General features: G+C 46.3%; 1 protein-coding gene and 3 long non-coding RNA genes across 6 annotated transcripts; 2 read left to right on the forward strand and 2 right to left on the reverse strand.

The window, feature by feature from the left end:
- Positions 1-52,206: 52,206 nt before the first annotated feature.
- Positions 52,207-467,939, reverse strand: LOC146798685 (uncharacterized). 3 transcript variants are annotated; one of them, XM_085625984.1, is made up of 16 exons: positions 467,871-467,939; positions 402,697-402,898; positions 359,447-359,643; positions 359,038-359,147; positions 316,249-316,346; positions 267,578-267,854; positions 267,055-267,257; positions 265,910-266,035; positions 236,929-237,057; positions 233,967-234,089; positions 227,229-227,355; positions 209,284-211,715; positions 112,540-114,592; positions 74,130-74,519; positions 72,730-72,891; positions 52,207-54,209 (listed from the first exon to the last, which is right to left on the reverse strand). In XM_085625984.1, exons 2-15 carry the CDS (start codon positions 402,856-402,858, stop codon positions 72,755-72,757), a joined length of 6,564 nt encoding a protein of 2,187 aa, XP_085482110.1. In that variant the 5' UTR covers positions 402,859-402,898; positions 467,871-467,939; the 3' UTR covers positions 52,207-54,209; positions 72,730-72,754. The 3 variants fall into 3 exon arrangements, with proteins under 3 accessions (XP_085482110.1, XP_085482109.1, XP_085482108.1); XM_085625983.1 differs by lacking the exon at positions 467,871-467,939 and adding an exon at positions 467,255-467,388; XM_085625982.1 differs by lacking the exon at positions 467,871-467,939 and adding an exon at positions 434,625-434,969.
- Positions 120,325-121,537, reverse strand: LOC146798686 (uncharacterized). The gene is made up of 4 exons (XR_014968747.1): positions 121,496-121,537; positions 120,667-120,726; positions 120,482-120,570; positions 120,325-120,391 (listed from the first exon to the last, which is right to left on the reverse strand). It is a non-coding gene; the product is annotated as an uncharacterized LOC146798686 (long non-coding RNA).
- On the forward strand, positions 125,832-126,235 carry LOC146798687 (uncharacterized). The gene is made up of 3 exons (XR_014968749.1): positions 125,832-125,893; positions 125,990-126,078; positions 126,169-126,235. It is a non-coding gene; the product is annotated as an uncharacterized LOC146798687 (long non-coding RNA).
- Positions 130,821-132,033, forward strand: LOC146798688 (uncharacterized). Its single transcript, XR_014968748.1, has 4 exons — positions 130,821-130,862; positions 131,632-131,691; positions 131,788-131,876; positions 131,967-132,033. It is a non-coding gene; the product is annotated as an uncharacterized LOC146798688 (long non-coding RNA).
- Positions 467,940-516,824: the final 48,885 nt, after the last annotated feature.

Genomic DNA, 516,824 nt, shown 5'->3' on the forward strand with positions numbered 1-516,824 from the left:
GAGGTGGAGCACAATCCAGGGACTCGAACTCTGATCCGACAGCACCTGTGGGCAGACACGCCCTAGGGTCTCTCCATCCCGGCTAGTGAAAGAGGGAGGCGGGGCCTTGAGGGGCAATCCCGGCTCCTTATGGTAGCCGGGCCCTCAGCAGTGCCTTAGCGCGTGAGTGCTGGCCCTGCAGCCAGGCACAGGCCCACTCATACACTCCCACGGCCAGCATCGTGTCCCAGGCCTGCCTCTGCTTTGGAAAGAGCCGAGCAAGAGGAAAGTGAATTAACTCTTGCATTGCTGCAGGCCCCCAAGGATACAGCTGAGGAGGGGCGGACACAGGAGACTGACTATAGATAGGCACTGAGGGGCTTTCGTTTCTGTAAGGCCGAGGCCACGATAAGGCAAAGCTGCCTGTCTAGCGGTCGGTGTGGGAGAACCCTTCACCTCCCCACCGATGTGTGGTGTTTTGGGGGTTCACTGCGGCATCTCAACCCCCTATGGAAGGCAGCCAAGAACTGCCCTTTTAATGACAACACCAGCTGGCCAGAACTGCCACTGCTGCTCACGTAAGACAACCTACTAGAGCCAAATGTTAGTGACACGTCTGGAAGCACCCTTTCCAGACAGCCCACTTCACGAAGAGGCCACACACACCCACACAAACGTTCTAAATCTGGTATTTGTAAAGCGTGAACTACTCACCCTTAAAGGTCTCAAGGCGCTGGGGGCCGTCGGGGAGATTAAGAGAACTATTGCCCAGAGTTACATGGTGCTGAGCTGCGCTGTCGGGGTGCGAACCGTGAGCGCTGCGCTCCGAGTCAGCCGCCGCTGCACCACACCTCTCCCGTGGACACAAGAGAAGCCTGAACTTCAGCCTCTTCGAATCATTGTCTGTTCTCCGTCGAGCACCCCTTAGTGTAAATGGCATGTCCAGACCTGGACTCCTTGCTTGCTGGACCTAGCTACCCGTGATGCCCCCCACCCCCCAGGATCCCCAGCGAGGCTGGCACATTGTATTGTATTGTAAATGCATTTACATAGCGCTTACTACCCTATACGAGACGACAAAGTACTTTTTTGGTGAGTAACACGCTAATCTGGAAAAAAGTTTGCATTTATATAGCGCTTGTCACATGCCGACCTTCCACCTCACATGGTGCCACAGTGTGTCGCACTATATCGGCTCCCTTCACACGGTCACCCGGCGAGGAGGCGATATCACACGGTGTTTGAACAGTTAGCTGGAACCCCCTGCAGAGAGCAGGATTCCAGCTCATTGCTTGGATGCTCTGAGCAGCCATTGTCAATTATGAGGTGTGAATCCTCTCCAGGACACTGGGGCCAGCCTCCAAGGCATTGCTTTTTGGTGATGGAGGGTGTGTGTAGGGGTGGGGGGGACAGGTCAGGGGTGGAGGGAGGGGGGCATAGTGAACTAAAAAGTTCCTCGGCCTATAATAGACACTAAACCATGCCTCTTTGGCGCCCCTCTTCCCTCATCACATGTGATACATGCTCATAAATTTGCAGGTCTGCACACGTGTGAGGTTGTACACTATCTTGTGCAGATAGGCGATGGCCTCACAATTGGGGCCAGCAGCAGCGGCCAGCAGCCGCGGCCCATGCAGGTAAGCAAGTGGAGCCAGGTGGGGAGGGATTTCGACAGACGACGACGACGGAAAGTTAATTATTTATTTAAATTTCCCTCGGGGTCGTCTGTGGAATCCCCCCCAACCCAGCCCCACCGCTCCACTTCTCTTACCTGCACGGGCCGCGGCTGGCGGGCGGTGCAGGTAAGTGCCGTGGGGCGGGGCACTGCGGGGCGCTGCGGGGGGGATGTCGAAAGACGACGGAATAGAAGTTATTTATTTATTTAATTTGCCCTATTCCGTCGTCTGCTGACATGCCCCGCCCTGCCCCAATGCCCCGCCGTGCTTACCTGCACCATCCGCTGCTGGGGGCCAGGCTGTAAACTTGGTGCAGTTTGATTGATTTGCATAAGGTTGGTCCTTTCTGTAATGGTACATATACACAAAATAAAAAAGGGCCTGATTTATATCGTGGTGGTAAGGATACTCCGTCACAATGGCAACAGAGTATCCTTACAACCAAGGTAATGGTCTGCCCACCAGTTTTATATGCAAGTGGACCATTGGTGTAACCATGGCAGAGACTAATCCATCACTGCCTTGTTTACAGCCATTCGATGGCGTAATGGAGTAAGGGCCATCGGAGGCGGACCTCTACGCCTGCCCATCTAATTTAGAAGGGCGGACACACAGGTCAGTTTTGATTGCCAGGAAAACCCTAGCAGTAAGGGGCAGTGGAAACTGCTCAATGCTCCCCTTGCCATGGGAGAGAACTCTCATGGTGTGGGGAGCATTTTTTTTATTTTCAACAAGAAAATCCCATTTTGAAAATAAAAAAATTACATTTGACAAACGTCTCCATCATGTTGAGAAAGCTGTGCTTCAAACTTAAAAAAAACATTGACAGAAACCTCAATGACAGCGGTTCCTGTCAATTTGGTAGTCACTTCTAAAGTTGGCGTGCAGGCGGAGTAGTTTCGGCCTGACGGACATTAATTCCTTAGCGATACCAAAGGGGATGATGGACGGAGCGTTTGAGCAAATCAAACACTCACCCCCAGTCAACTGATCTGGGTTTAATCCATCATCATTCTTTAGCTCACTCCACCACCCCAGTTCAGACATGCAAATCAGTCTGACCCTGTGCCTCGTGGGAACAGTCCAGCCCGAACTGCCAAGCCATGTCTTCCCTGGACCGGAAAAATGGGACATTAATTCCTTAGCCAGGTCAGAGGAGTTTACTCCGTCTGCCAAATATTAAATCGGATCCAAAATCATGGAAAACGCTGCGTAGACTTATTTCTTGTGATGTTGATGTGTTATGTGAAGAATTTAAATCACAGTTTTGCTGTCCAGAGATGCTAAAGTAACATGCCATTAGGAGAGAGAGTCAGCTTCGGCTCTTGGAAAGACACCTGGAGTTGACGGGAGTAGTCATCTCCTTTCTGCTGCCACACCTTGACCCCTAATTTATGAGATCCCTGGGTCATTTTTTTTCCATTTCCAGCACTGAATGAATGAATGAAGAAACATTTCTAAAGCGCATGGTTACCCGAGGGCATCCCAGCGCTAACAGTCGCCCCAACTTACACTACGAGCAGATCAAGGAAAAAGAAACGTTTTCAGTTGTTTTTGGAAGGTCAAATAGTTTGGCTCAAGCCGAATGTGATGAGGGAGGTAGTTCCAAAGCTTGGCCGTATTATATGAAAACAAACGGCCTCCACTTCGTGAGCGTCTAATTTTCGGGACTGCTATCAGGCGTTTATTGTCAGATCTCAAAGCCCTATTGGGACGGTAGGATTGAATCATACAGCGAATCATTGGTGAGCCTTTTCCGGAAAGTGCTTTATGAGCTATGCACATTGCCTTAAACTGGATTCTCTCCTGAAATGGAAGCCAGTGCCGGGTGGCGAGAGCAGATTTAGCCGAAAGGCGTTTGAGAATGTTCAATAACAGGCGGGCTGCACAATTTTGCACAGTTTGTAGTCTTTTAGTCGTGACCTGAGGGGCTCCTAAGTAGACGGCATTGGCATAGTCCAGCCGTGACAAAATTAATGCTTGAACTAGCAGCCGTTTGGCAATGAAAGGTAGCAGGGGAAGGATTCTTCTAATCATCCTTAAAAGGCCATAACAGCTGGCTGAGACTTTCCAAGCTTGTTCCTTAAAAACCAAGTTGCAGTCGAGCCAGACACCCAAGCTCTTAATCTGTTTTTTCGGAGCAGGGGGGGGGGGGAGGGGGGGGCCCAAGCAGCTGGGCCAAAATAGTTCTATGTTCGAGGGGGCGGAGTTACCCAGGAGCACAAGTGCAGTCTTTGCCCCATTCAGTTTTAAATATGAGCTGTCCATCCATCTGGATACCTTTTCAAGGCACAAGGCTAGGCCAGGACCAGAGTTGTCCTGTTGATTAAGAGAGACAACCAACTGGGTATCGTCGGCATAAGTGACAATCTGTACCCCGGATGAGTGTACAATTTCTGTCAAGGAGCTCATATAAATATTGAACAAGGTGGGGCTTAGGGGAGATCCCTGAGGAACCCCACATGTTAGGGGCATATGCTTCGAGATAATTTCGTCTTGAAAGACTGGGAAGGATCTATTTTCTAGGAAGGACTGCAGCCATTTCAACGCTATTCCAGTCACTCCTACGTCCCCCCAGTCTATGGATCATCAGTTGATGGTTCACCGTATCGAAGGCCGCGCCGAGATCTAACAGAATAAGGGCAGCACAGCCTGTCTGTGGGGCATCACTTGAGTGTTACAAAAGTAAAGCATACAAGTTCTGCTCTAACAATGCTCCCAACGAGGCATCACTGGGAGTGCTGAGGAGGGAACAGAGCTCCTAGAATGGAGAGTGAAATATTGCTCTTACAGGGACACTTAGCGGGCATCGTTATAATGTTCCTGAGGCAAAATAGCTCATAGAGATGGAGGGTGAAGTATTGCTTCTTAAAGTGACATGTGACGGCTGAGGTTAGTTAGAAATCTTAGACATTTCCAAAACATGTTTTCCCTAACAAGCATCCCTAACTGGAGTGTGCATGTCCAGGTGTGGGCCCCCTGTTTGCTTGCCATAATGGAGACACAGGCTCCATCGCCCTTTCAAGGCTAAATGCGTCTGAACTGCATCCGGGGTTACTTGGTGTCCAGTGCAGAAAGGATGGGCCTTGCAGATCTGTGTGGACCTTGCTAGACTGATTGCCATAGAGTTGCCCCCCTCCTGTAATGGCACAAGGAACATAATAATACAATAGTCAGTTACGTTTAATCGTTTTTTTTTGTTTAGCAGCAAAGCTAAAGAAGCATCACTGACAGGTGTCTGCACTCTACTCACCATCTCTAGTGCCCAGGACTCCTGGCACAGCATCCATGAACAACAGATGGGATGACTGAGAAGGCCAGTCTAGTGGGAGGCGGTTGGTGTCTACTCCCCATCTGTAGTGCCCAGGACTCTTGGCACAGTATCTGTGAGAGAAGGCCAGTCTAGTGGCAGGCGGTTGGTGTCTACTCACCATTTCTAGTGCCCAGGATAGATAAGAGTTTTTCTTCTTACAGTGGCACCTCCTGAGCACAGCTGTCTTTCAAAGAATACCCAAGTACATATCTTAATGTGGCGCCTTCTGGGGTCCCTACTGAAGTTGCAGGACCTAGGAAGGGAGGGCCAAGGCCTGCACTTCATGTCAATATCATTGCACGCCCACTTTCACTAGGATGTGTATGTGAGCGTGACTGCAGAGTAGTACAAGATGGCCGCACAATTGTTCAGCACCGTTCATGGGAAGCCTCAAGTTTCAACTTCCCGTATGGAGCTAAGGTATCGCCACCAAGAAGGAAAGATGGTGTAAATGGTTGTACTTTTGACTGAGTCCAGAATGACTGATAGGGACTGCTGCATTATCATTGGTACGCTTTGCAGGAGCTTGAACGTGTAAGAGTGGAATTTTTCAAAACATCATTAGTTCGCCTCTGACACAGCCTAGGAGCAGAACAGGAGCAGGTGCTTGTGAACAATGTCTGTAGGGGAGTCCTATAGTGCCTGTGCCCTTTCAAGCATGCCATTGTCATGTTAGTCTTCACCCCTTGGGAAGGTCCTAACTGAAAGGAGCCCCGTCACATGACCCTTTGCGGATAGGAACGGCGGAATGGCCTGGCACTAGACCTGGCTGGGTCATCAATGGGTAGGTTTCCTGAAGCTCTATCTTCCATTGGCCCATCCTAGGAAGGTACAAATAAATATGTTCCACGTGCAGGAAGTACATGGCGACCTGCTGTGAATCACTGCTGAGGTCTACCAATACAGGTGGATGAGTGCAGGGCAACTGTGGAACTCTAGGCCCCTGTCAATGGGGGTATGACCTACTCACGAGATAGGATTACCCACCTCGCTATGCATATTATAGATATTTTGAAAAATAGCATCATACTTCAGAAAAAGCATTGGCAGAGCCAATAGATCGGGGTTTAATATACTGAGGCATGCAGCATACGCACATTAAATAGAGAAAATGTAAGAAACGAAAGGTGTGCCTGTATTGAAGGCTCCTGTGACTTTAAAACAGTTATGTTTAGGTCTCGCCTGAGCCAGCGCACATGCGGTGCCCTGCGAGGCTTTAGTAAGGGCTTTAAAACTTTGAACACGCGCTCGTGCGTGTCTTTTTTTTATCTCCCTCTATTGGCCTTTGCATGCGTCTTTCTAAGAAAGACAGCATGCAATTGGCCCAAGGCGGGTGCATGTCCCACCTTCTCTGTGCCATGGCCTAGGGTCCTCGGGAGCGAGCAGCAGCACCATCTGTTTCCAATTATCGCGACCGGGGTCCCGTTGATTGGAAACAGATGGTGGTCGCGCTGGCCCTGGTGCAATTTTGCTTGTTTATTTTAGGGACGGCGTGGTGGGAAAGATAAAGAATGTCGCTCAAATGATTCGTCATACAGTGGGGGTGCCGGACTGCAGCTGCAGTGCTTTTCTTTATGCCCGTCATGGCCAGTCAGATTTCTTTTACAAACCTTTTCTATCGTGGGGAGGGACGTGGCTGCTTTGTGTGCATTGCTCCTCCTGCTGCAGCGAGGTGGAATGTGTAAAGCAGCAGCAGCTCCGCCACCGTTGAACACGCTGCTCTGTTAGGATTGCAAAGAATGCATGCTCACGGTAACCGCTGCAAAGTATACTTAGGATGCAATGTAACTGCTTTGACTTGGGAAAAGGTAAAGCAAATACTGAAAGGAATTCATCGTGACTGACGGCAAAGGCTTTTCTTGAATTGAGCGTTTATATACCCTGCACTGAGGTGTCCTGTGATGTTATCTAGTGAAGGGACGTGTTAGGTTGTAAGCAGAATCATTTTTAAGCTAATTGGAACTCTGGCATTGGTGCAACGTGGTCCGAATTACAGGAGTAAAGCAGCCCAGCGCCTCTGTGATGATGGCAGGGTCTGGGTATGAGGGACAGGTCCCTGACCCGACGGACACTTTGTGAAATTAACCCCCACTTCTCCTCAAGGCCGGAAGGTCAGTTCACCCCTGTTTGCAGGAATGCTTCTCATGATCCAGGTTTGTCAGTGGCTGCGGCAGGACCGGTACTAGCGCCTTGAGTGGTAGGAGCCCCCGTGCCACCTATCCGCACCGGAGGGGGTGGGTAGGGACTCCCTAGTGACACTGCCCCAGAAGCGGCACACAGGAGCATTGTCTGGGAGGTGCCGGCTGTGTCCCGGCAGTTGCTCACGTGTCGATGTGTGCCCGGGACCACCTGCCTGGTGAGGGAGAGGTCTGCGAGTGCCACAACCAGAGAGGTCTGTCAGGGAAGCACGGCGACTGGAGCGCCTAATGCCGGAAGCAGGGATAAGACATGAGGCGCTAGAAACTCTGTCTTTTTTACATTCCGAAAGGTAACCTGTTGCTTCAAGTATGACACTGTCTCTATTGGTCTGACATAGATAACAAGACCATCTCTCCCTGGGGCGGGATGGATTAACAGTATAGACCGTACAGGTAGGCAAGTTCACACAAAAGACACAGACTAACTCACTCCCCCCCCCCTCCTGCTTCTACTCCCCTTTAAATACCAAGTAACAAAGGTGATCCCAGTTAGGGGTAGATGCCACCAGGGCTTTAAGTGGGATTAAAAAACTGGGGGGGTCTCTCATGTAATTAAGGGCGTGGCTTAAAAGCACCTAAAAATCAGTGCTTAGCATAGTGTGCCGCCAGACTTGTATTTTGCTGTTTCTATCATTGCATCCAGATATATGATACAAGTAACATCATACCTATAACAAGTATGGACTATTGGCTTTGTCAATGGTTGTGAGTTTCATACGATAAATAGGCGGCAACTATGGCTTGTATATTAATATTGAACAAGCTTCCACATAAAGCCCTGGTGACACCAATGTTGCTGCTTCTGAGTTTCAAACAGAGAAGGGAAATCCAGAGAGAAAATTATTCTCTTTAAAGGATTTCCCTTCCCCTTCAACGCTCACCTGGCATGACGTCATGGCATAAATTCTCCACTAGTGAGAAGTGAGCAGTGTGAGCACACGCACATCGATGTGCCTGCTGTCTCAAAACGGGTCTCTATCGGGCTCTGTTTTGTGCCCTGGCACTTTTTTCCGAACTGCAGTGACAGCAGACTGCTGTCACTGCAATCTGGGGAAAAACAGACCGCCTATGCCAGGGCACAAAACAGAGCCCGATAGAGACCCGTTTCGAGGCCTCCTTTAAAAAGCTGCCGGTGCTCAGACCCGGTGAGACCCGGTCCACTTAAAGCCCTGGCTGCCACCCTTGTCTTGTGCTATGGTAGCTTTGGCAGGGCACTCGCTTCCCTTGTTCTCAGCAGCCACGAAGCCAGCAGCAGCCAGAGAAAGCTATCAGGCTGCAGAGACCTGTCAACTGTCTGTAGAGCGCACTCCCCCCTCCCCAGGCTCCGCATTAGCAAACACGAGGCTGCTGAGGGACTGCATGAAGGGTGTGAGGTCAACCACTTGATGTCACTGGAGGGTCAAAGAGTGCCTGATGTCACTATCGGTATGCTCCTCGTTTTGAGATATTGACAATCGTGCTCCCCACAATCTGGAAAGAGACAATAAGGCAAGACCGGTGAGGTGGGACAGCAAATGACAAATCTGCTTTCTTTTTAGGACACTACTAGGATGGGCAAAGAGGAAGTAAAGTATGCCTCTGAGTATCTGAAAATAGAGAACAGACAGGAGACTCAATTGATATGACGTAATACAGGAAACAATCATGCCCCCCCCTGTCATGTCCATGCAGCCTCTAGCCTATAAGTAGGGCCACTGGAATTATGCTATTGCGCGGCCCCGGCGATTTGCGGATAATTATAGATTTGCTGCACATTATCTGCTGCATAATCTACAGATTTAACAAAAAAGAGTTTCTAGCTCAAATGGTTCCAAAGATATGAACAACGCAGCGGCATGCGTTGCCATGCGTCAGAAGGCTTTTTGAAAAGGTTGACTGGTCACCTTTCTGTTGCTTATTGCTATATTTGGGTATTAAACTAGTACTAATGAGGGGCGCCCAATGCCCAGAGAGTGTCAACAAGTGCAAAATAAGTAATACCAAGGCTTTAAGTGGGGCGGTTCTCACCTGTGCTGAGCACGTAAAGTGCCAAGACCTGGAACTCCCTCCCGACCGACCTGCGCCTGACCCAAGACCACCTCCCCTTCAGGAAGAAGCTGAAGACCTGGCTGTTCGAGCAGTAGCGGCACCCCCCCCCCCCCCCAGCGCCTTGAGACCCCACGGGTATGTAGCGCGCTCTATAAATGTCTTTGATTGATTGATTGATTTTAAAGGGGGCCTCGAAACGGGTCACTGTCGGGCTCTGTTTTGTGCCCTGGCACAAGCGGTCCGTTTTTTCCCGGACAGCATGCACATCGATGTGCGAGTGCTCACACTCCTCATTTCTCATGCCAGGTGAGCATTGTAGGGGAAGGGAAATCCTTTAAAGAGAGTCATTTTTCCCTCTGGATTTCCCTTCTCTGTTAGAAACTCAGGAGCAGCAACATTGACGTGCTGTCATCAGGGCTTTACGTGGAAGCTTTTTCAATATTATGTACAAGCCATAGTTGCTGCTTATTTATCTTATGCAACTGACAAAGCCAATAGTCTTGACTTGTAGGTGTAATGTTCCTTGTTGTATCCTATATCTGGATGCACTGACAGAAACAGCAAAATACAAGTCCGGCGGCACGCTATGCTAAGCACAGATTTTTAGCTTACGTGTTTTTATGCCACACCCTTAATTACCTTGGCCACGCCCCTTTGAGAGACCCCCCAGGTTTTTTATCCCACTTAAAGCCCTGAGTAATACTATTAAAAAAAGTGCCGCATAATTTGCCTTTTCTTGCCGCAAAAGTTACTCAATCCTACCGAATAATTTGGCCCTCTCCTGCCGCATAATTCCAGTAGCCCAACCTATAAGATGTCCGTCCTTCCTTCCCTTCTCTGTCTCAGTTCCCTCCTGGTGCAGAATATGTTTGACGCTCCCTCTCGGCTAAGCGGTCTGTCTGTCTCTACATTAGCCGCCCCTCCCCCCCTCACCACCCCGCTTTACACCGTGAATGCTTCCCTCTCTCCTATGTGACGCCTCGGTTCATTTCAGATATTGGCGTCATTGGTTGGAATCGCATCGGTACCGAGAGGTTCTGTTCGATTTCAAGGTTAGTGATGCAGCGCTTTTGCGAGCTTCAATGGTAAATGCATGGCACAGTATGATATTTGCATTATGGAGAGTTTGCGTAATTCTCGTTCCCTTGGTTTGTGTCTTTACAGATCGGGTTGATCAGTTTTCTCAGCATATTAGAAAGGCTACAAGTAAGAACAGATTCAGAGTATAGTGTGGGATAGTGATGTGAAACAACCTGCCCAAGATCATATGAAAGGTTGAGTCGAGCCAAGAATCCAAATAGGGTCTTTTAGGTCATTGAATATGCACAGGCATCCTCAACAGCACTTGTCCATATTGCTAGTCTTTCCCCGAGTCAGTGACTGTTCCACAGTAGTCTTTTTCTTTCAGGCTTATGCACGCTTCCAAAGATAACCTCTCTGGATTTGACAATTGCCAGAAATAAATATCTCTCAAAGATACTGGCACAGGCTTTATCCTTGCATCCCCCATCTCTTTGCAGAGAGTTAACCGGTGCTTGAGTGGCTCACACAGTCTTTGACACAGCCCTGCCCAGGGACAGCTTTTTTAGGAGTTTGGCATTTTTATGGCTGGTATTAGAATGTTTTGGTGTCATTGGTAAATGTATCTTTTACCATGCCATGCCATGTTGTCATGCTGTCCTAAGCATCACCTAAACATCACATCAGTCTGCCCTCGGAATCTGGCATCTGTTGATTCTCCACTAGTGTCCGTCCGCTGATCGTGTTCTAATTAAATTACTGTTTTCCAACCTCCACTCCCCTATTTGTCCCGCTCCCCCATAACAATTTTTTTTATAACAAATAAGCATGAGAACAAGCAGGTAGAAGTTGCCAGCAGTGCAATTACAACAAAACTAGAAGACATTTTTTATGTTAAAATCTTTTTTTAATCCAGTTGTATATAATGTCGTCTTAGTTTGTATAAAGGTAATAAAAATGCTTAACACTTTTTATTATAACTTTTCAACATGAAGCACAGCAGCCACAATGCTCTACAACATGGCCAAAAGTGCTGGCTAAACACATAAGGTCCCAAAGGCGAGACCTATTGGCTATGCCAATGCTTGTTTTGTTTTATGTCAATTAAAAGCCGACGGCAAGGGAACCTTCATTACAGTCCTTCTTTAGTTTCTATGACATAGACAATCAGTATGATAATGAAGACTCTCATACCACAGAAGCTTCATTTGTCACAGAAACAGACCCAAAAAAAATATTGACGCTGAGCGGGCCTTCAACATACACCGCCTTATGTCTATAATGAACTAAAAAAAGAAAAAAGATTTTAAAAAAAATACCTAGCCCTGGTGGCAGAGGAAAGGCCGGTAGGGGAAGGAGAGGGTCTGGCAGGCAGCGGTATAAGGAGCACACAGGCCAGAGGGAGAAGCAGGCGGGAGGAACGAGAGATGTGGGGAGCAAGTGGAAAGAGGAATACACAAGAGAAAGAACGAAATGCGAGAATGATAAACGAGAGGTAGTGGCGGGCAATAGAAACAAAGAGCAAAAAACAAAGGAAATAGGAAGGGGTGGGAGAGAGCCAGCAGAAGCACACAGAGAGGCCTGTGGAAAAGTAATACCACATGCAGTTGAGAGCAGGCACTGTACGGGAGGTGGAATGAAACACTCTACTAGCCAATCACATGAATTGAGATAGAAATACTTCTCTGGCTGAGGCAAGATTTGGCTGAAAAAATCTGACAATGTCTGAAAGAGGCCGGTTAAAAAAAGCCAACAGCTGAAGAGTGTGGACCCACAGCCCGCTCTAAGCCTATTGTGTGAAAAAAAACTGTTTAACAGCCAAGAGTTAACCCAGACCTAGAAAGGACTGCTTTATTGTTCTTCTGTCTGGTGACTGAGTCAGAAGTGTAAGGCTGTGACTCAGGATGTCACACTCCATTCTGGACAGGGGAGCCGGTCAGCATGGCCATCGCTTACCCTGCTTCTTTGATAGTAGAAAAAGAGCTCCATAGCCGGTCTAGACATTCTGGAGTGGGCCTGATCTCTCCTTGGGGGTGTGACTGATTTTTAACAAGACATGAACCAGAGAGAATTCACAGAGAAAAAACATCAGTAGCTGACTAGCCAATCAACAGAGCATTTCCATTCACAGTAGTCCCACAATAGTGGCATACAATGTCACTGATGTTTACATTTCTTGACTCTAGTTGATGTCTCAGTGGTAGTCTGAGAGTGAACTGTCTAAAGTATTTGCTTCCCATTTATCTACAATTGGATAATGAACTTCTGTGATCTGCTACCTCCAGCCAGGAGCCAGGGCCAGTTTGGTCAGGATTAATGCTTTGGGTCATAAATGTCCTTATTCCTTGTTTGTTCAAGTAGCACGTGGAAGTCAAGTTTTATATGTGCACCATGAATTATTGAACATTGTCAAAGAGAGGAAGGGCATGATGACTAGAGAACCATCTAGTCCCAGCATTCTGATTTATTAGGATGTATCGGGATTCTCCCCTTAAATCCAGTCTCCTTGAGTCACAAGATAATTTTTGGACACTCCTCTTTCCATCAGGAAAGTATTATTTATTTATTTTATTTATTTATTTATTTTTGGCGATTTTTAGAGCGCGCAAATGAAGAGGGTGATGTTGTTAGAAAGGAATTTCCTTCCACATGTCTGGACCACTAGGGGAAAAAACACAAAGGATTGCATGTCCTACATCTCCCTGTTTTATGGTACCAATGATCTTTGCAAACATTTGGAGGACTCTGACATGCAGCTGGCCATTATGCACAATCACAATTTAGGATTCCATTGATCCAGTTGAGACAAGCTATATCTTGCCGTGGATAAAGGGATCTTCGATGAAAGACTTTTCCGGGAGATAGAAAATGTCTCAACATTGAAAGATTAATTCATGCGTCTCAGTTCATTAGAGCTTCAAAGTACATATGTGCATGACAATAGGGCCAGAGGATGTACTACTAAGCCCAGGTGAGGCAATTTCAGGCAAAACTGTAACCATTGTTTCTTCTCTGTATATTCAGCAAATGTCTTTATATTGGAAAAGTCACATTATTGGTAAGAGTACTGTCTGCTGAGTCATTTGTTGATAGTATTTTGCGCTGCGCTTGCTTTGACTATTTTTACGGTTTAACTTGTTTTGCACTGTTAGATTGTCCTGCAGGTCTCCTGAATTGCTTGGTTAGCCTTGACTCCTCAGTGAGTAGGGTTTTGACTTCCTCTGTTCTAGGTCAGTCTCAGATTGCTCCACCCTCCACATCCCAGGAGAACTACAGATTTTTATCTTTTGTAGTCCAAGGGGATTTGCCTCCCATCTCCACCAGCCTAAACTATCCCCCTACTTAACCTTTCCTCCCTGGGCTTCCATCCAGATGTCTAGGAAAAGGACAAGAAGGTTAAGGGCATCTTGCTCAGTGTTTTTCATTTCTGGGCCTATTAGGGCAAGGTAGGACCCACAGCCATAACCGCTGGCTCTCACTCTCTTACATCTGGCCATCACCCTCCTCGAAACTCACCCCCCCCCACAATTCTCCATACCTCAACTCCTCCCCCAAACAACTATTAACCCTTACCTGCATCACCCTTATAACAACTCCTTTTCAAGTCGCCGCCAGGTGATTTTAATGCAGGCTGACCCTTGTTCATTTCTATGAACCCTATTCACCTAATTCTGTGGTGCGGTTAAACATTGCTTATTGTGGAGTTAGTTTTCTTCACACCATAAGGCATATTCCTAATGCCTTAAAAATGCCCCTTCATTGTTTGCTCATTCAATCCTTGTGGACCCCATTCAGCATATCCGCTTCTGTAAACTATGCCTCTCAGTGAGTTGCACCGATTTAGCTCCTGGGTGGAAGCCATATAGCATAAGCCTTATGTCAGTTGTGCCTCTCTGTGGGGTGCTCCTCTTTCGCTCCTGGATTGACCCCTTTTAACATCCCATCTCTGTGGGCTATTTCTCTATTGGTCATGGGTGGATCCAATAGACTACTTTCCCTCCCTTAAGCAGTGCCTCCCTATGGTCTGCTCCTTTATCCCATGCCTTAATGCATTATTCCATATTCAAGCGGGTCCTAAAAGCTGAGCTCCCACTGCCCAGGTATTCACAAGCTCCTTCGGATATTCATCAATCTAACACTACAGGGATTCGTGGAAGGGGGGATTTGGTCATCCAGATTCAGCCCCTTCGGACATTCATGAATCGAACAATACAAGGATCCTTGGAAGGTGGGATTCGGCAATCAACAACAGGTTGAAAATACAAGCACACTTTTCGCTTGACCCACACCCAACAATTCAAGTGGGCTTGGTTGCTGAGCTTCTGCTACCCAGGGTTAACGCCATGCCTCCAAAAAAGTATTCAAAATGGGTACCAAGCTCACATAAACCAGTACTGTGTGTTCCTTGAAGCAGCGCTCCTTCTACAGAGAATAAGTGGATTAATAAACTGTAACATACAAAATATTGTCAGCATCTAGACAAGAATATGTTAAAATATATCAATTTTCTTACTTAATATGCCACTTCAATAAGAAATGTTTCCTTCTACATTGACTGTCACTAGAGCCCCATTCATATACTGCCAACCCCATCTTCTCTCCCTTCCCACACATGACTACCAACTTTCCTTCACCAATTTCTCTCCACTCCATGTATACATTCACTTTTTCCATCTCAGCCCCCCCGTACTCATCGCTCCTTCCCCAACATCCATCCCTTTGACACTTCTCACTATAATGCTCCCACCATCCCACTTTCTTACTCCTTCCACCCCACCCTCAAAGTTACTACACACTTAATATTACACAGACCGTCACTCGTTCTTCTTTCTCTTCAACCTCCTAACCTACCCCCTACTAACCATCTGCCCCTAACTCAACTCATCTGCTATTCTACAGCCTCTTAAATGCAAAATCAATTAACAAAAACAATCTGAAAACTATGAAATGGTATCAAACTCCAACCCAGATCTGTTCTTCATTACTGAAACCTGGCTAAGTGATAATGTGCCATGAACCATACATGAAGACGTACTCCCAGGTTACAAAATCTTAATTGGAAATTGCCCCAGGAAGATTACCAAAAGAGGACTAGCCTAGTTATTTTCAGATTGAACCGAGAAAATAATTGAAATTACATTGAAGCTAGACCAGTTAGTTTTAGACTGAAAAGGTGAAAGGTGAATGTGGTTATAACAAAGCCAAAGTATCAGCTGGAAACCCCAGTATATGGATGCATACACTGAAGCAACCCTGGCATTCAATGTCATGAGACTTTACCTGGGATTACCTGTTATGCATAGGTAATACTATGGGCCCTGAATGGACCTCAATCTCATTGCTAACTTGCAATATGTGGAAAATATTGTACTCCTCAGTAAGACCCCTATTGGCTTACAAAGATTAATATCTACATTATCAGTAAACATGAGGAAGAGCAGGATGGATAAATATATATTTTTTTCTAAATGGGCGTCAACTTATTAAAAAACTCTCCTTTAGGTCCGATTGCTCCCCCTTCTTTTCCCCACAGTTTACCCCAATTGTTGAAAGTTCGCGTTGGCGGACATAACTCCGCCGTCAGTTTGCTGGGAACACATTTAGACAAGAATAGGCATGTTAACTTCGGGAAGTCTACACATCAGCGAAAAATTCAAAAACGCCCATCGGTGACAAATACTACCCGAACATGAGACAGTGTCGCTGACAAGCTCAAAACAACGAGAAGACTATTCCCTAACAGTCTTTCACCATGGACTAAATAGTGATAATATTGTGAAATAGTAAAATATATGTTGATGATCGCAAGTACTTCATGCCCATTTGTAAGTGTGTTTTAATACTTTGAAATGATGTACGAAGTCATGAAGCAATAAGAAATGTAAAAACCCAATAAACAAATTCAAACAAAAAAAAACGTAATAAAAAACTCTCCTTGGTTCTCAGAGGAGTAATTGATAACAACGTACACTTCTTAGGAGTCATTTTCGACAACCGAAACAATTTCACATTTTCAGTCGCATAGACCAAAAGCAAAATCCCTACAATTCGCATTCTCAAATATCTGCATACCAATCTATGTGGTGCCTCACTTGTTCACAGTCTTAAAATAATCGATTCAAAGCTAATGCTGACATCTTCAGGTCTGAAATAAAGCATGGATGGGGCTGAAATCACTTGGAAACCATTCAAGTCAACATTTATAGGCGCCTATTTAGACTGCACCCGAATACTTCACAGGAACAGATTTGCCTAGAATTTGGTCTCATGAGACAACATTACCTTGGCAAGGAGCATTCATTAAAATTTGCACAAAAATTTGAGAAGCTGTCAAAAACTCAATAGGTTCTCGAATATAGGCAAAAATGACTAGAATTAAAAAGCATTACCCGTGGCATGATTACCTCCACTCTGCACTGTCATCCAAAGCCCTCTGGAAATCAGCATCTACACGGGCATCCTTTAAAAAAAGCTGTAAATAGATCTGTGAGAATTTTCTTGTGTTTACAAGACAAAGATCAGCTCGCCAGAAAGGAAAGTGCTTGAATGAAAATAAAGCCCTATTCACACCCAACTTTTAAGCAATATTTGGGTACCTCCTATTTGCCTCACATCAAGAAAAAGTTTCTGATTTACAGACTGGGGAGTACCCTGAGAAAATACATAACCCCACACTAGAAACTGTGTTGGCCGCCTGCAAACGGTCAACTCTGCGGATACAAACAAAAACTATACTGCCTATTCAATGTATATGCCCTATTCTGATAGCTGCACGTAGAAACTTCCTGCGGATACACTCTCATGCCTTACAAACAGGAACTTACAGACAGGGTCTCATTCAGTGTTTGAGTGGATCACATAACTTATAACTTTGTGAAGTCTAGGGCCATGATCATACGTTTTATGACACCGCACTGAATGTATCCAGCCTGCTGGGTCACAGATTGCACTTTGAACTAGCACGTTTTCTTTTAAAGTGGATTAATGAATGTTATTCAGCATCATTTTTCCTTTTGTTAAAAAAGTCCATTGCTTTTAATCATGATATTAATCTATTTTGATAATGTATAATTATATTGACTTTTTTAGATTTTTGCAACAATTTTTATTAATCATGAAAATAAAGATCTCTGCAGAAGAATCCCTGCGGAGACACCGATTGCCACAGTTAAGTCCCCATTCTCAAAGTCGAACGTGTCATAGTGCAGCTGCGCTTCACCTGGAAATTTGCACATCCATGGATTTCTAGGTACGGTATTACTGCATTAAGGTAAGCGTGATAGGGTCAAAAAATGAGGGGGGGGGGTGAGAGAGATTTCGACAGGCAACGAGGGAAAATGAAATAAATAATACATTTTCCCTAGTTGTTGTCTGTCTAACTCCCCCCCCCCCCCCCTTCCCCACTGCTCTTACCTGCACGGGTCGCGGCTGGTCCTGCCTTAGGATTAGTAAGGAAGCAGTAGTTTTTGTACATGTAAATGATGGTAAAATCAACTACAACCCTAAATGAGGGGTGTTGAGATCTAGGAACAGAGGCGGTGTTAGCACTGCCTAGTTCACTCACAAAAGTCTCTCCTGCACAGATGAAGTTATTTACCTTCAATAATCCTCTTTCTGGTGGGTACTCGATCTGATCGCAGACTCATCATCTAAGTATATTCCCCAAAAACCAGACTGGGACCGGCAACTGTTGTGGCAGTGCTCCAGCATGCTGATAGGTGGAGTTGTGTAGCTCTGAGCTGAATCCATACTGAGTCTGAAGTGACGGAGAACACCCACATTATAACGCCACCCCTGTGAGCTGACATCCATTTCTTATCTCTTTTCCCTTCTGCACCAGCAAATGCAGACCGTGTACAATTGTTGGTAACAGTGTGTTGATTACTAACTTGGGACCTTTTTAGATGTTAAAAAAAAGAGGCCACTCCCCGGAATAAGGAGTTGAAAGGACAGTGATGAATCTGTGGATAGACAGCGAATTCACTAGAAACAGTTTTATTGAGGGTAAGTAACTTGTTCTTCTAAAGGATCCATTTAACAGCAGATTCCTCACCTTAGAGTAGATACCAAAGCAGCGCCTCCCAAATGTGGAGCTGTCTGTAGAGTGGACTCAGACCAAAAAGTCTTGCACAACCAAGTGGGCAAAACATTCTTCCAGCTGGATCTTGTTGTTATGGCAATTCTCCAGGAACGTATGCAGTGATGCCCACATCGCTGCTTAGCAGATATCAAGAGCAGGTACCCCTTGCACCAACGCAATGGTGGTGGCCTGAGCCTGCGGGAAGGGGCTCTCAGACCTTCCCGGAGTTGCTTCTTGGACAATGGTTAACAGATCTTGATGCAGAGGACTATCCACATTGGCAAGGTCTTTTTCTGTACAGCCTTCCCTTTCTTTGCCATAGAAAACCCCACAAAAAGCAGATCCTCCACTCGATGATCCTTGGTATGAGCAATGTAAAAACGTAAAGCTCTTTTGTGGATGGAACCTACTGTGCTTTTTTGCGGTGTTAGGGGAGCAAAGAACGCTGTCAGAGTGATGGATTGCCCAACGTTGAAGGGAATTACAATTTTCGGTAAGAAAGTCACCTGAATTTGCAGCATCAATTTGTCAGGAAAGGAGGTGATGTAGTGCAAATGTCTGCAGTTCACTTGTGATGAGAAGGCATATTCACAATGAGGAAGACAGTTTTTAGAGTCGGGGGAAGCACCAAGCAATTATACATAGGCTTTAAGGGCAAACACAAGAGGAATGTCAAGACCAAGTTAAGGTCTCATTGGGGCATCACAAACAATTCGGGAGGAAACATGTATTAAACAATAACACAACCTCTTCACAACAGGTTATTTAAACAGGAGCAGTCAAACACATAAACTGTATGGCCTTGCTAGGCTAAAAACAATACAAACAAAAATACATTTGACAACTTCTTTTGTAATCTAATTGGTCAGTGTCCCTGGCACCACACCAGGTTCCAAACTTGTGGCAGCATAGATGGGTTTCGTGGAGGGGCTTTTGGTAGTGAGGAGGGTATCCATTACTTGAGATGGCAAACCAAATGCAGTCAATCACCACCCCTCAATCTCCATGAATATAAGTGTGAGTTGAAGAGGTTCGGGTGGAAAACTCTGCAGTGTTGTTGAGACAGGATGTACTCCTGTAGTGGTACAAAAAATTGGTTTCCCCAGCTAATATCAGCATGTATTACATAAACACCAGATATCAACACTTCTTGTCTCTCGTATTTGTTAGGTTTATTCTCATATGTTCTTGTTTGGTTCTTTGTATTAGCCTCTTTCTAGCCAACACGTGTTTTGTCGCCCATGGCAAGTGTCCGCAACGACACATAAATAAATAAGTTCACGACAACTTTCAAGTGTACGTCTGTAGAGCGCCACAGAACCTTCTGCAAACCTCACCCACGCTAGTGTAACTCCTTTAGTGGTAGCCTGATCGGAGTGCAGATCCTCTTGTTCAGGAGAGCTGGGTACTACACTCTCCAAGCACCATCCAGAGCAATGAGGATTACTTGGGCCTAGTCTTACATGATATTCTTCAGAACTTAGGACAGGAGAGATTTTGGCAGCAAGGTATTCAGGAGTCCCATGTTCCACTCAAGCTAAAATGCATCTCCTAACGCGTGATCTTGTGGAAACTCCAATGCACAAAACTGTTGACAGTGTGCGTTCACGACGGTGGGGAAAAGAGCTAGCTAGGGCTTTTCCCACTGGTTGAATACACCGTGAACCATCTTGGGATGTAGACGCCACTCCTGCTCTGCCACAGGATATCTGCTCAATTTGTCCACTTTGGTATTCGGGGACCCTCCAGGTGGTTGGCGACCAAGAAGATGCTCTTGCCACCTCCAGAGGCACAGAGCCCAAGACGCTACTTCACCTTTCTTGTTGAAGTGCCGAATAGAAGTAGTGTTGTCACGGATAACCTGCAACACATTTTCTATTATGTCCTCTAATATTCTTCCACTTGTATCTTTCTTATATCTCACGTCTCTCTTTTTTCTCTTTCTTCCCCACACATTTAGGGAGCTAATCCTGTGCTGGGAAATTTCCTTAATTAGTTAAGATGCCAGACATTAGTAAGTGACCCAACAACAAATCAGACAGAAAAAAACACAAACCTACCGTAGCCTCTTTCTAGCATAGCCACTTTTTACCCCAAAACATTCTTTAGTGACTCCCCATCCCTTCACTCTTCCTCCAGGATTGCCCCCTCCACTCCTGTATACGAGAACTGACCTGGTCAAGCCACGTTCCCCTGCAAACGTGGCTGAACCTGGGTGCCTCTCGGGTCCTGCTACTGCTTGGGATGCACTGCAGCTGTAATTGTTACCTCCCTCTGGACTACAATGTCGCTTGGTCTTCCTCTGGTGCAGTGGTACTTTCCAGAGTCTGTCACCAGCATACATGCCAACATTTTAGGACAGGGAGGTGGGAGATTTCAAATAAAAAAATCGGGAGAAAGAAAATTCCCCATTGACTTCTATTGTAGAAAATGCAATTTCAGGCTGGAGACAGCTGAAATAAAGCCATTTTTGGCTTGAAAAATCGGTAGTCTCCCACCTGAATCGGGTCTATTGGCATGTAAGGTCACCAGTTCGTAGGTGACTACTCTCAGTTCAATGTTCCTCCCGGTGTCTCCCAGTTTGTCTCCTCCAGACTCCTCCTTTCCTTTGTTTAGTCCTTCTTCTATATCTCCTCCTCTGCCTCACTTACGTCTTTCCACATCCTGTTCTTTCTCCTGTAGGAAAGATGTGAGTCCTTTGTCTGTTTACTTCTTTTCTCTCTGTTTTCCTATTTGTCCTTTCTCTCTCTAATAACTTGCTCCTATTTGTTTTATCAGCCGGAGTTATAAAGAACCAGACCTGGCTTAGCGATGGCTAGTAAGTACGGGTCCTCTTCCTTTTCCTGTTCCCCCCTCTCTCCTCACACACCCCCTCCATTAGTTTTTTCCGATAGGGAAAAATAGGGAACCTGGACAAAAAAAACAGCATTAACATGATCATTCCCCTTTCTCTGTCTAACCTCATAGGAGTAAGTTTTGTACACAGAGGAACCAATGAAGAACTCTGTGGTTAAATCCCTTGTTCCTGAGCATCCAAGTGAGTGGGACATGGTCAGAACAAGCATTAAAAATGCAATAGGTCTCGCCTTTTATTAAATTTAAGCCATTTGCTTTGCTATACAATACCATTAGCAAAGCAAATGGCTTTAACTTAATCAAAGGTGAGACCTATTGCATTTTCAATGCTTGATTTCTTTAGCGGCAAAGATAAATTAAAAATATCCTTGAACACCTCCCTCTTACATGTATTACAAGTTACAACAATATATCAGGCGACTAACACAGTGAGCAGGGCCATTACTGGTAATCAATTTAGGAGGTTTCCGCTTATCGACCTCACAAGGATGAATGTCTGAGCTAGCCATGCCTAATCATAACTCGTGATCTACGACTCACATAGAAATATGAAGCAGTGAATTCTCACCCCACTGAGCCATGTTACTGCCTATTTTGGAACATTTGCAGGTACAATAATTATAGATTATAACATTAAATATGTGTTTTTGGCTAAATAGCTGACCCTGTAACCCGAAAATTAGAATTCCAATGTTGACTTTTCTGTCGCGAACCAAAATGATGCCTCAGTTTCCTTATTTGTCAATATTGAAGGTGCTTAGAAACGGTTTGAATAATGTTAGGTGCTATATATACACTAAAAAAGGCATAATTACTTTTATCTGCCAATACCTAGGAATAGCTGAGTTTACGGTAGGCGCTATAAAAGTCTCTTCACTCATGTAAATCTTTTTGCATTTTAAAGTGACATGCCACTCTCACTCTCTCACACACACACAAACACACACACTACTTACTGTTTTCAGTGATGAAGTTTACAGTTATGAAGATGAAGATTAGGCAGAAACATCTGTAAATCCACTAATTCCTGCATCGCACAATGCGGGCTGGGGGGTGGCTTCGTTTAGCAGTGTAATTCATAATCACATTACGAAACAATCTTAAGGACAAACCGAGTAAACACAGTAAAAAAACTGTCCACTAGAATTTGCACTAAAAGGAAGCATTCTCTATGACCGTCAGCCGTACAGCACAGAGCCCCCATGCCTTGCAGCTATTCATCAAGAGATTTCAGTCTAGGAGCAAGGAGCAGGCAGGGTCGCTCCTATAATCTTCAACAGTTATTTGAAAAATCTCAGAGTCGTGCCATAAGCTACTTAAGCAGTGGCACTTTCCATATGAGATTGTGACAGCCTAAGAGTGGCATCTCTCAATGATGCTCAACCATCACAGACGTGTTCTGCCCTGTTTGGAGCTCTTTGCTTTGATGTAGTTAACATGCTTGCAGGATAGTAAAGAGACTCAATGAACATCATTAATACAGCAAGGAAAAAACACAATGGACAACAACTGTAAGTATACTACGTAGATTAGACTGTCTTTTGAAAATCTGAAGCAGTTTCTGGAGGAATTTCACCGCCACGCGCTTTGCTCTGAAGGGAGACGACGGGCTTCTGCCATGAATCAACGACATGATTTACTATATTTATTAAAAGTGTGTGTCGCGTGTAACGCGATTTCAACATTCAGTATCAATTTTTTGCATTTAGACTAATTAGTATGCACATGTGATCGCTTGCCCTAATTATATGTTGACACCAGTTAGATCGAATCAAAGGTCGCCTGCCTACAGAGATCTTCGTAGTGAATATGCACACAGAAAACAGTGCGAGTGATCAAGTTGTTTCCCATCCGGACCGGTTTCTTGCTAAAAACAAGACAAGCCCGGCGCGGGGGAGCGCATTCCAGGCGGGGGAGCGGACCCTTTGAAGTAGGATGCCAAACGGATTGCATGGCGGCACGATACACGTGATTGTGCGCGTGCTCGCCATGCAATCCGCTTTTGGGAGCACTTTTGGGAGCCCCTTTACTAGAGTCTCGCTGAGCGATCGCTTACGCGATAGCCAGCGAGACCTAATAAGGAAAAAGTGGCGGCCTTCCAAATAATATCAGAGCTTGTCAATGGCCCATTTGATTGTGAGGCACTCTTTCTCTTTTGCTGAGTAATGGAACTCACAGGGGAACAGTTTTGTACTTATGAACAAGATAAGGTTTTCTTCCTGGTGGCCATTCAACTGTGAGATAACAGCACCCAATCCAATGGTAGAAGCATCAGTCTGCAGAGTAAAGGGTTTCCTAAAATCAGGAGACCGGAGAGCAGAATGTGATGAAATGACACGTTTGAACTCAGAAAAATCCTGCAAGGCTGGCTCTGGATTTTACATATATCAAAGATAACTCTTCGATAATAACCTAAAAGACCCAATAAACTTCTCATTTTGCTTTTATTTTTGGAAAAAGGGACTTCGGTTTTAGCTTTAACCTTTTCCTCTTGGGGTTCAATTACACCATTTACCAAGAGATATATTAAAAATGTAGCCTTACTATAAGCCAACTTTGATTTCTTTGCATTGATATGAGGTCCAGCTTCTTGGGGGGCATTTAAGATGGCTGTCAAGTGACTAAATAGTCATGCCAATGAGAACTGAAGATAATAAGATAGTCCAGATAAGCTGCAGCATACTGTTGGTGATCTTCCAGAATTTGAGCCACGAGTCTCTGGATGGTAGTTGGGCCCCATGTAACCCAAAAGGTAATACTGTGAATTGGTAAAGATCATGAGAAGTGACAGAGGCATTTCTTTCTTTAACTTCTACTTTTATGTGGATCAGCCGATATCTTTTTAATAGGTCTATAGTCGAAATATATTTGGACTCCCTCAATTGCTAAATCATTTTGTCTATTCGTGGGAGTGGGTAATTGTCAAATTTGGAGACTCTGTTGATAGCTCTGAAATTGATACAGAAACAAATATTACCATCTTGTTTAGGAACTAGAATGTCACGTGGTTAGGATAGGCCCAGTTAGAAACACCATCATTTTACATGCTCATGTTTCTTAAGTTGCCTTCTTTCTTAAACAGAGACTTTTGACATACATTTGCTTGCAAGTCTGTGCAGGATTATATTCTCTGAAACTGAATTGTTTGCATTTCCACTTTGTAGGCACACTATCACGACACCTTGAACATTCAGTACAATGGATAAAGTTCACTTAAGCAAATGTTGTTTGTATATTATTGTCCAGAAGGCGACAAAGCTATCACAATAGGATAAATAATAGCGACCTAACTGGGGCTTCTGCATTGCAGTATGGGTGTTGTTATTATATAGACAGCATTGCTTCCTTGTTTAAGGGACAGGAGCATTTCCCAGACACTGCAAGGTTGCTGCATGATGGAAATCCATTCCAGCTGATTCTTGTTTACCCTGCGACGAGGGATGTCCAGCTTATGACAAAGATGGACACCCTGATGACACTTACCTACAGGTAATGGGGAGTTATACTACTTTGCAGGGATTTGGCAGATCACCCATCCTAGGGAAACTAGGTTAGGAAGTGCTAGGTAAGAGTATACTATAATACAGTAATTATATGTCCACATATATTCACTGCTATAGCGCAGTGGAGGAATCGTTCATCTTTTTCATTGTTCTCGTAATGCTAATTTTAATGCTATTCTCTTTTATTCTACTGATTATCTGAGTATTTTATACAAAAATCACAATGTTTCAATAAAAATTGAAATGCCCTGCTGAGTATTTCTTGTGTATTTCTTTGGGTATGCATGAGTAACCAAACATAAGGGTTCTAGATCTGTTACCACGATTTCCTTGGGGGTTCAGGGTTGTCATGTCCTGAGGTTCCACAAACATTTGTTACCCTGAAAGGTTAGGAATGCAGATGGTGCACTGTGAGCTTGCAGGGATACAGGCCAACATATCCTGAGGGTGTTCATGGAATCAGTTGGGCACAATCCTGACATTTATGTTGTCCGACAAATGCACAGTTTTACCAGAGAGGTACAAGCCATATGACATGGCGCCGCCAATATTCTAGGATGGTCTCTTAATTAATGGAAGTCCTGAATAGTTTTCTTTTGTGTACCAAAAGACCCCTACTCACCTACTAACAGGAGACGTCCTTGGTCTTAGGGAACATATCATCCTCAGCTGAGTACACAAACCCTACGTATTGGCTGCAGGTTGTCCAAGCTTGAACCGTTCAAAGGAACTCCCCGTAGTGGTACCCATATTCTTATGGCTGACCCAGCAGCACTAAACATACCTGAAAAATGTAGCCAAGCAGTTACTCAGAAGCTTCTCCAACTTGATGTTACACTTTTACAGGTGGGAAGGTTATCTTCGTGGTTGAGACTCACAAAGCATTTAGGACAGAGGTATTCTATTCATGGGTTACATTCCCAGGAGCAAATAACAATTTAAGGCTGTTTCACACTTACACTGCAAGTGAAATTCCAAATACCTATACAGCTTACGAAACTCTAGAAATACCACTAACTTACAAAGAACATCAACATTGGTTTGCAGGAGCCATACCACACATTACAGAAGAAGTTAAACTAGATCCCCTTAGTGATGAGGGAGCAACAGGGTTAGTCTTAGCTGGCTACAAACCACATCCAAACATAGCTAATTTGACAGCACCACAGTTACGTAGATTATATAACAGTCTAGTCAGAATATATCGAAGTCTGACACTGTACGTCATGTGAACAATAACAGCAAATCCTGCGAGGGCTGCTCAAGCTGTAGAACTTAAACAGCCCCAGAATTAGTACTTGGCAGGTCCTGCCCTAGATTTGGGGATGAAACTGATGGGCAACTTTGCGCAGTATCCACCATTATGTTAAGTAACATTAAAGGGGAAGCAGCAGTGTTGGTGGATCGCCAACGACTCACTAACTTGACTCCGAGAGAGAAGGAGCATGAGTTCTTAAAATTATTGAGGAAACCTATGCATCCATCGGTAGAGGTAATTTAAGAAACAGACTTAGTAAACCACCATTTAAGAGTAATTCTGAGGAGGATAACTCAAAGCAAGCACCTGAATCTTCTAAGAAGTGGGATAATAAGAAACATAATGAAAAGACTAAGTCACGGGGTGCATCTCCTCAACAGGAGGCCACAGAAAAGCGCTATAATCTTCCTAACCGTGATAATATTAAAATGTCTGCCAAGTATCAGGATACTGATACACGTTCATCTCGTTCCTCTCAGAATTCATCTGAAAAAAGCTCAGAGAGAGGTGGACGGTCAGAGCATAGATAAACAAGTTACTTACCTTTGGTAAAGCATTATCTGCTAGAGCCTCTATCTAGCTGCAGATTCCTTACCTTTCCCAGGTGTCAGGCTGGATTTTGAAACTTTTGATCGAGCAATACCCCTTGCGTGTGCCGTCGGGTGGCTCCATTCGGTTCCACTTAACATCTGCGTTGTTTGCGCCGGTTATGATGTCGCGGTCACCAAGGTGCTCGGACATCAGTACTTTTCTGTTTTCCCAGGCCAGAAGCGCAGAGCCATAAAATGATTGATGTAAACATGTGCAAAACTAGGGGCCTGAAAAGGGGAGAAACCCTAGCCCTAACAAAATCAGTCCGCAAAGCAGGGAGGCATGGGTGGGCCTGTAAGGAATCTGCAGCTAGACAAGAGTCTCTACCAGATAATGCGTTACCGAAGGTAAGTAACTTGTTCATCTGATAGAGACTTCTAGCTGCAGTTGCCTTACCTTCGAATTAGATACCCAAGCCATACCCTCCTGGCGGTGGGTTGCGGACCAATACCTCACACTAGGAAGTCCGGCAGGACCGAACAAGCAAAAATGCCCGTCCCTGCGGACCTGACTGTCCAAGCAGTAGTGCTTGGCAAACATGTGCAAAGATGCCTACATTATTGCCTGACAAATGTCCAGGAACACCACGAACCAAGGCCATACTCACAGCCTTTTCCCTGGTGGAATGGGCCCTTAGTCCCTCAGGGGGCTGCTTCTTAGCCAGGGCATAGCATATCTTAATGCAGAAAATGACCCAGCGAGAAATGGTCCGTTTCTGGACTGCAGCCCCTTCTTAGCTCCCACGTACCCCACAAAGAGTTGGTTGTCCACCCGGAACTCTTTTGTGCGGACAAGGTAGAACGACAACGCTATTTTGGAGTCCAGACAATAGAGACGCTCCTCTTCCTTAGAGGGATGCGGGGGAGCAAAGAAGGTGGTCAGCGTCATAGATTGACCCAGATGGAATGGGGTTACCACCTTCTGCAAGAATGAAGCATGAGGGCGAAGCACCACTTTATCTGAAAAAGACATCATGTAGTGAGGCATACAAGATAGTGCCTGCAACTCACTCACCCACCGGGCAGATGTTATCGCCACTAGAAAGGCTGTCTTGATGGTAAGCAGCCGCAGGGGGCAGCTGTGTAAAGGCTCGAAGGGAGCACACATAAGAAAAGTGAGGACCAAATTAAGGTCCCACTGAGGCATAACAAAGGGTGTGGGCGGAAATAAGTGAGGCAGCCCCTTCAAAAATCCAATTACAATTGGAGACCTGAAGAGAGAGGGTTGATCTGGCAGCTGCAAAAAAAGCGGATAGAGCAGAAAGATAACCCTTGAGAGTACCCTACGCAGAGCCCTGCTGGGCAAGGGTTAGACTGAATAGGAAATAGTGGAAAGATAAGCAGAACGAGGGTCAATAGACCTTTCTGTACAGTATAATACAAACATCTGCCAACAGCAGGCGTATATCGTCTTAGTGGAGGGCAGCCTTGCCGCCAAAATAACGTTGCATACTTCGGGAGGAAGATCAAAAGACATCAACTGCCACCGCTCAATCTCCATGCATGGAGGTGAAGAGTTAACAGAATCGGGTGGAGGACTCTCCCCTGCTGCTGCGGCAGAAGACCCTCCCAAAGGGGCAGCCTGATCGGAGGATCAATACTCATTTTCAGAAGCTCTGGATACCAGACGCTCCTCGCCCAGTCTGGAACCACAAGAATGACTTGGGCCCGGTCATTCATGATCTTCTTCAGAACCCTGGGCAGGAGTGGTATGGGCGGAAAGGGGTACAGCAGGCCTGAGCTCCAATTGCGACTAAATGCTTCGCCGAGCCATAGCCGCCTTGGAAACTCCAGCGTGCAGTATTGCTGACACTGCGCGATCTCTCCGGAGGCAAACAGATCTAACCAAGGTTCTCCCCACTGCTGAAAGAGACCTTGCGCCACCTCTGACTGGAGACGCCATTCGTGATCCGCTAGGCATCGACTGCTGAGTTTGTCCGCCCTGGCGTTCAGAGAACCTGCCAGGTGTTGAACCACCAGGGTTATGCCCTGCTACTCCAGCCATGTCCAGAGACGCCTGGTCTCCTGACAAAGGGTCCATTACCCCACCCCTCCCTGCTTGTTGCAGTACCACATGGCAGTGGTGTTGTCTGTGAACACCTGCACTAACTTCCCTTTGACAGAGGAAGAAATGCCTTCAATGCCAATAGAATCGCTTGATGAGGTGCCCCGACTCCGCTGGAGACAAGTGTCCCCTGATTTCCACCTCTCCCAGATGGCCACCCCATCCAAGACCTGACACATCTGTATTGGGGAAGGGAGATGGGTCTGCCATTGACCCAATCACGGTTCCTCACCACCACTGTAGATCTCTCGCAGTTCCTTCCTTCCGAGATCTGGACCACATCCGTGAGATTTCCTCAATGATGTGCCCACTAGAAATTCAGGTTCTACTGTGGAGCCCGCTTAGGCAACCTGGCATGCTTTGGCAACAGGATGCAGGTGGCCATGAGGTCCAACAGCCTCAGACTCAGTCTCACCGAAATCCAGGATAGAGGCTGAAACAACGGAATCAAAACTGCATATCCTGGTCTCGCTGCTCGGGAGGATAGGCCTCAAACTGCACTGTGTCCAGCACAGCTCCGATGAAAGGGAGCGTCTGAGAAAGAGTGGAGGTGTGACTTCGGCACATTTATAGAGAGCCCCAGCGATTGCAGGAAATTCACTGTAGACTGAAGGTGAGAGACGACAGCCTGGGGCGAGGACGTCTTCAACTGGCAGTCATCAAGGTAGGGGAAGACTGACACCCCTAACCTGCACAGATGAGCTGCGACCACCGCCATTACCTTGGTGAACATCCGAGGGGCACTGGAAAGGCCGAAGGGGAGCACGGTGAACTAAAAGTGCTTGTGGCCTACCTTGAGTCGCATGTGAAGCTTGTGACCCAGAAGGATGGGGATGTGAAAATACTCATCCTACAGGCCCAACGCTACCATCCAGCCTTCTTGGTCAAGGGAAGACAAGACCTGAGCTAAAGTAAGCATCTTGAACTTCTCCTTCTTGAGGAAGAGATTGACAGTCCGAAGTTCTAAAATAGGCCGCAACCCTTTGTTCTTTTTCGGAATCACAAAGTAGCATAACAGCCACTGCATACTTCTATTTCTCTATAGCTCCCTTGGCCAGGAGAGCTGTAATTTCCTCTTGGAGCAATTTTAAATGGTCCTCCGACAGCCATTCTTGATTTGGCAGAATGGGAAGAGGAAAAGAAAGGAAAGGCAGAGAATAGCCCTCCTGAATGATCAGCAAGACCCACTTGTCTGATGTTATGTACCTCCAGTGGGGGAGATGATGATGGATTCTTCCACCAACTGGAGTGGTGTGGTCTTGCAGAGCAGACTAGGAGTGCTTGGAGGCTGTGGCTGCCGAGGGCAGGGTGGCCGACGACTTCTGGCTTCCATTTCGTGGTCGGAATGAACCACGTCCATGTGCCCGCACAACTTGGGAAGTCTGCGCAGGATGGTGGCTGGGATAAGGCTGGCGCAGCTGGAGACCCCTTCTGTTGCTATGAAAGGGGCAAAAGATAGACTGGCCATGATGTTTAGAAGAGAGGCCCATGGATCTGGCCGTAGTTCGAGAGTCCTTGACCCAAACTAGGGCCAAGTCTGCCTTTTCCCCAAAAAGACGGGATCCATCAAACGCCATGTCCATCAAGTTTGCCTGGACATCGCCGGAAAAGTCAGTTGTTCTGAGCTAGGCATGGCACCGCAAAGCCACTGTCGATGAAATCGCTCTGCCCCCCAAATCAGTTGTGTCAAGGCCACACCTTATGGTGAATTTTGCTTCATCTCTCCCGTCCTTAACTGCCTGAGAGAGAACAGTGCGGGCCTCCTCCGGGACTTGTGGCAGCACTTGCGCAACTGTCTCCCAAAGGGAGTTGGAGAAACAGCCCAATAAGCATGCGGTAATAACCGACCGCAATGCCAGGCTGGAGAAAGAAAACATCTTCTTCCCAAGTGAATCCAGCCACTTGGATTCCCTATCCGGAGGGGCGGCAGTGAAAGCGCCCTGGGATGTAGAAGCCTGCCCTACCGAGCTTTCAGGGGTGGGGTGTTGGCTGAGGAACTTTGGGTCGCCCGGAGCTGGGCGATGGTGGCAATCAATTGTCCTATTCTTTGGAACCCCTGTGCTAGGCTTGGATCACGTGCCTAGAAAGACATCAGTAAGTGCCTCATTGAAGGGCAAAAGGGGTTTAGAGGTGGAAGCCCCAGGCTGAACTACTTCGGTCAGATTAGTCCTGACCTGCACAGAGGGCAACTTTAGTCTGAAGACCTTGGCTGCTCTCTTGACCACCATGGCATAAGATGCCCCTCCTCCGTAGCCACAGTTGGCGGAGAGAGCATGCCAGTATCTTGGGAAGTGTCCAATCCACTGGCCTCCCCACGTTCCCCATACCAGTCCACCTGCTCTGCAGAAACATCCTGATGTTCCAAAGGGTCCATAGACCCCTCCCAATCCTCTCCCGAGCCTAAAACATCATCAAAATGTTCAGGCGACAACATAGAGCCCCTGGGTTCAATCGAAGTCGGAATCGGCGCCGAGCGATGCCGTTCCAACTCAATGTTGTCGGGGAAAAGGATGGGGCTGGCACCACTGGAGGGCGCCAGCGGCACCGACTTCAGCTCCGATGCCAGAACAGGTCGCAATGGCACGACTGGCATTGTCCCAGATCAGGGATCAAATCCCTGAGGCCCCGCCGTGGCCGGAGCTGACAGCGTCGAATCCAATGGGGACTCTTCCAACCCTGTGGGCCCAAGGGCTCACCAGCGGGGTAGGCCTCCTCAAATACACAGCGCACAGCCCCGTAAAAATCTTTAATTTCAGCGGGGGTCGCTCCGGCTCCCAGAAAGGAAGGCAGGGGCTCGTAGTCGACCCTGGCTCCTTCTCCCCAGAACCATGCCTAGAGCATAAGTGCTCCTTACCTCGTTCTTCGACGGACGGCAGTCAAGGTGAAGATGAAGTTCAATTGAACTTCTTCTTCTTATGCCTCTTCTTCGAGTGAGCCGATGACCTGAGTGGGATGATGAGGACTTGTGGCTCCGGGAGCGGTCCAGTGAACTCCTCTTCTTCAATCGGGATCAGGACATTCAAGGAGTATCGCTGGATGGTGTTGACTGCTGGGCCGCAAAGAGCTTCATAGCACGACAGTCAGAGCATGACTTTGAGCCATCGTCGTGCTCGAGACACCAGAGACAGACGAGGTGGGGGTTGGTTAATGACATCATGCAGTGACAGGCACCACGCTGTTTAAACCCTGTCTTCCTCGAAGACAGCCTCACACACGATGGCAAAACATTCCGAAGTTGACAAAAAGTGAGAGGGGTAGCTCTTCCCAGACTGGTGCTTAACTGACACGGAAAGAAAAGAACTGACATCCGCACACCTTGGTGGCACCTACATAGGTGACCACGGCATAATAACCGACACTAACATTGCCGCCGATGTCATGCGGAGCCGAATGGAGCCACCCAACAGCGCATGCAAGGGGTGTTGCTTGAACAAATGTTTCCGGATAAAGCCCGACACCTGGGAAATTCAAAGGTAAGGAATCTGCAGCTAGAAGTCTTTATCAGATCAGAGGAATACGTGGAACCGTTGGACTCACAACGCTCTTCTGACTACATAATAAAAAAGGGATATAAATCTAAACAGTCATAGCCTCAATTAAAAAAGAAGAAGGTAGCGGGACTGAAAGTCAAGCCTGACACGGATATTGTAGACACTGCTTCTGAGCGGGTAATGTGCTCTGACCATGCTGGACAGCGTAGCAGAAGTCATGATAGTTCACTGGAACCTGATGGATTGTCTGATGGCAGTAGCATTGAGTGACTATATCCAGGTGGAAACAACAGATATGAGGGGGAGCATCCCACATCGTTTATACGAGATGCAACTCCAATTAGAGGGGGACTTAGCGAGATGCATTAATGTTCTCTTTTGGGAGAACTTGTTATTCGGCTGTGATATTCATTTGTCTGAAAAGGACTGGCACCTCAATTTGTGATGGATTGCCCAGAGGGAGAAACAGTAATTTTACCTGCCTTCTCTAACCTTGTTCCTGACTCGGTAAAACATCCATACGCCAAGGAGTGGGCTTTAGTGCCAGCTCCTGCATTATACCACAACCATGTGGGGTGGGATGACGGTTCCCCTTATCATGTAAAACCAATGAGGTCAACCATAGAATCTCAAAGACAATGCCCCATTAAAAATGAGACTGAAAAACAAGTTAGAGAGATCCTTACACAAATTGAATATCAAGGTGTATTAAGTTGCACCTACTGTATGAATAACCCATTGTTTCCGGTAATAAAACCAGACCATTCATATCATCTAGTATTAGATTACAGACACCTGAACACAGCTACACGTACATATGCTGTACAAAACGCACATAGTTTGGCAACACTGAACAGCATAGTGCGAAAGAATAACAAAACACTAGATATCTCAAATTGATTTTCTGCCAAAATATAGCACCTGAGAGCAGGTATTTGACATCATTCTGCGCTTTTGTTTCTCAAAAACAGTTTGGTTGTTTGCCTCAAGGGTATAAGAACAGCCAGGGGTGGTTTTCAGACCGGATTACAGAAATTTTGCAAGAATTTGACGACCAGGCATTGTCCTATGACATATATTTGACAGATGATGACCTTTCTACACACTTGACCGGAGTAGATCGCATAGTTCTGGGATTTTTTCACATGGTATACAATCGTAATTTTAAGAAATCTAAAGTAGCCCACCTCAATGCCCTATTCCTGGGATACAAGCTGTAACGTGAAGACAAAAGCCTTGCAACAAACTTCTTGGAGAAATGTGAACTCTTACAACCACCAAACAGATTGAAGAAACTTCAGTCCATATTGGGATTCCTAAATTTTGGCAGAACCTACACTCCATTCTCCGACTTGAATCGCCCAGCCTTTTCAAGCACACACTGGACAACTGAACACACACAGATTTTATGTTCAGTACAAGCTGACATGTTAGCTTCAAAACACTTACACATGTGTAAACACAATAAACCTGGTGAACCATATCATTGTGGGTGCATCAGGATATACCTATATTACATTGAACAAGGGATACACTGTACCAATTGCATATAAATCACATTTATACACCAATGCTGAGATGCGTTTTGCACCAACAAAAAATATTCTGATGGCGGTACAGACTGCTGTGGTGAAAGAGAAAGTATTGGCTATGGGGAAACGAATAACAGTCATGACTCCGGTGCCGGCCTTAGAGGCTGTCACGAAAGCCAACGTTCACAACACTAAAGCATTTCATCCAATATCGATATAGTAGGCCAACTCTCTCACCAAAACAGATGTAGACAACAGATTTGACTCTACACTCCAAACACAAGCTTACCTGCAATACGAAAATGAATTCCCTCTGCCTAATGAAGTTGTGCCTCTTGATCACTATGACTACATCATCCATACTGATGGTTCCGAACAGAAGCCGTAGGGACAAAACACCAATACACAGTAGCGTGCTCCGCTGTTAAGGGTAGAATGCAGGATGGTAAATTCCACCCTGAAAAGACATACGCATTCACTAGGTGATTGCACAGCGCAGCTGACGGAACTAAGAGCTCTAATTCTGGCGCTTGAAAATACGGATGCTGGATTCCCCACACTCATAGTTTGTGATCAGTGTTATTGTGTCCAGTCTTACAATGAGTATCTACACAACTGGACCCAGAAAGGACTTAGAGATTCCATAGGGTACACCATAAAGCACAAAGCACTTTGGATACAGGTGGCTAAGCTGAAAGAATGCTTGCCACGGACTCAGGTGATTCACATCTTGATTCACCAATGTGTAGGCATACACATTGCAGGAAATTCAGTGGCTGATGAAGATGCAAAAACAACAGTGCAAACTGCAGCTGTCGCTGTGATTACCCATTCCAGTACGAGGATAGAGACATTATGACGGCTGTCAACACTGCATGTGATGACACCCACTAGCCGAAAGTCTTTCCAGCAAAGTACTCCTACCAGTTAAGTGCACAAAAAATACAATTTACTCACATTCCCAGAGTAGGGGCTAGAGTAATACCAAATTCAGATTGGAGGCTAGGTTTAATACTAGCAGCACATGAAGGCCTAGCATCTGCACATGCAGAGGTGGCAGCTACAATTTCACTATTGCAGCAATGCTATTTGTGGCCAGGTCTATATGTACAAGTTACTTACCTTCGGTAATGATGTATCTGGTAGAGACGATTCTAGCCGCAGATTCCTTAACGTAGAATTATCCCCAGGCGTGAGACTGGATCCGGAAAAATGTTTGCCACAGCATCTCTGCGTGCTGTGTCGGTACCACGCGACCCCGCCCTGATGTCGTACGCGGACGTGACATCAGCGAGGTCACATAAGTCCCACCCTGGCGCGCTGACGTCAGTTTTCTTCGGACAACTTTTCCGTGCCACAACGCAGAGCCATCACAAACAAAACTGTGAGAGTATGGGAACAGTGTGCGAGAAAATCAGTGAAACAGAAAGGGAAGAAGCGAATGGTGAGGAACAGCACCATTAGGGACAGTGCCAAGCACTGCGTTACTGAAAGTCATGGAAAAGAAAGAGCAGAGCACTGCTCTGAGAAGCAACCCTGCAAAGCGAAGGCGATATCCTCCCTGGAGGTAGAAAAGACATGTGAAAAATGTCGTGGCAGACAACAGAAAGTCTGCAACCACAATCTATAACAGTGAAGGGCAACAATTCCGGAACAGATGAGTAACGACAAATCACCCCAAGACAACACTATCAAGGAGTGTTGTATCCCCTGTAAAAAGCTAAGGGCTGAGGCACAGCTAAGAGACCCCAACCCAGAGGATTGCAGAGGAGTCAGAAACCCCAAGCAATAAAAAAAGGGAGAAGAGTATGAGTAGGCCCCACACTGGAAGAACCAGGGTGCAAGGATGCAAAAGTACACATGAACCTACCCTCCAATTAACAGAAAAGAAGCAGAACGAAGCATTCCGCCAGGGAGGAAGAAAAAGAAGGCACCCGCAGAAGACAAAGCCACCCGGGGGGAGGTGAGTGCAGAAGACCAAGCTGATGGGTCCCCGCAGAACGGGGAGGAAGGGCGGGCCGTGAAGGAATCTGCGGCTAGAATCGTCTCTACCAGATACATCATTACCCAAGGTAAGTAACTTGTACATCTGATGGAGACTACTAGCCGCAGATTCCTTAACGTAGAATAGATACCCTAGCCATACCCAAAGGGGAGGAGGGCTGCGAGAGAACCTCACCAGCTTGGAAGAACACAGGGCCCCAACAGGGGATGTGTCATGGGGACAGGAAGGACGGCTCAGCGCCCTCCAAGCAGAAGTAAGCAAGAACAAGGAGAAGGGAAGGCCAGGATACCACAAGCCTACCCGAGGAGCAAAGGGCGTCTGCCAGAAAACCCAGAGGGACAGACAGCACCAAGCGAGTACCAAAGGAAGAAAAGAACCACCAGCAAATCCAAGGAGAAGAGGTGGAACGGAAGCAGAGCCCGCTTCAGGAGAACACACACAGTGAAAGGGACAGCTGAACGGGCGTCAGCCCCGAGCCAGGGAACAAGGCAGGAACGGCCCCACAGCCGTCAAGCGTAGACGTGAGAAGGAAGACACAAAATGCGCAAAGCTCCAACAAGCAAGGGACAGGAGCATACGGTTACAATCTGAGGCCCTCTGAGGTGGACCATAACTACCAGGCGTGCGCAGCAGACAGCTGATAAACACTATAAAGCAGCGTGACCAGAACAAGCCGAGCGCAAGACGAAGACAGAGGCAAGGGAAACCCCAGAACAAGCCCTAGAGAAGGACCGTCCCAGTAGCCCCACCCGGCCCACGAAGAGAAGTAGGACCGGCCAGAAGAGAAGAGCCCCCCCAAGCAGCAGCCGGGGCGGGGGAAGCGGCCCCCCGGGAACTGAGACATATGTAGTACAGACCGAAAGCCGGCAACCAGAACACAGGAGAACACCAGGAGTAACTTAGCCCCCCCCTAGAACCCAAGGCAGAGGCCCAGGCCGAAACGTCGGATAACAAGGTGGAAACACCAAGACACAACGCGGTAGACGGCATGACAAAAGGCGGTCTGGCGATCCACAGGCTGAAGACGGAAGGCAAAACGCATGGAAGCAGAAATCCTGCAGGAACAAGGGGCAATATGAATGACAGGTAAGCCCTGTAAAAGAAGGAAACTGAGCGAGACAGAACCTGGAGCAGAGGAAGCTGCGATAAGATGGAAGAAAAATAAAGACCGCACCAAGCAGTATACAGTGACGCCAGGAAAACGCGAGGAACCCGAGAAGGTATCCACACCCGCCCAGCTTAGGACAGGGCCATAAAATAGCCAACGCGTAGCCCACCTAGGGTATGACATGTCCACAAACAAAACAGGGGAACACCTCTTAGGGAAACCCGCAGCAGAGGTCAAGAACATAAAAGACCTGTGGAGAACACCACAGGCGGCTTACCATTAAGCCAAAAAATACACAGATGGTCCAACCTGAGGACCCATGCAGCTTCACCAACAGCCAAAACTCACTCACCACAAAAGCTGAAAGGCTGAACCAGCTGACAAAAGAACAGAGGGGCCAACTTAAGGGCCCTGGAGGCATTCCAAGCCACACACAGCACACAGACGGGCCAACCTAAACACAAGGTCCCAAAGAGAAAGGTGGGATAAACGCCTCCCAGAAGACACCTGAGGACCGACATGCCGAAGCTTACGGAGGAGGAGGACGGAGCCCCGCAAGGAGTCGTTGAATAGCAGAGTCCGCGTGGGTGTTAAAAAACAGAATCCCATCAAAAGGCAGGTCAACAAGACGCTCCCGAATATTCTCCAGAAAGACGCTATCCCTCAACCAAGCATGGCGGTGGAGGGCCACAGAACTCGCCATAGCACGGGCGAGAGAATCAGAGACATCCAATGCCGAACAGAGAATAAATGCAGCTAACTCCCGACCATCCCGCACATGGTGCCGCAGATCAGCGCGGGCACCATTGTGGGAGGTACGAGACAGAAGGAACTTTGTGGAGTCCCACAGGTCAGAAGTAGCCCAGAGCAGCACTAGTGGAAGCGAAAATGTTACGCCCCCAGGAATCCAACCACCGGGCCTCCCATGACGGAGGAAGCAACACCGAAGGCAAGGAAGGAAAAGCAGTCTGCAGATGGGTGGGAAAAAAGGCAGACTGGATCGTGCGGGGCAGGGCGGTGTCGGTGAAGAAGCGGCTGAGGCACCGGATCCCCCATAGCAGGGCGCCCCCAGGCCCCCTGAAGAGAGTTGTGGAGCAAAGCTTCAAATGGGAGAAGTGGCTCCCCTTCACCAGAGCCCTGGTGGAGAACCTCCAACAAGTGGTCCGTTAGGAGTAGTGCGACCGGGTAGCCCAATTGCAAAATGCCGGTGGCCGTGTAGATGGCCTGGACTGAGGCTACACTTGCCTCCGTAGGGCGTCGTGGGGGGGAAAGCAACTCCTCTGTGGGCGAAGGCTGCAAACTGAGCCGCCCGTCCCCGTGCCCTGCTGGAGGAAGAAAAGGCCAGCCCCTGTAGGAAGGAAGACCCATGGACGAGAGGGGCCTGAGGGGTCTCTGGAGAAGGCTGAGAAGCCTGCGGGGCAGTCAACTGCAAGGTGCGGAAAAGCGGGTCTGGGGGCTGTGGACGCAGAGACGGCGTAGAACCCGCCCTGGAAGCCGCTGGGGAAAATGCAATGATGTGGCGTCCAGTCTCCAGCGAAGAGGAGACAAGGAGATGACAATCCTCCGGAGAGGAAGGGACATCAGGAGAAGAGTCGACGATCCGACATCCAGACGTCACCGTAGAGTCCGCCACGGGCACCGGTGTGTCCTCGATCGGCGCCGAAGTGTCCACCAGGGGTGCCGAGTCGACCTCCACACCACATGCCTGATCAGAGAAGGGGGCAGGGCCGGAGCCGAAGCGGCCAAGGAACAGTGCCGAAAAGGCGCCGGCTCGACCTCCTACGAGGCAGCCGCCTGTGCAGAGGACCGAGAGGGGCTCGGGGAGGCGCTCCGGGTCCCGGCCTCCACCCGCGGCGCCGCCAGGGCCGGGGAGGAGAGCCGTCGATGCCGGACAGGCGTCGGCTCGGCCTCCGGTAAGACAGCCGCCTGCCCAGAGGACCGAGGGGGACTCAGGGTCGAGCTGTGAGTCCCGGCGACCTCCTGCGACACCACAGGGAACCCTGCGGGGTTTTGCGGTGAGGCAGGGACGCCATGGGTTGAAGAGGGGAACCCCTTAGGACCGCACCTCGATGACACCACACCTCCAAAACCTGAAGCCAAACCGGCAAGTCCGCAGAAGGCCCCGCGCATGGCGAGGGATCCTCGGACGTCTCAGGAAGAGGAGGGGGGCCTAAAGAAGCCTTCAGAGCCATAGCGTAGGACTTCATTTGGGCCCTTGTTGCCCCAATGCCAGGAAACAGCGGATCGGATGGCGACAGCCAAGGGTGCACGTCCCGGGAGGAGCCCGCGGCCTCTGCAGAAGGAGGACAGGGCCTCGGTGGCAAGCTGCAGGACTTACCGGCAGGCAAGCGACATCCGTTGGGCCTCGGAGAAGGACGATGCCGCAGCCAGAATCAGCCGCTTCGGGACCCTTCCGAGGTAGGAGACGGACGCTGTGATGAGACCGATCTGGACAAGCAGACCGAAAGCAATTTCATCCAGCGCTCCCGCCGGGACTTCGGCTTGAGACGCAGTCCGTATGAATCATGGTGCTCGCCCAAACACCACATACAAATAGGGTGAGGGTCCGTCGCCGACATCTGACGCGCACAAGAAGCACACGTCTTGAAACCAGAAGGCATCGCACACTGTGCCCAACGCAAAGGCGTTAAAAGAGGCCTGAAAACAGGTTATGGGAACACGCTCCAGATCCGACGTTGCACGCGGAAAAGAAGGAAAACTGACGTCAGCGTGCCGGGGTGGGACTTTTGTGACCTCGCTGACGTCACGTCCGCGGACGACATCAGGGCGGGATCACGTGGTACCGCCCCCGGCGCGCAGAGATGCTGTAGCAAAAAAAATTCCGGCTCCAGTCTCACGCCTGGGGATAATTCTGCGTTAAGGAATCTGCGGCCAGTAGTCTTTATCAGATAAACAGACTAGGGACTTTGTCCTTAAATGCGAAGTCTGCCAGCAGATGGAGCGAATCACTGTAGTACGTCCACCACAGACACCCTCTATTGATCTGAAACAAGCCACTTGCTTGTGCTTGTCTGGACCACTGGTGGCCCCTTACAATCAGGTAGGGCATACAAATACAATTTGATTGCAGTGGACTCTTACTCTCGATTCCTATGGGTTTGGCCACAGAGATCAGCTGACGCCAGAACTGTTATAAAAGATCTTGAAGTCTTCACCGGGACATACGCAGTTGGCCCATTCCAGTTGGACCAGAGTCCAGCGTTCACCTCTAAGGTTTACAAAGACACCATGGGAAAAATGGGAGTGACTGTGCGGTACTCCTCCCCCTATCATCCCGAGGGAAACGCAGTAAAGGAGAAGAAGAACTGGGACTTAACACAGTCTTTAGGAGCTAGGGTACTAGGTTCAGGTCACAGTTGGGTCCATCATCTATATGGAGTTCAGAGAGCACTCAACAATCTTCCTAGTAAATACCTGGGTGGTCGGACTCCCAAAGAGATCCTGATCTGGGTTACAGTGTGGGTATCAGACCTCTATAGTCCCAGTACCGTGGCGGCTGACATACCATTTGACATCAATGCACGTTTGGATGTTTTACAGGAACTGAACAATTTTGAAGAAACTCAGAGCAACGTCCAAGTAAAACATACCACCACGGGTGAAGTGAAGGAAGCGCCAGCAACTCCTGGCTGGATCCCCAAGATTGGCAAACTAGTCCGGGAGAAGATTGAGGACAAGAAATAATTTGGGCCATCTTACAAAGTGCCTGTACCTGTCCTGGCATTGCGGAATAAAGGGACCATCTCCTGAATGTCGAGAATTCTTTGAGGTGGAGGAAATGCTCGACACACAGTAGTGTCCAGTACCGTCCCTATGAACAGGTTGCGTTGAGAGGGCACCAGGTGAGATTTGGCCACATTTATCGAAAAACCCAAGTCGAATAACAGCTGAGGTGTTACCTGCAGATGATGCTGCACCATCTCTGGGGACTCTGCCTTAAGAAGCCGGTCGTCCAGGTGGGGGAAAACTGGAATCCCCGACCTCCTGAGATGGGCTGCCACCACTGCCATCACCTTCGTGAAGACTCTAGGTGCGGTAGTAAGACCAAATGGGAGGACCGCAAACTGGTAATGTTGCGACCCAACCGTAAAACGGAGATACTTCCTGTTCGACTTCAGGATTGGGATGTGGAAGTATGCGTCCTGCAAGTCGATCGACACCATCCAGTCTACTTGCTGCAACGCTTGAAGAACCTGCGCAAGGGTCAGCATCTAAAATTTCTCCTGTTTCAGGTAAAAGTTCAAGACTCTGAGGTCCAGTATCGGACACAATCTGCTGTCCGTCTTGGGAATCAGGAAATACCGGGAGTAGCATCCCTGACCCCTTTCCTGCTCTGGAACCACCTCTATCGCACCCTTTTGAAGCAAAGCTAGTACCTCCTTCTGCAGAAGTAGATGGTCCTCTGAGCAGTAACCCTGGCAAGGAGGGTAAGGGGGAGGAAACTCCCGAAAGGGAAGGGCGTACCCAGTCTCCATGAGGTTTAGAACTCAAAGGTAGGTTGTAACAGATTTCCAACCTCGCAGAAAATGGGACACCCGACCCCCCACAGGTCTTACATGATCTAGGATGGGGGATCTAGGACTGCTTCCCTGAAGCTTCATTGGGAGCAGAGGAGGCAGAAGATGAAGATGGGTTGCGGCCAGAACCTCTCCGACCTCTTTGTCTCCCTCTATAGGACCTACAGAGGGGATTCTGTTGCTGCTGCTGCTGAGGCTGCCGGAAGGAGCGAAATGAAGACCTCCCAAAGCCTCTGAATTTCTTAAGCCCAAATCCTTTAGCAGGAGCCTGCAGACCTAAAGATTTCGCCATCACCCTGCTCTCTTTAAATCTCTGCAAGGCGGAATCAGCCTTTTCACCAAAAAGTCTCTGTCCGTCAAAGGGCAAATCCACCAATGTAGCCTGAACGTCCGTAGAGAAGCCAGACAAACGAAGCCACGCTTGCCTCCTAGCGGCTATAGATGACCCCATTATCCTTGCCACCGAATCAGCCGTATCAAGCCCCGACTGAATCAACTGCCTTGCAGCAGCCTGAGTGTCCGTGACCACTTTCATAAAGGACGCCTTATCACCTTCTGGCAACTTAGGGGCTAAAGATTTCATTGAGTCCATAAGAGCATGAACATAGCGCCCTAGTAAGCAGATGGCATTAGTGGACTTAAGCGCCATGCTCCCTGAAGAAAAGGTATTTTTAGCCGCCTGATACGCCTTCTTAGACTCCCTATCCGCAGGAGTCTGAGGAAAAGCTCCTGAAGCATGCTTCAAGCATGACGCCTGTACCACCAGACTTTCTGGAGAAGGGTGGGAAGAAAGAAAACCTGGATCCCCAGGAGCCACCCTATGTCTTCTTGCCACCTGCCTGGAGACTGCCGGCGAAGAGAGTGTCTTACGTCAGACGTCCATAACTGGCTCCAAAATAGCCTCATTAAAAGGCAGCAAAGGCTCACTGGTCGAGGTAGGCGGATGTAACACCTCCGTCAGAAGGTTAGGTTTATACTCAGCAGAGGGCAACTGCAAGTCCAGCAACTCTGCGGCCTTCTTTATTACAAGATGGTAAGGAGCCAGTTCCTGCGGTGGAGAGGATCTAGTGGAAGAATGCTCCCACTCCGGAGTTGTATCGAGACCGCTAGCCTCTTGAATCCCCTCAAAGTCATTAGAAGAAGTATCCACCTCACCTTCTTCCACCTCCTCCCTATAACGCTCCTCTTCCAAGACTCTCAGGGCCTCTCTCCTTGAGCGGATCCGAGGAACCGGCGCCGGTGGCGCCATATGCGGAGTCGGTGGAACCGAACGTGGAGCCGAAGGTGTCGGAGTCGGCGCTGCCGGAGTCGGAGTCGACGGCGCCGGACGCGGAGCCGAGGGAGTCGGCAACGTCGTCGAGGAAGGCTCCGAAGAAGGTCGATCCAATCGAAGCCGAGATGGATCCCCAGACGGTGCCGGAAACTGCCACGAAGGCGCCATCGGCAGAAAGGGCAGAAACGGGGCCTGAGCATAATGCTGCGGCACTCCCAGAGTGTATGCCATAGGACCCACAGGACCAGTAGGTGCACCGGATGGGAAGGCAGCCCGTTGTAAAATCCCATACATAGCATTTAAAAAACTGCGCCGAATCCGCACCAGGAGTCGGGAACTGCGGATGAGGGATTAAGCCCGGATCCGGCTGAGGAGTACCTGGTACCGGAGCCGCAGTGTCCTCAACAGGCCCCGCAGGTTCATCCGGCTCTGGAGAAGGCTCTTTTTCTTGTTCGGCCTCAGAAGCTGAAGACTCCACTGGAACCGGTGACTGCACCGGTGACTGCGCCGGTGACTGCGCCGGGGACTGCGCCGGTGACTGCGCCGGGGACTGCGCCGGGGACCGCGCCGGGGACCGCACCGGGGACCGTGCTGGGGACCGCGCCGGAGTCCGCTTCGGCGAAGGAGATCTCTCTGGAGACTTAGATGGAGAAGGAGACACATCCTTACTTCGACGTCGAGGTGGAGTCGATCTCGACGCCTTGCTCTTCGAAGACCGGCGCCGAGAGGAATGCTTCCTTTTCTTATGATGTTTCTTCGACTTCGAAGAATGCGAAGTCGACGACTCCGGTCTGGAACTCTCCTTCTTCCTAACTCTCTTCTCCTTCTTAGCCTTGGCCATGAAGAGCTTCGCCTCCCTTTCCTTCAAGGCCTTGGGATTCATCCTTCTGCAGCTGGAACAATCCTCCAGGTCGTGGTCAGAAGAAAGGCACCACAAACAATCTTCATGGGGGTCTGTCATCGACATGTGGCCCCCACATTCCCTACAAGGTTTGAAACCCGACTTCCTAGTCGAAGACATGGCAATTTTTTTCAACAGTAACACACTACACGACTACAAAGTAGCAGGAGAGTGCTGGAAAACCGTTGCGTGTCGACGGCGCGGAAAAAAGGGAACAGACGTCATCACGCCGACGTGGCTCTTTTATGGCTCCGGTGACGTCATGCGGAGTCGCGAGCGGAGCCGATGCATTATGACGTCGTCCACGTCGGCGTAGAGAGCTGGGGGAAAAAGTTCCGTGGAATACTGGAGCAGGGGATATTCACAAGTTGAGGAATCCACTGGCAGATGTATCCATCAGAAAGCTGATATATTCTGCATCTTCTCTTTCCCAATTGTCCACACAAAGGTTTGACTTTTGGGGAACTAAAAGACTGGCCAGTTGAGGGGAACGAGACATTATTTAGAGCATGCCAGATACCACATCAATTGATTATCCTGAACAAAACTGTGCAGCAAACATGATGTCTTGGCCAGGCTACAATAAAAGAGTTAAATACACCAAACATTCACACATTTGTATGTTTTGCGAACTGGCAACGGTACACACAATTCTTCAGGGACCAATCGGGGGATGGTTAGTGTGGCCATTAGATACTAACGGATTTCATGTACATTTCCTGGGTGACACCAAAGGGTTTAAAATCGCAAGGCCTGACATACGTAAAGTGCAGACACAACACTCAGAGGAGGTAACAACTTACAGTGTTGGGAAGTTATGCCTAGGTTGACCAAAAACCTCAACATTGTCTCAGGTGTAACATCACTAGTTACTTCTCTCTGATGACATGGGATTACAGGATATTTTAATAGGTCGACGAAAACCATGTTAAAAGCGCTTCTTGTATGCAATATGCAACGAAGTGTGGACGGTTTCACAGCAGGAAGCTGCTGAGAGACTGCGAAATTGACAAGGCAAATTTAGAAAAGGCTCTAGCAGTAGTTGATAATGGTATGACTACATTGTCCACTAGTATATACTCTCTGGGTAACATAGTGGTGCCTGCAATACACATCATACAGAATGACATGTCCTCTTTACAACATGGGCAGTCACAGCTTAGATCGATCATGTGACTAAGCTGGACTATTCGGACCCTCCGTGCCGGTTGCCTACCATTGCAACACTTTAATGCCACTAACCCATTTTACCTTATAACTAAACAAAACAGAAAACCATTATGGCAAGAAAGGACTCAACGTACACTATGCTACACATAGAGAAGTTTGAGAAACTACCATTTAGTGTTGCAAAAATACCTTCCAGGATTGGATAACCCACAAGTGTATTTCTCTGCCAATTTTGACATTTCACTTGCAATACTATTTACGATACCATCAAGTAGGCAGATACGAAGCGCTCGGAGAAGGATATGTGCACAAGTCATGGATTTTCCCAATTAGATACCACTGTAGGAATGGCGAGTTGAAATTTTTCATTGCGTGACTGACTGCGAGAGTACTTTGGGTAATTTCTTGATAAGTAGGGAAATTTCACTTCATGTTGCATGCTATGCGTTCATGGCAAATTTGTCCTGCTATCTGAAGGGCTCTCAGCTGCTGAGATTCGGCCGGCCTTCAGATTGCTCTTCAATGGGAGCTAATTGATGTTGAACTATTATAGCTGCTGTGGCATGAAACCAGGCACTGCTTGTCTGATAACGGTTTCTGTAGTTGTGCCCTGTTGCAAACATGGACTGCCCGCACAGTAAGGGAGGCAACGCTCAGGCCTTCTTTGAAGCTTTTGAATGTGCATTTTGATGCTTTGAGCAGACTGAAAGCCTTGTTGTTCCAGAAGGATATAGCATTAACATCTGCAAAGGAGAAGTGTGATCTCCAAGTTGCAAGGTCTTCTTCGGAGATAAAGTTGCTACTCTACACTAATTTCTCACTGCATTTGAGGGAGATTGTGAACCGCATTTTTAACATGTCTAGTACCACGGTTATTCCATTATTCATACACTGTGTGCTTGGAAGAGTTTTTGAAGGCCTTCTGCTGGTCCTGTTCCTGATTGTCGGGACAGTGTAAAACATTTGCACAGAATTTTGCATATTTTTCATGTCACAATACAGTAAACCCAGGGTCTTATTATTATAGGCTAACACCATCACCAGCAAAGAAAAATATGCTCACTGATTCCGAACATAATGGAAGTATGTGTTCATGAGCTGGTCAAGGATTCTCAGTACTCATAACGGTTTCAATGCCAGGAGTTGCAAGAATTGCCATAAAGACATTCTTGACGTTTATGATAACACAATATGCGTAGATATATTTCGGCTGCAATTAGTATAGTTGGCAGCATTAATAGCTAACTGCAGAGACCTCTAAACTGACCTATATTGCTTTTAATGCGACCATATTCGGTTCAGAAATGCTACAAACCCAACATCTATATACAACAGACCAAACAGTTGCAGAGAAAATGTATTATTTATTATATTCAATCTCTGACATATATCCTTTGAGTACAAAAAGTTTTTTTGTTAATTTGTTCTATATTTTTATGAAGAGTTAATATAAAAATACATACATATATACATATATCATTGTCTATACATGCCTATACTTAGGAATTGTATCTAGTACAGTATACATCCTTTAAATAGACGTACACATAACCCCACAAAAAACCTTCAACAAATCATTCTAACCAGTCAAACTTACTCATTCAAACTACACTCATACATAAAACGAAGAGAGATTCAACCATGTGAGGGATCCAATGTGGATGTGATGAGGACAAATCCAACAGTTTTTTTGGCGTTTGTAGATCACAACCATCAGCAACTTCTGATGGAGCTATCTCTCAGGGACCACTACTCACAGGTGTTGTTGGTCTACGCGCGTTTCAGTGGCAAAGCCACCTTCTTAGGACCAAGGTATATAAAATGAATCTCAAATCAAGAGGCCAGGGGTTATCTATGGTTATTCAAAAGACAGTGATCACTTTCAGCATCAGTACAAAGTGTTATCAAAAAGTATAACACCTAATGCCATAGTTGAGCAAGTCAGCTCTCATGAGAGAAAGCGTTACTTCTGTCCTGTCGGGAGACTTCTATCATGATGTTTCCTTCGTACAGGTTGGCGCGCCAGAAACCGAGCCCCTATTATTGTATTCCTTTTTGTATGAGGCTTACGGAGAGCTACCCAACTCCATAACGGTTGAGTCTTTCAAAAAACGGCAAGTCTCCTGCTCCGAGTGCTGGCTGGTCATGGCATAGTGGGCAGCATTGTCGGAAATGGTTGGAGACACAGTACTCATACTGGATCCTTTTCTTTGTTAGATCCCCAGATAATAACAAAGAATATATTTTCTTAAACAAAGTGATGTGAGTCCACTGATTGGGCCTTCTACGAAAGTACGTTTTCTAACAATAATAAAGGGCTCCCATAAACTCCTTCCAAGTTTTATTAGGCACATCAACTACATCAGACTTTTTTGGTGTTTTCCTTTCAGATTGGTAGCAATTGTCATTTGTCTGAACATTGTGGCTGTTGAAAGTAATCAGATTCAAGTACCTATCAAAGACAGAAGTAAATAATGTGGGTTGTGTTAAGACGAAACTAATGGAGTGAGTTTGAGTGACAATTAAGATTGAGTTGTAACTTTAGTATACCCTTCTTCTTTTTTAATTTGTAGCTCTCCAAGTGTTCTGTGTCCTGAGGAGAACCCTTCAAGAAACACATTTGGGTTCGAAACGGATCAACTGTTTTTTCCGTTGGCAAAATAATTGTTCATGTTTATGTGCCACCACTTTTGCTCACAACCAAGTTTTCTTCTTATAAAATGATTATAGTGAGCGGAGTAGGGTCACTATTTGGCCACAACCTCTGAAAAGGTTTAGAAATATATCCTAGCGAGACATTAGCCAGAGGTATTTTGATACTATTGTGGTTGTAAAAACTATACGGAACCTGAGCTATAAATGTGGTGTATGTCACTTTATAATGTATCTTGTAATGTGATTTGTACGTCTATTGACAATGTATTTTGTAATGTGATTTGTATGTCTATTTTTATTTTGTTGTGATTCTGGTGTATGTCTAATCATTTCAAAAGCGTTTTATATATCAAAACAAAAAAATTCTAAGTAATTGCATCTAAACAAAACAAAAAATTGAAATTAAGAAATTAAATATCATTTTTTGCGGATCATAGTAATTAGTTTATGTGATCTTTGAATGAAAGCATAATTGAATGTTGATCAGTATTGGTGTTTCAAATTTTAATTGTGTGATGTGCCCAGATCAGGATCGTTCTCGGGGCTCGCCTCGGCGGCCCTTGGCAGTGGCCCATGCCACTGCTGACATAGCTGCCCAGGGTGGGCTACTGGATATTTGTCATCACCGGTCCTCCAAAGGGGCAGTGAGCACAGACTACTCCACAGTACCCAATATGCACACCAGCATTGATTGCAACATCGAGTTTGTGCCTCTGTAGATAAGCATATCCATCGATTTCTGGCTGTTATCACGGGAGCTGGCTCCTCAAGTCCAGCAGTGCGAACCATTACCACGCACATATTTGGATCATTCACTGGTCTTGCTGAAGCTAGTGCTGCACGCCTCGAGACCAGCCACGTTCACATGGCACTTCCCCCCATATTCACTATTAGACACGGTGTTCAGGGACAAATTAGCGCAGGCTATTGAAGAATTCTTTCATACGAATGTAGGCTCCATGGATAAGTTTGGAACGGAGTGGGAGGCCTTTAAAGTCTATATACTAAGTGCTACCTTGTCCAAACACACCGGGGTCCTCAAGTCATCTGGCACGACTGGAAGTGGAGATTGCAGACTTAGAAAGACAGCACAGGGAGATGGTGGAGAGAAGCCTATTGGGCAGTAGTAAAGCCAAGGTAGATGACTATCATGAAACGGCGCAGAGCAAGGTGAATCTTTTAACGAAATATGGAGTCACTCTGATGTATGGCGAGAGTGAGCGCCCTGGTGCTACCTTGGCAGCGATGTTGCGCTCGCCAATGATGGGATGATGACATGATCTTAGAGGTGTAAGATGAACAGGGGCAGCGTTACGCACGACTGAGTTGATCTCGGACTACTGACCTATAGACGTCACGTCTTGCACGCGACAACAGTTTCACAGCAGAGCACCTTGCGCATATTGCAATGAAATGACTCACGAGGGAGCACAGGGACACCTCATGGCCCTGCTACACCCTGAGGAGATATGCGCCGCTCTCAAATCGATGCCATTCGGGAAGGCACCGGGCACAGATGGGCTCATGGTAGCCTATAAGGCTTACCAAGAGCTACTGATTTCCCATCTGGTTACTCTACATGAGGAAATGGTCATATGTCTCCTATCATGCGTGAGGCACTGCTGGTTACTCCCCTAAAGTCCGGGAAGCCAGCGGATCATTACTCGTCATACAGGCCGCTGTCCCTCTCAAATGTGGATACTAAAATCTATCAGAAGATCCTTGTCAATCTCCGCTGCTCCTGAGCATAGTGGGTCTCGAGCAAGCAGGCTTTGTTCCGGGTCGCACTTTAGCGTATAATCTTAGGACGCTTTTTGGTGCGATTCAGTGGTTGGACCCTGATGTGCGCGCCAATGCAGTCTTCCTCGATGCTGAAAACACTTTCAACTCAATGGATTGTAGCTTTACACGGGCATTCTAAGATGGAATTGGGTGGGTGATGTCTTCCTACAACTTGTGGAGGTGCTCTACACACAGCCAGCCGCTCGGGTGTGGAGCAATGGCATTGTCACCACACCTATTGATATCACAAAGGGTACCAGACAAGGGTGCCCCCTGTCTCCATTGCTGTAAGCCATGGTGGCAAAGCCATTAGCTTGCATACTTCAGGAGTACCCTGCACATCGAGGCCTGCGGTTAGAACATTGCAATCTAATCATTTCCGCGTACACGGACGACATGCTGCTGTACGTCTGAGACCCAGAACCTATCCTGGCCCTGGTGCTACGTGAAGTGGTCTTGTTTTGGGTGCATTCCGAGCTAGGAATAAACTGGGACAAGACCATAATTTTCCTGCTTACCCCACCACAATGCCTGTACAGTCTAAATATTCTCCGTAGTGGACAACGGGCTCAGTACGCTACTTGTGGATACAGGTACACACACCCCCCGAAAGTAGTGATGCTGAACAATTATGGAAGGGCAGTGCAGAAGCTATCCGAGGCAACAGAACGCTGGATCAAACTGCCGCTGTCACTTGCCGGCCCGGAAGCCATCATGAAAATGGTGGTACTACCTCACTTTCTCTTCCTCTTCATGAATATCCCACTCCTACTACCCGGATCAGTACTCAACACCCTGAAGGCACTCATGATTCACCTGGCTTGGGTGGGAAGCAGCCACTAGTACACTGGGAGACCTTGACCTTACCCTATGATGTGGGAGGGCTTAACTCTCCCGACCTTGAGACATATTATAGGGCGGCTCAGTGTATGTTGGCACACTATTGGGTCCATAGCCCACAAGATTGACCTCATCTGTGGTTGGAGCAATATATTGGAGCCCCCAGAGATGCCGGCTCTCTCCTCTCTTCCGCAAAAAGCAGCCCCCCTCCGTGTATTGCCAAGACTATGGGGCACATGCGTCAAGCTAAATACCTGTCGCAAACAGGCTGATTTGCGACTGGTATTTAGTCAATTGGGATGTATCAACCCAAAACCCATTTGCAATATAGGTAATCGCAAATTTTGTGATTACCTAAATTGCAAATGCTTTTAGGGAATCACAAATTACAATTCCCTATTTGGGATGCATCAAGCCTTTCCTAAATGCGACTTCGCATTTAGGAAAAGCTAATTACCATCAACTGCAAGTTGATGGTAATTTGCAAAAACTTTGAAAAATGGACAAAAGTGCATTTTTAAAAGGGCATATGTGTGCCCCACATGCCAATTTTGGGGGTACAGCAGGGTGGCCTTTAGGCCCCCTAGAACCCTTCAAATTGCATTCGCAATTTGCGAGTTCCTATTTAGTACTCGCAAATTGTGAATTACTTCCCATTCATTCCTATGGGCCTCTAGGCCCATGGAAATGAATGGGTAGGCATTCCTTAATAGCGAGTCGCAATTTGCGAGTCGCTATTAAGGAATATGTAGGAATCACGATCTTTTTGTGTTATTTTGCGATTTCCTTTAAAAAAGCACTCTTGATTTTTTCAAAGTGCCATGTGGCACACATACATGTTCTTAGGGCATGTATATTCGCCACATGTGCACACATGCACATTTCAGGGGTGCAACAGGGTGTCCTTTTGGAACCCGTGCACCCTTGAAATTGCGCACACAATTTGCGAGTACCTCTTGGTTACTCGCAAATTGCGTGCGCAAATCCCATTCATTCCTATAGGCCTCTTGGCCCATAGGAATGAATGGGAAGTTATTCCTTGATTGCGAATCTCAATTTGCGATTCGCAATTAAGGAATATTAAGGAATCGTAATTATTTTTGCGATTCCTACATACATTCCATTTTACGAGTCCTTAATAGCGATTCGTTAAAAATCGCTATTAAGGACTCGCACCATTGACTTTACCTACATCTGGCTCTTGGTCACCTGATATTTTAGGTGCTCATATTTGTCCTATTTTTGGCATTTTTCACACAATAACCACCATGCAATGGGCTACTGAGTTAATGTTCTCTGTTGCAAGAATTCGAAGATGCAGTAGGACTACAGCAGGCTCATGGTCATACACGTTCCTACTGCCACACAGGATCCCTTTCTCGCATTTCACTTTAAAAAAAAAATACTTTGCTAGTTTAGCATTTTGAAAAGCATTGACATTTGAAAATGTGATGGTTTAAGCCCTGTAACTATTTTACCCACCTATCTAATACCATAATACACAGTTTGCTAGTATTTCTCTTTTTTTCTACGCATATTTTCACTGTAAGAAAAGAATTATGGTTCTGGCTCAAATGCAGGAGAGTACTAAAATACACCAGTTATGGCTGGTACTAGTAGCACACACAACATAACTCGCATCACTCCCCACGCTCAAAATACCAATGTGCCAACAGGACAAAGACAAGGATAAGAACTGTCAAGAGAACAACATGGCAGACAGCACGAGTTGTGTGCTGCGGTGTTGCTGACCGCAACTGGTGAATATCAGGGATTTCCAGCATTTGAGCCAGAATTATAACTTCGTTCCTTTTTCAGCGGATCTAGGGGGCCTTCAAAATCCATTTTTGGCTAACCTTTTGAAATATTTGAATAAAGTTTACAAAATGTCAGATACCACTCTGTCATAACCCTTGATTTTGATTCCTAGGTACCTTGGATTGGGAGCTGCAGTTTCCTTTGTTGCAGCGAAAGTGCTCAGTAGAGCTGCTCATGATAGCAGTTCCCATCTCTGCTGAGTTCAAACCTGTCCCCAGACCTGTCCCCAGACCTGAAAGTTGCCCAGGTTAATGGTGTTATCAATTAAAATTAACAATTAGGCAGAGTCTAAGGAGCTGCCGGCCCCAGTGTAACATTAGTAAAAAATGAAAAAACGCTGTTATCGGAGTACTGCACGGCCTTGGGGAAGGGGGGGGGGGGCAGGACTCTTTCTTGGGTGGGCCTGGCCCACCCTCTAGAACCGGGCCTAATGTTGCTGCTGCCGGGGAGTAGTTTACAAAAAGCAGGTAAAATGAAGCCCCGACGTGCTGCAACCACACACAGAATAATTAACAACAACACCAGGGGGCGGTAGAATACAAAACACTTTTATTGCAAGGTGTAGTGTCCATGACGTAAGGCGCAGTACCAGGTTTCGGAGAAACGTCAGCCTGTGCAACAGTGCTGGCACCAGTGAAGAGAAAACGTGACACAAAAGTGTTAACACAGTTCTCCGGCCTTAGAGTCATAAAACTCGAATATCCGCCCCAGACTGCCGCCTGGCAGCTTCTCTCCAGCAGAAAAGGCATTTTGAGGTTTGTGAATCTGAGGAAAGACCAATGCTGGAAAATGAAAAGTTATTTGCCACTTGTAACACCAGCTCTCCAGTTTTAGACACTACCACAGTCACATGCGTAGAAAAAATCCTCAGACATAAGATAAAAAACATCCCTCTAAAACTAGTAGATAGTTCCAATAATTCCCCGGGTATAAAACAATGAATCCCTCTGAAACTACTCGATGCTGTGAATAGTGCACCGACATGGAACAAGGAATCCCTCTGAAACTATTTTGTTACGGATGTGAATATGCGAAAGGGGCTAATGCTGAGAAAATAAGGCCTCTAGACTTCCGCCATTACTGGTGTCCACCTGTAACCCAGACACCTATCTGTTTCAATCACCATAAGCCCCATTTCCCCCAAGAGGGCTCTACTCTTGTCGGTGCAGGATGCTCAGCCGTGTGCACTTGTCAAACATCTCTGCGTGATGAGCCACGACAGGGCGCGCTGACGAGGAGCCGAGCTCCCGGAACAGGCCGGGTCCCATCTCTGGGGCCCTAAGTGCACATTAGAAGAAAGCAGGCCAGTCAGCTGTCCGTAACATGGCCGGTCCCCGGGGGAGCGCGCGCGTCATCAGGAGGCTAATGCAGCTCCGGAGCCGCGGGAACGGAGAGGAGAGCGCGCGCGCGCACCGTCAGCAGCCTGTCTCAGCATCTCTCGGAGAGTGAGCCATGGAGGTCAACTTTATCAACGGGAGGCGCCCGAGTCACAGGTCTGCGCCGCCCCAAACACTGACATCTGTAACCACCAACCACCCTCGGACACTCCGCTAACCCAAGAGACAGAGGCTGTTCTAGGGCCACCCTTCACTTGTGTGCCAGGGCATTATGTCAAAACGAAAAACATACCAACAACAAAATGAGCAAATGTGATTTCACAGTTTGAGTTTGGACAATCATGGTAACACGTTAAATACGAGTGCAAACATGTATTATGTTTATATGACTTATGTCAGGGCAAGAGTTAGGGTTATAACTTGGGCAAACAGTAAGGGTTCAAATTAGGGTTGCGATTAGGGTAAAGTATAGGATAGGAGTTCCCATTACTGTTCATATAAGGATTAGTGTTATCTTTATGGTTGGTGTTAGGGTTACTGTTACATTCTGCCAAACATTATGGTTATGTTTGAGGATAAGGAGCGGGTTAGGGTGAGCCATAGGGTCATCGCTAGGATAAGGGTAGGTGTTAGTAGTGTCGCTAGTAGTACTGGTCCTTCAGACTTGCGGATTCAATGCTAATATCTGCATTCTTGTCTTTATGGCTAGCCAAGTCCTTCTTCATAAGTGCTTTATTAGGACACAGATCCTAGGAGGACGTTCTTGAGCGCGCACACAGAGGGACAGTCAGAACTTTGATGATGGGTTAGGGGTGCCTGGAAGGAGGTCCACCGCCTCCGGAGAGGTTCGCAGGCGGTTTCAGAGAGCAGCGACGAACCCTGCGCAGAGAAGGATTCCCCCATTTGCTTTAGGCAGCCGTTTGAAGTAGAGAGGAACCAACCCAGGACCCATGCCTGTTCTGACCCTACAGCTGAACTCAGAACAACGGTTTTGTAAATGTGCAGCTCAAACCCCTAGCCTCCACGGATACAGAGGGGCCTGGGGTTCACAGCATGCGAGGACAGCTTTAGTAACACACGGTCTTGCGATGCAGGGTCTGTGCCCTGGACAGGAACGGGTGGTCCTACTGCAGGTGTCCCCTTGACCAGTCCTCTTTCTGGAGATCTGCTAACAGTGGAAGGCACCGGCGGCTCTGAAATCACAAAGAAAAGAACACGTTACTTGCCTTCGGTAAGGCTCTTCTGGTGGATACTCAATCTAGGAAGAAAAAATAATAATGAGAGGGACCCTTTATTCGCCAAAGGAATAGGGTTCCGTACTCAACTAAGAAAATATAAATTCTTCCTTTGGCAAACCACTTAACATTCCATAATTTACATCATATTTCCACTCATTACCATGATATTCCATTCATACACCTCTGTATTCTAACATTAACAGAGAGAGTATATCTATGCGTATACTCCTCTAAACATGGGGTACCACTACGCAAAACACCTTTATAGAAAAAATACTTTCTGATTTTAAAAATATTATTATTTGCCGCATATAAAAAAGATGATTGTTTTGTTAAATTGGTTTAGGAACAGATTGATCAACAATTCCACAATATTATTGTTTCATCAGTCATTACTGAGATACATAGGGTTGAAACAAATAATGAAATAGAAAAAGGATGAAAGAGAGTATTGGCAAGACAATTCACTTTGTCATGAAAACAGCCTATCTGTGTTAACATCTAATCCGAGCTAGCACACAATAGATTACCAATATTTCATCTGTTGTGCCATAACGTGTTCACAGATTAGGCATCAAATGCGTCGACGCGTTTCGATGGTATCGTTCTGGTCTACCAGGATGACTTGGGCCCAGTCGTTTTTAGGTCTCGGCTCGAAGGCTGCGCTTGCGCAGTCTCGATCCGAGATTTAATGACTTAGAGAAGAGGGGCTTGAACCCGCCCCTCTTCTCCCCTGTTCTCCATTGGCTGGCCTCTTGAATGCTGGCCAGCCATTGGAGAAGAGGTCCGCCACTCCGATCAGGCCCCGTCCTTTTCGGATTCGGGGGCGTGTTTTTTTCAACAAATCTAATTATCTCCTCCAGCCAATGGCAAGAGGAGAACATGCCCCCGAATCCGAAATCGCCGCTGCCTTTCTCCGAGGCATTTCTGCTTCGCCTCGGAGAAAGGCGGTGGTGTGCTTGTTTATGTCTGACTCTACTCTGTCCTGCCCTCTTCCCCCCACTCATCTCTGTCTATCAAGCCGACTCCCTCTTCCACTCCTCTCCATTGACCCGTGCTCTTCCTCTTCCACCCCCTTCTCTAGCCAGGCACATTCCTCTCTCGCTCTCTCGCACCTCGCCCTCATGCTTGCCCAGTATTTTCACCCTCTCCACTCCATGCACCCCTCGGCCCCCCTCACGCCTCTTCCTGGTGACTGCTCTCTACTGTCCCCCCACCATGTATCTCTCTAACGTCCTTTCCCCTTCCCCCTCTCTGCTCTCCACCTCCTCGCGCCCTCTTTCACACCATCCTTTCTTCCATCTTACCTCGCCCACCCGTCTCCGCTTCCTTTTCCCTCTCTCCTGCAGTCTCATATCTTTCGCCCCCCGCGCCTCAACCGCCCCTGCCTTTCTCTTTTTTTTTTAACGTTTCCTGGTAAAATCTTCCCGTCTCCTTTTTACACCCCCCTCCCCCTCATCCTCTCACCTTACCTGTCTGCCCTTCCCCGCCTCCCTCGAGCGCTTTTTCTCACCCGCCCCCTAAATCTACCACCCCTAATCTCCCCACACATATTTGCAGTGCAGTGAAAGGCTTCAGATCAGCCAGTGTGCCCGCCGCGAGGCGCTGGGGTAGATGACGTGTCCTGCGTGAGGCTCCAGAGTAGCCAGTGTGCCCAGTGAGAGGATCAGCCGTAGACTGTGTGTGCAGGGAGGTTCTCGGGATTAAACGATGTATATTGTGAGAGCCGCAGGAGTAAACCGTGTGCGGCTGAGAAGTAGGCAGTGCGCAGGTAGAAGTTCAGGAGTAGCCAGTGCGTGCAGTGAGAGTGCGTTATAGCACAGGGAGGGCTCCGATTCTGGAGTAGATCATGTGTGCAGTGATGGGCTCCTGAGTAGATCGATGGGCTCCTGCGTAGATCGTGTGTGCAGTGAGGGGCTCCTGCGTAGATCGTGTGTGCAGTGAGGGGCTCCTGCGTAAATCGTGTGTGCAGTGAGGGGCCTCCGGAGTACATTGTGTGTGCAGTGAGGGACCCATGAGTACCTAGTGTGCAGTGAGGGGACCAGGGGCAGTTAGTGTGTGCAGTGAGGGGCTCAGGAGTAGCCACTGGTTGCAGTGAGGGGCTCAGGAGTAGCAATTGGTTGCAGTGAGGGGCTCACGAGTAACCACTGGTTGCAGTGAGGGGCTCAGGAGTAGCCACTGGTTGCAGTGAGGGGCTCAGGAGTAAACCGTGTGCAGTGAGGCCCTTGTGAGTTAACCGTGTGTACAGTGAGATGCTCAGGAGTAGCCAGTGTGTGCAGTGGGAGGCTCAGGAGTAAACCGTGCGTGCAGTGGGAGGCTCAGGAGTAAACCGTGCTGCAGTGAGGGGCTCGGAAATAACCAGTGTGTGCAGTGAGACGCTCGGGAGTAGCCAGTGGGTGTGCAGTGAGGGGCTGGGGAGTACCCAGTGCGTGCAGTAACGGGCTAGGGAGTACCCAGTGCGTGCAGTGAGGGGCTGGGGAGTACCCAGTGCGTGCAGTGAGGGGCTGGGGAGTACCCAGTGCGTGCAGTTTGTTGTGCATTCTCGGCCGAGAAGAGCACAGGAATATGGGTGTTCGGAGACGCGCACCTGCTCAAACCTTTATTATTTATAAATCCAATTGTTAAATAACTGATGCACCTGAGTATGGATTTACAACACTGTCTCTTTGTCTAACACAATTACAAGAAGTGTGCCAAATGGAGGCGTCATCATTTGACAAACACAATGAGCCTTTTGACTTGTTTTCAAGAGTCCTGGCGTGGGACACCTTCGCTCACACACCCGGTGACTTCTCGGGGCCTCCACCCCCACCCACACAGACTGCCTCTATACATTGCAAACATGTGCGCAGAGCGGTGCAGAAGCAGACACCGCAGGGGCGCATATAAAACTCCTACAACCTTGACGTCGGTCAAAATGCCCGTTTCCTATTTTAGGGGGAGATGTTACATTAATAAGGGCTGAGCTGCAGACTCCACACCTTTGGCCCCCAGGGGACCATCACCCAGGCCCCAGGTCTTGGAAACGCAGGGAGTAAGTAACTTGAAGAAACTGAAGGGAAAGAAAGGGCAACTCAGGGCAGATTTCCCGCTGAAAGCGTAAGTTTTTTTTTTTTGTGGTAATCGCATTTCACATTTTCTCCATCATTTTTTTGCACCGGGGCCTCTTTAATCTGCCTCTTAAACCCAGATTTGTCTCGGAAAACATATGAAGGCCCCCTTCAAGGTTATAGGCATCCCAGACATGGGATACAAGCTTTACCTTCTTGTTGTTCATTCCAAAATGTGAGTTGAAGCCGTGCTGACGTCACAACAAACCATTAACCAGCCTTTCACCGCTTTGTGTGTGTCTCCTTTTTACAAACACGCATTTGTAGGAGACTGTCCTACGGGAATGTTTGAAGCTGGGGTGTGATCCACCAGTCTCTCACTAAGGCAGACTTTTATAAGCAGCAACGTAGCGTGTAACAGGCGCGAAACACCCATTGGACTCAAAGGGCTTCAGCCCCCCCCCGTCGTGTGCGGCAGCCCGGGATGAGACACCTTCCCGGGCAAAAAAGCAGCCGCACCCGAGCACTTCACAGGTCTTTAAAAGACCATTTGCATGTTAATGAGGCCTTGCTGTTGTTTCATCCCTTCTAAGAGCCCCTGCAGCTCCACTCTGCCAATTGCTTAAAGTTCAGCCCCCCCCGAAATTTTTGCTCAGCCCCCCCCGAAATTTGGCTCTAGTTGCGCCTCTGGCGTGTAACCAACTGTGCACAGCCCTACCAGCCTTTCACCCCTTTCTGTGTGTCTCCTTTTTTACAAACACGCATTCGTAGGAGACTGGCATGCGTGGATGTTTGAAGGTGGGGTGTAATCCACCAGTCCCCCACTAAGGCAGACTTTTATAAGCAGGAACGTAACATGTAATGGAGTGTACCCAGACCTACCAGCCTTTTACGGATAGCAATACATATTTTATTGAAGTGTGTGTATTTTTGCTCCAAACGCGGTCCCTTTCTCTTTCGCGTGCCACGCTTGTTAACATTTCTGTTGCTTTACTCCCTCCCCCCACACACTATCCGTGTTCACAATGCGACCACCCTCCTTCCCGATCTCCACATTCCCTTTGTGTGTGTGTCCTTTTTACAAACACGCATCCGTAGGAGACTGTCCTGCGTGGATGTTTGAAGCTAGGGTGTGATCCACCACTCCCTCACTATGGCAGACTTTTCTAAGCAGCAACGTAGATAGCCACTCTACCTCACAACATCCCTCTCCCTCACTACATCACTATTTCACTACCTCACTCTTTCTCACTACATAACTCTCTCTACCTCACTACTCCACTCTATCTCACTACCTCACTATCTCACAACTTCTCTTTCTCAAAACATCACTACCTCACTCTCTAGCTCACAACCTCACAACTTCACTCTCTCTCACTCACTACCTCAATCACTCTCTATCTCACTACCTCACTCTTTCTATCTCACTAACTCACTTTCACTCTCTCTTTCACTACCTCTCTCTATCTCACTACATCACAACATCACTCTATGCTTATATATCACTACCTCACAACATCCCTCTCCCTCACTACCTCACTCTTTCACTACCTCACTCTCTCTAGCTCACTACCTCACTCTCTCTCACTACCTCACTCTCTATTTCAATACCTCACTCTCTCTCTCTATCTCACTACCTCACTCTCTCTCTGCTAATGCAATAGGTATCACATATGCAAAAAAAAAGCTAATGCCAATAGAAATGAAAATGCCATTTATTTAGGGATACAAAAATAATAAACAATAATGAGCAATACCAATAGCTCTACCTATAATATTGCCGAGACCATTGCATTGTAAATGCTTGTTGATCTTTGTCACAATTTGAGACAGGAGACAAGAGTGATCTCGTGGAAGCTCCAATGCGCAAAGTTGTTGACACCGCACGTTTTCGATGGTGGCTAAAAGACCTAGCAAGGGTCCCCCCCATTGTTGGAAGACACTGTGTGTCACTTTGGGATGTAAGCTCCACTCGTGATCTGCCAGAGCAAGCCTGCTCAGTTTATAGTCCCCCCTGGTATATAGGGACCCTGTCAGGTGCTGGGCAATCAGAAAGATGCCATGGAGCACCAGCTATCTCAAGAGCGGAAAAGACTCCTGTCAAAGCATTTAAGACCATCTCTGCCCTCCTTGTTGCAGTACCAGATGGCGGTGTGTTGCTCATGAGAACCTGTACATAGCCTTCCCTTAATGAGTGCCAGGAAGGCCTTCAGTACCAGTAAATTGATGTGGAGCTGGCATCCAATTAAAGACCAGAATCCTCTGATCCGGGACATGTACAGAGAACTGATCTGCGACTTGGAAGCAGGATCGGAGTGAACGCCACAATTTCCTCTTGTGTTCGGTGACATACAACTTTATCTCCCGGTCCCTAATCAAATTTGGATGAACAAGTGCACACCTATCACATGACTAAGGGCCTGATTTAGAGCCCGGCAGACAGGTTACTCCATCACAAACGTGACAAACATCCTGTCTCCTGTATTACAAGTGCATTATATCCAATGGCTCTTTAAAAACGGCAGACAGGATATCCGTCAAATTTGTGAAGAAGAACTTATCCACCGAACTCTTATTCAGGCCCTTAGTGTTGTATCTTGAACCCAGGCACAAAATACATACTTCATGACTTACAATTGCTTTCTGCAGTCAAGGCACAAATTGAATACTTTTTTTTTTAATGGGAAGATTGTTCCCTAGCACAAGGTGAAAAAGTTTGGAAGTTGTTGGTAAACCTACAAATTTGGGGCAGGAGCTCCAGATCAGCGACCAAAGCCGCAGCAAGGCAGGAATTGACATCCACAAGCAGGTCCTCGCCATCACTTCCGTGTTGCTATGGTGCTAAGCTGTACAGCATCACCTAGCTGCGTGGGAGCACTTCTCAAAACATTTCTGGATCCAGCCTGGAGATTATTCTAGGTTGGAAGTATCCATAAGAAATATGACAATTTCACAAAGAAAGCAAGCCTGTTCTAGTCACCCAGTATCTATATGAACAACAAGTCCACCAACCACTGACCTTTCACTCTCTTGTGCTCTACCGTAGAGTACCCCCAGGCCCACCTGGGAGGATAAACGAATATGGGAAAGGTAGTCCAGGGTTATGAATTACAGGAAAAAGCCTTGATGGAGAAGTGAACATTTTACCTTGAAATGTAATGGAATGCAACCCTGTTTTCATGTAGCTCAAGCTCACCATTTAGTTGGCCTCTATGTGGTTGTGGGTTTGCCCATGGGCAAGAGGCTCTGTGAGGAAATGCCTTGGACATACCTTTGCCCACTCAGTAAACGTAGTGTGATAAGAATGTAGAGTGTTCCCTGTGGATGAGGTCCACAAGAGTGGAGGACCCTGAGACCATGTGAAATTGGTATCTTTGGGTGGTCTTTGTAGAGTGTATCAGAGTTGGCATCCTGGTATTCTGAGCCTCTAACACAAGTCAGCTACAGAGCTGAATGTCTAGCAGTTTCTGTTCTCAAGCTCCAAACAAGTGCTGCGTGGAGTACAGATTGAGACCTAAAGATGTCAGGGGTGTGAAATGTAAAGTACTGTTCCTTGTTTGTTTTTTTAAAACAAAAAATATAATGCAGGATATTACATATTTTCTCCAGGTTCTGGGTGGGTCAGTCAGTGGTTAGTGAGCAGATCTCTATTGTGTACCCCTTGTTTACCAATGATGTACATGGGTCTTGACTACAATAGGTTTTTTTTATTAGAAATTAAAAAGTACTATTCAGGCTTCCACTCTCCCAAGGTTTGTGTGTCCAGGAGACCAGACTTACACTAGGCGGTGAGGAGTTTTCAGATTTCGGATAGTCTATGACACAGACAAAAAGATTAAATAAAGGCCAATGTCCCGCCAGAGCTACATCTTTAAAAGAGCATAATATCCTATTATATTGTAGCATTCGTTAACACCTTCCTATCCTTCGTAAGATTTTGATGTTGTGTTTGAGGTTTAGAGTATGGGTCTTTATTTACAAAAGAAAAATGTTATGTAGTACAGTAACAATGAAGATAAACAAAAAAATAAAAGGTTCCAGCTCATTGTGGACTGAACTATGAGAGATAATCTTGTAGCGCTTACCCGGTGACATGCCATAATACAAATAATATTGGGGCCTATGGGCAACTTGTCTATGTGTCAGATATCACAAGTCTCCTTCAGGCTCTGGAAATCTTCGACTCTCTTAGCTATAAAAAATGTTTCTCAAAGAATCGAGGTGCAAGACAGAAAGGCACTAAGCATGCTACGTGTTATAGATCTGCTCTTTATCCTAGTTTCACCATGACCATGATCACAAATGTGGTCAACTGAGTCGATTTCAGACGATGTAGTTTAGAATTTAGCAAAAATCTGGCAAAAAATATAAAAAATCACCAACCAAAGAGGAATGGCATTCCTAGTTCACAAAGACGATAGACTTTGGTGGTTTCTGGGCTAATTGGAGATTTCAGGTAGAGAACACACCAGTGCAAAAACTGCTACTGGTTCACAGGTGCCACACCAGGGAACCCAGAACAGACTTAAAAAGGAACACACTGTATACATTGTTTGCTCTGGGAGGTCGACCTTCATACTGTACATTATCTCCAGCCACAAAACAAGTAAACACGATCACACAACACACACTGATCTGAAATGAAAGGGCCCATTAACAGGTGATGGCAGATTTTATTTACATTTTAGAGGCTCAGTAGGCACGTCTCTCAGGATTACAGGTGGCAATGAAAAAGTTCCTAGATGTGATGAAGGAAAGTTTCATTTCTATTAGGGACACGAAGGCGAGGATTATGCGTTTCTCTCTTCGCTTTATTTTAACATAGCAGTCATGTAAACCACATATTTTTCCCATGAACCAACAGGAAAATAAAAGATAAAAAGGACAACAACAATAGCCCAATCATAATGTCCCAAAGAGCAACATAGTCCTTCCTTGCTAGTGATTCACCCTCTCTCTTCATAGCAGCTCATCCTGGAGTCCAAGAGCCTGATTTAGATATCGGCAATGGGTTACTCCATCACAATGGTGATGGATAGCCCATCTGCCGAAATCGAAATCTCCTAGGATATTATGGGATTTATATTTCGGCAGACGGAATATCCGTCCCCGTTGTGACAGAGTAATCCGTCCGCCGATATCTAAATCAGGCCCTTAATCTTGTTTGGACACTTCGTCATCTGAAAAATGCACGTGTATAAATAAACTGGTTCCCTCCAGTATAAATCAACATATTACAGAGATGTACAACCATAATGAATAATTCGACATTCATGAACCACTTAAATTAATGAACAACTGAAAACCATGTAGATAATATAGTGTTACTCACCTTTAAGCAAAAAAGGTAAATCACAATGAAGGTTATCAGCAGCGGATGGGGGGGGGGGGGGGGGGGGGGGGGGGGTTTAGAAAATTTACAGGTCTCTGACCCATGGGTGGGAATAATCCTCACCTCAGTGTCCCTAATGGAAATGAAACTTTCCTTCACAATATCTAGGAATTATTTTATTCTATATCAGGACTGGAGGCGAGGATTATGCTGGTTTAAAGCTTACTAACTACCACTGAAGCCAAATCCACACTGGTTTAAAATATAATAGTTTAACGGTGGAATCGGAAGACCAGTCCACTGCATCAACAATGTCCTGTAGCCGGACTCCCAACTGAAAGGTCTTGGAAGCCATGGCACTGCTCAGAGAATGAGTGCCAAATATCTGGGTGTGAATACTTGCTTCCTGCATCACCCAGCATCCTCATCGAGCAATACTTGAGAAAGACACACCTCTAAATGGTTTCTTTATAGAAATAAGGAGCTGTCTTTCACCTGGAGGTCTCAGGTCCTCCGTCATGGCCTCATAAGCTTTAATGCACTGTACTACACATAACCTGCAAATGCCATCAAAAGAGGGATACGATATAAGCCTAGAATTTGTCTTAGTTCTCCTAGATACATGGAAAGTAACCACTTCAGGAGTAAATACTCTACCTGTAATACCAGGCATAACAACATTGCCAACTTACCAGAAAGCTCCTTCCGTGACAAGTATTTATTACTCTGCCAGGAGAGGAAGAGGTTGAGAACTCAATTAACATGCCAAAGGGATCAATATCTCAGTTCCGGAGGAAGCGACAACCAAACTCCCCTTATCAGTTTCTGCACCAGATGACCACCGGATGACCTTTAATGGGATCATGACCAGCTTAGATTGACAATCAAATTGAATTTACTGACCATACCTTTGGCCGCCAGCTCGGACAGAAAATCCAATACCTGGACAACATCAGAGCCCAGGGAATCCAAGTCCTGTTGCATACAACAATGACTCCATCTATTCTAGGCCAATCTGTATCGGCGAACAGAGGAGGGAGCCAAGCATTGGAGAGGAGAGTCTAAGCTTGTTCGTAAAAACCTGTGACTGGCCATCATCTCTGGTAATTCTCTGAGCCATGTGGTGCAGAGACCATTCAAGAACGAGCTTGTGACAGGCTGCAGCCTCTGCTTCCTATTGTTGCACTCCCCGACCAGTCGGGGTTCATCCCTGGGAGGTCGACCTCTCACAATTTGCGGACTATCTTCTCGGTGCTGCATTATTTGCACCCAGACATACATGCTGCGGCTGTATTTTTAGATGCCACTAAGGCATTCAATACGCTCGAGTGGCCCTATCTGTTTGCAATTTTAGGCCGTATGGGGTTTAGCCCGCTCTTCATCAATCGCATTTGGCTGTTGTACACTTTACCCAGCGCTCTAATTAGGGTCAATGGCTTACTTTCAGATCCCTTCCTCATCTCGCGTGGTACCCGACAGGGGTGTCCCCTGTCTCCTTTGCTCTTCGCGATCATGATGGAGCCCCTGGCTGCCTGCATCAGGCAACATCACACAGCCCGAGGCATAGAGCAGCTCCCGGAGCCTACTCATTTCTCTCTATGCAGACAATGTGACTCTTTACATTGTTAATCCAGAGGAGAACTTGGACCCCATTTTGAGGGAATGTATTCGTTTCGGGGGTCTGGCTGGTATTTTCATTAACTGGGCCAAATCGGTGATATTTCCACTGAGAGATGGTACGCCCCAGGTGACCTCTGAGTTCCCTCTGAGGTGGGAGGCCGAGGCAGTTAAGTATTTGGGGGTATGGATAAGTCGGGTTACACAAGAGGTGTGGAATCTAAATTATGGGCGTGCTGTCATGTGGTTGGAGGAGAAGGTTAAAATACGGTCTAGGTTGCCACTGTCCTTGGCCGGGAAGATGGCATTGGCTAAAATGGTCATCTTACTGAAGTTTTGTACTTATTTGTTAACATCCCAATCCCTCTTACGCAGCAATTTTTTAACACCCTGAAGTCGCAGATGGTCTCCGTGGTGTGGGCGGGTAGGCAGGCTAGAATATCCTGGGATTTATTGACACTCCCGTTGAGGCAGGGTGGTTTGGGTGCCCCGGACATGCACCTCTATGCACTCTGCACTCAGGCTCAATTCTTGCACTATTGGATCCATCCGACGCCCTTCCAACCCCATGTTACAGTCGAGACTGACGCGGTGACACCTGTCCCGCCCAAGGTCACATCGCCCTCGTAGAGATATAGATACCTCTGGGACACTGCGTTGGGCATGGGACGAGTTACACAAGAGAGCGGGCATCCCGGTGTTATATGCCCCCTTCATCCCACTAGCACAGAATACAATTCTGCCTTGCATTCAGGATGGTGTTAGTAAGTCACTGGAACAAAAGATGAAACTTCACACTTTCGCCGGCCTGTATCAGGGTGACACGGTCAAGACCCCCCCCCCTCCCCCGGAGGCTGATGAGGGGCAAGCGGTGCCCTTTGCTGAGCTCTTCTTATATCATAAGTTGCGTACGGCATGCCGTGCCCTCTGGGAGGGTTACACGGCGGCCCCTCTGCCATTGCCCGCACTGGAGAACCTGATGAGATCCCCATCCCCCGTAAACTCATTACACGACTGTATACACACATGCAAAAATCTGCCCAGTTGGTGAAACCTAGATCCCTTCAGAATTGGAATAACAAACTCCCTATTCCGTTGACTGAGGCCCGGTGGGATTTCTACTGTGGGCAGCTTACTGAGCACTACCCTAATTACAAGCTCCAATTGATTCACTTTAAATATTTGCATAGATTTTATAGAACACCTGTGAGTCTACATCGCATAGGGATCAGGGAGGATGACAGCTGCTGGCATTGTAGATACACTCCTGTCTCGTTTCTGCATGTAGCGTGGGATTGCCCAAAAATTGCTGAATTCTGGTCCATGATTTTCACCTCAGTGAATCAAATTATTGGCGCGTCAGATGCCCCATCCCCCACCCTGGGCTTGTTAGGCTATGTTAAAGACACACCACCCAAGCTGCGCAAACTACATGCACTTTTCCTGCTGTTCGCCAAACGTCAGGTTGCAGTACATTGGGGTAGGAGAAGGGTGCCTTCCATTAAGGGGTGGATTACTGATGTTACATATGGCCACACACAGCTAAACACGTTCTGGGAGCTTATGCCCCCTACTTCCAGGCCTCAAAACATTTTCGAACCATTCCTGACCTGGGCTCAGAGACAGCACGAATCTACTGAGGGAACACATACGGGCGAGACCCGGACTGAGATATTGATGTGATGAGATATTGATTTCCACCTATTTCTGGTATGTTCCCACTCCTCAGCTCCTGGATAATATGGATTTAATCTAATGAGACGGTAGAGTCCTAGACCCTCTATGTGGTACTATGTAATGTTATTATATTCTGTTTTTGTTTATTCTGATTATGAAAAACACCTGGATATATGATGAATATGTTTTTGATTAGCAGTGAATATGTGGGGCGTAAACTACTACAAACATATTGTGTACTGTATAGACTGTGACCATTTTGAATCCTGTAAAGATTTGCTAATATGCTAATATGCTGGCCTGTTGTGTTGTAAAGCGACCTTTTCTTTGAAAATGTCAATAAATTTTTTTTTTTTTTAAAAGAACGAACTTGTGGGATTTTCCCAGATGGTCACTCAGGGGACACCGATACAGGGGTAGAAGGACTGGAGAATTTAAAGAAAGTTCCATCAGAACTGGATAGCTAGCTTGAGATCTCCAAAAGGACGTCCCTAGAACCAAATCTACCCATTGTCTCCTGACCTGTGCAGATACTCGAGTGATCATGGCGAACGGGGGAAATGCATACCCCTTTGCTCTTGACCAATCCTGTAGAAAGGAATCTGTTGCCGCCGCCATCGGGTCTGGCCTCCAGTTGAAGAATCGGTCCACTTGATGGTGGATGTGGAACGCAAAGGGATCTTAGTGTAAGATCCAAAATCCCCTTGCATAGTGGTCTTTAAAACCCTAATAAGGTCTGACTATTGTTACTTGATCCACATTGCTTTTTCCAAATTGCTGAACAATGGAATCCCCTTATTTGTTTCTTAATGCTATTGGTGAGACGTGCTGGCACCTTCTCTTTTACGCATATCAGCCATGTCTACATTTACTGGTATGATCGCTGGAAAATACAACCCACTTGCTGAGAAGTTAAAGTTCTATTAAGGAAGTGATTTGGGTTTCTATTGTACATTTAAATAAGGAAGTCTCTTAACTGTTTTCATAACATGAAATTATCTGAAAATGTCATGTGAGCGTTCTCCCTCAACATCGGAATCTGCCGGAGAGTCACCCAAATCAAAGTTGGGCAAATGGAAAGGCAAGTCCAGAATTTGACTCTCCTGGGGGACCACCGGTGGTGGTTCAATCGATAGGGGGGCATCATGTGCCAGGAAGGCCCACTTAAGCATATCACAGGCACCCAAATCACCAGTTTACACTTGGCTTTGGACTTACCTGAACCCGCAGCTGGCTGCCCCTGAGGTCATGTGGCCTACAGGCTGGCAAGATCTTCCCTCAAGAAGAGGGGTCCATTGGTAGATGTACATCAGCTGCTGTAAAGCCGCCTTGTAGGGAGCCAGGGCAAAGGAAACCATCTTGTGAATACGCTTGTTACTGCGTCACAAAACTCATTGCCCAGGGTAAAGTACTTGGACCTACTCTTCCTCTACAAAAGAGACTGCCTCATCCTGCATTGCAGGAATATGGGCGCTGGGGTTACCAGTGCAGTCAGGTATGTATGCTGCAGCTCTGGGGGGGGGGGGGGGGGGGTGTTTTGTCCCTGGTGACACGATGCGCCCTTCAATTAACTGGGCAGGGCCTTGGTGAGTGTCCCAATAACAAGCGCCTCATCTTGCTACTTAAAGGTGCCAGATACAGACCCCAATGGGTGTAAACCCTACTGTTGAAAAAAACATCGAGTACAGACCCTACAGATATAGGGCGTAACACTCCAGGACCCAGCGGGTTATGCATAGGCTCCATGATCGGCAGCAGACACCACGATCATCACCAGTGATAATGCGTGATCCGATCACAGAGATGCAGAGGAGCGCATCTCTATGAGACAATTAGCCCCCTCTGGCAGTTGGCGGGGATTACCGAGCACCCCTAGCCCACTAACAATGAAGCGAAGAGCTCAAGAAAGGAGCGGAACCCACTCCTGTGAGCTAACCCTGTAAAATGAAAACACCTAAAGGCAAAAAACACTCAAAAATACTCAATAACGTGTCTAAGGCTCAGGTTTGATGAGAGACTCTGGTATCTGAACTTTGCTGGCTGTGGAGAGGGGAGAAGAAAGAGGGGGATTCACTAGAAAGGAAGGACTATGTTGCTGTTTGGGACATTATGATTGGACTATTGATGTTGTCCCTTTTCTCTTTTATTTTCCTGATGGTTTATGGGAAAAGTAGTTCTTTATGTGGTTTACATGGCTGCTGTGTTAAAATAAAGCGAAGAGAGTACAGCATAATCCTCGTCTCCAGTCCCGACACAGAATTCTACTTTCCCTGCTCTACTAATTATCTGCTGTCAAACTGCTATGCTCCCACTGCCAAGTGAGCAGACAGTACCCTGCCTCCACTGTGAGGTATTATAAACATACATTTCAGTGTACAAAAAAGCATAACACATTAATATTCCATTAGTGACTATCTTACTCTATAACTATAACTATGCAGAGTTGAGTACAGTTATGTACAAACTGAATGTTTTAACTACATTCCAACATTGAGTCACTGGATTGCCTTACTTAACCTGAAATATTCAACATCTGAACACAGCCCAGCCACCGGAAGCTGGAGCTCACAATTAAACAACACTTGCAAAAGAAATTGTCAGAGGAACCTGTGACTCTGACTAAAATAAAAAGAAGGATGAAGAGTGTGACAGCCTCAGCTTGTGATTTCCTCATGACCCGTTCTGCAGACAAACTTCTATAGAGCTACAGATTTCTTACCTTAGAATAATCCCCAGGTGTTAGATAGATCCAGAAACTTTTCGAGCAGTACCTAGATCTGGAAACTTTCCGAGCAGTACCTCTGCGTGCCAGTAGGTGGCATTGTTCAGCTCTGCAGCAGCAGCACCGAAAGTGAAGTCCGTGGTGCCTATAGCGGCGCCACCCCAGCACACTGGCATCAGTCACTTTTTGCTAACTTTCTGCGCCAGAAGAAAGGCGCCATGAACGTAGCTGATGTAACAGTGTGCAGAAACTAAGGACCTCATAAGGGTTACCCTATAATGAGAAATCTGTTCAAAGATTGGGGAGGATCAGTAAGAAATATGCAGCTAGATAATCTCTACCATAAAAGGAGTTAACGAAGATAAGTAACTTGCTCATCTGATGGAGACTTCTTGCTGCAGATTCCTTATCTTAGAATAGATACCCAAGCAATACCACTCCAGAGGAGGAGGGTCTACAAACAGATTTAGCCTAGAAAGTCCAGGAGGACCAAACTGGCAAAGTGCCCGTCGTGACGGACCTGACTGTCCAGGCAGTTATGCTTAGTAAACCTGTGCAGAGATCCACACGTCACAGCCTGAGAGATGTCCAGGAGGGGACTACGCAAGCTAAAACAGTGGTCACAGCTTAGACTCTGGTGGAATGAGCAGAAAAGCCCTCAGGGGGTTGCTTCATGGCCAGTGCATAGTAGATTTTAAAACTAAGTATAATCCATTGTGAGCTGGTCATTTTCTGAAAGTTTTTCCTTTCATCCAACTAGTGTTCCTTAGTACGATCAATGTAGAATGATAACGCTCATTTTGGGTCCAGTCAATGGAGTCTCTCCTCCTTTTTAGAAGAGAGAGGCGGAGCATAGAAAGTCTGCAGTGTGATGGTTTGGCCGATGTGGAAGGGTGTCACCGATGTAATGACTACTTGAAATGCAGTTTTTATGTTCAAAAGTCGTAAAGGGCACTTGTGGAGAGGCTCAAAGGGTGATCACATCAAGAATGTTAAAACCAGATTAAAATCTCATTGGAGTATGATGAAGGGTTTTAGAGAGAACTGATGCTGTAGACCTTTTAGAAATTGAGTCACAGCAGGTAACTTAAGCAAGGAGGGCTGATCCGGCAACCTCAAGAATGCCGATATGGCTGAAAATTCCCTTTACTATGCTCAAAGCAAAGCCTCGTCAGGCTAACGAAAGAACAAATAACGAAACCTCTGACAGAGGTACAGAAAGAGGATCGATCTTTTTGGTAGTAAACCATGTCATAAATCTGTCCCAACAACAGGTGTATACATTCTTCGTTGAGGGACGCCTGGCTGCCAGAATGACATCACAAACTTTAGTAGGGAAGTTGAAAACTGTCAATTGCCACTGCTCAATCTCCACGCATGAAGGCACAGCGTTTGCAGGTTCGGGTGCAAGTCCCTGCCCTGTTGCTCTCACATTAAATCCTCCCAAGGGGGCAGCCTGATCGAGAACCAAGGCTCATGTTCAGGAGTTTAGATACCATACTCTCTGTGTCCGAATCAGGACCACAAGAATAACTTGGGACCAGTTGTTCCTGATCTTCTTGAGAACTCTCGTCATGAGTGAAGGTGTAAAGGAAACCTGAGCTCCACTCGAGACGAATGATATCTCTGCACGACAGTGCTTTCATTGTGCATTCTTGGTGGTGGCTAATAGATCGAATCAAGGTTCCCCAATCTCTGAAGAGACCTTGTACCACCTCAGGATGGAGCTGCCATTTGTGATCCGCTAGGAATCGAAGGCTGAATTTGTCTGCTCTGGCATTTCGAGAGCCACCCAAATGTTGAACCACTTGGGAAATGCCTTGACGTTTCAGCCATGTCCAGAGGAGCAGAACTTCTTGACACGGGGTCCACAACCCCACCCTACCCTAGTTGTTGCACTACCATATGGAGGTGGTGTTGTCCATTATCACCTGCACCAGCCATCCCTTGATGGAAGTAAGAAGTTTTCAGTGCTAGTCAGATTGCTCTCAGCTCCAGAGACTAGAGTCCTCGGATCTCCAACTCACCCAGATGGTTGCCCCAGCCCAGGAGTGACGCTTCTGTCACTGCAGTCATCTCTGGGTAGGGAAGGGAGAGAGGTCTGCCGCTGACCCAATCGCAATTTGTCAGCCACCACTGCAGGTCTTAGCAGTTTCCTCCGATATTTAGACTAGGTTGGGGAGATTCTCCTGATGCTGCGCCCACTGGGACTTCAGGTCCCGCTGCATAACCCTGTCATTAGTCACCAGCAGGTGGCAATGAGGCCCAGCAGCCTCAGAGTCAGTATCAACAAAATCCAGGATACAAGCTGAAACATCGTAATCATAGCCTGAATATCCTGGACTCGTTACGGAAGATAGGTCTGAAACTGGACTGTATTCAGAACAACCAGATGAAAGGGAGCTCCTGAGTGGGAGTCAGGTGTGTCTCTGGCACGTTTATAGAGAACCCTCAGCAAATGCAGATGGTCTGCCATAGTCTGAAAGTGGGAGATGACTGCCTGAGGCAAGCCCTTTATCAACAGTCAATCATCGAGGTAGGGGAAGACAGGAACCCTTGACCTCCGCAGGTGTGCTGCAACCACTGCAATCACCTTGGTGACACCTAAGGGGCACTAGTGAGGCCAAAAGGGACAACAAACTGCTAATGTCTGTGAGCAGGCAGGAAGGGAATGTGGAAGTTGGCAAGTGAAACGCTATCATCCAGTCTTCTGGGTCTAGGGCAGACAGAACATGAGCTAACATGAGCATCCTGAATCTTAAGGATCCTCAGATCCTCCCTAACCATGCTCCTCTCCAGGCCTGTTAAAGAAAGGAGGCACTGGCTCAGACTCATAATGTCAAGTTCCGGCCGGAGTCGGAGTCGATGTTGGATGACGCTGATACAGCTTCGTATCGGAGTCGGTATGATTATGGGGTCGGCGCCGCTGGAACGGTCTCCGAGGAAGGATCTGACTGGCACTGAAGACAGACCCCCTGGCGTGAATCAGAGGGGACACCTGCCAAAACCCAGGGGCCCAAAGGCGCTCTAAGGGGGTCGGCCCACCCGACCAATGGGGTGCATTGTCTCATAAAAATCTCGGAGTGCAGCGGGGGGTCAATGCAGGTCCAGGAAACCCAGGGAGGCACAGAGAAGACCCAGAGGCAGTCTCCACATGGGAACAAAGCCTATAATCATATCGCTCCAACACCCCGTCTGAAGAGTTGGACCGGCGCAGTCAAGTCGAAAACCAATGAATTTTTTGAGGGACTTAACCGATGACGTTGAGTGCGATGACGAGCGCCTGCAACAACTTCGCAAACTGGCCCAGGACTTTCCACGCGGCCCTGGACCTGGAGTGTCATGGGACGACCGACACGGGGCGGCACAGACCTTTAAGAAGCGCTTCCTCCATGCATTGGGGTTCATGGCGCGCCAATTTTCACAAATCTTGGAGTTGTAGTCCGACTCCAAGGACCAAAGGCAAACCAGATGGGAAACCGTCACAGACATCTGTTTATGACGGTACCACAGGGCTTAAACCCCACTGTTTTTTAGGAGACATACTTGTCCTACTGGGATAGAAAGTCTTGAAAAAAGGCTTTGAGAAAACATTGAAAAAATGAAGTGAAAATTGACTGGTGGTAGCTCTTTCTGGATCTGCGGTAACTGGCACAGAGAGAAAAGAACAGATGTCAGTGCACTGGGGTGGCACCTATAAACCCACCACGCACGTCACTTTCAGCACAGATGCGCAGGAGAATCACACTATCTAGCGGCGCGGAAGAGGTACTGCTCGAAATGTGTCCGGATCCAGTCTGATGCCTGGGGATTATTCTAAGGTAAAGAATCTACAGCTAGAAGGCTCTATCAAATGCACAAAGGTAAACTGCTGAGTAGAGCTGACTTTAGTGCAAAGGACCAACACCATTGCAAGCTATTGAAAACTTTTGGCCACGTACGCTACTAAAGGCTTTTGCCACACGGGCCATTATTTAGCTAATCATGACATGCAACTGCATAATGATACTACTGTTGGTCGGCCCTGCATTTCTGCTGTCAACAAACTGGGACCCATTCCAGCAAGTGAAGACTTACCTATGCTGCCACACTTGTGCTTCCGTCACACACTGCTGCCATCTGAAGAAGCAGGTGGGCTGGCCTCTGCTGACCGCTTTGGAATGGCTGCTATAGCACTGCCCAGGAGACCCCTTCGAAGCACGTAAGGGCAGGCGGGACCCGTGGGGATATCAGCAAAACCTGAAGAGGAACAAATAAAAACATGCATCAGTGAGTAACTTGTGAATCTCAGACCAATTCTGGGACCAATTAAAACACTCAGCAGCAGACAATGTGCAGATCAGCTCAGAGTGCTTATCTCTGTGCTCTGTCATTATGAGACTTTCGGTCTCTGTTTCCTGCTTGTCTTGTGAGAATAAGGGACTCTCTCTGTGCAGACATGCCTATGAGAATGAATAGCTTTGTACCCTGTGTTCATATGCATCTTGTCAGTATGAGACTTGAGGCCTCACTTAGAGTTTGGAACAGCGGAAGCATGCTGCAAATCTACAGTGTTCTCGACTCTCTGAACTTGTGGCTCCCTGGCTCTGTTTATAATTGAAGGTAGCACTGTGTACATATCAGAAGAGCCAGCACCAGCAGAAACCTCTGACCTGATGGCCACTCAGCCAATGATGGTCATCCAACCCTACTGATTTCAGGGTGACCACCACTCTTTTTTCTTGCCTCTATCTGCCATTCGAAGCATGGCAAATGCCGGTTGGGGAAATGCCGCATGGCCTCCACATGTGGGGAGAAAACTCCCTGCATAAGGCCATTCGTTTTTTTGTATTTAGAAAAAAAACTCCCAATTTGAGATGAGGTGGTAAAGATCACAGCCTCCATCCCCTGGGGGCCCATCAGACGGTCCACCTGGGTGGGGAATGTCATAGCCTCTGCACACATTGCCTAAATGACCCTGCTGGTTCCCGGTGCTGGTTTTTGTTCAGCTGTGCTGGTGAACATGGGCATTTCGCAATGCTTTCAAAATTACACACTCCCCATTCTCACCATGTTTTAGGCGGGTGAATTTGCAAGTTGGTCATCAGCAAAGAGGAAAAGGTACACAGTAAATACACTCTCACTGAAAACGGTAGCTAGTGCCAGTCAGTGCCAAGTGTGCGGAAAAACAACCTGTAGATTAAGGGAAAGGAAGTAACTCGTCAAAAGAGGCGACGTTCAATAACAGGGAACTTTGCAAAACGTTGCTGACATTATAAAAGGTTTGCACACACCTATTGACCTGTCTACAGCTAGTTCTCTAAGAATTGGCCACCCTGGTTTTCGAATTGTCTCTGCTGAATGAGAAAGAAGACTGACATTTTCTGTGTATCATTGTATTGCTGCTCTTTGAGAATGAGATACAGAAACTCTGTGTATGACTGGGTCCACAAGAAAAAGGCCACGTGACTGCATACTAATCCATCTCGCCCACTTACCCTTCATTACCACCTCGGGCAGTCCGTAAGGCTCATACTCGGTGTCATCGTAGGCCACAGACATCTTCTCCCGCTGCCTCTGAAGCCGCTGCACTAAGTCTGCTGGGTTTTCTCGCCATGTCCAGGCTGGGGGTTCCTGTCCCTCCATGTTGCCTGTCATTTCCAGGAGCTCAGTCTGGGACTCTGAGTGACAGATCTCCGGTCTTGCAGCCCCCCGTAACTCCTTTAGTTCATTCTGAAGAGCAACAAGTGCCTTGGCCAGAGTGTCATTGGTCTCCTCCAGGGCCTGATAACTATCCACGAGTTCAGCGTAGCGTTGCTGGAAGTGATCTTCAAATCCCAAGTTGACACTTCTGTGGCACTGCAGGTCAGCCTCTGCAAGGGGTACACCTATGAAGATATGGGTAAGCAGATGGACCTTTGAGTATATACACAAGGACAGAAATCTGCACACAAACCATTGTGCCAAAGCTGCATGCTTTGCAAAGGCAATGAGTAATATCAGTGCAGAAGAAAACAGTGGGTGTGACAAAATGGTTTTTGCAGCAGTAGTTGGCAAAAATATTTATGAGATAAATAAATAACACACAACACACCGTCAAGAGGGGGGACGGAGATCAATGAGGAAAAAAGCAGGTCCAGTACTAGTGCTCCCAAAGACTTATGTATAATCATTCAGCCAATGCTAGTCCCCTCACATTCTATTTGCCCTGCTTGACTGCGGTAGTGCCGGGACACCTCTGTTTGAGGTAGCTGTCACACTTTATAAAATGTATTATTATTCTTATTAAGGAGTAACTGTTCCTACAAGGCAATACCTATTATAGTTGCACATATGGAAAAAAGAAAATAAGTAGGAAGTGTGGCCCATGGGGGACAGCAGCGCCGCCCCCAAGAGGAGCAAACGCCCGATGATGAAGCATGACACTTGCAAGGGTGTGTGAGGGCACTATTTCCAAAAGGAGGAATTCCCCCACCTTCATCTAGTTCTAACTGCATACATCGAGAACACACTTCCTGCTCATTTTCTGTTTTCCTCATGCACAACCAAAATAGGTTGTCTCTTGCCTTATATGAACAGTTACCCCTTAGTGATTATAAATAAATAACACTCCTGTCTAGTGGGGAGCCCTAGCAGTAAGTTGTGAGAGCTCATGAGTGTACCACGAAATCTTTGCTTCGAGTCGTCTTGGACCATGAGGTGAGTTTTTTGACTCTTCATGAATGCTTTGAGGGAGGAGGCTGCTCTCAGTTCCATTGAAAAAGTGGCTCCCATGTACAGCAGCTTGCAGAGAAAAGGTTCAGAATGAAAACAGTGCATGGAGTGATTTGGGCATGGCTTAGTGATGGTAGTCTGCAAGGCAGGCAGGTAAAAGGTCATGCAACACTTTGAAGCTCGGGATATAAGTATCTTGTTATACAGATAGCATTATGAATTTCCCATATATTCCCTTTGATCTGAAAAGTGAGCATCTCAGACTTCATGTGTTACCAGAATATTGTTATCAAAATATCGTTTGACAGAAATATTGTGCGCTTAGTATCGTCTACAAACATATTACCCCATTGGAGTTAATAGGAAATTTTCAACAGACAGGTAATATTTTTGTAAAGAATATTAAGGACACAATACTTATGTCAATTGATATTACTGTATAGAATATTCTGACATACAACCTTCGGACCGTCTCTGATACACAAAGTTTAAAACCCTCTGAGATACCACTTGAGGAAGCATATGTTTTGGATCGTCTCAGAGAGCCCATAACAAGCCCACACAATAGCCTCCCTTTGATACCCTCATGACAAGCAAATAGCTTGAATATCAGCTTCTGTATGATTGTTTAATGAGGAGGACCCAACACCGCTGTGTGGTGGTAACCCAATTAATTACTGGCAATCTTAATTTCACTGAGTACTACCCTTCTTCATCCCACCATTTAAATCTTGAGGGTAAGCCCACTCCAAGAGAGACACTTCTGTTTACACAATCCATAACAAATAAATTGCTCCTCCCCTACAGTTGGGGCCCATTTATGGATGAGCCTCCCCTGAGAATTCATTGCAATAGCCTCTTAAGCACAAGGTACCCCCCATGTGCCCCCCCATCATGCTAATACTAATACTAATATGGCGGGGGGAAATGGCATGCGGGTGGAGGAGAATGGCGGGCGGATCACCACCGCCATGTGGGCGGTGGCGATCCGCCCGACATTCTAATAGACCCCTATGTCTCTTATCTCATTGCAGTCCTTGGGTCATGCAGGAGCTCCAGGCAGTATAAAAGACTTTGGTCATCATCTACTGTTTGGCAGATGCAGAACATGCTCCAGAAATCAACAGACAGCCCATCTACAAAATCTGCAGTTGACCTGCCTCATTTAGAAGTGGGGAACTACCTGTTTTCCAATACAAGGGCAACAGCTGGTTTCAATATTACACAATTCCAGTCAGTAGCTCATCAACAAGGGTACTGCCGACAACCTTTTGAGGCCTACGTTTGATATTTGCATCTTCCAAGTAAACCATTGTGGGCACAAACATGCAATAATTCAGAAAAGACCTGGATGTGCTCAAAGAAAATCACACAAATGTCTACTTTGGGGGTTTGTTTGTGAACAACAAAAATAAAGCTAAGTGGACCACAATGACATGGCACCATTACACTTTCAGCCCAAATTCCAGGCCATTGCAGTGGGAACTTGTGATACAGTAGCAGATTTTCTTTAGGGCTGGGCAAGGCGGGCTATGGCACCTCTGGAGTTTGGTAGCCCGACCCTCTCAATTCAAGATGACTACCCAGTGGCGCAAAACTGCGTGATGCTAAAAAAACAACTATGTTCATTAACAACATAGGAAGTTAGAGGTTAATCTGAGGAAGCCATTGGCTTGAAGTGGCCATGGACAACTTCTTGCTCTAGCGGCAAGTGCCAAAGGACACAGAGACTCAAATGACTAGAAAGATGTGGGGCCAGATGTACAACGCTTCAATTTTGTGACTCGCAAAATGGAATTTACAACAGTGTCTCAGATTCTGTTTGGGATTCCTAATAATGTTGCTAATTGCCTGCCTCGTTAATATTTATGAGGCAGGTGCAATTTGCGACCCCCATTGGGAATGGCTAGCTGGGGTCAGCAGACCATTTTTTTAAAATGCAGCCTGTTTTTCTTAAAGGAAAACGGGATGGATTTAAAAAAGGAAAATTAAACATTTCTGATTCGTTTTTCACTGCCTGGTCTTATAAAATATTTTCGCTGCCAGTCACAAAGGAGAAGGGGTCCCATATGCGCATGGCTTACCACCTTTTTGGCCGCAAAACAATCGTACATTGAAGTGTGACTCGCTAAAAGAAAGGGACCCCTTGGCACACCCCTTCCTAATAGCGAGTCGCAATCCCGATTTTGCGAGTCGGTAATAGGTTACCGACTCGCAAAATAGGGTTTGCACATAGGGCAGACCTATTTTCCAGTCGCAAATGGGCCGATTACCTGTTTGTGACCGCAAAAGATGGTTGTACATATGGCCATGGTTCTGTCCAGAAAGACACAAACCTTCCTTCCCACTTCCAAAAGATGTTGCAAATCATAAGCCCTCAAACCAGGAGTTGATTAAAATTAAGAAGCCTAGATCCTGGCTGAGATATAAATCAAACACCGTCTTCAGAATTAACTCCTGGAAAACCAGTGCATAACTGCACATGGAAGAAAGCATACACTTTGAAAAACAATCATGTACCAGATCCCTCACCCAGACAGTTGATCTGACAGCCTCCAAAAAGAGGTCTTTAAATTATAGAAATTAGTAGATATTCTGACAAAGGTTCAAAATAGCTAATCTGCATTATTCTAAGAAAAATGGGAAGATCCTAAACCGGAAAGATGTACCATACATGATGCCACAGTTATTTAAAACAATGAAGGAGGGAAGCATTCAGGCTCAACTGCCCCAATCCAGCCCCAAGGATCTCCGAATGAGCTAGCTGAGCTCCAAGGCCTCACACAGTCATGCACATAACTAGACCCTGCTTTGGGGGCTTAATATCCTAAGAGGGTATAGGCGATAATCTGAAGACCATGATGAAAGGAACTTCCAGTATTTGTTGCACGCCTTAATGTCCAGGCCACCTGGATTGCTGGATTACAAACGCTAACTCCTCAGAAAGTCCTACTGGAAAACAGTTAAAGTCCCACCTCTACCACTTTGTTTGAGTTATTAAAGACCCCAGAGACCAAAGATGCATTCTAATAAAAACATTTCTAACAGAGACATAGCAATGCAGGGCACAAACACATTTATTATAAGGACCAATCTAACACTGATGTAAGGGCCATTCCCTTGGAGGAAAAATCCACAAAGCGTAGCTATTAAAAGTATCTCCCTAAACCTTTTACCAGCATACCCTGGCTAGCCCCTAAATGCTACTTGGAACAAAAATATTTGTTACACCCACTGAGACTTAACTTGCACTATTAGAGGTTAGCATGCTAAAATCATACCTTCTTCTCACACCTATCACCACACTGTCTATCTTCACCTATCCATGCCCTCCTCTATAGAACACAGTCTTTCCAATTCTAGCAAGTGGGAGGATTACATAGATTTAGCCAGGCTTACAAAGGGAACAGCCCTCATTAGTTGCAGCTTGCCAATAATCATTTCACTCAGACACACGCAAACACTGTTGTTACCTACATGGTCTGACATTGAAGGTCAGAGAACTGGGTTCAAGGGAACTAACTCTATTTGAGTCTTACTTTACATGGCCATTCTCCTACAAGACACAATCACATTTACAAACCATCCCCTGGGACAAATTATATGCTTGGACTGGCACAAGAGCTGAATAGATAGATCCCTAAAAAAGAATGCAACATATATGAACCAATTTCTTCGAGGTCTCAATATGCATGCGGCATAAAGAAAATAACTATAGATCCTGTAAAGGCTAGCAAGGCTGAGAGCCATACATTAATGGACAACAAGGAGAGGCTGTGTGGGGTTCACCGACAGAATATCGATATAAAAACATATATGAAGTAAAAAATACAGATGAAAAAATATAGAATGCAAAAATATCGACTCCCTATACTTAAACAGGTAAGTACAAAAATAGCAGGAAAAAATATTGATGTAAAAATTATAGCTGTACAAAATACAGATGCAGGGCTTGCAAGTTCGGGATTAATACGACAGAATACATGACTGCTTTTAGTTATACACCTGTTAAAATACAAGGCTATTTTACCTGCCGTACAGACTTTGTAGTCTATGGTGCCGATTACGATCCGTTAAAAACCGCGTACGAACCGTCGGTCGGAGCGAATTCCCCGTCCGACTCGTACCCGGTTGTAAAACTTTACAAACATGGAATTACGATTCGCACGGAAACACCATTTCCGTACGAATCGTAAAAAACACCGACCGACGAAAATATACATACGAATGTGATCCGGGAATGCTGCGACGTGACGTCGGGACGCTTTCAGGCAGCGTTTCACGAACCAGGAATTACGATTCGAACCGACAGCAGTCCGGACGGCAATATTTTCACGGCACCCAAAAAGTGCCGCAAAAGCGAAGTACGGCGCGAATCGACCAGAGTAGGTGGCCCGGTACGCGCCGACCCCCCCCCCCCAGCCCCCGTAGGTACGCGCCGACCCCCCCCCAGCCCCCGTAGGTACGCGCCGACCCCCCCCAGCCCCCGTAGGTACGCGCCGACCCCCCCCCAGCCCCCGTAGGTACGCGCCGACCCCCCCCCCCAGCCCCCGTAGGTACGCGCCGACCCCCCCCCAGCCCCCGTAGGTACGCGCCGACCCCCCCCCAGCCCCCGTAGGTACGCGCCGACCCCCCCCCCAGCCCCCGTAGGTACGCGCCGACCCCCCCCCCAGCCCGCGTCCGACCCCCCCTGTGTGTACACCCGTGTACGGTGCGTACCCCCCGTGTACGTTCGAGTCGAACCCCCCGTGTACGCTCGAGTCGGACCCCCCCGTGTACGCTCGAGTCGAACCCCCCCGTGTACGTTCGAGTCGTACCCCCACCCGTGTATGTACGGTGCGTACCCCCCGTGTACGCTCGAGTCGAACCCCCCCGTGTACGTTCGAGTCGTACCCCCACCCGTGTATGTACGGTGCGTACCCCCCCGTGTACGCTCGAGTCGAACCCCCCCGTGTACGTTCGACTCGTACCCCCACCCGTGTATGTACGGTGCGTACCCCCAGCGCTACGCGCTGGGGGTACGCACCGTACATACACGGGTGGGGGTTCGACTCGAGCGTACACGGGGGGGTCCGACTCGAGCGTACACGGGGGGTTCGACTCGAGCGTACACGGGGGGGTACGCACCGTACATACACGGGTGGGGGTTCGACTCGAGCGTACACGGGGGGGTCCGACTCGAGCGTACACGGGGGGGTTCGACTCGAACGTACACGGGTGTACACACAGGGGGGGTCGGCGCGTACCTACGGGGGCTGGGGGGGGTCGGCGCGCACCTACGGGGGCTGGGGGGGGGCCGGCGCGTACCTACGGGGGCTGGGGGGGGGTCAGCGCGTACCTACGGGGGCTGGGGGGGGGTACGGCACGTACCGGGCACCTGTTTGGACGTCTCCATGGTTGTTATGGGAGTTCGGTGCGGACGGTCTTTTCACCATACGGTTGTACATTCGGACGCCCGGGATGGATCGTGATTCCCCGGTCGGAGTTCACCTTTCACGTTTGTACGGTGAATCGTACGAGGACGTGTCGGACACATTTTCCGACCCGAGGACGTGTGGGGAAATATTCCCAGTGCGGTTCGTATGGACTTTTTACCATGCGAATCGTGATTGCCAGTTCGTACGGCACTTGTACGATTCGTACGGTAAAAAGACCCGATACGAGTCGTACGGGGACATTTTTTACCGGATCGTGATCGGCACCTATGTGCTTCGCTGTACTTGTGGCTTGAAGTATGTAGGGAGCACCAAGCTCCAAGTGTATAACCACATACTTCAACATCTTAGAGCCGCAGTTAACTCTGATCCAAATTACCCCATTGCTAGACATCTTAAACTGGCCCAGAATAACAATCTTAATGAGCTGGAATACTTTGTAATAGAGAACGCCAGTTGAGACAACTTGAGTCAAAATACACCCTCCAACTTGACACCAAGATGCCTAAGGGCCTCAATACGGGGGAAGATTTACACAATTTTCCATGAGCCTTTTCATTAATGTATCTTTCCTGTCACACATGTATGTATTCATCAATTTCATATCCTGCATTGATTTACATTGATCCATCTTTGATAATTTTATGCTGTATTTTAATTCCATTGTGTGTAGTTTTTCCTTAATGATTGATTTGATACAATTTGATGGGAATCTATTTGAGGGTTAAGATCTATTATGCCATTTTGGTATCAGTTCTTGTATCATAAGTTAAGAGCACTGGCCCTATATAAATACTGCTTGCCATTGAATTATGTTACACTTTGGGCTTCCCCGGGGCTTCGGGGTTAGCTGCCTTTTTTAAATAGTAAATATTATTTTTTATAGTTATTTATGTGCACTTGCACTTTTTGCACATTGACAATGTCGCATCTTTGATGAGTGTGTGACCCTGGGCAGTTTTGACTGTGACTGTTTACCATTTGCACATAACCATTAATTTACAGGCAATTTTTGCACAATACTATGATGAGGGAAACGTTATTTATATTGTTGCCGATCACCTTATTATGTGAGTAATATTATATTGCACTATGCAAATATATATAGAGGCATCATTTGCTCAAAAAGTTATTCCATCAATTTTTGTCCCTCCTTTGACAGTGGTTCTTGATTATTTATCATTTTAAATGTCAATTAATTGTATCTATATTTATATTTCTCCTGGTGAGATTTTAGATATTAATTCCACTGGATCGTGCATTCCTTTCAACCGGACATTTTTTACTCTTTATGTGCCTTTTAAAGTCTGTCATCCATGTCTATGTATCACGTGACCCTGAGCTTCATTGTCAATTAGTGCGTTTTTTTCACCATATACTTTCACTATTTAAATTCATGTTGTCTTGTAGCGCGTTATGTGAACAAGACCGAGTTGTATCGGTCGAAACGCGTCATGCTGAGGCACTGGCCAGGACTGACTGGTTACTGTATTTATGATATTTAAATAAAGCACTGCAGTTTTACAATTTGTCCCTGAAAGTGGTCCATACCTGTTTTCGTGTGCCGTGGAGGTTGGTGACGATCCAGGATTTTCTTTGAGATGTATATATCTATATATCTATCTATCTATATATCTATATATATATATCAAGGAATGACTCCCCACATGGCCCCGGGAAGCAAAAGGCGGCACACTCCAACTGGGAACAATCATCTTTAATGTGACATATATATATATATATATATATATATATATATATATATATATATATATATATATATATATATATATATATATATATATATATATATATATATATATATATATATGCTAAATAATAAAATTAATATAAAAAATTAAGTAGATTTAATATACATTTTAACAAATAAACTTAATTAAAAAAGTTAAACACACATACATAATAAATATATATTTACTTTAAAACAATTAATAAACTAATCATCATTTATTTTATCATTTTAAAATGATATAAAAATTTACAAATATATATATATGTACAGTAACATAAAATCTAATAAAAAAATATTCTATTATAGATTAAAACATTAAACTATTTAGAAATCTTCAAACTTAAATTTCCCACTCCAGTGAGTGCAACAGTAGGGAAAGTGTTGGATAAAGGAGGGGTAAAAATGACTATTCTCCCTCCAGTGAGTGCAACAGTAGAGAAAGTGTTGGATAGCGGAGGGGTAAAAATTACTATTCCCACACTAGTCAGTGCAACAGTAGGGAAATTTTTGGCTAGCGGAGGGTTAAAAATTACTATTCCTACTCCAATAATTCTAACAGTAGGGAAAGTGTTGCATAGCGGAGGGGTGATAATTACTATTCCCACTCCATTAAGTGCAACAGTAGGGAAAGTGTTGGATAACGGAGGGGTAAAAATTAATATTCCCACACCAGTCAGTGCAACAGCAGGGAAATTGTTGGATAGCGGAAGGTTAAAAATTACTATCCTCACTCCAACAATTGTAACAGCAGGGAAAGTGTTGCATAGCGGAGGGGTAAAAATTACTATTCCCACTCCAATGAGTGCAACAGTAGGGAAAGTGTTGGATAGTGGAGGGGTAAAAATTACTATTCTCACTCCAGTGAGTGCAACAGTAGGGAAAGTGTTGGATTGCGGAGGGGTAACAATTATTATTCTCACTCCAGTCAGTTCAAAATTAAAAACAAACAAAATATTAATAACAAACATATTTAAAAAACAAAATAAATTAAAAAATACATAAATATGTTAAAAATTAATATACAAATATATTTGATATTACATTTAAAAAAAAAAACATATAATGTTAAATACATAAGACAAATACCTACAAATATTATATTAAATAAAAAAAAAATATATATATTTTTAATTAGAAATTATCTAGAAACAAAAGCATTAATTATTACATAAATTTACTTTTTTTATTTCCTACCCTATATCACCACACGATTCACAACCCACATCTAAATGTTCTAAAAACTGTACTTCCTTAATTTACATAATTAATTACCAATTAAAGAAATATTAATTGAAAAACAAATTAAAACTCATAAAAATTAATTAACTTCCCACACTTTACCCCTATATTACCCACAGCACACAGCTAAAATTAAACTGTAACAAAATTAATTACACAATTAAAACTTATTTCCAATGACACATTAATTTACTCCCCACACTGTACCTCTATAAAAGTAAAACCCACACACAAAAAAAAACAAATACCCTAATTAAATATCAATTAATTAAACATAAATTACTTCCCACCCTTTACCCCTATAAACCAACACCTAAAATTACACAATTTCCATATTTCATTTTCAATTAATTAATTATTAATAAGCAACTAATTAATACATTAAACATGAATTACTTCCCACCCTTACCCCTACAAACCGCACAACCCACATCTAGAATTAATTACACAATTTCCATAATTAATTTTCAATCAATTAATTAACATACATTAACAACTAATTATTAATTAATAGAAAATTACTTCCCACCCTTTACCCCTATATACCCAACAACCAGCACCTAAAGAAATACACAATTACCATAATTAATTACCAATTAATTACCATTAATTAACAACTAAATAACAATTACAAATAAATTACTTCCCACCCTTTACCCACACCAAATTTCTTTTCCCCAATTACCATAATTAATTACCAATTAATTATTATTAATTAACAACCAATTATTAATTAATTACAAATAAATTACTTCCCACAGTTAACACTATAAAAACTCAATTAAATAAATAAAAAATAATCATTAATTTATTATAATTAAATTGCTTCCCACCCTATTCCCCTATAAACCCACAATCCGCAACGGAACTAAAACATGCTAAATTTACTTAAAATAAAATTGATAACTACTAAAAATTTAACACATATATTAAAAAACATAAACAATACTTATACAAAAAAACCTACATCAAATACATTTCAAATAAAAACTAAAATACATAACACTAAATAAAAAAAATCGATATTTTAAACAACTATATTTTTGCAAACGATATTAATGACTTCAATATTTTTGAAAACGATATTTCTTACCTTAAATTCGATATTCTTGACCACGTTATTCTTGCTGTCGATATTTCTGTGTGACTATATTTCCAACTCGATTTTTGTGTAAGTCAACATTTCCAACTCGATATTCTGTCTGAATACCGTGTCCTACAATAATGCTTTAAATAATATCTACTACCCATAGATCCCCTGTTTTAGGTTAGGGAGGCTACTATGGCTGATGACACATAGGACCTCTTCTTTACATTAGGAGCCTTTACTTCTCAGCTACTTGCAGCGACCCGTAGAACTGTTCCCACAAATGGAAATCCCCTGAAATGCCCTCAATTGGTCCCTGCTTTGAGAGGTTTGGCAGCTATGGAACATATGTCAGCATAAAGATACACCCACTAACCACGCATGTTGGCCCCCAGAGGTGAGCAATGCTTTGGGAGTCTCCGATATCATTAGAAGGACAGCATGTCTCTATAGGTTCCTCTGATCAAGCTAATACTATTTATATTCCTATTCCAACCAACAACATCAACATCTAAGGGGACTGCTATTTGATGTAAGTTTTCCTTAAAATACTTAAGAATGTAAATGATTAATACCAATCTGTAACTCTTTAGTTAGTGAGTACTGATATGAAGGGTTTTGTATGCTGAAAGCTTCTCCTGTTTTGTATGTTCTTATGCATATATATGGTATTTCTGTAGTGTAAACCTAGCCAAAAGGCAGCGGAACACTGTATTGGGTCAAAGACAAGCATAAAGTCAACAAGTCATAAGAGAGGGAGCTGTTTTTTCTTAACTATTAATGCACTGTGATGCAGTGTTCTTTAAAGAGAAGGTTTTCCAACGCTTTTCTAAATTGGAGCGGCATTGGGGCAGGGAAGCTGTTCCAGACTGGGGTGGATAGATCGAAATGGCGCTGCCTTGTTTTTTTCTTCACAGTCTGATGGTGTCCTTGCTGCAGGTGTGCTGAGAACCACTGGCGATGATGAGATCTTCTGCAAGATTAGTGGGGGTGCTAGTCGTGATGACTTTGTAAATGATGCAGCTGGTTTTGAAGATGTTGGGGGTCGGCATAGGGTGCCAATATCAGTTCATCAGCAAGGGGTGATGTGATCATATTTCTTCAGGCTTTGGATTAGATGTGTGGAGTCTTGGAGGCCATGGAGTAGGGTATTACCACTATACAGATGCAAGAGTACAAGGGCTTGAACAATTGTTCTGTATTTACTTTCTGGAAGAAACTATTTCATTTTTTTTTTAGAAGAGAGAGCTGATACCAGACCATTTTTGTTTTTTGGCACTGTAGTCCTTGAGGGTGAGGTTGTTGTCCATGGCGAATCCAAGTGACTTGGCCTTCGGTGAAATTAGGGGTTCACAGTTGTCAAGGTTCATGTAATTGATACAGGTTTGTACTGTTTCTTGTCTGTTGTTCTAAGCAAATAACAGGAAATTTGTCTTGGTTTGGTTGAGCTTCAGGTAGACGCTAGACATCGACGTCGGGATAATGTGCAGACAGTGCTTGAGGCGTAGGATGTCTGAAGCAGATGAAACTTTGAAGTACAGCTGTGTATCCTCTGAACATTGGTGAATCTTGATGCTGTTATTTGTGTGAAGTGGCTGCACTGCACATAGAGGCTGAAGATGACAGGGGACAGTATGGAACCCTAGGGACCTCCGCAGGTTACTTACCTTTGGTAAAACCTTTTCTGGTAGAGACTCTATTTAATCTTAGATTTCTCCTCTTTTGAATATCCCTAGGCACCAGACAAGATCTGGAAAAATTTTCACAGCAATTCCCTTGTGTGCCGATAGGTGGTGTTCTGCGGCATCGTTCTACTTCATGCCACACTATACCAGATGGTATGGAATCTTATTAAGACTGGACTGAATGAGATCCTTCTACGGAATGGGGAGGAGGGCAGGTGAGGTGAGGAATCTGAGGTTAGATAGAGTCTCAACCAGAAAAGGCATTACCGAACGTAAGTAACTTGTTCTTCTGATAGACTTCTACAGCAGATTCTTCACCTTTTGAATAGATACCAAAGCAGTACCTCCTAGGTGCTGCAGGACAGATCAAGTGAAATTCCCATTCCGCTGGACCTGCCTGTCCAAGCAATAGTGGTTCTTGAAAGTAGCCTGGAAAATGTTCAATACAAGCCTGGAGCACTGCACGCCTAGCGCCGTGGTAGCAGCCTTTGCTCTGGTGGAGTGGTGGTCCTGTCTAAATTCTCCAATTCTCTCAATTTAAAAACTAAGGGTCTTTTTAGGATCAAGGAGATGCAGTCGTTCTCCCTCCTTCGATTAATGAGGCGATGCATAAAATGTTGATACAGTCATGAACTGCCCTTCATGAAAGGGCATGATTACCTTGGGTAGGAATGCTGCTAGAAGGGCTAACTTGCCCAGGAAACAAGGAGACAAATGGTGGGACAGAAGATAAGGCCTGAAGTTCACTCACCTGCCTGGCAGATGTTAAGACGATGAGAAACACCATTTTAAGCGTGAGTAGGCGTAAAAGATAACTGTGAATACGCTCCAAGGGCAAGAATTTCAGGTAGGTCAAGACAAGTTTTACACCCCACTGTGGCATTCTAAAAGGAGTAGGCGGGAACAAATAGGTCAGCCCCATCACACACAATAGGTGATCTAAAGAGGGATGGCGGATCCGGTAAACATAAAAAAGCCGGCATTTTGCACTATGTTTTGTATCAAAATGCATCCTCACACCCGTTTTCGATGTGAAGAGACATTTAATGCAAAAGGCACTCGCGTTCCTTTTGTTTGCTTTGTTCTAGTAAATGCCCACTAAACCTTTGCTGCGAATGGCGGGTAATTACATAATGTATCATAATTATCAAAAATATCCAACATTTTGCTGCTAGTGTAACAGAAGTTTCACCTAGGCCAAGTCCTATTTAGTAGGCCTTTTCTTTATCAGCCGAGGAATAGCTGCTTTGTAATAGCGAGGGTATGAAACTCTTCCTCTGCCATCTCCAGTATTCCTGTTACTAGCAGTAGCCGGGGTTCAGGTGTTGCTCTGGGCTGCAGGTTCTCCATAATGCCTGACACTGTTGTATGAGGGGCATCCAGTGGGATGCTGAATTTGGATGCCCCTCTCGCCAAAACCTCCTGGAAAGCGGTGTCATCCAATGGTGAAACCTTTGATGGTGCAGCCATGATGAGGGTAGGTGCGTCAGAAGAATCACGGTCCTCACCATCTGAGGCATTCTTTTATGATTTCACTTCTTGACAGGTGGTATTCCTCAAATTCCATGGAGAGTGCACATGAGGATGAGGTCCTTGTATTGGCAGCTGGAGAAGGGAAAGAAGACCTGTTTCTGACAGGCGACACTAACATCAGCCTAGAGACCAAGACTTTTGATGTTGGAGGTTGTGAAAGCTGGAGAGGCCACAGTGGGGTTTAAAGAGGATCTTATTAAGCTATTCTAAAAAACAGAAGCCCCAGAGGTGGTGGTGTGTCCACTGGAGTAGGAAACAGACATAGGGCCTGATTTAGATCTCAGCAGACGGGTTAGTCTGTCACAACAGTGACGGATTTCGCATCTGCCGAAAATATAATTCCCATTACACCAGTCTGCCGAGATCTAGGCCCATAGTCTTTTCCTCAGTGATGCTTCCTGGACTGAAGAGTGTTTATTCACTGAAAATGTCTGTCAATCTTCGCCAAGCATCGAACATTGTTTTGACATCACATGTTGATGTTGAAAGATTCCTTAACAGCAAGTAGTACAATGTTGAGGAAGTTGGTGATGGCAGGCATCTTGAATGCTTTGATGTCAATGAATTTCCTTAGGTCAAGTGCCTATAGTGTTTCGACATCGACATCACTCCCGATCCCCCCCTTCGACAGCGAACAGATCATCTCTGTACCTATCGCTGATATTGAGACCTTCAATGTCAATCAGAAGTGTTGATGTCAGGAGTGTTGTGATAGATGATGCCTTCTTTTTTTGTATATCTTCTCCTTGAAACTCTCTTGTCAAGAGACGTTGGATCCCAATGCTTCTCAGTGGAAGTAGATACTTTTCTGGTAGTGGATTTCTTTTTTTAAATTGTTCTCTTCTCTGAAATTTTCCAATTTCCCTCTAAGGCCAAATCCCTCCAGGTACTAGAGGGTGCTTCTGGACATCTTAGAGCAAAATTCACATTCCTTGTTGAATGCGTGGCTTGGAGCCACATCACACAGATGTGCAGCATTCTTCCTTCATCAAAAAGGGCATCTTACAAAATAAGAAGACAATTTGACTATAAAATAAAGGTTAAAAAGCCGAAGAAAGCCTTAAATCGCTTTTTAGCAACAAAAAACATTAACTAAAGGTGTTCTTTGAAGATTTCTGGCAGACATGAAAACACAGAAAAAATGGATTACAAAAACACCCAGAGTGTTTCACGTGCCCCCTCTCGTAAGACAGGAAAAAATTGAGAGGCAACTGCCAGAACAAGGCATGATGAGATTGAACGCCTCTAGACCTCTTAAATGTGCAGGTTTTTTTTAATACTTCTAATGGTAAAGGTATAAGACTTCCCTTTTCCTTCACTGCAGTCATACATAGCCAGATAATTAGATTTAAAGGTGCTGTAATGTGGTTTTCACTAATGGTTTTGAATATGGAACAGTCAACATTTTCGGAATAAATGAGACCTCTGAAAGGCTTTTGAGGGTGTTCTATGGCAGTAGATATGCTGAATTCTACATTCTTTCGTAAACAGTATGTGGGTTAATTTATCAGGGTCCCAGCACACTGCAGGGAAAAATTCTACCAACCATTACTATGAATGAACATCCAATGATGTAGAATCACAAGACCTGACCTCCGGCCTGAGGCTTCTGGCAGGATCAGGGAGCAGAAGGGAGACAGAGTAGTCAGGACTGCTGCTGCTGTTGCTGCTGCACTGGAGCTGTGTTGTAGCTACACATGACTGTCAGAGCTCCAAAACTCCCAGGGCATCACTTAGAAGGGTGTTTGGTCTAAGAATCACAACTGGGCCACATAAGAGCCTCACAGCGGCTGATACCATCAAGGAGTAAATAATTTTGTGTGGGGAGTATTCAGCAGCTTTTGCAGTGTGCACAGCATTTTCCTTGAGGTCTGTACATTGTTTTCTAGAAGTCGAAGAAAAGAAACCTTCTCAGGCGGATCGTCTCTCAGATAACAAAACCACACATTGTGCCTACATGGAAGCGAAGCTGCTGCCAAGGCTAAACACTTAATTTTATTCTCAGCAGCTGGACCTACTTCTCAATCATTACTTGCAATTGTGCACAATCCACTCTATCCTAAATAGCCTCCAATAAGTGGTGGTTACCACCCCAGAGCAAACAGGGCAAGTACATGGCATATGCTGTTACCTTCATGGATTAATTTAAGGCCATAGTTATAGTTTGGCAGCGGGGTATACACCATCAGGATGGCAGAGGACAATACCTCAGCCATTCTGAGGGATCTCCGTCTGACATATTTAGAGTTCTCCGCCAGCCCTGTGGACAACTCTATACAATGAAAGGAACCACTAGCATGACAGTACCATCAGCAATGACAACCATCTGTCAAACCTTTCAAAAGCTTTTTGTTTTTCAAAAACAGACTCCCAAAGCGGAATTTGGCTTTTGAAAAACAAAAAAAACGAATGTTCTCCATATTCTGGGAGTAATCTCCTAGGGTGTGGGTTTTTCTGTCCCTTTTTTTCAGGCGGAAGCAGACCCAAAAAAAACGACTTTAAACTTTCCACCCCAAATAGGGCAGACAGTGTAAAGACCTTCTTCAGGCGGCCCCTACTCCATTGACGGAAGTATTTCGTTGAGGCAGCAAAAGGGGCCTCTGCTGAAGGAATACTACTCTAAATGAGGCGGGCAGACAGAGGGGTGGTCGCCGTCTTACTCCGTTGCTACTGCAATGGAGTACCCTGTCCAACAAACTCTAAATCAGGCCCTTGGGGATTTACAGGATCAATTAATTTTTATCTCCAATCTATTGTCAATAGGATCTGATAGAGACATCCTCAGATGCCATTGATTATGCACATCAAACTTGGCATCAAAGTTTTCAGTGAGTTAGGATAATCCACGTCACATTGCTGCAACAGATGCATTTTAGTAAGAAATCGTGGATTACTGTTTATTTCAGACTCCATTTCTTTCCTTGTCTGGGTGTCCCGAATAGTTAAGCAATGGCAGCTCAGGCTCATGAGGAACATGTAACTCGCAAATCATCCCCAACTGAAATGTAGGAGGCTGCAATTACTCGAAATCAGGGTTGATAGATCAGGAACTCCCCCAATTAACAGTTGATGAGGCCTTTCCTTTCATGGAATGTTCAGTAACTTTAGCTGTAGGCAGACTTTTTAATTAATCATCTAGCTACAGCCTATATGGCAATGGCTATCCCTCTTGTAAACGGGTCTTACGTCACAAGAAGCTATGATACTGTATACATGCATGCAAATGCTTTGAACAGAGGTATTTGCAAACTGAGATTGAAGCCATGGCCATTGTATGGACATCTGGACATTTTGTGATATTTTCTTCAGACATTTTCACCTCAGACCTTACTGACACCTCTTTAGGGTATTGGCTGAACTCAAGTCACCAATTTCAATGGCACAGCACCTTTTTCCTCTTTCCATACACTTAAACCCTCAGTGAGAATGCCAAAGTGGTTGTTGCAGTTACAATAGATACATATTGATGTCCTCTATAGGCCTTGGAGTGGACGATCTTGAAGGACCTGAATCTCACCACCTGACAAAAGGATCAGCTTCCATAGTCTGAGAAAGCACAAGAACAAACCTCTGGGTGAGGTTTATTGTAGATCAGGCTCTCCTTTGCCTCTTTTGCTAGCTTAGGTTCATAAACGGAGTGCTGGAAAAGCTAGCATTTAATCTCTTGCTGCACAATGTCACTCTTACTGTGGTAAATTTAAATTACCTAGACTTAATTTATGCGGTAAAATTCAATACGAATAACTCAGTAAAAATAAGAGGCAGAATCCGTGGTATTCGAGGGTATAATAGGGAATTTATTCCTTACAAAGGAATGATGATGGTTCGAACCAGGCAATCGAGTTCCGTCACCACGAAGGTTCAGGAAGGGATCAGCAATACATTATTGACAGGTTATAATATATATAGTAAATGCATTACAGTAGAGACAGATGCAGGAGGCGTAACAGCTGATAAGAATACACATACGTAATGAAAAAGGCGTTACAATAGGCGTGCAAAAAGGCGTATACTAGAAACGTTATTATGATGATGACACAAGTGGGTGGATCCATAAGAGAATCCTGCAAAGTCAGCAAAAATATATGGCAGAGATGCGCGCGCAGCCGCATGACGTGTGATTGACGTGCAACTAGAGGGTGAAGGGAACTTGACATTTAGCCCTACATGAGGAGACAGAAGTCTGGGATGTCAGGACAACCTAGTCCCAAATCGTATCTAATATCTTGTGTTTAAGGAACTATATTATCTGGAAGGAAAGGTCTTTTCGGGCAGAGTCTATTCTATACTGACTGCTAGTGCGTGTACAAGCGTCTAAGTGTCTACATGAGATGCGAGGGGGCATGGGCCTACCATGGTAACGAAAGTCATGAATTACTTGCACGGAGACAGTAAGGCCGGGCCCTTTGCTCTGCAGCTGGAGGGATGTTTACCTAAGCTACTAGACAGGAATGCATTTCTTGAGGAGCGGAGCAGATAACTTGAAGGCTGAATACAGTTTTGGTAGGCAACAGGCCGGGCTAGGCACCGTTAACCGTGCAGGAAGTAAGACAAAGTTCATGGATACAGATACAGGTCCAGGCTGGAGCATTCAGAGGCAGAAGCAGGAAAAAGCTCGATGGCAGAATTCAGGGCCTACCTTGCCAGAGCTGGAAAACGTGAAAAGTATACCATATAAAGACGGTGGCAAGGCATACTTAGGAACGGAATATCTGACCCATTCATGGCAGATCTGAAAGAGGACATATTAACGTTGGACACAATTGTATTTGCGTCTTCATAGCTTGAAGTGGAGGGAACATACATGTACTTGTAGCATGTACATGGAGCCGTTGGGGTCTAGATAGGGGACACAATTGACCATAAAAATTCATATTTCCTCATTCCCTCCTTGTCCCCTACGGACCCTTCATGAAATATCGATCTTCAGGAATCCATCAATCTGTTCATGTAACATCATTTGCTCTTCTTTCTTCTTCCGGGATCTTGAATGAAAACTTGAACGTGGAATACACGATGTGGCACACAGGCCGCAAATCGCTGGTCCACATTGTAGACACAGGCAGCAACTGAATACTATGAGAAGGCCAATACCTAGGAAGGATAGGACTTTCCATCCCCAGGCTGACAACACGCTCCAGAACCAACCGGACCATGTCCAGGTACCTGGATTCTGATGTATCTGGTTTGCAATCTTGTGAAGACGAGTTATGGCTTTATATACGGATGGCGCGTTTTCTGGGATGAAAACACAGCAACTTGATCCGATGACCCTACAAGCTCCGCCCCTATCGGCTAGGATGACGTCAAGGACAAGACGATTTTGGAGAACAACAATCCGCATCGCAGACTGCTCCTCTGTTAAGTTGCCTAGGGCAGAGGTAGTTTCATTCACTACTGCTTCAAGGGTTCTGGTTAATCTAAGTATCAGTTTACTGTTTGAGACAACACCTATGTAAGGAAAGAGACCTTTATTGAAGTCTGTATATTGTTCCCATGCTGTTTCAGTGTAGTCAACAATCGGGATATCTCTCTGGGGTCTATGATGTACTAGATTGGTATTTCTATGATAATCAGGAGGGGCTAGGAAAACAGGTGGCAGAAGGAATGCAATGTAACAGGTACCATCCCAATCTAGAGGTAGGCGTATATATGCGGTATGACCACATATGAAGTAGGAATGACGGGAAGCTCTAAATGTAGACTTGCCTTTATCACTGAATTCGATCACAGTAGTACATTTACTATGACCCAGGTGTACTGAACCATTCTTTCTTACACAGAATTCACCTTTGACTGGTAATACTGACATAGCAGGCAAGACTAGTGCAGCTTCAGATTCAACATTCAGAATCATGAGGTTAAGTGTAAAGTTACCTAATCCATATACTTCATTTTCTAGATCAGTTCCTGTTCTTTTGGGAAGTCCCTCCTTGTTAGGATAACAGGCTTTAAGCAAAACTAAGTTCAGGTTTCCCCATACCCAGTTGCTCTGGTAAACTACAGTGTTTGAATCTAAAGAGTTAATCAAACTAAACCATGCTCCACAGGAACCATTGTGTGTGAACGGGTACGGAAAGAGAGGCAGAACTCCTTTGTATTTCTGATAGGGAGGGAGTCGGCCACATATCCAACAATTTGTAGCATTGCTGGTCTGATGGGAATGATGTAACATACTAATGAATGTGTTGTTGCGCAGCGCAAATCTATAGGACAACTCATGTGGAGGTAGTTCACTAAAAGAATGTTCGGCAGTAACATTGTAAGCAGAATAAGCACGCTTGAAAATAGGATAGTACATGTGCAACAGTATACTTGCAGCAATAATAAAAAGACTTAGAAAAAACATAATCAACAATGTCACTATACAGTGACTATGAAGTGATTTACAGTATGCATGTTTCTTGAGCTGTGTCTGTCTATTTCTCTCTCTAATTCGGTCTAGAGGATACATGTCAAAGACTTAATTCAACCGATTCACCTTGGAGAGGACTTAAACAATCGAATTGTCTGACTTGCTAGACCTTAGTTTCAGTTTATAGTTTTGAGATTCAGTCTTTTCAACCAGGGGGAGTTTTGAATCAGTCTCTGGAAGGGGGCAGGGCTGAGAGTTCAGATCAGATGGTAGTCCATGAAATTTCTTGATATGGCTCGAGTGTAACCAACCCTTGCGACCCTCGACCTTCACTGCTGTCCTCATGGTTAGAAGTACCAGCTTTGGTGTTTGCCAGCGAGGCTCCAACGGGCTCCTCCTGTCGAAGTTTCGTATGAAAACAAGGTCTCCAGGAACCACTTCATGGGGCTTTACCTCGGTGTTGTCGGGAAAGGCTGCAGCTACCTGTGAACGGCAAGATTGTAGTGCAGACATCAAGGAAGGAGTAGTTTCTTTTCTGTAACTCCAGTTCTGTAGTAGGGGTATCTCTGTTATAGTCATAATCTAGTGAATAGTCCCGCCCATGTGCGCGGACCCCGGAGCAATAAAAAATAATCTCTAAAAGGTGACAAATCATGCAGACCTGCATACACCTTTAAGAGAGAATTTAATTTAAAGACAGATAATGCAGCCTATACCCACAGGCTACACTGTCCAGTACTTCAACTAGAATTCCACCAAAATCCACAAACAGCACTGCCTGTCCAGCTTTTCTCCCCATAGGAAAAAACCCTGCCTCTACCAGCAAAAGCCTCTGGAATGATAGAGAGGAAGGAGTGGACAGACAAGCCCCATAGGCTGCCATTATGTGGCTTGGAACAGGATACTGTGCCTTTAAGAAAACTTTCCAGTTTTCCAGAACTTTCCCCAGTATCCCAGAATGCCCAGCAGGTCCCATTTACTTTCAGTTCTTTTTGAAGGCGTAGCACGCCAGACCTGTAGCATTCTTCATATGAATAAGTATCTCTCCACCGGGGAGGAGGGCGGGCGCTTATGACTATAACAGAGATACCCCTACTACAGAACTGGAGTTACAGAAAAGAAACTACTCCTTCTGTAGTAGGGGATCTCTGTGTATAGTCATAATCTAGTGAATAGAATGGCAAGCCCATCCCCACACAACAAAAGCGGTGGAGAACACATAAGACACAACCACTACTGTGCGAACAAATTTCGCAGCGAAGCCTGCCCAACCTGAGCATCTGCCCTGGCATCCGAGTCCAGACAGTAATGCGCAGCAAAGGTATGGACCGACTTCCAAGTGGCCGCCTTACAGATTTCCGCAATCGGAACATTACGCAGCAAAGCCGTCGTGGCAGCTTTGCCCCTGGTGGAATGAGCCTTAGGTTTACCCCCTAAGGTCTTATTAGCCTTTTGATAACACAACTGTATGCAGGACACAATCCACCGAGAGATGGACTGCTTAGAGGTCGCAAGACCAGTCCTGACTGAGCCATAATTAACAAACAATTGGTCAGACCTACGAATATCCTTGGTCTTATCCAGATAAAATTTCAACACCCTTCGGACATCCAGGGAATGGAGAGCCCTTTCCGCTGGTGAAGAGGGATTCTGAAAGAACGTAGGTAAAGTTATGGTCTGATTGACATGAAAGTCAGAGATAACCTTAGGAAGGAACTTAGGGTGAGTACGCATCACAACCTTAGCAGCATGAAACACAGTATAAGGTTCTTGACAACATAATGCCTGAAGTTCACTCACCCTGCGAGCCGATGTAATGGCCACTAGGAACGCCGCCTTCCAGGATAGGTGCTGCAATGAAGCCTTGTGAATAGGTTCAAAAGGCTCTCTCATCAGTCTGGACAGCACCACATTCAAGTCCCAAGAAGGCGAGGGAAGTCTGACAGGAGGGAACACCTTCTTCAAGCCTTCCAAAAAATCCTTGACCACAGGAATCTGAAAGAAGGACGTCTGTGAAGGGCACTTCCTGTAAGCAGTCAAAGCAGCCAGATGAACCTTAATGGAATGGAAATTAAGGCCAGACTGCGCCAGATGCAAAAGGTATGGAAGGATGACATCTTCCTTACATGTTGTTGGATCAAAGTTCTTGGACTTACACCAGATACAGAACCTCTTCCACTTGTAAGCATAGGATGTCCTAGTGGAAGGTCGCTTAGACTCCTTCAGAATGTCCATACAATCGTCTGGTAGATTCAGATGACCGTATTGCACTATTTCAGGAGCCATGCCGCCAAACTCAAAGACGAGAGGTTGGGGTGCACCATCCGCCCCCCGAACTTCGTGAGAAGGTCCGGCCTGCACGGCAACCGCATGTGAGGAAGGAGAGACCGGTGAAGAAGGTCCGTGAACCACCACTGCCTGGGCCACTCCGGGGCGATCAGGATCATCCGCGCCCTGGACTGGGACAGCCTGATGAGCACCGCCGGAATCAGGGGAATGGGTGGAAAAGCGTACAGAAAGCTGTTCGACCAATCGATCCATAGCGCATTCCCCAGCGTCCCCCGCTGGTAGTACCTGGATGCGAAGTCTCGGCATTTGCTGTTTTCGGCGGTGGCGAACAGATCTACGTCTGGAGTCCCCCACCTTGCGAAGACTTCTCCTAGTACTTCGTCGTTTATGACCCATTCGTGGTTTTCCTGAATCAGCCTGCTCAAGGCGTCCGCCTGAGCATTCTGCACCCCTGGCAGATGCGTGGCCGTGATCGTCAATCCTCGGGCCAGCAGCCAGCGCCAGATCGCCTGCGCCTCCTGCGACAGAGTGCGCGATCTCGACCCCCCCTGCTTGTTGAGGTAATACATCGTGGTTGTATTGTCCGTCTGTATCAGCAGCGAGTTGGTCTGGAAGGACGGAAGGAAAGCCTTCAGTGCCAGGAAGACAGCTCTGAGTTCCAGGAAATTGATGTGGTACGTCGATTCCAAAGGAGACCACTTCCCCTGAATCTGCAGGTCCCCGGAATGCGCACCCCAGCCCTGGAGAGAAGCATCCGTCACCACATTCGTCGTGGGAATGTCCTTGTGGAAGGGAACCCCCTTGAGGAGGTTTTCCGCCGAACACCACCACTTCAGAGACTGACGAGCATGTAGAGACAGTCGGATCTTGTCGTCCCAAGAACCTGTCTTCTGATCCCACTGATCCTCCAAGCACTCCTGCAGTGGTCGCATCTGCAGACGTGCGTGCGGAGTGAGGAAGATACAGGAGGCCATCGATCCCAGTAGAGACGACACCTTCCTCACAGTCGTCGATGGAGCAGTCCTGAGGTCCTGAGCCTTCCGAAGGAGTGATAACCGTCTCTCCTCCGAAGGAGACACGCTTGCTGACCGCGTATCTATGGAGGCCCCCAGGTACTGTATGCACTGTACCGGAGATGGGGCTGATTTGGACATGTTGACGTGTAACCCCAGCTTGTTCAAGAGCTCGCACGTCCAACGGAAGTGTTCTTGCGCTTCCTCGAAGGATGACGCCTTGATCAGCCAATCGTCCAGATACGGGTAGACAAACACCTTGTTCCTCCGCAGGTGTGCCGCCACCACCGCCATGCACTTCGAAAAAGTCCTGGGAGCAGACTTTAGCCCGAATGGCAGTACTGTGTATTGATAGTGATTGGCGCCGACTTGGAATCGCAGGAACTTCCTGTGCTTCTGCGCTATGGGCACATGGAAGTACGCATCCTGTAGATCTATGGCACAGAGCCAGTCTCCCCGTTGCAGCTGAGGGTAAATCTGGTGCAATGATAGCATGCGAAACTTTTCTCTGCGAATCCACTTGTTTGCTTGTCGCAAATCCAGAATGGGCCTGAACTCGTTCTTGTCCTTCTTGCGAACGAGGAAGAACCGAGAGTACAGACCTCTTCCCCTTTGAGACAAAGGTACTTCTTCTTCTACCGCCTTTTTTCTCAACAAGATGTCTGCCTCCGCCTGGAGCTCCCTCAGCTGGAAGCGAGAGCTGACCGGCGGAATCGCTGGAGGCGGGCTGATGAACCGAAGACTGTATCCATTGCAAACAATATTCAGCACCCACTTGTCCTGAGTAATTTTTCTCCACTCTGCCGGAAAAAATCGAATGCTTCCCCCCACTGGAGTGGGTAACGGTTGAGGGGGAAGTAACAGCTCAGGGCCGAGACCCGGCCGGGCCCTTGTTTGTGGTAGTAGCCTGCTGGCCACCTCTACCCCTCTGGCGCTTCTGGAAGGGCTTGCGGAACTGCTGCTGTTGTGGCTGCTGCTGTCCCGAGCCCTGCCCACGCCCTCGGCCCGACGACCCGAACCTCCTCTGGAACGGTCGTTTCTTTTTCTCGGCCTTCTCTAACCCGACAGCCGTCAGGGTTTCCGCTTCAGCCTTCATGCGGGCCATTTCATCGTCCGCATGCTTCCCGAACAGGGTTTCCCCCGAGAAGGGCAGGTTGGCCACTCTCTGCTGCGCCTCCGGCTTGAGGGACGTCAGGCGCAACCAGGAATGGCGCCGCTGGTGGACGCCATGACAGTAGGCGTGGGCGGCCAATAGCGATATATCCGCTGCTGCGCTGATCGTTTGGTTAGAAACCAGCATGCCTTCGCGCACCGTCTCCAAGAAGTCCTCCTTCTTGTCTCGTGGCAGGAGGTCCGCATATTGCTGCAGGGATTCCCACAGGGCCCAGTCGTAACGGCCCAACAACGCCCCTGCACTCGCCGCCTTCATCGTGGTGGCAGCGGTACCACACACCTTCCTGCCCGCAGAGTCCAGCCAGCGGCTTTCCTTGTCCGGTGGCACCGTGGAGGCCGGGGCGGTCGCATGTTGTTTTCTCGCCGCCGTCACGATAACCGAATCCGGTTTCGGGTCCCCTCTCAAGAATGACGGATCCGACTCCGGGGCCCTATATTTCTTCATGAGCCTGGACGGAGCGGCCTTCGCTGTTGCGGGAGTGAGGAACAGTTCCAAAGCTGGTTCCACCAGTCCAGGCACGAGAGGCAGGAGGGGGCGAGACAAGTGTCTTTTATGAAGCGTCTCAAATATCACGGACGTCGTGGGTGTTGGAACCGTCACCGTGATATTCAGCTTCGCAGCCCCTCGCAACAGCACCTCCTGGAACGAGACCAAGTCGTCCACCGGCGACACCCTAGTCCCCGGGGAGTCCGACAGCGTCGGGGAAAGGTCCCTGTCCGAGGAGCGCGACCTGGACCTATACCTTCTGCGGCGTCGTCTAGAGTCTGACGAGGATCGCCCTCGGCTCCGCGATCGTCGCCTCCTGTGAGAGCGGGAGCGCGACCTCTTCGGCCTAGGCCTGTCCGCCGGTCTCGCTGGTCCAGGCGACCGTGGGCGTCGTGGCTTCGGGGTCCCTTGCGGCGGAGTCGGGTACCGTGGAAGGGAAACCGACCTCGGGGGGACCGGCGGCGGCACCGCAGGAGTGCTTGGCAGCAACAGAGGCCGGGGTGGCGGAGACAGAGTCCGCGGCCGCGGAGGAGGCGGTGGAGGAAGTGGAGACGGTGGTGGAGGAGGTGGCGGTGGTGGTGGTGGTGGTGGTGGAGGTGGAGGAGGAGGCGGTGGCAGAGGTGGGAGAGGAGGAGGCGACGGAGACCTCCGAGGCGGGGTATACACCGCTGAGTACACCGATCCCGGCGACTCTCTCTTCCTCGACCTCGACCTCGACGTCGACCTGTGCCTCGACGGCGATCTTCTCGGCGTCGATCTCCTCGGCGTCGATCTCCTCCTCGGCGTCGACTTATGCCTCGACGGCGACCTTCGCCTCGACGGCGACCTTCGCCTCGACGGCGACCTCCGCCTCGACGGCGACCTCCGCCTCGACGGCGACCTCCGCCTCGACGGCGACCTTCGCCTCGACGTCGATCTTCGCCTCGACGGCGATCTTCGCTTTCTCGACGTCGATCTTCGCCTCGACGGCGATCTTCGCTTTCTCGACGTCGATCTTCTTCTCTTCATCGACGGCGAGCTGCGATCCCTCGACGCCGAACGCCGACGCCGGGTCTTCTCTCGACGTCGACCGCTGGACGCAGTCGAAGACGGCGTCGTCGCCGACGACGCCGATGTAGTCGACGGCGGCCTATTCAGGTCCCTCGACGGCGATCGTCGACGCCGCTTCTCCCCAGAGCCCTGGGGAGACGGCGAACAGACGGTGGTCATCCTCCTCGACGTCGCCGTCGACGCCCTCGACGTCGACGGGGAGCGGGAGCGCTTACTGGTCTTCCTGCCCCTGGGGAGCCCCCCAGAGGCCTCAGCATGGGCCAAATCAGCCCCTCCAGACCCACCTGGTGCCTTCAGTCTTCGCTCCTCCAGAGCTTGAAGCCTGCTCTTCATCCTGTCCCTCAGGGTTCTTGCTGAAAACGAGTGGCAGATGGTACAGCTTTCAGGCACGTGGGACTGGGGAAGGCAGGCTATGCACACCTCGTGTGGGTCAGTTTTAGCCTTCTTTCGACCACATTCCGGGCACTTGTCGAACAAGCCAGGCATGTTGACAGTACCAGCTACTAAACACAAGAAAAAGTGACAAAAATTGCCAAAATCTCAATGAAAAACCTTGAAAAAGGTAGAGCTCAATGCTCCAGGGTCCTGCTAGCAGGAGCCGGAAAAAAGAACTGAAAGTAAATGGGACCTGCTGGGCATTCTGGGATACTGGGGAAAGTTCTGGAAAACTGGAAAGTTTTCTTAAAGGCACAGTATCCTGTTCCAAGCCACATAATGGCAGCCTATGGGGCTTGTCTGTCCACTCCTTCCTCTCTATCATTCCAGAGGCTTTTGCTGGTAGAGGCAGGGTTTTTTCCTATGGGGAGAAAAGCTGGACAGGCAGTGCTGTTTGTGGATTTTGGTGGAATTCTAGTTGAAGTACTGGACAGTGTAGCCTGTGGGTATAGGCTGCATTATCTGTCTTTAAATTAAATTCTCTCTTAAAGGTGTATGCAGGTCTGCATGATTTGTCACCTTTTAGAGATTATTTTTTATTGCTCCGGGGTCCGCGCACATGGGCGGGACTATTCACTAGATTATGACTATACACAGAGATCCCCTACTACAGAAGCAAGGTAATCTGTCAGCATATTACAATCAACATCAGTGATTTTACGAGGTATAGGCGTCCCCCACATATTTGGTGGCCTACCGAAGACCACCTCGTACGGGGATAGCCCTGTGCGAGAATGTGCTACCATTCTCATGTAAAAGAGTGCAACTGGTAAGGCTACTATCCAGTCGACGCCTTTCTCTCTACAGATTTTTGAAAGTCGAATTTTCAGGGTCTGATTATGACGTTCCACGAGACCTGCTGCCTCGGGATGTCGGACACAGTGGAATTTCCATTGATAGCCTAACAAGAGTGAAATGTGTTTCATTAGCTCGGATGAGAACGGCTGGCCATTATCTGAGTACACAATATGGGACAAACCATACCGTGGGAAGAATTCACGAACTAATTGTTTGGCAGTAGTCGGGGCAATGTAATCTGAGACGGGATATGCCTCTGTCCAACGGGAAAGAGCGCATACAACTACGAGGACATATTTGAATCCTCGACATCGTTCCATCTGGATATAATCCATCTGGAGGACTTCAAAAGGGTGATCGGGAGGTTGAAATCCACCCTGCTCTACAGGTACGCCTTTACCTGGATTGAACTGACAACAAATCATACAAGTTCGGACTTTCTGTTTGGCTGCAGCTCGTAAGTGTTTGTTGAACCAAATGTGTTGAATACTGTCTAACATAGCTTTTTCTCCTAGATGTGCTGGACTATGTATTGTGTTAATGATAACTTGAACCATTGAGTCGGGGAGAAACCATATAGATTTTCCCTTCGTCATCCATCCCTGATCTGTTTGGATCCCTCCTAATTCAGTCCATTTCTTTATTTCCTCTGGTGTAGCATGTGTCTGTATGTCAATTACATCAAGGGCGGGATCCCTAACTGTCATGCAGTGTGTCGGTGTCGGAACTATTGTCTTTGTCAAGTCAGTTGCATGAGTCCTATTCTGTGCTGTTTGCTTAGCTGTTCGGTCTGCTAGGTCGTTACCCTGGGAAATAATATCGGTGACTTTTGTATGGGCTTTGCACTTCATGATAGATATTGAAGTAGGCAGATGTATTGCATCTAACAGAGCTTGAATGAGGGGACCGTGTTGAATGTTGGCACCGTGAGAAGTCAAATAACCTCTCTCTCGCCAAAGGACTCCGAAGTCGTGTACAACTCCGAAAGCATAACGTGAATCTGTGTATATGTTGACTCTTCTCTTCTTGGCTTGAATACAGGCTTGTGTCAGAGCAATAAGCTCTGCTGCTTGAGCTGATAATGTGTCAATACAATTTGTTTCAATGACTTCGGTGTCTGTCGTGACTGCATAAGCGGCCACTAACTCTCCTGTACTTGTTCTCATACATGAACCATCCACATAAAGTGTCAGGTCCGGGTCTGGTAATGGGACATCTGTCAAGTCTTGTCTGGGTTTTGTCGTAATAGTAATGACTTCAATACAATCATGTGCCAGTGGGTCTGTTCCACTTAATGGCAAAAGTGTGGCAGGATTTAATGTACTACAACGTCTGATTTCTATGTGTGGCTGAAACAATGTGAGTTCGTAACCTGTCAGTCGTGCTATAGTCAAGTGTTGTGTTTGTGTCCGGTTCAAGAGAACCTCTACTGCGTGTGGTACTTGTACTGTCAATTGATGTCCTAATACTATGGAATCGCTTTGTCTGATCGCTAGAGCTGTCGCTGCAACTGATTTCAGACACGCAGGAAGAGCTTGAGCTACGGGATCTAATGTGCTAGAAAAGTAAGCACATGGCTTGTGTGATCCTGCTTGTTCCTGAGTGAGTACTGACAAAGCAGTACCTTCACGTTCTGTAACAAAGAGTGTAAAAGGCTTACTGTAACATGGTGTCGCTAAAACAGGTGCTTGGCATAAAGCTTTCTTTAAGTCTTCAAATGCTTGTGTATGTTCTGAAGTCCAAGGGAGGACAGTCGATGTCGCTGCCTCCTGGGTTGTCAACTGAATGAGTGGTTTTGCTAAAAATGCATATTGGGGGATCCACTGCCTACAGTACGAAGTGAGGCCTATGAAGGCCCGTACCTCCTTTTGTGACTTGGGTGGTGGCATGTTTACAATTAACTGGATGCGGTCAGGTGTGAGCTGTCTCCCCCATTTGGACAGCAAGTGCCCTAGGTACACAACTTGCTGGGCACAGAATTGCAGCTTCGAAGGGGACACCTTGTGCCCCTGGTCGGCCAGAAAATGTAAAACCGTCAGTGATGCTTTTTCACATTCGGGTTCGCTTCGGGCGGTGATCAGCAGATCATCGACATACTGAAGCAGTGCAGTGTTAACTGGCATGTGGATACTGTCAAGTTGTCTTTTCAGTGCTTGGCTGTAGATGCTAGGACTTTCTGTAAATCCTTGAGGTGCGCGTGCGAATTTAAAGCTTCGTCCATTTAAACTAAATCCGAACAAATATTGGCTCTCCGGATCGATTGGGACGCTAAAGAAGGCGTTCTTGAGGTCAATTACAGTAAAGAACGTTGCCTCTGAATCAATAGCTGTCAGTAATGAAGAGATATCTGGGACCACGGGATATTGTGGTACAATGCATTTATTCAATTCGCGCAGATCAATAACTAATCGATATACTGGGGGTGCTTTTGGATCAGTTCGTTTAAGAATCGGAATGATCGGAGAATTACATACATTGGAGTCGGTTTCCACAACCACTCCTTGTGCAATGAGCTCGTCAATGATTTGCAGTAAAGCCACTACAGCATCTGGAGGTAACTTGTATTGTCGCATTCGTGGTAATACCACTCCTGCTTTGAGTGTGACTCGATATGGTGTAATGTGCATACAACCTACATCAGTGGGGCCTTGTGCCCATAAATGTGCAGGTAGATTCTGTAACCGGTGATCCATGTCTCTTGACACGTAGTGACCTTTAAAGTCACGCAAAAATAGTCGTACTCCGTCCGGAGAACAACATATTATAGCTCCTAGAGCTTTCAATGTTTTTATACCTAACAAGTTTTCTGGGCATGATTTTGTAAGCAATAGATCGGTAGTCCGTGTCAATGGACCAACTGTAAATGCAAGCGGTTGCGATACTTCGTTAATAGTAGGCTTTCCTGAAAAACCAAGGGAAATATTTTGTGAGCCTGAGAGGGGTGCCCCTGGGACTTCGTCGTGACTTATAGTTGTTCTGCTTGCCCCTGTATCAAGTAAAAACTTTCTGTCTTTCCCTAATACTTGACTCTGTACATAAGGACCCTCTTGATCTACAGGAACCTCAATAAGGGGTAAGCCAACTTCCCTCTCTAGGCTATTTCATGTGTATCGCTGATAATCTGGATAGTCATTTTGTGCATACTGGTACATCTGTTGTGTCGTGTTTTGTGTTGCGGCAATAGGCTGCGACTGTGGCTGTGGTACCACTACGGTCTGTTGTGGAACCGGCATAGGCTGTACATGTTGAGGTGCTTGTTGTTGGATCTGATCCTGTCTAGGCGGACGTGGTCTCTCCTTGGTTTTACCCGTAGAGATATTATGTTTCAGAACTGCACAATCGTTTATATAATGACCTGGCTGTTTACAATAGTTGCATGTCCCTTTAACGGGAACCGCTGAATTACTGGACTGTGTCGCACCCTTTTTATGACCGTCAGCTGGAACTGACTGAGCGACGAGCATTTTCATTTTCGTGTCTTTCATACGTCTTTGTTCGTGTTCTTGTTCTTCTCTAATTCTATTCTGGTGATACTGTAACATTTGTAACATCTGTGAAGGAGTGTTAGCTTGCCAAGTGCTCTCAACTTTCAATACTCTGTTTTTAACCTGTGGCAGGGAATTCTCGACTAGTTTTGTTACAAAAAGATGTGGATATGACTCGCTACTTGCTTTCAGGCCGCTATTAATACCAAAACATTTTTCAAATCGGGAATAAAAATCACTAGTGTCTTCATCGGGTTTCTGTTTACAAGCTGAGATTGCTCCCCAATCTTCCTTTTTCGTAGTTAATAAACGTGGCAATACTTGTACTAATAATCCTGGCAATGCTTTTGTTCTGTCCCCAAGCCCTACGCCTGCAGTTCGGGCATTTTCTTCGTTTTCTAATACTGTCCAATCAATCTTTTGTTCTCCCACCTCCCATTCTTTTTCTTTGAGTTTCTCATAAATACCGGCAGGCAATAATACTTTCAATATTTTCATAATGTCAGGATAGGTATAATCACCCATGAGTAACATGTCCTTTAGTTCACGGTGAAAACCTGCTGGATCTTTGTCATGGCTGGGCACTAATTTTTTCATTTCCAATAGTTCTATTTTAGTTATGGGCGTGTACACAAACACGCGTCTAAAAGTATTATCATCATTCCTAACTGGGTGTACTTCGCGTAAGGGATTCTGTCTGTCTATGTAATACGTTTTTCTCTCCATGGAAGGAGCTGGATCATGTTCTGGACACAAAAAGGCACTATATCTATGTCGGTATTCTAGAATTACTTTAATTAGATCAGTACCTAGTCCTCTCCATTTATTCAGTAGTAGTTCTATCAGTATATCAGGCAGGGGACCAGGATCGGAGTGTTGGCCCTTATATAATATAAGGAGATGTTGTATCATGTATATACTAGCTAAACGCTGTTCATCTGGGGCGAGATTCAGAAACGTGTGTGCTAGCGCATCATCACTGTATTTTTCAGAGTTGTCAGCCCATTGTACTGCTGACCTGGCTAATTCTTGTTCATCCATAGAATCGAGCACATGGTACCCCCTTCGTTCTCGAAGTAATTTATCAGTAGCCTGGAATAAGTGTTCAGGGGTCCTTGGATTTGAGATAACTGTTTGAAAAATTCTGTTACATTCTGGACGTATCGGACGTATTGGATTATTGAAAGATCTTCCTTTTCCTACATAAGCTATCGTTTGTCTAGCTGGTAATTCTAATTGTCCTGTGTTCATTTCTGACTGTTCCTCCTCCTCTTCCTCTGATTCAGTTTTATCTGCTTCTAATCTTCTTTCATGTATTCGTTCTACTTCTTTTCTGATCTTTCGGCACATGACTTCTATATACTTCTGTTTATCATGTTTTCTGTCTGCTATATTCTGACCCCATCTGGTAAGTACCTGCATTTCCTCCTGATCTACCTCAGGCCTATCTCTGTTTCTGACCAAGCAGTTTATGAAAAAGCGTAACAATAATTTTTGCATGTCTACTTTCTGGTATTCCATGGCCTCGCCAATACTTTCAGGACCTTGCCCTGTTTGGACAAAGCGATATATTTTGTCTAGATGTTCAACCATTCCTGGTAATGTCATTAAATAGTTTGCAACTCGTCTTAAACGTACTGAAGATAGCAACATTCTGTCGTGTTTACCTGGCACTGGATCATATCTACAATCTGTAAGAGGCTCATTTAATATATTGTCATTAGCTCTTTGGGGTGTACGTTGGTGTGCTAAATCCCTATAAGTCAATCTAGTTGCTGGCGGTGGCGTGGAAAAACCTCCTGTCGCACCTCCTGAGGTGCCAAGTCCAAAAGGATTTGTTGGGTGTAGGGTAGAGAGTGTGGGTGCAGGAAGGACTGTAGAAACAGATGGAATGTTTAGAACGTGAGGAGGGGTTTGTTGCTGCGGAGGTGGGTGCAGCTGATCTTGGGGTTGAGCGTCGTTAACAGGTGGTGTGCGTTGCTGCGCACCATTAGCATATTCGGGGGCTGCATCATCTAAATAGGAAGAAAGGAAAATGTCCTTTGCGGTCTTGGGATGTACTTTAATCGGGAGTAATGGAGGTGGCAGATCTTTTGGTACCTCCAAGGTGGCCTTAGGCAAACCCTCGGCCAGAAGAGGATACATACCATTCATAAGAGTGTTTCGTTGTCTGTCTACTTGTTCTGTTTTTACTCGGATACCTTCGTCAATTAATATGTTTTCTCGGGCTCTTTCTGAATCTTCCCTACTTTTCTCTTCCTTTCTGAGCGCTTTCTCTGTGCGTCTATGCGATTCTTTACACCATAGTTCAATGGCATCTTTCTGTGACTGTCTGGCTTTCTTTTTCCATAATGCTTCTTCTACTCTCATGATGCAATCTGCATCCCATGTTCCAGCAGCGGGCCATCTCTGACTCTCTGCTAAATCCTTGGTGTAGTCCACCCATAGATCAAGATATAATACGGTATCTAGGCCATGTTTATGGTACATAAAGTACCCTGGAGTGTCCCTAGGTGGAATGGGAACAGCTTCCTCGAGTATCCCTTTTCTAGTTTTTATCTGTCTTAATTTTGAAAATAACGGCATCTTGAACCTTGCTACTTAATTCTTACTCGGTCTTGAACACAATAATTACAATAAACACAATAATGAAGATCGAACAATCACTCATACCACGACATTCAAAACATATCACAAACTTTTTAGAAGCGAACAATAATAATTAGAATAAAACTAGTTAACTGCATAATACTAAATATACTGTATGTACTGCTAAACAGTACAGATACACTGCTAAAACAGTGCAGACCAGGTCTGTGTACCCAAACCCGTCTTGACCGGCACAAACTAATGTGCACGTCTAGATGCGTCCCCAGCAACGGTACTCACCGGGAAGCACGGAACGGAAGGCCTCGGAAGTCTGGACTGGACTAGACCAAACTGGACTGGACTCGACTCGTGACTTAGATACTTCGGAACTTCGGAATCTGGTGGGCCTCTGTATACCTCGGATCTTGCTCTCTCAGCTAGGCTCTGGTCGGGATTCTCCGCAATCCTCACCGCCTCGTCTGGGATTTGATCGCAGCCTCAGTCGCCCCCGTTGGCCTGAGGGAGATACAGGAAATCCTGCGGGTACGCGTAATTGTCCGTCCGGCTGTGGCAGGAGACCGGGTCTGCAACGCACCTCCGGCGCGTGGGGTGTGAGAGGTGTCCCTGTTCGGGCGCCAATTATGTGGTAAATTTAAATTACCTAGACTTAATTTATGCGGTAAAATTCAATACGAATAACTCAGTAAAAATAAGAGGCAGAATCCGTGGTATTCGAGGGTATAATAGGGAATTTATTCCTTACAAAGGAATGATGATGGTTCGAACCAGGCAATCGAGTTCCGTCACCACGAAGGTTCAGGAAGGGATCAGCAATACATTATTGACAGGTTATAATATATATAGTAAATGCACAGCACGAACAGCATCACAAAGACTGTAATCTTTTTTGCCCTTCCATATTAAACACTTATCTGCATAACTGATCTCAGAGGACGAATTTATGCTTGAAGATTTTCAGTAGCTGATGCCACACAGGTGGTGGCATGCAGAATGGAAATCCTGCCATCTTTTGGGGCAGTGTTAAAATTTCTAAAGCAGTAGTTCTACTTTGTGGTTTAGAAAGCCAAAGTAAAGCAGTAAATTGCAAAGTGTGTCAAATGGCAAACATCTGGGTTAAGACTTGATGACTGCCAGTAAGAGGAAATGGATCTATCTTAGTTTCACTGCTACATCACTCCTTTCAACCCGATGGTTGCTGTTAACCGTTCTGTTTGGATTAGGAAGTTGCTCAACTAGTTCAACACATCCATACTGGCAACCTATCACACTAATCTGTAACCAAATCAAAGGTATGACACATAGTCAAGAAGAGAAAGCACGCCTCACCCAAATTTCCGTGTAGGTGGCTGATACTGTGATGGGATGGTCAAGAACAGATACCAAAAAGAAAAGGTAAACCTTCTACACAAATTTCTCCCACCAGAAATGACTGTGATAAATGGATGGTAAAAGGATACACAGAGAGACTAGATCAATGATCAAACCATAAACAGGGGTGCATGTTTTTTCAAAAAGTACTATCAAACACAGCACCCATTTCATGCTCACTATACGACACAAGCATTGTGTCCTAACCAGCAGCAGGGCATGTTAGAAGTTCCTAGCAGGTGTTACACTCTGACTAGGGGTCAGCGACTAGATGCAGAGGAGAGTATATGTGCAGGCTGTTGAGGAGGAGGGAGAAGTGTTTGAGAATGATGGTTGTTGAGTTAATTGCAGGCTGGTGGGAGAAGATGAGCATGAACATTTTGATGTGCCACTCCATGATTCATCAAGCCCTTCTTCTGCGCTTTTGTTGCTTGCTTTTCCAAGGTTACCTCAGGTTTCAATTCCTAGATTTTCCCTGGCTTCATGCCTTTTAGTTGCAATACTATCCACAATACTGTTGGCTTTCTGGTTCTTTATTGCTCTGACTATGAATCTGGTAAGTCCATTTATCTTTTTCTTGAGATCTTGAGGTTGTGCCTGTATTTTCAATATCCTGAGTCCCTGAGTATATGGATCCTCACAGATCTATAGGTATGCCTGACTCTATGACCCTTAGTTCCCCCAATGATTCCTTGGCCAAACACTGAACATTGTTCAAAACTCACCTATCATCTCCACCTCTTGGCTCCATTGTGTATACTGAGACATCAATGCAAAATGACCATGGCTCCCAATACCACCGAAGGTTTGGCATCATGTCACCCCTCAAGCCTAAAGACTACGTGATTCACAAAGAATGGGAACTCATCACATCATTCCTGAAAACCGTTTTGCTCCAATCCCACAGGACAGTGTTATAGGAACTGATTACATAAATATTTGCATTGCTGCCATTTCACCCAACATGCCAGTCTAGTGAAGATTGCTATCTATATACGTACAATGCTAAATTAGCACAACCGCGTTAGATGTTAGAAAGTCATGGTAACAGATACATCATGCACCCTTTAACCACTGATGACATCACACCTCGTGTGACACTGATAGCCTTTCAAAAGTATCTTATCTGATGCTGCAAATGTAGAGAAAGAGCAAGGAGTGGAAAATGCTATAAAAAATAACCACAGCTTTTAGAGACATGTTTACTTTCTATTGCTGCCACTGCCTTCCTGACTAAGGCGTTGCTAGGGGTAATAGAGAACAAACCAGTGGTAGCAGTGGACAACCACCAGTGAGGATTCCTGCCAAAATCCCTTCACTCTTTACAGGGATTATATAAATCGTTTGAGTTTATCAAACTCAGCTTATAAGTAAAAATCTTACATCAATGATGTATATTATGGTAACACGTTGAGTTATCTCTTGATGCTTATAAGAGTGGCATACCTTATAGTATGTGATGTAATGTCATCCTTCATATAAATTAGCATATGATATCTCATAGTAGAGAGAGGGCCTCTCACTGATTATAAGTTAACATATTTGTCAGAGGCTACCTTTTGAAAGCGAACTCAGTATGTACTGTCCAAACAATAAGCAACTATCATCCAACATAACTAATGTCAAATGTGGTTATAAAGTAATATACATGAGTGAGCCCTCTCAAACAGAACGACATGACACTGTTTATAAGTTAAAGCATTGTCAGGGATCTCTTCGTCCAGTTCACTGTGGGCTTTGAATAAATGGTGCCAGTCTTGAAGGTTTTTGGGGGCAAAAGCTTTTGTAGGACACACTCTGGCTTGCAATTAAAGGAGCACCTCACAATTAGAAAAATGTTTTTGCTGGGGAGAAAACGCATCATTTGGAGCCACTCAATGGAATAGTTCAACTAGGTGCACCATAAAAGGGTCAATCATGTCTGATTTCCTCTCATTTAAATAGTTTGTGATAGGAGTGCATGGCCCCATAAAGCGAGGGGCCCAAGGCAAACAGACCGGCTGCCTTCCCCGTAGACAGCTCTGCAAAACATTGGTTAAAAGTGTATTTGTTACCAGGAACATCTGGGTTTAGTTCATTATTTTGATTTAGAGTGTTTTATAAAGGGCTCCTAGATACTTGTGAGTGGTTATTAGTTTCCTACTAGGAATCTCTGGGTCCAGCTCACTATTAGTCTCATATACATGACACTGGTTACAGCTTGATCTCTTACCAGGATCCTTTGGATTCTATCTGCCATGCGTGTCAGATACATGGCACTGGTTATGATAGTACCTTACTAGGACTCGTTGGATCCAGTTCTTTGTAGGCTTTGGATACCTGCCAATGGTTATAAATTAGTATCTCATCAGGAATCTCTGGAACTTGGTCACTTTCAGTCACATATACATGGCAGTGGTTATAAGTTAGGGCCAAATGTATACCTTGGTGGTATGTATACTCTGTCAGAACAGCGACAGAGTATACATAACGCCAAGATAAAGGTCTGACCCCCTGATTTAGCTGCAGGTGGGCCATAGGTTTAATCACAGCAGAGACCACTCTGTCTCCACTGCGATTAAACCCCTCTGACGGCCCGAAACAGTAAAGGGCCATCAAATGCTGACCTTTAATTCCACCCACCTGATTTAGATGGGCAAAATTAGCGGCCTGTTTCCCTGCCCGTCACAGCCAGGAAAACCCTGGCAGTAAAGGGCAGAGTGAAAACTGCTAAATGCTCCCCTTTAAAAAAAAGAAAACTAGTTTGGTACAAGACTCCATCATTTTGACAGAACTGTGCACCAAACTTAAAAAAGCATTGACAGGAACCGCTGTGACGGTGGTTTCTGCCAATGCGTTAAGTAATGACGCCTGCTTGACGGCCATTTCTGAATTTGGGGGGCGGCACATCTGTCAGGGCGACGGAGTAATTCACTCCGTTTCCCTGACAGAGAAACAGGCCGTCGTGCCAACTTCTAAATTAGGCCCATAGTCTCTAACGAGGAATGTCTGGGTCCTACTCGCTGTGGGCCTCAGATGCATATAGCAATTGTCATAAGTTCAGTCTATTACCAGGAAACTTTGGGTCCTACTCACCATGAGCCTCTGATACATGGCACTGGCTATAAGGTAGCATCTTACTAGGAATGTCTGGGTCCTACTCGCTGTGGGCCTCAGATGCATATAGCAATTGGCATAAGTTCAGTCTTTTACCAGGAAACTTTGGGTCCTACTTACCATGAGCCTCTGATACATGGCACTGGCTATAAGGTAGCATCTTACTAGGAATATCTGGATCAAGCTCATTGTTTGCTTCAAGAACATAGTACAGAATATAAATTAGTATCTCACCAGGAATTTCTGGGTTTAGCTCACTCCGAGTCTCACATCCATTCGTCTGATTATAAGTTACTTTCTTACCAGGAATCTCTGGGTCCTGCTTGATATGGGTTTCTGCCAGCTCTCCAGGGCTCGAGGGATGCACAGCAACATCATCCGTGCACGGCGACTCCTTTAACCTTGGTTTTCCCACGATATCAGGCTGTGTACCGTTATCCATCTTTCTGTGGGACTGCAGTAACTCTTTCACAGATGGACTCTGCAGGCTCAAGGTCCTTGATTCTATCACAGAAAGTGAATTTAGTTTTATCTGATCTGACTGACCCCTTCCCTCCACCACCCTCCGCAGTTCCTCCTTAGAGTGTTCTGTTTCATCTGGCTGTCTGTCTACTGCCTTTGGCTCGGACTGTTTGTCCCCGACCTGTGTCAGTCCCTGTAAAGCACAAGTTTCAGATGGGTTCCAATACTCTGACATTGTATCTTTTGTATGAGAGTCCGAGGGTGTCACAGTCTCTGGCAATCTCCCTTTTACCCAAGTTTCCAATAGTCTCTCCTGTACCTGAGGTTTAAATGGTGTGTCCGTTTCTGGTGTACACAGTACACCAGGCTCAGATGGTCTCTCCATTTCTGGCAGTTTCCCTTGTACGTATGTTTCCAATGGTCTCTCCCTTTCTGATATACCCTCGTGTACCTGATACTTAATTGGGCTCTCCATGACTGTCACTCGCCCTTGCACATGGGTTCCCAATGATCGCTCTCTTTCTGCCCCACTATCCTCTATCTGAAGTCCAGTTGGTTTCTCCCTCTCAGGCTGTCTCTCCTCTACCTGAGGCTCAAATGGTCTCTCTAATTCTGACAGTCCTACCTCCATTGGAGTCTTGGATGGTCTATCCCTTTCTGGAAGTTTCTCTTGGAACTTCATTTCTAATAATCTTTCCCTTTCTGAAAGTGCGTCCTTTACTTGAGGTGTCGACTGCCTCCTTTCCTTTTGAGATGCTTCTTGTGCCTGAGTTTCTAAAGTTCTCCCCCTTTCTTGCAGTCTCTTCTGTACCTGAGTTTCAAAATCTTCCTCTCCTTCTGCGTGATGCATTAGCTGTCTCTCCCTTGTCTCAGAATAACTATCACAGGATTCGTGACATTCCTGAACTGTGGCTGATGCTGTCTGCACTCCTCCTGGCCCCTGTCGTTGGGGTTGTGTGGACTCTCCATCCCATTGCTTTCCATCTGACCCATGTCCCAGGAAGTCTGTGGTCCCCCAACACTCCAGTGTTCCTCCTGGCCCCAGTCTCTGGGTGTGAGCAGGCTCAAGTGTTGTCTGTGTTCCTCCTGGCACCAGACTCTGACGGCGTGTTGTATCTAAAGCCCCAGGTTTTTCCCCTGGCCTCTTTCTCTGACCGTCCGTGGCCTCTCCATCCCCTTGTATTTCTTGTGGACTCTGTCCCTTTGTGTGAAGAGGTTCTCCATTAACTTGCGTTCCTTCTGGCTCCTGTCTCTGTCTGTTTCTGATCTCTTCCTCTCCTTGCATTCCTTCGGGTTCTTTCCTCTGGGTCTGTGGGGTTTTGTCATTCACCTGTGTGACATGCAACATCTCTCTCTGAGCGAAAGGGATCTCCCCATTTTTACGTTTCCATCTTGAGTGCAGTTCACTACCTTCTCTTGACAAGGTTTCTGACACCTCCACCAGTGGTCTGCAGCTCCATTCATGTCCATCCTGGGAGGTTCTTGCACTGCCTCCGATTTCCCAGAGCCATGTTTTCTCCACCAGCACCTTAGCGTCCGCCTCATGCACATCAATGTAGGTGGTGCCACAGTCCCTTCTTTCGCAGAGTTTCCCCTGCCTCCACAATGGTCTGCTCATTAGTGTGTGTTTTTCACTGGTGGTCACTCCACCATCTATAACCCATAGTTTAGTTTCAGTCTGCAGAATCTTAGAATCTCCCTTTAACTCTTCTTTTGAAGTTATTTCAGGATCTCCTCCCCCAAAAGGATAACTCAGGGAGTTATTGTCCACGCAAGGTATGTTCATGGAAGTTGATTGGTCACCTGTACCTCCATTGTCACAACTGTTTAACCTTCCTTTTCGGGCTGTTTTTTGATCCAAGAGATCACACACCATCCTGCGCATGATGTCCACCTGAGGCAAATAAAGAGAAGCACAAGAAAGGCATAATGGATCAGAAGAGAGCTGCAAACACAAAGAAATGCCTCCGATACACAAACCAACATATCCACAGAAATACGTTTTTTAGTTACAGTGATATACTAGTTTTAAAGCAGAGAAACCCAAAATCAAGAAAGGTGTAAATATGGTTGGATAACAAAGACGTTTTCAATTTCTAAAGACAAAACGATATCATCACACTCACAAAGAAGATTGTTAAACCACTGACATATCTTGCAATCCAACTACCTAGTATTCAAGATCTGAACCTGGCCCTTCTCTGTCTTTGAAGATGTATGTCTGGTGTCTCCTAAAAAACCCACCCTGAACAGACACCCTTGGAAAAACATAAGCTACAATCACAATGGATTTCTATGAAGATTAATGCCATTTCCCAAATATACACCATCAAAGAGAGGAGTTTATACGTTTGGAAAAATATAATGTTTCTCCTATAGCATATCTCATTCTTTGTAGAATCCAAACTCAAATTATTCTACAGTAATGCCATGTTATGTAGGAGCTGGGAGTTGACTTTAAGTTACTGATTTAGGCAAAAAATATCAAACAGCGTAGACAACATTACCATCAGTCATGGGATCACAGTTCAGAAAGCAGAGTAAACAATGTGGGGATGAACTTGAGGTGTCAGCCCTACAGAGACTAAGTTAATATCCAGCCTAGAAATGCCTAATTTAGCTGCTTTACCTTTTGCAGTGAGGCTTTATGCCATCAGGTGTTTCGCTGAAAACCTACTTGTAACTACGAAATGGAAGACGCCATCTTATAAAAAAAGATGGCTTTGCTGGCATTGTTAAGAATAATGGCTCAGAATACTAAGGGTTGAATCATGACTCACCCACAAAACATCAGGTACAATTTGTATACCTGTTAATTTGTGTTTGTGCAGGTTTTGAAAATTAGTGAGTGCACAATTTGTGCCCATTTGAGAGCTAAGCATCTTTGGATGGGTAATTAGGTTCTAAACTATTCCCTATTCAAAAGTGGTGTGTACTTTTTACCCAGCGATTTTGGGGCTACATAGAAAACTTTAGGAGGTGACTAAAAACATAGGCAGAACAATGGACTCATCAGGGTAAAACCCTGGTGTCAAATTAGGCACAGAAGTGGGATGTAGCTTTAAGACAGCTTACTTTTTATGAACAAGTCAAACAAGTTACTTACCTTTGGTAATGGTCTTTTTGGTGGATGCTCCATCTAACTGAAGATTCCCCATCTTAAAATACTACCCAGGTGCCAGACTGGACCTGAAAACTTTCTGAGTAATGTTCATACACATTGTTAAGAGGTGCCGTGTGCTTTCTGCTGGCTCTGTTCCAACCTACAAGTGATAGAGTGGAGCTGCATAAAAGAGCCGTGCCATGTGCTTTCTGCTGGCTCTGTCCCACCCTACAATTGATAGAGTGGAGCTGCATAAAAGAGCCGTGCCATGTGCTTTCTGCTGGCTCTGTCCCACCCTACAAGTGATAGAGTGGAGCTGCATAAAAGAGCCACCCCCTGTGCGCTGTCATCATTTTCTTCCTGGACATTGGTGACAATCACACTCCTGGTTAGCTCACTGTAATTCTTCTAAATAATTTGGAGAAAATTCAGTGAATTAAAACTTTGTGAGCGTTGGAGGGGACGTTTTGTCCACTGCAGGAAAACGCATAATTTTGTAATTTTCTTCCTTAACACGTTCTATGCCCTCAGGCGCTGGGCATGAAACAATTATTGGTACTAGTGTGCCAGTTCCTAACTTTGGACCTTTTTAGATGTAAAAAAGAGGCTACTCCACAAAAGAGGAGGTGGATGAGTGGCAAGGGATCTGTAGTTAGATGGAGTATCCATCAGAAGGAGTGTTACTGAAGGTAAGTAACTTGTTCTTCAAATGAGTACTACTAACCACAGGTTTCTTACCTTAGAATAGATACCAAAGCAGTAACTCCCCGAGGTGGAGAGTCTGTGGAGTGGACTTAGACCAAAAACCACTATAAGACTGAACTGGCAAAATGCCCTTCAAGGCAAACCTGGTTGTCAAGGTAGTATTTCTTTGTGAACATATGCACTGAGGGCCGAGATGCAGCTTGGCAGATTTTAAGAACAGGCACTCCACTTGCACCGGTGGCGGAAAGGTAAGGATATTCTAAGTTAAAGAATCTGCAGCTAGATTTCTTACTGAGCCTCACCAACGCCAGCTGAAAGCCCTCCCCACAAGCCTCACAAGCCATAAGCGGCAGCAACCGCGGGCTCTGACAGCCTGCAAGTTAAATCACTTAATTAACTAACTTCGGGGAGAACTTATACAGCAGAGGAGAGGAAGGAGCCAGCTACCAGCCGGTTTGGGGACAAGACCACACTTCATACTCCCCCATCTCCGGCTGCCAGCCAGGTGCAATTGACTAGGCAATTGACAAGGCAGAGGTCAGCACACAAGTCCAACCAACAAGTTCAAGGCTCCTCCTAAAGAGCACCTCAGCCTCCCATCCCCCAGGCGAGACCCACCTCCTTAGTGCCCAGTCTATAAAGAGAGCACAAGGAGATTACTGGGAGAAACTGGGAGTCCAGCATCAAGCTCAGTTGGACTGCGAGCCTGCCAAAAAGATCAACACCATTAAATAATTGCGCCCACCCGCAAGAAAAACAAGACCCCTGACCGGAAAAACACTGCAAACGTAAAGAGGTGTTTAGTGCTCTTAACTATAGCCACAAAAAGGAAGTCTGCCAGCAGCTCTGAATCCACCGCCAAGCCTGAATCCATCGGGATAACTACGCCGCCCACACGGACTACGCACAGTACTGTCCAGGAGCCAATCCACCAGAAAACCACACCTAAGGAGCCTCAGAAGGGCTTAATCACACACCACTTCCAGTCAGCTCCTTTCACAGGGGGCTTGGGGTTCCCAACAGTGTCAACTAATGAGAGCAGTCCGAGCAAATACAGGATTATCACAAAACCTCCCTCCGCCAACATGAAGCAGAGATCAAGCTCCTGCCCGGGCACCAGTGGTACTCATGAACTGAATACCGCAGTAAAATCGCAGATCACAGAAGCACAAATTCATCACCACAGCTCCTCCGGCCCTGGAGAGCCGAAAGAGCACTTTTTAGCAACAACTCTCAGACCAAGACCAAGTTCGCAGGCAGATAGTCCAACCACCGTAAACACCAACAAGGATGAATTAACACCTTCCTTTTTACAAAGCCTTGAGACTGACTTGGTCATACTACAGTCTACGCCACCAGGAGTAAGCACCTGCCCTGAAGCTCCAACTGAAGTAGAGCTTGCTAACGAGCTGCTGACTGGTGCAGGGAAACACCTGGCCCCCCTGTCCAGGAGGGCCAAGAAAAAGTTGCGGAAGCAACATAAAAAGGCTAAAGAGACCCCCGCCCAACAGTACGATAAACAGAGTCATCTCCGAAGTACCACGATACCCAATCTTTACCTCAAAAACCGCCCAGAATTAACACCCTCAACAGGGGGGCAACGTCCAAGAAACAAAGTCTCTTCTATCCATTACAAAAGCACCCGTCGTTATACAGGCCTCGGAAGTGGCACGCCTCGATCCCAATCACACGAAGTCCAAGCAGCCATCCGGGCTTCAGGCCGACGCCAGCACTCAGTCTTCTCCTCCAAAACATCAGGGGAACGTAGCCCCTATCCGGCACGCGTGGACTCCCACCTGTTTCATCACATCCCCAGCCCGGCCTTGGCATTCACACATTGCAGAAAAGCCTGCCAACAGCCCAGGCCCATCAGGCCTCCTGCCAACAAGTCAACCAGGGCTCATTTCTCCCAATACACAGCAAACAAGAAGGCAGGTGTCAGCAATTCAACTCCCTTCAATGGCAGTCGACAGCATGTATTAATTAGTGCTATCCCCAAGGTACTTTTCTAGAGGGCCCTTTGATATCCTGAACAGGGGCAACATTTTGCGCCTATTCCAACATATTCCATCTCTGGCCCATATTCAATCAGAGAGACTCGAGTGGGTTAAGATTTCAGAACTTTCGAGAGGACTCGCATGGGGAATCCACTTTGGTGGGGTTCCGCTACCAGCACTTTCAAACAGCAGTTCTCATGGAAGCGTCACAGTGCTGAGAATGGGACATAGACATCCGACCCATATGTTTAGAGAAATATCCACAGGTCCTCTATTACCCGCCGCAAGGGAAGTAAGCTCTATACGTTCTGCGTAGCACCCACAGGACTAAAATCGGTGGGAAAAGTCATCGAGCTCTGCCAAAGATTGCAAAGGACCTCCGAATAACATGCAGCAACAATCAACGAGTCGCTCACTTCAGTCCACCTAAAGGGGAGCACTGAAGGCTCGGAACCCTACCGGGTGCCATCCCTAACACCTGACAATGACAGGCAAAATCCAGCACAAATAATAAGGCAGATCACTCCCAACAATTAAAAATTATTTCATGGAATGTTGCAGGCATCAAACAACTTGTTGGGGAGAAAACTGCCCTGGACTACCTTCACCAAGGGGGCATACTATGCTTCCAGGAGACTTGGGCAATGGCAACAATGCCAATGGCTGGATATTATGACCTCCATAATGCTGTCACAAAAAACAGCCTATATGGGCAGCCATCCCGTGGCCTTTCTATCTTCATTAAACATGAGCGGAAAATAGTGGCCTCTGCAATCCCCATCAAGTCCAACTCACATCAAGCCCTGCTCATCAAAGACACAAAGCTAAACTCACTACCTCTTTGCCTGATGCTACTTAACTGCTACATCAACCCAGCACCGCTCCTGAAAAGAAAGGCCCTGGACCTTTTAGCAAAAACCATAGATGATCTGTTGAATAAATACAAGTCACACTAGGCAATTATAGTGGGAACTTTAACACTAGGGACTTAGGCAACTCTATGTTTGTTAGAGAAGGGCTGGCCCTCAATCCCCTTGTGGTAAATATTTCATTACCTGTACTATTTTTATGCGGTAAAGTCTAGTAAGAATAACTCAGTAAAAATAAGAGGCAGAATCCGTGGTATTAGAGGTTCTGAAAGGCTTTATTCCTCTACAAAGGAATTATGGTTCGAACCATAGGCATCAAATTCCATCACCACGAGGGTTCAGGAAGGGAAGGCAATACATTATTGACAAGTAAAGATATTTATATAAAAAGCATTACATTAAGACAGATGCAGGAGGCGTAACAGCTGATAATACAGATAATAATACACATACGTAATGAAAAAGGCGTAAACATAGGCGTAGACTAGAAACGTCATTACCATTAACGATAATGGGGCAACCCAGTAACCCTCAGAACCTGGGTAAGATAGTGTGTGCAAAAAACAATGGTTCTGTCGGAAAATGAACAGGCTAACTTAATAGGTACTGAATACACGTTAGATTCTCAAGGACACACACAGACCAAAAGAAACAGGACAGAATCCAGGTCACTTGATAGAATGATGTTAATTAATGTATCAAAAACACCAAAAATATTTACAGGGTAATCCAACCAACAAACACAGGATGTAGTGAAACAATTAGTGAAACGGTGATACTTAGCACAAAACACATCACATATAACGAATATGTACAATGAACAATACATAAAAATAATCAACAAACAAGGTCCTATTTACAATACATAAGCCACTTAAGGGTTCAAAGTCTCCTCGTTATCTAAGTGGATTTGCATGTGACACATAGGACATGTAACGTCGACGTTTCGACCCTGGGATAATTGTGCCAATTATTACGCATCGGATTGGGTCTTCATCAGGACAGACGGGGTTGGGGACCTGTAAACGCAAGGGATATGGTGTCAGGGCCATGTGTGTGTTACATGTAATGGAAATAATTAATTTCCCAATTACCATCAATTGTCTCACCTGGGGAACCAATTTAAATTGTAGGAAAAGGATTCCTGTTGTCGCAAATGCAGATGGCCAACATCAAATGTTGAAATACTAGTTTAATCCTGCAAAAGATTAAAGGGGAGGAACTGATGTAAAATCTGGACAGGTTGCGTTGGAAATGGTGGAAACATACCTGTGTGCACAGGAGAAAAACATACCTTTGGGACGGAGATATGATTTGGGAGGAGGAGTGGTGCTGTCTCTACAATCGCCACAAACTGAAAAAACAAAGGGCAAAGAGGAGTCTGAGTGATTAAGGAAGATTAATCATTTGGAAAAAAGACGTCTCTATCAATATCATCTACTCGTGTAAAAACGAATAATTAAGGAAGAGGAAATTGAAGAACATGCGTTGTTCAAAATCAGGATGTAATGTCACCCAGACACCTGATACTAAAGTTTTGGAGGTGACTGATGCCATAGCGCAAGGTGTCACAATTATGCGTAATATTTATCAGACGCACACCGAATAATAAATTGTTGGAGGTGCATAATGTCAAAAGCGCAAACTGTCATACTTATGGTAGGGCGAGAATAGCCTGATACCAATATATGAGTAAAGTTGGTGGTTGGTATTGCCATGTAAAATCCTATACTAAACCAAGTCCGTGAATGCAAATGCAAAAGACAAATGTATCACGGCATATTTTAGTTGATAGCCGGCGTTGTTACCGTGTAAAGATATTGTAACATTTATACTGGGGCGCGTAGTTGTTATCCCCCATATACAGAATAATAAAAAGCCAAAGGTGCCTAATGCCAAAAAACACAAGTTATCACAAATAAGGTGGGGCGTGAGTGTTATAACTTTATGGTTGAACCTGATACCAATTCATGAGTAAAGAGGACTATTACCATATATATTTTCTAACTAGACCAAGTCCTTAAAAGCACCACAAGAAACAAATCAATCACGGCTTATTTAACACGCATTGTGGCCGTGTACTCCGTTCAATCAATGAGCCAGACGGCGCGATGTCGACTTACTTGGAGTCCGTGAATGGACATCTGATTCCGTCTACGGCTCAGCTGCAACTGACAGCGAGCTCCCGCCCTGAGCTAACTATATGACGTAGTAGGAAGCCAGGGGCGCGCGGCTGTTAGAATGAATCAGCAGAACGGGGAAAGCCAGGAATGGAATTGAGGGCGGGCGCCAGCAGAGTGCTGACGAGCTGGTGGGACCGATGTTGATTGAAACGGGAGGAAACATGCCGAAAACAAATTCATTTATTTTTATACAAGTTATGATGCCTCAATGCGATAGTGAATGCTTGATAATTAACATATTTAAGCATTCATTACACACATCGTCTATTTAGGAACACGCGATGTAATTAATGCGGGAGTGATGTGACCTGATTCAGAAGTCACATGAAAAATGTAATGGCAGAAGTTATAGTAAGCCTCATCCGTATGAAATTTAACATATTTGGGCATTCTTACATGCAATGTCCCTGTTGGAAGCAACAATGTGGTTCATGCGGGTGTGCTGTGAAATCACCTTATAGTAAGTTTCTCAAACATGACATGGTTCTGAAATCACATGACAGGTGTGGTGGCAGAAGTCATAATACACCCCATATGTATAATAGGATGACACATTACTTTTTGAAGGTATATACATGGAGCTAGACTTGCACAAATCATACTTATACAGATCGCAATTAAGGGCACATATTTATCACATATCCAGAGATGTCAACATGAGATAAGTAGGCCTTAGCAAGAGTTACGCTAAGGAACGTAAACATAAACATAAACACAGCATGCTTAATGAAACATTACTTTATGTCATCAAAAGTAAAATTTAAAGTTTACTCATTTGTAAACAAGTTTCCTCATGTTCATTCAGCCCACTATTGGTGGCATCCAGAAGATGGATCCAACGACACTCTTTAAAGTTGAGAGAAGTGCCCATGTTACCACCCCTTCTGTGTAATGTGACCTTCTCAAGCACCCACCACTCTAGGTCTTGATGTGTGTGTCTTTTGTTCGTATAGTGTTCTACCAATGGAGCCCCAAGGGATTTACATTTGATCCTGCTCTGGTGTTGTTGGATCCTGTTTTTCACTTTTTGTGTAGTCTGGCCTACATATATCAGTTTGCAGGGACATCTAATTGCATAAATCACGTTTTGACTGTTGCAATTTGAAAAGTGGTTCAGGGAGTACGTCTTTCCCAAGTGATCGAAGCTGGTACCCACTTTGGTGTTCGGACAGACCTTGCAGTGACCGCATTTGTGATGTCCATGAATTTGTGGTAGTTGTAGCATAGATCTTACATTAGGTGTTGGTGGGGGTTCCAGGTACGAGGATACTACAAACTCCTTAACGTTTTTGGCACGTTTGAACGCAAACATAGGGACTTCAGGATAGCCAATCTCAGGGCCCACCAGATTCCAATATTTTCTAATGACTTTATTGATTTCATTACTTCTGGTGTTGAATGTAGTGACACAGATTAGTCGCCCCATTTCTTCATTTTTGGGTTGCACCTCAAGAAGCGTTTCTCTGGGCCTGTACCAGGCCCTTTTTCTTGATCTGTTCAGCAAGCCTTTAGGGTATCCTCTCTCCCTCAGTTTGGCAATCAGAATGTCAGTTTCCTTGAAGTAGTCACTTCTTCTTGAACAGTTGCGCCTCAACCTTAAAAATTGTCCATACGGAAGATTATCCCGTAGGTTTCTGGGATGGTGAGAGTTATATTGTAACAAGGTGTTACGGTCTGTAGGCTTCTTGTATAGAGACATCAAAATGCTTCCGTCTTCCGCTTGTAAAGTCAAATCTAAAAACGGTATTGATTCCCTGTGGTGTGACATGGTGAATTGAATGTTATGATTCTGTGAGTTCAACCAAGTTGCAAAGGCTATTAGTTGATTTTCTGTCCCAGTCCATAGCATGAGGACGTCATCTATATATCTCTTCCACGCCGTGATGTTGTCTAAGAAAGGATTCAAAGCCGAGTAGATGGTACTATCCTCGAAATGATCCATATAAAGATTCGCTAAGCTCGGCGCGAATCCGGCCCCCATGGCTACTCCTCTACATTGAAGATAAAACTCGTTGTAAAAGATAAAGTAGTTTTTTTCCATCGCAATGTGAAGTAGTTTAACAAGGAAGTCTGTTGGAACCCAGTGTGGTCTTGGACGAGAGTCCAGTACGTTACTCATGACTTCTATAGCCTCATGTTGCGGTATGCTGGTGTACAGCGAGCTTACATCTAGAGTTGCAAACAGTTGTAAGGAACAGTCAAAAGGTTGGCCTTCAAAAATTTGGATGGTATGCATAGTGTCCCTAATGAACGACCTAGTTTCCAAGACAAAAGGTTGTAAAAAACTGTCAAGGTATTGGTTCAAGGGTTCTAGGATGGAGCCGCAGCCGGACACGATAGGTCTTCCTGGAGGTTTTGAAAGGTTTTTATGGACCTTGGGAATGGTGTATATTGTGGGTATTCTTGGGTCAGTTTTGTTGAGGAATTTGCTCTCAGATTCCGAGAGGAATCCCTGTTCAAGGCCGTAGGTTGTTAAATCACGGATGAGCTTAGCAATCTCCCTGGTAGGATCATATGAGATCTTTCTGTAACTGTCGGGACAGCTAAGCTGAGAATTGATTTCTTTTATGTAATCTTCAGTGTCTTGTACGACCACCGCTCCACCCTTGTCTGCAGGCTTGATTACAATCGACTTGTTGTTGTTTAATGTAGACAATGCAAACCTTTCCTCTTTGGTAATGTTGTGCTTGATGTACTTGGTGTTGTTAAGGATTTCCATTGTTTCAAACATCACCACTTTTTCATAAGCCAAGATCTTGTCATTCATTAAGTATGATGCCGGTGTAAAAGTAGAATGCGGACGGAATTCTGTTGCTGTAATGTTCTTTTTGTAACTGTCATTTTTCGCAAAGAAGTATTTAAGGCGAATCTTCCTGAAGAATTGTTGCAACTCCAGTTTGATGTTAAAGGAGTTGGGGACGGAGGTAGGAACAAAGGACAAGCCCCTAGCAAGGATATCGTGTTCTGCTTTGTTCAAAGTATACTTTGAGATGTTTAATACAGGGTCCTTTTTATTCGTGACAGACAGAGCGGCATTCTCCTGATGCAGTGTTGGATCTTCAATGTTTGAGGAGTTGTCTGGTGTAGGAATTACCACCGGTAGGTCTGACGTCTGGTGCGGATCTCCCCGTGGTTCTGTTGAGCTTGTGCTTGGAAGCGAACCCGGGAGTTGCCCCGTTGGTTCCCACGTGTTTGATTCCATCTGGGCGGACGCCCCCAGTTCTGATCTCGGCTTGTCCAGGAGGGTTCCCCTAAAAAAGCCGAATTGGATGGTCCAAAATTGTCTGGATATCTGGTGCGTGGCTGGTAAGCTGGACCTTGTTGGAACGATTGCTCAGGTGGCTGGAAATTAGTAGCCTCTGTGTATGGGCGGTTATCCGAACTTGTACTCGCTCTTTCAGAGTCGTTTTCTGAGCCACTCCCGAATGATGAGTTTGAGAAGGTGGCGAATCTCCGGGAATATTGTCTGTTCCGGTTGGTGTAGTACCCCTGCGAGTCACGGACTCCAAGTAAGTCGACATCGCGCCGTCTGGCTCATTGATTGAACGGAGTACACGGCCACAATGCGTGTTAAATAAGCCGTGATTGATTTGTTTCTTGTGGTGCTTTTAAGGACTTGGTCTAGTTAGAAAATATATATGGTAATAGTCCTCTTTACTCATGAATTGGTATCAGGTTCAACCATAAAGTTATAACACTCACGCCCCACCTTATTTGTGATAACTTGTGTTTTTTGGCATTAGGCACCTTTGGCTTTTTATTATTCTGTATATGGGGGATAACAACTACGCGCCCCAGTATAAATGTTACAATATCTTTACACGGTAACAACGCCGGCTATTAACTAAAATATGCCGTGATACATTTGTCTTTTGCATTTGCATTCACGGACTTGGTTTAGTATAGGATTTTACATGGCAATACCAACCACCAACTTTACTCATATATTGGTATCAGGCTATTCTCGCCCTACCATAAGTATGACAGTTTGCGCTTTTGACATTATGCACCTCCAACAATTTATTATTCGGTGTGCGTCTGATAAATATTACGCATAATTGTGACACCTTGCGCTATGGCATCAGTCACCTCCAAAACTTTAGTATCAGGTGTCTGGGTGACATTACATCCTGATTTTGAACAACGCATGTTCTTCAATTTCCTCTTCCTTAATTATTCGTTTTTACACGAGTAGATGATATTGATAGAGGCGTCTTTTTTCCAAATGATTAATCTTCCTTAATCACTCAGACTCCTCTTTGCCCTTTGTTTTTTCAGTTTGTGGCGATTGTAGAGACAGCACCACTCCTCCTCCCAAATCATATCTCCGTCCCAAAGGTATGTTTTTCTCCTGTACACACAGGTATGTTTCCACCATTTCCAACGCAACCTGTCCAGATTTTACATCAGTTCCTCCCCTTTAATCTTTTGCAGGATTAAACTAGTATTTCAACATTTGATGTTGGCCATCTGCATTTGCGACAACAGGAATCCTTTTCCTACAATTTAAATTGGTTCCCCAGGTGAGACAATTGATGGTAATTGGGAAATTAATTATTTCCATTACATGTAACACACACATGGCCCTGACACCATATCCCTTGCGTTTACAGGTCCCCAACCCCGTCTGTCCTGATGAAGACCCAATCCGATGCGTAATAATTGGCACAATTATCCCAGGGTCGAATGCACATGCAAATCCACTTAGATAACGAGGAGACTTTGAACCCTTAAGTGGCTTATGTATTGTAAATAGGACCTTGTTTGTTGATTATTTTTATGTATTGTTCATTGTACATATTCGTTATATGTGATGTGTTTTGTGCTAAGTATCACCGTTTCACTAATTGTTTCACTACATCCTGTGTTTGTTGGTTGGATTACCCTGTAAATATTTTTGGTGTTTTTGATACATTAATTAACATCATTCTATCAAGTGACCTGGATTCTGTCCTGTTTCTTTTGGTCTGTGTGTGTCCTTGAGAATCTAACGTGTATTCAGTACCTATTAAGTTAGCCTGTTCATTTTCCGACAGAACCATTGTTTTTTGCACACACTATCTTACCCAGGTTCTGAGGGTTACTGGGTTGCCCCATTATCGTTAATGGTTATCCAGTGCAGGTTTTTCCTGCGAGGGTCTTCACACATTTATTGTGATCTTTCCCATAACTAATACAAACTATGTCAGAGAAAGAAACATTGTCCTACAGTGAGGATTACATAAATAAATTGATTCAAGAACAATCAGAATTTGACTATCTGGGCACTGGCCTAACGCCCATTGACACCTCCTTGAATGATAAATTGTCCCGTCTGGAAAGATTGGAGAAGAAATTGATTCGAACCAGACTTCATGGACATCTTTTAACCAAGTATTTGCAAGCCAACATCATTCCAAAAGGACTGCAGGTCCGTAACGAGCCGGCTATTTTTATTGATCTTCCAAAATTCCGTGAAGGGTTCAGCTTTGTGGCAAACAACTGTTCCCGCCACTGGATGGTGCTGGGGGTGGAAACTGCCCTTGAGTATGCGAAAAAACTGATCGTAGAGATAACTGAACTAAAGAAAGAGATCTTAGAAGACAGGAGCTTGAAGAACGCAAAAGAAGCTCTGGAACGAGCAGAAAAGGCCACTTCCGAATTTAACACCATCACGTTGAGTAAGAAACTTGAGAAACTTGCCAAGGACATTAAAGCCTATGACAAAAAGTTAACATACCCCTATACGAGTGACGATTACTACATCCAAGACTCGCAGGGGTACTACACCAACCGGAACAGACAATATTCCCGGAGATTCGCCACCTTCTCAAACTCATCATTCGGGAGTGGCTCAGAAAACGACTCTGAAAGAGCGAGTACAAGTTCGGATAACCGCCCATACACAGAGGCTACTAATTTCCAGCCACCTGAGCAATCGTTCCAACAAGGTCCAGCTTACCAGCCACGCACCAGATATCCAGACAATTTTGGACCATCCAATTCGGCTTTTTTAGGGGAACCCTCCTGGACAAGCCGAGATCAGAACTGGGGGCGTCCGCCCAGATGGAATCAAACACGTGGGAACCAACGGGGCAACTCCCGGGTTCGCTTCCAAGCACAAGCTCAACAGAACCACGGGGAGATCCGCACCAGACGTCAGACCTACCGGTGGTAATTCCTACACCAGACAACTCCTCAAACATTGAAGATCCAACACTGCATCAGGAGAATGCCGCTCTGTCTGTCACGAATAAAAAGGACCCTGTATTAAACATCTCAAAGTATACTTTGAACAAAGCAGAACACGATATCCTTGCTAGGGGCTTGTCCTTTGTTCCTACCTCCGTCCCCAACTCCTTTAACATCAAACTGGAGTTGCAACAATTCTTCAGGAAGATTCGCCTTAAATACTTCTTTGCGAAAAATGACAGTTACAAAAAGAACATTACAGCAACAGAATTCCGTCCGCATTCTACTTTTACACCGGCATCATACTTAATGAATGACAAGATCTTGGCTTATGAAAAAGTGGTGATGTTTGAAACAATGGAAATCCTTAACAACACCAAGTACATCAAGCACAACATTACCAAAGAGGAAAGGTTTGCATTGTCTACATTAAACAACAACAAGTCGATTGTAATCAAGCCTGCAGACAAGGGTGGAGCGGTGGTCGTACAATACACTGAAGATTACATAAAAGAAATCAATTCTCAGCTTAGCTGTCCCGACAGTTACAGAAAGATCTCATATGATCCTACCAGGGAGATTGCTAAGCTCATCCGTGATTTAACAACCTACGGCCTTGAACAGGGATTCCTCTCGGAATCTGAGAGCAAATTCCTCAACAAAACTGACCCAAGAATACCCACAATATACACCATTCCCAAGGTCCATAAAAACCTTTCAAAACCTCCAGGAAGACCTATCGTGTCCGGCTGCGGCTCCATCCTAGAACCCTTGAACCAATACCTTGACAGTTTTTTACAACCTTTTGTCTTGGAAACTAGGTCGTTCATTAGGGACACTATGCATACCATCCAAATTTTTGAAGGCCAACCTTTTGACTGTTCCTTACAACTGTTTGCAACTCTAGATGTAAGCTCGCTGTACACCAGCATACCGCAACATGAGGCTATAGAAGTCATGAGTAACGTACTGGACTCTCGTCCAAGACCACACTGGGTTCCAACAGACTTCCTTGTTAAACTACTTCACATTGCGATGGAAAAAAACTACTTTATCTTTTACAACGAGTTTTATCTTCAATGTAGAGGAGTAGCCATGGGGGCCGGATTCGCGCCGAGCTTAGCGAATCTTTATATGGATCATTTCGAGGATAGTACCATCTACTCGGCTTTGAATCCTTTCTTAGACAACATCACGGCGTGGAAGAGATATATAGATGACGTCCTCATGCTATGGACTGGGACAGAAAATCAACTAATAGCCTTTGCAACTTGGTTGAACTCACAGAATCATAACATTCAATTCACCATGTCACACCACAGGGAATCAATACCGTTTTTAGATTTGACTTTACAAGCGGAAGACGGAAGCATTTTGATGTCTCTATACAAGAAGCCTACAGACCGTAACACCTTGTTACAATATAACTCTCACCATCCCAGAAACCTACGGGATAATCTTCCGTATGGACAATTTTTAAGGTTGAGGCGCAACTGTTCAAGAAGAAGTGACTACTTCAAGGAAACTGACATTCTGATTGCCAAACTGAGGGAGAGAGGATACCCTAAAGGCTTGCTGAACAGATCAAGAAAAAGGGCCTGGTACAGGCCCAGAGAAACGCTTCTTGAGGTGCAACCCAAAAATGAAGAAATGGGGCGACTAATCTGTGTCACTACATTCAACACCAGAAGTAATGAAATCAATAAAGTCATTAGAAAATATTGGAATCTGGTGGGCCCTGAGATTGGCTATCCTGAAGTCCCTATGTTTGCGTTCAAACGTGCCAAAAACGTTAAGGAGTTTGTAGTATCCTCGTACCTGGAACCCCCACCAACACCTAATGTAAGATCTATGCTACAACTACCACAAATTCATGGACATCACAAATGCGGTCACTGCAAGGTCTGTCCGAACACCAAAGTGGGTACCAGCTTCGATCACTTGGGAAAGACGTACTCCCTGAACCACTTTTCAAATTGCAACAGTCAAAACGTGATTTATGCAATTAGATGTCCCTGCAAACTGATATATGTAGGCCAGACTACACAAAAAGTGAAAAACAGGATCCAACAACACCAGAGCAGGATCAAATGTAAATCCCTTGGGGCTCCATTGGTAGAACACTATACGAACAAAAGACACACACATCAAGACCTAGAGTGGTGGGTGCTTGAGAAGGTCACATTACACAGAAGGGGTGGTAACATGGGCACTTCTCTCAACTTTAAAGAGTGTCGTTGGATCCATCTTCTGGATGCCACCAATAGTGGGCTGAATGAACATGAGGAAACTTGTTTACAAATGAGTAAACTTTAAATTTTACTTTTGATGACATAAAGTAATGTTTCATTAAGCATGCTGTGTTTATGTTTATGTTTACGTTCCTTAGCGTAACTCTTGCTAAGGCCTACTTATCTCATGTTGACATCTCTGGATATGTGATAAATATGTGCCCTTAATTGCGATCTGTATAAGTATGATTTGTGCAAGTCTAGCTCCATGTATATACCTTCAAAAAGTAATGTGTCATCCTATTATACATATGGGGTGTATTATGACTTCTGCCACCACACCTGTCATGTGATTTCAGAACCATGTCATGTTTGAGAAACTTACTATAAGGTGATTTCACAGCACACCCGCATGAACCACATTGTTGCTTCCAAAAGGGACATTGCATGTAAGAATGCCCAAATATGTTAAATTTCATACGGATGAGGCCTACTATAACTTCTGCCATTACATTTTTCATGTGACTTCTGAATCAGGTCACATCACTCCCGCATTAATTACATCGCGTGTTCCTAAATAGACGATGTGTGTAATGAATGCTTAAATATGTTAATTATCAAGCATTCACTATCGCATTGAGGCATCATAACTTGTATAAAAATAAATGAATTTGTTTTCGGCATGTTTCCTCCCGTTTCAATCAACATCGGTCCCACCAGCTCGTCAGCACTCTGCTGGCGCCCGCCCTCAATTCCATTCCTGGCTTTCCCCGTTCTGCTGATTCATTCTAACAGCCGCGCGCCCCTGGCTTCCTACTACGTCATATAGTTAGCTCAGGGCGGGAGCTCGCTGTCAGTTGCAGCTGAGCCGTAGACGGAATCAGATGTCCATTCACGGACTCCAAGTAAGTCGACATCGCGCCGTCTGGCTCATTGATTGAACGGAGTACACGGCCACAATGCGTGTTAAATAAGCCGTGATTGATTTGTTTCTTGTGGTGCTTTTAAGGACTTGGTCTAGTTAGAAAATATATATGGTAATAGTCCTCTTTACTCATGAATTGGTATCAGGTTCAACCATAAAGTTATAACACTCACGCCCCACCTTATTTGTGATAACTTGTGTTTTTTGGCATTAGGCACCTTTGGCTTTTTATTATTCTGTATATGGGGGATAACAACTACGCGCCCCAGTATAAATGTTACAATATCTTTACACGGTAACAACGCCGGCTATTAACTAAAATATGCCGTGATACATTTGTCTTTTGCATTTGCATTCACGGACTTGGTTTAGTATAGGATTTTACATGGCAATACCAACCACCAACTTTACTCATATATTGGTATCAGGCTATTCTCGCCCTACCATAAGTATGACAGTTTGCGCTTTTGACATTATGCACCTCCAACAATTTATTATTCGGTGTGCGTCTGATAAATATTACGCATAATTGTGACACCTTGCGCTATGGCATCAGTCACCTCCAAAACTTTAGTATCAGGTGTCTGGGTGACATTACATCCTGATTTTGAACAACGCATGTTCTTCAATTTCCTCTTCCTTAATTATTCGTTTTTACACGAGTAGATGATATTGATAGAGGCGTCTTTTTTCCAAATGATTAATCTTCCTTAATCACTCAGACTCCTCTTTGCCCTTTGTTTTTTCAGTTTGTGGCGATTGTAGAGACAGCACCACTCCTCCTCCCAAATCATATCTCCGTCCCAAAGGTATGTTTTTCTCCTGTACACACAGGTATGTTTCCACCATTTCCAACGCAACCTGTCCAGATTTTACATCAGTTCCTCCCCTTTAATCTTTTGCAGGATTAAACTAGTATTTCAACATTTGATGTTGGCCATCTGCATTTGCGACAACAGGAATCCTTTTCCTACAATTTAAATTGGTTCCCCAGGTGAGACAATTGATGGTAATTGGGAAATTAATTATTTCCATTACATGTAACACACACATGGCCCTGACACCATATCCCTTGCGTTTACAGGTCCCCAACCCCGTCTGTCCTGATGAAGACCCAATCCGATGCGTAATAATTGGCACAATTATCCCAGGGTCGAAACGTCGACGTTACATGTCCTATGTGTCACATGCAAATCCACTTAGATAACGAGGAGACTTTGAACCCTTAAGTGGCTTATGTATTGTAAATAGGACCTTGTTTGTTGATTATTTTTATGTATTGTTCATTGTACATATTCGTTATATGTGATGTGTTTTGTGCTAAGTATCACCGTTTCACTAATTGTTTCACTACATCCTGTGTTTGTTGGTTGGATTACCCTGTAAATATTTTTGGTGTTTTTGATACATTAATTAACATCATTCTATCAAGTGACCTGGATTCTGTCCTGTTTCTTTTGGTCTGTGTGTGTCCTTGAGAATCTAACGTGTATTCAGTACCTATTAAGTTAGCCTGTTCATTTTCCGACAGAACCATTGTTTTTTGCACACACTACCTAGAAACGTCATTAAACATGAGGTCACAGGTGGGTGGATCCATAAGAGAATCCTGCAATGTCAGCAGAAATACCTGGCAGAGATGCGCGCGCAGCCGCATGACGTGTGATTGACGTGCAACTAGAGGGTGAAGGGAACTTGACATTTAGCTCTACATGTGGAGACAGAAGTCTGGGGGGTCATGTCAACCTAATCCCAAATCATATCTAATATCTTATGTTTAAAGAACTGTATTATCCAAAAGGAAAGGTCTCTCGGACGGAATCTATTCTATACTGACTGTTAGTGCGTGTACAAGCGTCTAAGTGTCTACATGAGATGCGAGGGGGCAGGAATCTTCCATGGTAACAGGGGCTATGAATTACTTGCATGAGGACAGTGAGGCCTGGCCCTTTGCTCGGTAGCTGGAAGAATGTTTACCTAAACTACTAGACAGGAATGCATCGGATGAGGAGCGGAGCAGATAATCTTGAAGGTGAAATACAGTTTTTGGCAGGCAACAGGCCGGATCAGGCACCGTTAGCCGCGCAGGGAGTAGGACAAAGTTCATGGATACAGATGCGGGCTCAGACTGGAGCTTTCAGAGGCAGAAGGCAGGAAAAGGCTTGATGGCAGAATTCAGGGCCTACTCGCCTGTACTGTAAAACGTGGAAAGTGACCCACATAAAGTCGGTGGCCTTTCATACTTAGGAATGGAATATCCGACCCATTCATGGCGGATCTGAAAGAGGACATGTTGACGGTGGACGCACATGTATTTGCGTCTTCATAACTGGAACTGGAGGGAACATACATGTACTTGTAGCATGTACATGGAGCCGTTGGGGTCTAAGATAGGGGACATAACTGATCATAAAATTCATATTTCCTCATTCCCTCCTTGTCCCCTACGGACCTCAGGAGATATCGATCTTCATCAATCCATCAATCTGTTCATATAGCATCATTTGTTCTTCTTTCTTCTTCCGGGATCTTGAACGAAAACTTGGATGCGGAATACACGATGTGGCACACAAACCACAAATCGCTGGCCCACATTGTAAACATAAGCAGCAACTGAATAGTATGAGAAAGCCAATACCTAGGAAGGATAGAATCCTCCATCCCCAGGCTGACAACACGCTCCAGAACCAACCGGACCAAGTCCAGGTGCCTGGACTCTGGTGTATCTGGCTTATAATCGTATGAAGGCGAGTTATGGCTTTATATACTGACGGCGAGTTTTCTGGTATGAAAACACAGCAACTTGATCCGATGACCCTACAAGCTCCGCCCCTATCGGCCAGGATGACGTCAAGGACAAGACGATTTTGAAGCACAACAATTCGCATCGCAGACTGCTCCTCTGTTAAGTTGTCTAGGGCGGAAGTAGTCTCCTTCACTACTGCTTCAAGGGTTCTAGTTAATCTACGTATCAGCTTACTATTAGTGACTGTACCTATATAGGGAAAGAAACCTTTATTGAAATCTGTGTATTGCTCCCATGCCGTTTCAGTGTAATCGACAATCGGGAGATCTCTCTGCTGTCTATTGTGTACTAAATGGGTATTTCTGTGATAATCAGGAGGGGCTAGGAAAACAGGTGGCAGAAGGAATGCTATGTAACAGGTACCATCCCAATCTAGAGGTAAACGTATATATGCAGTCTGGCCACATATGAAGTAGGAATGACGAGAAGCTCTGAATGTAGACTTGCCTTGATCACTGAATTTTATTACAGTGGTACATTTACTATGGCCCATGTGTATGGAACCATTCTTTCTTACACATAATTCACCTTTAACTGGAAATACTGACATAGCGGGCAAGATTGGTGTAGCTTCGGATTCAACATTCAGAATCATGAGGTTAAGTGTAAAGTTACCTAATCCATATACTTCATTTTCTAGATCAGTTCCTGTTCTTTTGGGTAGTCCCTCCTTGTTAGGGTAGCAGACTTTAAGCAAAACTAGGTTCAGGTTTCCCCATACCCAGTTGTCTTGATAAACTACTGAATTTGAATCTAGGGAATTAATCAAACTAAACCATGCTCCACAGGAGCCATTGTGTGTGAACAGATACGGAAAGAGAGGCAAAACTCCCTTATAGTTCTGATAGGGAGGGAGTCGGCCACATATCCAACAATTGGTAGCATTGTTGGTCTGATGGGAATGATGTAACATACTAATAAAAGTGTTGTTACGCAGCGCAAATCTATAAGACAACTCATGCGGAGGTAGTTCGCTAAAAGAATGTTCAGCAGTAGCATTGTAAGCACGCTTAGAAATAGGGTAATACATATGTAGCAATACACTAGAAATGATGATCAGAAGACTTAAAAAAAACAAAATTAATAATGTCACTATGCAGTGACTACGAAGCGATTTACAGTACGCATGTTTTTTAAGCTGTATCTGTCTATTTCTCTCTCTATTTCGGTCTAGAGGATACATGTCAGAGACAAATTCAACCGATTCACCTTGGAGAGGACTTAAACAATCAAATTGTCTGACTTGCTAGACCTTAGTTTCAGTTTATAGAGTTCCTTCTCCGTCCTTTCAACCAAGGGGAGCTTTGAGTCTGTCTGTGAGGGAATGCAGGGCTGAGTATTCACATCGGACGGTAGTCCATAAAAATTTTTGATATGGCTCGAGTGCAACCACCCTTTACGTCCCTCAATCTTCACGGCTGTCCTTGTGGTCAGCAAGACGAGCTTGGGCGACTGCCACCTGGGCTCCAGCTGGGTCTTCCGGTCGAAATTCCTCACAAGAACCAGGTCACCTGGAACCACGTCATGGGGCTTCACCTCAGTGTTAACGGGAAAAGCTGCAGCTACCTGTGAACGACAAGATTGTAGTGCAGACATCAAGGAAGCCAGGTAATCTGTCAGCATATTACAGTCAACATCAGTGATTTTACGAGGTATAGGCGTCCCCCACATATTTGGTGGTCTACCGAAGATCACCTCATACGGGGATAGCCCTGTTCGAGAATGTGCTACCATTCTCATGTAAAAGAGCGCAACTGGTAAGCCTACTATCCAATCGACACCTTTTTCTCTACATACTTTGGACAATCTAATTTTCAGAGTTTGATTATGGCGTTCCACGAGACCTGCTGCCTCGGGATGTCGGACACAGTGGAATTTCCATTGGTAACCTAACAGAAGTGAAACGTGTTTCATTAGTTCGGATGAGAATGGCTGGCCGTTATCTGAGTACACGACACGTGGCAAACCGTACCGTGGGAAGAATTCTCGAACTAGCTGTTTGGCAGTAGTCGGGGCAGTGTAATCTGAAACCGGGTAGGCTTCTGTCCAACGGGAAAGAGCACAGACAACTACGAGAACATATTTGAATCCTCGACATCGTTCCATCTGGATATAATCCATCTGGAGGACTTCAAAAGGGTGATCGGGAGGTTGAAATCCACCCCGCTCTATGGGAATGCTTTTACCTGGGTTGAACTGACAACATATCATACAGGTACGTACTTTCTGTTTGGCTGCTGCTCGCAAGTGTTTGTTGAACCAAATGTGTTGAATGCTGTCTAGCATAGCTTTTTCTCCTAGGTGCGCTGGACTATGTATTGTGTTAATGATGACTTGAACCATGGAATCGGGAAGAAACCATATTGATTTTCCCTTCGTCATCCATCCTTGATCCGTTTGGGTCCCTCCTAATTCAGTCCATTTCTTTATTTCTTCTGGTGTAGCATGTGTCTGTATGTCAATTACATCAAGGGCGGGATCCTTAACTGTCATGCAATGTGTTGGTGTCGGAACTATTGTCTTTGTCGTGTCAGTTGTATGAGTCTGATTCTGAGCAGTCTGTTTAGCTGTTCTGTCAGCTAGGTCGTTACCCTGAGAAATGATATCGGTAACTTTTGTATGGGCTTTGCATTTCATAATCGATATTGCAGTAGGTAGATGAATCGCGTCTAATAGAGCTTGAATGAGGGGTCCGTGTTGGATGTGGGCACCGTGAGAAGTTAAATAACCTCTCTCTCGCCACAGTACGCCGAAGTCATGGACGACTCCGAATGCATAACGTGAATCTGTGTATATGTTGACTTTCTTTTTTTTGGCTTGAATACAGGCTTGTGTCAGAGCGATGAGCTCTGCTGCTTGAGCTGACAGAGTGTTAATACAATTTGTTTCAATGACTTCAGTGTCTGTTGTGACTGCGTAAGCGGCCACAAACTCTCCTGTACTTGTTCTCATACATGAACCATCTACATACAATGTTAGGTCCGGATCTGATAAAGGGATATCTGTCAAATCTTGTCTGGGTTTCGTCGTGATAGTAATGACTTCAATACAATCATGTGCTAATGGATCTGTTCCGTTTACTGGCAAAAGTGTGGCAGGATTTAATGTATTACAACGTCTGATTTCTATGTGTGGCTGAAACAATGTTAATTCATAACCGGTGAGTCTTGCTATAGTCAAGTGTTGTGTTTGCGTTCGGTTCAAGAGAACCTCTACTGCGTGTGGTACTTGTACTGTCAATTGATGTCCTAGCACTATGGCATCGCTTTGTCTGATTGCTAAAGCTGTTGCTGCCACTGATTTCAGGCACGCAGGGAGAGCCTGAGCTACGGGATCCAATGTACTAGAAAAATAAGCACATGGTTTGTGTGATCCTGCTTGTTCCTGAGTGAGTACTGACAAGGCAGTACCTTCGCGTTCGGTAACAAATAGTGTAAAAGGCTTACTGTAACATGGCGTTGCTAAAACAGGTGCTTGACATAAAGCTTTCTTTAAGCTTTCAAAGGCATGTGTATGTTCTTGAGTCCAAGGGAGGACAGTCGATGTGGCTGCCTCCTGTGTTGTCAACTGAATGAGTGGTTTTTCTAGAAATGCATATTGAGGGATCCACTGCCTACAGTATGAAGTGAGGCCTATAAAAGCCCGCACCTCCTTTTGTGTCTTAGGTGGTGGCATGTTAGCAATTAACTGGATGCGGTCGGGTGTAAGCTGTCTTCCCTCCTTGGACAGCAAGTGCCCAAGGTAAACAACTTGCTGGACACAGAATTGCAGCTTAGAAGGGGACACCTTGTGCCCCTTGTCGGCCAGGAATTGTAAAACCGTCAGTGACGCTTTTTCACATTCAGGTTCGCTTCGGGCGGTGATCAGCAGATCATCGACATATTGAAGCAGGGCAGTATTAACTGGCATGTGGATACCGTCAAGTTCTCGTTTCAGTGCTTGGCTATAGATGCTGGGGCTTTCTGTGAATCCTTGAGGTGCGCGTGTGAATTTAAAACTTCGTCCATTTAAACTGAATCCGAACAAATATTGACTTTCCGGATCTATTGGGACGCTAAAGAAGGCATTCTTGAGATCAATTACAGTAAAGAACGTTGCTTCTGAATCAATAGCTGTTAATAATGAAGAGATATCTGGGACCACAGGGTATTGTGGTACAATACATTTATTTAATTCGCGCAGATCAATAACTAATCGATATACTGGTGGTGCCTTTGGATCCGTTTTTTAAGAATCGGAATTATCGGGGAATTACATACATTGGAGTCGGTTTCCACAACCACTCCTTGTGCAATGAGCTCGTCAATGATTTGCAGCAAAGCCACAACAGCATCTGGTGGTAACTTGTATTGTCGCATTCGTGGTAGTACCACTCCTGTTTTTAGTGTGACTCGATATGGTGTAATGTTCATGCAACCAACATCAGTAGGGCCTTGTGCCCATAAATGCGTAGGTAAATTCTGCAGCCGGTGATCCATGTCTCTGGACACGTAGTGACCTTTGAAGTCACGTAAAAATAATCGTACTCCATCCGGAGAACAACATATTATAGCTTCTAGAGCTTTCAATGTTTTTATACCTAACAAGTTTTCTGGACATGATTTAGTAAGCAATAAATCTGTAGTTCGTGTCAATGGACCAACCGTAAGTGGAAGGGGTTGCGATACTTCATTAATGATAGGCTTTCCTGAGAATCCAAGGGAAATATTCTGTGAGCCTGAGAGGGGTGCCCCTGGAACTTCACTGCGTCGTATAGTTGTTCTGCTTGCCCCTGTATCAAGTAAAAACTTTCTGTCTTCCCCTAATAGTTCACTATGTACATAAGGTCCCTCTTGATCTACAGGAACCTCGATAAGGGGTAAGCCAACTTCCCTCTCTAGGCTATTTCATGTGTATCGCTGATAATCGGGATAATCAGTTTGTGCATACTGGTACATCTGTTGCGTTGTTGCTTGTGTGGCAGCAATAGGCTGCTGCTGTGATGTGGCTACGGTCTGTTGTGGAGCTGCCTGTTGCGGAGCTGGCCTAGATTGTGCATGCTGAGGGATTTGTGGTTGGTTCTGATCCTGTCTAGGTGGACGTGTTCTTTCCTGGGTTTTACCCGTGGCGATATTATGTTTCAGAACTGCACAATCGTGTATATAATGACCTTGTTGTTTACAATAGTTGCATGTCCCTTTCACCGGACCTGTGGAATCACCCTTTTTATGACCATCAGCTGGAACTGACTGAGCCACAAGCATTTTCATTTTCGTGTCTTTCATATGTCTTTGTTCATGTTCTTGTTCTTCTCTAATTCTATTGTGGTGATATTGTAACATCTGTAACATCTGTGACGGGGTGTTACCTTGCCAGGTACTCTCGAATTTCAATACTCTATTCTTAACTTGCGGTAGGGAATTTTCAACTAATTTTGTCACAAACAGATGTGGATATGACTCGCTACTTGCTTTTATGCCACTATTAATACCAAAACATTTTTCAAATCGGGAATAGAAATCACTAGTGTCTTCATCTTGCTTTTGTTTACAGGCTGAGATTGCACCCCAGTCCTCCTTTTTCGTAGTTAATAAACGTGGCAGTACCTGCACTAGTAATCCTGGTAGTGCTGTAGTCTTTTCCCCAAGCCCTGATCCTGCAGCTCGGGCCTTTTCTTCGTTTTCTAATGCTGTCCAATCTATCTTTTGGTCTCCCACCTCCCATTCCTTTTCTTTGAGTTTCTCGTAAATACCGGCAGGCATTAATACTTTTAATATTTTCATAATGTCGGGGTAGGTATACTCTCCCATGAGTAACATGTCTTTTATCTCACGGTGGAAACCTGCTGGATCCTTGTCATGGCTGGGTACTACTTTCTTCATTTCTAATAATTCAATTTTAGTTATAGGCGTGTACACAAACACGCGTTTAAAGGTATTATCTTCACCTCTGATTGGGTGTACTTCGCGTAAGGGATTCTGTCTATCTATGTGATACATTTTTCTTCCCATAGTGGGAACTGGAACATGTTCTGGGCATACGAAAACTATATACTGGTTTCGAAATTCTAGAATTTCTTTAATTAAATCAGTACCTGACCCTCTCCATTTATTCGTGAGTAATTCTGTCAATATGTCAGGTAGGGGTCCAGGATCGGAGTGTTGGCTTTTATATAATATAAGGAGGTGTTGAATCATGTATATACCAGCTAATCGTTGTTCGTCTGGGGCAAGGTTCAAAAACGTGTGTGCTAGTGCATCATCACTGTATTTGCCGGGACTGTCAGCCCATTGTACTGCTGACCTGGCTAATTCTTGTTCATCCATGGAATCGAGCATATGGTACCCCCTTCGGTCTCGGAGTAGTTTATCAGCAGCTTGGAATAGGTGTTCAGGAGACCTTATATTTAACATAGGGGCTTGAAAATTTCTGTTACATTCTGGACGTATCGGACGTATTGGATCATTAAAGCATCTGGTATTATTAAAAGATCTTCCTTTACCTACATAAGCCATTGTCTCTAAGTGTCCTGTGGGCATTTCTGATTCTTCGTCCTCCTCTCCCTCTGATTCATGTTGGTCTGTCTCTAATCTTTCTTTATGTATTCGTTCTACTTCTTTGCGGATCTTTCGGCACATAACTACTATACATGTCTGTCTATCATGTTTCCCTTCTGATATATTCTGACCCCATTTGGTAAGTACTTGCATTTCCTTCTGCTCTACCTCAGGCCTGTCTTGGTTTCTGATCACACAGTTTATGAAGAAGCGTAACAGTTGTCTCTGTACATCCACTTTCTGGTATTCCATGGCTTCGTCAATACTTTCAGGGCCTCGCCCTGATTGGACAAAGTGATATATATTGTCTAAATGTGCCACCATTCCTGGTAGCGTCGCTAAATACCTTGAAGCTCGTCGTATACGTAGTGATGACAGCAGCATACCGTCCCGTCTACCGGGCACAGGATCATATCTACAATCCACTAGATGCTCTTTAAACATGTCGGAAGTTGCTAGTTGGGGTGTACGTTCGTATGCTAAATCTCTAAGGGATAATTTATTTCCTCGGGGTGGCGTGGCAAAAATTTCTGTCGTACCTCCTGTCGCACCGTCTGAGGTGCTAGGCACGAAAGGATTTGTTGGATGTAAGATAGAAACTGTAGATGTAGGAAAAGCGGTAGAAACAGATGGACCTGTGGGAATGTGCGTAGGAGTTTGTTGTTGCGGAGATACAGACGGATGATCTTGGCGTTGAGCACCATCGGTAGGCGGTGTGTGTGGCGGAACATTAGCATATTCAGGAGCTACATCATCTAAATAGGAAGAAAGGAAAACATCTTTTGCTGTTTTGGGATGTGCTTTTATCGGGAGTAATGGAGGTGTCAAGTCTTTCGGTATTTCCGGGGTGGCCTGAGGTAACCCTTCGGCCAAAAGAGGATACATACCAATCATAAGAGTGTTTCGTTGTCTGTCTACTTGTTCTGCTTTTACTCGGGTACCTTCCTCAATTAATATATTTTCTCGGGCTTTATTCGAATTCTCCCTACTTTTCTCTTCCTGTCTGAGCGCCTTTTCTGTACGTCTATATGATTCTTTACGCCATAATTCAATGGCATCTTTCTGTGACTCTCTGGCTTTCTTTTTCCATAATTCTTCTTCTACTCTCATGATGCAATCTGCATCCCAGGTCCCAGCTGCGGGCCACCTCTGACTTTCTGGTAAATCTTTGGTGTAATCCACCCATAAATCAAGAAATAATACGGCATCTAGGCCATGCTTATGATACATAAAGTACCCTGGAGTGTCCCTAGGTGGAATGGGAACAGCTTCTTCGAGTACCCCTTTTCTGGTTTTGATCTGTCTTAATTTTGAAAAGAGCGGCATTTTTAGACCTTATTACTTAATCTTGAACACACTTAATACAATAAACACAATAATGAACAATCATTCACACCACAATATGTAGAACGTATTAAAACATTTAACATTTAACAGTTAACGAACGATGATAACTAATAGAAAACTAGTTACTGACATAATACTAACACTAGATAATACTGAATTATATGCAAGACATACTAGATATACTGCTAAACAGTACAGATACACTGCTGAAACAGTGCAGACCGGATCTGTGTACCAAAACCCGTCTTGACCGGCACAACCTAATGTGCACGTCTAAATGCCTCCCCGGCAACGGTACTCACCGGGTAGCACGGAACGGAAGGCCTCGGAACTGAACTGAACTGGACCGGACTGGACTCGACTCGACTCGGAAACTTCGGAACCTGGTGGGCCTCTGTATACCTCGGATCTTGCTCTCTCAGCTAGGCTCTGGTCGGGATACTTCGCACTTCTCACCGCCTCGTCTGGGTGTTGATCGCAGCCTCAGTCACCCCCGCTTGGCCGGAGGGAGATACAGGAAATCCTGCGGGTACGCGTTTTTGTCCGTTCAGCTGTGGCAGGGGACCGGGCCTGCAACGCACCTCCGGCGCGTGAGATGAGAAAGTGTCCCTGTTCGGGCGCCAATTTATGTGGTAAATATTTTATTACCTGTACTATTTTTATGCGGTAAAGTCTAGTAAGAATAACTCAGTAAAAATAAGAGGCAGAATCCGTGGTATTAGAGGTTCTGAAAGGCTTTATTCCTCTACAAAGGAATTATGGTTCGAACCATAGGCATCAAATTCCATCACCACGAGGGTTCAGGAAGGGAAGGCAATACATTATTGACAAGTAAAGATATTTATATAAAAAGCATTACATTAAGACAGATGCAGGAGGCGTAACAGCTGATAATACAGATAATAATACACATACGTAATGAAAAAGGCGTAAACATAGGCGTAGACTAGAAACGTCATTAAACATGAGGTCACAGGTGGGTGGATCCATAAGAGAATCCTGCAATGTCAGCAGAAATACCTGGCAGAGATGCGCGCGCAGCCGCATGACGTGTGATTGACGTGCAACTAGAGGGTGAAGGGAACTTGACATTTAGCTCTACATGTGGAGACAGAAGTCTGGGGGGTCATGTCAACCTAATCCCAAATCATATCTAATATCTTATGTTTAAAGAACTGTATTATCCAAAAGGAAAGGTCTCTCGGACGGAATCTATTCTATACTGACTGTTAGTGCGTGTACAAGCGTCTAAGTGTCTACATGAGATGCGAGGGGGCAGGAATCTTCCATGGTAACAGGGGCTATGAATTACTTGCATGAGGACAGTGAGGCCTGGCCCTTTGCTCGGTAGCTGGAAGAATGTTTACCTAAACTACTAGACAGGAATGCATCGGATGAGGAGCGGAGCAGATAATCTTGAAGGTGAAATACAGTTTTTGGCAGGCAACAGGCCGGATCAGGCACCGTTAGCCGCGCAGGGAGTAGGACAAAGTTCATGGATACAGATGCGGGCTCAGACTGGAGCTTTCAGAGGCAGAAGGCAGGAAAAGGCTTGATGGCAGAATTCAGGGCCTACTCGCCTGTACTGTAAAACGTGGAAAGTGAACCACATAAAGTCGGTGGCCTTTCATACTTAGGAATGGAATATCCGACCCATTCATGGCGGATCTGAAAGAGGACATGTTGACGGTGGACGCACATGTATTTGCGTCTTCATAACTGGAACTGGAGGGAACATACATGTACTTGTAGCATGTACATGGAGCCGTTGGGGTCTAAGATAGGGGACATAACTGATCATAAAATTCATATTTCCTCACCCTTGCCTTTGAAATAGACGAGAGGGATGTAAGCTATCATAGACCCTATGGCCAACACCACAGCTAGCCTCCACAATCTCACTACCTACACCCTTGCTGGGGGAACGCTCAGGGGAAGAACAACACAGAATCAAACGGTCGACCAAGCTAGGGGTCAAACTCTTGGCATGGATTGAAGCAAGGAAGTCTGTCAGCAATCAAACCAGTTTCACAACCGTAGCCGGCCACTGGGAGGGTCTTGTGGCCGACCTCCAGTGGGCAACGGGTAATGGCGAACGAAACACTCCACACTGGCTACCATCCACCTGGAGGACCCGCCACTCAAAAGAAATTATTGCCAGCAAACGGGCCCTCAACAGGGCATTAGCCGCCAGGAGACAAGGCTCTAAATTGGGAAACGGACAATCTATCTCCCTACTCAGGGCGGCTCACAGGAAGCAAGTGTGGGAGCACCAAAAGAAACTCAAGGAAGAAATAAGTGTGACTCAAAATCTTTACCCTACTAAAAGATAAAAACCAAGTCTGCCTATGGAGATACATTAACTGTCTAGACAATCTGGGGCCCACAAGAGAGAACGGAGTGGCGGAATGGGACTGGCTAAGGCACGTGAAGCGGCTATACACAACCAGCCAAGATAATGGAATAGTCCCTGCGATAAGTCGTCCAGTCCCCGGGGACCAACACGACATAACAATCACAGAAAGCACAGTACTCAACACAATCAAGGAACTGAGGAACAACGGGGCTCCAGGGCCCAACACGATCCCAGCCATTGTATTCAAATCATGTGCATGAATTCTGGCAGTCAAAATGTACCCCTTTGTATAACTTCACGCTCGCAACTGCAATAATACCAGCGTCCTGGAGGGGTTTAATTCTCTTCCCGATTCACAAAACGGGAGACCGCTCCAATCCGGCATCTTAAAAACAAGGGCGCCACAGTCATCCATCTACTAAAGCGCCTCGGTAGCCGTTTACAAAGCCCAACAGCTGATCCCATGCTAACAGTACTAAGAGCAACATTTATCCCAGCCCTTAATTATGGCCACATGGTCTTCTCTTGTGCCCTCAACAAATTTGTAACAAACTACCAGATCAAGGCCTACAAGACCACCCACTTGCTCCCCGGCAGACCACTCTACTTGCTCCCTGGCAGGCCGGAAGATCTAGATTGTAGCTTTGCTAGGGGAATGATGATCAGGGTGGCCCCTGGGGCTCCACTGGAGGTTTTGCACACACGTGTGGACACGGAAGGTCGCTATGCAATACGGGCTGTTAGAAGGCCTCCCGTTGGCACTGGTGTCGCTATACACCCCCAATGCAAACCAGTCTCTTTTCGTGCAATCCCTGACCGTGACTTCAGCGTTGCGACAGAACGCCCTGGCTCCGGCTTACAGGGGCGGTGATTTTAACTGAACTCCCAATTTAGAGATGGATCGGTTGTGCCCTCCTCCTTCCAGGCACCCAGACACCAGGAAATATTTACACTATTACGGTTTACACAATTTACAAACTAGAAAAGATCATGTGTGCTATTCACAAGAGGCTATTAGTAGGGTTTCCCAAGCGGAATATCTTGGACGCACACTTTTAGATAATTGTCCACTCCATGATGCCCCGCTCTGCTCTCTCTAACCTGAAACAATCACTACATAATTTCGGGACAATAAGGGCACCGCATCCGGGGTGGGGGTAGAGTGGAACGTGCTCAAGGTTGTGCTCCGGGGACACATGATTAAGGTGGTTCACGGCACTCGGATGACCCTCCATACTGAACGTAATAATTTAGAATCTGAGATACGCCGGTGCGAACGGGCTGCCCCCACTGCCCCACCAGCCTACCGACCACAGGCGTGTTGGCTCAAGCAAAATTATCATATAAGACAGGCTAGGTGCCCTGTACCAAAGGAAATACCTGGCTAGATGACATGTGTAGGGAGATAAGGCCGGTAGGTTGTTGGCATGGCTCTTAAGATCTGATTCGCCCAGAAGCCCAATCACAGCCATCAGGGATGGGATGGGCTTGGTTGTCAACATGCAAGACGAAACTAACACTGCCTTTTACTCATATTATGCTTCTCTATATACAGCCCCTCATGTGTGACCCAACCGAAATTCACTCGTTCCTGGATGATGTTACTCTCCCCTGAATCTTGCCACCACAGTATGTTGAGTTGGAATCCCCCATCACAGAACCTGAAGTAGTCGCTGCCATACAACAGATGGCAAGAGGCAAGACTCCCGGGACCGAAGGTTGGCCCCTGGAGTTTTATATGACCTTTCTCATGCAAGTAGCCCCTTGTTTATGTCAGGTATACGCCGATGCATACGCAAAAGGCAAGTTACTGTCCTCCCGCCGTGAGGCCGTGTTGGTGGTCTTGCCCATGTCAGGCAGGGACCCATTGCTCATTAGATGTTACTGCCCACTATCCCTTCTAAATTCCGACTATAAGATCCCAGGACGAGTTCTAGCCAATAGAATAATCGTGGCTGCTCAACTTATTGTCCAAAGCGACCAGAACGGCTTCATACCAGGCAGGAGCAGCTCCCTTAATTTACGCATACTCTCTATACCAGGGATACTCATAGTACGGCAAGCCTTCCTTGGCGGCCCGCGGACCTTGCAGACATCGTACCTGTGCAAGCACCGCCGGTTGCAGCAGCGTGGAGCTATGGGGGCCGGGCCGGGTGATTCTTTTAAAAGCCATTCACTTGTTAATGAGACTTTGTTGTATTTCACCTCTTCTTAGCGCCCCTGCATCTCCCCTCTGAATGGGTGGAGATGCAGGGGCGCTAAGAAGAGATGAAATACAACAAAGCCTCATTAACAAGTGAATGGTCTTTAAAAGACCTGTGAAGTACTTGGGTGGGGCGGCTGTGTGCGTTCCGGGGAAGCTGACTCAGCATGGGTGAGGTGACGGACAGGGGGCGGGGGGGGGGGGGGGGTTGGGAGGGGTGTACAACTGAAAGGGCACACAGTGGCAAGAGAACTTTCCAACTCTTAGAACACACATCCAGTCTGTGTCGTGTATAATAAGAACACAAATCCCTTTGGTTAGAATACCAAACATTTAATACAAAATGTCAGTGCACTCAGTATCTGAACATCACGTGAAAGCTTCGGACCAGGAGAATTCCAGTAGTGGCCATCCTCAATCTGAATACAAGCCACCTAAGCCTTTCACTCCTCTGAAGTTGATAGCAAGCATCATTAAATCAGACAACCACACTTGCAGCACAAGCGTGCACTATTAAAATCCATATTCATTCGACATGGTGTATTAACATACAAAATGTAACCAGTTCTCGAGTCAAGTGACTAATGCAGTTTACTCGGGGCGGGGAATCTTTAGTGTCTGGTAATACGGGAAGGGGAGCTTCCAAATTAATAAAAAAACGATGCCTACTAAGTTTTATGTTTAAATATGTCCTCCATGTCACTTAGTTTGCACAGCTTTCTGGTGACAATTGTCATTGTCAAAAAAGAGGATGAAAGATAAAAGAAAGAAAATCGTCTGCCCAATAAATTAAACATCTTCGAAAATATTAAATAAAGCAAATAGAGTGCAAAGCCTGTAAAAATGTCACCACAATGCGGCGAACCAATCCTACAGCCTGGCACACACCGAGCACACAGCTCCCTCCAACGGCCTGCTCTGGGGCTGTGGAAGGAAGGAGGAGTGAGCTGCAGAGAATGAGTGAGCTGCAGAGCACAGGGGAGAGCCACAGATAGGAATGAGGAACTGATTGAGAGAGAGGGAGAGAGATAGAGAGAGGGAGGGAGACAGGGAGAGAGAGAGGGAAGGAGAGAGAGAGAGGGAGGGAGACAGGGAGAGAGAGAGGGAAGGAGAGAGAGGGAAGGAGAGAGAGGGAGGGAGAGAGAGAGAGGGAGGGAGAGAGAGAGAGGGAAGGAGGGAGACAGGGGGAGGGAGGGAGACAGAGAGGGAGGTAGACAAACGCAGTGAGTGAGGCAGAGGGAGAGAGAGAGAGATACAGGAAGAGAGAGAGGGAGGGAGACAGGGAGAGGGAGAGTGATGGAGGGAGGGAGACAGATCTAGATAGATAGATAGATAGATAGATAGATAGATAGATAGATAGATAGATAGATAGATAGATAGATAGATAGATAGATAGATAGATAGATAGATAGATAGATAGATAGATAGATAGATAGATAGATAGATAGATAGATAGATAGATAGATAGATAGATAGATAGAGATGTGTGAATGCCGGGTCTGGTGGCTCAGTGGACGAAGGCGTCTGCTGCAGGGGCCTGTGTTCAACCTCATGGTCACAGTTTTTTCCCCTCTAGCCCCGCCCCCTCCCCCACTGACCCCGCCCCCACCGGTGCGGCCCTCGGCCACAAACCACACTGTAAATTTGGCCCCCGAGACAAAGTTTGTGAGTACCCCTGCTCTATACTAATGGATTGGAAGCGTACATCGGAACAACAAAAATGTGTCGCCTCACTAGACATTGAGAAGGCGTTCAACACCTTGGGCTGGCACTATTTACATGCAGTGCTATCAGGTTTTGGGATGGGACCCCAATTCCTGAAATGGATTTCCTTACCGTACAATTTACCAATGGCACGAGTGGAGAAAGGCTCCGTTATCTCAGACCCCTTTGTCATTGAGCGGGGCAACTGGCAGGGATGCCCCTTATCACCAATCATAATCGCACTTGCAATGGAACCACTTGCCTGCACGCTTAGACTGAGGGTGGCGGACTGGGGAATAAAGGCATAAAATCAATGGCACATAGTTTCACTGTATGCGGACGACACGTTGATACACAAAGACCGTCCGCCACCAGTCTGCCTAAAGCAATCTCACAGATTGCCTGGCAGACGGTCCTCAAGGCCAGATATGGTGGCCGTGCCTAGCAGGCGCTGTACACCAAATCATGATGCGGGCTACAGGAAAGGCTGGTGGGGATTGGTGACGGGGGCCCGTTGTGGGACCCCCATGTGTAGGGGGGAGGTGAGGGTGCACTTGGGGGGTACCCATGGTACCCCCCTACATTTTACAGCACCACGCGGCAGACACCGTGTGGTGCCTGCCACATAGTTCTGTGAAATGCAACACCCGGCATTTTCGCATTGCCGCAATGTTAAAAAGCAGGATGCGTCCGTCATGGTGGCGGACGCATCCTGATCCAGTGTACGAGACCGAAGCATGCATGGCGGACGGTCCCTTTTTTACTCCAGGATGGCGGACGGACTCCAGTCCATCCACCATCCTAATGAGCCCCATAGACTTTAGTTGCCTTGGAGAGATAAAGGACATAGATGGAAGGTTTGGAGAGCACTGAGTCATTGTGCTATAGTGACTGACTCAGAAGAGCCTTTTAGAAGGAGTCCAGCGGTCCAAAGGAATAGCTATTTCATAAAGGTACATTTCTGGAGAGTATATTTAACATTCAGTGAAACTAATAAGGTCTTCTGTTAAGGTAAAACTAAGTCTTTTCTCATGACACACAACACTAACAAAACTGAAAATAACCTTCCTTTATGTTAGTTATTATTGCTAGATACCCCCTATAAATTATAAAGGTTGGTGTATTGTTTATTATATAATTATACTGTTTATTGTAACTGGTTTGTTATGCACAAAAGTGGCAGGCAAAAGTAGCATAGACAGAGGAGATTGTAAATTGGCAGGTTGTACCATTACCTGCAGAAATGTGGTAAATTAAATCTGACTGCTCAATGGAATTCATGATCATTCGCTATACAATGTGGGCTAGACGTAAACCGCACATTTCGAAGGGAATTGTAAGCATACTGTGGTTTCTGGTTTTAGGTAAAGCTGCACAGTCTCTGAAGCCTGGAAGCTACTCTTGTTCACACCATCTGTTCCAACACTGTTTTGACAAGCCTGTAAGGTATATGGGGTTGGAGCATGGCACATGCTCCGAAGGGAGGTTTTGGTGGGTGATTTGAATAATAGAAAGCATGAAGTAAGAGGGTATGAGTCGACTAGTGGTAATGAAAACACAGAATGCAGTGCTCAAAGCTTCCTCCTTCTAAGGTTTTAGCTCTTTAGAAAAATCAAGATTATGTAAAGTTCCCTACAGCCGAGTAAGCATTACTATAACACAAGTAGAACAATTTCTTGGTTTTGGTGAAATTATGTCAATTATATCACAAACTCAACATTTCTCCTAGCAGAGGAAATTGAAAACTAAAACATTAACTTAGTAATTAGATCAATGTTACAAGAAGGCATATATGGAAAAGATTTGTGCATGATGGAAGCCACAAGGCACAAATCCCACTTGAGGGACTGGATTTGTAATGGAGCTAAGAGTCGCTGCCGAAATGGAGAGTTTTAGATCCTCATTCTTTATAGAGCATGTATTAGCAAGCTGTTAAGATATGCTACAGTTGATAAAGCATTATGTTTACACAAATCCCCAGGAATGTATTTATCCTGACTTTTAGTAATTATATGCTTGCATTACTCTGGATTGCGGCAGGTTATGTGAGTTTAATTGGCCTTCAAATAAATCCAAAGACTTCTCCAAGAATGGCATACTGCATTTTGTTTTAGCTCTTGTCTTTCTTATAATTGTTTATATAACTCACTAAATATATTGAAAACATTGCACTTTCAAAGGAGAAACTTCTGATGGAGGGATTGTCATCATACAGTCATTTCAGAGACGAGGTCCTTCACCTCTCCACAACAAATCTCTGGAATCAAACCTTAATCAGGAAACAGATCCTCCATCCAAACATTTTCAAAAACAAAATTTTGCACTTTAATGGAAACTAAAATCACACCTCTAAAGTGATACGCATTATAAAAACACTATTAAATTGTTATTCATAAAAGCTGTTAGAATGATAGTCAAAATCACCTAACCAAGTACCCAACGAATTCCTTACACATTAAGATGTTATCATGTACATACCAAGTGCAATCGGAATGTTCTGCGTACCCAGTAATGCCATTATCAGTTTTTTACTACATATGCTACTTGTTGCATTTTATATCAGTACTTGTAGTCTTGTGTCAGTACATTCCTGGACCTGGAAGTCCTTGTCTACAAGCAGAAACCTGAAAAACGCTTAACATCACTTCCTGTCGAACTGCATGTTATGTCTCATACCTTCGGTAACGCTTTTTCTGGTGGATACAGTATCTGCCTGTGGATTCCTCACCTTGTGAATATCCCCTGCGCCAGCAACATTCGGAAACTTTTGTAGCAGTCCACGCCGATGGGGTCGAAGATGACGTCACAGAGGCACGGCTCCGCTCGCGACTCCGCTGACGTCACCGGCTCCATAAGAAGACCTCCTCGGCGTGATGACGTCAGTTCCGCCCCTTTTTTCCGTGCCTTCGAGGCACACGGACGGACTGACAGCAATATGTACATAAACAGCATACACAGTACACAATATGCATATCAACACACACAGTGTGGAAAAGAAACATCAAAGCACTAGAAATAACCCAATGTCCTTGACAGTCATAAATACATTTGAAAACATTAATAGAACTACCGTCATAGAGACACTGGAATAGAAGGATGGACAACGGGGAGGCGGGTGGGTCAGTGAGGAATCCACAGGCAGATACTGTATCCACCAGAAAAAGCGTTACCGAAGGTAAGTAACTTGTTCTTCTGATGGATACATCTGCCAGTGGATTCCTCACCTTGTGAATAGATTCCACAGCAGTCCCCGCTCCCGGAGGAGGGTGTCCATCCCCCTATACCAGAAAATCCTGAAGGACGGAACGGGCAAAATGTCCGTCCCTCCTCACCTCAGAATCTAAACAATAATGTTTTGCAAAGGTGTGAAGGGAGGCCCAAGTTGCCGCCCTACAAATGTCCTCCACAGGAACACCCCTAGACAAAGCAGAGGTAGAAGACTTTGCTCTAGTGGAATGAGCTCTTAAACCCTCCGGAGGCTCCTTACCAGCTAGGGAGTAGCAGATCTTGATGCATAGCACAATCCATCTTGAAAGGGTGCGCTTGTGCACCGCACGACCCTTTCTGCAGCCAGCAAAGCCCACAAAGAGCTGGTCATCAATCCTGTAGTCCTTAGTCCTGTCCAGGTAAAAGCTCACCGCCCTCTTAGGGTCCAAGCGGTGAAGTCTCTCCTCCTCCTTGGAAGGGTGAGGGGGAGGATAAAAGGTAGGAAGGGTAATGGACTGCCCCAGATGGAAGGAAGTTACCACCTTAGGCAAAAACGCAGCCCTGGTCCGGAGAACCATTCGTTCAGCATGCACAGTCAAGAATGGGGGTTTTGAACTAAGAGCTTGAAGCTCACTTACTCTCCTTGCCGAGGTGATTGCAACGAGGAAAACCGTCTTAAAAGACAACAGTCTCAAGGGACACTTATGTAAGGGCTCGAAAGGAGAACCCATAAGATAAGTCAGTACAAGGTTTAAGTCCCACTGAGGTACAATAAAGGGAGTAGGAGGAAATTTATTCGTAAGGCCCTTGAGAAACCTAAGCACAATAGGTGACTTAAATAAGGACGGCTGATCCGGCAGGCATAGGAAAGCCGACAAAGCCGATAAATATCCCTTTACAGTGGCCACAGCAAAGCCTTGCTGGGCAAGAGAAAGAGCAAACTGCAGAATGTTAGACAAACGAGCCTTCAAGGGATCAATCGACCTCTCTCCACACCAGAGAACGAACTTAGACCACCTATAGGAGTATATGGATTTGGTGGAGTGTCGCCTGGCCGATAAAATAACATCCACCACATCTGGCGGGAGAGAGAAAGAATTCAGGTTGCCCCGTTCAATCTCCAGGCATGAAGGTGTAAGCTCCGGAGGTGGGGGTGTAGAACCTGCCCCTCCGACTGCGAGAGGAGGTCTGCCCTCAGAGGGAGACGGAGCGGAGGGCACGAGGAGAGGTGGAGAAGATCTGTGTACCACACCCTTCTTGGCCAATCCGGGGCGATCAATATAACTTGGGCCCGGTCTTGGCGAACCTTCCTCAGAACCCGAGGAATCAAGGGTATGGGAGGAAACGCGTAAAGGAGACGTGAGCCCCAACTCAACTGAAACGCGTCTCCCAACGCCCCCTGCATCGGATACTGGAGACTGCAGAACGACAGGCAGTGCGCGTTCTCGAAAGTGGCAAACAGATCCACCCGAGGAGTTCCCCACGTCCGAAAGACGTGACGAACTACCTCCGGATGGAGCCTCCACTCGTGGTCGGCAGAGAACTGCCGACTGAGACTGTCCGCACGAACGTTCAGCACCCCGGCCAGATGATTTGCCATCAGACAAATCCGATGGTCCTGAGCCCAGGACCATAGACGCAGGGCCTCTCTGCACAGACAAAGAGACCCCACTCCTCCCTGCTTGTTTATATACCACATCGCGGTAGTGTTGTCCGTCAGAACCTGAACAGACTGACCGCGAAGGGAAGGGAGGAAGGCCTTGAGCGCCAAGCGTATCGCCCGTAACTCCAGAAGGTTGATGTGAAGCAACCTTTCCTCTGGAGACCAAAGACCCTTGATCTCCAGATCCCCCAGATGAGCACCCCACCCTAAGGTGGATGCATCCGTTATCACCGTGGCCACCGATGGAGGTAGATGGAAGGGCTTCCCTTGGGACAGATTGCCCTCCACGCTCCACCAAGACATCTCCGCTGCAGCTTCTCTGGAGATCCTCACAGACTCCCTGAGATCTCCCTTGTGCTGATACCACTGCTTGCGGAGGCACCACTGGAGCGCCCTCATGTGCCAGCGTGCATGGTTGACCAACAGTATGCAGGAAGCGAACAGACCGAGCAGGCGAAGGACCTTCAGAACTGGAACAACCGCTCCGCTGAAAAACAAAGGAATCATTTCCTGTATGTCGAGAATCCTTTGAGGAGGAGGGAATGCTCGACACACAGTAGTGTCCAGTACCGCACCTATGAACAGGTTGCGCTGAGAGGGCACCAGGTGAGATTTGGGCACGTTGATCGAAAAACCCAATCTGTACAACAGCCGAGTTGTATCCTGCAGATGACACAGCACCTTCTCCGACGACTCCGCCTTGATCAGCCAGTCGTCCAAATAAGGGAAAACCGAAATTCCCGATCTTCTGAGATGGGCTGCCACCACTGCCATCACCTTTGTGAAGACTCGAGGTGCCGAAGTAAGACCAAACGGAAGGACCGCAAACTGATAATGTTGCGACCCTACCGTGAAACGGAGATACTTCCTGTGCGACTTCAGAATGGGGATGTGAAAATACGCATCCTGCAAGTCGAGCGACACCATCCAGTCCTCCTGATTCAGCGCCTGAAGAACCTGCGCAAGGGTGAGCATCTTGAACTTTTCCTGTTTCAGGTAAAAGTTCAGGATTCTGAGGTCTAGTATCGGACGCAATCTGCCGTCCTTCTTCGGGATCAGAAAATACCGGGAGTAGCATCCCTGACCCCTCTCCTGCTCTGGAACCACCTCTATCGCCCCTTTCTGAAACAACTTCAGGACTTCTTCCTGCAGGAGAAGACGGTGGTCCTCCGAGCAAGCACCTTGGCAAGGAGGGTAAACTGGAGGGAATTCCCGAAAGGGAAGGGCGTACCCATTTTCTACAAGATCCAGAACCCAAAGGTCTGTAGTAACCGATTCCCAATCTTGTAGAAAATGGGTAAGCCGGCCCCCCACAGGACCAGCATGATCCGGAATGTCGAATCTAGGGCTGTTTTGCGGTAGTGGGAGGGGCTGAGGAAGAGGAAGAGGAGGAGGAGAGTTGACGGCCACGTGAGCGACCTCTAAGCCTTCCTCTATATCCCTTGGAGCTTTGCTGCTGCTGCTGCTGCTGCTGCTGCTGGGCTGGTCTATAAGAACGAAAACTCGCCCTTCCAAAACCTCTGTACCTCTTGAAAGTACCTCTCGGCTGGGATTGAAGGCCCAACGACCTAGCCGTAGCCTTACTCTCTTTGAAGCGCTCGAGAGCAGCATCAGCCTTCTTCCCGAACAGACCAGACCCATCAAAAGGTAAGTCCAACAAGGTCGACTGGACATCCGAAGAAAATTCGGAGGACTTAAGCCATGCTCCCCTCCTGGTGGCAACTGAAGACCCCATGACCCTGGCAACTGAGTCTGCTGTATCTAAGCCACTCTGTATAACCTGGCGAGCAGCCGCCTGGGCATCCGACAGTACTTCACTGAAGCCTGCCCTATCCACCTCCGACAGCTTCGGTGCCAACTTTTTAGCTGAATCCATAAGCGCATGGATATAGCGCCCCAATAAACAAGTCGCATTAGAAGACTTTAATGCCATACTGGCTGAAGAAAAGACTTTCTTGGCCGATTGGTCCACCTTCTTGGCCTCTCTGTCCCCTGGGACCTGAGGAAACGCACCTTTTGAACGTCCAGAACAAGCAGCCTGAACGACCAGACTTTCAGGTGAAGGGTGTGATGACAAAAACTCAGGATCCCCCGGAGCCACCCTATATCTCCTTGCAACCACCTTAGACACCGCAGGAGCCGAAAAAGGCTTGCGCCACACATCCAACACAGGCTCCAATATTGCTTCATTAAAAGGCAACAGCGGCTCTGACACCGCAGTTGGAGAGTGCAACACCTCAGTCAAGATATTAGACTTGAACTCAACAGATGGCAATTGAAGGTCCAACAACTCTGCAGCCTTTCTTATTACAGCATGATAAGGAGCCGCGTCTTTAGAAGGTTCATCTGAAGGAGGAGTGATCTCCCACTCCGGAGACAAATCCAACCCACTTGCCTCCTTCAATTCGTCAAACACCTCATCGGATTCGACCAATTCTCCCTCTTCAGCCTCATCCATAAGATAGCTCCTCTCCTCCAGCACTCTCTGCGCCTCTCTCCTGGAACGGATCCGCACCTGCGGCGTCGGCGGCGCCGTGATCGAATCCGACGGCGCCGGCAGAGGCGTCGAACGCGGATCAGCTGGAGCAGCCGGCGTCGAACGAGGTCGAGTCGGCGCCGGTGAAAAGGGAAGCGGCGTCGATGTTTTCGGCGCCGGCATCTGCCAAGACGGCGTCGCTGGGAAGAAAGGCATAAACGGTGCTTGAGGATAAACCTGCGGCACTCCCAGATTAAAAGCCATCGGACCCATCGGACCCATAGGTGCACCAGAGGAATACATGGCCCGTGAGAACACCCCATACATCGCATTGAGATACTGCGAGGGGTCCTGACCTGGATTAGGGAAAGCTGGATACTGGTCAGGTAACACCGGACTCGGGCCTGCCGGCGCCGACGGTGGAACTTGCGGCGTCACAGACTCACCCGGAGCCTGATCATCCTCATCCTGGGCCGGAGTCGGAGACGGAGCCGAAGGACCTGCAGGACCTGGAGAAGCCATCGGCGCCGGAGAGGACGCCGGCACCGGCGAATCAGCCGGAGCCGGAGAAAACACAGGAGAAGATGGAACGGGAGGCGAAGCCGGAACAGGAGAAGGAGACACTGACTCCCTTCGACGCCGAGCAGGCGATTTAGACTTCGACGTCGAGGCCTTGTGATGAGACGAATGCCTCCTTTTCTTCTTATGCTTCTTGCTCTTTGAAGCATGTCCGGGCGATAAAGAGCTTTGCCTCTCTTTCCTTAAGAGCCTTTGAGCTCATCTTCCCAAGGTGAGGAATCCACTGGCAGATGTATCCATCAGAAGAATTCCTTACACATTAAGATGTTATCATGTACATACCAAGTGCAATCGGAATGTTCTGCGTACCCAGTAATGCCATTATCAGTTTTTTACTACATATGCTACTTGTTGCATTTTATATCAGTACTTGTAGTCTTGTGTCAGTACATTCCTGGACCTGGAAGTCCTTGTCTACAAGCAGAAACCTGAAAAACGCTTAACATCACTTCCTGTCGAACTGCATGTTATGTCTCATAGAACATCAAGACTATCATCCCATAGGCACCGATATAGCAGTTTACCATGGGTAAAAATAAACCCATATAGTTTCAGTGGTCAAGATCTGCATGAACACATCTCTAAGTACCATTTTGTCCCCTTCACCTTCAATCTAAACATGGAGCTTCCTGGAATGCTATTAAATGATAAACAACATTCACCAATACCACAACACACAACTTTACATGAAAATCTCCTTCTCTCCACACAAACAACACTTCACACATGCATGCACCTCTTCTAGAACTGGATGCTCAGCATAAACCTCAATTTAACCCCACCGAAACAGAATTCCTACTATTCGCTAAGAATAACAAACTAGAACTAGGACAAACATTGATTAACAACATGTATCTGGATGGATATGAACTACAACTTTCACTCAATGCCAAGTGACTTGATTTATTCTGGAAACCGACCTCACCATCAAGGACTAGATTGGGAAGAAAACAAAGTTAGCCTGGTACCAGCTCTAATAATGAAAGTAAAATGTTTCCACCCAGAAAATGGCTTTGGAATAGCTATTGAATCCCTCATATATTTGAATCTGGATAGTGGCAGCACCCTGCTCCACAGCCTCCCAGACTCTAAAGTGCCCCTTTTAAGTGCATCCTATATACCAAAGCACAGCTCATCAAGAGCACAGCTCATCAACGGCCTGCACATCATCAAAATCAGCTTGCATCATCTACAAAGCCATCACCACCTACATTCTCACCTATCTGGTTGATAATATCCCTCCCTCAATGGCTCTCGCCATGCCTGCAACCAGAACACCATCAGACTGGGGACAAAGAAATGCAAAGAAACAATACGGTAACAGGCCTTCTTCATTTATGCATCAAGCATTTGGAACAAACTCATTGCATCCGTCAGGACCACCCTTACCCTGCTGAAATTTAGGAAAGAGCTAATGGCATGTGTCTTTAAAAACCAGTATATCACTGGGAGCAACAGTCCACATCTGGTCTCGATCCCAACTAACCTCCAAATCACTTGTTGCCTGTACATTTGCCTTTGGTCCGGTTGTATTTTTGCCACTGTCTGTTGAACTCTGTCGCTTTTTTGGCTATTCAAATACTATATATATATATACATATTCACTGAAAAAACCATAGGTTTCACACACGTTATAGTTACGAATTAGCATTTAAAAAACCTTGCAAATTCACTTAAAAAACCATAGGTTTCACACATGTTATAGTTAGCTGGACATTTCACTCGTAAAAAACCAATGAAATTCCCGTTATAGTTACTGCAGGCAACTATAACTCACGCGACCGCAATCCTCTGCTGATGACGTCAGATATTACATCACTGTATTTAGACACTTATTTACCCATGTCTTCTTCCATTAATCTTTAGCTATACATATATTACAAATATTTATTTTTCAGAAAGACACATATGTCATCAGTGATGTAATATCTGACGTCATCAGCAGAGGATTGCGGTTGCGTGAGTTATAGTTGCCTGCAGTAACTATAACGGGGGAATTTCATTGGTTTTTTACGAGTGAAATGTCCAGCTAACTATAACATGTGTGAAACCTATGGTTTTTTAAGTGAATTTGCAAGGTTTTTTAAATGCTAATTCGTAACTATAACGTGTGTGAAACCTATGGTTTTTTCAGTGAATTTGTACAGTTTTTTAAATGCTAAGTTATGTATGTATTATTATTTTTTTATTTTACAATAAACAAATTTTTTTTATGGTTTTTCACCGTGCGCGCACCCCCGCGATTTAAAAAAAATAATTTTTTTCATGTTTTTTTTCTGCCTTCGGGGTCCTTCAGGGACCCCCTGACAAAGGCTAGGGGGTCAGGAACTCTCTACCCTGCCCCCTTTTCACGTTCGCCACCTTCCTTTTCCACTCTCGCACTGAAAACAAACAAAATGGCGGCCGACACTTCCTGATTTCGACCGATTCGAACGTTGACTGACATGTAACCACCAATCAGAATTACGCTCGCGCACGTTAGGGTGCGCTCATGGTGCGCGGTTATAGATATTTATGTGCTTTAACTGCAATTTTCTCAGGAACTACTGAACAGATTGACTCCATATATGCAAAAGGCACATCCCTGACCTGAGGACTACCTCTCTGCCAAATTTCAAATAATTCTGTTCAGCCGTTCGGGCTGTACCTTCGACTAGAGGTCCTATGGGAAAATGCATGGGGAAAACGCGTTTTGGGACCCCCCTTTTTTCTCGGCCCCTGCTTGACGAATCCCCCCGAGACTTTCAGGGAAGGAGCTGAGCGGAGCGCCCCATTAGTTTTGAAAATGTTGCGAAGATTCGTCAACCGGCGCCAAAGTTATTCAAAATAGAATTTTGAGATTTCCTATGGGAACACGGTCCTAACTATAACTATCTACTGGCGACCGCCAGTAGATTATATATATATATATTCATATACATATATATAAGGCAAAGAGTTCCCAAACTCCAGCAGATAACTGGAACAGGTACAGACCACCACACGCTGAGAAATATATTTAAAGCAGGTTTATTCTTTCGAGTCGATCGGCATGACGCGTTTCGGCCGCGTTACAACGGCCTTGATCACATGACACCTGAAGAACCAAACAATAAAGATATAGTGTAATGTTGTCCCCTCCCTCACGTAAGAGCCAATGGAATAGCGGCATACAAAACAACAAACTTCAAAGTACAAAAAGGGTGATCATGAAAGAAATACTAATACTATACATATTTCCAAAAAATAATAAATGACAAAGTCAAAACCAATTGTACCATAGTGGTTACACAGCTGAATACACCCTGATGTAAGTTGTTATGCACGCATTTCCTTTACAGTTGCCCATAAAAAATATAATACCAAGAAATATACCCAATCAATTGGGAATAATTTTCAACATGGCGGAGGGATAACCCAAAAAATTTTTTTTTACAAAAAACAGAATAATAAATTCAATATAAAAAAATCACAGCGGAACAACCTCTTCACAATAAACCTTTAAAGCCCCATAATTCAGATGCAGCAAATTCGATGGCAACAGTCTGGCATCAGTCCCTTTCTTAATTTGTTTTTTTGCTAATTTGTAAATATAGCTGATAACTACAGAATGACATAAATATACACATGAAAATACACACATAAATACACATTTGCATGCATAATATTAAAACCAATTCAGATATATAAAGTGCAAGTGCATTAGTGTAAACAATGCATAGCATCTACGATGAATGTCGCAAAGCATAGTTGATGGTATTAGCCCAATATAATAATTCAGCTATATCAAAGATAAAGTGCAAGTGCATCAGTGCAAATATTATTAGGCATATATGGCAAAGGTCGAATTTTTGCAAGTGCAAAAAAAGATTATTGTATAAATCAGACCGATATAAATGAATAATCCTTAAATATTCATATGGGCATATTGCGAATGATGTCTGCTAAAAACAACTATACTGAAGATAAAATGCAAGTGCATCTGTGCAAATAGGCAAAACATGTGCAAATCGCAAAGTAGTATAGCAGCAAAAGCAATTGGGAAACAAAGAAGGGGATATAACCAGACGGAATAATTAGCAAACTGAATAAAATCCTCACTTCAGCTGGGGTTGCAAGATAAAAACCTTATAGCAGCACTTCCAAAGTTGTACATACAAACCCACCATAACCACAGGACCATGGAGCAAAACCTAAATATACCCCAAAGGGTACAAATAGTTAAAAAAACATAGGTCACTTATATGCATTAGACTAATAAAATCAGATCATCAAGAAAACTACTGTATAAAGTGCAATAAGAGATTGTCATCAAAACACACAGAAAAAACTATACTTTAGAATAATATTCAAAGGAAAGTATGCATGTCTTCCCCTGTGTTAAGGCCATTAGGCATCTTAGTGTCTAATAAAAGAATATATTGGGTTTCCAATTGCCTAAGGCGCTTTCCCTGTTGCCCCCTCTAGTTAATTTGGGTACTGCATCGATCACAAAGTACATTAAATTGTTCAAGTTGTTCTGGTGAACTAATTTAAAATGACGGGCAACAGGGTAGCTTGAATCAGAATTGACAATAGCTCTTAAATGTTGCAAGATTCTGACTGATACCTGTAATTTGGTGCTACCAACATACTTTAAATTACACGAGCATTCAAGAACATAAACTGCATGATCAGTTTTGCACGTGAAAAAACCTTTAAGAGCAGTGGGGATTTGATCAAATGCGCTCATGAATTCGGAAGTGTTAGTGCCAAACTTGCACGCTCGGCACGAACTGCACTTGAAAAAGCCCTTACGGTTGGATAGCCATGTGTTCATGATGGTAACCTCAGGACTAGTCCTGACCAGGGCATCCCTCATGGAGGGTGCTCTCCTGAAAGTAATTTGGGGTAAGTCAGGCACTAATTGAGACATAGTAAGATCAGTTCTCACTATGGGCCAGTTTTTATAGATCAATTTTCTTAACTCCTTGTCCTGATTACTAAAGGTAGTAATGAACCGAATAGAGCTTGGTTCACTGCACTCAATCTCAATCTTAGAAGTGGATTTGTGGGTAGTAGTCCTGATTATCGACTCAAGATAATCATCGCGGTTAATGGTGTTGGCTTTAGCTAATTCTGCTTCCAAATCCTTCCTGGTATAACCGCGAGCTAGAAATCTCTGAAATGATTCTTCCTGACAACTGTTACAATCAACTTCAGTACTACAAATACGCTTAATATGCAGAAACTCACCATACGGTATGCTTTTGAGTAAATGATATGGATGGGAGCTCTGCGCATGGAGTACTGAATTACCAGCTGTACTCTTGCGATGTATTTTAGTCTGTATGTTATTGTCATGGATATATAATTCAACATCAAGAAATTCAACATGTTCAGCACTAATATGGGCAGTAAATTCAAGATTCAAGTTATTTACATTGACCAGCTTCACGAATTCATTAGCTGATTCAATTGACCCATTCCAAATTATGCAGATGTCGTCGATGAATCTCCACCATCGTACGACATGTGTCCAATACATTTCGCCATGAATGCCTCTGAGGACATGTTCCTCCCACCAGCCCACGTGTAAACACGCGTAACTGGGGGAGAAACATGCCCCCATAGCTACACCTTGCAATTGCTGAAACACATCTTGGTTGAACAAAAAATAGTTGTTACACACACATAATTCAATCATATGTAATAACATACTATTGTGTTGATGGAAAATAATATCTCTCTTCTCTAAATAGAATTTGACTGCTTGCAATCCGTCACAGTGACGTATGCTGGTGTAGAGAGAGCAAATATCCATAACAATAAACCGGTAACCATCTTGCCACGATGTTTTTGATATATTTGAGAGAAAATGCCCAGTGTCCTTGATGTAAGACGGAAGTTCCTCCACAAATTCACGTTGGAAAAAGTCAACATATTTAGATATGTTCTCACACAGACTTCGTTGAGCTGAGATGATGGGCCTCCCTGGAATAGGCACTTGTTGTTTATGCACTTTGGGGATGAAATAAAGAACTGCAGTGGTTGGAAACTCAATTTTTAGAAAACTGTGTTCATTCTTGTTCAATAGTCCATCCCTCTTCCATTGCCCAAGTTCAGCATGAATGGAATCTTTCAACTTTCTAATGTCATTAAAAGTGGCCTTTCTATAGCAGAGTTCGTCATTCAAGTGCCGATAAGCCTCCTGTAGATAGTCACTCCTAGACCAAAGGACAACATTACCCCCCTTGTCTGCTTTTGTTATAATGACTTCAGTATTATTTTTCAATTTATTCATTAAGGTGGAATATTGTCGCTCTTGATGATTTTGGTGTTTATCAGTATTTAGAATCTTCTTATTTAAAGTTTTAAGGTCTTGAGTGACACAGTCATTAAATACATCCAATGCATCCTTTGGCATGAGTGGGATAAACGTAGATTTTGGACGAAATGGGCTAACAGCTGGTGAATTGCCCGTGGTGCCTAGATTAAGGAGTTGTTCTTGGGTTGGACATACCGCATCATCTGAATTACCAACAAGAGCATATATAGTTTTGAGATGTGTCACATGACTGGCGGTCAGCCGAGTTCCAGCATTGTCAGAGATTGCAATTCTTGCAGCGGTGCTGGATGCCTTGTTCAATTTGAAGTGTTTTAGTAGTTTTAATTTTCTTATAAACTTGAAAACATCGATTCTAGTTTGAACATACCTAAAACGACTTCTAGGGCAAAATGACAGTCCCTTAGATAATATTTTAAGCTCAGACTTGGTAAGAATAATATTAGTCAAATTGATAACAGTATTATCCAATGACACATCATTACTTAATTCCTCTCCTTTACATTTCTCCATTTTCCCCTGTTGTTTCCTCCTTTTGGCTTTCCGTCTTTGTTTTCTACACTCATTTCTCCGTTTGGTCCTCTTTTGGATTGAGTAGTTTGCCGCAACGTGTGGCGGCGATCTTCTACTAAAAAACCAAGTTCCTCAGATGGGGAAATATCAGTGGGAATAGGCATCAGTCCTGTAGTGGGTCCACTATCACCAGAACACACACTGCTTGCAATCGAGCTAGGGTCCGAATCCGATTCTGTATCCTCAGGAAGACGCACATTGGAAGTTGAAATCGCAGCTGCTTTAGATGTTAAAGCTTGCCTTTTAACATTATCGAATTTTCGTGCGAAAGTGAAAATTCTTCCCGACTCATAATCAGTCTTATCTCTGGCAAATTTGAATATTTTCCGCGCCTTTATCGATTCTTCATATTTCTGAAGTCGTGCATCAATTTCGCCCCTACTCTTAGTGATAATGTCCTGTTGTTCATGTGCCGCCAATATCAGGTTCAGATCGTCGATCTGCTTCAAAATCTCCTCTCTGTCTATGGCAGTGTATTTTATCAACATCTTCACCATATTCATGGAAGACTCAAGATTGTTAGTTGCCCATTCCTTGAGCATCAGGGGATTCGGATTTTCAAAGGAGGGAGCAATGAGTACTCTCAGCCCACGTGGTACTCTTCCCACTTCTTTATATTTTTCCAGGGAACGTTTTTCCCACCATTTATTTAGTTCCGTGCGCAAATATATATATATCCAAATACCACTCTGAGGTGCTTTCCGGCACCGGAAAAGAGAGACGGACACCTTCTTCTTTAGTTGAAACTGCAGCCGCAGTGACGTTTTATTTAATTCATCTGTTTGGCGCAAAGATCGGGAAGACGCGTTTCGGCCAACTGGTATATAAAGTTTCACACAGAAAAAAACATAGCTTTCAGAGACGTTATAGTTAGTAATTAACATTTAAAAAAAACATAGGTTTCAGGGACGTTATAGTTAGAAATTAGCATTTAAAAAACCTTTGAAATTCACTGAAAAAACCACAGGTTTCAGGGATGTTATAGTTAGTAATTAGCATTTAAAAAACCTTAGAAATTCACTGAAAAGACCATAGGTTTTAGGGACTTTATAGTTAGTTGGAAATTTCACTCGTACAAAATGAAAGAAATTCATCCGTTATAGTTATAACTAGCATCCCCGCAATGCACTGCTGATGTCACATATTGCATCAGTGATGTCACTGACCATGTCATGAGTGACGTAATATGTGACGTCATCAGCTGTGCAGTGCAGTGCATTCTTACCTCAACTAACTATAACGGCCGACTTTCTTTGGATTTGTACAAGTGAAATGTCCAACTAAATATAACGTCCCTAAAACCTATGGTTTTTTCAGTGAATTTCTAAGGTTTTCTAAGGCCACTTTTGTACCCGGGAACCCCATCCCCCGGGGCCTGGCCTCGTATATTTATTTATTTTTTAAATAATTTATACGAGAGGGGGGCGTTCCTCCCCTTCCCTGGGCCACTTCTGGCCCAGGGGACCCCCATCCCCAGGGGCCTGGCCAGCCTTTATTTTTAATTTTAGAGGGGGGGGGGCGCATGGCACCCCTCCTGAGGCCAATTATGGCCCCGGCGAACCCCATTCCCCGGGGCCGGCCTTACTTTTTTTTTTTTTTTAAATAAATGAATTAAAGGGGAGGAGGGCCGAGTGGTCACCCTCTCAGGCCACTCTTGGCCCCGGGGACCCCATCCCCAGGCCGGCCCTCAAGTCAGGGACAGCATGGGAGCCCCAATGGCCCCACGTTCCCAGCCAGCTCCTCGCCTCCTGTGGGAGCCGGAATTGCTTTTGGACAAGGGGAGCTGCTGACATGCAGCTCCCCTTGTCCAAAAGCAATTCTGCTTTGCTTTGTGGAAGCGACAGCAGGTTTCCTGCTCTCGCTTCCACGAATCAAAGCAGAAGTTTCCAATGACAGGGCGGGAGCACTGTCATTGCAAACTGCAATGTCCCGGTGGTGGGCACCCGGGACATTGCTGGAGCTGGCCCTCGGGGGTGGCGGTCCCCAGGGCCAAGGAGGGCGGCCGCGTGGCTCCCCTCCCTATGTGTGCAAAGCCCCGGGGAGGTGGTGGTCCCCGGGGGGCCGCCCCCCACACAGTTTTTTAACATCAGAGCCCTGGGGAGGTGGCAGTGCGGGGGGCTGCATGCCCCCGCATGTAATTATTAAAGCCCCGGGGAGAAGGTGGCCCCCGGGCTGCATGGGGAGAGGCATGAGCCCCCCCCACGCATTTGGAAAAAAGCCCCGGGAGGTGATGTCCCTGGAGCTGCGGGAGGGGCTGCGTGCCCCCCGCCTGTAATGAGCATGACTCCGGGGAGGTGGCGGTCCCCGGAGCTGCGGGGGCCCCCGCACTATATTTTTTGATTGCCCCCGAGACCTGGCCCACCCGGGGGGAGACCACGCTTCTTTTTATTTTTACAGGATTCGCACACCCAGCGCGAATCCTGCCAATTATTTTAAAATGCTTTTTGAGGCCCTGGGGGTCCCCCAGGCCTAGGGGTCAGGGTGTTTCTACCCTGCCCTCTTTTATTTTTTTAAAATACTTTTGTGCCCTTTTTGCTTGTGACTCAGTTTTACCGAGTCACAATAGATGGCTGCCAACACTTCTTGGTTTGAAGTGTTGGCAGCCAATCAGAATGAAGCTCGTGATCTGGAGGGTGCACGGATCCACCACGGTCATCAGATATCGATATTTTTTATTTTTACATTTCTCAGGAACTACCGAACGGATTTACACCATTACAAGCAAAGAGTGAACTATGGACCAAGAGCTACCACTCTGCCAAATTTGGTGTATTTCCGTTCAGCAGTTCGGGCTGTAGCCACGACAAAAGTTCCAATGGAAATTAACATGGAGAAAACACTTTTTGGGACCCCCCTTTTTTCTCTGCCCCGCTTGACGAATCAATTAATTAATCAATCAATCAGGGGAATTGTTAGCGTGCTACTCACCCGTGAGAGTCTCAAGGAGCTGGGGGAGGGGGGATTCTGCAGAGCTGTTAGCCAAAGAGCCAGGTCTTGACGGTCTTCCTGAAGGTGTTCAGGGAGGGGGCGCGTCTGATATCTGCCGGTAGCTCGTTACAGGTCTTGGCTGCAATGTGAGAGAAGGATCTTCTGCCTGCTCTGGCTCTGTGGATGCGCAGGGTTTCGGCCAGCGCGAGGTTGGACGATCGGAGGTTTCTTTTGGGTATGTGGACGTTGACTCAGTTGTTGAGGTATTTGGGTCCGATGTTGTGTAGGCATTTGTAGGCATGAGTGAGGATTTTGAAGGTGACTCTTTTCTCCACGGGGAGCCAGTGGAGGCTACGTAGCTGTTGGGTGATGTGTTTGTGCCGGGGGATGCCAAGGATGAGTCTGGTGGCGGTGTTCTGTATTGTCTGGAGTTTGCGGAGTAGGGACTTGTTGATGCCGGCGTAGAGTGCGTTTCCATAGTCCAGCCGGCTGGTGATGAGTGCGTGGGTGACTGTCTTCCTTGACTCAGGGGGGATCCATTTGAAGGTCTTGCGGAGGATGTTGAAGCAGCTGGAGGTGACGGCGTTCACTTGTCGGTTCATGGTGAGTGATGAGTCGAGTACGATGCCGAGGTTTTGGGCGTGGTCTGAAGGGGTAGGTGGGCTTCCGAGGGAGGTCGGTCACCAGGTGCTGTCCCATGCTGAAGGGATGGTTCCGAGGACGAGGACTTCTGTCTTCTCGGCGTTGAGCTTCAGGCAGCTGTTGGTCATCCAAACTGCGACGGCTTGCATTCCTTTCTGGAAGTTCAGTTTGGCGGTGGTGGGGTCTTTGTTGAGGGAGAGGATGAGCTCGGTGTCGTCTGCGTAGGATACGATGTTGAGGCCGTACTGTCAGACGATGGCTGCGAGGGGGGCCATGTAGATGTTGAAGAGGGTCGGGCTCAGTGATGACCCCTGTGGGACTCCGCAGGGGATTTTCGTGGGTTCGGAGAGGAAGAGTGGTAGTCTGATCCTTTGGCTTCTTCCAGTGAGGAATGATCAGATGCAGTCCAGGGCTGTTCCCTGTATTCCGGCGTCGTGTAGTCTGGTGACTAGTGTGCGGTGGAAGACGGTGTCAAAGGCTGCTGATAGGTCGAGTAGGATGAGGGTTGCGGAGTGGCCCTGGTCTAGGAGGGTGTGGATGTTGTCTGTGGTGGCGAGTAGGGCGAATCACCTCGAAACTTTCAAGACAGGAGCTGACCGGAACACCCCATTAGTTTTGGAAATTCGCGAAGATTCGTCAAACGGCACCAAAGATATTGGCAAATCAAAAAACGCTTTTACTGTGGCAACTAGGTCCTAACTATAACTACCTACTGGCAACCACCAGTAGGTAATATATATATATATATATATATGTATTCACTGAAAAAACATAGGTTTCAGGGACGTTATAGTTAGGAATTAGCATTTTAAAAAACCTGAGAAATTCACTGAAAAAACCATAGGTTTCAGGGACGTTATAGTTAGTTGGACATTTGACTCATTGTAAACCAGGGAAATTCGTCTGTTATAGTTAGTTGAGCTAACTATAACTCGCGCCCCCGCAATGCACTGCTGATGACGTCACATATTACATCACTCATGACATGGTCAGTGACATCACTGATGACATCTCAAATGACATCACTGATGACATCATCCAGTGAATGTGTGTTTCTGTAAAGTTTAAATATGTTTTATAAATATATATAGGCCAAGGTGTATTGAAGAATGAATGAGTTTATAAGACTCAGGATGGATGATTAAGTAGGTGTGTGACTAACTGTATAAGTGACTAATTAACTGTGTCTTGCTTAATGCATGTGTTAGCGACTGATATAGACATTCACAAAGTTTAGGTTATTAGTTGGTGTGTACGCAGTTCCATGGTTTGGTTAGCAACTAAATGAGGATCTATATGAGCTATTCATTGCTTGTCTGAGGACCTGTATGAGTACCTGAGTGTCTGCGTGGGTGGGTGTGACTCTCTGCATAGATGTGTGAGTGGCTAATTCACTAGGTATATGTGTTCAAGTCTGTATCTGTGAAGGTCTGTATGGCTGAGTGAGTGTGTGTATGAGTGTCTCAGTGAGTGAATGGATGCCTCAGTGGTACATGTGAGTAACTCCATATGTGAAAGACAGTATATATGAGTGTTGGACTATATAAATGACTATATGTGAGAATGAGTGATTGTGAGAGTCCCTGTATGGATCAGTGTGTCCTTGTATTAGTTATTGTATTAGAGTGTAAGTATGTGTTAGTATATGTTTAAATAAGTGAAGTGGTATGTGTATAACTGTACAGGTGAGTAAATGAAAGTGTTATTGATTATTTCCATTACTGACTAGGTGTGTGAATAACTCTAAGAATGAGAGGCAGTGTGTGAGTTTCTGTATAGATATGTGACTGGATATGATAATGCTGTATTGATGGCTGACTGTATGTATGAGTGAGTGTATAGGTGAATGAATGGATGTGTGTAGACCTACAAATTAGAGAGTGGATATGCACTAACTGGTATTGGTGTGTTCATGGTTTCAAAAATTATAGTTTGTATTTCAGACTGGGTGTATCACGTGTTATATTAGGGTCTGATCAGGTGCATCTGATTTTTACATGAGTGATGTCATCAGTGATGTCATTTGAGATGTCATCAGTGATGTCACTGACCATGTCATGAGTGATGTAATATGTGACGTCCTCAGCAGTGCATTGCGGGGTCGCGAGTTATAGTTAGCTCAACTAATTATAACAGGCGAATTTCTCTGGTTTTCTATGAGTGAAATGTCCAACTAACTATAACGTCCCTGAAACCTATGGTTTTTTCAGTGAATTTCTAAGCTTTTTTTAAATGCTAATTCCTAACTATAACGTCCCTGAAACCTATGGTTTTTTCAGTGAATTTCAAAGGTTTTTTAAATGCTAATTTCTAACTATAACGTGCCTGACACCTATGGTTTTTTCAGTGAATTTCAAAGGTTTTTTTAAATGCTAATTTCTAAATATAACGTGCCTGCAACCTATGGTTTTTTCAGTGAATTTCAAATGTTTTTTAAATGCTAACTTCTATTTATAACGTTCATTAAACCTACCTTTTTTTCTGTGTTTTTTAATTATCATCCCATTCTCAACTTGGTGAAAACTGCAAATCTCACCACTCTTCCATCAACACCTTACACCAACTAAATCGCCACAAACAAGAGCCACATTTAATGCTAATGAAATGCACAGTAGGCGTTCCGTGCAAAACAAACACGAAAACACCACTTCCCCATATTTTCAACGACCAGCCAAATCTGCAATGCGATCCAAAAAGCAGGCGATAAGCCGAGTTTGCAGTAACAAATTAACATCAACCTTTAACTGGTGTAAGAAGGTCGACTATCTACTCCGTTATTTCGACCCAACTCACAGCCACATCTAAAGACCAACACGTGATACAGCTACTGATCATGCAGCTCCGACACCCAACAACGCCACAACACCCAGCCCCACCACCACCAGAACCTCCCCCCTGGACCACCCCCCCTCTACTACCACCGAGGCAGCATAAAACAGAACAATGGACCTTCACAAAACGCCATGTCCCTCAGCCACACAATAGCTGAATGCTGGGAGATGAGCAACCAACTATATATGAAGGAGGCAAGTCACCCATCACTGATAAAGCACACAATGCCAAGTGTAACGCTCATGTGCTGCACAGACCTCACTAAGCAAAGCACAAACCTCTCCATCTGGAGATATACTATTGATACTTGTAGTGTAGTGCACAGTGGACGCAACCATGTTACCTCAGGCAGTGGGGAAGATCTCGGTCGTGTAGCTGTGTTGTCCCCCCCTGGAAGCGGAAGCGGAGTGGGCTGCTCCAACGTACGCCACTCCAGCGTAGGAGTATGAATAAATAGACCAGGGCCTAGGCGTGGTTCACTTGTGGGAAGACCAACGAGTCTGTCAGAACGGCAGATCTCACCCTGGCACGTGGCAGCTGCCATAACCACGGGCCTCCTCGACACAGGGCCCCTGCGAACCCAGCGGTACAGCACCGCAGACTTATGTCTGTACCGACTACTGCCTTCGATCTACACTACGGACAGCACGGCCCACAATTCAGATGCAGTGGCGATTGCAGATGTCGCAGTCCAGTTCGCAAGACATGTTGTTCCCAGTGCGGCCCGCAAGGACCACGCATGATCGCAGGCTGCGCACACGCTGTGTGCTTCAGGTGCTACTAACTCACTGCACCATAAGTCATCCCCACATGGCCTTATCAACGCAGAATTAATTACACAAAACACATTGCTCCCAGTGTGGCCCGCCGGGACCACGTCTCATCGCATGGTGCGCACACGCTGAGTACTCCAGGTGCCACTAACTGTGCAGCTCAACTCAACGCCACGTGGCCGTGCGCCCATCCTGACCGCTGCCTCCGGTCTACACTGGAGTTACATGGTTCACAATTCAACATTAGTAGCAACGCAAATTGTGTAAGAGACTATAATGGATTAAGAAGACCAAATGCTCCCAATCTGTGCAGCTCAAGTCAACGTCACCTGCCTCCTGTGGGCCTTTGCTGACCGCTGCATCCAGCCTACACTGTGGAAGACCGGCGACACGTGGTGCCAACTAGCCCTGTTCAGCACAAGCCAATCCCACATGTGTAACTGTGTCCTGAGTCCTCAATGACAGCGACCACAGCGCCAGACTCCCTTCGATCACCGAGGTGTATTTCCACATGGAAGACCGGCGACACGTAGTGCCACTGAACCGGTACTACGCAAGGTTTGTTTGGGTCACCAACGTATGCACGTGGCTGTGGACCCAAGCTCACCGCTACCTCTGCCCTACACTGTGGGCGACCGGCGATAAATGCTACCACTAACCGTCTTCAACACAAGCCGATCCCACATGTGGAACTGTGTCCTGATTCCTGAATGGCAGTGACCCCAACTTCTTGCCAGCGGCCACAGCACCAGACTCCCTTCGATTAGTGTGGCGTATTTGCATATCGAAGTCATCAATGTGGAAAGTATTGCCAACGAAAAGATAACGCAAAAGATAAATTTTACACAAACTGTTGATTTCCCTTTCCACGTCCAGTAATTTCCAAAGGAAGAGTGAACAGTTTTATGTGAGCAATGAGACATACCATCACTCCAAAATCACCCAAAAATACTTCTAATTTAAAAGGAACAGAAGCATTGAAGTACAATAATGATTACAATACGGAGATTTTGAAGATGTGAAATGCAAATATGAACATACAATATGATGCACATAACTCAATTGCTGTTTCTCACTATGTCACGTCATATATTACCAACTCTGAGAAGACAAAATTGAAAGAAATGTGGGAAGAAATTTCACAGGAGAAGACACTTAGGAAAAAAATGTACAGCTTCAGTTTGAAGATACTTTCACATCGAGAAATTGGATCCTACCAATGTTCGGATCGATAGACATCTGCAAGTTTATATTCAAAGTCAACAGGAACCATCTGGATAAGTCTAGGTTTTCCTGCGGCACGAAATCGAGTTTTAATATAAATGTTATAAAACAAATTTGTGATGATATAGACTTATGTTTCTTTGTTAGTCAAGAGAACTGTACAGAAAATAACAGTTGGATATGTCTAGGTGTTGATCAACAAATGGAAGATAATACTGTTTTGAAGTTTGAAAAATAAATAACAAAGTTTAAAGTAGTTTCTGGTGAAAATCCGAACTATGTTTATATTTATTGCCGACATACTCATTATAAAATTCAAACTAGGAATGTAGATGTACTACCACTAACCCAGTTCAACACAAGTCGATCCCACATGTGTAGCTGTGTCCTGAGTCCTGAATGGCAGTCACCCCAAGTCCGTGGCAGCGACCACAGCCCACACTCCCTTCGATCACTGAGGCATATTTCGATATGCAAGGCCAGCGACACGTAGTCCCACTAACCCTCTTTAACACAAGCCGATCCCACATGTGTTAGTGTGTCCTGAATGCTAATTTCTAACAACAAGATTGTACTCAGAAAATAAAACACTTCGTCAGTGTAGTCTATACTTATTTCATCTTTTCATCATACGCCTACACTGCACTCACTAGGGCTCCCAATGGGAATTATTTCTTCATTCATTAACTACAAAGTCCACTAGGCAAGTAACTATTACAGGCCTCAAATCTACATAATATCCTTTTAGTATCCTTTCTTCTTGAATTTTTTTTATATCAGTTATAGCTTTAGTACAATCACCAAATTCATTTTCAAGTACAAACGAACACTCAGCAGTCTACACTGCGGGCAGCAGACCTCGCAATTTGAATTTTGGACACGTGGTGCCAACTAACACTGTCCAACACAAGCCGATCCCACATGTGTAACTGTGTCCTGAGTCCTGAATGGAAGTGACCCCAAGTCCATGGCAGCCACCACAGCAGCAAACTCTCTTTGATCACTTAGACATATTTCCATATGCAACGGCCGAAAACTTCATGGCAGCGACCACACCACCACACATCCTTCAATTAGTGAGGGGTATTTTCATATTGAAGGCTGGCGACAAGTGGTGCCACTGAACCTGCACTCAGCAGGCCGGTGAAGCCACCAACATATGCAGGTGGCTGTGGGCCCTTGCTCACCGCTACCTCTGGTCTACACTACGATCAGCAGGCCTCACAATTCAGATCCAGTCGTGATTCCACATGACGCAGTCCTATAGCCAAGACACATTGCTCCCAGTGCGGCCCATCCACACCAAGCATCATCACAGGCTCATACACTCTCAATACTTCTGGTGCCACTAACCCTCTTTAACAGAAGCCGATCCCACATGTGTAACTGTGTCCTGAGTCCTGAATGGCAGTGATCCCAAGTCCGAGGTAGCAACCGCACAACATACTCCCTTCGATTTGTGAGGCATATTTCGATATGCAAGGCCGGCGACACCTAGTCCCACTAACCCTCTTTAACACAAGCCGATCCCACATGTGTAACTGTGTCCTGAGTCCTGAATGGCAGTCACCCCAAGTCTGTGGCACCGACCACAGCACCAGACTCCCTCTGATCAGTGAGGCATTTTCCATATGCAAGGCCAACAGCACGTTGTGCCACTAACCCTCTTTAACACAAACCAATCCCACATGTGTAACTGTGTCCTGAATCCTGCATGGCAGTCACCCCAACTTTGTGTCAGCGACCACAGCACCAGACTCCCTTCAGTCTTATTTGTTGTTCTTTTCTTTAAATACATTTTTTTATATGTAAATCTATACATGTCTGAGACTCTTCTTTGTCCAACCGCACAGGGACACTTCCAGGCCAAGAAGGTTGTCGGGGGTATGATGGTAATGTGGGAAGAGGGTGCGTTACCTGCTGATGTGAGGAGAGGCAGCGTCAAAGGGGTATCTGTCACAGAAAGAACTCCAGTATGTTTTCACAAATACCTCGGATAAATGCCAGCTGATGGACGGAATCACAAATTGAATTTTCAATACTTATGTAGTGTGAGTTATGAACAGTTCGCACCCAGGCTCGCAAAGGGACAGTTGCGGCCCGTTCAGTCCACTCACAGACGCAGTACTACCAGCTGTCTGCGCCATTGCAGCTATCCCTGCCGGTTCTGTCGTAAGCCACGCCACGCCACTCAGATTACGTTCCAACGATGGCCCCACATAGCTACCTGTCGCAGGCATACTCGCTGTTGGTGTGCAGGTCAGTGGTCTAGTTCTCCACTTCTCCCGCCCACTCCCTGAGAGCAGGTTTGCACCCACACCACACCCATCCGGCACATGCGTCACAGGTCATGTGACCACGCAAATATAATAGATCGACAACGTCATATCCTTTATTGCCGGTGCTGACTAGATACCCGGACGCTCCACGTGTCTCAACCATATAGAGTCTTTGAAAAACTTGCGCAGAAGGTTACTCACACCCTAATCTGTATAGCCCTCAGGGGCCTACCACCCCCTTGGCGCGGAGTTCAGATGCACAGGGTTTGTGCCACCCGAAGCTCATATGGCCATCAGGGGCCTACCACCACGTGGCACGAACTTAACTTCCACAGGCTTAGTGGCCCCAAAAGCTGAAGTGGTCGCCGCCATTGATGACTCAGGACTCAGCGACATGTGCGAGATCTGCCGGGCCGCGGAGAAGCTGATGTGGTCTCCGCCATTGATAACTCAGGACTCAGCGACATGAGTGAGATCTACCGGGCCGTGGAGAAGATGATGTGGTCTCAGCCATTCATGACTCAAGACTCAGTGACATCTGTGAGATCCGCGGAGAACCTGATGTGGTCTCCGCCATTCATGACTCAGGACTCAGTGACATATCGACATATCTGGGATGCGCAGAATTTGCTCATGGATGCGCAGGGGCGGCAGTGTCTCTCTCTCTCTCTCTCTCTTTCTCTCCCCCCTCTCTCTCTCTCTCTTTCTCTCTTCCTTCTTTTCCTTCTATCTCTCTAACTCTTTCTCTTCCTTCTCCCTTTCTCACTCCCTTTCTTTCCTTCCCTCTCTAGCTTTTTTTTTCCTTTTCTTTTTCTCTATGTCTCTCTCCTTTGGTATGCGCATTTACACACGTCCTTATTTTGTGCTTTATTTTCCAGGCTCTGTCATCCACATCCATGGTCCCCACAGCAGTGTTCCACCTTGTTATTTTATATTTTTTTAAATAAATTTTGTTTATGACTTTATCGTTCATATATGTTAATAAAAAATAAAGTTTGGAAAAAAAAATTAATAACGTTTCTGGTTGTTTTCTTAACTGCTGTGTAACTCTTTCTTGTTCTTATTACTGTTATTTGATGAAGTCCACCATGGTCTTAAATTTTGGAGGACTTATCACAGGAATACTGGTGATGTCTGCAGTTTCCACCAACTTCTGAATAGTGTGTTAGATTTATCTCAACTTTACTTCCATTAAAGTGCTGATAATGAAATGCAGACTAGCCGTTCCCGTGCAAAAAGACACGAGGTGCACCTTTGCAATTTATTCTAAATAATAAAATCCTGTATTGAATTGCACTGATGTAGTGGCTGCACTCACAGTGTACACACAAAATCATTTACGAAACCTCATTGTATTTATATTGATTGGGAATCGGGCGTCAGGTGCTGGATCTTGACGAGATACACTGCCCAGTTCGTATATTGTACTGCACACGCAAAAAATCACATCACAACTTTCACACCAACGGCAATGCGAAATAAATTACGGAGATAGGCCACGTTAGTACCAGGGATTTTACACCTGCTTTCTGATGGTGTTAAGCAGGACGACTACCTGCACCATGAAAGAGTACACAGCCAAGAGCCACACCAGAACACTCACAGGTGCCATAGAATAAATGAGCATGATACAGGGATACCCAGGAGGGCCACAAGACTCTTCGGAACAACTCCGGGACAGCCAACACCCCTCAAATCTGCATCTGAGCAAGTGTATCCCTCTGGTCATTGTGTTAGCATGATAGGCACCAGCCCTGCAACATCACAGTGTGCTATCACCTCAGTGTTGGCAGTGAGCCTGGACATGTAGCTATGCATGCATCCTCCTGCATGCACAACCGGCGTGTGCTGGTCCGGAGTACACAGGTCGGTGCTGGGGTGTGTCTATCCAACAACGGGAACGGGGTGTCTCGGACATCTACGTATACAGGAAGTGCGGTAAGTGTGTCTCTGTGTTCTAGAGTGGCCTGCCACAAGGGCCGCAGCAGTCGATGTTGTAAAGTGGCATGCACCACCTCCAAACGGCACTGTGATGGTATGGTTGGAATGCAGCAGCACATGCGCAAATAGGCATTACAATGGTGTGCCGTACGAATGCACGAGATACAACAGCACACCGTACAAAAGTGTGGGAGCACGTGGGAGGGAGGAGCAGTTGTTTGCAACGTAACAGACAGTGAACTCACCCATGTGCCACATGCTGGGCATCTCATCCATGATGACCACAGTCGCAAACATCCCACAACACCAACGACCTGCCTTTGTACACATCCTCTATGAATGCAGCGTGGTTTTCACTTCTATGCTCGTTCACTGGTGTGATGTTGGCGAGTTGTGTGACTTGTGCTCCTTGTTGGTGTGTTTCATTTTGGCCATTGTTTGTCTATACTTGTGCTATACTTAATTGTGCAAGTCTGTCATTCTGCCCATCTCCCCCTGTCCCCCCACTCCCTGCTTCTTCCTCTTCCAGGTGCTGTTCTGTCTATAATTTTGTTGCTCCACACATAAATACATGTAAAGAACAAATTAGAATAGTTCCTTGATTCTTTTAGGTTTCCAAACTTCTCTCTCTTGGTTTCTTTTTAATTGTCCATATAAACATTTTTTTTTTATATTCAACAACAATACAAGTCAGAAGTGCAAAGTATTCTATCAACACACTTTCTAGAACAGTCTACAACACGTGCAGGTTAAAAGTTCATCAATCTTTTTAAACGTAACCATATTTTTTTGCAACATTTTCTCGAACATTTATCGGCACGTGCAGGTTAAAAGTTCACGATTGTTTTAAGTTTGAACTGTGCCTTCCAAATGCAAGTAGCAGGTGTGTTTGAGTTGACAACTTTTATCCTATGATATGTACTCCACGTTGAAACTGCTTTTTATTAACCAATCACAAAGATGCTTTTCCACAAAACGAATGTGCGCCCTACTTTTAAAAAAGAATGCTTTTCATCTCCCAATGACGTATCGTTTTGTATGGCAATAAAAAGTAGTTCCCCATCTTTAAACATATCTCTTATTCTACCAAGGAACTGCATGAGCTACAGACATCTTTCCATACCTTCCAGCCATACCTTCAAAATGCTAGTGTGCCTCTTCGGACATAGCTATATTTTCTGGTGCAAGAGGTGTGCAGAACAGAGACGTATTGACTTAGACCTAGGTTTACAAAATGTGGACATTAAGGCGTCGATTCCGATCCTGGAGAAACCGGGTACGAACCGTCGGACGGAGCATTTTCTCCGTCCGACTCGTACCCGGCCAAAACATTACAAAAATGCAAGTACGATTCGCATGGAAACACTATTTCCGTACGAATCATACAAAACACCGACCAACGAAAATATACATACAAATGTGATCCGGGAAAGCGCCGACGTGACGTCGGGACGCATTCAGGCTTCGTTTCACGAACCAGGAAGTACGATCCGCACCGATGTCACCCCGCACGGATTATATTCTCCGGCTACCAAAAACTGCCGGGAAATCAGGACGACGCGCACAAGGAGCACCTGTACGCGACAGACAGCCATGGACCCGAACCTACGTGTCATCCCAGCCCTCATAGCAGTCCACCTGCTCTACAGGAACCGACGCAGACTCCGCAGAAGGTCAGAACAACACCCAGGGGCAAAGGGGGGGACAGGGGCAGGACACATAACCCCCACCCAAGTCCCAAATCAGACATGCCCTGGACATACCTGACCTGCAGGACCTGGTCACCTCGAGGGGGTGGGGGCGTGTCCAGCAACGCAAGTGTCGGCCACAACGGAAGTGGATGTTGATGCGAACCGGCAACACAACAATTCCGGTACCTACCGTACGCACGCCTTAAGAGCATGGGTACGGGTCGTACCACGCCCACCCCAACATCACCCCAACAATGGCGGTACGGCCCGTACCCACGTTCTAAAGGCCTGGGTACGGGCCGTACCAGCATTGTTGGGGTGATGTAGGGGTACGCGTGGTACGACCCGTACCCACGCTCTGAAGACCTGGGTATGGTGCGTACCCCTACGGCACCCCATTGGGGGTCCACACCGTACCCAGGCCTTAAGAGCGTGGGTACGGGTCGTACCATGTGTACCCCTACGTCACTCCAACAATGGCGGTATGGCCCGTACCCACGCTCTTCAGGCCTGGGTACGGTGCGGACCCCCGATGGGGTGCCGTAGGGGTACGCACCATACCCAGGCCTTCAGAGCGTAGGTACGGGAGGTACCGCCATTGTTGGAGTGAGGTAGGGGTACGCGTGGTACGACCCGTACCCACGCTCTTAAGACCTGGGTACGATGCGGACCCCTACGGCACCCCAACATGGTGGTACGCACCGTACCCACGTTCCAAAGGCATGGGTACAGGCCGTACCCAGGCCTGCAGAGCGTGGGTACAGGAATGTACGGAGCGTACCCCCACCCGTGTATGTATGGAGCGTACCCCCACCCGATTATGAATGGAGCGTACCCACACCCCACCAGTGTATGTACGGAGCGTACCCCCACCCGTGTATGTATGGAGCGTACCCCCACCTGTGTATGAATGGAGCGTACCCACACCCCACCAGTGTATGTACGGAGCGTACCCCCACCCGTGTATGAATGGAGCATACCCACACCCCACCCGTGTATGTACGGAGCGTACCCCCACCCGTGTATGTCCTGAGCATACATGGCCAGACATAGGAGGGGTGGGTGCAGAGTCCTCCCAGCAGTGCCCAGACACAGGAGGGGTGGGTGCAGAGTCCTCCCAGCAGTGCCCAGACATAGGAGGGGAGGGTGCAGAGTCCCCCCAGCAGTGCCCAGACAGAGGAGGGGTGGGTGCAGAGTCCTCCCAGCAGTGCCCAGACATAGGAGGGGTGGGTGCCTATCACTCCCAGCAGTGCCCAGACATAGGAGGGGTGGGTGCCTATCACTCCCAGCAGTGCCCAGACACAGGAGGGGTGGGTGCAGAGTCCTCCCAGCAGTGCCCAGACACAGGAGGGGTGGGTGCAGAGTCCTCCCAGCAGTGCCCAGACATAGGAGGGGTGGGTGCCTATCCCTCCCAGCAGTGCCCAGACATAGGAGGGGTGGGTGCCTATCACTCCCAGCAGTGCCCAGACACAGGAGGGGTGGGTGCAGAGTCCTCCCAGCAGTGCCCAGACACAGGAGGGGTGGGTGCAGAGTCCTCCCAGCAGTGCCCAGACATAGGAGGGGTGGGTGCCTATCACTCCCAGCAGTGCCCAGACATAGGAGGGGTGGGTGCCTATCACTCCCAGCAGTGCCCAGACACAGGAGGGGTGGGTGCAGAGTCCTCCCAGCAGTGCCCAGACACAGGAGGGGTGGGTGCAGAGTCCTCCCAGCAGTGCCCAGACACAGGAGGGGTGGGTGCAGAGTCCTCCCAGCAGTGCCCAGACATAGGAGGGGTGGGTACCTATCACTCCCAGCAGTGCCCAGACATAGGAGGGGTGGGTGCACTCCCAGCAGTGCCCAGACATAGGAGGGGTGGGTGCCTATCACTCCCAGCAGTGCCCAGACACAGGAGGGGTGGGTGCAGAGTCCTCCCAGCAGTGCCCAGACATAGGAGGGGTGGGTGCCTATCACTCCCAGCAGTGCCCAGACATAGTAGGGGTGGGTGCCTATCACTCCCAGCAGTGCCCAGACACAGGAGGGGTGGGTGCAGAGTCCTCCCAGCAGTGCCCAGACACAGGAGGGGTGGGTGCAGAGTCCTCCCAGCAGTGCCCAGACATAGGAGGGGTGGGTGCCTATCACTCCCAGCAGTGCCCAGACATAGGAGGGGTGGGTGCCTATCACTCCCAGCAGTGCCCAGACACAGGAGGGGTGGGTGCAGAGTCCTCCCAGCAGTGCCCAGACACAGGAGGGGTGGGTGCAAAGTCCTCCCAGCAGTGCCCAGACACAGGAGGGGTGGGTGCAGAGTCCTCCCAGCAGTGCCCAGACATAGGAGGGGTGGGTACCTATCACTCCCAGCAGTGCCCAGACATAGGAGGGGTGGGTGCCTATCACTCCCAGCAGTGCCCAGACACAGGAGGGGTGGGTGCAGAGTCCTCCCAGCAGTGCCCAGACATAGGAGGGGTGGGTGCCTATCACTCCCAACAGTGCCCAGACATAGTAGGGGTGGGTGCCTATCACTCCCAGCAGTGCCCAGACACAGGAGGGGTGGGTGCAGAGTCCTCCCAGCAGTGCCCAGACACAGGAGGGGTGGGTGCAGAGTCCTCCCAGCAGTGCCCAGACATAGGAGGGGTGGGTGCCTATCACTCCCAGCAGTGCCCAGACATAGGAGGGGTGGGTGCCTATCACTCCCAGCAGTGCCCAGACACAGGAGGGGTCGGTGCAGAGTCCTCCCAGCAGTGCCCAGACACAGGAGGGGTGGGTGCAAAGTCCTCCCAGCAGTGCCCAGACACAGGAGGGGTGGGTGCAGAGTCCTCCCAGCAGTGCCCAGCCATAGGAGGGGTGGGTGCCTATCACTCCCAGCAGTGCCCAGACATAGGAGGGGTGGGTGCCTATCACTCCCAGCAGTGCCCAGACACAGGAGGGGTGGGTGCAGAGTCCTCCCAGCAGTGCCCAGACACAGGAGGGGTGGGTGCAGAGTCCTACCAGCAGTGCCCATGGAAAGAAAAGGGTGGAGTACCCACAGATACAATGGCCACAAATGTCAGTCAGGTGCCCAAAGACCCTGCAGAACACGTAACACATGTGTGCGAGGCTGGGAATACACACATGCATAGTGTGTAAAAGAGAACATGTCCACATGGAGTAATGTCAATAAACTCCATACACAAGTACAGTGACCACCAAGGATGCCACTAATGATGCAGGTGGAGACATTGCCCAGCATGCATGGCCAAAGTTGAACGGATCCGTCACACACCAAGGAAATGTAGACACAGCTCAGCACAACATATTGGAAACACCCTGCAGGGAAGATGTCAGGGTCCACAGAGGAAGGAACACACCTTGGGACAATTTCACCATACAGTAAGAACACACATGACCAAAGATTATTTGCAGAGCCCTTGTGATGGCACACAGATACCAGGGTACACCCCATGAGCAGCACACCACAACATTTCCCAGACACCTAACACATTATCACCACCCCAAATCATGGAGCAGCACCACCAACAGCAATACCATAAAAGCAGTAGTGTACAAAGGAAAAATAAAACATTGCTTTATTCAGCATGAAAAGAAAAAATTGCTAATAAAAGTTCAATATGTACAAGGCCCATAGGGCAGTCCATAGTCCAATTCCTGGTGGGGGACACATAGGGACGCGTGTCCCCTAGCTTGCCTGCACAGTTCATACCTCCTTTGCTTCCACAGGGGGGGGGGGCATCATGTGGGGGGGAAGGACCAGGCACCGCAGGGACAGGAGGGGCAAGGGTAGGTGTTGTGGGTGCAGGGACGGAGGACTCCACCACAGGGGGTGGGGCAGCACCAAAGGTGGTGGTGAGAATGGCGCTGCACACGGTTGCAAGGTCCCCCAGCGTCTCCCCTGTACCCGAAGGAACCACAGGCGCCAAGGAGGCGGGGGGGTCGGAAGGATGGGTCGCAGCGCTACTGGGGGAGGGTGTGGACAGGGGGGGGACTCAACTACCCTGACCGGGGACTCCTTTGACCGCTTGCGGGGTGGTGTCACTTTGGGGCTCAGGGACAGAGCGGCCATGAAGGAATCTTTGTTGGAATCTTTGCCAGGAGAGCTGAGGGGAGTGGATTCGGGGGGAGTGGGTTGTGAGGAATGTGGACTCCCACTGTGGCTGCGTGTCTTCCGTTTGCCCCCCGACCCAGTGGGTGTGCCTACTTCACCCTGTGTGTGCGTGAGAGGAGGTGTGCGCTTGGCCTTCCCTGGTGGTGTGGTGCCTGTGTCTGGTGGGGTGCGTGCATGGGGACGTCTGGGTGTGCGTGGGACAGGCATGGGAGTGGGAAGTGTGGATGGTGCAGGGGTAGGGGGGGGACGCAGCGCTGCAGGAGATCCACTGCTGCAGTCAGTGTTGAGTCTATGGACCTCAGCAACTGGCGTTGGTCAGACTGCGCAGCTGAGATGCCCTCCATGTATGCCTCCATCTGGGTGAGCACTCGGGTGTGGCCATGGAGGACATTAAGCATCGCAGTCTGACCAACCTGCAACTGGCGCAGGATGTCCACAGACTCGGCATTCACGGCAGCAGTGGAGACAGGGGCAGGGGGTGCGGTGCCTGGCAAGAAGGAGACACGTGGTGACCTAGCACGGCGGGAAGGGACCCGAACAAGTGGGAGGCCGGTGATGGTAATGGAGGGGGCGGGTAGAGATTGAGTGCTGCTTTCAGCTGTGGGAGCTGCCTCCGCCCCCTCTGGGAGCTCAGCGTCGGACCTGTCAGCGTCATAGTCGGTGGTGGGACTGGACAGGTCCTCCGCCTCACTCCCCTCGGCCTCCGTGCCACTCGATGCGCCAGACAAGACAGCACTGGTGCTCGATCCCTCCTCACGGTCCGTGCCAGTGTCTCCCTCGGTGTCCCCCGACGATGCTGTGGGCAAGGTGAAGAGACAGGAAATAATCAGACACCTGTATACATATGTCACATGAGTCAAATCTAAATAGATCACAGTGCATAGCCTGAAAAGCAACATGAGTAACATCTACAATACAAGGTACATATGTAGGCCCTGCAACACACAGTTGGTTGACCCACCATGCCACTGAGAAACAATGGAGAGCATGACACAACAGCAAATTACTTATCAAATTGGACAGAGGAGCCAGGCTCTGGGGACAATCGTGCACAGCATCTGCACCACACAGCGTTGCCAAAAAAGGGATGAGCAGGAACCATGTCTATTAACTTTTTGCACATACTACAAAGCTAATACATTAAACCATGCCCAACATGACTGGGTCACTGCACCTTGAGTGTATGTCCAGACAAACATCACACACAGGCCAGACCTAGCAAGGAGACTTCAGATTTGTACATGTATGCCTTGCCCGCACAAACCACCCACTACCTGAGACAATGTGATTGAGACAGAGGAAGTACTTACACCTCTTACTCTGGGATAAAAACACATGGCCTGCACTAAATCCTGATTGTACACAAACTAACCCTAGTGCGCCTGTCCACATATATCATTGACAATCAACCATCATCAGATTGTCGTACCAAGACACACAGGCACTGCCCACTGTGAGTATGCACAAGCAAAATTGGGTCACACTGTACAGTGGACACATGTAGCACAGTTTACGTAAATACGGATGAGGCCAGGGTACAATGCCACAGAGCCCAACCTATGCCGAAGACACAGAGAATGTCCACATTGTTGGATGACACACATGATACCTAGGAAAAGGTGCCCCAGGGCACGGTAGTGGCCACACTCCTCCATGGTCCTGGATGGATATGACTGCAACTGAAGCAACCGTCCCTGCACTATGCATTGCTCCCACTCATGCACATCATGTCAGAGGGCACAACATTGGACATGCATGCTGTAAGGCAGTACACTTTTAAGACACACTCCTATGTCGGGACTCACCATCAGCGCCAACTGACATGGACCCCACAATGACTGAACTGGCCAGGGCACAGGCAAGGTCCCAAAACCTGTTACACACCACCCCCACACATGATGCTGCAAGCATTGGGCACTTGGATTAACTGCCAGCCTAGATAACTTTGTGCAAGATTGACTACACACAGACCAGGGAACACATGGCAAGGAGGGGAAGGGAGGAAGAACAGCACCGATTTACTTTGGGGAACAGGTCATGCACTGCACATTTAAACCCTGGCAGTGTATCCATGCAACTGCGCACTTCCAAAAGCTGGTGACACACAACAAACACACATGTACCTACCCCCTTCCTGCTGCTGCTGCTCCCGTAAGCGCCTATCCAAGTCGGGGAAGACCAACGCCAGCACACGCTTATGGATGTGGGTCAGACGCCAGCGCCCACGGTTCTTGTGGCTCTCAGGTGAGTCCCCCAGCAGGACCCGTGCGAACCTCCTCGTCCAGCACCAGATATCCTGCCAGCGTTTCCTCACCTGGGCTAGGCGCCGCTTCCGACCCTCCGTCTTCCTCACGGCACTGACGGCTTGCTTCCATATCTCCCCCTTGGCAAGGACGCCTACCTGTGAGGATGAAAAAGTGAGAATACTTTAATACACCTGAGCAATGACACAGAGACACACCTATTAATAATTTGTCTTGTTTGAACAGGGCATGGTATGCAGGCAACTCATTGCACCTTTGTCATAGGGACATTATCCTCTGGGGAAGGCCAAATGCACTACGTGGCATTGAAAGTACACAGGTGGCATGAGGGGTGCCACACAATCAATGATCCTGGATCACACTGTGCATCACAAGCTACACCAGGATTATGTACAGCACCTCAAAGCAGTCACATGCCCCAGCCCACTGACGCAACCTCAGCAGAGTACACAGACACACACAGGCACAGGACAATCACCTGCCATTGCCAACTGCGGGTACAAACCTCACTCTGCCCATGTGCCACTAGACTGGGGGGTGTCACAGGTGTGGGGCTGGCTCAGCACGGCAGTCACACAGCACTGCTCCCTGCTCACATCAGATGGGCAGGGTATATCCATCCCTCATGCAGCTGGTGTGCAACACTCCCCATATGCACTCACCCACATGACAGGGGACTTACACACACACACCAATGCCCAGGGGACGAACACATCATTTGGACACTCTCACCACAGGTACACTCAACTCACACACATCTGTGGGTACAGTCACCTGTCACACTGGGGGGAACACAGAATCACATCAGGACTGTAGAAACAACATTCCCAGGAGGAGTAGCCAGGCAGAATATGGCATGCACCATGCATTGATTGTCACAGTAAGCAATATGCAAGTGAGGAGTGCAAACAGGAACTACAGCATGCTCTGCATGGGAGACATGAGGCCTTCCCCACCCTGGGACCCACTCTAAACAACATTGCATGTCTGTCACACATGGACACAATGCCAGAAGTCACAGTCACAAAAAAGGGGCACAGTCTAAGCTAGTGGAGTCTGCACTCACCTGCTCCCCTGGTCGACCATACAGCATGGTGTACTGTGGGAGGATCACATCCACCAACGCCAGATTCTCCTCCATGGTGAATGGCTGGGCCCTCTCCACAGACCTGGACATGGTGCCAGAGGAATCACGAGCAGCAGCAGTGTTGTGGAATGAAAGGATGTGCAGGCAAGTGCTCTCTCATGGGACCTGGCTGCCTTATATCTGCCTTGCTGGCCTGTTTCATTTACATGAGTACAGAGTGATTGGTCAGTCACATTAGCATCCTACGTTTCCTCCAATCCCTTTAAACCTACCCCAGTGAGTGGCTTTGCATGGTTTAAAAATTGAGCATGATGTCAAGTCAACAACCACTTTGCAACAAAGTATATTGTTTCCAACCGACTTCTGCTGGCCACCTGATGCAAAAATGCAAACTTTAAACTCGGTCTCTATGACAACCAGCATGCATTTAGGCCCTTATACTTGTCCCTCATGTGTCCCCTATGTAATTTAAATATTTACACACAGGTACGGTGCGTTCCACGGCCCTAGGGCACCCCAAATGCAGTGAAACGGACCGTATAGGCGTGTGTACGGTCCCTATCACTATGGGAGTGCTGGCGTATGCGTACGCCATAGTAATACGGACCGTACACGAGTGTGTAGGGTCCCTATCACTATGGGAGTGCTGGCGTATGCGTACGCCATAGTAATACGCGTGTACGGTCCGTATTACTATGGCGTACGCATACGCCAGCACTCCCATAGTGATAGGGACCCTACACACGCGTGTACTGTCCGTATTACTATGGCGTACGCATACGCCAGCACTCCCATAGTGATAGGGACCCTACACACGCCTGTACGGTCCGTATTACTATGTCATACGCATACGCCAGCACTCCCATTGTGATAGGGACCATACACACGCCTTCAGTGCATATGTATGGTGCATTTCACACCTGACAGTGGTGACAGGCGGCACACAGACAGGAATAGAGCTGTCATACTTGGCCAAGGCTGGACATCAAGGCATTGTCTGTGCAGTACTACATGTGTCGGGCACAGGTGTGTCAGGCTGTGATGTGGCACATTACTCCTGAGGTGTGAAGCAAACAAATGTATGATGAGCTGTGTACACATGTCATGTGTGATGGTGCACGATGTGCCACACATCCCCTTCACTCCTTTGACATGCATGCATGTAGTATAGACTTGTTGAGCCATGCGTCACTGGCATGGCACAGTCACCGACACCCGCAACTGTCCCCTGATGCGAGTTACACGGAATGTTACACCTGAGATGTGAATGCCCGCGTTGCACGCTGTAACTATGTCATGTGTGTGTCATGTGTTCCCATAGTTTTGCTGTAGGTGTTTGGTCAAATGCATCGGCAGTTGCTGCAACCAACATGTGTCTGTGTGTAGATGGGCATGGCACACTGTTACGCACACCAGCCCACAAGTGTAATCCGACGTAAGGTGTGTATGTATGCATCGACACAGAGTTTCAAAACAAGGACATATCTGCATACTCTCAATGTATGTGTGATCAGTCTTGACATGTACTCCTTCATGGCAAGGTGTGTGGTCTGTCCTTTTTATATGACATGTGACCTGTGCCTCTGGTGTTCCGCAACCTATCTGTATGATTAACATACATATGCGGATGTCTGGCACTCCTGTGATGCGTCTGCCTGTTCACTCACACTTGCCCACCGCTAGTTTCATGCCATGTCATGTTGAGCTTGAGAATCCACGTTTGTGGCTGGCTCTTGGTAGGAGTGTCACCTGCCTGGCATACGTGTCCAGGATATGTTGCACAGACCTGACTCTGTATGTAGCATATGTGTATTGCCTGTTGAACATGTGCTCAGTACATTGACATTGGTGGTGTACTGTACTCACTCTTCGTTGTCCCTTCAAATTTACTGCAGGGCTCCGCCTCTCCCCCGACCAAGGCCAGAATTGGCTGCCCTGAGGGAACGTGACTGTATACGCCGCTACCGCTTCAGCCAACCGTTGATTGAGGACTTGACTGCCCGGCTGGAAGCACACCTCCAACTGCTACACAGGTATCCTACTGCACTGACACCCAAGATGAAGGTGATGGCAGCCCTACATTTCTTTGCCACGGGTACCTTTCAATATACAATTGCTCATGTCGGTGGCATGTCCCAAACCATGGTCAGCCGTGTTCTGCATTATTTTTTAGAGGCCATGTTGGATCACCTGGATGAGTTCATCAAATTCCCAAATCCTGAGCAGTTGACAGGTGTCAAGCGTGAGTTCTATGCCCTAGGAGGGATGCCCCATGTCATTGGGTCCATAGATGGAACACATGTGGCTTTGGTACCACCACAGGCACAGGAGGTAGCGTATAGGAACCGTAAGCATTACCACTCCATTAATGCCCTTGTGGTGTGTCTTGCCAACATGGTGATATCACATGTCTGTGCTCGTTTTCCAGGATCAGCACACAATGCCTACATCATGAGGCGTAGCAGGGTGCCTGAAATGATGCTGCAGCTGCGCAACGAACGAGCATGTATTGTTGGTGGGTATACTCTGGCAGTCCTGTATTTAGCGTCATCTTCCTGTCTTACTGCTTCTCCTGACCCACTTTTGTCCATGATGTTTCCATGTAGGGGACACTGGCTATCCCAACATGCCATGGCTGATTACGCCTCTCCGCAACCCCAGCACGGGCTGCCGAGCACCGCTACAACAACGCCCATGGGTGGACCAGGCGAGTGATAGAGAAGACGTTTGGCCTCCTGAAGAGCCGATTCCGTTGCCTCCACAAAACCGGCAGTGCACTCCCATATGCACCGGTGAAGGTCTGCAAGATCTTCCTCATGTGCTGCATGCTGCACAACATGGCAGTGGAGAAAGGTGTGCCACTCATCCTGGATCCGGATGAGCAGGACCATCCACCCGTGGGGGATGAAGGGCTTGGTGACGAAGCAAGTGATGTGGAGGAGGAGGAGGCGGTGGAGGACATCCGTAGTCGGCTCATACGCGACTTCTTTGCTTAGTGGTGAGTTCCAGTGTCTGAGTGTGCATGCATTGGGCCGTGTGTGGCATGTGTTGCAATGTGTGTGTCCATCTGCATGTCTGCCAAGTGAGTCAGAGGTGTGTTTGGATGTGTCACTCGAGTGATGGTGCAATAGAAGAATGTTTTTCCAGAGTCATCATTGTCACCTAGCATGTTGACAACCTTATACGTGTCGAGTACATGCACATGCATGCGGATGTGCTTCTTTTGGCTGACTCCTTGTGTGTCTCTCATCCACAGGTACTTGCGCATGCTGTCTGCTGGTGGCATTGTTGTGCTCCTGCTATTCCTCATGAACACAGCAACATGTGCTGAATCAGCGTTACATGCACGGACAAGTTTGAAAATCTCCTTAGGCTAAGGGATGCAGCACGGCTTTTTGGGTGTGGTATTTGTTTGGAATGTGTGTGCAATGCTCCTGTTTGGTTACTTTGCATACATGTAGAATCACCATGGGACACATGACATGGAGCTGAATTCACCTGAATTGATGTTCAGACTTGGTGACAGTCATCTGTAATGGGATTGTGGATTGTGATGAAGCCATCAATGTGTGTAACACTGCCCTCGGAAACATACGGGTTGCCCCGGGTTGACATGGTGTGTGAATTCCCCATTAGAGGCTCAATGGTGTATAGCAGCCTCTCTGTGAGCAGCAGGGGGTGTTTAGCTGTAACCTGTCACTTGTGTGCCAGTTCTATGGATTTCCAGCATCTGTGATGCAAAGGGGGGTGCCAGTGTCGGTCCCACATGTTCATCCACATGACCTGTGTATGTGTTGACAGAGTTGCATTAGCATTCCGACACACATGACTAAGAAAGGTGTCCCTCTGCCTCCAAGGTGCCTCATCTCTGTCAATGGTGGTCTGTTGCCACTGTGCATGCGGCATGTCTGGCATAGTTATCAGAGATAGTGCATATGAGTCTATGTGTAGAGTAGCAACATGCAAGCTGTTTGTCAGGGATTAGAATCTGTATTGTGCATGATGTCCATGGCTGTGTAGGTATAGTGGCATGTCTGTCTCCACGACGGCCACTGTGCTGCATGTGCATCCATTGTGTGTGTGTGCCATGTTGAACCAGACATTCCTTCCTTGACATACACCTTTTGCATAGTTCCTTGTCTTTGTGTGCAACTTGTGGCATTGTTTTCTTGACATGGCGCATGCTGCTGCAGGCCCTGCAGCAAGGGCACCCAGTGTCCACGCAAACGAGCTGGTGTTCATCATGGATTGCTTGCTGACATGTGCTATGCTGATCAGCAGCATCTGTGCCTCATGCTGCAGCACACTCTGCATTATGCACAAGATCCCCAGTTCCATCCACCTCAAGGCAAGAGAGACCATCCCCCAGGTCAACTACAACATCCTTGTCTAATCCTACCATGCACTCTACGGACATGTGCGTTACAACTCCCATAATACTTGTCCACATCCAGGGTGCATCTGCACAGCTCTGCTTCTACATCCGGCGACCAAGCCACATCAACGTCCAACAGAGATGGGGGGAATGGATCACTGCCAGCTGCAGGATGACCTTCTCAATCCACGCCCACACTCAGGATGCAGCCCACAACCTCAACACAACCTTGTGGCACTGTGATCCAAGACCCCATTGTGCCATCTCCATGCATCCAACCTTGGCTGGCCCACCATTCTCCACATCCACCTGACTCAAGCATGCAGGACATGGTTCTGCGACCTGTCTACACATACCTGGGAGTAGCACCCCAGGACACTCCACATGATCCCTGACCTCTGCGCATGACTGTTGCTCTTCTAAATAGGTCTGTAGGCACAGTTGTGCGGGCACCCCCTCAGCTGGTTGGGCCCATCACGGGTGAGTATGGTGCTCCATGTCTGTATTGGATGATACATTGTGACCCATGTGTGTCCTGTGCCAGACTCAGACCCCAGGGTATGGATGGTTGTAGTTATTTAAAATACTCTGGCATCGTTTGACTTTACAACACACACATGTAATGGAATAATGCAAAATGACGGCATCATCTCTTGATAGTGGTGAATTTTATTTGTGGTGGGGTACGTGTTTGGGGGGGATGACAAGAGGTGCTTACCGGGATGTGTAGAATCCAAAGTTCCCTGGGGGAGTTGATATCCTTGCCATTGGAAGTCATCAGAGTCCATGCCACAGTCTTTGTCAACATTGGTCAGACAGTGACCAACAAGTCCATGTGGCAGAGAATGTCATTTGCTGATGTGCTGCTGTTGGGCCAGAGGGCCAGGTGCCAGGCCAGGTGACCTGGGAGATGGTGATGTTCCGCTGACTCTCACGGTCTTTTGCGTGGACGACCCACCTTCCTGCGGGGACCCTCAGAAGCAGGCTGTGACGATGCTTGTGATGCTCCGTCGGATGAATCCTCCTCCTCCTGATCCCTCCCTGTGGCTGGTGATGTTCTTCGCCTGGTGGCACAGGGAGGGTTGCCCATGTTTTCGGCAATCCGACGGAGTACACGGGTCATGTCCGTTTGCACCGCCACAAGCTCAGCCAGTCTTGCCTCCATCCGTCCTTGGTGTTGCTGTTGACTGGCATATTGCTCGGCCTGCACGTTGTTTATCTGGTTGAGGGCCTCCACGGCCTGGCTGATGCCCCTGGTGTCACGCCGGTATGTGTCCAGGATGTTGCGGACGTGTGACATTACCGGTTCCTGAGCCAACTGGTCAGGTTCGCGCCTCCGCCGTGCTCCACTCCCACCACCCCTGCCCACTTGCGCATGGCCTGCCGTTGTGGGCACATCGGGTCTCCGGGACCCCTGAGTGATGGCATTTGCGTTGTCGCCTGCCTCCTCTTGGGTGCCCGGAGCACCTTGTCCCTCCTGGGCAGCCTGGCTGTGTTGTCGTGTGCGGGCAGGGCTCCTGGGTGTCTCCTGGGATGTGGCAGGAATGGGGGTGGTGGTTGGCACAGTTGTACCTGACGCAAGTGCTGCAGGTGGTTGGACACCAGAGGGGCCAGGTTGGTCTGGGTCATCCACGGAGTGGTGAGAGTCGTCGCTGCCGGTGGGGTCCTCTTCACGCAGAGCCTGGTCCTGTGAGTCTTCCCCCCCAGTGTTGGGGGGAGATCGACGACGATGACCTGTGTGTGAGAGAGACAATGTTAATTGTGTTACATGCGACATCCATATTTCATTCATTTTGTGAGTTGGCACAGTTCCTCTGGGTAGTTGGATATGTCTTGCATTCCTCTCACAGTGCACTTGTGCATGGGTATGTCCCTTGGCCACAGCTTTCGACACTTTACCTATGTGTGACACAATCTTAGTTGATGCATCTTTTTGGAACGCAGGCAGCAGTGTAGTGAGCGGGCGTAGCGAGCCATGCAGAGCCGCCTTACGTGTTGCACTGTACGTGGCCAAGTGGTGTTTTTTCCATGCTATTTGAGAATGCAGGTAGGTAACTTAAGCATTTGTGACAGGGTTCTGACAAACACAGTGGGTGGGTATACTGGGTGTAAGGTTAGGTTTGTGCCTGCAGCACGGATGTACTCGTGCACGGATTGACACATGGCCCAGTGTTTCTCAAAGGAAAAAGGGGGGGGTTAAGGCACTGCCAAATCTTGTCTACATGCACACAGTCCACCTGCTGACGAGCGGACATGGCCACACCACCCAAGGGTGATTTGGTCTCCCTCTGTCTCCCTCTCTCCCTCCCTCTGTCACCCTCCTCCCTCTGTCCGTCTCCCTCTGTCTCCCTTTCTCCCTCCCTCTGTCAGCCTCCTCCCTCTGTCCGTCTCCCTCTGTCTCTCTTTGTCCCTCCCTCTGTCAGCCTCCTCCCTCTGTCCGTCTCCCTCTGTCTCCCTTTCTCCCTCCCTCTGTCACCCTCCTCCCTCTGTCCGTCTCCCTCTGTCTCCCTTTCTCCCTCCCTCTGTCACCCTCCTCCCTCTGTCCGTCTCCCTCTGTCTCCCTTTCTCCCTCCCTCTGTCACCCTCCTCCCTCCCTCTGTCTGTCTCCCTGTGTCCCCCTCTGTCTCCCTCCCTCTCTCTCTCTCCCCCTCTCCCTCCCTCTGTGTGTCACCCTCTGTCACCTCAGCCCAGCTTCCTGGGCACACACAGTTTGCAGGTCTTTCAAAGGCCATTGGCTTGTTCATGTGGGTTTGTTTATAATCACCGGGCAACCATTGGGCGGAGTGTCTGAGTCTGCGCTGCTGCTGTGGCAGTGTGTGCTGACACTCTTTCAGAGTGTTGCATCTTCATTAGCTGCTGTTATGTGCAAATTGTGCCTTCATACCCATGTCATCCTGCAACGCGGCCACCATTTGCAGGCAACACAGTACTGTGTGGGGACACACTGTTTGTATGGCTGTGCCCTGGGCCATATGGGCTGAGGGCATTGTTGTGTGCTTCTGAGTTGCTCAATGTTAGTTTTGAGGCCCACCATCCCGGCATCGGGGGCATCCTGTCTTGTGTTGGTGTTTTGTGTGGCCTGTGACTTGGCATGGCCTTGCTTGGTGCATGGGGCATGGAGGCGCTAGTGGCATGTGTGTGTTTTTGGAGTGTGGTTGTGTCCGGTGCTTGCTTTGGGGGGGTTGAGTGCATGATTGGGATTTTGGTTGTGTATGGCGTTCCCCCCATGTGAGGTGAGTTGTTTGTGTACTCACCAGGGTCTCGGACTCCTTCTAGTCCGTGTACTCCCACCGGCGGCAGCGTGGCCATCACCTTCTCCTCCCAGGGATGGTTTTGTACCCGTCTGCGGGGCGGCCCTCCTCCAGTGATGTTCCCCTGGTTGTGATCGTCCGTCATTTTGCGGTGGACCGTCCTCCGCAGATCGTACCACCTGGCTTGGCACTCATGCATGGTCCTTCTGGTGGCCCCAACAGCATTCACAGAATTGACAATCCTCTGCCACATGGCTGATTTTTCGGATATGCTGGTCTGTCTGACCAATGTTCCAAAGAGCTGTGGCTCGACTCTGATGATTTCGTCGACAAGGATCTCCAGCTCCTCCTTTGTGAACTTTGGATTCCTGTTAGTGGGCATGGTGTGGGGTGTGGGTGTGGACGGTTGTGGGGGTGTGGGTGTAGATGGTTGTGGTTGTGTGAGTGTGGTTGTGAAGGTGTGTGTGTGTGAATGTGATGAGGGGGTGTTTGTGATGGTGGTTGTGTGAAGGAGTGCAAGTGTAAGGTGTATTGCTGTATGTAGTATGGTGCAGTGCGTTGTCTCTGTGGTCTGGCAGTAGTGGATCTGTTGCAAAGGATCATGGTTTGTGTGTGTTGGGCCTTTTTATTGGTCCATTTGTGGGTGTGGCTGTGTTTGAACTTTGGGTGGGTGTGTTATAAGGAGTGGTTGTGTTTTGGGCCTCTGTTTGGCTGTTTGCAGTTGCAGGTCAGTGTATAGAATGTATTTGGGCTTGCTGGACATGTTTTGTGGTGTTGTGCGAATCGAATTGACTCTCCTTGTGTTGTTTTGCTTTGTCCTGGTTCAGTGTTTTTGGCGTCTGTACGGTGCGTACATGGGCCATGTTGTTGTACAGTGCTGACCTTTGCTATGGCTTAGTACGACTCGTACATGCGCGAGGTTGGGTGAGGGTGCTGGTGTAGGGGCCTGGGGTAGGGTGCGTTCAGACACGGGCAGGGTGTTGGTCCGCACCGTCCATTGGTGGTGGTGTTTCGCACCGTACATACAGGGGGGGCTGGGTGTACGCTCCGTACATACACGGGTGGGGGTACGCTCCAAACATACACTGGTGGGGTGTTGGTACGCTCCATACATACACTGGTGGGGGTTCGGCGCGTACATACACGGGTGGGGGTACGCTCCGAACATACACGGGTGGGGTGTTGGTACGCTCCATACATACATGGGTGGTGGTACGTTCCGAACATACACGGGTGGGGGTACGCTCCGAACATACATGGGTGGGGTGTTGGTACGCTCCATACATACACGGGTGGTGGTACGTTCTGAACATACACGGGTGGGGGTACGCTCCGAACATACACTGGTGGGGTGTTGGTACGATCCATATATACACGGGTGGGGGTACGCTCCGTACATACACGGGTGGGGGTACGCTCCGAACAAACACGGGTGGGGGTACGCTCCGAACATACACGGGTGTTGGTACGCTCCATACATACACGGGTGGGGGTACGCTCCGTACATACACGGGTGGGGGTACGCTCCGAACATACACGGGTGTTGGTACGCTCCATACATACACTGGTGGGGGTTCGGCGCGTACATACACGGGTGTGGGTACGCTCCATACATGCACGGGTGGGGGTACGCTCCGAACATACACTGGTGGGGGTTTGGCGCGTACATCCACGGACGGGGGAGGGGGCGTTTGGCGCGTACATACGGGGGCTGGGGGGGGTGTTCGGCGCATACATACGAGGGCTGGGGGGATGTTCTGCGCGTACATACGGGGTCTGGGTGGGGTGTTCGGCGCGTATGCGGGCACATGTCTCCATGGTTGCTATAGGAGTTCGCTCCGTACGGTGTTTTTTCCATACGGTTGTGCATTCGGACGGACGGGAAGGATCGTACTTGCACGCTCGGACTTCAGTTTTTAGATTCGTACGTAAAAATGTCCGGGGACGTGTCGGACACCTTTTCCGACCCGAGGACGTGTCGGGGAATTTACCCAATGCGATTCGTGTGGACTTTTTAACATACGAATCGTATTTGCCAGTTTGTACGGGACTTGTACGATTCGGACGGTAAAAAATCCGGATACGATTCGTACGGGGAATATTTTTAACGGATCGGAATCGGCACCTAAATGGTTTGCACAGAGAGGATTGAAGTGGCACCAATTGTTGCCTTTGGTTAAAACCTGTTTGCATCTCCAACACTCTGACCTCATGATTGTGCACTGTGGCAGAAAACGACCTAGGCACATTGACTGGGGTAGGTTTGGAAATGCTTATGAAGGACACCTTTGGACAATTGATGTCACTTTTCCCTCAACCTGTCTTTGTATATTCCAATATATGCAAAGACAGAAGTGGAAATGGTCAAAACAATTTTGTCCTCAGATTGAAAAATCTAGGAAGAAACTCAACAAAGCTGTGTCTGCATACCTCAGAGACCACAAAATGGGATCCATCTACAACAACAACATACGTTTTGATATGGCTGATATCTACAGAAGTGATGGAGTACACTTTACAGATCACGAAAATCGAGTTTTCCTGAATAACTTGAAGCTGTGCATCCGCACTTATATGTAGCTCCAACTAATCAACACAAGGGCTCTTTTTAGAGCCACCCTATAACTGACAACTTAGGCCCGCAATTTTAGGGCCAGGTAACGGCAACTCCCGGACCCTTGCCAAAATGTATTCTCCACACAGCTGTGATGCAGCGGCAAGACCATATGACTTTGCAGCACAGAGTTCTCGCTTTGATCACCACCTCTACTCCCCCATAGGGGTGAGTAGTTTGCGCTTTACAAATACCGTGTTTATTTACCTTCGCACTCCCTGTACAACACCACCTAAGCACCATATACAAGTTGGACAAGTGTGGCACAGCGCCCAGAGCACATGACTTCACAGCATAGCAAACACAGGCTCACGGTTTCATACCCGAGTCCAGCAGCAGCTCAATTTAGCAGCATGACACTCTCGGCAATACCTCACTTAATTTCCATACCCAGCACTTTCAAACCAGTAGGGGTCAACAGTTCACCGGCTTTACCCCGGGTCCGTCAGCAGCTCAGCTTACGCCCCCAGCGCCATCAGACCCGTAGGAGTGAGTAGTTTGCACTTCAGAAATACCGAATTGATTTAATACGTGCGAATTTACCTTCGCACTCCCTGTATAACACCCCCTAAGCACCATACACAAGTTACAATGTTCGAAACAAAAGTTCCTCCGAGTAGGTATAACTACATACTGGCACTACTTGGACAGATGTGGCACAGCGGCCAGAGCACATGACTTCTGGGCATATGACACACTGTTTGGACTCACGCTTTCATCCCCGAGTCCGGCAGCAGCTCAGCCTAGCACCATGAGACTGTACACAATACCTCACATATTTTCTGTACCCCAGCACTTTCAGACCAGTACGGGTCAGTAGTTCGTCCTAGTAGGTATAAACACATGCTGACACTACTTCCACAGGTGTAGTGCAGCGGCTACGGCACATGACTTCACAGCATAAGACACACAATGTGGGCTCACTCTTTCATCCCCGACTCCCGAACCAGCTCACCTTAGCAGCATCAGACTCTAGGCAATACCTCACTTAATTTTCATAGCCCAGCACTTTCACACCGCTAGGGGTGAATACTTCGCTTCACACCCCGTCTATAGCACACCCTAAACACCCCACAGAGGTTACAGTGCTCCTACCCTCCTCTTTCCCACTTTTTTACCCTTTTTTACCCTTACTCGCTTCGACGGAATCACAAAATGGTGGCCAACACTTCCTAGTTGCAACCGCTCGCTGCGCTCCCAACCAATAAGCAGCAAGCTCGTGCTTGTAACACTTCAGCCAATCAGATGGCAGAATTCCCAAATATCGATATCTGTAAATTTCGATATTTCTCAAAAACTACTGAACGGATTTACACCAAATAAACAAAAGCGTGCTTTCTAGACCAAGACACTTCTCCCTGCCAAATTTGGGGTAATTCCGCTCACCCGTTCGACCTGTAGCCTTGTCTAAAGTTTCCTATGGAAATTAAGATGGAGAAAACACGTTTTGGGATCCCCCTTGTTTCTCGGCCCCCCTTGACGAATCACCCCCAAACTTCCCACATAAGAGCTGATATGAACAAAGAATTTGTTTGGAAGATTTCATGAAGATTCATCAAACGACGCCAAAGTTATAGGCAAAACAAAAAATGCTCTTCCTATGGAAACTTGGTCCTAACTATAACTACCTACTGGCGATCGCTAGTAGGTAATATATATATATATATATATATATATATATATATATATATATATATATATATATATATATATATATATATATGAATGAGCAAAGTGTCCTTGCGGGGCGGGGGGAGCGCTTCAAGCTGGTGCCGGCCGTGAGGTAGGACAGCCTCACAAGTATTTTCAAAAGCAAAGAAAAGCCGCACTCTTTCTGGATCTTCGTTTAGTAAGTTTTAATGACCATCTCTATTACCAACGCGTTTCGAACTCCACTGGTTCCTGATCACGGTATTGACAAGAGTCCATCATTTGTTTTTACATTTATACCCACTGATCCGTCCTGCTCGTAATGAAGCATTCTGGGAGTTGTGGTTTCAAGGCACAACAATACATATGTTTCATGCTTGTTTCCCAAAAACATACAAGTATATTTACATTTTTACATTTTACGCTGTATTATTATTGATTGGCATGGAAGTCCGTAGTTCATAACTGATAAGTTCAGTTATTGGTGCGTATAATCAATTACACATGTAAGCGGCAAAGTGCCGAGGACGATAATTAATGTTAAATAGTTGTGCGTCAACCAATTTGTCTTAATGTGATAGTATGGCTAAGTGCCATTTGTTTGACAGGTTGCTCTGTGTTTTAATGCGGGCTGAGTGCCCCTGTTATTCAACTTTATCATCCTGTAATGTGTAAAAAGGTGGTAACAGCTATGAAAACAAAAATGTTTTGGGAAAATTTACATTGATATATTTTGAATTGTCTGCTAATAGCTCTATCTGCATGCTGAATTTCTCAGTAATACACTTTATAAGAACCAATGTTAGAGGTGGATTTTAAACTCTAAATGACGTTTATAAGTGTACATAAAGTTCCTCATCCCCATTGAGCCCATGAGGGGTTCGAGTTTTGAAGCGGATTATTAATTTAGACTCCAGGCGTCTCAGTCTTTCAGTTCTGTTCCCTCCTCTCTCATGGTCAGAGATTATGGCGATGCCTGAGTAGCTAATGTTTCTCCATGTTAAGCCGACATGATTCTGCAGGTGTTTCGTCAGAGCATAGGACATGTCTTTATTTTGGATTGCGCGTATATGCTCCAAAATACGCTTCTTGAGTGGACAGATGGTTGAGCCTATGTATCGCTTCCCACACGAACATTCAATCAGATATACCACAAACTGTGATTCGCAATTTATCGAGTTTTCAATTTTGAAGGTCCGATCTTTAGGATCCTTTAGTGTTCTTAAATTTCTGCCTATCTTGCATGCCTTGCAGGAAGTGCATTTTGTAAATCCACTCTGTCTTTTTTCCAGCCAAGATTGCGTCTTGATGTTTTGAAAATGACTGTTTACAAGGGTGTCACATAGCGATGGAGCCTTTCTATATGTTATCATCGGAAAGTTCCCCAATGTTGGGCCAATATCAGTATCTTTTTTCAATACATTCCAGTATTTCATTAAGATTTTTCGAATTTGGAAGCTTTCTTTTGAGTACGTTAGTATTAGGCGGGGTGCCTCTTCTTTAGTTGACTCTTCCATACTCACTTGATTTTTCAATGTGTTTTTGGCCGTTAATGTTTCAGCTCTGGTCTTAAGTCGAGCTTTTGTTTCTCCACGTAGGATGTCTCCATGTTTATAGCCACGTGCTGCAAAGCGCTGTTTGATGTCCAGAAATTTTTGTTCCATTTCCTGTGGTTCGGAGCAGTTTCTCTTCATCCGTATGAATTCGCCATACGGAATGCTTTTTTTTAAAGAAGGTGGATGAAAGCTCGATCCATGAAGGATACTGTTTGTTGCTGTCTTTTTGCGAAAAACCGTGGTGTGTATTTCATTTGATTTGATGTATACTTTGGTGTCAAGAAAGTCTATTTCTTCTGATTGTATGTTGTAGGTGAATTGCAAACCTACATCATTTGTATTGAGGATTTTTATGTAGTCGGATAATTTTTCTTTAGATCCCTTCCAGAGCAGGAAAAGATCGTCGATGAATCGGAGCCAGAGTACCACATCTGTAGTGTATGGATCATTTTCTTCTCTCCAAGCTATGTGTCTCTCCCACCAACCCATGGTGAGATTCGCATAGCTTGGAGAAAATGAAACTCCCATAGCAGTTCCGCGTTTTTGGGAGTAAAGCTGTTTATTAAATAGGAAGACATTGTTAGTGAGACATAGCTCGATCATTTCCATGAGCATGTTCGTATGTCTTAGTTCTCCAATTGGTCTTTGCTTCAAAAAATACTCCACAGCTTTTAATCCAATGTTGTGGTCAATGGATGTATACAACGACACTACATCGATCGTGGCTAGAAGATAGTCTTGTTGCCATTGAGTCTCCATCAAGATTCTTAAAAAGTCACCTGTGTCTTTAATGAATGAATTTAATGTTGGAACGATGGGAGATAAAAAATAATCCACATAGTTTGCTAGATTTTCATAGAGGGACCCACAGCTTGAAATTATGGGTCGCCCTGGTGGTTTGTGCAGGGTTTTGTGGACCTTCGGCAAGAAATAGATTGTCGGTGTCACCGGATTTGTTGTGGACAAGAAATTCTTTTCATCTTGGCTGAGCAATCCTTGCTCGAACCATTTTTGTAGTCGAAGTTGAAGGTCGCTTATCATGTCTGGAATAGGATTGGAATTGAGTGGGATGTAATTGGTTGCGTCATTTAGTTGGCGTAATGCTTCATCAATATACGCTTGTTTATCTAAAATGACAATATTCCCCCCCTTGTCAGCGGGTTTTATTTCAATTTTGTTGTTGTTTTTCAATGATTGTAACGCTTGACGCTCTTGTATGGAGAGGTTTTCTTTCTTTTTAAATTTGGTGTTTTCCATTGTTTCTAGTTCCGCCACCACTAAATCATGAAACATGTCTAACCGATTCCCTGGATGTAATGCTGGACAGAATTTGGATTTGTTTTTAAAATTAGTACGGGGGTGAATATTCGTTGTTACATCCATCTCCTGTAGTATTTGTGTGTCTGATAACTCTGTCTCCTCTATCTCATTTGCTAGTTCATATGCAGTTCTCAGTGATTTTGTTTCTGCTATGGTTAGTCCTTCAGATCTTGTTGGTATATCACATGCACCATAAGGAAGATTTTGTGTTGACGTTTTTTGCGGTAATTTGGCAAAGAACTTTTTTAACTTCAATTTGCGGACATATTTGTACATGTCAATTCTAGTTTCCACAGAATCTGAATGTTTTTCTGGGCAGAATGTAAGTCCTTTATTCAGTAAGGTACGTTCAGCCTCTGATAAGTTGTAGTGAGATAGGTTGATTATGAGATCCGGTTGTGTTTGCATGTTGTGTGTCAAGTTTATTTTTTTGTCACTGTTCTGTTGCGTAGAAAGTATTTTTGTTTTTCGGCCTCGTCTTGTTTTTCTCCGCGGCCCCTGTTTCCGGAAAAGCCCCTTCCGCGAGCTCTTGTTCGACCACTGCCTCGTCCTCTCCCTCGTGGCTTTGGATTTTGTTGGTCCTGGTAAAGCATTCTCATTTCTTCTAAAAAAGAAAGCTTTTTGATCGGTATTCCCACAGAAGAGTTTTCTCCATCACTTTGTTCTCCCTCTGATTCACTGGGTGTTGTATACGGGGATTCTCGTGTGATAGTTTCATTTTTGTCCCAGTTTTGTTTCATGAGATCAAACCTTTTCGCAAATGTGAATATTGTTCCATTTGCATAATCTGACTCGTCTCTTCTAAACTTACGTTGCTTTCTTTCTTGGACTTCACTTTCATGTTTGTCTAAGTTTTTCTCCATCATAGAACGTAGTTTATTGATATTTTCTTCCTCTTTGTCATATGATTTGATAGACTGTTCTATTTCATCTATTTTTTCATGTAATTCTTCTACGTTTTTTTTAGCGTATTTGATAATTATCAACATCATTCTGCGCGAGCACTCCATATTGTTTTTTCCCCATTCATCCAACATTTCAGGGCTGGTGTCGGGGTGGTTGGGTAGAGTAAATATACGTAGTCCTCGCGGTACAATATGGAGTGCTCGCGCAGAATGATGTTGATAATTATCAAATACGCTAAAAAAAAACGTAGAAGAATTACATGAAAAAATAGATGAAATAGAACAGTCTATCAAATCATATGACAAAGAGGAAGAAAATATCAATAAACTACGTTCTATGATGGAGAAAAACTTAGACAAACATGAAAGTGAAGTCCAAGAAAGAAAGCAACGTAAGTTTAGAAGAGACGAGTCAGATTATGCAAATGGAACAATATTCACATTTGCGAAAAGGTTTGATCTCATGAAACAAAACTGGGACAAAAATGAAACTATCACACGAGAATCCCCGTATACAACACCCAGTGAATCAGAGGGAGAACAAAGTGATGGAGAAAACTCTTCTGTGGGAATACCGATCAAAAAGCTTTCTTTTTTAGAAGAAATGAGAATGCTTTACCAGGACCAACAAAATCCAAAGCCACGAGGGAGAGGACGAGGCAGTGGTCGAACAAGAGCTCGCGGAAGGGGCTTTTCTGGAAACAGGGGCCGCGGAGAAAAACAAGACGAGGCCGAAAAACAAAAATACTTTCTACGCAACAGAACAGTGACAAAAAAATAAACTTGACACACAACATGCAAACACAACCGGATCTCATAATCAACCTATCTCACTACAACTTATCAGAGGCTGAACGTACCTTACTGAATAAAGGACTTACATTCTGCCCAGAAAAACATTCAGATTCTGTGGAAACTAGAATTGACATGTACAAATATGTCCGCAAATTGAAGTTAAAAAAGTTCTTTGCCAAATTACCGCAAAAAACGTCAACACAAAATCTTCCTTATGGTGCATGTGATATACCAACAAGATCTGAAGGACTAACCATAGCAGAAACAAAATCACTGAGAACTGCATATGAACTAGCAAATGAGATAGAGGAGACAGAGTTATCAGACACACAAATACTACAGGAGATGGATGTAACAACGAATATTCACCCCCGTACTAATTTTAAAAACAAATCCAAATTCTGTCCAGCATTACATCCAGGGAATCGGATAGACATGTTTCATGATTTAGTGGTGGCGGAACTAGAAACAATGGAAAACACCAAATTTAAAAAGAAAGAAAACCTCTCCATACAAGAGCGTCAAGCGTTACAATCATTGAAAAACAACAACAAAATTGAAATAAAACCCGCTGACAAGGGGGGGAATATTGTCATTTTAGATAAACAAGCGTATATTGATGAAGCATTACGCCAACTAAATGACGCAACCAATTACATCCCACTCAATTCCAATCCTATTCCAGACATGATAAGCGACCTTCAACTTCGACTACAAAAATGGTTCGAGCAAGGATTGCTCAGCCAAGATGAAAAGAATTTCTTGTCCACAACAAATCCGGTGACACCGACAATCTATTTCTTGCCGAAGGTCCACAAAACCCTGCACAAACCACCAGGGCGACCCATAATTTCAAGCTGTGGGTCTCTCTATGAAAATCTAGCAAACTATGTGGATTATTTTTTATCTCCCATCGTTCCAACATTAAATTCATTCATTAAAGACACAGGTGACTTTTTAAGAATCTTGATGGAGACTCAATGGCAACAAGACTATCTTCTAGCCACGATCGATGTAGTGTCGTTGTATACATCCATTGACCACAACATTGGATTAAAAGCTGTGGAGTATTTTTTGAAGCAAAGACCAATTGGAGAACTAAGACATACGAACATGCTCATGGAAATGATCGAGCTATGTCTCACTAACAATGTCTTCCTATTTAATAAACAGCTTTACTCCCAAAAACGCGGAACTGCTATGGGAGTTTCATTTTCTCCAAGCTATGCGAATCTCACCATGGGTTGGTGGGAGAGACACATAGCTTGGAGAGAAGAAAATGATCCATACACTACAGATGTGGTACTCTGGCTCCGATTCATCGACGATCTTTTCCTGCTCTGGAAGGGATCTAAAGAAAAATTATCGGACTACATAAAAATCCTCAATACAAATGATGTAGGTTTGCAATTCACCTACAACATACAATCAGAAGAAATAGACTTTCTTGACACCAAAGTATACATCAAATCAAATGAAATACACACCACGGTTTTTCGCAAAAAGACAGCAACAAACAGTATCCTTCATGGATCGAGCTTTCATCCACCTTCTTTAAAAAAAAGCATTCCGTATGGCGAATTCATACGGATGAAGAGAAACTGCTCCGAACCACAGGAAATGGAACAAAAATTTCTGGACATCAAACAGCGCTTTGCAGCACGTGGCTATAAACATGGAGACATCCTACGTGGAGAAACAAAAGCTCGACTTAAGACCAGAGCTGAAACATTAACGGCCAAAAACACATTGAAAAATCAAGTGAGTATGGAAGAGTCAACTAAAGAAGAGGAACCCCGCCTAATACTAACGTACTCAAAAGAAAGCTTCCAAATTCGAAAAATCTTAATGAAATACTGGAATGAATTGAAAAAAGATACTGATATTGGCCCAACATTGGGGAACTTTCCGATGATAACATATAGAAAGGCTCCATCGCTATGTGACACCCTTGTAAACAGTCATTTTCAAAACATCAAGACGCAATCTTGGCTGGAAAAAAGACAGAGTGGATTTACAAAATGCACTTCCTGCAAGGCATGCAAGATAGGCAGAAATTTAAGAGCACTAAAGGATCCTAAAGATCGGACCTTCAAAATTGAAAACTCGATAAATTGCGAATCACAGTTTGTGGTATATCTGATTGAATGTTCGTGTGGGAAGCGATACATAGGCTCAACCATCTGTCCACTCAAGAAGCGTATTTTGGAGCATATACGCGCAATCCAAAATAAAGACATGTCCTATGCTCTGACGAAACACCTGCAGAATCATGTCGGCTTAACATGGAGAAACATTAGCTACTCAGGCATCGCCATAATCTCTGACCATGAGAGAGGAGGGAACAGAACTGAAAGACTGAGACGCCTGGAGTCTAAATTAATAATCCGCTTCAAAACTCGAACCCCTCATGGGCTCAATGGGGATGAGGAACTTTATGTACACTTATAAACGTCATTTAGAGTTTAAAATCCACCTCTAACATTGGTTCTTATAAAGTGTATTACTGAGAAATTCAGCATGCAGATAGAGCTATTAGCAGACAATTCAAAATATATCAATGTAAATTTTCCCAAAAATTTTTTGTTTTCATAGCTGTTACCACCTTTTTACACATTACAGGATGATAAAGTTGAATAACAGGGGCACTCAGCCCGCATTAAAACACAGAGCAACCTGTCAAACAAATGGCACTTAGCCATACTATCACATTAAGACAAATTGGTTGACGCACAACTATTTAACATTAATTATCGTCCTCGGCACTTTGCCGCTTACATGTGTAATTGATTATACGCACCAATAACTGAACTTATCAGTTATGAACTACGGACTTCCATGCCAATCAATAATAATACAGCGTAAAATGTAAAAATGTAAATATACTTGTATGTTTTTGGGAAACAAGCATGAAACATATGTATTGTTGTGCCTTGAAACCACAACTCCCAGAATGCTTCATTGCGAGCAGGACGGATCAGTGGGTGTAAATGTAAAAACAAATGATGGACTCTTGTCAATACCGTGATCAGGAACCAGTGGAGTTCGAAACGCGTTGGTAATAGAGATGGTCATTAAAACTTACTAAACGAAGATCCAGAAAGAGTGCGGCTTTTCTTTGCTTTTGGATATATATATATATGTATATATATATTTTTTTTTTTAGACAAAGGACGCGGCACTCAAGACTTGGCTTTTTAGCTACATTTAATGCAGTTCACAGCACTCAGACCAACGCGTTTCAGCCTGCTCTCGGCTTTGTTCACCTTGAACAAAGCCGAGAGCAGGCTGAAACGCGTTGGTCTGAGTGCTGAGAACTGCATTAAATGTAGCTAAAAAGCCAAGTCTTGAGTGCCGCATCCTTTGTCTTAAAATTGGTGAAATTGGGCCAGGATCCGGCCCCAACGCTGAGCACCCGTCATTGAGCGCGTGGGATTAAAGGATCACATTGCTTACAAAAAAAAAAATATATATATATATATATATATGTATATATATACACACACACATATATATATATATATATATATATATACGTACATACATATATACATACAGTGGTAGGCTGGTGCAAAGAATCGGCCCTCATTGTGGGACTAAATGATTTGAAACTAGAGAACACATCATAATGTCAGTGTTTAACGGGGAAGAAGGTTCTAAAACTACAACTCTAGGGGCCCAAATTATGGTATCAGTATCTTCTCTTGAGATGCTAAAAAACCTGAATTTCGATGTACCAGGGTTATTGTGCAGAAGATATACTGAAACTGTTATGATCACTCAAATAGAATTGCCTCCCATAAAGACGTTCCTGCTTTCCCAAATAGGAGGCAAATGTATGGTACTAAGTGTTATTCTCTGTGGAAGAGTGTGATGGAATCCTGAGCTGTTCAGCACAGCTCCTGCACCATACCCTTGTCTGCTAAGAGCATCTGTTTCCCTATTCATCTAAATGGCACAAGTAATGAGAGCTGTAGGTTTTTGCCTATTCAAACAGACAAGAGTGTCTGTATTGCAAGTTTTCACCACACAATATACTTTCTGACCCAGTGAAAGAACCTCACCCAAAAACATGATCTCCTCAATGTCAAATCATCTTCTTCACCATGATTCCTATCAACTGATGATGAAAACTTGATGACTTCTCTTTGTTTCTGAGAGCTCGCGCCTTCACCTCCAGAATGTGAACAGCGGAAAAATAGAGAGCACACTTTGGGGCATTGTGGACTTATGGTGGACGTCATTAGGAGTCAAAAATCTCTGTCTTATTCGACACCCAATCAAAAAATATTTGGTTTGTTTTAAAAGATTTCAGACCCAACCACTAGATGGTGAGTTAATACACAGCATGTGAATCTAAAAAATGGATTTAGGCTGCAAAACCAGAGGATACTAACAACCCACTAATCTTGGGTCAGGAGTGTCCACTGGTGGTAATAAGAAGAACCCTTTCACCTCGCTGGGGACAATAGCATCAACAGGACCATTACCATGAAGTCAAGAAGAGTAAGTAACTTACCTTTGGTACTGCTTTACATGGTAGAGACTCTATTAAGACTCAGACTGCTTACCTTAGAATATTGCCCAGGCGTCAGACTGGCTCTGGGAATTTTCTAGCAGTATGCCTGCAAGCCGGTAAGTGGTGTTGTTTGGCTCTGTGTCGGCATTAGATGAGACTTGCGCGGAACCTATATAGGCACCACTGCAGCACACTGACATCAGTTTCTGTTTGCAACTTTCCACACCGGTAGCGTGGTGCCACGAAGAATGCTGACATACTGGTGTGCATTACTAAGGCCCTCAGAAGGGTGACCCAAAAGACTCAGTTCGCTGAGAGGGAACTATGGAAGGGCCGGTAAGGAATCTGCAGCTAGAAAGAATCTCTACCAGTTAAGGCATTACCAAAGGTAAATAACTTGCTCATCTGATAGAGACTTCTAGCCACAGATTCCTTACCTTAGAAAAGATACCCAAGCAATGCCTCCTCAGAAACAGGTCTGCAAACAGATTAGACAAAAATTCCTCCAGGACCGAGCGGGCAAAGTGCCAGTCACAACGGACCTGACTGTCCAGGCAGAAGTGCTAGGTGAACAAGCGCAAAGATGCCAGCGTTGCAGCCTGAGATGTCTTGGACAGGGACTCCGCGAGCTAACCAGTGGTCGAAGCCTTGCCTCTGGTAGAATGTGCATGCATGTGCTCAGGGGGTTGCTTTTTTGCCAATGCACAGCAGATCGTTATGAATAGATCTCCACAAAGGAGTGGGGGGCATTATTTTTTAAACTGTTTGGTGAACTAATGGTACCCCTGACTCAAAATTGAACGGACAGACCAATGGTTTGGCGGACCGGGTACTCCAGCACATTTATCATGGAGTGCTGTGTGTAGAAAAAATCAAGAACCTAGTAAGATGTCTGAAGTGAAGTATATCTGCGCATACAGCTGGATCATTCAAGATACTGGCTGATGCATCTGTTGGGATTTCAATAGTCTTAAGTGATTGTTTTTATCTGTCTAGATATTCAGTAACATTAGGAGAGAGCAGGTAAGCACATTTATCCAGATTGTCCAGTTCTTGAGATGGTAGCAAGTAATTATAGATATAGAACTGATCTGACCATGGAAAAGTGATACATCCAAGTAAGATTCCTTTCCCTAAGTATTCAAATATTTAGCTTTTCTATCCCAAATGGTGGAGGTCCTGGTCCCTTGCATTGTTGCTAGGGCAGTCGTACCCGCTGTTCACTGTGAAGGAAGATTACCCATTATGGTAGAAGGCTTACCTCTAGATATATTGTATATAGAATCTAATGTCTAGAAAACGGAGGGTCCGAATAGGCTATCTTGCAAACACACAAGGACAGTTCCTTTTGTTAAAAATTCCATGCACTAAGGGGCTTAGTACAACTGAAAAGAGGCAATCCTGCACACAAACCATAAGAGGCTGGTTCAGAAATAAAAATCAGATTCAGGGCCTGAAGAAGCTTTGCTACAATCTTACGAAACTGTTTTTGTGGTGTAAAATTTCCACTCTTGTAATTTCTGGGAAGTATGAAGCATTTATCACTCTTGGCTTTGTGAGTGGAGAGGCATTATCGGTCTCATCTTCTGATTTTTAGGAGGAAGGCCAGCTTGTGTTTCTGAAACAGAGTGGTGGTAGAATATTAGAAGGTTGTATTCTGGTATGTATTTGTTCTGCTAGAATTTAAACAAAGACTCAAACATTAAAGGTGGCATCACTGCATCAGTAAGCAGCATTAAAAGGAACTAATGCTGAATACCTTTTGTCACACCATGTGGGGGAACACAAATCTCCTCGGCATAAGCAGGTACTACTATTAAGGTATCTGCAAGAGGAATACAATTCACTGTATTATGGTGAATGTTCAATCAGACTGGTCTAAGAACCCCAACAGTACATAGGACGAATATAGGACTTTTCAAACTCCTTAAACTGACTCTGTGACCACAAATGAGGAACTAGAGACTACACTGCTTTCTCTGATTACATAAAAGCTCTTCATGACCTACTATGAGGTAGGCAGATGGGTTGAATTCCAGATCACCACTTAATCTAGAAAAGTATATAGACTTGAAGTGAATGGCTACAAAAGGTTGAGAAACAAGCTTTGATACCACACAGGTTTACTCCAAAATTGTTAATTTTTGTGGTCCTGGCAAGGGACTTACCAATACACGCGCAAGTCATCTAGTTCATCTTTTTGGCAGACTTCTTGTGTATTTCCTTGGGCAAGGTGAGGGATGGACCTGGGCAGCCTCTGTCTCAATAGTGATATGAAAGAAGTAAACAAGGCTTATCTTCTGCATTTTGACTCTTGTTGAGGGTAAAAGGGAGTTTTTTAAATATATTTTTTGGTTTAGTACAAATGCATCAAACTGAGGTACCCATGGTACCTAGGTTGGTGTATAAAACACTGCTGGAAAGAGGGGCTTAGCCTATAACTGAAGGAAGGTTCCCCAGGTCACAGGTTGTGTCAGTATTCTTTGAAGACAGAGGTCCTCTTAAACTTCTCGGGATATTGTGTAAAAATCTTATTTAAGCCAGCCTGCTTCACTTCTGTGCAGCAGGTTACAGGTACCCTCCGTTATGGCACCTTGAGAGCCTTATCGGGGGTGAAAAGGTCGTCCACTGCCTCAAGTTTCCAAATCTTACAGTTCAGAGCTTTCCTGCAGAGAGCTACTCTTAAGCATGTGCACCTGGAGTGTACACTATTTAGTGAGTGGCCAACATATCAGAATGAATTCAGGAGGCAATCCTTTCAATGTTATTGATAGCACGAATCTGATATGGAATTCCGGTTTCAGAAATGCAAAAGCTTCTGTCCTATGATAAAACCAAAAAGTCACCTGGACAGGACTTTCCAAAATTGATTATGGGTACGCGATATACCTCAGCCTCCCGCAAAATCAGAAGCATTGTTTGTAGATGATTCAGAATCAAGCAGCCAGAATCATTTACCAACAAGATACACGGTGCCATGTTAGAGCGCTGCTGAAAGAGCTCCACTGGCTTACGGTGGAGCAGCGATCTCTGTTTAAAACTGGATGTATCCTATTCAAAGCCATACATGGGCTGGGTCCCAAATTCATATCTTCGAGAGTCCTCAAACACTCCCCTCAGCGTACCTTAAGATCCATGTATATGAAACTTTTGGTAGTACCGAGATTCAGATGCAAACGCACCGGAGGGTCACGGTTTTCTGTACTGGGCCCGAAATTGTGGAACTCTCTGCCGACTTCCCTGAGACTTGAAGAAGACTATCTGCGTTTCAGAAAGCTGCTAAAGACTTGGCTTTTTACTTTAGCTCATAATTAGACTGTTTCTGGTGTCTGCTATCTCTGATGAGCTATAGCACTGAAGGGGCAGGAGCTCACAATTGGATGTTTCAGCTATGAAACATTGGCTGTTTGTGGATCAGCCTCTGCACACTGTCTTCATCCAATACGCAGTGCACCACCTGAAGCAGATTATCAATGGTGTAGGCAATGTTACTATTTCTGATCATTCTCTTAAAATGAAAGAAAATTCAAAAATGCATACTCTCTGAAGGGAAGGCAGCAGAAGATGGAGATAGTACATGGGACGCACCAGGAGAAGCTGATCCCTCCTTCCTTATGAGAGGAGGTAAAAACACAACTTGAATGGGAACATTTTGTAATACTTGGATTGTGGCAGACACTGGACACACAGGTAATCCTCACAAATGAGTCAAACTGAAAATACTTTAAGGGACATTACTCCTTTTTAAAGCAGTTCCTGGTCCTGCTTGCAACTACATGGGAGACTCTGTGGACAAAAATACTCTATGCATTTACATTATGTATGCTGTCTGTTTGCTATATAATGCTACTGCCTGATTATACCCAAAACTCCCGTTTTAAAATACCCATCCGAATTGAAATGCTGCCCCTTAACTGAAACAATACCTGATGCTGAAGGTCTGCGTAGGCAAGTGATGGTGCACCCATATATTCAGCGTGCTGGGCCTCTGCCACTGCCCTCTGCAGGGAGTTGAACTGTTCCTGAAGCACACACCAATGGCCCTTTCCCTGGGCTTCAAGCAAGACAGCAGCTTTGGCAGCCATTACAGGGCAATTCTTTTCCGATTTCTCCAAGTCGCTCTTTGGACCGTCGGTATTCCCCAGTTCTTTCTGTGGTAGTCTCTTACCTGTGTCTGGCCACAGGTTAGCAGAACACTCATAAGCCACCTGTGCACCTGAGGATAGCTCGTGATTCAGCAACTTTTGTTTCAAGATGTCCCTTTCCTGTGCAAGTAAGATACACCTATTGTGCAGGATCTCCAGCTTGAAGCGTTCAGTCCCTGTTTCTTGACTGGTACCAATTTTCCCCAGGTCAGTGGCAACTGTGGAAAATGCTGCTGGTATCTTGTTAATCAGTGGTATTCTTCCTGAGGTGTCATCTACATGGCTGTTTGCCAGGTTCTCTGCAGGGCTAGGTAATAGACAGATGTCCTTCTCCAGCAGGGACATCTCAGATGGATAATTTGTTTCATGGTTTCCTTTTTGAATGCCTACCTCAGTTTGTTTCCCCAGTTGGTGACTTTTCTCTCCTTCTAGATAAACCAGATGGAGTAGAGGGTCTGTGAGAAAATCCATGCTCTGCTTACAAGAGGGCAACTCTAAAAGGTGGGCTGTTTCTGTACCTCCTGGGCTGTGGCATGTTACCTCTCCTTTGTCCATAGCCCAGGTTTCCATATGACCTTCTACAACATTTGGATGCAAGATGCTGCTTAGCTTAATTTCTTGCGCAGAGCTTGCTGTATCTGTCTTGGTTGAACCGTCCTCTATCACCAGGGGACTGCCGTTCTCCAAATTTCCTGGCTTAGGGTGGAGGATAGCATATTCCAAGGCAGTAGCATCTGATGCTCCCGCAGCTCTGGAAGATTTATCTTTCACTGGTGACACCTGAGACTTGGCCGCCAGCAGTTTCACATTTTCTGCATGCAGCTGTGCCATGCACTGGCTATACCATTCCACTGTTTGATTCTGATTGGCAATCTGATCTTCCTTTTCCTCCAGGCTCTGCAGTAAGTCATCAATGTTCTGAGTCTGAGTCTCAAAGGCCAAAGTCAGCTGCTGGGTCTGCATATTAATGGTGGCCTGCAGGTGGTTTAGCTTCTCTTGCATTTCACTGGCTCTGCTTTCCGCCTCCAACTTCTCCACAGAGAGTGTTTCACACTGCTCCTGAAGCTCCTTCACTTTCTGATCCATGCCTTCAAGCTCTGTGTCTCTCGAGTGTTTGGAGAGTGCCTGCTCATCTTGAATCCTTTTCTCTGCATCTTGGTAGAATATATTATAGTCCTGGGCTGCTTTCAGCTGTTCTTCCAAACTGTTTATTCTCTCATTGAGTACTTGCATTTCACAGCCCTTTTGAGTCATTAAAGTGTTGTTAGACATTAGTAGGTCACTTCCACACTTCTCTTCGTCTTTAGTAGTATTGCCCTCCAGTCCATGGACTTCTTTGGGATCCTCTCCACAAATGTGCTTTAGTACTGCTGGTTCTTCACCTCCCATGGACTCGAGCTGGACATTTTTGTGATCCTTCAGGTCATGCTGCAATTGGTTAATAACCATCTCCTTCTCCTGGATGTCAGATTCCCTGGATTCCAGTTCTGCAGAGAGCCGCCTGCACTCATCCTCCAATGCTTGGCCTGCCTGTTGATGCTCAGTTGACCTGCGCCTCTCACTTGCTAGATCCCCTTCCAGACCAGATAGCTTCTCTTTCAGCTCCATCACCTGCTTCTTTAGCCGCCCAGTCTCCACGGTGTACTTCTTATCGCTCTGCTTCAGTTTCAAGCTAGCCTCGAAGAGCGCCTTTTGTCTCAACTCTGATTCCTCTGACAGTCCATTCAGCTTCAGCTTCAACTCCGACAGCTCGGTCTGCAGGGCCTGGTCCTCTGCTTGTAATCCTCCACACCACTCATTGCCTGCAGGCAGACACTGGCCCTTTTCCTCTGAACTCAAAGGCGCTCCAGCAGAGGCTCTTCTGTCGGTCTGACATGAGGTCTCTCCATGTTCATAAGTTAAGGCTACCTCTTCTGTACTCAAAGGCCTCATTTCGTTGAGATCTACTGCAAAGCACTGTTTCTTCAGTGTTGGCTGTGAGACATCACAGTCCCCATGGGACCCATCCAATAATGATCTATCAGGCTCCAGTACAACTGTTAGCCCACTCTTCTCTGATGTGCTATTATCAACCTTTCCGGTGAATTCTGTTAGTCTCCGTGCCTCATTCTGAAAAATATTGACTTTGCGGGGAGAGGATTTATTTCCTAATGTGGAGGCTGACTCCTTAGAACCCTCTTGCCTTCTTTTTTCTGTATTCTGGATCTGGCAAGCTGAAAAAGAAGGAAAAATGCAACTTTGTATAATTATGTTGTTTTAACAGCTCTTACCAGTACCCTATAGATAGCCAATCCCAGATCTAATTCCTCTAACATGTAATAACAGCAGCATAATTCAATTGGAAAATAGTTTTGAAAGCTGAACTGTTTTACGCAGTAAGCTAGAAATACTAAATAACATCGGACCAGTTGTATAAATATTCCAATTGCAAAACGTTGTTGCATATTGTGCACTGTCTTTTTGTGACTGGAATCTGATTTTGCAAGCCAACGTATGTACTAATGGGTTGTTTCACAAAAACGGAATCCTCTTGGTCGCAGACTGACCTGCCTAATTAGTATTAATTAGGCCAGTCACAAGTTGTGACCCACTACAATTGGCTACAATCACAGGGATGGTAGCCTGCAAGAGTAAGCAGACACATTTCCTATGATTGAATTTCAAAATTGAAAACCTTTTATTTATTTTTATAAAAGCAGCCCATATTCATTAACCCCTTCGATGCGAGTGACGGAGCGGTTCCGTCATGCGCGTCGGTTGCGCTGTGCGCATGACGGAACCGCTCCGTCATGGCCCCGCCCGCCCACGGAACCTTCAGCACAGCGCGGTAATCCGCGCCGCGCTGAAGGGGTTAATGGAAGGTTTCCATTTTGTAAAACTTCAACGAAGCAGTGGTCCCCTGGACTGCTCCCTACTCCTCCTGAGGCTGTCGCTTCAATTTCCAAATAGGAAGGGTTCAATGGGGCCCCTTTTTTTTTTAGGTCGAGCCTAGCGCAGCGCGCATACGCTGCTCTAGAAAAACGACCTCTTGGAATCGCTCTGATGCTCGTGCGTCTTGAAAAGGCTTACGACTTGCGGTTACGAGCAGCGGCGCGCAGTGTGCCATCTGTTGTGTCTGATTTCACACGAGCGCACGCGCAACACTCGTGGGACGCTGCAACTGCTTTCACTTTTGCCGCCACTTGGCCACGCTTGTCTTATTAGCTTTCACTTTCGTGAAAGTTTGCAGCCTCGTTTGTTTGCAGCCAGGGAGCCCTGTGGTCCATCCGCGCAGCCATCAAGAGAAGTAAGTCTTTTCACTTTACTCCTATCTGTGGTTTAATGCCTGCAATGTCACATGGGTCCGTGGTCGAGACCTCACTGCCCCTGGTGCTCACGGTACGTTTGTTGCTGAACAAAAGCTGCAGTCTGGCGAGTAGCGCTGTGGTTCCTCTCGTGGACGGAAGCGAGGCACATGGTCATCCAGCGTTCAGTACGTCTAGGTTGCCACCACAACAAGGAGGGGCCATGAACTAAGGGGAAGTCTCTGCCCGGGGTGCTTCAACATCTGAGGTAAGATCGGTGCACACATGCCGATCTGCGTTCACAACAGCTCTCACTTTCTCGCAGGGGACAGCGCTGATCCTCAAACGCTTGTGAAGAGAGAAGCGCTGTCCCTCAAGCGCTCGTGAAGAGGGAAGCACTGACTGGCAGCATTACGAACGGAGGTGAGTGGGGTGAGGTGGCAAAGTTTGTTGGTGCTCTGCACAGAACTCCTCCAGGTTATTTCTGTGGGGCAAAAAGATTGTTTTTGCCCGCTCCTGTCCCTCTTCATTGCTTACTGGTGTCCTCCCTCCTGCCATGCTTGTAGTCGCCCCTCTTTGTTCCTTTATCTAACTCTGTCACGCTGTCTGTCTCTTTTATTCTGTCTTGATTTTGAGGCCTCCCTCCGTACCACTGTCTCTGTCACACGGTTTGCTCTTCTCTGTCTCCCTGTCTTCATTTGCGTACCACCTTGTTTGTCTCGCTTTATGCCCCTTGTATGTCTCTATTCCCCTGACCTCTCTATGTGCCCCTCCGCACCCACTCTAGAAACCTGCAGAATTTATGCCTTTTCTCCCCTATCACCAGCCCAACCTAAAAGAACTACAAATCCCACAATCCTCGCCCCTTCAAGCAGCAGTGCACCCTAGAGCAACTTCACACTCTGGAGCAGTTCCCGTTTCCTTTCTCTTCCGTTTTCTCCTCTTACCTCACCTCATCACTCCTCTTAGTCTCTTTCATGTATTACCTCTTCCCATAAATTCCTTTATCTTTCCTGTAGCCTACGCTCCATTTCATTCTCATCTTCTCTTTTCCCTCCCCTTGTCTATCTCTGTTTTTTTCTCTAGTCGTCCCTCATTTCACATCATTTCTTGCAAATTTTTCTCTTTTTCCCATCCACACTTCCCTAAACCTAACTCCCAATCTCATTTCTTTCCTGTAGGCGTTATCCTGTCTTCTCTCCTTTCATCTTGCAGAACTTCTTCAACCCACTCTTGTTTCATTCCTTCCTCCTCCCCAGCACCCTTCTACCCAACTCTTGCCTCGCGAACTCCTACAACCTCGTGTAATTTCCTTGTGCATAGAAGTGATCTGGTCTCTCCTGTGTTAGAGGGTTTTTCGTGTAGAAATTGACTGAAAGCCCAGTCTCGTTCACAATCACGTGTCAGACTTCAGTGCCTGGAGGCGTTTCATATGTGGGCGCTATAGCAATGTATTCAGACGCTGGTTTATTTCTGCAATGTTTCATTTATAAAGTGTTAAATGTAGAGGCCACCATCCTCCGCCTGCCTTCTAGCGCTCTTTCGCGTTTCTGATTTATGAAAATATTAAATAGGCACTTTACAAAACGATAAGTACAAATCTACAAATTTTCAGCGGAAGACAATTGTGAGTAACAGCTCAGAATAATATGACATGTCTACGGGCGCTGGCACGTCCGCTTCTCCAAAATATGCTCTAATTATGGAGATGCTTTCTCCATTATGTCCTGGTGGTGCAGAGGCCCTGCAGATGGACAGAAGGGCGGGGAGCGCTCTAGCCTTGCTGTTGGGTGTACATGTGACTGGTGAGGCAGGCAGTTTACATTCCACTGTCTGCCTGTAATACCAGAGACAAGCAGCAGGCCTGCCTTGTGTCAGCGAGGCTTTCCCATCGAAACCAGGGCCAGACATAGCGATGTAAACACTGCGGCTGGCGGTCACCACCAGCCAAACTCATGCGCGCTGTGAGAATTTGTACAGCAAGGTACTAGAGTGTTATTGAACAAAAGACATTTGGTGAAGCGGTTGGACCCAGTTTTACCATATTTCCTTATTTATTTCCGAGCTACGTACTGACTGAGTTCTTCCTTCTGAAGCAGACCTCAGTGTCCTGGAAAAGAGAGAGTTTCTGCAGGACCACAAAACCAGCTTTGGCAACCTTCGTTATTTTAACAAGCATTGGCATAGCCAATAGATCTCGCCTTTGGGACCTTATAAGTGTTTAGCTTTCAACAGTTGATGTTGCACCAAGGATAATGTGCTGCATAATTAAATACTTATAAGGTCCCATAGGCGAGACCTATTGGCTATGCCAATGCTTGTTTGTCTGTAGGCACAGTACATGGCATTGACGAATTTCTCGATTTCCACGGTGCTGCCGCCGATATGACCGACGCAGTTCAAACTTGATTTAGAATGCATCCTGCTGCATCCTCCGCTGCCGTGTACGCTCTCTGAATTTTAGATTTACTGAAGCAGACGCTGGGTTCTGCATCCACAAACTTTCTTCTCATAGGTGCAGTAACAGGAGAATAGACCTCGTGCTTCTGTGTGTTTTCTCTTTAAAATCAAACAAAAAACATGATTTCACTGGAACAGAGACTGGTAAACTTAAATGTTCTGAGGCCTTCTCTATCAGGGAATGAAACATCCCTCTGTCATCTTGGGGAGAAGTACGTTTCACAGGGTTTGGGCTGGCATCCTTAGGAGCGTTGAATTGATCCCATTCTGAATCATAGTCATGCGCCCCGGGGTGGTTTTGCATATCAGCATTCTTATCCTCCTTACTGTCATCATCATTTACGCTATTGAAGGAAGAATCCAACTGATTCACCTGATCATAATCCTCTTCATCATCATCTGGCACTTTCTCCTCTAGACTCATTCCTAGACTGTTTCTGCTCTTGCTTCTCTTCACAGTTCTTCCGCTGCAAAATTAGTGGCTGGGGGGTTTGCATTGTTCTCCATTTTCTTCTGCTGCGGCTGCAGCCTATTATGAATGTCAGCAACCAAGTTCTGTAGTGACATAAACATATGTAAGGGCACTTGTATAAGCCTGTCAGAGGTATGACTTTGAACTTGTCTTCGCTGATATTTGTCATACTCCTTTCCTCATCTTCCTTATCAATCTATTCTATGTTCAGATCACTTGGGTGAACTGCCCTTTCTTCTTGATCACTGTTGTCACTAAAAATGCCACTATATCATCCAATTCAGGTAATATACTTTCCTCACAAACTATAGGCCTGTCTTGCTGTGGTGAAGGGAAACTGTCCTGAAATAAATTGATTGGTGGTATAGGTGGCACGCGTGACATTAACATTGTCTCCAGTATTGGCACCACCATTTCTTGCACCTCACCAAAACCTGCATGCAACCTATTTGGTGTTGCTAGTGCTTGATTATCTGCCACTGCTTGTTTCTTATTTAGAATATTTGCTTTTGCCAACGGTTGTTTTTTTATTTAGGATATTTGCTTTTGTCGATGTTTGTTTTCTATCAAATGAATTTTTTTTAGCCAATGCTTGTGCTTTTCTGTCTGCCGTCAATGGTGTTAGCTGCTCGCTACGTATCGACTACAAAATTTTCCCTGATGACGTCTCTTTAAAGTTCTGCCTCTTCTCCGTCGGCATTTCCTTAATCGGCCAAGGCAACATTATAGCCTCGCTCGTTGATGGCATCAGTTTTCCTGCTGCCGCCTCCCTAATCGCTTGCCTTTCCTTCACCAGCGGTGTTTCCTTCATTAGCAAGGACAACAAGTGGCCCTCTTCAACGGCATCAGCCCTCCTGCTGCTGCCTCCTTAAAGAGTATTACCGATTGTAAGTGACTTGGTCTTCAGATGCATACTTTTAACTGCAGATTCCTCACCTTTGGAATAGATACTAGAGCAATACCACCCAAAGGTGAAGGGTCTGAAGGGCGAACTAAGACCAAAAACTCCTGGAGAATCAAGTGGGATTGAGAACATGGCTGTCAAGACAGTAGTGTTTTGTAAACCTATGTAGTGACACCCACATTTCAGCATGGCAGATATCTAGAACAGACATTCCTCATGCCAAAGCTGTTGCAGCGACTTAGGCCCTTGTGGAGTTAGTCTGCAGGCCCTCGGAGGGGCTGCTTGTAAGCCAGTGCATAGCCGACTTTAATAACTATAAAGAACTCTTGTGCCATCAATGCAAACGGGCAGAACGCTCTTAGGACCAAGTAAATGAAGCCTCTTCTTCTATTTCTAGGGGTGAGGAGGAGCAAACAAATAAAGTGGTAAAATAATTAATTGACCAAAGTGAAAGGGAGTCATGATCTTCAATAGGAAAGCCGCCCAAGTGCTCTGTACCAGTTGGGCTGAAAAGAAGGTGGTGTGGGGTGATTGGACCAAAAGTGCCCCCAGCTCACTCACACTGCTTGTTGACGAAACGTCCACGAGGAAAATGGTCTTTGGCATTAAGAGCTCTGAAAAACAGCTGTGTTTAGTCTCAAAGGGCATGCACATGAAGTGAGGCATCCCTGATTCTGGGCCCACTGGGTTCTACTGCAGGGCCTGCATGTGCCATCTGGCATTTGAAATAAGAAGGATGCACGAGGCCAGGTGAGTGAGAAGCCTCTCAGCCATTCCTATCGATACCCAGGCTCAATCCTGTCCACAGTATTCTTGGCCCATGTTGAACTGCAGGTTACGCCTGTGGGACTGCAGGACAGGTCTATGGAAAAAGCATACTACAAGTCAAAGGACCATCCAGTCTGTTGCGCCTCGAGCTGATATGATCTGAACCAAAGTGAGCATTTTGAACCTGTCATTCCACAGAAAGTAATTCAGCAGGTGGAGGTCCAAAATAGAACTGAAGCCTCCTCCTTCTTTGGAAACAGGAAGTAATGCTAGCTGCAGCATCCTACTCTTTTCAGAGTAGGTACTCTATGGCACCTTGGACCACAAAAGATTGACTTCCTGCATCAGAAATGAAGTGTTCGTCTGAAAGTCACTCCGTTGTGGGAGAAAGGTGGGTGGGGAGGAAATGAAGGGTAGGGCATCTCCTCTTTGAGCAATCTGAAACACCTGTCTGTCCGATGTTGACATGAAGGGTTTCCAGCCAGGGAGAGCATTTTGTATTCTGCTTTCTACTGACCAAGCACATACCAGGGAGGGCAAGCTAAAGCAGCTTGGTAGCCGTTGCAGCAGAGGAGGTAAAATTTGAATACTACTGTCCCAGCTGCATGGAATGGCTTATGTTGGAGCCACATCTGCAACTTCAAAACGATTGGGTTGGTTGCTGCTGTTAATTGGGAAGGCTGGCTTCTGTGAGCTAGTTCCCTCAAACAGCCTCTGTATTTTCTGTACTGGTGGGGAAATTGCTTGGCTCCCATTAACAGCGCCAAGGATGATGCTGTGGTGAAAGTATGCTTGAACAGTTCTGGCACTAAATTAGTCTTTTCTCCGAACAGTCTGGCGCTGTCAAAGATCATGTCCATTGAGGACACTTGGATGACTCCTGAAAACCCGGTTGATCGCATCCAGGCATGCTTACTAAGTACACCACTGATGCCAATAACTCTGCTGATGCAGTCTGTAGGTCTGGACCAGCTCAGAGTACATACTTGCCTGCATCCTGATCATCCTTTATAGTTTGAAATTTTAATGCCATGAGGTCGTCCAGGACGGCTACAAGATGTCACTGGTCATGTACGGAATTGTGTGGGTGTACCTCCCCAGATGATAACCTGCATCAACAGATCTGATTGCTAAACTGGCTGAAGAAAATATTCTCCTTCCAAAAGCATCTATTATTTTCTCTTCCCTATGAGGAGAGTGAGTCAGAAATGTATTATGAATTAATCCTAATTGTTGAGGCTTGAACAATCCAGCTGTCTGGTGTGTTTAGTTAGGATGAGCCGATCTATGTTGCATAGCGACAGATCAACTACTGGCGGGCTTAGGCATGGCTTAGCCCACGTAGCCGGAAAGGCATCAGCAAGGGCTTCATTAAATACCATTAATGGCTCATATGAAGCAGGCCCTGATTGAAGAATCAGCAAATACATTTGCTTTAATCTCTACAGAGGCCAACTGCAATTCTAGTGCTTCAACCACCACTGCAAATTAAGCACTTTCTTCTACTGCTGGCACAAGTGGCGAATCAAGTACCATTTCAGGAGATGTATCAAGCCCACAAGTATTTTGTAAGTCTACATACAACAAATCTTCAGTAATAGTATAATGACAGGGAGTCAGAACCAAAAATAGAGTGAGTCATCTGCTGGTTTAGCTGCAGGGACAGAGGCAATGGATTGGAAACTGGCTCCTTTGTAATTTCATAGCATGACAGAAGACTGGACCAGGCCGATCAATCGGCATCGGTGGAGTTGGTATTGGTTCCGGTATGGAAGGAAATTGTGTGGACCTTGGCGTTGATGTAGAAGTCAGAACCGAAGTCAGCACTGGAGTAGTTGCAGATACCTCTGGGGCACATGGTCTCAAAGCCTGTAGAAGTCAAACTGGAGACACTTGCAGCTCTCTGGGGCCGAAGGTGTTTGAAGGTCCCTATTTGCTGTTGGATTGATAGTGGAATGGGATACACAGGGCATGCCAGGACCAACTGCAGAATCACTTTGGACTCAGGAGATATCTGAACAGTGTGATCTTTATCATGAAGCCCTTGCGAATTCTCGATAGACTTTGAGTGGAGGGATGGGGTCGAGTCCCACTTGGCTTTCTTGCACTTGTGTCTAGACTTCGATTTGGCTACCCAGAAGACTTTGACATAGAAGCAAATGTTTCACAGGAGCAGCCTCGAGACCAGGACCAGACACGTGACTTGAAGTGGGAGTAGGACATATGCTTTGACCGTGACAGCTTCTTGTGCTCCTCAACGTAGTTTTACCTCTCAGTCCTAAATCACGTTGGGATACATAAGGGCACACTTTTTGCATGCCTTAGTTGTACCCAGAGCAAAAGAAATACAGAATACTTTCTGCATATCAATGACCGGAATCTGCTTTCTGCAGTCTCTTCATGGTTTAAATCCTGTTGTTTTTAGTGCGGACATTGTTACCAAACACACGGCGAAAAGTTTTGCAGTTGTCGGAAAAAACACCAAAGCTGGAAGAGGAGTTCCAGATCCATATCACAGGGTTTGGAAAGAAAGGAACTGCTGTCTGCGCACAGGGGTGGTGCCTAGATGCTGCTCTGCTTTGTCCCTTCCTGGGCGGAACAGAGTCGCTGTGGGACCCCCCTACCAATGTACAGGAGCATTACTGAAGAAATCTCTGGCTACAGCCTGATATCTGAGAATATTCTACATGTATGGAACCAAGATTAGAAGAATCAATCAATATTAAACATTCCAGTTTAATTTATCTACATTAATAAATGGAATTAATCCAATGTAGTCACTGAGAGAGAAGAATTTCTTCAGATATTTATTTTGTTATTCATAACTAACTTTAATTTTACATATCTTTCATTTCTTACACTTTTTCTTATTTTCATTTACATAGCTTTAATTTTTTTTATTCATCATTATTTTCATATTATTCTTACAAAACCTCAGAGACAGGTTCATGTATCCCACCAACAATACAAGAACAAAATCAAAACAATACAATTTGTTGTGCTGTCAAATAACTTTTTGGGGGTCATGGGAAATGTGTGTATGGAGTGTGTATGAGTGTGATTTTTAATGACAGACAGTGATTTACGAGTGGCGTGTTTAGTCATTTTATATTTACTGTATTGATTTTGTTATTGTTCTTGTATTGTTGCTGGGATATTGAATATGCTACTTACCAGTATGCATCTGTTCTTGGCATGTAGGGCTGCTGACATTCATATCTGTGCATAGATCGCCGCCTAGTGTTGGGTCCGGATGTTTGCACGTTGTTGTCCTGGAAGAGTCTTCGAAGTATCCTTGGATAGGTGACTCCTCCCCTGGACTACAGTGCGCATGGGCATCCTCTCCATCCTCAGATTGTTTTTCGCCATTGTGGCAGTGATGGAGTAGATACAGAAAGTGATGACCATGCTTGCAGTAATTCTGAGAGCTGCAGCTGCGACAGGCGCCGGGGAGGAGGGAGGGCGATATGAATGTCAGCAGCCCTACATGCCAAGAACAGATGCATACTGGTAAGTAGCATATTCAGTTCGAGGCATGTGGGCTGCTGAATTCATATCTGTGCATAGAATACATAGCAGTGCCCTCTATTAGCGGCGGCTACCCGTGCCAGCTGCAGCGGTCTGAAAAAGTGTCTTGAGAACAGCCTGTCCTACAGCTGCCTGCTGTTTTGACTGCACATCTACACAATAGTGTTTTGTAAATGTGTGTGTAGTGGACCATGTGGCTGCTCTGCATATATCATGCAGGGGAATATTTCCTAGGAAGGCCATGGAAGCCCCCAACTTACGTGTTGAGTGGGCTCGTGGTGGAATAGTTAATGTGCGTTTTGCCTTTTGATAACAGATTTGAATACACTTAACTATCCATCTGGCTATCCCTGCTTTGGAGATGGCGTTACCTTTGTGGTGTGGGGCAAAGGCAACGAACAGTTGTTTTGTCTTCCTGAATGGTTTAGTCCTGTCGATGTAGTACATGAGGGCCCTCCGTACATCTAGTGTATGTAGTGCCCTTTCTGCAACAGTTTGTGGGTTTGGGAAGAAAACGGGCAGTTCAATAGTCTGATTCATGTGGAACTGCGATATTACCTTGGGCATGAATTTGGGGTTGGTACGTAGTACGACCCTGTTGGCGTGAACCTGAATAAATGGCTCTTGAACGGTTAGTGCCTGGAGTTCACTAACTCTTCTTAGGGAAGTGATCGCTACTAGGAAGGCCACTTTCCAGGTAAGGAATTGAATCTCGCATGAGTGTAGAGGTTCAAAGGGTGGACCCATCAGGCGTGTGAGGACCAAGTTGAGGTTCCACATTGGAGCCGGTGGGTGACTAGGTGGAATGACTCGTTTGAGCCCTTCCAAGAATGCTTTGATGGCAGGCACTCTGAATAGAGAGAGGTGCTGCCTGGTTTGCAGGTAGGCTGATATTGCGGTCAAATGGACACGTATAGAGGTGTACGCCAGATTGCATCGGTATAGGTGTAAGAGGTAACAAATGATGTTGTGGATGGATGCGTCCAGCGGGTTGATGTCATTATTACCGCAATAAATGACGAACCTTTTCCATTTGGCTGCATAGCAAGCCCTGGTAGTGGGTCTCCTGGCCTCCTTGATGATGTCCATACAGTCAGGTGGCAGGTTGAGATAGCCAAACTCTAGGACTTCAGGAGCCAGATCGCCAGGTTCAGCTGTTGCGGATCTGGGTGCTGAACCTCTCCATGGTCCTGCGTCAAATGCGCGGGTTTGATCCGCAGCCTTTGATGCGGCACCACGGAAAGTTCGAGGAAGGTGGTGTACCACGGCTGGCGTGCCCACGTGGGAGCAACTAGGACGAGTGTCAGGGAGTGTTGTCGTAGTTTGCGAGCCACCAGCGGTATCAGCGGCGCTGGGGGAAAAGCGTACGCAAATCTGCCGGACCAGTTCATCCATATCGCATTGCCCTGCGACTGCGGATGTGGGAATCTGGCGGCGAAGCTTTGGCATTTTGCGTTTTCGCTTGTCGCGAATAGGTCTATCTCTGGATGACCCCACTGCTGGAAGTACGGTTGGAGTACTGATGGGTGTAACTCCCACTCGTGCATCTGGTGGCTGTGTCTGCTGAGCAGATCCGCCATCTGGTTGTCCTTGCCGGGGAGGTGTTCCGCCATGAGGAACATGTTCCTCTGAATGGCCCACTTCCACATGCTCTGAGCCAGATGAGACAACTGTGGAGAGTGTGTTCCTCCCTGCTTCTGTATGTAGTACATGGCAGTCATGTTGTCCGTCCGGATCAACACGACTTTGTTGCACAGATGTACTTTGAATGCCTTCATGGCCAGGAAGATTGCCATCAGTTCCAGAAGGTTGATGTGCATCTTCTTCTGTTGTGTCGTCCATAGTCCCTGCACTGTGTAGTGGAGTACATGAGCTCCCCATCCCTGGAGAGACGCGTCCGCTGTCAGTACTATTTGCGGAACAGGCTCTTGGAACGGTCGGCCCTTGCAAAGGTTTTGTGGATTCCACCAATGCAGAGAGTTGTATGCCCGACCGCTCACCAACACTAGGTCTTTCAACTGTCCTTGAGCCTGATTCCACTGACGTGCTAGGCACTCCTGAAGTGGGCGCATATGTAACCTCGCGTGCGGGACTATGAAGATGCAGGAGGCCATCATGCCTATCAACTGCATAAACACTCGCGCTGGAAGCGAGTGATAGGGTTTGAACTTGGAGATCAGCAGTTGTATGCTGTTGATCCTCACTAAATTTGGCTGAGCTGTGGCCGCCAGAGTGTCTATAGTCGCACCTAGGTACTGTTGTACGTGTGCGGGCTGGAGATGGGACTTTGGGTAATTTAGTGAGAATCCCAGACTGTGAAGAAGGTGAATGGTGCGGGACATGTGGCTTGCACATTGCTGGGCTGACTTCGCTTGAACGAGCCAGTCGTCTAGGTAGGGGTAGACGTGTATATGCTGCCTCCGTAAATGTGCCGCCACCGTAGCTAGGCACTTCGTGAAAACCCTGGGTGCTGTTGTCACGCCGAAGGGAAGGACTTTGAACTGATAGTGCTGCCCCTGAACAGTGAACCTGAGGTATTTTTTGTGTGAGGGGTGGATGGGTATGTGAAAGTACGCATCCTTGAGGTCCAGTGAGGCTAGGAAGTCTCCCTGCTTGAGAAGCGGAAGGACTTGCTGTAGGGTGAGCATGTGAAAGTGCTCCGAAAGAATGTACTGGTTCAGGGGTCTCAGGTCTAATATAGGCCTGAGCGACCCGTCCTTCTTTGGAATTAAAAAGTAGAGGGAGTACACCCCTGTACCCTGCTCGTGGGTGGGGACGACCTCTATAGCGCCTTTTAGAAGCATACTTTGCACCTCTTGCTGTAAGAGCGTTAAGTGCTCTGAGGACATAGGACGGTTTCTTGGTGGTATTGTGGGTGGAGTGGAGGTTAACTCCAGACAGTAACCGTATTTTATAATATCTTTGACCCACCTGTTCGTGGTGATGGAGTTCCACGTGGACAGGAACCTTTGTAGTCTTCCCCCGACAGGTGTTATGTGGTCGGGAGGAAGGGAGAGGGCGTCACTGCTTGTTCTTGGGGGAGGACCTGGTGTTGCCGTAGCCACGTCCTCTGCCCTTTGTACTGGAGCCACGATATCCACCTCGGGTGTTTTTATCGTAGGTGGTCTGTGTATTGCCTTTGTTATACGTTTGTTGTGACCCCTGTCCTCTACCTGCCCCCTTGTTTCCGGGGCGGCGAAAGGAGCCGCTCCGAAAGGACTGAGTTTGGAGGGCGCCCATGGACTTTGCAGTGTCCGTGTCCTTTTTTATCTTTTCGAGGGTGGTGTCAACCTCTGGGCCGAATAAATAGTCGGGGTTGACGGGCTGGTTCAGTATGTTATTTTGTACCTCAGGCTTGAATCCTGAGATTCGTAGCCAGGCATGTCGTCGCAGCATGACGCTTGTGTTTATGGCCCTGGCAGCAGTGTCTGCAGCATCTAGTGCACATTTGATGGAAGCATTTGTGAGTAGCTGCCCCTCTCTGACAAGAATTTCTGCACCTTCTTTGAACTGGTCAGGGAGATGTTGGAGTAGTTGCTCCAATGTGTCATAGTGCGCTCTATCGTAGCGAGCGAGGAGCGCTTGAGTGTTGGCTATGCGCCATATGTTGGCAGCCTGGGCGGCAACTCGCTTGCCGGAGGTCTCTAGCACCTTGGACTCTTTGTCCGGGGGAGGAGCGTCACCTGTCGTTTGCGAGTGTGCCCTCTTGCGAGCATTCGCTACGACGATGGAGTCGAGTGGTAATTGTCCTTTGATGTAAGTAGGATCCCCAGGTGCTGATCTGTATTTTTTATCAATCCTGGGGTTTATCACTCGTGCCCTGGTGGGTTCCTTGAAAATGTCCTTAGCTGGTTTGAGGACCCCCTTAAGCATTGGCAGAGTTTTTACATGTCTTTCCGAGGATGCAAAAGTGTCCATTAGAAAGTCATCCTCGATGGTATCTGAGTGAAGCTGTACCCCATGGTTATTCGCAGCACGTTCAATAAGAGCGTTGAACGCCGCAGTATCCTCCGTTGGAGATGTTTTTGCCCCATAGAGTTGTGGGTCCTGTGTATCGAGAGGTGCACTGGGGTCTGCAGGGTCGCCCCAAGTTTGATCAGGGTCCTGCTGGTCATCAGGGTCTGTGTCTACATGGTAGGGTGCTTGGTCATCCATGTAGTCCTCCAATGCATCCGTGTCGGAGCGCGTGGGGGAGAACCGGTGTGGATCCTGGTAGGAGGAATGGAACGGTTCATAAAGGAGAGGTTCTGATTCCACCGGCAGCTTCCTTTTTAGTGGGATCCTGAAAGGGTCCAATGGCGGTTCCGAAGTTATCCTTCGGTCGTGGAGAATCATCCTGCCAGTGTCGGCGTCGATGACCCGTGACGGAGACGTCTCGTCCGGTGGAACCGGAGTCTGGGTAACCCGTGTCCTGAGTTGGAACATCTTGGGGATTGTTGACGGAGGCAAGCCGAAGGTAATGTTGGCTGGCCCCGTAGAGGTTGCTGGAGCTCCGATCGGGCCGGAACCCGACGGGTCTTTGAGGGCCGCCTTGGTTTTGTTGCTTTGCGTCGCAGCAGGCCGCACTTGGGGCGTCTTTGAGGCTTTGGCACCGGGCAGGTTCGTAGAGCCGGGCGTGGATTTTTTTCGGTGCCGGCGGGTCCTCGAGTCGAGGTGTGGCGATCACCGTCGACGTCCTCGATAGGTGAGGCATCTGCGTCGTCGAGGGAGCGACGCGAGGCGAAGCGGGCGGTGTTGCCCTCGGTGTTGTTGGCGTCGGTAGCCGAGTAGGTTTCTCGGTGCCGATGGCCTTTTTCCGCTTGTCGACTCCGATGTCGCCCGATTCCAGTTCGGCACCGAAGTCCCTCTTGGTGCGGTCGGTGCCGACGCGTCGCGCTGGCGTCGAAGGCGTGGAAGGCCTCGATCCCACTAGCGCTACTTTCAGTTTCGGTTTCGTATGAACCGGAGCAGCTTTCGGTTTCGGTTTTGTGGTAGGGAAACCAGCTGGCTTATTCAGCAATGGCTGCTGCTGAACGTCCGAGGCCGGGCCCGAGGGCGGGGCCGAAGAACTACGGGATGGGTCTCGGGTAAGGCCCGAAGGCGATCCCTCGACCGGAGCCAAAGGCTGTGGCGCTGGTGTTTCTTCGGTTTGAACAGGTAGGCCTTGTTCATCATTGGAGCTACTCTCTTCGGCCCCTAAGGCCTCCTCGTCGTCTCCTACCTCGGTGTCGTCTTCACCTCTGTGGAAGAGTGACTCATCGCCCTCGTCCGATCCGGGGTCGTGTTCGGAAACGGGACTGGAGGGTATGACTTCTAATTCTTCGACGTCGGCCTCGTCGAAGATGTCTGTTGGGGCCGGTGCCGCGTGCCGCGCCTCGAGTCTCGCCGCTCTTCGGTTCCTTAGAGTCTTCTTGGAACGGAACCGGGCACAGGCCATGCATGTCGATTCGTCGTGGTCCGGCGAAAGGCATTTGTTGCACACCGGATGGACGTCGATGTGTGGGTACTTCGCATTGCATACCGGACACCTTTTGAACGGCGTCCTGGATTCCATCGTCGAAGTCGATGGACAGGTAAATGCGAAAGAAGTCGGTGCTGAAAGTTAGTAAACTAACAAAATGCTATCGAAACCCGATCGATAAACAGTACCGACGCGAACTAAAGGCCTTTTGGCCTCGACCAAATATTTTCCTAACTTGAGCTAAGATAGCACATCCGAACCCAATGGCGGAAAAAAACAATCTGAGGATGGAGAGGATGCCCATGCGCACTGTAGTCCAGGGGAGGAGTCACCTATCCAAGGATACTTCGAAGACTCTTCCAGGACAACAACGTGCAAACATCCGGACCCAACACTAGGCGGCGATCTATGCACAGATATGAATTCAGCAGCCCACATGCCTCGAACATGAATGTTTAATATTGGTTGATGTCTTGTTTTCCCTCTTTTTCCCCCAACTTAAAATAGTATATTTGAGGGTACCCTTATTGTTAGAAACCTGAGATTAGAAATATCCATCAGAAAAGTATATTCATGTGAGGGATGCTTGCCTTAGTTGGTTACAGCTTTGAGGGCCAGACCCTGTGCACCATGCCAATGTTAGATGCCCCCAAAGTCAAGCTGGATCCATGTGTCAGGCATCTTAACATGAGTGGAAAATAACATGTACACCTGACATTTTAGCACAAACGCTTTCTTCTAACAGCTCTGATCTAAGCTCTATAATATGACCAAGTAAAAAACACCCTAAGTAACTGCCAGTGCCCCTACACCACAGCTCTCCAATCACACTAACTGCAGGCACCAGAAGCTACAACAAATCATGCTCACCTGTTACATGTCCCACAGATCCGTGACTCCGCTTTCCCACCACTAGCCTTGTATCATCTTCCACTGAGGACCATATCTCGCTAGACATTCCTGGTTTTGGAGGCACAAGCTCTTGTCTCTTGGATGCCTGTAGGTCAGAGGATAGGTAAAAAAGCAGAGCAGATATCAGAAACATACTACCCAATCCTACTGATTCAGGTGAGAGGTGCCCGGAAACCGGGGGTAGCACCAGCCATTCTAATGGCATCAGCACTGCTTACCGCAATGGCACACAGCTCACAGACGTTGGAAATCAGGCACTTTAAGTGCATACAACACAAACAGTATACACCTTTTGTCCTCCTCAGCAACAACTGTTAGATCACTAGAGACAGAAGAAAGGGAGAGAAAAACAGACAAAGGCAACAGTAAACCGAAGTATAGGGAAAATAGAGTAAAAGGCAACATGCAAGAGGGTAAGCACATGCATTAATGTATAAACTGCAAGACGTAAGAAGAATTATGCTAAAGGGACCAAGCACCAGCACCAGAATGCAAAACACAGCACAAAGGAAAGTGGTTAAAATGGTTACAATGCAAAAGTCAGGGCATACAATGGTGGCATACAAAAGACATGGTGAAACCCAAACATCATGTCAGATATTATGTACTGCATGCAGAAGACCCACTCTTTACATGTTCATTGACAAATATTCTTTATCCATAGTTGTACATGGTCAAAACGCAAGCATAGAGTGTCTAAGTGCTCTACATGAACTGACCGGTACCTAGATCATGATGCCCTGTGGGAGCAACTCAAGAAGTACAGAGGAGATTGTATAAAAAAAAAAGTTTGGATGAAGAAATATTTCATAGGTAACGCATCATTTACAGGCAATTTTGCATATTACATCCCTAATTGTGTAGCAGGAGTGAATCAGGGAAAAACAATAAACGGTACAGAGACAGAGGGCAACCATAAACAGATTAAAAGAAGAGCAAGAGAGGTGGGCGACTGTAGGGTGGTTGGACCCTTAGGTGGGATATAAGTGGTATGTTGAGGTTAAATATTTTTGCACCCCCTGTCCACCAGGATGTGGAACCTGTCATGTGGTGGACAATGCATTGAGGGGGTGTGAGAAGCTCTGCTGTTGGCATTTTGTAGTAATCCCAATCATCTCTTTTTATTCTTAAGTGTTCTGGCAGATTTCCTTCTTCCATGCTTGCTTGTTGGTCAATATGTACTTGTATTGGCTTTAGTAGGATAACTGTTGAAATGTTGGACTGGATGGGTTGGCACTGGAGGAACTAATGTGACAGGTTCAACTAGAGTAGAAGATTTGAGGTCCTGTTCATGAGTATCTTGTCCTTGTGGTTCCTGCAGGTTTAGAGGTTGGGCCTATGGTGCTTTTAATGGTTGATTATCTTCTTCCCTTGAAAAACAGGTGTAATATTTTTTCATCATGTGTCTTAGGTCCTTAATAAGGTCTATTGGCACTTGATTATAGGACATTCATGGATTTATTAATATACTGCCTCACAAAGATCATACATGCATCTGTAGTAAGCATGTTTTTCAGCTTAGTCTTTCTTCCTGCATCAGGGATAGTTAGGGTGATAGAAGTGAGTAGCCGATTATCTATGCGGTGAAAATATATGTTCCTCCTCTGTATCTTGATTGTAAGTTGCCTCATATGGATCATGAGGGCCCGATTCTTTCTTTTCAGCCTCGGTCTCCATCACATTGGAAGTGGTGCTATTTTGCAGGGTAAGGTATGTTCTGGCCATATGTCTGACATCTTCTCTTTGACGGGCCTGTTGTTGATGGGGAGGACATCAATGGTAGTACCGTTGATGGCTCGGCTGATGGCATATTTGTTGAATGGCTGGTCTTCATTGACGGTATGCTTCTTGATGGTATTAACGGTGACTTTGTCAGCGATTTAATCTTTGATGATTTCGTCAATGGGTTGTTCAACGGCAGGGTTCGCAATGGCATAGACGGTGGTCTTGTAGACTGAGACTGGTCTTCCCTGTGTCTCCTCTTGAGATTTGTAGTAGACGACTGGTCATCAACTGGGGTTTCTGGCATTGCTGATGGAAGGTAAAGGTGCTACCGGTGACGTTCTGACAGAGTATGATTTTTTTATTTTAGGGTATGGCGTATCGGGATATCTGTGACACTTTCCTTTCTTTTGTCCGTGCTCAAGTGATGGAGATATTGGTTTCAAAGATTTCTTGGTTGGCTTTTTTATGGATTTTCTCCTTAAGCTCTTTAAATGAGATAATAACTCAGTCGTAGATTCTATAAGACATTTTAACCATTTTTCTCTTATGAGGGCTTAAAAGCAGAGCCTGATTCATCCCCTGAGAAATAAGTTTTATTTGCCTTGTTCTCTTGAAGCCACCTCAAGTCTTCCCTCTTGGCCAGTGAGAGTTTTAGCAGAAAATGTTCAGCGATTTTCCACTCTTTAGGTATATGGTCAGGGTAAAATCAATAAATGTATTTACTGTGAGGGTCATCAGAGAACCCCATTAATTTCCTACAAAAGTCACAAGCATGAAACAGACCCTTTCTAGGTGATTATTTCAACGCAAACCACCGAAGGATAGGTTCAAAGTAATATTTCTAAATAAAAAGCTGGACTTATCGCAGGGAAGCTACGCTCTAAGGTTCCCTTTTCAAACCACATGTGGTAGAAATCTTAGGTCAAATGGCCTGAGGGAGGGCTGAGGCTGGGGGCACTCTCTCTTCAAAGACTGAAGTTTGGTTCTTTTACCATGAAGTGGATGTGCTACTAAAGCATCACTGTTCTAATGCCATGCAGACAGCAGTTTATTATACATCCTTTGGAAATTTGCAGTGGCACTGCTCCTTCTACAATGGAAAATGATTCCAGGATGGGAATCTATGAAAGATTCAATACTGAAGAAGTGGTTCTTACATGAGTGAAGGATTGGAGTTATGTGGGCTGATAACTTCAAAAGTAGTAGTAACTGTGCTGGCAAGAATTTCATACTAACAGAGCGTTTCAGGGAGGAACGGAGAGCAGCAGAGCACTTCTGGGTGGGAGAGTTACACTTTGGCAAGGGCCACTAGAATTATTAGGTAGTGCAGGTCCAAAACATGTGGCAACATTGACTAGATTATGCTGCAAGATAATTCAATGTATGTGGTAATTATTCATATTCCGTTTAAACAGCTCTGCAGTACAATTTACTACATTTAATATGTATTACATAATTGTCTGATTAGGAAGACCTACACGTTTGTGATTACTTGTGTTAATAGTGTCAACAGTGAAACAGAGTCTATTAGGAAGGAATTACTCTACAACTATGTTTGAATTACATTTAAATGTTTCAAATTTTAGTGTCCTGCTGCAGGAGAGAAGATTTTCACTGAGTCCATCAAAAAGAAATCTTTGCTCAACTATTTTACTTATATAATTGAACAACTGCTGTGATCAACAACTGAATGTAAAGAGTTAATTTTTGTAAAGTGGCTGCCAATACATTGTACCCGATGTGGAGTAACCTTTAATTAATTTATGTATTTTATAGCTTTTTTAAAGCACTGCGTACCACTTAAGGTAGTCTCAGAGCACTCAGGAATGGGATACAATGACAACAAAGAACATTTCAGAAGAACAAGTTAGTCAAAAGATTGACAAAGATTGTTGATAGGGACCTGTCTCCTTGAAGACGGAGGGACGCTGTAAAAGCCTTCAGATCTGTGGAACACATTATCAGATAATCGCTCTCAGAAGATGAGGCAACTAGCCCATCTTAGGCGTCTGAATGGCTGAAGAGTAAGATAGCTTTGTCGAGTATCGTCAAGCTGGTATAAAAAAACACCAAGGTGTCATTAAAAAGGGATAACCAAAGGCATAGCTAAAGAGGTGCATTTTACGAGATTTTCAGAATTCAAGGAAATTATTTTCAAGTTTCAGATTGTTGGTAAAGTACTTCACAGAGAAGAGTCATTTACATAAATCTTCCACCAAAAAGTTTGTTAGACATCTGACAGATGGGAAATATGATGAGTTTGGCAGACCCTAGGCTTCTTGTTAGTTGATAAGGAACAAAGCAAACACAAGGAGATGATGGACAGAGTGCTGAAACTTTTCAGACACTCACCCCCCCAGTCACTTTTAGATCTGGGTTGAATCCATCATCATTTTTTAGCTCACTTCACCACCCTAATTCAGACCCAGCCATATGCAAATCAGTCTTGACCATGTTTCTCACGGGAACAGTCCACCTGGAACTGCTGAGCCAGGTCACTTTGACACTGGATTCAAGCTAGCCTGCCTGATGAGGGGTGTCACCCTGAAACCGGTCCCAGGATGCTTGTTTCCAGTCAAGACTGATTTGCATATGGCTGAAAAGTTTCAGCGCTCCGCCCATCAGCTCCTTGTGTTTGCTTTGTTCGCCCTAAGTTGGCAGGATACACCCAGACGTGGGTCCGTTGCTCACTTTGCCACTGGATTCAAGCTAGCCTGGCTGATGAGGAGTGTTACCCCGAAACCGGTCCCAGGATGCTGGTTACCGGTCCAGGGAAGACCTGGCTTGGCAGTTTGGGCTGGGCTGTTCCCATGAGGAACAGAGTCAAGACTAATTTGCATATGGCTGTGTCTGAACCAGGGTGGCGAAGTGAGCTAAAGAACAATGATGGATTCAACCCAGATCTGTGTCTGGTGGTGAGTGTCTGAAAAGTATCAGCGTTCCGTCCATCCTCTCCTTGTGTTTGCTTTGAGTTGATAAGGAACAACTTGCTTGGTGAGATAGCTTGGACAAGTTGAATTGATAGCTGTCTTGGATAGTCAATGGAAAATTTGAGTGCAGGAGAGATGTTATCTTGTTGGCTCATATGAATATGTGTTGATTAGAATGGTTCTGAACTGTTCGTATTTTATATTGGGAAGTCCAGAGTAGATGTCATTGTAACAGTCAACCTGGGATATAATGACTGCAAGGACTAGTGAACTTTTCTGTAGAATTGGAGGAGAAGTAGGATCCCTTTATCAAGACGACGGTGGTAGAAAATTGATTCAAGAGTAGTTTTTATATGGGGTAGGAATGATGGCTCACCATCAAAGTGCAGTCCTAAATTTCAGGCCCGTTCAACAAGGTGCGAGGGAGTGCCGAGTGATTCCACCCATATCACTGGAAGAAGAGGGGGTTTACAGTACCAAAAAGCTAAATATTAGGGCCTGATTTAGATCTTGGCAGGCTGGTCCCGCTGTCAGTTTTCTGAAGGTTTGACCGCCCGCCTACTTGGCGGTGCACCATCTCTATTTAGATGTTGAGTGCCGCCGTCTCCCCCAGAATTGTTCTCCTACGTCGACGGTGTCATAGGCATAAGCAGCTGTCAGAGGGAGTCCAGTCAAGATTACTGCTGGGCCAATCACGATGTGCCTTTCCGTTGAGGAAGCTGTGGTGGGGATACCTCCTACCTTGAGTTGGCAGAATCGAAGGAAATGAGGTAGAAAGTTACCTTTTTCGGTTTGCCACTTCCGTTTCCGTGCTGAACACCATTGTCCAAGTTCTTCCTTTGCTGCTACAACTTGGCCATGACACTAATCAACTCCATTGTCGCCGGGATCTAAGGTAAGCTTCTTTTACAGCTGTCTAACTATGAATCATGTGTTGACATTTGCTTTAGCATTGTGCATTGTTACATTGCTCTTACTTGCACTTTTTTCTTATATGTAATGCATTAGCGTTCATTTTACAACTTATCAAGGTAAAATTAACACATCTCTATTGACACAGATTTTTTTTGTTGTTATGGTGAGTGTTGTATTTGTGGTGCCTGTGGGTGTACATTCAATAGTGTGTGTATGTTGTTTGTAGGCTATGCTATCTGTAAAAAAAGGGGCATAGCACATTAGCTGCATGTATTTTTGAAGCCAACGCAACATACATATGTAGTGACACATTAATAAGTAGTGCTTACCAGTTTCCACTCCACCAGGGACTCGATCCATCAGGAAACTGCTGCGAGGACATCGGCAGCACAACAGGAAAATCTAAATAGGCTCGGTGCAAACCCGCCAGCCTGACGGCGACCGAATACTGTCAGCCACCAGAGGGGCCTGCCGTATCGATGGAGGTGCGCTGCTTACGCGACAGAAAACAGTCTGTTGATGCGGACGGCGGTTCAGCCAGACCACATCTAAAAACGGCTGGCGGAATTCCGTCAGCTCGACAGACTACTTGTAACCGCCACCATAGGGGAACAACGGGAGTCCCGCCAAGATCTAAATCAGGTCCTTAGTCTTTTTGTCAAATTACAGACAGAAATGAGCCAACATGCGCAAGGAGCAGCTAGACAATGTCACAGGCCGGAAAAAAAAATCTATTGAAATGAAAAAGGAGGTGAACTTTGATAACAAAAGATGAATACCATGTCCAGGCATAACATTGAGTAATACTTAAGGTTCTGTCCTTGCACAGCGATAGGAGGAGGGGCACAAGCACTTAGAAAGATCTCAGTCTTGTTCCTGTGCAAATATAGCATCAATCTAGCAATCAGACATCAAACAATGACATCACGTGAGGAATCTTTAGCTATAACTTGAACAGCACTCCAGGAATGTTCTGTGAGACTGTGACAACATTCCAGAAATCAAAAAATGCTATATATCATAATCCCAGGAATATGTAATTCAACTGTATGTCATTCTGTCCTCAGAGAATTACTACAACTAGAGAGGTTTAACTTAATCAGTGCACTTTCCTCTGGCTGTTTACCTCAAGATCAGCTTGCAGTTGCTCAACTTTGCTCTGGCAATTGTGGGTCTCCAGCTCTGCCCTTCGGACAGCCTCCCTCAGTTTCTCCAACTCCTTCTCACCACTCAGGTGCTGGGCTTTCAGCTGGTGGGAGAGATGCAAAGGAGAAAATATCTGTCAGGAGAGCGGAGTGCTTTTTCTGTTGATGAATGACATTATATGCAAACAATAAGGGGTGATAATACAACTCACAGACATGTAGACTTTGACTTTTCCAACACAACAGCACTGTAGGCTTACAGTTTTTGTCTACTGTTCAAGATCCCCCGGCAATTCAGGATCGTCCCCTAGCCCCCAGGTGATATATGACAGAGACAGAGCATATCTTATTTATTAAAACAACAGAATATACTGCCATATTTTCACTGTCAAGATTGTGGCTCACTGCAGACGTGAGTGTTTCAGGGCTGAAGAACAATTATTTAATTATATAGATTGTTTGAGCTAATGTGAACTGGCTTGAGACCAAACAGCCAGTTCATATAGCAGCTGGGCCTTGTGAAGAGTATTGTTGAATAAACCAAACACTTCAAAATCAGGGAATTTCTTCATCGGGGGATTGTGGATAACGTGCAAAGATTTCAGATCTTATCAAGTGTGTTTTCATCTGTATTCAGGAGGGCTATCATTCTTTTTTGCAGAGCATGGGGTGTCGTCCCATTGGTATATTGATGGGGTTGAAATGGCTCTTTGAAGAGACTGTTGTTCCTTTTCTTAAATGGTGCAAACTTTGTTTGATTTCTTACATCTCCCGCCCCCGGCTCATTCAGCCTCAGTATGACTTTCATTTAAATGATTATCTGTAACCAGCTTTGCAATGCTAAACCTTAAGTTTCTGCTGGGAGGATGGGTGGTGATAAACAAATTGAGGCATTTTGTTATCACCAAAGCAAGTTCCCTCAGAGCTGAAATCAAGCAAGTTACAAAAGGCGGAATGAAAGAACAAGCAGAACATAACTTCGATGAGGTCTATTGGTGACAGCACCAGTCAAAGCAGATTGTGTGGTCAAGAAACTGCCTGGATCGGTTTCCATTCACCAGTCACAGACCTATTTCTTTGGTGGATATTGAGGTCTAAATCATAAGTCGGATGCTCCTGGACCGCCTAACTTCTTGGGTAAAAGAACAGAAGGTTTTATCTGAGATTCAATATGGGTTCAGGCCAGGGCGGGGAACTATCGAACAAAATATGAAACTACATTTGATCATCTCTAAATGCACTTGGGCAAAGGGGAGTGCAATTCACTTGCCCTTCGTGAATCTCAGCTCAGCCTTTGATAGTTTTAATAGAGTTAAGCACTGGGCCATGCTGGTGTCTATGAGGAGTTGAACCCACACTTGTTGCCTTCCTGCGTGATTTACATGATGGTCATGCTGTATGTAATTGGAGGATGCTCTCAGCACTTTAGTTTGAAGAGAGGGGTTCGCTAGGGCTGTATCCTGGCCCCATTCTTTTTATCCTTGATATTAATTGTCTGGAATCGGTTTTAATTGAACAAGTGATGGCCACTCGCTGCATGCCTTTTTATATGCAGATGACGCAGACCTAGACGCACACATGGCCAAGGGTTTGCAGTGACTCCTTGATCTTTTTATTAGTTTCATGGATGGTCTTGGCCTATTCCAAATCCCAGGTTATGATGGTTGGCCCCAAAAACACTACATCGAAAATATTTCTGGTCAGGGGTCAACTAATAAACAGGGTCAAGCATTTTACTTATCTGGGTATCTTACGTGATTCTTTATTTTAATTGGCAACCATTGACTTTTAAAAGGGCCATCCATAGTAGTAATGAATTTTGGAGAAGGCTTGGGCATAAACATATTAAGGCAATGCTCAATGTTTATACTGCCAAATGTATACCCATAGGGAGTTTTGGATGTGAAATTTGTGGATAAGTTCCCACTGCACCGCTCCAGGTAGTCTTACCTACACACAAAGAGCCTAATTCTTAGAAGTAATCTGGGACGAAAGTCTAACTTTACGACTTTCGGTATTCACAAAGGGCATTTACTACTCCTAAAGTTAGACTTTTTGTCTAAGTTTAGATCAAAAGTCTAACCTCAGACCAAAAGTCTAACTTTACTACTACTAAAGATAGACTTTTGGTCTAAGTTTAGACCAAAAGTCTAACTTAGACCAAAAGTCTAACTTTACTACTAGTAACGTTAGACTTTTGGTCTAAGTTGGACTTTTGGTCTAAACTTAAAACAAAAGTCTAACCTGGGAAGTAGTAAATGCCCTTAGTGAATACCCAAAGTCGTAAAGTTAGACTTTCGCCTCAGATTACTTCTGTGAATCGGACCCAATGTATGCTCTTTTCTGTCGCTTTTTTTTATCTGGGAAATTACATTTGCGAAAAGTATGTTCATTTGGATTTTGGATTTTCTAGCTGATTGTTTCCATAATTTTTTGGAGTCTTAAGTCTGTTCTATGAAATGTTTTTGCACATGCACTTCAAATTTTGCTCCCTGTGAGGATGTCCATAAATTAGGGTTCAGCCATGTTGGCTATATGTAATGTTGCTCAGCCTTTATAGAACTGTAAGTCTTTCATACAAGTATTGTAATCTCCGTATTTCTGTGGACGCACCTTGTTTTTAATACAAAGAGTCATACTCTTTTTCATGATTGTTTTTTGTTTCTGTGTGTACTTTTAAGATTTAATGAAAAACTGAATAAAGTTGTACTACTACTTCTACTACTATTACCAGTCACAGTCTTTTACAAAACAGACTTCCAACTTTTATTCTATAAAAAATGAAACGCCTTAAGGCCCTCCTCAGCAATTCTAAATGAGAATGATGCTTCTTGAAATGGATTGGCTTGTAAATCTGTGACACGCTTAGGGCAAATTACCCAAGACATTCCAAAATGTCAGCACAGTGTTATCTGGTAGCATGGCTCCTTGGTCTTATGGTACCTTATCTGCCTGGGCCTGCAACTCCTGCCCATCGTTCTTCGCCTGTTGAAGCTCCTGCCGCAGATGAGTGCACTCTTGCAGATGTTGTTGCTCCAGGGCCAGGCACTGCTGTTGGTGAGTGGCGACTTCCTGCAGAAAAATTAAATCAAGTAATCAACCCTTAAAGAGGACAGCTAGATTTCCCCATAGCTCATGTACAAAGTGGAACTGACATGAAATGATGGCATGCAGGCGACACATTCCATCATTATTTTCAGTATTATTCTACCACTCAAGTAAATCCAAAAACACTATTAAATGCATTACTTTGGTTTTTAAAAACAAAAGCCTACAGTCACACCCTTCTCTTCTTACAATGCACAAGGAAGAGTCCATAACTGCGAAACGGAGACATCAATTTTCAGACTGACAGCCAGCCAACTGCTGAAATCCTTTTCTGGTGACCATATTTCTAAATATCTGCTTATCATGAATATTTCAAAACAACTTTGCCTTTTATTTTGTTCTTTTTTTCCTTCAGAATTTGTCCTTTTTCAAATAAAATAGGTTTTAATTAGTTCTCTTGTTTTTAGTTTTGCAGAATGGCCATCACCTCTAGAGCCGTTGTTGAGGTAGGCTCATTAAGGAAATATACCTCAACATCAAGACATAGCTCACTCTTGAGAACACAATCGACATCTGCAGTTAAGTAAGAGAGGAGTGTGAATGGCCAGTAACCGGTCAAACTTGCCAATGAATGGCAATGGAATAGTTTATTCTGTTTTCTTAGCCTCCTTTCTGCAGATTTTGGCTGGGGAAGTTAATACACTTCTTCTGAACACTAAGTCAGGCTCTCCTGTGGATCCTTGCCTACTTAAAATTGTTCACCTGGCTTCAGAACTTGAAGCCGAGGGAACTGTCTATTTCAACTAATTTAGTGATGGTTGTGGGCCCTTTCCCAAAGTTATGGAAAGAGACGATAGTAAGGCCAAAGTTAAAAAAGACAGGCTCAGATCCATTAGATATGAAAAAATATCGTCGAATATATCCCTGCTGCCTATTTCAGCTAAAGTGTTGGAAAAATATCCTAAATAGCACATTACTTTCATTGAAACCCAGGATCTGCTGGACCCCTCACGGTCTGGTTTTGAAGCGCTATACAGAATACGCACTGGTTGCAGCAGTAGATGATATCAGACTATTAGTAGATGCGGGGAGGCTGTGGTCCTTATCAAGTTGGATCTATCTGCAGCATTTGATACGGTCTCTCCATCACTGCTGACATCCTACCTATCCCAGTGCGGGATTAAGAATAAGGTCCTTGAGTCTATCAAGATCTGAAAAGAACGGCTGACCGCTTGTTATGATCTAGCAGACGGTTGACATTCCAGGGTAGTACCTTAATCGGCATCAGCAAGGGAGAACAGTGGAGGGGCGCCAGCCCCTGTACAAGGACTCCTGTGGGTTTGGTAAGGTAAAATTGCAGAAGGGGCGCTGGTGGCACCATTCCAGAATGTGAGCAATTGTTGTGGGATAAAAGTGTCAGCAAAGTGTGTGGTCAAACATTAAAAACAGAACAACCCGTCCCTCCAACTTCCTCCCACCCCATATTTGTAACCTGGAAGCATCTATCGCCCCATCATCTGTTCGTTTTGCACTTGTCGCCATCCTACTTCAGTTTGGCCCCCCCAAGGTGACACTACACCCCATGTGGTGCATTAACACTTGGCATATCACTGACCAAGAATGCTGAGACTTGTATAAAGCTAGGGGATCTCCCCAAAAACACACTTAAATATGAATGCGGTGGATAGAATACAGAGGAATCGAACTAGTGCCAGTCCATCAGATTCGCCAAGTCTTGGATGAAGAAATTAAGACAACCCACAGCCAAAAAGAGACCTATCACGCTGAACTACTGAACATCATCGGTTATGCAGTCAATATGTTTTTTTCTTTTTTCTCTCATTTTACGAACGGATGGGGGGTATGGGGGAGAATGATGGGATAGTTGTGTCTTCTGTATAGGAAATATTTGTTCCATTTGCTTATTTGTATTATGGGCCGCCTTGGACATGTTGGAAACTTTACACATACTTCAATTAAATGTGTTTAAAAAAGAAAGAATACTCAGACTTTATAGAAACAGAGATCCGCTCTTATTTCGAGGTGAAAGGGGGTATGATGGCTTCAGCCAGTGCGCTCTGGGCGGCTAGAAAACCCACAATTAGGGGGGTGATTAAAGGGTATCTCCATGGTAAAGAGGTGCAAAATCTGTTGCAGACGATGACTTTTGAGACCCAGATCCTCTCCCTGGGTCGCAGCGCGCATCAGCGGCCCTCTGCTGACCTACACCGACAGTTGGCGTTTGCAGAATACCACTTGTGTCAGATCTTGCAAGAAGACGCCAGGCGATGCTGAAGAACATAGGCACAATGGGTATATGTACAAGGGGATAAGTTGGGGAAGCTTTTAAACTGGCTGGCCACCAGAGGTGTCACCTCTAGGGTGGTGCCCTCTATTAGAGATGCCGAGAGACGCCTCCATGAGCAGGCTCCCTCGGTGGCGTACGTTTTCGCAGACTATTTCCATACATTATATGCGAAGACATCGCAACCCGCTCTGGAGATTGCCCACCCGATGCTGCCAGACATTCTACTGCCCTCGAACCCCCTGTCATTGGCTAAGGACTGGATCAGCCGATCATGGTGGAGGAGATCGGGGAGGGGCTTTCTGCCAAGACTCCTTGAAAAACCCAATTAATTGACAGTTTCCCCGCTAGAATATATTCGATTATTCCAGACTCTACTACTTCCCTAACTGTTACCAATGTACACCGAGATGGTGGAGCGAGGGGCGTTTCCACCGGGTTTGAATACGGCAACAATTGTTGTGTTCCCTAAGCCAGGCCAACTGTTGAACAGATGCCCCTCTTACAGGCATATCTCTCTTAAAAATGTCGACATCCAGGTATTTGCCAAAGTCTAAGCTAATGGGTTACACCACACCCTGCCCTACTTGATTCATCCTGATTAATGAGGCTTTATGCCAAGCAGAGGCCCTCAGTCCCCTCTCCCAGGCCCATCGCCTTCAATGTCCCTCAGTGCTGCTACTAGTGGATTTTGAAAAGGCCTTTGACACTGTTGTCTGATCCTTCCTGGACGCAGTGCTGAAGAGGGCCAGGCTGGGGCCTCAATTTCATACACTTGCTGAGCTCCAACAACCCAACCGCCCAGGTCCGGGTAAATGGGACCCTTTTGCTGCCATTCCCGATTGGCAGAGGCACCCGTCAGGGTTGTCCCGTCTCTCCTCTTTTATTTGCCCAGGCGATCGAGGACTTAGAACGCTCGTATTCAAGGGTGGTCTTGGGATGGGGACCCGGTGTAGCGCAAACTGCAATACGCCAATGATATATTGGTGTTCTGGTGAACCCACAGACCTCGGGTCCATGTTGTATGATGATCCTACAAATATATGGGGAGGCATCAGGTCTCTGAATTAACTAGGGGAAGTTCTACAGTTTGCTGTGCTGTTACCTGGAAGGAGGATTCGCTGCTGCAGAAGGGAGGACCCAGTCAACACCTCGCGGAACCCGCTTCGCGGGTCCCGCATCGCCAAGGTCGCCCAGCCGAGTGTTGTTACCTGCAGGGTGTGTGCGCGAGTGACAGGGCTGCGAGCGCTGGGAACCGGGACTCACTCTCCCAGGAGCCCCGGCGATCCCGAGGCCAAGTCACATGGCCCGCTCTCCCTGACCGCCCCGCCCTGCAAATCAGCTGAAAAGGAGCCCGCCCAAGCGGGAAACCGGGAAGTTCTACAGTTTGCTGTGCTGTTACCTGGAAGGAGGATTCGCTGCTGCAGAAGGGAGGACCCAGTCAACACCTCGCGGAACCCGCTTCGCGGGTCCCGCATCGCCAAGGTCGCCCAGCCGAGTGTTGTTACCTGCAGGGTGTGTGCGCGAGTGACAGGGCTGCGAGCGCTGGGAACCGGGACTCACTCTCCCAGGAGCCCCGGCGATCCCGAGGCCAAGTCACCTGGCCCGCTCTCCCTGACCGCCCCGCCCCTCATGTTCCTCCTAACCAACGCCTACAAGAAGTGACGTGCCTCGCTGCGCGGGAGCGCGCGGGAGTGCCCGGGGCTAAGCCCGGGCAAAGGGCGGGCCCTCTGAGGCACGAGAAGGCGAGGCGAGGCCACCCCCCTAAGGTTCGCCGTCTGGGATTAGTAAGGTACAGAACTTTATTAACCCTCATTACCCCCAGGTCTTCTGCCATCTGCCTGTGGATCCTGACACATACCTTGGTCAATTGGCTCGGTCGTTTGTAAGAGGTAGTGTTGGAAACCCACTCCCACACTAGAAGGGGTGGTGGTGGTCTCCCGGACACACTGTGGTAGCTTGGCTCGAGTGGTCAGGAATCAGGCTCCGTGCTAAGCATACAACATACCCAAACAATAACCATGCGTGCATCCGTTCCAAAAACGACTCTACACCGTAAAAATTATGAAAATAACTTTCTTTATCTTCTTTTTCTCTTAGTTGCTGATTGGAGAAAATAAATAACAATCACAATATACAAACTTTTTAGAAAGTGCAGGACAAATAAATACTGGCTTAATGATTCAATAAATAGGGGTGATCATAAATACTGAAGGCATAAATAAAAGTGCAATACAGACAGGCAATTAAATATTCTGAGGCAATAAATACTGTAACCAATAAATATTGTGCATCAATAAATACTGTGGACCAATAGATACAGTGGAACAATAAATAGGTTAAATACAATAAATACAGTGCCCCTAATAAATACTTAAAAGCTGACAGTGACACTCATGAAATCAGATCACTTTTGATTCCTAAGGGCTGATTTGGCCCAGGCACAGCTTGTGGGGATGTGGAAGGCTTGGGGGTGTCTACTCCCTGGCTTGGTCAAGGCTGAGGCCTAAACTGAGGTAGATAAAGGGGGAAAATACCAGAGACCTGGCTCTCTCTCTCCACACAGCTTCTCTAGATTAGTCCCAGTTCACCCCTGGCACAGTCAGGTTGGTTCCAGCACCTCCCTAGCCCCTTAGAGCAGTCTCTCAGGTCTCCACAGGGCCTTAGGCGCCCTCTACTCCACTTACTGCCCTTTTTCTGATGCTCCGACGCCGCTGGAGTCGTATCGATGCCGTGAGGCGGTTCCGGTTCGATGTCGGCGGCCTCGGCACAATGTCAGTTCTTTGACGACGCCGGCAGGCGGATCCGGTCTCGATGCCAGCGGTCTCGGTTCGATCTCGACCTCCGATTCGATGGCGTCGGGCAGTCTTACTCGATGTCGACTTCGGGCGGCTCCGGTCCGATGGCGACCTCGGCTTCGATGACGTCGGCCGGCCTTGCCTCGATGTCGACTTCCGGCGGCTCCGGAGTGCGATCCTCACTCCCGACCTCCGGTGCTCCTCACCGGTTTCCGGCGTCTCCGGAGTGCGACCTCCACTCCCGACCTCCGGCACGATTCTCACAGGTTCCGGCGACTCTGGAGTGCGATCCTCACTCCCGACCTCCGTTACCCTTCACCTCGGTCTCCGACGACTCCGGAGGGCGGACTTCACTCCTCCGATGACGCCGCTCACTCGACCTCGGGTGACTTCCTCCTCGACCTCCGGTATTCCTCACGACCTCTGACGGCGCCCTCTCTCGACCTCTGGCGGCTCCGGGTACGACGTCTGCTTTTCCAGTCAGCGCCGCTTCTCCACCTCGGGCTCCAGGTCTTAGGCTACTCGACGTCGGACTTCAGGGAAACCAGCTTCCAGGTCAGGATCTTGCTGTTCTCTTGTTTCTAAGGCCTGTTCCTGCTGTCCAGGTCCTCAGGATGGTTTTTCTGACTTCTTCCCCCACAGGGCTCTAGGCTGGGCTCCGTCAGTAGGGACTAGTATCAAGGGTGGGTTTATGGACCCCACTCCAGGCACAAGTTTCCACCCCTGCTGCTTCACTCCTTCCTCCTTCACGTTTCTGCTGCTCACTCCTCACCAGTCAGGTGCCAACTGCCAGCTCCAACTGCCAACTCTCTGTCTTAGCTTCCCAACATTCTAAACCGCCTCCAACTGTCACAGGGTTCTGGAATGTTCTGGAAGGTGCTGGTAGGTTCCAGTGGATGCTGGTGATGTCACAGGTGGCCACCATTTTGTGCTCCAGGCCCTCAGACAGAAGTTTCAGGGGTAGGTAAAATGGCTCCCTGAATCTGCAGCAACACTGAAAAGTCTGGTGGTTCCCAAAAAGGAAAAATTCAAACAGGGTTTGAGGCAAAAGTGGGACAAAATAAATAATGATGAGGAGGGACCACCCAAAGGGCTGACAGGTCTAACACGCGTCCCCCCCAGCTGAAAGTGGGGAGAGCTACCCAACCCCTTGGGAGTTCTCATCACTAAGGCGGAAATACCTTGAGAGACCGTCTGCATTGGCGTGGTCCACTCCAGGCCGATGTTCCACCTGAAAGTCCATCCCCTGTAGGGAAATAGACCACCTCAACAACTTGGGATTCTCCCCCTTCATTTGCATCAGCCAACGAAGGGGTCGGTGGTCGGTCTGAACTAGGAAGTGCGAGCCAAACAGGTATGGCCGCAACTTCTTCAGAGCCCATACCACTGCAAAGGCTTCACGCTCTATTGCACTCCACTTCTGTTCCCTGGGAAGTAGTCTCCGGGATAGGAAGACCACGGGTTGATCCAGACCCTCTTCGTTGAGTTGCGATAACACTGCCCCAATGCCATGTTCTGATGCATCTGTCTGGACAATGAACTCCCTGGAAAAGTCTGGGGCCCTTAAGACCGGGGCCTCGCACATGGCTTTCTTCAATCTCTCAAAGGCTTGCTGACAAGCCTCCGTCCAGACTACCCGTCGAGGTTGTTTCTTGGACGTGAGCTCCGTGAGGGGGGCTACGATGGTACCGTACCCCTTCACGAAGCGGCGGTAGTATCCCGTGAGGCCCAAAAATGCTCGGACCTCAGTCTGTGTCTTGGGGGGTTTCCAGGCCATGATGGCCTCGATCTTCGCCTGGAGGGGTTGCACCGCTCCCCTACCCACCAAGTGTCCAAGGTACACTACCGACCCCTGCCCGATCTGGCACTTGCTGGCCTTGATCGTCAATCCAGCTTGTCTCAGGGCCTGGAGAACAGCTTGCAGGTGACGCAAGTGATCCTCCCAGCTGTTACTGAAGACGGCTATGTCATCCAGATAAGCAGCAGAGAAACTCTCCATTCCGGTGAGGATCTGGTTTACCAGGCGCTGAAACGTGGCAGGTGCGTTCTTGAGCCCAAAGGGCATCACACAGAACTGGTAGTGGCCATTGGGCGTGGAGAAGGCTGACCTTTCCCTTGCTCCATCAGTCAAAGAGATCTGCCAGTACCCTGAAGTAAGGTCAAAGGTACTTAGATATTGGGCAGCTCCCAGCCGGTCAATCAATTCATCCGCCCTAGGGATCGGATGAGCATCAGTTTTGGTCACTGAATTCAGTCCCCGATAGTCCACACAGAACCTCAGTTCTGGTTGGGCACCCGGTGGTGCAGCTTTTGGTACTAACACCACCGGACTGGACCAGGGGCTGCTAGAAGGTTCGATCACTCCTAGCTCCAGCATCTTAGTGACTTCACTATGAATGCTGGCCTTCACCTTGTCTGACATCCGGTAGATCTTGGACTTCACAGGTGGGCTGTCTCCTGTGTCCACGTCATGGACGCACAGGTGAGTCCTACCCGGGACAAGGGAGAACAACGAAGAGTACTGCCCCAGGACCTGGCGACAGTCCTCCTGCTGTTCAGGAGTTAGAGATGGGGAGAGAATCACTCCCTCCACCGACCCATCCTTCTCTTGAGACGCAAACAGATCGGGGAGAGGCTCGCTTTCCACGTCCTCTCCTCCGTCAGTCACCATCATCAAGATGACTTCGGGCCTCTCGTGGTGGGGTTTGAGGCGGTTGGCATGCAGCACCCGCAGGGGCTGACGAGGGGTCTTCAGGTCCACCAAGTAGGTAGCCTTACCCTTCTTCTCCAACACCTCAAAGGGTCCTGACCAGCGATCCTGGAGGGCACTAAGCTCTCCGGGTTCGATCACCCACACCTTCTGGCCAGGCTCCAACTCCACCGGGTGAGCATTGTGGTCATACCACGCCTTCATCACTGCTTGGCTGGCTTCCAAGTTGTCAGAAGCTTGCTTCCACAACTTAGCCATTTGGCTCCGGAAGGCCAGCATGTAGCTCACCACATCCTGGGGAAGCTTTCTGGGAGTTCTTTCCCATCCGTCTCTCACCAGGTTGAGAGGTCCACGTACAGGGTGCCCATACAGAAGCTCGAAGGGGCTGAAGCCCACTCCCTTCTGTGGCACTTCCCTGTAGGAAAAAAGTAAACAGGGTAGGAGGACGTCCCATTTCCTCCGCAGGCTTTCAGGCAGACTTCTGATCATGCCCTTCAAGGTTTTGTTAAACCTCTCCACCAGACCATTGGTCTGGGGGTGGTAAGGAGTGGTGAACCGGTATGTCACTCCACACTCCTTCCACATTGCCCGCATGTACGCTGACATGAAGTTGGTCCCCCTGTCGGACACAACTTCCTTGGGAAAACCCACTCGGGTAAAGATTCCCATCAGGGCCCTAGCCACAACAGGTGCTGTTATGGTCCTCAGAGGTATTGCCTCTGGGTACCGTGTGGCATGATCCACCAGAACCAGGATAAACCTGTGACCAGCTGTAGTTGGCGGATCTAACGGACCCACAATGTCGATGCCCACCCTTTCAAAGGGGGTGCTAACGACAGGAAGTGGTTCCAGGGGAGCTTTCAGCTTCACCCCTGTTTTCCCACTGGCTTGGCAAGACACACATGTCCGGCAGTAGGTATCGGACGACACTTTCATCTGAGGCCAATAAAAGTGTGGGACAAGACGGGCGAAGGTCTTGTCTTGCCCCAGGTGTCCTGCCAAGGGTATCTCGTGAGCCAACTCCAGAAGGAAGGCTCGATAACGTTGAGGGACTACCAAGGCTCGTGACGATCCATGTAGGGGTGCCTTGGGTTCACTGTAGAGGAGGCCATCCTCCCAGTAAACACTGTAGTTCCCTTCAACGTTCCCTGCTGCCTGGGCTTCGGCCTGACGCCTTAGCCCCTCAAGGGTAGGGCACTCCCTCTGGCCCTGGCAGAATTCCTCCCTGGACGGGCCTCCCTCCACGTGCCACTCGGCCGGGATGGGTAGGTCCTCCAGGTTGGTAACGTCCCCCACCGCAGACTCCTGGTCCACCACCTCCGGTGGCCTATCCGTCCTACGGGGTGGGGACGCCGAGGCAGGCTCCTCCTGTCCTCGGTTCTTCCCTTGACTGGCAGCTGGCTGGGCCTTTGTTCCAGGCTCCAGCCGAAATGAACTCCCTCTTCGGGTAGTCGCGGACCTTGTGCTAACACAGGCCCAGTCAGGTGTACCCAGCATCTCGGTGTGAGTCCGGTATTCCACCTCCTTCCAAGCGTTGTGCTCCATGTCATTCCCCAGCAGACAATCGACTCGCACGGCAGGGCTTACGGCAACTCGAAGTGAACCTGCAACCCCCCCCCATTCAAAGGGAACCTCGGCCACTGGATAGTGGCCTGTTCTGCCGTCAGCCATCGCGGCTGGGTGGAGTACATCGGGAATTACCTGCTCTGGAGACACCAGTTGGCTACGCACCATAGTCATACTGGCTCCTGTGTCTCTCAGAGCCTCCCCTCTTTGGCCGTTGATGGTGACCCATTGCCCATACTTTGCGGTATTTGCGGGCACCTGGATCTTAGGAACCATCTCCCGTTCTCCCAGGGACACTAAAGTGACACCCGCCCACTCCCTTCCCTTAGTTAAGGGCATCTCCTCCCCGAGCACTACACTAGCTACTCCGGGGGTCTTTCCTCCAGTGGGAGGGGGTGGTCGTTTCAAGCACTTCGGATCTCCTTTATAGTGTCCAACGCCACCGCACTCATAGCAATGGACAACCCTTGGCTGCTGACTCTGGCCAGGATTAGGGTTTCTGGGCGGGTTAGCCTTAGGGGTGAATCCTGTTCCCTTCCCTTGGAAGTTATTTTGGGGGCCTTTGGAGAACTCCTTTTTCTTTTCCCCTCCCTCTTTCTTCTGGGGGGCGCCCTGTCCGGCCTTTTGAGTATCCCCTCCAGTCCCCCTTGTGGACACCCGGGTACTAGCCCAAATGTCCGCCTCCTCAGCAAGCTTCCGGGGACTGGTCAGCTTGCTATCCACCAGGTGTTGCCGCAGTTCAGGGAAACATTTCTCGAGCAGGTGTTCCTTCAGTACCAGGTCAAACAACCCCTCGTAGTTCCTCACTTCACTGCCCTGAATCCAACCTTCCATTGCCTTCTTCGCATAGTCCAGGAAGTCCACCCAATTCTGCGTGCCCAGTTTGTGACTACCCCTGAACTTCTGTCTGTAATTTTCAGGTGTTAGTCCAAACTTTCTGATGAGCGCCAGTTTCATGGTGGGGTAGTGGGTCTGCTCATCCTCCTCGAGGGCCAATAAAGCATCCCTACCAGCTGGAGGCATGTACTTGTACAATCCCCCTCCCCAGTACTTCTCTGGAACCCCATGGGCCCTCAACGAGACCTCATAGGCCGCTAGCCACTTGGCGATATCGTCGCCCACTCCATAGCTAGCTACTATGTCCTTTGGCAGGTATGGTTTAGGTTCCCTGGTGATCTCTTGGGTTTGGCTGCCACCATTAGGAACAGGTTGTGCCCCGATTCTCAAGATCTGAAGATCTATTTCTTTCAGTCGTAATTCATGGGCCATCCTCTGCTCCTCCTTCTCCTTCTCCAGCCTTGCTAAGTCCCATGTGAGCTGTCTTTTCTCCCTCCGGTCTGTTAACTCCACCTCAGACAAGCCACCGCTAGAGGCACTGCTGCCCTTCCTAGAAATGGTTCTGGGCCCTGCTGACAGGTTCCCCACCTCAGGTTGGTACATCTCAGCCCCCTCGGGGTCAGGCTCTCCATCCCTGTCTTCCTCCTCAGCCTTGCTTTCTCGGCGTGCCTCCCCCCAAGCCCTTAAGCTGGTTTGGAGTGCACCCTTCTTTGCTCCTGGGGGACAGTACACCCCCTCCCGCTGGCAAAACTCCCTGAGTTGGGCCACAGTGTACGTTTCTAGATTTTCTAGTACAAACTCCATCTTGCCCACTCAGGTTAGAGGACAGGTTTTGTGCAGTAACTATGCAGGGGGGTACCTTTAATAATACCTCCTCCCACCACCAGAGTAAATTTGGAAAAAAACAAAAACCCACAATTAGGAAGGCCACTCTTGAGAAAACTCCCGGTGTAGGCCTATGGACTACCCACAGTTATTGTTGAGTATGCGTAGGCACAGCTCTATCCCACCGCTGAACACCAATTTATGTTGGAAACCCACTCCCACACTAGAAGGGGTGGTGGTGGTCTCCCGGACACACTGTGGTAGCTTGGCTCGAGTGGTCAGGAATCAGGCTCCGTGCTAAGCATACAACATACCCAAACAATAACCATGCGTGCATCCGTTCCAAAAACGACTCTACACCGTAAAAATTATGAAAATAACTTTCTTTATCTTCTTTTTCTCTTAGTTGCTGATTGGAGAAAATAAATAACAATCACAATATACAAACTTTTTAGAAAGTGCAGGACAAATAAATACTGGCTTAATGATTCAATAAATAGGGGTGATCATAAATACTGAAGGCATAAATAAAAGTGCAATACAGACAGGCAATTAAATATTCTGAGGCAATAAATACTGTAACCAATAAATATTGTGCATCAATAAATACTGTGGACCAATAGATACAGTGGAACAATAAATAGGTAAATACAATAAATACAGTGCCCCTAATAAATACTTAAAAGCTGACAGTGACACTCATGAAATCAGATCACTTTTGATTCCTAAGGGCTGATTTGGCCCAGGCACAGCTTGTGGGGATGTGGAAGGCTTGGGGGTGTCTACTCCCTGGCTTGGTCAAGGCTGAGGCCTAAACTGAGGTAGATAAAGGGGAAAATACCAGAGACCTGGCTCTCTCTCTCCACACAGCTTCTCTAGATTAGTCCCAGTTCACCCCTGGCACAGTCAGGTTGGTTCCAGCACCTCCCTAGCCCCTTAGAGCAGTCTCTCAGGTCTCCACAGGGCCTTAGGCGCCCTCTACTCCACTTACTGCCCTTTTTCTGATGCTCCGACGCCGCTGGAGTCGTATCGATGCCGTGAGGCGGTTCCGGTTCGATGTCGGCGGCCTCGGCACAATGTCAGTTCTTTGACGACGCCGGCAGGCGGATCCGGTCTCGATGCCAGCGGCCTCGGTTCGATCTCGACCTCCGATTCGATGGCGTCGGGCAGTCTTACTCGATGTCGACTTCGGGCGGCTCCGGTCCGATGGCGACCTCGGCTTCGATGACGTCGGCCGGCCTTGCCTCGATGTCGACTTCCGGCGGCTCCGGAGTGCGATCCTCACTCCCGACCTCCGGTGCTCCTCACCGGTTTCCGGCGTCTCCGGAGTGCGACCTCCACTCCCGACCTCCGGCACGATTCTCACAGGTTCCGGCGACTCCGGAGTGCGATCCTCACTCCCGACCTCCGTTACCCTTCACCTCGGTCTCCGACGACTCCGGAGGGCGGACTTCACTCCTCCGATGACGCCGCTCACTTGACCTCGGGTGACTTCCTCCTCGACCTCCGGTATTCCTCACGACCTCTGACGGCGCCCTCTCTCGACCTCTGGCGGCTCCGGGTACGACGTCTGCTTTTCCAGTCAGCGCCGCTTCTCCACCTCGGGCTCCAGGTCTTAGGCTACTCGACGTCGGACTTCAGGGAAACCAGCTTCCAGGTCAGGATCTTGCTGTTCTCTTGTTTCTAAGGCCTGTTCCTGCTGTCCAGGTCCTCAGGATGGTTTTTCTGACTTCTTCCCCCACAGGGCTCTAGGCTGGGCTCCGTCAGTAGGGACTAGTATCAAGGGTGGGTTTATGGACCCCACTCCAGGCACAAGTTTCCACCCCTGCTGCTTCACTCCTTCCTCCTTCACGTTTCTGCTGCTCACTCCTCACCAGTCAGGTGCCAACTGCCAGCTCCAACTGCCAACTCTCTGTCTTAGCTTCCCAACATTCTAAACCGCCTCCAACTGTCACAGGGTTCTGGAATGTTCTGGAAGGTGCTGGTAGGTTCCAGTGGATGCTGGTGATGTCACAGGTGGCCACCATTTTGTGCTCCAGGCCCTCAGACAGAAGTTTCAGGGGTAGGTAAAATGGCTCCCTGAATCTGCAGCAACACTGAAAAGTCTGGTGGTTCCCAAAAAGGAAAAATTCAAACAGGGTTTGAGGCAAAAGTGGGACAAAATAAATAATGATGAGGAGGGACCACCCAAAGGGCTGACAGGTCTAACAGGTAGGCATTATGGTAAGGAAAAAGCCCGCATCTGCTGCGACGGAGCCCCTCAACACAATGCTCTCATATGTGGTTCAAAAAGTCAATAAGATCAACAATGAGAGGAGGCAATCGCTAGGCTTGAGCCAATCGCCAGTTCTTCCGTTAGAAAGCCCGCCCGCAAGGGCATCTGCTCCAGAGTTACTGACCACACCGCCAGATCTTCCCCAGTCGAATAGCCTAGTTCATATCCCACAAGACTTGGCCAGCGATGCAGAAGATCCTCATGTTTTGGTTAACTCGTCGGCCAATAACGGCAATACCTCAGAGCATAATCACCAGTCATTTTCCATCGAGGAAGTACCGTCACCGGGGCAGCCCGTTCCACGGCCAGTGAGAACCTGTAGAAAATCTCACTCAAAGAGAGGGGGGAAACAACAAGGCAGGAGAAAGGCAGCTACACCACCCCCAAGACGTGAAGGGCAACAAATTGACTTTGATGCCGATGCAGAATCCAGACGTATTGTTGATGATGAACTCTTTAATCGGATCCAAGATATGATTGATATAAAAATTAGGACAATCATCAAGCCCTTGATTGGTAAACTGGATAAATTAACTTCGGAGGTTAAGAAGGCGGTGGGTGCACAAAGTAATCTGGTGGTAGAGGTGGCCAATCTATCTGCTCTTGTCACAAAATTGGCATCGGGAGCCGTAGAGGCTCTACCAAATGAGAGTGTCCCACAGCCTACACTGCCAGAGGGGCCCTTAGCAGTAGCTTCAACTCTATTAACGGCTCCCAGTCAGGACCTAGCAGGCGGAGCCGCGCCGACATCATCATCAGGGGACATAATTGGGACAATACATGAGGATATATCAGCCCAATTTATTTTGGAAGCCTCCCCAGTTGTGCTAGTTGTCAAGAATTCCTGTCATACAAGGGAAACACGCCCTTATGTAAACAGGAGAGCTGTTACATAACTCAAGGGAAACACGCCCTTATGTAAACAGGAGAGCTGTTACATAACTCAAGGGAAACACGCCCTTATGTAAACAGGAGAGCTGTTACATAACTCAAGGAAAACACGCCCTATAAAGGGAGGAACCGGGAGGTACAAGGCTGTCGGATATTGTGTTTACATCGACGTACCTGCTTCGTGAAGAGCAGTGTTCCGGAGTGGTGCTCCAGTAAGGCAAGAACGGAGGTAGGTCGAGTCGTTACTCCCTGGGCCGTGTCTTGCCCCATCGTCACCTGTGAAGGACCCGGAAGCTCTACCGGTCAACCATTGAGCTTCGCTTTTTGACTCGGCTGAGTCCAAGCGCAGTGGCGCTTTTGCTGGTTGGAGTCGTAACTCCCAGCCCGACCAGAGACACAGGGACTGCCAGCTGTAACGCACACCAGGAGGTGTTTGCCGCGTTACAGACTCGGAAGTCCACAGGATCGATCGAGCGGCTGCTCTCGGTTCAGTCTTCTTGCTTGTGATTGGGGTATCGGTGACGCATCACCAGGAGGTGACTCCGCGTCCCGGTGCAGTCTGAGGAAGAGGTTGAGCGGCTGCTCCCTTCAGGTAGAGACCCCGGCTGGGTGTTTCCCTGACTCCTCGATTCTCCCCAACACTCTTCGTGCCCCTCACAGCCTACCGATTGGCATTGTCGGCCATTTCATTTCTGCCCTCTGTTGGCATACGCCGGGATCGGCGTATATGCAGAGGACGGTTAGGACCATCCGTGCTGTGGGCTGGTAACGTACTTAGCCTGGAGGATTCCAGTGACTATAACTTTTGTTTGTTCTTTGTATTTTATTTGCCTTCATTAAAAGAACTAACCCTTCACAAGTGGTTGCGTCCTCATTGTCGTGTCTGTTAAACGATCCTGAGACGTTCAGGGCGTTACAAAATATCCGACCTTAATAACACTAACTGTCTCCCGGTCGATAACAGACATGGCAACACTTGATGATGTGCTGGCTGCTTTAGCGGCCATGCAAGTTGAAGTGGCTGCCTCTAGGCAAGAAACAGCCGATGTAAAAGCCAGACTGGATGCTATCCAATTGGACCCGCTCACGCCCAGCACCTCCCTCACGAACCAGACCCCTGCGGTAGTAGTGGAAATGCCGGTAGCCATCCCCTTGGCAACACCAGAGAGGTACAGTGGGGATCCTAACACAGTGCAGGTATTCCTCACACAAGTGGCGCTACATTTATCGTGCAAACCAAAGGCGTTCCCCACGAGTCAGGCTCGTGTGGCTTTCCTTATATCCTATTTGGCTGGAAACGCGGCACAATGGGCCGTACCTCTGGTGAGCAGGGACGACCCCCTCTTATGTGATTGGGGTGCTTTTCGCGAGGAATTCCTGAAGGTATTCGACAGAAGGGCTGACTCGTACACGGCGGACCGTGAAATGCTTGAGTTGAGACAGGGATCCAATGACCTGGTGCAGTATCTCAACGCGTTCCGAAGGCTGGTTGCGGAAACCAAGTGGCCTGTTGCTAAACAGACGGCGCTCTTCCATCAAGGGCTGTGCGATGAGCTCAAGGACGCCGTGGCTCATATTGACCCTCAACCCAAGACATGTGAGGGCCTTATCAACCTGGTATTACGGCTGGAACATAGGCTAAGTGAAAGAAAGGGGGATCATGGGAGAAAAGGAAAATCCCTTCCATCCTATGTGACGGTGGGAAGTCCTGAAACTTCCACCGCATCCAAGGGAGAACCCATGGACATCAGCGCAATACGAGCGAGCCTCACAGCCACGGAGAAAGAGTCACGCCGTAAACAAGGATTGTGCCTATATTGTGGCAAAAAAGGCCACTACGTACGTGAATGCCCTGCCAAACCGAAGACGTCACGTTATCGGGCCAACCGGTCGGTAACAGCCGTGGTGGACATACCGGCGGAAAACTAGAGGACTCCAAGACCAGAGAAGGGGCATCTCGGAGTCACTCATCCATCCCTTCACTTTCCAACTCGGTCACTAAGGGACAACGACACCTGTTTATCACGGTGCACGTGGGAGTGCATGACCAGTGGATACCCGTTGTGGCCATGGTGGATTCAGGGGCCACTGGCATGTTTATGGACCACAACGAGGCATGCAGGCTAGGGCTAGTGCTTCTTCCCAAAGCAGTACCCGAAGACGTCTATGCGGTAGACGGAAGGCGATTGGTGACGGGGCCCATCGGACAGCACACGGGGGTCCTTCCGATGAGATATGGGAGGAACCATTTGGAACAAATCGATTTTAACATCATCCGAGCGCCCCAATATGGCGTCATATTGGGATTGCCGTGGCTACAGAAACACAACCCCTTTGTGGATTGGCCAACACATCGCATCGAAATGACGTCACCGTATTGCATCCTGCATTGTGGAATAAGAACGGAATCCCTTGACGCAGATGAGAGCGGGAGTCAGACGGTGGCTACAGCGGCAGAAAAAGATGTGGCTCTCCCCCAGGCTTATCACAGTTTTGAGGATGTATTTGATGAGGTGAAGGCGGAAGTGCTACCACCACATAGACAGTTTGACTGCCAGATCGACCTGGTGCCAGGGGCCAGCGTTCCCAGCGGCAGGCTGTATGCCCTGACGGAGCCTGAAAACGTGCATCTCCGGGGGTACCTGGATAAACTCCTCAAGCTAGGATTCATCCGCCCGTCCAAGTCTCCGGCCGCCTCGCCACTCTTCTTCATCCCGAAGGCTAATGGGGAGCTGAGAGCCTGTGTGGACTTTAGGGCATTGAATGCGATAACCATAAAAAATCGGTACCCCTTGCCTCTCATCAGTGTACTTCTGGAACAGGTCAAGAAAGCTCGTATCTACACCAAGTTGGATTTGAAAGGGGCCTACCATCTGGTGCGCATGAGGGACGGAGACGAGTGGAAGACCGCCTTTAAGACCAGGTTCGGCCTTTTTGAGTACCTCGTCATGCCGTTCGGTCTGTGCAACGCCCCGGCAGCCTTTCAGTACTTTTTGAATGAGGTATTCAGAGAGGAGTTGGATATCTACGTGGTCGTATATATCGACGACATCCTCATCTATTCGTCCAGTGTGGAGGAGCACGTACACCACGTCAAAGCTGTGCTCCAAAAGCTGAGGGAAAACATGCTGTTTTGTAAACTCAGCAAGTGTGACTTCCACGTCACATCCGTGGAATTCCTCGGAGTGATGCTGAGTCCAGAGGGACAGGAGATGGCAGAACGAAAGATCAAGGCGGTGAAAGAATGGCCGGTGCCCCAAAGCGTGAAGGACGTCCAAAGCTTCATTGGCTTCGCCAACTTTTACAGGCGGTTTATAGATGGATTTTCAGGAGTGGTGGCCCCAATCACACAGCTACTGAGGAAGTCCAAGGAGTTTGTCTGGTCCCCTGAAGCGAACAAAGCCTTTGAGGCCCTGAAAAGCGCCTTTGGTAAGGCGCCGGTGTTGGCTCACCCCGATCCGGATCTCCCCTACGTGGTGGAAGCGGACGCGTCGGATGTGGCGCTGGGGGCTATCTTGTCCCAACGCAACCACGACACAGGGGTGCTTCATCCCGTTGCGTACATGTCCCGCAAACTCAACGACGCCGAACGCAACTACCATATTGCGGAGAAGGAGCTTCTCGCAATCAAGGACGCCTTCACCGAATGGAGGCATTGGTTGATGGGGGCAAGACATGTGGTATCGGTGTACACGGACCATCGGAACCTACAGTTCATGACGGCCACTAGACACCTTTCTCCCAGGCAGCTGCGGTGGATGATCTTCTTTGCGGGGTTCAACTTCCGCATCACATATCGGCCGGGGACGGAAAACCGGAAGGCGGACGCCCTGTCCCGTCAATCTGCAGTTAAGGAACCATTGCCTGCAACCGAGCGTTCCATCATTTCCCCGAGGATGGTATTGGGGGTTATCCAACCGGATACTTTCCTGAGGGGAATAAAGAGAGGGATCAGGTCATTCGCATGGCGGAGGTGGCTCCTCAGTCACAGAGAATGGCAGCTGAAGGACGGGATACCCCTGAAGGGCAGGTGCCTATTGATACCCACGCCTAGGCTAAGGAAACAAGCATTCATCTGGTGCCATGACTCTCCATGCGCAGGTCATTTGGGCTTTGAAAAAACGGTGGCTAGCATGGGACGGCATTTCTGGTGGCCAACCATGAGAGTGGATGTCAGGAGGTGGGGACAGGAGTGTCCTACGTGTGCTACCATGAAGGCCGACCATGGCCGAACCCAAGGGCTCTTACATCCACTTCCAACCCCGGTTAGACCATGGGATAGCATATCACTGGACTTCGTGGTGGGCCTACCGGTAGACCAGGGGATGACGGCAATACTGGTGGTGGTGGATTACTTGACGAAAATGGGGCACTTCATTCCCTGCAAGAGAGTCCCTACGGCCGGGGAATTGGCGTCACTACTCCTAAAGAATGTGGTACGACTGCATGGATTACCTGGGGTGATCGTGTCGGACCGGGGGTCGCAGTTTACTGCGCAATTCTGGAAGACTTGGTGCACTGCGCTGCATGTTAAGACCGCCCTGTCCACCAGCTACCACCCTCAAACGGACGGCCAAACCGAGCGCCTGAACCAAACGCTCAAACAGTATCTGCGATGTTTTGTGGACCAGGGCAGGGAAGAATGGGTCGACTTGCTATGGGTTGCAGAGATAGCCTATAACAACGCCACTCACAGCTCCACACAGTCATCTCCGTTCTATAGCAACTATGGCCAACATCCCAGGTTCTTGCCATTTCTACATCCGTTCAGAGAGGACAGGATTCCCGCCACAGCGGACAGGGTGGCACACATAAAAGACACGTTGATGCGCTCAAGGGCTGTCCTAATAGAGGCCAAGAGAAGATACAAGGCTGCGGCAGATAGGAAGAGAAGGCCCGGGCCACTGTACCGCACTGGAGACTACGTCTGGATATCCACAAGAAACATGAGGTTTCGAAAGAACAGTGTGTTCCATCCCAAGTACATGGGCCCCTATCGAATTACCAAGTGTATGGGTCCCGTGAACGTGAAGGTGTGCTTGCCCCAGTCATTGCGGATACACCCTGTCTTTCATGTATCATTGCTCAAACCAGCACCCTCCAAGCCGTCTGGGACACCTAGGCCGGTATGCGTGGAGTCGGAGGTGGAGTATGAAGTGTCGGGCATACGGGCGTCCAAATGGCGCAGGGGGAAGCTGTGGTACCTGGTTGCGTGGAAAGGCTATGGCCCGGAGGAGCATTCATGGGAACCGGCTGAAGGGGTTCATGCTCCGCGCTTGGTCTCCTTGTTCCATCGGCGTTTTCCTGCCAGCGCTGGACCCGTGGGGAGCCGCTGAGAGGGAGGATGTACTGTCAAGAATTCCTGTCATACAAGGGAAACACGCCCTTATGTAAACAGGAGAGCTGTTACATAACTCAAGGGAAACACGCCCTTATGTAAACAGGAGAGCTGTTACATAACTCAAGGGAAACACGCCCTTATGTAAACAGGAGAGCTGTTACATAACTCAAGGAAAACACGCCCTATAAAGGGAGGAACCGGGAGGTACAAGGCTGTCGGATATTGTGTTTACATCGACGTACCTGCTTCGTGAAGAGCAGTGTTCCGGAGTGGTGCTCCAGTAAGGCAAGAACGGAGGTAGGTCGAGTCGTTACTCCCTGGGCCGTGTCTTGCCCCATCGTCACCTGTGAAGGACCCGGAAGCTCTACCGGTCAACCATTGAGCTTCGCTTTTTGACTCGGCTGAGTCCAAGCGCAGTGGCGCTTTTGCTGGTTGGAGTCGTAACTCCCAGCCCGACCAGAGACACAGGGACTGCCAGCTGTAACGCACACCAGGAGGTGTTTGCCGCGTTACAGACTCGGAAGTCCACAGGATCGATCGAGCGGCTGCTCTCGGTTCAGTCTTCTTGCTTGTGATTGGGGTATCGGTGACGCATCACCAGGAGGTGACTCCGCGTCCCGGTGCAGTCTGAGGAAGAGGTTGAGCGGCTGCTCCCTTCAGGTAGAGACCCCGGCTGGGTGTTTCCCTGACTCCTCGATTCTCCCCAACACTCTTCGTGCCCCTCACAGCCTACCGATTGGCATTGTCGGCCATTTCATTTCTGCCCTCTGTTGGCATACGCCGGGATCGGCGTATATGCAGAGGACGGTTAGGACCATCCGTGCTGTGGGCTGGTAACGTACTTAGCCTGGAGGATTCCAGTGACTATAACTTTTGTTTGTTCTTTGTATTTTATTTGCCTTCATTAAAAGAACTAACCCTTCACAAGTGGTTGCGTCCTCATTGTCGTGTCTGTTAAACGATCCTGAGACGTTCAGGGCGTTACACTAGTACTAGCAAATGTCCCAGTCTTAGCACAAAACAAAATAGAATCGAAACAGGACTTGAAGGATAAAGCTCTTCATTGGCTTACTACAAACATGACCATGGCCCCCCAAGGGATGGATAGTTTAGCAAGGGATATTGTTATGACCAGGAGGGTACCTTGGATTGGGTCCAATCCCAAAAAATTTAAGGGGGACTGTGTGATTATAAACTTTGCCAACACAGAAGTCCTCCCAAAAATTTTGAATAACATCTTCCCACCCCAAAGGCGAAGCGGTTCTATAGTCCCGCTCACCCTAAAATTCTTCTATAGTGAGGCTCAGCTCCCTACCTTTTCTAACCCTACTAGAGTTAGGAGAGCGAATAACGCCCCAAACTGGGAAGGCGGTTTTAGACATAGATTCCCCAACGAGCGCCCTGGGCCTATATTTAACTTTGAGCACGGAAGATCTAACCACGCGCATGAGTCAAATTTGTGGCCTCCCATGCCACCAGACCCTGCCGTCAATGGTTGGGGCCCGGGTTGGATGGGCCAAGATCCCATTGGGCGAATCAATAGGTTCGTACCATGGGCGAGAAACGATTACTTTCCGATACGCCCAAATACCCCTTTACCTATGTGGAACATCGCAGCTATGGGTCAAGGTCAGGCAGCTACCCCTTTTGATTGGGGGGGCGGATTGGGGAATAGGTATGCTCCCTTAGCGGATCTAAACAACTGCGATTGACTTAAACCTTGCAATGTCCGAGCAAGTGAGTCCATAACTAGACCCGAAATAAACCTTAGCCAGTGGTACACCAATGACGGTCTCCGCCTGCTTACATTTTATGAAACACTTGAGAGTTATGTCCCGTTGGACAACACTGGGCTATCATACCAGAGGGAGGGTTGCATAGCGTCAACCCTGAACATCGTTCCAACACAGAACGCACCTGAGGTAGCTCAGAACAAGGCGGTCAGATCCTTAAGCTTAGCTGAGGGGTGTTTGTTGGGGGAAAAAGAGCTGAGGTTACCTATCAACGCCTGTAAAATTATAACATGGAACATAGCTGGCTCATCTGCAAAACGACAGGACAAAGCATGTGTGAGCTTTATTTCTAAGCAACATATAATTGCCCTGCAAGAAACGTGGGACATATCGGCTAATTTCTGGTGGGATGGATTCACCTGCTTCTCTATCCCTGCAGTCCCTAGCCGCATGGGCAGAGCTAAAGGAGGTTTGGCCATTATGTTTTCTCTAGATCTGAAGGGCACCTATAGGCAGATAAATACAGATTCCGTAAACATCCTAATGGTTGAAAGGACGACTAGTATCAATTGCAGGACGATATATATTAATTTTTACAACTCTAGGAACAGCGAACACAGTGGGAGTAATGTCGCTAACCTAGATAATATCTTAAATAAAGTGTCTCAGAATATCTATTTAGTTTATGAGTTTATCCTATTAGGAGATTTTAATATTCATTTATGTAATCTGGGTTGTATGGGAAGAGGTGACAATGTAACTGAGGGGGGCGAGGAGGCCCCTCGGGGCCCCCACTTTGAACACTCTACAGAGGGGCTTGAGTTAGAAGAATTATTAGCAAACCATGACCTTTATGAACCCGATAAGGGCGTTAGGGCGCCAACCTACATTGGCAGTCACCATGGCTCAGTGATAGACTACATCTTTGTTTCACAAGGTATTTTAAACCGGTCTATGGTCTATTGTACAGTCATAATACCCTACAGTGACCACAACCCTGTACTACTTGAAGTGGCCTGGGGTGGCCAGATGGGAGCACCGCCAAAAGCACTTAAACCAGCACACCCCCTGAAACCCTGCGACCAAGACAGACGACTGAAATGGGCCAAAGTGATCCCGGATAATTTCTATGAAATAAATTTTCCAAAAATAAAGGACAAAGTGGCCATCTGTCAAAAATCGGGGGCGCAAGGTAAAGAAATTATAGAGGCTTTTGAGGAAATTTGTGGCCAGGTGGCTAAGGATCTTTTAGTCAAGCCAAAAAAAGGATTTTCTGGAACAAAACGTTGGTTTGATTCTGCTTGTTCAAAAGCGCACAGAGCATTGTTGACAGCGTTAAAAACCTCTCCCAGGGCTGGGGAGGATATTGTTAGATTAAGGAAACGCTACAAGGTTGCCATTAAGAACCGCAAAGAATCCCTTAAACGCGAAGCATGGGAAAATCTCCTCTCAGCTGCAGTACTGAAGGACAGTAAAAGATTCTGGGAGATCATTAGACAACCGTTATTTTCTGAAGACAATAATGCTCTTATTGACTGTGTGATCACCGACGACAAATGGCTAAACCACTTCAAAAATGTATATGAGGGTGGGTCCAAAGGAACTGCAGATGTTTCAGTACCTGCTATAGTGGCAGACCCGTTGGTCTTCAACCCCGAAGAAGTAGAAAAAGCCCTGATGGCCACAACAAGACATAAAGCTCCCGGCCCTGACGGTGTTCCCGCTGATTTTTTCATGTACTCTCCCAAATTGTGGTCGGCGGTATTGTCGAAAGTGTTTAACGCAGCCAACAACCATGTACCCAGTTCTTGGGCCACATCCACCATAGTCCCTATCTATAAAAATAAAGGCCAGCGAGATGATCCCGCCTCCTATAGGCCCATATCTCTTTTGGACTCAACGGTAAAAATATTAGGCAGAGTTCTTCTAGCCAGACTTAATGACAACGTTGAGAGCCGTGGAGGGTTGTCTGAACTACAATATGGATTCAGAGAAAAAAAGGGGACGATCGAACAATGTATAAACTTACATCTATTAATTTCTAAATATACAGTGGCAAAGGAGGGCTCCATGTTCCTTGCATTTATGGACCTCTCCTCTGCCTTTGATCTGGTGAATAGGTCGAAATTGTGGCAGTTATTGTTGGAGATGGGCATTGATGAGTCTTTGGTTGTGTTTATGGCTAAACTGCACCAGGAGCTTTTTGCAGCTGTCCGAGTCACAAATGATGGCAGACGTACCCCCCTGTTTAAATCCCTTAAGGGGGTGCGGCAAGGCTGTATTCTAGCCCCTGTATTATTCACCATCTACATCAACAGGCTGGGCAGTCACCTGCAGGGACAGGCAGCCGACGTTCCGCATGCAGGAGATGTCAAAATTCCAGCGCTCCTGTATGCGGACGATGCAGTGCTGATAGCCCGCACTGGGGTAGGCCTACAGCATCTCCTGGACGCTTTTGGTAGCTTCATGGAGACGCTGGACCTTAAGGTCAATGCCTCTAAATCACACACGATGGTCATGGGGCGTGAATGGAACAAAAAAAGACACAAAACATTTTTTTGCAGGGGAGTCCCTGTCACCAACGTGTCCACATTTCCATATTTGGGGGTAATATTTGACCAGAAAGGAACTTGGGGCCCTCAGATAAGAGCAAAAAGATTGGCGGTAATAAGATCCTCCTCAGCGGTTTTGGGCTTTGCTGGGAAGCTAGGGGCTAGGCCCATGCAAGCCCTTCTGAAAATCTACAAGAGCAAACCAGTGGCCATAGCGGCCTATGGTTCCCAACTGTGGGGTTACGTAAACCTGGATCCAATTCAGAGAGCAGAAAATAGATTCATTAGATCCTTGCTCTCAGTCCCGCAATCCACCCCAACGTATTCCATCCATAAGGAGGTGGGTCTGCCCTATCTGTCTGATACCCTGAGCCTTGCTCCGCTAACTTTGTGGCTGAAATTGTGGACAAATGATGACCTACCTCTGAACCACAAGATTTTGCACGATGTCTTATCCTTGGATAAATACACCAGTATCCCTTGGTTGGCATATGTAGCTAAAACCCTTGCAGATCTGGGTCGCCCAGATCTTTTTTCATCTCCGGAAAATATTAGGAGACAGGACATAGTAACCATCAAAGAGTTATTTAGGGATAGGCAGGAAGCACGGAGGGAGGATCTCGAAGTGTTGAAACCCGCAGTAAGGGCACATAACCTCCTGGTTTGTACACCCTCACTCGCCCCCTACTTGAACTTTGTCACATTCCCATATCACAGGTTTTTATTATCAAAGTTCCGATTTAATTTGATACATTTTTATCTAGGTTCATTTAAGACCTGGCAGAAGCCTGAGCAGGCCCCACCGTGCTGCTGCGACAATTTTTCGGCGCAGGATACTCTGCACTTTGTTATGTTTTGTAGTATATACCATGAGCAGAGAAAGAAATATTTGTTGCCTATTTTGAAAAAAGCTGGTTTTGTCCAAGTAAGACCAGCCCTGCTCTTTCTACAACTACTACCTAACATACATGTTACTTTTTGTATGGCAAACTTTCTGGTAGCCGCAATGCGGGCGAAACCTGTTAGCCATAGCTTACTTTAAAACTTCTCTTGTTGTTTGAGCATGTTTACGTGATAGATTTGTATAGAAATATTTTATCCATGTCTAAAATTTTTCTTCTGTTTGTTTATTAGGTTTTTTTGTGTGGGAAATGTAAATAGATGTATAGTAGGCATTGCATTGCAAAGTAATTTTTTTGTTCTTTGTATGACTTGTAATAAGTCGAATAAAGATATTCTGACTGACTGACTGACTGAATTAACTAATCCAAGTCCATGCTGGCACCCACTACTGGAGACGAGGACAGCAGTTCCTGTCGATCTGCAATCCCGTAATCCTGCTAGCCCTAACCTGACCCCCTTGCTCAACAGGATGAATGGAGACCTGGAGAGGTGGGGCCACCTGCTGTTGAATGCCCTGGGGAGAGAATCCCTTTTTGAAATGATGGCTTTGCCCCATTTTTTTGCATATTTTCTCAGACTTCCCCCATTCTATGATAAGTCAATGGTTCCAGACCCTGGCTCCAAACATCAGCACCTGTCTTTGGGCTGGCGGCTGCTTCGAGTGGCCTTTGTCAACAGCCGGCACTCCCGTTATGACGGAGGGTTGAGTATGGCAGACCATCTGTTGGATCTTTTTAGCTGGTATTCTCCCAACAGATCGCTTCGTTAAGCAAATGCCTACCTGATGCCCACCCCTAGAATCAAAAAGACTAACTGGGGGGAAGGAGTTTCAGCTACAACACTATAAAGGAGTGGAACGCCCTTCCACTCTCCCTTAGGAAGACTTCATCCCTACTTGAGTTCAGGAAACTGCTCAAGACATGGCTTTTTAGAAATTAGCTTTTCCTGACACAGCATGGCAGAACGTGAGCGCCTAGACATCTCCGGTTAGTAGCGCACATAATAAATTGTTATAACATAACATAACCTCTACTGTTATAACTTGGCCTCAATGATTGGCTCAACGGGGGGAAGGGGCGGGACAACCCAACCCACCGGGTGAAGATAGCCTTGCTAGGCCTGGACAGGCTGATGGGCCTGCTTTATTGGGCCCAGATTCCCCGAACCCTCCATAACTGACTTGGGTAGAGTTACTATGCTGGAGGGGAGCAACCCACTTTATAGTCTGGGATCACAAACTTACTGGGCTGACATACTCATGGCAGGGGACACAATTGCGAGACACCACTGGTCTGGAAGGCTCTGGGAGGTGGGATAGACTAGGCATCACTCACCTTGGGGATGCTTAGGCGGGCACTGGCATGCACACAATCCAGGCGCTGTCGGAGCAATACCAACTCTCCCATACCCAGTTCCATAAGTAACTGCAGCTGTGGCACACACTGTCAGCCGATATTCTTCCTGACATGCTGATTCCAGAATTTAGCTCCCTTGAGGCTAAACTGTTGATGGGGAAGCTGGGTAAGTGAGCCATATCCCAGATCAATCGCTCTCTAGTAATCAACCGCTTTCCTGGGCCATGAAGGAGGTGGGAGACCCGGGTGGGTGAGCTCAAGGACAATGAGTGGCGTGAGGCTAGATTGATGGAACGCATTTTTATCGGGTTGACAACACAAGTAGCCAAATGAGATATTGGGCGCAAATAGAAGTCCCCGACTCCCCCATTGGTGGTGGAGTGGAGAAGGGGGGTGGATTGGTGTGCCCACCCATTTATGAGGCCCGTGGCTGCCCCCGCAAACATGAGAAGATTTTGGGCAGATGGTGGGCTCACTACGGATTGGATGCGGGGGTCAACTGATTGTCCTCATGTATCGTAATTACTGTGTCGGCTTGCTGGATGGTGGTCTTGTTTGTATCATTTATTGTCGCTGGAAAATCAATTAAAATAGGTTACAAAAAATAAAAGAAAATCCCATACTCATCTATGCACTCTAGATTGTTTCTGTTACATGATGTAATTTTGACTTTGGTCAAATTACATAGGCTCAGTCTTGAAGACTCTGCTTTATGCTGGCATCTTCAAATAGAAGTTGGGAGCCTTTCCCAGATGCTGGTAGACTGCAAGAAAAAAAGACAGTTCTGGGCACAATTTGAGAAAGAAACAAGGGATATTTCTTGAGCCAAGATTTCTTTTATCACCTATGTAGGTCTGGGTGTGCTTTGGTGGCGATATCATCAAGTTGAATTTATGCTCCAAAGATTTAGACCGTCTAGATTTGCTGCTGGCAATTACTTCCAAGTCTGTTCTACATTGTTGGAAGAACTCAGGGAAACTAATGATTCGTAGCTGGTGGGCTTGAGTTACATACACCAGGAGAAGCGATAATGTGTATTAAAAAATGTTCAAATTACATGTACACTCTACCGACAAATTATGATCCACTATAGAAAATTAAATGCAGAAAATCAAGTTTTCTTGCGGTTTGTTGTCTGCTCTCAGATGAATTCCTTCATTTGAACTTGACATAGAGGTGTTTTTTATTAATATAGCATATGAGACTTTTGAACTCCACTCCCTTGACTTCATAACCTCTCTATCCGGCAAAGATTGTACAGGGACTCCTTAATTTGCTTAATGTTATTTTATTGCTATGTTATTCTATCTATTATTTTTGTTTCATGGGGCTGTTTAGTGCAATTGTATTTCTATGTTGTTTGTCATCCTTCATCGCATGACCATTTTTTGAAAATTATTATTACTGTAACTTTTATTATTGCTGAACTGACAATAAAAACAATAGATGTAGATCTTGTTACACTTGCTCTTTTCACTGGTATTTTTGCACTATTGACTATGTTGTGTTACTTGAGTTTTGCTAACAGTAATTTAGAGTTGAATAAATAAGGCGGCGGAAAGTGCACAACAGACTGAAATTAATAGAACATCCACAGTGTTTATAAGCAATAAAATGTAGTTCAGAAGGTGTAATCGTTTTTAGTATGTTACTGGAGTAAATAACAGGAGGAAAAGTGTAGTCACTGTAGAAGACAGAAAGACACTTTAGAATTAAAATATAGTTGCAAACAGAAATGTCTAATAAAAACTGTGGAGGGGATGAGGAGAACAAAGACAAATAATGATATTCCATCTCCTTTACATTTGCCCCTGGAGTGAGTTGTTGTCTCTTTGACTTTGTGGAGTGTAGCTGTGTCATCAGGCTCCTTCTCTACTGAGCCACTAAAATGGCCTTGCTGCATTCCGAATGCAATTCTGCACTCAGGTAGTAACCCAGCAAGCCAGCATGCTTGATGCAACATACTGTGGCTCTAGCTGTGACTGAAGCAAGGCGTGCATAGCAGATCTGAGCAGTTACTAGTATTAGCCTCCAAACATGGATAATCAAGCCCCCATACAGTCTCTGACCCCCATTTGTTTTCTAAAGAGCACCAACTTCCTTCTTACTCCTGCTCCACAGCACAAGCTCCCACACTGCCACACCTCTCACTGGCGTTGATCAGGGAAAGGCGAAGCAGGTTGTGTCGCTTACTACAGAGGCCATCTATACTCCCACAACAACTCTTGCATCCACACAACTAGCAGCTTGCACACTTCAACAAATGCTTGCGCCACTGGTATTTCTTACCTTTGGAAAGTTAGACCCCAGGGTATTTCACTTACTGCTGCACACTAAAACTGCAAGTATGTCGTCTTAAGGAGATTTCAAGTTCTTTAGCACAATCCCTTCCATGTGAGCTCTACAGGGCTAAACCGTACACAAATAATCTCTGATGCCCTCTAACATCATCTTTCCATATTAGTAATAGGCCACACATCAGACTCTAATGTTTTAAACTCCTTGGTTCTTATCTTGCTAAGGGTGACTTTGTTACCACTGACTGGTGTGGAGTGGCACTTATTCTACTTTCTTGTGCTCCTAAATTGCTTGTGACGGCAACATCATGCCTTCATAATGGCCCCACATGTGCATGACACCCAGTCACGCGATTGAGGACAACCAAAGCTTTACAGCGTTAAACTTGCCTATTCTGTGAAAGGAAAGCTCTGTACGAGCATTGAGTATATAGAGCAAGCTGACTAATAAACAGGGAGCTGGTCCTATTCAGTAATTGTATTCTCACCTGCTGATACTCCTTCTCTTTCTGCTTTATCCTCTGGTCCATATTGTGCTTGGTTGCCTCCGAGTTTTGTCTCTGGCACTTGAGCTCTTCAGAGAGGTTCTTCAGCTTCTGCTCCAGTGTGATGCGCTGGAGAAAAAACCAAACAGTGATGAAAGAGTCTGAAAGACATTGCCCATTAGCCAAGTCTACAAAACCCCGCAGATCTTGTGTTTTTATAATACCCTACTTCCATGGCCAAAACAATGTGACTGCTGCCGGATTTAAATCTCTTAGGGACACATGTATAAAACAATTTTGTATTCCCAAAGGGTCTGAATCACAAAATTTGGCTGTTGGCGAAAGCAAAATAGCCTTTCATGATGTATGAAAGGCTTTGTAGTCGCAATTTTAGGGAATCGCAAAAATTGTGATTACCTAAAATTGAGTTTAGAAATAGGGAATAGCAAACTGCGATTTCCTTAGCACATTTTCTAAATGCAAACTGTGCCTTAGGAAAATGCTACTACCATCGACTTCAAGTCAATGGTAACTATGTGCAAATTTTGAAAAATGCACAAAAATGCATTTTTCAAAGTGCCATGTAGCGCACACATGCCTACAGGGCTTGTGTGCGTTTTACATGTGCACTTTCTTTTGTGCGCTTCAGGGGGGCCTTAGACATCCGGGCACCCTTGGCTTTGCATTACCTAATTTGCAATTACCAATTAGGTAATTGCAAATTAGCTGATACAAAACTGGAGTAGTATTACCTATTAGCAATTCTCTATTTACCGAATTGCTATTTGGTGATATTAAGGAATCGGTAAATCTTTGGCGATTCCTTACAAACACAGCATTTTGCGATTACCAAATAGGCATTTGGTAAAAATTGCTATTTGGTAAGTGCAAAATGATTTTTTACTACATGGGGCCCTTACTCACTTCTCTACATCTGTCCCTTCAATTTCTCCTCCTCCTTGTTGCTGGAATGTTGTTGTGTTCATCTCCTCACATTGGCTTCAGATGCCTCCTGCTTTTTCAGTTAAACTCTCTATAGCATTAATTTAGCTCCTACGGTTTCTTACCTTGGCCTATTTTGCTCTGTTACAGCTGTACCCATCTCGCCACAGCTTTTGTTGCTCCTGCTCTCAGGGTCGCCATCTTACCTTGGTCTCATTCTGCTCCTGCTGCACAGCCTGGCGTTGCAGTTCCTCTTGCAACTTAGCAGCCTTCTGCACCTGCGCTGTCAAATCACCTCTAGTCCCATCCCGCTGTCTCTGCAGGTCCTGACATTTCCGGATGAGAACCTGCTCCTCGGATTGCTGTGTCTGTAACTGGCTCTCCAGCTGGGACACAGTGCATCTAAGCTCTGCAGAACACAAAGAGAAGAGTGACCATCACCATCCGAGTACCCACTGTACAGGCACCTCCAAACAGAGATAACAAGAAGCAACCCTAAAAGCATTAAAAGGAGTAGAAGAATCGGGAAAAAGTAAAAAAGTACCAAAAAATATAAGTGCAATAAATAGACAGAAGAATGGATCAACAGAACAGAGCGCTGTAAGAACACAAGTCACCACCAAGCTCTGGAAGGAGAAGCAAGCTATGAAATTGCTGACAAGGAGGTGTCACTGCCTTCCATAGACATCACCAATGCTCCTCCTGCTAATGGAGTTCACTTGTTCTTACCTTCATTCTCCCGTACAAGTGGCTCCTTTCCGTTCACCTCCTGAGACTTTTCTGGGACTCTGGTACAAGTGCTGCCCCCATTTTGAGGTGAACGTCGGTTGACACTGGCCGGAGAGTGAGCATCCTGGCCCCATGGAGTCTGGGATGTACGGACCACTCTGTGTGGGGTGGTGGAGCGCTGTACTGGGTAACGCTCTTCTTGCCAAGGAAACCCTGGTGATTCTCTCCGTTGGGGGGCTTCCAAGGGACTGTTGCTTCTACTCATCTGTAGCTGTCGCTGTTGGGTGACAGAAAGGCACTGTCAAAGTATGGGAAAGAAACTGCCAATTGACCACCTTTCAGTATTGGGTGTTTTTATTACTGTTTCATTTCTATCACTTCACTGTCTGCACTTAAGGTGTTTGGGCTCCGGATTGACCCATTCTGGGAGCCTCACTTTCTAAAGGGTAGCTTGGAGGTTGCTTTTGGAACCTCCCAAAATAGAGAGGGAGCACTGTCATGACTAAAAGTGTGGATTATCTTGCAGAAGAGCACAAGACGCAATGGCATAGGACCACAATATTCACATTAGCAATCAGTGAATGATTTAGCAATTAAAAAGAGGCATGGTTCATACATCATAATTAGGCTGTCCGGTTTTAGGTTCAAAGCTATAATAACTGATAAAAACCCCACTGAAAGAGAAATAGCCCTTACCAGTGAAAACATATCAACACTGAAAAAACACCTGCACAACCACAAACTAAATGCCATTCAAAGAAAGGAAAAAGTGAGTGAAAGAGTCATTTTTTTCTTCCTGTAGGGGCCAATACAATGTAACTTTGTTATTCAAGCTAGCAGTAAGAAAGTCTGGGCTAACATTATTCTGATTGAGTTTTGTTGTTTAGGGATGCTACTAAAATATTGTTTCTTCTTCCATTATTTTTTTTCAGTTTTGTGGTCTTTGGTCTAAAGATGTAGGGTTTAGAAGCATGTTTTAGGACTTGTTTAATTATTTTATGAACTGTAGAGAATCAGGAAATATCAAAATCATATTTGATATTTTGGCTGGGTTTGATTCTTTCACTGATAGGTAAAATGGCTGGTTTCATAAGAATCTTTCCTAATATGTGTCATCACATTTACCCAGAGAGAATGGGTAAAAACCCTTAATACATCAGCTGCCAGTTTCTAGTGAGTCAGTATTGATAGTAGGCGAATTGCCAACACCTCAGGCTTCAAACATTCAATGCAAGGTATAGTGTCAAGTATATGTGAAAAGAGCACTATCACCAAGCATCTGGGATAGTGGTTAAAACATGAAACCAGACTTTTGGAAAACACAGAACGCAGTGTCACTTGGAATGCTCTGCAAAAAAGGTTCTTTCCAAGTTCAACAAAGATTGGAGTGATATTGGTTGTATTTGCAGTGATGCAGCTACATATATGAAAAAGTTGTGTGATGGCCTATCAAAATTGATACCTGAGCTGAAGTGCTTCCCTGTAAGAGATCCTTGCCACTTGTTAGATGGTATGCTGAAAGTATCTTTACAATCTTCAGAGTTAATGAGGATTGCTATTGACTTTTAGTCCATTCTGATACCAGGGGTGGGGGAATCATATCGCCCGACGCCCGAACCATGTTGTTTATATTGACGGGCAAGAAGATTTATTGTCTATTTATGTCCGAAGGACATGTAGACATTAATCACGTTAAAACAACTGGCTGTGGGCACTCTGGGGCTCACAGCCAATCCGAAGCTTGCAGAGAGCCTTTGGCGGCATCTGATTGGCTAGCAGCCCATGACTGGGCTCTAGCCAGTGATTGGCTGGGGGAGTGAAACGTCACTCAGCCTCTGCAAGCAGTAGTCCGTGGCCGCCACGAGGCTTGCAATAAGCATTCAGGTAAAATAAGCAGTTTTGCCCTCTTGAATTGTGTGATATTGTGACGGAGGTGCTGCGATTTTCTTTTATTTATATTTTTAGCAACCGTGCGTGGGTAGATTAATTAGTACAAAAGCCTAGGCGCCTCAGATGAGGACGTCAAAAAAGCGTATCGCAAGCAGGCGTGCTGCGCTACCACCGCTTCATGGGGGAAACACCCATTGCAACGAATTCAGATTCACGCGCTGCCATCGCAACGCGGGTTTAACATCGCGGGTCCGGAGCCTTCATACCGCAGATGGAAACAGATCTGCAGATTAATGCTTTCAAAAGAGACATCCGTTGGTGACTTGCAATTTATAACTTAAAGTCCTAATATAGAATAGTGAACTATTAACTTTCAGCCCATAACTGCGTAACCACACCGACAAATATACATTACACAATTGATTAATGTTGCAAAGAGGGTACATTTGGCGAAAAAACGATTCTTATTATTAAAGGAAGCTCCCAACTTTGCTGTTTCTTTTTCGATACAACTTACCGATGATTCGCAAGGAACGTAGGGCTCACGTCTGGCCAGCTGCAAAAGTGAGGGGGAAATGGCAGGAGGCACGCTGGCTGACACCTTTTATATCCCACCCATACGTTTTTACAAGGGTGACGGTAAATTAGTACATTACGTATGGTTTGAAATGTACGTATTTTGTGGGAATAAATACACAGCCAAGGGTGACGGTAAATTAGTACATTACGTATGGTTTGAAATGTATGTATTTTGTGGAAATAAATACACAGCCAAAAAAATGGAAAAAAAGGGGAATAGAAATAAAAGAATTGCCGTCAGGGTTAAGGGGAGGGGGCGCATGGGGGCCGGGACGCGATAATATCGCTTGACAAGTTTTCCTTTAGCATTATTATTGCACAGCATTCAATGGTTTACTGATTTTAATAAAGCAAAAATATATTAATGTTTCTCTGTCAGCCGGAGCCCTTAGGTTTGATGTGGAACGGGGGTAGGTGGGACAAGTGGATATTACAGGACATGTAGATCTCAGTGGCATTTTGTCCCTTGGACAACTAGAATATTTGGAAAATTCCACACACCTGTGATACACTGTTTTCTTATGCACAGGAACTAAAACACAAATATTTATCATTTCGTGCTTTGTGTGGCATCAAAGAAAGAGTCATCACAACTGTATATATTATATTATCCATGTGGCAACCATTTACGGAATTTTTTCTGAGTAATGCTTCCAAAGGCAAGAAATGTGAGGATCTTTGGTCACATATTGATAGTGAGGTGAAAAAAAGTACACTACTGCATTCTTAGATTTTTACAGGAAAATATAACTGCTGTAGTGGACATAATTGGTGTAGATGTGAAACATCTCCTTGAGAGTAGGATGAGCGACTCCTTTAGTGACTTTGGCACTGCAACATGTTCCATGTTAGAGTGATTGCCACTTGGTAAGCAAAGCGATGGTGAAGAACAATTCAGGAACTTTTATTTTACAATGTATGAGAAATGGCTTGCAATGATGCACAGAAATGTCCGTTCACCACCAATGGCATTTGAAGTCAATGAAACATCACTGTGGTACTCTGTTCTAGATCTCTTCCATAAAGGGGAATTTCCTCAGTAGTTTCAAAAGTGCTGCATCATTTTTGACCGCTTCAATAACTCTGAGGGCATCAGCGCCCAGATCAGCGCAAATATTGCAGACCCTGCCCTGAGAATCGCAATCTTCAAGTGAACCAGTATTGGCATGGAAAGCTATGTCAGTGGCCAGAGTTAACAAATTGTGTACTGGCTATTTTGCCGTTCCCCATCTCAAGTGCCAATGTTGAGAGGGCCTTTTCACAGAAGTTTACATGGGAAGAAAAGAGTGAGCGCACATGACCAAAGACTCACTGAAGAAGTATTGTATGGTGTACTACAATAAATTTAATTTGCAAAAATCTATTTGGACCTCATATACACTATACTTACACTCACTATATACCATGATCTATCAGTGCAGAAAGCAAGCAATAATAAAAGCAAAACGTTTCATAAACATCCGAAAAACACTGTTTCTGTAGTTTTTAATTGTGCGAAAATGTGTAACCACTGATAACCACTGTTTTTTAAGGTATTGAAATCACTTGAAAACACTGGAAAAAACCACCAGAATTGACCAAAAATAGAAAATGAAAACAGGAAAGCCTAATCATGATATATGTAGGACACAATGCCTGAGCTCATAAACAACATTGGTGAACTGGATACCACTCTGAATATAACTCCAGACACAACTTTACAATAAAGGAGCGACCATCATTACAAGGCAACTGTTTAAAACTAAAATTGCAGCATGTACCTGATCCAAGCTGTGCCTCTATCCTGAGTGCAACTACCTACCCCAATAAACTGCCAACCATTTATTTTCTGATATAAACAAAAAAAGTGATCAGCAACACTTCATCTTTTCAGAAACTTCAACTCACAAACAGAGATAAGTCCCTACTCTAAGCTGCATGAGCACATGAATGCATGATCAAAAAAATAGGTGGGTCTTGTGACAAAATCTGTCTTTTGTCGTGTGGAGCCACAAAGAATAAAGTCATCCGAAAGAACAATGACAACACCAAGCCTACTTCTTCTCTGACAACCACATCTCCAAGCTGAATCCCACAATGGTCATGTTTTAACACCTTGTCTCTGTCAGACCTCGCCAGCATCCTCAACTCCATCAAAGCAAACTCCTGTGAAGATGAAGCTTTACCCATGTCCTTCATGAAAACCCTCTCTGTAAAGCTCGTCCACCACTATTCACCATTGTCCATTGTCATCGCTTTCTTCACCCAAGATCTCTTCCCAGAAGCCATCAAGACAAGTCAGATGCTCCCTTTTTTGAGGAAACTGACAAAAGACCCTGATGACTTTGGATACCGCTGGCCTCTAACTCATCGGCACCTCATTGCAAAATCATTGTAAAAGTCTACACACAAATTACATCATCACCACCCATCTCTTGAAGAACTATGAATCCAGCTTCAGATCATGCTGCAGCACGGGGACAGCTGTTTTACACCTCAAAGACTATACCTTTCTAATCACAGATATTCCTGCCTATAAAAGTGAAACCTGCCTCCGGAAATTGCTGGACACTCAATCATTTTCGAACCAACCTCCAAGCCTCATCCACACCCTGATTTTTTAATCATATACAGTGGCAATGACCTTCACTGGTTCTCCACTTACCTATTCAACAAAAAACCGTTTCTTCACATGGACACCGCCAAGGCCCTGAAGATCCCTACTACCTAAGGAGTCCTACAGTGTCAGGAACCTGAGAGTAAGGCCAGTAAAAAAGACAGAGCTAAGCAAACACCAGAAAACAGCAGGAAAAAAATTTCAGAATGGAGCAGAGAGAGAAGGTGGAAAGTGGACCTGGGAAGGCGGTGACAACAGTAAGAGCAGTGTCAGCACTTCCTGGTTAGATTAGATTAAGTAGAATCAGTTGGATGGGAAAACTTGCAATGCAACTTCCTTTGTTGCAGGGCTCATCATTGTCGAAATGTTTTTGTTCACCATTAGCATTCCCTTTCACATTTGTTGTGTTTCCTTGATCTCTTACTGGTCCCATTTTGCTACTTTTTTCGAGATTCCCTGGCATTACGATTTACCTGTTTTTCTCCATGCCTGTTGACAATCCGCATGTGTGTTTATTGCTGATGCTCCTGAGTCTGGGGAGGATTCCTAGAACTCCCTTGGTTGTGTAAAGTAAACATGTAGTGTTACCGAGTAATCACAACTAAGCTTGAATATTTGTGGTGATATAATATATGTTTCTATGCTTTATTTAAGATTTTCACTAGTAAGAAGCCATAGTAAAGAACTTTGATATGAGACTGAATGTGCACTAATATAAGACCAGACCAACAGCAACTCTCTCTTTCTCTCTCTCTCACACCATTTTCTCCAGGGATGAGAGTGACAGTGGCATTTACCAGTTTCGTGTTTGCTTACCTTCAGTCAGAAGAGTGGTGGCTTAACACTGGTAATCAGTGCTGCACTCTGCCTCCTCAACAGTCAACTTGTGGCTGCCCCATTCCATCTAGTCCCCCCATCATCTTCAGTCTCTACATAAAGCCTCTTGGGGCTCTACTCACTGATAATAGAATCAAAATTCACAAGCAAACCACCAATGAACAACTCTACTCAAAAGTCTCATCCACTCCAGACACCCATTGACTCGAATATTACCTGTATAATATCCAGGCTTGGTTGTCCAGCATCTACGTGAAGCTTAGTAGACCAAAACAGAATTGATCCTATTCATTAAGGACAAAAAGCAACCAATTGTCCAAACCTGGTTGAATGACATGAACCTGAACAGATCTGAGCCTCAACTTTCACCCCACACCAAGTCATGTGGATTCATGTACACACCAATCTCACCTGCAAGGACCACATCACTGAGAAAGCCAGGCCAGACAGACCAGCTACCAACTATCTCTACTGAAGAAAATTAAGGTGTTCAACTCTGAGAGCGACTTAAGTACTGCCGTTCAAACCCTCATACCCTCAAATCTGTATTGTTACAATGAACTGCTCTAGCACCTCACAGAACGCACGGTGCCCCCAAAAGCCATCCTATATGCTGCAGCAAAACTCATCAAGGGTTGAAGAAATATGACCACCTCTGCTCCACCTTGATGGTACTCCACTGCCTCCCCCTTTGTGGCATGCACCATCTTCAAAATCAGTGACATCATCATATTCAAAGCCATCATGAACGGCACTCCTGCCTATCTAGCTGACAGGGTCATCTCTTCTGGTGGCGTTCGGCACACCATCTGCTAGGACACCATCTGACAACAGACAAAGAAGATCAAATAAGAAATAACAAGACAATAGACCTGCTCCAAAAATGCAGCCAAGATATAGAATGACATTTTCATATCTATCAGGAGCACCCAAAAGCTGCTTCAATTTAGGGAAAATTATAAACAGAACAAGGACAAACAACTAAGCCTAGTAAGAACCTGAGCTATGCATTATAAAGAATATTTGCAATTGGGGTACCAGTACCTTTAAATGTCTAATGCCTAATATATTACCTTTATATAACGATGTTTAATACCATATGCACTCAATGTAGAAAATGCCCATATGGATATACGCATTGCACATACTGTACTGAATTCCACATCTTAATGCTCTATGCTACGTAGAGAACACCCATGGCAATATTCTGCTGTTTTATGCACACCCTGTAGTTCTGTTCTTGCACATACATGTTAATGACTTGGGCACCTGGGTACCCATTTGTAACCATTGCTACTTGAATGTTTACAACCACTGGCATTTAGGGCAAATCCTGCCCACTCGACACTGACTACTCTTCACTCTCTCGTCATCATTGCATCTATAATAGCTAAGAAACACAAATACCATATCAAAAGAATCTATGGACATTCGATGAAAATCAAACTTGGTGAGCTGATTCTAACAACCTGTTTTGTCTAATCTGTTTCTGGAAATTTTTCACCTTGAATGGCACACTAAAGGATGACACGGTGAATGTCATTCTCACAAAAAATCCTAAACCTAGTTTGTTTTTACCACAGAGTTCTTTCTCTTTTTTATCACCCCTCCCTGACCCATCCTTTTTTCGGAATCATAATTTCACTGGTGTTTCAACCTTTTCAACAAAACAAATAAGACACCATAATACCACAGGGTCACAAACTAGTTATTACAGGATATGATAATCAAATAAGTGAACTCCTTAACAGTTGTTTCATTGATTGTGGCGCAATTCTTTAATATTTATCTGTATTAATTCTCCACAGTAATTGTAACACTAAAAGACTCAGTCCAGAATAAGATGCTTAATTCCCAACACACTGCTTCTACTCCAATTTTTATTCTTACTATATCTCCCTCTCCTGATACTCCCACCTCTGAAACAACTATTTCAAAACCCAAACCCATTCCACTAAGAAATCGACCTATGCGCCTGTTGTTGAATCCTATCCCTAATTTCTTCTCAACCTGACTTAAACGTACAGAAGAATAACCTGGAGTGAAGCAATAACACCAGCTCAATCTCACCTAAAATACAAAAATATAAGTTACCCCCACTGGAACAATTTCAGGCACAGGATAAGGCTGCTGCCCAAGTAGGAATTTTCACCAAGTTTATCTTACTGCAAATCCCTAAAACTACTTCTACGTCACAAGGTATGTTGCAGAACCTTTGCAGGCCAGCCATGGTGCACACAAATGTATTCCAGTCCTGAGGGCACTCTGCAATAAAAAAGTACTCTTAAATTCAACTGCAGCTGAAGGACAAAAAAACATGAAACCTTATGGCCAGCTATTTCCCCTATTGACTGACCCTGTCGGTCTCTCGCCTTAAACTGTGATCCCTCTAATAAGTTATCTTAATCTGATCTCTCCTTCTTCACTCATCACAGAGAGGGTCATAATTCAGAACAGCATGATAACCAAAAATCCCAAACCTCTTTCAGAAACACAGATGAAGAATTCAAGAAATACATCCTTTTCTACTAGACAAGCTTGTCTAGGCATTCCTTTCACAAAAAACAAAATAAAAAGAAATAATTACCAAAGCTCTGCATAAAAAAGTAAAATGTATTCTACTAAACTGGTGCATTGCGACAACTAAGGCACAATCCGCTGCTGACACAATCGCAACATTTCTTCAGCAAGACATGACTTGCGCACTCAGTTCACCCACTCAAGGGCAAGAGGATTACACAAGGAAATAAAATATTTTGAAAGCATAGAAAAATAGACCATGATGCAGAGTAGCCATAATTCACAAAGAAGACATTATCTGCATCCCCCTTCTACCTCTGCACACCCTAGCCTACAGATGCTTGAAATCTAACATCCAGATTTCAAACTCATGCTTAATAAACACCACTGTAAGAAACCACTTCCCAAGAAACAACAATGCCTTCTAATAAGAACTGATTAGCTTCAAGACCCCTACATTGCTTTCATAGGACAACTACCTACTATTTGGAGACAGTACTTTCAACACGAACAACAATGAAGCCTCATTCAAAGCACTGTAAGCAAAAACGTATGGTCCTCAGTGCTCCAAGGGAGAAAATTGCAAATTGTGAAAACTGCAAGAGCAATAAATGTGTCAGATAAGGGATAAACCAGATATAACAATACTATGGGTCAATAATGAATACTGACTGAAATTCTATTTCAAATACTATGTTGGTACTACAATAATCTTATTAAGTGGTGTGCAGTGCTCAATTGTCTCACACACAAGGAGTAAAGTTACCATCACATTAAAAGGAAAGCTAAAGGACAAAACCTAGCACTGGCTGCCTGGAAAGCCAAGGTATGATAGTTAGAGTGAACCAATGGCTTGTAAGGCAGGTCAAATTTGTAAACACTTACAGTCACATGTTTAGGCCAAACCAGCAATATGAAAGTTGACCTTTCGGCCCCTAAGAAAGAGAGCCATTGATATTAGGCTTTCCTCAGGACTAATGAATTAAAAATAGTAGGTACAGCACCAGAAATGCATAGAAGAACAAAATCTTCAGTGTGCTTTAATGTAGTGCCAAACAGTGCCAACAACCCAGTGACATGGGATGTAGAGGTGCCTTGCAGAACTACTTCAGAGGCATCCCATAAGTTGGAGTAGAGGCTGTGTAATACAAATCTCACCAATAAAGTAACCACGTAGTCATCATGGGAGTAAAACCTAAAACCCTCACAAAACGGTGCCACAAAATGACCCAAAGTGAAGAGCTGCAAAATATGCAGAGAAAAAGTATTTGTCAGAAGCAGCTGGGAGTATATAATGAGATGGATAATGGAGGGAGGAAATAAACTCCAACTGTAAATTCAGGCAAATATCCCCGTCAAAAGTAAAGTGGATGTGAATGACTGGGTCATTCAAACCCCTTTCATTCTTCTTTCTTGGAAGCAATTTAGTGCAACTATCAAACAAGCCTTCACACCTCAAAGAAGCCACACTGGAGCGCAGTATTAATTAAATCTAACCACACACTTTCTATTAGAACCTATTTAAACTGACAGTTCTGTACAGCACATTCTTCTATCCATTAGTGACATAACAAAAATGTCTTTGAAAGCACAAATGAAGCCAAAACATGAATGGGTGTAGAACACAAAAAAAAACTGTTTGGGAAAACTAAACCTATTGCAATGCATCTACACCAATAGGTTCCAATCCACACCACCCCCAACCAATGAAGAATCCGAAACAAAATTAACAAAGAATGGTCCTCATTTAGCCCTAACGCTGAAAGACAAAAAATCTATAATCCTGAGGACAAAAATGAAGGCAGCAATCCACACAAAAATGAGATGAACTTAAAACTATACAGGAAAGATACAAAAATAAAAACGTTAATACAAAGTCTACATTCTTCACTAACCAAACAACAGCTGCAAAAACTAAATGAAAAACTACTGAAATTGAAAAAGCTTATACTACTCAAACCACTGACTCATTCAGAACAACTCTATCATAAAATACTCTGATGAATTCGGCAAAATCTTTCATGACAAGATATATAAAATACGTAATGAGAGTGCAAACAGTCCAGATACCCTCTGCCCAACTAATTCAAAAGCTGCCAACTGACAGTTGGTCATACTTCACCCTTCTCTCCAAGGGAAACTGTGAAGAAATAATTACTTCAAATAAATCTTGCAGTTTCCAGCTGAACTCAGTACCTCCTTGTTAGAAATGGGGGTCTCTAGTTGGCAATGGCTGGCCACTGTCCAAGTATGGACCCGTCTTCCTAAGTCAGAGTAAGGGGGCTACACCCTTTGATAACCCCTGCTCAACCCTGTGGTAACGTAGCACGAGCAGCTAGGCTTATCTCAGAGGCAGTGTGTGAAGCATTTATGACCAAACACAGTAACACAGTGAAGAACACTACAAAGGGGCACCACACAAGTAGTTATAAAAAACAGGTATCTTTATATATAGACTTAACACAAGACCAATAACGGTAAAAAGCCACAATACTGTAAAATAGGATTATTCTTGAAATGCTGCAAAAATAGTTCAAGGTGTGCAAAAAGGGGTTCAGTTCAAAGCAGTGGTCTCTGCGACCCGTTTACCTGGATTTCGGCGCAAAACAAACAAAATGTCGCAATGAAGCTGCAGCGATGACTTTCTGTACGCGAGGTCGGTGATGCGATGAATCCTTGCCGCGAGGGAGGAGACGATGTGCCGATCTGCGGATGCATGCAGATACTAGGCGACAACTTCTTCACGCTAGGCCGTTGATGCGATGAATCCTTGCAGCGAGGGAGGAGAAGAGGCGACAATCCTGTTGCGTGTACGAGTAGGTTGCGATGCGAAGAAATGGTACTCTACTCGAGAGTGACGGTCCTGGTGCGATGCAATGGAACTGATGTTGCGAGCACTCAGCGGCAGCAGCGCGATGGTTCTTGGTGGCGCTCTCGGCTGCAGGGGCCCGCAAACGTGCGTTAGCGATGATCTCAATGTTGCGAGCACTCGGCGGCAGCAGCGCGATTCCCAAAGTGGGGCTCTCGGCTGCCACGGCTCGCAAACGTGCGTTAGCGACGATTTTAGCACTCTTTTCTCTGTAGTAGAACTAGAGTTCCTAGAACTCACAGGAGCCTCGCCTGCAGATAGAAATCCTCGCTGGGAGGAATCAGGAGGCTGTAGGCGAAGTCTGATGGGCCTGAGACTTTAGCAGGAGGCTATCTCGCTTCTAGCCCTTGGGTGATTGCTTTGCAAGATCTGTGAAAGTTTTCTCCAAAGTCCTTTCCCCTCTTCAAGTCCACTGGTAACCACCGCAGGCCAACCCAAGAAACAGCACACACGCACAAGGGCAGTCCAACTCCTGCAGATTCCTTAGTTTCACAGACAGAGCTTCGTCTTGACATCCAGGAGCAATACAAATTGTAGGGATTTGGGCACAGGTATTTATACCCTAAAAGTCTTTGTTCTAAAGAGTCACAAGTCGCTGAACCCAGCCAGAACCAGTTCTGCTCAGTCCAGGAGCACTTTGTTTTACCAGGCTGCATCCTTCCTTTCAGAGAGAGGGGGTCTGCCATCAGACGCACAGTAGGAGGTGGGGTCAGCATTCAACTTGCCAGGTACAGCCCTATTCAGGTCAAGGAGCTACCCCTCCCCATACTCCAAATGCAGATCTCTCTATTCAACCCAGGTCTGACGCAGCCTGCCCTGTCCCTCCAAAACCAGAAAGCCAATACACATAACAGGAGAGCACACTGGAAGGCTTAGGCAAGAAAATACCTACTAAAACATGTATTTTAATGTTCTGAGCTCAGGAATACTAAATTCGTTTTTCTACCATGTTCCTTGGGTCAGTTAGGATTATAGAATGTAATAGTCAAACTGCCCATTCTGGCCTATGGAGAACAGGTAGCTTTTCAGTAGTGAAAAACTAAATTGGGTGTAATTCACTACCAGGACATGCTACACACACCAAGGCATGTCCTACCTTACACATACAATGCACCCTACCATAGGGGTGACTTACATGATGCCAAGGGAAGGTTCAGGGGCTGGGAAGTGTGTGCACTTCACAGCCAAGATGGCAGTTCTGGACTGCACGCAGACTCTGCAGTGGCAGGTCTGAGACATGCTTTACAGCTGCTTCTGTGGGTGGCGCAAAACAGCGCTGCAGGCCCACAAGCAGTATTTGGTTTACCAGCCCTGGGCACACACAGGGACTAACGGGCAAACCAAATGAGCCAATCATGGACATACCAATTCCCATAGACATATTTACACAGGGAGCATTCGTGCTGTGGCACTGAATGGCAGTGGCACAGCTCCCAGGGCACCTAACACCAGCAAAAAACAGAGGAGACAATAGCGAAAAATGGAAGGGAGACCCACGCCAATGGTGCCAGGTCTAACACATGTCCCCTCCAGCTGAAATGTGGGGAGAACTATCCATCCCCTTTGGAGTTCTCATCACTAAGGCCGAAACATCTGGACAGACCATCAGCATTGGCGTGCTCTGTACCAGAGCGGTGTTCCACCGTGAAGTCCATACCCTGTAGGGAAATGGACCACCTCAACAACTTGGGATTCTCACCCCTCATCTGCATCAGCCATCTGAGGGGCCTGTGGTCTGTCTGAACCCAGAATTGAGTCCCAAACAGGTATGGTCTCAGCTTCTTCAGTGCCCAAACCACAGCAAATGCCTCACGCTCAATTGCACTCCACCTCTGTTCCCGTGGAAGTAACCTCCTACTGATGAAGGCTACCGGTTGGTCTAGTCCCTCCTCATTTATCTGTGACAGAACAGCCCCCACAACATGCTCTGAAGCGTCTGTCTGGACAATAAATTTCTTAGCAAAGTTGGGCGCCTGGAGTACGGGTGCTGAACACATGCCAGTCTTGAGGGCATCAAAAGCTTTCTGACAGGTGTCAGTCCAGTTCACAATCTTTGGCTGCTTCTTGGAAGTCAGCTCAGTCATGGGTGCAACAATGTTGCCATACCCCTTGACAAACCTCCTGTAATAACCTGTGAGTCCTAAGATGGCCCCCACCTGGGTCTGGGTCCTGGGGGGCTCCGAAGTCAGGATGGTTTCAATCTTGGGCTGTAGGGGCACCACCTGGCCGCTCCCCACATGGTGTCCCAAATACACCACAGAACCCTGCCCAATCTGGCACTTACTGACCTTGATTGTGAGGCCTGCTCGGCGCAGTGCCAACAACACTTCCCAGAGGTAGCGGAGGTGGTCCTCCCAGGAGGAACTGAACACTGCAATGTCATCCAGGTAGGCGGCACTGAAATCCTCCAGCCCAACCAACACCTGGTTGACCAACCTCTGAAAGGTGGCAGGGGCATTCTTCATCCCAAAGGGCATCACACGGAACTGGTAGTGCCCATCTGGTGTGGAGAATGCTGACCTCTCCTTTGCCCCATCAGTCAAGGCGATCTGCCAGTACCCCGACGTTAGATCAAACGTGCTGAGGTACCGTGCAGCCCCTAGCCGATCTATGAGCTCATCAGCTCTGGGGATGGGGTGCACGTCGGTCTTCGTGACCGAATTGAGATCTCGGTAGTCCACGCAGAACCTAAGTTCTGGGGTGGCACCAGGCGCTGCAGCTTTTGGTACCAAGACCACGGGGCTGGCCCAAGGGCTACAAGAGGACTCAATCACCCCTAGGGAAAACATTTTGGAGACTTCCTCCTTAATGTAGGCACTGACCCTGTCAGTCACTCTGTAAGCCTTGTGCTTGACAGGAGGACTGTCCCCGGTGTCTACCTCATGGACAAACCAATCAGTTACACCAGGCACCAGGGAAAACAAATCAGAAAATTGCCCCAACAGCTGGTAACAATCTCTCTATTGCTCAGGGGTCAGTGTGGTGGAGAGGACCACACCCTCCACTGACTCATCCTTCTCTCCTGCACACAGGAGGTCAGGAAGAGGCTCGCTCTCCTCCTGCAACCCAGCATCTGTGGCAAGAAGCATGCCCACTTCAGACCTCTCAAAGTGGAGCTTCAGGCGGTTCACATGCAGGACCCGCAAGGGGTTCCTGGGAGACCGAAAGTCCACCAAGTAGGTAACTGGACTTTTGAGCTCCACCACCTCAAATGGACCGGTCCACTTATCTTGGAGCGCACAGGGCTCCACTGGGGCCAGTACCTAAACCTTCTGACCACGGTGAAATTCGACCAGAGTGGCATTCTGGCCGTGCCAATGTTTCATTTCCTCCTGGCTGGCTTCCAGATTTGCCTCAGCAAGTTTTCTGAAATGCTGAGTTTGGTTCCTGAAGGCCAACATGTAGCTAAATACATCTTGGGGAGATTTCCTGGGAGATTTCTCCCAGCCTTCCTTGACCAGACTCAGAGGCCCTCTTACCGGATGGCCATAGAGCAGTTCAAAGGGACTGAACCCTAAGGACTTCTGTGGCACCTCACGGTAGGCAAACAATAGGCATGTCAAAAGGACGTCCCACTTACGCCTCATGGGTTCTTCTAGGCCCAAAATCATGCCCTTCAAGGTCCGGTTGAACCTTTCAACTAGACCATTACCTTGGGGGTGGTAAGGAGTTGTGAACTTGTAAGTCACCTCACACTCCTACCACAGAGACTTCATATACTGGGAGATGAAGTTGGTCCCCCTGTCAGACACCACATCTTTGGGGAACCCCACACGGGAGAAAATCCCCATCAGTGCACGTCCCACCACGGGGGCCGTCACTGTCCTGAGCGGGATGGCTTCAGGGTACCGGGTGGCATGGTCCACCAAGACCAGGATGAACCTGTTTCCCATGGCTGTCTTGGGGTCCAGGGGCCCCACAATGTCAATGCCCACCCGCTCGAATGGGGTACTGACAACCGGAAAGGGCTGGAGTGAGGCCTTGATCTTCCCCCCACTCTTCCGACTTGCCTGGCAAGTCTCACATGTCCTGCAATGAGCGTCTGAGCTCTTGCGCATCTGGGGCCAATATAAGTGGGTGGCCAGCCTCTCAAAGGTCTTGGTCTGCTCCAGATGTCCTGCCAATGGAATGTCATGAGCCAACCCCAGTAGAAAGGCTCTGAAGCACTCGGGTACCACCAACACACAGGCTGACCCCGGCTCAGCAGCCTTAGGCTCACTATACAGGAGACTGTTCTCCCAATAAATCAGATGTGAACCAGACTTGTCACCTGCTGCCTGGGCTGCAGCCTGTCGCCGCATACCCTCAAGAGAAGGGCAAACTCTTTGCTGCTCATAAAACTCCTCCCTGGTGGGCCCCCTTCCTGCTGCCAATTGGGTCAGCTCAGGCAGGTCCCCCAGTTCGGCGATCTGCTCCCCGGTAGGCTCCAGGACATCACCCTCAGGGTCCGCTCCCTCCTGGGCCGTGGGAACCAAGGGGGCCGGCTTCCTGCGCCCCCTGCCCCTTCTCTCTAAGGCAGGGATCTGGGCCATACTCTCAGGCTCCAGGTCCTTCTCAACACCCTCCTTGGCTGCCATGGACCGAGTGGTAGCACACGCCCACTCAGGCAGACCCAACATCTCTAAGTGAGATCTCCTCTCCACCGTAGCCCACGGATAGTTCTCCAAATCATTGCCCAACAGTCTACAGGCATGGCAGGCCTCACAGCCACCTGAAGAGTTCCTGAGACCCCCCCCCACTCAAAGGGAACCTGAGCCACCTCACATTGGCTCTCAGAGTTGTCTGCGGACACCACTGGGTAGAATGCATGGGGGACAACCTGCTCTTTGGATACCAACCGGGAGCTGACAACAGTTATACTGGCTCCTGTGTCTCTTAGAGCCTCCACTTTATGGCCATTGATGGTCACCCTCTGCCTGTACTTTTTAGTGTTATCAGGCAGTGTAGGCTTAGGGACCATCTCAAAGTCTCCTAATGAGACAAGCATCAACTCTACGGGGTCCCACCCACCTTGGGCACCCATCTCCTCCCCTCCCAGGGCTACACTAGCAAGCTGGCGGGGTGGTGCATTAGCATCCCTTTGAGGACACTGGAAATAAAAGTATCTGTGGCCCACTTGACCACACTTAAAACAAGTAAGAGGCCGCCGCTGAAAAGGCCTACCTGTCGGGGGCACTGGCTTCTTCTCTGGGGGAGGCTGGGACACCACTGCTTGGTTCCCTTGGGAACTACTTTGGGGCCCTCTTTGGAACTTCCTCGGTTTACCCCTGTCCCCCCCACTTCTCTGCTGGGGACCCTGCCCACCTTTGGCGAAGTCTCCCACTGGACCCTTGCGAACACGGGTGCTCACCCAGCGGTCCGCCTCCTCAGCAAGCTTCCTACGGTTAGTCAGCTTGCAATCAATCAGGTGCTGGCGTAGCTCAGGAAAACAGTTACTAGATACATGCTCCCATGCAATCAAATTATATAGCTGCTCAAAAGTTTCTACTTTGCTACCTTTTACCAAGCGTTCCATTGCTCTGCAAAAAAAAGACAAATATTCAACCCAAGTGGTACCCTCTAACTTCTTGCAGGTCCTAAACCTCTGCCTATACATCTCAGGGGTCAAACCATAATGGTTTCATTTTCATTATCTCAAACTCTGACTTCTTGTTCTCTAGGTCCCTTTGACCATCCATTTTAAGCTTAGCCATCTGCATGGTATGCCGCCTATCTCTCTCCCTGTCCTCCAACTCTTCTGGAGACAGTCCCCTTGACGACACACTAGTGCCCGGGCTAGAAAGCGCTTTACCTCCCACCAAATCTACTACTTCCACCCGCTGCGTTCCTGCATCCTCTCCCTCTCCCCAGGATCTCCCACATTCTTAGGGGCAACCCTGGCTTCTAGCCAGGCCTTCAGCGCCTTTTGAAACTCCTCCTTTTTAGAGAGACCTATAATAGGGACCTATAATAGGGACTGTGAATTGCTTGCAGAAATATTTCAGCTGCTTGGTATTGTAGGTTTCTAACTTCTCTTCTTCCCAGGGGAGATCCTCTGAGGCATTGGATCTGGGCTTGCCCATTGTAGCAATAACTGGCGATATCAATCAAAAATAGAAAAAACACCTCAAAAACGTATGTGGTTGCATTATGGTCTGCACTCACTAGTAGTGTACACTATAATTACGGTATGAGAATCACAAATACAAGTCCAGATCCTCACCGCTGACCACCAATGTTAGAAATAGGGGGCTCTAGTTGGCAATGGCTGGCCACTGTCCAAATAGGGACCCGTCTTCCTAAGTCAGAGTAAGGGGGCTACACCCTTTGATAACCCATGCTCAACCCTGTGGTAACGTAGCACGAGCAGCTAGGCTTATCTCAGAGGCAATGTGTGAAGCATTTATGAACATACACAGTAACACAGTGAAGAACACTACAAAGGGGCACCACACAAGTAGTTATAAAAAACTAGGTATCTTTATATATAGACTTAACACAAGACCAATAACGGTAAAAAGCCACAATACTTTAAAATAGGATTATTCTTGAAGTGCTGCAAAAATAGTTCAAGGTGTGCAAAAAGGGGTTCAGTTCAATGCAGTGGTCTCTGCGACCCGTTTACTTTCAAAGTACCTGGATTTCGGAGCAAAACAAACAAAATGTCGCAATGAAGCTGCAGCGATGACTTTCTGTACGCAAGGCCGGTGATGCGATGAATCCTTGCCGCGAGGGAAGGAGACGATGCGCCGATCTGCGGATGCGTGCGGAGACTAGGCGACAACTTTGTTCACGCTAGTCCGTTGATGTGATGAATCCTTGCCGTGAGGGAGGAGACGAAGCGACGATCCTGTTACGTGTGCGAGTAGGTTGCGATGCGAAGAAATGGCGCTCCGCTCGGGAGCGACGGTCCTGGTGTGATGCGATGGAACTGATGTTGTGAGCACTCAGCGGCAGCAGCGCGATGGTTCTTGGTGGCGCTCTCGGCTGCAGCGGCCCGCAAACGTGCGTTAGCGATGATCTCAATGTTGCGAGCACTCGGCGGCAGCAGCGCGATGGTTCTTGGTGGCGCTCTCGGCTGCAGCGGCCCGCAAACGTGCGTTAGTGATGATCTCAATGTTGGGAGCACTCGGCGGCGGCAGCGCGATTCCCAAAGTGGCGCTCTCGGCTGCCGCGGCTCGCAAACGTGCGTTAGCGACGATTTCAGCACTCTCTTCTCTGTAGTAGAACTAGAGGTCCTGGAACTCACAGAAGCCTCACCTGCTGAAAGAAATCCTCGCTGGGAGGAATCAGGAGGCTGTTGGCGAAGTCTGATGGGCCTGAGACTTCAGCAGGAGACTAGCTCACTTCTAGCCCTTGGGTGATTGCTTTGCAAGATCTGTGAAAGTTTTCTCCAAAGTCCTTTCCCCTCTTCTTCCAAGTCCACTGGCAACCATTGCAGGCCAACCCAAGAAACAGCACACAAGGGCAGTCCAACTTCTGCAGATTCCTTAGTTACACAGACAGAGGTTCGTCTTGACATCCATGAGCAATACAAATTGTGGGGGTTTGGAAACAGGTATTTATACCCCAAAAGTCTTTGTTCTAAAGAGTCACAAGTCACTGAACCCAGCCAGAACCAGTTCTGCTCAGTCCTGGAGCACTTTGCTTACCAGGCTGCATCCTTCCTTTCAGAGAGAGGGGGTCTGCCTTCAGACGCACAGTAGGAGGTGGAGCCAGCATTCACCTTGCCAGGCACAGCCCTATTCAGGTCAAGGAGCTACCCCTCCCCATACTCCAAATGCAGATCTCTCTATTCAACCCAGGTCTGACTCCGCCTGCCCTGTCCCTCCAAAACCAGACAGCCAATACACATAACAGCAGAGCACACTGGAAGGCTTTGGCAAGAAAATACCTACTTTCGAAAAGTGGTATTTTCAAACACAGAATAGAAAAATAAACTTTTACTAAAAGATGTATTTTAATGTTCTGAGCTCAGGCATACTTAAATTCGTTTTTCTCTACCATGTTCCTTGGGTCACTTAGGATTATAGAATGTAATAGTCAAACTGCCCATTCTGGCCTATGGAGAACAGGTAGCCTTACAGTAGTGAAAAACGAAATTGGGTGTAATTCACTACCAGGACATGCTACACACACCAAGGCATGTCCTACCTTACACACACAATGCACCCTACCATAGGGGTCAATTACATGATGCCAAGGGAAGGTTCAGGGGCTAGGAAGTGTGTGCACTTCACAGCCAAGATGGCAGTTCTGGACTGCACGCAGACTCTGCAGTGGCAGGTCTGAGACATGCTTTACAGCTGCTTCTGAGGGTGGCGCAAAACAGCGCTGCAGGCCCACAAGCAGTATTTGGTTTACCAGCCCTGGGCACACACAGGCCACGCTACTAGGGACTAACAGGCAAACCAAATGAGCCAATAATGGACATACCAATTCTCATAGACATATTTACACAGGGAGCATTCGCGCTGTGGCACTGAATGGCAGTGGCACAGCGCCCAGTGCACCTAACACCAGCAAAAACAGAGGAGACAAAAGCGAAAAATAGAAGGGAGACCCACGCCAATGGTGCCAGGTCTAACACTCCTAAACTAATAAACATGTAAATGCCACCTTACTTCCCCATACCTTACTTCCCCATGGAGAAAAAAATCAAAAATCGATTCCCTGGACCAAGGCACAGACCACATGTGTCTCCACAGCGGGTTCTTCCTTGCGACAGCGGTCTTGACCAGACCACGCTCTATGCCTTTCCCCGGTGGCCACAACTTGCATAAGGGGTCACCGCCCTCACTCTGCACACTGGCTACAGCCCGATCAGAACAGCAGCAATCTTCACGGCGGCCCACCTGGAATTCAGGGTCGCACACGTTGCTCAGCACACGGGATATGGCCCAATCGGCATGGCAGTAATCTTTACAGCTGACCCATCTGGCATACGGGGTCGCTGACTTCAAACCTGCACACGGGCAATGACCCAATCAGTGCAGTAGCCATCTCCTCACACCTCGCTACAGGAACCCTATTGCCAGGACCCCCTCCAACTGGACCTCACTCCCTCCAAAGTCTCCTCTTCCTCATAGGGCACACTGGTCAGGATACTAGGACAGACGATCCTTGACTCCCTGTGTGATGTCCATTCGAATGTATGATGTTACAACGCATACATTCACAACTCGGTATTTTACATCGCGTTCGATACAACGATTTGCGCTGGACTTAGGAATAGTATGATTTAGTTAGTGTTGGAATAGTGTTGGAATAGTAAATCATACTATTCCGTAGCTTAGAGCGCCATCCAGCGCAAGTCGTAACGACTTGCGTTGTAACGCCCGCAAAGGAAACATACCGCGGCGTAACGACGGCGTTGTACAGGTCGTTTTCCGTCCACTCACCTAGCTGGGAGACTTGCAGGCTTTGGCCCCCAGTCCTCATCCCAAGCAGAAGTCTTGCAGAGCTTCTCTTCCTCGTGCAGCCCGAGTGGCTGCTTAACAGTTGACAATGTTGGGGGTTTCGAGCTACCCTTCTTATAGACCATTGTGATTTAGAGTCTGAGTTTGTCTCCTCTGCCCTGTCCTTCCTCCAGAAAGAAGTCTGTCACAGCAGGAACGACTCCAAATCGGACAGCCTCACAACACAGGCCATGGAAGTGACACGAGGTTCACATCTGGATGTCAGCCACAGTGATATGTGTATCAAAAGGTCACCCCGGGGCCTCAGCCCTACTCTTAATGAGGCTCTTATCAACCCCATCTCAATCCTGAGATGTGCCGAGGCCCCTCCCCAGTGACCTCTCTCTGAATCAAAGAGTACTCTTTAAAGTATAATAAAGAGTCTAACTCTCTCTTCCTCCAATGTGTGCCACCAAGCTCAGAGGAATGCAGCAGTTCCCAAATCTGTCTGGGAGAATTTTCTCTACCTCCTCATGTCCTTTCAGTTAGCCCTGGGCCTCTAAAAATTAAACCCAGAATCTCTTATGTACTATACCATTCAGTCACACATATACTCAGCATATGCATATTACACACACACCACTGCACAGCACTACATCTCTCAAGTATTGTATCATTCACAGACACACAAACACCTAGTACATGTATATAATATACATGCCCTACAGAGCACTGCATCATCCTTGTATTGTACCATTAAAAGTCACATATGCACTCAGTACATGTATAACACATATGCGCTGTGCAGCACTACACAAAAAAACAATGTAGGCCAAGGGTGAGTTACGCACACAGCAGCAGAACTTTAAATAAGTGAGCCTGAAGGCCTCACTCCAGTGACACAGATAACAAGCATTGGCATAGTCACTAGGTCTCACCAATGCAAAAGCTATTGGCTTTGCCAATCGTTTTAGTCATGTTGTTCACCAGCGTGGCTGCTGTTCAGCATGGTTAAACATTAGTGACGTAGAGAAGAGTGGCATGGAGTGTCGCAGAATGGAATGGTGAAGAGTGGAGTAGAGTGTCGTAGAATGGAGTGCCAAAGAGTGTTGTGTATTGGAGTGGCATAAAGGGGAGCTGCATAAAGTGCCATATAGTGGAGTGGCGCAGAGTAGAGTGGATTGGTGTATAGTGCATTGGCGTAGAGAGTTGCACAGTATAGTGGCGCAGAGCGCAGCGGCATAGATTTCAGTGGCATACAATGCAGTGGCGTAGAATGCAGTGGCGCATATTAGTGTTGCATAGTAGAGTGCAGTGGCGTAGAATGCAGGGCCGCAGCTTAGAGTGTTGCATAGTAGAGAGCAGTGGCGTAGAGTGCAGTGGTGCAGAGTAGAGTAGAGTGGCATAGAGTAGAGTGGCATAGAGTAAAGTGGCACAGAGTATATTCTTGTAGAGTAGACTAGAGTGGCTTAGGGTGTAGTGGTGTGGAGTGGTGCAGAGTAGAGTGGTGCAGAGTAGAATATAGTGCAATACAGTGAAGTGGCATTGAGTGGAGTGATTCAGAGTGCATTGGCATAGAGTGGAGTGGAGTGGAGTAATTCAGTGTAGAGTACAGTGGCGCAGAGTGCACTGGCAGACACTGCAGTAGTGCAGAGTAGAATGGCGTAGAGTGCAGTGTTGTAGAGTGCAGTGGTGTAGAATGGCATAAAGTGCACTGGCGTAGAGTGCAGTGGTAAAGAATAGAGTGGTGTAGAGTGCAGTGACATTGAGTACAGAGGTGCAGAGTAGAGTGGAGTTGCGTAGAGTGCAGTCGCATAGAGTAGAGTGCTGCAGAGTAGAGTGCAGTGACGTAGAATGGCGTGGAGCGGCATAGAGTGGTGAGGAGTAGTGTAGAGTTGTGTGCAGTGGCATAGAGTAGAGTGGACTGGTGTAGAGTGCATTAGCATAGAGTGTTGCAGAGTATAGTGGTGTAGAGTGCAGCGGCGTAGAATTCAGCAGCGTACAATGCAGCGTTGTAGAATGCAGTGGTGTAGATTAGAGTGGTGCATAGTAGTGTGCAGCAGCGAAGAGTGCAGTGGTGCAGAGTAAAGTAGACTGGCATGGAGTACAGTGGGGTAGAGTGTAGTCGTGCAGAGTAGAGAAGAGTGGCTTAGAGTGCAGTGGCGTGGAGTGGTGCAGAGTAGTTATGTGGAGTGGTGCAGAGTAGTTATATAGAGAGGTGCAGACTAGAATCTAGTGCTGTACAGTGCAGTGGCATAGAGTTGAGTGGTGCAGAGTGGAGTGGTGCATAGTAGAGTGACAGAGGTGCAGTGGCATAGAGTACAGTAATGTAGAGTCCAGTGGTGCAGAGTACAGTGGCAGAGAGTGCAGTGGCTTAGAGTGATGCAGAGTGCAGTAGTGTGGTGATACAGAGCACAATGGCGCATAGTGCAGTTATGCAGAGTAGAGTTGCGTAGAGAGCATTGGAATAGAGAGCAGTAGTATAGAGTAGAGTGGCGTAGAGTTAAATGGCAGAGAGTGTAGAGTTGCAGAGAAGAGTGTCATGGAGTGCAGTGGTGTGGGGTATCATAGAGTGCACTGGCGTAAAGTAAAGTGGCATAGGTTAGAGCAGCATAGAGTACAGTGGTGCAGTAGCACAGAGTTCAGTGATGTAGAGTGCAGTGCAGAGTGGCGCGGAGTAGAGTGGCATGGAGTAGAGAGGCGTGGAGTAGAGAGGCGTGGAGTAGAGTGGCACAGAGTGCAGTGTATACTGTAGATGGTTTATTAGTAGTGAAGTGGCGTAGAGTGGAGGGATGCAGGGTAGAGTGAGGTGGTATTTAGTAAAGTGGGGTAGAGTGTAGTCGCGTAAAGCGGTGTAGAGTGCAGTGGCATAGAGTGCAGTGGTGCAGAGTAGATTAGAGTGGCTTACGGTGGATTGGCATAGAGTGTAGTGTTGCAAAGTTGACTAAAGTGGAGGGCGTAGACTGGAGTGCGTACAGTGCACTGGAATGGATCACTGACAGAATATCGGGCCGAAAAATATTGTGTGGACAGAATATCGAGTCAAAAATATCGAGCACCAAATTATCGAGAAGGTAAGTGCAAATAGTTAAGTATAGATTTACTATTCTTAACTCCACATCTACGTACCTTGAAGATATATATATATATATATATATATCAACCTATATATCGTCATGGTACATATTAGAGACGTTATATAAAACTTTGCTTACCTTTAAAACCTACCTTCACAATATCTTTGTCCTCGTTATTCTTGACACAATATTTTGTCCCGCGATATTTTTGATTCTGATATTCTGTGTAGACACCCACTATCGTAGAGTAGAATGGTGCAGTGTAGAGTAGCGAGGCATGCAGTGAAATCGCGTAGAGTGCAGTGGTGCAGAATGGAGTAACTCCAGTGGTGCAGAGTACAGTGGCATGGAGTAAAGTGGCGTGGTGCAGATTAGAGTGTAGTGGCATAAAGTGGAGTCTGCATGATGTGGTAGCACAGTACCTTTACAGACAACATATTTCCAATTGAATTCAATTGCACAGACAACGGGCAGCCTGATCGGAAGACCGATGGCCATGCTGAACAGCTCAGGATACCAAACTCTCTGACCCCAGTTCGGAGCCACACGGATGACTTGGGTCCAGTCGTTCCTGAACTTCTTGAGAACACTGGGCAGCAGTGGTATGTGCAGAAAGGCATTCAGGAGGCCTGAGCTCCACTAGAGCCAAAAAGTGTCTCTGAGTGAGAATCGCCTTGGAAACTCCAGCACACAGAACTGCTGGCATTGCGTGTTTTTGGCTGTGGCAAACAGATCTAACCAAGGCTCCGCCCACTGCTAAAAGAGACCTTGCACCACTTCTGGATGGAGAAGCCATTTGCCATCCTCTAGGCATCTTCGGCTGCATTTGTCCGCCCTGGCATTCAGAGAGCCTGTCAGGTGGTGAACCACCAGAGAGGTGTACTGACATTCAAGCCATGTCCAAAGAGGCAGGGCCTCTTGACAAGGGTCCACGACCCCACCCCACAACTATTTGTTGCAGTACTACATGGCATTGGGTTTGTCCGTAAACACCTGTACTAGCCTTCCCTTGATGGAGGGTAGAAAGGCTTCTGATGTCAGCCGGTCTGCCCAGGGCTCCAGAAGGTTGATGTGGAGTCCGCACCCCGCCGGACACCAGAGGCCTCTGATCTTTACGTCTCCCATATGGCTGCCCCATCCCAGGAGTGACGCACCTGTCACCACAGTCAGATCTGGTCTGCCGCTGACCCAATTGCAGTTCATTAACCATCACTTCAGATCTTTAGCAGTTTCCTCCGAGATTTGGGACATGTCGGCGAGGCTTCACTGATGCTGTGCCCACTGGAACGTCAGGCCCCACTGGGCACCAGAGATACCGATTAAATTCTCAGGATTCCAATATTTGGGAGTCTTTGTCACTGGGAGCGCACTGCGTTCATTTGATGCCAACTTGGTACCACACATGGAACAGCTGTCGTGAGATGTTAAGCTTTGGAATACACTTCCATTGTCTTTGCTGGGACGCTAGGCCATCTTTAAGATAGTTGCGCTGCCGCAGCTTTTATACCAGTTGCAGTATCACCCCTTCCAGATTGCCCCTCCTTCTTTGTGAAAATCAATGCAGTGTTGCTGAAGCTGCTGGTGGGGTGGGCTAACAGGCAGATCCTTAGAAAAGCATTACAGGCTGCTGTTTGAAGGGATAGTAGCCATACCGGATGTTCGCTTGTATTACTGGGCAGCCCATCTTCTTATTATCAATGACTGGTGGTTTGGGGGGTTCAGGGACCCGGCCTATTCCCTTGAGGGGAGAGCTATGGGTATGCATGGTCTCCCACACCTGCTATATGGGGGCGATGTCTTCCACTGGCGACCAGGGTGGTACTTGGGATATGGGCAGCAGACAACAAGGCTACTGGCTGGTCTGGCAGGCTAACATTAGAAACACCGTTGTGGAGAGGAGCATATCCCCCACAAGTTGTAACCTTGTGAGGCTTTGTGGCATGGGACAATATAGGAATCTCAACTTTGGGGGATGTTTTACACACTGGTGTGCTGAAATCCTTCCAGAAGCTACGCACGGAATATGATCTACACCGCTCGCAGTTTTTTAGTTATATGGAACTCCGACACACGTTGCTGCCGACACTTCAGGGCACACTTCAGGACACAACTGAGGTGCCAGAGTTCTCGTCAATTGAGCCTAAGCTTCTCCTCACAAACATAGAGGAACATAAGCTATCACAGACATATAAGATGTTGCTGAGGAATGTCCCATACCCTATACAGTTGAAACTGCCTCACTGGGAAAATAACACAACGGACAGACTCTCCCACATGAGATTGATATCAAACGGTGGGTGATTAAGGTACGGGAGCTCCCCATGGAAATTATCCCATAGGTTTTGATACAGTCCTGTCCTTTCTCCTTTCTGGAAGGGGATTCTGGGGAAATTAGAGAGTGCTGGGCGGAGTATTTCGAGAGATCCCAGGTTGATATTACTTCATGTAACAGATGAGTTGGGTGGCACACAATACCAGAAGGCACTCTTTTGGCTGGGTCTCATAGTAGCCAAGAGGGACATTGCAAAGGCCTGGAAAGAGGTAGATGCCCCCATCGGTTGTGGTATGGGTCAAAGGCATGGACTTATGTATGGGTATGGAACGCCCCATATACAAGGTGAGAGGATCCCCATGGTCTACTAACAGCATGGGAAGCCGACAATAAACAGAGGTACTGGATAGGAGAACAAGGGGGGATAAAAGGGCATTGATTGTATATGTTTTTTGTCCTACCTGTGTGATGATTATGGTCAAAATATCATTACACAGTGCTGTTCTGCTTGATGTAATAAGATATGTTTGTGCTGAGTGTCACCAACTCACCTCGGTTAAAAACTCAATCAAAAGTTGTTAGAAAAAAAAGAATGAATTTCTCCCAAGTACGACCGGCCCTTTATGGGTATGGAACGCCCCATATACAAGGCGAGAGGATGTCCCCAAAAACATCACAAGATATGGAAGGGGTGGGCCGAAGCTAGGGGTATGCATCTGGAACCTTGCCCCGGCACCCCATGGTCTACTAACAGCATGGGAAGCCGACAATAAACAGAGGTACTGGATAGGAGAACAAGGGGGGGATACAAGGGCCTTGATTGTATATGTTTTTGTCCTACCTGTGTGATGATTATGGTCAAAATATCAGTACACAGTGCTGTTCTGCTTGATGTAATAAGATATGTTTGTACTGAGTGTCACCAACTCACCTCGGTTAAAAACTCAATTAAAAGTTGTTAGAAAAAAAAGAATGAATTTCTCCCAAGTACGACCGGCCCTTTAGTACCTACAACTGTTATCAAATGAAGTTGTCTTAAATGTGGTCTGCTTGTTAAAAGCTGCCATGAGATTGAGGAAAACTTGTGACTAAGGTTTGACTTTTGTAACTCGGATCGAATTTATATATAATCCTTTTTAAACCTTTTAAATGATTTTTTTAATGCATTTTGTATCCAATGTTTTTAACCTTGCTTGTTTTTTATTTGTGTGCGCCTGGTACATTTTGCATTGTTTCATGTTTCTTTATTGCATGCTTTTTTGCTATCTTGCTTTTATGGTCATAAGTCAATGAACCGATTAAAGTTTATAAGTATTGATTGATTGACTTTGGCACGTTGATAGTGAACGCCAGTGAATGCAGGAGGTCACCCGTAGTCTGGAGGTGGGTGACAACAGTCCAGCGTGAAGCCACCTTCAACAGCCAATCATCGAGATACGGGAAGACAGGTACCCCTGATTGGCGCAGATGAGCTGCAACGATCACCCTCATCTTGGTCAACACCGGAGAGTTGCTCGTAAGGACAAAAGGAAACAAAGTAAACTGAAAGTACTCATAGCCCACAGTGAACTGCAGGTAAATCCTGTGGGCAGGCAGAATGGGAATGTGGAACTATGCACCCTGCCAAGTCCAATTCTACCATCGAGTCTCCCGGGTCCAAGACAGACACAACTTGGCCGAGTGTGAGCATTTTGAACTTCTACTTCTTGAGGAAGAAATTGAGATTGTGCAGGTCTAGAATAGGATGAAGGCCTCCGTCCATCTTGGGCACCAGAAAGTAGCGGAAATAACAACCACGACTTCTGGCGTTGGCACCCTCTCTATGGCTCCCTTGGCTAAGAGAGCTGTCACTTCCTGGCGGAGCAAGGTGAGATGGTCCTTGTGAGCTTGTCACACATGAGTGGTCAAGAAGGGGAGAAAGTAGCTTCTATGGACAATTTGAAAAACCCTGTGGTCTGATTTTTTTGACCTCCGTGGTGGCTTGGCATGTAAAGACACTTCTGGAAGCCCCTTCCGTGGCCACGAAGGAAGTGAAAAGAGGACTGGGGTTGCCGAGGACCCATGGACAGACCTAAGGACCAGGTCGCAGTCCTGCTGTCCTCAAAGCACTCCTGCGCTGAGTCCACCTTGTCTCTGAAGAGATGAGAGCCATCAAAGAGCATGTCCATAAGCGAAGCTAGGACATCCCTGGAAGAGCTAGTTGTTCTGAGTCAGGCGTGACACCACAAGCCCACCAACGAAGAAACCGCTCTGCCCAGCGAGTTGGACTTATCTAGCCCATATTGGATTGTGAACTTGGCTGCATCTCACCCGTCTGCAATAGCTTAGGAAATTGTGGCCCAGACCTCCTCCAGGACCATGGGCAGCATTTGCATCACTGAATCTCACAGAGTGTGGGAGTAATGGCCCAAAAGGCACGCAGTGTACACGGACAACAGTGCCAGGTTGCTGGAAGAAAACATTTTCTTTCCTAAGGTGTCCAGCGTCTTGGGTTCCCTATCCGGTTGAGTGGTCTGGAATGCGCCAGGATTTACACAGGAGGTGGAAGCTTGGACAACCAAGTTCTCCAAGGTAGTGTGTTCTGTGAGGACATTAAGGTCCCCTTGGGTGGGGGGGGGGGTGGGGTGTGGCGGTGACGGTGGGTTGCAGCTCATACTGTTCACATAAGCCCCTGCACAAGGCTTGGAAAAAGGCCCAAGCATGACGGTGGTGAAGGCTTCATGAAATGGGAGAAGCAGTTCTGAGGGGGTCACTCCCAGCTAAAGCATATCTGGCCAGATGTTAGTCTTGACTGCTACTGAGGGTAGGCTGAGGTCCAGGACCTCGGCTGCCCTTCTCACCACAATAGCAAACAAGGCCCCCTTCTCTGTAGCCACGATAGGAGGAGGGACCATGTCAGTATCTGGAGAGGTGTCTAGTCCACTGGCAAAAACCAAATCCTCACATCAGTCCATGTTAGGGTCTAGGGGTTGGTATTTGTCAGGGTCCAGTGACCCCTCCAACTCCTCCACGAGTCCCAGTCCATAGGAATCGGGCTTGGGCTACTTGGCATCAGAGCTGGCGTTGGACCATGCCCCTCCAGCTCTATGTCCGAGGGGTGATAATGGGGATGGCGTCACTGGAGTGGCAGGAGAGTCAGCACTGGGACCTGCGCCAGGGAAGGTCAAGGTGGTATGGTCAGCTCCTGTCCAGATCCACCTGTGGATCTAATGAGCCTGACTTGAGTCTGGGACAGAACCGCCTGCAGAGAACCAGTGAGAGCCCCTACCTAACCCGCAGGGCCAGAAGGAGTGCCAGCAGGAACAGGCCGCCCAAATATGAGGTGCATGGTATCACAAAATTCATGGAGTTGGCCGGGGGTCGCTCCGGCTTCTGGAAATTCAGGGAGGTGCGGAACCAGTTCAGGCTTAACCGTGGAGCCAGGCCGCGAAGGATGACGCTCCCTCGTCTTGTCATATGACTTCATCGTACGGAGTGAAGCTGAAGACCTCTTTGACTTATCTTACAGTGGGACTTACTCTAAGACAACTTCGAGTGCGACGAGGAACTTGGACTCCGCGACCAAATCTGGGACCTTCTTCATTACCTGCATCTCGACTGTTGCAGCCTCACATGTCGACCAGCAAGGAGCTTGGGGCAGCGCTCACTCAAGGCCTTCAGGTGCATGGCACGGCAGTCGACGCAGGTTTTCGTATCATGTTCGCACTCGAGGCACCAGAGGCAAACAAGAAGCAGGTCTGTCACCAACATCTGTCGGTGACTGGCGTCACAGGACTTGAAGTCAGCTTTCCTAGCTGGCATACCTGCCACACCAGGAGAAAATCTTAAAAAACAGTTTGACAAAATGTTTAAAAAAGTCAGTCAAAAAAATTACTCGGGGTAGCTCTCTCCTGATCTGCACTGCCTGGCGTGGAAAGAAAAGACCTGATGTCAACACGCTGGGGTGGCTCCTATATAAGCACCGTGTACGTCACTTTTGGTGTGGACGACTACAAGCGAAGCCTAACGACACTGCCTACTGGCATACAGGGGTACTGCTACAAAAAAAATCTGGATCCAGTCTGATGCCTGGAGACAATTCTAAGCTAAGGAATCTGCAGCTAGAAGTCTGTATCAGATGATAATATGTGGACATGGCATTACCTAGTGTATTGATTTGCTTTGATCAAATTAAAATATGTTATCAACACACGTCTGAATTAACAAAAAGTGTGCTTCATTTGTGCTTTCTTAATTCTGATATAGTCAGAAATACTTGCACAGGTTATTACTCTCCTACCCCCAGTAGTCAGAAAGATTGTCACATAAATCCTCTCACTTTGAAGTCAGAGAAACAAAAGTAAACACCAAGCTCCCTCTCTTTGAATCCAAAGCAATGTGACAAGACAAAATACAAGATATACAGGTCTGTTTACAGAAAGGAGAACTTGTGGAAGAATATAAGGAGAGGTAGTGTGAAAAGTCTTTGCTCTTTGTGAGGAACAAACTGACGCTCGACAGCCCAAAACAAATAAAGCCAGCAAATAGAAAGTCAGAAAATGTAAGTTACAAACCACAATACTAATAGCAGGCTACAGGCGAAATGCATTTCCAGGGAAGCTTTCTGAATGTCCCCAAGATGTCTTTAGAAAACAAGACACCTGCACTGTCTCATAGGCTTCAACCTAAAAAGTTCTGTTCACTCCTACTGATCTCTACACAGTATGCTGCCATCACGCTTGTACTTCTTAGCTCCTGGCAAAGGCAGAAGCCTTTCACCACTATGAGGGTAGTGCTTTGGGCGCCCCTCCCAGTCCAAAAATACAGCAATCCGTGAGGCAGGGCTATGTCATGGTGCGCACGCATGATCCATGTTTGCCTAAGACAAAAAATCAGAATCAGGAAAAATATACAACAATATACAAACAACACAAAGATTTTACTAAGGATCTTCATCAACCACCTAACTGTACCCCTTCTGAAAATTCAGACTGAATGGGAACTAAAACTAGATCCCCCATAAAACGTATTCCTGCTAATCACTATCAATGCTGAAAACAATACTATGAAAGGATGGCTTATATACCTCAATGAAGTAGATGTCTGCTCTGAATTGATGGAGAAAGCTAACACCATAGAATTCATACTAGATAACAAACTAAACATAGATAGCACTCTTAATTCTTTGGTAAAGTGAGCTCAACAACAATTAAGACTCATTTAATTCACAAGAAGATCAATTACCAAAGAACATCTTGAAGAGCTATTTGAGTCAATGATACCCCCAAGACTAAAATGTAGGATTTCTCTTATCACTTACCTCCCTGTTATCCAGACTGACACTTTGAATTTTGTACTTCATGCAGCTGAAAGATCATTCACAGACACAAGGAAATTTGGCCAAAGCACCTCGGCACTCATTGAATCTAAATGGTGCCTATTCCAAGATTTACTTACAAATCTTCTTGCATTAATTTCAAAGCTCTGAAACTAAACACCAAATTATGTGGCAAATTATTAGTATCAAGAAAGAAGACGAAGATCGGGGAACATGACGGCCAGCTAGCATGCCACTCTCGAGCTCTCTCCTCTCCGACTGCCATTAAGATGAAATAACGCAGGAAAACCTTACCTCAGGGCTCATTCCCTCGGTGCTGGGTATCAGCTCCCCCCCGGCTATACGCTGGGCTTTGTTGCGACCATGGTGGCGGACCCAGGCTCTCCGTGGTCCCTCGCTGCATATCAGATCCGCCGGGACAGGCGTGCAGCCACCCGCATTTGCTACTGGGGGCTACCAGTCACAGCTAGCAGAGTCAGCACATGCCGCCAGTGCTGCAGCCCATACCAACTGGTGCAGTTGCTGGATTTGCAAAGGGGAGACATGTGCAAGCCACATGACCCCAAAGAAAGGCAGCAAAGCTCGTGCCTATAAAAAACCAAAGACCCAAGCACTGACCAAAGCTTCTTGCAAGACGGGAGAGCAGGAATCCCAACAAAAGTGAAACAAACAACTGATTACACAGAGATAACACCGGCTGAGCCAACTCCCATTTCCTCTGGTCCAGGTAAAAACAGATATGCATTAAGGAATGCTGAGTTCGGGGAGCAGCAAGCGCAGCAAGTGCAAGGGAAGAGGGAGTAATGACAAAAATCAGAAATTGGAAGGGGTAACCATCTCCTCCACCTTGGTTACTCACACAATCACTAAGTCCCAGGCCCCATCCCAACTAGGAAGTCAATTGGCTTCCCAGAGAAGAGTAAAAACATTGCAAGAAACAACTAATATTTTAGGGGGGAAGGTCAAAATTATTCCCTCATTAAGATCTTACTTTGAAATTAAGGAGACAGAATTACAGAGTAACATGCCTAAGTCTGGCCCTATAAGCTGTATAAACAATACTGAAGCCCCTTTGGACATGGATATCGCAAGGGCTTTACCACATAAGGCTCAAGAGCTTCCTCTCTCTAATACGTTTTCAGTACACTCCGATATGGGTAAATTGTCAGTAGGGGAACCGCAAATGGCTTTAGGCACAGAAAACACAAGTATTTCTAGGCATGCAGAGATTGCAGGCACAGACACGAGTCATATATTTTATTATCAGTATCTAAAGACATCAATGAAAAATTTGCAGTCTCTGAGAGGAACCAGGCTAAAATTCAGGAGGCTTGTGAAAACCTAGAGGAAGCAATGGTGGATATCCTAGATGGAAGCCTCAATAGGGACACTCCAGGAGAAAGTAAAATGTAACCATAGGGAGATCCAAGTCCTAAAACCAGGAGAAAAAGAGCTCAGAGATAAACTGTAGTCGTCGGAAAATAATTCTAGACGGAATAATTTAAGGCTCCTAAATATTCCCGAGGACACAGAAGGTGGAAATTTAAAAAGCTTTGTGATTGATCTGCTTAAGGAATCTATTTCAGAAGTGTCAGGGTTTGGCTTGGAACAGGATATCCAAAGGGTGCTACTGGATCCCTTCAAGAGAAACCCTGAAAGAGGAAAACTGAGGAAAATTTTAATAAACTTTTGCACCTATACAATAAAAGAGTTAATTCTGACGGCAGCCCTTAGAGTCAAACAGTTTAAAAAGAATGACTGGTCTTTTACTATATGGTCAGATATCGCTAAAGAAACTCAAACACGGCAATGGGAGCTAGGGAAATATATACAAGATCTAAAAGCTTTGGGTGCAAGTGCAGAGCTAACATTTCCAGCACTACTGAGAGTGATGTGGAATAATAAAATGTACAGCATGAGAGAGGTACCCATGGTTGAAAATCTAATTTCTCAGATAAAGAAGCAGAAAGGTTTATATCAATAAGTCGGAGAGAAGGAGCTCACAAAATACCCAGCTGGGCTGAAGGGAGAGTTCCCCAGGGTGGGAAAGGAGGGGTGGTAGGAGAAGAGGTCACTTTTAGGTAATTTAGTTGAGCACAAGGTTGGGAGCATAGTGGAAAAAATCTAAAAAAAAATTGCAGTCCTCATGTGTACAAGGGTATGGAGTATCAATAGGAGATGGTGTGAGCATATAAACACCAAGGAAGATAAGAGATAACAAAGAGTCCTATGAATTAAGGGTTCTGACCTTGTTTCCAAAACTCCCATGGGTCTCCAAAAACTTTTAATCATTTCAAGGCCTTTTGCAAGGTGAGGGGCTTGGTCGATAACACCACTAAAACCAAGCTAATGATGCTGAACCCTCAAAAATCCTTCAAAGGAAACTTATTCCTGGATAATGTCCCGCATGAGAGGGACAGTTTCTTCGACTACTTGGGTATCAAACTATCAGAGGGGATGGCTTGAAAGAGTCATCTAGAGAAGGTCTCCTTGAAATTCACTCAGCTCACTGGGGTTCTGAGGAGGGAACATCGCTTATCGTACACCAGGCCCGTAGCTCCTGCTCTTAAATTGTACAACTGCTAGGCTGGGACTAGTGCCCTTTATGGGGCGCAGCTGTGGGGTACAGCACCCACAAATGAGCTTGCAGTTGTGGAAAATAAGTTCCTCAGGAACCTGATATCCCTTCCCCTAAGCACACCCCTTTTTCTGCTCAATCTTGATCTGGGTATTAAGTCCATCAACGATCTTGCGAGGCTCCGCCCACTGCTGTTTTGGCATAGACTGGTCTCCACTCCTGATCTGGCACCTTATGCAGCTGCCCTTTGTGAGATCTCTAATCTGGACACCGCAAACAAAATTGGATGGATTAAACAAGTAAATGCTCTTCGGTCCAGTATTAGTCTGCCAATTGAGGCTATCAGCCACCGACCTTCCCACTCAAGAAGTCAAGTAAAACTCTTGTATTGGGCTTGGGTCGATCAGAACAACCTTCGGAAAAGCCAACCTGGCAGCCTAACAGATGCTTTCACGGACTTGAAATCTATTTGCCATCTAGGAAGCTACTTTGATATTATTAAGGTGCCAGCCGATAGGAAGTTGTATACACAGTTCAGTTCCGGTAGTTTACCAATTAACGCTTTAACTAATTCTTGGCAGAATAACATATCCCAACCCAAGGGCTGTCCCTCCTGTCCATGTCCACACGAATCAATAGGGCATGTCCTATTTGCCTGCAAAGCATATGCAAAACCAAGAAGCAAATGGCTAGCCCCTGTGTGCAGACAATTAGGGACCCGAGCTCTAAAGAAGCCCATCGGATATTAAAGTCAGACGCCAGACCTCTTTTCGCCTGTGCTGCGAAATAATCTTAGGCCATTTCTGGGCGATTAGAAGGAGGGCACAGTTAAAAGCGTCAACTGGTGTGGATAGCTAAAATAGAGACTAAACTTCTAATGCTGCTATTTTATATTCTTAAATAATTGTTTTTATGGTTGTATTTTATGTATTTTATCCTGTCTACTGTGACTAGCGCAAGGGCTTTATTCCTAGACAAGTGGCAATTATTCCTTATCGCTCAATGTGTGGGCTATAAATCCGGAAACTGATTTGCACAAATTTCGACATTGCATTTGCACCTTAGCCCCATAGTCCTGCCAGAGAGACCCAAATTACGAACTATGGGGAATTGCATTATTTAGGTCATCTTCATACTGATTCATTATGTTTAGCCGAGCGTCTTTTATCCTTCATTTGCACACTTGCCCTTCTGAACGCTTTTTTAGTCTAATACGATACATTTGCGATCTGTATGGTTGTTTCTTTTATGGTTTGTGTAACCGAAATAAAGAATTTTGATGGTGAATAGGTTAAGGGTTAGTGGGAGGAGAAAGATTTTAGAACTACTTAAATTATCTCTCAAAGACGTCATAATACTGCAGGAGACACATTTACGGCGCGATGAATGGGATGGGGTCCTTAAGAGGAATAAATAGATTCCCCAGTTTTCATGCACTAATCAAACTTCTAACATTAAAGGTGTGGCAGTTATACTTAAAAGCTCAGCACAAGTCAGGTTGGAAAGCACTATTGCAGACCCAGGGGGTAGATGGCTAATCTGCAGTTTTAAAATCCATAATATAGGCTACGCATTTGTAGGATACTATGGGCCTAATATCGATAAACCATCTCCAATCTGGGATTTATACTACCATCTCCTCAGAATAAGGTACTATATAATAATAGGAGGAGATTTTAATACCCTACTGGAACCTGTCCTGGATAAATCCACATCTAGGTCAGCAGTGAATTCATCAAAAATGAGAAAGAGTACGCATTAGCTAATAAATAACCTGGGCCTGGTAGATATCAGGTGGTTAAAGGTGGGGCGGAGAAGAGTGTATACTTTTCAGAATAAAAAATATTATCATTCCTCTAGAATTGACTTCTTCTTAACAAATGTAAAATTAAATAAGAATATTAGTAGGGTATTACATCAACCAATACATCTGTCAGATCATGCTGCGGTAAAACTAGAGATCTCTGTAGAGAAGTTCCCCTCCCAGACTAGATGAACTCTAGATATAACTCTCCTATGGGAGCCAGATGTCGTGAATGCTTTGGAAGCCGATACAATAGAATATTTTAAGCGAAATGAGCTGCCGGCCCCCATACATATTGTGTGGGATGCATATAAAGCCTACATTTGTGGAAGATTAATTAGCTTTGCAGCATGTAAAAGAAAAGAGGGCAAGAACAAACTTCTACACTGCGAATTGAGAATTAAGGAAATCCGGGATGAGATAACAAAGTGTGTGCAGCCCACTACAATTAAAGTACTTCACAGTAATCTAAGGGAGGCTAAGTAAACTTTATTAGAATATTTGGAGGGGAATGTGCAGAAGAGGTGGATGGCTAGCAAGTTGCCTCAATATGAATATTGAGAAGGGTGTGGAAAGTTGTTAGCCTGGAAGGTGAGACAAGGCAATATTAGGAATGAAATTAAGGCAGTAGTAAATAGTGTGACTAAAGAGCGATGTACGGAAGACCTGACGATTGGGGAGGCCTTCCTGGGCTTCTTCCAAGATTTATACACTGATGATACAATAGCTACACAATTGGAGATCAGAGTGTGGATTCAACAGGATAGTCTACCTAGTTTGGATATAGAGCAAGAAGTATCCCTTAATCAGGAAATCACCATATGGGATATAGATAAGATCATTAAACATTTACAAAATGGGAAAGCACCAGGCTCGGATGATCTGCCCAACATGTTGTACAATGTATTAATGGAGGAACTCACATCCTTCCTTATAAAGTTACTGAATAAGATTTATATGGAACACCTTCCCCTCCTCCCGTCATAGAATGAGGCGATTATAACACTAATACTTAAACCTGATAAAGATCCCAAAGAAATGTGAGACATATAGACCAATATCCTTGCTTAACTCAGATTATAAACTATATACCCAAATTCTAGCCAAAAGGTTAAATAGAGTTTAAGTGATATCATACATGAGAATCAAAAAGGCTTCAGGAAGGGAAGACAGCTCTCAGAATTAACCCCAGGATTTGGTCTCTGCGATTGATGTGGCTGTGGTCTCAGGGACCATCTGAACTATAATAATGGTAGACGCCACTAAGGCTTTTCCATAGAGTTAGTTGACCCTACTTATATGAAGTAATGGATCAAAATGGATTAGGGAGGAACTGTCTTAGGGCAATTAAAAGTATGTATTATGCACCGACGGCAAGGATACTGGTCAAGGGTTGCACTCTCTCGCCGCTGTTATTTAATTTATAATGTAGAACCACTGGCTAGAAGAATAAGAACAGAACAAAGAATTTTACCCTTTCACTATCTAGAATGGACTAAAAAAGAAGGCCTGTATGCGGATGATTTGATAATCTACACAGGCGACTCTAAAAAAAATCACTGCCGGTAATAATGGAAGGAGCAGACAACTTTGAGAAAAGTTCGGGATACTTAGTTAATGAGGATAAGACCGAGACTATGTCCTGGAATGGTCCATCGGACAATCTTTTGGGAAAAGCAGAAATTATATATTTGGGAATCCGGGTGGTAAAGGATCTGGATGAAATGGCATACATCAATTTCAATACACTTATGATAGAAACCAAAAAGCTTTTGCACTGGTGGCCCCTCTCCCGATCTCCATTCTAGGGAGAACCAACATAGTAAAAAAGATGATTCTACCGAAATGTACTTTTATTTTTAATACTCTCCCTTGACATTTTAAACTAGAACTGTTTAGAAAATTACAGGGAGAACTTAGTAGTTTTATTTGGAGGAGTAAGAGTGTAAGAATTGCATGGAAAAAACTTCAGGAAAAAAAAGCTGGATGGTGGACTAGCACTTTACTATTGGGCCTTCTTTTTGAAAAACATAAGGAGGTTGTTGATGAGCACCCAGGACATCTCAGCTCACCTTAAGGATTTAACAAAAAATCTCTCTGAGGAAGGTAATCAATTTTTATTTAAATTTAGCCACCCCAAATACTTCAAAAAGATAAAATTTAAAGTCTTAATTGCAGCATGTTAAGAGTGGATACAAATCAAAAGAATTATGGGAATCCCATTCTATAGTAACAGGTCCCCAATTTGGAAATCTCCCGGGACTCCTCTGTGTCTGCAAGACAGTTTAGCAGTCCCATTGCTAGCTGCGGGTATAGTAAGGTGGGGCCAGCTAGTTGAGCGAGGTTCTTTGGTATCATGGGACTCTCTACAGGGAAGCACGGAGTATAAACTGTCTTGATTCAAATACTATCAATTAGCAAGCTGGTCTCGAACTCAGTCGAACTTGGGGATGAAAACTGAAATCAAGGATGAACTGCAAAGCAATCAAACATATAAGAAGGAGATATCTAAGTGGTATTGGGCACTAGTACAGGGAAAGGATGGCCCCCTGACTCTGCCGGAGGAAATCTGGAAGCTGGACATGCCGGGTTGCAACATCTTACACCTATGACAAGTATCCATGTCTACACTTTGGTCATCAGTTAAGTCTGAACCACTCAGAAGGAATTATTTATTCACATTATACAGGGCGTACTGGTCACGTAAGAAGCTCTCAAAGATGGGTGGAGGTAAGAGGAGATACCATCCGAAGTGTGCACTGGAGAATGAAAAATTTCCTAGCTATCGTAAGGGAAAGTTTCAAATCTATTAAGGACTCGGAGGCGAGAATTATGCTATTCTTTCCACGCTTTATTAATAGCAGCCATTCAAAGAAACTTAACAACTACCATTCCCATGAACCATAGGGAATTAGGGAATAACAAAAGTTTGAACAATAGAGAATGTCCCAGTATAGAGTGTCTGCGTGAGTCCACAAATCACAGGGCTCCACAGCAATCATAGTCCTCTCTCATCTTCCATTCTCCCCCTTTCGTCGCTCGAAAACAGCCAAACGGACCATCTCAAGAATCTTGTTTATTGGAATCCCCTGTCAGAAACAAAGAACAGAATCAGGCGACAGCATGGGCTGAGGGTTACCCTGCAGGGGGAAAGCAAAACTGCGCATCACAGAACATCATGCAACAACAAACAGAATGAAGGAGATAAAAACCTTACTTACTCAGACATGAGGGCGGGAAGACACAAGCATTTTACCCTGGGTGGGATAATCCTTGCCTCAGAGTCCTTAATAGAATTGAAACTTTCCGTTACGATAGCTAGGAAATTTTTCATTCAATGTCAGGACCAGAGGCGAGGATTATGCTAGTTTAAAGCTTACTGACCACCAAGTGAGCCATATCAATTACCGGTTTAAAGTAAAACCGCTTGAAAGTAGAGTGTGAAGACCAGTCTGCAGCATTCAGAATGTCTTCCAGACGAGCTCCCAGGGCAAATGCTTCAGAGGCCATAGCTCCTCTAGTAGAGTGAGTCCCAAAGGCCCTAAGGTCAATATCTGCCTCCTGCATCACCCACCTCACCCAGCGGGCGATGGTGGGGGAGGACACCGCTCTGTGAGGTTTGCGAAGTGCAATAAGCAGCTGTCTTTCGCCAGGAGGTTGAAACTCCGCTGACATTTCCTCGTAGGCATTGAGGCACGAAACCATGCAAAGCTTCGGGGAGTCCGGGAAAGTGGGATAGGAGATGGACGTGGTTTCACATTTAGTGTAAAGGTAATCCCCGAAGGGGAAAAAATCCTGCTGGTGACATCCAGAGCTCTAACATCGGAAAACCTTCTACAGGAAATAAGGCAGAGAAGCAAAGCCAGTTTGGGCGAGAGCTCCTTCAGAGAAAGAAACCTGCTCGGTTGCCAGGATAAAAATAGGTTCAAAACCAGATTAACATCCCAGAGCTGTGAGTAACGAGGCTCAGGGGGAAGCGAGAGGCATATGCCCTGAAGAAAGCGGCACAACAAAGGGTGTTCGCCCACTGGAGAACCATCCACAGGGACGTGCCCCGCTGAAATGGCGGAACGGAAAGTGTTAACTGTTCTGTAAGCCAGGCCATTCTCCGCTAGAGAAGCCAAAAAATTCAAAATAGAGGTCACATCTGTTGCCACGGGATTGAGACTCTGTCGCACACACCAACGACACCACCTCCTCCAGGTGGACCGATATCGTTTAATGTTACTGTCCGCCCAGGCCTTGGACATGAAGTTCTCAGCCGCTCCCGAAAGGCTTGGGACCGCCCATCGGCCCCTGTAATCCTCCATGCCATCAAGGCTAAGGAGCCCTGTACAATCAACGGATGAGGAACTTTGTCTGGACTGAGAAGGAGGGTTGGAAAACGGGGGAGTGGGATTGGAGAATCCCAAGAAAGTTCCAGAAGAACTGGAAACCAAACTTGAGACCTACAAATCGGCGAAACGAGGACTATATCCGCCTTCTGACGTCGGACCTGAGCCGAGAGTCTGGTCAGCATGGCGAACGAGGGAAACGCATTTCCTGTTTCAGTCCGCCAGTCCTGAAGAAACGCGTCCGTCTGCGCCGCCAGCGGATCCGGCCTCCAGCTGAAGAACCGGGGAAGCTGGTGGTCTAAACGGGAGGTAAACAGATCAACCGAGAACGGACCCCAGATGCTCTGGAGGTCCGCAAAGACTCCTGGATGTAGCTTCCAGAGACTCGCATCGTGAAAATTTCGAGAGTGGAAGTCTGCCACCTCGTTGTCCCGACCCAGAAGGTATTCCGCAGTCACGGAAATGTGACGGTCCAGGCAGTACTGCCAAAGATTCGCCGCTAGGTTCGAGAGCGCTCTGGACCGCGTTCCACCCAGATGGTTGATGTAGCGGACGGCTGACACGTTGTCCATCTTTTTTTTTTTTTTTTTTTTTTTTTTTAAAAACCTTTATTTCGGTAGATGCACAATACACAGCGTCTGCCTACAACCCCTCGGGGCCGGCCGCTATGACATTGGAGAACATAGAACAATAATGTCAGGATAAGAAAAGGTTTAATTTTATGGTTTTGTCGAGTACAATGTAGTGGACTTCGAAAAGAGTCGAAGCTAATCACTGACCAGGAGAGACATCACCGTTCACGGAGCACCCAGAAGGAGGCGTTATATAGGAAGGCATTGGTAAGGAAACAGGTAGCCACCATCCAGGAACTAAGAGCATACACTATACCACAGAATGATAGAACACAATAAACTCCCTACTAACACTGAACCCCGACCCCGAAGAAACAAAGAAACATAAAAGAGAAAGAAACCAAAGAGGAAGAAAGAAAGAAAGAGAAAGAGGGCCATAGAGACGAAGAAGACATAGAACACATCCCATCCCCCCACCCTGCATACCAGCGGAAGGCCACGGCCCACCCCCCCCCAATAGGCATGCCTGTCGCCCCAAATGAACCCCAAGTAGGAAAGAGAGTCTGGAGAGTGGGAAATAACCTCCCAGTCTCCGACTCCCAGAGAAGGCAGGAGGAGGAAATTTTACGTACTCCCGGTCACCACAGCCCCTTAAGCATCCCCCACCCTGAATATCATCAGCACAACTGAAGTAGCAAGCAAAGCGGCCGGTGGGGAGACTCCATTCCAAATGTGCGAGTAAAGCAGATAATTAGCAGTCTCGTCCTAGTCCCCGCCCGCCAATACGTACAGCAAACTAAAGGGAATCGCCCAGCCCCGGCCCGATCCTAAGTGGCCCCACAGATCCACCCCCGCAATAAACAATAGCAAATTACACACATGCGGCACAACCGATACATAAACAAAGTATTCTAGTCCGGGTCATGCCAGGCGGTCAGGAAGGATCGTCAAGGGAGGCAACATCAACCCTGGCCTGAACGCGGAGACCCCACCAAGCATGGCCACCGCTGGGAGTGTACCTCAGGCAGAACAAAGGAGCAAGATGGCCGCTCCCGGCAAAGAAGACGCAGAGGGAGAAGAAGCGAGAGTTCCCAGTCGTAGACCATCACCACCTCGATAGTGACAAACACAGTTTTCCCCACAGAACGGCACACACTCCGGCGATGTTGAGGAAGACATGGCAACACTTGCAGAGGCAGAGTCTTGGCTTGTAAAGTGGAAGGGAGCTTTGTATCTGCAACTTTGTCATTAAAAGAACCCTCGACACTGTAACCAGGGAGAGGACGTTCCACAGTATCCCCCTGTCGCCACTTTGTATCCGCCTCGAAGGGAGTGAGAGGCATTGGGGGGTCAGACAACCGCAGTAGTTCCCTGGATGGCATAGCGGCCTCGATCTTCCGCTCCAGTTCTCGAGTGCGTTGGCACCATGTCGCCCGCAGGTCCCCCAGGGCTAGAAGGATATCACCATAGGTCAGGTCTGCTCCCCGCTTCAGCATGCCGACAGTATGCAAAGGCGCCACCGGGACACCCTCCAGCTCGACAGTAGGCAGGGAAGCTTGCGTCAGGGATATGGCGGCTTCCGTCTTTCCGGCGAGGTAGACCGGCACCGATACCATTTTTGCCGTTAGCCCACATCGGAGGGGTGAGGGCGACTCCATAGGACGGAGGAACAGTAGTTAAGGCAAGAGGAGTTACTGCTCGCTATACGGGGCTCACACGATGGGAGAGCCCTCGGCTGTATTGCAATGCGGGTGGTGGGCGCTCTCAAACGGATACCGCTCTGACCGCTGGTAGCAGGACAAAGGAAGATTCGCCAGCCCGGACCCAATCGTACAGGGATTCTCTCCGTCGCGAAGAAGGCTCCACCAGGCCGCCCACTCCACGCCCGGTCACATTTCCCCAGGCGCCGGTCCAGCCCCAGGTCGTCTCACCGTACGTGATAAGCGGTGTCCGGTGGCGGTGGTCGGGCCAGAATGCGTGGGCAAAGTCCGAAGTCGGCAAACTCTATGAATCCTCGACCAAAAAAGCCGGCGGGAACATCGGAGGAATGCGGAAAGTATCAGCGCATTCGTGGTTACATTTGCTCGCGCCGTAGGCAGGATTAAAGATCAGGATGTCATGTAAACAGCAGACGGGCTGCGGAGCCGGGAGCTCAGACGTCCTGTCCGTCCGCCATCTTGGCTCCACCCTCCACGTTGTCCATCTTGAGGAGGACACAGGACCGAACCGAGTCCCTGGTCCAAAACTGGATCGTGAACGACCCAGCCAACAGTTTGAGACAGTTGATATGCAACTGTTGTTCTTGTGGAGACCACACACTGCCTGTGGTAAACTCGCCACACCTCGCGCCCCAGCCGGACCAGCTGGCATCTGACTCTACAACGATATCCGGCGCGGAGCCGAAAATCGCCCACCTATTCCAGGCCTCCATTTTGGCGAGCCACCACTGTAGTTCTTCTCTGGCTTCCGCCGAGAGCGTTACCTTCTGGGAGTAGGTTAACCCTTTGCGCAAATGATGGGCTTTGACACGTTGGAGCGCTCTGTAATGGAGCGGGCCCGGGAAGATAGCCTGGATCGAGGCAGAGAGGAGACTCACAACCCGGGCTGGCTGCCTTAGGGAGATTTGGGGCTGAACGAGCGCCTTCCGGAGCTCGTGGTGTATCTTCGCTATTTTCCGGGACGGAAGGCTGAGGGTACAATCCACCGAATCTATGGAAAACACCAGGAACACTACGATCTGAGCCAGAATGAGAGTTGATTTCGCCTCGTTTATCACGAATCCCAAATTCTGGAGGAGATGGACCGCTAGGGTTTGGGGACACTGAGCAATCAAGAGGAGATCGCCCAGGTAAACGATAAGCCTCATACTTGACGCCCTCAGACGCTCGATCACCGGGCGCAGGACCTTGGTGATGCACCAAGGGGCTGAAGACAGGCCAAAAGGGAGCGTTGTAAACTCGTACATCCTGTCCCTCCAGGGAAACTGAAGGAACCGCCGATGAGGGGGAAAAATAGGGATGGCCAAGTAAGCGTCTTTGAGATCGAGACGGGCCATCCAGTCGTTGGACCGGAGCAGGTCGCAAAGAAGATGGATTCCTTCCATCTTGAAATGGCGGTAAACCAGCCATTCGTTGAACTCTTGCAAGTTTATGACGGGCCTCTGGCCCCCATCTGGCTTGTCTACCAAAAACAGGTTGCTGACGAACCCCCGGGGGTGGCGAGACGTCTCCACTATTGCTCCCTTGGCCAGTAGGGAGGAAACCTCCTGATCCACTAAGGCGGCGTCTGCCTTCGAGAAGGCGATAGGTCGCGGAGGGAATAGTTGGACGGGCTCCCCGTAAAACTCGATGTGGAAACCCTGCACGGTTTGCAGAACCCAGGCATCCCCGTGACAGAAGTCCAAGCCTGGAAAGAAATGAGCCAGACAGCCCCCCACTTTTAGAAGGGAAGAAGGGAGAACACTCACCGGATGAGCTGGAAGCGCCACTGCCTCGACCGCCCCTGTGCTTGCCACGACGTATTCGTGTTGGGTAGAAATTTCCAAAGCGGGCCTGATCCTGGTACTGCCTGCCGCCGGAGCCTTGTCCTCTATTCTGGTTTGGACGGCCGGATGAGCGGCCCCTACCGCGCCCGGCCCCTCGGAAAACCCGAGGGCGGAACAACTTTTGTATCGAAGATTGAGCTCTGTCCAAAGACGTAAAGGTGCTCACAAAACACCCAAGCTCCTTAAGGAACGGCTCTCCGAAGAGGCCGCCTTGTGCGACAAAGCCAGCTTCAGAGTCGGCCAGGTCCCCAGGTTTGGGGTCAACCTTGATCAAAAGAGACCTGCACCGCTCTGTGGAGATTGTGCAGTTAGCGTTCCCGAGGAACACCACCACGCGCTGGGCCCAAGCGGAGAGGGTTTCGGGAGAGATGAGAGACCCCGAAGATTTGGCCTCCCCCGCCATATCTAAGATCTTGGTAATGGGGCCCAGGGCGTCTAAAAGCTTGTCTTGGCAAGCCCGCCAAGTTCTGTCAATGCCCTTTTTAGGGTCCCTGACGAATTTTTGCAAAAAGGTTGCCATCCGAGGGTCTATATCGGGGGTGGCGGCAACCGTGCCTTCCAAAGAGGGCCGAGGGCACTCCGCCCTAAGAGAGCTTCGCGCTGTGGCCTCTAACGGCCGGCGAATACGGCTAGCCACATATTGGGCCACCTTTTCACAGGGCGCTCAGTCAGAGGATCTCGGATGCAGGATGTCGTTAGGATCCAACATGTCCGCACAAAGGTCTGGGGCAGGCGCATCAGGCGCCGGGCGGGTTGGAAGCCAAGGACGGCAGGGACCAGCGTCGTCATCATCCCCTGGAGCATTAACTCCCGAGGGGTCAGGAGCCACAGGTAGGGCCTTATGCGTAGGAAGGCTCGTTTAAGGTGGGCAAAGGCATCCATATCAACCCCAGCCTCCTTGGGGCGTTTCGCAGGTGGGGGTTGAGAGTCGGCATGTGTTACGCCCGGGTCAGAGGTGGCCGGGATGGCCTGGGTAGCCTTGGCCAGCTTCTCCCAGGCCAGCTCAATGTGGCGGGAAAGGCGGTCCTCTAACGGACCCATGGCCTGTTCTCCCGCTTTGTAGATGGATTCATCCACCTTGTCATAAAAATCCTCGTCCCACTGGAGTGCCGTTAGTGGGTCCTCCACCCACTGGTCATCAGTGTAGGCCTTGTCCTGGTAGGACTCTATCCCAGGAATGACCGGATTAGGTAAGTGGGGTAGCTTCTAAGGAGGGAAACCTCCGGCTAAGGGGGCTGGGTCTCAGCCTGAAGTCAATAGCGGGCGGTACTCACAGTAAGGGCGAGCCCCGGGACCTACTCAGCCTTATGTAACCTTGAAAGGGCGGCCTGCTTCCTAGGTCCCTGCAGGTAATCCTGCACTACAGACTCAGAGAGAGAGCGTTCAGCAGGAGTGTACCAGCGAGAAAAAACAGGCACCAGGCGTTGGAAGAAGCACACGCCAACACAGTCTAATGACAGAATTTTTACAGACCCAGCCGAGCACTCGACTCGGGTGGGCGTTCACAGGCCTGAATGCACGCTGGAAGCACCAGAAACAGACCCTTCAGGGCGTTGAAAGCAGGCGGCAGGCTCCGACACGGCGAGCAGACTCCGAGATCTCAGTGCGAAATGCGCGGAATCTCTGGAATGCTCGACGCGTCGCGGGCGCGATGCACCCTCTAGCGGCCGGAGGAATGCCGCGAGCCTGAAACCAAGCCGCTATGGAGGGCACTCCCACGGCCGAACGCAAATCTGCCAAGGCGCGGCTGATGCACGGTGAAAGGACCTAACTCCGCATCAAGGAAGGAAAATAATAAGAAACTCTTCACACCAAGCACCAGGCGGGCAGCGGGCAGCGGCCGACAGCCGCGCCACCCGACCGAAACAACAATCGCATCACAATATCTGAAAGTGCTCAATAAAGCAGATAACCATCGGAAAGCAAAAACACGCGATTACAATACAGTCGAATTCAATACACCTGATAACAAAAGCACCAGTCAGTCAACAGTGAAACATGAAGAGACAAAAAAAACATGACTTAACTTGGCTGCAAGCAGCCAAGAAAGAGGGGGAATGGAAGATGAGAGAGGACTATGATTGCCGTGGAGCCCTGTGATTGGTGGGCTCACGCAGACACTCTATACTGGGACACTATTGTTCAAACTTTGTTATGCCCTAATTACCTATGGTTCATTGGAATGGTAGTTTTTAAGTTTCTTTGAATGGCTGCTATTAATAAAGAGTGGAAAGAATAGCATAATCCTCGCCTCCGGTCCTGACATAGAATGCGGATGATGTCCATCTCTTTTGGCAGTGTCCAGTTAGTCAGTCTTTCTGGCAATATCTAGGTAAAGTATTGACCAGAATCTTACATCAAGGTAAACCTGGCTTCAATTATCTTTGGGACATTGGATGGAGAGGGGGTCCAGCTGGGAAGGCATAGAGCTCAGCTAATTTTTACCTTAGTAGTTATTGCACAGAGAGAAACTTGCATAAAACGGGTCTCAGAAGTACTACCAACTTGTGAAGGTTGGAAATCCACCGCTAGACATATTGCTAGGCTTGATTGTCAATCTGGTTTGGCAGAGAGGGAAACACATGTGGGCACCCTTCTTCTTAAATGTCACTTAAAGTCCTGTATAGCAGAGTGGCGGGGTTATAGATTAGATAATCTCACACTGCAGAAGTCCAAGGATTAAGACAATTTTCAACAGTTTGTTGAGGGTAAGTTGTTGAAGGTAGTGCTGGCAACGACTAATTTCCTCTCCAACCATCGGTTGAAGAAGGCTGGCTTAAAGAGTTCATAACTATGTATTTGTGTCCCCCACCGCTACCAGACCATTTTGGATTATGGCTCCTGCCTTTGTCGAATATGAGGACTAATAAATTAAAAAAATTAAATTATTAGTATAATGGAAACTGAGACAATTGTGCCACACAAACAATCTCCAATTGGAAAAGCTTGATGCAACAAAGCCTCCACCCTAACCTAATCATTTGCTCTAAATGTTTGTAGCAGCTAACCAGGTTACCTGAAACTGTCTGTGTTTATCATTTTGTGCCAGCACACATTTGTTCTTGTGGAGGCCAAAAACATCATCGCACAGAATCCATTTGAGAGACCCCTGTACCCACAATGGATTGGTTATCATCAAGTCTAGAAGCAGTCTGCATTATAAAAGATATAGTAATTTGGAGTTGTACATCAGAATGAGTGACCTGCCTCACCTCCTTCCCTCCACCAATCAACTGGCCTGAGTTGAGGGTAGTACACGGTATGTGAAACTGGTAGGATCGCAAATTCCACTCAACATTTAGCAGAACAGAAAAATCCCCAGAACTAGAAGTTATTAAAGATGGCTGTGAGGTTTGAACATTAATAAAGGTATTATCTGAGATACTGATATAGCATAAGTACAATGTGCATTTTAGAATTACTTGTGGATTCATATCAGAAACAGCTATTGAGAACTCAGAGAAGGAAATAACTTCTGTTACACAAGATATGGAATTTTAAAAAGCCATACTCATAAAGATTTGTGGTTATGGCTCTTGTTAGAATTCAACTAAAGCTGTTTGATAATAATTTGTGTCCTGCATAAAGGTGCTATATACCGATTGCAAGGCAGAAACATTGTTGACTGTTTAATCCATGGGCTGTAACAGTGGGTTCACATGAAAGAACCAGAACTGTCAAATTGGAACCTTAAAAAAGATGCTGAAAATGTAACATTGAATCAATGTGCAATACCATTTCTGAAGCCATGTTCTGTGATGTTAGGTCAAGATCAATTTTGTGTAAGTACAGTTACAAAAATAAGACTAACGCTCACTGTTTTTCATTTTGGAATGTGGTGTAAAAATGTAAATATTAATACTAGTGAATTATAAATTACTCAGCATGAAAACAGGCCAGTGCCACGTAGGCATGAGGCTCAACAAATTCAAACTCACTAAATATTCCAGCCCATATGATAATCAATTACAAATAAGGAAAAACTTCTCAAAATGACCTTAATAGAAATCTAACTATACAAAAGGATAAAGTTCTATATATGAAATATCAGGGGCCAGAGGCGTAACCTACTAAAACCAGTATTATTGCGGGTCGTCATAGAGGGTTAAGAAGCTCTGGAGATTGAGTCAAAATTCTGCACCCAGGTTTTGCTGAGAGAGAGGTGTTTAAAATATGTCACATAGGGCCTCTCTCACATAAATAAATCAATATGACATAAACAACAAAAAATAGAAAGCCAAGAAAATGAAGCACCAAAGAGAATAAGAGAAGCAAGTAGGAAGGAAAACCTGGAAAAAGAGTAACTGAGGAAGAAATAAAGATTGCAGATGGGAAGGACAACCATCAATAACAGCAAAAGAAGGACACCAGAGGCAGTAATCCGACAAGAGAAACAGGAGCAAAAGCAACCAGAAAAGTGGCAGGAACCAGAAATAAAATTACTACAGATAGACATTAGTAAGATAGAATTCAACGGGCAGCGTTAAAGGGGTTCTGATACCCACCCGAATGCATGGAGGTGAAGGACTTCGGATGACCCCAATGGATTGTTCAGTGGTGTTGATGATGTCTCTCATCCGGTTCTGGGATGTCGCATTAATATCTAAAAGGACCAGGCAAAAGAAGGTATTATGACACATAACAAACTAATTATATGTACTCTTCCAAAGGGGCAGAGTAAAGGGAATGAGTTGCAAGCTGCAATTTAAAAGAAAAGGAATGATGAGCAGTGGGGAACCTCATAATGAGGGGGGGGGGGGGCAAGAAGCGATGATAATGGAGAATAAGGGAAGAACAAGAATATAGCACAGCAGAACAGCATTGATATAGACAAGGGTGGCTGAACGATACAGTAGAGCAATCTGATGCACTGGCAGGTAGAGCAGAGAGTGCTGAGAGTTAAAGTGCTTGCTGCAAACATATTGTTGCTGTCCGAAGGTTATAGGTTTCAATAAGAATAGGAACTAATTTTCTCTTTCTGAGGTAAATAAAATAAGTATTTCTGAGCATAGCTAATACTAATTATTACATGTTACAGTACTATGAAGCAGTACACAAAGTAATGATGGCTATGCCACACAGTTTGCACAGCCAAAGCCATACACAAATCTAGGGAAATAAATGTACAAAACAATAACACAAAAATAAAGTTTGTGCTCTCTTGGTATGCCACTTAGGGTGTGATAGCCAGAACCGGAACAAAAACCAGTTTGGCATACTAATGAGCAGAAAAATACAGAAGCACTCAGAGAAGTCCAACAGTCATGAAGTAAAGCCAGTAAAGAAGTATTGCAAGATCAAAGTTCTGTTTGTCATGATTTATTCTTTCCACAGTTATTCACATTTCTTGCGTCAGAGATGTAATATCTAATACAGACAGGCAGCTGACACGTGCTTCGTCACAGAGACTTTTTCAAGGCTGAAGTGCATGAACAGTGCCATTATTCTGAGTATAAGCGCGACAAAGTAATGCCTTACCATATAGCATCCTTCGATGCTAATAAAAATTGTTGAATTGGTGCCAACAATAAGCGTCCCATATGGTACCAGGGAACATATCAATTAATGAGGCGGCATGTACGGATGCATTCTGAGCGAAAGTACAAAAGAGAAGTGTCCAGTATCCGTGCAAGTGGCAATCTGACTGGTATACGAACGAGGGAAAAGAAGTATGTTTGTTGCCTTGATAAGCCTTAAGACGTAACAGTCCGTATGTATGTTCCCGACAATGTGCTTTCCCCTCGTTTTGCCTCTGCTGCCTCCACGTCCCCTGAAACCCAAAAAGAGCTGTGTGGGGGCTGCACATGCCTTCATGGTTGCTTCTGGTGAAAAGTAAGGCCTAATAAGTACCCTGTGAATTTGCAGCACTTTGGGGAGAGCTGGCAACTCAAAGCCCAATGAAATGGCCATGACGGAGCTTTCCTTGTAGCACTTTAAGACAACATCTGTCTTTTTTTCCAAAGAAGCTGGGAGCCATCAAAAGGCATATCCATAAGGGAAGCCTACACATCCCCAGAAAATTATGCAGCGCTCATCCATGTGTTACATCAGATCACAATACTAGTGCACATAGGATGACCTACGCAACCTGTGGTACCTAGACTGGCTCTCAACATATACTTGGCTACATCATAATCATCAAGGATTTCTTCGGAAATGGCAAAATGAACTCACTGGTCACATCAAAGCGGACATGCATACAGCATCCTAGCAGACATACCATGTCCAGGGACCTCAATACCAAACCAACAGAGGACAACACCCCATTACCAAAAGAATCAATGTGCTTCTACAACCTGTCCGTCGGCGTTAGAGGAAAATGTGTTAGGGTTGACCTTGCTGGTAGAGCCTGAACAACAAAGCTTTCATGGGTCAGGTGATGGACTCCAAGGATGCAGGTCCAGGCGGCAAACTCTCAGTAAACAGATTAGCCTTGGTTTCAACTGTGGGCAACTGAATGTCGAGCACTTCTGCAGCTCTGACAACTACCACTGCAAGAGAGGCAACCTGATCTATAGAGCGCCCCAGTTGGGAGTCAAATTCTGTCTCTATGGATGTGTCTAGGCTACTCGTATTCTGTAAATCAACATACAAGCCATCATCATATAATGAGCAGGGGAGGAATTATCCACCGCCTCTCTACATCATCATGGAGCAAAAGAAGACTTTAGACAGTGTCCAAACCTGATCCAAACAAAATCTCAAGCATCTAGTGGTATTAGCTTCGAAGCAGTGGCACCGCCTGTGATTCCTCCCATACCAGATGCTGCGTTTTTGCTGTCATATAACAAGATGATGGCCGAGATTGGGACAGAAACGGCTCCAGATCTAAAACTGAGTCGTTGTTAGAAGCAGAACTCTGAAGTCTTTGGAGTCAAAACCAAAAACATATGGTTAGGATCAGCCTGGCCTTTGGTGCATGAGTTGAAGTATGAAATAGTGCTTTCTGGGGTCCAGCCGTGAGCCAACGAAGTTAGTGAGCCCCTGGGCGGGCCCCATCAGCGGAAGTCTGCATTCTGTCCATCAACTGTTGTTTTTTTCGCATTTGTCACCCCGAGTGGGACGGGTATGCTCAGACGTGAGTCCCGTGCTCTCCATGCCACTGGAATCAAGCTGTCCTGGCTGAAGAGGGGTGAAACCCCGAAACCGGTCCTAGGATGCTTGATTCCAGTCCAGGGAGAACCTGGCTTGGCAGTTCGGGCTGGACTGTTCCCATGAGGCACAGGGTCAAGACTGATTTGCATATGGCTGGGTTCAAACTGGAATGGCATGGTGAGCAAAAACACGATGGATTTAGGCCCAGATCTCTGTACTGGGGTGAATGTATGACATTGTTCTGCATTCTGTCCATCAACTGTTGTTTTTGCATTTGTCACCCTGAGTGGGACGGGTATGCTCAGACGTGAGTCCCGTGCTCTCCATGCCACTGGAATCAAGCTATCCTGGCTGAAGAGGGGTGAAACCCCGAAACCGGTCCTAGGATGCTTGATTCCAGTCCAGGGAGGACCTGGCTTGGCAGTTCGGGCTGGACTGTTCCCATGAGGCACAGGGTCAAGACTGATTTGCATATGGCTGGGTTCAAACTGGAATGGCATGGTGAGCAAAAAAACGATGGATTTAGGCCCAGATCTCTGTACTGGGGTGAATGTATGACTTTGTTCTGCATTCTGTCCCTTAACTGTTGTTTTAGATTAAGGACCCCTACAGATCCATGGGGCCCAGAAGCGTTCCAGAAGGACCCACATTTGTCCAGAACAACAGCAGCACAGCCTCTTTGAAGGCCTCCACTTGCTGCAAGGGCGGTGACAGCCTGTGAAACTTCGTCATGTAAGGATCAGTTTACAGCTGGACTACGAGTCAGACAACTGAGGCAAAGTCAGGTCTATCAAGTGCCAACCACAGGATTTCTTCCTGCAGTGGGAGTGACATGAAGGAGAAAAATCACATTTACACTTCTGCATTTATGAAGCAACCTGACTTTCGACTGTCTACGACTTACCCATGGACATTGACTTGTAGAAGGACAGAGACTTATAGCAGAAGTGGGCCTGAGACTTAGAGCACAACGTACCCCACTTCTTATGCTCGGTGACATACTGCTTCACCTCACGTTTCCTGATGGCTTTCGGGTGCATCAGGGAGCATTTGTGAAAGGACATTTAGTCATTCCAAAACCCTAGACACCACAGGCAGACATTGTGCAGGTCCAAAACTGACAAATTGTGTCCTGCAATCACCACAAGGTTTGACATCTGTGGTCTTTGGGGGAACATTTCCATAGCACATTGTCAAAGAAGAAAATAAGGGGGTAGGTAACACTCCGACCAAAGGTCCCTTTCCGCCTCTGTGTTGAAGATCGCAGAAAGAAAGGTACTGATGTCAGTGCCTTGGTGGCACTTATATGCAACTTAATGCCACTATTTACAGAGTTAGTGCTCTGCTGCGGAGTCATCTACAGCCACCATTCTGAATGCAAAGTAACTGCCGGAAATGTTCCAGATCCAGTTTTGCATCAGGGGGAATTCAAAAGGTGAGGAACCTGCAATTAAAAGAATACGTCAGATATTATTGAACATGTAACTTACCTTTGCTAACATATTATCTGGTAGAGACTTCTTGATGCAGATTCCTTACCTCAGAATATGCCCCAGGTGTCAGATTAAATCTGGAAACTTTTGGTGAGTAGTAAATCTGCAAGCCACTAGGTGACATTCGGCTCCATGTGGCGTTGTTCGCACTGGAACTGACGTGTGCGGGGCCTATTTAGGTGCCACCCCAGTACGCTGATATCAGTTCTTTTCTTTCTGCACCAGTTAGATCCAGAGAGAGCTACCCCCAATCACTGTTTGACTGACCTTTATTTGACTTTTTGCCGAAGAATTATTGAGACTTTGTCTCCTGGTGTGTAGCATGTCCACCAGAAAGGCAGGTTTTAAACCATGCAGCGCCTGTCACCGGTAGAAGTCAGGAACAGACCCAGACTCGGTTTGCCTCTAGTGACTTGAGCAAGACCACGACGCCAAGACATGCAAGGACTGCCATGCCATGCGTTCCAAGGCATTGAGGGAGTGGTCACTCAAGCTCCTCACCATCCAAAGTTGAACGATTGCGTAACACTTCAAATCTCGCTCATGAGGAAGGTTCCAAGATCGTTTGCGGAGTCGTACCTGGTGATTGTCGTCCCACTGCAAGTCGTCAGGAAAGTTGGGCAAGTCCCACAAGAAAAAGAAGAAGTAGAAGAGGGCTTCAACTTTGCAGTGCAAGTCTTAGGATGAGACACGGAACTGTCAGCACTCGAGGCCTAGTTCTGTGGTGGAGCCTGTGCCTGGGCTGTCTCCGCATCTTTTTGAGTTTCCGGGAGCTGAAGCGACCCTCGCCCAATTGAAAGAATCTTATAAAGCTATGCAACTCATCTTCGAGTGTCCCTACCCCTCTGGAGCAGCCTCGGGCCCCACGGGTCCGGGAGGGACCCCTACTGGTCTTCCCCCTGCTGGTTCGCCCTCAGCACCAGTCGGGCCCCAGGGACCCATTGACGGATCTGGAACAGCATCCGTTGAGCGACCTCGACCTGCCTACTCCAGTGTCAACACCCCTGCAGCCACCGACACCCAGTAGTGGCGCCACCCCAATCGTCATTCCAGACTCCGATACAGAGCAAGCCAGGCTGAAATACACAGAGCAGTAGAGACAGATGGTGTATCACAAACTCATACAAAGCCAACTTATAACAAAAGTATACAATATGCCTACACCTCAAGCTCTGCCTCTGGCTTAGGGACAGGGTGGCCAGCACAGCAGTAAAGGTCCCAAACAAGTTAGAGGGGCCACAGATGCTGCCAATGCGATGTTGGGAAACCTTGAAATAATCTCAGCCACTTGTTAGGTCTCGGCTCGAAGGCTGCGCTTGCGCAGTCTCGATCCGAGATTTAATGACTTGGAGAAGAGGGGCTTGAACCCGCCCCTCTTCTCCCCTGTTCTCCATTGGCTGGCCTCTTCAATGCTGGCCAGCCATTGGAGAAGAGGTCCCGTCACTCCGATCAGGCCCCGTCCTTTTCGGATCGGGGGGCGTGTTTTTTGCAGAAAGTCTAATTATCTCCTCCAGCCAATGGCAAGAGGAGATAAAAGCAAAACACGCCCCGAGGCATTTCTGCTTCGCCTCGGAGAAAGGCAGTGGTTTTAATGGCGTCCTCTCCCCCTGCTCTTGGCTCCCGTGTTCGGCACATATCTTGTTCTCTCTCCCCCCTCATCGCTGATATCACCTCTTCTCCTCTCCAGGTTGGCCTTTCATTTTTCTGGCGCCTCCGTTACCCATTCCGCTCTCTTTATCGGCGGATCCTTTAAATTTCTTCGATAAAGCCGGCAGCAGGGTCCGTTAGTGCGGGTAGGTGGGGCCCCTTACAGCTAGCTCATATTGTTAAATATCTAAAAGATATGGCTGCTGTCCATTTGTTTTCTGGCTAACCTCGTGTTTTCCGCAGGTGAACACAACAAATTAATCTTTTTCAGTTATAGTTAATCACCTGATCTGTGCTGTAATGATGGAACACCCAAAGTGATCGTTCACTCTGAGTTGCTTACTTCCTACTACTTGCCTTACCCCACATTATGCAGTAACTGGTAGTGATGACACAGAATTAACAGTCCAGGGAGATAATGGGGGACTACCTACTGGATCTACCTGTTTACAAGGACACAGTGTCCTTATGTGCGGTTCCATTCCTTGATAATTTAGGAGATATTATGAAGACTTCGTGTATGTGTGGTGTGTTTGTGTCATTGTGTTGATTACATGTATTGAGTGAATGGCAAGATCCATTTGGACCCAGTGCGTCCTGTACAAAATGCTGGCCTGTCTACAGTAAAGCTGGCTTTGTCTGTTTTGGAAATGGTCGCCCACACGCACTGTTTTCCAAGCCCTATTTCCAAAGCGTATGCAACAGGGAACTTTTTGGCAAGGAAGGCCCATTCATATGTTTAGATCACATATCGTCTTGAAATAAATTCTCTCAGTGATGGGAACAGAGGTGGCAACTTTTCTGCCCATATTTATACACTTTGAATATACTAGACAGCACCAAACTACACTTCAAAGTGAGGTGCTTTATTTAACAGAAAATAGTTTTGAGGCGTGCTCAATACAATTTGGATCAAATGAAATGAGTAATATCTGAAGAATGAATATATAAGCTTCCAAATGTCTGCCTTACTCATTTGTGATAGCTGTGTATTTCAAAACAGACCATGAGATGTTTGTTTACCTGGGACTGAATGTCTGCTAAGAAATATTGTCAGTGTCCTTTTAACTTTCGGATGGCAGGCATGAATCCATATAGAGAAACAGTTTGCTTGTAAATGGGTTGCCTTCTAGCAGTGATAGCATAAGAAACAAAACATTTATTTGTCTAGTCCAAATGTTTATCAGCAGTTGGCCCTTCCTGTGAAAGGGACAGTGAGGGCACCCCTTAAACTCAACTTCATTGGTGATTTTTGGGTTGGGAAGGCGTGCCTTCTGCCAGCTTGTGCTTTTGCAAATGCAGGATGGACCTCCCATTAACTCATAATTCACTGAGTGGGTTCCTCATGTGCTGCACCCACCTGTGATTAGCACCTCAACTGCTCATGGGCGGTCCCTCTTATTACTCTTCTTCGGGATGAGAAGTTGGCCTTCTAGTGGGTTGCCTCTCGCCACTGCTAGGTGTACCTCACAGATTAATTTAACACTTGTTAGTTTTCAAAGCTGCATCTTCTGGTGGCTTTTCCCATTGCCACATCTTGATGGAACCCTTAGACTTCCATCTCACTTGGTGGCTTTGAGAACCAGTACTTTCCGGGGGATTACATCTTACACCACTCCTGGGAAGACTCCCACAAACTCACAACATATGTGGAGGTTTGGAAAGCTTTGCCTTCTAGGAAGATGTATGTTTGTTGCCCACGGGTGTCTCTCGTAGACAAACTAGTGTCTATTTGGAAGTTGTGCCATCTAGTGGCCAGCATTTCCACTGCTCCTGAGATTACCTTATTGAATCATATTTTTTTGATAGTTGGAAGCTGCATGTTCCAGTGGGTTGCACTCCAGCCACTCTTGGGTGGAGCCCACATACTCATATTATGCTTGTCCAGATTAGGGAGGTGCACCTTCCAGAAGTCTGGTCCTTCTCTGTTCTTGCAGTGAACTGCATAGAGGATTGGTGTATCTCATAAACAATATCCAATAGTTCTTACTAGACCAGACTACAAACTGCTCCCTACAAAAGAAGCTCAAACACTGGGATAGTTTCTTACCCAATTGGCCAATGATGGTAAGCATGCTAAATTACCCAAACATCTTGCTGTTTCTCTTACATCTCTCTGCTCCATATCAAGTTTAAGCAAAGCAAAACAACTTGAGTACCAATGTGAACCTCACACAACATCAAACGTCTTCACACATATGACACTCTACAAACCCACAATGTACTCCAAAGGTATACCAAAGAGAGAGGCCCAACACATCGTCACCCAGAAGCCCTTCAGTGCCTCGTCACTGATATACAGCACTATACATGGGGGATCTTAAAAAAGGTAGATACTATTCAAGATTTTCTATAGGATGTGACCGCAAGATTCACCCTTTTATAAGAGTACTGAAATCCAGCTTTTGCACTTAATGCAAAAGATAAGGTGCAATAATCTCATCCTGAAATTGGAATGGATTAAAAATGACGAGGCACCACACAATAAAACCTCTTCAATTTCAGGGAGTAGCATGTTCTAGTAGAGTTTTCTGTCATCCTTGAGAATCTCCAATCGCTCAATTGATATGTTCAATGAAGAACCTGTAAGATATTGGTTTGTTTGCAACCTATCTAACCACGCATCTTCATGAATGTACAAGCTCATCTGCAACTTCACGAGAGGTAAGCAACAAATGGTGCTAATTCCAGGACCAAATTAGTAATGCTCACAGCGAAGCAGGTAATCTGATTGTCCTAAAATGTATATTTGATAGGGGGAAGAGTGTAGAAGCAAAAAGAAGTTACACAGTTCATCAACAAGACGCTTAAAAGGGGTTATTCTTGTGGGAGCTGGATAAAGGTTCCGGTCTTATTTTTTTCTTAGTGGACAAATCACCACCTGGTTGACAACATCTGAAATACAGACTGGAAAATGCTGGATGTCTTCTGATATGTGACTGCTCACGTTTTCTGCTTTTATATCTAGAAACCTGAAGTAACTTTAGTTGTGAATGCTGTCTGCAGGGAAAGAGACCACTTGCAAAGTTATTAAGCCTTTCTACACAGAAATAGCAGCCTTGGAACCTACTCCTCCGAAACATAATACAGTTAGGTATGAGACATCTAGAGGAGATTTTCTGAATGTGCAGCTCACTTTTCTTAGCCACAATTAGGTTAATTAGTTGGCCTGCCTTCTACTGGAACTAATAAGGGGAACAATGCCACTCTTAGATTTGAATTTGCTTGTGAGGGAATGGCCAATGTATCCTTGGAATCTTGGGTGAGAGAGCACAGATTGTTTCTATTCGAAACCACCCAAATATCTTGTCTCTGATTGGGGCTCATCGTGTCAATTTCCCAAATCATTAAAGGAATCAATTAAGTTTAGACCTAGAAGCCTTTTCTGTGTCTGGCTGAGAAAGCTAAGCATTGCCTCAGAAGAAAAGCTCCATAGGTAATTTCTCTAGCTGAAATATTTGTTACATTCTGAGCCATTCTTAAAATCTGCACTGATGTTCATCTGCCATCGTGCATCAAAGTTTCTGCCGCCAAGTACTGTACATTAGGAAGAAATTGATGCCATTTAGATATGTTGACCAGCGAATGCCACATTTGCAGCTTTAAAGTAATTGTCTCAAGAAAGAATTGCAAAATGTGAAACTGAAAGTCCACTGTGAGGGCCACGGGAGTGATGGAGGCCCAGGAATAACCAAGATGCTAACTTGATTATTGATCTCTAGCAGTCTGCCACAACCTCAAAGATATAAAAGCAGCTAAACCTGTGCTCCAAAACACTACTAGTATGTACTATTAAAGACAAAGGTAATATTAGTAGTTCAGTCCTGCAATGAGCCTAGGGTCCCCTTATGAGGTACACTAAGCATTGTGGCATGAAGGGTGGGCAAACCAGAGAAGCTATTCTGCTCCCCAGCTGCCAGCACAATGGGATGGAATGATGAGAGGTTGGCCCACAAAAGTATTACTGTTGAGGGTGTTTATTTCTGACCTAAACGCCCTAGGGATTCATGAGATGCTTTTCCTACCAGGGACCCCTTCTCTAGGGTATACATGTAAACTCACTGACCTGTGGGAGGTCCTGCAAGCCAGACATCAGGTGAGGACACAAGTCAATCAGCAGTGAGAAGGAAGGGACCTCAGCATTGGCTTTACAGGTAAATGAAGCAGGGCTATCAAAGCATTGCATTCTCGTGAAGCAAATAGTAGTTTGGATGTCTTGGATACAGGGAACAATTGTACTAATATGTTGGAGTTTCTCAGGGGAACCTGGAGATTCCAATTAGGTGATGGCTGCACAACATTATTTTTGTAAACTGTCTTATCTCCAAGGTATCTTGAGTTCTGAGAAGGAGCAAAAGGAGGCAGCAATCTACCTGCGTAGAATATGGTCATGGAACCCTTCAGCAGCACTCTGCAGTTGCAGTCCTTTGTGAATCTGGTACTTTGCTAAGGCAGGTCAACCAAGCACTATCGGATTGAAGGCCACAGGGATTTTCTGGGCTTATCGGCCAGATGACAAGCAGAAGAGAAAGAATCAGAAAATATGATTTTCTCTTCACCAGTGGGCAGTAAAGAGGACTGCAATCACATGGCAGGGGGCCCAGATACCTATGAAGAGGACCTCTCTGAGATAATCTGCACAAGAGGCAGATTTCAGACAAGTCTGGGACAAGAATCCTACTGGGAGTGGTGCTTGACTGATTTGAAGGAGAAATGCCCTTCCTGGTAAGAGAGGAATTTCTGGACTGCATTCTTCAGAGAAGATGGAGTACATTCACTAAACTGCTTTATGTTCTTTGGGCCATTGTAATGACCGCCCTGTCAGAAAACATAGGGTCGCCTAGCTCCTTTACAGGAGGAGGAAACCACAAAATGCATCTAAATTTCCTGGACCTCAGAAGAAAAGTCATCACTTGCATTGTTTGGTGAGCCTGCTTGGTTTCTGACCCACAAGTGCCACAGGGATGCCACCAAAGCCCCTTGTTCTCTCCAGGAACATCCAGGACTCCCTTGATTCCTACTATGGTTTAAGAAAATCAGATAGGTAGGTAGGCAAGTTTACACTGGCTCATCAACCATTGACCCTTGTGAGTCTGTCAAGCTGTTCACAAGAAATAAGTCCTTGTACACATGTTGCATGACTCCATCTAGCCCTGATTGGTAGAGCATGTGTCCTTGGAGCTTGGGGAATCTCTGGCACTGTAAAAATCTAACAGCAAGCTTCAGTTTATGACATAAAGCACTGAAGTATTTTTACCAAAAGCACAGGGACTTCAATTTACAGGCACCAGACCCATTTGTGGTGGCCCACTGTACTGGACCTCTGTGGACTGGGCAGATCATCCAGTACAAGGCACTGGAAGGTGCCCCTGTCATCCCGCTTTTGAGACAGATCAGCTTGCGATGTTTTAGATGTACTTTCCATGTCATGTTGGGAGGTGGGCATCAGTTTAGGCATGATTCATCGCAACCTCATAGCACAGAAACCCTTTGAATAAGTGTACCAGTAAATAACACAATGTACCTTTTTTTCTTAAAGTGAAGCAACAGGTACTAGTGGACACTGAACAGTAGGAGGAAAGAAATGAGATTGCACTTTCAAATGTCAAGGATCATAGGTTGTGTTCTGACACCACGAATCCTCGGGACAACAAACCATGTCCAGAGACTATGGACTCGGTCTCTGTGAGCACTGACAAACACCACCCACAGAATAACATTATTCATGTACTTCAGTATTAGCGCGTATATGCTATTATAATATTGGAACTCAGATCTATGGCTAGGAAGGTGATAGAAGATCTGGCTTCCTTAGTGTTTCCTTGTTTTATGTGTAGTATTTAGTGTTATCTGTACTAAAGTACTTTTCTTTGTATAAAGTTGAGAAAAGACTGGACTCTGAGGGCCTGATTAAAAGTTTGGCGGATGGGTTACTCTGTCACAAAAGTGACAGATATTGCTCTTGCATTATTACAAGTGCATCATATCCTATTGGGATTTGTAAAAAGGCGGACGTAGTATCTCTCAAGTTTGTGACAGAGTAACCTGTATGTCAAACTCTAAACCAGGCCCTGGGTTATTAAGACTTATTGTGAGGCTGGCTAGGCAAGCTTTAGAGTAATGTCTTTCCTTCAATAACAGTTGGGAGGGGGACCCAAAAAGGTTATCCCATTTCTCCCCTTTTATTTGCCCTCAATTTGGAATACCTTGCAGCTAGAAGGCAACAGGAGGATCAACCATAGGATAGCCCCTTCAGTAGAAAGGGAGGTTTGTTAGGACAATCTGTCTTATACTATACACAGCTTTTATAGTAAATGCTCCAATAGCCATGCTAACAGTATTTTTGATAGGCATTTGTTTTCGAATTGTGGCACGAATACTGCATTTTAGACCACAATAGTATGAATAAATATTCTAAACTTCCTACGTGTCTTTTGTTTATTTTACTAAGTACGAGTGAGAGTGCGAAAGGGGGTGTCCCATTACTGTGATCCCTGAGAGGGTCGAGAGTTTGTGTTCTGGGGTGCCAATTCACTTCTTTCTCTGGTAAGGTTAGGAGGACAAGTGAGGCACTATAGCTAATCGTAGTCGAGCTCATAGGTACTGAGGTGGTATGGTGACTTGGTCCTTACATGTCGATGTTCTATGGTCCCCAGCATAGTTGTGTTCCTGAGCAGAATCCCTGCAACAGAGGATAGCAGCTAAATTATGGTACCACCAAAATATGTCATGTTTGGTATCTAACAATATACCTTCTCACCCCTGACAAGAATTTCGTGCCCTGGGTGATGCATCCAGGTAGCTACCTTAGAGGTTTCCAGGTATTAGTTATGCAAGGAGGTGTAAACCACCAGAATGCTAGCCAAATCATCTCCACAGTGAGCAACCTGGTCTGTACACTAAAATGTGATTTCTGCCAGCTTTAGGAGGGTCAGAATAGAGGGTTCTGAGTAGAAATGGTCCCCCATACCCCTGGATGTGGTCACTTCAGAGGCCGACTAGCTGCAGGGACTAGCTGCCCAATGGCTACTAGCTCTTACACCAATAACTCCCCTAAATCTAGGATTGAGGGACCCCACTGACACCAGTCCTCAACAACCTGCATCAAAGAGGACAGAAGCAGAGCCCCACACCAGTGACAAGGCTTGTCCAAAGCCAAAGAAGATACCCTGCACCTGTGGCAACGCTCTTGGAACAGCCTGATCAAGACTCATCCTAGGCTATCTCTTGGTTCTCCCAGACAGAGGGACCCTTGTGGAAGCCTGAAGCACATGCAGACTCCCCTGGACTAGTGGCACTAGTCTCCTGCAAACTGCAGGTAAAACAACATTCCAGGTCTGTCAAGATCTGGAATGAGATGACTGTTTCATGTGTACCTCCATAGACAAGCCTAATAAACAAGAAAAAACCAAAACTTGAATTTACAGGACTGCGTGTATCATGATCTTTTGCCATGACCTGGCCGGGCGTCTTCTGTATATAACGTAGTCACACCCAGTTACCAACGCTTACTATTAAAAAAATCCTTTGATGGACGGAGAGGAGGAATGCTCTCTCTATGATTTTCAATTATCATATTCATGGAACTTTGGAAGGAGAGTTTGTTAGCTCTCAGTCATTCAGAATCCTCGTGGAGCCTAGTCGCTCATTAATCTGCCAAGTGAATGTGGCCTCTATTTCACCTTTGTAAGGTGTGGTAAGCAGAGGCATTTGTTTATGGAAAATCAAAGTTTCGTATTAGAAATATGTGTTTCAGTTTTCTGTTTAAGTATGGCAGGAACGCATTTGTCTTTCTTGTCAGTGAACGCTGTTTAACTGCATTTCAATTTCAAAAGTGCAATGACTTTGGACAAACAATTTAATCTTCTGAGATAAATAATACTCACACACTCAAGATACTCGAGGAAAGTGCATTCTGCTTCTTTGATACTGAAGGTTATATGCTTTCAGTTTCAAAATCTAAAGACTTTTTCTTTCAAGATTAACTTTTCTGAGATAAAATAAGATTCATTGTGCTTACCAAGATGCCTGAAGAATGTGGATTTGTCATGTTCAACAGAGAACTCTCTTAAATGCTTTCAGATTCAATAAAAATAAGACTTGCTTGTTCAAAAGCTCTAGGAAAGTGCAAGGATTAATTATTTAACTAAAGAGATCTTTGTGAGCAATTCAGTCTCATTGGCATATATGAACTCAGATCAAAGCATCACTGACATTACTTAACAAGTGCTGAGGAAAGTGTAATCCGGGTGAACTATATCATTACTAATGAAGCATCATGTGCTGAGGAAAAGCGCAGTTGCCTGGAGCTTCAAAGACACAATGAATTCACGCACCGAAGTAAGAGCAGTTGTCAGAAGAATTTAAGCCATAACTATTTATATGCTGAGTAAAGCTTACCCAATTTTGAGAAGACATCACAAGGCATATTCATAGCGAGAAGATTAAAGCTTTGTGCATCTTTTCTTTATGCGAGGAACATTATGGTAAAAGAACAATAGTATCAAGGCTTTCCTCTCTCTACATTTCCTGAAGATATATATATATATATATTTATATAATTCTGGAAAGCCTATTTCCCATGAATAGGGCACTTTACCATGCATTATTTACTCCGCATATCATTACCCCGCATTTATTACTCCGCAAAAACTTTTACCACCCAGGTCTTTACAATGCAATCCGTTACAACGCAGTCCGCATTCCAACGCAATTACTATTCTAACTCCAGGGGGGCATTACTTTGGAGAATTCCTTGTAACAGTTTGCGGTGTAAAGCCCTGCGTTGTAAAAGTTTTTGCGGAGTAAAAAATGTGGGGTAGTGACATGCGAATAAAAAAATGCGGGGTAAAGGATGTTTCCCATTTCCCATTGGAAGAAAAAAATTTCAAAACATTTATCAAAGGTACCAGTGGTACTACAAATACATATATTTTAGATGATTATTGAATTTGAGATACACACATACATGGCTAATCTTTCTTACATTTGTCATTTCAGACCTCCTTCCCAGCATTCCCTTTTCTTCCTCCTTCCCCTCACCTGGCATATCAGGGGTACTGTGTGAACTGTAGTGCTGCCTTCAACAAAGTTACAGACAGCTACTACACTCCCCTAGTCCACCCGACAGCACAGTTCCTTTCTGTACTGCTTACCGCTGCCAAGGCTCACTGGCCGCCAGTCCGGCAACTGACCCCTTTACCCGACACTGCATCAAGAGGTAATTCCATCCGACCTTAGACCAACGTCAGCAACCACACTGTGGTTGTCTTTTTTCCTCCCCCCCTCCCCCCCACCCCCCAAGCAGCAACATTTTAGTGGTAAAAGCAGCACTCCTGCAGCTCCCGTTCAGAAAAAAAGGACAGCCAGGACAACTGTGTATCCAGGCTCCATGGGCCAGGTAGAATTGAACTGACTGTCGTGGCTTGGTCCTAGACCCGCATCACCTTTTTCCTGCAAGAGTACAACACAGCTCAACCTGCAAGTGACCGATTATCACTAGTGGCTTTTCCAATTGACCGCAATGTTCAATTTTCACTGAATTATTTTGCCCTGATTTGCTATTGCTTCAACAATCTGTAACTCCAGTATGCTATTCCATTAATGTTGGTGTCTAAATAAGATAAAAATACACTCTATTTTTATAAATTGGTGTCAGATTTCTCTCGAGTTGTGCCAGTTACTTATCGTCCATGGTGGTACAATGAATTGCTTAACACAGGTTTCTCTAGTAAAGCTTGTCTGCTCTTTTTACACTACCAGGACCGAGCCAAGGATTTATTAGTGTGAATCCAAGGGCCATCTTTGAAGTATTGCAATAGTATTACATGGTGAGTACCAACCCCCACACCACACAATACTCAACTTTCCTACATTGGTGTCACAGTAGTGGGGATCCTGAACCTGTGCTTCGCAGTACCACTTGGTCAAAAGTGATTTCGCACAAGAAATCTACCTAATTGACTTTAGCATCAAGAATACTTTTTTCAAAATGTTTTCAATTTTTCTAATTGAATTGTTAGGGCCCTTGCCAACAGTTTAAAAGGCTTAGGTGAGTTAGGAAAAGTTTTTCTAAATTTTTAAAAAGGTCCCAACTGCCAAGTCAAAAGCTTGGCATAATGAAGGCTGGTCAGAATCTCAACCTGGCACTCATCCCAGCCATGAGGATCATGGATCTGAGGGTGTTGTGCAAAGCAAGGGGCATTAGCCACAAGGTGACAGCTAAAAAGGAGAAACTTGAGAAGCTTCTCAGCTCTTATGAGAGAGCAAGAATAGAGAAGCAAGGCCACACCTCAGAGGATGACGTTGATGAAAGTGTGGCTGATGGCCTGGCCCAGATTGTAGATGATGGGAAGGAAGGTAAAGACCAAAACTCTTCACCCTTTCTCAGACCTCATTTGCCAGTGGGAAGTGACAGGAATTAATCTAGCAGACCTCCCCCCCCCAGCATTGGTAAGGAGGTAGGATCCCTTGAGGATGAGCTTGAGCTATTCTCCCTGGAGGAGAAAAAGCTTGAACTTGAGGAGAGGAGACTAGTCCTTGAGAAAAGAAGGGTTACGTTAGGCCTCAGACCTAAAGATGGTGGCAGCAGCAATAGTACCAGGGAGAAGAAGGAATCCTTTGGCCCTAAGATCCCCAAAGGGATTGTCCCTACGTTTAGTGGTGGCGATGATATTGACAAATGGTTTGCAGCCTTTGAGAGGGCTTGCAAAATGAGGAGGGTAGACACCAACACTGGTGCTCTCTACTTTGAAAGTCATTCTCAGTGAAGTGCAAAGATAGACTTTTGACCCTTAATGAGGAGGTAGCAGAGTCCTATCAGCATATGAAACAGACCTTGATAGAAGGATTTGAACTCACTACTGAAGTATACAGATTGAAGTTTAGGGACACCCATGAAGGTCAAAACCAGACATGGGTGGACTTTGTGGACTTTCCGGTCAATGCAGTAGAAGGCTGGAAAAAAGGCAATGAGGTGGATTCTTATGATGAACTGTATATTTTAATTCTGAAGGAAGACATTTTAACAAATTGTACCACAGACGCATTTGAATCAGCATTTTATGGATTCTAAGTTGTCTTCTCCCAGAGAGCTGGAGAGGACACCTGACAAATGGGTCAGAACCAGGGTGTCCAGAAAGACCCATGGTGGGAATGATCAGAAAAAGCATTCTCAGACTTCCAAGAAGGGGAAGGAGGTGAGCAACACACAAGATAATAAGGAGTTCTCAAAAGGCCCCCAAAAGTCTGATCAGGCCCCAAGACTTCTCATAGACCAAAGACAAAGAGTGCCAGGGTAAAAACTAGGATCCATCAAAGGCTTATGGGGAGTGTCCTGGCTGGCATCAGGCAGGTCATAAAAAAGGAGATGCAGCATGCTCCAAAAAGTCTCCCAGTGGTGTGCAATCCACGGAATTGGCTAGCATAGGAGTAGAAGTGTACGCTAGAGGGTCCAGAGGATACACAGAGGCTACTTTAGTTTCCTTGAGCGGGGTGGATATTGAAGCCCTGACTGTCTTACCTCCAAGCATGGAGGAGTATAGACAAAGGCCAAAGATCAATGGGAATGAGATAGAGGCTCTGAGTTACACAGGTGCCAGTGTCACTATGGTGGCAGCTAGACTGATTTCCCCAGACCAAATGTTGCCTGGTGTTAGTCACCAGGTTATCAATGATCATAAACTGGACTAAGCTCCATTAAATGGCCTTGGTAAGCTTAGAATGGGGAGAGGTTACTGGCCCAAAGTAGGTGGTTGTGTCCCCTGTCATTCCAGTGGAGGTTCTGTTGGGAAATGATCTTGAGACGTTTGCTTGGGCAGAGGTGGAGAAGAAGGCTCATGCAGAAATGCTGGATCTCCCTGATTGGGTGTGAGTTACTACCAGAGCACAGGCAGCATGTCAGGGAAGATGGGTATGCAGTATCTAAGGGTGAGGAGACATACAAGGTCAGCGAGTACTAGGTTCGATATGTAGGTTCAATAAGTGAATCCTATTATTCAAAGTGAGAGGGGGAGACCCCTCTTCGGAACTGGAGCCCTCACACAACCAGCAAGCTAGGTGTCATGCTTCATCATCTGGGCTTGCTCCTCGTCGGGCCGGCGCTGCAATGAATGACGGGCTCCCATAAATGGGGCTCTTTGTCGGAGATCTTTTGTCCCTGCCGTTTGGAGCAGTGGGGGTGAGGGGCCCAGTAGTGTAGATGTAGTGTAAGTGAGTTAAAACAGGTCAATTATTCCTTGAATTGTATTTATTCTGGTAGGTAAATTGCCTGATTAAAAGTCAATAGAGTGGCGTAAAGCTAGGGGTTAAGTGCCTAGATGCCTACGTCCTACTCTCATTCGGTCGACATGTTTCTTGCCTCTGTTGTCAGTAAGATCATGGGCAATTCATCAGGACCACGGTATCAAATGCTATCTACACAAAATGAGAGGGGAAAACCTACCTCCCACATCGTAATACAGTGGCAATGTCCCACTGATGTCACGGAACCTAGATCAGAAAAAGGACAGATATTATAATAGCTGTACGTTTACTCGACATTCATAATGTGTCTTATACGCCTTAGTGACAATAGCACACAACATATTAGAAGGTGTGCATATACAAGTGATGTCTCACGCAGTTATAGTGTCTAGGTGCTGTATATAGTGGAAGGACCAAGCACTAAGTGTTTTAAAACCAATTACAACATAAGAACATGAGCAAAGCAGCAGTGGAGCATATTGTTGTGGAAATGCTCACCTAAGGGCCTAAATAGTATGGCCTCATCAATTTCCGGCGGAATAAAAGGGACACCAACAGTTAGTGTCCTGTTGAAAGAAAATAAAAATATAAAGAAAGATAAATGGGGATCGGTAAGTGAATGAATCAGTATCCAGCTGTAGGTGCTCACATGGGAACAGTGTTATAACATGGAGGAGGAGAGGAGATAACGAGGTGGATCGCCAATACCCCCTCAGTGAGTCCCGCACATAGGCAAGCTCACAAGGGACACAAAACCAACAAGGCGCTCGGTGAGTAGTCAAACCTCGGGTGCTGCCTAAAGTGCCAGCGCACCAACGGTCATGGAGAGCACCTAGAAATCTCAGCCCCCCGAGGCCAATGTAAAATAGCACCAAACACTGTGGGCTGTCGGACGAGTCCCGTTGCCACTTACCGGAAATCCAGAGATTGTGTGCAGGCTCACCTACCCTCGCCGCCGGAATCGGGTGGAATGGGCTGTCAAAACTAGTCCCAAGTTATACCACGCCGGGTATGGGGATGGGGTGGGCGGGCGGGGCTATGCGTCACATGTTATACATGGCAGTAATTCAAAGCAGGACAACCTTTGTGAATAACGGCGGCCATCTTGGCCTAGTCTTCGTTATGGTGCGGAATGGATTGATAGTAGCCATCTAAAACTGTTGATCGAGTCAAGTGTAAACTCATACATTCTCAATTTGATTGGCCTAGTCTATGTTCTAGTGCGAAATGGATGGAAAGTGGCCATCTAAGACTGTTGGTCGAGTCAAGTGTAAACTCATATATTCCCAATGTAATTAGTAATACAGTCCTGTGAAAATATGGCGTTCATATTTGTCACTGAGTGTCCTTGTCTGATGTCATGTAGTCAGTGTGCGCGGGGGTAAGTATCACTTGTGATTTGTGATGGTAATACAAAGAAGGACCACTGAGTCCAAAAACGAGCGGCCATCTTAGCTCAGTCTCAGTCATTGTGAACACTATAGGTAAATGATTGCCATCTTGGACTAAAGTTGAGTTAACTAACACACTATCCAAAACCACTCAGGGTGAGATGGTGATCAGAAATGCCTACTCGAGTACAAAAAGGTATGTGTGAGAGATAACAGCGGGAATCCTGGACTATTCTCGGGTCATTAGAAACTCACTTCCCCTGTAATAAGTATCGCTCACTCATGCAGACAATCCTTTTCTGCAATGGAAATCACGAGTTGGCTTAACTGGCCCAGGGAATGTCATCATTGAGTCCCCTGCTGTCAGTGGATAGTCTGTGGACCCATCTCTGTTCAATCTTGAATAGAGCTTTTTGCGTGATCTGTGGGTGTGCTTCCAATATCAGTCATTTGATGGAATCAGGGGAATGGTTACGGTCCTTGAAATGTGTGTACATCTTCGTCGCAACCCTCTGGCGTCGGTTGTTACTCCTGTGCTCTGTGATGCGCATTTTTGACATCCGTAATGTCATGCCTGCATATTGCAGGCCACAAGGGCAGGTGATCATGTATATACAGTGCGTAGTATTGCAATTGGTGTGTCTCTTCCTTTACAATTGAAAGGTTTCAGATAAGGACACTTCTTTTGTGGTAATGGTAAAGCGACACACTGTACATGAACCACACGGGTAGTGGCCGGTGACTGGAGGCAAATCCCAAAGTTGTCTTTGGTCTGTGTGGTGTGTGTGCTTTGGGCGGGTGTTGATCAAGATGTCTTAAAGTCACTCTACATGGGGCTTTAATGAATGAATACTTATGGGCCAATATTGCCCCTAATGGCCTTATGGTTAACAACTTCCCTAGGCTGTTCCTAGAGGATGCCACATTTAAAAAAGAATGGTCCCTAGTTGCATGGAAGTGCACTAGGAACTGGCTTGTATTAATCATCACCACAGCAAAAAGAATTGCAGACGCCCTGTTGATCAGGATACAGATCGCTGAAGGGGCTTTAAAAACAACTATCCAACTAACGACTTACAAATCCAAGTTGGCCGAGTTCAACGCTGAGATAACCGAGAATAAGGACTACTTGATGAAACAAAAAATTGCTAAACTTCAAAAAGATATAACTAAATTTGATAAGGAAAAGGTGTATCCCTATCTGAAAGCAGATTATACCTCAGTTAAAACCAGTTATTCAAGCGATGAGAGCGCAGAAAACAGAAGGGGTTCCACTAACAGCGACTCCAGCACTGGAAGTGGAGGCAGTAATAATTCTAGAAGGGTTAACAGACCCAATCAATATTACAATACCCCGTCCTTCCCAGCTCCTCTGCTCCCTTATTGGCAATATCCAATGTATCACCAAGGACAACCCCAATTCTTCCACAAAAGCAACCCATCTTTTTTAGGAGCAAGACAAGAAGTCGGAAGAATTGATAGTAAATCTATCACACAGATCACTTACTGAGACAGAAACAATGGTCCTTAAGAAAGGCCTAGATTTTGTCCCCACCCCCAAGATTCACAAATTCAGAGATCAGTGTGAACTACAGAACTTCTTCAGAAAGGTTCGCCTAAAAGCCTTTTTTCAAGACAAACTTACTGACGATCAGGTTGACACAGGGTTACGTAACCCTTCTACATTTACACCTGGTAACAGTATGATTCCTGTAGAAGTGTTAGGGTTTGAAAAAGCCGTACTCAATGAATTGGCTAACCCCTATAACAACAAACCATTTCACAATCTGTCTAAAACAGAACTGGCGGCTGCCAGATCTCTGGCTGAGGATGTGACTATCACCATAAAGCAGGCCGACAAAGGCGGTGCCACTGTCATCCAGTCAACTACTGACTATGACACAGAATGTCTAAACCAACTACACAACACAAAGTACTACACTGCAATGACAGACAACCCCACCAATAGATTGACATCTAAGATTACCAACATGGTCCATGAAGCAGTCACTAATGAATGGATCAATAAAAAAAGAGGCTGATTTCCTGATTGCAAAAGAACCTAGAATACCATACTTTTACACACTCCCGAAAATACACAAAGGCATCACGCCCACCCCAGGACGCCCAATTGTGTCAGGCATTGGCTCACTACTTGAGCCGTTGTCTAAATTCTGTGATCACTTTCTTCAACCTCTAGTGAAACAGACGCCATCCTACGTGAGAGACACCACCGACATCCTCCGCATCATAGAGGAAGTACCCAACAGCAATGATATAGATTACCTCATGACACTTGATGTGGAAGCTCTATATACAAACATTCCCCAACAAGCTACGCTAGCAGTCATTGAAACCGCTTTGGGTAAAATAGAATGGACATCCCCAACCCCGATCACTTTCATAGTGGAATGCGCTACGGTAGCATTAACAGAAAACTTTTTTGAGTTTAAAGATCAATTGTATCACCAATCACAAGGTACTTCAATGGGGAGTACCTTCGCCCCTAGTGTGGCCTGTTTGTACATGTCACACTTTGAGGATGAGGTCATCAGGAACCCCGACAATCCATATATGAATATTCTGTTACTATGGAAACGATTCATTGATGATATCCTCATCTTTTGGAAAGGGGACCTGTCTACTTGTGAGAACTTCGTACTATGGGTGAATAATCAAAATGAATACCTGAGGTTTGCCCACACTGTCTCAGCCACTGACATACCGTTCCTCGATCTTAACATCAGACTAGACAATGGTTCATTAAACACCAAACTGTATAAAAAACCTACAGACCGGAATAGCTTATTACTGTACAGTAGCTATCATCCCAAATCACTAAGGGACAATTTACCTGTGGGCCAATTCCTCCGTATTAGACGGAACTGTAGCTCCATTACAGACTATAAATCAGAAGCACAGACTTTGGACACTAACCTGAGAGAGCTTGGCTACCCAGAACGTCAGATTAGTACTTCCATGAAAAGAGCAAGGAATAACCCACGTGAAGCCCTCCTAGAGGTCAACACCAAGCCCCTTGCCGACACCCTGACCTGTGTGACATCATTCACCCCTGAATCAAACAGAATAAAACGCATTGTTAAAAAACATTGGAACATACCTAACACGGGTGACCTACAGATCCCTGCCCCTAGATTTGCATTTAGACGCACTAAAAATCTAAAGGACATCTTGATCAACACCCGCCCAAAGCACACACACCACACAGACCAAAGACAACTTTGGGATTTGCCTCCAGGCACCGGCCATTACCCGCGCGGTTCATGTGCAGTGTGTCGCTTTACCATTACCACAAAAGAAGTGTCCTTATCAGAAACCTTTCAATGGAAAATGAATAGACACACCACTTGCAATACTACGCACTGTATATACATGATCACCTGCCCTTGTGGCCTGCAATATGTAGGCATGACATTACGGATAGCAAAAAAATTCGCATCACAGAGCACAGGAGTAACATCCGACGCCAGAGGGTTGCGACCAAGATGTACACACATTTCAAGGACCGTAACCATTCCCCTGATTCCATCAAATGGCTGATATTGGAAGCACACCCACAGATCACGCAAAAAGCTCTATTCAAGATTGAACAGAGATGGGTCCACAGACTATCCACTGACAGCAGGGAACTCAATGAGGACATTCCCTGGGCCAGTTTAGCCAACTCATGATTTCCATTCCAGAAAAGGATTGTCTGCATGAGTGAGCGATACTTACTACAGGGGAAGTGACTTTCTAATGACCCGAGAATGGTCCAGGATTCCCGCTGTTATCTCGCATACATACTTTTGGTACTCGAGTGGGCATTTCTGATCACCATCTCACCCTGAGTGGTTTTGGATAGTGTGTTACTTAACTCAACTTCAGTCCAAGATGGCGACCATTTACCTATAGTATTCACAATGACTGAGACTGAGCTAAGATGGCCGCCCGTTTTGGGACTCAGTGGTCCTTCTTTGTATTACCATCACGAATCACACGTGATACTTACCTCCGCGCACACTGACTACATGACATCAGACAAGGACACTCAGTGACAAATATGAACGCCATATTTTCACAGGACTGTATTACTAATTACATTGGGAATATATGAGTTTACACTTGACTCGACCAACAGTCTTAGATGGCCACTTTCCATCCATTTCTCACTAGAACATAGACTAGGCCAATCAAATTGAGAATGTATGAGTTTACACTTGACTCGATCAACAGTTTTAGATGGCTACTATCAATCCATTCCGCACCATAACGAAGACTGGGCCAAGATGGCCGCCTTTATTCACAAAGGTTGTCCTTCTTTGAATTACTGCCATGTATAACATGTGACGCATAGCCCCGCCCACCCCAACCCCATTGGACCCGACGTGGTATAACTTGGGACTAGTTTTGACAGCCCATTCCACCCGATTCCGGCGGCGAGGGTAGGTGAGCCTGCACACAATCTCTGGGTTTCCGGTAAGTGGCAACGGGACCCGTCCGCCAGCCCACAGTGTTTGGTGCTATTTTACATTGGCCTCGGGGGGGGGGGGCTGAGATTTCTAGGTGCTCTCCATGACCGTAGGTGCGCTGGCACTTTAGGCAGCACCCGAGGGTTGACTACTCACCGAGCGTCTTGATGGTTTTGTGTCCCTTGTGAGCTTGCCTATGTGCGGGACACACTGAGGGGGTATTGGCGATCCACCTTATTATCTCCTCTCCTCCTCCATGTTATAACACTGTTCCCATGTGAGCACCTACGGATGGATACTGATTCATTCACTTACCGATCCCCATTTATCTTTCTTTATATTTTTATTTTCTTTCAACAGGACACTAACTGTTGGTGTCCCTTTTATTCCGCTGGAAATTGATGCGGCCATACTATTTAGGCCCTTAGGTGAGCATTTCCACAACAATATGCTCCACTGCTGCTTTGCTCATGTTTTTATGTTGTAATTGGTTTTAAAACACTTAGTGCTTGGTCCTTCCACTATATACAGCACCTAGACAGTATATCTACGTGAAACATCACTTGTATATGCACACCTTCTAATATGTTGTGTGCTATTGTCACTAAGGCGTATAAGGCACATTATGAATGTCGAGTAAACGTACAGCTATTACAATATCTGTCCTTTTTCTGATCTAGGTTCCGTGTCATCAGTGGGACATTGCCCACTGTATTACGACGTGGGAGGTAGGTTTTCCCCTCTCATTTTGTGTAGATAGCATTTGATACCCTGGTCCTGATGAATTGCCCATGATCTTACTGACAACAGAGGCAAGAAACGTGTCGACTGAATGAGAGTAGGACGTAGGCATCTAGGCACTTAACCCCTAGCTTTACGCCACTCTATTGACTTTTAATCAGGCAATTTACCTACCAGAATAAATACAATTCAAGGAATAATTGACCTGTTTTAACTCACTTACACTACATCTACACTACTGGGCCCCTCACCCCCCACTGCACCAAACGGCAGGGACAAAAGATCTCCGACAAAGAGCCCCATTTATGGCAGCCCGTCAGGCATTGCAGCGCCGGCCCAATGAGGAGCAAGCCCAGATGATGAAGCATGACACCTAGCTTGCTGGTTGTGTGAGGGCTCCAGTTCCGAAGAGGGGTCTCCCCCTCTCACTTTGAATAATAGGATTCACTTATTGAACCTACATATCGAACCTAGTACTCGCTGACCTTATATGTCTCCTCACCCTTAGGAACTGCATACCCATCTTTATACACATTGCCCTGGGCACGTATGCTGGACCTAAAAAAAGCCCTATTGTCCCTCCTCTTGTTGTTACATAGCATGTCAGGGAAGTCACAGGAACCTGGATCCTGAAACAGTGGACCAAGTGACCTAAACAAAAATAAAGGGCAAGGGGCCTGCTAAAGCAGCTTTAAGAGGTCACAGGGCCAGGGGGAGAGTTCTCCTGAGGAAGATACCCTGGTGACTAAGGAGGGAACTGCAGCTGTTGGAGTCTTGCCTCACCTGGCAGAACTCTTAACTGCAGGGGACCCTCCAGATAGACCTATGTCAAGGGAAAAAGCTGTGCCCTACTCTTGAAGGCCTTGGGCCAAGGCAAGAGGAGGGTGATGTCAGTGGTACCACAGGGTCTACTGAGAGGATGGGCTTCTGTACACTGAGGCCAGGGGCCCCTAACCAAGGGCAGCCAGGAGAATGGTGGTCCCACAAATGAACATAGAATTCATCCTTACCTTAGCCCATGACACCCTCCTTGACATCTGGGACAAACCAAAATGTGGAACAGGTTGGTTGCCCATTTTAATTGGCCCCAGATGTCTGAAAAAGGAAGGAGTTTTGTCGTTCCTGTGTGACTTGTCAAGCCAGTGGTAAGACAGGCACACAACCAAAGGCGCCCTTAATTCCACTACCAGTGGTTGGGACTCCTTTTGAGAGTGTAGGGATTGACTTTGTTGGTCCCCTTGACCCTCGAACTGCATCTGGAAAAAGATTTATCCTAGTGGTAGTGGACCAGGCCACTAGATACCCAGAGGCAATTCCCCTCAGGACTGCCATTGCTCCTGTAGTACTACTTGGCATCTTCACCAGGGTTTGGTTTCCTAAAGAGATGGTCTCTGATAGAGATACTAACTTCATGTCTGCATACTTAAAATCTATGTGGGCTCAATGTGGTGTGAGCTACACGTTCACTACCACCTATCCCCCTCAGAAAAAAAGGTTTAGTTGAAAGTTTCAGCAAAACCATGTAAGGCATGATAATGAGCCTCCCTGAAAGACTCAGAAGGAGATGGGATGTCCTGTTACCTTGCCTATTGTTTTACCTACAAAGAGGTGCCACAAAAGGGGGTTGGTTTCAACCCTTTTGAACTTTTTTTAGGCCATCCTGTCCACTGAGTCCTCTAAGGGAAGGATGTGAAAGACCAAGCAGGAAAAAGTGTATTATATTCTAGGCCTACATTCACATACGGCGGAGTATATGAAAAGAGCAAACAGGAACCTAGAGGCCAGCCAGAAGCTTATCAACAACTGGTATGACCAGACTTTAGCACTGGTGGAGTACCAACCAGGTCAGCTGGTATGTGTGTTGGAGCCTGTGGCTCCCAGGGCCCTCTAAGACAAGTAGACTGGGCCCTATCCAATCTTGGAGAAGGAGGGGGATGTCACCCACTTGGTTCACGTAGGCATCCCAAGGAGTCCTTACAGAGTTATTCATTTAAATCACCTAAAACCCCACCAATGTTTATGCATACAGACAACATTCATGCCCACCAAGTGGCTTTGGTTGGACAAACTGTCCTTAAAACCTTATAGCATACAATATTTTTGTAAATGCTAGTATTTCTTATAAACATACAAAGTCTATCGGTTGTTACAACATATAATTGAAATTTATACACAAACCTGGTAGCGTTGTTGAAAATAAAGATTTTTTTTATCCAGTTAGTATTTCATCCTAAGGTACCTTCAACATGTGTTTCACACCCAAATGGAGTGCAGACTTGAAGATTTCTCTAGGCTGCAATAAGTACATAATGTTGTATTTGTGAGGTTTAACGAACATGTCTATATAACTGGAAGATGCAAATAGGGCCGAGATTAGTTTAAGTCCCATAACAGTGTACATACCACCTGAGGTCCGCTCAGCAGACATGCATAAAGAACAAATAAATGGTGGGAATACTGGTTAAATGTGATAATTTTGTGGTAGAAAAAAGTCCACTATGCTTAATTCGTTGATAGTATTAGCCCTTCCCGATGGTAAGCAGTAAGAGATTAATGGAACAAAGTACTGTGAGTCGAGATACCTTTTGTTATTCTTGAGTGGTCCTATTCAGCCCTAATCTGGTTTAAGTAGTCATAGTCTAATCAAAAGAGGGGGAATGAAGCTTGAAAACCTTATTGAGCTAATGGAGTCTCCATATATTTATGGATCAGAAAATATTACATTTGTGGAATCTTTTGTTACCAGCATTAGGTATGAGATTTTCAAAGGAACTGTGCTACTAGGAGGTATACTGTTTAATACATTTTGAGAGAAGAAAAATATTCTGAAGACAGCTGATAGGGAAATCAATTGTGTGTGGGCATGTTGTCTGGTGGGTATATATGTACGGTAGGGTAAGGCAGGTATAGAATTTCTTACCAGAGGGGTAAGTGAATCAATGAAGTGAGATGTGGGGAAAGGTAGTGGTAGGTTGACTAAGATTTGGACACATGAAAGGGACAGGATTGCATTTGCTAACATGAAGATCGGAAATAAACGGATACTGCATGCCTTCAGTTATGGTAAGAGAACCCATTTGAGGTGAATTAACTTGTGTGCAAGACAGGAGAAAAGTCTGCAAACAGACGCAATGTTGGGTCTTGTATGGGAGCAGAGAGCTGGGGTGGGACATGTTAGAGGGTATCTAGTCTTCCAGAGTTTTAGTAGTACCAGCGGTTCATGTTGTGTGGGGAAATCTGGATCTCTGGTCAATGAAGTTCATGAGTTGATCACTGAAGTTCAGCGGGTGGTGATAGCAACCGCTATTTTAAACCCTTGGTGGACCCAGCCAATGATCATCAGGTCTGAAAAAATTGGTGGAATCAAAGTTGTGTGAGAGAGTGCCCGCTATTTTAAACCCTTGATGGACCCAGCCAATGATCATCGCATCTGCCATATTGGTGGAATCAAAGTTGTGTGAGAGAGTGCACTTTCCGTTTTTGATTCAGGGTTAGCTGGTTCTAATGTGAATGCGATCACAGAACGGTATACGTTGTTGGAATAAGGGTTCATTATTTCTTTTCTTGCTTTATTTCGATTTTTGTTGCAAATCATAAAAGCATACAATAAAGTAATCATTCATAGAAAACATGCGATAAAATTACCAGTCTTAAAAAACATGATTGTTTACAAGTTAAAAAATCTTTGGTTTAAAAATTTCAGAAACCACATTACAAAACCATTAAAGTTAACGCAGTAATGACATTGAGTAGTCTCGGTGGCTTTTTAATCTAAGTTCTTGCGATAACGAACAATACATTTTAAAAAACTGACTACTATAAATACCAACAGCTCTCCCTCCAACATCTGTAAAAAGAGTAAGGCTGGACGACATTGTCTATGACCAATACGCCTCAGAAACGGGATAAGCCATTTTTTTCTTGGTTCCGTGTAAAATTTACAAAAAAGAATAGTATGCAAAGTCGATTGTGGGGAAATAAGATCACAAGGACAAGGAGAAAGAATTTTAGCCCAATTATTTTGCACTGGAAATGTGACCATTCGATGAAAGAAATTCATCCTAAATCTTACCAGTAGGTAGCGCTGATAGCTTGTGATGTTAAAAGTAAGGTACAACTGTATTGTGGGTACCAGTTGTATCATTAGACTGTGAGTAACAGAAGGTTTAACGATTTCGCTCAACAGTCTCAACTCCTCCAAATGGGCGAGAGTTTTATTTTTTAAGATCTTCCTCGTAACCTCACATATTGAGGAGGGATTATGAAAATATTTATCCCAGCCCAAATCGTGAAGAAAAGTCGCAATGTACCACAGCCACTTGGACCTATGAACGTTATCCATGGTTAAGCAGTCGGACAAGATAGACTGGGAGAGGGTTGCTTTGTCTGAAGACCATATTTTGCGCCATAATAAAAGTGGTTCGACTTTGGCTAGGTCCGTCACATGAACAAGACCCAGCTCTGTGTGACATGCAAAAGTACCCGTAATCCCAGGAACTGCGAGAAGGAACCTCAAAAACTAATTTTCCACTTTCTGGATGCTATCCATACTCACAAAGCCCCAAAGACCCGCCCCATACAAAGCCACAAATAGACATTTAGCTTTATAGATTGCAATGATTTCGGTTGGAGCTCTATTTCCCAACTTCCTGGTAAAATTAACAAGGGCTTTTTGCTGTTCTTAGAAAAAGAAGTTTTCTAGTTTCTACAGCCGATTTCCAGGATAGTTTGTGATCTATTGTTATGCCTAAATAAGGGTATGTTTGAGTGGTAGCTATTTTCTCTTGGTTCAGATAGATACCCCTCATTTTGGTTATACTTTTGTGGCCAGAACTTGCCCTCATGACAAAGGTTTTACTAATATTTATCTTCAAGTCAAGGCTTGCCATAAATGTGGAGTATCTATTCAGATTTTTTTTAAGTTCACGGGGGGTACGAGCCAAAATGACGGCGTCATCTGCACAAAGGAGTGCAGGTATTGGACGATTGTTCGCCATAGGGAGATCCTGGGATCCCCTCAACATCTCTCTTTCCAGCCCATTTGTATACAATGTAAAGAGGAAAGGGGCCAGGACGCACCCTTGCCTAACCCCTTTTTTTACTGGAAAGTCATCCGTCAACTCCCCCCCACCCCATAACGCACTCTTGCGGTGGAATTTGCATAAAGTTCCCTAATAAACTTAAGCAAGTTCAGTGGAGCCCCCATATCAGCCAGTATAGCCCAAAGTTTGGAATGGGAGACACAGTCAAATGCGGCTGATAAATCCACATAGACATATACAGGTCTCCTCCTTTAATATAAACATACTTGTCGATCAAAAGTGAAAGGTTTAGGGCCTGTTCGATGGTCCCCAGGCCCTGGCGAAACCCGTACTGTAAATCTGAAATAATCCTGCTATCATCCGCCCAATCTTGTAACTGCTCTAAAATGACTCGACCTGCCACCTTACCCAGGGAGTCTAAAAGAGAGATTGGACGATAGCAGGATACTGTCTCCCGATCACCTTTTTTAAAGATGGGGACTAGTACGGATTTTGACCATGAAGGTAGTAAACCTATTTTTCAAGATGCGTTCAAGACTCTGGTTAGAAGGGGGGTCCAGAGGTCCATTTGATTTTTAAATAAATCAATAGGCACACCGTCTGGGCCCGGTGCCTTTCAGTTTTTACTTGCATTCAGAGCCACGGCAGTTTGTTTCAGAGAGAACTGTAGGTCAATAGGATAGGTGGTATCTAAGTCATTCCAGGAATTAGAGTTCTGAGGATTTAAATCCTGCGATTTGGGTGACTCCCTACCAGCTGAAAAAATCTTGGAAAAATAAAGAACCCATTCCTTTTCTTTGATTGCTAGGTCTAACTTGGCGTGATGCGTGTTATCGGTTAGGAAAGGAGACTTTACCACTTGCCAAAAAGCTGCCGAGTTTTTTTGAGAGCAGGTTTCATGCAATTGCTCCTAAAGTTGGTTTTTTAATTCTTTTTTCCTAATTTTTAGTGCAGAATTATAGGCTTTCCTTAGTGATGTTATCTCATATGGTACCCTAATCGGTTTTCTCAATGCAGCTTTTAAATTTGAGTATGCAACCGTGCAGTCGTGATTGAACCAGCCTTTCTTCTTTTTTGAAGTATGATTTATTTCTACCCACAGGGCCTCATTGATCGCTTTGACGATCAGTTCAAAACTTGCAATGACTTCTGTATGGGTAGTATCTGAATTAAGACATTTCATAATGGAGGGATAGGCCCTCATTATCACTTGCTTTGTTGTTTCCATGGGGTCTACTTTCCCCCATTTAAGTGCATAACCATTTAATCTGCTTAACGCCAGATTGTTTTGTGATAAAATGGTACCCAAACCACTCTTCAGTTTATAAATCAAAGAGAGGGAAATGCTGAGGGGATAGTGATCGCTAAGCGGGATTATGTGTCTAGTGAAACCTGCATCTAGAGTCCTCTCGCCATTTGAGACCAAAATATAATCTATAGTTGTTAAATATCCTCTCCCATGAAAAGTAGGAGCCAGGGTTAAGTTCTTATCATTCCAGGTATTTGCCTGAACCAAGTCTAGGTCGAATAAGGTTTCATTTAGATAATTACCTAAGACGGAATGTCTAAAATGTGGGATTGGATTTCCAAATTCATCCAGAATACTACAAATATTGTTATTATTTGTAGAAAGGCATGGTCCCAAGTTGAAATCCCCCCCCCCCCAGATAATTACCTCTTCACTTGTTGACTTTCTGATTCTAGTTTTTAATATGGACCGGATCAGGGATACCAAAATGATTGCCTCAGCATCAGAGAGATTATTATAAAAAATCACTATAAGGAAGCTGTCCCTATTGTTTAAAATCAGCCTAAGAATCTGAAAGTTTGGATCCAGATTTATAGGGACTACTTCCTTTATATTAAGGAGGTTTGAAACATAGATTGTTAAACCTCCTTTCGCTCTACCTGAGATGGAGGGTTGGGCAGGTGTAAAATAGGCTTTAAAACCTTCCATATGTATCACATCGATGGCCCAGGTCTCTTGAAGTGCTAAGATGTCAAATTTAGAACTAAAATCCCTCCATATGTAATTTCTGACCTTTGATCGTTGGCCTGCTATGTTCCAAAATAGTACTACAATTTGAGATTTAATCTCCTCCCTTATACATTTCTGCATATCTGATTCGTGTCCCACAATAGGGTTAAGATTTGGGTCCCGTTCTATGACCGGAGTAAGTTCGGCCTGATTTAGACCTATAAGCTTGCCTGATAGATCAATGGGTGAGGACTGATGCTGATTATGTCTTGAATTAAGGACATGAAAAGCATGCAAAGTAGAGTTAGAATTAACTTCTGTGCTAATGGAATGCGCCTTTTGTAGACTATCGACTGCATCTTTTATTACTCCACATGAATTAAGTCAGTCCACTCCTTCCAAACCTGATAGTGCCACATAGCGGTTATAAAGAGGTAAAGAATGGTCATCCTGATGACAAAGTGGAGGCCCAAAACGATCCTCCTGGTGTGGTAATAAGGACCTGAAACGAGCATCCTGATGTTGGAATGGAAACCTTAGGTGACCGGTCTGATATTGAATTGGAGGGATGAGACGATCAGACTGAGGGTAAAATTGTGAAACGGAACAATGATTCTGATTTTGAGGAAAAGGCCTAAAAACGTCATTCCTGTATTGATATGAAGAATTATAATAATCTCTCTGGCCTAAAAAAGAGGGCCTGGGACAATCTTCCGGATGTTGAAGTGAGTGACTGACGCGGTCAGCTTGGCGATTAAACGGGGGCCTAGGGTGGGTATCCTGATGTTGAAATAAGGGTCTAATACGATCATCCAGATTTTGAAATGGTGGCTTCAAGTTATTTTCGGCGATCGGGTCTACTCTGGGATAAAAGTAGGGCAGGTCATATACCTCAATTGTATTGGTGGGATTAAGAGGAAACCAATTTAGGATGTATCTGACTGCCCTTTTATCTCTAAAATTAATTATTATAATATCCCCCATAATATCTTTTTTTCTATGTCCTAGCCAGGGAAGACGCCTAACACATAGAATTTCTCCGTTTATATCTGGAGGAAGTGGACGATTCTGCCTAAGCCAAAAAATAACCTTGTTTTTCAATTGGATGTGGTCTTCTCTTTTTCCGTCCTTTAGGAGAGGAACTCCCGTAAGGACCACCACAAGGGGAGCTGCTTCCGGAGGAAGATCTACGTTAAGAATTTTAGGCACGGGTGTCCTTACAGGATCTTCAATCTCAATTCGTTTTTGGGGAATTTGTTGAGAGTTTAATTTCCCACCCGCCTCCACCTCTTTCTCTTTAAATTGGACATTTGAGAGAGATTTTTGGGGAGGGATCAAATTCTGGGTTTTTGATTTTACTTGACTCGTAACTTTTACTTTCACTCCCTCTTGGTAAGTGGTGTTTGAGGCCGGTACAATGAGTGGAGGCACTAATAGGGATTTAGATAAATCCTTATTTCCCTCCTTGATCTCCCCAATTGCCTGTTCTAAGTTCCCCAACTGTAGGGCTATTGTTTTTAGTCTTTCTAGTAGTGGCAATGTGAAAGATCTGATCAATTTTTCAATGTTCCCCAATAAATGAATATCTGGTATTTCAATTGTTGGGAGGTGTGAAGGAGTAGCCAATGTAGCTAGTGTAGATGCTTTTGATGTGGGGGTCTTAAGGTTACCAGGTTTGGTTAATTTGGTCTTATCTTTCTTTAATCCGCTCCCCCTCTTTCTCCTTTTTGTCGGTGGGGGGCCTTGTAATCGAGAGCTTTTCGGAGTACTAATAGTTTTTTGTACAATCTGTACAGGTGGTAACAATGCATCTAACAAAGCATCTGACTCAGATATTGTGTTACTCAGGGAAGGAGATAGAGTTATAATTTGGTCATTGTTTAAATCAAGTGGAGGAGTTCTATCTCGGAGGAGTAAGGTTATGCTGTCACCGAGAGAAACGTCATAACCCTCACTTCCGCGGGGCGTACTAAGTTGTGGTGACATGACTAGTTGCGACGGGCCCAGGGATGAACGTCTGTTCTTCACATACTCAACAGAACGACGTCTCTCGGCCCGTAGCTCGTCAAGAGCAATGTCCCTATCTATTCCTGTAGTGGCCCTGATCACATAGTTATCTAGTGTCCCTCGATTGACAACTCCTCCCACTAAGCATTTCTCTTTAGAGACAGGCAAAGTCATGGTACAGGCTGCAAACAATAATCTTTAGTGGTGGACAACAAACAGAGGTAGTTATACAAGTAACAATGTACGAGACAGCCTAATGAAGGGCCTTGACCGAAGCAGCTTACTGTTATCAATAGCGAATAGTTCATAGTCACCAGTTTACAGCCGAATGGGGGGTGGCCCAGCCCAGTCTCCTCTGGCCTCTGAGGGCCACAGAGGGCCCGCCCTTTGCCCGGGCTTCGCCCGGCGCCGCACGCGCGCGGAGGAAGCCTCTGTCTTTTGAGTGCCTCCGGGCGCGATGATTCTCGTCAGCTGTGGCGCAAAGCAACCTGGGAGCTGTAGTCTCCCCCTGCAATGGCCGCGCGATGGCAGGAAGCGGCAGCAGGGGAGACACACAGCGTCCGAATCCCAGGAATGGCAGGAAGGCAGGTAAGGCAGACAAATCCCCTGCACAGGCGAAGGCAACTGTGATTATGACACCCGCTCCACCGAGGGAGCCTCTGTCTTTTAAGCGCCTCCGGGCGCGATGATTCTCGTCAGCTGTGGCGCAAAGCAACCTAGGAGCTGTAGTCTCCCCCTGCAATGGCCGCGCAATGGCAGGAAGCGGCAGCAGGGGAGACACACAGCGTCCGAATCCCAGGAATGGCAGGAAGGCAGGTAAGGCAGACAAATCCCCTGCACAGGCGAAGGCAACTGTGATTATGACACCCGCTCCACCGAGGGAGCCTCGGTCTTTTAAGCGCCTCCGGGCGCGATGATTCTCGTCAGCTGTGGCGCAAAGCAACCTGGGAGCTGTAGTCTCCCCCTGCAATGGCCGCGCGATGGCAGGCAGCGGCAGCAGGGGAGACACACAGCGTCCGAATCCCAGGAATGGCAGGAAGGCAGGTAAGGAAGACAAATCCCCTGCACAGGCGAAGGCAACTGTGATTATTTGATAATAACTGACCATTTGTCGTTGGGTAAGAGACTACTGGTGAATCGTGCATATTGCGTATTCTAAGCCAAAAGCACTGATTACGAGTAAAGTGCTATTTATCGCACTTGATGGCTAACGATACCACAGGGTACGTTATTTATTGGTGCGATAAATAGCACCTATTCTGAATTTCTGGGGAAAAACATGTAGATTATGGTATTTAACGCACCAAAATGTGCATTATACAATAAATACTGTATGCTTCCCCCCATCAAATTTCAGCAGTTTTGACCTGCCAAGATTTAAAATAAGTTAAGGTCTTTAAAGCATCTGATAATTATCGGATGTGTTAAATACCTTCAAACTTGTAATTACGACTCGTGCGTAAACAGGGGTTTATGTACAAATTGCAATATGGCGACCAACTTGTAATCAGATCCTAAATGGTAAGGACCTATGTAGGAAAGTGGAGTATTATGTGGTTTGGGGGGTTAGTCCTCATCATGTAATACTATCACGATACCCCAAAGATGGTCCTTGGATTCACACTAATAAATCCTTAGCTTAGTCTTGGTAGCATGTCAAAGAGCAGTCAGGCTTTACTAGAGGAACATGTGTTAAGCATTTCAGAGTACTAACATGGACAATGAGTAATTGACACGACTCGAGAGAATTCTGACACCAATTTATAAAAATAGAGTGTATTTTTATCTTAATTTAGACACCAAAACGAATGGAATAGCATACCTATAACGAAAGGTATAGATTTTTGAAACAATAGAGTATCAGTGCAAATGAATACAGTGAAAATGTACCATTGCCGTCGATAGGAAAAACCACTAGTGACAATCGTTCACTTACAGGTCCAGTTGCGTTGTACCCTTGTAGGGTAAAGGTGACGTGGGTCCCAGGAGCAAGCCACAACAGGCAGTTAAATTTTACCTGGCCCGTGGAGCCTGGGTACAGAGTTGTCCTGGTTGTCCTTGGTGCTGAAGGGGAGCCACAGGAGAGCTGCTTTTACCACTGAAATGGTGCTACTTGGGGAAAAAGATGCAAAAAGACAACCACGGTGTGGTTGTGGTCGAAGGTCGGATGGGATTCGTTTTTGATGCAGCGCCGAATAAAGGGGTTAGTTGCCGAACAGACGACTAACAAGCCTTGACAGCGGTAGGCAGTGCAGAAAGGAACTTCAACATCCAGTGGCCCAGGGGAACACGGTAGCTGCCTCTAACCTTGTGAAAGGCAGTAGTAAAGTTCCCACAATGTACTAGACCATCTGCATTTGGGCGATCCCTTGGAGGGCCCAATGGCCAGCAATTCTTAGGATCCGGAGCTTTGTTTTACCAGCGGTTTGCGGGGACTAGTGCCACTAATCCAGGGAAGTCTATGGGTGTCTCTGTCGGGGGGAACCGAGAGATAGCCTAGGACGAGTCTCAATCAGGCAGTTCTAAGAGTATTGCCACAGGTACAGGGAATCACTCTTTTGCTTTGGCAAGTCTTGTCGTAGCTGGTGCGGGGCTTTTCTTCTGTCCTCTTCGATGCAGGTTGTTCAGAAGTAAGGTTCTGGTGTCGGGGTGGGTCCCTTAAATCCTAGATTTAGGGGAGTTAGGGCTGTGGGAGCTAGCCAATGGGTAGCTAGTCACTGCAGCTAGTCCAGCCCTGAGGTGACCACATCCGGGGGTGAGGGTCACCCTTTCTACCCAGAACCCTCTATTCTCCCACTCCTAAGGGTGGCAGAAATCAACTTTTAGTGTACAGACCAGGCTGATCCCCCTGGAGGTGTGGCTAGCCTCCTGGGGGTGTACACCTCCTTTCTTAACTAATTCCCCGTTTGCTCAGGTGCAAATGTGCCTAGGACAAGGGGAGGGCTGCTTCCACCACTAGGAGTCAGCCCCTATGTATATTAGAGGTGTTGCAGCCTTGGAAGCTCAACGTCTAGAGGTGCCACTTCACTAGCCTGCTTGTGAGGAGGGAGGTGTGACCTCTTTCATGCCCAAGCTTTTGTTCCTGACTCCTGGGAGTGTTCACACTTCCTGGCAGGAGGTCAGAATCCTGAACTGGTGGTAGCAAGTGGGCTGACCAGTCAGAGAACAGAGAAGCTGGAGCAACCAGGTGGGCAACTTCTAAGGTAGCCACCTGGGTGCATGCCACATCACCCAACGCACGAGATTCATGTCAGGGGTGAGAAGGCACATTGTTTGATACCAAACATGACATATTTCGGCGGTACCATAATGGAGCTGCCAACCTCGAGAATGCTTGAGTGGCAGTCCATGTTATTGTATGGACCGCTAACACTTTACTATTAGTTTTAATGGGGAACCCCACTATAGGAACATATAGGCTTGCACTTACATGTCCTCACATTTAATATACTGCACCCTGCCTCCTGATCTCAGGAGGCCTTCCTTAAGGGTGTCTGGCATATATTAAACATAGTGTATTGACTGTGCCACACATGGTGAGGGCATAGTCAAGTTCAAGCAATATGCACTGCACCTGCAGTCTGTAATGGCAGGCCTGCTGTCAGTAGTTTACTTGAGTACCTCAGGATAGTATAAAACTGTGCTGCCATCCTGGAGACCCCTTTACCACCTATTTCCTGGGTACCGCTGGTACCATATACTAGGGGTTTATAAGGGGGTGAAGTATTTGCCAATTTGGGATTACCAAGTCCAACATAACAGTTTTGAGAGAGAGCATAACCATCAGCATTTGGAGCAAAAAGTGGGAGGTGACTATACAAAAAGGTTTACTTTCCTACACGACCCCCACTCGGCACCCAGACAAAAGGTGTTGAGTAACTAACATGTCCCTTGCTAGGTCTAAATGGAAAAGCCTGGAAAGGCCAGCTGCATTGGCATGGTCAGTCTCTGGTCTGTGTTCCACTGAAAAGTCCATACCCTATAGGGAAATCGACCATCTCAACAGTTTTTGTTTCTCACCTCTCAGCTGCATCAGCCATCTGAGAGACCCGTGGTCGGTTTGAACCTTGATGTGAGTCCCGAACAAATAGGGTCTAAGCTTCTTCAGAGACCAAACCACAGCAAAGGCTTCCCTCTCCATTGCACTCCAATGCTGCTCTCTAGGGAGGAGTCGCCAGTTGATATAGACAACTGGTTGACCCTGTCCCTTATCATTTGTTTGTGCCAACACTGCCCCAATACAATGTTCAGAAGCATTTATTTGAACAATGAACTCCTTTCCATAGTCAGGTGCTTTCAGTACTGGTGCTGAGCACATAGCCTCCTTCAGGGTGTAAAAGGCCTTTTTGCATCCTGTGGTCCAGATTACCTTCTTAGGCTGCTTTTTAGAGGTACGCTCAGTGAGTGGAGCCACAATGGTCCCATAACCCTTCACAAACTTCATGTAGTACCCAGTCAAGCCAAGGAAAGCCCCGACTTGAGTCTTGGTTTTGGGAGCCTCTCAGTCCAGAATGTCTGAATCTTGGGCTGAAGAGGTTGGACTTGGCCTCTGCCTACAAGGTGGGCAAGTACACAACAGAGCTCTCCCCTATCTGGCACTTACTGGCCTTGATAACTAGGGCTGCCGGATGCAGGGCCTTTAGCACTTCCTTGAGGTATACCTATGTGATCATTCCAGATGGAGCTAAAGACGGCTATATCATCTAGACATGCTGCACTAAAGCCATCCATGCCTGAAGGGACTCCATTCACCAATCTCTGAAACATGGCAGGTGCATTTTTTTATCTAAAAGGCATCTCTCTGAATTGGTAGTGGCCTTCTGGGGTCGAAAATGCTGACCTCTTCTTTGCTCCATGGGTGAGTCTAATCTGCCAGTACCCTGATATTAAGTTAAAGGCACTCAAAACTTGGCTGCACCCAGCTTGTCAATTAGATAATCTGCTCGTGGGATCGGGTGGTATCAGTTTTGGTAACTGCATTTAGACCTCTGTAATCCACACAAAACCTCCTCTCAGGTTTCCCATCTTTAAAATGGAGTTTTTGGACCAGTGCCACTTGGCTCTCCCAGGGACTGTCAGAGGGTTCAATAACCCCAAGCCCCAACAACTTGCTGACCTCAGTCTTAATGAAAGCCTTAATTTGGTCTGAAAAGCTATCAATCTTATTTTTGACAAGAGGGCTGTCACCAGTGTCCACATCATGGGTATATCATGTTGTCTGACCACGAGTCAAGGAAAAGAGCTTAGCAAACTGACATAGGACTTGCCTCTAGTCAGATTGCTGTTTTGCAGTAAGTGTGTCAGACAGAACAACACCCTTAACTGACCCACCCTGTGGGTTGTTTGACAGTAGGCCAAGAAGGGGGTCACTTTCCTTCTCTTGGACTCCATCAGTGAACATGAGCATGGTCATGTCAGCTCATGTTGTCTGTATGCATGAACACTGTCTTTTTGCGAATCACAGTGTAAACTGCTCATAGTGCAAGTTGCACTAGCATTAGTTCCAGAAGACTGAAGTATAGCTGTAACTGTTGAGGAGGTCAACTGCCCCACCAAGTCAGGGAGGTATTTGTAATAATGCTCACTTATGACTAAGGGTCAAGAAACAACCTGCCGAGAAATGCAGGACGCTGCAGTGCGGCTTCATGTTTTGCTTCTCCTCTCCCCTGTTGGTGTTGATAACCCAACCTGCCGTTTTCGGGAGTGGCCCTATAACCTAGGACGTGTCTGTCTTTTTAAAATCTTTTCTAACAACATGTCCACCTGTGGACCAAACAGGTGTTCTCCATCAAATGGCATATTCAAAAAAGTGGTGCAGGACTTGTAGTTGGAAACTGGAGATCTTGAGACAGGTATGCCTTCTGAACAGGATGTGTATGTCTCCCTGAACGTGGTAACAGGCACGTTTAGAGTGTATCAGACGTTGGCACTGGTTATGATTGTCCCCTCTTGTACCAATTTCTTGCCTTTTTCCCAGTTGGCTTCAGGCAGGTATTTAACCAGGTGTTGGTAATGCGCTGCTGTGTAGCTGCCCTTCCCACCTGCACCAATTTTCTGGCTTTCTTTGTGTGGTGGTGGGGCATCCTTTGTGCCCTAGGCGAAGGCCCTCTTCCAGGCTGTATGAACAATCGGGGAATGAGGTTGTACAAGACCCTGAATGTACAGGAGATCTTCTGATGCTGCTTTGTACTTCTTCTCAACTCTTAGGGTGAAAACCATTGTTTTATTAGGTCTCTCAAGTTTTCTACTGCACACTTCTACATGCTTTTTACATTGAAACAAACTAGACTGGACATTTAGTCTTTGAGCGCATCTCCACTAGAAGTTGTCTTCCTCCTCACAAGTAGTTTAGACATCAGCCTTTTTTTGGATGATGGCATTGTAAGCAGTAGTGTTGTCCACGGTGAAAGATTTTACTGGATAGGGCTGCAAAGATGGGCCCTCCTAGGAATTCATGCTCTAGTTATGCCAGGGGTTATCACAATATTCCATAGGCATGGGCTCTTCACACAGAACAGGAATGCCTAAAACATGCTCAGTGTTAGAGTCCATGTACAGTGAAAGATATGGTGAGTGAGAGTGCCCAGGTGAATGAGGAAGTGGGGGAGGGCTAGGGGGTCCAGGCATATGTATCTTTGGTATGGGGAAAGACCCAAACACCCCAGATATGGTCTCTTCGAAGGTGAGCTTTCTTTTCTATGGGTGTACTCGTGCCGCTAGAGTCTGCTGTAGGTGATGTGAAAGTATGTGCCCTGTGACAAGATCAATGTAAATCCTTCTGTCTAATATCAGACTGCCCTTGTTCTTGTGATGGTGTATGCTCACTAGTTGGCTGGGCTGGCTTCAAATTAGACTTCGTTGTCAACCTTAGTTCTGAGGTGGGTGTCTCTGGATCTTGGCGCCAAGAAGGGGGTCTCCCTGCATCAATACTTAACTTGTTGGTGTTGAGGCCCCTTCAGAGCTGAAATGTGTTTTTAAAGTTGACTGGTTTTGGGGACAGAGGTCACAGCCAACTGTCAAGGTCTCCTTTTTGACACCACATCAAGGTTCCTAGCCTGGTTCTCTTGATGCTTATGCTTACCTGGGAGTCGAGACTCCTATCTAGGATGAATCCTGTGGTGAAGATCCTTGGATGGTGTGGGTGATTTAGGTGCAGTCTGTTGTCTTGGGTTTGGGCCTCACTGGGGGCCCTGGAAATATCTGTTCCCTGAAGTCGGAGTCCTCTCACGACACATATTCTAGGCTCTGCACCATTTGGCATCCTGGGATTCCGTATCGGCCTCCCTTCTAACTACTGGATTATGTACCCTTCCTTATGTATTTCTCCCTTCTATCTGTTGGATTACTTCTCTCAATGTCTTCAACGCCTTCCTTCGTCAATAGCTCTTGGAGAGCTTCGTCACTAGATCTTGTAGTTTGCCAAAAGAGGTACCATATTGTAATGGCAAGTCTTTTTATTTTTATAGGCAGAATTGTTAAATTTCTTGTGGTCCCTTGGTAAGCAAAAGTTACAGATCCTGTGCCGGACTGATCACAGGAACTTGCTGTTGCATTTATGGCAGAACTGGAAGGGTGAATTGTTCATAATCCACACCCCTCAAGTCATTATTTTACAACCTGGCCTCGAATACCTCTGGAATGTATTGATTCAGAAGCGTTGGGGGTTCGTACATTGTCAAAGTCTCATCTGAGGCAATTCTAGTCGAATATTGGCTTCGTTCACACAACAAACCGGGAACTCCAAAAAAAGTAAATCTGAACCCAACGGCAGAAAAATACATTTAAGGTGGAGTCTTTGACCTGGTGCCTTTGGGGTTTTGGGGAGAGATAATGAGTCACCTCGAATCCGAAACCTCTACTATAAAGAGAACCACATTCAACATCTGCGCACCACACTAGAGGGCAAGAGCGGGCAAAGCATGAAATCTACAGCAGCACATGCTGCAAACCCCTGAATTATAATACCGACTGAGCACAACCCACAAGAATGACTATTCTCTATAGGCAAGTTGCAATATTATCTTCAACCGTCCTCCCCTACACTATTCATGCAATACTGTGCTGCAACATGATTGGCACAACTGGGGCAAACTTTCAATCTTTCACCAAGTATGCATAAAAAACACAGCAGATATTTACTCATCCACTTGAGTCATTTCAGGCCCCACGAGGTTTAGGAAACAGTTATACAATTACCAATATAATATAAAACCACAAAAAGAAAATGATAATAATGTGAGCAGCAAACAGAGGGTCAAATACTGTAGAGAAAAAACAGAGGTTTGAGAGGGTGGAAAAACACAGGAAAAGTCAGGGGTCAAATGTATTATAAAGGGGAGGGATCACTGAAGGTCAAGTACATAACCAAGGGCAGAATGGAGAGGTTGTTTGTTTTATTTTGGTACTCAGTCTCAAAGACCACTACCCAATAAAATTTCATAAACACAGATAAATAAAGTCTGTGAATAATCAAAAATTGTGAACAAGCAAGAAAGAAAAAACTGTAAAAATGTGCAAGAGTTGTGAGGGGATAAGGAGGAAAGAAAAGTAAAACTCCAAATGTGCTATACTGCACATAGTTTAAAGGATGAGTTGGCTACCAAATTCTCACCATTACTGGAACAGTTAGAGATTAAAACATGATGCATGTGCATGTAGAATGTTAAAGAATAGAAGTGCAAAAGAAAGATAATGGTAGGAACAAGCTTAAACAATCCTCTTCTTTAGATTTCTATACTCCGTTCTAGGTTATGCACCTTCATCTCACTTCCTACCGCTGGGGTGTTTCAAACTGCCCCCTAGTTTATTGCTTGAGGCAAAACACTGAGATTGTCAGGGCTAACCAACTGCTGAAGGGGCAGAGTGACACTGTCACAAATGAAACCAGCATGATCTACAGAGGGTGAGCAGACCATCAGAAGGAGAAGGCTGTTCAGAATGGTCTATATGAGGAGGCCCAGGGACAAAGTAAGAATCAACCAAAGAAAGACTTATGTGAGGGTCAGAGATCCTGTGCTACTGACCCTAAGAAGGATGCGTGTGAGGTCACTGAGCCCCAGAGCAAAGCCACCAAAGGCAATGAGAGGTCACCTCAACATCTGGTGTGTCAAGGTGGCATCTGAGACAGATCTCTGGTGGGAATTGATGGTAAGCTCCAATCGTATGTGGTGCCTACTGTTACTCACCCTCTCCAGTTGGTACTGGTGATCCACTGCAGCTCCAGGGGGGCGTCAAGAAGATCTGTGACTCTATTGGGTTGACAGAGGCTTGAAGCTTCTCCAACTCAGCTCGGCATCTGTGCAAAAAGAAGAGAAGGGTGAGGACTGAGATCCCACACAGGCAACACTATTTTCAGCACATTTCCTCAAGCCCCTTCATCAATCAGGTTTTGTAACTGTAATCATCATGGGGCCATATAATCAGGCAGACTCTGTACAGCACAGGGCCCAGTGGCCCTAGAAGAACGCGTAGTGTTATAAATCTTGAGCTAAGATAAAGTAGTAAATTTACATCCATGAAAAAGGATGTGAGAGGCAATCTGTCTCCACTGGTAGGCACTCGTCATCTAAAGAAATAGTTAGTATGCGTATGCACCTTTTTAGCTCCTGCTCCAGGCTGCTTATCTCCTTCTTGGCGGCGGACAACAGGCCCTGAAGGCTGCACACTTGGGCTTCTTTCACCTGCAGCTCCTGGGTTAGCCGCTGCCGGGCCCGCTCTGAGCCTGTATACACCTCTGCCAGGTTCTGCTTCTCCTGCGTCACTGCAGCCAGTTCAGCTCGGCCCTCCTCATACTTGGAGAAAAAGAAAAGACAGAAATAAAAAGCTTTTACAGAGATAACACTTCTCACAATGAGCGGAAAAGAGAAAACAACATACAATACACTTGCCCCTACCTCCCTACTCTGCTGGTAAAACATCTAGCAGTCCTCTCGCTATGTGGGAGTTTCCATTACCCATCTGATAGCAAATATTTAGCACTCCTCTCAGTGATAGAAACACACATACAATTCTTTTCACTAAATGATAACATCTCACACTCTTCTCACAAACAGAAAGTGAAGTAAAGGTCACTTCCTGTAGTATCTCCTACACTCCACAAACCCTGGTTTGCAGTTTGGGGGTATTTGGAAATTCTCCAGTTTCTGGTGGAAACTCTAAAAACAGAGTAGATTCATACAGCTGAATTTCCTCCACAATAATCTCTACTGGGACGTGGATATTCAGTTGGTCGATTACACTCGTTATTTAGAGAGTCTTCCAGAAATTGGAGGATGTTTGTTTCCCTCCCAGATGAGAGTTTAGGGGCCTAATTTAATTGTGGGCTGATGCAGCAATGCACTTAAAGTTTTCTTTTTCTCTTTTCAAAACGAAATCCGAAGACGGGATTTTATTTTTTTAAATAAAAAATGTAATGCTCCCCTTGCCACAGGAGTCATCTCCAATGGAGAGGGGAGCATTATTACCATTTTATCGTCCCTCATACAATGGACAGTAAAAAAATGGCTATATGTCCACCCATCTTAATTAGGTGGGCAGATATATAGCCACTTTTCCAATGCCCTCTACTCCATTGGGCCATTGGAGAGGTTTGGCTATTGTGGTGACTAAGCAGTTACGGCCATAGTCAAACCTATGATTCACCTACATCTAAATCAGACGGGCGGACCATTATGCTGGTGGTATGAATTCTCTGTTGCCGTTACAATGGAGTACAGATAATGCCAACATATAAATTAGGCCCCAAGCCCCTCATCCACCTCAGACATGCAAGTGGAATAACAGGCTTGAAAGATACCACAGCCATTCCCTTTGAGGGTGAAGATACCCGAGAGTAGACAAAAGCTCCTATTACCCGATTCTCTCTGTTGTCTGACTGACACTGAAGGTCTATCACATGTTATAGAGGGTAAGGAAAACTCTTTGCATAGAACAACGACACTAAAAGGAATGTATTGCCTGGTGATTTTTTTGGGGGGAGTGCACCAAGAACTTACTCAGTTCTGTGTTCCATTTTTAATTTGGTACAAAACCATTTAGCAGTCATTAAGATATTTGGCAATCTATTGCTCTCTGAGCGGGAACATTTCAAAAATCTGCAAACTCCAAAGAGCTAAGCACATGTTAAATCCTAAAAACTGAACAACAAAAGCAACTACATCTCCACACAAATAATGAAAAATGTCTTGCTACACTTTTCCCACAACAATGTAAGAAATGATAAAACATTTTTTTTAAAGAGAAGTTGGCAAGAAAAAGTTTTACCAGTCCAAAATATCTAGGTTGCAGAAACTAGTTTACATTTCTGAACATTGATTCAGAACGTTTTGGAGACACACATTCGTTTAGATGAGTTATGCAATCAACTTTATTTTTTATATAAAAAATGTAAGTCTCTTAAGACAACCTGTAGTTTTCTTCTTTCAGCTAATATGGCTACCACATAAAATGCAGTTTTCAGAGCACCTGAGAAAATTAGTTCAAAAAGCTTAAGTGAAAACATGAGCAGGTTATTTCATGTATTTCTTTATTTGTAGTTTGTTTTGCAGAGCGCATCATAGCACCCAGAATAGTTACACTGCTCAGGGAGGAGATGCAAGGAGCAGGATGAAAATGGCACTCCAGATGACAGGTCAGTCAATACATTTAGTAAGACTGATGATAGGTGACTGCTTCCTTTCTTGTAGGAAGATGGATGAACGATGAAGCAGACATGTGAAATAAAGATCAAAAAGCACCTTATTTAAAGTATGGCAGACTGTTCTCCGTTCCACTAGGGTGGGTCAGAGGTGACAGTCTCCACCACCCTGGCAGAGGGCATACCACAATATTTGGAGATCTCCCTGCTCCTGGCACAGATCTCTATATACTATAAATGGAGTTGCCACCATGGTGGCGCAGTACAAAGTATTGAATGTTCGCCTACCATGCGCCATGTTTAAAGCTCCAGCTAAGCACACTTTGTTGCTCAAACAAAACAAACTTCCTAGGCAGGTGTTTTCTCTGAACAAAAGGTAAATGGCCATAATGTGCAGGGAGCGTATTCTCTATGCATAGGGACCGTTTAACATTTCTCTGCTAGTGTCCGCCCTACCTCACATGACAGACACAGGCAGAGAAAATGAGTGATAGCCATCCCTCCCTCTGTAGCAGGATTTTCCATTAGCTTGTGAGCTTCAGGCAGCTCTTAATTTGAGCCGGTGGTTTCCGGTGCTCAACACCGGCACTTAATCATCAACACCAGCGCTTTTCATGAGCACCAGTTAAGGACACATTCATTTACGAGGAGATTGAGTGATTTGCTTAGAATCACAAGATGTTGAGCCAACGCCGAGACTTGAACCTGGTTCCACAGCTCCGATGTCGGCAGCTCTGGCCATTACGCCACATCATCTCCCAACTTTCTTGGTTAGTAATTAGTTCTGTTTTAGGCGGCGCTAACAGGAGTAATGGGGTGATGCAAGCTGCCTCCTGAGGAGAGCCCAGGCACTTATCTTTTTTTTTTACAAATTAACCACTGGCTACAGGTAGCTCACCAGCTACCTTTGAGTAGCTCTATGTGCTGCCTAGCCTACTACATTAGAAGCTTTTTCCTAGTTGAATTAGTATATTTACACCAAAACTGAAAAGCATGTAATCAAGATGTATTTTTTTCAGGTCTCATAAACTGATGTTTGGAGAAAAATAGTATTCCCCACGTAGAGGCGTTCCACATTGACAAAGCCTTTTTTACATTACTGCTGGCAAACATTCCTGATGTACTGAGGTGATTACTGATGGTAACCTTGCATATGGTGGCTACTAAAGTAATCTTGACTAATGTTACAATTACAACTCTAACAATATTAGTAGCTCAGGGTGATTTTCACTGAACATAAGTAGCTCTTATTACAGAAAAGGTTGGGAACTCCTGCTCTTTTTTTTTTTTTTTTTAACATTTTTTTATTATTATTTGCATATCAACCTCACAATACAATTGCTCAACGCCCTCCACCGGAGAGTTTACATTTAACCATGCCACCAATTGTACAAAAGAAAAGTCACCCATCCTGCGTGGAGCCCCCCCTCCCCCTCCCTCCCGCAACCCATGTCAGTGTGCCCCCCTCTGCCAGCCCTCTTCCTGATGCGCCCCTCCCATTGCCATGAATCGTGTATGAGTGCTCAAACCTTCCCTAGGCAACTTGGGCTTTCCCCCATGTCTAACCGCGCCTCATGCGTCCAGTGCTCCCCACGGTTCCCCTCCTACTCCCCGCTCACCATTTCCTCCTGTCGGTCAGATGTGCTCCCTTCTCCCTCTTCGTCAGACATCAGCCCCTGAAGTTCCACCACCAGCGCCTCCCATGCCCGGGATGGGAACTCCTGCTCTATAGGGTGAGACCAGTGGTCCACTGGACTTCATGTTCCACTAAAGAACCCAATTTTGTCACATGGCTTTGTTGGCAAGCAGGATGCACGAGGCTAAGAGGCCAAAAAGCCTCAGAACCACCCTCAACTGGATCAAGGAGTGAGCCTGAAACATCGGGATCATAACCTGAATGTCTTGGACTTGTTGATGCAGAGGGAAAGCCCTGAACTCACCACATCGAGGAACTCTGAGAGGAAACCAGGTGGTACTGCACTCGTTTATGGAAGAACCCAATGATGTCAGGAGTTCTGTTGTCATTCGGAGGTGGTCTTCGATTAACGGAGACGAGCCCATCTTCAGGATCTAGTCATTGAGGTATGGTAACAAAGTGATTCCTTACCTCCTAAGATGATGGTCAGTGACCACGCCATCACTTTTGTGAACTCCTGAGGAGCGCTAGTGAGGCTTAAAGCATCCAAACGGGTCCTTATCGAGCTCTGTTTTTATGCCCTGTCCATTTTATACCCTGGCTGGTAATACCAAGAGGTGGGCAGGCCTAAAACCTTACCGCATACTACGTGATTCACTGGTAACAGTTCTGCCACCAGTGTCACAATCCGGGCAAATGAAATGTAACTGGAAGAGGAGTGTCTGGGGTGTTGTTTTGAAGGCATCTTAGGTCTGCCATGCCTCTTTTCTATGCTCAATTAGAGCAACGTGGCTAGGCCACGTTGGAGCCTCCTACAGCTGTCTAGCTTGATGTCTTTTGAACCAGACCTTTCTTGCTACTTACCTGATCTTTGATGCTGGGTGGAGTATTGTTAACAAAACGTAATGATACCTGGACAGATACCGCGTTCGACAAAAGGTGAGTCATGGATGGCACTTGGCAGGGACTGACATAGGTTTAAGTAATGATTTCAAGACTGTGCATTTCCCCTTTTTGTCGCACCTGTTCCTCCTCCTCACTGCCTGATATTGCCATATAATGTTTTGAGCTCAAAAGGCAGGATTCCAGGATGGGTGCCTATATCTATCTTGGTGCTGGAGGTAACCCCTTCTGGGATCAAACAAGTCAGTAAACAAATGTGATGCGTGTTTAGCCTCCAGGCTGATGCAGAGCCACACAAGCCGTGCTGACGTAAATGCCAAACTGTATTAATTTTACGTTTAACAAAACAAATTACTCCACACATGAGCCGGGATTTGGTAAGTTTCACTTATGTCATGTAATAATTTATGTGGCATGGAGGAGACGCATCTGTGGGGATTCACAGTCAGCTTGTCATGTTCATTCATTCATTGACATGCACTGCCATTGCTCAAAGGCAAACAGGTAAGCTTGGAGTGTGTCATGCGCCCCACCGCTCTTTCAACAATGATATGGAAGTTAGCCTTCAACATTCACCAAACTGATACACGTCTGCTATTGATAGCAATTACACAACATGTTAAGGAAATGTCAGGATTCAATTAACTAAATAGATGGGTAAGCTTCCCCTGGGATCCCCCCCATGTCTTCTGCATGCATGTATTCGCGTCCTCCAGGGATGATGTGTACTCGGTAGTGCCTGCTGTGGTCAGGATCGGACTGTAAATATAAATTGTGCAACATGTTTGAATTTAATAAACTGTATTCAAAATTTAAAAAGTGTGTTTCACAGAGTACTTTTTTTTACCTTGGTGCATCACATTATATCACTCCATTGAGAGGCATTTATTAAAAAAGAGTTTTTAAACATGCACTGACAAACATTCCTTCCCTGTTCTGATGAGAATTATATTAGTGAACTAAGAGGTAAGTCGGTGCACCCTATGTGTGGCCACGGTTACTACACCTGGAGCAAAATTATGGGCAATTAGAAGAAACACAAGAAAGTTTTTTGTACAGCGCACATTCCGATTTAGCAAGTTTACCACCCCCTTTTTAGAGACCCCCTCACAGTTTTTTAAATACCACTTAAAGCCCTGGTGAGATGAGTTTGTAAACATCAATCCCCATATAAAACAAATTTGTCAGAAGGCATAGCTTGACATTTGACCTTTGTCTTTAAGGCGCAACAAATGTGATAATATAAATGCATAATTTAAATGCATTTTTATTTATTGCTTGGACTTTCACGACCCTGGATAATGTTAAAAGATGCGTTCAGATATCTGAATAATAGTTTTTATTCCAAAAAAAATCCAAGGAGCAGAGATGATCTCGTAGGGTTTTTTTTTTTTTATTTTTTTTTTTTACATACAACTTTTTATTGAATTTAAAGGAGCACTCCTGTAGCATTACACAGCTGATTCGCCTACAACCACAGGGGCCGGCAGCTACCACAATCAAGCAACAATGGGCGAGGGCCCGACCAATCAAAAGGATATGCCACGACCCAGGTACAGCTGGAGGTACAGGTCTATCATGCTCAAGGTCCCTTGGCCCCAAATCCCCCTACCCAGGGGCCTCTCCAGGGTATACCAGCAGAGATGAACAATCGCAGGGTTGCCGTAGGTCAGCAGCAGACTCAGAAAATGACTACATGCCCCGTGGTAGGATCGGCCTGTTGCAGGATACCGAGTGCGGAAACCCCTCAGTGCCTCCTGTGCCTGGCAGGTAATTACTGGAAGTGCGCCGCCACCCCCGCCCCGGAAGAGAGGCAACATCTAAACAAGTGGTCAACAGACGGGGGTCCCACCCTTCCCACTTCCCTTCCAGCCGCTCATGGTCACACCTCCAGCATGCAGTAGCGGGGGGCCTAGGGCGATAGGAGCACCGTATCTGTCAAGTGGGCTCTATCCGGTGAGGGGCGGCACAGCTGCCATTAGACGAGGCCCACCCGCAAGAAGCCGGCCATAAGGCAGTTCAGATTTGACCGCGCTAGAGTGGTGCGCCAGGCCCCCGGGGCCGTCCCTAAGATCAGGAGAACCCACAATACAATCAACTAACCGGGGGAGAACCTGGGACAAAATGGGGAAACAGGGAGGGTGCCAGGGAGGGTGAGGGGAGGGGGGGGGGAAAGCGTCCTAGGCGCGGGGAAAGCCAAAAGCATCCGCTGCCCTACCCCCTAGACAGCGGGAACCGCGGCGTCCCGGCTTAGTAGAGGCGAAGTCTCCTCGCCAGTGGGTGGAAGGGCGGTGGCCGGCTCTCCCCGTCCACCACCCGACAGCCCCCAATGATCTCCCGGATCCGCCGGGCATATAACATCTTCGAAGAACCTCAGGGCCCGCAGCCGTGGCGGCTTCATTCGGGCATGTTCCAACCGCCCCAGGTGGTCCACCAGGGGCGCCCAGAGTTTCCTAAATTGAGTATCCCGGAACTGAAGCCGGGCCGTGAGCAGCTCCATCGCCACCACATGCCACAGGCGAGTAAACCATACGTTGATGGAGGGCGTCTCCGCCTTTTTCCAATATAGTGCCACCGACTGTTTGGCGGCGCATAGCATGTGTAGGCTAAGGTGTCGGTCACGCCCCGTCATGGCTCTCGTATTCTCCGGCCGGAGGCCCAGGACCGCAACCAGCGGATCCGCAGGCAGGGGGTACCCCAGGACCCTCGTAGGGTTTTTAATTTTGGTTACTTGACAGAGGGACAAAGCTGCTTCTCTGAAACAGAATGGTAGAGGCTTTTCCCTAATATTCGAATCTGAGCTGCCCATCACGTCAGTCCAGGAGATTTAAGAAATGGCAAAGATTCAAGCTAGAAGGGCACATGCGTATCTGTAGAATGATCAAAGATGCAGAGGGTCTTGCCCTTGACATGTCACCCATGTTCCAACTGCGCAGTCAGTCATAGTAACTTTCTAAATGTAATCTTGTCAGCCATATATATAAAGAACATGTTCATAGAAAAAGCCAATCCCCGACTGCAGGTGTTGGGAGCTAACCCAGAAAGACACATCAAAGGTAAAGCGTATGGTAACGCATAGCCGATCTCTTTAGGAATTTTACCTTTTGGTATGCTTACATATTACAGAAGGGCATCAAAGTCATTATGAGCTAGATGGATGGATGGATGCGCAAGTTGTCCATAAGGAGCCGGTCACATCCCCCAAGCGGGACTGGTGCGGTGTCACAAATACAGATCCGTGTTTAAATCCAAGCAGGTACCCCTCCCCCACATGAAAGGAAGCGCGAGACCGCACTCAGTGTTTCAAAAGTCAAGTGAATTTATTGCAGCATTGCATTTCGACCTGAGAAGGTCTTTGTCACAAATCAAAACGGGTTGCCGCAATAAATTCACTTGACTTTTGAAACACTGAGTGCGGTCTCGCGCTTCCTTTCATGTGGGGAGGCGTACCTGCTTATATAGGTATAGATATATATATATACACAGTGAATATATTTGAATGCCCCCTAAAAGGGGTTTGTATTGAAAAGCAAAAGTCTTAGCTGTAATTCAGTTAGATAAGAATTAAGCCGTACATAACAGACGCACAACTGAGAAAGATAAACTAATCAAATTAAGCATTTATGTTGCATTCAACATAGGATAATTGCAAATGGGGATACAATTGTGAAAAGTGAAGCAGCGCAGTGATAATGCGAATTAAAAGTATAAAATGTTTTGCAGAATACTTGTGCAACACATAAACAAAACCACTGCCCGTGAGAACAATATGAGGGGCTATGTAGATGGACCATAAGTCAGAGGAATCCTCTCCATCTTAGAGAGGTGTCTCAGCTATTAAATATTCTGAAAAACCCTCAGCATTTAGCAAAGTTTCAAAAGGGAGGTGGAAACCAAATCAGAGGAAGAACATTTAGTGATTCATTAAAAGTCTTCTACAGGATAGTGGAAAAGATGTATGAATATCTGGTCACAAATTATTGCAATCAGCATTTTTGGAACCTGTAAAGATATGCAAGAACCAACTTATGTACTAATAGGTCGGTTCTTAAAATTCGAATTGTAGTGAGTCAGAATCCAACCTTGTAAGAGAGTAGGATCTGCACTTATGTTGCCCCCACTTTTTTTCTGATGTTTACACTGGTTTCTGGCTATAGTCTGGCTGGGACTCTACTAATCAGGGCCCCAGCCTCTCTGTTCTCTCTAAACAACTTGTAGTGCATATTAGATGCACTAGTGATTGGATACTGTGGTACCTTATGAGCCCCTAGTATATGGTACCTTAAGTACCAAGGGCATAGGCATTTCACAGGCCTACCAGGGGCTGAAGCATGTATTATGCCACCCCTTGGGAAGCAGACTAAATCTGACACCACAGGCCTGCTACTGCAGCCTGGGTGAGGTAGTGTTAGCACTCCTCACTGCGGTATAGGTTCCCTCTATCTCACCTTACACACACATATAAACCTATCAGTCACCCCTAAAGCAGGCTCTAACAATCCTGAGGGCAGGGTGCTTGGTTTCCATGTGAGGGGGTGCCTCTGCCTGAGCAGGGCCCCTCTGCAGCTCTCAGAGTCCATTTTCTGTAGCGGTTTGTGGATGCGGTTAAACCATATACTGTTAAGTGCATTATAACCTAGTGGTAAATGCTAACTTTGGGATGGCTGCATCAAAACATGTCGTGTTTGGTGTCAAACGCTTTGGAATCATACCCCCACACCAGTAACTGGTGTGGGAGTATGATCCCACCCTTCTAGAGGGATAGACATGTACCCACTGTGGAAACACGGTAGAATCCTGAAGAGCCCTGGCATCACAAAATGGATGCCACCAGCACAGACACTGGGCTGCCCTCCTGCTGCTGACCGAAACTCGCAGTGGAGGAGGCCCAACAATAGGCATCCTGTCACAGGGAGGTGTAACCACCTTCCAGACAGGATTTAGTGCATTGGGGCTGGGTGGGTGCACTCCTAGAGTGCTTTGAAGTCCTGCACTGGGGAAGCAGTAGGCTCCTCTGTGCATATGCCAGCTCAAACCGGTTCAGGGGCTACCAGCCCCTGCTCTGGCGCGAAACTGGACAAAGGTAAGTGGGTGTAGCCACCCACTCCCCTGACCCTCCCATAGGAGTGGTCATAGAGCTAGTCCCTCCCTTCCTTGTAGTATAAGTAAGGGAACCCTTGCCATTGCAAACTAGATATCCCTGGACGACGATCTGAAAGAAGAATCCTGGACCTTTGACGTTCCACTACCTTTGGAAGACTGAAGAATCTCCCTTGGAGTCAAGGAGTGACTCCCCTGCTTGGCAGGCACCAAAACTTTGCATCAACAGTCGCAAACTTTCCCGCTCCCACCGGAGTCCGTAGTCCCTGCAGCCCCGGAAGTGGATTTCCTGCCATTGTTAGTCCCCAGCGAAGCTGAGGTGAGTGGACTCCACGAGTGACGAGGAACAGCAATACCTGGGTTCCGTGCACTATTGTCAAGTGCAACCCCTTCACGACGTTCTACGAACTTGTGCTTTGGACCATGTGTGGCCCAAGCCTCCACCAGGATTTCCCTCGAAAATCAGAAACCGACCTCGTCCCGAGTGACCGTGAGCTCCTGTGAAGTGAATCCTCCCGATGTGTCTTTGCGATCCCTTGACGGTTGGCTTGTGGGTCCCCTGAAGACTTTTCTACAGAACCAAAGGGCTCCTCTGGTTGCTCCAGGCCTGCCCTGACTTACCCTCACTGGGTGAGTCCCTCAGACCTTGCTGGTCTGCACCGCTTACTTTCTTCACTTTCCACGAGACTTGCTGTTGCCAAGGCTTGTTGGCTCCAATCCGGTTGCCGACACCTCAGTGAGCTGCAGACTTCGTGGGACACTCCGAATCCAGCTCCTGGTCGTCGTCGACGCCTCCTGGACCTCGTGGCTGAAGAGTCAAGACACTTCTGATCACCTGAAATCACCCAACTACTGTAGGCATCCAGCTTCCTGGCCCGGTTCACTGGCAAGTGACTTTGAACACTGTCTCCTCTGCTTTCAGGTCTTCTTTCTTCAGAATCCAGCCTTGGATTCCACCGGACACTTCTCCTGTCTTCAAAATCAGCAAGTCTTATTTGGCTCCCATTGAAAACGACGCCGCAAACTGACACCAAAAGACACCTATGCACCCGGCTTCCCTGGGTGAGGTAACTAGAGTACTCCGGTGCTCCTGTGTGTGTTGGCTCTAGAACTACTTACCCTGTAAGTGACTTGCTTGTAGACTCTCCCGAAGTATCCTAAAACTTTAAAATTCCAACCGCGACTTGCTCAGTTGAAGTCTATTGGGATCCGCGGCTGTGTTCTCACACTGCATGCGTCTCCCGTGGGTCCTTTACTTACCTGCCTTGGGTGGATTAGTGAAGCCTCAGCGCTTCTGAAGACCTTAGGCCTTCTCTCTTCTTATACCTCTTTTTTAGTATATGGTCTGGTACGCCCCTAGGGCCCCAGCCATGTAAGTGCTTAATATGTTGTGAAATGTTGATTTGTGCATATGTCCTTGACTTCTAATCTCATAAAGAGATTAGTAGAGTGTGTCTAGTAATAAATACATATATATTTTATATATATACCTGTGTGGTGTCCTTTCATTTAGTGATTCTAGAGATTATAAGGTAAAACAAGCTACTTTACATTCCTCTGAGACTTAGCCTGAAGGCTGCTCTCCACAGCTACCACTAGGATAGCTTTCTTTAAAAGGTTGTCTTAAACCTATCTACCATAAGAGTCGAAGTGTACTGGTGCAAGGTGGCCACTTTAACTAGTGACCAGCATATACCAGGCCAACTTCTCACATTGGTGGGCAGCGTGTGGGATTACAGCTTGCCATTGTTTTGCCAGAAAATCTCTATTTGAATTACTAACTGAAAACCACTAAAGGTACTCAAGGTACATATAAAGTCAAGCTTAGTATCAACAAGTTCTACTGAACTTAGAGCTGTGTGTGAAGGGATAGCACACCCTTGCTACAGCTCAAGCTAGGATCAGTAGGCCACAAACTAGTGTAGGTAGTACAACACTGCACAACACTAGAATGTCCTTAAGGGTTGGAACCAGTGGGTCCACCCAACCTGAGTATAAGGACATGACTTTCTTTGACTTGAAAGCCATGTGTGCTGCAAGGCACCTGAGGATAGGACAGAGTCCCTCCACACTACACCTGATAGATCTGCTGACTGCAGATGATCTTAAATTAGCTCCAGGAGCTAAGGGGTCTGAATCAGGGGGTGGGTCAGCTATAGTCTCTGGGTCAGATGATGAAAATCAAGATGACCTGGACTCTGTGGTTGAAGGACCAGATCCACAGGGATCTGAAAAGGACAGAGGAATTCTCCCTAAGAGAACTGACAGAGTGGAAGAGAGGCATAGGTCCCCTTCAAGGGAATCTGACCACTCATATCACTCTGGCAGGGAATCTGTCCAGCAGAGGAACTTATACCTTCCTAGAAGAGAGACCTCCTCTGAAAGAATGTACAAACTGCTGCAGTATGAGGAAGCAAGAGTTGCCCTCAAGGCCAAGCAGTTGGCATTAGGTAGAGAAGCCTATGAGCTCCAGACAGCTTCTAGAAAAGAGGGGTTAGAACCCCCTGGTGGCAGCAACAGTGTCCCTAGAGTCAGAGTTTACATTCCAGACCATAGGAACCTGTCCAATGTTGTTCCACCCTACCAGAGTGGGGGTGATATCCACAAATGGATAACTGCTATGGAGAGGGCCTGTAGAGTACAACAGGTCCCCCAGAAACAGTGGGCAGCAATCTTGTGGCTCTCCTTTTCAGATAAAGGCAGAGACAAGCTCCTCACTGTTAGAGAAGATGATGCTGATGATTATGGAGTCCTGAAGAGTGCATTAATAGATGGGTTTGGCTTAACCACTGAACAGTACAGGTTGAAGTTCAGAGACACCCAGAAAGCACAGACTCAGGACTGGACTGACTTTGTAGATTGTGCAACCAAGGCTCTGGAGGGTTGGCTGGTTGGTAGTAGAGTTACTGATTTTAAGGGATTGTATAATCTTATGATGAGAGAACAGATCCTTAATAGTTGCCAAAACCAGTTGTTGCATCAGTACCTGGTGGACTCTGATCTGACCTCTCCCCAAGAATTGGGAAAGAAGGCGGACAAATGGGTCAGAACCAGGGTAAGGCAGAAAACCCAGAACCAAGGGGGTGACACTAAGAAGCAAGATCCTAAAGGCTCTGAGAAAGGTGGGGATAAGTCAAAAGACCAGAAGTCTTCACAAGGGCCCCAAAAATCTGCATCCGGTGGGGATTCAGTCTAACAAAGGGAAAGGCCAAAAGAAGCCCTGGTGCAAATTCTGTAAACAGAAAGGGCACTGGACTTCTGACTGTAACAAGTCCAAAGACCAAACCACCACCACTCCTGCCCCTAAGGCAACTGTTCCCCCTAGTACAGCTACTGGTGGAGGTGGTAATCAGAATAAGGGGGTAGTAGGGTTGACCCTGGGTTCTGAAGTGGACTCTGGCCTAGTCAGAGTACCCACTCAGGCATTGCCGATTTGTGATGGAGACATTTATATGCCCTTCCTAGTGAGCCCCAACAATCTGGGCAAATACAAACAGCAGCCTGTAATAAATGGCAAACAGGCTTTGGCATTCAGGGACACAGGTGCTAGTGTCACCATGGTGGCAGAGGATCTCGTGGGCCCTGGGCAGATCATCCTGGGTGAAATGTACCAGGTTACCAATGCAAGCAATGTCAGGACCAACCATAGTCTGGCAGTTGTGAATTTCTCCTGGGGAGGGGTAACTGGCCTCAAGAAGGTAGTAGTCAGTGCAGACCTCCCTGTCGAATGTCTATTGGGCAATGATCTAGAGACTTCAGCCTGGTCTGAAGTAGAGTTATGGACTCATGCTGAGATGTTGGGCATACCTGCAGAGGTATTTGCTGTGACCAGGTCACAGGCCAAAATGCATAAAGCTGAACCAGCTCTGGATCCTGAAACTATGGACCAGATGCTACCCAAGAGGAGGAGCAGTAGGGTTAAGGCAGTACCTTCCCCTCTGTCTCAGATCACAGATTCCCCTCCTGAGGGAGGAGAAGCAGATCCTGAAGAAGGAACTGTCCCAGAGGGACTTGAGCCTGATCAGGTTGAGTTCTTGGGGGCAGGGGGCCCTTCTAGGGACGATCTGAGCAAGGAGCAACAGTGCTGCCCCTCTCTTGAACTCCTCAGACAGCAGACTGCTGCTGAGGCTGCTGGGAGTGCTAGTGGGTCCCATAAAGTTTATTGGGATGAGGGACTCCTATATTCTGAGGCTAGAGATCCAACCCCTGGAGCCACCAGGAGGTTGGTAATACCTCAAAAGTTTAGGGGGTTCCTCTTGACCCTAGCACATGATATCTCTTTAGCAGGTCACTTGGGCCAAAACAAGACCTGGGACAGGCTTGTTCCACATTTTCATTGGCCACATATGACAGAGGACACCAAGGAGTTGTTTCGCTCCTGTGTCACTTGCCAAGCCAGTGGCCAGTCAGGTGGCACAACAAAGGCCCCCCTGATACCACTACCTGTGGTGGGGGTACCCTTTGAAAGGGTAGGGATTGACATTGTTGGTCCCCTTGACCCTCCAACAGCATCTGGGCAGAGGGTTATCCTGGTGGTAGTGGATCCTGCCACCAGGTACCCATAAGCAATTCCCCTGAGGACCACCACAGCCCCTGTGGTGGCAAGAGCCCACATTGGAGTTTTCTCCAGAGTGGGTTTCCCAAAGGAGGTCATATCTGACAGAGGTACCAACTTCATGTCAGGATATCTAAAAGCAATGTGGAAGGAGTGTGGTGCAAATTATAAATTCAATACTCCCTATCTCCCACAATGCAATGGGTTAGTTGAACGTTTCAACAAAACCCTAAAGGGAATGATTAAAGGCCTCCCAAAAAAGCTTAGGCGGAAATGGGACCTTTTACTTCCCTGCCTTCTGTTTGCACACAGGGAGGTTCCACAGAAGGGGGTTGGTTACAGCCCATTTGAACTTCTGTTTGGGCATCCTGTAAGAGGTCCATAATGTTTGGTGAAGGAGGGCTGGGAGTTACCTCTCAAACCTCCCAAACAGGACCTGATGGACTATGTACTTGGTCTCCGCTCCAGGATGGCCGAATACATGAAGAAGGCAACTAAAAACCTGGAGGCCAGCCAAGAACTACAAAAAACTTGGCATGACCAAAAGGCTGTGCTGACTGTGTACCAGTGAGGACAGAAAGTGTGGGTGTTGGAGCCTGTGGCCCCAGCAGCTCTCCAAGACAAGTGGAGTGGCACCCATACAATTGTTGAGAAAAAAGAAGAAGTCACCTATCTGCTGGATCTTGGAACTCCCAGGAGCCCCCTTAGGGTGCTCCATGTCAACAGATTGAAACCATATGTTGACAGGGCTGACATGGGCTTGCTCATGGCAACTGATGAGGAACAGGAGGAGGAGAGTGACCTTCTCCCTGACCTGCTCTCACAGAACCCTGATGATGGGTCAGTAGATGGTGTTGCTTTGGCAAGCAGCCTCACTGATCATCAGCAACCTGAATGCAGACAAGTTTTGTTTGCAACAGTTTAGAGATATGTTTAGCCTGACCCCTAGTCAGACTTCCTGGTGCACCCATGAGGTGGACACTGGAGACAGTCTGCCTGTCAAGAGTAAAATCTACAGGCAACCTGACCATGTCAGGGACTGTATCAGGACTGAAGTCCAGAAAATGTTGGAACTAGGTGTGATTGAGCCTTCAGATAGCCCTTGGGCTAGTCCAGTAGTCCTAGTACCCAAACCTCATACCCAGGGTGGTAAGAAAGAAATTATGTTTTATGTAGACTACAGAGGCCTCAATGCAGTCACCAGGACTGATGCCTATCCAATTCCCAGGGCAGATGAACTGATTGATACTTTGGCCTCAGCCAAGTATCTGAGTACATTTGACCTAACAGCTGACTACTGGCAGATCAGGTTAGCTGAGGATGCCATGGCCAAAACAGCATTTTCGACCCCTGGTGGGCACTACCACTTTGTGGTGATGCCCTTTGGTTTGAAGAATGCACCTGCCACTTTTCAGAGGATGGTGAACAAAGTTCTGACAGGTATGGAAACTTATTGCTCAGTTTATATAAATGATATTGCTGTCTTTAGTTCCTTCTGGTAGGATCACCTGGTCCACCTCAGAAATGTTTTGGAGGCCCTGCAAAAAGCAGGCCTCACTATCAAGGCCACCAAGTGCCAGATAGGGCAAAGTCAGGTTGTGTACCTGGGCCACCTTGTAGGTGGAGGCCAGGTCCAGCCTTTACAGAGCAAAATCCAAACCATCATGGAATAGGTTGCTCCAACCACCCAGACACAGGTGAGAGCCTTTTTGGGCCTGACTGGGTACTATAGGAGGTTTGTTAAGGGATATGGATCTATAGTAACCCCCTTAAATGATCTTACCTCAAAGAAAATGTCAAAAAAGGTTCAGTGGACAGCTAGCTGTCAGAAGGCATTTGAAGACCTATAGCAGGCCATGTGCACTGCCCCCATCTTACAGAGTCCAGGCTACACCAAAATGTTCCTTGTCCAAACAGATGCTTCTGAGCTGGGTGTGGGAGCTGTACTGTCTCAACTGAATGATGAAGGTCAAGCCCAGCCAGTAGCTTTTATAATCAGAAGGCTGACCCCTAGAGAGAAACGTTGGTCAGCTATAGAGAGGGAGGCCTTTACTGTGGTGTGGGCCCTGAAGAAGCTGAGGCCATACTTGTTTGGCACTCACTTCATAGTTCAGACTGACCACAAGCCCCTCCTATGGCTTAAACAGATGAAAGGTGAAAACCCAAAACTTTTAAGGTGGTTCATTTCCCTACAGGGGATGGACTATACAGTGGAATATAGACCTGGGACCCAACATGCTAATGCAGATGGACTCTCAAGGTATTTCCAGTTAAAACACGAAGACTCAACTGGTCAAGGTTAGTTTAGTGTCCCTGCGTTTGAGGGGGTCGTGTAGGAGAGTAGGATCTGCACTTATGTTACCCCCACTTTTTTCTGATGTTTAGACTGGTTTCTGGCTATAGTCTGCTGGCTGGGACCTTGCTAATCAGGGCCCCAGCCTTTCTGTCTTCTCTAAACAACTTGGAGTGCATATTAGATACACTAGTGATTGGATACTGTGGTACCTTATGAGCCCCTAGTATATGGTACCTTAGGTACCAAGGGCATAGGTACTTCACAGGCCTACCAGGGGCTGAAGCATGTATTATGCCACCCCTGGGAAGCAGACTAAATCTGACACCACAGGCCTGCTACTGCAGCCTGGGTGAGGTAGTGTTAGCACTCCTCACTGATGTATAGGTTCCCTATATCTCACCTTACACACACATATAAACATATCAGTCACCCCTAAAGCAGGCCCTAACAATCCTGAGGGCAGGGTGCTTGGTTTCTATGTGAGGGGTTGCCTCTGCCTGAGCAGGGCCCCTCTACAGCTCTCAGAGTCCATTCTCTGTAGCTGTTTGTGGATGCGGTTAAACCATATACCCTTAAGTGCATTATAACCTAGCGGTAAATGCTAACTTTGGGATGGCTGATTCAAAACATGTCGTGTTTGGTATCAAACGCTTTGGAATCATACCCCCACACCAGTAACTGGTGTGGGAGTATGATCCCACCCTTCTAGAGGGATAGACATGTACCCACTGTGGAAACACTGTAGAATCCTGAAGAGCCCTGGCATCACAAAATGGATGCCACCAGCAGAGACACTGGGCTGCCCTCCTGCTGCTGACCGAAACTCGCAGTGGAGGAGGCCCAACAATAGGCATCCTGTCACAGGGAGGTGTAACCACCTTCCAGACAGGATTTAGTGTATTGAGGCTGGGTGGGTGCACTCCTAGAGTGCTTTGAAGTCCTGCACTGGGGGAGCAGTAGGCTCCTCTGTGCATATGCCAACTAAAACCGGTTCAGGGGCTACCAGCCCCAGCTCTGGCATGGAACTGGACAAAGGGAAGTGGGTGTAGCCACCCACTCCCCTGACCATCCCATAGGGGTGGTCATAGAGCTAGTCCCTCCCTTCCTTGTAGTATAAGTTAGGGAACCCTTGCCATTGCAAACTAGATATCCCTGGACGACGCTCTGAAAGAAGAATCCTGGACCTTCGACATTCCACTACCTTTGGAAGACTGAAGAACCTCCCTTGGAGTCAAGGAGTGACTCCCCTGCTTGGCAGGCACCAAAACTTTGCATCAACGGTCGCAAACGTTCCCGCTCCCGCCGGAGTCCGAAGTCCCTTCAGCCCAGGAAGTGGATTTCCTGACTTCTCGACAGCCATTGTGAGTCCCCAGCGAAGCTGAGGCGAGTGGACCCCACGAGTGACGAGGAACAGCAATACCCGGGTACCGTGCACTATTGTCGAGTGCAATCCCTTCACGACGTTCTACGAACTTGTGCTTTAGACCACGTGTGGCCCAAGCCTCCAGCAGGATCTCCCTCGAATATCAGAGGCCTACCTCTTCCCGAGTGACTGTGGGCTCCTGTGAAGTGAATCCTCCTGAGGAGTCTTCGTGATCCCTTGCCGGTTGGCTTGTGGGTCCCCTGAAGACTTTTCTACAGAACTAAAGGGCACCCCTGGTTGCTCCAGGCCTGCCCTGAATTACCCTTGCTGGGTGAGTCCCTCAGACCTTGCTGGTCTGCACCGCTGACTTTCTTCACTTTCCACGAGACTTGCTGTTCCCAAGACTTGTTGGCTCCAATACGGTTGCCGACATCTCAGTAAGCTGCAGACTTCGTGGGACACTCCGAATCCAGCTCCTGGTCGTTGTCGACGCCTCCTGGACCTCTTGGCTGAAGAGTCAAGACACCCGTGATCACCTGAAATCACCCGACTACTGTGGGCATCCAGCTTCCTGGCCCCGGGTCACTGGCAAGTGACTTTGAACACCGTCTCCTCTGCTTTCAGGTCTTCTTTCTTCAGAATCCAGCCTTGGATTCCACCGGACACTTCCCCTGTCTTCACAAGCAGCAAGTCTTCTTTGGCTCCCATTGAAAACGAAGCCACGATCCGACACCAAAAGACACCTATGCACCCGGCTTCCCTGGGTGAGGTAACTCGAGTACTCCGGTGCTCCTGTGTTGACTCTAGAACTACTTACCCTGTAAGTGACTTGCTTGTAGACTCTCCCGAAGTATCCTAAAACTTTAAAATTCCAACCGCGACTTTCTCAGTTGAAGTCTATTGGGATCCGCGGCTGTGTTCTCACACTGCATGCGTCTCCCATGGGTCCTTTAGTTACCTGCCTTGTGTGGATTAGTGAGGCCCCAGCGCTTCTGAAGACCTTAGGCCTTCTCCCTTCTCAAGTCGTTTTTCTTATACCTCTTTGTTAGTATATGATCTGGTATGCCCCTAGGGCCCCAGCCATATAAGTGCTTAATTTGTTCTGAAATGTTGATTTGTGCATATGTCCTTGACTTCTAATCTCATGAGATTAGTAGAGTGTGTCTAGTAATAAATACATATATATTTTATATATATACCTGTGTGGTGTCCTTTCATTTAGTGATTCAAGAGATTATAAGGTAAAACAAGCTGCTTTACATTCCTCTGAGACTTAGCCTGAAGGCTGCTCTCCACAGATACCAATAGGATAGCTTTGTTTAAAAGGTTGCCTTAAACCTATCTACCATAAGATTCAAATTATACTGGTGCAAGGTGGCCACTTTAACTAGTGACCAGCATATACCAGGCCAACTTCTCACAAACCTGCCTCATGAATATTAATGAGGTAGGTTGCAAATTGCGAGTCACCGCAAATGGATGCCATCACAGGAATGGTAGCCTGCTGGGGTCAGCAGACCACCAGGTCTCTGATCGTATTCCAATAAAGACAACTTTTTTCTTTTTTAAATACAGCTCGTTTTCCTTTTTTTCAGAACCCCTCATCTTCTGTAGAGAGGTTTCTCCACATTCTAGCAGCAAGGTAGTTGTTATGAGATATAGTCCCTACTCCTGGAGCATTAACTATATTAAAAATCTCTCAATAACGGCTATGAAAAGGTTAAAATATAACCTCCTCAAACATCGTCCAACATAACTAATAGCAGACACCTACTATAGCACAAACAAGGGTATTTAATATACTGATTTCATACTCTACACAAAATGTCCAGCAAAGTGGAGAAATATTATCTCTGCTCATCTACAGATAGCAAACATAACCAAAATTCCCTACTGAACCAAACTCACTATTGCTCCCTCCCTAAGATTAAAAAAAGAGGGTGTTATATCTATTTTCAGAACGGGGAACATTTAATTCAAGCAATGAGCTAACACTGCTCAATCTTTAACTGATATTTCCCAACTCTTATCTCCCTTATAGTGCAACATAATCCAGCACCAACCCCACAGCAAGACCACACAGCTACTTTACACCCTAACTTTGCTCCCATCACACGCACTCATGGATACATACCAACCCAGAACACTACCATACACCAAGACAAGGACAGTGCCAGCTCCAACCCTGAGTACTCCACAGAACTCTCCTAAGTCCTTTCCAACCCAATCACGATCTCCAATAGGGAACCCACCCATCCAAAACAGACACATAACACCTCCTATCCCAACGCACCTGACCCCACCATGAATATGACTCATCAGCCAACTACAGACATTGGAACCACTGCCCTTTCCCTCTCTTATGGCAACATAATCTTCTCTGACCTACTAAACACAACCCTTAATCAAACAGTAAATAAAACTAATGCCCTGACTCAGACCAGACTATGTCACGAAGATAACTCCATGAAAGGAAATCCTCGCAATGGACTCCCGAATGATAACGGACAAACCCACTGGACTTCTATCTCCCTTTGTCACCTATCTCATAGACCTCACCGAGCACTTAACCCACTATCTCCTTCCGAAGCCTTATTACTTAGTGCCTCATATTGCGCAAAGCAAAAGACACACAATTGATGGACGGAATGCAGAACAAATCAAAACATTCACCCCCAGTCAAGAGATCGGGGTTAAATCCATCATTCTTTTGCTCACCATGCCACCCCAGTTTAGACCTGGCCATATGCAAATCAGTCTTGACCCCTGTGCCTCAGGGGAACAGTCCAGCCCGAACTGCCAAGCCAGGTCCTCCCTAGACTGGAAACAAGCATCCTAGGACCGGTTTCGGGGTTTCACCCCTCTTCAGCCAGGATAGCTTGATTCCAGTGGCACAGTGAGCCCAGGACCCACTTCTGGGCATACCTGGCACACTTAGGACGAGAAAGCAAAAGACACACAATTGATGGACGGAATGCAGAACAAATCAAAACATTCACCACACAGCTACTTTACACTCTAACTTTGCTCCCATCCGATGCACTGATGGATACATATCAACCCAGAACACTACCATACACCAAGACAAGGAGAGTGCCAGCCCCAACCCTGAGAACTCCACAGAACTTTCTTTAGCCCCTTCCAACCTAATCACGATCTCCAATAGGGAACCCACCCATCCAAAACAAACACATTACACCTCCTATCCCAACGCACCTGACCCCACCATGAATATGACTCATCAGCCAACTACAGGCATTGGAGCCATTGCCCTTTCCCTCTCTTATGGCAACATAATCTTCTCTGACCTACTAAACACAACCCTTAATCAAACAGTAAATAAAACTGATGCCCTGGCCGAAGAAATATCGCACGTAAAAAATGAACTATTGACTCAGACCAGACTATGTCACGAAGATAACTCCATGACAGGAAATCCTCGCAATGGACTCCTGAATGATAACGGACAAACCCACTGGACTTCTATCTCCCTTTGTCACCTATCTCATAGACCTCACCGAGCCCTTAACCCACTATCTCCTTCCGAAGCCTTATTACTTAGTGCCTCATATTGCACAAAAGCACCCCAAAAGAACCTCAAGACACCACCCAGTATCTCAGTAATCACCGGCACAAACAGAATCCCCCTAACAGAGTGCCCAGACCCCCATCTCAATACACCACCATACAAACACTCCACTCCTTAGAAAACAGGTAGGACCCCTTAAACTGTTTGCTCCTGAACTGTAGATCAGCAGTTATGCACGTAACCAAAATAGTTGAAACCACATTAACGCATGAAGCAGACATTGCATTTCTAAGTGAAACCTGGCTCAGTGAACACTCCACCGTCATACTCGACCAACTGGTACCACCTGGCTATTCGATTATTCGATGGGACAGACTAGGAAGTACAGGAGGCGCAATAGCAATCATTCACAAAAATAGCATACGCCTCAACTCCTTTGAGAGCACAAACTAATTATCATTCAAATAACTAGGAGTTAAACTCATAACTAAAGTTGCAACCCCTATCAAACTTCATACTATCTATCACCCCCCACGAATAGCTCAACCTACATTGAAGAACTATCTGACCTGATAACACAGGTATCTCTAGCTGACACCAAAGATGTGTTATTAGGAAATTTCAATCTACACTGCAATGACAGAGATGACAAAAAGGACTGTAACTTAATTAACTTACTTGAAATCAAAGGCCTCAAGAAACTCTACAAAGAACAGACCCACAACAGAGACGCTACTCTAGATGCAATAATTGCCAGAAGTGAACCTGCATCTCTTCAATCTATCACAACCATCTCATACACTTCAGACTAAAAGCCAACCCCACACGCTACCAAAACACACCGGGCAAGGAACATTAAACAAATTCCCCCATCGACATTGGACTCCAAAATCGATGCACAACTTCACTCACATCCTCACCTACATACGACCTCATCGACCACTATAACGCTACTATGACAGTCCTTCTTGACCAAGTTGTCCCATTCAAACCCAAGAGATTCAGAAAGACACAATCTAGATCCCGGTTCAATCTAGATCTAAATATAAAGAGGAGACAAATAAGAATAACTGAAAGACTATGGAGACAGAACCCTACAACAACACACCTTGCTCTCCTCAGATCTGAACTCCTCGCCCACAAGAAACACATCTTTAGAGAAAAGGCTGCTTTCCTTCGCATTAAACTGCACCAGGCAAAGAGCAGACTGAGGGATCTCTACAACATAATTAAACAACAAACTACCCTCACCTCCCAACAGGAAATGAAAACTACAAATGAACGCTGAAAAGAAATAGTGAATTTCTTCCTTGAGAAAATGTTGAATATTGAACAATTTCTTATCCATGTAGGAAATTTGACAGCTCAGCTCCCCTGCTATGACGACGTACCCATTTCCATGGTAACTCCTTCTTCAGGCCCTACCTCGGACCTGAGGAACACACAAATAACCAACTTCAAGGAGGAACTTCACTCACCAAAGAACAATGCCAACTGGTAAGAGTTAAAATCGTTAACAGATGGTAAAGTCCACAATATAATTGCAAACTTGAAACCCACATCCCATACCACTGATCCCCTCCCATCTCGCCTAGTACAGATCCTGAATTACATCATCTCGTCGTTTTGGACCAAAATCATCAGTGCTTCCCTCTCGTCTGGCTGTGTGCATAGCTACCTCCAAATAGGCCAAGTCACTCCCATTCTGAACAAACCTGAAGCCGATCCTAATGACCTCAGCAACCTTAGACCTTTCATTAACCTTCCTTTCCTAGCAAAAGCACTCAAAAAGGAGTTTTGATCCAACTCAACCAACACATCGAGAAATTCAACCTGCATGACACCTCCCAATCAGGATTCTGTAAAAGACATAGCACGTAAACTGCTTCCTATGCTCAATATATCAGATTTTCTCTGAAAGTTATATGAAGGTGAGTCTTGCCTTCTAATCCTACTAGATCTATCAGCGGCATCTGACACAGTCAACCACCAAGCTTTACTTGAGACCCTCAAAAATTGCACTGGTATCAATGGCACTGTCCTGAGATGGTTTATGTCCCATCTACAACATCGCTCGCAACAAATAAAAATCAGCAGCTGTCTCTCACAACCAAGGAGTTCCACAAGGCTCCATCCTCGCTCCAGGCCTTTTCAACCTCTTCATGGAATCCCTCACTATTATCCAGAAACAGGCAAGGGTGAAATATCGCTGACGACACACATCTTTACTACAAAATATTATCCCACAGTTACATCTTTCATCTGAAAACCACACTAAACAAGATACAAAACTGGTTAAGCACTAATCACCTAAAACTGAACCTTAACAAAACCGAACTGTTACTCTTTTCTTCAAATGAAAAGCCATCGCCAATGCAAAACTGCTGCAAGAGCATCAACGCTCTTAACTGCTCTCCCACACTTTCCAACTCTGTGAGGTCCCTAGGAATCACCCTAGACAAAAACATGTCAATGAAAAAACACAAACAATTTTGCCAAAGGTGCGCTCTACATCCTAAAACATCTCAAGAAAATCTAACGCTTATCCCACTTGAAGACCTAACTCCATCGATTTGGAACTCTCAGATCTTCGCTGCAACATTCCTATACCTGCTTTAAACGGAATCTCAAAACTCTACTACCGAACAAATACCTCCCTCGCCACCCTGAGTTTGCTACACCAACAGGACCAGTCAATACGGTCACACAATTCAGTGTCTTTGCCTAGGACAGGCAATATTGGATTATCTGTTATACTTTGAGATACGTATTTTATGTTACACTGTTTTTATCCCCTCTTGGTATACTATGTCAACTGCGCATCCTTCTATCAATGCTATGTGTCGTAAAGTGCTCCGATACCCTTGGGTCTAGCCAGCGCTATATAAAACTGTCAAATAAATAAATAAATAAATTATATCGGGACAAGCCCTAAGGACTTTGGAAAGTCCAAAAAATTATTTGTGAATTATGGCCCGTTACGAACAACATTTGCCACATTAAAGCAATCCTTATCTAAATGGATAGTCTCTTGCATTATCCTGTATTACCAGAAAGTTAACAAAACCATACCTGGAAAACCAAAACCCCATTCAACAGAGGTAAAGCAGATACAGCACATTACTGAGAAATATTCCAATCTATGAGATTTGCAAGGCAGCAACTTGGAGATCTGTTCACATACTTACCAGCCACTATTGTCATGACTCGGATTCTAGAGAAGATGCCCAAGTAGAGAAAACATCTTTAAGTATCTCTTTGCAATCTCTTTGCTTAGGTTTTATACCTTGTTTATCTCTTTCTCTTGCGGTTTAGGGGATGAACCAGCCTTTCTATTCAGTGCTTATGATTATCAATGGACATCACTTAAGCCTGAGAGAGATGAAATGGCTTCTTACCTACAATCCTAGTTCTCTCGCGGGGGAATCTCCATTAAAATCATAAGCAACCCTACCTCCTCCCCGATGGAAGAGACGAAGTTTAGTTAATACTATCCTGTTACTTACTATGTTAAAAAGAACTCTGCCAACTGTCACCTACAGGGCATGATGAAACACTGGTGGTCAATGAGCCCTTAAAGGTGCAGTGTTCTTTTGTCTTTTCTACATTACAGCAGTCTATACAGTTATCCTTCCCTGTCACTCACTTTAAAAGGGAATAAAAAGGATTTGTAAAGGATGTTTTTAAAATGTCCAATTTGCTTACATTTTGTGATTTTAAAGGCTGTATGTATTTTCTTCAATCTTTTAAAGTAAAATAATGGAATTAGTTCCTATAGTCTGGCTTAGGGCAGCAAAAGTTTACAGTATTGTCACATGTGCCTGAGTGCTCCGGGGTCACAGCATTTCGGAGGGACTATTCACTGTTTATGATTATCAATAGAGCGAACCTAAATTAGTCAACAAGCATTTGCAATGCAATAGGTCTCGCATTTGTTGCAGTTGGAGCTACTGGCATTGTAAATGGCAGTGTTTTGTATCAATGTTTTTGTTTGCAGTGGAGTGATTATTTAAAAATTACACACTGTACCATATTATAAGCTATTCTAGCAACTGTACAGTAAAGCTATGGCTATTTTAACGTAAAGGAGTGTGAATGGATGAATAAAAATACAAAAAACAGGATCTAAAAATATACGATGGAATGTATAGCAGGGGACAGGGACTACCGATCACAACAAATGTACTTGAAGTGATTGGGGCATCATATGCAATAAAAAAATCGGTAGTACGGGGTGTCAGCGACGCTTGTGCAAATGTTGTTCAGCTGGTGAATTGGTCAGCTCTGTTTGCAGATGCAAAGTGGTGAAAGGTGAAGTATTCAGCTCTGTTTGCAGGCACAAAGGGATGAATGGTGAAGTGGTCACTCTTTCAGCGGTGAACATGCTCTTTACTGTTGCTCATGGGCATCAAGAGACTCTGCCAGGTCTAAGGCATTCCAGAGACCTTATATGATGGCTGGGATTTGTAAATGAACCTACATTAAACAACACTAAGAGATGAAGCGATTTCTGCAACATCACATGATTTTTCTCCAAAATGTGTTTTTTCAGTTTTACTTTTTGGATTCCTGGGATGCTCTGGCATAAGATTCCCGGTTCCACCATGATTCATTTGGCACAGTAAATAAACACAATAACCAAAAATACTCTCAAACTGCAGTTTAACGGAGACGTGGTTTTCTGTGTAACAGACAAACGCCTGACCATGGTCCCAGCAGGGGCACGTGCCACCTAATCTAGAGACACTTCTCTCACAGGAGTTGTGCCAACTCACCTGCAGCCAAAGCTATGGGTCACGGGAAAATGGGATGGAGAGTAAGGGGGGTACAGGGAGAGAGAGAAAGGGGGCACAGGGAGAGAGAAATGGGGGCATGGAAAGAAATGGCGGACTGAGAGAGAACGGGGGAAGAGAGGCTGGAAGGGTGAAAACGAAAGGGAGAGAGGGCACTAGTGAGGGGGGTACCGAAAGGGGAAGGAGGTGGACAGGTGATATACATTTTAAAAAGCAGGTCTTTGGCAGTAGGTGATGACTGCTGGCAAGGACCAACACCCGGAAAGGAGGTTTGACATCCGAGGCCCCACTATTATAATGTGAAACTATCATGCAACTACAATATCACAAAAAGGTGCTAGTTTTCCAAAGACACATGACCCGCCTGATGTACACACTACAAGATTCTTATAAGTCCCAAGAACATAAAGACAAATTCATCTGGCACATTGGAAAAAAATTATACTTTTCAAATAGCCCTCCGTATTAAATTTGCTCCATTTCTACGCTCGGTTAACAGATATAACTACTACCCAATCAATGGTATTCAATTGATCCACCTCGGAAAAATGAAGGCTGAGGCAGACTTGCCGGGAGTGTAACCTCTGCCCCTTACAAGCGTACGTCTCACTGAGCCCTTCTGCCGGTATTGTGTTGGACAGCTGGTTACAATTCGATCAGTTCAGCCCCTTATGTGTAGCCTTTAAACAGAAACACAGCAAAGCCCGCTTTTGTATTCGCCAGATAACTAGGAAAACCAGCTATACACGAGGCGCGAGCAGCAACCGGAGTCACAGAGGTAGAGAGACCAGCCTTGGCTCCGCCGGTTATGAATAACTTAATATCCACGTACCTATCAAACATGAATGTGTCCTTCTATAATGGATGTGGTATACATGTAAAGTGCTCCAATACCTACGGATTGAGTTTGCGCTAAATAAAAAAAACTAAAAAATAAATACAAACACCTAACAGATCTGTTCCAGGTCAGGCAGCGGAGTCATAGTTCGCCCGACCCTTGTGAAGACAGAGCGGCCGTTCCTGAAAATCAGCAGGGCAAGGGCGAGGATGTGGTCCGTCGGCTAAACTGCCGACTTTGGTGCTGGAAACCAGAGTTTGAGCCCCGAGGTCGCATCAACATCCTGTGATTCTGGGCAAATCACTTAATCTCCCCGTGCCTGAATGTGAAATGTAAATACGGTGCTCGTGTAAAGCGCTCCAATAAACTTCGGGTCGAGTTCGTGCTATATATATATATATGCAAAAAAAAACAAGTGCAAAGGCAAGTAATAGTACAAGGACATGTCGCCAGCTAGTCACATGCACTCATAACCACACCTACAGGCGACGCAACAGCAAAGTGAACCCATCCGCCCAACACCGGACATTTTGCAACTTGCTTTTATATGGTGTATGCATAATTATACATTTGCCACACTTGCCTCATACCATCATCTCCTGCATATTTTTCCTTTTCTCGCATAATTTAGCCAACCCTGCCAGTTATACTATAATAGAGTAAACAAACTAAACAGTTCACAGAACTTACCCCAGTAAAACAAGTGTCTTCAAATAGGTCGTGTCTCCAGTAAATGTCGCTGATTCGCTTTCTTTGAAAATGTTCAGTGCTGCACGTTTAAATAGAGCATTGGATGCACGAAAGATATCACTAATAGCACTAAGTAAACAAAGTAATTGCTAAAAATGTCCTAAAACATGCCGCCCTAATTATCGCTTGCCATGCAGCTTTTATGACTAATGAAGGCGTAGCGGTGGCGCCAGTAATACGCCTGCTCCCGATCACAACACAGAAAGTGAGAATTATCACAGCATGAGACCCCACAGTAATCATTAGCACAGCATGTCGACAGGCGCCCCAGGCTGCTGGAGCACTCAACCATAATTAATGCGCAGCACGTCTTCCGGAGACGAGCACTCAACTGGAATTAACGCGCACAAGCTGTTCCACTTTGAAGCGCGTACACAGACCAGAATCGGCTAGTGCCCAGACCGGAATCGGCTCGTGCCCAGGTCTGTCTCCCTTGGGAGTAAACACGGCAACAATAGTCTCGTTGGCGGTAGCGCTTCGCGCTGCAACGCCAGCGAGACCTAATAAGCATTTGTGCCCTTGGAGTGACAGACCCCTGTCTTCCTCTTTTTCCATTAGATGTCTATCCCAGCTAAATAGTATTTGTGTGGCAAAGCTTCAGTTAGGGAGGGAGACAGCAAGACAGAGAGAAAGGTAGCGGTCAGAAGAGGACTCCAGGGTGGGGCTTGGTACGGGGATGAACTGAGGAGGACAGGAGGGCTAAGTGATCCATGTATCATCCTTCCCTTGTCAATAATTTCCAGGATATAGGACCTCTAAGGCTCCATTAAGCCTCTCTTCCCCTCTCCAATTCTTCTATCTCTCTACCACTCACAATGAAGGTACTCCATTTCCCTGGACTTAAAACTGTTTCGTCATGAGGTATCAAGTTTGCCATGCCACACCACTGGCCATCTCTTAGTATTATTATAATCTAACTCATTGTTCCTTGTCACTTAGAGATCAGCCAGCCTGCTTCCTTGGTTTCTGCAAGTACTAGAGATGGTTAGAGCTGCAGCGCACCATCACCACACCCAGACTATACGGCAGGATTGCTGCTAAATATGTTTTAGGTTTAAAATTATGATTGTGCCACTCCACTACGGAGAGGTTTATCCGGCCACTCATTTTGTGACTGAGCTCTTTCTCACTGTCAACAGCAGAAACCAACATAACAACATAATTCAAGCTACACATGTTGACAGAATATAAAGCATGTATGGAAAAGGCTTGATTTATCTTTCCAGTATTATTCTTTCTCCTTGGCTAGCCCTCATCGTCAATTGGTGAGCAATACCCAATTAGCGGCAGCTTTTATTTCTGTTTAATCAGCATCACGCACACATAAGTGAATAATACTGCGCCACACCCACTTCTCTGCACAGATGCACACCCTCGCCATACCGCCTATATAAATAATAGCCCATCATGTTTCGGTTGTTTTTGGACGATGGCTGAGGGATTTACATGATTTTTTAAATAAGTGCAAGTCTATATACTAGGAGTAAAAGTGTTACCATGAAAGTAACCTTATCCTACTCTTGTATCCGGGTTCTTTACCACTTCCGACCAATCTGCACATAGTTTGGAGTGGAACCAAAAGAGCACAGATCCAGCAGAATGCACATAGAGTAGACCATGAGGCTGAGCGGCACATCTATCTGAAAGGCACGAGACTAAACAATGAGAGGTCGGCACAGTTCTGGTAGAATGAAATAGGTGATGAATAGTGAAATCCATCTGGAAATGGGTCTTTAGCCACAATTCAGCCAGCATAACTGCCACCATAAGTCACAAATAACTGACTTGCAGAATGCAGACCTACGAGTCTGTCCAAATAGAAATGCAGAATGTGCCAAGCATTAAGGGTGTGCAACGTCACTTAAGACAAGGACATGTCTGGTTGAGTACATACATTGGAATAAAAACTTTTAAATGAAGAGGAATTCTGTCAACACCTTGGCAAGAAAGGCAGAGTGCTGACTGTAATAACACATAGTACCGAAGTGATTTGTCGTAGGTGTGATAGCAACATGAAAAAAGGTTCTCAACTAGGAGGCTTTATGTGCAGAGAAGTCACAAGCTCGAAGAACTGTGCATTAGGCATTGAAGAACACATTTTAGGTTCTGGCTCCATAATTTGCTGTGGAGAAACGTTCTGTGGGTCTGTCCTACTGGTGCCAAAGGCTGAAAGGTACATTTTACAGGTGTTCAGTTTGCACCCCACCTCATCAGATGCCTCGAAAACGACATCACATTGTCCTTGAGAAGATTAAAGGCTTAATGCAGGAGAGTCACCAAATAAAACCATACCACCTAGCTCTTAAACTTTCATCTGGGGGGGCGTGGCCGAGCCGAGCCGCAAGATGGCCGCCGTTTAACGGGGCTCTGCCGGCCGAACACAACATCCGTCAACCCATCCGTGTTTGCCTCATTGCCCGGGCAGCCAGAGCGGTTGGAACGTGGTGTTGACGACCTGGGGACCTGGCGGCAGTTTCCGCGGAGGAAATCGGTGCAATATTGCAGCCGCGCTGGCCCTGCGCTGTGCTGCCGGAAACCCCGCGAGCCGAGGGTCGGCTATCGCTGTAGCGCGAGTCCCCGGCTTGGGCCCTCGCTCGGACACGTGGGGAGACCAGGCGGAGAGGACCTGCGGCGCTGCTGAGATCGGGGCCCGTGGGGCCGGTGAGCCGCATCGGGAGCCTGGGGAGATTGCGTGCGGACCGCTCCTGGAAGTAATTCGAGACCCGAGGACACCACGATGACTCCGGTAGGACCTGAGCGCTGCGGAGCCGCCTGCTAGTTCTGCCGCGGCTGGCGCCGCCGCCGCGGTGTGGACCGCGCTCCGGGGAGCCTGAGTGATCGGAGCTGGCCTGGCTGCTGGAGGAGGTCGCCTGTTCTTCGCTCTCCCGGCCCTGTTTGGGGTTGGGGCTGTTGCCTACTGCTGCCGGAGGAACACTCGCGACAGGCCTGGTGGCGACGCGGCCGGAAATAGGTGTACCACTGAGGGCGGCGATCTCCTTGTACCTCGCGCCCAAGTGGAGTTGGCGCACGCCACTGGACAGGGAGACTTGGCGACCCGGCTGTGGGGCTGGGCGAGGGTGATGGGCCGCTCCCTCTAATACCTTGAGTCGACGTATCTGCCTGTCCACGCAGCGGCCCCGAGCCGCGCTCTCCGTGAGGTGGGGCTGGCCTAGTCCTTCTCTGTCGGCGCGGTGGGCCGATCGTCGCGGCCGCTGGCCTGGGAATTGCAAGGGGAGACCTCCCGAGGAAGCGGCACTTGACTGCGAAGTGTGTTTGTCTGTGATCGCCCCCAACATCGGATCCCCCTGGCTGATCTCCCCTGCGGGATCATGGGCAAGCCGGACAATAAACAGCCGCGGCTACAGTTCGAGCGAAAATCCGCCCATAACGTGGAAATGGGGCCGGCATCGCAGACAGTGGTCCCTGAGACACAGATGGAGCCCTCACAAGAAGACGACATAAAGGGTATGTTCCGTGAACTAAAGGGCTGTTTGAGGGAAATTGACTCCAAACTTGACACAATGGCACAACGAATGGAGGGCCTGTCGCGCACAGTTGATCAACATGGGGAAAGGCTAACGGCGGCTGAGACGCGTATTGCGGACTGCGAGGAAGGCCTGGGGGAAACCCGGGAACGTTTGCTGCACATGGACAAAGTCTTGGATATAATACGTGGGCGCAATGAGGATTTGGAAGCCCGCTCTCGCAGAAACAACGTGCGCATTCTCGGAATTGCGGAGTCCACAAATATCGGCAACATGGAGCAATTTGTGGAAGGCATGTTCCGCGATTTATTTGGGGCAGAACTGTCGGCAATGTTCTTGATTGAGCGTGCACATCGAACACTTGGTCCTCGCCCGGTGCCTGGGGCACCACCGAGACCGATCCTGGCTCGCGTTCTCAATTACCGTGACCGAGACACTATACTACGGCTATCCCGGGAAAAGGGAGCCCTCACTTTCCAGAACATGGCCATTTCCCTATATCCCGATTTCACACAGGCGGTGCAGGCAGCGAGGCGCGAATTCATACCTGCCAAAAAACTCTTTCAAAAAGTGGGGACCAAATATGCCATGTTGTACCCTGCCAAGTTAAAAATTCACCACAAAGGGAAGCAGCTGATCTTCACGGAGGCGAAGGAGGCGCTGAAATTTGCCAGGAGAGCGGAGCGAACGACTGGGGAACAGCGCGCAAGTCGTGCGACCTCCCCGGTGGACCAGCTGAGCGACGTGGAATGAACTGCCGGACTTTTCTGTGACCCCTGTTATACTACTGTGCAGCATGGCGTCAGGTCAATCTGCGGATGAGTACCCATAACTTACTTGAATGTTTATATCTTGCTGCCTGTGGTGGGTGGTGACGGTAGAACAGACTAGCTGCATCTGGGATCCCACAGACTCATGTTTGGACATAGATTCCACGGGTGACACCGTTAATACTGAGGGTGATGCATAAGTCGTTGCCTGTTGTGTATGATCTGCTTGGGGCTTTGGTAGGTGGAATGTTCGGCCACCCTATTGTTCACCGATGGGGGAGTGTGCAGGTAACCCCACGCCCTCGAAGGGATGATTCCCGTGAAACTGACTTCTTTATGGGTTAAATTGGGGAGGGGTACGGCATCTCAACCTAATTGGGGGGTTGGAGTGGGAGGTTGGGTGGGGGGGATTGTTTTGTTTGTTGTTATTAACCTGCAGAAATGTCATACACTTTTGATAGACGACTCGGTGTTGCCTCTACACATCCACGCTCTCTTGCTAAGTGTCGGGACTGGTACACTGGATACCCGGCTGCTCGCCCTGCCCCTAGCCCCGCACATTGGCACACTGCTGCGTAGGGACTATTATCCACTGCTCCATTGACCGAGTTACGCTGTCTGACTTGGAACATACGTGGTCTTAATGACCATCGCAAGATTAGGTTGACGCATGCGCACTTGGCCAGACACCACATCGACATATGTCTTTTACAAGAGACCCACCTGTTACAGAAAGCGGGAGACCGATTGCGACATGCTAGGTGGGGTGAGGTACACACGTCTGGATGCTCCAGTTACTCTCGTGGGGTGGCCACCTTAATACGCAAAGGGTTACCATGGCAAACCTTTAAAGTAACTGCCGACTCGGAGGGCAGATATTTAATCATACTGGGGAAATTGTTCCATAAACAGATAATCCTAATTAACACTTACGGTCCCAACACGGATGACCCGGATTTTTTCCGGACAGTCTGGCTAAAGGCACAATCCCTTGGCGCGGGGGAGTACATATGGGGAGGGGACTTCAATGCCGTACTCTCGCTGGAAAATGACAGGGAAGGTGCGGCGCGCACGCATCATCCGCAAACAGCAAATCTTCTTCGAGGTCTAATGGAAGAATATAACCTGTTGGACTCGTGGAGAATCCTGCACCCCGGCGAGCGTGAGGGCACATGCTTCACCCCACACAGAAAGGCGTGGTCTAGATTAGATTTTTGGCTAATAACTCCACATATTCAAGCCTGGACGTCTGACGTGCAACACAGAGCGCGTACTCTATCGGACCACTGTCCGGTTGAACTGGTGCTACGGGTCCCCAAACCATACATCGCCCCATTCACGTGGCAGCTACCTACGCAGGCCCTGCTAGATCCGGTATTCCGCGAGGAGGTACACCAACATATACTTGATTACTTTGAACTCAACACAAACTCAGTGGCGTCGGTTGGCACCCTATGGGACGCGTTCAAGGTGGTAATCCGGGGCCATTGCATTGCGGGACAGGCTAGAGTGCTGAAGTCCATTAGAAATACACTCCAGAGACTGGAGGACCGCTTACATAATCTAGAAGTACAATATAGCTCGCACCCCTCAGCGACCACTCTAGCGGAAACACGCGCCGCCCTAACGGAATACCAGGCGGAGGCGGACAGGGAGCTTAAATTTCTACACAGACACGCAGCGGCGCGCAGATATGGCGAAGGGGATCGCCCGGGTAGAACATTGGCCCGGCTGCTGCGCTCGCAAAGAGGTTCCTCTTACATTCCTTCTATATAAACGGCGCAGGGCGACACCGTGCATTCCCCTCCAGAGATACTGGATACGTTCAGGTCCTTCTATAAAAAGTTATACCGCTCCAGGGGTGGGACTGACGCAGCAGACGTTGCTGATTACTTAGACACGGTTCAGTTGATCTGGTTTAATGCGCATCAACAAGGTTATTTCGATCGCCCCTTTGACATTGACGATGTGAAGGAGGCGTTGGGGTCCTTGGCCCCTGGCAAGGCGCCTGGACCGGACGGTCTTCCGGCACAGTTCTACAAGGAATACGCTGACATCCTCGCCCCCCGGCTGCTGGCTGTATACGATGAGGCGGCTGAGTCTGGGATACTCCCCGCGTCCATGAGAGAGGCCCTCATTATTGCCCTCTTAAAACCCGAGAAGGCCGCCCAGAGCTGTGACTCTTATCGGCCGTTGTCCCTTATAAATACAGACGCAAAGATATTTGCGAAAATGCTCGCTCTGCGATTACAACCGGTGATGCCACTAATGATCCGCCCAGATCAATCGGGGTTCGTGCCGGGCCGCTCCACGACCCACAACTTACGGACCCTGTTCGGAGTGTTACACTACTTGGCTCCTCATGTCAAGGCCGCAGTGGTACTATTGGACGCCACGAAAGCGTTCGATTCCCTGGAATGGGCGTTTCTGTTCACCCTGCTGCAGCGAATGGGAGTAAGCGTCGCGTTCATCCGATATATTCGCCTGCTCTATACCAACATCACTGCCCGTGTGAGGGTGAACGGGCTGGTCTCCGAGCCCTTTGGCATCGGTAGGGGCACGAGACAGGGTTGCCCTCTGTCGCCCCTACTATTCGCGATTGCAACCGAGCCCTTGGCAGCCCGGATCAGGCAACATCATGCAAACAGGGGAATTGGATTTTCATCCCGTGCGCTGACCATTTCACTGTACGCGGATGATATCACCCTTTATGTGACTGACCCGCAGGTTAACCTCTCCCCAATGACGAGTGAACTGATGAGGTATGGTCTGCTTTCAGGGGTGACTATTAATTGGGAGAAGTCGGTCCTCCTGCCCTTAACGGAGGCGACATCCCGCTTCACGCCGGATTGCCCGCTGAAGTGGGCGGACGGGCCGGTGCGCTACCTGGGCGTATGGGTTAGCACGGACATGCAGGAACTGTGGACGGAGAACTACGGGAGGGCTGTGCAGTGGATAGAGGAAAGGGTAGGCCGATGGAAACACCTGCCCCTGTCCCTGGCGGGTAAGATAGCTGTGACCAAAATGGTCATACTGCCCAAGCTCCTCTACCTCTTTGTTAATATCCCCCTCCCCTTGCCTAAACACTTCTTGAACAAGATACGATCGCTCATGATCGAACTGGTGTGGGGGGGTAGACAGCCGAGGGTAGCATGGGAGACGCTCACCCTCCCACAAAGACAGGGAGGTATGGCGGCGCCAGACTTCGCGCTGTATGCGTATTGTGCGCAGGCGCAATTCCTGCACTATTGGGTACACCCCACGCCGTATCAGCCACATGTGGCGATAGAGGCGGACATGGTTGGCCCGCTCCCGCTCCGCACTGCCCTATATGCGCCACACAAGAGCAGGCGGAACGAAATCGATACGGTGCGTGCGCTTCAGTGGGCCTGGGACGGACTGCGCCGCCGGGCCAAGTTAGATCTTCTCTATACGTCGGCAATCTCTCTGCGCGGGAACCCCATGTGGCCCCCGCTACAGAGCATGAAAACGGGAGAGCGCGCAGCGTCTCGGGGTCTCCATACGGCGGGAGACGCCTTTCCTGATGGTGTCTTCATCACGTTACCGCAGATGTGCGCTGCGGAGGCCCCGACGGCGCTAGACGTCCTGCTTCATCACCAGCTTCGCCACTCATGTAGAGCACTGTTCCCGACATTCCCGGAGCCGCCGCCCAGTCTTATGGCTCTGGAAAATGTCCTGAAGGTGGAATCGGGGCGCAAGCTGATTTCTCGGCTATATAGCCGCATGCAAAGCGATCATCCAGTGGTGACCCCGGCGGCGCGCGATCTGTGGAGCGCTGCGTTGGAAACTGAAATTCTCGATACCCACTGGGACCTATGCTGCAGAATGCTTGAGACATTATCCCCTAACTACAGACTCCGGTTTATCCATTTCAAGTACATACATATGATATATCGCACCCCACGCAGACTTCATCGTATTGGCTTACGAGACACGGACAATTGTTGGAAATGCACTGCGCGTGGCGCTGACTTCTTGCATATGGCGTGGGAGTGTCCCATGATCGCCCCCTTTTGGGAGGGGGTGCTGCGGCTGGTGTGTCTCATTACGGAGCTTCCGATTCCATGTACCCCCCAGACTGCACTGCTGGGGATCCTACATATGGTCAAGCCTAAACATCGCCGACTGCCGGCCATGCTCCTCCTACTTGCTAAGCGCCAGGTTGCGATACACTGGGGGGCTACCACAACGCCTACTATCAGGGAGTGGCTTAAGAGTGCTGTATACTGCCAGACGCAGCTCACCCTCTTCTGGGAGCTCCTGCCACCACGCACGCGTCCGCGGGACATATGGGGCCCTTTCTCACAGTGGTTGCTTCAAACACCGCTCGATCCGTTGTAGGGCGCTGACCCTCGAGCCGGATGACCGGGGGGAGACAGATGCCGAGATTGCTGAGGGGTTGCAGCGGCTGACGCTGAAGATGTGGGAGATGTTGGGGGTGTATTGGGGGCTGAGACGAGGGGAGATTCTGCTCTTGTGTCTCGCTCTGGCACTATTGTGTGGATACCTATTGGCATTATGGACATCGTTGTATATGGAGGTGACTGTCTCGTCTATACTGGATTCTATACATTCTGCAGTGTATTGTGTTTGTACTGTTGTTGAAATGCAAATAAAAAGAAATTAAAAAAAAAAAACTTTCATCTGGTGGGGAAGTTACTAGCAGGCAACAAACCTCTGACTCTCTGGGGAGGAGGGGCTTCGGTGGCTGAAGGCCAGTTCTTAGGAATGAATACACTCAAGTTAAGCGATGCTAAAGAGGGAAGCAGAAATGTCACTTTCTCGATGAACGAGGAAGTCCCTTTCCGTTTCTGGTGAGTGGGATGTGCTCACTCTGTTGGAGGTAAAGGATGTCTACAATCGCACCTGAGGTGACGAGGCTGGAGCAACCAAGATGCCCAAGCATGAAAAGTCATCATTGACTTTTCGTCCGACTCTAAGGATCAAAGTGGTCAGAGGAAAGGCCTACAGGATGCCTTCTGTCCACTATGTTGGGCCATTCTCTAGATATTATCTGGAGCTGTGGGTTTCCAAGAATTTTAAGGCTGGGCACACAAAGCCAGAAAAATAATAATGCAGAGGAAAACCTATAAAATAATGCTGAGGAATGCCTGATAGTTCCCACTTATCGGGGAGTTAAGGACACTGGCCACTGTGGACTGCAGCAATGTGAGAGCAGACTCTAGGTGGTGGCCCACTGTCACAGGTCTAACACCAACCACCAGAACTTTGAAGCCCTCCTCACCTGCTTCCTTATGTAAAGAAAGGCCTGTGTTGTTGTCTTCCTACCATTACCATCATAAGCCTGACTACTTTACATAAGGACTCAAAGGCCAAGCAGATCACTTGAGGTTCATTACATTTATGTGGTGGGATGTTCAGATTGGTGCATTAACCACTGATAGTTATGCCAGCAGTGGACCTCATTTCGAATTCTGATTAATCAGTCTGTAATGTGTGGTCACAGTGAACGGAAAGGGCTCCCCAATAGAAAGTTGAGAGCACCGGTCCACTATCCTAAAGTTAGGACAATATATGGGTGTATCAGGACACACTTTGACAGACTCAAGTAACTGACCCCAATGCAATGACAGGTGAAACTTATCTAAGAACAGATCCCTGACCTTCTTAATGGCCAACATCCTCCCCAAGGAAGGAAAGGCCTTTGAGAGTCTATATTTTAGAACAGCCCCATTAGTTCTGGATCCTTTTTGTAAGAACAACAGAGAATTGCGGGTAGTTCAGAGCGAAGGCAGGATTGAAAAGACTGAATAGCTACCTGAGGACCCCAGCCAGATTGGAAACTGTCAGCTCCCTTGAAAAATCCCTTACAAAAACAATCCATATAGGGTTATCAGTGGACATCCTGCTGCCACAGCAAAACAGCTACATTAGAAGGTTCTATGTGAAGACTCCACTTGCAGCATTAGGTCTGAATGGCAACGTCTTCTACTGGGACTGTTGGTTTCCTATGTGAAGTAGAAATACCTCCTGCAGAGATACGTCCTGCAGGACTGGCACATGGAGGTAATGGTCTTTTAGGTCCATTGAACACTACCAGATGATCTTATGGACGTCTGCCAGTACCTTGGCCAGAGTCAGCATTTTGAAATTCTGAAGACAGGAGGAGCTAAAATAAATTGTACAGAGATCTAGGATGCAGTGGAGCTCTGATTCTTCAACATACAGGAAAATGAACAGGAAAAAACGAATTCGCTCTCGCTAACAAGATAATTCAGACTAATACTCTCTGGGACAAGAAACACCTATAGGTGTCTTACAGACAGAAGAATTTTCAACACTTCTCTCACCAAAAGCAAAATACCCAGCATTTCCCTTATGACCAGCAAAATAGCCAACGTGCCTCTTAATCAGCAGAAAAACACTCAACTCTTCTTTTAAAGGAAGACGGAGATCAACGTTTCTCTTACTATTTTTATTTTTCTTACTAAGAGAAAACATCACCATTCCTCTTACTGAGAGGTTCTTAGAACCACTGCTCTAGCTGACAAAAATACCAAAAAATCTCTCAGCGACATAAAAGCAACATATCTTTTTGCTAACAGGAAAGCGAGTAGACGGTCTTCTACTTTGGGGGAAATATCAGCTTCCTCTTACGGACGTTAAAACACAAACATTGCTCTTAATGATTGAAAATCACTCATGAGTCATCTCACTTATGGAAACACTCAAAATTCCTTTTAGAAACAGAATTCAACACTCGTGCTCCTTCCACTTAGAAAATACAACCAACATCAAGATAGAAAATCGGTTAATATTCCTCGTAATGACACAAACATTCTCAATATTCGTTTGAGAAAAACACACCTCCCAGTGACCATAAACGTTAATGATTCCCTTCACGTTTGTGTAGCACCAGACATCCACAGGAAAGGAGGAAAGGGGCAGCATTCCTTTTCTGACTTTTCCTTGGTGAATCCTGTACATTAGGACTAGGTCTTAAGATTGCAACGGCATCAATTAATTAAAGTTACGATTTTAATATGATTTGTCTTTTGAGAGTTATATACATATACAATCAAGCCCCATAAAGAATATAGTAACTTGACAGGACATCACATAAGAAACCTGATGGCGTGCCTCCCTCTCACCACCCATGGAATGCAAACATACCTATCACACCCATAGCATATCCGCCTATATCACTCCCACCCGCACCAGACCCTAGAATTGATGAGATCATACACCCGCTACGTCAAATCAAAGAGGACATACAAAATGTATCTGATGTTCTGCTGAGTCAACCATGGAATAACAGATTTGCACGACAGAATAAATCAAATGTTCACCTGACACACCCAGTAAGTACGTCAAAATTCTCGACCCCAAGTTGGGAAACAGTTCCACTGCACAATAATTCATCCCGCCCAATCCGCAGAACCAATCCCCTATCTGAGAAAGATGTGCTCTCTATACTGCACTCTTACGAACCACCCCTCCTGATTCAGAACACTATACACCCAGATTACACATCCAAAATGGATCCAATCCCAACCATTCCCACCAATGCTCACAGGTTGCCCATTAAACACAATCCTAGGGGAGTCATCGAAAAAAACCTTAGACAAGTCCCCCTCACCCAGGAACTCAACACATCCCATCATTCGCCTTGTCTTAAGTGTATGCTACTTCATTGTAGATCGGCCACAAGACACGCAGCAGACATAGCTGACCTCATTCTCACACAAGAACCAGATTTAATCATCTTAACCGAAACCTGGCTAAAGGAATCCTCTACACCCATCATCGACATACTAGTACCCCCAAAATATGACATCTTCAGGCTGGATAGAACTGATAAGATAGGTGGTGGTATTGCATGCATACATCGGAACAATATCTCAGTTAACAGATCCGTGTCCCTTGTATTCCCCTCTTGTGAATACATCTGCCTTGACATCACTAGCAATGGCAAACCAATTAGCACTCTCCATTCCCTCTATCCCCAACCAGGTGATAACCTCACATTTACAGAACACTTTATGGATCTAGTCTCCACAAATGTCGGTCATCATAACACCCAAATATTTCTCGGAGACCTCAATCCCCATTGGAATGATACCAATGAGGCAGTTGTCAATAGTCTCAAAAACTTCCTCGTGGATCTCGACCTCACCCAATTTTGCAACAGCTCCACACACGAGAAAGGATCCATCCTTGATTTAGTAATCGCTAAAACCTATTCCATTCAGCTAGAAACAATCCTTCCATGTGACTGGTCTGATCATCATATTATCACCTTCTTCATCAATGAAACAGTGCTGCTTAACCTGGGTCAACCCACAAGGCCCAAAGTATGGAAGAGGGATCTGAAAAACATTGACCAGAAGGCAATCACAACTTCAAACTACAACTTATTTCTTCCCCACAAAGAGATATCCGATGTCCATGATCTCACCAACTATTACTTCAATTCTATGAACATATTACTAAACGAGATAGCCCCACTCCAACTAAAGAGAGTCTCCACAAAGGATTCTAAGCCTTGGTACGATGGAAGACTCAATGAGGACATAAGATCCCTAAGACTATCTGAACGCAGGTGGAGATCAGTCCCATTTGCTAATCACCTCATGACACTAAGAAAGAAAAGAAACGCATACTTTAGAGAGATCAAACGTGCTAAAGAAGACTTCTTTAGACACCAATTAGACCAGGCAAAAAAACGTCCTCAAAAACTTTTTGAGTTAATCAAAACTCAATCTAAGGATGCACGGCACCGACCACAAGATAATTTAGGACCACGTCCTAACGGTGATGATTTTGCTTCCTTCTTCACTCAGAAGACCGAGACCTTAAAAAAGGAGCTTCTCAACGATCATATCTCACTCTCGGTCGCACATACGAACCCCTCATCCTCCCCTCAAAAAAACTAAACACACCAAATATCTCCAAAGTTCGACCTAAAAAATAACGCATCTTGGTCATCCTTCACTACCTACAGCGAGGAATCAATTCTCAAAATGCTTACTACCTTAAATCCTGCCAATCACTTAGCTGACCCTCTTCCTGCAAACCTTGTTAAAGACCTCACCCCACTGCTGCTGCCTCTCTGGACCAAGATCATAAACAATTCCTTACGCCAAGGTTGCATACCTGACACCCTCAAGGCTGGGCAGGTATCTCCCATTCTAAAGAAACCTACAGCCGATAATGCAGACTTAAATAACTACCGTCCTATATCCAATATCCCTACCCTAGCCAAACTCCTAGAAATATGTGTTCACCTCCAGCTACTAAGACATATTGATCAGTTTAGCCTACTCAACAAATTCCAATCTGGTTTCCGCGCAGGTCAGAGCACCGAAACGGCCATGACCCACATAATTGACGATGCCCTACAAATCCTGGATCAAAACGGTGCATGCCTACTCATCTTGCTTGACCTGTCCTCGACCTTTGATACTGTCAAACACGAAAACCTGATTGACCTTCTGAAACACAGAATGGGATTAGCCGGTTCAGTTCTAAGTTGGTTTACGTCATTCCTCCAAGATAGATCACAACGATTTAAGGTCAATCAGTCCCTGTCCAATCCCGTCCCAGTCACTTTAGGAGTCCCTCAGGGATCGGCACTATCTCCTACACTGTTCAATCTTTTCATGGAACCCCTCACTGAAATTCTCCACTCGTCTAACGTGCAATATCACATGTACGCAGACGACGCACAACTATATCTAAAGATCCACACCCTTGAAGATATCAAAGCGCTCAACACCACTCTATGGAACACTCAAACATGGCTGGCAGAAAATCATCTCAAACTGAATGCCCTTAAAACCGAATTCCTCCTCATCGCTCCCCCCGCCCAAGCACCCGTATTGCAAGATCAAACACCTTACTGCTCTCAATTGTCAACCTCTCATTGTAGATTCAGCAAAATCGCTGGGAATATCCCTGGACATGCAAAAACACATCAGCAACGCAACAAAGGGAGCTAACTTTCAGATAAATACTTTAAGAAAATTGAAACCCTTCCTGCCGGAAAAGGACTTCAAGATGGCAGTACAAGCACTAGTCATCCCAAGAGTGGATTACGGAAGTGTTACTCTATGTGGCCTACCCAGAGCTGCAACGGCCCCTCTGAGAGCCTCAATCAACACTGCAGCGAGGCTTATCACTGGCTCCAAAAGAAGCTCCCATATATCACCAGACCTAAAATCCCTTAATTGGCTACCCTTTGAAGCAAGAATCCATCTGAAAATAGCTTGTATGACCCATAAAGCCATCCATCACAATACACCCAGTTATCTGGCACAAAAACTGGTGCCCTCCTGTGGTATCAGATCCTCAAGAAGTTCTATCAACCTTCTATTGAAACCGCAAAGATTCAACAAGAAGAAAACATACAACCGAACCTTTTCATGGCACCCCGAATTTGGAATGCTCTACCCCCAAAAACAAGACGTAATCCCTCCACTGCATCTTTCAAAAAAGAAGTGAGGGCGCTTCTTATGGCCAAACTCACCTGAACAGGGACTACTGTTACTCTGTGACCCAATGTATTCGCTATTAGGAACTTTCTAATGTCCTGTGCCCGGTTAGAGACCCTAGATAATTATCTATATTTTGCTTGAATTTCATCGAATGTTTTTGTTCTTGTTATGTATCTTATATCATGTGTCAATGATATCATGAGTATACTTGCACGATTTTTTCTGTAATCTCTATGAGAACTACCTCTGTCTATGTAACTATGACTCTAACCTGTAAAGCGCTCTGATACCCGCAAGGGTCTGGTTCGCGCTCTACAAAACTCTCAAAATAAAAATAAAATAAATAGGGGGAGGCCCACCTTGGGTGGGGTTTCCCTTTAGTGGGTTGAAACATTCCTGTATTTGGGTATCTTGCTGTCAGAAAGGATGTCCTGGAAACCTCACATAACCAAGATGTCCCTCAAACTCAGGCACCACAGTTGGAGTACTCCTCAAAGAACTGTATCAAAATCAAATATGTACAGCATAGGGATTCTCAGGTATGCATTTCGGCCTGTCGACAAACTCGCTGTGCTGGAAGATCTTGTTCAAGTCCACCTAGCCAAATTTGTGAGTTTTGTGTACATACTTTGCTGATGGAAAGGTGATCCCACAAAACTAGCATGGCAACTGAAAAACCAGGGGCCGCTCCCCCAGATTTTTGTGTGGCATACCTTCTGTTTCTGTTTGTGCAGAGTCATCTCCAGTGCCTCCATCTGCAACTGTTTCTGCTGCTTCTCCTTGGACAGCTTCTCGAGCTGCCTCTCTTGCTCCGAGATCTTCTGCAGGGCCCTGCTGGGGAGACCCACTTTCCATTCTTCTGCTGTCCAGCTCATGATGGGTTGCTCGCTGCTCTGCGGACTCCTGTCTCATTACCTGTCGGAGGAGAATGACAGGTTACGAAAGAGAAGCTTTCAGGGGAGTTGTGGTGTCACAGAAGGGGCATCGAACAAGGAAGGCAGAACAAGGGAATGGAAATGTTAGGGATGTATATGTGTAAGAGGAGGGAAAGACCAATGGACAAGGAAGCCTAGCAGATCTGGGACGAGCCAGAAGAATGGTCAATAGCTGTATAGGTTAAAGAACTAGAGAATGGCAGAGAAAGATCATATTTGTGCCAGAGACATATAGAACAGGGTACAAGGCCAGGAGACATGGCAAGCATTGTGTAGGATGTAACAGATCAAGTAAGGATTTAGTGATCATGTGGAAGATGCAGGGGAAAAATGAAACATTACCAGTCAGGAAGGGACGGAGGGAGGAATTAAACCATGGTACAAAGTAAAAGAGGGAACTTCGTTAAGTGGAGAATCCCAGGGTTTGGCTGAATTTAGGCAAAGTTGTATCATCAGTATCAGTTGTCCTTAGCATCAGGGTCAGATGTAACCTGCTCGAATATGGTTAGAAGAACTATGTTGTATGTCCCAAAGTTACTGCTAGCGTTAATGATTTTCCTATACAAAAACTGTATGTATGCCATCAAAATGGTGGTAAGGGGTGCCAAACTGTAGCTTTTACCAGATAGTTCTTGTTTGGACTGATCTTTTTGGGCAACAAGGAACGCACGATTCGTAGGGGCCTATGTTGTGCTCATTTCTGCACTACTCTTTAGCGGAAATGATGGCACTACAATAAGGCCACTGATGTAAACAGTAGTGTATTCATATCTTGACAGAAGGATGAGTCCAATTATTTAAAATGAATGTACATCAAGTTGATCTGTACATCTCATGGTCTTGCATTCAGCACTGCTCTTAGTTGTACATTAGAATATCGATAACAAAATGTTGTGTGACATAAATACTGTGGCCTTAACCCCTTCCCTGCTCATGACGGAACCACTCCGTCATGAGCCACGGTCGCGCTGTGCTCATGACGGAGTGATTCCGTCATGCTGCGGCCGTTGGCGGCCGCTCCGCCCACGCGGCGCCTTTTCCCCGCCTGTGCGGGCGTGTAACGTAAGTGGGCGGCGCCGTGACGGAACCACTCCGTCATGAGCACAGCTCACCCGTGACTCATGACGGCGTGGTTCCGTCATGAGCACAGCGGCGCCGCGCTCACCGAAAAAACCCCCAGCGCCGCGGCGGAATTTGCACCGCGGCGAAGGGGTTAACATTGCCACATAAAAATACTGCTCCATTGGGTGTAGACGGTCTTTTATTAACTCCAATGGAGCGAAAGGTTTGTAAACGATATTTAGAACACAATATTTTTATAAGATGTCTTTTTAACCATAATACTCCAATGCCATCCCTTGTTTTCAGAGGAAAGAAAATTTTTGGGGCATTTATATTTTTGACAAGAGTCAGTAAATTTCATACAAGTACTTTGAATGAATACATGTTAGTTGTGGTGTTCCCTCATGTGTCAAAGAGGTTTATGTGAAACCGGATTGTGTAGAATACTGAATTTTCACAAATGTTGTTATGTTATGTTATGTAGCTGATAATTTCTAAAGTGCACGTTCACCAACTGGTTATTGGTAAGCCTGTTGGAACAACCATGTCTTCAGGAGCTGTCTGAATCTGGTGTAGTTTACCGTGGACCTAAGATCCACTGGCAGAGTATTCCAGACTCGTGGAGCAATGACGGAAAACCTGCGTCCTACAGTCCATAGTTTTTTACATTAGGGGACCATCAGATAATGTAGATGGCTAGATCTCAGGTGTCTTGTAGGACAATACTTGTTGATCCGTGATTTCATGAACGCAGGACAATTCAGATACAAGGCCTTAAAAACCATGCAGGACGCCTTGAACGTGGTTCTCTGCGCAACTGACAGCCAGTGAAGGTTTTTCATCACGTAGGAGATATGGCCATATTTGTGCAGATAACATATGAGCCGGGTGGCCTGATTTTGGAATAGCTGAAGTCTGCACAACAGGATTTTAGGGAGGCCCAAGTAAAGAGAGTTGGCATAATCAATTCTAGACGTGATTATGGCTATTATTACCTGGATCAAAGCCTCCCTGGTAAGAATTTTTTTTTATGCAACGCAATTGGTGGAAGCTTGCCAATGTAACGGCGCCTACATGCTGCTTAAACGATAGCTCCTGATCAATAATGACCCCAAGGCTTTTTACTGCCTTTTTAGGGACAGGCGGAGGAACCATCTCGCTGGGCCAGAGTGATGGAACCTAACGGTCCACCTTACTTTTTGTGATAACTATCTCTGTTTGTCTAGATTGAATTTCAACTGATTGCAGTTCATCCAGTCCCGGATGAACCGCATAGTGTCCTGAAATTGTTGTCTAGATGTGGAGCTATCGTTGATCGTGAATAGTAACTGCATATCTTCCGCGTAGTTGAAGATATTATTTCTTTATTTTTAATGGGGCTAACCAAAGGGCGGATGTAAATATTAAAGGAGGAGATAGAGAGGATCCCTGAGGCACTCCACAATTCAGTTATACCTCAGATAACACAAAGGGGGTTAGCCTGACTGATTGAGATCTCTCACTCAGGAAAGAGATGAGCCAGTTCAAAGCTGAGTCTCGGAACCCCGCGGCCCGGATCCGGTCATCCAGAATAGCATGGTCGCCCGGATCAAAGTTCGCAGACAGGTCCAGTACCATCAAGGCCTGAGTATTGGCATTATCCGCTTCCTTCCGCACGTCATCAACTGACATGATCACAGCCTCTGTAGAGTGCACCGGCCTAAATCCCGCCTGTCTTGAGTCTAAGAACTCTGATTCTTCAATAAGGGAACAGAGATGGTGACTAGATGCGCCTCCAGAACGTTTGCCAAAAATGGTAAAAGGGATACCGGGTGAAAGTTTTCCATATTGTGAGATCTGCTCCCACTTTTTTTACTATGGGGACAATAATTGCTCTCTTTAAAGCCCTGGGGACAAACCCTGATTTGATGGATTGGTTCAGGAGTGACAGTATCAGGTCAGCAAAGTCGGTACATACCGCATTTAGGACCTTTGATGGGCAGATGTCATTTGGTGACCCTTACTTAACTTTTGTCAGTAAGTTGTCCATGTCCTCTTGTGAAATTTGGGGGGAAGCAGTAGATCATGCGATTATTCCCCTCTCCTGAACGTGGCTTACTGACTGAGGAACCAGAAGGAATTCTCTTTTTGATAGCCTCAATTTTGTTAAAGAAGAATGTATTGAGTGAGTCTCCTAGATTTTGCGTCAGAGTGGCTGAGAGGGTAACCCTCTCTGGGTTTGATAGGTCTGGGACTATCTTAAATATCTCCTCAAATTTATTAGAGGCTCTCATGATTTTACTTGTAAAAAAACTCAATTTAGTTTGCCTTAAGAGAGATTTATAAGTGTTCAATTGTTGAATATACTCAATTTTAGATTCTAGTGCGTACTTACACCACCACTTCCTCTCTGCTTGTCGGAGTTGAAGTTTTACTAATTTCAGTTCGTCTGAAAACCATTTACTAGCTTCATGTGTTCTTGCTGGTCTAGATCTGTGGAGTGGGGCGTGATCATTACAGGCCTCCCTCAGCCAGCTCGTGATGTCATGCTCCAAGTCCTCAATATCCTCCTTGGGTCGAAGCAGAGACCTTCTTAATGCCTGACAAAATGCAGCGAGGTTGACCTGGCCAAATTTCTAGGTATGATGGATGGACCAGATGAAGACACATAGCACACTAATCAATTGTTTGTTACGGAGGGTACTTTAACAGTGCCCACGGGGGCAGCTAAGCTATTTCTTTCCCTTGGTTGAGCCCAATATCCAAATCCATCAGTGTTAGGATGCACTTTGATTTACTGGGAAATGTATTTGGCTCTGGCAAAAAGATGTACTGCCTGCATGTTATGGCGAGGCAGCTTCTATCCTGAACTTCTTCGGGATGGACACAAGGCATTCCTTCACCAGCATTCCAGTGTATTTTAGACAAGTGCTATAATTGCAAGATATATGAAAAGTAGTTCAGAAACACAGAATATGTGAAAGGATTAAATAGTCACATCGACTAATTCTTCAGGTATCTCAACAGAGTGATCAATCAACTGAATCCTAATTTTTAGTGGTGTGGTTAACTCCGGTATCTATCTTATATTTAATTCAAATGTCAACGGTAGGATTGGCAGTAAAGATGGCAGCCTAGAGCTCACACCATCATATACCATGTATATTAACTGTTGTTATCTGTTTTACCTGAGGTATACACAACTCATAACATATGATCCCTTATCCAGTTCTTGGTGCATTCCTAATGCAGATTGAATGCATGATTGTCACTAAAGTGAATGGCTTTTCTATTAGGGGAGCACCTGGGGTGTAGAGGAGCATACACCAAAATGTGCATTGTAAGAAATTGAGTCATTAGTTGAGGGGGGTATGAATCCATCTCTAGTAATAACCACAATCCTTGTCAGGATAAATTATTAAAGGCACTAAATAAACCTGATCTCAGCACCTTACAATTGAGAGCTTTATATCAGTGTCTACGTTTTATTACATAAAACAGCTTACATTCCGTTTTTGGATTTGGCGAAAAAAGTGTTTCTTGTTTGACATATATGAATCTCAGCGTGACAATGGTTATTTACTGATCTACTTCTGCTTACCACAGACTGAAATTCAAAGCACGGAAAGAAGCGATATCCCAGTGTGGTACATGGACCATTGCAAGAGATCAAGCCAGCATGCAGATCATGAGCCGCACGTGCCACCACTGTTATGATCAGAATGGTCCCAGGACAGGTAGATATTCTATGTACTGAAGATGAAGACTATACGCTCTTTCATCTGACAACTCTATAACCAAAGTCAAAACGCTGTTAATTAATGCAGACAAAACAATAAAAGACTACATATCCCACGAGTCCTGCGAAAATAAAGTACAATAGGACATCTAAATTCAACGTGCAATCAGGAGCCCCAGTGTTGAGACTGTCACCCTACTCAACGAGATTACAACATGTTTCACCAATTGTAGGCAACGCTTGGATCCAATAGGAATAGGTCCCATGGCTAGAACCTCGACTAGTTGCTGTCAGTCAATCAGATTAGCGGAGGTTAGGAAAGGCAAGAGCAACGCAAACAAATGCTGGTTTCATTGTACCTTCTTTTCAAGTTCACCTGTGGGGTTGATTATTGCGATTTAGAGAGTGGAACTCGCTTTCAGGTACTATTCTTACCTTCTGGCGAAAGAGCTTCCCCCATCCAGGTGGAGGATTTTGCCAGCACCACACTCGACCGCATTGCACTACGGGAGACCTTCACTGCTGCCTCTGACAAGCCACATTCACTAGCACGGGAGTCTGTGATCAACCAAAATCTGCGCCTGTGACTGATGAAAAATAGGAATTTGCTCTATGAATTTCTGCTTTAGAGCAAATAGCCCCTTAGGTTAATGCGGCATCTGACCAAAAGTAGGTTTCAATATGGACTAGATGGAATTCTAAATATAGGCACGGAGGTCAGAGTCACAGGAAGGCAAGAGCCCCAAGGGTTGAGGCATTGTTCACAAGAAGCATGTGTTGCATTCATGTGGAAAAACTAAAAACATACATGTATTTCTTTAAATGAGGAGAAAAGCAATGTAATGCTTTTAAACCAAGTTAAAACTCAAGTGGAAAACGACAATATTATGTTATAATTTGTTTTTTTTAAACTACAATATAACCCCATATAACAGTCGTGAAATGTCATCTTTAAAAAAATGTTTTATTGAGGACACAAACGCTAAGAGCTTTCAATTATTTTATTTTTTCAGTAGGCAGGAGCACCAAAGGAAACTCCTTCAAATTTACTTTTTTGTGTCTATTTAAGCAATAGCACAAATAGCAAGCCCTTTCTAGTCGCTCCTTGTCTTTTTATATTTTTACTAAATGATATGGAGAAAGACTGCAAAAGTCAATAAAGAATGTGGAGCACTGGGAAGCCTTTGCAGCCAATGCTACAAACTGAAATTGTGGGCCTGCAATGGTATATCACAATGTACTGGATCTTCCCCCACGAAGGCCGACGACAGGGTAGAGCTCTGATGAAACTTGAGAAAGGTCACAAATGTGCACTCAGTGGTAAAACCCAAAACAGAGATTAATGGAAAGTAGGAGAAATGGAAGAAAGACTATCAAAGAATGTGAGAACTATTACACAATGTGTTCGTAAAAATATCAAAGGTTACTATTTACCCTTATTTGTTGACCACTGAAATCCTTTATACCCTTGACAAGCCTACCATTTTTCTTTCACTTAGAGTAAACTGACCATTTCACACAATATTCTATGTACCATATAAAGAGAGAAGAGTGTGGAAAAAGAACAAAGGTATGTTCACGATTAACACATTCTGCTATGTGTATTTGTTTTTACATTTCATTAAGTAACCTTCTCATCAGGATTTGGCCAATATTATGTTAGCTCCATTAAATAGAGGCAATAGTCTTTTATGACAAATGTTTAAATCTTTCTTCTTTTCTATTTCCGCCTTACTTTTGTTCATATTTTTAACGCAATTGTGTCAGCAGGTGGGACAGCCTTTTATATCTGCAATTATCATCAACTCAGAGTTTGCAGAGTAGAAGCACGGCCAACATGTGTTTCGCCCCCAGTAGCGAGTATAGACCGGTGTTTTTATTAATATTACAGAACATAATTTGTGATCTGTATATTTTACAAATCGGAGATTAAGGGTAAAAAACACTTTTCTACCGCAAACAAGCAAATGTGATTAACTATTGCATATACAACTTTACAAAAAACACGTATTCAAATATTCATATTCCCCGAAAAGAACATTACAGGAAAAAACTAAGTACGATATAAACAAAAACAAGTCTAATTAATACAATGAATACACATAATAAACATAAAGGGTTAGCTTAAATATATTAATGATATGAGTGAAAAGGCTACCTATCTGGTCAGAGCACAAGAAAGAAGACAAGATGCTGCAGTTAGGGCCTTGCGACCTCTATATCAAACATTCTAGTTGCTTAGCAACGTTTCGTGGCTATTCTTGTGTCATGCTGCTAAGAATGTTGTAATAAAGAGATGATGCAAACAATATGACCCTCTGGATATTCAACCAAGTGTGCATTTATTGGTCATTAACCACTAGGAAAATCTCTATTAATGTTGGGAAATTGTGAGACGAAACATATGAAAGTGAAAAAAACCTCAGGGCAAGATATGTGAAAGGGAAGATTTAGGGCATAATGAAACGGCGACTGTAATTTTAGGAAATGCCAGCACACTCTAGCCACAACAGTGCACATTATATTATAACTGCGCAAAGTGCTCTGGGCTCATATAGTGCACATGGTAAAATACGGTAACCAAAGCAATACATGCGGGCTAATGAAATTGCTAAGTGCGTCCAGGGACAAGTGCAAAAGAACACACAGGCTGTCTGGCACAGTTGGGTGCCTGAAGACTCAAATGCTCTTGTACACAGAGTCAGTGGCTATCCTCATACAGTGCCTATAGGAGGAGCAACTTTGAAGGAGTCAAAACACTGCCTCACTGACAGTTTCGCAGTCTAAAAACACAAAGAAAAATGGGGCAATTCAGGGTAGTCCCTTGGTACTCTGTATGTTCGTTGATATTATGGAGGAAAATGACTGAGGTGCCTGGTGTGCTCATTTCGTCCTTATGACTGGGATTGTGATGTGACTATGAACAGCTTGTAGAAGCTGGCGATCCCACAGGTAGACGCAGCAGACTTTCAACAACATTGGGCCATTCACAAGGAACAACTAACCTGAAGTGAAATGGGGAGAGGAGTTGGTCTAACGGCTAGGGCGTTTGACCTCGAATCTGGGGAATTGGGTTTGAGTCTCGGCAATGACGCTGAACATCCTGTGATTCTGGGCAAATCACTTAATCTCCCCGTGCCTAACAAAAAAAAAAAATGATATGTCCTCATGTAATGCAACTGGTGCTATACCCGATTCAGGTCAAGTTCGTGCTATATAAAACCCTGTAAAAAAAATTGCAAATTGTTGGAATTAAGCCATAGCAATGAAACGGCGACTGTAATTTTAGGAAATGCCAGCACACTCTAGCCACAACAGTGCACATTATATTATAACTGCGCAAAGTGCTCTGGGCTCATATAGTGCACATGGTAAAATACGGTAACCAAAGCAATACATGCGGGCTAATGAAATTGCTAAGTGCGTCCAGGGACAAGTGCAAAAGAACACACAGGCTGTCTGGCACAGTTGGGTGCCTGAAGACTCAAATGCTCTTGTACACAGAGTCAGTGGCTATCCTCATACAGTGCCTATAGGAGGAGCAACTTTGAAGGAGTCAAAACACTGCCTCACTGACAGTTTCGCAGTCTAAAAACACAAAGAAAAATGGGGCAATTCAGGGTAGTCCCTTGGTACTCTGTATGTTCGTTGATATTATGGAGGAAAATGACTGAGGTGCCTGGTGTGCTCATTTCGTCCTTATGACTGGGATTGTGATGTGACTATGAACAGCTTGTAGAAGCTGGCGATCCCACAGGTAGACGCAGCAGACTTTCAACAACATTGGGCCATTCACAAGGAACAACTAACCTGAAGTGAAATGGGGAGAGGAGTTGGTCTAACGGCTAGGGCGTTTGACCTCGAATCTGGGGAATTGGGTTTGAGTCTCGGCAATGACGCTGAACATCCTGTGATTCTGGGCAAATCACTTAATCTCCCCGTGCCTAACAAAAAAAAAAATGATATGTCCTCATGTAATGCAACTGGTGCTATACCCGATTCAGGTCAAGTTCGTGCTATATAAAACCCTGTAAAAAAAATTGCAAATTGTTGGAATTAAGCCATAGCACTGGCCTGCTTACCTTTGAGTAATCTTCATCATACCCATCAGGAAATAAATAACTTGATAAACTACTATCCATAAATAGTGTACAGTCGTCAACCCTGAGGGACCTTTTAGATGACAATACGCCAGGACATAAGGACTGAGACAAGGAAGTGTAGGACTGTGGCAAATTAAGATTACCACTAAGATACCCGTGGCATTACACCCATGTCCCTCTTCCTTGTGCAAGTCCTTAATAACTAAAACATATGCCAAACACTAATGAATATGGCATGGAGTTCGAAAGAAAAGTACTTAAGGCCAAAAGGCTGCTAGCATGGTGTAGATTTCATTGCAAAAACCCTATTTGACAAGCTTTCAGAACGTCAAAGTGTCTATGAACTTTTCACTCAAAACCAATAATGTTGCACAAAGGTGTAGGGAATACCCTAAATAAAACCTCTGTGTGTACGTTTAATTGAACACCCCTGGAAAAAACTGAAATTCCTTACAGCACATTGTCTAATTTTTTGGCCGGAAGAGGAAACCGAGGAAGGTGCAAGTCGTTGCTAGTGTGAGGTGATGATCTACTCATTGAGGTCGCCATTACTGCCAACTGTTCCATTTTTGCCGGGACAGTTCCGGTAAGTTGGAGACTGTTCTGGGTAATTCACTATCCTGGGCCAGTCTCAGCAATTGCACTTCAGAGAGAATTGCTGTGAATTGAGATGGGAATTTCAAACTTTAGGCCAAAGTAGCAGAGTTGGAAAAATTCTCCAATGCAGCAGGATGGGAGAATTTTTCCAACTCAGCTGCTTTCGCTTTAAACCTGAAATTCCCCTCTCAATTCCCTGCAATTCTCTCTATATTGAGTAGACCCTATAATCTGCACTATGATAAGTAGGTGGAGTTAAATTATGATAATTATGTGGGTTGGGCCGTGTGGGCAGAGTTTGGGGCAGGGGGTGTGGTCAATTTTCAAATTGATAGCTGTGCTGCCAAGTGTCTCTGGAAAATTTTAGGTCTCGCCTGAGCCAGCGCATGCGCTGCTCTGCGAGACATTTGGTAGTGGGCTTTAAAAAGTGCTACCCCACGGTTTTGCTGGCCTAGCGCTTGCGGTTACGCGCGCAGCCGCCAGCTTTCAGCGCTTGATCAGGCACCATCTGCCTTTCCTCTTGCTTGCTCTCTGAACGCTCCTCCGCTCCTCCCCGCCGCGTCTCACGTTAATTTGCGCTGCTTTCACTTTCGCCGCACACTAAACAGAGCCTGGATGACTGCAGTGACTCGCTCAGGCTTTCGACCGGCTTCAACTTTTCAGGTACTTTCTCAGCATATACTTGTTTTTTTTCCTTTTAGCGCGCGCACACAACTCCCGTGCTGGTTTTCGCGCACACGCACCACTCACATGCTTGTTTCCCCGATGTTCTGCTCAGCTGTGCCCTTTTCAAGAGGTAAATAAAAAGCATGATTTATGTGGCCCGAGATTTGTTAATTGTTTACAGAGTGAAAGCTCTTTCTCTCCTTACCTTGTCTCTCCCTACAATATCTTTGTAATTGGGAGCCTGCGTGCGACAGTGGCCTCGCTGTCGGTCCTCCCGCCCCCACCCCCGCAGGCCTCCTCCTTGGCCCTGCGTTGAATGAGCCGGCTCGCTGGACCCGCTCCGTAGCGCCTCCCCTCCCCTGGCGCCAGGCACTATAATGAAGGCTTATATGGAAGCGCTTAAGCGCGGACAAGTAGCCCGGCTCTGCAGACAAGTCCTTTCTCTTTATCTTACATAGCTCTCTTTCTCTCCTTTTCTTGTCTCTCCCTAGCTTTGCAACCCCTCCCCTTATTTGTCTCCCTTTTTCTCCCTCCCTCCCTATCTTTCCTCACTATCATTCTACCTCTTACTCCATATCTTATTATCTTACCCTCCTCCCGCCTTTCTTCTTTCTCCCGCTCCGTTTTCTCTCTCCTCTCTCCGTTTCCCTAGTTAACATGGCTCCAACCAGTGTTGTGATGGATTTACAGATTCTCAGCTATGAAAACAGTTTAGTATCATGAGTTTTATCTCCTGTCTATGTTTTCTGTTCCCTTTCCTCCTTTGTGTGCCTCACTTGTTCCAGTCTTTTCTCTGCCGCTCTCTTCACGCTCCCACACTCTTCCCGACCATCAGCCATCCCCTCTCACCCACTTTCTCTCCCCTCACCCACTTTCTCTCCCCTCACCCCACTCCCCCGAGATGCCACCTCATCCCTGCGGGTCGCTGAGCGGTTTCCATTAATCCACCGCCATGTTGGCATTAATTGCCAGCGTGTGCCAAATATCTTTGTAATTGGGAGCCTGCGTGCGACAGTGGCCTCGCTGCCGGCCCTCCCGCACCCACCCCCGCAGGCCTCCTCCTTGGCCCTGCGTTGAATAAGCCTGCTCGCTGGACCCGCTCCAAAGCGCCTCCCCTCCCCTGGCGCCAGGCGCTATAATGAAGGCTTGTATGGAAGCGCTTAAGCGCGGACAGGGAGCCCAGCTCTGCAGACAAGTCTGCGGTGTGGGACAGAGAGCTGCCAAGCCTGGTGACCCGCCATCTTGGTAGTCCTGTTCAGGAAATTACTGGTGGGGCCTAGTCAAGGGAGTAGCCAAAATATTAAAATCCTCACACTTCGAACCAAAAATCTTATGGCACCATGCAAACTAAACAAGTCATTACGACAATCCTCAGAAGAGTTCTCTTGTCTATTCCATCCATGCATCTACCCATTCATCCTTCTCTCCACCTGCTGATATCCACAACGTCACCTTTATATTCTGTCGTGCATTCAATCTTTCATCCATCATTCAGTCTTTCACTATTCTGTCCGTCCACCCATCTATATCCAAACCTATGCATCCATCTCCAAGACCATCCATCAATCACTCCTTTCACTCATCCATCCTTCCATACGTATACCCTTTCACTACATTCATCCTTGCACTCTAGCCATCTTCCCTTTCACTCATCCCCCTACCCTTTCCCTCAGCAATCCATTCATCCATCCTTTCTCTCATCCTTCCACCCAACCACTCATCCATCCATTTACCCTTTCATTCACCCATCCACTCACTCATCCGTGCTGTCACTCATCCATCCACACTCCCTTTCACTCATCCATCCATTCTTTTATTCATCCATCCACCCTTTAATTCTTCCATTCACCCTCCCTTTCATTCATCCATTTACCCTTTAATTCATCCATCCTTTCACTCATTCAGCCATACTTTCATTCATCCATACTTTTGCTCATCCATTCACCCTTTCACTCATACCAGCCATCAATCCATCGACCCTCTTTTACTCGGCCATCCATCTTTTCACTCAGCCATCCAACCTTTCACTCATCCATTCCCACCCACTCTCCCTTTCACTCATCCATTCCCACCCACTCTCCCTTTCACTCATCCATCCTTTCATCCATTTGTTTACTTACCCATACACCCTTTCATCCATCCATCCATTCATCCACACATTCACCCTTTCATCCACCTACCTTCCCTTTCATTCATCCATTCTTTCACTTATCTGTCCATCCACAATTGTATCCATCATCCTTCTAAACCCCTTTCACTCACACACCTACACATCAGTCATTTCACTCACTCAACCAACCACCCACCCTTTCACATTAAATAGAGCCCAAATCACGAACTCCACCCACACCCCTGGGCCTAGTGCTGAAATTGAAACAATGAGTTCAGGGGCCCAAAGTTTTTCGAATGAAGGACACCAAAGCTGCCTGGTCTTGATTTCACCTCCTACATACATGCCATTCGACCCGCTTCAGGCGGGAGACTCCTGATTCTAAAAGCAAAATGTGATTTGATTTTAGCGGTCTCCTGCCTGAAATTGCCTATGCTTCAATAGAAGTCAATGGTGAAAATGCGTTCCCCCGATTTGTTTTTCTAAATCTCCACTTTCCTTTACTTCAATGGTGGCAAATACGCTCATACCTCTTTATACCGCCACCTTACACTTCTGTCTCTGTATCTCACGCTTACAAATTATTTTTCATCCCTCCTTTCTCTCTTGTCATTGTATTCCAGCCGTTAGGGCGGGGCCATTCTGCTGAGCGTCACTGTCAGGGAGGAGTGTTTATAAGTATTTAACCATGCAACAGTTGGTGTTGTTACACCAAGGATATTCTGCTGCATAACTAATTACTTATATGGTCCCAAAAGCGAGACCTATTGGCTATGCCAATGCTTGTTTCAAATGTTGCCAACAATGGACCACTGACGCTCGCTTTCCTTCCCCTCACATAGGTCACCACAGAATGGGGATAATCTTTTCAAATAAATCCGTGTAGCCTGCTGTCCGTCCAGGTTACGCATGTGCAATGGCCTTTGTTATTTGTGTACGTTATCAAACGGTGGAATTAGGTTAACAGTTTAGAATACAGTGTTCACCTGCCATCAATGTATTTGCAAACAGCAGGAGAGCGTCCGTTTGAATGTTCAAGGTGTGAAGATGTATTTAAAGCGTTAAGTACTGGTGTTCACTTGCCTACCTCATTGAAAACATGAATTCCTAAAACATAATTTACGGGTGGAAGGTTTAATGGCGTTTAAGCACATTCCAGCATTGTTAAAAAAAGCCTGCAGAAATTGAAGCTTTTTTAGTGTTTGTTTAAGCAAATGGAAGAAAGGTACTGTAAAAATGAATTCGATATTGGAAAGGTGCACATTTTATTCCAAGGACCAACATATAGCTTTATGGATGACGGTAGATGCGTCTTGGGGTTTTGAGAGCATGACCTATAACCAGATTTAACTAATTCAGTTTTGGACATAAACTACATTAGAGATCAAAGGACACAATCAATGGGGGGAAAATCTTAAAGTATGTGCAGGAAATACGGGGTAAACAATGAACCGATGTGAACACAACCACAAGTACCATTTACCACGGCAGAATCCTGGATGAAATAAATGAGAAGTGTGTATGGGACCAGAGTAAAGATCTTCTGTTCTAGGTATGGAAGTGCAGTGCATTTAGATAGTTCAAGGAATTTGCCTGTGACTGATAACAAGCATTGGCAAAGCCAAAAGGTCTCGCTTGGCAAGCTGGTGCAATGGTTATTTAATTTTTTTATTGCAAATGTATGCCACAAAAGTAAAAACAAATGGTACCAACCAAATATGACCATGTTATGCTTGCAATCCAAAATTAGAAATTTAAAAAAACATTCACGGGTGTGGCTGGTTTACTGGTGGTGTTTTCTAAATTAGAAGCTTTTCAGTTCTGCCACACAATTTATTATTAATATTATTATTATTATTGGTGAAGGCGACAAGAACAAATACACGCCTAACTAAGCAGTCAAATTAAAGGCAGCTACAATTGTCAGCCGAACATCTTATAACAGCAACTTTAAAAAGTATGAGGAAAATCCTGAAATGCAGACAAACTAAATAGTAGTTATCTAAAGATTTAAAAAAAAAAAAAAGTGCTTTTTGAACTTACTTTGCCACTAAAGATAAAGGAAGCATTTTTAGGCAGAAATGAACAACATGCACAGCATTTATGCAGTCACTCAAAGTGAAGGGAGCCAATGGATAAAAGTAGGCTGACCAATTGACCCATGCTGTATGCTGTGGTGGGCGGATGCAAAATGTGAATGGCATTTTAACAGACCAACAGCTGAAGCTCATTGAACAAAAGTCAATGTTTGAATGTAAATTATGCATGATTTTTTTTGTTTGGAAAAAAAACACTGTCAAGACATTTAAAGCTGTTGCAAGGGCAAACCAAACTGTATGAGCTGTAGCTGCAAATATCATTCCAGTAAAGAGTGTGCAATAAAAGTAAAGGCAATGCAAGGAGTCAGCGTGGGTAATGAAAAGGTGGCATGTGAAGAAAGCCTGTATGATATTGAATTCAATGTGCAGGGATCAATAATAAAAAGCTGACGCGGCGTGTGGTGCAGTTAATGGCATGTATATTGAATGGAGGATGGATTCTGCTGCATGGTATAGCACTGTAGCTAAGGATATTTATGAGGAACTTTGGACAGGGATTAAATTGCAGCAGAGTGAGGTGGTACAGTCATTTATACTGGCTGTAGGATTAAAAATGTTTTGTTTTTATGGTCCAAGTTGAGTTTCAGTGGTAGGAAATGTAAATAAAAAGTATATCAACGTAAAAGGCGCTCCCATCCTACATTGCCACAAAACGCACATTTGGTCATGAATTTGGATCCCGGCGCTGATCCTCCCATCAATTCTGAGTCCAAGGCCGAGGAAAAGGATAACATTATGTTGACCATAGATCAATTAATGGAGACGTTCAGAGGGTATTTAGTGACTCATCAGGAAGACTGAATAGGTGTAACCATTCATTTATGAAATGTACTAAGTTGAAAGAGATAATAAATGAACTGTGTAAATGGAACACCATATAACCAACCGAATAATCAATCTAGCTGACTCATGTGGTACAATCCAGCAAGATTACTGAGGATTTCAGGCTATCCAATGAATTGTGTGATTTAAACAGCTGCATTTTGATGGCCAGTTATGCATTACTGGAAAATAACAACATTGTCTTAATAGTGGGAAGTGCACAGTTTTTATATCTGATTCTGATTGATGCTTACGTCTAGATGGTGCTGGGTGAGCTGTCAATACATTGAACAGCTTTCATCTTATGAGTGAAAGGGCATGCCTTTGAGATTGGTGAGTGCAGAATCCGTTTCAAATAATTTGTTTAAGACCTGTGAAACCGTTTTTATACTTGCTTAAAGTACTAACAAAGCCTTTGCATTATTGCACATTAACTATCATTTAAAAGTACTGCCATCTTTTATTTCAGTGTTGCACATTGCACATTTAGCCTGACTGGTCGAGTAAGCATAGCCTAATTATTAAATTGCCACAGACAAGCGAGAAACTGAAGATTTTGTGAAATCAGCTTTCTACCGTATCCTACTTGTATCCCTGTACCATGGTCTTTTTGAATTCTTCCAAGGAGAAGAGCGGGAACCTGCTTGTTGGCAGCTATCTTGAGATTTATATTAAACGACATGTTCTATCCTCTGCTTGTTGCATTGTAGAAAATGTATAAAAGACAGTGAATGAAGTGATCCCCTTGAGCGCAGCCCGACTATCACTCAAGAAAGTTTAAAAAGAACCACGGAATGACTGGCTACTAGGATTCTAAACAAGAGTTTAGATGCCTGTCCTCAATCTAGGACATGGATTACAAAAATTTCTCCTTGTCAGCTAGAAACACTTTCCTGCCCTTGAGAGAATACCCCGGTCCCTGGAGTAGAATTACTGTTCATGTTCCCTGGGCACCTATTGATTTGAGGAATATTAGGAAACAATTGCCTAACATTAGAGAAAACCTTACACAGTTCTGTGAGGAATTGCAAAGTGTGCTTGAAGTGTGCAAACCTAACTGGGCTAATGTGCATCATTATTCGATTAATTGAGAAGCGAAGATGGCCAAGACAGGACCCTATGCACGGGAAACGGTGCTATTGATGAATACAGTTGTAAAAGTGTGCTTGTGAAAGTGTGCTTGGTGATAACATAGTGGACTAGGATCTTGAACTGTAAACAGGAAAAAGTTGAGTCGCCAGCAGATTACTTTAAACCGGCACAAGGATGTGTTTCCAAGGTATTTGGGCATTGTCTGTCCTTCGAAGATGGCTTCGGAAGCTGTAAATGATGCTTTTGTGCAGGGATTAACATTGAATGTATGAAATCACATGATTATAATTTTTTTTGGATAGCAAAGTAAAAAGCTGGCTGAACTAGTAAATGTAGCAAATCATAGTGTTGTGTCTTAGGTATGCAAGAAAATCTATAGAATCAAAACTGATGTCTTTAAAATAACAAAATATGCAACAGAATGTGAAGGGAGTTGAAAAGCTCCTTCACCAAGGGAACACTGAGGGGCCGAGGGGGAAGGTAAGCTGGGAGGTGTAACTGGAGCAGCAGAGGAGAAGCTCTTGGCGTGGGAGGGTCATGTTTAGCTTGTAGGCAACTGAGACACTGAAAAAAGGATTGACCTAATGGAGTTTCAAATGCACCTCGTTAATCTGAACTACCGGAGTTTAACCAGATCATACAAAATCCACACCCTGAATACTAGGACTACCCGACATGTACTGCTTGTACCCTGAACATTTTAACTCTTATAGATCAGAAAGGTCCTTATGTTGATAGTAAATAAACAGAAAACCCAATATCACATTGATACTGGAGCAATCCAATAGTCTAAAAACTAGTGAATGTCCTTCACTACCTCTCCTGGGCTTGTCCGTAGACACAGTTGGTGTTTTAAATAAAAAGGTTCCACGCCCCATTTCTAATCCGGACTCTGTCACTCTTGGTCCCATACCAGACAAACATGCTTATCCTTTAAACCCTGCTTCCTCTGCACATCTGTTGGGTCGTGATATTTTGTATAAGTTGAAATGCATGGTTTTCTACAAACCAGAAGAAGCCTACCTCAATTCTGAGTGCTACGCAAACAATGATGGACGGAATGCTGAATAAATCATATATTCACCGCCGGTCAAGAGATCTGGGTCAATTCTGAATCATGCAGATGAAGATGATGTCCTTGCCCGGTTCAGCAAAACTGACTGTCAACCCCCCCCCCCCTTTATAATTATAAAATGTCTAAAGACCTGTCAGAATTGTTTGCATGAGTGCCTTCCACCTTTTTGCCCACAGGAGCTAATGGCAGGTGGTTCATTTTTCTATCAACCCTGTAAAGATAAAAATAAAACCTATAAAAAGGTTACCGCATATTCCACAGTATCATCTTAATGCATGAAGCTGAGAAGGAATTCGGCCAGTCATTGCAGATCTTATCAGACAAGGTGTTACGGCGCGGATTGATATGGGATTTAATACAACTGACATGTAAGAGGATTTCTCAAGGCTTTAAAGAATCTATTACTCTTTTCCGAGGCTTTAAAGAAGGATTTAGACACCTTGGTCTTTCCCGGAAATTCCACAATGGGCAAATATTTTGATCCTCTTCTCCTTGCCCTCTGTTACTTTAGACCAATGCAAAGGTGACTCCATCTAACACCTACACAATTGGCTAGGAAAAGACACAAGGTTTAGAAAGAAAACTGCAATTTTGCCTACCCTATGTACGATATTTAGGTCATGAGATCTCTGTGAGAAACTGACATCTATAGACAGAATTAATTGATTCCATTCATAAATTACAACATCCAGTAACTGGATATAGTGTACTATATATCAGGCAGTCGAGAACTGCCACCTACCCAGTGTAAGATCTGTCCTCATTGCTAAGCTTGTTACCCTCACCAGAGCTTGTATCCTTGCTGAGAAAAACTCTGTATTCAGAGACTCACAGTATGCTTTCGGAGTCGCACAGGACTTTGGGCTTCTCTGGATGCAGGGGGGATTGAAACCTCCGCCCGCATGCATCCCTGTAAAAAATTCCTTAAATGTAAATAATCACCTGAACACTAAGGGGGTCATTACGATAGCGGGCGAATCGCCACCGCCCGCATGGCGTTGGCAATCCGCCCGCTATAATCCACCGCCCGCATGACTTTTCCTACCCGCCACATTACGATGGCGGGGGGGGACCCCGGCGGAGGGGAAGACCGTCCGCCGGTTTTCTGCCGGTAGGCAATCCGCCCGATTGCCTACCGGGCGGAAAAGCCCAGAAATATGGTGGCACCGCCATCCATATTATCATCATGGCGGTGAACTGCCTTTCCATGGCGGAGACTCCGCCATGGAAAAGACAGGCGGTTTTGTCTTTGGGGGCCCGTTGCGGGCCCCCAGGGTGTTCGGGGGTTGGGGGGTGCACAGGGGGGGGTACCGGTACCCCCCTGCATTGTCATGGACATGGTGGCAGGCACCTCGTGGTGCCTGTTACCTTGAGCATGACAATGCACACAGTGCATTCCCAGCATTGTGGCGGGCGGTGCTGTATGGAGGATGCCACCCCCGCGGTGGCATCCTAATTGCAGGTGTGGGACCGCCGCACCACTGGCAGCCGGTCCCAGCACCGTTAGGGTGGCGGACTAAAGTCCGCCCGCCATCCTAATGGGCCCCTTAGCTTCTTTCACTTGAGATTGCAGTCATCAAACTTGCTGTCAACCTAAATTCCAATTTTGTAGTTTCTCGGGGACATTTCCCTTCTGTTTCTGCCACTAAGGAAGCTCCTTCATCCTTGAGCAATGAAGCTGCTATGTATGTTGTACAGATCGATTTGTTTCCTGTCCCCATTTTAGGAGATCCTCTCTGTTACAGGAGCAAGTCGAATAATAATGGAAAAAAAGGTATTGTACAAGAGACCAAGAAGGAGTGTGAGCAGACAGCATGAACACTGAAATTCCTGCTCCCCAACTGCAAACGGTTGTATCGTGGACCTATCCATGTTTGGACAGTATGATTCATGCCACTGCAACCCATTACTATGCACCCTTCTTTCCTTCTCTCGCCCAAATATTATTGCCACTTTTGTGTCATCAGCCATAATATTGACAATGGAATCAAGACCGCCTACGTTGCCCACCTACCTTCTTAGGGCCTCTTCATCCCTCTAGAGATGGATTTCATCCAAATGTCAAAACATACTTCTTATTTTCATGTACCTATGATGTTGTGTCTGTTTTCTAGGTGGGTTGAAGTATATCCATGTGCAAGAGCAGATGCTAAGTGCCTACCCAGGGAGATCATGACACATTTCGGTATTCTGAAGCACCTTTCAAGTGACCGAGAAACACACTTCATTTCAGCTGTAGATCAGGCGATCTGCGAAGCTTTAGGGATCGAGCAATATTTCCACTGTGTCTATCACCTGACTCAACAGGGAAAGCTGAGCGCCATTATATACCACATGTGAATATATTATCCAAAAAAAATTCAGAGACCCAATTAAAACGACCTTATGCCTTACTGTAAGATTTGTGCTCAATCAGATGCAGTCCAACTCAAAGGACTAATCTCAGCACGTATGAGGTAGTTATGGGACGGCCTATAATGAAATCTTCAAATCCACCCGTTCTGCTGCTCAATTAGGCTTGCAATTGAATGTTGATGCAGTTCTCCAATATTCGCTGTCTCTAAAATTCTGCTCTCAGGTTTAAGCTGATTTACCTGATTGCCCCTCCGAGGTCTACCACACTCTCCAGCAGTTAATCTGGCTCTCGGTCAAAGTGCACCGGAGGAACTCCACCTTCCTGCCCTGGAGAAGGGGACTATATCTTATGATACTCATCACAAGCACAGCTGGTAAATGCTGTGAATTGCCAATGTTGTTCCATTCCCCTCAGCGCATGTTTTCAGCACCATCACCGGACATCTGCCCACTAGTGCCCATCTACACACCTGCACCAGTCCCCAAACTTCAGCCAACTGCTGGATCTACTCCTGCCTCTACCTCTTCTGCAACCAGACTGGACATCCAATGCCAGCCTACACCATTTGCTCCTGATGGGAATTAGTCCATCCCCTAAGGTGGTTCCGCTGCTACTTTCCTGCACCCGTACAGCCAGGCACCCACCATTTCTCGTTATCACTTCCGTCCGAGAACAACCAGTCTATCGCATTGGATTCCCCTGTAGATCTAGCCGCACTCTTTCCTACTGCCCTCGTTCTCTGACTTCTTGTGGAACACCTCATAGAATCAGAACGGGCGCCAATGAAAAGCCAAACAGCACTGCGCCTGTCAATGTACCAGAACAACTCCTACATAGTGTTGTTGGAACATCGTCAAATCATAAATCCTTCTTCCTGCCTGATTTGCTCACTTGGCCACTGACAACTGGGGGGGAATAGTGCGGTGCCTTTGATCCTAGTTCCCCTCTTCAAAAACTAATCCTGCCTTGATATGTTCTACTATGGGCACCGCCTGCTTGAGCGTCTGGCACCTCCCCCCAATCTACACATGATATGGAAGCTTTCTCTACCCCAAAGCTTCTTCTTGTCAGATACTATTCATCTTGCTTACTCAGAGCATGGGCAGTTTTGTGAACATCTTTTTCCAAGTAACTATACCTGACTATGTTTTCGCCTTTGAAAACTGCTTTCCCACTGCTAAACTGTTTCTTAAGCGTCATTTTCAAGACAAGTATCACCATTTTTTTCAGCAAGGATGCTTTTCCCTGGTTACCACAAGAACGGAATGGGGATCGTTACCCTGGATATGTGGTCCTTGCTATCAGACACTCTCCCAAGCATCCCTTCAGTGACTCTGAAGACACCATGAGTTGTCTGAGACAAAAATATTTTTCTCCATTTTGTTTCCAAGTTATGATGTGAGGCAGCCTTTCTGCAAAACGAGACAGAATGCTAAATTACTTGAGTAAATTACCAACGCCACAGCCATTTCTTTAAAACTGATATCTGCCCAGCTAGATGCCCACTAGACCATCTTCATGCAAAGTCAAGTAGCCCTTGAACTTTTCCTCACTGCCAGGGGGGATGGGCATTTTGTGCTATAGTAATTTCAGAATGTTGTACACACATTTATTTATTTATTTATTGTAGACCTTTTATATAGCGCTGGCTGGACCCGGAGGTATCAGAGCGCTTTACATGATAGAGCTAGTTACGGTAAGAAACAAATTACAGCATCATGGAATAACAAAACATCAGAGCGCTTTACATGACTGAGATAGTTACGGTAAAACAGAGAGAGAACGGCTTGAGATTATACATATCATGTAAACAGATAGTGTAAAGAGTTGAATACATATAAGATATGGAAGATCGAATTTAAGGCACAGGTAAAGACCCCCAATATTTATTGAGGAGGTGCATTTTGAGGTCTTTTTTAAAGCTGGTGTGGGAGGGGTTGCATCGTAGGTCTTTGGGGAGGGCATTCCAGATGTAAGGGGCATTTCCGGAGAAGGAGTGGGATTGTGTAGATTTCTTTTTTAGCAGGGGTGGGACAAGGAGGAGAGCGTTAGTGCTTCTCAGAGGTCGTGTGCTGCCCGCTTTGCAGAGTTTATTGGCGAGGTATGGTGGTGCATTTTGATGGAGGACTTTGTGTGTGATGCATGTGTTTTTGTAGGCGGATCTGCCTTCGATGGGGAGCCATTTAAGAGTTTTGAGGGCTGGGGAAATGTGGTTGAACCGTTTGCAGTCGATGATGAGCCTGGCTGCAAGGTTGAGTACAAATTTGAGTGGAGCTAGGTGGACCATGGGGATTCCGGTGAGGATGGCATTGCTGTAATCAATTTGCGAAAGGACCAGGGATTTAACTACTAATTTTAAATTTTCATTTGGGAGAAAGGGTTTGATTTTCTTGAGATGACAGAGAGTGAAGAGGGCTCCTTTAGCCAAATTTTTGATGTGGACATTGAGGTTAAGACTGTTATCAATGGAGATACCAAGAGATTTTACTGAGTTGGACAAGGAGAGAGAGCAGTTGAGGGCATTGAGGTCAGAGATCCAGGTTTGAATGGGGGGAGGGTTGTTTTTAGGGGAGAAGAGAATGATTTCAGTTTTTAGGGGGTTGAGTTTGAGATGATTAAGGTGAAACCAGGATTGGATTTTATTGAGGGTGTTATTAAGGTGTATGATGTCAGCGTGGGTTTTGATCTTATAGTAGAGTTGGGTGTCATCGGCATAAAGGTAGTAGTTCATACCAGCTTGTTTTAGAATGAGGGTGAGGGGTTCCATAAAGAGGTTAAAGAGAGAGAGTGAGAGAATAGATCCCTGGGGGACTCCTAGGGAGACCGGACTGGGGTTAGATAGACAGTCTTGAATTTTAATTTGCTGGGTCCGATGTTGAAGATAGGAGACGAACCATTTGTGGGTAGTACCATTGAGGCCAAAATGATCTTTGAGCACATTAAGTAGGGCAGAGTGGTTAACAGTGTCAAAAGCTGCGGAGAGATCAAGGAGGATAAGTAGACATGTCTCACCATTATCAAGGGAGTTGTGGATGTCGTCAACAATGTTTAGTATGGCAGTTTCAGTGCTGCAGGCTTTTCTGAAGCCTGATTATAAGGGGTCCAGAAGGTTGAATTTTATTTTTCAATGTGTTTGTCTAATTGGAGCAAGACACATTTTTCGAGGGCTTTAGAAAGAAGGGGGAGGTTAGTGATGGGCGGAGATTAATTAAGTCATTAGGATCAGCATTAGTGTTTTTAATAATGGGGGAGATTTGACCAAGTTGAAGGGAGCTAGGGACACTTCCAGTAGCAAGAGAGGTATTGATGATTGTGGTCCAGGATGGGACAATGATGTGCCTTAGGTCTTGGACAAGGTTAGAAGGGAGAGGGTCTTTGGTATGGGAGGACGGTTTTAGTTTAGTAATGATGCTGTGGACTTCGTGCTCAGTTACAGGGAGGAAATTATGCCAGGAGGCATTGTTTTTTGGTCGTGAGTTTTGGTGGTTGGTACGAGAGGAGTAGTGGTGGGAAGGTGTGGGGGTAGTTCAGGGAGGTAATAGGAGAAGGAATATGTAATGAGGGGTTAGGGTGAAGTGAGAAAGCGGGTGAGTATGAGGGGGGACCAGGGGGTGTCAGGAGTGTGGTGTGTGATTTAGGGGTGATGTCAGGAGTAAGTAGGGGGTTGGTTGGGATCTGCGTTGAGAGGAAGGATTGATCTATTTTGGCGATTTTTTCAGAGAAGAAGAGGGCAATTTCTTCACATCTAGCGGTTGAGGCTGTTGGGTTAGGCGGAGCTGAGGAGATTTGGTGATGGATAATGTTGAACAGTTCTCTAGGTCTGTTTTTGGCCCGATCGAATTGTGTATGGAAGAAGGATGCCTTTTCATTGATAATGTGTGTTATGTATGTAGATCTAGCTGATCTGAGGAGTGTCAGGTTTGAGTGGGAGGGATGCTGTCTCCAGGTTCTTTCCATCAGTCTTAATGAGCGTCTTTCGTTGTTAAGTTCTAGGTTAAACCATGATTTGGAAGGGATGTTTCTTAGAATTTTAAGTTTAGGAGGGGCCAATTGGTCTAGGACATCCGTGACAGCTTTATTAAAATGATCAGCAAGCACATTTGTATTTTGTGAGTGATGAGTGAGGAGCAGTTGAGCTTGGAGTTTGAACTCAAGCTCATCAGGAGGGATACATTTTAGATATCTGGTCCATTTCATAGGTTTAATTTGTTTGGCGAAGGCCGCGGTCGGGTCGAGGACGGGCGCAGACAGGCTTGCCTTTAGGGCGCCATTGGCGCGGCCGCCATTAAGTAGGGAAGGGGGCAGGAAGCACGGCGGGAAAGCGGGAGGCGGGAAACCAGCAGCGGCGGGGGTGTACAGGGACAGCAGCGGGCACGAGCAGTGTGGAAAAAATACAGAGAGGGGGCAAAATGAGGTAGAGGCAGAAGGCAGAAAACGAGTCAGAAAGGCAGAAGGCAGAAAACAGGGCAGAGCGGGGAAGAAAGCAGAAAACAGGGCAGAACGGGACAAAAGGCAGAACGGAGAACAGCAGGTAGAAGGAAGCAGAGAGAGGTGCACGGGCAGCGGAGGAAGGCACAGAATAAGAGAAAAAACACATGGCATTCTAGGGTGATATCTTAGTCTATGGAAGAATAAAAGAGAATCCAACTGTATTTTGAGAACAGGTCTGTAATTTGCACCTAAGTAAACAAAAAAAGTGTTGGCTGGAATGCATGAATTAATATCAGTCCCTGGTAATTAGTCAGGGCTGCGTCCTAATCCATCGCTTTTTGCCCAACATGCTGCCAAGATTAGACTCAGCTATACGCAAATCATACTAGGTCCTGCTCCGATAGGAACAGCTCTGCCCAGACTGCCAATCCAGATCCTCTGTGAACCAGAACACAAGTAACCCATGGACAGTTTCAGTCCATGTGGAGCTCTTCAGTTTGGCACAGCTTGGTTCCACTGGTACAGTGAGCACGGGGCCAATGTCTGGGCATATACTTCACACTCAGGGCAGCTCAATTAAGTAAACAAAAAGGTGGTAGGTAGAATGCTTCAATTAAACTCAGCCACTGGTACTTACTTGGTGCTCACACTTAGGCCATTGCAATGAAGTAATCAAAAAGGATATGAGTGGAGTGCTAGAATTAATTTCAGCCACTGGTAATTACTTGAGTTTGCATCCAAGTCCATTGTTGTTTTGACCACATGCAGCTCAGATTGGACCCAGGCATATCCAAATCAGTCTTGGCACTGATACAATGGGAACAGACCAGCCCAAACTGCCAAGCCAGGTCCTCAATGAACAGGAACACAAGCAATCCAAGACCAGTTTCAGTCTATGTGGGCATCTTCAGTCTGGTGTAGCTAGGTTCCAGTGGCCTAGTCGCACGAGATCCACGACCATACCTTACACACTTAGAGCATCCCACTGAAGTAAACAAAAAAGTGATGGGTGGAATGCTTGAATTAATCTCAGACACTGATAATTACTATGGGCTGCTTCCCAGTCCATTGTTTTTTTGCCGACCATGCCTCCTCAGATAACACTTAGTCACGTACAAATCAACCTTGGTTTGGCTCCAACTGGATCAGTCCAGCCCAAACTGCCAAGCCAGGTTCTCTGTGAACCAGATCACAAGCAACCCAAGACCAGTTTCGGCCTATTTGGACGTCTTCACTTGGGAGAAACTTGGTTCCAATGGCACAGTAGACAAGAGCCACTTCCAGGCATACCCTTTACACTTAAGGCATTGTATTGAAGTAAAAATAAATGTAATGGATTGAATGCTTGAACTAATCTCAGACACTGACAATTACTCGGGCAGCATCACAGTCGATTGTTTTTTTGCCCACCATGTCACCTCAGATTAGACCCAGCCATATACAAATCATCCCTGGTCTTGCTCCAGTAGGAACAGTCCAGTCAGAAATGCCAAGTCAGTTACTCTCTGAACTAGAACACAAGCAAACCAAGGCAAGTTTTAGTCTATTTGGGCCTCTTCAGACATCTGCAGCTTAGATCCAGTGGCACAGTGAGCAGAAGCTTGACAGTTCGGGCTGGTTTGTTTCTAATTGCAGAGTGGGCAAAAACAAAATGGTCTGTAATGTGGCTATGAGCGAAATCCAGTGGTCGAAAGAAATTCAGGTATAACTCCCATCACCTTGTTGTTTTTGCAGCAGACTCCCTAAGTGAGACGGGTATGCTCAGATTTGGGCCCGTATTCACTGTGCTATATAGCTCAAGCTATACCTCTATGATGAGGCTGAAGTAGGTTGAAGCAGGCCTAGGGTTGCTAGTGTTCCAATGTGGAGGGGACCTAGACTGGAAGTTCAGCCTGGACTGTTTCTATTGGAACAGAATGAAGACTGGTTTGCAAAAGGTGTGCTTCTGTCTCGAATGACTGCCGCCGCTATCTTGAAAGAGCAGTGTTGGCAAGTACATTTTGCTGCTGAGGCAAGTTCATCCTTGAGGGGAAGGTTTATGGAATTTAAATCCAGTTGTTTTATAGAGCCATATTGGAACATTATATCCGTCCCCCTTGATAGGAAATTGTATTTTCAATTCTGGGTGGAATCCCTCCGAATTAAAGATTTACTAAAAACTGGAATTCTGATAGGGATGATACATGTACTCATTGGCCATCTAGTGAGGAAACCATTCCCCATGTCTGGTTTGACTTTCTGGCTCACATAAACTCCTGAATAAAATGCCTCTCACCTATATCCAGACTACTGGGGACTAGAAGCTACATTGTAGCATGGAGAAATGTTATGACAGACTCTAGCCTCCCAATTTTATGTTCTGTAGCAAAGTTCTTGGGATGGATGTGGGCCATAAGACAGTGAATGAACATTAAGTCAACATTACAAAATTACATTAGTACTTAAATATTGTATGATTATCTTGAATTGAATTTATGTGCATTAATCTACAATGTACTATTGCACTATGCTTTTGGTTTTTATATTTCGTCCAGATGAACTTGCTGTATCTGCCACAGAGCACCAAGTTGCCCAAATTTTACTTCAGTTTTATTGGATTTTATTCTATTCTTGTCTCAGCTGTGTTATTATTGCTTTTTTTTATATTTCTTTGTCGAGATAAAGCTAATTAACTGGATGCTGCCCTTTGGAAACACCTCAGAGGGAGATTTGGAGGATAAAATGGGGGAATTAATTTACCCCATTACATTGCCTGGAGAAGAGGACTTTTTAAGAGGGAGAAAGCTAAAATAGCATTATTTTGATTTTAAAACAATCCGGTGTTTTCAACCTGCATAAGGATTGTTGGCACATGTGAGACATACCAAACGGACCACTAGAAAGAAAATAAAACAAAGAAGACATAATAAAATCAGATTAAGAACATTAGAAGTAAGGGGGTTATTGCATACAAAAAAAAATCCTCATTGAAATACAACTTTGCAAATGGAATTGCTGACCTAATGGACGTATTTCTCTACTAAAAATGTAGGGTGTAATAATCAACCAAACTATGTGGATTGATTGAAAATCACAGATATTCTTCAGAAAAGTAGCCAAGAAGCTTTATAGACAACAGGGTTTCCCTATCAGTATTGTGTATGAAACTAGGCTTCAGCCGAGCAAGCTCAGACGCACATTTTTATGCACATTTTAAGAAACATCTGTTCCTTTAAGGGAAACTGTATGTCTTTTAACCTCTTGCTGCCAGTCTGAAGCTGGACATTAATCACAGATCTAGAGACAAAGGTAAGCATGAACCTATGGATAAATGACATTGCTGCTGCTTTGTAGTGCATGCCATTTAGACACCCCAAGCTAGTCTTTAAACAAAAGATATCCTTCAGAGACCACCATCTCAGGGACCCAAAGCTGTTTATCACATAGCCTGCTCGGCCTATAACAACCGGTGACCCTAATGCTCAGATATAATTGGCATGCCTCCAGACACTACCCTAGACAAATGGGAATTTTTTAAATCCTTCAGATTAATCCGTTGACAGGTCAAAGTATGAGTAATATGCAATGTCTCCCTTAGACAAAAATAATCTCTTTTGAAGGAAGGGACAATGGACTTCCACCTACAGTATGTGGCAAACTACATCACTTAACTGTGGATCTGTGTCCACAGTGAGCTTTTAGCAGAATGACCAGGCATATATACTAGAAGACGTATAGTAAAGAGGATGTTCTCAGAGGTGAAGATGGTGCCTCATATGAGAGGTCAACTAAATGAAAATAACAGGGTGGAAGATGTGTGCAATGTACTTCATTATCATTTTTCTGTCACAAGAGTGAAAACCAAAAGAGAGACATACAGGGGATTTTAGGACCCTGCAATGTCTATAGTCTCCATCAGGGCTAACAAGCTATATATATATATATATATATATATATATATATATATATATATATATATATATATATATATATATATATATATATATAGTACAGTCTCCACACTCTCACGAAGTTTCTGCTTCCACTCGTGAAAAAAGGAGAAACGGACCCTCACGGCTCAGGCAGGAAGATTTTATTTCATTTAACTCCCTCTGCGACGCGTTTCGAGCACTGAGTGCCCTTGATCATATATATACTTGGATATGCGTGGTTTCCTTATTTCGTGGATACGGATTCTTTGGAGACTACAAGTGTGAGATATATATATATATATATACACACACAAACCTCTTTCCCACTTCTATCCCTCTGCTACCCATCTCAATCCAAATAACCGACTAACATATCATCCACCACTCAAATTACTTTCATATTTCACTATACTAATTCAACACTAATCCTTTAATGGGTTCCGGAGTAGCATGCTACTCGCCAAAAAAGCACTTCAACACCCCAACAGGGGTAACGAGCTCTATATAAATGCAAACCGTTTTCCCTCCTCTATCCTTCTCAATCCAAATAACTGAATAATATCCACCACTCAAATTACTTTCATATTTCACTATACTAATTCACCACTCATCCTTATGGGTTCCGGAGTAGCGTGCTACTCACTAAGAAAGTGATTCGACACCCCATTAGGGGTAACACGCGCCATATAAATGCAAACCTTTTTTCCCTCTTCTATCCCTCCGCTATCCTTCTGAATCCAAATAACTGACTAATATCCACCACTCAGATTACTTTCAAATTTCACTATACTAATTCACCACTAATCCTTAATGGGTTCCGGAGTAGCGTGCTGCTCGTAAAAAATAAAAAGTACTTCAACACCCCATCAGGGGTAGCAAGCGCTATATAAATACAAACCTTTTTCCCCTCTTCTATCCCTCTGCTATCCTTCTGAATCTAAATAAATGACTAACTTATCCACCACTCAAATTACTTTCATATTTCGCTATACTAATTCACCACTCATCCTTATGGGTGCCGGAGTAGCGTGCTACTCACTGAGAAAGTGATTCGACACCCCATTAGGGGTAACACGCGCCATATAAAAGCAAACCTTTTTTCCCTCTTCTATCCCTCCGCTATCCTTCTGAATCCAAATAACTGACTAATATCCACCACTCAAATTACTTTCATATTTCACTATACTAATTCACCACTAATCCTTAATGGGTTCCGGAGTAGCGTGCTGCTCGTAAAAAATAAAAAGTACTTCAACACCCCATCAGGGGTAGCAAGCGCTATATAAATGCAAACCTTTTTCCCCTCTTCTATCCCTCTGCTATCCTTCTGAATCCAAATAAATGACTAACTTATCCACCACTCAAATTACTTTCATATTTCGCTATACTAATTCAACACTAATCCTTCTTGGGTTCCTGAGTAGCGTGCTACTCGCCGAAAAAGCGCTTTGACGCCCCATCAGGGGTAGTAAGCGATATATAAATGCAATTCAATTCAATACAATCCAATAGTCTCGACATGCTTCTGTCCAAAAACATAGTCTGCCAATGTCAAGGGCATTCATCAGGACAAACAAAATCCCTACACTTTAACAACTGCTGTCTAGTATAGACACTTTAAGAAATCAGTGAGAGTGGAACATACAGCATGAATCATGACGTAGGGTATAGTTCCATCCTTGATGTAATATCCACGGACATGCTACCCGAGTGCTCCTTGGGTATAAGGATAGTGTACAGCAGATACACCTTCCATCTTAAGGAGTCAGCAACTCAGCGGTACACCTACCCACTTACTGTGACAACAGTTGCTCAATTGTGCACAGTTGTGAAGGATTTCATTCTGGACAGTTAAGACAAAACTAGGTCACATTCAGTGACAGGAAAGTCTTCTGAGCTGTTAAAAGTGAGGATATTCTGATGAAGAATTGTTTGTCTTGGCTTTGGGTCAGGAATGGGAAGAAGAAAAGTTATGGGTTAGTTGGATTCAGAAAGAAGGGAAGATGTGACAGTATCAGGTGGAGGGTGAAGAAGAAGAAATTTTAAATGGACACGGAAAGGCCTGTTGCAGGGAATGCTAGTGCTCGTAGAGGTGTCAAGGCATGTTATCTCATGGATAGTCGTCAAGTGGACACAGACATGTGGGGAGCAGAGACTGTAGAGAAATAGAGTGCTATCTCGGTTGGATAGACTGTAGTTAGAATAATGTCAGTGAATGTATGACGGAAGTGCACAGTGCTTAATACAGAAATATAGAAGTGTAGCTATTCACTAACCCTACCCCAGAGCATCTATTTGCTACTGAGACGCGCTCCTCCTCTCCCATTCAAAGTTTTGAACTTCTCCTCAAAGGAACAGGTACTTTCCCTTTTAGATGAGTAGCATCAGGAATGCAGTGATGAGGGCAGAAGGTGATGAGATTCGTGTGTGTTCATGAGATCGACCATGTGTTTGAGTTCTGAGGTTGGAAGATCAGATGGGCAGCTGTGTTCCTGGAACATAGTGGGCTGGCCTGTCTGCTGCAACCACAAATACTTTAAAGAGTTACACGCCATTTAACAATAAAACTGCTTGCCCTTGTAGAACAATTATTAGCTCAAAGGTTTTATGCACCTGCTAGAGAAATGAGCGTGTATCCTGCAATTCCCGACTGAAATTGTTAAAATGAGTACCACAGAAGTGAGTAATAACCTCTCCTATCTGCAACGCCATAAATCCCTAACCCTGTGACAAGTGCTATGTGAAAAACACACAAATATCGTGTTTTTCTAGCTCAATAAAGTACCGTCTTAAACAGACATCTACTGATTCTGTAGCTTCTGCATTTGAAAATGACTTTGTCAGGATCGGTTCCACCCTGCCCTTCATCCCCCAGTACCTGGCAAGATCCTCTCTAACTCCAATTATGTATCTGCTGTTTTAAACAGCGCAAACAAGACTCAAATCTTTCATTAAGAGCTTTACATGAGAGCACTTAAAAAGCATAAACATTTAAGATCTGTTATGCAGCATTGTAGTAGGCATAAGTGCATACCTGTTGCATCAAAAGTGTGGGTGAAGTCAGGCGTTTAGAAGGGTGATCCCAATAAAGTTAATGGGGAATGAACACTTTTATGGCGGGTGATACATATAGTTTTTAAAAAAACAGGTGACTCCTTTTCAATCTCTGGAATCATTTTATTGGTCAGGCAGGTGGATGACATTTGCCAAAGGCTTGTGACCTGATAGGTATGTAAGTACAGGGCCTGAGCTTTTCATAGGTGCCCACCGCTGGCACTCCTGAATGTCGATGTTACGGAATATCAAGGCTGCCTAGTTTATTCCATCTCATGCCTCTTTCCTCCAGCACTCTACACTTCCTGTCTTTTTATCTGACTCTTTCAGGTTCTTTTTCATCCGTTCTTTCTCCCTTTATATTTGTATTATTCTGGGTCGAAAGCAAATGGTGGTATACCATCCCACGCCACCCTCTCCATAAAAAAAAGTACAGGTGCAGAGTGAAAATTATTTTATCGCCACCTAAGGAAGGACATGAAACACCACATGGATGGACAGACCACGACAGGAACCCTATTCATAACTTCACATAAGCATGAGATAAACACCGGGCCTGTCGCCACGAGCCTCCTTCCCGCGCTCAGTCGCGGAAGAGACTACTCGTTACCTCAGCGCTCGACATCCGACATCTTGAAGGGATCGATGGATTATCGATCGGACCCACAGGTGCTTCGGCTCTGACTGGTGAGAGCTTTAAGAGCAGGACTCTGCCCGGCGAACGGAGACCAGCTCAGCAGGATGGGCGGACAGGCAGAGCGTTTAATAACCGTCAGGCCCATCCAGCCCACCTCCCAAAGCGTTCACTTAAAATGACGTGATTGATGGGCCTGACAAGCCCTGGCTCCGACCGTCTTCCTTCAATCAGCAGGGGCTTGCTATCCCTGCTGACCCCGTCACAGACAGGGGCGCGGCCTTCACCTGTTCGAAGCTTGAAAAGACGCCTCGGTTCAACGGAGATCTGATCTCGCCCGGCAATCATTAACCACAGGTTAGGGGGCAGAGTGCACACTGAAAAGCGGGCTCTATCAAACCTAGCCAACGTACGCGTGCGAACAATCACCCGTAAGGGTCTCTAGGCGCTGGGGGCCGTCGGGAAGATTAAGCAAGCTATTGCCCAGAGTCACGTGGTGCTGGGCTAATCTGGCGCCGGGGATCGAACCGTGATCCCCAGATTCCGGAGTCCGAGTCAGTCGCCCTGGCCGTGGCGCTACACCTCTTCCCTAAGTGCACCCTAATGCTGACCTGCAGTACAGTCCTATTAGGACAGTGAGTGAGGTCTATAAAGTCAGCTCTGCCATTGTCTCTGAACCCAACCTGCAGCATCACCTGTTGGCCAACCGGTGAATCCACGCCAGAGGATGTGGCGTCAGAGATGCCGACTTTGGATCCGCGGAGCCGGTTCAACATACGGCGATACTAGCCTGACCATTTAACCTCCCGTGCCTCAAAAATACATAAATAAACTGACCTTGTGTAATGCAACCGGTGTGCTCATCATGTAAAGCGCACCGATGCCCTTGCCGGGTCCGCGCTTTATAAAATTGCAACAACAAAAAAACCTGTATGCCCTAATTTGGGACACCAAGGCTCCGCGTAATACTTTTTTTTCTGACAATTTTTAAATACAGTGTGTTTCTTGGCACCTCTTCAGAAGCAAACAGATAATCACAATCTAACACGACCGCTCTTAACTACTAGACCACTATTTCTTATGCCTTGAAAAGTCCCTGGTCTGCACGCCAACTTAGGGCAACAGTCATATCGCCTGTAAATTATAAAAGATTGGAGACAATCACACAAAGGTTTAAACAAAAACGCAACCGCTCTAAATGTCGGACTTGCTAATCTTTGTCAAACTCTATACACCGTGTTATGGATCTTCTTGTGTAAACCTTCGCGTGCTGGCAAAGCGAAACTTCTAACTCTAAAGTACACAGCTCTTCTATTATGGTGAAACTTAAAGTCAGGAATGTCAACAATTCTGTAGTCTCGGTGCACACAGTTCTTTAACGGGGCTCCAAATATAGCTCCCTCCCACGCTATGCTAGCGGTATGATGCCACAACTCTGCCAATGCACATCAGCTCTGTCACAAACCTGCTGTTCGAGCAATATGGCCCCCTCAAAGGCCTTCCATGTAGCACGGCCTGGTGTTCCTTTATTGAGGACCACAACATGCTCAGCCAAGTTCCATCAAATCCCTCCTCCCATTATTTGGCCAACTCACAGCTCCTCTCTGGGCACCTCGATTCCATCGTGCAACCCTCTACTATTCTAGCACTGAAGCCCCACACAGCTCCTCTCAAGGCCCCACGAGTCCATCGTGCAACCCTCTACTATTCTAGCACTGAAGCCCCACACAGCTCCTCTCTAGGCCCCTCGAGTCCACCGTGCAACCCTCTACTATTCTAGCACTGAAGCCCCACACAGCTCCTCTCAAGGCCCCACGAGTCCATCGTGCAAGCCTCTACTATTCTAGCACTGAAGCCCCACACAGCTCCTCTCTGGGCACCACAATGCCATCCTGCAACACTCTACTATTCTAGCACTGAAGCCCCACACAGCTCCTCTCTAGGCCCCTCAATTCCATCGTGCAACCCTCTACTATTCTAGCACTGAAGCACCACACAGCTCCTATCTAGGCACCTCGATGCCATCCTGCAACCCTCTACTATTCTAGTACTGAAGCCCCCACACAGCTCCTCTCTAGGCCCCTCGAGTCCATCGTGCAACCCTCTACTATTCTAGCACTGAAGCTCCACACAGCTCCTCTCTAGGCACCTCGATGCCATCCTGCCACACTCTACTATTCTAGCACTGAAGCCCCACACAGCTCCTCTCTAGGCCCCTCGATGCCATCGTGCAACCCTCTACTATTCTAGCACTGAAGCCCCACACAGCTCCTCTCTAGGCCCCTCGATTCCATCGTGCAACCCCCTACTATTCTAGCACTGAAGCCCCACACAGCTCCTCTCTAGGCCCCTCAATTCCATCGTGCAACCCTCTACTATTCTAGCACTGAAGCCCCACACAGCTCCTCTCTAGGCCCCTCGAGTCCATTGTGCAACCCTCTGCTATTTTAGCACTGAAGCCCCACACAGCTCCTATCTAGGCCCCTCGATTCCATCGTGCAACCCTCTACTAGCACTGAAGTCCCACACAGCTCCTATCTAGGCCCCTCGATTCCATCGTGCAACCCTCTACTAGCACTGAAGCCCCACACAGCTCCTATCTCGACCCTTCGATTCCATCGTGCAACCCTCTACTATTCTAGCACTGAAGCCCCACACAGCTCCTATCTAGGCACCTCGATGCCATCATGCAACCCTCTACTATTCTAGCACTGAAGCCCCACACAGCTCCTATCTAGGCCCCTCGATTCCATCGTGCAACCCTCTACTATTCTAGCACTGAAGCCCCACACAGCTCTTATCTAGTCACCTCGATGCCATCCTGCAACCCTCTACTATTCTAGCACTGAAGCCCCACACAGCTCCTATCTAGGCACCTCAATGCCATCCTGCAACCCTCTACTATTCTAGCACTGAATCCCCACACAGCTCCTCTCTAGGCCCCTCGATGCCATCGTGCAACCCTCTATTCTAGCACTGAAGCTCCATACAGCTCCTATCTAGGCACCTCGATGCCATCCTGCAACCCTCTACTATTCTAGCACTGAAGCCCCACACAGCTCCTATCTAGGCACCTCGATGCCATCCTGCAACCCTCTACTATTCTAGCACTGAAGCCCCACACAGCTCCTATCTAGGCCCCTTGATGCCATCGTGCAACCCTCTATTCTAGGACTGAAGCGCCACACAGCTCCTATCTAGGCACCTCGATGCCATTGTGCAACCCTCTACTATTCTAGCACTGAAGTCCCACACAGCTCCTCTCTAGGCCCCTCGATTCCATCGTGCAACCCTCTACTAGCACTGAAGTCCCACACAGCTCCTATCTAGGCCCCTCGATTCCATCGTGCAACCCTCTACTAGCACTGAAGCCCCACACAGCTCCTATCTCGACCCTTCGATTCCATCGTGCAACCCTCTACTATTCTAGCACTGAAGCCCCACACAGCTCCTCTCTGGGCACCTCAATGCCATCCTGCCACACTCTACCATTCTAGCACTGAAGCCCCACACAGCTCCTATCTAGGCACCTCGATGCCATCCTGCAACCCTCTACTATTCTAGCACTGAAGCCCCACACAGCTCCTATCTAGGCCCCTCGATTCCATCGTGCAACCCTCTACTATTCTAGCACTGAAGCCCCACACAGCTCCTATCTAGTCACCTCGATGCCATCCTGCAACCCTCTACTATTCTAGCACTGAAGCCCCACACAGCTCCTATCTAGGCACCTCAATGCCATCCTGCAACCCTCTACTATTCTAGCACTGAATCCCCACACAGCTCCTATCTAGGCCCCTCGATGCCATCGTGCAACCCTCTATTCTAGCACTGAAGCTCCATACAGCTCCTATCTAGGCACCTCGATGCCATCCTGCAACCCTCTACTATTCTAGCACTGAAGCCCCACACAGCTCCTATCTAGGCACCTCGATGCCATCCTGCAACCCTCTACTATTCTAGCACTGAAGCCCCACACAGCTCCTATCTAGGCCCCTTGATGCCATCGTGCAACCCTCTATTCTAGCACTGAAGCTCCACGCAGCTCCTATCTAGGCACCTCGATGCCATCGTGCAACCCTCTACTATTCTAGCACTGAAGTCCCGCACAGCTCCTCTCTAGGCACCTCGATGCCATCCTGCCACACTCTACCATTCTAGCACTGAAGCCCCACACAGCTCCTCTCTGGGCACCTCAATGCCATCCTGCCACACTCTACCATTCTAGCACTGAAGCCCCACACAGCTCCTATCTAGGCACCTCGATGCCATCCTGCAACCCTCTACTATTCTAGCACTGAAGCCCCACACAGCTCCTATCAAGGCACCTCGATGCCATCCTGCAATCCTCTACTATTCTAGCACTGAAGCCCCACACAGCTCCTATCTAGGCCCCTCGATGCCATCGTGCAACCCTCTATTCTAGCACTGAAGCCCCACACAGCTCCTATCTAGACCCCTCGATGCCATCGTGCAACCCTCTATTCTAGCACTGAAGCCCCACACAGCTTCTCTCTGGGCACCTCGATGCCATTCTGCCACACTCTACCATTCTAGCACTGAAGCCCCACACAGCTCCTCTCTAGGCACCTCGATTCTATCGTGTAACCCTCTACTATTCTAGCACTGAAGCCCCACACAGCTCCTCTCTGGGCACCCCGATGCCATCCTGCCACACTCTACCATTCTAGCACTGAAGCCCCACACAGCTCCTCTCTAGGCACCTCGATTCTATCGTGTAACCCTCTACTATTCTAGCACTGAAGCCCCACACAGCTCCTATCTAGGCCCCTCGATTCCATCGTGCAACCCTCTACTATTCTAGCACTGAAGCCCCACACAGCTCCTCTCTGGGCACCTCGATGCCATTGTGCAACCCTCTACCATTCTAGCACTGAATCCCCATATAGCTTCTCTCTGGGCACCTCGATGCCATCCTGCCACACTCTACCATTCTAGCACTGAAGCCCCACACAGCTCCTCTCTGGGCACCTCGATGCCATCCTGCCACACTCTACCATTCTAGCACTGAAGCCCCACACAGCTCCTCTCTGGGCACCTCAATGCCATCCTGCCACACTCTACTATTTTAGCACTGAAGCCCCATATAGCTGTGCTAAAGCGCCTCATTTCGCGGGTACAAACCTGAAACAAACGCAGCATAACTAGAGTGTCAAAAGGACTGGTAAGGGGATATAGAAACATCTTCAACCTTTCGCTCAATCATAACTATTTCTCTTTTAATTAGGGCCATTGGCACTTAGGCCACAGTAGGTAACGGCCTTCCATCACTAGGCTGTCAGGCGGGTGACAAGCATCCCTGATAGTGGAAACTAAGAGGAAGACCCAGTTGATGTAAGACCTGCCTGGCGAACACCTCAGTAAGATGAGGCGCACATGATAAGGAGGACTTTGCAGCCCAGCCGGCCATACCTGAAAAGACAGACATTCATACATCCAGAAAGACAGAATGTGTAAGAGACACCCAAGACTTTGCATAAAGTGGGCATGTGACCAATAGTCCTTGGAAACATTGATGATATGCACTTCAAAAGACTAAACACAAATGGTGATCGAACCAAAATGTGATGATGGGCACAGAACGGAAACATGGATGTTAGAAACTGAGTTTTTGGGTGCCATATGTATGCACCATGCTCAAGCATGAACCACAATCCTAGTCAGGGAAAGTCATTAAAACACTTTGAATAAACCTGTGCTCACCTTCTGGTAGCATGGCACAGACCAGTCAGGCTTACCTTAAGAGGCAATGTGTAAAGTAGTTGTACAACACTTTAAAGAGTAACACAGTGAAAACACATCAAAAAGTCTCCACACCAGTTTAGAAAAATAGCTTCTATTTTTATCAACAAAACAAGACCAAAACGAGAAAAATCTAATAAGTAGAAGTCAAAATATGAATTAAAAAAAATAATGTTTTTGTGGTGCTTAAAAACAAATAGCTTTCTGATAGCGATTGACCGGGGCAAATCCAAAAGTTCAGGATGACCACGATGGAGTGCAGATCGGATACAGGAACAGTTCTTTAGATGCGTCGATGTCGAAGGCGATGCTTGGAGCAAAGGAGGCGATGCGTCGCTGTTGAGCCCACAGATGTAGGCTATGCTTCATTTTAGAGCTGCGCAAAATCAAAGATGTGTTGAGACTCAATATGCGATGAAAATCAGGGGAATGCATAGCTGACGAACAGCAGGGGTGTAGGCCGTGCGAGCAGCAAAAAACAATGTGTTGCCGCCGAGCCGCACAAAGTTGGAGATGTATCAGAAACATGGGACATATGTTGCACAATTGGCGATGCTATGTCCGTGGTTGGTGCAGCAGCGGTGATGCATCAGTGGCGAGGGATATGCACTGATTCCAATCGGCGCAACGTCGACAATGCATGGATTTTCATAGTTGCAGCACTCGGTACTCACTTCCAAGGGCCCTGGACTGCATTGGCATCACTTTGCAGAGCAGGACTCACAGCAGACAGAGTCCAGGTGCTAGTTGCAGAATAAAGAAAGTAATATTTGATTTTCCTGAGACTTCAGAAAACTGTAGGCAAGCCCTTGGAGATACTTTGGTTCTGGGATGTAGAGATGCAGGCCCAGTCCTTCTCACTCCCAGTCAAGAGGCAGCAGGTCAACACAGCAAAGCAGTTCATAAAAGTGAAAGTGCCTCCAGCAGCACAGCAGTCCTTCTTTCTGGTAAAATGTCTTCAGTTCCAGAAGAGTTCTGATATGGAGGTGTCAGAGGTCCAGTACTTATACCTAGTTGGGCCTTAGAAGTGGGGGAGACTTAAAAGAGAAGTTTTGAAGTGCACAGAGTCCCTTTCTTTCCTGCCCTGGCTCAAGACTCACTACGGGGGGGGGGGGGTATGCATCCCTTTGTGTGGGGACAGGACAAAGCCATTTCAGGTGTGTTAGCTCCCAGGTCAGGTTGACCCATCACCATGCAGATGGCCACTCAGTCACACCTAGTCTTACTTTGTGTGTGGCTGTCTAGAAGGAATGCAGGAAGACAGCTGTCGCCCACCCCAGACGTGTATTCCTGACACAGGCAGAATGCACCAAATGGTTACAGTACGAAAATGCCAACTTTCCAAAAGGGGCATTTTCAGAATTGCAATTTAAAAGGCAAGTTTACCATAAGTTATGTTTTTAAATTATGATTCAAGAGACCCCACATTTGAGAGTCCCATCTCTTCCCAATTGGATATTACACTTAGAAGGTGTAATAAGGCAATCCCATTGTTGTCCCATGGAGGAGATAGGCATTTCAGTAGTGAAACATGAATTTATGAGTATTTCACTACCATGATTTGTAAAACCTAAAAGTATATGTCCTACTTTTTAAATACACTGCGCCCTACCATGGGCTGTCCTCGGCCTACCTTAGGGGTGGCCTATATGTAATGAAAAGGAAGGTGTGGGCCTGGCATGTAGGTTAACTTACAAGGTTGACATGGCAGTTTAAAACTACACACACAGGCTCTGCACTGGCGGCCAGAAACATGTTTAAAGAGCTACTTAAGTGGGTGGCCCAATCAGTCCTACAAGCCCACTTGTAGCATTTGATTTACAGGCCCTGTGCACATGTAATGCACTTTACTAGGGACTTTTAGGTAAAGCATATATACCAGTTGTGAATAAACCAATGTTACCATGTTTTAAGTGAAGAGCACAGGCCCTTTAGGACTGGTTAGCAGTGGTAAAGTGCCCAGATTCCTAAAGCCAGCAAAATGAAGACAGCAAAAAGTCAAAAATAGGAGGTTAAAAGGCAAAAGGTCAGGAAAAAGTTTGTCAAGGATGCCAGATCTAACATAGGGCATATGTTATCTTTATCTAATGGATGTCTAAATTGTACCCACACCAGGATTTTATGTAACTTCTATCTTTGAAAAACCTCAAGGCAAACTAGCCATCAATTCAAGTCTAATTCCACATAAAACCTATTCCATAACGCACCTGATATGACTCTTTCTTCATGTTCTTACAAAAGAAATACAAAGTAGAGTGCGTGCAAGGATTATATTATTCCTTTACTTTCAGTGTACATCCATGACCCAACCCTGGCAGACCAATGTGAATGTATTTCATCAGATAGGGCTTGGCCCAAGTAAAATCACAATCTTTAGTACTTTAATCTCTGGTTTTCGCATTGAAAGAACACAATATGGCTCTCTGTATCTGAAGTCTTTTTTGGCTTCCGGACAACCATGATTTGTGCCTTGTTAAGGGCAGGGGAACTTGCGACCCTGTTGCTTTCTCAATCACAATTTTAGCGCTTGGCCTGGTATACTTGTCCAACCTTGATACAATTTCACCATTAGACACCCAATACAACCCCAGCCTAACTCCCCAATGTATTCACTCCATGTCATTCATCTAGAGGCCTAATATCAGCCTTGTTCCTTTATCTTGCACTGCTCCAGTCTAAACTGAAACCGTTTGGGGAACTTGGCACCATTGAGGCTTATCCCCAAGAATTCTCTCCCATTGCGTCACCACAACGACCCTCCAACTACATCTTTTCGAAAACGTTAAAAAACCCACCTCTTCCTCCAAGCATTTATCCCCTAATCTCAAGCATCCTGAGACTACTGCTTCCTTGACACTCCTACTGCTTTCCTTGACACTTGGTAGCTCCCTCTTATCGCCTGAGCATTTTGTAAAACCATTATATATATATTTTTTAAAACAGGCAATCTGGGCCAGGAGCCTTATCAGAGTTAAGAGTCTCACTAACTGCAACAACCTCCTGAAGAACTATTGGGAGGCCAAAGCTGTAGCTTCCACCTGATCCACTTACAAGGTCAGCATTACTGAGGTTGTGTCTCAAGAACGCCTGTGATACAGAGACTCTCTGACTGTAGAACACCTAATAGACACAGAATAACAACTCGGCAAGATTACGAACATCTGGTGATGTGACCTCAATTCACTGGGTACATTAGAGTAGAGAGAAGTGGTGCAGGGTAGAGGGCAGAGGGTAGAGTACAGAGGTGTAGAGAAGAGTAGAGTAGAGTGCAGTAGCGTGGAGTGCAGTGATGCACAATAGACTAGAGTGGCGTGGCGTGATGTAGAGTGGATTTGCGTAGAGAACAGTAGAGTGCCGGAGAGTTGAGGGGTGCAGAGTAGAATGCAGCGGCGTAGAATGCAGCAGCGTACAGTAGAGTAGTGCACAGTGGAGTGCTGCAAAGTAAAGTGGTGAAGAGAGCAGTGGCGAAGAGTACACTGGTGCAGAGTAGAATAGAGTGGCGTAGAGAGTACAGTGACGAAGAGTGCAATGGTGTACATTGCAGTGGTATAGAGTACAGTGGTGCAGAGTAGAATAGAGTAGTGTAGAGTGAAGTGACAAACAGCACAATGGTGTAAAGTGGCTTAGCATGCAGTGGTGCACAGTAGAGGAGCATTGAGTTCAGTGGCGGAGAGTGCAGTCTTGCAAAGAAGGGTGTCAAGAGTGCCACGGCGTATAGTTGCAGTGGTGTAGAGTGCAGTGGTGCAGAGTACAGTGCAGTGGTGCAAAGTGTAGAGTAGAGTGGCACAGAATAGAGTGGCTCAGTTTAGAGTGGAGCAATAGAGCAGTGGCATAGAGTACAGTGGTGCAGAGTAAAATAGAGTGGCTTAACGTGCAGTGGCATAGTGTGCAGTAGCATAGTGAGCAGTAGTGTAGAATGTTGCAGAGCAGGGTTTAGAGGCATAGAGTGCAGTGCTGCAGAGTAGCTGGCGAAGAGTGCATTGGTTTTCAGTAAAGTGGTGTTTAGTGCACTGGCGTAGAGTGCAGTAGTTTAGAGTAGAGTGGATTTGAGGGCAGTGGTGTAGATTGAAATGTTGCAGAGTAGAGTGGCATAGAGTGGCGCAGCGTAGAGTGCAGTGGGATAGAGTTCAGTGGCAGAGAGTGCAGTGTTGCAGAGTAGACTGTCAGAGTGCAGTGGTTTATAGAAGAGTGACGTAAAGTGCATTGACATAGAGTGCTGTGGCGTAGAGTGGAGTGGTTCAGGGTCGAGTGTAATGGTGCAGGGTAGAGTACAGAGGTGTAGAGTAGAGTGGTGTAGAGTGCAGTGGTTTGGAGTTCAGTGGTGAGGAATAAATCAGAGTGGCATGAAGTGATGCAGAGTGAAGTGGCGTGGAGAACAATAGCGTGGTGTAGAGTTGGGCGGTGCAGAGTAGAATGCAGAGGGGCAGAGTGCAGCGGCGTAGAGTGGTGCAGAGTAGAGTGGTGCAGAGTGGAGTGGTGCAGAGTAGAGTGATGCAGAGCAGTGGCAGAGAGTAAAGTGATGTAGGGTAGAATAGAGTGGCATAAAGAGCAGTGTTGTAGAGTGTAATGGTGTAGAGTGGCGTAGCGTGCAGTGGAGTAGAGTGCTGTGGTGCAGAGTAGAGTGGCATTAAGTTCAGAGGCTGAGAGTGCAGTGGCATGGACTACAGTGTCAGAGTAGATTGGCGCAGAGCAGAGTGGTGCAGAGATCAGTGGTGTAGAGTACAGTGGAGCAGAGTAGAATAGAGTGGTGTAGAGTGCAGTGACATCAGTGACATACAACGCAACAGTGGAGTGACATGGCGTGCAGTGGCTTAGCATGCAGTAGCATAGAGTGCTGCAGAGTACAGTATAGTGGCATAGAGTGCAGTGGTGCAGAGTAGTTGGCATAGAGTGCAGTGGCACAGAGTGCATTGGTTTTCAGTGAAGTGGTGTAGAGTAAAGTGGTGTAGAGTTAAGTGGTGCTGAGTAGAGTAGTGCATCGTAGGCTGCAGTGGCATAAAGTTCAGTGACAGAGAGTGCAGTGTTGCAGAGTAGACTGTCAGAGTGCAGTAGTGTATAGAAGAGTGGCGTAGAGTGCATTGGAGTGGAGTGCAGTGGCGTAGAGTGGTGCAGAGTACAGTGGCATACAGCGCAGTGGCACAGAGTACAGTGGTGCAGAGTAGAATAGCGTGGTGTATAGTGCAGTGGTACAGAGTAGATTGGCACAGAGTGCAGTGGCGTAGAGTGTATTGGTTTTGAGAAAGCAGCATAGAGTGCATGGCGTAGAGTGCCATGATTCAGAATGGAGTGCAGTAGCCCAGAGTAGAGTGAAGTGGCTCAGAGTAGAGCAAAGTGGCGCTGAGTGGAGTGGCACTGAGTGCAGTAGCGTACAGTAGTACAGAGTAGACTAGCATAGAGAACAGAGTACGGTGGTGCAGAGTAGAATAGATTGGAGTACAGTGCATTGACAGAGTACAATGACGCAGAGTGCAGTTGCATAAAGTGTTGCATGGTAGAGTATACTGGCGTAAAGTGCAGTGGTGCAGAGTAGATTGGAGTAGAGTGCAGTGACAGAGTGCATTGGTTTTGAGTAAAGGGGCGTAGAGTGCACTGGGGCGGAGTGCAGTGACACAGAGTGGAGCAGAGATGAGTGGAGGGGCGCAGAGTGGAGTAGCGTCGAGTGCAGTGACCCCAAGTGCAGTGGCCCAGAGTAGATTATTTCAGAGTAGAGTGGAGTGTTGCACGGTAGAGTACAATGGCGTAGAGTAGAGTGGATTAGAGAGGTGTAGAATGGCTTGGCATAAAGTGTACTCGCGTAGAGTGGAGTGGTACAAAGTAGAGTGCACTGGTGTAGAATACAGTGGTATATAGTGCAGTGCTGCAGAGTGCAGGGGCGCAGAGTGGAGTAGTGTGCTGTTGTGCAGAATGTGCAGTGGTGCACGGTAGAGTAGTGTGGTGGAGTGCATTGGCATAGAGTAGAGTGGTATAGAGTAGAGAGGAGCAGAGTGAGGCGACGTGGAGTGCAGTGGTGCAGAGTAGAGTGCAGTTGTGCAATGTGGAGTGGCGTGGAGTGGTACAGAGTGGAGTGGCGTAGAGTGGACTATGCATGGTGTAGTAGCACACTGCCATTACAGACAACACATCTTCAATTGAAATCCCCATTACATTTGCACAGGCATACAGGTTTACTGATAAAAGTATACAGCAAACAAACTGTAATGTGTGGAAATGTCATCACCTAGTTCATTGATTAGTTTTGAGCGTATTAAAATATTTGTTTCCACCACACTTCAGAATTACCAATAAATGTGCTTCATTTGGGCTTTTCTAATTCTGATATATTCTGAAATATCTTCATTTGCAGTCATTTAAATTTTGTTGTGTGCTAGAAAAAAAATAACATGGTACAGCCTTCCTCAAGCATTCCCCTTCCCCCGTACCCAGCATGATTGTCACACAAATCCTCTCACTCTGAATTCAGAGAAAGAAATGTAAACTCCAAGCTCCCTGGAAGACTGAGTCTTACATTTGGCCTCTGTCTGCACAGCAAATGTGACAAGATAAGAACAACAGTTAAGGTCCGTTCACAGAAATCCAGTACAGGTGGAAGAATACAGTAAATAGGAAATGTACTATATTCCCTGTTACCCCAGCGATGCTCCTAATGAACCTGGATTTCCCTTTGACTTGGTCTACTGACCCGGTGCATTATTTGGGGACACGAACTCGGAAGTCGTACTAAAGGAAAACTGCGGCAGAGCGATTGTCAGACTGGAGGATGACAACAGGTGGATTTGCCTTCCCCTCTCGCTCCTTGGTAGGATATCACTTATGAAAATGGTAGTGATACACAGATTACTTTTCTTGTTTTTAAATATACCAATGGTCCTCCCAGCTCACTTTTTCCAACAACTTAAGTCTTTACAGGTTAAATTGGCTTGGGCTGGTAAACAACCCAGAGCTCGAGGGGATGTTCTCACCCTCCCATATTCGATGGGGGGACTGGGATCCCCGGACCTAGACCTCTATTACCGAGCGGCTCAATGCTCACATGCCTATCACTGTTTACACCAACACGCCCGCCCCCCACCTGCACATAGAGAGGGTAGCCACGGCACCTTCTCATTTGACCACAGCGCTGTTCCGTGCAGCGACTCAACGCACTGGGACTTTGGAATCTATCAATTCAACAACTCATGCCTGGCAAAACCTGAGCAATCGCCAAGCGATCTCCATCCTCTACTCCCCTCTCACCCCCATTGAATGGTGCGCTTGGCTTCCAACTATCGCTGAGCCGGAAGTGGTACGAGCTAAGCAGCATTTGGACATAGAAGTAATTGGGAACTTTTTTGCCGACTGGAGGGGGCGGGATTGGGAAGACCTGGTTGCAAACAAGACAGATGTTCCTCCCTTAACAATATTCCACTATTACAGAGCCCGCAGTGCAATGTGTTCCTTGCTAGGGGACGAACTGCTGGAACCACCAGAAGCAGTACTTCTCACCACAATGCACGTTCTGAAACCCCGAGTGGGTTGGTCTCGCACAGATATACAAAAACACAGGAATTACGCAGAAACCAGTATATTAAGCCTCGGTTGGAATGGCAAACGGACTTAGAGGTCCAATTGGATAACGCCACATGGAAGTACTGTTGTGAGGCCACGCAACGCATTTCCCTCAATGGTAGACACCGCCTCATCCAATTTAAATTCCTTAACCGAATATATCATACCCCAGTTCGGTTAAATAGGTTTGGTCTGAGCGAAACTGATAAATGCGAAAGATCTGGGGGGGGGGGGGGGCGGCTCGCTTCCTACACTTAGCATGGTTATGCCCCTCTATTGCTAATTTTTGGATTCACATTTTTGCTAAGCTAAATAAGATTACAGGCCAACCAATCAGACCTGACCCACTCCTAGCCTTACTGGGCATCTCTAAGCAGGTCCGTAAAGATATTAAATGCCTAATTGACATGGGCCTCTTGATAGCAAAAAGAGTAGTGGCAATGCATTGGTCGTGTGGCTCACCTTCTACCCTGACTCAATTGTCTAGAGACATGCTGTTCTGCAATACGCAAACTGAATCATATAGCGAACTGCTTCCTCCTAGGAGTCGTCCTAAAAACTTCTGGAAAATATATTAAAGTTACTTAGAAGGCCAAAATGATGGAAACTAATAGGAGGTACCATAGGTTTGGACTAAGGATTTGCAATGTGTACGGGGAAGACCCCCCCCCATTTGTTTTTTTCTGGATTGCCCTCCCAGTAATGAACGTAAGGTACATTCATGATTGCTTGTTTGTTTTCTTTTCCTTTCTTTGTAAATTTAATTTCGATTTTTTTTTTCCTTTGGATTTGAAATGTATGTATTTTTTTTATTACTTTGATGCTTATGAAAACCAATAAGAAATAAAACAAAATAAAAAAAAAAAGAATGCAGTAAATAGGGTTTTGGCAAAGGAAGGGATGAACTCAAGCAGGACAGTATAAAACAAATAGAGCCAGCTAATAGAAAATAAGCAAATGTGAGTTACAAACCACAAAGCCAATGGTAAGCAATGGGTGAAATGCATTCCCGGGGAAGCTTTCCGAATGTCCCCAAGATGTTGTTGGCAAACCAGACAGTAGGCTTCGACCTAAAGAAAAAACAATGCTCGAATGTCAGATCACTTTCTGTAGTAATCCCCCGTTCCTCTCCAATCCTCCAAAAGAGCATGAAGATCAGTATAAGAACTATGAGAGTGGCCCATATCCCTGCAAAAGGAGAAACCGCGTACATGGTCTACCTGCAGAGTGGTGGTCGGCTGGTGTTCACTTGCTGTAGCCACAGCCCCATGTATGTGAATGTCTGCCCACTCAATCTTAAAGTCAGACCAAAGTTTGCAGAGCATCGACATAGTGCAACCTTCAAATCTGTAAGAGACCAGCAATATTGGCTATATTCTGCAAATTAGGCATGTCTCCAAGGGATGGCCCTGTCGAATTGTGATAGCTAAGAAAATATAAATGTAGTGCAATCAGTCTAATGCTCATGCCCACATAATAGGGTCCACAGTTCCGGCTTGGTGTATGCTTTTACATCCACAAATTGCAGGTTTATCCCTCAGGAGCGGTGACAAATTGTGCTCATTTATTTACTATTACTTTCAGTTTGATCAGATGTAGCATGGTATACCTAAGATTTTCACTCTTTGGTCTGCCTTCGCAGTGTGAAACTGCCTTCTTAGAGTTTGATCCACTACCATAAAGTCTGGATAGGATCTCACCCTGGCATTCTCATACTGCAAATTGGAAACCTGCTCGGCAGCCCGAAGGACAGAATCCCAGTTTCTATATTTTTCTAGTGATGAAGGGTCTAATTGAACCCCTGGACCAAGTCTAGGTACAAACCCATGTGGCCCTTTACAAAGAAAAATATCTGATTGTGGTAGCTGGGTGATTTTTCTTGACAAGCTGCTCCAAAAAGATCTCAATTTTGCCTATCTCTGTGCCCTCTGGTAATGCCAAGATGTAAATATTTTTTGTTGCAGTTTTATTTAGCGTGATCTCGAGCCGATGGTACTGGAGTGCTTTACATGAGTACCGGCTGCATTGCACAAGGACATATTTATTTTTGATTTTTTTAAGCCACGGGAAGATTGAGTGATTTCCCCAAAATCGGCTCAACATCTTGTGATTTTGGGGAGATGTTGAGCCGATGCCGACGCTCGTTTCAGAGCCTGCAGCTCTGGCCTTTACGCCACACCATAATTGCACCTGGAGTGCCTCTATTGCTCCCCTTGATAATCTTCCCATTACATCAATTTAAAGCAATTGAATAGTGAGTCTCCATGTTAATTCCTGGGGCCTGAGTTACACTGATGCCTTCAGCACCCCACCTGCAGGGTCTACACAAGATTGTTCTGCATAAATCCATTTTCACACCAAAAGCATTTTTTCTTTCTTCCAAAATACTTTTCACCTAGCCGACCTCATTCAATGCCACTTTTTGTGTCACATTATCGACAAGAATATAATGCTACCAAAATACTGTGAATGTACGTTTAGTTTGTATAATTAAGTATAGATGTAGTATTCTTAACGCCACATCCACGTACTTTTAAATATATAGATATATATATACTCGCACACATAGAATCAATTTGCGAATATGTGGAGATAAGTACATCGAATCTACAACCGCCTTCACGATATTCCCGAACCCTACACTTTCACCTTTTCCATTAAAGGCTAAGTCATGAGAGCCCCGGCTCCTTCTGCGTCAGTAGAGTGACTGCTGTGGTAAGACACAGTTATATGCTGTTGACCTCGAGCACTTACCTACACATACGCCACTCTTCCACGATGTGTTGTAACGGGGCTGAGGGCCTCGCATGTGCTGTTCAGCAAGTATCTTACTGGGTAATAAGTGAAACGAAGCAGTGATCTCTGCAAAACCATCATCATACCCTACCACACAGTCACAGGGCCGTCCAGAGAGAGCGAGGTGTTGGGTGCAGTGATAAACTGGCCACGTGTACATATGTTTCCCAAGATGGCAGGCAGCTGTACCAAAAGCTCGGAAATCCAAGGAGCGACGCAGTTATAGACTAGAGGCTCGGTAACCCCAATCTGCGCTAGATTCCCCACGGCGAACGTAAGTATGGCGTCCCACTGTTGACGTCACGTGGTGGGTGCACGAGTCATGGTAACCATTGCAGGCGTCACAATTGGTTTGCCTGCACAGCTGGCTAACAAGGGTGGAAACACCCTGCTCACCGTGTGTGTGGGCTTCAGCACAAGGCGATGTAGTCACACTACTGATTTTAGACCGAAAACTAAGTCTATAAGGAATATGACTTGGTCCTTAAAAACACAAGCCTGAATGTGGAGAGAATGCGCTGGACATGTGAGCTATCTATGCTGTAAATTCATATTTTAGGGCTGAGCGGCAGTCTTAATGGTAGCTTACTACCTGATGCACGGGACCAGACTCTCCTTCGCATAGCAGATATTCTGCAGAATAGTTTAATTTTAAACAGTGGAGGATTCAGAAGTGAAGACACCTGGATAACGTCTCTTCTGGGATGTGGCTAAGCATACAGATCGCCTCAGAAAGTGGGGGTAGGGTACCTCTCTTGAGGGGTGGAGGGATGTTTTCGTCCTCGACAGAGTACACGGTGGTAATCTAAACTGTAGAGTTTGCCACCTAATTCACGGAGCTGGTAGCTGCCAGCACCCACCATTAGCATTCAAGCCTAGGCTCTTTGATAAGGGCCCAGCTTAGTGCCCATAAAATGACAAGCATTAACGCCAGAGCACTCCAAACTCTAAGCAACCAGATCCTGGACCACACTGACGATTTCTGCGGTGCACAGCCACCCCTCAGTACCAGGCCCAGGTGCTTATGCCAAGATAAACTCATGTAACACCTTATAGCTTGTTTTATTTGGGAGTTTGGCTGTCTTGATAATAAACGGCAGCTGGGATCCAGCTTCCTATATCATTTTACCTATGAATAAAGATCGACAGCCCTCTTTCCATCTATTGATCTTGCAAGCGCATCTAAAAAAGATGCTTCAATCATAATATGTCTGCACATGGGGTAGTGCCAACCCCCCGTTTGGTATCTAATTGGAGTACAGAGAGTTTTACCTGAGAAGCCTTCTTATTCCACACAAAGTGCGAACAGTGCTATCCATTCTGTAAAATAGCTCTTATTAACTTTTATAGGGACATTTGAAAAAAGAAACAACAGCAGATGTAGAATAGACATTTTAATAAGAGCTACTCGACCCACTAATGTAAGGGGACGCGCACATACCTGGTTGCAGACATCGTTTCTTTGCCATCGAGCCAGCCGTGAGGGGAACGGCACTTGCGAGGGGCACACCTGACATCCCTGCCTCAGTCCTTGCCTGCATTCTCGCCGTGAGGGGAACGGCACGGGAAAGACCACATTGCCCAGAGGCCATAGCGCCCGGCGCGCACTGCAGACGTCATCACGCAGCGCCCGGGTCCTATTTCAGGCCCCCAGCAGCACCGCAGTGCGGGACGCGCACATACCTGGTTGCAGACATCGTTTCTTTGCCATCGAGCCAGCCGTGAGGGGAACGGCACTTGCGAGGGGCACACCTGACATCCCTGCCTCAGTCCTTGCCTGCATTCTCGCCGTGAGGGGAACGGCACGGGAAAGACCACATTGCCCAGAGGCCATAGCGCCCGGCGCGCACTGCAGACGTCATCACGCAGCGCCCGGGTCCTATTTCAGGCCCCCAGCAGCACCGCAGCGCGGGACGCGCGCGGGCCGCGCCCGGGCGAAGCCCGGGCCAAGGGCGGGCCCGTCCTTGCCCGTCACTGCCCGGAACGGACTGGACTGGGCAATTCCTCTAACGCCTCCCACACACCACATAATCTAAGGTACTGTTGCCCCATTCTTTCAACAGGCGCTTTGCAATTAACAGTGTTATACGTAGTTGAACATTTGTGTAATTATTGTTATTGCTTTTGTTGTGTTAGCCTATCCTGCAGCTCACTTTTTGGCCATTATTATGCCACCAAAGGACACCAAAGCCAGGGCGGCAAACGCACATCTCACGGGGACAATGGACCAATTTGTTACGAAGGTTAATAGTGTCATTGATCAAGAAATAATGCTTCTGGAGCGCCGCGTCTCCCAGGATCTGGCAGCAGCCAGGAGGTCCTCCCTGGGATACCTTGTTAACGCACGATCTCCAGCACGCCAAACTTTATCTCCCACAAGCTCAGTTAGATCTGACACAGATCCATCAGCCCAGGACCTGCCAGCCAGCGGAATGGTTGCTGATACTCCAGTGGAGGACCAGTCTATGGCCCTCGACTCTTTGTTACTGTCTCCTTGCCCACTGCCGTCTGCCCCTAGCACAGCCCCTGAGTGTAGCACTAGGCAGCTTCGAGAGCGAAACTTGGGGGCAATTCCCAAAAGCAAACAAGGGCGCCCACCCAATATTGGCAGAAAGGGCAAACACACTAAAAGCAAATATAAGGCGCCAAACCAAATAGGGAAATCGAACAAAACCCCTGATGCTTCTGAGCAATCCTTACAGGTGTCTCTACTGGATGACCCTGCTCCCCAATCCAGTTTATCACCAATAAAGATAATGAGCCAGGAGGAGGGAGGAGGGCAAAGCGTAGTGGCCAAGGGAGGGACCCCTGATCCATTGCGCTTGCATGACATACGGGATTTAATTAGGTCCTCTCTTTGTCCTGTGGAGGATAGATTACTCAAAATCGAAAAACACCTAGCCAGGATTGAATGTATCTTAGGGGGTCTGTCCCTTGCACCCAGCACTATTCATAGTCTAGAGGCACCAAACCCATCTGCCAACCCTAGAGCAAAGAAAGCCCTGTCAGCCCCCAAAGCCTTACCATCAGCCCATTCCGAAAGCCAACCCACAATTACATCAAACATGCCCACTCGAGTCGGTAACTCAAGGAATCCCATTTTGCCTAGTACAACAGATCTAAAAGAGGTTGCTAGGCCATTAATATCAGGGTCTCCTATCAGGGCTAATATTCCCAACTTACCTCCTGAAACCGCTCCATATGTTGTAATTTTGGCAGGAGTCCCAGAACTGGAGACTAATGTAGCCGAGTCATCCACAACCCTAAGGAATAGGGTTGTGTATTGGCTCAACACAAATAGACCACTACCACCGCATATCAGCGCCAAAATTCTTATGGTACGACGGGTCCCATGGGTAGGCCATTTAGCCAAAAATATAAGGGGGGATTGTATCTTAATTAATTTCAAACCGTTGAGTATATCTGCAACTGGAGGTCCACTACTACAGGATCATGTATCTCAACCCTCCCCTTAACCTACTTTTATCCTCCCGGCCACTCTACAGAACCATGGACAGTTGTACATAGAAAAGGGAGAGGCTCTCCACTGGGGAGTTGGCCTATACATCTGCCACCCTTAGACTTTATTCCTACAGAAAACCGTTTCAGCAGCCTTGAGGCTGTCGACTGACTGGAGGACAGTAAATCTACTCCAGCCACTCCTCCGCTTTTCTCAGTATGCTGTCCCCCAGAGCCCACTTTAGTGACTGATCATCTGGGCTCGAATTCATCAACCCTGTTAACTAGGCCGAGGAGGTCTATTACTAATCCTGACCCCCCCCAAAATCACCTTCCAAGCGCCTCAATTCCCGGGGTGACTATACCTAGCCTCTTCAAGATCGTCTCTTGGAACATAGCTGGTTTACGTAACAAGCTAGACCTCCCTGACTGGAACGCATTTATAGAAGAACATGATATATGCATCTTCCAGGAAACCTGGAGTGTCGATCCATTATATAAATCGGGGTTTTGCTGCTTCTCTATACCAGCTATCGCATCAGGCCGTGGGCGCCCTTCTGGTGGCCTCATGGTTTGGATCAGGGCAGATCTCAACCTGAAGGTCACCATTGATGGCCGCTCTACGCCTGATATAATGAGACTTATCATTTAAGGTACTCAGAGTTGTCCACCCTGGGAACTTTTTAATGTTTATTCTCGTGGTACTCAAGGGGGCGCTAAGTCGCTTACCATTATAGCCCTCTCAGAGATACTTTCCACATGCCCCTCGAACTCTTATCTTCTTGTCGCCGGTGATTTCAATTGTTCTTTTGAACCACTTGCCACAGAAGATATATTGGGCACACATGATGAGGACACTAGATGGAGCATCCCCCTACTCTCCCTAAAACCCGTAAAAAGATGGACCCCTGCCGTAATTCAAATGAATGCCTTAGCATTAGAATTCGGCTTAAGAGCTGCCAATGGGCGTACTCCTTCTGATTTAGTGGGCGCTAATACCTTCAACAGAGTTGGCAGTCAAAGCAGAATCGATTATATTCTGATCGACAGGAGGGGGTGGAAATTTGTCGTCGACATGGACGTAATACCATCAACTACCAGTGACCACAACCCCCTGTCCCTCAGCATGCGAGAAGTCTGGCATAGACAGGATACACCCCTCCACTCAGGTACGCAGTTGACGACCAAGAAGCTCAAGCCCTCTAATTGCGGTAGATTTCTTAAATGGTCCAAAATTGCCCTTAGTGATATTAAACTTCTTACGTTGGAGAATATCCTCGTTGACTACACCACTAGGCTTTCTTTACTATCTGAGGACAACCCTAGTTATACCAAAGTCTATGTGGAATCCATGAACGCAATTGGGGCATTGTTTATTGACCATAGGAAAAAACCTAACCCCAGAGTTGAGACAGAAAACGATTGGTTTAATATAGATTGCAGAACAAAGAAAAACCGCCTAATCTCTGCAATTAAATCTAATAACCCCGGTGAGGTTAGGCAAGCGAGGTTGCTCTATAGGCAAGCGCTCGCATCTGCTAAAAAAGATTGGGAAGAAAAGCGCTGGATTTCACTAAAACTAGCGAGTCACGCAAAAAATGGCGAGCTATTTTGGTCTATTCTGAGAAGATCAACCAACTGTGCCCAGGCGCAAATCCCTAACCACATTACGGATGGGGATTGGTTTAATCATTTCAGGAACCTGTACGCGGGTGCCGAGGATGCGGTAGACCAGCCCATCAGTCTAGGGTCTGCAGTAAAACTCCACGACCACATTCCATTTCCAAGCATCGAGGAGAAAGAGGTCCAAATTGCCATCGACAAGATTGTATCTGCCAAGGCACCAGGTCCTGACAGCATTCCGGGAGATCTTTTCAAAGCCAATTCAAAGGGCTGGGCTGCGTTTTTTACAATTTATATTAACAGCCTATTGAATGGATCTCCGGTGCCGGAGTCTTGGAAAGGTGCAGAAGTAATCCCCATCTTCAAGAAGGGCTCAAGGGGAGACCCGGCGAATTATCGCCCAATTAGTTTAATTGATTCTGGCCAGAAATTGGTCGGTAGGGTACTCCTGGAGAGGATACATTCCTGGGTGGATGAGAAAGGGATCCTAACAAAGTTTCAGGCGGGTTTTAGGGCCTGCACCAGTACAATTGACCAAGCATTCAGGCTAATGCTTCTTTACTGGAAGACGGTTACCATCGGCAAGGGCGCTTTATACCTTGCGTTCATCGACCTTAAGACCGCCTTTGACCTGGTCCCCCGCGACCGTTTGTGGTCGATTTTGGAAGAGCTGGGAATCCCCTCCTACATTCTGAAACTCCTTATCCGAATGCATGAAGAGAACTTTGCTTGTATTAGATGGGGGACACAGGGCCAGAAAACCAAAAAAATACCAGTGAATAGAGGGGTTCGCCAAGGGTGCGTCATGGCACCAACACTTTTTACACTGTTTGTGAATGGCGTGGTCTCTTTTCTGCTTGAAGTTGAAGCGGATGTTCCCGCTCTGGCGAGTGATAAAGTTCCCGCACTTCTTTTTGCAGATGACACTCTTTTAATTTCAAAAACTCCGTCCGGATTACAGAAGCTTTTACAGCGCTTCTCCCAGTTCTGTGAGCGGAGAGGCCTCGTCATCAATACTGCCAAGACCAAACTCCTCTATTTCAATCCTTCGAAATCCTCTGGTTCTATTCTGACCCTAGAAGGGAAACCACTTGAGCGCGTTGGAGAGTTTGATTACTTGGGAATCAGAATCTCCGACAGGCTCAGATGGCAGCCCCATATAGACAAAATGGCACTTAATCTCAAAAGAGTAACTGGCGCCCTGGGAAAGGAATTCCGGGCCTCTACCTCTAAACCCATTACCCCAGTATTAAACATCTATGCCGCAAAGGCGGTGGGTAGCGCACTTTATGGCGCCGAATTATGGGGCTACAGCTGTTTTGACTCACTTGTGACCAACGAAAACAAGTTCTTTAGGGAACTTGTATCACTCCCCAGGGGTACCCCAACCAAACCACTCCTCAGCGACTTTGGTAGGCGCTCAATTAGAGATTTAGCCACCCTTCGCCCTTTGTTATACTGGGCGCGGTTGTGGCGCACCCCTGAGCTCTCTAACTATGTTGAAGGGCTCAGGGAGGTCATGAATATGCAAGGAGCCCATAAAATTGAGTGGCTCGCAAACACCAAAAAACTTTTGATCGCAACTGGCCTTACATCCGATTGGCCCGTGGGGGTACCATTATCAAAGGTGGAAGTTAAGCGAGCCTTCTGGGCATGGGTGGATGCTTCGGAACAAAGAGATCCCAATATTGGAAGGTTGACAGAGGTTTTCTATCAACATAAATCCACTATTTTTTTAGAACCTTACCTTGATTTTATCACTAAGCCCAAGGATAGATCGCTCTTTATTCAGTTTAGGTTTGGGACACTCCCATTATGTGATCACACTAGCAAGTGGAGACCCCCCCACAAGACCCTCCCTGATTGTCCATTCTGTCCTGGTGCTACTGAAAACATTTCTCATTTTTTCTTTGCATGCCCAGCCTATTTATTACCTAGGACGAAATGGCTTAGGCCCGTTTGTTTACTTTTAGGAACAAGGGATCACATTGTCGCCATGCGAATCCTTAAAACTACCACTAACACCACTTTAGTTTGCGGGGTGGCTAAATTTTTAGGTTGGGCATGGCTAATCAGGCAAAGATTTATTGGCTCTAATTAAATCCTTTTTAACTTTCTTTCTTAATTCCCAAAGCTGTGAAATTTAATACATTTTTTAGATATTTATTGTATATCACCTAATTTGATCTTTCTTACGACATGTTTTAAAAATAATGAATTTGTAATTGTTTTTATGTATTTTGTGCTTTTATGACATCACGTGTCGAAATAAAGCTTTGTTGATTGATTGATTGAGTGCCCATCTATCCAAAAAGCCCTTGATCTTCTTGAGCATTACCACATAGTTTAATTGAAAGAGCTGGGAGTAATTATCCGTTACAAAGCTCCCCAGAAATCGGATCGGATTTTGCGAGCTGGCCTGCTGCCACAAAAACGGAGGGAGATCACTACCTGAAGAATAAAAAAGAAGCAGCTCTGTTTAACTCAATCCTTTTAAGCTGCTCAAACTCACCCAGCACCCTTTGAATGACCTGCTTCTCTGGCCTGAGGTATATGATATCATCATCCATTGGGGACAAAAGACACCCCCTGAAGCGTTCCCCTATTTTTATCTGCTACCCCTGCAAGATTAGAATTCACAAAAACTTTCACTTGTGCCCCTTGATACAAATTACCCAGCATTGAAATGAATGGGACAGAAAAGGCAAACCTCGCAAGGCCATAAAAAAGCGCATCCCAGTTAACCAGGTCGAATGCTTTCTCTGCATCGACCATTATTACAGCTGCCAGAGACTCGTTAGCAGCAAAGTAGTTCAGCGCATGTATTAGGAAGCCCATGTTTGCCAACATCACTCGACCAGCCACAAACCCTGTCTGTTCATTATGTATTAAAGCCTGGGCTGCCGCTGTAATTTGAATCACCCATATTTTCATTAAAAGCTTATAATCTTTGTTCAATAAGATGATTGGCTGGTATGAATTAACATCTCTTGGGTTCTTACCCTTCTTTAAAAAACTAACAACCGTGAACTCCTTAAAGGACAAGGGAACTTCCCCACTCTCTTTCACAAAATTGAACAACTCCATCAAAAAGGCTATAAATTACTTGGAATACTCTAAAAAAAACTCAGCTGGAAAGACATAATTGCTGCAATATTCATTCCTCTCAATACGTTTATATACTCTATTCATGCTCAAGGAACTACATGGTGCTCATGGAACCGTGTGATGCAGCTTGGAGCTCCAGGAAGGTCCATATTCTAGAACCTGTCTTTTGTCGTGGGCCCCTGCTATATGAAGACTGCTTTTCATATTATGTACAATAAACCTTCAAGAACCCTCTATCAATTCCTCCCTCCCTCAACTCTCAATTGGTTCCTAGGCCCATGAAACATGTTGTCATTACACACACCGCTTCGAAAAAAAGTCCGTTGGTCTGGAAATACTGGCTAATTGCTAGCTTATTTCCATTCCCCCACTCCTCAAAAAAAATCCCGGAAGGAGATGTGACGGGACAGCTGCAAAAGTATGTAGAATTTAACCATCTTCTCCATGACCACCAATCTGGATTAGGACTTTGGAGGGGCACTGAGAGTGCACCAGCCAACAAGACGGGAGGGCTTCGATCTGTGTGTGAAGGTTAGGAAACCACCCTGATTGTCCTTTACCTGCCCCCAGCTATACAATCGACCACACATTTCTGCACAGACGTGAACTCTGGGCATGAATCTCTGGAGAGGCACTGCAATTAATCCATTCATTCCTCATGGATTGCAGCCAAAAGGTCAGACTAGGATTAATCGAACGGTCAATACCTCCAATATCGTTTTGCATTCCTCAAGGCTAATTCCTCTTGTGTCTTATATTAAAAATACAAGTACAAACCCCCTTCAGCAGTAAAAAGAGAATTTCCAAATGAATGCAAGTCACACAAAAATCCATGTCCACTTGGAAAATGGTCTAGAAAAACCAACTGGCTTCAGCGTGGGCTTGGGACCTGTGTTCCATTGGAATAAGACAGCTTCCTGTGCATGAACAGTGATAGGACAGCAATATTTTAGTGATCGAAGATCCTGAGCCCGATGCCCTACGGTTCGTGTAGCCTTCAGACCTCGGATTGATTCCTCCTTCCTCACCAAAAAGAGCTCATAGGAATCCTGTTCAATACCAGCCTCACCTTTGCTTCTGAGGCCACAGAAAGTGGCATGGACATACAGCCATTTCTTCTCTGGAATATTCTTATAGTCCTCCTCACTGACCACAGAATTGACAATATGATTCCCTCATCCAGGCATGCTTAGATGACTGTACCATTGCCTAGTCTGTTCTCCTCATCAGTAGTAGTCGTGGCGCATCTGCTACACTATCATGGAAGATACATCATTGTACAAAAGGCCCACACTCTTGGAAAACTCCAAGTCGAGAACAAAAAAGTTTGGATCTTCCCAAACTACACTGTAACAGTTCAACAGCATAGGGCCTTATTTCATGATGTCAAAAGGCAACTAAGATCAATGCGGAACATTTTACTGTTTCCTGCCAAACTGACAATAATCGAAATAAACAAATCAGTCTTCTTCATAGAACCTCAAGGAATGGGAGACAGCTAGAACAGAGGGGTATCAAGAAAGGAGAGAAAAATAACACTGCAAGTCAATGAAAGCTCCTTCATAGAAGAACATTGACACCACAAAGGTTCAAGGGATGCATAAGAAGTCAGGCATGAGTGGGATGAGAATCAGCTGGTGCATCCATAGGCGCACCTCCACTCTGAAGGTCACCAGTTACCGAAATAAAAACAGCTTCATACACATCTGGCGCGGATTCAGGAACAGAACAATCACAAATGTGGAATGAGGGGCCTCCCCGTTTGTAAAAAGATCAGCAGACGGTCTGTGAATACTGAACCTGAACCCCCAAAATGTGCCTGGCTTACAATAGCCCCTCCTTGTATGTTGGGTGGCGGGGTGCTGTGTGACAGTTACACGATTTAAACAGAACCTAAAGCTGTATTTAATGGGTCTGGATGAGCTCTGGTTCCCCATACACCTCCCTAAATTGCCGACCTCTCACACTGAGCGGCAGGCCTAATTCATATTCATAACTGTGAATACACATGTGGAGTTTTCATCTGCACTGGAGATGGAAGGTGGGTAGCTTTGTTAAAGTTTATCTTCTCCCCTTGATTGGAAGTTCAAGTACACATATCTTTTTAATACAACTGAAAAAAATCCAAATGGAGAGTGGTTTCACTGGAATGGGATCAGCCTGATACTGGGGTCGAGCTGGGGAGGGGGTTGTATGTGACATAAGGTCAAATATAATTTCATAACCTGGAATGTGAGAGGAATGGAGCAGTTTCAAAAGGGTACAAGATACACTGTGGTGCCAGAGAACACAAATAGCATTCCTCCAAGAAACTTTTTTAGCATCACAAGAAGTAAGTAAACTGCAACGAAGACGGTGAGGAAAATTATATGCAACAGGCTTCTCCTATGCTAGGGGAGCACTAGTATGGATTCAACACGATATTCTCTTTGTTCCCTGAGATGTGTACACAGAGAGAAGATATGTATCAGTACGGCGAATACTTGATGGCCAGGGACTGCACCTAATGCAGCACAACAGGTGTTTGTTTATACAACACAGTCTGAACTATTATCGAGATTGCTAAATACCCCGCTGCTCTAGAGTGGCAACTACAAAAGCATACGAGACTTAGATCCGGCTAGTTCATGGACATAATAAGCAGGCACCATTACCAAAAATACAACGAGGACACTGAATAATTAAAGAGCTGGTTGGGACCTACTTAATGCATTTAGATAAATAACACCCAGAAGTTTGCCGACACTCAATTTACTCCCCAATATGGGACTTCCATGTCATGTTATAGTGTCCAGCATTCTTGCCCCTTAAAAGGTTCCATTATCCACAAGGAATATATGGTGACAATAGAGACAGACAATGACCCACTTCTGATAGGGCTGAAATGGGAGAACCCACACACAGCGATTGCTACTTGGAGGTTACAGTGTTCTTTCTTACAATATAGAGCTTTTATAGATGTTGAAGGAGCCTTTTGGAATTACTTTAAGGAAAACAAATGCAAAGCCTCAAACATCTTGTGGAAATGGGAGGCATTCAAATTATAATAAGAGAAGAATATATAATCAGTTAGGGGGATAGGTAAAAATGCTAGAGACCGACTTGAAAAATGGGACAAATCCATTCATACTGTGAATCAGTGGATGTTGAGAATACACCATAATTTGTTAGCTGAGAAAAAGAAATTCACTACAGTCCTAGAATTCCTGAGAGATCTTCATTATAAGGAATACATAGCCAGGATGCATGCTGAAGAGGGCAAGGCGGGACGTCTGCTAGCGTGGCAGATCAGGGCTGCACACAGCGACTCGCCTATTATGAGGATCAAACCTGCACCCGCCCCGGGCCAATCTGAGGACAAAAAGAGACTGACCTATTTCCTACTAAACAAAGAGCAGTGTAACTGCAACTCTTCAATAGCTCAGTGAGGTATATAACTTCAAAGAATGCATTTCCTGTACCAGTGGTAACTCGATCCATGCTCTGTATTTCACTGTTATGCACTTAACCTCTTGTAGGCTCATCAGGGCGTGGTGTTAGCATTGATCTCTCGGGAAATAAACAGTCATTTTAGGTTTAGGATCTACGCCGAGTGGTGTTCAGGTGAAGAGAATCAAGCATGGCAAAGACGATAAGGCTGGTCTTAGCAAGCAAGCAATGTTTTTTAAATGTATTTTTTTGCAAAGAGGCAATTTCAAAAACAATTATCAAAAATGTAAAGGTAAAGGAGTGGTCAAGCAGCCAACGCATATTAGCCCTGGCACTGAAGTGCATACTTTTTTTAGGCAGCTGTGCACACGTGAGCAAGCAAAATGCCATCACTTACAGTGTAAGACAACCGATGGAATGAGTAGGTCGACCCATTTCCCATGCTGTATGCTCTGGTGGACGAAGCAAAATAGGAATGGCACTTGAACAGACCAGTCAATGTGGACGGATGACCAAAAACCTCTTTATCTACATAGAGATGTACGTGTTTTTAGTATAATGTTTTTGTACTATTATGTTTGTGTTGTACACAAATCAAATCATAATTTGGGAGTTGGTGTAGAAAAAGAATTACCACAGGGCAGGCATAAAAATATGGTATCTGGTTAGCATTCTGCCCTATCTTCAATGCTACTGTTGCACTGGCGAATGCACTGGCGTTATACATTGTCGTCAGATAGGGCTCTCTAAATATGGCAGGGTGGTCGTATGCCAGGAAATCAAATATCAGGACTTCCACAGACCTTGTAGGATAGCTAACTGCCCACAAAAGTAAAATACGCACCGCTAAAGTCCTTAAAAGAGTCCTATAAGGAACCCCCAAGCTGACGACGAACAAGAAAAACATCTATTGCTCTTGGAATGCGCATACATTATTGCCCTTGGTATCGTAGCTCTGATCTGTAAATTGCAGTTTGGCTAGTGATCTCTGTAGTCATTGGGCTTCAAAACTCTTATGAGTGACCATGAAAATCCGGTCATGTCAGCATCAAGAAAACAGGATGCGTCCACAGGGCGCCACTGACAACTACCTCCATCCCATCTGACGATGCATTCACCCAGCAGGCGGTCCACCCTACGACCACCAAGAATGATTCACCAAAATGCTCTTTCAAAAGTCACAATTCTCCATCCCATCATTCAGCATTCTACATGCAACAAGCATCCATCCACAAAGAGGATCAACCAAAATAATCTCATCCACATGCATTGCAACACCAGCTCCTTTTCTCCTACATTTACTATAAGCAACAATCTTTTCTGCATGGCCATTAATGCAAGATCTGCTAATGCCCATCATTCAGACATCTTCAACCTCAAACCATGTGTACAATTTTGGTTTACATTGCATTAAAACATCCAGACTGAATTTGCACTGCCAGGCCATCGCTGACTCTCTTGCACAGCAGAGCTATGCCATTTGTACAGACAACACAGGAGGCACTGCATTTTAAAAAGGTCTTCCCTGGACCGGAAACAAGCATCCTGGGACCGGTTTCGGGGTAACGCCACTCATCACCCAGGCTAGCTTGAATCCAGTGGCAAAGTGAGCAAGGTACCAACATCTGGGCATACCCTGCCAACTTAGGGTGAACAAAAATTACAGGTAACAGCTGAGGTGGTGAAGAATTTCTACGGTTCAGGATGGGGCGAAGTTTAGGGTGGTGATAGGTTTTAAGGATTCAGGGTTGGGTGGACTTTAGACGTAGAAATTGTTTTTTAGGGTGCAGGGATGAGTAGTTTAGGCTGATCAGGGGTTCTTATGGGTCATGGATGACTGATGTTTAAGGGTGGTGAGGGTTGTTTACGGTTTAGGGATTGGACCGGTGTGGGGAGGCGTTTAATGGGGTATGAGATGGGTGGAGTTTTTAAGGTTCAAGTATGGGCGTAAATAGGGGTAGTGAGTGATTTTATGGTTCAGGGATGGATGATTTTTGCGGTAGAAAGGGCTTTTACACTTCAGGGATGAGTGTACTTTAGGTGTGGTGAGGGATTTTAGGGGGCAGGGATTGATAGTGCTTAGGGGTTGGGAGGGGTCAGCGATGAATGGTGTTCACGTGTGGTGATGGGTCAACAAATTAAAGACATCCAAATTAACTGTTTGACAATGTAAAATATATAAATATGAAATAATGTCCCCGGAAATAAAGCACTGGAATAAATATTTCCAACAAAAATGTTTCGAAAGTAAGTCCTGCAACCATTGCATTTACATTAAAATAAGCATTCAAAGGTCAATTTCAGTCAAAAAGACATTTTATTAAATGGTTTTTACAAAAAGGTAAGTGCCATTCATTCTGAAAATTTCCATTAAACAGCTTAAATGAAATGGTTTTTCAGTAATCGTATTCCACGAAATTATTTTTCGATGAAACTACGTACAACCGACGCCTTGACCAGCCTTAACCTCAATGTTTATTGATGTTACCAGCTTGTCATAAGTATGTCTTTAAATCCAACATCCCTGGCCCAATCGACACCAGTGACCACCCTGTTCAGTTAATTCTACGGAATCCAAGTCTGCTGTAGTGATATTGTATTTTTAAGTATAGGAGCAGAATGTTCAATACATTTTTCTTTTCTTATTTAATTACATTGTCTGGCCCCTATATATTGCTTGTGTAATTGTGCTTGTGGAACATATTCAGACAGGAAGCTTTGTTTCTCAGCTTTCTAAAAAGTGAAATCATTGCTCCAGCTTTTCTTGATGGTTCCCACCTTTTAGTTCTCCTTTGGGTCATGGATCTCTGCTCTGGTGTGGCCACATTTGACACTACAGAAATATCGCTCTTACTATGCATTCTGATCAAGGCCCCTTCTTCCAGTCGTCGGGATCACAGGTGTGTGTCGCCACTACAGTGATACAGCAACTGGAAAAATTTCAGCATCCTGGTTTAATGTAAGGAACTAGTTTCCGCAAGAACTTCTGCAACTAGAGCCTCTGTGGGCCGTTTCTAGGTGTTTTGCCGCCCTAGGCGAGAATTGAAAAATGCCGCCCCCTCCCTTTTACTACCATCACTCTCTCCCCTGTCATCCAGGCTAGAAGAATTAATGCATTAGATATACACAAACTCATGTTTTTTGCTGCCCTCCTCCTTTTGCCGCCCTAGGCGGCCGCCTAGTCTTGCCTAATGGTAGAAACGGCCCTGCCTCTGTGTCTTCAACAAGAATTGAAAGCACATGACACCTACATCCTTTTATGTGTTTTTCTGAGCAGGTACACTTTCTAAAAGATACAAAACCTGAGTGGCTTGATTCACACGGCATTGGCAAACAAAAGATTTTCTTGTATTAAAAAATGCTACTCAGGAATAGCCGGAAACATGCAGTCTGGTGAACTATAAATCAAGGTGTGTGCACACACACACGTTAACTGTCGGATGCAGAACACATGGGATGACTACTTTTACGTTTGCCTTAGGGGGACTTGGTTTGTCTCTGTACTAAGCTTATTTGGACGAAAACACTGGCTATACTATGGGTTTAGTTCAGGCAAAGGGGGCATAGCTGCGCTGAGCATGGTGGCTCTTGTCTTGGAACTCTTCAGGACCTTTCAAAGTGAATCTACCCATCCCAATAAAGAAAAAGAATTCCAAGGATGGTGGACAGCCCTGCCACACGGGGTTAAGAGCTCGGATACCTCACCTACTCTACACCAAAAACCATAATCCTGGAGTGTCTTCGCTCATTGAGACCCATACGATGGGGTGTATGTACCATCTCCTGCATCATAAGCGGGCTCAAGCACCAACATTGACCCCGTGATCACATCAGTATGGAGATTTCTGGCTGTTGCGTATATTGGTGCTAACTCTGTACAACCTCACAAATGGATTTAACAGATCATGGGTCGAAAGGATTTACCTAATGCCACCACCTACACGTAATGGTGCTGAGGCATAAACCGTCAGTCTCAGCACCATTACGTGTAGGTGGTGGCATTAGGTAAATCCTTTCGACCCATGATCTGTTAAATCCATTTGTGAGGTTGTACAGAGTTAGCGCCAATATACGCAACAGCCAGAAATCTCCATACTGATGGGGGTCAAGCTGCAGAACAAGGTGGACCTGTCACAACCACTTATTTAAGTGGAGTTATCCAGGAACTCCAACATCAGGAACATGAAATGTGTGCCACCACATTAATATATATGTGCCTGGTCATCTCCTACTTTCTCAAGCTGCGATAGATGCTGAGCACCGCTGCCACACCACACGAGCTTTCAGGGATGCACAGAAACAACCCACGAAAACCAATACAAGTACCCCTCAAGGTTCCACATCCCTACTCTTTTTCACATAAATGATAAAGGGTGCGGTATGGAGCTTTATAGAATGTCTCACGCCCGAGAAGTTTAAAGAGAATGTTTTGTGAAAGGATTCTCGCCAAAAAAGTAGCTTCAGTCGAAGGATGGATCAGTTTCCATATTTCCCGCTTAAACATGGGGTGATCTGCAGTTCGCAATTTCGAATCGCAGAAAGGCCGATTCAGAATTCTATCTTTCTGAGATCATTAAATTCAGCGCCATTAAAGTGGATAATAGTAATTCTGATTGTTCACAGAGCTTTTGAGCACAAGTGCACTATGAAACGCCAATTAAAAACAAAGTGTTAATTTAAATAATCTCTTCTTGCCTCTGACACTACAAACGTTCAAGACATAGCGAGCATGCTCCAGACTCCACTGACTTACGGTTCTTTTAAAAAAACAAATACCCCAGCAAAAGTCACACGCATGGATCTCCGACACCACCACCGCCCCCGTGAATGCCTGATCCTGTTTCCGTGTGAAAAAAGGTCACCGCTGGATTTTTAAGACTCACAGTTTGCTGTTTCTATGTAAAAACTGATGTTCACAGCTGCTCGACACCCGAAGTCCGCCCTGCTGTCTGATAAACACATCCGGCAGGCAGCATCTGAGATCCCACGACCGATGCCAGCTGGCCCTCACGGGGTACTGCAGAGGGACATCTACGGCCCTGTGTAACAAAACCCTGATTTGGCTGCACACCAATGACACGTGCTCTGTTTGTGTTATTTGTACAATGGTATAAACCAGCCCGACTGTCAGTTCTGTCCCAGGGCTGCGCGGGGAAGAATGCGAGCGAGCAGCATTCCACACGCAGCGCATACCCACCCACTCACCACCCATACACGCCATGGCGGCAGCGCCTAGAAGGAAAGATTCAAGGGATTAAAGAACCCTGGCCGACCGGACCATGTCCCAGGCTGGCAGCAGGGCTGCTGTGCTCAGCCTCAACTGTACCACAGGCCCTCTGTGTCCGTGACACACGCACCACTGTCCACAGGGAGCCGGGCTAGCGAGAAACCGGGAGTTACACACTGATGGTAGCGGGTCCGATGCCAGTTAAACAGCTGTTCGGCTGGCATCCGATGCCAACCATCCGCCTCAGATGAGTTTCTGAACGTGGCACTTACCTCCAGTCTTCCAGTGGAGGGCAGTATTGTCAGTTCAGAAGTGGAAAAAAGCATGCTCGATGTCCCTTCAAAAGAGGCCCAAAAGAAGCGCAAGTTGTGACAAAAAAATCCCCTAAACAGGTCCAGCCCCACCCAACAACAAAAATGGGCTACAGAAAAAAAATAACGAACAATTATGTTACTGACAGTGCTACTTCCCGACAATATTGACTACGGTTCTGAAGGCTTTATCTTGAAAATTGACATTCGTGTGTAGGCTGCAAGAATGCACCTTTAGAAAATCTAATCTGCTTACTACCTGTACTTCGAGTTCTAAGAGAGTGAGGCCCTTGAGTGGGCAGGGGCGTAGGGTGTGAGCTTCAGATTTTGAACAATTACGCTGGCATATAATGTCTAAATCCATTATACGACAAGCAGGGCACATTAGAGTGTCTAAAAGGGCAGTGGAATGGGAGACAAAAAGGCGTTTTTGTCTGTGTTTATTTAAAAATCCGACAGACACCTAACCATTCCCGACTGAAAGCACCTGTAACTAAGTATTTAAAAAAGCATTTGCAATGCAATAGGTCTCGCATTTACATAAGTTTGAGATTTTGGCATTGTAAATGAGAATGTCTTTTATTTATGTTTTGGTTTGTAAAACAAATAAAAGACATTGACATTTGCATTGCTAATGGCATAAACTCTCGCAAATGCGAGACCTATTGCATTGCAAATGCTTGTTTTAATTGGACCGGTCTCAAACTGCCCAATAATTTAACACTCCAAAGAACCAACCCACCGGTTTCCCAACAAACACACATCGGCCCAGAGATAAATATATTTATCTAAAAATTTAACATTCAGCAACTGAGAAACTACTCTTTATTGCCACATATGCTTGTAATGTTTGTGGATGCTACTTTTATGGGGCACGGTCTCATAGAATTCAGTGGTATTGTCCCCATAAGGTGGGTTGGGGGGAGGGGCGGTGGGTTTTGTTTTTCACGGAGAAGCCTTGAGAAGTGCTACAGGAGGCAGGCGGCCCATGATAGGGGGAAAGTTGTGAGAAGGGGCTGTTCCCACCCCGCTGCAGCCGAGGGAGAGAGAGGGGGCACGACGAAGCAGGCACGTCGGCTTGCCTTTCAAATGAACCTGTGCAGGCAGGCAGGCTTGGCCGCCGCCTCCCCCATAATGAGCTCTTTGTGAGCCGAGCGGCCGGCGGGGCCAGCAGCTGTCACACTGTTTGCACTTGTTGTAAACAGGCCTCGCACCCTGCACCCGTCGGGGAGGGGGCACCCTTGGCACGGGGGAGGGGCCCGAGAGGTGCCAGGCACAACCAGCATGTACAGCTAGAGGGGGGCAATAAGGGGGCCAGGCACCATGTGCTTGCAGAGAGGCCTACAGCTATACACACGCGGAGGGACGGAGAGGTGGTAGGCATCACATGCATAAGCAGAGGGGCAACACAGTACTATGCACGCAGAGGTGCCAGTCACAGTGTGTGCCCGGAGAGAGAGGGGGGCAGATGCCTGTGCAGGGCGGGAGATGTGCAAGGCACTGCGTGCGTGTAAAAGCCGCAGTTGGAGGGGTGCCAAGCACTGATAGAGCACCCAGAGGAACATGGGAGATGCCTCCCGAGCCTATAAATGGTGGGAATTCTGAGATTCCTTTTTAGCCGCTGGGTGAAGGGCTGACTGCAACAAGCGGGGGGAAGCAACGAGAGGGGCAAGGGACAGAGAAGTACAAGCCCCAGAGCACACTGAAATGCTTACGAGGCGGAGAGGCTCAGCAACGGGCCTGTGGGACACTTTTTAGGCAACTCATGAAAGTGCGCATTATTAATAATGCAGCGCGCATGAAAGGGAAAGCACTGGTGTAGCGGACACAAAAGTGCGCCATTATTAACATTGTAGCTCGCACAAAAGTGAAAGCCACGTCAGCCATTGTTGCAGAGAAATGCCGTAACAGGGAAAAAAAAGTGCGTAGCGGCTAATTAAGAGACACTGTCTCCTGCCGCAGGTTAAAGATCAAATCGTGGTGGGCGGGGCCGAAAGCGGACAGGGTGGCAACCCTCAGTGTCATGATTGCCTCCGGTGCAATCATTACACTGTGTTTTGCATTAGCCATGACGCAAAACGACGCGCACCAATCCAAATTGCAGACGGAGCAGCAACACGACTTCTGGAATCGTATCGATTCCAAGAAGCCCTTGCATGGCGAGAGCAGCGCATGCACTGCTCACGCCAGGCAAGACCTAAAAAATACATTTATTAGGGGAGTGTACCACCCCAAACACCCCCCATGAAGCTACGCCCCTGGGAGTGGGCACAGAGGAATATAGGAAAAGACACTGAATCACAAACGTGTGCAAATGGTAGTGTGATTCATGGAGGAGCTTCGTTATGTTATTTTTTTGCTACGGGCATTTTTATAGTGCTTTCAACCAATGTTAAGGCACCACAGTGCATTTTTATCAGAGCACCTTGATGTCACGTTAGACTGGATGAACCATTGTGTGAGCGTATTTTAATTTGTTGGTGTTTGGTTGTGTGTTTTTTGCACAGTGTTTGTTTTCATGTGTTTTGTGTGACTAATTAGTGTGATGGTAAATGTTTTTTTTTCTAGAAACAGCTTTGTGGTGTGTTGCATCTACGAGTTAGTGTATGGAAGGATTTATAAGCAGCCCTGCCAAGTGTCACTCATTAGGGGTCAGACTAACATGAATGCTTTATCGCCACTGTATTGTCATTGATATTATATGCGCCAGGACCCTTGAAATTCTGGGCAGACTCTAAACAGGAATTACGTAGTCTGCTTGGAGGTCTTAAGGGGTGGTTATGAAAGTTATGGCATAATGAGTGTAGTGTGTGATCATAAGGTACAAAGACATCTGTTGCAGAGCTCTGTGTTTGGCGTATTCATTTGCATGCTACCAGGTTGGGGAAGACACTACAACTGGGGACGAGTAGGGAATACGTGCCAAAGGGAGCCCAAAGTACGAAGCTGCTGTGCTTCTGAAACCACCGTTGCCATTCGACACAGCGAATAAGCAGATAGGCTGTATGGATCGAAATGTTTGATGACTTCCTAGATGCACTAGAAAAAGAAGACAATAAGAAAATCATTAAATATATGAAAGAAGTACTAAAGAAAAAACTGATGCAACATCATACCAAAAGATAAAAGAAGCATTAGACACCAAGTTCAATCCGATGCAGATTGTCGACTATGAAAGGTCCATCTTCATCCAAGCATGACAACAAGCTGGTGAAACGATGGATGAATTTGTTGAAGACTTGATGCACTTCTCAAATAGAGTATGTTTTGTGACTTCAATGATAATAAAGCCATGCACCTTAGAGTCATCGATGGTTGTCTTTCAGAAGACGCTTGTTGAGAGAGACACTCAGTTTAGAAAAAATGCTAATGGCTGCAAGGGCAGAAGAACGAGCAGATGGACAAGCTTCTGGCATGTAATGAATCAGCGTTGATTATGAAAATCAAGCATAAACACAAAATAGATCAGCACAAGTCGATGTCTCTGAAGAAGAAACAATTATGCTTCCAATGTGGGTTTTCATTTCCCTATGAAGGTAAATGTCCAGCCATTGGGCAGATATGGAAAGGCTGCAGGAAAGAAAACCACTTCATAATGGTCTGCAAAGCAAAAGAGAAACCAAATGCATCACAGAGAGAAGAGAAAATGGATGCCAGAAGGTTCTCGAAGCATTTTTGCCACACCTACAAGGCCAAAAGGCAACATCAGTTCTGACAAGCAGAAACCAAGCATAGTCGATAATCGTCAAGTTCATCATATAAAGACTCTTCAACGTCATTATCAAGCATTAGCGAATAAGACGGATGTGTGTTGATGATATCGACTAAGGAACCACCTGCTTGCAAAGAAGAATCACCAAACGAAGTTGAAGCCTTACCAGGTCCATGAAAACAATTTTACAATAAGTGGTAACTTTTTTCCTTTCCTTGTCAGAGTCTCATACCTCCCTCTCTTGGTCCTCCGATGGATCTTGTTTAGTGCTGAGAGGGGTTGGATATAAAGGGTTACAACAGTCATTCAATGAGGACCAGAAATTGAATGACTGAAACTAGAAACTAAAAACCAAACTCATATAGATCACTCTCAATACAATACTACAAAGATAGAAGATTATCAAAGCAAGCCCAAATCTCCTGAAGAAATGTAGGCGAGCCAAAATCATACACACTGGGAACTCTGTTAAAGCTATACAGAATAACACCATAAATATTTTATGTTCTGAGAACTCTATAATATGATCTCCTCTGTTCATTAGTTCAAAATTAGGAATGCACATTCTTTTGAATATCAATAAAGCATGATACTGAGTCAATAGAGTCATTTAGTTTAGTTTATCAAATTTAAGAAAAAGAATATGATAAAATGCAGTGTCAGACACTGCATTTTATCATATTCTTTTTCTTTCACTATGTATAGGAAATACAGATATACTGTTTGCACGAAAGGATGTACACCGAAAAGGTTGTATTTTACGCACTTATAATATAATTTTTTGACACATATATTGTTGCAGTAGCAATACGAATATGGTATAAGGTCCTGAACAAAGCCAATGACCACTGAGTCAGGAAGGCTGAAACATGTCGACCATATTGTAGTACAGCCTATATATTAAAAGCTGTCTTTGCACCAATTTTTATCCCAAGGATTAGTAGGAATATCTCAAATAAATATTTTTTCTTCCTCTAACTCCTTTTTTAAAAAAAGATTTCATGTTTCTGCACTGCACCCTTTTGATATCATTTCTGATATGTACTACGATTGAGCCAGTGATCTTTGCTGTCCCTTTTCCTTCCTAGTTTCAAATTCAGTGATCTGCTTGACACCCATACCATAGAGAGTACCTCTTTTGGAGGTTTTTTTTTAGTGGTTGGAAGGTTGGATATCCAGATGATGACACTGACCAGTCTCTGGTAATTGATGGAAATCCTTCTAAGTCAAACTGTACTTTAAGGCTTTTTCTTCTTTCTTTTTGCACGTCTTGTGAGTCTCTCTTGAATCACTAGACCACCAGACTCCTTTGGTTTGTGAATTATTGGACAGGGGATTGAGTCTGGTCTTGGTCTCTAAATAGTCCCTCGGACCCTCTCTATCTAGAATTGTTGTTTATTTGAAATAAGATGCCACAGCTCAAAAGTTCACGAAGGGACATGAAACATGCCAGTTCAAGCAGCCTCCCAGAAAGGAAGAGACCACTCATCACACAGCGTATGCGTTAGTTTGTAAACGAAGCGAGGTGAGTCTGCATCGGGCAAATCAAGATTCCCCAAAAAAAATCATAAGTCAGAAATAGCCAGCAGCTCGTCCATCACCCACTCCAGCCTGGCAAGATCTCTCCACGTCAGTTAATTCGAGCAATATTATATTCTTGAAATTCCGGGGTGACACCTCCTGGAATCACCTCATCTGGTCAGACCACTCGGTCCATTGGTCATTTCGTATAGCCTGGGTGTCAGGCAATGTAAAGAAGACGCAAATTGTAGAGGAAAAGGTGGGACAATTATGCAGTTCCTAAGCAAACCTGTGTGTGAATCGTTAGAACAATGCTCGTTCAACAAGAGCACATAAGCGAGTCTAAGAGGACAGTTTCCCAGGCAGCTGTTTAGGATTCTAGCAAAGACAATATAGCAAAGTATCTTGTACAGTACATGAGAACTCAGGAAAGAAAACGCCGTTTCACATTATTTGTTATACTGAGGAATTCTCTCACGAACAGTAGAGTCAGCAAGTCAAGAAACTTCACATATGCAGTTAGGCCTACATTAATTTGTGTTAACATAACATGGAATATATAGAATTATGAAGCATACATTCACTAGTAATACAACGATGTCATGATTCTAGTATGAATGATGCAATTGAAATCATTTAGTATGTTGTGACAGGACAAGAGATATAAGACCCGCTAAGTTTTCTTTGTCACTCAAGTTTATTTCTCAATACTTAAATACAATCAATCGCTTGTCAGGTAATCAAGATGAGAAGACACTCCTTGCAGGTCCTGTGGATCTGTAATTCATCTCCTTACACCCAGTCATCCTCCTTTGCTTCAGCACCCTTAGGGAAACATAAATACATGTGCATTAATATTCCGCCTTTCGGTCTTTATATGTCCTTTACCAACAGCACCTCTGTGCAGTGAATGATCAAGTCGTGACTGTTTAGGGTAACCCCATTTAACGGAAGTTTAACAGAAGACACTTAGTACCACCACTTCGTGTATTAAACAAAAGAATCCCTATAGAAGTTATTCTGTTCGTTGGTGAAAATAATACATGTTGTGCTGATTTATTAACCAACAGTGTCTTCCCATTTAAACTGTGTACAGTCCCAAGGAGAATACAAACCCCCACAGAGACAAAGTCACATACAGCGCAAGCCACACTCCCAGCATGCCCGCTTGCTAAGCACACTTGCCTGAAACCGTGACCCCAAACTGGAGTCATGGCAGCCTCGTCCCGCACGCCTTCTGTTAGACTTGGCTTTTTCAACGGGTTTCCCCCAGACTTTTTGCCCTCCTGTTTTTGACCCTGTTTTTGTTGGTTTGAGGACTCTGGGCACTTTACCACTGTTATTCAGAGCTAAAGTGCATATGCTCTCCCTGTAAATTGTGTTCATGGATTGGTGATTCCATGATTGGCATATCTGATTTACTTGTAAGTCCCTAGTACTGTGCACTGTGTGTGCCCAGGGCCTGGAAATAAAATGCTGTTAGTGAGCCCGCAGCATCGATTGTGCCACCCACATGAGCAGCCTCTAAATGTCACTCAGACCTGCCACTGCAGAGTCTGCATGCAGTTTGTAACTGCCATGTCGACCTGCTTGCTGGTTAATTATCACCAGTTATGCCCACGTTTCTCATCATTGGTCGCTACCTCGTATAATAAAATAATAATTATTATTATACACATGTTCACTGTTTTCACTGGTTTTCTGGACACCAATAATATTCGTTTTTATGAGGTAGCGACCAATGATGAGAAACGTGGGCATAACTGGTGATAATTAACCAGCAAGCTCCCCTGGTGGTGCGCACGTGAGGTGCTACCTCGTTTGTTCACAATTTTTTCACATTGGTGCACATTTGTGTGTTATATACACCTGTTAAAGTGTAGGGTACTTTGTTTGAACACAGTGAATTTTGACTCATAGGTTGGTTCTTTTAAATAATAAGATACGGGGGCGTGGCCAAGCCGAGCATGGAGTAGGACGCGAGCTGTCGGGGCTCCGGGCTGCCGCCGGCTAAAACAAGCTTCGTAAAGCACTTTGACTGCCGGTATACGGCTTCTCCTGGGTGCGAGAGGCTATCGGAACTGGAGGGGGCTGCCGCTGCCTGGTGTGCCGGGCTCGGGGAGCACGACTGGCGACACCGGAGGCCGGACACTGGGAGCTCCCGGGCGCGGAAGAGACGGCCGCCATCTTGCGCGATCTGCGCTGGAGAACGCTGCTGGGTCCCGTGGACTGCCCGATAGCTGGAGCCTGCTGAGAGGCCGCTTGGCCGGCCTGGAGGCGATCGGAGGCGTCGGAGAGCGGGGGCCGAGACTCCCTGGTACCGGTCGAGGGCAACGGAGCTGGGACGTCTGCTCCGGCGGGCGAGGCCGCCATTTTGGGACCCTGCACCGCTGAAGCTGCGGCCGCTGCATGCGAGCGCCGGATCCTGCTGCGCTGGACTACGCCTGAGGTGAGGAGGTTGGCGGGAGGCATCGGCCCGCGGGGCGGCTCACCCTGGCTGGGTAAAGCCTGGAGTAGCGGAGGGAGCCCTGGCAGCGGTGGTCCCGGACGCTGGGGGGCCCCTGAGAGCGCTGTCCGTGTGGTGGCGACGGCTGCAGTGGGGGCGCTTGGAGGCCTAGAGCGGGGGAGGTCACTACGGCCCTGGATCTGAGCCCTGGACCGGAGGCGGCTGGGCTGGCTGGACCTCGCGGGCGGCGGCCGTGGGCCGGGAGGCCGGACCGAGCCCAGGATATTAGCTCGCCCCTCCTGCTGGACACTACGGGGGAGCGGGGCTGAGGGGTGCGGTGACAGCGGGACCCGGGACGGTGGGACTGCTTGGCTACCGGCCCCCCCTAGGTGGTTGCTGAGCTGCGGGGACAGCGCACTTTCTTGGAGCGCCGGACGCTGTGCTGTTTGCTGCCTGTGTGAGTGGGGAGGGCCCTGAGTCGGAATCGGGTGGGCCCGGTGACCTGGTGGCTTCCGTGCCCTGAGGACGACGTGTATCGGCGTGGGCCGCGAGGCCTTGGTTAACTACTGCACCTGAGGCACATCCGCGGCGGCGCTGCGACAGGGCCCGCGACTTGGAGTGTGGAGCAGCCCTACGCTGGACGCGACTCGACCTGGCCTGTACACCCTTCGGCGCTGGCTGGCCCCCCAGGGACGCAGAGTGGACGGGCCGTCTTGCGGCTGGGGTCTCCCTGTGGAGGCGGCGTATAACGGCACGATGACGCGCACCAAGCCAGGAAAGGACCCATCGGCGCCCGCGAAAGATGCCACAGTAAAGGACCTTTGGAGCAAGCCTGGAGGGGCGCCGACGGGCTCGCAGGCGGTTGGAGCCGGTGGATCGGCGGAGCCAGTGACACAGTCCTTCATGGCGCTCTTCATGCAGGACCTCAAGTCCGAAATCGGCTCGCTGCGCACGGAGGTCCAGGCCTGTGTCAAGGAGCTCCGAAAAGATGTGGGGGAGCTGGGAGACAGGGTTGATGACATGGAGAAAACCCTGGACGCCCGTTCGGAGGACCAGGAGCGCCTGTGGCAGAGGATAGCGGCCCTGGAGGAGCAGAATGTGGAGCTGCAGATCAGGCAGGAGGACTTGGAAAATAGGGGGCGCCGCAATAACATTCGCATTAGGGGCGTCCCGATTGGCGCGGAGGGGGCAGATATCATGACCTTCGTGGCGGACCTCCTGCATGAACTCCGGGGGGATGACGACGCTTCTCCGCCGACTTTGGACAGGGCCCACAGAGTGTCGGGCCCACCCGGAAGGCCAGGTTTGATTCCCGATATTCTGACGAGGGTCCACTTCTTTGTCGAAAAGGAGGCTATTATCAAGGCGACAAGAGACAGGACGGACATCAAATTCAACGGGGCTCCGATACAGCTGTTCCAGGACCTGGCCCCCACGACCCTCAGGCGCAGGCGGGCCTTCCGGCCGGTTACGGACAAGTTGCGAGACCTTAACATTCGATATCAATGGGGACACCCCTTCGCCCTCATCTTCAACTGGGAGTCCAGACGACGGGTGCTCCGGTCCTACAGGGAAGCCGCGCAGCTACTCCAGATCCCGGACTCCCCTCCGGCCAGCCCGGTGCGCGGTGCCGCGGGGCCTCGAGCCTCGCTTAAGCCTAGCTGGTCCAGGGTGCGCCGGGCGGGACGCTCCCCCTCCCCTGCTGCTAGTCGCTCCTCGAAGGACAAGCAAGACATCATACGCCACATTCGGTCGCTGGAGGCCGGATCCTCGCCGGCGGGGTCACAGGAGCCCGCTCCCTAGTAGCCTTCCGGGCATGCAATTTGGGCTCCTTCCCCCTTGGGTAAATGAGATGGCCCGCTTTGGGGTTACCGGCTGTTGGTGCGGGAAGAGACTGCGGCCTTCTCGCTGTTGTCGCTGCTGCAGCTCCTGATGCCGGGCGGCGGCCCGGGGCTCCTTCGACCTTGGAGAATGGCGGTAGTGCCGACGGACCCCCACCACTATTCCTGGGAGAGTGACATCTCTGGGATAGCCTGTGCCGAAGTGCCTGGCCACTCCCTAGACTGGAATAGTCCTTGTTGGCCATGTTGGCCGTTTTGTGACTCTAATTCTTTTGTTTGCCTTTGTTTCTTTGACTTTCTTCCTCATTATTTCCTTACCCTCTGGCGGGGGGGCTCTGTGGGGGGGCTGGGGGTGGCGGGGGGGACATCTGCACATGCTGACCCATGTCTATGACTACTGTACCCTCCTGGAAGGTCGTCTCTTTGAACGTGCAGGGGCTTAACTCGCCTAGCAAACGCCATCAGATTTGGAGGTACCTGCTCCAACAGGGGGCGGACGTACTATTCCTGCAGGAGACGCACCTTCTGCGGGTTGATGTGGGTCGTATGGCCCATCCGCGCTTTCCTCACAGATTTTGGGCTTCCGCGGCCACCAAGACAGCGGGGGTTGCTATTTTCTGCCGGGCGGGATTCTGTCATGGGGACACACAGGTGCGTAGAGACACTGCGGGCCGGGTCCTGAGGGTGGAGCTCACGAGGGGGCACCGTAGGCTTACGCTTTGCAATCTTTACGCGCCTAATCAGGGGCAGGACACCTTTCTGCGCGGGGTCATCCGGGAGTATCTTGACCCGGTGGATTCGGACCTCATAGTGGGGGGGGACTTTAATCTGGTTTGGGACGCGGAGTTAGACCGCTGTGGGGGAGGCTTCCGAGGCGTGGGGGCCCTGTCGGCTACTGTGAAAAAATCCCTTACTGCTCTGACCTTGGTAGATGTGTGGCGTTACCACTCCCCGGGGCTGAAAGACTTCACTTTTTACTCCACGTCCACCGCTCCTACTCCCGCATCGACATGCTCTTTGTCTCCCACTCTTTGCTCCCAGACACTATATCGGTCTCGCACTCGAGCATTTCGGTCTCCGACCATGCCCATGTGAAGATGCTACTCCACGAGCGCTCCACTCGCGCCCCCGGTCCGCGCCGCTGGCGGTTCCCAGATCATGCTCTACGGGACCCGAGAGACAGGGAGGAAATAAAGACAGCCATCTTGGAATACTTCGAGCACAACGAGTTGCCGGAGACTCCCCTCCCCCTCCTATGGGATGCTTTCAAGGCCACGATACGGGGTACCCTCACGGCTATCTCTGCCGCGCGGATACGGGAGGCCCAACTGTATGAAACCAGACTCACCCGCGAACTCCAGACGCTGGAGAAGATGGACCAGACCCGCCCATTGGCGGCCCATAAGCGGCGCCTGGCGGTCCTTAGAGGCCAGTTACGGGCACACCGGACGAATAAGGCGGAACGGGCACTTCTTGCGCTCCGGCAGCGCTTTTACATCGGTGGGGATAAGGTGGGAAAGGTGCTAGCGCGGCGGCTGCGCGCGAGGGCGGCAACGGCCCACATTGCGAAGCTACAGGGAGGGGGAGGTACATGGGTGACCACCGAAGCAGCTAAACTTCGGGCGTTCCATGAATACTATTCCTCCCTGTACGAGAGAGACCCGCCAGACCCTGCGCTGATCACAGAGACTCTGGGTAAATGCGAATGGGAACCGCTGAGTAAACATCACTCTGAGCTCTTAGAGGAGCCCATTACGCTGGAAGAAATAGCGGGAGCCCTGGGAGATCTTCCGCTAGGCAAGACACCTGGACCAGACGGGCTACCGGTGGCGTTCTTCCGTGCCTTTCTGCCGCAGCTGCAACCCTACCTACTCCGTCTCTTTAACTCCTTCGCAGATTCGGGAGGGCCGTCCCCGGACATGGCGATGGCCGAGATTGCCCTCATCCCAAAGCCAGGGAAGGACCACACCCTCTGCTCCTCATACCGGCCCATAGCCCTGTTGAACACGGATCTTAAACTTTATACTAAAATCCTTGCCAAACGGCTTAGTGCTCATCTCCCACACCTCGTGGACCCGGATCAGGTGGGGTTCATCCACCAACGCCAGGGGGCAGATAATGTTCGTCGCATTGCCCACATAGTGGGAAAGGCCAGGCATTGGGATATCCCGGCTTGCTTGTTGTCCCTAGACGCTGAAAAAGCGTTCGACCGGGTAGATTGGGAGTTCCTTCGAGCAGTTTTGCGGAAAGTAGGGATTGGACCCAAAATGGAAGCACGCATCATGGCCCCATACGCTGCCCCGGCAGCCCGGGTGCGCGTGAATGGCCAACTCACACAGCCTTTCCCCATCTGCAGGGGCACGCGGCAGGGTTGCCCCCTATCGCCTCTGCTTTTCGCCCTGGTAGCAGAACCCTTAGCTATTCTCATTCGCCAGTCGCCGGATGTCAAGGGTATCTCCCTTCGGGGACGTGACCATAAGGTTGCGCTCTTCGCTGACGACCTCCTCCTCACGCTGTCTTCGCCCTCAACCTCGCTCCCAGCCGCGCAATCGTTGCTACATACCTACGAGCGGGCCTCCGGGCTTAAAATTAACCACGCCAAGTCTTGGGTGCTCAATCTCACGATCCCGGAGACGGAGGCAGCGACGTTGCGGACGAGCACCCCATATCAATGGGCGAGCGACTCCGTGAGATACCTTGGTCTCAACCTGACGCCGGACCTAGCCGCCTGGACGCAGGCCAATTGGCCGGAGTGCAGGCGCTCTGTCCTAGACGACTTGCGCGCCTGGAAGGCACTGCCGCTTTCCTGGCTTGGTCGCCTCAATGCGATTAAGATGTCCGTGCTGCCAAAGATTCTCTACTTGTTTCAGACCCTGCCGACTCCCATCCCGGAACATTACATCCAGGGGCTACAAAGGGACTTGATCTCCTTTATTTGGGGAGGTAAGAAGCCGCGATTCTCTAACAAAATACTAAAGCTCCCTCGGGATAGAGGCGGCCTTGCTTGTCCTAATCTACTTGAGTACTACTGGGCGTCACACCTCCGTTATGTCCTGGAGTGGGGGGCGTGGGAAAGCGAGAAAATTTGGTTCCACATGGACAGGGCAGTTACCTGTCGCCCGATTTGGGATCACGCTTGGCTGCCCCGGGCGGCGCGTCACCGTAGTGCGTATATGGCGATCCCCACTAGGACGGTCTTAGAGATTTGGGATAAAGTGGCGGTCCGCAGGGGCCTCACCACCTTCCCCTCACCGCACACCCCTTTAGCTCGCAATCCCCAGTTCCCGCCGGCCTGCTGCGCGCCATACTTCGAGAATTGGACGGAAAGTGGCTGCCGGACGATCCGAGATCTTTTCGAGGGAGGGACCTTCAAATCCTTCCAGCAATGCCAAAGGGACTTTGGGCTGACAGACGGGGACAAGTTCCAATACGCTCAGCTTCGGCATTGGGTGCAGGGCTCTTCGCTGATGCAGGCGGCCACGAGACCTCTCACCCAGTTTGAACACTTGGCGCGTACGTTTGGCTCATACAAGGGCCTAGTCTCTAGAGTCTATAAAGTGCTTCAGCATTCTCAGCGGCCAGGCCTACACCCGTACCAAGAGCGATGGCAGAATCTTTCGGGCTCCGAGATGAATCCCGCCCAATGGACGAGGCTCTGGAGCGATATCCCTAAAACCTTCCGCAGCATTCCCCAACAGGAATCGGCCTACAAGGTGATGACCCAGTGGTACTACACCCCGGTCCGACTGCAGAAGATGTTCCCCAAGGTGTCCCCGCTGTGCTGGCGCTGTGCTCAAGCGCCAGGAGACTTTATCCATATTTGGTGGACATGCCCGAGTCTGACTACCTATTGGAAGGAAGTCCTCAGCCACATCAAGAAGGTGCTGGGCTACCCCCTGCCAGAGGACCCCCTCACGATTATTTTGGGCCTTCGGCCGACGTCGCGAAGGGCAATGACAGGCCGCGATTGGCACCTGAGCCTTCATATGTTAGGTGCTGCAAAGCAAACGGTGGCGGTGTACTGGAAGAAGGCGGAGCCACCGTCCATCAACGTGTGGTTCACTCGTCTTTGGCAGGTACTGGCGATGGAACTGCTTACAGCCCGCCTTCAGTTTAGAGACACCAGGTTTAAGACCCTCTGGTCTCCCTTGGTGGCCCATTTGGGCAGGATAGAACACGCGCGAATGAAACCGCCGAGACTGCGGGCCTTGAAACTGTTCGATGACGAGATATCTCAGACGCGCTCTGAGGTTCCCACACGGCCAGGGGCATTGACACCCTCGACGTTGGGGGGTCCCTAGCTGCGGGTGGGCTTGCCGGGGTTGGACCATACCACGGTACAGACATGCTTCCCCACATGCTGCGTCCCTTAGACTTGGACTTCCCTTTCCACACCGCTGCGATGACTGCCGTTTTGCTTCCCCCTCTCCGCCGCCCTCCCCCTCCCCCCCGCCACTTTCCCCCCCCCGCTTTCTGTTTACTTAGTTTGTCCTGCCTTCAGGACGTGTAGAGGTTAAGTGCGTTAATAGGGCCTTGATAACCCAACGCGGTGGCGCGACGCTCCTCTATCCAACCCCTTCCGACCCTGCGCGCTTACATCGGGGCGCTACACCGCCACACATGAGCTACCTCACACATTGTGTACACGCGCGGCACGCTGCAGCCCCGGCCTAGCGACAGGGTTGCCCCCAGCTGTGAGATTCGTGTCGGAGATTACCGGGTAACACCAGCTACACCTGCCCTACCCGCCCCCGCATCGGGCACATACGCGGCTTTGGGTGGGATGTGGGGTGGTGGGCCCCCTGAGTATGATACGCTGCAGGCAGAGAATCGGAAGGGGAAACTATGCGATATGTTAGGCTGTAAGGCCTTTGTAAAATAGACTTTGATTTTGTTCGCTGCCGGCCAGGATGGTTGTAGGCACACAGCTGTGTACCTTGAGCTCACCTCTTTTTCTAAATAAAAACAAAGTTGGATATAAAATAATAAGATACAGGGCAAGTATGAGTAGGGACAACACCTATAAACAAGCATTTGCAATGCAATAGGTCTCGCAGTTGTTAAAAGTTTGAGCTATTGGCACTGTAAATGGCAATGCATTTTATTTATGTGTGGGTTTTTAAAACATAAATAAAAGGCATTGTCATTTACAATGCCAATAGCTCAAATTCGTATAAATGCGAGACCTATGGCATTGCAAATGCTTGTTTTTTATTGGACCCAGGCATTTAAATGAGTTAAAGTTTTCAGAAGTGCTTTTAGTATTCTGTCCCATTTTAGTGGTTTAAGCCTAAAAATTTTAGCTGCAGGAATTGCCTTAGCCTGTATTTATTTGTCAAACAGCTGTAGGCTAAGCGTTTGGTATAAACATGCATAAATCTATGTAAATGCATGTAGTTTATTTCTTGTTCAGTGTAAAACTGAGCTTTAAGTAGATTCCTAACACCCACATTTATGTTTTACCTTTGCTTTTCCCTTCCCTGCAATAAAGACCGCTCCTAAACCGTGTTATTGTTAAGAGTGTAATATACAAAAGCACCACTATTTCATGCATGTATCTTTTTGTATGAGAGAGTAACTTTGAAATACACAGCACCCTCATCTTTTTCGTACGGAGAAGGCAACTTCGCAACCTCGCAGCACACTGTAGTTAGCCTGCCTGCAACTTGCAATGCTGGCTTCAATGTAGCATGGAGGCAAGGTGCGGTTTAAAAACATGATAGGTCCAGGGCGAAACGGCCGATGTTTATGCGCACAATAAATCACAGCGAACAACAAACAACAAGCGCGCACTGAAGTTGACGAGGAGGGAGTGGGAGGGGGAGTGGGGGCGGGCACAGTGGTGCTGGACATCAAAGGGGCCGCGAAAGTGAAAGGAAACGAGTGCTTTCAGGCTGCCAAATGGTGTGCGCGCCCGGGGCACATGCACTGTATTTGGAGGCCTGAAAGAACTCGTTTGCACTTCCAAAACTCGCTTACTATAAGTCTCGCCAGAGCAGCGCTAAAGCGCTGTCTCAGGCGAGACCTAAAAATGAAGGGTTGCTGTTGAGGAAGAAAATAAACTCCCACTCCCACTCCTACTCATGAAGTGAATATGATTTTTGCTTGAGCAGATTAGGTCTAATTGTTGTTGTTTACAAATAATACATGTCAGTATGATAGATTTCTACTTTTTCAAATGTACTAACGTGTAAATATATTTTACATTTCATTTTCGAGATGTCGTTATAGAGGCACAATATTACTACATGCACGAAATACTATCTATAAAAGTTTCATGAGGCATCATTAATTAGGAATGTGTGGCACCTACTCTTCTTTTGTCATTTCGGTGTACACGTTTACACATATTTGATGCATTTATTTTGAATTCGTCATCAAATTCAGGTTAAATCCTAATGATTAGCTCATTTCCATTTGTTATACATGCACGCATAAATGATAATAAAGTATGATTAGAGATAAACTCCATAACATGAGAGTTTTCCATTTACACATTTTTCTAACATACATTAATAGAATATAGTTGTTTTCTTTTAGTAAGTCACATTCAATATTATTTACACAAATTATATTGTATAGACTATACCTTTTTCTGCATGCTCTTACAATACAGTAACTAAAATTCCTTTGTTTTGTCATATTTTCTTGAACGTGTAATTGGTACACATTTATTGATTTTCTCTCAGAAAGTGTCATATTCGATTTTCTCAATGTCACTAAAGTTTATATGTAATTTCTTCTCCAACAGAAGCAATAAGATTAATTTAGACACTGTCCTAAAATTACATTAAACTTGATTGGCTGCCCATAACCTTTATCACGGACAGTGGTGTGAGAAGTTGGCTTGGTATATGCTGTTCACTAGTTAAAGTGGGCACCTTGCACCAGTCCAAATGACCCTTATTGATGATTAGTTTAAAGACAACCTTTATTGAAAGCTATCCTATTGGTAGGTATGGAGAGCAGCCTTCAGGCTAAGTCTCAAAGGAATGTAAAGCAGCTTGGTTTACCAGATTATAACCCCCTGAATGGCCAAATGAAAGGAGAACCACACAAGAAATATATAAAATATATGTATTTATTACTAAACACTCTCTACTAACCTCTTTATGAGATTAGAGAACAAGCCACACAATATTAAAGCACTAGAACAACAGTAAATAGCACAATACACAGTGGGCTCCAGGGGGAGACCAAACCATATACTAAGAAAGTGGTATAACAACCACAACTTGACTAGACACAGTGCCTAGAGCACGTAGAATCGCTGGGACCCCAAGGAACCACCCAAGGGAGTGACACAGGGGACCCACGGAGGACGTGTGCAATGTGAGAACACAGCCACAAGCTCCGTACAACTCTATGGGAAAGTCGCGGTTGGAATTTTAAAGATTAGGGACACTTAGGAGAGGACTTCAAGCATACCCTTTGGAACATAGAAGGTTCTAAGGCCAGCAACCTTGAGAGTACCGAGGTACCCGTGTTACCTATCCCAGGAGAGCCGGGTGCATAGGAGTCAAGTGGTGTTGGAAACGCCTGTTGATTTCAATGGCGTGATGCGAAGAAGTGCTGCTGCTGGGAAGTTGAGAAGTGTCAGGTGTGATCCAAGCCTGGATGGGAGCTGGGAATAACCTGAAAGCAGAGGGGACAGAGTCTGGGTCACTTCACAGTGACCAGGGGCACGATAGACGAATGCCCACCGATGTCGGGTGTTTCAGGTGAGAAGAGGTGAAGCTTGACTCTGCAGCCACGGGGACCAGGAGATGTCCACGATGACCAAAGTCTGGAGGTGAGTTGTCCCTTGAAGGATGTCGAGTGCTGGGGGGTCAGTGTCTGGATTGAACACCAACAAGCCTTGGCAAATGCAACCCACGCGGTCAGAGGAAAGATGCTTCGGTGAGGACCAGCAAGGTTTTGGGGACTCTCCAAGCTATGGAGAGTCAGGGCACATCTGGAGCAACCAGGAAAGCCCACTTAAAGTTAAAGATCCCTTCTCAGGGACCCACAGGTCGACGGACCAGGAATCGCGAAGGGACCTCAAGCTGAATCACAAAATACAAGCCCACAGAACACTCGTAGAGTGTAGGCCGGAAATATTCAGTGGACATACTGCTCGGGGTCTGGACTACAAGTAGCCCAAAGCACAGCCTGAGGGGTCGCCAAAAAGCATATTCTGCTGCAAATGGACACGGTGCACAGGGGTCCAGGTTGCACGGTCCCCACGATGGCTGCGGGTCTCAGGATTGCTGAGAGCACTAGTCAACCACGGGGACACTTGCGAACCCACCTCCTGTGTTGCAGAAATCTTCAGAGTCTTCAGGAGCTCGGGAAATGCAAACTGGTCAGATGCGTTTAAGGTCCCTTACGCCAGTAGAAGCATGTCTGAAACAGAACGTGCCTATTCCCAGCTGGAGAAGGAGAGTCTGGCTGTAGTGTGGGCCTGTGAATATTTTCATGTGTTTCTATATGGGAAATGTTTCACTACCATCATACACCACCAGGCATTGCTCACCATCTTTGGAACCCGAAAGCTAAGATGCCCCGTCCCATCGTGAGGTGGGGGTTGGGACTGCAAGAGTACGACTATGCGATTGCACACAAGCTGGTAAAACCCCACAGATTACTTTTCACGAGTGCTGCTACTTCGCCACAGTTTGACATCCAAAGCAACTGAAGAGTATCTGAACTTCATTGTGAGGTCCAGCAGGCCATCAACTCAATCCATTGAACAAATTATTACTGTTACCAACTCAGATAAAGACATGCTTATCCTCAAAGACCTCATTACAATGCAATCTTGGAGGAAAAGTATTCAACCTTTTGCTAATGATGTTGAATTTCTAAAATTCTAAAATGTACAGGATGAGCTATCAGTCACTCGAGAGGGTATCATCTTGAGAGGCTTGAAAATTGTCATGCCTGAGAGTCTGAAACAGCATGTATCGAGCTAGCCCATGGAGGGCATTGTGGCATTGTAGCATCCAAAAGAGTCCTAAGAGACTGAGTGTGGTTCCCTCGCCTAGATGAATGAGTTGAGAAAGAGCTAAGAGCATGTCACCTCTGTAATTGCTTATCCACCAAAGTGACGCAGCACCCATAGATGATTTCTGACCTTTCTGTGCATGCCTTGGGAAGAGTTACAGTTGATTTCTTTGGGCATCTAGGAAATGGACATCATCATATGGTAGTCATCGATGAGGATTCCAGTTTTCCTTTAGTAGAAGGCTTATCATCAGCAACCCAGAACAAAGCCATGAAGTGGCTTGATGACATCTTTGCAGTGTGGGGCAACCCCCGCTATGCTCAAATATGATAATGGCCCACCTTTCTATAGAGTATCTTGTTTGACTCAATGTCAAACACCAAAAGAGTACACCTCTCTGGCCCCAGGCAAATGGTGTTGTTGAACAATTTATGGACACTCTCATAAGAGTAATTCAGCGAGCATCGATGGAGGGAATCGATCAAAACCAAACCATTTGTCAAGTCCTTCTTGCCTATCAATCAACTCCTCACTTCACAACTGATGAAAGTCCTGGCATCTTACTATTTGGGAGAGCGATCTAAACCAAACTACCACAATGGACATCAGACCTATCGAAGAATGCCGATAATGTTTATACCACGGACACTTCTCAAAAGTGCAACATGAAAACATATGCTGATCAGCGTCAGTCAATGCGCCCCGGAAACAGTCTTCGATAAAGGGGACTGGGTACTGGTAAAACAGAAATGGAAGCGGTAAACAGGCACTCCATTTGCTGTCACCCCTTTGAGGGTCATAACATGCAAAGGACACATGGTGGCAGCACATCATCTGAGAAAGTCCATCACATGGGACTTGTCACACTATAAACACCTAATGATAACAAGATTAGGGAGTGTAGAGGGAAGGCCCTACATGGGCTCCAAAGATGGATGCGTCCTCCACACTATAAACACCTACCTGAATGTTCGTCAGCTCCTGAAATCATGAGCGAGACGATCCCCCCCTGAATGTCAAGATCTAACCTCTGAGCCAATGTCATCGGTGTCTGACCAAGGTGCATCTCAACTACCACATACCACCCAGTCTGGCAGACCAGTGCAAGTGCCTAGGCGACTCATTGATGAAATATGAGGATAAAGTTGTTTGTAATTTTTATTTAACAAAGGGTGTGATGTCTTTCATATTATGCGCACAAGGACCCTCACAGTTCTGGGCAGACTCTAAACAGGAATTACGTAATCTGTTGGGAGGTGTTAAGGCGTGGTTATGAAAGTTATTGCACAATGTGTGTAGTGTTTGATCGTATGCTGAGGAATAAAGACGCCTGTTGCAGAGCTGCACGTGTGGCATATTCATTTACATACTCCTGGGATTGGGAAGACATTACAGTCATCACGTTACTGCACTGAAAAAATTTGTCAGGCAATTCTGACCTCCTCCAGCTGATCTCTGGACGTGTGTGCTCAGCATTTATAAAAAATGTTTGTGAGAGCTGAGGTGGCTCATGCACCCTGACAGTGCCATGTTTAGCAGCTGCTGCCGGTCCATACATGCCAACATTACAGAAGAGGAAAGTGAAAGAGTTAAAAAAATAATAATTGGGAGAATGCAGACAAACAGAAGCAGAGGCAATTTCAGATGGGGAGACAGCCAAAATAAGTCACTTTTTGCTTAAAAAATTGAAATTCTCCCCGCCTGACTTGGGTCTATTGGCATGTATGCCCATCTGACATCATGCCGGGGATCGAAGAGCTCACATGTTTGTGGCGTAATGCAGTGGGTATAACCCTCTCCTGCTTTCTGCGTCTGTTGAGCTCATAACGACTGTTATGACGCAGTATGTGAGGAACGTCACTCTGGAACACCATCGTTTCACTTTATAGCCTTGCACCAGCCAGTCTCCTGAACACAGAGCTTTAAGTGGGCTGGGTCTGTCCGGTGCTGAGCACTTGCAGTTTTTTTAAGGGGGCCTCGAAACCGGTCTCTATCGGGCTCTGTTCTCGGGCCTCGCACAGACGGTCCGTTTTTTTCTGGACTGTCGTGAAAGCATGTACGAGCAATCATTTTGCTCAATTCTGAGTGGAGTGGAGGTGACGGCATGACGTCATGCCAGATGAGAGATGCGAGATGTAGGAGGAAGAGAAATCCTTTAAAGACAGCAATTTTCTCTTAGGATTTCCCTTCTCTTTTTTTGCAGCGCAGGAGCAACATCATTGCCATGGTACACCAAAACTGCTTGAATCACTTAATGCTCTCTTTACATGTAAATATCATTAATGTTATTTTTTACCTTAATGTAGACTAATTGTGTACTAAATTGGAAAGTGTTTGGCAGCTGATTATTATCCGTTAGTGTGAAGTTGGGGCAAGGATTCCCTAAACTGAGTCTCGCATTTCTCCATCCTCTTTCTGCAAGCAGGTTCTTCCAATGACTGCTGTAATCAGTCACTCTAACCAGGAGCCTTGAAAGGCAGAGACTGATGCCCTAATTAAAAGCTGATCAATTTGGTAATCAGTCAAATAAGCTCACTCTAGTTTTTCCTCGGTAACCAGAATTTCTCTTTTTTTGCGCTCTGTAGGAAAGTGGGTTTCTGTTGCAGTAACCCCCCCCCCACACTTTTTGCCAGACTACTGATGCACTTTTTCTTGGTGTGCCCTGGGTCCCTGCCGATCAGGTTCCCCGGGCCTGTGTTCTTTCCCCAAAACTAACCCAATTGGCATCTCTGGCCACAGGTCAGCCCCTGGTAAATGGTACCCAGGGCACTGTGACCAGGGAATACCTCTAAGGGCTGCAGCACTTATTGGGCCATCCCCAGAGGCCCTGTACCTTTACACACACACACTGCCTTTGCAGGCTGCGTGTTTTGGTGCAGAACAAAGTGAAGAGTCGACATGGCACACATCCCTGTGTGCCATGCCTACAACCCACTGCCCTGGTATAGATCAGTCACCCCTCTAGCTGGGTGTCCTATGCCAGTGGTGAGGGTAAAGGTGCATGAGCCCTATACCCCTACAGTGTCTAAGTCCATTCTTAGACATTGTAAGTGCAGTGCTGCCATTAGGAGTATATGGTGCTGGGAGCTTGTCATTAGGAACTCCACAGCACCATAATGGCTACACTGAAAACTGCGAAGTTTGGTATTAAACTTCTCAGCACATTAAACCCACACTGATGCTAATGTGGGATTTAATGAAAAATGCACACAGAGGGCATCTCCGAGAAGCCCCCTGAAAACTAACCCACCACTAGAGGATGTGGTCCGTCGGCTGCGCTGCCGCCTCGGGTGCAAGAAACCAGGGTTCGAGCCTCAAGGTCGCGTCCACATCCTGTGATTCTGGGCAAATCACTTAATCTCCCCGTGCCTGAATGTGTAATGTAAATACGGTGCTATGTAAAGCGCTCCAATACCTTCGGGTCGAGTTTGCGCTATATAAATATGCAAAAAAAAAAAAACTAGTGTCCAGGCTGAGTGGCTGCTTTCAGCTGCCACCGCCAGACATGTTTCTGTACCCCTGGGTCGAGAGCCTGCTGCTCTCTGGGGCCTGAAACAATGCACATCCTGGGACGAGGTGCCAAGCCTCCTCCCCCAGGATGGGCAGGGTTCACGAAGGGGAAGCTTCAAAGGCTTTGTGAGCCTCCCCAGACCGTTTGCTGCTTTCAGCAACTGGTCCCCACTGGTTCTACCCCCCACTTTGGGTGGGAGAACCGGCAGGAAAAACAAGTAAGGAAAAGAGGTGTGCCCACCTCTGCCAACGCCACCCCTCAAGTGGGGAAGGCGAGGTGAAGCACAACTCTGAGTCCCCGCCATCTTGAGGATGGGGGGACCCAACCAACCAGGGACAGGCTCCTGCCCCCCTCCCACTGGAGGGTGGCACGATGGGGGATGTACCCATCCCAGAAAAGGGACCCATTGGTCCCTCCTTTACCTACCTGTAACGCCCCTAAATCTAGTATTTAGGGGGCACCCTGAACCTTGCTTCCTCAGATCCAGCCTGACAACAAGAAAAGAAGAAGAAGGACCGAACAGCCGTGCAGCCAGCTAACAAGAGGACAACGCCCACTGACTTGGCCCCAGCCCTACCGGCCTGTCTCCCCTCGAACCTGCTCCTGCGAAATCTAGGTGTGTCCTGCAGCCAGCAACCTTGAAAACCCCGGAGGACCTGCCTGCCTTCACTTCCAAGACTGCTTCTCCAGTGAACACCGGATTTGTTCAAACTGCAGCTTCTGGCTCCGGCCGGATACCACAAATTCAGCCCAATCTGCACCCGCCGAACCCGGCCCGAGATCGAGTGGAAAAACACAACGAGGGGGTGTCCCCGGCAATACTGACCCGAGATCCGGCGACCCCTGACTTGCCTCAAGCCTCCAGCTGACACCTGCAGCCTAGATCCAGAAGGCCCCCTGACCGCGACCCGGGAGCTGGTAAGAAGATCCAACCCCAAAAGGCATCCCTGCATCTGATGCCCCACGGCCTTGTGTGCCCAAACCAATGGTGCCTAACAAACCCTTAACTTCCCAACTTCCCTCTCGATGTGGTGGTCGCACCCAGAAGCCCTTTGTCTCCCTGCCTGCAGTGCTTTTGCAAACCGGAGGTTCTTGCAAACCGGAGGTTCTCCATTGAAAACAACAGGGCACCCGAACTCAGAACAGCACCGTGCACCCGGCCGCCCCAGTGCCGCTGAGGGTGCACCTTTGGTGCTAATTTGATTCCCTATTTGCCCTGACCTAAACCCTAGGAGCTTTGCTCCCACAGCCGTGTGGCCTGCTTGCCAGAAGCCACCGGCCGGAAGCCCCCTATCCGGCATAGGATAACATTGGGCCTCAACACTCTGCACCCGGCCACCCTAGTGCAGCAGAGGGTTAAACAAAAGTGCATCACTGACAACTGGGGAACCCCTGAGTCTAACCCCAGAACCTTAACTCCCACAGACGATTACTTACCTGTGAACCGATAACCTGTTTTTCCTCCATAGGATAACATAGACAATTTTTTTCCAAAAAGTTTGTGTGGAGTTTTGAAATCTAAAAATATTCTTTAAAAATCGCACAAATAACCAAAACGTATTTACTCACCTGTTTACAGGAAATGTCCCAGTGCTGAATCCAGGCATCCAGCACTGAGTAAGAAAAATAACATACAAAGTAACTTACCTGCAATTTACTGAAAAAGCCTATTCATTTCAATGCACTGTTTTTCTTCCAAAAAACGACTAAGGGGCCTATTAGGATGGCGGGCGGACTTTCGTCAAGGGTACCAAAAACGTGAAATTATGAGTATGTGCTTGTTACTATGTGCACGTGCTATTTTACATTTTTTGCATTCTCTGATAAAATTCCAGGTAATATCATCATGAAGAGCACTGCAGTCACTAAGCAGCTGAATAGCTCAGTAGTTTAAGCACCTTCAACCTAAACTTGTGTATCAACTGCATGTCATAGATATAAATAGAACCCGGCTTCCTCAGCCATTCATTCTCCCCCAGTCGATAAAAAGAAGGATACTGGGGCCTGAGTGATGAGATCCTGCCGCAGACGTGAGTGACAGTGAATCTAGTATTTATGTCCAGTGCTGCTTGTCCTGCTGTTTGCAAGGGCAGAAGCTTGCCGTTCAGCACAAAGCCGTCAGAGTGGCCACTGTGTGCCCAGCATGATTTTTTTGATCCTGCCTGGGCAGAGCATGCGCTGCTCTGCGAGGCATGCTGTGTTCGAGTATGTACTTGAAGCCCCACCTACTCTCCGCCCATATTTGTCATTGGCTTGTGTCATTGTCATTCGTAAATGCTGTCTTCTGATTGGTTATTAGGCTTGTTAGTTCCTCCTTAGTACCGCCTTGTCTTCATTTGTAAACTCCCATGAGTGATGGCCCTCGTACTTCTGTTGGTACACAGGTTGTCGTATTTAGTCTGTAAGCACTATTGTCTTTAATGAGTTTCTCCTACTGCAGGCACAACATGCTTTCCTGCAACATTCAGCCTGCCATGCACGCTTTCACTTTCCAAGCAGCCCGAGACAATGGCGGCCGCTTCTTTGAAATGCAATGGGTCTCACATTTACAAGAGTTTGAGCTATTGGCATTGTAAATGATAGTGCCTTTTATTTAATGTGTTAATTATCAAAACATATAAATAAAAGGCATTGTCATTTACAATGCCGATAGCTTAAACTACAAATGCGAGAGCTATTGCATTGCAAATGCTTGTTCGGTCCAGTCACCAGCAGCTCGCATATGAGACCGGCTCTTTGAAACACTGGTTAAACAGATAAACATTGTAGATACAGAAGTCTATGGAGCGTCATCATCTACATGTTCTGTGTTGGTGACACATGATGCTTGCAGGTGACTTCTCACTTTTAGGAGAAACAAAACAAAACATTTGTAATCTCTAAAAAAAAGATTTTCACCACGCAAACTGGAATAGTTCCTGTTGTTTGCTTAACTGATTCTTGACTCACACATAACTGTTTGTTCTAAACAGCGCCAACAGACACAGTAAAAAGTTCCTATTATAAGACACATGCAACACAGACACCACTGCCGCTATGGGTTTGTGGGGGAGGGGTTATGCCTGCACCCCCCCCTCTTGTGTTCAAGGGTCATGACATCTGCTCTTTCCCCATGCATCCCTTTCATATGGGCCAATAACAGAACATTGTGTGATGATAACCGCTTTTCTCCAAATTCTCCCACTCTGACACACGAGGGCTGCTGTCTCTTTTGGGTCTTGCTGTTTCTCAAGGACTCTAGTGGGGGACACCTACTTCCGGTGCCCAAGGCAATCAGATGACTCAGTGTAAGGAAGAATACAATGCTGCAACTCGGGGCTTCTCAATTACAAATCTTTGGTTTGTTATTTGGAATGAAGTGAGCCAGGGCTGCAAATCACTGAATACAGCAGATTGGTTGGTAAACAAAAACCTAGAACAGGAGCACTTTGTCCTTGGTGACATGGAGTTATTTGATATCCTTATGGATGCTTGCCATTGGACTCCTACATTCTCTTTCTCTAGCTAGATTACGGAATCTGTCCTCTATACAGTGGTGGCTGCTGCTTAACAGGGGGGTAACAGGGGGGTGAGTTTTCGAATGCTTGTTTCTGGTCCAGGGAGGAGCAGGCTTGGTAGTTCGGGCTGGACTGTTCCCATGAGGCACAGGGTCAAGACTGAGTTGCATATGGCTGGGTCCAAAATGGAATGGCGTTACATGCATAAAAATGATGGATTTCACCCAGATCTGTGACTGGGGTTGAATGTTCGATTAATTTAGCATTCCATCCATCATCTGTTCTTTTTGCATTCCTCTTACATCCAAATCCTCCTACCATACGCAACTCTTGATCGCTCTTCTTCCCCTTGCATTTTACCTAGTTTCAGCCGTTCTCTTCCTTTATATCATCTCTCCCCTTCTGCCCTCCCAAACGTTTTTTTACATTTTTGCATGGATTCTGCCCCTCCTAACATTACTCTCTTTTGCATGCAATTATAGATGGGCAAGCCTTTGAAAACTCAAGCCAGAGGCAGGGCTCTGCTCACCTCAAAATTTAAGCCCAAAATGAGCCGAGCTCTCAAGGGATGCGATGTGGCCTAGTGGCTTCAAACCCGGCTACGGCTCGGCATCCTGTGAATTTAGGCAAATCTCTATGCTGGAAAAAAAAATGAATGTAGACAGTGTCTGTTGTAAAACGCTCTTCTGTCCATGGCCAAGGTTTGTGCTATGTAAAACTGCCAAAAATACAATATATATCCTGCCTGTCACCCAGCCTGTAGTCTCATCTACCAAGAGTTAAAGATGAAGCTTTATGCTTTAATGTCATAAAAAGAATCTCATGTAGAGGCTAAATTTCACAGTGAGAAACTGGAAAATCTAGGATCACTCCCGACTTCCCTGTTTGACCAAATCATGTGATCCTAGGCAAATGCTTTATTTCACCAACTTCCATTTTGTTCAGTATCACACATCAAAGCACTTTCAAATACATGCAGTCAGGGTGTATGCTGTACAACACCTTTTGTGATTGATGTAATAGCCTACAATTTTGCTCCATGGTTTTTGAGAATCTAGGCCACATATAGGGTACACATGAACCCTGACATGCCCGTTAGTCAAGTCCACTGGAAATATGTGATTCTGTGGTTGCTGCATATTCCATACAATTATGGATTTGCTGCATAAGCCATCTGGTGCATAATCTGTAGCTTTTAACAAAATAATAATTTTGTTTATAACTCAAATGGAGAAAAAAAAGGCTGAAAACACAGCAACACTTGTTGCTGCACAGTGGAAAGCTCTTCACAAAGGTTGATTTGTCATCTGTCTGTTCCTTATTGCTGTATTTGGGCGTCAGACTGGTACTAATGAGATGACATGTTTGCCCAGATAGTAACAACATGGTAAAAACAAGCATTTGCAATGCAATCAGTCTAGCATTTGTGAGAGTTAGAGCTATTAGCATTGTAAATGACAATGCTTTTTGCCAATGTCTTTTGCTTTGGCGTGGAGTGGATGTATGTGGCTTGGAGTGGAATTATGCTGGTTGAATTGGAATGGTTAGTTGTGGAATTGTGTGGGGGAATTGTGAGGTATGTAGTGTATTTGTGTAGTGGAATTATGTGACATGGTGACTAGATAGGGGTGACAGCTACACAGAATAGATAGAAAGGAAGATAGAGAGGGATAGGTAGTTTGCGCACAAAGTGGTGAATGATCTAGTAGCAGAGGAGCAGCAAGAGTGTGTGAGGAAGAGAGAAAGGAGGGCAGGGCGCAGAGGCATGAATAGAGTGTGCTTGTGTACGCAAAAGACACCTAAAGAAGTGGAGGAGAGCTTCGTTTTGAGGGACGGAAATCTTGAAGTGGCATAGGAAAGAAACTGTGCTTGAAGACTGGAAGTGAACCAAAATGAGAAAGGTGGGAAGAGTGCATGAGAGAGTGACAGAGAGGTGTGAGAGAGAGTACGAGAGAGGGATGAGTGGGCGGGTCACCCAGATGAGGGGGGGAGAGGTGGACCAGTGCACAGCGGGAGGAGGTACAGAAAGGTAGCATGTGTGAGCAGGCAGTTATAGAGAGGAGATAGGAAGTGTGAGGGTGGGATGAGAGGGGGCAGTGGAATTGCAAGATGAGAGGGGTAGTGGAAGTGTGAGGGAGAGGGGCAGAGGGTGTGGGGGAGAGATACCAGGGTTGGTGGAAGTACGATGTAGAGATGGCTTGTTTTGAACTTGTATGTTGTGGAATTGTGTGGTGTGGGATTGCATGATGTGGAGTTGTGTAGTGGAAATATGTGGCATGGCGTGCTGTGGAATTATGTGCATAGTAATTACATCGTATTAACTGTTGCAGAATTATGTACAGTGAGATTGTGTTTTATGGAGTTAATTATATGGAATGGTATTGTGTGTTGTGGAATTAAATTATGTGGTGTGCTGTTAAGGTTTGTGGCATGATGTTGAAATCTATGGTGTGTATTGGAGGTGATGTGTTGTGTAGTTGAACTATGTAGTTTGGTGTGGAATTATGTGGTGTGTTTTGGAACTGTGTGGAGTTGAATTGTGTGACGTGGAACTGTGTGGAGTTGAGTGAAATTATACTTATTGGAATTATGTGTCTTGGTGAGTAGTGCATTTATGCGGATTGCTGGTTTGTGGCATAGAGTGCATTTATGTAGGGTGTTTTTATGTTGTATTGAGTAGAGTGTAATTATGTGGAGTGTAATTATATTGTATGGCATTGCATTGTGTGGTGTTGTGTGGAATTATGTGGGATGGTTTGGAGTGGTAATATGTAGCATAGTGTGGACTAGTAGAACGTGTGGAATTATGTGGCATGTTGCGAATTTGAATTTAATTTGTGTAGTGTAATTAAATGTTTTAGAATTCAGTCGAGATACGTAGAATGTAAATATGTGGGATGAAATGTAGGTTGGAGTGCAATTCTGTGTAGTGGAATTATCTGGAGAAGACTTGCGTTGTGTGGAGTGTAATTATATTGTCTGGAGTGGAGTGTAATTATGTAGCATAGTGGCATTGTGAGGTGGAATTTAATAGCATGGAACGTAGTTGAATTATGTGGAGTTTATTTTATTAGTTTGCATTTATGTGGCATGGAGTGGAATGAAAGTGTGTATGTAGTTGAATTGTGTGGCATGTTATTATGTGGTGTTAAAATGTGTTGTGTGTAGTGGATTTATGCAGCATAGAAAAGTGTGTTGTGGCAGTGTGCGACACCCTCAGCTAGTTGTGATGCTTTACCCAACTGCGCTTTGCATTTTGGACCTTACAGGTTTATACTTAGAATACAAAAAGTGAAACTACAGGCTCCGACAACCAAAATACTACTGAACATCTACGTCTCTTACCTACATTATCAATACTTTTAATAGTGTTATTTTTGTTATGCCTAGCATGTTTTGGAAAATAGGGGAATACCAAAAGTGTGTGTGTGGCCTATGCCTGACCGCACCCAATGAATAATGTATTGTTTACAGTGCGTCTGGCTGCATTGAGCTCTCGATGCACTATTTACAGTGTGTGTTTTGCATATGTGGTGAGCATATGATGTCAATTGTGCAGGATTAGTCCAATAAACTTTCCACAGGCTTACAGTCTGCTAAATCTGATGGTAGCAGCAATATGACGTATCAGCTAAGATACCAACACTCCTACTGGAAATACAAGTCACATAGACCACAACATGTAAATAGCAAAGCTGAAGAGTCAGTTTTACGAAGTCACACTATGCCCATCTCCCAAACATGAAGAGTTTATCGTGTTTTCCGCTGGAGAAACCTTTACCTTGGTAAACACAGAAACACAATAAGTCTTAGAGAAAAGCAGTCTATGGTGACATCTTCACAAACCAATTGCCAACTAAAAAAACAAGCATTGGCATAGCCAATAGGTCTCGCCTTTGGGACCTTATAAGTGTTTAGCCATGCAACAGTTAATGTTGTTGCACCAAGGATATTGTGCTGCACAACTAAATACTTATAAGGTCCCAAAGGCGAGACCTATTGGCTATGTCAATTCTGGTTATAGATGTACGTTTAAACAAGAAATCTGCATGGAATTTAAAGATAGAGGATCTCATGTAGAATGCTCTCACGTAAAGAAGTGGTTAGAAACGGACGAAAAACAAAGTCAAGCACTTTCTTTAACATGCAATTGTGGGCTGATATACACGTGTATATCGTAACCAGAGGGTGCTCCTTAGTTTCAACTAAAACAGTGCTAACACGCACAACCCTCTTGCGCGATAATGCAATTATAAGGGAACTTTTGATTTCATCATGCACTCACCCCGTGAAAGTTTCCAAACGTGTCTAACTCTTTGCCGAAGACGTCTGTACATCATTGCTCGTTTTACTTCCACGAAAGCGTCACAAATTGTGTCACTGAATGTTACTTAAGTATACAGAATCCAAAAAATTGTCACATATAAGTAATCTGAAACTTGTCAGCTATGAATAACAGCTCATTTTTATTTAGCAACCGAAATCATGTTGCAAGCGAGACCGCCATTCTTCTTGCAATATTGCCAATCTAAAAGTGAAAAGCAAGCATATCGGTGACCCCGGGTCGTATAAAAAAATTAAGGCTGCATTTAAACCAGACAAACTTCTAAACCAATTTTAATATTAGACACAAAAGAACTCTTTCAAGAGAGGTCATGCCGAGGCACGTAGTAAAATATGAATGTCAAAACTGAACGAACTGTGAACAGCAAAATAAACGCATGGAATTGTTTGGAAGTCTTACTTACTGCATCTTAGTTTTCCGAGCTCATAATCCCCTGGAACACCATCCGATGCACGTGCAGCACGAAAATGGGGAACGACCTTAGAAGGAGGGGCCACGGCACTAATGAAAGCTTGAAGGTGGCAAAAGGTATTATGGGACATGTAGTATAAGTACCTGCACTTCGAAGAGAAACTAAAGCAACAACTGCTGTTTGTCCATTACCATTACTTATTCGAGATAAATGAAATATAAAACCTTCCTTGAAAACCGAAAAAATCCGTTCTCTAGTTAATTGTGCGAAATCCGTTCTCAAGTTAATTGTGCCAAATCTATGCAGTGGGAGGAAGTGCCCTCAACGGACTTTAAACCAGCTGCGCTCTACAAATTGATTGACTGATTGATTATTATTGGACAGAACAGCTTGTGAGACATAGGCTCTGTAAATTGGCAAAATTAAGAAGCTTTGGGCTTGCCAGTGTGTGCAGGGGTGCCAGTTCTTTATTAAACAACTCACTCTTTCCGTCAACAGGGGATTAAAAGGATGACCGAAACATCTTAAAGCGAAAAAAAGATGGTCACAAAACCATAATTATTAGTATTAAACCGGGTACAAGAGGTATTCCATGTAAGAAGGAAGCGCGCGAAGGGCATCGTATGCAAAAACAGAAGTGGGGCATCAGTACATTTTTCAAAAATTCATACAACAGAGTCAGCAATATGACTAGTAGGAGAAGCCTCTACAGCCATTCTGCCTCTTTCTGTGTGTTGTGTGCTGGTGTGAGGTCTCACACTGACAATCCCTCATCGTGATCGCTATCACTCTAAAAGCGAAAGTGATCGCGATCGCGAAGACGCACGCTAGGGATGCGCGCGCAGCAGCGGGGGGAGTCGTATGGTGCTGAAGGCTGGTGCAGGAGATGGCTGGGCGAGAAGGGAGGGGGGAATGCGGGGAGCAGCTGTGCGCGTGCACGCCATTGTGCACTGTAGCTTGTCGCCAGCACAAAAAGGTGGGTAGCACTTTCTAAACCCACCTACTAAATGTCTTGTCAGACCAGCGCATGCGCTGGGTCAGGCGAGACCTAAAGAGAAACAAAAATGTAATTACTGATTGGCAATTCTAATTCAGTGGGTCGATCACGGAAAACAAATTCAGGTATGTATAGGCTTGCCTGCTGGTCTGACCCATGGGGAGCTGCCATAAAAGAGCAACAGAGGCTTCTTAAGGATGCATCCCTTGCTCAACCCATGAGGCTCTAAATTAAAATGAATTCTCTAAGGATAAAATCAGAAATGGGGGCATTGTATTTCATAACTACCATTACAAAACAGCAGTGAAGGATTTTGCTGGAACTTTCCAAACCAAACATATTGTAGCAGTTCTTATGGCCCACAGTGGCCTTGCAACACAGAAATGCAGGGCACGAGGACAGCAAAAGAAAGGGTTTGTAGTGGTACTAAACATATTTAAATGCTAGTCCGTCTCAGGCAATTAAAAAAAAAAAATCAGTATATTAAACCACTGGTTAGCAATCATAGTAAAGACTATGTCCTCTACAGATTGAAGCATGTTTAAAAGAGCAGCCGCGGTCCGTGCAGGTAACATCGGTGTGGTGCTGTGTAAGGGGGGATTTCGAGGTGCCATGCCGAGGGAAAATTAATTATTTATTTAATTTTCCCTCGGCATCGTCCCTTGAAATCTCCCCTTACATGGGCCCACCGCTGTTACCTGCACGGACCACAGCTGCAAAAGAGGTATGGTACTTCTGTGCCAAAAGATTACAAACATTATTGAAAATCAGTTCAAACTAAACAGATTGAAATATATCTGAGGTCTTCTCTTCCAAACACAGGGAAGTGGCAAAAACACGAGCTAAAGATGGTAATGAGAATGTGCAGCAAGTCTCTGAACTTCCTAGTGCGTCAAACAAACACAAGCAAAACAGTTGTGAAAGAGGAGAATAGTCCGATGTTGGAAGGACGTGGCCTCCTCTGGCTGGTTCATTTAGAAGAAAGGTGCACCTACCACATCAGGTTTTAGTACACAGGATTCTAAAACTTAATAGGCTTTTGATAACGTAGCGAGATTAGAAGACCAAAAGATCTATTACATCAAACTACATAGCCCACGAGTTTGTCTTGTTCAATGCTGTTTGTTTAAGAAAAAGAACTCTGGAGTCCGTATATTAGTAAGTGCTGACTGTGAAATGCCATTGCCCTCAGAAGCAAGCGCTTTGAGTATGTCTACAAGTTGAGCGCAGTTTTGCAGTGATCAAAGCAGAGGTTGGTAAGTCACACTGGGCACTAAGACAACAGTTTATTTAAGGGGAGGGGCTACCGCAAAAGTACAGTGTAGCACACAGAAGAACGATAGGCAATGTACACGTAGTGTTGACCCTCTGCACTAGGCGGCGCTGTGGCGGGTCACGCTCACAAAAGGCAAAGAAGTGATAGTATAACCAAACTGGACTGTGCCAATTCATAGTGAATGTATTACTTGCTTTTAGCATATTCGAGTCACGAGTGGCAAACAAATATCGTTGATTTAATGGTGGCATATGAAAGCACTTATTGTGCTTAGTTTCATAGATTATACTATTGCTCTTTAGGAATCTGGGCAATGTACAGGATTCATGCGACATTTGTATTGTCCTGTAGTTCTCCAACGGCACAGTCGCCGGGATGGGGGCGGGGCAGGATGGCTCTAATTTCATGGGCAGGGGTAGAATGGTTCTAATTTCGGGGCAGATTTACAAGCCCCTTGCGACACTTTTACGCCACAGTTGCATCACCTTTGTGACGCAGCAACATCGTAAACAATGCGCCACGTTGAGACACATTTACAACATGACGCATCTAGGGAGATGTGTCACTTTGTAATGCCCTGCATCACATTATACCTGCGTCAGGTATAATGTGTGCAGGGTGGGCATTCCGACGCAAGAAAGCATCTAAAAAGTGACGCCGTGAAATCTACAAGATTTCACTGCATCACTTCTACGACGCCACTGCGTCAAAACCTTATGCCTGCTTGAAGCTGGCATAAGGAGTGACGCAGCACAATAGGAATAGGCATTCCTGAGCATTTATGGAGTTGCGTCGCACTTGCGACATGACTCCAGCAATGCATTACCTTTACGCCAACAGATGCATGACACATCTGTCAATCCTTGCGCCACAGTGCGCCGCATTGTAAATATGACTCATCCACGGTGGCGCAAGGGTTTTTTTGCATGATGCAATTGAACTGACGCATCTCTGCAAATCTGCCCCTTCATGTTTAAAAACTATCACTTTTAATAAGTACTTCTCAGTGCAGTGCTATACTGTGACATACTAATGCCAAGGGTTCCACATGTTAAAGAAACACTTATTTGACTTTGAAGAGATATCATATTTTACGTGAGGTTTATTGAACAAATTACGTCGCAATCATTTTTAAAGCTCGGCTCGTGCACGGGCTCTAAAAGCCAACCCAGACCCCTGGGTCTGGTCGCCCTGTTAATTTTCTGGCAAAGGGAAAGCCAACGTGTGTGGAGGCAGTGGAAGCCCTCTTCTTCTGTACAGTACCATTGGAACTGTCCAGATTTGGCAAATTCATGCAGGTGGCAAGAACGGGCCTAAAAAGCAAGGTGCCACTGTGCCAACAAAAACTCTGCCAACGACCTGGCTCAATGTCCTCCAGCTTGTTAGAAAGCATGCACAAAGGCAGTTTATTTGCCCTTTTGTATATCTTAAGTCACTCAGTTCAGCTCCCATAGAGGCTGCCTCTGATGGAACATGACAGCTCCAATGAAATTTGACATTAGTATTGCACTTTATTCTGCATCTTTCTAGGTTGGATCCTCGCTGTCTTTGCACCTTGTTTTCTTCTGCTTTTTTGCACATTTTAATGTTCCTGAATTTGGTCCTTTAGAGCAGAAGTCAAGACACTAATGATGAAAAGCCAAACCCCACTCTTACAGGTTCACTGTGTAGGGAGATCTCGTTCAGTTTGTCTGAAACCATGTACATAGGCACTTTATTTGCTCCTTTGTACATCTTATGTTCCTGAGTTCAGCTCCCAGAGAGGCTGCATTTGATGGAACAAAGTGAAAGCTTCAACGAAATCTGACACTAGTGCTGCACTTTCTTCCGCATCTTTCCAGCTTAGATCCTCGCTGTCCTCGCCCCTTATTTCTTGCGTTTTTGTGTGCACATGCTGGTGTGACTGAATTTGGTTCTTTAGTGCAGATGTCATGACGTTATTGATGAAAAGCCCCACTCTGCTGTGATGGGTTTAATGCATAGGGAGATCTCTTCTGGCAGGGTGGGGGTCACTCTTTTAGCACAGACGACTGTTGACCCTGCAGTTACTTTTGCGCTTTTGTACGGATTAAAGTTATGGAACACAGATCCTGAGAATAGCAAGCCTGATGCGAAGAAGGAAAAGTTTTAATGGCACCCTTTGCCAGTTGAATTTGTAATTTTAAGTACAGCTGCTTGTATACCAATTGGACATGGGGCCAGATGTACGACCCTGTTTTATTTTGCGAGTCGCAAATTGCGAGTCGCAATTTGTGACTCGCAAAATGACATGTACAACAGTGTCAGAGACACTGTTAGCGAATCTTAGTGGGGTCGCACATTGCATGCCTCATCAATATTCATGAGGCACTCGCAATTTGCGACCCTCCTTGAGAATGGCTGACCCTGCCAGGTATGGTGGCCTGCTGGGCTCGGCAGACCTCCATGTCTGGGACTGCTTTTAAATAAAGCAGGTTTTTTTTATTCAGCCTGTTTTCCTCAAAGGAAAACGGGATGCATTAAAAATGTTTTTTTTTTTTTTTAAAGAAATGTTTTTGTTTCATTTTTTAAGGGCAGTTAGTGGTGAACACTGCCTGCCCCTAAAAATATTTTCCCCTGCATTTACAAAGGGGAAGGGGTCCATTGGGGGCCCCTTCCCTTTTGCGATTGCATTACCACCCTCTTGAAGAGGACGGTAAATTGCGAGTGTTTTGCGAACGCAATTGCGGTCACACAAATTGTAACATAGGTTAGCGAGTCGCAATTAGGAAGGGACGCCCTTGGAACGCCCCTTCCTAATTGCGAGTCGCAAATCCTATTTAGCGAGTCGCAAATAAATTGCGACTCGCTAAATAGGGTTTGTACATGGCCCTGTAGGTTTTTGCATGCGCAAACGGGCCGCAAAACCGTTTGCGCATGCAAAAATCGGTCGTACATCTGGCCCATGATCTTTTATTCTTTTTTCCATTTGTTATGGAGGATTTTATTATTATGTCATTTTATGCCTATATATTTTTTGGTAATTATATAATGGAAACAGAAATGGTATGAATATACTGTGGCACATTGCTTACATAACAGTATCCTGTTCACTTTATATTTTGTTACATTGTATTTATTGAGAAGGAATTGCAATGATTTTAATCAATCACGCAATAAAAACGTATTTATTTATTCAATTAATTCGAAAGCAAACCTTTGAAAAATGATATCCCTATATGTCGCCATAACCCCATGTAAATTTGTGATAGAGCAGCTATGCATTATGATATGGAAGAGAGTATACAAAGTCATGAGACAGGCTTGCACCTTGAGTGGCTCATCCATCTCATGGAGGAAGAGAGGTGGATCTGCTCTATATCTTGCCCCATTTCCTAGTTGCTCACCTGTCGTTCCACTCCGCCTCCTCTTTATCTCCCCTTCTTCTTGCACTCTAATCCCTTCCATGCTCTTCAAACCTCCTCTTCTCCTAGTGTTTTCCTTTTCATGCTTCCCTCCTGCTTCTAAATTTTTTTCTCTCCAATATCTTCCTTGCTCTGCCATTTGCCTTTTTAGGTCGATGCCTACCATTGTGAAAAGACTTCTTGGGAACATTCTGAAAGCTTCGCTAGGATGGCCTTCCGCCCATTTCTTACCATTATCATTCTGTGGTTTGTAACTCACATTTGATCGCTTCTATTTGTTTTCTTAATTTGTTTTAGGCTGTCCAGCATGTTTTTGTCCCTCCCGTGGAGCACAGCCTGTTCACCACCTCTCTGACTCGCTCCTTGTATTCTTCCACGAGTGCTCGCATTCTGTAAACACGCCTTTACATTTTGTACTTACCTTGTCACATTGGTGTGCATTGAAAAAAGCAGTCAAATGTCAGGCTCTGTCTGCTGAAGGAGCTTGGTGTTTACTTTTCTAAGTCTGACGTCAAAGTGAGAGGATTTATGTGGCAATCTTTCTGGGTACTGAAGGTGGGAAAGAAAAGATTTTTTTCTAGCACACAACAAAATTTAAATATCTTTGAGTGAACTGTACAAATATTTCAGAATATATCAGAATTAAGAAAGCAAAAACGAGGCAAATGTTTTTGTAATTCTGAAGTGTGGTGGAAACAAATATTTTAATAGGACCCAACACTAGGTGATACCCAACACTAGGTGATGCCATTTCCACAGTAAATTTCTGTCAGTAAAACTGTATGTGCAAATGTAGTAGTCATTTAAATTTTAAAATGGGTTGTCTGTAACTGCAGTGCCCTACCACACTATGCATACTCCACTTTAGCCACTCCACTCTATGCCACTCTCCCACACTCCACTCTATGACTTCCAGTCCACTCTAAGGCGCTCTATGCCAATTCACTCTAGGCCACTCTACGACACCTCACAACAATCCACTCTTTGGCACTCAATGCCACTTTACTGCACTCTACGATATGCCACGCTACTCAACTCTTTGACACTTCACTCCACTCTACGACACTCTATTCCACTCTCCTCTACGACATTCTGTGCCAGTTCACTTTAGGCCACTCTACTCTACTCTTCACCACTCCACTATGCAACATTTCACTCCACTCTAACCCCCTCCACTCTTTGATACGCCACTCTACAACCCTCTACTCTATGCCACTCTATGACACTACTCCACTCTATGCCTCTTTATGACACTTTACGCCACTCCACTCTACACAATTCCGTCCATGAAACTCCACTTTATGACACTCCAATCCGCTCAATGCCACTCCACTGTATGACACTCCACTCCACTCTAAATCACTCCACTGTACGCCACTTTATGTCTGTCTACTCTACTACTCTACTACACTCTATGCCCCACCACCCTGTGACACTCTACACCGCTCCACTCTATGACACTTTACTCCACTGACACAATTCCCTCTATCAATCAATCAATCAGATATCTTGTAAAGCGCAACTTCTCACCCGTAAGGGTCTCAAGGCGCTGGGTGGAGAAGTGGGGGGTAACTGCTGGTCAAACCAGTCGCTGTGGTTTAGTCGAAGAGCCAGGTCTTGTGGTCCTTCCTGAAGTGAGGCAGTGACAGTGATTGCCTGAGGTTGGAAGGTAGCGCGTTCCAGGTCTTTGCTGCAAGGTAGAAGGATCTTCCTCCAGCTGTGGTCTTGCAGATACGTGGGATAGTAGCCAGGGCAAGTTGGCGGGGCGGAGGTCTCCGGTGGGTGCATGGAAGGCGAGGCAGTGTTTGAGGTACGCAGGTCCCATGTCATGTAGGGCTTTTTAGGCTTGTGTGAGGAGCTTGAAGGTGATTCTTTTGTTGACTGGGAGCCAGTGGCGGTCTCTCAGGTGGCTGGTGATGTGGCTGTGGAGGGGGATGTCGACGATGAGTCTGGAGGAGGCGTTCCGAATGTTCTGCAGTTTCTTGAGGAGTTTCTGGGTGATGCCGGACTCTGTAGGGAACCACTTGAAAAGCACAGGCACATTGTGTGGAAGCAGGATGATAAGACAGCGTTGATCTGGCAGCTCATAGTGAGCGAGGAGTCTAGGATGATGCTGAGGTTGTGTGCATGGATTATGGGTGTGAGGGGTTCCAAGTGCTGCGGGCCACCGGGAGTCATCCCAGGTGGAGGGGGTGGAGCTCATGATGAGGACTTAAGTCTTCTCTGAATGATGTTGAGTCCGAGGTTCCTGATGATGGCTGCGAGCAGGGCCAAGTAGATGTTGAAAAGAGTGGGGCTTAGGGAGGAGCCCCTGAGGAGCTCCGCAGCTGATCTCTGTGGGTTCCGAGAGGAAAGGAGGTAGTCTGACTCTCTGTGTTTGGCCGGTGAGGAAGAAGCGGATCCATTCGAGGGCTTTGTCGCGGATGCCAGCATTGCTGAGTCTTGTGTATAGGGTGCGGTGAGAGAGGGTATCGAAGGCGGCCGAGAGGTCCAGGAGGATGAGGGCTGGAGTCTTGCCTCGGTCAAGGAGGGCGCAGACGTCGTCTGTGGCGGTGAGGAGGGCAGTCTCAGTGCTGTGGTTGCTTCGGAAGCCGGATTGGGAGATGTCCAGGACATGGTTGGCTTTGACGAACTCGAAAAGTTGGGCTTTAATGGCCTTCTCGATGACCTTGGCTAAGAAGGAGAGAAGAGAGATGAGTCTGAAGTTCTTGAGGTCCGTCGGGTCAGCAGAGGGTTTCTTCAGCAACGAGTTGATCTCTGAGTGTTTACAGTCTTCCGGGAAGATGGCAGAGTAAATGGAGCAGCTGATGGTGTGGCAGAGGTCATGGCGATGGTGGTGGCTGCTCTGTTGAAGATGTGATGCGGGCAGAGGTCCAAGGGTGCTTCGGAGTGGATGCTCTTCATGATCTTGACAGTGTCTTCCAGGGTGAGGGGAATCCAGTTGAGCTAGCTCTGTTGGGGCCCGGTGTCTTAAGGTATGGTGGTTGTTGGTGGGGTGGGAAGGTCTAGGGTAATGATGCCGTTGAAGCTGTTGTATACCTCCTTGATCTTGTGGTGGAAGTAGGTGCAGAGTTTGTTGCAGCGGTTTTGGGAGGAGGGGGGATGTCTGTTGTCTCTGTGCTGGGTCTGGCAAATTCTTTGACCACAGTGAAAAGTTCTTTACTATTGAGTGTGTTGGCGTTGATCCTTTCTTGCAGGCCACTTTCTTTGTTGTTCTGATGAGGTGGTGGTGTGTGGTGAAAGCAGTCTTGAAGGCTGAGTGGTCTTCCGGGGTCTTGCTGCTCCTCCATCTTTTCTCGAGCCGTCTACAGGTATGCCTGGACTCGTGAAGAGCAGGAGAGAACCAGCTGGCTTTCTTTGAGTGTTGCTTACTTGGGGCTTTCTTCAGGGGATCCAGAGAGTCAGCGCAGTCAGAGATCCATTGGTGGAGGTTGCATGCTGATGTGTTGGTATCTGTAGATGTCAGTGGAGGGGTTTTGCTAAGGGAGGTGGTGAGCTGGCCTTCGTGACACTGTTCCAACCTCTGCGGGGGTAGCTGTGGGCGTGGTGGTGTACAGTGGGTTTGGTGAAGGAGAATTGAATGAAGTGGGGATCGGTCCACTGGAGCTCGGTGGTGTAGCTGAAGGTGATGTTGTCGCTATAGGAGAAAATGGGGTCGAGTGTGAGTCCTGCTGAGTGGGTTGGGGAGTTGACCAGTTGTTTGAGTCCAACGGTGGCGAAGTTCTACAGCGGGGACCAGGTGTTTTTGTCATTAGAGTTGTCCAGGTAAAAGTTGAGGTCTCCGAGGAAAATGTAGTCCATGGAGGCGAGGGCGTGGGGTGCGATGAAGTCGATGATGGAATCGTTGAAGGGTGGACGAGGTCCAGTGGGTCTGTAGACGAGGCTGCCATGGAGGGTGGTGTTCAGGTTGGTCTGGACCTGGATGTGGAGGTGCTCCTTGTTGGTTGAGGGGTCGTCTGCGTGGGTGGTGAGGTGGAGGGTGCTTTTGTGTACGATGGCGATGCCTCCCCCCGGTTTGCTGACGCAGTCCTCGTGGATGATCTTGTAACCGTCTTGGATGACGGTGGTGATGTCCGGAGCTGAGGTGGCCTGTTTGTGGATGGAACGTGTATTCAGCAGTATGCAGTTGAGGCGGCCGATGTTTGTCGGTCATCCGGTGGGTGAGGCTGGTGGCAATATGAAGGTGCAGATGCAGTTCCCGCAGGAGAAAGTGCCTTGGGTGCCCATCAGTGATGTTCAGCTGCAGACGGAGTGGCCTCCAGTGTAGCGGTGGATGGTCTGAGAACAATGGCCCGTGGTGCTGGGCGTGGTCCAGGCTCAGACAGGTACAGACGGGCTTGCCTTCGGTGTGCCTGCTGCACGCGGCCACCATTAAGTAGTGTGCAGGGAAGGGTTGGACCGCTGGGAGGTGGGAAACACAGGATGCAGGAAAGTGGCACTGTAGGGGGTGGGGCCCCAGGGGATCACAGCGTCAGGGAAAAAGAAGCAGAGAAGAAAAATGCCCAAAATGTGGTAAAAGGCAAAAAAGTGGCAAAGGACAGTGGAATGGAGGAAGAGAGAGAAAAACAAAAATAAAGAAGGCAGAGTAGAGAGACAGAGCAGCAGCAAAGATGCTCTACCACTGAACCACCAGGGATGACGCACAGGCAGGAGCCTACAGTAGTAGGGCCTCGAACTACTGACCAGAGGGTCAGCAGCAGCTACGGGGGCAGCAGCTACCAGGCAGAGATGTGCAGGAAAGGGAGCAGTCAACTGCCAAGATCAGCTCTATGCCACTCCACGCCACTTTACTCAACCCTATGGTACTCAACTCTATGGCACTCCACTCTATGACACTCTACAATGCTCTATTCCACTCCGTGCCCTTTCACTCTATGCCCCTCCCCTCTAAGCCCCTCCACTCTGCGACACTCCTCTTCACTCAATGCCCCTCCACTCTACAATACTCTAAGCCACTCCACTCTATGACACTCTACACCACTCCACTCTATGACACTTTACTGCACTCCATGCTGCTCCACTCTACTCCAACCTATCCCCTCCACTCTACACCACTCAACTCTATGCCACTCCACACCACTCTATGCCACTCCACACTATGCCACTATAACCCACTCCACACTACAACACTCTACTCCCCTCTACACAACTCCCTCTATGCTACTTTACTCCGCTCTAAAGCACACTAATCCACTCTACTCCACTACTCCCCTCTACACCACTCCACTGTACACCACTCCATGCCACTCTACTCTACTCCACCCTACGACACTCCACACTATGCCCCTCCCCTCTGCCCCATTCTATGCTCCTCCATTCTACACCACTCTACTCCACTCTACTCCACTCTACTCTACTAACTTTTAGCCATACTGAACAGAAGCCACGCTGGTGTACACATGGCTAAAACACATTGGCAAAGCCAACAGCTCATACATAACTGAGACCTATTGGCTATGCTAATGCTTGTCTTCTTCTCCTACTTTCCATCATGTGCCCCTACTTCTCTTCAACACCAGTTTTTTTGCACTTTCTTTGCTCTTCACTTTCTCCTTTTTTATTTTTTATTTGCTCTCTCTTCCTTCTCTTTAGTTCACTTTCATTCCTCTGCTTTCCTTTAATGCCTATATGATCCCTCTTAATACACATTCTCACCAGAGCTCCAAGACTTTACCTACTATTTCACATTTCTTTTTCTTTCTTTCTTTCCTCCTTTATTTCTTTCTCTACTAAACTTCACAAATGCCTCCCTCCCCGCAACACAGAGTGTCTCCCTCATTAATTTCAACCTAGCGCTCTGCCTCTCATTTCCACTCCTTCTTTTGTGGGGCACCACCTTATTTTTGTTTACTGGATCTCCTTTTGTTTGGTAGATACTGATAACGTTCACCAGACCTATCGAGTATGTACAAAGGCTACTGAGTGCATTTACTTTCAACCACACATTTTGCCTCTTTGCAGTGCTTAACCCCTTCGGTGCTCATGACGGAACGGTTCCGTCATGAGCCACGGTTGAGCTGTGCTCATGACGGAACCGTTCCGTCATGACCACGCCCGCGCAAGATTCCGTCAGCACAGCGGCGGAATCTGCGCAGCATGGAAGGGGTTAATTAAAAAAGAAAACAAAAAAACAATAATAATAATAATAAATGATGGGCCCAAAGCTTTGCTCAGAAGACTGTGGTCAGTGCTATTGAATGTCAGGGTGCCGAATACCAAGGTTATGTAGCCTTGATTCCATCTCATGCCTCTTTAATCCACCACCATCAAACACTTCCTGCCCCTTTATCTCGCGCTTAAAGGTTTCTGCTTACTCACTTTGTCACTATTTTCCATCTTTTCCTTCCCACTTTTGTGTATTTTTCACTCTCTTGCGCTGGGCCAAAGTCTGACAAGGAAAAATAAATGTCAGTCAGCCAGTAGTGCAGGTGAGCCCCACATGCAACCACCGGCTCAAATTAAGCCTGCTTCTTTGGATATGAAGTAAACTGCTGAAAACTGTTTAACTCAAGGAGTTCATTAAGACCAGACGTCAACCCATGTAGGTTGACTTCCCTTCTCCCAGCTGTACTGTTGCAAGAAAAAAATCACCATACATTTTCTAATCATTTAAGACACTTTAATTGCATTATGTAAAGTATGTGCCCTAGAATGTTCAAGCACAGGCAGCTAGATAAATAAACAAAATGATCACAGTTGTGTGGAGGGCAAGCATTTTTTTTGTGGGAGCACGCAACTTCTGACCAATCAATCAAAGTTCTCTATTCAAACTCATAAAGACAGATCATAAATGATACATCAAAATACAAAAATGAATTCATAAATAATTAAAACAGGAACCACAAATACTTGTAAATAGATATGTAAAAACACAGACACAATATAATAGCTGGAGTCATAAAAATAGAGGGACTATAAAACCACATCTTTAGAACATCATTGATTGATGCTATTTCAATGCTTATGTTAACAAGTATTGGCAAAGTCTATAGGTATTGGCTATGTGAGATTTATTGGCTCTGCTAATATTTTTTTAGCTACGCTGCCAATGGATGAAAGTAATTTTAAAAAGCTGTATGACACAGCCAGCGTTGCACACGTTATAGCACTTTTTTAAATTACATTTTCAGTTATGCTGCACTGAAGCTAGCGCTGCTGTATAATACGGCGAACAAACATGGACAAGGACAATAGATCTTGCATAGGCGAGACCTATTGCCTTTGCCAATGCTTGGCATGGAATGCCATATGGTAAGCTATGAGTATATATATAGTGTTTACAGCGGTGCTAATGTTATAGAATGGAGAATGTCCTGACCATGGTATTAGTGTGTCCAGATTCAGAAGTGTTTTAGGGCCATACAAAAACTGTGAAAATGTGCCATAGAAATGCCCTGAATGCAACATAAGTTGTAGGTAGACAGAAAAGTCCAATATGTTACAGCTTTTATTACAGTGATGCTTTAGGCTATGTGTTACTTTGGGTGCAATGGTTATAAAAGAACCAAAAAAGCACTCCTGGCTGCTTGTTTAGTAGTAACATATCGCAATAAACTGTGTTCAGTGGGTTTCCTAGACCTTTTGGCCCCTGCGCCACTGCACCTGCTGCACCATTCGAATCATGGCCCTAGTGCCTGCAAGATAACTGCACTTGTGACTGCTAGTTTAGTAGTAATATCGCAATAATCTGTGTTCAGTTGGTTCCTTGACCTTCTGGCACCTGTGCCACTGCACCTGCTGCACCATTGAAATCATGACCCTAATGTCTGCTCGGACAAATGAGGAAATCGTTTATATCCAGTAATGTTTGCGCTCCGAAAAAGGCATAGTTGCAGACGGAATACATAATTATTGTGCAGGTAAAATAAACACAAAAGCTTTCACAAAAGGTGCCTCTAAACTCATCCAACTCTCCAAAACGAGTTGCCACAGATGTCATAAAAAAAGCATATGCTTAACACAGCAAACTGACAACCAAGCATTGTTAAATTGTGTTACAATGTGGCTGGGACTTTCCTGTGAAAAGATCTTATCCAGCCCAAGACAGTGAATGGCGGATTGCCCGTAGCGGGCACCAGGTGTTTCCCCGGAGGGCCCGAGGTGTGGGGTCCGGTTTTGCAGGCATGGGGGCCGGTTTTCTCACTGGGGCTGGTTTTGCAGCAGCGCTGCAAAATCGTCCCCCTGTCACAAAACAAAAGCGACAGGGGTGTTCGAAGAGAAACCAACTCTGGCAATACAACTCGACCACCAGCCCCCCCGATCCGCCCCTCCCCTCCCCCCCAGGTCGGTCGAGTGGCATTGCCAGGGCTGGTTTCTCCTCTTAGTTCGTGGAAGAATACAATGAAAACGACTTTCTTATTAGAGCGGGACAAACTGAATCTGGACAGCCTAAAGCAAATAAAGCCAGCGAATGGGAAGCAAGAAAACGTGAGCTACAAACCACAAAGCCAATGGCAAGCAAAGGGCAGAAGCCTTCGTAGGTCAACTTTCTGAAACTCCCCAAGATGTCTTTCCCATACCACACAGCTACGATATCTGTTAGGCCGCGACTTAAAAAGGAGCATACTGCATTACATGCAATTGGACAATCACATTGCTGCATAGAAATCTGTGCCACTCTACACTAGCTAAACTTAAACTTCCAAAGCACTGGTAATAAAAACCGTTTAGTGATTGGGAGATAAAATTTGAAAGAAACAAAATGGGTCTAGGGATAAGTCTCATTACAAGGACATATACATATGCTTCATGTCACTACGTTCTCTCAGCGCCAGGATACCCGTAGGGTGGCAGCCGCGCTATACAAAAACCTATACAACAATAAGAGGGAGCAAACTGTCCTTGGGGGGAACACAACAGGCAGCTAATGGAACCTAGTCTAAATCGGGTCAACGGCATCCGGTCCCATGTGCACGAGAACAGACGCAAATAAGGAGCTATCCCTGGCATATTCTGTAGCAGGCAGTATTCCCTAACAGTGGGTTTCATTAGTTCCCTCCCCTCCCTCTGTGCCCTTGCATGGGACAAAAAACATTCCTTGACACACCCTTTCTCCTTTTTGCAGGTGTCCACTGGTTTCTCAAAAATATGTGAACAACCTAAAACAGAAGTCGTCTCCCTAATGTTTTTAAGCCAGGAAATACTGGACCCATACAAAGAGGAGAGATAATCTCATTCTGCCAAATTGAACACCACAGCAGCAAAAGGGCAAGATTAATCAGATCTTCAACGTAATCCAAGCCCAGTTCCCGATGGACAGCAAAATGTGATATAGGAAAAGGAACCCCAATACATGCCGGCACACACTGTATTCCTGTTTGGATAATGCCCACCTCCCTATTGCCCCATATCCCAGAACCATAGGTCAGAATGGGGAGACACGTTCTCCTATAGATCTTTAGTATAGGGGCTATGGGCTTTTTTCCTATAGATGAAACTGCAGAAAAAATTGAGCCAACCGGGTGCAAAAATATTTTTTTCTGTTCCCAACACAGGGAACCCAGGTGCATGCGCTGTCAAACATCAACCCAAGGTACGAGAACTGGCTTACTATCTCCATTACCCTTCCCCCGATACAATGTGTTTTCGTATTTTTAGAGCCAACAACCAGAATAAAAGTTTTTGAGAAATGAGTTTCCAGGTCTAGCTTTTCATAGATGCAACAAGAGTAGAGATTAACATCTTTAGACCACTGGCCGCCCGGGCAAGTGACACAGCATCATCTGCGTATACGAGTTCTGGTATAGATTTTTTTAACCAGTGGAACATCAACCCCCAAATTCACTAATTTGGTTTCAAGATCATTTATATACAGCAAAAATAAAATAGGTGCCAACACACTCCCCTGTCGAACTCCCTGATTAACTGGGAAGGAAGATGAGCTCTCTCTACTGTCCCCGTACCTGACAGATGCAGAGAAATCCCAATGATGATGTCTCAAAAAGGCCAACAAATCCGCCTCAAGTCCCAGCGAAGTTAAAATATCGCAGAGCTTGGATCTATTTACACATTCGAATGCACAGGTTAAGTCCATAAATGCCAAATGGAGCTAACTACTTTTGGCAAACTCTCATTTGGTCACAAGTAGGTGAAGATGTAAACCTTGTTCTATAGTGCCAAGGCCCTTTCTAAAACCATACTGAACCGGGAAGAGAATTTTTCTTCTCCGTAAACCACAGTCCAGTATGATTCTCCAAATTAGCTTGGTGGCAGAATCTAGGAGTGAAATTGGTTTATAGCACTTGGGGGGGTCATGTTTTTTTGTTTTTTTTTAAACTGGCACAATTATAGACTTGCATTAGGAGGATGGGACACCAACCGTCCAAGCTGAATTTGTGACGTTTGTATGAAGGAGGGACCAAAACCCTGCATTCTCTTTAAATATATCCATTGAAATCCCATCAGGCCCAGGTGCTTTTTAGAAGGACTATTGAGAATGGCCTCAAGAACCTCATCTGAAGAAATTGAATGTTCAAGGATAACAAGCAGTTGACCATTCCTCTCTCTCGGTTAGAAACATTAGAACTTTAAATTCTACTAAAATGGTCTATCCAACTATCAGGGCCAATAGGAGTGCTCACTTTATCCGGCAACAAACCTGGGGCAAGGCACACATACTGCCTGCCACAAAGCCTGAGGATCCTTGGCCTGACACGCAGATACCAAGGTTTCCCATTTTTCATCCTTCAGCTCAGCCTTTCTCTTCATTAGTGCCAGGGTGTAACCCTTCCTACAAGCACTAATTCCTTCCTGATCCCAAGGAGAGCGCTTCAATTCACTTCTTAGTCTAATATTTGCGGTTCTGCAAGCCTTATCAAACCAGGATTTATTGGCGTCTCATTCTATTACCAATGGGCCTTGTGAGCACATATCTCTTATACAAGAAGTTAATTCTGCAAAACTTCTCCACATTACTTCGGGTCCAAGTTTCTCTGATATTCAGGAATTAATAAACCCCTCACACCCATCTGCAATTATATACATTATGGTTTTCTTGTTTGCAGAATACCAGACTGCATCTTTCGGGGACATTGACAGCTCAAACCTAACTTTGCACTTAAGTCTAGTAGCATGGACTTCTATAGAAAGCGCTAACGGGTTATGGTCGCTATTTATAGTGGGTAACACATCACCTTCCGAGGCAAGAGAATGCATGCTTCTAGAGACAAAGATGTAGTAAAATATGGAGCCTGCCCTATCACAATATGTACTCCTGGCTCCCAACATGTCGGTGGAGCCTTATTGATACTCACGTAATTGACGGTCAACAGTTATACTGTCAAACCAGACCACAAAAACCTTTTTTGTTGATGGCTTATAGGTAATAAGGTTGCTCCATTTTACTATTACCATATAGGCCATACACAGTGGCACAAGACAATTGACTTGCCGTGGGGTTACTAAAGCCATTATTGTCAAGATGGGGGAAGGTTCATTAATGTTTCAAGACTCATGTTTAGGAACTATCCCTTCTACTAAGCGTCACTAAATTGACAATTCCAAATTTTAAAAAAAACACACATATTTTTAAAGTCTTTATTATATTTTTACACTTCGTTATTGTACAAATTAAGTACCCAATATATTGCTGGCTCTGCTAGTGCTTTGGTTCTGAGATCCAAGCCCGATCTCTATCCCAGCTCGCCTATAAAGTGGCCATCTTGCCCCCCTCTGCTTTCAAAATTCAGTAGCCGCAGTTAGGACTCAAAGTGCAGTCAGCTAGATTACCAGAAGCTTGAACAATAATTGCCAACCCCAGCCATTTTAGCCATACACAGGGCTTTAAGAGGGATGAAAAAACTGGGGAGGTCTCTGAAAAGGGCGTGGCCGATGTAATTAAGGACATGGCTTAAAAACCACGTGAGCTAAAACTGTGCTTAGCATAGTGTGCCGCCCGACTTGTATTTTTCTGCTTCTGTTCATTCATCCAGCTATATGATACAACAAGTAACATTACACCTACAAATAGCCAGAACTATTGGCTGTGTCAATGGTTGTTAGTTGCATATGATAAATAAGCACCAACTACAGCTTCGTTGTATATAACATTGAATATGCTTGTGGTGGCGTGGGCCCTAGGCCCGCATACTAAGGAATAATGATACACGGACACAGAATTAGGGTACGTTCTCGCCATCAGGACTCGGGTTCTGTGCCTTCCTCTGGTGGTCTTTGGTTGACCAGTCTTCAACTGTGACCTCTATGCTTCCCGTTCCCGTCGTGGAGCGGCTGCGGACGCATCTCTTCTATTCGGATTCCCCTCTCACAGGAACTCCATTGAGGCCCTTGCCCCTGGATTTCCACGTGACCACGTGGGCTGTGTGGGCCTTTTCGTAGACCGCGCTGAGGGGTCGCTGCGGAACTCACAACAGGGCCACGGCCAAGTCTTGTGTAACCCAAAAGGTGGATATTCCAATGGTCGGGTATGCTCTACTTCGGCAGGCTTCAGGTTGACGGGGGCACACAGAAGGTTCCTGGGTGGCTCGCCTCGTTGAACTCCGGTTGTCTGGCGTGTGGGGATCCACTCTAGTGGTGCGATGCTCCTGGGTGATGATGCACCTGGATGACGATGACAAAACGGCGATTTTCCTTCAGTTGGGCAAACAGGTGGCGATCTATTGTCTTGGGTGACCTTGTGGAGTGAGGAGGACTAGAGGGACTTCACAGCCCGTGCTCTTGTTGAGGCTGTACTTCACCCATGGCATCTGCGGTGAGGAGCAGGGATGCCGTCCGACTTGGACTGCCGATGATTGGGACTGGACGGTCGCGCTGGGAAGCGTTGGAGAGAGACACGGTTCGCGCTGGTGGCAGCTTACATTTGGTTCTCCCATTGGACTGTCTCCAGGGACGTCGGACCAGCTTGATGGTGTCTCTGGGTGCGCTCATCTTGTGGTGGTACGAGTCCTCTGTGCTGTCGCTCTGCTCCTTTTTCTCCTGCGCGCCTGTGGTGGTTGTCAGCCCTGTGGCGTTGTGCCACTGGTCTCTCCTT

This window comes from Triturus cristatus, chromosome 9 (assembly GCF_964204655.1).
Source record: "Triturus cristatus chromosome 9, aTriCri1.1, whole genome shotgun sequence".
NCBI classification, from domain to species: Eukaryota; Metazoa; Chordata; class Amphibia; order Caudata; family Salamandridae; genus Triturus; species Triturus cristatus.

Excerpts from the sequence above, each read along its gene's own strand:
- LOC146798685 (XM_085625984.1), bottom strand. The coding sequence starts at position 402,858 with ATGAGCTGGACAGCAGAAGAATGGAAAGTGGGTCTCCCCAGCAGGGCC. Across the intron at positions 267,855-316,248 it reads CTTCACCTCCATGCATTCGG|CGACAGCTACAGATGAGTAG; the intron begins GTGGGTATCAGA and ends GTCACCCAACAG. Across the intron at positions 234,090-236,928 it reads TGCAGGCCCAGGCAGATAAG|CTGAAAGCCCAGCACCTGAG; the intron begins GTACCATAAGAC and ends CTCTCCCACCAG.